The 521,768-nt window shown below is 44.7% G+C and overlaps 3 protein-coding genes across 11 annotated transcripts; all 3 read left to right on the top strand.

Annotated features, from left to right (window-relative positions):
• Positions 1-36,482: 36,482 nt before the first annotated feature.
• On the top strand, positions 36,483-51,948 carry LOC134349162 (zinc-binding protein A33-like). The gene is made up of 6 exons (XM_063053085.1): positions 36,483-36,775; positions 45,499-45,594; positions 46,194-46,427; positions 47,406-47,425; positions 49,868-49,977; positions 50,630-51,948. Exons 1-6 carry the CDS (start codon positions 36,524-36,526, stop codon positions 51,172-51,174), a joined length of 1,257 nt encoding a protein of 418 aa, XP_062909155.1. The 5' UTR covers positions 36,483-36,523; the 3' UTR covers positions 51,175-51,948.
• A 6,723-nt stretch (positions 51,949-58,671) lies between these two features.
• flt4 (fms related receptor tyrosine kinase 4) lies at positions 58,672-325,848 on the top strand. 7 transcript variants are annotated; one of them, XM_063053081.1, is made up of 32 exons: positions 58,688-58,808; positions 131,637-131,760; positions 149,210-149,295; positions 169,311-169,407; positions 179,596-179,858; positions 188,779-188,909; positions 190,677-190,845; positions 198,571-198,707; positions 201,099-201,279; positions 219,943-220,069; positions 220,998-221,161; positions 222,834-222,999; positions 232,514-232,655; positions 233,579-233,687; positions 235,258-235,617; positions 237,749-237,895; positions 253,234-253,365; positions 258,268-258,389; positions 263,322-263,457; positions 263,535-263,639; positions 266,058-266,171; positions 266,923-267,011; positions 277,202-277,358; positions 279,180-279,274; positions 287,406-287,528; positions 290,596-290,707; positions 291,419-291,518; positions 295,138-295,243; positions 295,810-295,949; positions 302,032-302,152; positions 316,408-316,493; positions 317,383-325,848. In XM_063053081.1, the coding sequence occupies exons 5-32, from the start codon at positions 179,603-179,605 to the stop codon at positions 317,570-317,572; spliced, it is 4,017 nt and encodes a 1,338-aa protein (XP_062909151.1). In that variant the 5' UTR covers positions 58,688-58,808; positions 131,637-131,760; positions 149,210-149,295; positions 169,311-169,407; positions 179,596-179,602; the 3' UTR covers positions 317,573-325,848. The 7 variants fall into 7 exon arrangements, with proteins under 7 accessions (XP_062909150.1, XP_062909151.1, XP_062909152.1 ...); XM_063053082.1 differs by lacking the exon at positions 131,637-131,760 and having other exon boundaries at positions 58,691-58,808; XM_063053079.1 differs by lacking the exons at positions 58,688-58,808; positions 149,210-149,295 and adding an exon at positions 131,245-131,491 and having other exon boundaries at positions 277,205-277,358.
• Positions 325,849-345,069: 19,221 nt separating this feature from the next.
• On the top strand, positions 345,070-498,639 carry rnf130 (ring finger protein 130). Of its 3 annotated transcripts, none has more exons than XM_063053075.1 (9): positions 345,070-345,780; positions 382,871-383,118; positions 446,455-446,526; positions 453,918-454,000; positions 462,933-463,029; positions 471,499-471,703; positions 489,010-489,100; positions 495,167-495,226; positions 498,470-498,639. In XM_063053075.1, the coding sequence occupies exons 1-8, from the start codon at positions 345,297-345,299 to the stop codon at positions 495,189-495,191; spliced, it is 1,305 nt and encodes a 434-aa protein (XP_062909145.1). In that variant the 5' UTR covers positions 345,070-345,296; the 3' UTR covers positions 495,192-495,226; positions 498,470-498,639. The 3 variants fall into 3 exon arrangements, with proteins under 3 accessions (XP_062909145.1, XP_062909144.1, XP_062909146.1); XM_063053074.1 differs by having other exon boundaries at positions 489,007-489,100; XM_063053076.1 differs by lacking the exons at positions 489,010-489,100; positions 495,167-495,226; positions 498,470-498,639 and adding an exon at positions 472,324-472,478.
• Positions 498,640-521,768: the final 23,129 nt, after the last annotated feature.

Raw genomic sequence — 521,768 nt, 5'->3', positions numbered from 1 at the left:
TATGCATTTCTAAATGACAATAAAAGAGGACTGAGTGTTCTCATAATCTAAACTTAATTGAAACCAATCAAATAGAGAAAGGCCTTGATAAAGTGGATGTGGAGAGGATGTTCCCTGTGCTGGGGGAGTCAAAGACCAGAAAGCACAGCCTCAGAATATAGGGGTGACCTTTTAGAATGGAGATGAGGAGGGATTTCTTTGCCAGAGAGTGAATCTGTGGAACTTGTTGCCACAGGCAGCTGTGGAGGTCGAGTCATTGGGTGTATTTAAGGCAGATGTTGATAGGTTCTTGATTGGTCAAGGCGTGAAAGATTACAGGGAGAAGGCAGGACATTGGGGCCAAGAGGGGAATGGAACAGCCATAATGAAATGACAGAGCAGACTCGATGGGACAAATGGCCTGATTCTACTTCTATAACTTGTGGTCTTATGGACTTCACCCAAATGATGCATTTCAGAATCAGAATCAGGTTTACTATCACCAGCAAATGTTGTGAAATGTGTTACTTTAGCAGCAGCAGTTCTATGCAATATGTAATAATAGAGGAAAATATATTACATAAATCGATTACAGTAAGTTTATAAATGTATATTGAATAGAATAAAAATAATGCAAAAACAGAAATAACATTTTTTTTGAAAAGTGAGGTAGAGTTCAAAGTCCATTTAGGAATCAGATGGCAGAGGGGAAGAAGCTGTTCCTGAATCGCTGAGTGTGTGCCTTCAAGCTTCTGTACCTCCTTCCTGATGGTAACAGTGAGAAAAGGTCATGCCCTGGGTGCTGGAGGTCATTAATGATGGATGTCACCTTCCTGAAACAGAGCTCCTTGAAGATGTCTTGGATACTATGGAGGCGAGTACCCAAGATGGAGCTGACTAATTTTACAACTTTCTGCAGCTTCTTTCGGTCCTGTGCAGTAGCCCCCACCCCCCCCCCCATACCAGACAATGACGCAGCCTGTCAGAATGCTCTCCACAGTACATCTGTGGAAGTTTTCAAGTGTTTTAGTTGACTTCAAACTCCTATATCTGCTGTCTTGCCTTCTTTATAAGAAGAAGAAGAAAGCCCTTATGACGGTGTTTCTCTAGCTGGCTTTCTTATTTTTTACAAAGTCAAGTTGCTAGCTCGACGCTCAACCCAGCACGGATGGAAAGCGTGCAAGGGAGCCGGCTGGATTCGAACTCGGGAGCCTTCACTCTGAAGTCCAGCACTGATGCCATTATGCCACCAGCCAGCCATGCCTTCTTTATAGCTACATTGAAATGCTAGGGCCAGGTCACTGTAGGTTTTGATGTACATGTGATAGATAAATCTGATGAAACCCAATGTGCTCCTGGTTTCTTTCTGAAATTGGCAGAGGGAGGGCCTGGAGATGAGCCCACTGCCCCAGCCGTTGCTGCTCGCTGCCTTTTGGATGAGGGGCGTCCTATCACGTGTGTGGACACCAACAATCCCAGATCTGCCAGCCTCTGCTGGAGAGATTTCAAAGTTCAAAGCAAATTTATTATTGAAGTAGATTCCATATACTAGCTTGAGATTCATTTTCTTGTGGACATTCACAGAAAAAAAACAGAATTTAGAAAGAATTAGGCATAAAAGACAAAAACTGAAGATCAACCAATGTGTCCTGACGAAGGGTTCCGGCCCGAAACATTGACTGATTGTTTCCACGGATGCTGCCCGACCTGCTGAGTTCCTCCAGCGTGTTGTGAGTGTTGCTTTGACCCCAGCATCTGCAGATTATTTTGTGTTGTGCATAAGACAAGGTGTGCAAACAAAATGTAACACTGAGAGCAGGTTGTCGAGACCCTGAAAGTGAGTGTGTAGGTTGAGGAATCCGTTCAGAGTTGGGGTGAGTAAAGTGATCCACACTGGTTCAGGTGACTCCCCCACAGATCAGGGTGGATAAATCCCCAGGGCCTGACAAGGTCTTCCCCTGGACCCTACAGGAGGCAAGTGCAGAAATTGCTGGGGCCCTAAGTATAATATTTAAATTATCCTTAGAGGCAAGAGAGGTACCAGAGGATTCGAGGATAGCCAATGTTGTTCCGCTATTTTAAAAAGTCTCTAAGCATAGACCAGGAAATTATAGGCTGGTGACCCTGACATCAGTTGTGGGAAAGTTATTAAAGGTATTCTAAGGGGCTGGATATATAAGTATTTGGATAGACATGGACTGATTAAGGAGAGTCAGCAGGGCGTCGTGCACGGTTGGTCATGTTTAACGAATTTTTTGAGGAAGTTACCAGGGAAGTGGATGAAGGCAAGGCAGTGGATGTTGTCTACAAGGACTTTAGCAAGGCACTTGACAAAGTCCTGTGTAGGAGGTTGGTCAAAATGATTCAGTTGCTTGGCTTTCGAGATGAGGTCATAAATTGAAATAGACATTGAAATTGCAGGAGAAGCCCAAGAGTGGGAGGAGATGGTTGCCTCTCTGATTGGAGGCCTGTGACTAGTGGGGTACTCAGGGATTGCAACCGGGTCCATTGTTTGTCTTCTATACCACTGATCTGGATGATAATGTGGTTAACTGGATCAGCAAATTTGCGGATGACGCCAAGATTGGGGATGTGGTGGACAGAGAGGAAGACCAGCGTGGTTTGCAGAGGGATCTGCATCAGCTGGAAAAATGGGCTGAAAATGGCAGATGGACATTAATGTCGACAAGTGTGAGGTGTTTCACTTCGGTAGGACCAGCCAGGGTAAGTCTTACACAGTGAACGGGAGTGCACTGAGGAGTGTGGTAGAACCGAGGGATCTGGGAATACAGGGCCATAATTCATTGAAAGAGGCATCGCAGGTAGATAGGGTCGTAAAGAAAGCTTTTGTCACATTCGCCTTCATAAGTCAATGTACTGAGGAAGGAGATGGGAATTTTTTTCTCCAGTTCTGCCAAAGGGTCTCGGCTCAAAATGTCGACTGTACTTTTTTCGATACATACTGCGTGGTCTGCTGAGTTCCTCCAGTATTTTGTATGTGTTGCCAGGAGATGGGATGTTATGTTGAAGTTGTATAAGACATTGGTGAAGCCTAATTTGGAGTATTGTGTGCAGATTTGGTCACCTACCCACAGGAAAGATGTAAATAAGGTTGAACGAGTACAGTGAAAATCTACAAGGATGTTGCCAGGTCTGGAGGACCTGAGTTATAAGGAAAGATTGAATAGGTTGGAACTGTATTCCTTAGAATGTAGAAGATTGAGGGGAGATTTGATAGGGGTATACAAAATTATGAGGGGTATAGATAGGGTAAATGCAAGCAGGCTTTATCCGCTGAGGTTGGGTGGGACTACAACTAGAGGTCATGGGTCAAGGGTGACTAGTTTAAGTGGCATTTGTAGGGAAACTTCTTCACTCAGAGGGTTGTGAGAGTGTGGAATGAGGCCCGACACAAGTGATGCATGCAAGCTCAATTTCAACGTTTGAGAAGTTTGGAGAGGTACTTGAAAGGTAGGGAGATGGAGGGCTCTGGTCCCAGTGCAGGTCGATGGGAGTGGGCAGTTTGAATGGCTTCAGCATGCACTAGATGGGCCGAAGGGCCTGTTTCGGCTCTGCACCTCTCTTTGACTCAATGACCCGCTAAGTGCACAATGTTCAGCAGAACCAGCCCCGTTCCTCCCTCCCAAACAGTCCGCTAACCCCAGCACAGGCTGCCTTCAGCCTCCAGTGGACCCGCATTTGGATGGAGACACGCAGATAGTCAGCCTTGACTTCCCGAGTGGAATCGCAGACTCGGGACCCCAGCCTTCAGGCCTGACCTGTCCAATTTCCAACTGACAGCAGCTTCACACTCACAATCTCATACTTCCTTTCCACATCCCACCGGAAACAGCAAGAACATCGAGTGCCCAACTTTAGAGTGACTGAGAATAGAATCATCCCATTTCCTCCTCCTGTTTTGAAACATCTCCACCAGCAGAACGAATCAACTAGTCAGCAAAAAACCTGATCGGGCAACACGACCGGCCTGTGACCAACATGATTGTGACGGAGAACAGTGGGTGTGTGAGTGACACACAGGCAGGTTGTGAGTGTGGCTGTGTGTGTTAGCATTGGTGTCACTTGCACCTGCAGTGCTTGTATGAATGTGTACACGAGTGTGTGTGTGTGTGTGTGTGTGTGTGTGTCTGTCTGTCTGTCTGTATGTGTCTGTGTGTGTCTGTGTGTGCGCGCACGCGCGAACACGTGAATGTAGGAGTATATAGCAGAGTTTGTGTGTTTCACTGTGTGTAGAGCAGTTTATGTCTATGTATCATTATTATTTTGCACGTCTTTGGCAGTTCATATCTGTGAATATCTGCAGTGTTGTGTGTGTGTGTAGAACTACATGAACCAATGTGTCTCAGCAAGTACCTCACACACACGCATGTGTATGTGTGCACATTGTCTGCGTGTCTGTGTGTATGTGCATGTATTAATTGTGTGCTTGTGTGTATGTGTATGGTGTGTGTGCACGTACAGGTGTCTCCATGAGTCCAACTCCATCTGTGTGTGCCCACGTGAGTACACATATATGTGTGTACATAGTGGTTAAATGTGTCTGTGTGCACATGTGAGTGTGTGCGTGTATGTCTCTGTGTCTGTCGCCGTGCGAGTGTGTCTGTGCGCGTGTGTCTGTATGTTTCTGTGTGTGAGTGTGTGTGTCTCTAAGTCGGTCTGTGTGTGAGTGTATGTGTGAGTCTGTGTGTACGTATGTGTCTTCGTGTGTGTGTACATGCAAGTGTGTGTGCCTGTATGTGTCAGTATGTCTGTGTGTGCATCTGTGAGTATGTGCGTCTGTATACTGTGTACATGTCTGATTATGTGGGTGTTTGTGCATGCGAGGTTTGTGTGTGTGTGTGTGTGTGTGTGTGTGTGTGTGTGTGTGTGTGTGTGTGAGAGAGAGAGAGAGAGTCTGTGTGCATGTCTGTGTGTGTTTGTGTGTGTATGTGTGTCTGTGCGTCAAATGTATGATGTAGGTATCACATACCCTACGCCGTAGGGTGACGTGCACCTCCCCAAAAATGTAACTCGCGCATCGCGGTGACGCAGACCGCAACAACTGTGATTGGTCCGCTTGGTAGCATCGCATTTCCCCCTACGCATTTACGGTTGCTTTGCTCCGCCATGTCTGTACACTGATGCGAAATAAATGGTTGGAGACAATGAACCAAATCGTCAAATCTACCTGCCGACATTCGAAAAGATTTGAAATGTATTTCCTCGTCCATGTCTCTCACGAAGAAACTCAGCACAGTGGTATAGAAACCCCACCGTTTTGGCGGTGAATTGCAGAGCGACGCAGACACAACTACGCATGCTCGCTACGGCGTAGGGCTACACAAAAGTATAAATCAGGCCTACGGCGTAGCCCGTACGCACAAGTATAAGTCAGCCTTAAGTTTTGTGTGTGTGTGTGTGTGTGCAGGTGACTGTAGGTCCGTCTCTGTGTGAGTGTATGTGTATAGGCCTGTCTCTGTGGGAGTGTGCGTAGGTCTGCAGAAACAGGAGTCTGTATTAGAAAATCAGCCCAAGCCTCCGTTGTCGTGACGGTTGACCCAGCCATGTTTTCTCTGCTCTCTCCATACCAGCATTTGTCTGTAATTTGAATATAAAACATAGAACAGTCCCTTTACCCCACAAAGCACCAGACTAATTAAATATGTGAAAAAAGATCTCTCCGTGGTAAGTGAGACATGGTGTTTTTAAAGCTCCCCTTGACTGTGGCGAGCTGTTCAGCGTGTGTATAATGCTGTTATTTGCATTTTCTCCATCCATTGAATGATTTACAATATAATTAGTCACCATTTCGAAACTGCAGCAATTGCAATTAAAAGTCTGCTGATGGACAGACAATGTCAGCGGTAGAGATTGCGGAGGCATTAGTAATGATCTTTCAAAAATCTTTGGTCTCTGGAGTGGTGCCAGAGGACTGGAGAATAACAAACGTCACTCCACTCTTTAAGGAAGGAAGAAGGCAGCAGAAAGGAGATTATAGACCAGTTAGTCTGACTTCAGTGGTTGGGAAGATGTCAAGAGTCAATTGTTGACATAGAAACATAGAAAACCTACAGCACAATACAGGCCCTTTGGCCCACAAAGTTGTGCGGAACATGTCCCTACCTTAGAAATTACTAGGCTTACCTATAGTCCCTATTTTTCTAAGCTCCATGTACCTATCCAAAAGTCTCTTAAAAGACCCTATCGTATCCGCCTCCACCACTGTTGCCGGCAGCCCATTCCACACACTCACCACTCTCTGAGTAAAAAACTTACCCCTGACATCTCCTCTGTACCTACTCCCCAGCACATTAAACCTGTGTCCTCTTGTGGCAACCATTTCAGCCCTGGGAAAAAGCCTCTGACTATCCACACGATCAATGCCTCTCATCATCTTATACACCTCTATCAGGTCACCTCTCATCCTCCGTCGCTCCAAGGAGAAAAGGCCGAGTTCACTCAACCTATTCTCATAAGGCATGCTCCCCAATCCAGGCAACATCCTTGTAAATCTCCTTTGCACCCTTTCTATGGCTTCCATATCCTTCCTGTAGTGAGGTGACCAGAACAGAGCACAGTACTCCAAGTGGGGTCTGACCAGGGTCCTATATAGCTGCAACATTACCTCTCGGCTCCTAAATTCAATTCCACGATTGATGAAGGCCAATACACTGTATGCATTCTTAACCACAGAGTCAACCTGCGCAGCTGCTTTGAGTGTCCTATGGACTCGGACCCCAAGATCCCTCTGATCCTCCACACTACCAAGAGTCTTACCATTAATACTATATTCTGCCATCATATTTGACCTACCAAAATGAACAACTTCACACTTATCTGGGTTATACATGGATGAGGCGATGAAGTACTTGGTGACATGGGACAGCATAGGACAAAGTCAGCATGGTTTCCTTCAGGGAAAATCTTGCCCAACATATCGATGTAGTTATAAAGAAGGCAAGACAGTGGCTATACTTCATTAGGAGTTTGAAGAGATTTGGTATGTCAACAAATACACTCAAAAACTTCTATAGATGTACCATGGAGAGCATTCTGACAGGCTGCATCACCGTCTGGTATGGGGGGGCTACTGCTCAGGACCGAGAGAGGCTGCAGAGGGTTGTAAATTTAGTCGGCTCCATCTTGGGTACTAGCCTACAAAATACCCAGGACATTTTCAAGTAGCAATGTCTCAGAAAGGCAGCGTCCATTATTAATGACCTCCAGCACCCAGGACATGCCCCTTTCTCACTGTTACCATCAGGTAGGAGGTACAGAAGCCTGAAGGCACACACTCAGTGATTCAGGAACAGCTTCTTCCCCTCTGCCATTCAATTCCTAAATGGACATTGAATCTTTGGACACTACCTCACTTCTTTAATATATAGTATTTCTGATTTTTGCACAATTTTTAATCTATTCAATATATGTGTACTGTAATTGATTTATTTTTATTATTATTTTTCTTCTATATTATATATTACATTGAATTGCTGCTGCTAAGTTAACAAATTTCACATCTCATGCCGGTTATAATAAACCTGATTCTGATTCTTTGAGGAGATTACAGGTAGGATAGATAAAGGGGATGTAGTGGATGTTGTATATTTGGACTTTCAGAAGGCCTTTGACAAGGTGCCACACATGAGGCTGCTTACCAAGTTAAGAGCCCACGGTATTACAGGAAAGTTATTGACATGGTTAGAGCATTGGCTGATCGGTAGGAGGCAGCGAGTGGGAATAAAAGGATCATTTTCTGGTTGGCTGCCAGTGACTAGTGGTGATCCACAGGGGTCGGTGTTGGGACCACTTCTTTTAAAGCTGTATATAAATGATTTAGATGATAGAATAGATGGCTTTGTTGCCAAGTTTGCAGATGATATGAAGATTAGTGGAGAGGCAGGTAGTGTTGAGGAAACAGGTAGGATGCAGAAGTACTTAGACAGATTAGGAGAATGGGCAAGAGAGTGGCAAGTGAGATATGATGTTGGAAAATGCATGGTGATGCATTTTGGTATAGAAATAAATAAATAAAAGGCGAGTGAAAGGGCAGTGTTCTGGTAGTCACGGGAGAGTTCAACATGCAGGTCGATTGGGAAAATCAGGTTGGTAATAGATCTCAAGAGAGTGAGTTAGTTGAATGCCCAAGAGAAACCTTTTTAGAGCAATTTGTCATTGAGCCTGCTAGGGGATCAGCTGTACTGGATTGGGTGTTATGTAAAGGTGAATCGATTATGGGAGCAAGGACATGGCAGACCAATTGAATAATTACTTTGGTTCTGTCTTCACTAAGGAGGACATAAATAATCTTCCAGAAATAGTAGGGTACAGAGAGTCCAGTGAGATGGAGGAACTGAGGGAAATACATGTTAGCAGGGAAGTGGTGTTAGGTAAATTGAAGGGATTGAAGGCAGATAAATCCCCAGGGCCAGATGGTCTGCATCCCAGAGTGCTTAAGGAAGTAGCCCAAGAAATAGTGGATGCATTAGTGATAATTTTGCAAAACTCGTTAGATTCTGGACTAGTTCCTGAGGATTGGAGGGTGGCTAATGTAACCCCACTTTTTAAAAAAGGAGGGTGAGAGAAACCGGGGAATTATAGGCTGGTTAGCCTAACGTCGGTGGTGGGGAAACTGCTGGAGTCAGTTATCAAAGATGTGATAACAGCACATTTGGAAAGCGGTGAAATCATCGGACAAAGTCAGCATGGATTTGTGAAAGGAAAATTATGTCTGACGATTCTCATAGAATTTTTTGGGGATGTAACTAGTAGAGTGGATAGGGGAGAACCAGTGGATGTGGTATATTTGGATTTTCAAAAGGCTTTTGACAAGGTCCCACACAGGAGATTAGTGTGCAAACTTAAAGCACACGGTATTGGGGGTAAGGTATTGATGTGGATAGAGAATTGGTTGACAGACAGGAAGCAAAGAGTGGGAATAAACGGGACCTTTTCAGAATGGCAGGCAGTGACTAGTGGGGTACCGCAAGGCTCAGTGCTGGGACCCCAGTTGTTTACAATATATATTAATGACTTGGATGAGGGAATTAAATGCAGCATCTCCAAGTTTGCGGATGACACGAAGCTGGGCGGCAGTGTTAGCTGTGAGGAGGATGCTAAGAGGATGCAGGGTGACTTGGATAGGTTGGGTGAGTGGGCAAATTCATGGCAGATGCAATTTAATGTGGATAAATGTGAAGTTATCCACTTTGGTGGCAAAAATAGGAAAACAGATTATTATCTGAATGGTGGCCGATTAGGAAAAGGGGAGGTGCAACGAGACCTGGGTGTCATTATACACCAGTCATTGAAAGTGGGCATGCAGGTACAGCAGGCGGTGAAAAAGGCGAATGGTATGCTGGCATTTATAGCGAGAGGATTTGAGTACAAGAGCAGGGAGGTACTACTGCAGTTGTACAAGACCTTGGTGAGACCACACCTGGAGTATTGTGTGCAGTTTTGGTCCCCTAATCTGAGGAAAGACATCTTTGCCATAGAGGGAGTACAAAGAAGGTTCACCAGATTGATTCCTGGGATGGCAGGACTTTCATATGAAGAAAGACTGCATGAACTGGGCTTGTACTGGTTGGAATTTAGAAGATTGAGGGGGGATCTGATTGAAACGTATAAAATCCTAAAGGGATTGGACAGGCTAGATGCAGGAAGATTGTTCCCAATGTTGGGGAAGTCCAGAACAAGGGGTCACAGTTTGAGGATAAAGGGGAAGCCTTTAAGGACTGAGATTAGGAAAAACTTCTTCACACAGAGAGCGGTGAATCTGTGGAATTCTTTACCACAGGAAACAGTTGAGGCCAGTTCATTGGCTATATTTGAGAGGGAGTTAGATATGGCCCTTGTGGCTATGGGGATCAGGGTGTATGGAGGGAAGGCCGGTGCAGGGTTCTGAGTTGGATGATCAGCCATGATCATAATAAATGGCGGTGCAGGCTCGAAGGGCCGAATGGCCTACTCCTGCACCTATTTTCTATGTTTAACTGGAGGCAATTAGGGAGCTGAAGGTAAACGAACCCTTAGATACCAGTGATCTCAATATGATTGTGTTCAACTTGAAATTTGATAGGGAGAAAGTAAAGTCTGATGTAGCAGTATTTCAGTGCAGTAAAGGAGATTACAGAGGTATGAGAGAGGAGTTGGCCACAGCAGGACGCCACCAGAACAGCAATGGCGTGCGTTTCTGGGGAAAATGAGGAAGGTGCAGGACTGGTATATTCCAAAAATGAAGAAATACTCAAATGGTAAAATAGTACAACCATGGCTGACAAGGGAAGTCAAAGCTATTGTAAAAGCAAAAGAAAGGGCATACAACAAAGCAAAAATTAGTGGGAAGATAGAGGATTGGGAAGATTTTAAAAACCCTACAGAGGGCAACTAAAAACTCATTAGAAGGGAAAAGATGAAATATGAAAGCAAGCTAGCAAATAATATCAAAGTGGATGGTAAAAGTTTTTTCAAGTATGTTAAAAATAAAAGAGAAATGAGAGTGGATATAGGACCGCTGGAAAATGAGGCAGGAGAAATACTAACAGGGGACAAGGAGATGACTGATGAACTAAATGAGTATTTTGTGTCAGTCTTCACTGTGGAAGATACTAGCAGGGTGCCTGATGTTGTAGTGTATGAAGGAAGAGACGTGGGTGCGTTACTGTTACAAAAGAGAAGGTGCCTGAAGGTACATAACTCACTTGGACCAGAGGGACTGTACACCAGGGCTCTGAAAGAGGTAGCATTAGAGATTGTGGTGGCATTAGAAATGATCTTTCAAAAATCATTGGACTCTGGCATGGTCCCAGAGGACTGGAAAATTGCAAATGTTACTCCACTCTTTAAGAAAGGAGGAGGGCAAAATGAAAGGAAATTATAGAACAATTACCCTGACCTCAGTGGTTGGGAAGATGTTAGAGTCAATTGTTAAGGATGAGGTGATGGAGTACTTGGTGACACAGGACAAGATAGGACAAAGTCAGCATGGTTTCCTTTAGGGAAAATTCTGCCTGACAAACCTGTTGGATTTCTTTGAGGAGATTACAAGGAGGATAGATAAAGGGGATGCAGAGGATGTTGTGTATTTGGACTTTCAGAAGCCCTTTGACAAGGTGTCACACATGAGGCTGCTTACCAAGTTAAGAGCCCACAGTATTTCAGGAAAGTTACTAACATGGTTAGTTCATTGGCTGATTGGTAGGAGGCAGCAGGACTTAGACAGATTAGAAGAATGGGCAAGTAAGTGGCAAATGAAATACAATGTTGGAAAATACATGGTCATGCACTTTTGTAGTAGAAATAAATATGTGGACTGTTTTATAAATGGGGAGAAAATCCAGGATTCTGAGATGCAGAGGGACTGGGGGGTCCTTGTGCAGAACACCCTGAAGGTTAACTCGCAGGTTAAACATAGAAACATAGAAGATAGGTGCAGGAGTAGGCCATTCAGCCCTTCGAGCCTGCAACGCCATTCAGTATGATCATGGCTGATCATCCAACTCAGAACCCTGTACCTGCTTTCTCTCCATATCCCCGATCCCTTTAACCACAAGGGCCATATCTAACTTCCTCTTAAGTATAGCCAATGAACTGGCCTCAACTGTTTCCTGTGGCAGAGAATTCCACAGATTCACCACTCTCTGTGTGAAGAAGTTTTTCCTCATCTCGGTCCTAAAAGGCTTCCCCTTTATTCTTAAACTGTGACCCCTCGTTCTGGACTTCTCCAACATCAGGAACAATCTTCCTGCATCTAGCCTGTCCAATCCCTTTAGGATTTTATGTTTCAATAAGATACCCCCTCAATCTTCTAAATTCCAGAGAGTATAAGCCTAGTCAATCCAGTCTTTCTTCATATGAAAGTCCTGCCATCCCAGGAATCAATTTGGTGAACCTTCTTTGTACTCCCTCTATGACAAGAATGTCTTTCCTCAGATTAGGGGACCAAAACTGCACACAATACTCCAGGTATGGTCTCACCAAGGCCTTGTACAACTGCAGTAGTACCTCCCTGCTCCTGTACTTGAATCCTCTCGCTATGAATGCCAGCATACCATTCGCCTTTTTCACTGCCTGCTCTACCTGCATGCCCACTTTCAATGAGCAGTGGTGAGGAAGGCAAATGCCATGTTAGCATTCATTTCATTAGGTCTAGAATACAAGATCAAGGATGTAATGCTGAGGCTTTATAAGGCACTGGTGAGGCCTCAACTTGAGTATTGTGAAGAGTTTGGGGACCCTCATCTTAGAAAAGATGTGCCGACGTTGGAGAGGGTCCAGAGGAGGTTCACAAGGATGATTCCAGGAATGAAAGGGTTATCATATGAGGAGCGTTGATGGCTCTGGGTCTGTACTCCATAAGACCAAAAGACATAGGAGCAGAGATAGGCCATTCGGCCCATCGAGTCTGCTCCACCATTCAATCAGGGGCTGATCCAATTCTTCCAGTCATCCCCACTCCCCTGCTTTCACCCCATGCCCTTTGATGCCCTGGCTAATCAAGAACCTATCTATCTCTGCCTTAAATATACCCAATGATTTGGCCTCCATAGCCACTCGTGGCAACAAATTCCACAGATTTACCACCCTCTGACTAAAGTAGTTGATAAAGTATGTAAAGGGTTAACACGGTCAGTTAAACATTGCAGCCTGTCTTTCTGCAAGATCAACAGATGTGCTAAGCTGTGCTGAGGCATATTTCTTCTTGGAGTTAGACAGCGCTTCGAGGTCCTTGTCTCTTTGTGCAGTCAAGATCAGCTCCAGCCTGTCCTGTGTATGTGGCCACTATATCTACTATGTAATTTGTCTCTGTGTACTGCCATGCACATAGATAAGATCGGCTCCAGCCTGTCCTGTGTATGCGGCCACTATATCTACTCTGTAGTGTGTCTCTCTGTACTGTCAAGCACATAGATAAGATCGGCTCCAGCCTGTCCTGTGTATGTGGCCACTATATCTATTCTGTAAGAGGACCTGCCAGTCAGTTGGTGGACCGAGCAGGAACAGTCACAGAATGTTCCTGTTTGAGTGACTAACTAAAGTGCCCCAGAGGCTTTGACGAAAGGGTTTATACTTATACGGTCTCTGAGTGACTTTATCCGGATTCGAATTCCACATAATTTCACCGCATCTCAGTTCTAAAAGGTGTCCTTCAATCCTGAAGTCGGGCCCTCTTGTCCTAGAATCCCCTACCATGGGAAACAACTTTCCATATCTAATCTGTTCAGGCCTTTTAACATTCGGCCTAAACAGGCCGAAACATTGGAGCAACTGGGGTTGTATAGACTGGAATTTAGAAGGATGAGAGGGGATCTGATTGAAACACATGAGATTATTAGGGGATTGGACAAGCTAGAGGCAGGAAACATGTTCCCGATGTTGGGGGAGTCCAGAACCAAAGGCCACAGCTTAAGAATAAGGGGTAGACAATTTAGAATGGAGTTGAGGAAAAACTTTTTCACACAGAGAGTTGTGGATCTGTGGAATGCTCTGCCTCAGAAGGCAATGGAGGCCAATTCTCTGGATTCTTTCAAAAAAGAGTTAGATAGAGCTCTTAAAGATAGTGGAGTGAAGGGATATGGGGAGAAGGCAGGAAAAGGGTACTGATTGTGGATGATCAGTCATGATCACAGTGAATGGTGGTGCTGGCTCAAAGGGCTGAATGGCCTACTCCTGCACCTATTGTCTATTGTCTATTCGGAATGTTTCTATGAGATCCCCCTCATTCTCCTGAACTCCAGGGAATACAGCCCAAGAGCTGCCAGACGTTCTTCATACAGTAACCCTTTCATTCCTGAAATCATTCTTGTGAATCTTCTCTGGACCCTCTCCATTGTCAGTATATCCTTTCTAAAATAAGGAGCCCAAAACTGCACACAATACTCCAAGTGTGGTCTCATGAGTGCCTTATAGAGTCTCAACATCACATCCCTGCTCTTATATTCTATACCTCTAGAAATGAATGCCAACATTACATTCACCTTCTTCACAACCGACTCAACCTGGAGGTTAACCTTTAGGGTACCCTGCACAAGGAATCCCAAGACCCTTTGTATCTCTGCATTTTGAATTCTCTCCCCATCTAAATAATAGTCTGCCCATTTATTTCTTCCACCAAAGTGCATGACCATACACTTTCCAACATTGTATTTCATTTGCCACTTCTTTGCCCATTCCCTTAAACTATCTAAGTCTCTCTGCAGGCTCTCTGTTTCCTCAACACTACCCACTCCTCCACCTATCTTTGTATCATCGGCAAATTTAGCCACAAATCTATTAACCCCATAGTCCAAATCATTGACATACATTGTAAAAAGCAGCGGTCCCAACACCGACCCCTATGGAACTCCACTGGTAACTGGCAGCCAGCCAGAATAGGATCCCTTTATTCCCACTCTCTGTTTTCTGCCAACCAGCCAATGCTCCACCCATGCTAGTAACTTCCCTGTAATTCCATGGGCTCTTATCTTGCTAAGCAGCCTCATGTGTGGCACCTTGCCAAAGGCCTTCTGAAAATCCAAGTGCACCATATCCACTGAATCTCCTTAGTCTGCCTTGCTTGTGATTTCCTCAAAAAATTGCAGTAGGTTAGTCAGGCAGGATTTTCCTTTCAGGAAACCATGCTGGCTTTGGCCTATCTTGTCATGTGCCTCCAGGTACTCCATAATCTCATCCCTTACAATCGATTCCAACAACTTCCCAACTACTGATGTCAGGCTAACAGGTCAATAGTTTTCTTTCTGCTGCCTCCCACCCTTCTTAAATAGCAAAGTAACATTTGCAATTTTCCAGTCATCCAGTACAATGCCAGAATCTATCGATTCTTGAAAGATCATCGTTAATGTCTCTGCAATCTCTCCAGCTACTTCCTTCAAAATCCAAAGGTGCATTCCATCAGGTCCAGGAGATTTATCCACCCTCAGACCATTAAGCTTCCTGGGCACCTTCCCAGTCATAATTTTCACTGCACAAACTTCACTTCCCTGACATTCTTGAATGTCCGGTATACAGCAGGTGTCTTCCACTGTGAAGACTGATGCAAAATACACATTCGGTTCCTCTGCCATCTCTGCGTCTCTCATTACAATATCTCCAGCGTCATTTTCCATTGGTCCTATATCTACCTTCAACTCTCTTTTACCCTTTGTATACTTAAAAAAAGCTTTTAGTATCTTCTTTGATATTAGTCACCAGCTTCCTCTCATAATTCATCTTTTCCTTCCCAATGACCTCCTTAGTTTCCTTCTGCAAGTTTTTAAAAGCTTCCCAATCCTCCATCTTCCCACTAGCTCTGGCTTCCTTGTATGCCCTCTCTTTTGCTTTTACTTTGGCTCTGACTTCACTTGTTCTTCTTCCCTTTGAAAATTTCATTTTATTTGTAATATATCTGTCTTGCACTTCCCTCATTTTTTGCAGAAACTCCAGCCATTGCTGCTCTCATAAAAGTTGCTGGTGAACCAGCAACTTTTATGTGCGTTGCTTGAATTTCCAGCATCTGCAGAATTCCTGTTGTTTGCCATTGCTGCTCTGTTGTCTTTCCTGCAAATGTCCCTTTCCAGTCAACTTTGGCCAGTTCCCCTCTCATGCCATTGTAATTTCCTTTATACCACTGAAATACTGACACATTGGATTCATATTGTGATCACTGTTCCCTAAGGGTTCCTTAACCTTAAGCTCTCTTATCACCTCCAGATCATTGCACAACACCCAGTCAAACACAGCTGATCCCCTAGTGGGCTCAACAACAAGCTGTTCTAAAAAAGCCATCCCTTAGACATTCTACAAATTCTCTCTCTTGAGGTCCAGTACTGGCCTGGTTTTCCCAATCCACTCTCATATTAAAATCCCCAATGATTATCATGACATTGCCCTTCTGTTATGCTTTTTCTATCTCCAACTGTTAATTTGTAATCCACATCCTGGCTGCTGTTTGGAGGCCTGTATACAACTGCCATTAGGGTCCTTTTACCCCATTTCTTAACTCAACCCATAGAGACTCTACACCTTCTAATCCTATGTCATCTCTTTCCAATGATTTAATATTATTTCTTATACACAGAGCTACACCATCTACTCTGCCTACTAACCTATCTTTCGGATACACTGTATATCCTTGGACGTTCAGTTCCCAATGGCAGCCATCCTTTAGCCAAGTTTCAGAGATGGCCACAAGGTCGTAATTGCTAATCTGTAGCTGAATTTCAAGATCGTCCATTTTATTCCTTATGCTGCGTGCATTCAAATATAACACTTTCAGTCCAGTATTTGTTGCTTTCTGTTTCAACTGCACCACGCCTCTATTGCCCTGTAACTCATCCCACTGGCTGTGATTAAGCCTCATCTCCTGCCTGTTCTTTTTATAATCTCTGTTGCATGCTATTTTTGATTTATGCAACACACACAAAATGCTGGTGGAACACAGCAGGCCAGGCAGCATCTATAGGAAGAAGTACGGTCCTAACGAAGGGTCTCGACCCGAAACGTCAGCTGTACTTCTTCCTAGAGATGCTGCCTGGCCTGCTGCGTTCACCAGCATTTTATGTGTGTTGCTTGAATTTCCAGCATCTGCAGATTTTCTCATGTTTGCATCTTTGATTTATTTCTGTTTTCCCCTTCCTCAGCCCTACCACTCCGGTTCCAGTCCTCCTGCCAAATTAGTTTAAACCCTCCCTAACAGCTCCATTAAACCTGCCTACTAGGATATTGGACCTCTTTGGGTTCAGGTGTAACCCGTCCTTTCTTTGCAGGTCGCACCTCCCCCAGAAGAGGCCCCAATGATCCAGGAATCTGAATCCCTGCCCCCTACACCAGTCTCTCAGCCTAGTCTTGCTATTCTTGTACTCGCTAGCACGTGGCCAGGTCGCTGGGTGTACTTAAGGCAGAGATTGATAGGTTCTTGACTGGACATGGCATCAAAGGTTACGGGAAGAAGGCCAGGAACTGGGGTTGAGGAGGAGATAGAAGAAAAGATCAGCCATGATTGAACGGCGGAGCAGACTCGATGGGCCAAACGGCCTAATTCTGCTCCTATGTGGTATGGTGCCTTACTCTTGGCCTTACAAGGCGCGAAACGAAAGACTGTGTGGCACGCCACTCCTCACACAGACAGTAGGTGGCCGTTGACTCACAAAGAGTTCATCTGCCCTTTGACAGGTTTTGTTTTCAGTCCTGCTGGGTGCCTGCACACCCTCCTCCCTGGTTAACCGAAGTGCACCGGGGGGTGTGCCGGTGAGTCGCCAACAACCCGACCTGAGACAGGTAGAACTGGGCTACGTGGTGCCTGTAGCAAGGCAAGGCCTTGCCCTGACCAGACCCCCTAGGCCTGAGTCGACGTAGTAGTAGTAGTCTTATGGTGTGTGTGTGTGTGTGTGTGTGTGTGTGTGTGTCACAGCGGCCACACCCCGGGCAAGCGTCGTGGAACGTGTAGAGCAGGACAAGACACAGAAGACGTCCTGGTCATCCACTGCGCCTAGTCCCATCTCCAGCCGTCTAGACTCTGTCTTGCCACTGGATCCAGATGGGAATTGGGAAGAGAGAGTGAGGCTGACGCTGCACAACTCTCCCTCACTTAAATCCAAATCACGCGCTAGTCTCAACACCATCATAATGGTGTCGAGGTCCTCATCGACATCAACAATGGACGAACACACGTGTGTAAGTGTATGTGTGTATGTCCTTGTGTGATTGTGTGTGTGTGTGAGTCTGTGTGTGTGAGTGTATGTCTGTGTGTGTGTGTAAGTATATATCTATGTGTGTGTGTGTCTGACTGTGAGAGAGAGTGCACGCGCACGTCTGTGTCTGAGTGTGTATGTCTGTGTGTGTAAGTGTATTTCTGTGTGTGTGTGTGTGTGTCTGACTGTGTGAGAGAGTGCACGCGCACGTCTGTGTCTGTGTGTGTATGTCTGTGTGTGTAAGTGTATTTCTGTGTGTGTGTGTGTGTGTCTGTGCATCTGTCTGAGTGCGAGTCTGTGTGTGTGTGTGTAAGTATATATCTATGTGTGTGTGTGTCTGACTGTGAGAGAGAGTGCACGCGCACGTCTGTGTCTGAGTGTGTGAGTCTGTGTGTGTAAGTGTATTTCTGTGTGTGTGTGTGTGTGTGTGTCTGACTGTGTGAGAGAGTGCACGCGCACGTCTGTGTCTGTGTGTGTATGTCTGTGTGTGTAAGTGTATTTCTGTGTGTGTGTGTGTGTGTGTGTGTGTGTGTGTGTCTGACTGTGTGAGAGAGTGCACGCGCACGTCTGTGTCTGTGTGTGTGAGTCTGTGCATCTGTCTGAGTGCGAGTCTGTGTGTGTGTGTGTAAGTATATATCTATGTGTGTGTGTGTCTGACTGTGAGAGAGAGTGCACGCGCACGTCTATGTCTGTGTGTGTATGTCTGTGTGTGTAAGTGTATTTCTGTGTGTGTGTGTGTGTGTGTGTGTGTGTGTCTGACTGTGTGAGAGAGTGCACGCGCACGTCTGTGTCTGTGTGTGTGAGTCTGTGCATCTGTCTGAGTGCGAGTCTGTGTGTGTGTGTGTCCTCCCCCTGCGTTGAACATTCCCACCTCGCTCTCAAGTGTTGTCACTAATTGTTTCATTGTAATGAGATCCCCCTGAAATCGTGAGTGAAGTGATCCACACTGGTTCAGGAGTCTGCTGGTTGTAGGGTAATAATTGTTCCTAAACCTGGTGGTGTGGGACCTGAGGCTCCTGTACTTGGGGTCCAGAGATTTATGAGAGGTAGAGTTAGGGGAGAAAGTCAGAGATTTTTCCCCAGCGAGGAAATGTTAAATGTTCCAGAGCACAGGTTTATGGTGAGGGGGTAAAGTGTAGATGGGGTGTTCACGGCAAGCACACAGTGAGTGTGTGCTGAGCCCAGATTGTGGAGCGCAGCTCCGGGGCTCCACCTGCTGGGGTTGTGGAGTTACTGCAACACCAGATTCCTGCCTCTCAATCCACAACAGCAGATGCAGACCCCAGAAATCCGAGATAAAACCAGGAGTTAGCAGAAACACTCAGCAGGTCAGTCAGCATCTGATGATTCAGGTCAAAGTTCCTTCATGAGAACTGGAAGGTGGGAAAGAATATCCTGCCAAGCACACTGATCCCCTTTGTCAGGAAAGATGTTATTCCACAAGAGTTAGAAATCCTCCTGTATATTCTCTCCCCCTCTCTCTCTCAGTATACACACACCTATATACACAAGACCATAAGACATAGGAGTAGAATTAGGCCATTCAGCCCATTGAGTCTGCTCCACCTTTTCATCCCACTCAACCTTATATACCTGCACTCTCACCATATCCCTTGATGCCCTGTCCAATCAGGAAACTATCAACTTCCACCTTAAATATACCCATGAACTTGGCCTCCTCGGCAGTTTGTGGCAGAGCATTCCACAGATTTACTACTCTCTGGCTAAAAATAATCCTCCTCATCTCTGTTCCAAAAGATCACCCTTCAATTTTGAGGCTGTGCCCTCTAGTTCTGGATGCCCCCACCAGAGGAAACATCCTCTCCACATCCACCTTATCCAGTCCTTTCAACATTCGGCAGGTTTCAATGAGATTTCCAGTGCCCCCCCCCCCACCATTTTTCTAAATTCCAGTGAGTACGGGTTCAAAGCTGCCAAATGCTCCCCATGTGTTAACCCCTTCGTTCCCAGAATCATCCTCGTGAACCTCCTCTGGACTCTCTCCAATGACAACACATCCTTTCTGAGATAAGAGGCCCAAAACTGTTGACAATATGCGGCCTGACTACTTTCTTATAAAGCTTCAGCATTATCTTGTTTTTATATTCTATTCCCCTTGAAATAAATGCCAACATTGCATTTGCCTTCTTTACCACAGACCATACCAGTGAAATAACATTCTGGGAGATTTGCATAAGAACTCCCAAGTCCCTCTGAACCTCTGGCATTTGAATTTTCTCCCCATTTAGATAAGAGTCTGCACCACTGATCCTTTTACTAAAATGCATTAGAGTTACAAAATACACGTGGACTAAGATGTTAACTGTCCTGTGCGATCACCAGTGGGATCATCAGTTGATCTGCCACCTGTCTTCAGGAGTTTCGGCCCGCTTATGATCAAGACTCCCTCGAGGTGGTGGGCCAGCAGTGCTAAAGCACCACCTCCCACTGGTGAGCTTAAAAACTTGGCATCTGCCTCTATCAGAGTTGTTGGTCACTTCCATCCAACAGATAGTCTACTCTTCAGGTGTCTACGCAACTACTGAAGGGTTTGCAAGATATGTATACACTGTCTCACTATCTGCCCCTCTGGACAACTTGGTCCACACCCATGCTGATCCTTTCTCTGCTGCCTCAGCTACAGCCCTGCTGGTCGACTTGATCTCTCTTCTAGTGAAGCCAAGGTCACGCAGCCACTTCTGGAAAGAGAATGCAATAAACCCACGGCAGCCTACTTCGAATGGATAGCATGAGACCTTCCACCCTCTGTCTCTGCACTCTGATCTTAATTCTGCATACTTGGTTAACTTGCACTCATGGGCTTCATCGATGTTATCTTCCCAGGGGACTGTGAGTTCACCAATAACCACTTCTCTACTGGTGTCAGACCATACAATTATATCATTATCATATATCTGTAGAATGCTGCCACCCACACTGGACCCCCTACAATTCGCCTACTGACACAACCGATCAACAGATGATGCAATAACCACAGCTCTACACACCATCCTTACACATCTGAAGAAGGATGCTTATGTGCGAGTGCTGTTCTTGGTTCAGCATTTGACTCTATAATTCCCCCCAGACTTGACAAGAAGCTCAGAGACCTCGGCCTTCACCCTGCCTTGTGCAGCTGGATCCTGGACTTCCTGTCAGATCGCCGGCAGGTGGTAAGAGTGGGCTCCCTCACTTCTGCCCCTCTGACCCTCAACACAGGTGCCCCTCAGGACCGTGTCCTAAGCCCCCTCCTTTACTCTCTGTATACCCATGACTGCGTCACCACCCACAGCTCCAATCTGCTAATTTGCTGACGACACTACACTGATTGGCCTCATCTCAAATAATAATAACGAGGCAGCCTACAGAGAGGAAGTCGTCTCTCTGACACAGTGTCAAAAAACAACCTCTCCCTCAATGTCACAAAAACAAAGGAGCTGGTTGTGGATTACAGGAAGAATGGAGACAGGCTAGCCCCTATTGACATTAATGGATCTGGGGTTGAGAGGGTGAACAGCTTTAAGTTCTTTAAGAGATGTCGGGGTAAGTTTTTTTACGCAGAGAGGGGTGAGTGCGTGGAATGGGCTGCTGGCGACTGTGACTGCGACTCATGCCATGATCCTCTCATATCCCCTTCTGCCTATCACCTGTCCAGCTCTCGGCTCCATCCCTCCCCCTCCTGTCTTCTCCTATCATTTTGGATCTCCCCCTCCCCCTCCTACTTCCAAATCTCTTACTAGCTCTTCCTTCAGTTAGTCCTGACGAAGGGTCATGGCCTGAAATGTCGACTGTACCTCTTCCTAGAGATGCTGCCTGGCCTGCTGCGTTCACCAGCAACTTTGATGTGTGCTCCTTTTTAGTAAGAATCAGTGGGATTCATTAGAATAACTTTTAGATCATTTGCAGTACCAGAGGAAACAACGCACTAGACCACTGTTACACCGCCATCAAGAATGCCTACAGTGCTATTCCACACCCTCACTTCGGGAAGTCTGACACCTGGCTGTACTTCTACTCCCTGAGTATAGGCAGAGACTGGAGACTGCAGCACCAGCAGTGAGGACCAAGAAGGTATGGACAAGGGAAGCACAGGAGCGCTTACAGGACTGCTTTGAATCAGTGGACTGGACTGTATCCAGGGATTCATCTTCGAACCTGGATGAGTATGCTGCAGTTGTTACCGACTTCATTAAAACCTGTGTGGATGAACCAGGAGGTACGTCGTCTGCTGAACGCTAGATCTGCAGCATTCAAGTCTGGCGACCCAGGCCTGTACTAGAAAACCAGGTATGATTTGCAGAGGGCTATTTCAAGGGCAAAGAGACAATTTCAAACGAGGTTGGAGGCGACATCGGATGCACGGCAACTCTGGCAGGGTCTGCAAGACATTACTTCCTACAGAGTGAAACCCAATAGCATGATTGGCAGCGATGCTTCAGTACCAGACGAACTCAACGCCTTGTATGCCCACTTTGAAAGGGAGAACACAACCACAGCTGTGAAGATCCCTGCTGCACATTTTCTCATTGTTACCATCAGGCAGGAGGTACAGAAGCCTGAAGGCACACACTCAGCTTCTTCCCCTCTGCCATCCGATTCCTAAACGGACATTGAAACCTTGAACACTACTTCACTTTTTTAATGTTTTGCACAATTTTTAATCTATTCAATATATGTATACTGTAATAGATTTACTTATTTATTTATTATTATGATTTGTTTTTTCTTTCTCTCTCTGTTAGATTATGTATTGCATCGAACTGCTGCTGCTAAGTTAACAAATTTCACGTCACATGCTGGTGATAATAAACCTGATTCTGATTCTGAGATCTAGAAGTGTTGTGTGTTTAATATTTGAGTAATCTTGTTTGGTTAAGCATTCTTTGTACGCTTACATAATTCATAACGGGTTGTATGTGAAAATACGTGAATGGAATGCTTCATTACGCCACCCTGTCACATGGGCGCCTCACTAAAGTGAAACCAAGTACACGTATTATCCTGGGCTCCCGCGTCTTCCTTTCAATCAGTTTCTATGCTTCAGAGATACAAAATATAACATCCATCATCTGCAGGGTTTAGATTGCCAAAAGAACACACCCTTTGAGGGTGGGGTAAATTGGTAAACTGGTTTATTGGTTTATGTCCAGTGAAAAGCTTGCTTTTACAATACAGCCACACAGAGCACTCCATTGCGCGGTGCGTTGAGGACATACAATGACAGATTGTGGCGTAACACCAAAGTCAAAGTCTAAACTCAAGTGTACAGTCACATGGTCCATGAACCAATAAACACAGCCTCACTACATAGCTCTCAATTTGCAATTATTTGTTTTTTCAATGTATTCTTATTGTAATTTACAGTAATGTTTATGTCTTGCTGCCACGAAACAACAAACTTCACCAGATACAGTACGTCAGTGATAATAAGCCTGATTCTGATTCAGATTCCGTGTGGATGTCACTGAGTCCCCGTGATGATTTCGATGATTGACACAGAACACTTCTATAACACCATAAGAAACAGGAACAGAACTAAGCTATTTGACCCATCAATTTGGCTCTGCCATTCCATCATGGCTGATATATTATCTCTCCCAATCCCATTTTCCTGCCTTTCCCCATAACCTTTGACACCCTGACTAATCAAGAACCTATCAACCTCCACTTTAAATGTACCCAGTGACTTGGCCTCCACAGCCGTCTCTGGCAATGAATTCCACAGATTCACCACCCTCTAGCTAAAGAAATTCCTTCTCATCTCTGTTTTAAATGGACATCCCTCTATTCTGAGGCTGTGCCCTCTGCTCTTAAACTGCTCCTCTATAGCGATACGTCCTCTCCACATACACTCTATCTCGGCCTTTCAATATTCGATAGGTATAAATGAGATCCTCCCCTCCCTCATTCTTCTAAACTCCAGTGAGTATAGGCCCAGGGCCATCAAACGGTCCTCATACATCAACTGTTTTATTCCCGGAATCATAGTCATAGTCATACTTTATTGATCCCGAGGGAAATTTGGTTTCATTACAGTTCCACCAACCAAGAACAGAGTATAAATATAGCCATATAAAACCATAAATAATTAAATAGTAATATGTAAATTATGCCAGGAAGTAAGTCCAGGACCAGCCTATTGGCTCAGGGTGTCTGACCTTCCAAGGGAGGAGTTGTAAAGTTTGATGGCCACAGGCAGGAATGACTTCCTATGACGCTCTGTGTTGCATCTCGGTGGAATGAGTCTCTGGCTGAATGTACTCCTGTGCCCACCCAATACATTATGTAGTGGATGAGAGACATTGCCCAAGATGGCATGCAACTTGGACAGCATCCTCTTTTCAGACACCACCGTCAGAGAGTCCAGTTCCATCCCCACAACATCACTGGCCTTACGAATGGGTTTGTTGATGCTTTTGGTGTCTGCTACCCTCAACCTGCTGCCCCAGCACACAACAGCAAACATGATAGCACTGGTCACCACAGACTCGTAGGACGTCATTGTCTGGACCCTCTCCAATACCAGCACATCTTTACTTAGATAAGGGGCCCAAAGCACCTCGCAATCCTCCAAGTGTGGTCTGACCAATGGTTTATAAGGTCACTTCATATTCTCCTAGCACCAAGAAATAAAGACGTAACCTACCCTTCACTCTGCAAGGGAGCAGAGTGAAGGCTTAAGGGCTTCGGCTCAACGGGCTTAGACGGAAACGGGCGAGGCGAGGAAGGTTTGACATTCATTTTCTGTTGCTATTTGAGGAGAGGGGCAGTATGAGTGTGAGGGCAGTTTGCTGTTCTCGGTGTCGGATGTGGGAGGCCCTGGAGTCTCCAAGCCTCCCGGACGTCTACATCTGCGCCAAGTGCATCGAGATGCAGCTCCTAAGGGACCGCGTTACGGAACTGGAGCTGCAGCTCGATGACCTTCGTCTGGTCAGGGAGAGCGAGGAGTTGATAGAGAGGAGTTACAGGCAGGTGGTCACACTGGGGCCACGGGAGGCAGACAAGTGGGTCACGGTTAGGAGGGGGAAGGGGAAAAGTCAGGTGATGGGGAGTACCCCGGTGGCTGTGCCCCTTAACAATAGGTACTCCTGTTTGAGTACTGTTGGGGGGAACAGCTTACCCAGAGGAAGCGACAGTGGCCGTGCCTCCGGCACAGAGTCCGGCCCTGTAGCTCAGAAGGGTAGGGAAAGGAAGAGGAGGGCAGTTGTGATAGGGGACTCGATAGTAAGGGGGTCAGATAGGCGATTCTGTGGACGCAGTCCAGAGACCCGGATGGTAGTTTGCCTCCCTGGTGCCAGGGTCCGGGATATTTCTGATCGTGTCCAAGATATCCTGAAGTGGGAGGGTGAGGAGCCAGAGGTCGTGGTACATATAGGTACCAATGACATAGGTAGGAAAAGGGATGAGGTCCTGAAAGGAGAATATAGGGAGCTAGGAAGGGAGTTGAGAAAAAGGACCGCAAAGGTAGTAATCTCGGGATTACTGCCTGTGCCACGCGACAGTGAGAGTAGGAATGCAATGAGGTGGAGGATAAATGCGTGGCTGAGGGATTGGAGCAGGGGGCAGGGATTCAAGTTTTTGGATCATTGGGACCTCTTTTGGCGCAGGCGTGACCTGTACAAAAAGGACGGGTTACACTTGAATCCTAGGGGGACCAATATCCTGGCAGGGAGATTAGCGAGGGCTACTGAGGTGACTTTAAACTAGAATGGTTGGGGGGTGGGAATCAAATTAAATAGGCTAGGCGAGAGGAGGTTAGTTCACAACAGGGGAATGGGAACAAGTGCAGAGAGACAGAGGGGTGTAAAGTGAGGGTAGAAGCAAAAAGTAGTAAGGTGAAAAGTAAAAGTGGCAGGCCGACAAATCCAAGGCAAGCATCAAAAAGGGCCACTTTTCAACATAATTGTATAAGGGCTAAGAGAGTTGTAAAAGAGCGCCTGAAGGCTTTGTGTGTCAATGCAAGGTGCATTTGTAACAAGGTGGATGAATTGAAAGTGCAGATTGTTATTAATGATTATGATATAGTTGGGATCACAGAGACATGGCTCCAGGGTGACCAAGGATGGGAGCTCAACGTTCAGGGATATTCAATATTCAGGAGGGATAGACATGAAAGAAAAGGAGGTGGGGTGGCGTTGCTGGTTAAAGAGGAGATTAACGCAATAGAAAGGAAGGACTTTTTTTTATTATTTCAAAATATACTTTATTCAAAAATAAATATATACAATAAACCATTCATTAACTTTTCATCCTTTACATACGTTTCCATTATACACAGTACATAGGAAGGACATAAACTGGGAAGATGTGGAATCGATATGGGTAGAGCTGCGTAACACTAAGGGGCAGAAAACGCTGGTGGGAGTTGTGTACAGGCCACCTAACAGTAGTAGTGAGGTCGGAGATGGTATTAAACAGGAAATTAGAAATGTGTGCAATAAAGGAACAGCAGTTATAATGGGTGACTTCAATCTACATGTAGATTGGGTGAACCAAATTGGTAAAGGTGCTGAGGAAGAGGATTTCTTGGAATGTATGCGGGATGGTTTTTTGAACCAACATGTCGAGGAACCAACTAGAGAGCAGGCTATTCTAGACTGGGTTTTGAGCAATGAGGAAGGGTTAATTAGCAATCTTGTCGTGACAGGCCCCTTGGGTAAGAGTGACCATAATATGGTGGAATTCTTCATTAAGATGGAGAGTGACATAGTTAATTCAGAAACAAAGGTTCTGAACTTAAAGAGGGGTAACTTTGAAGGTATGAGACGTGAATTAGCTAAGATAGACTGGCAAATGACACTTAAAGGATTGACGGTGGATATGCAATGGCAAGCATTTAAAGGTTGCATGGATGAACTACAACAATTGTTCATCCCAGTTTGGCAAAAGAATAAATCAAGGAAGGTAGTGCACCCGTGGCTGACAAGAGAAATTAGGGATAGTATCAATTCCAAAGAAGAAGCATACAAATTAGCCAGAGAAAGTGGCTCACCTGAGGACTGGGAGAAATTCAGAGTTCAGCAGAGGAGGGCAAAGGGCTTAATTAGGAAGGGGAAAAAAGATTATGAGAGAAAACTGGCAGGGAACATAAAAACTGACTGTAAAAGCTTTTCTCGATATGTAAAAAGGAAAAGACTGGTAAAGACAAATCTAGGTCCCCTACAGACAGAAACAGGTGAATTGATTATGGGGAGCAAGGACATGGCAGACCAATTGAATAATTACTTTGGTTCTGTCTTCACTAAGGAGGACATAAATAATCTTCCAGAAATAGTAGGGTACAGAGAGTTCAGTGAGATGGAGGAACTGAGCGAAATACATTTTAGTAGGGAAGTGGTGTTGGGTAAATTGAAGGGATTAAAGGCAGATAAATCCCCAGGGCCAGATGGTCTGCATCCCAGAGTGCTAAAGGAAGTAGCCCAAGAATTAGTGGATGCATTAGTGATAATTTTTCAAAACTCGTTAGATTCTGGACTAGTTCCTGAGGATTGGAAGGTGGCTAATGTGACCCCACTTTTTAAAAAAGGAGGGAGAGAGAAACCGGGGAATTATAGACCGGTTAGCCTAACGTCGGTGGTGGGGAAACTGCTGAAGTCAGTTATCAAAGATGTGATAACAGCACATTTGGAAAGCAGTGAAATCATCGGACAAAGTCAGCATGGATTTGTGAAAGGAAAATCATGTCTGACGAATCTCATAGAATTTTTTGAGGATGTAACTAGTAGAGTGGATAGGGGAGAACCAGTGGATGTGGTATATTTGGATTTTCAAAAGGCTTTTGACAAGGTCCCACACAGGAGATTAGTGTGCAAACTTAAAGCACACGGTATTGGGGGTAAGGTATTGATGTGGATAGAGAATTGGTTAGCAGACAGGAAGCAAAGAGTGGGAATAAACGGGACCTTTTCAGAATGGCAGGCAGTGACTAGTGGGGTACCGCAAGGCTCAGTGCTGGGACCCCAGTTGTTTACAATATATATTAATGACTTGGATGAGGGAATTAAATACAGCATCTCCAAGTCTGCGGATGACAAGAAGCTGGGTGGCAGTGTTAGCTGTGAGGAGGATGCTAGGAGGATGCAGGGTGACTTGGATAGGTTGGGTGAGTGGGCAAATTCATGGCAGATACAATTTAACGTGGATAAATGTGAGGTTATCCACTTTGTTGGCAAAAATAGGAAAACAGATTATTATCTGAATGGTGGCCGATTAGGAAAAGGGGAGGTGCAACGAGACCTGGGTGTCATTATACACCAGTCATTGAAAGTGGGCATGCAGGTACAGCAGGCGGTGAAAAAGGCGAATGGTATGCTGGCATTTATAGCGAGAGGATTCGAGTACAGGAGCAGGGAGGTACTACTGCAGTTGTACAAGGCCTTGGTGAGACCACACCTGGAGTATTGTGTGCAGTTTTGGTCCCCTAATCTGAGAAGAGACACCCTTGCCATAGAGGGAGTACAAAGAAAGTTCACCAGATTGATTCCTGGGATGGCAGGACTTTCATATGAAGAAAGACTGGATGAACTGGGCTTGTACTCGTTGGAATTTAGAAGATTGAGGGGGGATCTGATTGAAACGTATAAAATCCTAAAGGGATTGGACAGGCTAGATGCAGGAAGATTGTTCCCGATGTTGGGGAAGTCCAGAACGAGGGGTCACAGTTTGAGGATAAAGGGGAAGCCTTTTAGGACCGAGATTAGGAAAAACTTCTTCACACAGAGAGTGGTGAATCTGTGGAATTCTCTGCCACAGGAAACAGTTGAGGCCAGTTCATTGGCTATATTTAAGAGGGAGTTAGATATGGCCCTTGTGGCTAGGGGGATCAGGGGGTATGGAGGGAAGGCTGGGGCGGGGTTCTGAGTTGGATGATCAGCCATGATCATAATAAATGGCGGTGCAGGCTCGAAGGGCCGAATGGCCTACTCCTGCACCTATTTTCTATGTTTCTATGTTTCTACCCTCTACCACCACTCCCAGAAGTGTGTTCCACAAACCCTCCTTTCTCCATGGAAAAACCTACCTGTGACATCCCCCCTATATTTCAATGACCTTAAAATTATGCCCCCTTGTATTAGCCATTTCTGCCCTGGGAAAAAGTCTCTGGCTGTCCACTCGATCTATACATCTTAACATCTTGTACACCTCTGTTAAGTCAGCTCTCATCCTCCTTCACTCCAAAGAGAAAAGCCCTCACTCCCTCAATCCTCTGGGAGGTTATTACCTGCTTCTTGCAACATCCAGTGGGATGTGTCAGGCTGACAGATCAGTCCAATTCCCTCATTTCACTAACATCGGTCAGGAAGTTGTAAACTCAGCCAGCTCCATCATGGGCACTAGCCTCCCATTATCAAGGCCATCTTAAAAAGGCGATGCTTCAAAAAGGCAGCATCCATCATCAAGGACCCAGGACCTGCCCTTTTCTCATTATTACCATCAGGGAGGAGGTACAGGAGCCTGAAGTCACACACTCAACGTTTCAGGAACAGTTCCTTCCCCTCCACCATCAGCTTTCTGAACGGACCATGAACCCATGAACACAACTTCACTATTTTACTGTTTTTTCACTACTTATATATTTCTCATTATAACCTATAGTTATTTTATTTCACAACATACCCTCAGTGGCCACTTTATTAGGTACACTTGTGTACCTGCTCATTAACGCAAATATCTCATCAACAATGTTCCCCGTCATTCTTTTTACAGCTGCGTGAACCAGCCATTTCTCTAAGCAGACCATTTTTACACAGCCTGAAAGTTGTGCAGCACTCTCAATGTTTTTTTTGTAATGTGCACATTATGAATATTTAGAAAGAAAATTGAAAAAATCACATAGTTTTGATTTTACCTACTAATTGAAGGGTGTAATGAAAGGTAGATACTTTATTGATCCTAAAGGAGATTACAATGTCACAGTAGCATTACAGGTACACAGATATACAGATATACAATATTAGAAGAAAAGTAAGAAGGAATAAAAAGCAAGTGACCTCAAACAGTCTAACAGGAGGGGGTCATCACTTCCCTGGCTACAGGTTGACTCATTATAGAACCTAATGGCCGAAGGTAAGAATGACCTCGTATGGTGCTCTTTGGAGCAACGCAGTTATCTTGGTCTATTACTCGAAGTGCTCCTCTATTCAGCCAAGGTGACATGCAGAGGGTGAGAAACGTTGTCCAGAATTGCCAGGATTTTCCGTAGGGACCTTTGTTCTACCACAGCCTCCAGCGTGTCCAGTTTGACTCCTATAACAGAGCCAGCCTTTCTGATCAGTTTATTGAGCCTGTTGGCATCACCCATGTCGATGCCATTGCCCCGGCACGCCCCCACTTAGAATATTGTACTGGCAACAAGAGACTGGTTGAATATGAGAAGGAGAGGCCTGTATACTCCAAAGGGCCTCAGTCTCCTCAGGAAGTAGAGGCGACTCTGGCCCCTCTTGTACACAACCTCTGTGTTGGTGCTCCACTCAAGTCTGTCATCCAGACTTGGTTAGCACCTCGGGATTCGTTACTCAATTAATATCACTGAGTGCACAGTACCGGGTCTGCGATTGGATCCCTGCTCCAGCCCCCTGACATATCTGTACTTTCAAAGTTCAAAATAAATTTATTATCAAGGTACATAAATGCCACCTTATACAATCCTCAGATTCATCGATGAAAGACTGCGCTAACCTGGGTGATCAACCAGGGTGTGAAAGACAACACACTGTGAAAACACCAAAAGAAAGTAATAAACAATAAATATCAAGAACATGAGATGAAGAGTCCATAGGTTGTGGGAACAGTTCAGTGATGAGCAAGTGAAGTTGAGAGAAGTTATCCTCTCTGGTGCAAAAGCTTGCTGGCTGAGGGGTAATAACTGTTCCTGAACCTGGTGGTGGGAGTCCTGAGGCTTCTGTACCTCCTTCCAGATGGCAGCAGTGAGAAGTGAGCATGATGTGGGTGGTGGAGGTCTCTGATGATGGATGCTGCTTTCCTCCAACAACGCTCTGTGTAGATGCCCTCAGTGGTGGGGAGGGCTTTACCTGTGACGGACTGGGCCGCATCCACTACTTTTTGTGGGATTTTCTGCTCAAGGGCATTGGTATTTCCATACCAGGCTTTGATGCAGCCAGTCAATATATTCTCCACTACACATCTTTAGAAGACTGTCAAAGATTTAGATGTCGTGCTGAATCTTCGCAAACTCCTAATGAAGTAGTGCTTTCTTCATAATTGTTCTCATGTGCTGGGCCCAAGACAGGTCTCTGAAATAATAACATTGAGGAACTGAAAGCTGCTGACCCTCGCCACCCCCGATGAGGATCTCCGGTTTCCTCTTCCTGAAGTCAGATGTCAGCTCTGTGGTCTTGCTGACTTTGAGTGAGAGGTTGTTGTTGTGGCATCACTCAGACAGATTCTCAATCGGCCTCCGATGTGCTGATTCATAGAAACATAGAAACATAGAAAATAGGTGCAGGAGTAGGCCATTCAGCCCTTCGAGCCTGCACCGCCATTTATTATGATCATGGCTGATCATCCAACTCAGAACCCCGCCCCAGCCTTCCCTCCATACCCCCTGACCCCCGTAGCCACAAGGGCCATATCTAACTCCCTCTTAAACATAGTCAATGAACCGGCCTCAACAGTTTCCTGTGGCAGAGAATTCCACAGATTCACCACTCTCTGTGTGAAGAAGTTTTTCCTAATCTCGGTCCTAAAAGGCTTCCCCTCTATCCTCAAACTGTGACCCCTCGTTCTGGACTTCCCCAACATCGGGAACAATCTTCCTGCATCTAGCCTGTCCAATCCCTTTAGGATCTTATACGTTTCAATCAGATCCCCCCTCAATCTTCTAAATTCCAACGAGTACAAGCCCAGTTCATCCAGTCTTTCTTCATATGAAAGTCCTGCCATCCCAGGAATCAATCTGGTGAACCTTCTTTGTACTCCCTCTATGGCAAAGATGTCTTTCCTCAGATTAGGGGACCAAAACTGCACACAATACTCCAGGTGTGGTCTCACCAAGGCCTTGTACAACTGCAGTAGTACCTCCCTGCTCCTGTACTCGAATCCTCTCGCTATAAATGCCAGCATACCATTCGCATTTTTCACCGCCTGCTGTACCTGCATGCCCACTTTCAATGACTGGTGTATAATGACACCCAGGTCTCGTTGCACCTCCCCTTTTCCTAATCGGCCACCATTCAGATAATAATCTGTTTTCCTATTTTTGCCAACAAAGTGGATAACTTCACATTTATCCACATTAAATTGCATCTGCCATGAGTTTGCCCACTCACCTAACCTACCCAGGTCACCCTGCATCCTCTTAGCATCCTCCTCACTGCTAACACTGCCACCCAGCTTCTTGTCATCCGCAAACTTGGAGATGCTGCATTTAATTCCCTCATCCAAGTCATTAATATATATTGTAAACAACTGGGCTCCCAGCACTGAGCCTTGCGGTACCCCACTAGTCACCGCCTGCCATTCTGAAAAGGTCCCGTTTATTCCCACTCTTTGCTTCCTGTCTGCCAACCAATTCTCTATCCACATCAATACCTTACCCCCAATACCGTGTGCTTTAAGTTTGCACACTAATCTCCTGTGTGGGACCTTGTCAAAAGCCTTTTGAAAATCCAAATATACCACATCCACTGGTTCTCCCCTATCCACTCTACTAGTTACATCCTCAAAAAATTCTATGAGATTCGTCAGACATGATTTTCCTTTCACAAATCCATGCTGACTTTGTCCGATGATTTCACTGCTTTCCAAATGTGCTGTTATCACATCTTAGATAACTGACTCCAACAGTTTCCCCACCACCGACGTTAGGCTAACCGGTCTATAATTCCCTGGTTTCTCTCTCCCTCCTTTTTTAAAAAGTGGGGTTACATTAGCCACCCTCCAATCCTCAGGAACTAGTCCAGAATCTAACGAGTTTTGAAAAATTATCACTAATGCATCCACTAATTCTTGGGCTACTTCCTTAAGCACTCTGGGATGCAGACCATCTGGCCCTGGGGATTTATCTGCCTTTAATCCCTTCAATTTACCCAACACCACTTCCCTACTAAAATGTATTTCGCTCAGTTCCTCCATCTCACTGGACCCTCTGTCCCCTACTATTTCCGGAAGATTATTTATGTCCTCCTTAGTGAAGACAGAACCAAAGTAATTATTCAATTGGTCTGCCATGTCCTTGCTCCCCATAATCAATTCACCTGTTTCTGTCTGTAGGGGACCTAGATTTGTCTTTACCAGTCTTTTCCTTTTTACATATCTATAAAAGCTTTTACAGTCAGTTTTTATGTTCCCTGCCAGTTTTCTCTCATAATCTTTTTTCCCCTTCCTAATTAAGCCCTTTGCCCTCCTCTGCTGAACTCTGAATTTCTCCCAGTCCTCAGGTGAGCCACTTTTTCTGGCTAATTTGTATGCTTCTTCTTTGGAATTGATACTATCCCTAATTTCTCTTGTCAGCCACGGGTGCACTACCTTCCTTGATTTATTCTTTTGCCAAACTGGGATGAACAATTGTTGTAGTTCATCCATGCAATCCTTAAATGCTTGCCATTGCATATCCACCGTCAATCCTTTAAGTGTCATTTGCCAGTCTATCTTAGCTAATTCACGTCTCATACCTTCAAAGTTACCCCTCTTTAAGTTCAGAACCTTTGTTTCTGAATTAACTATGTCACTCTCCATCTTAATGAAGAATTCCACCATATTATGGTCACTCTTACCCAAGGGGCCTGTCACGACAAGATTGCTAATTAACCCTTCCTCATTGCTCAAAACCCAGTGTAGAATAGCATGCTCTCTAGTTGGTTCCTCGACATGTTGGTTCAAAAAACCATCCCACATACATTCCAAGAAATCCTCTTCCTCAGCACCTTTACCAATTTGGTTCACCCAATCTACATGTAGATTGAAGTCACCCATTATAACTGCTGTTCCTTTATTGCACACATTTCTAATTTCCTGTTTAATACCATCTCCGACCTCACTACTACTGTTAGGTGGCCTGTACACAACTCTCACCAGCGTTTTCTGCCCCTTAGTGTTACGCAGCTCTACCCATATCGATTCCACATCCTCCCGGCTTATGTCCTTCCTTTCTATTGCGTTAATCTCTTCTTTAACCAGCAACGCCACCCCACCTCCTTTTCTTTCATGTCTATCCCTCCTGAATATTGAATATCCCTGAACATTGAGCTCCCATCCTTGGTCACCCTGGAGCCATGTCTCTGTGATCCCGACTATATCATAATCATTAATAACAATCTGCACTTTCAATTCATCCACCTTGTTACAAATGCTCCTTGCATTGACACACAAAGCCTTCAGGCGCTCTTTTACAACTCTCTTAGCCCTTATACAATTATGTTGAAAAGTGGCCCTTTTTGATGCTTGCCCTGGATTTGTCGGCCTGCCACTTTTACTTTTCTCCTTAGTACTTTTTGCTTCTACCCTCACTTTACACCCCTCTGTCTCTCTGCACTGGTTCCATCCCCCTGTTGTGAACTAACCTCCTCACGTCTAGCCTCTTTAATTTGATTCCCACCCCCCAACCATTCTAGTTTAAAGTCACCTCAGTAGCCCCTGCTAATCTCCCTGTCATGATATTGGTCCCCCTAGGATTCATGTGTAACCCGTCCTTTTTGTACAGGTCACGCATGCGCCAAAAGAGGTCCCAATGATCCAAAAACTTGAATCCCTGCCCCCTGCTCCAATCCCTCAGCCACGCATTTATCCTCCACCTCATCGCATTCCTACTCTCACTGTCGCGTGGCACAGGCAGTAATCCCGAGATTACTACCTTTGCGGTCCTTTTTCTCAACTCCCTTCCTAGCTCCCTATATTCTCCTTTCAGGACCTCATCCCTTTTCCTACCTATGTCATTGGTACCTATATGTACCACGACCTCTGGCTCCTCACCCTCCCACTTCAGGATATCTTGGACACGATCAGAAATATCCCGGACCCTAGCACCAGGGAGGCAAACTACCATCCGGGTCTCTGGACTGCGTCCACAGAATCGCCTATCTGACCCCCTTACTATCGAGTCCCCTATCACAACTGCCCTCCTCTTCCTTTCCCTACCCTTCTGAGCTACAGGGCCGGACTCTGTGCCGGAGGCACGGCCACTGTCGCTTCCTCTGGGTAAGCTGTTCCCCCCAACAGTACTCAAACAGGAGTACCTGTTGTTAAGGGGCACAGCCACCGGGGTACTCCCCATCACCTGACTTTTCCCCTTCCCCCTCCTAACCGTGACCCACTTGTCTGCCTCCCGTGGCCCCGGCGTGACCACCTGCCTTCCACTCCTCTCTATCACCTCCTCGCTCTCCCTGACCAGACGAAGGTCATCGAGCTGCAGCTCCAGTTCCGTAACGCGGTCCCTTAGGAGCTGCATCTCGATGCACTTGGCGCAGATGTAGACGTTTGGGAGGCTTGGAGACTCCAGGGCCTCCCACATCCGACACCGAGAACAGCAAACTGCCCTCACAGTCATAATGCCCCTCTCCTCAAATAGCAACAGAAAATGAATGTCAAACCTTCCTCGCCTCGCCCGCTTCCGCCTAAGCCCGTTGAGCCGAAGCCCTTAAGTCTTCACTCTGCTCCCAGTTCACTCCGCCGCCCGCAAACTACGCTGCCCGCTCTATGAGGCTTTGTTCCTTTTAAATCTGCCGCGCTGCACTGCCCGACGTCACACGCCTGCGCAGTCCCGCCTCTCAGAAAGCCGTTGGAGAAAAAAAAATGGAAAATTTCAAAAATTCATCATCACTTTTGACTTGGTCCACAGCTGTAGTGTCATCAGCAAACTTGAATATGGCGTTGGAGATCTGCTTAGCCACACAGTCCTAGGTGTGAAGCGAGTGAGGCAGGGGGCTAAGCACACAGCTCTGTGATGCACCCGTGCTGATGGCCATCGTGGAGATGTTGTTGCCAATCTGAACTGACTGGGGTCTGCAAATGAGGAAATCTATGATCCAATTGCCCAAGGAGATGTTGAGCCCAAGGTCTTGGAGTTTATTAATTAGTTTTGAGGGGATGATGGTATTGAATGCTGAGCTGTAGTCGATAAAGAGCATCATGATGTGTGTATCTTTGCTGACCAGACGTTCCAGGGTTGAGTGAAGAGCCAGTGAGATGGCATCAGGTAGGCAAATCGGATCAGATCCAAGTCACCTCTCAGGCAGGAGTTGATGTTTCATCATCAACCTCTCCAAACACTTCATCACCATGGATCTAAATGCTACCAGACGATAGTCGTTGATGAAGGTTACCACTCCCGGATAATTGAAGCAGGTGGGTACCTCAGACTGCCCAAGTGAACGGTTAAAGACTTCGGTGAATACTCCAGCCAGTTGTTCAGCACAGGTATTTAGCATTAATTACCACGTACCAAGTACATATATGTCACCATACCAGGCTTTATTTTTTCTGCGGGCATTCACAGTAAATACAAAGAAACGCAATAGAATTATTGAAAAACCGCACCCAACAGGACAAACAGCCAACGTGCAAAAGACAACAAACAGAGTAAATACAACTCTAAATTTATTTTATATATAATTCTTTATTGTATAATAGTTGAAGATTGGACGTCAACACACCGCAGCAAACTCCAAATCCACTTAAATGCATTTGGCGACGAAGTTGAACTTTTGATCACTAAAGTTCAATCAAACTTTCTCAATAATCAGTTGTCCCGGCCTGTCAATCATCCCGCTACCTCCCGGGTCCCGCTTTCTATTGGCTGCTCTTTGAGATGATTTGGCCGAGTCTGGGGATCTCGCGCGGTGATTGGTGAAGGGGTGTGGGGGCGGGACGGCGAGGGGGGAAGAAGGCGGAAGTGGCGTTTCGATCTCTTGGCCGGGACGATGGAGGCGGTGGCGGACGAGCTGACCTGCTGTATTTGTTGCGAGATATTCCAGGAGCCTGTGATGCTGGACTGCATGCACCACTTCTGCAGGAAATGCATCGTGCGCTGCTGGAAGGGGCCGCCGCCCGTCTCTTGTCCGCAGTGTCGCCGCCAGTTCAGCGGCAAAAGTTTCCGACCCAACTACCTGGTGGCTGGGGTAGTGGAGAGGGTGAGGGGGGCGAGTACACAGGACTACCGGCTCCGACTGCAGGTAGGGAGGGTGGTGATGAGGGAGGGAGGGTGTGAGGAGGGAGGTGAGTGAGGAGTGTGGAGGGTGAGTGGTGTGTGAGAGGGGGAGAGAGCTGTGGTGGGGGAGAGGGAGGAGGGGAAGAGGGCATGACGTGTGGAGCGGGGGGTAGGGAAGGGTGGGGTGTGGGAGGGTTGGGGCGTGAGTGGAGTGAGCTAGGGGAGGAGTGGAAGAGGTGAGGGGTGAGGCTGACGAAGGAGAGGGGTGAGTGATGAGAGGGAGGGGAGGTGGAGTGAGGGAGGAGTGGGAGGAAGAGGTGGTGAGTGGGAGAGGAGGGACGGGGGGGAGAGGAGGGGTCAGGAAGAGAGGATGGGAGTGGAGGGGGAGGGGACGAGGAGTGAGAGGTAGTGACAAGTAGATGATGGGTATAACATGAATGTAAGGAAGGACAAGCCAATGACTGGGTACAAATACAGGCAGAGCAAAGAGTTAAATTGTACCACAGAGGCAAAGTTCAAAAGGGTGAAGGATGCAGGACTGTACGTAGCTTTCAAAATAAGGTGAGCAAGCTCGTGGTGCAATTACATATTGGTCAGTATGATGTTGTGGGCATCACTGAGTAGCGGCTGAAAGACGGCCGTGAGAGTTTAACATCAAAGGATATACTTTGTACTGAAAGGACAGGCAGGAAGGCATAGGTGGTGGTGTGGCTCTGTTGGTAAGAGATGGGATTAACATCTTTAGAAAGAGGTGACAGGGTCAGAGAATGTTGAATCTTTGTACATAGAGTTAAGAAATTGCAAGGGTAAAAAAATCCATTATGGGAATCATCTATAGGCCCCCAAGATTTGAGATTGCAAAGAGAGCTGGAAAAGGCGTGTAATAAAGGTAATGACACAATTGTAATGGGAGACTTCAATATGAAAGGGGATTGGGAAGATCGCGTTGGTGTCTGATCACAAGAGAGGGTATTTGTTGAATGGTATGAGATGGCTTTTTAGAGCAGCTTGTGCTTGAGTCTACTCGGGGAAAGGCTCTCTTAGATCAGGTGTTGTGTAATAACCCAGATCTTATTACGTCAACTTAACATAACGAAACCCTTAGGAAGCAGTGATCATAATATGATTGAATTCACACTGCAGTTTGAGAGGGAGAAGCACAAGTCACATGTATCAGTGTCACAATGGAATAAAGGGAATTACAGAGGCATGAGAGAGGAGCTTGCCCAGATGGATTGGAGGGGGTTACTGGCAGGGATGACAACAGAGCAGAGATGGCTGAAGTTTCTGGGATAGTTCACAAGGTACAGGATAGATACTGTACGTCCCACAGAAGAAACTGTTTTCAAATGGCAGCCATGGCTGACAAGGGAAGTTAAGGACTGCATAAAAGCCAAGGAAAGGTCATATAAGTTAGCAAAAGTGAGTGGGAGTTTGGATGATTGGGACATTTAAAATCCAACAAAAGGCATCTAAAAAAGCTATAAGAAGGGGAAAAAATGAAATGTTAGGGCAGACTAGTCAATGATATAAAGCAGGATACTAAAAGTTTTTTCAGTTATATAAAGAGTTAAAAGGAGGTGAGAGTTGATGTTGGACCACTGGAAAATGATGCTGGTGAGGTAGTAATGGGGGATAAAGAAAACGCAGATGAACTTAACGGGTACTTTGCATCTGTCTTCACTGTGGAAGACACTAGCAGTGTGCCAGAGGTCCGAGAGTGTCAGGGAGCAGGAGTGAGTGCCATTGATATTACAAAGGAAAAAGTGCTGGGCAAACTGAAAGGTCTTAAGGTGGGTCAGTCACCTGGACCAGATGAACTACATCCCAGAGTCCTGAGAGAGGTTGTTGAAGAGACAACGGATGCATTGGTCATGATCTTTCAAGAATCACTTGATTCTGGCATGGTCCCAGAGGACTGGAAGATTGCAAATGCCACTGCACAGCACAGAAGGGAGGAAGGCAAAAGAAAGGAAATTATAGGCCAGTTAACAACCTCAGTGTTGGGAAAGTGTTGAAATCTATTATTAAGGAAGAGGTTTCGGGTTACTTGGAGACTTACGATAAAATAAGTCAAAGTCAGCATGATTTCTGTGAAGGGAAATCCTGCCTGACAAATCTGTTCCAGTTCTTCATGGAACTAACAGGCAGGGTGGACAAAGAGGCAGTGGATGTCATTTACTTGGATCTGCAGAAGACATTTGATAAGGTGCCTCACATGAGGTTGGTTAACAAAATCGTGTGGCATTACAGGAAAGATACTGGTGTGGATAGGGGAATGGCTGACAGGCAGGAGGCAGTGAGTGGGAATAAAAGAGGTCTTTTCTAGCCGGTAACTTGTGTTCCTCTGAGGTGATTATTGGGACTGCTGCTTTTCACATTGTTTGTCAGTGATTTAGATAATAGAATTAATGGCTTTGTGGCAAAGTTTGCAGATGATACAAAGATAGGTGGAGGGGTAGGTAGTGCTGAGGAAGCAATGCGATTGCAGCAGGATTTAGACAAATTGGAAGAATCGGCAAAAAAGTGGCAATTGAATACAGTGTTGGGAAACGTATGACAATGCAATTTGGTAAAAGGAACAATACTGTGGACTATTATCTAAATGGGGAGAAGGTTCAAACATCAGAGGTGCAGAGGGACTTAGGAGTCCTTGTGCAAGACACCCAGAAGGTTAATTTACAGGTTGAGTCTGTGGTAAAGAAGGCAAATGCAATGTTGGCATTTATTTCAAGGGGAATAAAATATAAAAACAAGGAGATAATGCTGAGCCACAAACAAGAGAAAATCTGCAGATGCTGGAAATCCAAGCAACACACACAAAATGCTGGAGCAGCTCAGCAGGCCAGGCAGCATCTATGGGAAAAAGTACAGTCGACATTTCAATCCGAAATCCTTCGAAACCCTGAACTTTTATAAGACACCAGTCAGGCCACACTTGGAGTATTGTCAACAGTTTTGGGCCCCATATCTCAGAAAGGATGTGTTGTCATTGGAGAGAGTCCAGAGGAGGTTCACAAGGATGATTCTGGGAATGGAGGGGTTAACGTGAGGAGTGTTTAGCAGCATTGGGACAGTACTCTCTGGATTTTAGAAGAATGCGGGGGGAGGGAGATTATCATTGAAACCTACCGAATGTTGAAGGAACTAGATAGGGAGGGTGCAGAGAGGATTTTTCATATGGTGGGAGGGCTATCCCGAATGAAGGGCCACAGCCTCAAAATTGAGGGGTGACCCTTTAGAACAGGAGTAAGGAAGAATTTTTTCGCCGGAGAGTAGTGAATCTGTGGAATTCTCTGCCACAGACTGCAGTGGAGGCCAAGTCCGTGGGTATATTTAAAGTGGACGTTGATAGATTCCTGATTGGGCGGGGCATCAAGGGATATGGTGAGAGGGTAGGTGGTATGGGGTTGAGTGGGATCCGGGATCAGTCATGATGGAACGGTGGAGCAGACTCGATGGGCTGAATGGCCTAATGTCTTATGGTCTTGTGTGTATAGTGAGAGAGAGTGAGGGGGGTGGGAAGAGTCAGAGAATATACAGGAGGATTTCTAACTCTTGTGGAATGACATCTTTCCTGACAAAGGGGATCAGTGTGCTTGGCAGGATGTTCTTGGCAGAATATGAGGGGACCTCAGTGATAATAACCAAATGTTGAAAGGACTGGATAGGGTGGACGCGGAGAGGATGTTCCCTTTGGTGGGAGTATCCAGAACTAGAGGGCACAACCTCAAAATTGAGGGGTGACCTTTCAGAACAGAGGTAAGGAGGAATTTTTTTTTTTAGTGAATCTGTAGGATGCTCTGCCACAGACTGTGGTGGACTGTGGTCCATACATCAAAGGATATGGTGAGAAGGCAGGTGTACCCGGGGTCAGCCGAGATGGAATGGCAGAGCAGACTTGATGGGCTGAATGGTTCCTATGTCTTATGGTCTGTCCGTCCTGTTGTGTGTGGTCTTTCATTGATTTCATTGTGTTTCTTGTAGTTACTGTGAATGCCCACAAGAAAATGAATCTCAGGATTGTATGTGGTGGCGTAAATGTTCTTTAATAAGTTTACTTTGAAATCTGATCTTTGGGGTGCGGCTATTTGTACGTTCAGCACCCGGTGTCCACGGTGGCCGTGGCTCTTTCACTGGGGTTGTAAACCACTTTTTGTGAAAAGTTCAGGATAAATGTTTCAAATTACTTCTTGCAAGGACATTGAGTGGAAGTGTGTGGTTTTATTTGTCCTGCATTTGAACATCTGCAATATTTTCCTTGGTCCTGGGGTCAATATTCCTCTCAAGTCAGCCCGACTTTGCCGGGGTCTGTCTCAGTGTGGCTGTGGGTTGTGGTTCTGTACACTCATTGCCTCTGGGTATGTTTTTGTGATTGGCCATTGGGATAAAGATTAGCTTGGTTTGTCACATGTACATCGAAGCATACGGTGAGATGCATTGTTTGTGTCAACGGCCAACACAGTCCGAGGATGTGCTGGGGGCAGCCCGCTCGTCTCACCACGCTTAGAGTGCCAACAAAGCACGTCCACAACTCACCAACCCTAACCTGTTTATCTTTTCAAACTGGAGCACTGAGAAGAAATGCACACACTCACAGGGAGAGCGTACAAAATTACAGACAACAGCAGGAATAGAGCCGGTGCTGTGACAGTGTTATGCTGATAATCTCAATATTCTCATTACCGCTTGATAATCTTAACCAAGGACCAACACCTCCATGGTAGAGAGGCTGGTGAGATCCTGAGAGTGACGCTATTTGGAGTTTAGCTCCTGGCGGGTGGCACTGTCCTGGACGCTGGGACACTAGTGCCCAGGACGCAGCTGGCAGATTGTACAACCCTCCGCAGCCTTTCTCAGTCCTGCGCAGTGGCCCCTCCGTACCAGAATGCTCTCCACAGTTCCTCTGTAGAAATTTGTGAGAATCTTTGGTGACATACCAATTTTCCTCAAACTGTAATGAAATGTAATTCTCAGACTTGTAATGAAATGTAATTCTCCTCAGACTTGTAATGAAATGTAGTGTAGCTGCTGTCATGCTTTCTTTGGGATGGCTTCAGTGTGTCGGGCCTAGGACAGATCTTCAGAGGTGTGGACAGGCAGGAACCTGAAACTGCAGATCCCTCAATGAAGACCGGTGTTTCCCTTGACTTCCCCCTTCCTGAAGTCAATTTCTTGGTCTTGCTGATGTGATGAAAGTAATGGAAGATTAAATTCAGTCAGTTGATGTATATGCTGGGTTTCTTGAGATTGGCTGTTTACAATCTTGATGTTATTCATGTTCTTGTGTGTAATGCCCTGGTTAAGCTAATACCGTTGGGTATTTCAGTTAACGGCTTTCTGTTGAAGCAGTCTGTTCTGCTGGTGGTTGGGTTACCCTTAAAGATGAGGGGCTGCAATGTTCAGCTTAGGAATGTCGGTCAGCCAGTCAGGATGGTGGAATTGGGAGAAGGTTCTCGAGGGGTGGGGGGAGGGGAGAGGTTTTGTGATGGACGCTGAAGGGGTCGAGGGCCTTTTCGCCCGGAAATGGAGAGAGAAGGTTTTGAGAACCGGAGGTGGGATCCGATCCAAGTGGAATGCAGGATTCAATGGAGTCCAAGATGGAAAACTATCGGTGGTTGGTGAATAGGAGTTGCCTCAGTGAGTACAAGGACACCTCCAGCTTTTGGAAGATCTGAGCTCCACCTTTGTACACATTTGACTGTTTTAATTTTAATGGGCCCCTTTTCCTTTTTTCCCCTTGTTCTTTACACAATTTGTTTAAGTTAATATTTATAAATACACCTTTCTATAATTGTGTGCAGTGTACAATCCATTATTCCTGGGCAGCATTTACACGTATTCACTCAGATTGGGGTGCAGGTAATTGAAACATCTCGGCTCTCCCAGTCTGGTGGGACCCAAGTCGCATCGACCCCAGACACACGGAGTTTGAGAAGGGTGCTTTTCTCACCGCTGAGTCCATTGGCTTGTTAGTGAGGGGCTAACCAGCCGTGTTTCTGGAGATGCCTGGTGAAAAGGGGTTTCACGTGAAACTAGTCCTACCATTTCTTTGAGTATAGGTTGCCAGCCTGCTGCTGTCTGGCCAAGCTGTGGTTCAGATTCTGACCTCCCCACTGTCGTGAGAGAGTTCAAGTAAAATTGTACTTGAGCACAGAATGTTACAACCCTGATCTGCTATCATTTCTTAGTTCTCCCTGTTGCTGTGTTGGCTGGATCATGTTCAGAAAGCCCCCATGATATCCCGAGGCACAGCTCCTGTCGCCTCCTTACCATCGAGAAAATCTTCAAAAGGGGATGGATGCCTCGAGAGGGCAGCATCCATTACGTATGACCCCATCACCCAGGACGTGCCCTCTTCTCATTGTCACCGTCAAGGAGAAGGTACAGGAGCCTGAAGGCACACACTCAATATTTCAAGAACAGCTTCCTTCCACTCTCATCAGATTTCTGAATGGACAGTGAACCCATGAACACCACCTCACGGTTTTAAGTATATATTCCTGTTTTTGCACTATTTTAATATACATGTATGTAGTTTAATTGATTTTTCTATTTTCTATATTATCATGTATTGCTTTGTACAGCTGCTCTTTTTGCATTACGTGCTTACTCCCTATACTCTTCTGTTCCCCATCAAAAAGGCCTTAAAACTTTTTTTTCTCAACAAAAGACCCAACCAGTTCCCCTCCACCACCACCCCCCTCTGGCAGAACTAGTCCTCACCCCCAACACTTTCTCCTTTGGCTTCTTCTCCCACTCTCTCCGGACTTGAGGGGTAGCCATGGAGACCCGTTGTGGCCCTGGCTTTGCCCGTTTTGTCATTGACTACGTAGAACAGTCTACGTTCCAAGTCTTCACTGGTAAGGCTCCCCAATTCTTCCTGCATTGATTTGCTGAGCTGGTTGGCTTCATCAACTTTGCCTCCACCTTCCACCCTGCCCTTTGGTTCACTTGGTGACACCGCGCTCCCCTTTGTCAATCTCTGCCTCCGTCTCTGGAGACAAACTGTCTCCTCACATCTTTTGTGAATCTACCAATTCCCACAGTTATCTTGATTATACCCATCCACACCTTGCCTCGTAAAAATGTTCAGCAGTACGTAAAATATACTATCAGTTAGAAAACCAAAACTATTTTTAAAAAAATTAGTGCGAAGACAGCAAGATAGTGGACTGTTCAGAAAGAAGCTGTCTCTGTATCACTGAGTGTGTGTCTTCAGGCTGCCGTACCTCCTCCCTGGTGGTAGAAATGGGAAGAGGGCATGTTCTGGATGCTGAGGGTCCTTAGTGGTGGATGCTGGGGAACTCACAGTGCGTGGCCATCGTTTCCTAACGGTGGAACACCAACCCAGGGTCGGCTCCCTCGCTTCCTGCCAGTTAAAACGTCGGGTGAGATTGAAATCAACAGGGATTGACGATGGCAGGCGACATCTGTCTACGTTTGAGCCGGTCCCCCTCCCTCCCCCTCCCTCCCCCTCCCTCCCCCTCCCTCCCCCTCCCTCCCCCTCCCTCCCCCTCCCTCCCCCTCCCTCCCCCTCCCTCCCCCTCCCTCCCTCTCCCCCCCCTCTCCCCCGGAAGATGCCGATGTCTGGAGTTTGATCACCTTGTGGCTGTGGGACTCGCAGTTTAATGTCCTCGGTGCCGAACGCTCGTTTGGGAGCACCCTGCGGTTGATGTATCTGGTGACTCGTTTTCTTTTTTGCGATTTGATGGGCGCTTTGGTGCGGAACTGGCTCTGCGGCTGAGGCCTGCGGTCATCGGCACGGTGCTAAACTGAACTGAGTCGGTGGCTGTGCCTCTTGGGAACTCTGCAATTTGATGTTTAATAATCTGTGTGTTATTTGCTTGCCTTTTGCTGTTTGCGTGATTGTTTGTTCGTGTGTTGGTTTTTTTAAAATCAGGTTCCATGCCTGCGGGGGGATGAATCTCGGGTTCTACATACGTACTTTGACCTTTGTACTCTGAGCTTGAAATTTTGAATTTACCATCTTGAAACGCCACCTCTTGAAACTGTCCTCAACGCTGGGCGGGGAGGGAGTGTCCCTGACAGAGGTGGCTGAGTTCCCGATGCTGTGCAGGGAGCCCTCCGTACCTGAACGTGTCGGTCTTGTGCGTGGAGGTGTGGGTGGAACTCAACCACGTGCTTTCAGGGTGGCAGGAAGGTCATTGGTCAAAACAGGGCTTATTGTCAAGAAATGGCTGATATGAGGGGGGTGCAATTCTGAGGTGATTGGAGGAAAGTATCGGGGAGATGTCAGAGGTATTTCATCCAGATAGTCAAAATCGGCAAGAGGATCACCAGGGTCTCCCTCCCCCATCTTTGTGACGTTTACTGGACCCTGGAGACAAAGGGCCCGAGGCATGGTCGAGGATCCCTACCACCCATCTCACAATCTCTCTGACCCTGCACTGTCAGGGAGCGGGTACAGGAGCATCAGGACTCGGACTGTCAGACTGGGAAACAGCTTCTTCCCTCAGGCTGTGAGACTAATCAATACCCTGTCACCACTGAGGTCTCGTCACATGGACAGCCAGCTGTTTACTGTTTAACTGTGCTGTACACAACATGCATTTTGAATTATATTTCATTAACATATTTGTGGTCATATTTTTCACGTGCCATGTTGCATGTTTTGTGAGGGCTGGAGGAGTGTTTCATTCGGTTGTTGGTATGTACAGTCAGATGACAAACTTGAACTTGAAGAAATAATTCTACACCACAATCCAGCATCCGTTTCTGTTTCAGAAACAGCTGAACGAGGTGTTGAAGAATCACCGTGAGCAGGCGGACAAGTTTGTGAAGATGATGAAAAGGGACAGGGATCGGATCTCCGGGATTAAGGTACGAAATGGGTCCAGCTTCAGGTTTGGCGTTGTACCCTGTGTCTGGAAATTCACCTTCTACAGCAGCGGCGCGGTGCGCAACAGGGTAGTTTAATTTAATTTATTTACTTAGCGATGCTGTGTAGAACACGCCCTTTGGCCCAACGAGCAACAGGGCAGAGGCATGGCGCGGTGCGTGACAGGGCGACTTTATTTAATTAATTTATTTAGAGGTGGCGCGTAGAACACGCCCGTCAGCCCAACGAGCAACACCGCCAGCAATACATTTATCTATCCCCAGTCTTATCACAGGACAGTTTACAAAGACCAGTTAACCTACTGACCAGTACGCCTGTGGGCTGTGCGAGGAAACCAGAGCACCCAGAGAAAACCCACCCCCACACGGGAAGGAACGTATAAACTTGCGAAGGACGTTGGAATTTATCGCTAAGCTCTGGCACACGGAGCTGTAACAGCTTCGCGCTAGGCGCTATGCTACCGTGGAGACCCTGAGCTTAATTTTAGTTGGGGGGGTGAGTCTTGCTCAGGAGACGCCTTTAGCCCTTGTTGGGGGGGGGGTGTCTCTGGTGTGGGGTTACTCTTTCTCTCCGTGCACAGACCCAGTCGGCGGATCTGGAGCGCAGGGTGAAGGCGGACTTTGAGAAGATGCACCAGTCGTTGCGACGGGAGGAGGAGACGTTGTTGGCGCAGCTGCAACAGGACACGGATGCTGCCCTGGACAAGGTGGGCACGCACGTCCAGCAGCTGCAGGCGGCAGTGGATGAGTTGCAGCATCTCATCAGCAGCACCCATGGGTGCCTGGAGCAGCTGAAGACCACAGTGCTGGTTGAGGTATGGACGGGTGTGGGGCTGAATGTGGATCTCTGGAGGGCCAAGTGGTCAGAAGATCATCTTCCTCTGGAGATTCGGGTCCTTTGTGGATTTCCAAAGTACAGGGTTCCCGAACGGTTAACGTGCAGCTTGAGTCCGTGCTGAGGAAGGCAGATGCAATGTTCACATTCATTTCGAGAGGTCTAGAATATGAAAGCAAGGATGTAATGCTGAGGCTTTATAAGGCATCGCTCGGACCACACTCGTATTGTGAGCAATTTTGGGCCCTTTATCTAGGAAAGGATGTGCTGACATTGGAGAGGGTCCAGAGGAGATTCACGAGAATGATTCCAGGAATGAAAGGGTTAATGTATGATGAGCAATGACTTTGGGCCTGTACTCACTGGAGTTTAGAAGAATGAGGGGGAGCCTCATTGAAACCTGGATATTGAAAACTGGATGAAGTGGATGTGGAGAGGATATTTCCTGTAACGGGAGAGTCTAGGATCAGAGGGCACAGCCTCAGAACAGAGGGATGTCCATTTAGGACAGAGATGAGGAGGGATTTCTTTAGCCAAAGGGTGTTGAATCTGTGGAATTCATTGCCATAGATGGCTGTGGAGACCAAGTCGCTGGGTATATTTAAATAGGTTCTTGATTAGTCAGGGAGTCAAAGGTTATGGGAGAAGGCAGGAGAACGGGGTTAAGAGGGATAATAAATCAGCCATGATGGAATGGTGGTGCAGACTCGATGACCCAAATGGCCCAATTCTGCTCCTATATCTTGTGATTTGAATAAAGCTAATCTCTTTATGATCCATATCCTCTCTGTTCACACAGTGGTCAGTAAGCCACTTGACCATCACTCCTGCCAAGAGGTCACTGTAGCTGGGCGGTGATGGGGATGTAAAGGGTTGGTGTTCATCAGACACGGGGGGATCCAGAGGGGATGGGAGCCACAAAAAAAATCCCTAACGCTGCCTCTTCCTTCTTTTTCAGACCCGGGGTCTGGTCGCCAGGTATGTAATGTAATCTTTCAGTTCTCATCCACCAGCCGTGTCCTCCAAAGCTCTACGGTCAGTGTCCCACCTCACCCTGTGTCCAACCACCCAGTGCTTGAGGCCCCCACCCACAGCACCTGGTTAAACAACAACTCAACTCTATAAAACACTTTCCTTGTCTGAAAACCTGCTCCTGGTCTTCACCTTCCACCCAGGCCATGCTCTCTTCTCACTGCTGCCATCAGGGAGAAGATTCAGGAGCCTCAGGACTCTCACCACCAGGTTCAGGAACAGTTATTACCCCTCAGCCATCAGGCTCTTGAACTAGAGGGGATAACTTCACTCATCCCATCATGAACTCTTCCCACAACCTACGGACTCACTTTCAAGGACTCATCATCTCATGTTCTCGATATTTATTTATTATTATAATTTTGTGTTTACAATTTATTGTCTTTTACGCATTGGTCGTTTGTCCGTCCTATTGAGTGCAGTCTTTCATTGATTCCATTGTGTTTCTTTGTACTGACTGAATGCCCGCAAGAAAATGAACCTCAGGGATGTACATTCTGTATATGGTGACATATATGTACTTTGATGATCAAGTTACTTCGATCGTGCTTTCACTGCACACAGTTTCCTGGAGGAACTCTGCAGATCAGGCAGCATCTATGGAGGCGTACAGTCAACATCTTGGGCCGTGTCATGATGAAGTGTCAGAGCCCCAAGCGTCAGCTGTTTATTCCTTTCCGCAGATGCTGCCTGACCTGCTGAGTTCATCCGGCATTTTGCGTGCGCTGCTCTGGATTACCCGCATGAATTAGGCCATTTGTCCCATCGAGTTTGCACCACCATTTCATCATGGCTGATCCAATTTCCCGCTCAGCCCCAATCTCCTGTCTTCTCCCCGTATCCCTTCGTGCCCTGACCGATCAAGTACCTATCGACCTCTGCCTTAAATATACATGAAGATTTGGCCCCCACAGCTGCCTGTGGCAACAAATTCCACAGAATCACCACTCTCTGGCTACAGAAATATCTCCTCGTCTCCATTGTAAAAGCATGTCCCTCTATTCTGAGACTGTACCCTTTTTGTGTGTTTCTGATCATTGACTTGTTTGAAGTGAAATTTGTTATTTTGCGGAAAAGTACAGTGCAGAGATATAAACTTATTGTAAATTAAAACAACAAATATTGCAAACAAAAGGAATACTGAGGTAGTGTTCAAGGTAATCTTCCATTCGGAAATCTGATTTCGGAGGGAATAGTGAGGGAGTGTTCATGGGTTCAGTCTCCATTCAGAAATCTGATGGTGCAGGAGAAGAAGTTGTTCCTGAATTGTTGAGTGTGTGTCTTTGGGCTCCCGTACCACCTCCCTGATGGTAACAATGAGAAGAGGAGATATCAGACCATACCCCCATGATCCATTGTGTTTCAGGCATCAGTCCATGATTTGTCAAATTCGCCACGGATGTCTGTGTGTTTAGATTTTCCCATATCTGTGTCTCTCACTAGCAGAAGCACCATCACACACAAAAAAAAAGCTGTAATCTCAGCAAAAATCTTTGAATTCCAGAAACCTGAAATCCCACACCAGCAGGTTCAAGAGCATCTACTTCCCAACAGCCATCATGTTGGAGTGAGATAGCACAGAAACAGGCCTTGTGGCCCAACTGGTCTACGTGAGCATGATTCTCATCCAAGTCAGTCCCACTTGCCAGCATTTGGCACGTCCCTCTAAACCAGGGGTTCCCAACCTTTTTTATGCCATGGACCAATACCACTGACGGAGGGGTCCATGGACCCCAGTTAGGGGACCCCTGATCTAACCCTTTGCTGCCCATGTACTGGTCCAAGTAATTTTAAATGTTGCAAATGTATCTGCCTCAGGTACTTCTGCTAGCAGCTTGGTCAGAGTCTGGAATTGTATGGACTTACAGAAACTAGTCTCCCCTCCCCATGGTCTCTGCCTACACTTCTCACTGTCTCAGTAAAGCAGCCATCATAATCATAGACCCCACCCACCCCAGACATTTTCTCTTCTTCCTTCTCCCATTGGGCAGAACACACAAAAGCCCGAAAGCATGTCCCACCAGGCCCAAGGACAGCGTCTACACCACTGTATTCAGACAATTGAACAGTTCTCCAGTACCATAAGATGGACCCTTGACCTCAAAATCTACCTTGTTATGACCTTGCATCTTATTATCTGCCTGCACTGCACTTTCTCTATAGCTGTAACACTTTATGCTGCATTCTGTTATTGTTTTCCCTTGCTGTACCTCAATGCACCGTGTAATGGTCTGATCTGTGTGAACAGTCTGCAAGACAAGCTTCTCACTGTATCTCAGTACGTGTGACAGTGATAAACAGAGTTACCAGTTTAGTGATTCACACCCCTACCCTGTCTACCCCTTTCGAGCCCTCCCTGCCCCACTAACACTGTCTGCTCTGGAACAGTGTGCAGGTTGGGAGTGAGCCTGACGTGAGTGACAGTTTGTGCGCTACCCGCTACACCGGACCCCTCGAGCACATCATTTGGAAGAAACTACACCGGGCCCTGGAGCCGGGTAAGTTGTGGGGTTGGGGAAGGTGGTGGGGGGTTCTGCTTTTTCAGTGAAGTCCAGTAGATGGTAGAACTTTCTCCCAAACTTTGGTGCTGGTCACTCCCTCACTGGACTCTTCTCACCTCCAAGTACAGAATTGCACCGTCCGCACACTCCTGGGGTCAGACACAGAGTGAACCTCCCTCCACGTCGTCCCATCGGGGTCAGACACAGAGTGAACCTCCCTCCACACTGTCCCATCACACACTTCCAGGGTCAGACACAGAGTGAAACTCCCTCCACACTGTCCCATCACACACTCCCGGGGTCAGACACAGAGTGAATCTCCCTCTACACTGTCCCATCACACACTCCCAAGGTCTGACACAGAGTGAAACCTCCTCCATAATGTCCCATCACACACTCCCGGGGTCAGACATTGAATGAAGTTCCTTCCACACAATCCTATCACACACCATCCTATCACATACTCCCGGGGTCAGACGCAGAGTGAAGCTCCCTCCATAACGGGGTGCATTCACAAAGCATACCTCCTTAGGTGGTCTGTTTCTGGTCTCCTGTTGCCCCCCTGACTGCTCTGTCCCACCACCTGGATATGTATAGATGGATCTAACCTTCTCTTCACTCTTCAACCCTTCTCTCTGTTTAATTTCAGCCCCTGCTCAGTTGACCTTCGACCCTGCCACAGCACACCCAAGCCTGGTGCTCTCAGATGACCTGACCAGCGTGTGGGAGGTCGGCGAGCAGCGCGAGGTGCCCAACAATCCCGAGCGCTTTGATAAGTGCGTCAACGTGCTGGCGGCCCAGGGCTTCACCTCCGGGAGACATTACTGGGAGGTGGGTGTTGGCGGGAAGACCAAGTGGGACCTGGGGGTGGCCAACGAGTCTGTCGACCGCAAGTCGGTGGTCAAGGCAAATCCGGCCAATGGCTACTGGACGCTCCGCCTGAGGGACGGCGACCAGTTCTGGGCGGGCACCTTACCCTGGAGGCGATTGCCCATCCCGAAGAAGCCGAGGAGGATCGGGCTGTTCCTGGACTACGAAGATGGCTGCCTTTCTTTCTACAACGCTGACGACATGTCCCACATGCTGACGTTCCGTCAGAACTTCACGCAGAAGGTCATCCCCTTCTTCAGCACCTGCTTCAGTGAGGGGGGTCTCAACTCCGAGCCCCTCCAACTCCTCCATTCCAACCTCTAGTGGCAGAAGGTTACCCGCCCTGCCCTGGCCTGATGGGGTGGTGGGGCAGATCCCGTTCTCCATTAACACCACCCTGATCTCCTCCCCTTTCCCTACCCCACTCACTTCCAACTCTCCTCAGCTCTCCGGTTCCTCCCTCTCTCGCCCCTACCAGTGCTGCTAAATCGCCACCCCACCCCCAAAACCACTGCAACTCTCTTCAGCTCTTCTCCCCCACCCCTCCCCTCCCTTCCTTCCCCATACCACTGGTGCCAATTCCCCTCAGCTCTCCCCTCCCTGTGGATGTCCCACAACTCCCCCCCCCAACTCTTTAGCACACGTGTCCCAGTGTGGAGGGGGTGAGGTGAACAAGGCACAGATACAGTGACCAGGTCGATGAGCCTGGAATGGGGCAGCAGCCAGATGGGGGATCCCCGAGACCATATCCTTCAGTTTATCAGAATCCCGACATTTCAAATTATACATTTTATTCTATTTTATGCTCTAATCTGTGATTTTTGCCACCTTCAATCTGTAACAAAGCAAATGCTGGATTTTTGATTACTTTGCACCTTAAGCAGGAGAAATCTCTTGCCAGTTTGGAGGCCAATCGGCCCTCTGTGTGTAGGACCGCCCGTTTGCTGGTGGTGTTACTGTGACTCCTGTCTGTCGGCTCTGCACCATGTCTGTGACGCCAGCAGAGGGCAGCAGTGCCCACTGAAGGCAAGAATTTCAAATGAAGAACTGATTGTTGCTTCAAGCTCAAAATATATTATTAAAAGTCAAATTAATCCAATGCAACTGTGACTAATTTATTTTTCAATAGTTGACTTCCTTTGTTTTTTGGAAGAATGAGGGGGGGGATCTCATTGAAAGGCCTGGATAACAGATGTAGAGAGGATGTTTCTTCGTGGGGGTGTCTAGGACCAGAGGGCACAACCATTGAAGGATGTCCATTTTGAACAGAAGCGTAATTTCTTTAACCAGAGGGTAATGACTCTGGAAAGCATTGAGCCCAGATAGTGTCCCTGGCTGTGTCCTTAGATCCTGTGTGGATCAGCTAGTGGGATATTTGTTGATATTTATAACCCCCCTCCCTGCTTTCACCAACTTTAAGAAGAGCAGTACTTGAGAAAAGCAGGGTAAGGTGCCTTGTGGTTCTAACTTCTACCATCCTGAAGTGCTTTGAGAGGCTGGTCATTGCACATATTAATTCCAGCCTTGCAGACCACTTCAACTCACTGCAAATTGACCTCTGGGCCAAAGCAGGTCCCTGGCCCTCTAGACAGTAAAAGACATCTACATTACATTGTCGTTTATTGACACAGCTCTGCCTTCAATACAATATTTCCAAGTGAACTCATCACCAACCTTGGGACCATGAGAATTAATACCTCCTTCTGCAACTGGATCCTTCACCTCCTAACCTACTGACTGATATGGGTAAAGGCAGGCGACAACACCCCCACGAGGTGGGTAAAGGCAGGCGACAACACCCCCACGAGGTGGGTAAGGGCAGGCGACAACACCCCCACGAGGTGGGTAAAGGCAGGCGACAACACCCCCACGAGGTGGGTAAGGGCAGGCGACAACACCCCCACGAGGTGGGTAAGGGCAGGCAGCAACACCCCCACGAGGTGGGTAAAGGCAGGCGACAACACCCCCACGAGGTGGGTAAGGGCAGGCGACAACACCCCCACGAGGTGGGTAAGGGCAGGCAGCAACACCCCCACGAGGTGGGTAAGGGCAGGTGGCAACACCCCCACCACGTGGGTAAGGGCAGGCGACAAAACCCCCACCACGTGGGTAAGGGCAGGCGGCAACACCCCCACCACGTGGATAAGGGCAGGTGGCAACACCCCCACGATGTGGGTAAGGGCAGGCGGCAACACCCCCACGAGGTGGGTAAGGGCAGGCAGCAACGTCCCCACCACGTGGGTAAGGGCAGGCGGCAACACCCCCACCACGTGGGTAAGGGCAGGTGGCAACACCCCCACCACGTGGGTAAGGACAGGCAGCGACAGCGGTGCCAACTCCATTCTCTGTGCACTCACGACTGCTCAGCCGGATTCTGCTCCAACTCCAGTTACGAGTTCGCAGATGATGCACCCATTGTATCTTTAACAACAGCGAGTACAGGAACGAGGTAATGACCTTTGCCTCCATGTTAACAAAATGAAAGAGCACATGCTCTGTCTACATCGACAGTATTGAAGTTCAGAACTTCAGGTTAACATTCAACGATGGTCTGTCCTGGTCCAATCCATAGCCAAGAAAGCTCACCAATGCCTCTGCTCCCACAGGAGCCTAAAGGAAGTTGTTTTGTCCCCATTGGCCCTCACCGATTTTTATTGATACACCACAGACAGTTTCTGTGATGTGCTGAGCTCTGTCCACAACCCTCTGCAGGTTCTCGTGGCCACCGTTGCCATATCAAGCCTGAAAGGTGAGGATACCACCGCCTTGAGGCATCGCCTCGTGAGGATGTCCTCGGTGGTGGGGAGGCGAGTGCCCATGATGGGAGCGGGCCGAGTTTGCAGCTCTTTTCAGCCTGGTGCCCTGGAGTCACCGTATCAGATGGTGATGCAGCCAGCCAGCCAGCATGGAAACACCAATGCTTTCGAGTGGAGAAACCAACAAAATGTGCTGGACCACAGGTAAAGCCTCCCCACCACTGAGCACATCTACACAGAGCATTGTCACAGGAAAGCAGCATCCATCATCAGGGACCCCCAGCACCCAGGCCACGCTCTCGTCTCACTGCCACCATCAGGAAGGAGGTACAGGAGCCTCAGGACCCACACCGCCAGGTTCAGGAACAATTATTACCCCTCAACCATCAAGTTTTTGAACCAGAGGAGATAACTTCACTCACCCCAAAACTGAACTGTTCCCACAACCTATGGATTCACTTTCCATGACCCTTCATCTTGTGTTCTCAATGTTTATCGTTCATCTAATTTTTATTATTTTACTTGTTTTTTAAATTTCTTAGTGTTTACTATGAGCACTGGCAATAAAATAGATCTCAGGGTTCTATGTGGTGATATATATTGATAACAAATTTACTTTGAACTTTAGAATGCTCTCCAAGGTACATTTATAGAATTTAACAAATCCCCTCAAACTCCTAATGAATTAGAGCCACTGGCATATCTTCCTTGTGATTGCATCAGTTTGCACCAGAATAGATATTGACACCAGAAACTGCGGCTGTTGAAAATCTGGGAATTTTTAAAAATCGGGAATGCTGGGACTATTCAGCAGGTTAGGCAGCGGCTGTGGGGCAAGTTCCCCTTTCCGGCGAGAGGGGCTCAGACAAGTTTCGGGGCACTCCTGTGCTGCTGACTGGAATCCCAGCTCCCTGGCTGTTGTTGTCACCAAGGGGAGCAAGTCTGCGTGTGGTGGTGTGTATCTGCAGGTTCAGGGTCGGTTTCAATGATAGCAAAATATCACAAATCAACGACGTGTGGAGATTTCGTCACCTCACCCTGAGATAGTCTTCATCCCTCAATCAACACCTTCATCCTTCACCCTGGGGTTGTCTTCATGCTTTAATCAACACCTTTGTCCCTCACCCTGGGATAGTCTTCGTCCCTCAATCAATGCCTTCGTCCTTCATCCTGGGGTAATCCTCATCCCTCACGTTAGATAGTCTTCATCCTTCACCCTCAGGTAGTCTTTATCACTCGCCTGGGGTAGTTTTCATCCCTCAGCCAATGGTACTAAAGCAAACCAGCTTATCCAGATTCATCATGGCTGCATACGCAACAGTTCTGCCCATGATTGCAAGGAACTGCAGGGAAATTGTTCTTTTTTCCCTACTCCCAACGGGGAGGAGGCTACATAGCATCCACGCCAGGACCACCAGACTGTTTCCTCCAGCAGTAATGCTCTGCACACAACCCACCCCACCAGCACTACTTTATCATTTCATTTCAGAGTCACCTCAGTACAGATACTCCTGCACCTAGTGTCATTTGGATATGCAATCAATGTCCATGTAGATATGTTTTGTTTTATTTATATATATGTGTGTGTGTGTGTGTATATGTATATATAAAGTAAAGGCATCCGTTAGTCTTGCGAGACCATGGATCTGCGCCTGGAAAGTTTTCACTCTCCAGGGCACAGGCCTGGGCAAGGTTGTGTGGAAGACCAGCAGTTGCCCATGCTGCAAGTCTCCCCTCTCCACAACACCAGTGTTGTCCAAGGGAAGGACATTAGGACCCACACAGCTTGGCACCGGTGTCGTCGCAGAGCACTGTGTGGTTAAGTGCCTTGCTCAAGGACACAACACATTGCCTCGGCTGGGGCTCGAACTCACAACCTTCAGGTTGCTAGTCGAACGCCTTCACCACCTGGCCATGTGCCCACACTATGTATATATGTGTATGTACATTATGTATGTGTGTGTATATATGTGTGTATGTACATTATGTGTGTGTGTATATGTGTATGTACATATGTATATATGTGTGTGTGTGTATGTATGTATGTATATTTAGCTTTCTTATATATTTATGTTTTGAGTGTGTGTGTTTGTTTTTTGTGCGGTATTATTAGATGCAGAGTAACAACTATGTTGTTCTCTGTTACACTGTGTACTGGAAATGACCTTAAACAATCCGGAATCTTGAAGGGTTGTGGGCACAGCTCAGTACTTCACAGAGATCAGCCTCCCCCCCACAGACTTCCACACTTCTCACTGCCCCACCACAGTAGCCAACAACCCCACCCACCCCAGACATTCCCTCCTCTACCCCACTCAATAGTAATGAGACTATTGTACCAGCTCTCGGGCACGAGCAATCAGACCCTTGACCTCACAAACTACTTTAGTCACACAGCACAGAAACCACCTAACTAGTCCATGCCAAACTATTAATCTACCAATATTACCTCATTATGATCTTGTGCCTGCCTGCACGCACTGCACTTTCTCTGTAACTGTGACACTTTATTCTGCATTCTTTTATTGTTTTACCTTGTTCTACTCCAATACAAGTTTTAATATGTGGATGGTATTTTTTCACTACCTCAGTAAATGTGACAATGGTAACCCAATCTACCAATCTGTATATTCATAGTAACAGAACACGTAGCACAGAAACAAACCCTCAGCTCACCTAGTTTGTACCGGGCTATTAATCTGCCTAGTCTCATTGAACTGCACCCGGACCATAACCCTCCACACCCCGCTATCCATGTACCGATCCAAATTTCTCTTCAATGTTGAAATGGAACCTGTATCTACCACTTCCACTGGCAGCTCGTTCCATACTCTCACCACCCTCTGAGTGAAGATGTTCCCCCTCATGTCCCCTTTTAACATTTCACCTTTCATCCCTAACCTATAACCTCTAGTTCTAGTCTCACCCAACCTCAGTGCAAAAAGCCTGCTTGCACTCACCCTATCTATACCCCTTGTTGTTTTGAACCTCTATCAAATCTCCCATAATCTATGATCTCGGGAACAAGCCCCAACCTGTTCAACCCTTCCCTATAACTCAGGTCCCCAAGTCCTGGCAACGTCCTGGTAAATTTTCTCTGCACTCTTTCAATCTTATTGCTATCTTTCCTGCAGGTCGGTGACCAGACAGGCACACATTGTCTGTGGGACCCTATGGTGCATTTTCGAGGGCTCATTTTTCTTTTCAATATGATGTGACACTGAAAGGGGACTCGATGGAGAATAACTGGTCACGGCACAGGCGGCTTGGGCCTGAAGGACCGGTTACTTGTATCTCTTTATTTTGTTTAGAGATACATTGCCCTTGCAGCCCTTCGAACCACACCGTCCAGCAACCCCCTAGAATAATCACAGGACAATTTACAATCACCAATTACCTTCCGAAATGATACGTCTTTAGACTGCGGCGGGAAACCCACGCTCTCACGGGGATTCATTGTCCATTCAGAAATCCGTTGGCGGAGAGGAAGAAGCTGTTCCTGAAACACTGAGTGTGAGTCTTCATGCTCCTGTACCTCCTCCCCAATGGTAGCAGCGAGAAGAAGGCAAGTCCTGGACAGTGAGGGCCCTCGGTGATGAATGTCGCTTTTCACTCCACACCTGCTGCTCGAGCTGTCGAGTTCCCCTGGTCACTCGTCCTGTGGGTTTGTAATGGGGACACGTTTTCAGTTTGGACCTTCATAGGAGACCTTGCCAGAGAATTGGTTATCAGGATGTTCAGACAGAGAATAGGTTATAAAGTTGGCACAACATCATGGGCCTAAGGACCTGTACTGTGCCTTAATGCACTGGGTTCTGTAGTCACTGAAGTTTAAAGAAAGGGGGGGGATCTCATTGAAACCTACAAAATATTGAAAGGCCTCAATAAGGTGGATGTGGAGAGGATGTCCCCCAATAGTGGGGGAGTCCAGGGTCAGAGGACACACACTCAGAATAGAGGGATGTCCACTTGGGGCAGTGATGAGGAGGAATTTTCTTTTAGCCAGAGTGGTGAATCTGTGTAATTCCCCGCCACAGACGGCTGTGGAGGCCAAGTCATTGAGTATATTTAAAGCAGAGGTTGACAGGTTCCTGATTCGTCAGGGTGTCAAAGGTCACAGGGAGAAGGCAGGTGAATGGGGTTGAGAGGAAGAATAAGCAGCAGAGATGGAATGGTGGGGCAGACCCGATGGGCCAAATGGCCTAATTCTGCTCCCATGTCTCGTGATCATAATATATATCGCACGGAGATATATCATTGGGTGGAATTCAGCGCCGCCATCATCTTGTTAAACACCGGTAAGTTTAAAACCCGGATCTGAGATTCCAGAGTGTTTGATGTCGTTACCAGTACTGGAGCGTGAAGGAGAACAAAATAATTGTTGCTCCGGGCCCGATACAGCGCAAAGACACACAATACGATAATGAGCACAATAATAAAAAAACACACAATCAATATCAAGAAAGATCGTTTATTTGGGATACAGTACTTCACTGGCAGGGCCGCGGATGATTTGATGGAACTTGCAGAGATTATCCCCCGAGCTACGGCCAACAAACACGGTAAATCTCCCCAAACAGCAAGGCTGACCAACACCACCGCGACCGTATATTTACCGTCAGTCCGGCGTCGCTGACCGACACACAATCAGTCTCTGTATGTAAGGTACCCCGGTTTGTGACACTTGTTAGTGCCGCAGCGGACTGCGGAGGCTGAGAGACTGGACAGTGCGACAGTGTAATCCCCTTCACAAACTCCCGCGCAGGTTTCCCGTCAGGACAACCACCGCGTGTTTATATATATGCTGTTTTTATTAGTATTCTGTTCTTTATGCTTTGTGGTTTTTTTTGTACTGCGTCGGACGCAGAGTAACAATTATTTGGTTCTCCTTCCTGGAAAATGACATTAAACTATCTTGAATCCAGGAACAGAGTTCTGTTCCTGTTCTGGGTGGGAAGTGGCGAGAGAGGGAGGGAGAGGGAGAGAGGGGAGAAAGGGAAGGAAGCGCATCCCATTCGGGGGCCAGTGGTTACACGCGCGTTTCCTGCACACGGCCTCTCGTTGTCACAGCGGACACCTGAAGCCAAGAGCGGACGATTCGCAGGACTCTCCGGCCGAGACCCGTGGTCAATCCTAGCCCAGAAATGAAGAGACCCCCGGGGTTCCCGCTGTGGATCTGGCTCGGCGCCCTGAGCGGACCAGGTGAGGGAAGGGTTTCGGGAGAAGGGGGTCCCAGTTCCAGCTGTCTCCGCCGGGAGATGTTTTCGGAAATTGGTACATCGCTCCTCACCCGCGCCCAGAGGACGAGAGGTGGGGGTCCTCTCCCGGGACATCTCCTGAGCGGGCTGCCTCTGGTCCCGTCGAGGGGGCGAGCCCTCCGGACCTGCCCCTACTCCGGGCGGGGTGAGTGAGGGCGGCTGACCGGACGGTCGGAGGCCGGTCCGGGTGCGGGGTGAGCTGGGACCCATCTTTCTCCTTGGTTGGGGGAGCTGCGGCTCTTGGCTTCAGGTGTCCGCAGAGACGGCCGGAGATCGGCGCGGCCGCGGTCAGTCCGGGATCCGATGTCCCTGTCCCGGACCGTCCCTTATCGGAGTGTCCGGAGCCCTAACGGAGGGTCGCACTCTTCAGGGGTAGGGAATGGAGTTGTGGGGAGTCAGTTATCGCCTCAAGCTAGGGGGGTGACTGTCGCTCCTCCCCACTCCGTTCACCTGCCCCTATCTACACCTTCTAATCCTTCCATCTCCCCATTCCCACTCTTCCCTTCTTCCCCTCCCCTCCTCCCTTCGCCCCCTCTCACCCTCTCTTCCTTCCTCCCTTCTCCCCCTCCGCTCCCCCTCCCCGTCTCTCCCTCTCCCCCTCCCCATCTTCCCCTCTCCCTACCCCTCCTCTCCCCCTCTTTCCATCCCTCCCTCTTTCTCCCCTCCCTCTCTCCCATCTCCCCTTCTCCCCATCTCTCTCTCCCTCTCCTCCTCTCCCCTCTCCCATTTCCCCTCTCCCTCTCCCCTCTCTCCTCCCTTCTCCTCCTCTCCCTCTCTCCCCTTCTCTTTCTCTCTCTCTCTCTCATCATCTCTACCCCTCCTTCCCACCTGCTCCCCAACTCTCTTTCCACTCTTCCCCTTTCCTCTCTACTCCCTTCTTCCCTGTCCCCTCACATCTCTCTCCCTCCCCTCCTCAACCTCTCTCTCCCCCTCTCCTCCTTCCACCTACCCCTCACCTTTCCCTTGTCCTCTACTTTGATCCTTCTCCCTCCTATTCCCTGACACTCCAGTCCACCCTCTCCCTTGCCCTGTCCCTACACCTCGACATCTTCTTCCCCCTCCACCCTCCAAATGCTACCTTGGAGATTTGGTTGGGTTTTGCCGTTGGCTCTCTAAGCTGCCCGGGTGCGCGGCCACGCAGTGACTGAAATGCTCCCATGCACATAGCCTTCGTTGTCATGCAGCGCAATTTTCTTTGATCTAAAGTTTTATTAAAGTGCTGCACAGCTTTCTGGCCACGTAAAAATTTCCTGCTCAGAGTCAGAGCAAAGGTCGGTCTGCTCAGGTGTGTTAAAAGAACAGAAGGAATACTGACCTTCGGTAACGCAGCCACGTTTGAAGAGTGTGATTTTGGTAGGAATTGTGATCGTGGTGGTCTGGGGATTGCAAGTTGATGCCCTGGAGCAAAGAACATTATGTGGTGGGTAATCCCCCTGATCTATATAAACAATTCTGCCCTCTCTGTCCACCCCACCTTTGGCCTGATTTCGCTCCAAACTCCTTTTATTAAATCCTTCAGTGCAATGTAGTCATCGAATGGCAATTCTCGCTGTGTGTGCCTTTTGTAATCGGTAACCTTCGTGTTGGTGTGTCTCGGTCCAGCACCAGAAGCATGGGCTCAAAGAGTTGGCCATGCTAGTGCCCACCAGAGGGGCCTAAAGTGGGCATGGAAGAGCTAATGTTACACAAGGATTAATCTGCTGACGAGGCTATGAGGGGTAATTAACAGTGAGTATGGTCGATGTGGGAGAGGATTCTGATGGACAAATTGATCTTGATTTGATTGTTTTTCGTTGATGTTTCACAGTTGGCAAGATGTTGCCATGATTTTTTTTCTGAATATTGACATTAAAATGTCATGTTTTTCTCAGCATGGGGGCCGTTGCCCAGTGGTGAGATAAATTGAACTGGTTTATGTTGTCACATGTACCAAGATACAGATCATCTCGAAACATCAAGGTTGGACAGGGTAAAACAATAACAGAATGCAGAGTAAAGTGTCACAGTTGCAGTGAAAGTGCAGTGCAGACGGACAATAAGGTGTGAGATCATAACGGGGTAGATTGTGAGGTCAAGAGTTCATCTTATCATTGGGGTTTGTCCTGTAGTCTGATAACAGTGGGGTAGAAACTGTCCTTGGGCCTGGTGGGACGTGCTTTCTCTGATAACAGTGGGGTAGAAACTGTCCTTGGGCCTGGTGGGACATGCTTTCACTGATAACAGTGGGGTAGAAACTGTCCTTGGGCCTGGTGGGACGTGCTTTCACTGATAACAGTGGGGTAGAAACTGTCCTTGGGCCTGGTGGGACATGCTTTCACTGATAACAGTGGGGTAGAATCTGTCCTTGGGCCTGGTGGGACGTGCTTTCACTGATAACAGTGGGGTAGAAACTGTCCTTGGGCCTGGTGGGACGTGCTTTCACTGATAACAGTGGGGTAGAATCTGTCCTTGGGCCTGGTGGGATGTGCTTTCACTGATAACAGTGGGGTAGAATCTGTCCTTGGGCCTGGTGGGACGTGCTTTCAGGCTTTTGTATCTTCTGCCCGATGGGAGAGGGGAGAAGAGAGAATGTCTGGGGGTGGGTGGGGTCTTTGTTTGCTGGCTGCTTTACTGAGACAGTGAGAAGTGTAGACAGAGTCTATGGAGGGGAGAGAGACTGGTGTCTAACTCTGTACAAGTAAAGTTTTTAATGTATTTTGTAGAGCTGGCGTTGCAGGGAATTAGTTAGGAATTTGTAGGTGAGATAGAAGTTAAAGATGAGCTTTATTTGTCACGTGTACGTTGAAGCATCATTTGCGTCAACGGCCAACACAGTCCGAGGATGCGCTGGGGGCAGCCCACAAGTGACACCATGCTTCCAGCGCCAACATAGTGTGCCAACAGGGCACTAACTTGACTGGTATGTTTTTTTGCAAGGGGGATGAGCAGTAAGGGTTGAGTGGAAATTTGGAGGACAGAGCCAGGCTGCTGAGAAGGGTGGTACTGAGGCAGGTGACATGTGAGCTGATGTATCGGCTGTCAAAGGTGGGGACTGCACAAGGAATGCAAATCTCAGTAGGATTTTTTCAGCTCTCTGGAAGTGACACAGCTGGTTACTGAAGTTGTCATCAGTCTCATAGGGCATCCGGGCCCTGTCACCAGAGGCACAAAGGACAGACGGCAGGAAGTTCAACCGTCATGAAGCTCCAGGAAGGTCTCTAACGCAGGACTGTGTTTGATGCCGGGCCTCATCTTGGAAAGGGTGTGCAGGACATGAAGAGGATGCAGAGGATGTCAGATTCAGAATCCGATCAAAGAATCACCCGGATCCTGCCTGGACTAGAGAGCACATCTTATAAAACACACCTGATCAGACCACACTGTGTTCAGTCTGGTCGTCTCATTATAGGAAGGATGTGGAGTGCAGAGATTTACCAGGATGATTCCTGGACTAGACAGCATAGGTTGAGTGAGCTTGGGCTTTTCTGTTTGGGGTGAATGAGGATGAGAGGTGACAAGATAATGAGGCATAGCTTGGGTGGACAGCCAGAAACTTTTTCCCAGGGTGGAACTGGCTAATGGGAGGGGTTATAACTTTAAGGTGATCGGAGTAAAGGGATGTCAGAGGTATCTTTTTACACAGAGTGGTGGTAGAGACAGGTACATTAGGGACATCTAAGAGACTCTTAGATAGGCACATGGATGATAGAAAATTAAGGGTTATGTAGGAGGGAAGAGTTAGATTAATCTTAGAGCTGGTTAAAAGGCTGGCACAACATCATGCGCTGAAGGGCCTGTACTGTAATGTGGACATTTGTAACAAATAGCTGGAATTTGGATTGGACTATCTGGTCAGCTGGAAACCCATCCAATCAAAATCTCCAAAAAAGGAGACAGAACTTAACAAGATATAAAATCAAAGTCAGGCTTATTGTCATCTGCACAAGTCCATGTGTGCACAGGTGCAGTGAAAACCTTGCAGCAGCGTCACAGGTACAGACTGTCAGATACACAAGAAAAACATAAACATACAATTGTGCATCATTTCATAAGAAAGAATACCATTAGAACCAAATCTTTTTGCAAAGTGATAAAAGAGGTCATAGTGTTGCTGGACTGTAGTGACCAGGGTTGTGCTGGTTGATTCAAGAACCTGTTGGTCAAAGGGAGGTGGAGACTCACAACACCAGGTTCAAGAACAGTTACAACCATCAGGCTCTTGAACAAAGGGGTTAACTACACTCACTTGCCCATCCATTGAGATGTTTCCACAATCAACAATCTCACTTTAAGGGTTCTTTATCTTGTTATCTCATGTTCTCATTATTTATTAGTATTTATTTATATTTGCATTTGGACAGTTTGTTGTCTTCTGAACTCTGGTTGCTATCTCATTGATCCTAGAGTTACTATTCCATAGATTCACTGAGTATTCCCACAAGAAAATAAATCTCATATAATGACATATATGTACTCAGATAATAAAAGTTACTTTGAACTTTGAACCTGGTGGTGTGGGACAATTCAGGACCTGGATATGCTTCACTGCATGATGTTAGCCCAATATCTTGGGCTGAAGGGTTCTATGTTCTAACTGCTCGCTGAAAGAGTTAACATTGACCTGATGAGCAGGGTGCCTACATCCCTACAACTTCAACATATCAGAGTGTTGAATATCCTGGTTATAGCTGAACAAGATACAGGATTGTGCGCCCCAACCCTACGACTCACTGAGCTCTCAAGAACATAGGTTGTTGTATGGTTCTCCATCTCCCTCTCGAGGTGTGGTGGACGAGTCATGTTTATGGCAGAAGATCATTGGTCAGACTGCACTGGAGCTAACGTATCAGAAGTGTTTGATGGCTCTGGAGAGGGGATCACAGTGAAACCTATCAAATATTGAAAGGCCTAGATACAGTGGAAGTTTTCTATAGTGGGAGAGTCTAGGACCAGAGGGCACAGCCTCAGAATAGAGGGATGTCTATTTAGAACAGAGATGAGGAGGAATTTCTTTAACCAGAGGGTGGTGAATCTGTGGAATTCATTGCCACAGACAGCTGTGGAAGCCAAATCATTGGGTGTATTTAAATGGAAGTTCAAAAGGTTCTTGACTAGTCAGGGTGTCAAAGGTTATGAGGAGAAAGCAGGCATTGGGGTTGGGAGGGATAATAAATCAACCCCAATCAAATGGCAGAGTAGACTTAATGGGCCAAATAGCCTAAGTCTCTTTGCGATTCCATAGTAGTGGAAACGGACCAGGGAAATTTGCAACCAGATTTCATAAACACAAAACAATCTGCAAATGCTGGGAATCCAGAGCAACACACACAAAATGCTGGAGGAACTCAGCAGGTCAGGCAGCATCTGTGGAAAGGGATAAACAGTTGAAGTTTTGAGCTGAGACCCTTCATCGGTACTCAAACCAGACTTCATGGTCTGTATCTTAGCAAATGTCTGGAAAATCAGTGGGAATGGTTGGGCTGAGTTGTTCTCCAACCTTGGCAATCCATTGGCAAACATTTTGTCACCATACAAGGAAACATCATCAGTGTGCTGTTCACTTGCAGGGTGCCCTCCAACTGATTGATAAGTAGATAAAAGCCAAGCACTTGGAGAGCACATCACAAGTGAACAGTGCACTGATGGGGTCTCCTTGTATGGTGATGAAACATTTGAAAATGGATTGGCAAGGTCGGAGAACAACTCAACCCAACCGTCAACCACCAGAGCTACCCATTTTCCCAGTTATTTCCATCAGTGGGAATGTATTCAATGAAGAGCAGTTTGGATTTGATAGAACAGTGATCACTTTATTTGGAAGTTGAATAATGTACAAATAAGGAAATGATTTCTGAATCTTGGGTAATCTGGTGAAAATGGATTTGTGGTTTTTATGTACAGAAATTAAATACCGCATAATGAATTTAAGTGATTTTCAAATAACTCCTGTCAGATCCTGGGGTTTCACAATCAGGCACTCAGGAAGCATTAGTGTGTGGGGCCTCACCTCAGGAGAACTGCACCCTTGGGAAGATTTGATAGAGGTATACGAAATATTGAGGGGTATAGAACAGATAAATGAAAGCAGGCTTTTTCTACTCAGGTTGGGTGAGACTAGAACCAGAGGTCTTGGTTAAGGGTGAAAAGGTGAAATGTTCAAAGGGAACCTGGGAGGGAGATCCTTCACTCAGAGGATGATGAGAGTGTGGAACGAGCTGCCAGTGGAAGTGGGTTCAATTTCAACACTTAAGAGAAATTTGGATGGGTACATGGATGGGAGGGGTACGGAGGGATATGGTCCAGGTGCAGGTCCATGGGACCTGGCAGATCAATGGTTCAGCATGGACTAGATGGGCCGCAAGGCCTGTTTCTGTGCTGTAGTGTCTGATTCCTCTAAGACCAGTGAGCGGCCTTTAATTTGTGTTTTTTTTTTGCATGAAACTGTCCTGGGAGGGGGTGTGATCTGAGTGAGCAATGCTTTGTGCAAACATTTCAAGAAAGTTTTTGAGAAGTGCGTAGTGGAACAGATGACACAACAGGTTATGATTAATGTTGGTCTCCGTCTAAACCAACAGCAAAGGTAAACTTTCAAACTCTTTAATGATTGCTTGTGATGTATATCCAGTGGTACCTCTTGCTACAAATAAAGTGGACATACTGCATGTTCGTGACCCATCCACTTCAAGGTTCAATGTTTTGTGTATTCAGAGATGCTCTTCTGCACATCACTGTATGGATATTTGAGTTACTATCACCTTTCTGATGGTTTGAACCAGTCTGGCCATTCTCCTTTGAGCTCTCTCATGAACAAGGCGTTTTCACCCACAGAACTGCCACTCACCGGATGTTTTGTTTTGTTTTCTGCTCCATTCTCCGTAAACTCCGGAGACTGTTGTGCATGAAAATTCCAGGAGATCAGCAGGTTTCTGAGACACTCAAACCACCCCATCTGGCACCAACAATCATTCCACAGTTGAAGTCACCTAGAGGAGATGGATGAAGGGATTTAACCAGGGTGGGTGGGGGAAATCTGAGTGTTGACCTTGGGTGAAGGGGTGTGCATCAAGGAGGCGAGGGAGGGGATTTGACAAGCGAGGCAGGTAAGGTGTGGAGAGAGGTTCCCAGGAGCTGAAGGGAGAGGAGTTACATTGACCAAGAAAATAGACCCCCAGTAAACTCTATAGAGGCAGGCCATTCGGCCCTTTGATCCTGTTCCAACACCCAGTGCCATCAGAACCAATCCTTTTATGTTAATTGTATATTCCTATTCTCTCCCTATCCCCACTGATTCACATTCACAGAGCACTACAACACAGAACAGGCTCTTCGGCCCATCTAGTTATTCTATGTAGTCCTATTGACCTGCACCCAGATCATAGCCCTCTATATCCCTCCCATCTGTACCCATCCAAACTTCTTTTAAATGTTGAAATTGAAATTGCATCCACCACTTACACTGGTAGCTCATTCCATAACGATTCTTCCAGTCATCCCCACTCCCCTGCCTTCTCCCCAAACTCTTTGATGCCCTGGCTAATCAAGAACCCATCCATCTCTGCCTTATATGCAACCAATGACTTGGCCTCCACAGCCGCTTGTGGCAACAAATTCCATGGATTTACCAACCTCTGACTAAAGTAATTTCTCCTCATCTCTGTTCTAAAAGGACGTCCTTCAATCCTAAAGTTGTGCCCTCTTGTCCTGGACTCCCCTACTATCGGAAATAACTTTGCCATATCTAATCTGTTCAGGCCTTTTAACATTTGGCATGTTTCTAAGAGATCTCCCCTCATTCTCCTGAACTCCAGGGAATACAGCCCAAGAACTGCCAGACGTTCCTCATACGGTAACCCTTTCATTCCTGGAATCATTCTTGTGAATCTTCTCTGGACCCTCTCCAATGACAGTATATCCTTTCTAAAATAAGGAGCTCAAAACTGCACACAATACTCCAAGTGTAGTCTCACGAGTGCCTTATAGAGTCTCAACATCACATCCCGGCTCTTATATTCTATACCTCTAGAAATGAATGCCAACATTGCATTCGCCTTCTTCACCACTGACCCCACCTGGAGGTTAACCTTTAGGGTATCCTGCACAAGGACTCCCAAGTCCCTTTGCATCTCTGCATTTTGAATTTTCTCCTCATCTAACTAATCATCTGCTCGTTTATTTCTTCCACCAAAGTGCACGACCATACACTTTCCAACATTTGCCACTTCTTTGTCCATTCCCCTAAACTATCTAAGTCTCTCTGCAGACTCTCTGTTTCCTCAACACTACCCGCTCTTCCACCAATTTTTGTATCATCAGAAAATTTAGCTACAATAATGTAGTCCAAATCATTGACATACATCATAAAGAGCAGTGGTCTCAACACCAACCCCTGTGGAACTCCACTCGTAACCGGCAGCCAGCCAGAATAGGATCCCTTTATTCCCACTCTCTGTTTTCTGCTGACCAGCCAATGCTCCACCCATGCTAGTAACTCCCCTGTAATTCCATGGGCTCTTATCTTGCTAAACAGCTTCATCTGCAGCACCTCGTCAGAGGCCTTCTGAAAATCCAAGTCTACTGTATCTCCTTTGTCTACCCTGCTTGTAATTTCCTCAAAAAATTGCAGTAGGTTAGTCAAGCAGGATTTTCCTTTCAGGAAACCATGCTAGCTTTGGCCTATCTTGTCACATGCCTCCAGGTACTCCATAATCTTATCCCTAACAATTGATCACAACATCTTCCCAACCACTGATGTCAGGCTAACAGGTCTATAGTTTCCTTTCTGCTGCCTCCCACCCTTCTTAAATAGCCGAGTAACATTTGCAATTTTCCAGTCATCCGGTACAATGCCAGAATCTATCGATTCTTGAAAGATCATCGTTAATGTCTCCGCAATCTCTCCAGCTACTTCCTTCAGAACCCAAGGGTGCATTCCATCAGGTCCAGGAGATTTATCCACACTCAGACCATTAAGCTTCCTGAGCACCTTCTCAGTTGTAATTTTCAATGCAGAAACTTCACTTCCCTGACACTCTTGAATGTCCGGTATACTAAAGACGTCTTCCACTGTGAAGACTGATGCAAAATACACATTTAGTTCCTCTGCTATCTCTGCGTATCTCATTACAATATCTCCAGTGCCATTTTGTATTGGTCCTATATCTACTCTCAACTCTCTTTTACCCTTTATATACCTAAAAAAGCTTTTAGTATCTTTTTTGGTATTAGTCACCGGCTTCCTTTCATAATTCATCTTTTCCTTCTCAATGACCTTCTTAGTTTCCTTCTGAAAGTTTTGAAAAGCTTCACAACCCTCTACCTCCCACTAGCTTTGGCTTCCTTGTATGTTCTCTCTTTTGCTTTTACTTTGGCTCTGACTTCACTTGTCAGCCACGGTAGTGCCCTTCTTCCATTTGAAAATTTCTTCTTATTTGGAACATATCTGTCTTGCACTTCCCTCATTTTTTCAGAAACTCCAGCCATTGTCCTCTGTTGTCCTTCCTGATAGTGTCTCTTTCCAGTCAACCTTGGCCAGTTCCCCTCTCATGCCATTGTAATTTCCTTTATTCCACTGAAATACTGACACATTGGAATTTAGTTTCTCCCTCTCAAATTTCAAAGTGAACTTGATCAAGTTGTGATCACAGTTCCACAAGGGTTCCCTAACCCTAAGCTCTCTTTTCACCTCCGGATCATTGCACAACACCCAATCCAGCACAGCCGATCCCCTAGTGGGCTCAACAACAAGCTGTTCTAAAAAGCCATCCCTTTGACATTCTACAAATTCTCTCTCTTGAGGTCCAGTACTGAGCTGGTTTTCCCAATGCACTTTCATGTTAAAATCCCCAACGATTATCATGACATTGCCCTTCTGTCATGCCTTTTCTATCTCCTGCTCTAATTAGTAATTCACATCCTGGCTGCTGTTTGGAGGCCTGTATACAACTGCCATTCGGGTCCTTTTACCCTTGCCATTTCTTAACTCAACCCATAGAGACTCTACACCTATGTCATCTCTTTCTAATGATTTAATATTATTTCTTATACACAGAGCCACACCACCCCCTCTGCCTACTAACCTATCTTTCCGATACACCGTATATCCTTGGACATTCAGCTCCCAATGGCAGCCATCCTTTAGCCAAGTTTCAGAGATGGTCACAACAACATACTTGCCAATCTGTAGCTGAATTTCAAGATCGTCCATTTTATTTCTTATGCTGCGTGCATTCAAATATAACACTTTCAGTCCAGTATTTGTTGCTTTCTGTTTTAACTGCACCATGTCTCTATTGCCCTGTAACTCATTCCACTGGCTGTGATTAAGCCTCATCTCCTGCCTGTCATTTCTATCATCTCTGTTGCATGCTATCTTTGATTTATTTCTGTTTTCCCCTTCCTCAGCCCTATCCCTCCGGTTCCCAACCCCCTGCCAAATTAGTTTAAACCCTCCCTAACAGCTCTATTAAACCTGCCTGCTAGGATGTTGGACCCCTTTGCGTTCAAAACTCTCACCACCCTCTGTGTGAGGAAGTTTCCCCTCAGGTTCTCCTCAAACTTTTCACCTTTCACCCTTAATCCATGACCTCTATTTCTCATCTCACCCAACCTGCTTGCGTTTACCCTATCTATACCCGCCATAATTTTGTCTACCTCTATCAAATCCCCCCTCAGTCTTCTTCATGCCAGGGAATGAAGTCCCAACCTATTCAACCTTTCCCTAAAACTCAGGTCCTCGGGACACATCAACATCCTTGTAAATTTTCTCTGTCATACCTGAAAAGTCTTTCCATTTCCATCTCTATACCCAGTGACTCTTTTCCACGGACTCACTGGAGGGGAATTCCACAGTGAAGAGTTTTCCTCTCGGCTTGGTCCTCAGTATTCTGCCCCATATCCTGAAAGTGACCTGAGGGACCAGACCCCAGCTGCAGTGTGCAGAGCAGCACGCACAAAACGCAGGAGGAACTCAGCAGGTCAGGCAGCACCTCGGGGAAAGAGTACAGTTGATGTTTTGGGCCGAGCCATTCATCAGGAGGAGAATGAGGAGAAGCTAGAAGCTGATAGGTGAGACCAGGTGGGTGGGGGTGGGGGTGAGAGGCTGCAAGATGATGGGTGGGAGGGGTAAGGGGCTGAAGAAGAAGGAATCTGATAGAGAGGAGCGAGGACAATGAGAGAAAGGGAAGGCAGAGGGACATCAGGGGGAGATGACAGGCAGGTAAGGAGAAGAGGTAAGAGGGCTACAAGATTAGCTTTATTCGTGACATGTATTCTAATATCTGTCCTCTTGTTTATGATACTGATTTTGCCTATCTATTTTCTTGCCAGTAAATGAATCACAGGGTAGTAGGTATATACACTTTGAGAAAGCAGAAGTTGATAGGTTGCTGATTAGTCAGGGCATCAAAGGTTACAGGGAGAAGACAGGAGAATGGGGTTGAGAGGGAAATGGATCAGCCATGATGGATTGGTGCAGCAGACAATGGGCCAAATGGCCCCACTCTGCACCTGTGTCTTACCGTCTTATAACAAATTTAGTTTGACATTGACTCTCTCTTAAAATCTTATGAACCTGTATGAGGTAAAGATAAAATGATAAAAGATTAGCTTCATCTGTCACATGTACATCAAAACGCACAGTGAAAAGTGTCGTTTGTGTCAACTACCAACACAGTGCAAGGAAGAGTTGGGGGCAGCCCACAAGTGTTGCCTTGCTTCTGGTGCCACAAAGCACGGCCACAACCGACTAACCCTAACCTGGATGCCTTTGGAGTGTGGAAGGAAACAGGAGCTCCTGGGAGAAAGGCATGTGGCCACTGGAGAGCATACAAACTCCTTACAGACAGAGGCAGGGATTGGGAGCTTGGGTCTGCTCCTGTAATACTAACTGTGATGCTAACAGTGCTGTGCTGTGCTGTGCTGTCCTCTGTCCATTTTCATGTTGTTCCCCGCGCCATTACCTGAATGAATGAACACAAGCCAAGTCCCCCCACTCTCTCCTTGTCCAGCAGATCCACTGCCCCAGGTGGTGAGTGAGGGGGGAGGGAAGACCGTAGGTTGTTTATTTATTTATTTACAGATACAACATGGAACAGGCCCGGCCATCTTTCCCCCGATTTAACCCTAGCTTAACCACGGGACAATTTACAATGACCAATTAACCTATTAACCAGCATTCACAACACGCTGGGGGAACTCAGCAGGTCGGGCAGCATCCGTGGAAACGATCGGTCGACGTTTCGGGCCAGAACCCTTCATCAGGACTGTAGAGGGAAGGGGCAGAGGCCCTATAAAGAAGGTGGGGGGAGGGTGGGAAGGAGAAAACTGGTAGATTCCAACTGAAAAACCTGTAAGGGGAAAAATAAAGGGGTGAGGGAGGTGATAGGCAGGAAAGGTGAAGAAGGAATAGGGGAAAACACAATGGGTAGTAGAAGGAGGTGGAACCATGAGGGAGGTGATAGGCAGCTGGGGGAGGGGGCATAGTGACATAGGGACAGGGGAAGGGAGGGGGAGGGAATTACCAGAAGTTGGAGACAAACAAGGGGCTGGAGACTACCTAGACAGTATATGAGGTGTTGCTCCTCCAGCCTGAGTTTAGCCTCATCATGGCAGTAGAGGAGGCCATGTATGGACATATCTGAATGGGAATGGGAAGCAGAGTTGAAGTGGGTGGCAACTGGGAGATCCTGTCTTCTGTGGCGGACGGAGCGGACGAAGCGGTCCCCCAATTCTGCGTCAGGTGTTGCTTTGACCCCAGCATCTACAGATTATTTTGTGTAACCTATTAACCAGTACGCCTGTGAACTGTGGGAGGACACCAGAGCCCCCAGAGGAAACCCGCGCATCCCACGGGGAGCACGTACAGACCCCTTACAGAGCACCGCGGGATTCTCTCTGAACTCCGACAGCCCGAGCTGTACTAGTGTCATGCTGAGCACTGCACTACTGTGGCACCCAAGATGAGGGGAGTGAGCAAGGGAGAAGGTATTTGTTGAGGGAACCTCTGTCTTCCTGTTCTGTGAATAACTATGACGAGGCTGCACTGTGTACAGGAACTTTCAGTTCGAATGAATCACAATCATTAGAATGGCAGTGGAAACTTTCTGATTCAGCCCAATTTTTCCTACTCGCGTCCCCTGCCAGGAATGAGGGCAGAGTTCTCGAGTGCTGTAACTGTTCACACAAGGGCCCAATTCCACTGGGAGTTCAGCCCCAGTGATCAGAATCAAGCTCATCATCACTCATATATGTTATGAAGCTTGTTTTACAGCACCAGGACTAGAGAGTACATAAAATACATTATATATTACAATAGGAAATATGCAAATATAAAAAAATTAAACTATAAAATAAAAATATTCAGTAAATATTGGACCATAAGGCCATAAAACTTAGGAGCAGAATTAGGCCATTCAGCCATAGAAACCATAGAATATTACAGCACAGAAACAGGCCTTTTGGCCCTTCTTGGCTGTGCCGAACTATTTTCTGCCTAGTCCCACTGACCTGCACCTGGACCATATCCCTCCATACGCCTCCCATCCATGTACCTGTCCAAGTTTTCCTTAAACGTTAAAAGTGAGCCCGCATTTACCACTTCATCTGACAGCTTATTCCACACCCTCACCACCCTCTGTGTGAAGCAGCCCCTCCTAATGTTCCCTTTAAACTTTTCTCCCTTCACCCTTAGTCAATGTCCTCTGGTTTATTTCTCCCCTAGCCTCAGTGGAAAAAGCCTGCTTGCATTCACTCTATCTATACCCATCATAATTTTATATACCTCTGTCAAATCTCCCCTCATTCTTCTATGCTCCAGGGAATAAAGTCCTAACCTATTCAACCTTTCTCTGTAACTCAGTTTCTCAAGTACCAGCAAAATCCTTGTAAACCTTCTCTGCACTCTTTCAACCTTTTTAATATCCTTCCTGTAATGAGGTGACCCAAACTGCACACAATATTCCAAATTCGGTCTCACCAATGCTTTATACAACCTCATCATAACATTCCAGCTCTTAAACTCAATACTTTGATTAATAAAGGCCAATGTACCAAAAGTTCTCATTACAACCCTATCTACCTGTGACGCCACTTTTAGGGAATTTTGTATCTGTATTCCCAGATCCATCTGTTCTACTGCACTCCTCAGTGCCTTACCATTTAGCTTGTATGTTCTACCTTGGTTTGTCCTTCCAAAGTGCAATACCTCACACTTGTCTGTATTAAACTCCATCTGCTATTTTACAGCCCATTTTCCCAGCTGGTCCAAATCCATCTGCAAGCTTTCAAAGCCTTCCACACTGTCCACTACACCTCCAATCTTTGTATCATCAGCAAGTTTGCTGATCCAATTTACCACATCATCATCCAGATCATTGATATAGATGACAAATAACAATGGACCCAGCACTGATCCCTGTGGCACACAACTAGTCACAGGCCTCCACTCAGAGAAGCAATCCTCCACTACCACTCTCTGGCTTCTTCCATTGAGCCAATGTCTAATCCAATTTACCACCTCTCCATGTACACCTAGCGACTAAATTTTCCTAACTAACCTCCCATGCGGGACCTTGTCAAAGGCCTTACTGAAGTCCATGTAGACAACTTCCACTGCCTTCCCTTCATCCACTTTCCTGGTAACCTCCTTGAAAAACCCTAATAGATTTGTTAAACATGACCTACCACGCACAAAGCCATGTTGACTCTCCCTAATAAGTCCTTGTCCATCCAGATACTTGTAGATCCCATCTCTCAGTACTCCTTCCAATAATTTACCTACTACCGACATCAAACTTACTGGCCTATAATTTCCCGGATTACTTTTAGAGCTTTTTTTAAACAACGGAACAACATGAGCCATCCTCCAATCCTCCGGCACCTCACCCGTAGATACCGACATTTTAAATACATCTGCCAGGGCCCCTGCAATTTCAACACTAGTCTCCCTCAAGGTCCGAGGGAATACCCTGTCAGGTCCTGTCAAATCAATCTACTTTGATTTGCTTCAAGATAGCAAGCACCTCCTCCTCCTCAATCTGTATAGGTTCCATGACCTCACTACTTGTTTGCCTCATTTCCATTGACACAATGCCAGTTTCCCTAGTAAATACAGACGCAAAAAAACCATTTAAGATCTCCCCCATTTCTTTTGGTTCCATACATAGCCAACCACTCTGATCTTCAAGAAGACCAATTTTATCCCTTACTATCCTTTTGCTCTTAATATACCTGTAGAAGCTCTTTGGATTATCCTTCACCTTGACTGCCAAAGCAACCTCATATCTTCTTTTAGCCCTCCTGATTTCTTTCTTAAGTATTTTTTTGCACTTTTTATGCTCGAGCACCTTATTTGCTCCCTGTTTCCTATACATAGAAACATAGAAACATAGAAAATAGGTGCAGGAGTAGGCCATTCGGCCCTTCGAGCCTGCACCGCCATTTATTATGATCATGGCTGATCATCCAACTCAGAACCCCGCCCCAGCCTTCCCTCCATACCCCCTGACCCCCATAGCCACAAGGGCCATATCTAACTCCCTCTTAAATATAGCCAATGAACTGGCCTCAACTGTTTCCTGTGGCAGAGAATTCCACAGATTCACCACTCTGTGTGAAGAAGTTTTTCCTAATCTCGGTCCTAAAAGGCTTCCCCTCTATCCTCAAACTGTGGCCCCTCGTTCTGGACTTCCCCAACATCGGGAACAATCTTCCTGCATCTAGCCTGTCCAATCCCTTTAGGATTTTATACATTTCAATCAGATCCCCCCTCAATCTTCTAAATTCCAACAAGTACAAGCCCAGTTCATCCAGTCTTTCTTCATATGAAAGTCCTGCCATCCCAGGAATCAATCTGGTGAACCTTCTTTGTACTCCCTCTATGGCAAGGATGTCTTTCCTCAGATTAGGGGACCAAAACTGCACACAATACTCCAGGTGTGGTCTCACCAAGGCCTTGTACAACTGCAGTAGTACCTCCCTGCTCCTGTACTCGAATCCTCTCGCTATAAATGCCAGCATACCATTCGCCTTTTTCACCGCCTGCTGTACCTGCATGCCCACTTTCAATGACTGGTGTATAATGACACCCAGGTCTCATTGCACCTCCCCTTTTCCTAATCGGCCACCATTCAGATAATAATCTGTTTTCCTATTTCTGCCACCAAAGTGGATAACTTCACATTTATCCACATTAAATTGCATCTGCCATGAATTTGCCCACTCACCCAACCTATCCAAGTCACCCTGCATCCTCTTAGCATCCTCCTCATAGCTAACACTGCCACCCAGCTTCATGTCATCCGCAAACTTGGAGATGCTGCATTTAATTCCCTCATCCAAGTCATTAATATATATTGTAAACAACTGGAGTCCCAGCACTGAGCCTTGCGGTACCCCACTAGTCACCGCCTGCCATTCTGAAAAGGTCCCGTTTATTCCCACTCTTTGCTTCCTGTCTGCTAACCAATTCTCCACCCACATCAATACCTTACCCTCAATACCGTGTGCTTTAAGTTTGCATGTCATACATCTCTCTCTTCTTCTTTATCAGAGTTCCAATATCCCTTGAGAACCAAGGTTCCTTATTCTTATTCACTTTGCCTTTAATCCTGACAGGAACATACAAACTCTGCGCTCTCAAAATTTCTCCTTCACTTACCAATCACATCCTTGCCAGACAACAACCTGTCCCAATCCACATTTTTTAGATCCTTTCTCATTTCTTCAAATTTGGCCTTTTTCCAGTTTAGAGCCTCAACCCGAGGACCAGATCTATCTTTATCCATGATCAAGTTGAAACTGATGGTGTTATGATCACTGGAACCGAAGTGTTCCCCTACACACACTTCCGTCACCTGTCCTAATTCGTTTCCTAATAGGAGATCTAATATTGCATCCTCTGTAGTTGGTACCTCTATATATTGATTTAGAAAACTTTCCTGAACACATTTTACAAACTCTGACCCGTCTAGACCTTTAACAGTATGGGAATCCCAATCAATATGTAGAAAATTTAAATCCCTTACTATCACAACTTTATGTTTCCTGAAGTTGCCTGCTATCTCTCTGCAGATTTGCTCCTCCAATTCTCGCTGGCTATTGGGTGGTCTATAATACAACCCCATTAATGTGGTCATACCTTTCCCGTTTCTCAGCTCCACCCATATGGTGTCAGTAGACAAGCCCTGTAATCTGTCCTGCCTGAGCACTGTTGTAACATTTTCCCTGACTAGCAATGCCAACTCCCCCCCCCACCCTTCATTCCTCTGCCTCTATCACGTCTGAAACATCGGAACCCTGGAACATTAAGCTGTCAATCCTGTTCCTCCTGCAGCCAAGTTTCACTAACGGCTATAATGTCGTAATTCCATGTGTCAATTCACGCCCTCAGTTCGTCAGCCTTCCCCACAATACTCCTTGCATTGAAATAGACACACCTCAGAAGATTAATACCACCACACACAACCCGTCTATTTGTGACTTTGCATGAACTTTTAACATCATTTATTTTCACCCCCTCTCCACTATCTGCTCTGGCACTCTGGTTCCCATCCCCCTGCAAATCTAGTTTAAACCCTCCCCAAAAACACTAACAAACCTCCCTGCAAGGATATTGGTCCCCTTGTAGTTCAGGTGTAACCCGTCTCTCTTGTACAGGTCCCACCCGCCCCAGAAGAGGTCCCAGTGATCCTGAAATCTGAAACCCATCGAGTCTGCTCTGCCACTCCATCATGGTTGACCCTGGAACCCATTCAACCCCATACACCTGCTTTCTCACCATATTCCTTGATGCCCTGATCAATCAGAAAACTATAATTTTTAGCTTTAAATATACCCACAGCCTTGGCCTCCACCACAGTCTGTGGCAGAGCATTCCACAGATTCACTACTCTCTGGCTAAAAAGAATTCCTCCTTACCTCTGTCCTAAAGGGTCACCCCTCAATTTTGAGTCTGTGCCCTCTAGTTCTGGATATCCCCACTGTAGAAAACATCCTCTCCACATCCAGCATATCTAGTCCTTTCAATATGTGGTAGGTTTCAGTGAGATTCCCCAGCAAACTTCTAAATTCCAGTGAGTATAGGCCCAAAGCTGCCAAATGCTCCTCACATGTTAACCCCTTCGTTCCCAGAATCATTCTTTCTCTAATGACAACCCATCCTTTCTGAGATATGCAGCCCAAAACTGTTGACAATATTCCAAGTGTGGCCTGACTAGCGCCTTATAAAGGGTCGGCATTATCTCTTTGCTTTTACATTCTATTCCCCTTGAAATAAATGCCAACATTGCATCTTGCCTTCTTTACCACAGACTCAACCAGTAAATTATCATACATTTTCCAACACTGTATTCCATCTGCCACTTTTTTGCCCATTCTTCCAATTTGTCTAAGTCCTGCTGCAATCACATTGCTTCCTCAGCACTACCTACCCCTCCACCTATCATCATATCATCTGCAAACTTTGCCTCAAAGCCATCAATTCCATTATCTAAATCATTAACAAACAATGTGAAAAGCAATGGTCCCAATACTGATCCCGAGAAACACCACTAGTCACTGGCAACCAACCAGAAAAGGCCCCCTTTATTCCCACTCACTGTCTCCTGCCTGTCAGCCATTCCTCTATCCATACCAGTAACTTTCCTGTAAGATTTTATCTTGTTGAGCAGCCTCATGTGTGGCACCTTATCAAACGCCTTCTGAAAATCCAAGTAAATGACACCCACTGCCTCTCCTTTGTCCACCCTGCTTGTTAATTCCTTGAAGAACTCTAACAGATTTGTCAGGCAAGATTTCCCTTCACAGAAATCATGCTGACTTTGACTTATTTTATCATTAGTCTCCAAGTACTGTACCCCGAAACCTCATGCTTAATGATGGAGTCCAAAATGCTCCAACCACTGAGGTTTGGCTAACTGGCCTATAATTTCCTTTCTTTTGCCTTCCTCCCTTCTTAAAGAGTGGAGCGTAATTTGCAATTTCCCAGTCCTCCAGAACCATGCTAGAATCAAGAGATTCTTGAAATATCAAAACCACTGCATCTGCTATCTCTTCAGTAACTGGGATGTAGTCCATTTTGGTTCAGGTGACTTATCCACCTTTGAGTTTGTCTTGCACTTTTTCCTTTGTAATAGTAATGACACTCACTCCTGCTCCCTGACACTCACGGACCTCTAGCACACTGTTTGTGACTTCCAAAGTGAAGACTGAATCAAAGTACCCATTAAGTTAATCTGCCATTTCTTCATCCCCCATTACTACCTCACCAACATCATTTTCCAGTGATCAAATATCAACTCTCACCTCCCTTTTACTTTTTATATCATTGAAAAAGTTTCTGGCATCCTGCTTTATACTACTGGCTAGTCTGCTCTGATATTTCATCTTTTCCCTTCTTACAGCTTTTTTAGTTGCCTTTTGTTGGATTTTAAAAACTTCCCGAGCATCCAACTTCCCACTCACCATTGCTACCTTGTATGCCCATTCCTTGATGTCTATGCAGTCCTTAACTTCTCTTGCCAGCCCCAGTTGCCTACTCCTCCTATTTGAGAACTTCTTTTTCTGTGGCACATATCTATCTTGCACCTCGTGAACTCTTCTCAGAAATTTCAGCCACATCTGCTCTGCTGTCATCCCCACCAGTATCGTCCACCAATCCACCTGGGCAAGCTTCTCTCTCATGCCTCTGTAATTCCCCTTATTCCATTGCGATACTGATACATGTGACTTATGCTTCTCCCTCTCAAACTGCAGTATGAATTCAATGGTATTATGATCACTGCCTCCTAAGGGTTTCTCTACCTTAAGCTCCCTAAAAAAAATCTGGATTATTACACAACATCCAATCTAAGATAGCTTTCCTTGAGTAGTCTCAAGTACAAACTGCTCTGGAAAGCCATCTCATAGGCATTCAACAAATTCCCTCTCTTGTGATCCGACACCTACCTGATTTTCCCAATCCTCTTGGATATTGAAGTCCCCCATTACAATTGTGTCAGTACCCGTACTGCATGCATTTTTAGGCTCCCTTTGCAATCTAAATCCCATAGCTACTATTTGGAGGCCTATATATGATTCTCATAGTGTTTTTTATCCCCTTGCAATTTCTTAACTCCACCAACGAAGATTCAACATTCTCTGACCCTATGTAATTCCATCTCTTACCAACAGAGCCAGACCACCGCCTATGCCTTCCTGCCGGTCCTTTCAATACAAAGTATATTCTTTGATGTTAAGCTCCTAACTATGGCCTTCTTTCAGCCACGACTCAGTGATGCCCACAACGTCATACTGACCAATCTGTAATTGCACCATGAGTTCATCCACCTTATTCTGAATACTAGGTGCATTTAAATACAGCACTTTCAGTCCTGCATCCTTCACCCTTTTGAATTTTGCCTCTGTGGTACAATTTAACCCTTTGTACTGTTTGCATTTATAACCAATCACTGGCTTGTCTTTCTTGACATTCATATTCACCCATGAAAATATTTTAAAAAATGAATTAAGTAAGCAGTGCAAAAAGTGAGCAAAACAATTGAGGAAGTGTTCATAGGTTCATTGTCTATTCTGAGATTTGATGGCGGGGGGAAGAAGCTGTTCCTGAATCATTGAGTGTGTGTCTTCTGACTCCTGTATTTCCTCCCTGAGGTAGCAATGAGTGAGTGTGTGTGTGACCATGGGTATCACAGGCATGTTTAATGCCGCGGGTGATTGCAAACTCAGCCCGGTGTTCACACTTCAGAGAAAATGCTGGGCAGAGCCGATGTTAGAGTGCTTGCAGTTTACAGAAGATTCTACTGGGCAGCGGACAGTCCACCTGAGAATGGGAGACTGGTCTCTCCTCTGTCAGTCAGAGAGAGGCAGCTCACTTCCGCTGTAAGCAGGAAAAAACAAGCATTTCTGTCACTCCTTCCACCACTGCCTTGTGATCCAAATTGCTTCACAGCCAATGAATCCTCGGTGTTTCCCTAGTTAGCCCTTGGATAACCCGCAGATGCTGAAAACCTGAACTAAAAACAGACCAAGCTGCATCCACACGGCAGGCCAGGCAGCGTCTGTCGGGAGAAGAGCAGTTATCATTCCAGGCTGAAGGCCTGAATGAGATTTTCTACTTTAAAAACTAAACCATCTATCAGAGCTGCAGCTGGAAGGATTTATATTCAGCTCACCCACTTCACCCACATCACCCTCCTCTCCTCCCCATGTCACTCACCCTCCTCACCCACCCTCTTCACTCACCTCCCCCACCCTCCTCACACACCTCCCCCACCTCTCACCTCACCCACCTCACTCACCTCCTCACCTCACCCACCCTCCTCACCCACCCTCTTCACTCACCTCCCCCACCCTCCTCACCTCCCTACCCTCCTCACACACCTCCCCCACCTCACTCACCTCACCCACCTCACTCACCTCCTCACCCACCCTCTTCACTCACCTCCCCCACCCTCCTCACCTCCCTACCCTCCTCACACACCTCTCTCACCTCACCCACCTCACTCACCACCTCACCTCACCCACCCTCTTCACTCACCTCACCCACCTCCTCACCTCCCCCACCCTCCTCACCCACCCTCTTCACTCACCTCACCTCCCCCACCCTTCTCACCCATCCTCTTCACTCACCTCCCCTACCTCCCCAGCCTCCTTACACACCTCCCCCACCTCACTCACCTCACCCACCTCACTCGCCTCCTCACCTCCCCCACCATCCTCATCCACCCTCTTCACTCACCTCCCCCACCCTCCACCTTCCTCACCTCCCCACCCTCTTCACACACCTCACCCACATCACTCATCTCACCCTCCTCTCCTCCCCACTTCACCCACCTCACTCACCTCCTCACCTTCCCCACCATCCTCACCCAATCTCTTCACACACCTCCCCCACCTCCCCACCCTCCTCACACACCTCACCCACCTCACTCACCTCACCTCCCCACCCTCCTCACCCACCCTCTTCACACACCTCCCCCACCTCCCCACCCTCCTCACACACCTCACCCACCTCACTCACCTCACCTCCCCACCCTCCTCACCCACCCTCTTCACACACCTCCCCCACCTCCCCACCCTCCTCACACACCTCACCCACGTCACCCACCTCACCTCCCCACCCTCCTCACCCACCCTCTTCACTCACCTCCCCCACCTCACCCACCTCTCCTCCCCACGTCACCCACCTCACCTCCCCACCCTCTTCACACACCTCCCGCACCTCACTCACGCTCTTCACACACCTCCCCACCTCCCCACCCTCCTCACTCACCTCCCCCACCTCCCCACCCACCTCACTCACATCACCCACCTCACCCTCCTCTCCTCCCCACGTCACCCACCTCACCTCCCCACCCTCTTCACACACCTCACCCACCTCCCCCACCCTCCCCTCCCTCCTCCCCTCCCTCCTCCCCTCCCCTATCTATCTCTCTATCTATTTCTCTTTTTCCCAATCTCCCTCTTTGTTTTTCTCTCTCTCCCCACTTTTGGAAAAGGCTGTCAGCAGGGTGGGTAGTGTGCACAATGAATTTTCCTGCCCACTTCATAAATTCCATTGCATCTCTTTATTTTACCTGTAAATGACTGCAAGAAAATGAATAGCAAGCTAGTATATGGTAATAGAGAGGTTCTTTCATAATAAGTTTATTTTGAACTTTGAACTTTGTTCACGGTGGGTACAAAGAATTATTCCTGTGTAGCTTGATGTTTGCAAGTAGTTTGAGCGAGCTCGGGCTTTTCTCTTTGGAGTAGAGGAGGATGAGAGGTGACGTGTTAGAGGTATACACAATCACAAGAGGCGTGGATCCAGTGATTGTAGACTTCAGGAGAGGGAAACCAGAGGTCTATGAGCCAGTAATCATTGGAGGATCAGAGGTGAAGAGGGTCAGCAAATCTGAATTCCTGTGTGTCACTGTCTCGAAAGGTCCCATCCGGAACCCATCATATAAATATAATTGGAAAGAAAGGACGACAGCGTCTGTACTTCCTCAGGAGTCTGCAGAGATCCGGCATAACTTCAAAAACTTTGACAAACTTCAATAGATGTGTAGTGGAAAGTTTGTAGAGCTGATATGGGAACACCAGTGCCTTTAAATGTAAAATCCTACAAAAGGTAGTGGATTTGGCCCAGTAGAGCCCTCCCAACCACTGATCCCATCGTAGGAAAGCAGCATCCATCATCAGGGATCCTCACCACCCAGGCCAGGCCTTTTCTCTTTTCTCGCTGCTGCCACCAGGTAGAAGGTACAGGAGCCTCAGGACTCACACCACCAGCTTCAAGAACAGTTACTACCCCTCAACCATCAGGTTCTTGAATAAAAGAGGATATTGAGATGGTCCCACTTTATCTTGTTATCTCACGCTCTTGTTATTTATTGATACTTATCTATACTTGCATTTGCACAGTTTGTTGTCTTCTGTGCACTGCTCGATCTTTCACGGATCCCGTTTCCAGTTACTGTTCTATAGGTTTGCTGAGTGTCTCTGCAGGATATGTAGGTACTCTGATAATAAGTATACTTTGAACTTTTGACAGCCAGGGACCTATTCCCAGGGCAGAAATGGCTGACATGAGGGGACATCATTTTAAGGTGATTAGATAAAAGTATAGGGGGATGACAGAGGTAAGATTTTTCACACAGAGAGTGGTGAGTGCATGAAATACACTGCCAGGGGTGATGGTAAAGGCAGATACAATAGAGACATTTAAGAGACTCTAAGATAGACACACAGATGAAAGGAAAATGGAGGATTATGTAGGAGGAAAGGGTTAGATCGATCTTAGAGCAGGTTAATGGGTCAGCACAATACTCTGGGCCGAAGGGCCTGTACTGTGCTGTTATGTTCCGTGTTCTAAGACTGCACATCTAACGGACTTAGTGGAAGGATCTGCGAACTGGAGGATCCAGGGGAGCTTCACGAGAATGATTCTGGGAATAAAAGGGTGAACAAGTGGAGGGTCTGATGTCTCTGGGCCTGCACCCACTGATGTTTAGAAGAATAAGGAGGGAATCTCATTGAAACCCATTGAATATTGAAAGGCCTAGACTGAGTGGATGTGGAGAGGATGTTCCCTATGGTGGGAAGGTCAGAGACCAGAGGACACAGCCTCAGATTAGAGGTGAGAAGGAATTTCTTTAGCCAGAGGGTGGTGAATCTGTGGAATTCATTGCCACAGACGGCTGTGGAGATCAAGACACTGGGTGGTTGATAGGTTCTTGATTAGTTGGGGTGTCAAAGGTTACAGGGGGAAGGCAGGAGAGTAGGTTGAGAGGGATAATAAACGAGCCGTGATGGAACGGTGGAGCAGACTTGACAGGCCGAACGGCCTGATTCTGTTCCAGTGTCTCATGGTCTTACAGCGGGGCTGAGCGTGTTGTTTCAGAACCGTGCCTTTGCTGGCTCCTGGCTGCGAGAGGGGGAGGCCGCGGTCCGCGCGGTGTGGAGGATGCAGTGTCAAGGCCGGAGCAGCGAGCTGTGTGCGGAGACACGCAGCGTGCTCACGTCCTCCCCGGGTATCTGCTCCCCCCTCTGATGCCAGGTCTTGGTTCCAGGCTTCTCCCTCAGGTCAACAGTGCATGGGAAAGGAAAGGCTGCTCGATGCTGCGGATTTCCTCGGCTTCCTCTCTCCCTATCCTGTCAGGCCGCAGGGCTTTATATAGCTCGCCTGACAGCTAAAAAGAATCGTTTTGTCCAATCTGTCAACAGCAGATGAGTAAAGTCAAGCTGTTTAATGATGGGTGTTGGTGTTTTAAAAAAAAAGAGGATTTTTAAAACCTCCCCTTAAAAATAAAACTTGGCGTGAAATGACCCCCAGCAATTTATCATGGGGCAAGGCCATTCGGGCTATTAAAGTTGCTGTACAAAGAACCAGCCATTTAGTCTGATACAATCCCAGGACAAAACTTAGTGAACGTACCATTTTCAACTCAGAGAGACACAGAGACAGACAGACAGACAGACTTGTCATTCTGAATTCAAAGGGAGTTGGAATCTGTAATGAGGACAATGTTTCAGAATTGGAAACTCTCGGGAAGGGTCGGGTGATGGTTGTGGCGGTGGGAGTGGAGTATCGATCTGGAGTGACTGATAGAGGTTTACAGCACCGTCAGGTGGGAGGGCTCAGTCTTTGCCCCAGCATCAGCGAGTCTGAAACTAGGGGGCACAACTTGAAAGTGAGAGGGGCAGTTTTTCACACAAAAGCCTAGTGGGTATATGGAAGTGATAGAGGGGGCACAATTCGGTGGGTATATGGAAGTGATAGAACATAGAACATTGAACAGTACAGCACAGTACAGGTCCTTCAGCCCACAATGTTGTGCTGGCCCTTAAACCCTGTCTCCTATATAACCCCCCCACCTTAAATTCCTCCATATACCTGTCTAGTAGTCTCTTAAATTTCACTAGTGTATCTGCCTCCACCACTGACTCAGACAGTGCATTCCAAGAACCAACCATTCTCTGAGTCAAAAACCTTCCTCTAATATCCCCCTTGAACTTCCCACCCCTTACCTTAAAGCCATGTCCTCTTGTATTGAGCAGTGGTGCCCTGGGAAAGAGGTACTGACTATCCACTCTGTCTATTCCTCTTAATACCTTGTATACCTCTATCATATCTCCTCCCATCCTCCTTCTCTCCAGAGAGTAAAGCCCTAGCTCCCTTAATCTCTGATCATAATCTATACTCTAAACCAGACAGCATCCTGGTAAATTTCCTCTGTACCCTTTCCAATGCTTCCACATCCTTCCTATAGTGAGGCGACCAGAACTGGACACAGTACTCCAAGTGTGGCCTAACCAGAGTTTTATAGAGCTGCATCATTACATCGTGACTCTTAAACTCTATCCCTTGACTTATGAAAGCTAACACCCAATAAGCTTTCTTAACTACCCTATCTACCTGTGAGGCAACTTTCAGGGATCTGTGGACATGTACCCCCAGATCCCTCTGCTTCTCCACACTACCAAGTATCCTGCCATTTACTTTGTACTCTGCCTTGGAGTTTGTCCTTCCAAAGTGTACCACCTCACACTTCTCCGGGTTGAACTCCATCTGCCATTTCTCAGCCCACTTCTGCATCCCACCAATGTCTCTCTGAAATCTTCGACAATCCTCTACACTATCTAGAAAACCACTAACCTTTGTGTCATCTGCAAACTTGCCAACCTACCCTTCTACCCCCACATCCAGGTCGTTAATAAAAATCACGAAAAGTAGAGGACACAGAACAGATTCTTGTGGGACACCACTAGTCACAATCCTCCAATCTGAATGTACTCCCTCCACCACCACCCTCTGCCTTCTGCAGGCAAGCCAATTCTGAATCCACCTGGCCAAACTTCCCTGGATCCCATGCCTTCTGACTTTCTGAATAAGCCTACTGTGTGGATCCTTGTCAAATGCCTTACTAAAATCCATATACATCACATCCACTGCACTACCCTCATCTATATGCCTGGTCACCTTGTCAAAGAACCCTATCAAGCTTGTTAGACACGATCTGCCCTTCACAAAGCTATGCTGACTGTCCCTGATCAGACCGTGATTCTCTAAATGCCCATAGATCCTATCTCTAAGAATCTTTTCCAACAGCTTTCCCACTGCAGACATAAGGCTCACCGGTCTATAATTACGCAGACTATCCCTACTACCTTTTTTGAACAAGGGGACAACATTCGCCTCCCTCCAATCCTCTGGTACCATTCCCGTGGACAACGAGGACATAAAGATCCTAGCCAGAGGCTCAGCAATCTCTTCCTTCGCCTCGTGGAGCAACCTGGGGAATATTCCGGCAAGCCCTGGGGACTTATCTGTCCTAATGTATTTTAACAACGCCAACACCTCCTCTCCCTTAATATCAACATGCTCCAGAACATCAACCTCACTCATATTGTCCTCACCATCATCAAGTTCCCTCTCATTGGTGAATACCAAAGAGAAGTATTCATTGAGGACCTTGCTCATTTCCACAGCCTCCAGGCACACCTTCCCACCTTTACACCTTTATCTCTAATCAGTCCTACCATCACTCCTGTCATCCTTTTGTTCTTCACATAATTGAAGAATGCCTTGGGGTTTTCCTTTACCCTACTCGCCAAGGCCTTCTCATGCCCCCTTCTTGCTCTTCTCAGCCCCTTCTTAGGCTCCTTTCTTGCTACCCTATATTCCTCAATAGACCCATCTGATCCTTGCTTCCTAAACCTCGTGTATGCTGCCTTCTTCCACCTGACTAGATTTTCCACCTCACTTGTCACCTATGGTTCCTTCACCCTACCATTCTTTATCTTCCTCACTGGGACAAATTTATCCCTAACATCCTGCAAGAGATCCCTAAACATCGACCACATGTCCATAGTACATTTCCCTGCAAAAACATCATCCCAATTCACACCCGCAAGTTCTAGCCTTATAGCCTCATAATTTGCCCTTCCCCAATTAAAAAAATTCCTGTCCTCTCTGATTCTATCCTTTTCCATAATAATGCTGAAGGCCAGGAAGCAGTGGTCACTGTCCCCCAGATGCTCACCCACTGAGAGATCTGTGAACTGACTGGGTTCGTTACCTAATACTAGATCTAGTGTGGCATTCCCCCTAGTCGGCCTGTCAACATACTGTAACAGGAATGGGGGCACAATTTGGTGGGTAAATGGAAGTGATGGGGGCACAATTTGGTGGGTATATGGAAGTGACAGTGGGGGGCACAATTTGGTGGGTGTATGGAAGTGATAGGGGGGCACAATTTGGTGGGTATATGGAAGTGACAGTGGGCACAATTTGGTGGGTATATGGAAGTGACAGTGGGGGGCACAATTTGGTGGGTAAATGGAAGTGACGGGGGCACAATTTGGTGGGTATATGGAAGTGACAGTGGGCACAATTTGGTGGGTATATGGAAGTGACAGTGGGGGGCACAATTTGGTGGGTAAATGGAAGTGACGGAGGCACAGTTTGGAGGGTATATGGAAGTGACGGGGGCACAATTTGGTGGGTATATGGAAGTGACAGTGGGCACAATTTGGTTGGTATATGGAAGTGACAGTGGGGGGGGCACAATTTGGTGGGTATATGGAAGTGATGGGGCACAATTTGGTGGGTATATGGAAATGACAGTGGGCACAATTTGGTGGGTATATGGAAGTGAAGGGGGACACAATTTGATGGGTAAATGGAAGTGACCGGGGACACAATTTGGTGGGTGTATGGAAGTGATAGGGGGACACAGTTTGGTGGGTAAATGGAAGCGATGGGGGCACAATTTGGTGGGTATATTGAAGTGACGGGGGCACAATTTGGTGGGTAAATGGAAGTGATGGGGGCACAATTTGGTGGGTATATGGAAGTGACAGTGGGGAGCACAATTTGGTGGGTATATGGAAGTGACGGGGGCACAATTTGTTGGGTATATGGAAGTGACGGGGGGCACAATTTGGTGGGTAAATGGAAGCGATGGGGGCACAATTTGGTGGGTAAATGGATTTGATGGAGGTGGGCACAATTATAATCAGAATCTGGTTTATTATCACATATGTAGTGAAATTTGTTGTTTTGCAACAGCAGTACAGATCAAGACAAAAACATGATAAATTATCTGAGAAATATATATAAAATTAATAAGTAATGTAAAAAGAGTGTAAAATAGTGAGGTAATGTCCATGGACCATTCAGAAATCTGATGGTGGAGGGGAAGAAGCTGTTACTGAAATGCTGAGTGTGTGTCTTCAGGCTCCTGTACCTCCTCCCTGATGGTAGTGATGAGAAGAGGGCATGTCCTGGGTGATGGGGGTCCTTAATGATGGACGAGGCATCGCCTTTCGAAGATATCTTTGATCCATTTAAAGACAGCATTTAGACGGGCACATGGATAGGGAATGTTTAGAACAGGGGTTCCCGACCTTTTTTATGCTATGGAGCCCTACCATTAACTGAGGGGTCCGTGGACCAAATGTGGGGAAATAGATTTGATATTTAGATAGGCACAGGAATGTGAGGAAAATGGAAGGATTTGGGCTTTGTGTAGGCAGAGGGGATTAGTTAGGATGCTCATTTGATTACTAATTTAATTGGTTCAGCACAACATTATGGGCCAAAGGGCTGCTTCCTGTGCTGTACTGGTCTATGTTCAGTATAAGTGGGACCTGCTCAGATAGGCATCAGGGCAAGCATGCACTGGGCCAAAGGGCTTGATCCCATCCTGCATTACTCTGTGACTGCGGCCACATCCTGAACCGACCTCGGTCAGACATCTCCTCCACTGGGTGCATCTCAGAGGCAGCGGCTAGAAATTCCAGTCTCCTTGAAACTCAAGCAGAAGCTGGTAATTGCCTGGCTCGCTTACCCTGTGGCTGGGACCTTCACACATGGCTGACCTTTCACACTTCAAAATGTCAGGGGTTTGGACACCTGTCTGTGTGTCTCTGTGTGTCTGTGTGTGAGAGGGAGGAACGAGGCTTGATGTCTGTGTGTGCGAGGGAGGAACAGGGCTCGGTATATGTGTGTCTGTGTCTGTGTGTGGGTGAGAGAGAGGAATGAGGCTCGATGTGTGCGTGTGTGCGCATGCATGCGTGGGAGGGAGGGGTTTGTTTTGCTGTTGTTGTTTTGTTGCTTGTTGTGTTCTGTGTTGCCCTGCTGAGCTATAATGGCATAGGAATGTGTGCTGATGCTTGTGGGCTGCCCCCAGCACATCCTTGGGTTATGTTAGTTGTTAACACAAGCAACACATTTCACAAAATATTGACGTACCTGTGATAAATAATCTGAATCTTCCAACATTTATTGACCAGCTCTGGGGGAGTGGGGAGTGGGGAGTGCTGAGTGGGGGCTGATGGCTGGGGACCTATCCTGGAGTTGGCGGACAGTTCATGTGTGTTTGTGTGGGTGGGTCCTGTTTTGCTGCTGTTGTTTTGTTGCTTGTTGTGGTCGATGTTGTTCTGCCGAGCATTGTGGGCTTGCCATATTGTCACCGGAAGATGAGGTGATTATTGCATCCTGCTCCCAGCACATCCTTGAGTTGTGTTGGTTGCTAACGCAAATGGAGCATCTCAGGGCATGTCTTGATGCCAACGTGATAAATACATGAATCAGAATCTGAAGTTTGAACCCTGAAATCCAACTCCAGTTCAGTGCCCACTCACAACAAGCCCAAACTCAGCTAATGTTTCGGCTCAAAGAGCCTCCGTTCACTACTCCACTGTGCTGACTTTCAGCTGCTACAGTGTAACCAAGACATCAGTGTAAAACTTCCTCAGCCTTGCTTTCAGGTCCTTGATGGACGAGTATTTAGGACGGAGTTGGGGGGGAATATCTTCAGCTAAAGAGTGGTGAATCCATGGAATTCATTACCATAGATAGCTGTGGAGCCCAAGTCATGGGGTATACTTAGAGTGGAGGTTGATAGGTTCTTGATTAGTCACGGTGTCAAAGGTTATGAGAAGGTGGCAGGAGAATGGGGTTGGCAGGGATAATAAATCAGCCATGACGGAATGATGGGGCAGACTCGATGGGCTGAATGGTTTGATTCTGCTCCTGGGTCTTTTGCCCTTTTCCCTATACTCCAATGGAAGAAGTTGCAACCTGGCCAACATCCCTCCACAAATGAGTTCCCAAGTCCCAATCATGATGTGAATTTTGAACAGTTCCTACCCAGTTCAATACTATGAACACAAGAGGTTCTGCAGATGCTGGAAATCTTGAAGAACATGAAAAATGCTAAAGGAACTCAGCAGATCAGGCAGCATCTATAGAAGTGAATAAACAGTCAATGCTTCAGGCCAAAACCCTTCTTCAGGACTCAATACATTAATAGTTCGATTGGTTACCTGATTGTAACTTAAAAGAAATTATAATTAATTGAGTTCATAACTTGTGTAGCTCATTTCTTTGGGAAAATTTAAGATGAAGAAACTTTTGGTAGTCATACGCACGCTCTTCATCTCTCTGATGCGATTTCTTCCACCAGTCTTCAGAGTTGACAATAATGACACAAAAGTTAGCCACTGTGTCTATCTTTAGCACAGGACATAGTTCCAACAGGAACTTGCTGTCTACTGCTCCATCCTTGCCCTCCATGGGAAGGAAGTGACTGGTTTACGGAGAGGCTGGTCTATGTACTTCCAGGAGCCTGATCTCATATCACCTGGTGGGCAAGAGGGTGTTCGTACCTGACCTCACGTCACCTGATGAGCAAGGTGCTGTTTGTACCTGACCTTGCAACACCTGGCGGCCGAGAGGGTGTTTGACCCTGACTTTGCAACACCTGGTAGCCGAGAAGGTTGTCATACCTGACCTCACGACATCTGCTGGGCGAGAGGGTGTTCATACCTGACCTCACGTCACCTGATGAGCAAGGTGGTGTTTGACCCTGACTTTGCAACACCTGGTAGCCAAGAAGGTTGACATACCTGACCGTACGACATCTGCTGGGCGAGACAGCGATCGTACCAAGATTCAACATTCAAGTTTATTTGTCACAAAAGATGTCATCCATCATTAAAGACCCCTCTCACCCTCTTCTTATTGCTACCATCAAGGAGGAGGTACAGGAACATGAAGATACACACTCAACATTTTAGGAACAGCTTCGTCCCTGCCATCAGATCTCTGAACGGACAATGAACCCATTAATATTTCCGCACTATTTCTTTCTTGTTTTTGCTCTCTTTTTGCACTACTATACTTATATAATTTATATATATATATATACACACACACACATATACATATTGATTGCATTGTACTGCTGCCGCAAAACAACACATTTCAGGACATATGCCAGTCATGTTAAACCTGACTCTGACGCACATCAGAGTGAAATGCAGTGTGTATGTTAACAACGAACACGTACAAGGGTCCGGTGGGTTCTGGCACATTCGGGTGCTACCAGCTCTTGTCCGGTCTCGCTAGCCTGACGAGCAACATCGTGGCCCTTTCCGAGGGTGCTCCAGTCCACATCACTGTCCTTTGACCACGGAGCAGAGCGACCTATCCACTAATTCCTCTAACTTTACCACTTCCCCATTTCAAAACCATAACCTGACCCCTAACTCCCAACTTTGTCTCCAAAACATGTCCCCATGAACCCCAAAGAAACAGTAAAATTGAACCCAACCTCATCAGATGCCGCAGTTTGGTGCCATCTTGAAGGATCTTTACCTGTGTGTTCTGTGAAGAACATCTCAACAAAACTCCTCAGGGTAAGATTTGGCAACTTGCACCATACACTTGGGACCAGGAACTCCTTTAAACCTCTTTCACTACTTAACCAATTCCTCATTGACTCGAAACACAAGAGATCCTGTACATGTTAGAAATCCAGAGCAACACACACACACCAGCGAGACTGGACAAAATGTAGGAAGAGTGTGGAAGATTTAGAGAGAGGCCACAGAGGAGGTTTACCAGGATGTTGCATGGATTGGAGAGCATGTCGTATGAGGTTAGGTTGAGTGAGCTAGGGTCTTTTTCTTTGGAGTGAAGGAGGATGAGAGGTGACTTGATAGAGGTGTACAAGATGATGAGAAGCATAAGACCACAAGATCATAAGACATAAGAGCAGAATTAGGCCATTCAGCCCATCGAGTCTGCTCCACCATTCCATCATGGCTGATCCTGGATCCCACTCAACCCCATACACCAGCCTTCTCACCATATCCTTTGATGCCCTGTACTTGGCCTCCACCACAGTCAGTGGCAGAGCTTTCCACAAATTCACCACTCTCTAGCTAAAAGAAATCCTCCTTACCTCTGTTCTAAAAGGTCACGCCTCAATTTTGAGGCTGTGCCCTCTAGTTCTGGATACCCCCACCAAAGGAAACATCATCTTCACATCCACCCTATCTAGTTCTTTCAACATTCAGTAGGTTTCAATGAGATACCCACACATTCTTCTAAATTCCAGCGAGTATAGGCCCAAAGCTGCTAAACACACCTCATATGTTAACCCCTTCATTCCCAAAATCATCCTCATGAACCTCCTCTGGACTCCCTCCAATGAGAACACATCCTTTCTGAGATATGGGACCAAAAACTGTTAACAATACTCCAAGTGGGTCCAGACGAGTGTCTTTTCAAGCATCAGCATTATCTCCTTGCTTTTATATTCTATTCCCCTAGGAATAAATGCCAACATTGCATTTGCCTTCTTTACCCTAGACTCGACCTATGAATGAACCTTCTGGGAGTTTTGCACGAGGACTCCTAAGTCCCTTTGCACCTCTGATGTTTGAATCTTCTCCCCTTTTAGGTAATAGACCGCACTATTGTTCCTTTTATCAAAATGCATTATCAGATGTCAGGGGTAAGTTTTTTACGCAGAGTGCATGGAACTGGTTGCCCGTGATGATGATGGAGGCGGATACAATAGGGTCTTTTAAGAAACTCCTGGATAGGTACATGGAGCTTGGAAAAATACAGAGCTATGGGTAACCCTGGGTAATTTCTAAAGTAAGTACTTGTTCAGCACAGCATTGTGGGCCGAAGGGCCTGTATTGTGCTGTAGGTTTTCTATGTTTCTACATTTCCCAACACTGTAGTCCATCTGCTACTTTTTTGCCCATTCTTCCAATTTGTCTAATTCCTGCTGCAATCGCATTGCTTCCTCAGCACTACCTACCCCTCCACCTGTCTTCATATCATTCACAAACTTTGCCACAAAGCCATCCATTCCATTATCCAAATCATTGACAAACAATGTGAAAAGTAGTGGTCTCAATACTGACCCCTGAGGAACACCACTAGTCACTGGCAGCCAACAGGAAAAGGCCTCTTTTATTCCCACTCACTGCCTCCCGCCTGTCCGCCATTCCTCTATCCATGCCAGTATCTTTCCTGTAATGGCAAAGGATTTTATCTTATTCAGTAGTCTCATGTGAGGCACCTTATCAAATGCCTTCTGAAAATCTAAGTAAACGACATTCACTGCCTCTCCTTTCTCCACCCTGCTTGTTACTTCCTCCAAGAATTCTAATGGATTTGTCAGGCAAAAAATCGTGCTGACTTTGAGTTATTTTATCATTAGTCTCCAAGTACTTCGAAACCTCAACCTTAATAATAGACTCCAACACTTTCCCAACCACTGAGGTTAGGCTAACTGCCCTATAATTTCCTTTATTTTTCCTTCCTCCCTTCTTAAAGAGTGGAGTCATATTTGCAATCTTCCAGTCCTCTGGGACCATGCCAGAATCAGGTGATTTTGAAAGATCATGAACAATGCTTCAGTTGTCTCTTCAGCACCTTTCAGAACTCTGGAATGTAGTCCATCTGGTCCAGGTGACATCCACCTTAAGATCTTTGAGTTTGCCTAGCACTTTTTCCTTATAATAGCAATGGCACTCACTCCTGCTCCCTGACCTTCAGACCCCTGGCACACTGCTCGTGTCTCCACAGTGAAGATAGATGCAAAGTACCCATTAAGTTCATCAGCCATTTCTTTGACCTTCATTACTACCTCACCAGCATCATTTTTCAGTGGTTCAGTATTCAGCTCTCACCTCCTTAGACCATAAGACCATAAGACATGGGAGCAGAATTAGGCCATTTGGCTCATCGAGTCTCCTCTGCCATTCAGTCACGGCTGATCCTTTTCTCCCCTCCTCAGACCCACTCCCTGGCCTTCGCCCCGTAATCCTGGTAATGTCCTGGTAACCTTTGATGCCATGTCTAATCAAGAACCTATCAATCTCTGCCTTAAATACACCCAACAACCTGGCCTCCACAGCTGCACATGGCAACAAATTCCAAAAATTCGCCACCCTCTGGCTAAAGAAATTTCTCCACATTTGTTTTAAATGGATGCCTCTCTATCCTGAGGCTGTGCCCTCTTGTCCTAGACTCCCCACCATGGGAAACATCCTTTCCACATCTACTCTGTCTAGGTGTTTCAACAATCGAAAGGTTTCAATCAGATCACCCCTCATCCTCCTAAATTCCAGTGAGTACAGACCCAGAGCCATCAAAAGTTCCTTGTATGATAACCCTTTCATTCCTGGAATCATCCTTGTGAACCTTCTCTGGACCCTCTCCAATGCCAGCACATCTTTTCTAAGATGAGGAGCCCAAAACTTTTCACAATATTCAAGGTGAGGCCTCACCAGTGCCTTATAAAACCTCAGCATCACATCCTTGCTCTTGTATTCTAGACCTCTTGAAATAAATGCTAACATGGCATTTGCCTTCCTCACCACTGACTCAACCTACAAGTTAACCTTCAGGGTGTTCTGTACAAGGACTCCCAAGTCCCTTTGCATCTCAGATTTTTGTATTTTCTCCCCATTTAGAAAATAGTCTGCACATTTATTTCTACTACCAAAGAGCATGACCATGCATTTTCCAACACTATATTTCATTTGCCACTTTCTTGTCCATTCTGCTAATCTGTCTAAGTTCTTCTGCAGCCTGTTTCCTCAACACTACCTGCCCCTCCACTAATCTTCATTTCATCTGCAAACCTGGCAACAAAGCCATCTATTCCATCATCTAAATCATTGATATACAGCATAAAAAGAAGCGGTCCCTACGTCAACCCCTGCGGAACACCACTAGTCACTGGCAGCCAACCAGAAATGAATCCTTTTATTCCCACTCACTGCCTCCTACCAATCAGCCAATGCTCTAACCAAGCCTGTAATACCATGGGCTCTTAACTTGGTAAGCAACTTCATGTGTGGCACCTTGTCAAAGGCCTTCTGAAAGTCCAAATATACAATATCCACTGCATCCCCTTTATTTATCCTACATGTGATCTCCTCAAAGAATTCCATTAGATTCGTCAGGCAGGACCTTTCCTTAAGGAAACCATGTTGACTTTGTCCTATCTTGTCCTGTGTCACCAAGTACTCCATAACCTCATCCTTAATAATTGACTCGAACATCTTCCCAACCACAGAGGTCAGGCTAACTGGTCTATAATTTCCTTTCTGCTGCCTTCCTTCTTTCTTAAAGGGTGGAGTGACATTTTCATCATGCCAGAGTCCAATGATTTTTGAAAGATCATTACTAATGCATCCACAATCTCTACTGCTACCTCTTTCAGAGCCCTAGGGTGCAGTTCATCTGGTCCGGATGTCTTATGTACCCTTAGGTCTTTCAGCTTTTGGAGCACCTTCTCCCTTATAATAGTAACTGCACCTACTTCTCTTCCCTCATACCCTTCAACACCTGACACACTGCTAGTATCTTCCAAGGTGAAGACTGAAGCAAAACTATTCATTTAGTTCACCTGCCATCTCCTTGTCTCCTGTTATTATTTCTCCAGCCTCATTTCCTAGCGATCCTATATCCACTCTCATCTCTCTCCTTTATTTTTTATTTACTTGAATAAGCTTTTACTATCCATTTTGATATTGTTTGCTAGCTTGCTTTCATATTTCATCTTTTCCCTCCTAATAATTCTTTTAGTTGCTCTCTGTAGGGTTTTTAAAACTTCCTAATCCTCTGTCTTCCCACTAATTTTTGCTTTGTTGTATGCCCTTTCTTTTGCTTTTACAATAGCTTTGACTTCCCTTGTCAGCCACGGTTGTATTATTTTGCCATGTGGGTATTTCTTCATTTTTGGAATATACATGTCCTGCACCTTCCTTATTCTTCCTCAAAACTCATGCCTTTGCTGCTCTGCTGACATCCCTGCCAGCATCTACTTCCAATTTACTTTGGCTAACTCCTCCCTCATACCTCTGGTTCATTCCATAACACCCAATCCAGTATAGCTGATCCCCTAGTTGGCTCAACAACAAACTGTTGTGGGGATGGAACTGGACTCTCTGACGGCGGTGTCTGAAAAGAGGATGCTGTCTAAGTTGCATGCCATCTTGGACAATGTCTCCCATCCACTACATAATGTACTGGGTGGGCACAGGAGTACATTCAGCCAGAGACTCATTCCACTGAGATGCAGCACAGAGCGTCATAGGAAGTCATTCCTGCCTGTGGCCGTCGAACTTTACAATTCCTCCCTTGGAGAATCAGACACCCTGAGCCAATAGGCTGGTCCTGGACTTATTTCCTGGCATAATTTACATATTACTATTTAATTATTTACGGTTTTATTACTATTTAATTATTTATGGTGCAACTGTAACAAAAACCAATTTCCCCTGAGATCAATAAAGTATGACTATGACTATGACTAAAGCCATCTCATAGGCACTAAACAAACTCACTCTCTTGAGATCCACTTCCAACCTGATTTTCCCAATTGACCTGCATGTTGAAATCTCCCATGACTGTCATAACATTGCCCTTTGGACACGCTTTTTCTATTTCCTGTTGATATCTGTAGTCCACATCCCAACTTTTGTTGGGAGGCCTGTATATAACTGCCATCAGGGTCCTTCTACCCTTGCAGTTTCTGAATTCAGCCCACAAGGATTCAAGGTGTACAAGATGATGACAGGCATTGATTGGGTGGATAGTCAGAGGCTTTTTCCCAAGGCTGAAATGGCCTGTATTGTGCTGTAGGTTTTCTACGTTTCTATCTTCCGATCCTGTGTCACATCTTTCTACTGATCTGATGCCATTCTTTACCAGCAGAGCCACTCCACCCCCTCTGCCTACCTTCCTATCCCTCCGATACAACATGTAACCTTGGACATTCAGCTCCCAACTACAAACATCCTTCAGCCACAAAGGATATAACTGAATATAATCTTATATAACTGTAAAATTTTTAGTATCGTGCTTTATATTATTGGTATAGGTCGAGTGGTCAGCCAGAGACTTTTTCCCAGGGTGGAAAAGGCTAATATAAAGGGCATAATTTTGATTGGAGAGAAGTTCAGGGAGATGTCAGACGTAGGTTGTTTTACACAGAGTGATGGGTGTGTGGAACACACTGTCAGGGGTGGTAGTAGAGGTAGATACATTATGGACATTTAAGAGACTCAGATAGGATGATAGAAAAATGGAGGGCTCTGTGGGAGGGAAGGGTTAGATCGATCTTAGAGTAGGTTAAACAGCCTGTTCTACATTTAATACTGAGAAAAACTTCTTTTGCATGCTACCCATACAGTTTGAATCATTACACAGTGTATTGAGGTTACACAGGTTAAAATAATAACAGAATGCAGAATAAAGTGTCATGGTTACAGAGAAAGTGAAGTGCAGGCAGATAATAAGATGCAAGGTCATAACAAGGTAGATTGTGAGGTCAAGGGTCCATCTTATTGTACTGGAGAATTGTTCAATTGTCTGATAACAGTGGGGTAGAAGCTGTCCTTGGGCCTGGTGGGACGTGCTTTCACTGATAACAGTGGGGTAGAAAGTGTCCTTGGGCCTGGTGGGACGTGCTTTCACTGATAACAGTGGGGTAGAAGCTGCCCTTGGGCCTGGTGGGACATGCTTTCAATAGTCTGATAACAGTGGGGTAGAAACTGTCCTTGGACCTGGTGGGACATGTTTTCACTGATAACAGTGGGGTAGAAACTGTCCTTGGGCCTGGTGGGACGTGCTTTCACTGATAACAGTGGGGTAGAAAGTGTCCTTGGGCCTGGTGGGATGTGCTTTCACTGATAACAGTGGGGTAGAAACTGTCCTTGGACCTGGTGGGACGTGCTTTCAATAGTCTGATAACAGTGGGGTAGAAACTGTCCTTGGGCCTGGTGGGATGTGTTTTCACTGATAACAGTGGGGTAGAAGCTGCCCTTGGGCCTGGTGGGACGTGCTTTCACTGATAACAGTGGGGTAGAAACTGTCCTTGGTCCTGGTGGGACGTGTTTTCACTGATAACAGTGGGGTAGAAACTGTCCTTGGGCCTGGTGGGACATAAGAACATATGAAATAGGAGCAGGAGTAGGCCATCCGGCCCATCGAGCCTGCCCCACCATTCAATAAGATCATGGCCGATCTGTCCGTAAGCTCAGCTCCATCTACCTGCCTTTTCCCCATAACCCTTAATTCCCCTAACAGGTTTCCCCCACTATCCGAAGGTAGGGCATTCCTATGAAACGGTTCGTAAGCCGGAATGTCGTAAAGTGAATAAGCAATTACCATTTATTAATATGGGAAAAATTTTGAGCATTCCCAGACCCAAAAAATAACCTACAAAATCATGCTAAATAGCACATAAAACCTAAAATAACAGTAACATATAGTAAAAGCAGGAATGATATGATAAATACACAGTCTATATAAAGTAGAAATAGTTCTCTGCAGCACTGTCTAGTGCAGCGAAAATCTCGCGGAAGCACTCTCGACAGAAACACTCCCTCCAGTAACCTTTAAGCTATGAAGCTGCCAAATCATACCAAATAACACATAAAAATACACAGCCTATATAAAGTACAAACAGAAATAATGTATGTACAGTGTAGTTTCACTTACCGGAACCGGGAAGACTCCAATAAATTGCAGTTCGTCACAGTTAAACACTTGCTTATACAAATAACCACCTGACACAATCGGCAATCGCCTCTGATCTGGGCCGACATTTACGTGCCGGGTGGCACCTAATTAATTAGCTTGTTTATTTCGGCTTTTTTCTTAAAGATGTGCTGAATGCGTTCTGACTACCGCCGCACCACTGCATTCTTCGCAGATTGGTATCGGTCCGCGGCCCAGAGGTTGGGCACCACTCCTTAAACTATGAAGCTGCCCTCGCCTCAGAAACTGATCAAACCACCCATGACTACCTTTAAATTCCACTTTCATCACCATCGTCCAGTGCTTTCTGTTTCAGCTTATTAAAAAGACTGACTGATTTCTCCTTAAGTATAAGAAAACTTAACGGAACACCACGCTTTGTACACCCATCAATCCACTCAAGCAATAAACTTCCCATTTTATCCATTATTGGATGCCGACTAAGAGAGACCACTTGGCTACGAGCAGAACCAACAGTAACATCGGCATCTTTCAAAATTCTTTCTCTCTGCGTATAAATTGTGCGAACAGTGGACGCAGGCAAGTTCAACGTGCGGACAATGTCCTTACTTCGTTCACCACGATCGAAATGCTTAATTATGTCTAGTTTTACGCTAAGTGTAACACCCTTACGAGCTCTTTCAGGCTTTTCCGCTACCTTAGAACTCATCTTGCTAACGGATGCACAAAATAAATCGAGGTAAAGCACGTGTTTAAGCAATGCCGGCTAGAATGCAGTTCCGGGGGAGGAGCTTGGCTGCTCGGAGCGTGTGTTGCCTTTTTTCGTAACAGTGAAAACACCTCCTGTTAGCGAAAACAGGTAACTAATGTAGGTCTTTCATAACAGCGAGGTGTTGTAAAGCGAACGCTCGAAAAGCGGAGGACACCTACTATGTAAAAATCTATCTAATTGTATCTTAAATATATTTACTGAAGAAGCCTCAACTGCTTCCCTGGGCAGAGAATTCCACAGATTCACCACCCTCTGGGAAAAACAGTTTCTCCTCATCTCCGTCCTAAATCCTCTCCCCTGAATCTTGAGGCAATGTCCCCTATTTTAGTCTCACCTACCAGTGGAAACAACTTTCCTACTTCTATTCCTTTCAAAATTTTGTATGTTTCTATAAGATCCTCTCTCATTCTTCTGAATTCAAGAGAGTATCGTCCCAGGTGACTCAATCTCCCCTCGTAGGTTAACCCCTTCATCTCTGGAATCAACCTGGTGAAACTCCTCTGCACTGCCTCCAAAGCCAGTATATCCTTGCTCAAGTATGGAGACCAGAACTGCACACTCCAGAACTCCAGGTGCGGCCTCAGCAGTACCCTGTACAGTTGCAGCATGACCTCCCTGCTCTTGAATTCAATCCCTCTAGCAATGAAGGCCAACATTCCGTTTGCCTTCTTAATAACCTGTTGTACCTGCAAACCTGCGATTCATGAACAAGCACTCACAAGTCCCTCTGCACAACAGCATGCTGCAATCTTTCACCATTTAAATAATAATCTGTTCTTCTATTATTCCTTCCAAGGTGGATGATCTCGCATTTACCAACATTGTATTCCATCTGCCAGACCTTGGCCCACTCACTTAACCTATCTATATCCCCATACAGACTCCCCACATCCTCTGTACAATTTGCTTTTCCACTCAGTTTTGTGTCATCAGCAAATTTTGCTACACTACACTCAGTCCCCTCTTCCAAATCATCAATGTAAATGGTAAACAGTTGCGGGCCCAGCACCGACCCCTGCGACACCCCACTCACCACTGACTGCCAACCAGAGCAACACCTATTTATACCAACTCTCTGCCTTCTATTGGTTAACCAATCCACTATCCATGCCAATACACTTCCTCCAACTCTATGCATCCGTATCTTATTTATAAGTCTCTTGTGCGGCACCTTATCAAACGCCTTCTGGAAATCCAAGAATACGACATCCACCTGTTCCCTTCTATCCACTGCACTCATTATGTCCTCAAAGAACTCCAGTAAGTTTGTCAAACAGGACCTGCCCTTTCTGCATCCATGCTGCGTCTGTCTAATGGAACCACTCCTTTCTAAATGTTTCGCTATTTCTTCCTTAATGACAGCTTCAAGCATTTTCCTGACTACAGATGTTAAGCTAACTGACCTATAGTTGCCTGTCTTTTGCCTACATCCTTTTTTAAGAAGTTGCATGACATTTGCGGCTCCCAATCCACCAGGACCTGCCCAGAGTCTAGAGAGCTTTGATAAGTGATTACCAATGCATCTACTATAACCTCCACTAATTCCCTCAGCACTCTGAGATGCATCCCATCAGGACCAGGGGATTTATCTACCTTCAGGCCCTCTAGTTTGCACATCACTATCTCTTTAGTGACAGTGATTTTATCGAGGTCCTCACCTCCTATTTCATCCATAACATCCTTCTTTGGCATATTAGACATGTCCTCCACCATGAAGACCGACACAAAACAGTCATTCAATGCCTCAGCCATTTCCTTATCAGCCAATATCAATTTCCCCTTCTCGTCTTCCAAGAGACCTACGTTGACTTTAGCCACCCTCTTCTACTTTATATATTTATAAAAACTTTTGCTATCTGTTTTTATATTTTGTGCTAATTTACTTTCATACTCTATCTTCCCTTTCCTTATTTCTTGTTTAATTATTCTTTGTTGCTTTTTAAAGTTTTCCCAATCCTCCAGTCTCCCACTACTCTTTGCAACTTTGTACACCTGAGCTTTGAATTTGATACTATCTTTTATTTCCTTGGTTATCCAAGGCTGGCCCTCCCCACACTTACTGTCCTTACTTTTGAGTGGAATATACTTTTGCTGAGCACTGTGAAAAATCTCTTTGAAAGTATTCCACTGTTCCTCAACTGTCCTATCAAATAGCCTGTGCTTCCAATCCACATTAGCCATCTCCTCCCTCATCCTGTTGTAGTCTCCCTTGTTCAAGCATAATACACTAGTTTTAGATCTAACTATTTCATCCTCCACCTGTATGCGAAATTCAATCATACTATGATCACTCTTTCCAAGAAGATCCCTGACTACAAGATCGTTAATCTTACCCATCTCATTGCACAGGACTAGATCTAAGATAGTAGTTTCCCTTGTAGGTTCACTAACATGCTGCTAAGAAAGCCAGCACAGATGTATTCTATGAAGTCCTCCTCAAGACTTCCTTGACCAACCTGATTCACCCAATCTATGTGGAAGTTAAAATCCCCCATGACAACTGCCATTCCGTTCTAACAAGCCTCAGTTATTTCTTGGTTAATCGCCTCTGCCACTGCAATGTTTTTATTAGGTGGCCGATAGACAACTCCCACCAGTGATTTTTTCCCTTTACTATTCTTAACCTCTACCCAGATGGACTCAACACTCTGCTCCGTAGATCTTATATCATCTCTCACAATCGCCCTGATCTCATCCTTAATTGAGAGTGCCACCCCACCTCTTTTGCCTTCCTGCCTATCTTTCCGTATTACCTGATACCCTTGGATATTTAATTGCCAGTCATCTCCACCTTACAACCAGGTTTCTGTAATGGCCACTAAATCATATGCCTTGGTACTGATCTGTGCCACAAGTTCACCAACCTTGTTTCAAATACTATGGGCACTTAGATAAAGTGCCCTTATACTCACTGTCCTTTTAGAATCTAGTGACATTTGCGACTTAACCCATGACCTCTAGTTGTAGTCCCACTCAACCTCAGTGGAAAAAGCCTACTTTCATTTAGCTTGTCTATACCCCTCATAATCTCCCCACGATCTTCTACGTTCCAAGGAATAAAGCCCTAACCTATTCAATCTTCCCTTATAACTGAGGTCTTCCAGTCTCGCTGACATACTTGTAAATCTTCTCCATACTCTTTCAACATTATTTACATCTTTCCTGTAGGTGGATGACCAAAACTGCACACAATGCTCCAGATAAGGCCTCGCCAGTATCTTACACAACTTCAACATAACACCCCATCTCCTGTACTCAATACATTGATTCATGAAGGGCTCTGTGCCAAAAGCCTTCTTTACGACCCTATCTACCTGTGACACCACTTTCAATGAATTATGGACCTTTTTTCCTAGATCCCTTTGTTCTACAGCACTTCTCAAAGCCCTCCCGTTCACTGTGTCAGACCCACCTTGACTGGTCCTACTGAAGTGCAACACCTCACATTAAATTCCATCTGCCATTTTTCAACCCATTTTTCCAGCTGGTCCAGAACCTGCTGCAACCTCTGACAGCCTTCCTCTCTGTTCACTACACCCCAAATCTTGGTGTCATCCACAAATTTGTTGATCCAGTTTCCCACATTATCAAAGGGGAGGTGCAACGAGACCTGGGTGTCATTATACACCAGTCATTGAAAGTGGGCATGCAGGTACAGCAGGCGGTGAAAAAGGCAAATGGTATGCTGGCATTCATAGCAAGAGGATTCAAGTACAGGAGCAGGGAGGTACTACTGCAGTTGTACAAGGCCTTGGTGAGACCACACCTGGAGTATTGTGTGCAGTTTTGATCCCCTAATCTGAGGAAAGACATTCTTGCCATAGAGGGAGTACAAAGAAGGTTCACCAGATTGATTCCTGGGATGGCAGGACTTTCATATGATGAAAGACTGGATCGACTAGGCTTATACTCTCTGGAATTTAGAAGATTGAGGGGGGATCTTATTGAACAGTAGAAAATTCTAAAGGGATTGGACAGGCTAGATGCAAGAAGATTGTTCCTGATGTTGGGGAAGTCCAGAATGAGGGGTCACAGTTTGAGGATAAAGGGGAAACCTTTTAGGACTGAGATGAGGAAAAACTTCTTCACACAGAGAGTGGTGAATCTGTGGAATTCTCTGCCACAAGAAACAGTTGAGACCAGTTCATTGGCTATATTTAAGAGGGAGTTAGATATGGCCCTTGTGGCTAAAGGGATCAGGGGGGATGGAGAGAAAGCAAGTACAGGGTTCTGAGTTGGATGATCAGCCATGATCATACTGAATGGCGGTGCAGGCTCGAAGGGCCGAATGGCCTACTCCTACACCTATTTTCTATGTTTCTATGTTTCTATCCATATCAAAGCTTCAAAAGTTCATTTAATGTCAAGGAAATGTATACAATATACAACCTGAAATGCTTTTCCTTCACAACCATCCACGAAAACAGAGGAGTGCTCCAAAGAATGAATGACAGTTAAATGTTAGAACCCCAAGTTCCCCCCCCCAGCTCCCCCTCCCACACTTAATCAGCAAAGCAATGATTCCCCCCTCTTCCACCAGCAAAAAAAAGCATCGGTGCCCCCCCACTGAGCACTCAAGCGTGCAGCAAAACATCAATAAAGACACAGACTTGCAGTACCCCAAAGACTACTTGTTCACCCAGTATTTGACATACCACAGGCTCTCTCTCTCTCCCTAATAAGGGAGAAAGAGGTGTCCCTGTTTCATTGATATCATTGATATTGATGACAAACGATAACAGACCCAGCAACAATCCCTGCGGCACTCCACTAGTCACGGGTCTCCAGTCAGAGAGGCAACCATCTATTATCACTCTTTCGTTTCTCCCACCAAGCCAATATCTAATCCAATTTACTATCTCATCTTGAATACTGAGCGACTGAAACTTTTTGACCATCCTCCCATGCAGGTCCTTGTCAAGTGCTTTGCTAAAGTCCATGTAGACAACATCCACTGCCTTGCCTTCATCAACTTTCCTGGTTCCTAATCAGTCCATGTCTACCCCAATATTCATATCCAGTCCCCTAGAAAAATGGCCAATAATTTCCTGGTTTATTTTTAGAGTCTTTCTTAAACAGCAGAACAACATCAGCTGTCCTCCAATCCTCCGGTATTTTACCTGCCACTAAGGATGACTTAAGTATCTCTGCTAGGGCCCCAGCAATTTCTGCACATGCCTCCTACAGGGTGCAAGGGAACATCTTGTCAGGCCCTGGGAATTTATTCATTGTAGTTCACCTCAATACAACAAACACCTCCTCGTCTGTAATCTGTACATTGCCCATGAAGCTGATGTTCCCTTGTCTCATCTCTGTAGACTTGGTGTCCATTTCCTGAGTAAATACAGATGCAAAAAATCCATTTAAGATTTCTCCCATCATTTTTGTCTCCACATATGGATTACCATTACGATCTTCCAGAGGACCAACTTTGTCCACACTCTTAACATATCTGTAGAATACCTTCACCTTGTCTACTAGGGCAATCTTATGTCTTCTTTTAGCCCTCCTGATTTCCTTCTTAAGTGTTCTCTTGCATTTCTTATATTCCACAAGTGCCTTATTTTTTCCTACTTGTCTATACCTGCTATGAACCTCCTTTTTTATATGACAGGGCCTCAGTATCTCTTGAAAACCAAGGTTCCCCAACACTGTTATCTTCACTTTTTATACTGACAGGCACATGCAAGCTTTGTACTCTCAAAATTTCACCTTTGAAGGCCTCCCACTTACCAAGTACACCTTTGTCAGAAAACAGACTGTCCCAATCCACACTTGCCAGATCTTTTCATCAAAATTGGCCTTTCTCGAATTTACAATCTCAACCTGCGGACCAGACCTATCCTTTTGCATACTTACTTTGAAACTAATGACGTTGTGGTCACCGGATGCGAAGTGTTCCCCCTACACAAACATGTGCACCTGCTCTATCTCATTCCCTAACAGTAGATCCAGTATCACACACTCTCATTAAGACTACTACACGTTGATTAAGGAAACTTTGGGGAACACATTTGACAAATTCTATCCCATCTAGTCCTTCTTACAATATGGGCGTCTCAGTCAGTATGTGTGAAGTTAAAATCAGCCACAACAACAACCTTGTGTTTCTTGCAGCAGTCTGCAATCTCCCAACAAATTTGTTCCTCTAAATCCCTCCGACTGTTGGGAGGTCTGTAACATCGTCCCATTAACGTGGGCATACCTTTCTTATTCCTCAGTTTCACCAATAACCTCCTGAGACGAGTTCTCCAGTCTGTCCTGGCTGAGCACAGCCGTGACATTTTCGCCAACTAGTAATGCCACCCCTCCTGCTCTGTCATGTCTAGAATGCCAGAACGTTGAGCTGCCAGTCCTGCTCCTCCTGCAACCAAGTCTCACTAATGGCTACACTATCATGATTCCATGTATTGATCCATGACTTGAGTTCATCTGCCTTTCCTACGATACTTCTTGCATTGAAATATAAGCAGCTCAGGGCATTATTTGCACCATGCTCAAACTTTTGATCCCTGACCTTGTATATCGGGTTAATAACATGTCTCCACAACCTCTCCACTATCTGTTCTGGTGCTCTTTTCCCATCTCCCTGCAACTCTAGTTAAAACCCCACAATGCAGCATTAAAAAATCATCCCACTAGGATATTGGTCCCCCTCCAGTTCAGGTGCAAACTGTCCCTTCTGTACAGGTCCCACCTTCCCTGGAAGAGAGCCCAGTGATCCAAAAATCTTATGCCTTCCCTCCACACTAACTCCTTTGCCATGTATTAAATGGCATAATCTTCCTAGTTCTGGCCTCACTAGCACGTGGCAGGAGTAGCAATCCTGAGATCAGTGTATAAGATGATGAGAGGCATTGATTGTGTGGATAGTCAGAGGCTTTTTCCCAGGGCTGAAATGGCTAGCACGAGAGGACACAGTTTAAGGTGCTTGGAAGTAGGTACAGAGATGTCAGGGGTAAGTTTTTTTTACACAGAGAGTGGTGAGTGCACGGAAAGGGCTGCCAGCGACGGTGGTGGAGGTGGATACGATAGGGTCTTTTAAGAAACTCCTGGATAGGTACATGGAGCTTAGAAAAATAGGGGGCTGTGGGTAAGCCTAGTAATTTCTAAAGTAAAGTACAGCACTGTGGGCCAAAGGGCCTGTATTGTGCTGCTGGTTTTCTATGTTTCTGTGTTTCTAACCCTGGAGAACCTGCCCTTTAACTTAGCACCTAACTCCCTGAACTCCCTTTGCAGAACCTCGTCACTCATCCTACCTTTGTCAGTGGTACCTGCATGGACTATGACCTCTCTGGCTTTCACCCTCCCACTACTCAATGCTGAGGACTCAATACGAGATGTCGCAGACCATCTGAAAATCTCGTTCTCACCCACAGAAACTCCTGTCCGTTCCCCTAACTAACAAATCCCCTATCACCACAGCATACCACTTCTGCCCCCTTCCCTTCTAAATCACAGAGCCAGACTCAGTGCCAGAGACCCGAGCACCGTGACTTTCCTCTGCTGTGTCATCCTCTCCAGCGGTATCCAAAGTGTTGTCGACGGGGTTGGCCACTGGGCACTCTGCACGGGCTGCACCGTAGATTTCACTACCTCTCTACATGTCCTATCTATCACCCCCTTGGCCTCCTGAATGATCTAAAGTTCATCCAGTTTCAGTTCTGACTCCTTAATGTGGATCGTTAGAAGCTGCAGCTGGATGCAGTTCCTGCAGTGGAGTTGGGACGCCGAAGGTCTCCCTGCCCTCCCACATCCCACAAGAGGAGCGTTCAACTATCCTGCCTGACACCTGAACTGTTCTAACTGAGCAAATATAATTGATTATGGTAGCTGCTTTACTGAGGCAGAGGGAAGTGTTGACAGAGTCCATGAAAGGAAGGGCGGCTCCTGTTTTGTACAGTGATGAGTCCTTGTGGTCTACGGTTTCTGGTAATCACATGCAGGCAGTTATCATCACAAGCATCCAGACGGAATGTTTTCGATGCTGCATTGATAAAAATTGGTAAGGGTTTACAGGGACGGGCTAATGTTTCTTAGCCTCCTGAGGAAGTGGAGGCATTGGTGAACATTTCTGACCATGGCAACACTTGGTTGGACCAGGACAGGCAGTCAGTGGTTTCACTCCTAGGAACCTGAAACTTTCAACCCTCTCATCGCAACCTCAACACTGTTGAAGCACATGTTAAAACAATATCTGTAAAGTGAGGATGCTTTCAAAAATAATGAAATGAGAAGTTTCTAAACATCAAAAAAATTATTATAAAGAGCAGTAAACAACTGAATCGAATCAATATTTGGTGTGACCACCCTTTGCTTTTAAAACTGCATCAATTCTCTTGGGCACACTATCATGCAGTTTTATAAGAAAATTGGCTAGTAGGTTGTCCTTACCGATTTCCTGGGGGTGTTGCTGCCTGTCCTTACCGATGTCCTGGGGGTGTTGCTGCCTGTCCTTACCGATGTCGGTCTGTTGGTCAGGAATACAATGATCCATTTTCAGAGGGAGAGGTTGACACCCGGGGTCTGAAGTTTGAATCAGAATCAGAATCAGGTTTATTATCACCGGGATTTGATGTGAAATTTGTTAACTTAGCAGCAGCAGTTCAATGCAATACATAATCTAGCAGAGAGAAAAAAAATAAACAATAATAATAAATAAGTAAATCTATTACATATATTGAATAGATCAAAAATGTGCAAAAACAGAAATACTGTATATTAATTAAAAGTGAGGTAGTGTCCAAAGCTTCAATGTCCATTTAGAAATCGAATGGCAGGTGATGAGTTTATTTGGAATTATTGTATTGAAGGCAGAACTGTAGTCAATAAACAATAGTCTAACATAGGTGTCTTTACTGAACCAGATGCTCCAGAGGGCTACGAAGATGGTGCCCACCATAGACATGCTGCAGTGGTAGGCAAATTGCAGTGGGTTAAGGCTGCCTGGATGGCTGGAGCTGACATGTGCCAGGACCAGCCTCTTGAAGCTCTTTATGATGGTAGACGTCAGAGCCACTGGGCGATTTGGAAGCACTTAATAAGTTTGAGAACATCTGTGGGAAAGGAAACCAGTGGAACATGTCAGGTCAATGATTTTTCAGCAAACTGAGTACACGAGGAACCAGAATGTCCGGGAAGGTCGTGGGTTCACAGTTCTGCATTCTACTTCCCCACCCTTAACAACATCTAATTTGACAGGTAACCGCACCTACCAAGTGTTTAGGCAGGAGGTGTTATGATTTGCCCCTTTCACCCACACTGCCTCCAGAGATGTCTGTTTCCTCATTCCTTCACACTCAAGCCTCTGATCTTATCCCATCCCTCCCACTCGATCTGCTAGCTTCCTCTGTTAACCAGCCCAGGATCTCCACACGTCCTGTCACCAGCTGTGCGAGGGTCATTGAGTTGTACCACCACACCTTATACTAAGCAGCACACACAAAATGCTGGAGGAACTCAGTAGGTCAGGAAGCATCCGTGGAAAAGAATAAACAGTCGACATTTCGGGCTGAGACCCTTCTTCAGGACTGGAACGGAAGGGAGAAGATGCCAGAATTGGTGGAGGAAGGGGTAGAGGCTGGCTGGAAGGTGATGATGAATTCAGGTGGGTGGGAAATGTCAAGGGCTGGAGAAGAAAGAATATGACAGGGTAGGAGTATGGAATATACGACCCCAGCAGATTCGCAGGTGCTGCTGCCTCACCTGGAAGGACTGTTTGGGGCACTGAATGGAGGTGAGGGAGAGGCGTATAGGTAGGGGTAGCACTTAGGCTGCTTGTAGAGATAACACCTATACTAATCCACCTGTCTGCATTAATGTCATATCCGTTTATACCCTGCACATGGGGCTGGAAAATCCCCAAGGTGTACAACCATCTGAGAAACGTTCCTCATCTCCAGTCCTGACACTCAAGGCTGCATCCATTGACAGTGTCCTGGGAAAAGAAACCCCTGCTTTTGAGAATCAGAATCAGGTTTAATATCACTGGCACATGTTGTGAAACTTCTTGTCTTGCAGCACTGCCATACATAATAACAATATAAATTGCTATAAGAAATAATTAAAAATTAAGTAAGAAAAATAAGAAAAAAATTAAGGAAGTAGCACAAAAAGAGAGCCAAAAAAATATTGAGTTGGTGATCCTGGGTTCATTGTCCATTCAGAAATCTGATGACAGAGGGAAGAAGCTGTTCCTGAAACGTTGAGTGAGTGTCTTCAGGCTCCCGTACCTTCTCCTTAATGATAGCAATGAGAAGAGGACCTAGATGATGAGGTGTCCTTAATGATAGCGATGAGAAGAGGACCTAGATGATGAGGTGTCCTTAATGATAGCAATGAGAAGAGGACCTAGATGATGAGGTGTCCTTAAAGATAGCAATGAGAAGAGGACCTAGATGATGAGGTGTCCTTAATGATAGCAATGAGAAGAGGACCTAGATGATGAGGTGTCCTTAAAGATGGGTGTCATCTTTTTGAGGCATCACATTTTGAAAGAGTCCTCAATGTTGGGGAGGCTGGTGCCCATAATGGGGCTGGCTGAGTTTACAACTTTCTGCAGCTTTTTCCGATCCTGTGCAGAAAGGAATGCTTAATTATTTCCCTGGGATCATTTCTTGTTCTTCTAAACTCCATCAGTCAGAGATCATCTGGACACACTTCAGTATGGTCTGTCACAGGCTCATCACTTCTTTCCTTGCTGTCAATCTTCTGAATCATAATTCTGAATTGGAGTCCGAATCTTCAGTGTCTGTTGCTTCAGAGAGGCTGACAATATCGTCAGGGATACCTGCCACCCTGGCAATTCCCTTTTCTCTCTTCTGCCTTCTGGGAGAAGATACAGGAGCTCAAAAGCCCGGACGGCAAGACTCAAGAACAGCTTCTTCCCCACCGCTGTTAGACGACTGAACCAGTCACTTTGCTCACATCCCCTTCTCAGAGGGGTTGCCACATTCTTGGACCATTAATAATGTCACTTCCATCATTGTCATAGAGGGATGGAAACAGACCCTTCAGACCAATTGGTCCATGCCAGCAAAGGTGACCACCTAAGCCAGTCACATCTGCTGCTTTTGGCCTATATTTCTCTAAACCAGGGGTTCCCAACCCTTTTTATGCCATGGACCCCTACTATTAACCGAGGGGTCCATGGACCCCCAGGTTAGAAACTCCTGATCTAAACTTTTCTTATCCATGTCTCTGTCCCAGTGATTTTCAATGTTGTTAATGTGGTGTTGTGGATAGTGTAGAAGGTTGGGACATTGAAAAGATACAGAGCTGGGATGAGAAGTGGGCTGATGGAGTTCAATCTGGAAAAGTGTGAATGAGTCACTTTAGAAAGTCAAACTTGAAGGTAGAATTCAGGGTTAATGACAGATTAATGTCAAGATGACGCTGGTGATATATTGTGCCATTTTGCGGGAAGCTTGCCAACTACTAGATTCTTTGCAGTGTGGAGGAACAGAGAGATCTTGGGGTCCATAGATCCCTCAGAGTTGCTGCAGTACAAGTTGATAGTCTAGTTAAGAAGGTGTGTTGGTCTTCATTAGTTAGGGGTCTGAGTTCAAGAATAAAAAGGATGTGAAAATGAATAAAAAGGAGATTTACCAGGATGCTGCTAGGATTAGAGAGCGCATGTTATGAAGGGTTGAGCGAGCTAGGGTTTTTCTCTTTGGAGTGAAGGGGGATGTGAGGCGACTTGCCAGAGGTGTACAGGATGATAGGAGGCATGGATAGAATGGACAGACAGACTTTTTTCCAGGTTGGAAATGGCTAATACAATCAGAATAAGGTTTCATATCGCTGACATATGAAGAGAATATCGGGAGCTGGGTAGGAAGTGGAAAAGAAGGACCCCCGAGGCAGTAATATCTGGACTGCGGCCTGTGCCATGTGCCGGTGAGGTAAGAATAGGATAATTTGGCAGATGAATGTCTGGCTGAGTAACTGGTGCAGGGGGAAGGGGTTCAGATTTCTGGAACATTGAGATCTCTTCTGGGGAAGATATGACCTTATTTAAAAAGGATGGGTTACACCTGAACCTGAGGGGGACCAATATCTTTGTGGAAAGGTTTGCAAGAGCTGTTGTGGAGAGTTTAATCTAATTTGGCGGGGTGGGGGGGAGAGTGCAGGGGTGGCAGCCAGAGCGGAGGACTGAGGATGGGGCATTTGGTATACAAGTAGATACAGTGTGTAGTGAGGCTGTCAGGAGGAACAGCAGACGATAGGGCAAAATTACAGGCAGCAGGATAAGTCGAAGTGTAACATGGGGAAAAATCGAAAAGGGTGTTGAATACAGGATTGAAGGTGTTACGTTTGAACGCGTCCAGTATATGGAATAAGGTAGATGATCGTGCAGCAGGTAGAGATTGGCAGGTATGCCATTGTACCAATGAGTCGCGGATGAAAGAAGAGCTTAACATCCAAGGATGCATCTTGTATTGAAAGGACGGGCAGGTGGGCAGAGGGAGTGGTGTGGCTCTATTGGTAAAAAATGAAATCAAGTCCTTAAAAAGAGGTGACATAGTGTAGAATCCTTGTGGGCAGAGCTAAGGAACTGCAAGGGTAAAAAGATTCCAGTGTGAGTTATTTACAGGTGTCCAAACAGGAGCAAAAATGTGAGCTACAAATTACAATGGGAGATAGAAAATGCATGCTAAAAAGTCAATGTTATGATAGTCATTGGGAATTACAAAATACAGGTAGATTGGCAAAGAGAGGGAATATGTAGAATGTCCATGAAACAACTTTTTAGAACAGCGTGTAGTTGAGCACACTAAGGGAAGCACAATTCTACAAACGTTTGTAGATTGTGTGTTAGGAGGCAGTGATCATAGTATGATAGACTTCACCTTGCAATTTGAGAGGGAGAACCTCAAGTCAGATGTATCAGTATTACAGTGGAGTGAAGGGAATTACAGAGCCATGAGAGAAGAGCTGGCCTACATTGATTGAAAGGGGACACTAGTGTTAATTTGCAGGTTAAGTCTGTGGTGAGGAAGACAAATACAACATTATCATTTATCCAAGAGGACTAGAATATAAAAGCAAGGATGTTATGCTGAGGTTTTATAAGGCACTGGTGAGGCTTCACTTGGAGTATTGTGAGCAGTTTTGGACCTCTCATCTTAGAAAGGATGTGCTGGCATTGGAGAGAGTCCAGAGGAGGTCCACGAGAATGATTCGGAACTGAAAGGGTTAACGTGTGAGAAGCGTTTGATGGCTCTGAGACTGTACTTGCTCGAGTTTAGAAGAATGAGGAGGATCTCATTGAAACCTATCAAATATTGAAAGGTCTGGACAGAATGGATATGGAGAGGATGTTTTGTATGGTGAGGGAGTCTAGAACTGGAGGGCACAGCCTCATACCGGAAAGTTTCCATAGGAGACTCTCCACACAGTCTACTAACACATAAAGTGCCCTCGTACCTGTGGAAGGGCTCTGTTTCCACGATCATGCCAAGATCTCTCAGCACCTTATCAAAGAGCCATGTCCTCTGTGGCCACTCAACGGCACAAGCAATTAAACAGACCGACCTCAAGGCACAGATGGTTTTTATAAGGATCTTGGCACAGCGTTCTGGCAAGCCACGAACATTGCCAGAATATCAAAGGGTGTTTCCTGAGGGAGTGAAAAATTCCCAACCATTTTAACTCTTTATGGTCAGACTTCTCTGTTGCTCATGGAGCCTTTGAACAGCAACTGTGGCAGCACAAAGGGAGCATTCTAACTGGCTGCACCACTGTCTGTTACGGAGGGGCCACTGCACAGGAACAGATAAAGCTGCAGAGAGTTGTGAACTCAGACAGCCCTGTCATGGACACCAGCCTCCCCAGCATCCAGAACATCCTCAAAAAGGCGGCACCCATCATTAAGGACCCCCATCACTCAGAACGTGCCCTCTTCTCATTGCTACCATCAAGGAGGAGATAAGGATTTTGAAGACACACACTCAATATTTTAGGACAGCTTCTTCCCGTCCACCATCAGATTTCTGAATGAACAATGAACCCATGAACATTTCCTCACTATTTCCTCCTCTCTTTTTGCACTACTTTATGTATATAGTAATTTATAATTTTTATTATGTATTGCTATGTACTGCTGCCAAAAAACAACAAATTTCACAATATATGCTGGGGTGCTGGAATGGTGGGGGGGGGGGGATGCAGAAAAGATTTACCAGGATGAATTGAATTAAATTAAATTGACTTTATTACTCACATCCTTTCCATCAACACATCGATGAAGATAGAACTGTAGATGTAGTGTATATGGATTTCAGCAAGGGTTTTGATAAAGTACCCCATGCAAGGCTTATCGAGAAAGTAAGGAGGCATGGGATCCAAGGGGACCTTGCCTTGTGGATCCAGAACTGGCTTGCCCACAGAAGGCAAAGAGTGGTTTTAGACGTGTCATATTCTGCATGGAGGTCGGTGACCAGTGGTGTGCCTCAGGGATCTGTTCTGGGACCCCTACTCTTCGTGATTTTTATAAATGACGTGGATGAGGAAGTGGAGGGATGGGTTAGTAAATGTGCTGATGACACAAAGGTTGAGGCTGCTGTGGATAGTGTGGAGGGCCGTCAGAGGTTACAGTGGGACATCAATAGGATGCAAAACTGGGCTGAGAAGTGGCAGATGGAGTTCAACCCAGATAAGTGTGAGGTGGTTCACTTTGGTAGGTCAAATATGATGGCCGAATATAGCATTAAATGGCTAGACTCTTGGCAGTGTGAAGGATGAGAGTGATCTTGGCGTCCTAGTCCATAGGACACTCAAAACTGCTGTGCAGGTTGATTGTGCGGTTAAGAAGGTATTCGGTGTATTGGCCTTCATCAACTGTGGGATTGAGTTCAAGAGCTAGGAGGTAATGTTACAGCTATATAGGATCCTGGTCAGACCAGGAGTACTGTGCTTAGTTCTGGTTGCCTCATTATAGGAAGGATCTAGAAACTAGAAAAGTTGCAGAGGAGATTTACAAGGATGTTGCCTGGAGTGGGGGGCATGCCTTGTGAGAATAGATTGAGTGAACTTGGCCTTTTCTCCTTGGAGCGATGGAGGATGAGAGGTGACCTGATAGAGGTGTATAAGATGATAAGAGGCATTGATTGTGTGGATAGTTCAGAGGCTTTTTCCCAGGGCTGAAATGGTTAACACGAGAGGGCACAGTTTTAAGGTGCTTGGAAGTAGGTACAGAGGAGATGTCAGGGGTAAGTTTTTTTATGTAGAGAGTGGTGAGTGTGTGTAATGGGCTGCCAGCGGCAGTGGAGCTTATAAAAATAGAGGGCTATGGGTAACCCGAGGTAATTGCTAAAGTAAGTACATGTTCCGCACAGCATTGTGGGACAAAGGGCCTGTATTGTGCTGTAGGTTTTCTATGCTTCTATGAGGAGTAAAAATCTTTATGTTATGTCTCTGTCTAAATGTGCAATGCACAATTTATAGTAATTTGTAATGAACAGTATGTACAACGGGACAGTCAATTTTGCATCAAAATACAATTGTAACAGTGCGAATTAATCAGTCTGTTGGCCTGGTGGAAGAAGCTGTCCAGGCTGTTATGGTGCGGTACCATTTCCTGGATGGTAGCAGCTGGAACAGTTTGTGGTTGGGGTGACTCGGGTCTCCAATGATCCTTTGGGCCCTTTTTACACACCTGTCATTGTAAATGTCCTGAATAGCGGGAAGTTCACATCTACAGATATGTTGGGCTGTCTGCACCACTCTCTGCAGGGTCCTGCGATTAATGGAGGTACAGTTCCCATACCAGGCAGTGATGCAGCCAGTCAGGGTGCTCTCAATTGTGTCCCTGTAGAAAGCCCTTAGGATTTGGGGACCCATACCAAACTTCTTCAACCGTCTGAGGTGAAAGATGGTTGTTGCCTGGATTAGATTATGAAGACATGCAGTCCTCTTTTATTGTCATTTAGTAATGCATGCATTAAGAAATGATACAATATTTCCTCCAGTGTGATATCACAAAACACAGGACAGACCAAGACTGAAAAAAACTAACAAAACCACATAATTATAACATATAGTTACAACAGTGCAACAATACCATAACTTGATGAAGAAGTCCATGAGCACAGTAAAAGTTCAAAGTCTCTCAAATGTCCCACATCTCACGCAGACGGGAGAAGGAAGAAAAACTCTCCCTGCCATACCCGACCACGGTCCGACTCTGAGTCATCCGAAAACCTTGAGCTCTGATCAGCTCTCCGACACCGAGTACTGAGCGCCATCTCTATCCAAATGATTCGACCTCCATCTCGGTCGCCAACAGCAGGCAAAGCCAGGGATTTTGAGGCCTTCCCTCCGGAAGATTCCCCACCGCGCAGTAACGACAGCAGCGGCAGGGCGTTTCAGAAATTTCTCCAGATGTTCCTCTGTGCTTTCACATCCGTCTCCATCAAATCAGAATTGTCCATCGCCCCTATTTAACGGATACGATATCATTTTTCACTGGAGGGCTGCACATGTCTTATGAGGGTAGGTGAAAGCTAGGGCTTTTCTCTTTGGAGCAAAGGAGGATGAGTGGTGACTTGGTAAAGTGAACAAGATGATGGGGGGAGGATTTGTTGATAATCGTGCTGCCTTTCTTTTCTTTCATGGTTTCATGGCTACCCAGAAAAGAAGAATAAATGAACTTTTGAACCTTTGATAGAGTGGATAGCCGGAGACTTTTTCCCAGGGTGGAAATGGCTAATACAAGGGGGCGTAATTTGAAGGTGACTAGAGGAAAGTATAAGGGGAATGTCAGAGATAGATATTTTACACAGAGTGGTGGGTGTGTTAAACACACGGCCAGGGGTGGTGGTAGAGGCAGATACATAGAACAGGAACAGGCCCTTTGGCCCACAATGTTATGCCGCACCAATTAAATTAATAATCAAATGGCTAACAAAACTAATCTCTCTGCTTACACAATGTCCATATCCTTCCATTTCCCTCACATTCATTTGCCTATCTAAACAACTCTTAGAAGTCTCTAATGTATCTGCCTCTACCACCACCTCATGCAGCGCATTCCAGACACTCACCACTCTCTGTGTAAAAAAAAATTCCCATCTCCTTTGAAATTACTCCCGTTCACCTCTGGTATTAGGTACTAAGCATATCAACCCAAGGAAAAAGATACTGACTGACTACTCTGTCTATGCCTCTCATAATGTTATAAACCTCTATCAGATCTCCCCTCAGCCTCCACCATTACAGAGAAAACAACCCACGTTTGTCCAGCCTCTCAGGAGAGGACATGCCCTCTAATCCAGGCAGCATCCCAGTGAACCTCTCCAAAGCCTCAACACCCTTCTGCTAGTGGGCAACTAGAACTGTACATAACACTCCAGATGTGGCCTACCTCGAGTTTTATAAAGCTGCATCATAGCTTCCTAACTTTTGAACGTGATGCCTTGATTAATTGCGCTAACCTCTACACTACAGTGCTGCTCCGGTTACCACAGTAGCAGTGATCCAGGTTCAATTCCCACCACTTTCTATAGGGAGTTTGTATGTTCTTTCTGTGACCACATAGATTTCCTCCGGGTGCTCTGGTTTTCTCCCACAGTCCAAAAATGTACAGGTTGGTAGGTTAATTGGTCATTGTAAATTGTTCCTTGATTAGGCTAGGGTTAAATTGGGGGTTGTTGGGCGGTGCAGCTCAAAGGCCCGGAGGGGTCTGTTCTGCGCTGTTTCTCCATAAATAAAAAAGGCAAGCATGCCATATGCTTTCTTCACCGTCTGAGCAAACTACCAACATACATCAGGGACATTTAAGAGACTCTTAGATAGGCATCTGTTTGATAGAAAATTGGAGGGCTATGTGGAAGGGAAGGATTAGTTTAATCTCAGAATAGATAAAAAGGTGGTGCAGCATCACGGGCCAAAGGGCCTGTACTATCCTGCAGCTGGGTTCTACACAGCAAGATCCCATTGATAAATAAGGGAACTTTAGCCCAAATACTGAGAGATACTGCCCTCCCCCTCTCTAAATGAACACGAAAGGCAAGCAGAATATGTTCATTAGTTTTATTATTATGGCCATATGTACCGAGATACAGCGAAACACTTTTGCTTATGTGCCCTCGGAATCAGAATTAGGCTGATTTTTATACTCACAGAACACTACAGCACAGAAACAGGCCTTCAGCCCTTCTAGTCCATGCTAGCTATTAAATGTTGAAATTGAACCCGTATCCATCACTTGCGCTATAGCTCTTTCCGCACTCTCACCACCCTAGAGTGAAAAAGTTTCTCCCTCAAATATTTCACCTTTCACCCTTAACCCATGACCTCTCACCCAAAACTCAGTGGAAAAAGCCTGCTTTCATTTACCCTATCTATACCCCTCATAGTTTTGTATACTCTATCAAATCTCCCCTCATTCTCCTACATGCCAGGGAATAAAATCCTAACCTGTTCAATCTTTCCCTATAACTCAGGTCCTCAAGTCCCAGCACCATCCTTGTGAATTTTCTCTGCACTCTTTCAATCTTATTTCTATCTTTCCTGTAGGCAGGTGACCAGACATGCACACAATACTCCAAATATGGCCTCACCAATGTATTTAAAAACTTCAACATAACATCCCATCTCCTGTGTTCAATACTTCTGTTTATAAAAGCCAATATGCCAAAATCTTTCTTTACAGCCCTATCTACCAATGATGCCATTTTTCAGGAATTATGGATCTGTATTCCCAGATCCCTCTTATCACTGGCGCATGTCATGAAATTTGTTGTTTAGCAGCAGCAGTGACAAGCAATAAACATTACTGTAAGTTACAATAAAATATAAAATAAAGTAATAATACAAGAAGAGAGTAAAATACTGAGATAGTGTTCATGGGTTCATTGTCCATTCGTTAATCTGACCGCGGAGGGGAAGAAGCTGTTGCTGAAGTGTTGAGTGTGGATTCTCTGGCTCCTGTGCCTCCCCCCTGATGGCAGCACGTCCTGGGTGATGGTGGTCCTCAATGACGGATGGCACCTTCTTTAGGCATTGCATTTTGAAGTTGTCCTCGATGCTGGTGCCCACGACAGAGCTGGTTGAGTTTACAACCTTCTGCAGCTTTTTCTGATCCTGTGCCATGACCCCTCCATACCGTAAGACCATAAGATATAGGAGCAGAATTGGGCCATTTGGCCCATCGAGTCTGCCCTGCCATTTCATCATGGCTGATCCACTTCCCTCTCAGCTCCAATCTCCTGCCTTCTTCCCGTATTCCTTCATGCCCTGACTAATCAAGAATCTATCAATCTCTGCCATAAACATACATAAAGATTTGGCTCCCACAGCTGTCTGAGGCAAAGGATTCCACAGATTCACCACTTTTTGGCTAAAGAAGTTCCTCCTCATCTCTGTTCCAGAAGGACATCCCTCTATTCTGAGGTTATGTCCTCTGGTCTTCGACTCTCCCACCATAGGAAACATCCTCTCCACATCCACTCTATCAATTTCACCATTCAATATGTTTCAATGAAGTCACCTCTCATTCTCCTGAGTTCCAGTGAATACATACCCAGAGCCATCACTCTTCAGACAAACCCAGAATCATTTTCATCAACCCTCTTTGAACCCTCTCCACCTCCACTCCATCAAGGCTCCTGTACCCTCATCCTGCTGCAGCAGCAAGAAGAGAGCATGACCTGGATGGTGGGAATCCCTGAAGATGGAGGCTGCTTTCCTGTGTCAGCGCTCTGTGTAGATGTGCTCAATGGTGGGGAAGGCTTTACTCATGATGGACTGGGCTGTATTCACTATTTTTTTGTATGCTTTTCCATTCAAGGGCATTGGTGTTTCTATACTGTGATACAGCCAGTCAGTATAACCTCCTCTGCACACCTATAGAAGTTTGTCAAAGTTTTAGATGACATGCCAAATCTTTACAAACTTCCAGGCACCCTTGGGAAAGATTTTCCTCATTCTGATGTGAGGGGGGGAGGTGACAGAGAGGGATTAGTTGGAAACACTCGCCGAGCCAGTGGGAGCCAAGGTGAACTGAGTTTAGGATCCTGCAATTGGATTTTGACCCTCCTCCTGTTGTGATACCCCAGCACCTGTGTTCGTTGTCTCACCATGGAGCCGGCTGACCAACTGAGGAGAGAAGGCCTGTCCTTTACTCTATAAAAATAACCATTCTACACGATCTGATGAAGGGTCTCAGCCCGAAATGTTATCTGGTCATTTTTCTCTATAGATACTACTTGACGTGCTGAGTTATTCCAGCATTTAGTGTGGGTGTTCAAGAACATAGAACTTTACAGCACAATACAGGCCCTTCGGCCCATCATATTATACTAGCCTTTAAACCTTCTCTAAGATCAATCTAACCCTTCCGTCCTACGTAGCTCCACATTTTTTCTATTATCCATGTGCCCATCTGAGAATCTCTAAAATATCTTCAGTGTATCTGTCTGTCCCTAATCACCACCACCCCTGGCAGTGCATTCTGCAAACCCACCATTCCCTGTGCACAAAAACTTTCCACAATCCCAAGGAGACACTGGATTGCGTAGGGGGAGAGGGAGGTTAAAAGAAGTGAGCAGGGGCAGTTGGCGTGCCATAGTCCCAAGGAGATGCTCGATTGTGCATAATCAGGCACTTGTCAGGGACCAATAATAAGAAGTTGGGCTTAAGCGGAGCAGTCATTGTGGGAGTGGGCCAATGTTGGAGTGGAAAATTGAGGCCAGGAGGGATGTAGATTTTTTTCATTTTTAAAAAAATTCTTATTGCACATTTAGAGCAGTGGAGGATGCCAGGCAGGATACTGGAATGCTCTTCTTACAGGATTTGGGAAGGTAGGGAGATTTCCAGTGTCCCTAATGACTACACTTGCGAGAAGTGCATCCAGCTGCAGCTTCTAACAGACTGTGTTAAGGAGCTGGAGCTGGAACTGGAACTGGATGAATTTTGGATCATTCGGAGGTTAAGGAGCTGACAGACATGGAGGTAGTTACACCCAAGATGCAGGACACAGTTAACTGGGTGACCGTCAGGAGGGAGAAAGGGAATAGGCAACCGTTGCAGTGCACCGCTGTGGCCATTCCCCTCGACAAGCTCATCTAGAAGGAAAACTCTGATCTCAAACTTCCACGGTGTTGCGGCTATACCCACTCATGGAGAAAGCTTCAGGAGTAAACCTCGAGGAAAAATTCAGATCTGGAGGCCCTAAGGCAGCCCTATGTTGAGTTCAACACTGACTGGCAACTCTTGTTATCGGTCTCTGCGGTTCCTTTTGGACTACATCAGCTGCAGGGAGAGGGGGAGCCTGCTGCATGGGCAACAGCTTGCTCTCCATATCAGACTGTCCTGGCTTGCATATGACAGGTAGGATGCAACATTCACAGTCGACTTCGACCAAAGGAGAGCCTCAAGAGCTTGAATAATAAATTTCGATCAAGTTAACCTACAATAGATGTGTTCACAAGGTTTAGAGGCAACGACGACATCGGAAGATGATTAAAATCACTGTATAAGGTTCATTGGTCCCTTCAGCAACACTTCCTTCCACATTGGGCTTGGAGATCCTTGAGTGGCGTGACCCTGTTTACAGTGGAGAGCTGCCCTGGTGGATCAAGACTTGCCTCAGATCGGAGCAGGTTCAAATGAGTCTCCTTGGAATCACTACCGGCTGCAGCACAAGAGGAAGCAATCCGCCACTGTTCGTTTTCCAGTTCGGAAAACAGCACAGATGGTCGGGAAGATTCTCCCTGTATTTATCCCCAGAACAGGAAAAGGGAAATGCAAAGCGCAAAACACACACAGATTTAGGGACACAGTCATCACATATGTACACACCCACCAACATCACACACACACACTCACGATCATATAAACAGAATCAGGTTTACTATCTCTGACATATGCCCTGTCTTGAGGCAGCAGTACATTGCAATACATTATAAAAACTGTAATTACAATAATTATATATAAAAGAATAAACAATGCAAGAGAGAGAAGAATAGTGAGGTGGTGTTCATGGGTTCATTATCCACCCAGAAATCTGACGGCACCGGGAAGAAGCTGTTTGTGCAACACTAAGTGTGAGTCTTCAGGGTCCTCTACCTCTTCCCCGACCGTAACTATGAGAAGAGGACATACCGTGTGACGGACGTCCTTATGATGGACGCCACCTTTTGCAGGCATCACCTTTTGAAGGTGTCCATGACGCTCTAGAGGCTAGCGTCCTGGACGCTCGGGAGGCTAGTGTCCTTGATGGGGCCGGATGAACTTACAACTTTCTGCAACTTTTTCCGATCCCGTGCAGTGGCTCTTCCATTCCAGTCGTCGAAATGTCGAAACAGTGAAATGTGAAATGAGTGGAGTGTGGGGCGGGCAGTGGGTTTAAGCAGGGAGAGGAGGGGAGGAGAGGGGAGTGGGCTTTGGGCCTGTACTCACTGGAATTCAGAGAAATGCAAGGGGATGTCACTGAAACTGAAACCGACCGAATGTTGAAAGGTGGACGTGGAGAGGATGTTTCCTCTGGTGGGGGTGTCCAGAACTAGAGGACACAACCTCAACATTGAGGGGTGACCCTTCAGAACAGAGGTAAGGAGGATTTTTTTTTTTTAGCCAGAGAGTGGTGAATCTGTGGAATGCTCTGCCACAGACTGCGGTGGAGACCAAGTCTGTGGGTACATTTAAGGAGGAAGTTGATAGTTTCCCGATCGGTCAGGGCATCAGAGGATATGGTGAGAAAGCAGGTGTATGGGGCTGAGTGGGATCTGAGATCAGCCATGATGGAATGGCGGAACAGACTCGATGGGCTGAATGGCCTAAGTCTGCTCCTATGTCTTATGGTCTTAAGGTTAAGCAGGGAGGGAGGCGAGGTTCTGCTCGGAGGGGAAGAGGGCAAGGAGTGGGGTTTAGGCAGAGACGGGAGAGGGGATAGGCAGGGAGCTTGGGGCAGAGTGCAAAAGACAGGTTACACAGGAGGGAGGGAGGATGCAGGACAGTAGCAGGGAGAGTCTCTTCCCCCGCCCCCAACACTTCTCTTGTTTTCCCCGCCTTGGTCTCCAACCCCGGGCCCCTCCTCCTTCCCCCATTCCCCCGTCTCCCCCAGTCCGGGCCTCGGGAGGGGCAGCGTTCAGACAGGAGGTCTGTTCCGTGGCCCGGTGACCTTCACCGTGAGCCGGACATCCAATACTTCAAACATCAGCAGACTGTTGGCACGGGGCAGCTGCAGCGAGAGCGACAGGGACGGGGTCAGAGACTAGACTGAAAACAACACCGTCGAAGCAGCGCCACCGCACCAGCGGTCCGCACAGAGAGAGACGCGGCTCTCCGCAAGAGCTGGCAGCGGAGCGCAGTGCACGGAATGAACTGCGGAGTGTGGCCAGAATCCGGGACGGGGTTCCAACACCTTCTCAGCACCAGAAACCCAGAGTAACGCACGCAGCAGGTCAGGCAACAGACACCCGTCGTGATCAACGGCCTCGGCCCGACATGTCGACCCCTTATTCCACTCCGTCCATGCTGCCTGACCTGCTGAGTTCCTCCAGCATTTTGGGCGAAGCTACTCCCACCACATCAAGTTCCAAATCCCAGAAACTCGCAGCGAAGAAACATTTCCTCAGCCCCTCCCTGGCTCTTCCCCGCTGTTTACAGCTCTGCCCCCCACTAAATACTCCCCACCCTGATGTCTGTGTCGCAGTGACTTTGACATTAAACAAGTGTACTATCACCAGTGGGGGGGTGTGTACGCTGTGTTATCCCACTGGTATTTATACACATTGAATGTCCTCCAGCAATTTGTGTGTGGGTCATCTTCAAAACGTGACACACTCAAGACAGGCGGCATCCATCATTAAAGACCCATATCACCCAGGACATGCCCTCTTCTTATTGCTACCATCAGGGAAGAGGTACAGAATCAGAATCAGGTTTATTATCACCAGCATGTGTCCTGAAATTTGTTAACTTAGCAGCAGCAGTTCAATGCAATACTTAATATAGAGAAAATAATAATAAGTAAATCAATTACAGTATACGTATATTGAATAGATTAAAAATTCATGCAAAAAACAGGAATAATATATATCAAAAAAGTGAGGTAGTGTTCCAGGGTTCAATGTCCATTTAGGAATTGGATGGCAGAGGGGAAGAAGCTGTTCCTGAATCACTGAGTGTGTGCCTTCAGGCTTCTGTATCTCCTCCCTGATGGTAACAGTGAGAAAAGGGCATGCCCTGGGTGCTGGAGGTCCTTAATATTGAACACTGCCTTTCTGAGACACGGCTCCTTGAAGATGTCCTGGGTACTTTGTAGGCTAGTGCCCAAGATGGAGCCGACTAAATTTACAACCCACTGCAGCTTCTTTCAGTCCTGTGCAGTAGACCCTCCCCAAAACCAGACAGTGATACAGCCTGTCAGAATGCTCTCCACAGTACATCAATAGAAATTTTTGAGTGTATTTGTTGACATGTCACATCTCTTCAAACTCCTAATGAAGCAAAGCTGCTGTCTTGCCTTCTTTATAGCTGCATCGATATGTTGGGACCAGGTTAGATCCTCAGAGATCTTGACACCCAGGAACTTGAAGCTGCTCACTCTCTCCACTTCTGATCCCTCTATGAGGATTGGTATGTGTTCCTTCATCTTACCCTTCCTGAAGTCCACCTTTAGTTCTTTCATCTTACTGACATTGAGTGCCAGGTTGGTGCTGAGACACACTCCACTAGTTGGCATATCTTTCTCCTGTACGCCCTCTCGTCACCACCTGAGATTCTACCAACAATGGTTGTATTGTCAGCAAATTTATAGATGGTATTTGAGCCGGCTGGTGGCGGAATGGCATCAGCACCGGACTCCGGAGCGAAGGCTCTTGAGTTCGAATCCAAGTCAGGCCACCCCCCGAGCACGCTTTCCATTTGTGCCGGGTTGAGCATCGAGCTAGCCACTCGGCCTCATAAAAAAAAGTGTCGAGTCAGGAACGTTCATATCGTGACCCGGTTAATCCGAAAGGAGACCAACCCTGACACTACGTGCCAGACAAGAATGGCTGACTGTCTGGTGCGACACGCTAGGAGGGAAGCTATGCCTAGCCACATAGTCATGTGTATATAGAGAGTAGAGCAGTGGGCTGAGCACACACCACTGAGGTGCACCAGTGTTGATCGTCAGCGAGGAGGATATGTTATCACCAATCCGTAGAGATACACAGAAGCCTGAAGCTACACACTCAATGTTTCAGGGACAGCTTCTTCCCCTCTGCCAACAGATTTCTGAATGGTCCATGAACACAGCTTCACTATTTTTACATAATTCTAGCTATCAATATTTAATTACTATAATCGTAATGTATAGTATATTTTATGTATTGCATTGTACTGCTGCTGCAAAATGAATTTCACAACATATGTCAGTGATATGAAACCTAATTCTGATTCTATATATATTCCATGGGATTAGTTTAAATAGGTGTAATTAGCTGAATTACTTTGGTACAGTGCTAACAGCCTCTCTGGCGCAGGGCTGTCCTACGTCCTGAAAAGCACCTTCATAAGTACCGTGGGTGGCATGGTAGCACAGTGGTTAGCACAATGTTTTACAGCACCAGCAACCTCTGACCAGGGTTCAATCCCCACCATAGCCTGTAAGGAGTCTGTACGTCCGTTCTTCCCATGATTGCGTGGGTTTCTTCTGGATGCTCCAGTCTCCTCCCACATTCCAAAGGTATACTGGTTAGGGTTAGTAAGTGTGGGCATTAATATTTCTTCTCATTTTTAATGACCAGAGTGTGCAAAAATCTTGTACTGTGCATTTGTTTTGCCCAGTAACAACAACATCTGCGCAGCGAATTTTTAAGTGGAAGTAAACCTGAAGCTATTCTAAGGATAATAAACTACCAAGTCCAGTTTGTTGTTTGTTGTTTAAAAGAAATAAAATAACCATCAGTATGAACGTTGATCTCCTCTGGATTTGATCATTTTCGCTCTCGTTCATCTACACTCTCACAAAACATATCTGGCAGGCCTGCAGTGAGTAATGAAAGATTTTCTCACCGGATCTTTTGCACACTGTCCTACGTGATTTGCTTGCTAAATGACCCTTTAAAAAGTCAGGTTTCCAAATATCACACAAAATGTTGGAGGAACTCAGCAGGCCAGGCAGCATCTATGGAACTTCCTCCAGCATTTCGTGTGTGTTGCTCGGATTTCCAGCACCTGCAGATTTTCTCTTCTATGGGATTTCCAAATACCACTCTACTTTTTCCCACTTGCAAATTCTCCAGCCACATTTGCATTGTGACAATACATGCAGGTAACACCAGCTTCTGTATTAGAACATAGAACATAGAACAGTACAGCACATTACAGGCCCTTCGGCCCACAATGTTGTGCTGATGCTCAAACCCTGCCTCCCATATAACTCCCCCCCACCTTAAATTCCTCTATATACCTGTCTAGTAGTCTCTTAAACTTCACTAGTGTATCTGCCTCCACCACTGATTCAGGCAGTGCATTCCACGCACCAACCACTCTCTGAGTAAAAACCCTTCCTCTAATATCCCCCTTGAAATTCCCACCCCTTACCTTAAAGCCATGCCCTCTTGTATTGAGCAGTGGTATCCTGGGGAAGAGGCGCTGGCTATCCACTCTATCTATTCCTCTTAATATCTTGTACACCTCTATCATGTCACCTCTCATCCTCCTCTCCAAAGAGCTCCCTTAATCTCCCTTAATCTCTAATCATAATCCATACACACTAAACCAGGCAGCATCCTGGTAAATCTCCTCTGTACTCTTTCCAATGCTTCCACATCCTTCCTATAGTGAGGTGACCAGAACTGGACACAGTACTCCAGTTGTGGCCTAACCAGAGTTTTATAGAGCTGCATCATTACATCGCAACTCTTAAACTCTATACCTCGACTTATGAAAGCTAACACCCCATAAGCTTTCTTAACTACCCTATCCACCTGTGAGGCAACTTTCAGGGATCTGTGGACATGTACCCCCAGATCCTTCTACTCCTCCACCCTCCACACTACCAAGTATCCTGCCATTTACTTTGTACTCTGCCTTGGAGTTTGTCCTTCCAAAGTGTACCACCTCAAAGTATACATAAATATTTCTTGTAGCTGTATGTTTCTGACCTCAGGAGCTTCTGGTGTAGCAATTTTTACTGTTTCATTAAGTTATTCCGCTTTAAATAAACTAGCAGTTCTTCAGCACTTAATGTCCTTTGCTTCTTTGAAATCCGATATAGTGAATCAATAATTTCAATAAAAACAGTATAAATAAGCTAGTTCTAAAATGTGCAGACAATTCATTGCAAACTCTATGTTGTCAACACCGTCTGCATCAGAACCCAGAAAAGGAAATGTGATTGTGAATGATCGTGAAATATACTTAACATGTCAACAAGGTGGAGGATGACAACCTTTTGTGTGCAGTTTAAATTCCTTTGTCCGGCTAGTAGGAAAAGATGTGTGTGCACGCACACGCACACACCTTAGAGGGAACATTGGTAGGCATGCTATGTTGGCATTGGAAGCATAGTGACACTTGTGGACTGCCCCCAGCACATACTTGGACTGACAAACATGAGAGTATCTGCAGATGCTGGAAATCCAAAGCAGAACCCACAAAATGTTGAAGGAACTCAGAAGGCCAGGTAGAAAAGAGTGCAATCAATGCTTCATGCCAAGACCCTTCACCAGGACAAGGAAAAAAGATGAGAAGTCAGAGTAAGAAGGTGGGGTGAGGGGAGGAAGAAGTACCAGATGTAGGTGATAAGTGAAACTGGGGAGGGGGGATGGTGGAGAGGGGTGAGGTAAAAAGCTGGGAAGTTGATTGGTGAAAGAGATAAAGGGCTGGAGGAGAGGGAATCTGATAGGAGAGGACCAGGGAAGAAAGGGAAGGAGGAGAACACCAGAGGGAGATGATAGGTAGGTAAGGAGATAAGGTGAGAGAGGGAAACAAGAATGGGAAATGGTGAAGGGGACACAATTACGGAAAGTTCCAGAAATCGATGTTCATGCCATCAGGTTGGATGCTACCCAGATGGAATATAAGGTGTTGCTCCTCCAGCCTGAGTGTGGCCTTGTCGCGGCAGTAGAGGATGCCATTGGAAGGAGATCTTGCTTTTTCTGGCAGACAAAGCATAGGTGCTCAGTGAAGTGGTCTCCCAATCTACGTCGGGTCTCACTGATATACAGGAGGCCACACTGGGAGCACTGGCTACAGTATATGGCCCCAGCAGACTCACAGGTGAAGTGTCACCTCACCTGGAAGGACTGTTTGGGGCCCTGAATGGTGGTGAGCTAGGAGGTGTAGGGGCAGGTGAAGCACTTGTTCTGCATGCAAGGATAAGTAGAAGGAGGGAGATCAGTGGGGATGGACTATGTTGGTCGTTGATGCAAACATTTCACTGTGTGTTTCAATGTGCATGTGACAAATAAAGATAATCTTTTTTTTAACTGTATCTTTTATCTATGTCTCCTAGTTTTGGACTCCCCTACTCTGGAGAAAAGGCTGTTACTATCCACATTATCTATGCCTCTGATAATTTTAAATGTTTCTATAAAGTCACTTCTCATTCTCCTACGTACCAAGGAATAAAGACCCAGTCTGGCCAATTTCTCCCCATAACTCAGGCCCTCTAGCACTGGCATACATCCTTGTAAACCTTTTCTGCAGTTCTTTTTTTCAGTTTAACCACATTTAGCTATAACAGGGTGACCAAAACTACACAGTAATCCAAGTGTGAACTCACTAACCACAATGTAATGTCCCAACGGTCGTAATCAGTTCCCTGACTGCTGAGGGGTAGTGTGCTAAACACTTTCTTCAGCACCCTGTCCACCACTTCCAATCAACTGTGCACTCATACTGATGGAAAATACACAAGGCTATAATTTTAAGGTGAGTCGAGGAAAGTATAAGGGAGATGGACGTGTGTTTTTTGCACAGAGTGGCGGGTGTGTGGAACACCCTGCCAGGGGTGATACATTAGGGGCATTTAAGAGACTCTTAGATAGGTACATGGATGATTGAAAAATAGAGGGTTATGTAGGGTTAGATTGATTTTAGAATATGTTAAAAAGTCAACACAACATCTTGGGCCAAAGGCCTGTACTCTGCTGTAATGTTCTATAACCTTGTTTCAGAATGTTTAATGTATTATATAGGCATCCATTAGTCTCATGAGATCATGGATTTGCACCTTGGAAGGTTTCCAGGGTGCAGGCCTGGGCAAGGTTGTATGGAAGACCAGCAGTTGCCCATGCTGCAAGTCTCCTCTCTCCACGACACCAATGTCGTCCAAGGGAAGGGCATTAGGACCCATACAGCTTGGCACCAGTGTCATCGCAGAGCAATGTGTGGTTAAGTGCCTTGCTCAAGGACACAACACGCTGCCTCAGCCAAGGCTCGAACTAGGGACCTTCAAATCACTAGACGAACGCCTTAACCACTTGGCCAGGCGCCAACACAATGTATTAATGTTTAATGTATTAAAACCTGTTAATCATTATATATGGTATTGAGCTGTAGTGTTCAATTTTCTATGTTCTCCTTGGTTCCCCAGTTCCTCTACTTCCCTACCATTCATAGTATGATCATAATTTGACTGGCAAGCTGACAAATCAAACTGACAGTGAGTGAGAGGGGCTTTGGCGAGAGAGAAGAGAGAAAGCACAGAGAGTCAGTGGATTATTCAGGGACAAACCACGGTGGAATGGGTTACAGAAAATCAGAATCAGTGGCAAATGTCTTGAAATCTGTTGTTATGCGGTAGTGGTAGATTGCAATACTAATTCTAAAAACAGCAAATTACAGTAAGAAGTATATTATTGAAAAAGTTAAATTAAATAAATAGTGTAAAAAGAGAAAAAAATGTAGTGAGGTAGTGTTGATTGTCCATTCGTTAATCTGACCGCGGAGGGGAAGAAGCTGTTGCTGAAGTGTTGAGTGTGGATTCTCTGGCTCCTGTGCCTCCCCCCTGATGGCAGCACGTCCTGGGTGATGGTGGTCCTCAATGACGGATGGCACCTTCTTTAGGCATTGCTTTTTGAAGTTGTCCTCAATGCTGGGGAGGCTGGTGCCCACGACAGAGCTGGTTGAGTTTACAACTTTCTGCAGCTTTTTCCAATCCTGTGCAGTGGCCCCTCCAGACCGTAAGGCCATAAGATATAGGAGCAGAATTAGGCTATTTGGCCCATTGAGTCTGCTCTGCCATTTCATCATGGGTGATCCAATTTCCCTCTTAGTCTCAGACACATTGAGTGTGCGTCTTCAGGCTCCTGTACCTCCTCCCTGATGATGGCAATGAGGGGAGCAGTTAAATTTAATGCAGAATGCAAGTTTCAAGACTATGCCCCTAACCCATCACTAATCAAGTTCAAGTTTACTTTATTGTCATTCAACCGTACACATGTATACCCAAACAAAACAACATTCCTTTGGATCAGGGTGCACCACACCGTACATATAACTCACACACAACCGTACACATGTATATCACCAAGCGAAACAATGTTCCTCCAGACCAAGGTGCACAACACAGTACATATAACTCACACACAACCGTACACATGTATATCACCAAATGAAACAATGTTCCTCTGGACCAGGGTGCACAACACCATACATACAACTCACATAAACAACACATAAAGTAATATTACTAGAATTAAAGGAACAAATAATAAGTTATGACACAAGTTAAAGAGTAAACAGTATAATGCCACTGGTGCTTCATATATGATGAGACTTAGGGGTGGGAGGGAGTTCAGTAGTCTCATGGCCCAGGGGAAGAAGCTGTTTCTGACTCTAACAGTCCTTTTCCTGATGCTACGGTACCTGCTGCTGATGCTAGGGGGGTCAAAGTGATTGTTGGATGGACGGGAGGGATCATTGACAATGCTAAGAGCCCTGCATACCTAACCCTAATAAATACCTCTGTTGGGTGGAAGAGAGACCCCGATGATCCTCTCAAGAGTCATCACAATCCTTTGTAGGGACTTGTGGTCAGATGCCTGACAATTTCTGTACCAGACAGTGTTGCGCTGCAAGGAGGAAACATGATACTTGCTGGCCAGTGGTTATTCAATATGAATTGTGATTGGCGGGAAATTAACAACACACCATCAGAGAGCACAAGTTCAAATTTGTTTGTGAAACCTTTCAATACCACAGAGAGATGAACATCATAGATTCCAGCTGAGGCAGACAGTGCCCAGTCGGACACATGTCCCTCCCTGCCTTTGTTACCTCCTCCAGCGTCAGATGATAGTGAGGAAGGCAAACACAATTTTAGCATTATTTTCGAAAGGACTGGAAAATAAAACCAAGGATATAATGCTGAGGCTTTAAAAGACGTTGGTCAGACTGCACTTGGAGTATTGTGGGTATTTTGGGCCCTTTATCTAAGAAAAGAAAAGAGGATCCAGAGGAGGTTCATGAGAATGATCTTGGGAATGAAAGGGTTAATGCAAAAGGAGTGTTTGATGGCTCTGGGACTGAACTTCCTGGAGCTTAGAAGGATGAGGAGGGATCTCATTAAAACCTGTTGAATTTTGAAAGGCCTAGATAGATTAGATGTAGAAAGGATGTTTCCTATAGTGGGGGAGTCTAGGACCAGAGGGTACAGCCTCATGATACAAGGATGTCCCTTTGAAGTAGAGATGAGGAAAATTTTTTTTGGGGGGGGGTGAATCTGTGGAATTCATTACCACAGAGGCTTGTGGAGGCCAAGTCATTAAAGTGGAAGTGTATAGGTTCTTGATTAGTCAGGGTGTCAAAAGTTATGGGGAGAAGGCAGGAGAATGGGATTGAGAAAAGAAAATCAGCCATGATAAAGTGGCACAGCAGACTCGATGGGTCCAACAGTCTAATCTTGTTCATACGTTTGTGACAACAGAAGATAGCATCTATACACTGATGGCTGAGGAATGTGGGGGTGTTTAAGGGAGAAAGGAGAAATATTTAAGGAGAATATGAGGGGGCAATTTTTCAGAGGGTGGTGAGAGTGTGGAACAAGTTGCCAGTGGAAACGGTGGATGAGGGTTCAATTTTGACATTTAAAAGAAGTTTGGATCCATGGAGGGTGGGTCGATGGGATCAGGCAGAGTAACAGTTCAGCATAGTCTAGATGGGCTGAATGGTTTGTTTCTGTGGTGTAGTGCTCTGTGAATTGAGGAGGATTGCTTGATTTGCTGAGTTTCTCCAGCATTTTGCGCACCCGAATTGCTGAGGGATTGAGTGCGCATGCGGTCGATCGATCGATCGTGCGGTGAATCGATTAGGCCTCCTAGCGCGGTAGAGCTCGGGTTCCGAGTACGCATGCGTGTGACATTTGGCGTTCGGGCCTTCTTCCCTCCTCATGGAAAATGTCAGTCGTAGTGCCTGTTGTAAAACCTGGAAAACACCCGTCACATCCTTCTAACATCACTAACGTCTCTTTATGTAAACTCATACAGTACAGCGTATGTAATGGAGCGGTTGAATTATATTTTGGAAAAAAAAAGGTGATACAGTGTTTTATCAGAGCGGATTTCGGAAAGGTAGAATGACATTGGATTCATTTTTATGTTTGGAAGATTATATTAGGAAAGCCCAGGTAAACAAATAAGTTGCAATGTCAGTATTTTTTGATATAGGAAAAGCATTATGTGCTATGGATTAAAATTAAATTATGGAAATTGGGAATGAAGGAAGGCTATATAATTGTTTTTCTTGGTTTTTTATTTGGACGGTCTATGCAGGTAAGAAAACAACAGGAATTCTGCAGATGCTGGAAATTCAAGCAACACACATCAAAGTTGCTGGTGAACGCAGCAGGCCAGGCAGCATCTATAGGAAGAGGCGAATGGGACTCCACAAGGCAGTGTTTGTAGCCCGTTATTATTTGATATTATGATTTTCTCTGAGATGGGTAAATCACTTTGCTTGCGGTTGATGGAGTTTTATGGATCAGTGGTGAAAATTTCATTTTAACTGTATGCAGGATGCAATTAGCGGTTAATAAGGTCGAACAGTGGGCAAATAGGTGGTGTTTTAAGCTTTCTGTAGATAAAACACAAGTTATATGTTTTACAAAGAGAATCAATAGACCTGCACTTAATTTAAAATTATGTAGTCAATAGTAAGATTTCTTAGCATGAGGCTGGGTAATAAGTTGACATGGAAGCACCATATTAGTAAGATAATTGACAAATATAAAGGGGTATTAAATATCCTTGGGTGTCTGTAGGTATTGTTGGGATGCTACATGAAAATATCTGCTGACCATTTATATTTCTTTACTTAGATCTGTGCATGATTATGGCTGTGTCATTTATGGATCAGCTTCATCTTCAAATATAAAATGTTTGGACGCGATACAAGCAGAGGCTTTGAGACTGTGTTGTGGTGCAGTAAGGTCGTCCCCTGTTTCAACTTTACTGGTTGAAATGGGACAATTACCCTTACAGTTGCGGAGGTTGAAGGTGGATTAATTTGTGGGGCAAATAAATGATCATCCTGTTAAAAGTGTGTTGGACGACTGTTGGGAACATCACAAGAAGAGTGTTTTTAGTTTTGGGTGGCCGAGTTCTCATCACACTGGGAATATGGCTATGCTGGATTATGCAATATGTCCCACTGTAGCTTTTTCGGTAACCCCACCTTTATTATTTTCAATGGCTTTAGTTGATTTTAGGTTGCATGATTTAGTGAAATCCAAGGATTGTGATTTGCCCGAGAGTCTGTTGATTCATCTATATGTCAAGGAGAATTATTATGATATGTTAACAATTTTTACTGATGGATCAAAAGGTATTTAACAGGGAATGTTGGTTTGGCTGTTTTTCTGCCTGAATTACAGGTAACAATTAAGAAACTTCTTACTTACCATTTATCAGTACATACTGCAGAGCTGGCTGCCATGATTTTGGGCTTACAGTGGGAGGAGGAAATCTGTCCTTGCGAAGTTATAATTAGTTGAGATTCTTTTTCCATTTTGACTAGTCTTAAAATAGGTCGTTCCAGCAGTAGGTTGGATTTAATGCTGGAAGCTCTTTAAACTTTATTTCCTAATCAAAGTATTGGTCTTCATGTCTGCTTCTTACGGGTTCCTGCACGTAAAGGTGTTGAGGGGAATGAGTGGGTTGATTATTTGGCCAAAAAAGGCTGTTCATCTGTGGATATAGACCTTCCACTTAGCAAATCAGAAGCTAAGGGGTTGGTGGGGATTTGGGGATTATGGCAAGGCTTGTGAGATAATGGACACGAGGGGAGAACCTTTACAGAATACACGAAAGTGCTGACTTGATGGGAGAAGGGGATAAGACAAGAAGGGAAGGAAATAGTTGAACACTTTCTTTTACAATGTGAAGCATTTAAGGTTGGAAGAAAGCAAATGCAGGCTGCATTACTAGCTTTGGGGGCTGACAGTTTTCATTTAAAAACTTCACTATGGAAGTGACTTTAATCCACAATATTGTCTTTCAATATTTACAATCTTCAGGACTTTTTTGAGTTAATTTACTTCTCACTTGATAAAGAACTACTCAGGGTTTTATTTCCCAACACTCTACGCTACATCCCAGTCCAGTTGATGACAGTAATGCAGCTTTAAGTTGGCCCGCCAACCACCATTAAAAGTTAGAAGAAGAGTACGCATGCGTTTTTGTTTTGGTGGGCACCCTCACTGTACGTTGTCCAGTGTGTATCATCACTAACATGTCTCAGTAACCAAGTTTAATCGTACTACTTAGCTGTCGTTCTTGCTCCGGCAGTATGCAACATTTTGGTGACGAGGATGGGATCCGAACCCACACTTGTAAAGCACAATGGTTAAAGAAGTCTGAATTGATTTGGAGAGACCATGGTGAGATTGTACCTGCAGGATTGTGGATATTTTTAATGACATAAGCTAAATATGAAAGGAGTTCAGCCGAGATTTAGCAGACTGGATGGCAAGGAGAGGTCGAGTAGGTCAGGTCGACATTTCAAAGTTCAAAGTAAATTTATTATCAAAGTTACTACCTTGAGATTCATTTTCTTGCAGGCATTTAAAGGAAAATTTAAAAAAATAGCATCTACAAAAAGGTACATAAGCAAAGACTGACAAGCAACCAATGTGCAATGCAAGACAAACGCTGCAAATATAAATAAATAATACAGAGAACATGAATCGTAAAGAGTCCTTGAAAGTGAGTCTGTAGCTTGTGGAATCATTTCAGTTGTGGTGAGTGAAGTTATCCATACTTGTTCAGGAGCCTGATGGTTGATGTTGCCTGTGACCAGGGTGAATCCAGGGAAGATGTCGCCCTTGACCGGAGTGGATCCAGGGAGGATATCGCCCTTGACCGGAGTGGATCCATGGAAGATGTTGCCCTTGACCAGAGTGGATCCAGGGAGGATATCGCCCGTGACCAGGGTGAATCCAGGAAAGATGTCGCCCTTGACTGGAGTGGATCCAGGGAAGATGCTGCCCTTGACCGGAGTGGATCCAGGGAAGATGTTGCCCTTGACCAGAGTGGATCCAGGGAGGATATCGCCCTTGACCAGGATGGATCCAGGGAGGATATCGCCCTTGACCGGAGTGGATCCAGGGAGGATATCGCCCTTGACCAGGGTGGATCCAGGGAGGATATCGCCCTTGACCGGAGTGGATCCAGGGAGGATGTTGCCCTTGACCGGAGTGGATCCAGGGAAGATGTTGCCCTTGACCGGAGTGGATCCAGGGAAGATGTTGCCCTTGACCGGAGTGGATCCAGGGAAGATGTTGCCCTTGACTGGAGTGGATCCAGGGAGGATATCGCCCTTGACCAGGATGGATCCAGGGAGGATATCGCCCTTGACCAGGATGGATCCAGGGAGGATGTCGCCCTTGACTGGAGTGGATCCAGGGAAGATGTCGCCCTTGACCAGAATGGATCCAGGGAGGATATCGCCCTTGACCAGGATGGATCCAGGGAGGATATTGCCCTTGACTGGAGTGGATCCAGGGAGGATATCGCCCTTGACTGGAGTGGATCCAGGGAAGATGTCACTCTTGACCAAGATGGATCCAGGGAGGATATCGCCCTTGACCGGAGTGGATCCAGGGAGGATGTCGCCCTTGACCAGGATGGATCCAGGGAGGATGTCGCCCTTGACCAGGATGGATCCAGGGAGGATGTCGCCCTTGACCAGGATGGATCCAGGGAGGATATCGCCCTTGACCAGGATGGATCCAGGGAGGATGTCGCCCTTGACCAGGGTGGATCCAGGGAAGATGTCGCCCTTGACCAGGATGGATCCAGGGAGGATGTCGCCCTTGACCAGGATGGATCCAGGGAGGATGTCACCCTTGACCAGGATAGATCCAGGGAGGATATCGCCCTTGACCAGGATGGATCCAGGGAAGATGTCGCCCTTGACCAGGGTGGATCCAGGGAAGATGTCGCCCTTGACCGGAGTGGATCCAGGGAGGATATCGCCCTTGACCAGGATGGATCCAGGGAGGATATCGCCCTTGACCGGAGTGGATCCAGGGAGGATATCGCCCTTGACCAGGGTGGATCCAGGGAGGATATCACCCTTGACCGGAGTGGATCCAGGGAGGATGTTGCCCTTGACCGGAGTGGATCCAGGGAAGATGTTGCCCTTGACCGGAGTGGATCCAGGGAAGATGTTGCCCTTGACCGGAGTGGATCCAGGGAGGATATCGCCCTTGACCAGGATGGATCCAGGGAGGATATCGCCCTTGACCGGAGTGGATCCAGGGAGGATATTGCCCTTGACCGGAGTGGATCCAGGCGGATGTCGCCCTTGACCAGGATGGATCCAGGGAAGATGTCGCCCTTGACCAGGATGGATCCAGGGAGGATATTGCCCTTGACTGCAGTGGATCCAGGGAGGATATTGCCCTTGACCAGGATGGATCCAGGGAGGATGTTGCCCTTGACCAGGGTGGATCCAGGGAGGATATCGCCCTTGACCGGAGTGGATCCAGGGAAGATCTCGCCCTTGACCAGGATGGATCCAGGGAGGATATTGCTCTTGACCGGAGTGGATCCAGGGAAGATGTCGCCCTTGACCAGGATGGATCCAGGGAGGATATCGCCCTTGACCAGGATGGATCCAGGGAGGATATTGCCCTTGACTGGAGTGGATCCAGGGAAGATGTCGCCCTTGACCAGGATGGATCCAGGGAGGATATTGCCCTTGACTGGAGTGGATCCAGGGAAGATGTCGCCCTTGACCGGAGTGGATCCAGGGAAGATGTCGCCCTTGACCAGGATGGATCCAGGGAGGATATTGCCCTTGACTGGAGTGGATCCAGGGAGGATGTCGCCCTTGACCAGGGTGGATCCAGGGAAGATGTCGCCCTTGACCGGAGTGGATCCAGGGAAGATGTCGCCCTTGACCGGAGTGGATCCAGGGAGGATATCGCCCTTGACCAGGATGGATCCAGGGAGGATATTGCCCTTGACTGGAGTGGATCCAGGGAGGATGTCGCCCTTGACCAGGATGGATCCAGGGAGGATATCGCCCTTGACCAGGGTGGATCCAGGGGAGATGTTGCCCTTGACCGGAGTGGATCTAGGGAAGATGTCGCCCTTGACCGGAGTGGATCCAGGGAAGATGTCACCCTTGACCGGAGTGGATCCAGGGAGGATATCGCCCTTGACCAGGATGGATCCAGGGAGGATGTTGCCCTTGACTGGAGTGGATCCAGGGAGGATATCGCCCTTGACCAGGATGGATCCAGGGAGGATGTTGCCCTTGACTGGAGTGGATCCAGGGAGGATGTCGCCCTTGACCAGGGTGGATCCAGGGAGGATATCGCCCTTGATCGGAGTGGATCTAGGGAAGATGTCACCCTTGACCGGAGTGGATCCAGGGAAGATGTTGCCCTTGAGCAGAGTGGATCCAGGGAGGATATCGCCCTTGACCAGTGTGAATTTAGGGAGGATGCTGCCTTTGACCGGGGAGATTTGATAGAGGTATAGGTTAACGGTGAAAGATGAAATAATTAAGGGGAACGTGAGCGGATAACTTAATTATTTATTTTAATTGTTGATACAGTAGGGAACAGGCCCTTCCAGCCCAACAAGCCGAGCTGGCCAGCAACCTACTGATCTAATCCTGGCATAATCACAGGACAGTTTCCAATGATAATTAACCTATTAATCGATGTCTTTGGACTGTGGCGAGAAACTGGAGCACCTGGAGGAAACCCATGCATTCATGTGGTGAATATAAAAACTTTCTTACAGAGGATGTTGGAATTGAACTCCAGACTCCTACGCCTGGGCTATAATAGTGTAGTGCTAGCCTCTACACTACTGTGGTGCCCTCAGTGAGGTGTGAGCTGCCAGCAGAAATGCTAGATGTAGGTTCGATTTCAATTTTCAAGGGAGGTATATGGATGTGAGTGGTTTGTAGGGCTGTGGTCCAGGTGCAGGTCATGGGACTAGGGGCAGAATAATAGTTTGGCATGAATTGGATGGACCGAAAGGCCTGCTTCTGTCCTGTAGTGCTCTATGACTATAAGTTATCAACTTCTGAAGAACAGGAGATGTTAGGTATAAGGTGTGACAGGATGCAGGAGATCACTAGGTATAAAGAATGGACAATGACTATGCATCAGTGAGTGTTGAACTGAATTGAATTGACTTTATTTCTTACATCCTTCACATACATGAAGAGTAAAAATCTTTGTTATGTCTTCATCTAAATGTGCAAGGTGCAATCACAGTAATTTATAATAAATAGAACAGTCAATGTAATATAGAGTACACTCAAATCAGTGTGATTTCATCAGTCTGATGGCCTGGTGGAAGAAGCCATCATGGAGCTTGTTGGTCCTGGCTTTTATGCTGCGGTACCGCTTCCTGGATGGTATCAGCTGGAATAGATTGTGGTTGGGATGGCTTGTGTCCCCAGTGACCCTACACACCTATCCTTGTAAATATCCTGAATTATGGGAAGTTCACATCTACAGATGCACTGGGCTGTCTGCACCGCTCTCTGCAGAGTCTTGTGATTAAGGGAGGTACAGTTTCCATACCAGGCAGTGGTGCAGCCAGTCAGGATGCTCTTAATTGTGCCCCTGTAGAAAGTTCTTAGGATTTGGGGGCCCACACCAAATTTCTTCAACTGTCTGAGGTGAAAGAGGCGCTGCTGTTCCTTTTTCACCACACAGCTGGTGTGTACAGACCATGTGAGGTCCTCGGTCATGTGTATGCCGAGAAACTTGAATCTGTTTACCTCTCAACCCCAGATCCATTGATGTCAACAGGGGTTCGCCCGTCTCCATTCCTCCTGAAATCCACAACCAGCTCCTTTGTTTTTGCGACATTGAGGTTTGAAACAGATCAAAAGGTCTTGGGAGGTATTAGGTAAGAGCTGCTGTCTAACAAATAGTGGGTAACTGAGAGCAGGACATTGCTGTGGGACACAATGGTACGGAGATCACAGAGTGTCTGTAAAGAGCGACTGTCACTGGCTTTTAAGGTCGTGAGGTACAGAAGCGAGTATAGGTTGTACAAAATAAAAATCTGGAGATTGCTGAGTGTGCAAGAGGAGCAGGAAATAGCTGAGGGAATGTGAAGAGCCAGTCATGGATGAGTATAAGGAGCGGGTGGTGTGTCTATGCGGAGTGGGCTGTCTGTGGTCACTGAGTGTGGGGTGGGAGGTCGCTGACTATTTGGATTGGGACATCATTGAGAAGCTGGCCATGCTGTATTTCTGAGATACTGGAAACACTCAGCTAGTCAGGGGCTACGTGGAGAAAAGAAGAGCTAAGTTCTCAGGTTGACGACCTTTCATCCAAACTGGGGGAAGTTAGAGATCAAACTTGTTGAATGTTGCAAGTGGGGGGGGGGTGGCGAGCGGCAGTGAGAATGAAGCGGTGGTCCGTATGGGGTCGAGATGGAGCGAGACTAAATGACACAAGTGGAGCTAGCTGGGAGAGGATGAAGTGATCTGTCTGAGGAGGCGTGAATAGGTGACTGATCATGGACAGAGGGGAACGAAAGTAAGCAGATAGTGCTGGAATTGTGAGTTACAGACCCTAGAAACCAGAAACACAATTGTTGAAGGACTCATGAGCACATTACAGGTTGGTGAACTTTCATTAGAACTGGTCAGTTCTAACACAAATTGGATCAGCAGGTTATCTGAAATTGTTGAATTCGGTGTTAAATCCTGAATTTGTACTCCGCTTGATTGGAGGATGAAAAGCTGTTCCTTGAGGTTGCATTGGGCTTCTTCGGAACATTGTAAGAGTCCAAAGATGGAGAGATTGGTGTCGAAACTAATATTGAACATAGAAATCTACAGCACTGTGTTGTGCCGATCATGTAACCTACTCTAGAAGCTGCCTAAAATTTCCCTAGCGCATAGACCTCTATTTTTCTAAGCTCCATGTACCTATCTAAGAGGTTCTTAAAAGACCCTATTGTATTTGCTTCCACCACCACCGCCAGCAGTGCACTCCACACACCCACCACTCTCTGTATGAAAAACTTACCCCTGACATCCCCTTGGTACCTATTTCTAAGCAGGTGCGGCGGAGACGGAGGAATTGCGAGAAGGGGATGGCGTTTTTGCAAGAGACAGGGTGAGAAGAGGAATAGTCCAGATAGCTGTGAGAGTCAATAGGCTTTTCATTCTAGGACGAGGGAGATGTCTTCCTTTTTTAAAGAAAGGGGCTTCCCTTCCTTCACTATCAACTCTGCTCTTAAACGCATCTCCCCCATTTCACGTACATCTGCTCTCACTCCATCCTCCCGCCACCCCACTAGGAATAGGGTTCCCCTGGTCCTCACCTACCACCCCACCAGCCTCTGGGTCCAACATATTATTCTCCGTAACTTCCGCCACCTCCAACGGGATCCCACCACTAAGCACATCTTTCCCTCCCCCCCCCTGCATTCTGCAGGGATCGCTCCCTACGCAACTCCCTTGTCCATTCGTCCCCCCCACCCCTCCCCACTGATCCTCCTGGCACTTATCTGTGTAAGCGGAACAAGTGCTACACATGCCCTTACACTTTCTCCCTTACCACCATTCAGGGCCCCAAACAGTCCTTCCAGGTGAGGCAACACTTCACCTGTGAGTCGGCTGGGGTGATATACTGTGTCCGGTGCTCCCGATGTGACCTTTTATATATTGGCGAGACCCGACGCAGACTGGGAGACCGCTTTGCTGAACACCTACGCTCTGTCCGCCAGAGAAAGCAGGATCTCCCAGTGGCCACACATTTTAATTCCACGTCCCATTCCCATTCTGACATGTCTATCCACGGCCTCCTCTACTGTAAAGATGAAGCCACACTCAGGTTGGAGGAACAACACCTTATATTCCGTCTGGGTAGCCTCCAACCTGATGGCATGAACATCGACTTTTCTAACTTCCGCTAATGCCCCACCTCCCCCTCGTACCCCATCTGTTACTTATTTTTATACACACATTCTTTCTCTCACTCTCCTTTTTCTCCCTCTGTCCCTCTGAATATACCCCTTGCCCATCCTCTGGGTGCCCCCCCACTTGTCTTTCTTCCCAGACCTCCTGTCCCATGATCCTCTCGTATCCCTTTTGCCTATCACCTGTCCAGCTCTTGGCTCCATCCCTCCCCCTCCTGTCTTCTCCTATCATTTTGGATCTCCCCCTCCCCCTCCAACTTTCAAATCCCTTACTCACTGTTCCTTCAGTTAGTCCTGACGAAGGGTCTTGGCCTGAAACGTCGACTGCACCTCTTCCTAGAGATGCTGCCTGGCCTGCTGCGTTCACCAGCAACTTTTATGTGTGTTGCTTGAATTTCCAGCATCTGCAGAATTCCTGTTGTTTGAGGACACTGGAAAGGTGTCACGACTTTAGCAGGATGGGAGGTTTGGCTCCTGGTCGGGTAGGAAGGAAAGGGCAGATGTCCAACCTCCTGTAGTTGTGTGGAAATGTGTCCTGTGGAGGAGAGTGGATGGTGACAACTTAAGTGTGACTTTGGAGCAAGTGTACTTTCTGAAGCGCAGTTGGGGAAAGAAATCGATTGAATATGGTGGGACAGACGATGAGGGGAAGTGGGACCATGTCCTTAGAGAAGAGGGATGGGGGTGAGAGCAGGAGGGTGGGAAAAAGGACCAAGCGTGGTTGATGGGGGGAAGGCCATTTAGAGAAATGTAGGAAATCTCAGAATCACCAGTATGGAAGTATTGTTCTCAGAATGAGTAGAGCGGAATTCCCCAGCAAGTCTGTAACCACATACAAGCCATGTTTCTTCCTCCTCAACACCCACATGTCAGGCACCCTCACCACGACCAGCCCACATCCACCTCCTCGCTAAGAGTGATCCTCACCACGACCAGCCCACATCCACCTCCTTGGTAGGAGTGACCCTCACCACGACCAGCCCACATCCACCTCCTCGCTAAGAGTGATCCTCACCACATCCACCTCCTCGCTAAGAGTGATCCTCACCATAACCAGCCCACATCCACCTCCTTGCTAAGAGTGATCCTCACCACATCCAGCCCACATCCACCTCCTTGGTAGGAGTGACCCTCACCGTGTCCAGCCCATGTCCACTTCCTTGGTAGGAGTGACCCTCACCATGTCCAACCCACATCCACATCCTTCCCAGCAGAGATTCTCACCATGTCCAACCCACATCCACATCCTTCCCAGCAGAGACTCTCACCATGCCCAGCCCACATCCACCTCCTTCCCAGCAGAGACTCTCACCAAGCCCAGCCCACATCCACCTCCTTCCAGCAGAGGTTCTCACCATGTCCAGCCTACATCCACCTCCCATAGTCAGGCACACCATTTCTTCAGCCTGCCTGACTTTACTTCTCACCACGTTGACTCCACCCTTTCTCCGTGTCCGTACATATGTCAGTGACGCCTCTAATGCCCTGCACCTCTCTGACAATTTCTACACTCCTGCTCCCCACAGGTTCATGTTCACCATCTCCTCCAGCCCAGGCAATCTTCACCCCTTCCTAGAGCAGATGACAAAGCTGCCCCCCTCCCCCCACCTGAACCCCTTCTCACACTGAACAACTGGTGAAAATGTTATACAGAGTTGTAGCAATGAGATTCCACATGGGCCTCCACTCAGCCAGTCCTATTCTGGGATTCATTTCTGCATGCATCCCTTCCCTCATCTCTTTTCTATTGGATGCTGTGTCCACCACTCGTAGGGGGCTTGCCCCGTCAGCCAATTTCTACCCAGCTGTTACTTCCAAGTTGTCCACCTCTGGCTCTGTCCTTCAACCACCCAACCTCCATTTCCACCTGAGAGGTTAGGTTAGCAACTATTCTCAGTTTATGGACGCCCCCCCAGACCAGATGTACTCCTGGCCTGTTTTCCCCTGAGTACTCTGTTTCACTCTTTGAATTCCTCTAACAGTGGTTGCCAACTTGAAATCCACGGACCACTTGGTTAATGGTGGAGACCAATGGCATAAAAAAAATTTGGGAACCCTGTGCTAGCTCTATTATATCTGTTCTGATGACACCTCCACACAGTGCTTCTGAGATATCTTCATTTTCATTTAACTGTGAAGTTCGATTGTCAACTTCAACTGTCCTGTTGACCACACTCTTGCTCTCACCCAGCTCTTGCCCCACCTGGAGAAAAGATAAGGTACCCCCACCCCCCACCATACCTTCCACTTCGAAACTGAACAAACCATCCTCCATAATTCCCACCAACACCAGTGCGATGCTGACACCAGACACGTCTTGTTCTCCTTCCCATTTCAGTGACAGACTTCTCTGTCCACCTGGTCCATTCATCTATCATCACCAACAGCTCTCCGTCCAAAGTTGTTTTCCCACGTCTCTACAGGGGACACAAAGCCTACCATTTTCCATTTCTCCCATCTTTACAGGGACCAAAAGATTCCTTCCCAATGAAGCATTAAGACCATGTGACTGTAGGAGCAGAGTTAGACCATTCAGCCCATTGAGTCTGCTCCACTATTCCATCATGACTCATTTATTATCCCCCTCAACCCCATTCTCCTGCCTTCTCCCTGTAACCTGTGTTGCCCATACTAATCAAGAACCTATCAGCTGATTTAAATATACCCAATGATGTGGTCTCCACAGCCGTCCACTAGCCAGCCACGAATTCCACAGATTCACTACTCACTGGCTAAAGAAATTCCTCCGTATCTCTGTTCTAAATGGGCTTCACTCTATTCTGAGGTTGCATTTGGCGCCTTGTACTGTTTCATCAAAGTTAAGGAACAGGGCCTCATCACCCAACCAGGCACGTCTCAGCAATCAGAACTGACACCGAATTCAACGTTTCTGAATGACCAACTTGTATAAGAGCCAGACAGGTCTGATGAAAAATCATCAAATTAGAGTGTTGAGTCAGTTACCTCTCTCCACTGACGTGCCCCGACCTGCAAACCTCTGGAGTGCAGTGCTGTTTTATTTCAGATTTCCAGCATCTGCAATGTTTTGTAACTCTCAGTTCCTGTATTGATGGTTTTTGTTTGTTCCTCATCCTTTCCATTTTCAGTCACAGTTCCTCAAAACAGATCAGCTCTACACAAACCTTTGCCATCTCTCAGCCAGAAGCATCATCACTTGTGTTATTCAGTATCTTGTGGTTTCTGCCCTGTCGTGGACTTCCACTACATTTTCTCTGCTTCTTCCGCCCCAGCACCCGCTCTGCAACTTAGAACATGGTTTGATTCTAACTCACCTCAACTATGATGGCAGGTCATTGACTTGAAACATTAACTCTGTGCGTCTCTCTCCACAGACACCGCCTGACCTGCTGAGTATTTCCAGCATTTTCTGTTTTTTGTAAGGAACAACAGTTTGGTGAGTATCAATGGGTAGTAGCTGAGGAACTGAGGTCATGAGAGAGTGCTGCCCATTAAGAAGAGGAGATCACTCCATTGGTAACTTGGTTTGTTATTGTCACATATAGCAAGTTGCAGTATTACATACTGTTCATACGGAATAATTCGTTACAACTGTACATTGAGGTAGAACATGGTAAAACAATAACAGAATGCAGAGTAATGTGTAACAGTTGCAGAGGAAGTGCCGTGCAGGCAGACGATAAGGCGCAAGGTCATAGAGAAGTAAATTGTACGTCAAGAGTACTAGCATTTACTTAAGCCCATTATCTCTATTGGGGCATTGGCCACCAATGGTAATTTGCTAGTCTTTGGAGCTTCTGTTGGCATTTCTGTAGCTCTTGAGTTTTTATGCGATGGGGTTACTAGCCCCATGCCCAATTCTCCTTTCACAGCTGGGCTTTGGACCATCCATGGCAGACGTTTATTGTACTAGGGGACTGTTCAATAGTCTTATAATAGCTGGGTAGAAGCTGTCCTTGACTTTGGTGCTTCATGTTTTCACCCTTTTATATCTTCTGCTCAATGGGAGAGAGGAGAAGAGAGAGTGTCCAGGGTGGGTTGTGTCTTTGATTATACTGGCTGCTTCATTGAGGCAGCGAGAAATGTAGACAGAGTCCATGGAGGGGAGGCTGGTTTCCGTGATATACTGAGCTGTGTCCGCAACTCTGCGGTTTCTTGCAGTCATGGGCAGAGGAAGTATCTGAATGGGATGCTTTCTATGGTGCTTTGATTAAAATCAGTGAGGGTCGATGGGAACATATCAAATTTCTTTTGCCTCCCAAGGAAGTAGAAGCATGGTGATTTTTCTTAGCTGTGACGTCAAAATAGTTGAATGAGGACAGGCTATCGGTAATGTTTCCTTGTAGGAACCTGATGCCCTCAACAGCAGCTCCCTCTAAATTTACGGGTTCCCAACCTTTTTTGTGCTATGGTCCTCTACCATTAGCAGAGGGGTCTGTGGATCCAGGCTGGGAACCCCTGCTCTAAGATGTGGGGGATCATGGAGCTTAAGAAATGTAAGAATAGTAGGCATTAGGAATGGGAGATCATTGTCTAGACTGGAGGCAAGTTTGTCCAGTTAACTTAATTGAGTTATTTTAGCTAATGTAGTAGTGGAGAGCAATGCTCGGTGTGGTCGATGTGTATATACAGTTCTAAAAGGCATCTGATAAATACAACCTGTGTACTTACCATCAATACTGGAGCCGGAAAGCGAAGGGGCGATAGAAAACATTCGAGATTCTACAGATACTGGAAATTTTGACCAACACACACAAAATGCTGGACGAGCTCAACAAGTCAGGCAACGTCAATGGAGGGTATATACAGTTGACATTTAGGGCCGAAATCCTTCACTAGGATTGGAAAGGAAGAGGGAAGAAGCCAGAATAAGAAGGTGGGGAGGGGAAGGACTACAAGCTGGAAGGTGATGGGTGAGGCCAGGTGAGGGGGAAGGTAGGTGGGTGGAGGAGTGGGGTGAAGTAAGAGGTAGGAGGTGATGGGTGGAGAAGGTAAAGGGCTGAAGAAGAATCCTGACAGGAGAGACAGTGGACCATGGGAGAAAGGGAAGGAGGAAGGGAACCAGAGTGATGAGCAAGTGAGGAGAAGAGAAGGGTTGAGAGGTAACCAGACGGTTTTTTGAAAAAAAATACAGGAGGAGGGAGGAAATAGAAATTACCAGAAGTTAGAGAAATTGATCTTCAAGCCATCAGGTCAACGGTCTATAGTCCCACAGATCAAAAGTTGTCATGGTAACAGGCAATGGATATTTTGATTGAGGGAAGGCGTCTAGTGACAAAGTGGACATGGAGAGGATGTTTCCAATAGTGGGAGAGTCTAGGAACAGAGGGCACAGCCTCAGAGTAGAGGAACATCCATTTAGAACAGAGATGAGGAGGAATTTCTTTAGCCAGAGAGGAATTCATTGCCACAGAAGGTTGTGGAGACCAAGTCAGTGGGTATATTTAAAACGAAGGTTGATAAGTTCTTGATTGGTCAGGGCATCAGAGGTTACAGGGAGAAGGCAAGAGAATGAGGGAAAATAAATCAGCCATGATAGAATTGCAGAGCAGACCCGACAGGCCGAATGGCCTAATTCTGCTCCCAAGTTTTATGATCTTGTGTTCTTGTGGACAATTTCTTGTACAAGCTTCACAGTGAGTATTTGGGTAGACATGATCAAGTTCTAGATCTGTCAATGGCACAACGTGAATTCTTGAAGCAGTGAGAGGAAGACAACAACAGTGGCAGGGAGTGGGAAGCTCGTGCTTTAAGAGGAGCTGGAGATCTCCGTGTGCAGGAGCGGAAGAGCACTCATGAGGTTGGTTAGAGATCCAAAAAAATCAGCCAAGTTGCTGAGAGCAAAGTGGGAGGTCGGTGATTGCAAGGAGTGAGGAATAAGAAAAAAAGCAAAAGTAAAAACAGAAAATGCGGGAAACACTGGGGAGGACAGGCAGTTTCTACAGAGAGAGGAACGGCGGTAACGTTTCAGGTCGATGACTTTGCATGTAAACTGAGGAACGATGCAAATCAAACTTCTTTCAAACCAAAGAGGAGAAGGAGGATCAAGAGAACAAGAGGTGTGTCAGTGACCGAGAGAGAGATGCATTGATGCTGGTGCTGAGGCTCCAACTGGCTGGGGAGAACGTGGAGGCATGTTGCAGGTTGCACTGGCCAGTCCGGAGGGGATGTAGCTAAATGGAGATGAACGGAAGTGGAAGAGATGGGACAGAAACAAAAGCAACAATGGTGGAAGGGTGAGAAACAAACATTAATACAGATGTTAGAAATCTGAGATAAAGCAGGGAACGCTGGAAATACTCTGCAGGTCAGGTAGCATCTGTGAAGAGAGAAGTTAAGTTACTATCACAGATTGATAACCGCTTATCAGAACTGATCAGTTCTGACACAAACTGGAATGGCTGGCTATCCTGAAATCGTTGATTCATTGACTGCTGCAACTTTCCCAGTCAGAAGATAAAAAGCTCTTCCTCCAGCTTTCTTTGGGCTTCGTTGGAAGAGGCCAATATGGAGAGCTCAGAGAGGAAGTGTGACAGAGAATGAAGGTGGCAGGAGACCGAAAAGTCAGGGGTCATGCTTGCCAGTGGAATGGAAGTGTTCTGGTAAAGCAGCCTGCTGGTCTGTGTTGGTGTTTCTCCAGCAGAACACCACACCATGAACACCACATGCAGTGCATTAAATCTGAAGAAGCACTTCACCTGTGAGTGCAGCTGCTGGATGGTGGGAAGGGGGTGGGGGTGCAGCATACCCCTGAGGTTGCATGGGAGGGTGCAGTGGGAAGGGGAGTAGGCGCTGGTGAGGATGGAAATGGGAACCAGGTCCCTTTGATATGCTGAGAGGGCAAAGGGAAGGGGAAGATAGGTTTGGTGCCAACATCACAGAGAAAATTAAAGAGAATGATTCATGCGATGTGGGTGCGGGTGGGGTAGAAGATGAGGACTCTACTCTGGTTCTGGGTGGGAGGAGAGGGGGTCAAGAACAGAAGTGTGGGAAACCGAGTGGAAAGCCCTGACATGAGGGTGGAGGGGATACCATGGCTAAGGAAAACAGAAGCCACCTCTGTTGCTCCGGTGTGGAAGGTGTCTGAAACAGAACAAGTACAATGGAGCCTCCATTCTCATGCCTTGCCATTCTTCTCACTCGAACTCCACTCAGCCCACTTCCATCTCCTCCAGAATCCATGAACAGCTCTATCCTGGTAGAGCCATACTGTCCTCTTCTAAGACCATAAGATAATGGAGCAGGATTAGGCCATTTGGCCTATTGAGTCTATTCTTCCATTCAGTCATAGTTGATTTGCTTTTAACCTCATTCGCACACCTTCTCCCTGGAACATTTAAACCTCCCTTTCCCCCACCCCAAAACTTCATTACTGATCAAGAGCTTCCTTGCCCCACAGGACTTGTTCCTTCTTACCTTGTCTCTTTGTCCTGGTTTCAGTCTTCCCACCTGCTGCTTTCCACAGAGGCACTTACCAGATTACTCGACCCAAGTCCTCCTGCATCATCCCAACCAGAATTATTTGGAACTGCCCTGTGTGTATCAGTGCGGCTTCCCACTTTCATTAAAACTCTGATCATTTCATTACTTTAGCTACCAGTTTCTGCATCGTTCTCCATTTTCCATGACGATAGACTCTTCACTTTCTTGGCCTGTCTATCTCCACCTCAAGGAATATGCTAGTAACCATTGTCCATTCTCAGCCTATACCCCCTCCCATGGAGACCACCACACCTCCTCCAGCCCTCCCTTTCAGTCACTCCAGCTCCATCATATCTGTTCTGGAGACCTCACCTTCTACATCAATAGTTCCAAGATGGCTTCCTTTCTCTTTAACCGGTTCATTCTCTCTGTCAAAGTTGATGTGACTCTCAGCTACGTGTCTTCCACTTGCTGCTGTTCTGTTTCCAACCCCTCTCTTCCTTCCCAGAGCAAGGGTTAGGTCCTGCCATCTTCACCTTCTGCTCCACTAGCCTCCATATTCACTTGATTTCCTCCATGATAATCTACTGCCATTGACCACCAGACCAATCTTGCCTTCCTGAGAATCATTCCCTTAGGGTCTGCCTGGTTCACTCTGCTATCCTCTTCTCATCACTTTCCCATGCAACCACGAGAGTTTCAATACCTGCGCTTTGACCTCAACCCTCCCCCCCCCACACTGTATCCAAGGGCCTAGACAGGTGAAGCCACAATTTAGTCACAGCATCAGGGTCCTGCATATGTTATTCACAGTGTGATTGTCTTTAGCTGGAAAAAAAACAAACACAGAAAGCATGACTACTTAAGCTGAACACCTCCATTCCGCCATTTAGGATGATCTTGAGGATCCAGTTTCCTGTTGCTTCAGAGCTCTTCCTCTCCCCTCCCACTATAAGCTCTCTGATTTGGGTCTTTGAAATTGTTCCAACAAAGCCCAACGTCAATTGGAGATGCTCACCTTCTCCCTGGGTGTGTTGCAGCCTTCTAAGGTGACACTGAATTCAACAATTTCAGATTGTATGCCATTCCAGTTTGTGTCCAAACTGACCAGCTCCAGTTAAAGGTTATTGGCCTGTGATATTAACTCTGGATTTCCTCTCTTCATAGATGAGAACTGACCTGCTGAGAATTGACAATATTTTCTGCTTTAGTACAGGTTTCTGAGATCTGCTCAGTTTGTCTCACAGTTCCAGAGTTGCTTAGTTCTGTTTCTCCCACGATCTAGTTTCATTCACATCCTTCTAGCTGCACCTTCTTCAGACAGGGCAGTTGCAATTACTGATCTTCACCTCCTTCTGCCAGATGGTACCACCGCAATCTGTCTCTCCTGGTCTCCACCCTGTCACAGGCACTCCTGTGTTCTCTCCAGCACTGTCCCCTTCTCTGCAACTCCAAAGATGTTTGAGTTCCAACTTTCCTCAGTTCTGAGCAAAGGCCAACGACCTGAAACATTAACTCTGTTTCTCTCTCCACAGACGCTGCCTGACCTGCTGAGTATTTCCGGCATTTTCTGTTTTTTATAAAGAGCAAGAGATCTGTGATTATAAACAGCGAGAAAATGGTGAGTATAAAGAGTGATAGATGACTGACCTCAAAGACTAGAGGATCCCAGAGGTAGAGGTTCACCAGGATGTTGCCTGGATTAGAGAGCATGTCTTATGAGGATAGGCTGAACAAGCGAGGGCTTTTCTCTTTGGAGCGAAAGAAGATGACAGGTGACTTGATAGAGGTGTATAAGAGGCATAGAGTGGATAGCCAGAGACTTTTCCCCCCAGGGCAGAAATAGCTAATACAAGGTGCTGACTGGAGGAAAATATAGGAGGGGGATGTCAGAGATGGGGTTTTTTTTACACAGTGTGGTGGGTGCTTGGAACACACTGTCAGGGACGGTAGTAGAGGCATTAGGGACATTTAAGAGACTTTATCCTTACACAGTGAATGGCAGAACACTGGCAAGTGTTGTGGAACAGAGGGACCTGGGAGTACAAGTGCATAGTTCACTGAAAATGGCTATGCAAGTAGACAGTGGTGAAGAAGGCATTTGGCATGCTAGTCTTCAGTCAGGACATGGGAGTTTAGCAGTAGCCACGTTATGTTGCAGTTGTATATGTCATTAGGCCACATTTGGAGTATTGTGTATGATTTGGTCACCGTGTTATAAGAAAGACATTGCCAGTCTAGACGTGGTGCAGAAGAGATGTATGAGGATGCTACCTGGACTAAAGGGCCTGAGTAAAGGGAGAGATTGGCCTCGCTGTATCTTTATTCTGGAGTGTAGGAGAATGAGGAGTTTATAAAGTGAAGGTGGGTATAGCTAAAGTGAATTGTCTTTGTTTTCCCAAGACTGGGGAGTCCAAATCTAGAGTGAACAAGATGAGAGGAGAAAGATTTGAAAGAGACCAGAGAGTTAACTTCTTTACACAGAGGTAGTGAGTACCTGGAATGAGCTGCCACAGGAAATGATCAAGGCAGGTCTAATTGCAACACTTAAGAGGCATTTGGGTAAATGGTACATGAAAGGAAATGACTTGGAGGGTTATGGGTCAGCATGGGCATCCGGGACTAGCAGAGGCTAGCTGTTGGCAGCATGGATCAGTGGGGTCAAAGGGCCTGTTCCCATGCTGTGCGACTCTACAACAACATTGAAAGAAAAATGGAGGGCTATGTGGGAGGGAAGGGGTAAATTGATCTGAGAGTAGGCTAAAATGTCGACACAACATTGTGGGCCAAAGGGCCTGTACAGTGCTGTATGTTCTGCCCCTGAGTCACTGTGTATAGAGAGTGAAATAACCCAGTCTGAATGAGAGGAGGCTGTAAATGAAGTGTGGGTTAGGAAGTAGGACATCAGTCATAATCAGAAGTAGAATTCACTGAAAGTAGAGAGAGGAGATTGAGAATGAGGAACTGGAAACTGTCGAACATAAACAGCAGATGTGAGAGCTTGTAAAGTGTTTGAGGTTCCTAAGACACAAGAGATTCCACAGATGCTGGACATCTGCCTCAACACACACAACGAAGCTGGAGGAACTCAACAAGTCAGGCAGCATCTTTGGAGGGGAATAAACAGTCAATGATTCGAGCCGAGACCCTTCATTAGTATCCCAGGTGTTGGTCCGAAATCTCAACCTTTTATTCCCTTCCATAAATGCTGCCTGATCTGCTGAGTGCCTCCAGCATTTTGTGTGAGATTCCTAAGTATAGAGAGGGAGATCGTATCTTACAATAAAGCTTTTCAGAAGATGTAGCAAAGAGGCTTAATGAGGGTATTGCAGTTGATGTGATTATATATGGTTTTCCAAAGAGCTTCTGCTAATAGACATCATCCAAGTTTAAAGCAATGGAATCTGAATCAGAATCAGGTTTATTATCACTGATGTACAGTACATTGTGACATTTGTTTCGCAGCAGCAGTACAGTGCGATACATTAAACAATTCTGTATGTTACAATAAGAAATCTAGCACAAAAGGAGAGCAAAATAGTAAAGTAGTGTTCATGGGTTCAGGGACCATTCAGACATCTGATGGTGGAGAGGAAGAAGCTGTTCCTAAAATGTTGACAATATTGATCTCCAGGTTCCTGTACCACCTCCTCTATGGTAATGAGAAGAAGGTCTGTCCTGGATGAGGGTCCTTCATGATGGATACCACCTTCTTGAAGCACTGCATGTTGAAGATGTCCCGAAGTTGGGGAGACTAGTGCCCATGATGGAACTGGCTGAGTCTACAACCCTCTGCAGCTTTTTCTGATCCTGTGCAGTGGCCCTTGCATATCAGACAGTAGTGCAACCAGTTCTAATGCTTTTCACCGTACATCTGTAGAAATTTGGTGACATACCAAATCACCTCAAACTCTTAAAGAAATACTTTATACTTTATTGTCACCAAACAATTGATACTAGAACGTACCAACATCACCGCGATATTTGATTCTGCGCTTCTCACTCCCTGGATTACAAATATTAAATATTTAAAATATTAAAAATAGTAAAAATTAGTAAATATTAAAAAATTAAATTATAAATCATAAAAAATAGAAAAATGGAAAATAAGGTAGTGCAAAAAAAGCCGAGAGACAGGTCCGGATATTTGGAGGGTACGGCCCAGATCTGGGTCAGGATCCGTTCAGCAGTCTTATCACAGTTGGAAAGAAGCTGTTCCCAAATCTGGCCATACGAGTCTTCAAGCTCCTGAGCCTTCTCCCGGAGGGAAGAGGGATGAAAAGTGTGTTGGCTAGGTGGGTCGTGTCCTTGATTATCCCGGCAGCACTGCTCCGACAGCGTGCGGTGTAAAGTGAGTCCAAGGATGGAAGATTGGTCTGTGTGATGTGCTGCGTCATGTTCACTATCTTCTGCAGCTTCTTCCGGTCTTGGACAGGACAGCTTCCATACCAGGTTTGTGATGCACCCTAGAAGAATGCTTTCTACGGTGCATCTATAAAAATTAGTGAGGGTTTTAGGGGACAGGCCAAATTTCTTTAGCTATAGTGTGAAATATAGCAGCTGGTGTGCCTTTTTTGTAACTGCAGCAATATGTTGGACCCAGGATAGATCTTCAGAGATGTTCACACCCAAGAACTTGAAGCTGCTCTTCCTTTCCATCACTGATCCCTTGATGAGGACTGGGGTGTGTTCCCTCGATTTCCCCTTCTTGAAGTCCACAATCATTTCTTTGGTCTTACTGACATTGAGTGCAAGGTTGTTGTGACACCACTCAACCAGCTGGTCTATCTCACTTCAGTATGCTACTTCATTATTATCTAAAATTCTGCCAAGAATAGTTTAGCAAATTTACAAATTTGGCAATTGGCAAAATTATAGATGGCATTTGAACTGTGGCTAGCCACACAGTCGTGAATGTAGAGAGAGTAGAGCAGTGGGTTAAGCACGCATCCCTGAGATGCACCAGTGTTGTTGGTCAGCGAGGATGAGATGATATGTTACTTCCTTTCCTCACTGACTGTGGTTTCCCGATGAGGAAGTCAAGGATCCAGTGGCAGAGGGACGAGCTGAGGCCTGGGTTTTGGAGCTGTTTATTAGTACGAAAGTTATGATGGTGTTGAATGCTGAGTTGTAATCAACAAACAGCAGCCTGACGTATGTATTACTATTGTCCAGCTGATCAAGGTGGAGTGGGGAGCCAGTGAGATTGCATCCGCTGCAGACCTATTGTGGCAATAGTCAAATAGCAGTGGGTCCAGGTCCTTGCTTAAGCAGGAGCTGAACTTGAAGCTCACCTTTTCCATTGCTGATCCCTCAATGAGGACTCGTGTGTGTATCCTTGAGTTCCCCTTCCTGAAGTCCACAGTCAATTCCTTGGGTCTTGCTAACATGAGTGCAAGGTTGTTGCTGCGACACCACTCAACCATTCAGTAAGAAGATTATAACATCACAGATAATGTCTCTTTGTCGACAGAGTAATGGTTGTGATGACAGCTGCTTTATTCGACTTGAAAGGAGATGGTAATGTGCCCCAGGGGCCAGTGTTACAACCATAGCTTTACTTTGCAGAGTGATCTTTGGATTTTGAGTTATTTTAAACTGTGATATGTGGTGGAGATATAGACAGGTCGGTGTAATGGCAGGCAGGGGAAAGATGAAATACAATGAAAGAAATGAGAAATGGCATCCAACATTAGGGAACTGCGCCAACCTGTCCTGGGTTGTGTGGGTCCTTAATAATGAATACTGCCCAAGTGTAACACTTTAATTGCTGTTGCATTAAAGCACTACACTAAGCACTATGCTGCCATGCCACCCTAAGTAGAGCTTGATTTATCTACCTTATCTATGCCTCTCATGGTTTTATAAACCTCCAAATGGTCCCCCCTCTGCGTCCTTCACTCCAAGGGAAACAGTCCCAACCTGTTCAGTTTTTCCTTATAAATGAAGCTTTCAAATCCTGGTAACATCCTTGTGAAAAGATATGACAGCATTGGAGAGCATGCGCCATAAAACATATGAGCAGAATTACCCATTTGGAGCATCGAGTCTGCCCACCATTCCATCATGGCTGAGGAATATAGGGAAGCAAGAAAGGAGCTTAAGAAGGGGCTGAGAAGAGCAAGAAGGGGGCATGAAAAGGCCTTGGCAAGTAGGGTAAAGGAAAACCCCAAGGCATTCTTCAATATGTGAAGAACAAAAGGATGACAGGAGTGAAGGTAGGACCGATTAGAGATAAAGGTGGGAAGATGTGCCTGGAGGCTGTGGAAGTGAGCGAGGTCCTCAATGAATACTTCTCATTGATATTCACCAATGAGAGGGAACTTGATGATGGTGAGGACAATATGAGTGAGGTTGATGTTCTGGAGCATGTTGATATTAAGGGAGAGGAGGTGTTGGAGTTGTTAAAATACATTAGGACGGATAAGTCCCCGGGGCTTGATGGAATATTCCCCAGGCTGCTCCACGAGGGTACAGAGGAGATTTACCAGGATGCTGCCTGGTCTAGAGAGTATGCATTATGATCAGAGATTAAGGGAGCTTGGGCTTCACTCTTTGGAGAGAAGGAAGATGAGAGGAGACATGATAGAGGTGTACAAGATAATAAGAGGAGTAGATAGAGTGGATAGCCAGCACCTCTTCCCCAGGGCACCACTGCTCAATACAAGGGGACATGGCTTTAAGGTAAAGGGTGGGAAGTTCAAGGGGGATATTAGAGGAAGGTTTTTTACTCAGAGAGTGGTTGGTGTGTGGATTGCACTGCCTGAGTCAGTGGTGGAGGCAGATACACTAATGAAGTTTAAGAGACTACTAGACAGGTATATGGAGGAATTTAAGGTGGGGGGTTATATGGGAGGTAGGGTTTGAGGGTTGGCACAACATTGTGGGCCAAAGGGCCTGTACTGTGCTGTACTATTCTATGTTCTATATTTATTTTCCCTCTCAATCTCATTCTCCTGTCTTCTCCCTGTAACCTTTGACACTCTTACTAAGCAAGAACCTATCAATCTCTGCCTTGAATACACCCAATGACCTGGCCTCCATAGCTGTACGTGGCAACAAATTCCACAAATTCACCACCCTTTGGCTAAAGCAATTTCTCCGGATCTCTGTTTTGAAAGGGCGCCCCTCTATCTTGAGGCTGTGCCCTCTTGTCCTGGACTCTTCCACAATGGGAAACATCCTTTCTACATCTACTCTGTCTAGGGCTTTCAACATTCAAAAGGTTTCAATGAGATTCCCCCCCCCCATCCTTCTGAATTCCAGTGAGTACTGACCCAAAGCCATGAAACGTTCCTCATATGATAACCCTTTCATTCCTGGAATCATCCATGTGAACCTCATCTGGACCCTGTCCAATGCCAGCACATATTTTCTAAGATGAGGGGCTCAAAACTGTTCATAATACTCAAGGTGTGAGGTGGTTCATTTTGGTCGGTCAAATATGATGGCAGAATATAGCATTAATGGTAAGACTTTTGGCAGTGTGGAGGATCAGAGGGATCTTGGAGTCTGAGTCCATAGGACACTCAAAGCTGCTACGCAGGTTGACTCTGCAGTTAAGAAGGTCTGCGGTGTGTAGGCCTTCATCAATGGTGGGATTGAGTTTAAGAATCGAGAGGTAATGTTGCAGCTATATAGGACCCTGGTCAGACCCCACTTGGAGTACTGTGCTCAGTTCTGGTTGTCTCACTACAGGAAGGGTGTGGAAACCATACAAAGGGTGCAGAGGAGATTTACAAGGATGTTGCCTGGATTGGGGAGCATGCCTTATGAGAATAGGTTGAGTGAACTTGGCCTTTTCTCCTTGGAGCGACGGAGGATGAGAGGTGACCTGATAGAGGTGTACAAGATAATGAGAGGCATTGATCGTGTGGATAGTCAGAGGCTTTTCCCCAGGGCTGAAATTGGTAGCATGAGAGGGCATAGTTTGAAGGTGCTTGGAAGTAGGTACAGAGGAGACGTCAGGGGTAAGTTTTTTACACAGGGAGTGGTGAGTGAGTGGAATGGGATGCCAGTGGCGGTGGTGGAGGCAGATACGATAGGGTCTTTTGAGAGACTCCTGGATGGTTCCATGGAGCTTAGAAAAATAGAGGGCTATGGGTAAAGCCTAGGTAGTTCTAAGGTAGGGACATGTTTGACACAGCTTTGTGGGCCGAGGGGCCTGTATTGTGCTGTAGGTTTTCTATGTTTCTAAAGTGAGGCCTCAGCAGTGCCTTATAAAGCCTCGGCACCACATCCATCACATATGGCGAGAAGGCAGGTGTATGGGGTTGAGTGGGATCCGCGATCAGCCATGATGGAATGGTGGAGCACATTCGATGGGCTGAATGGCCTAATTCTGCTCCTATGTCTTATGATCTTGTGGTTTTATGGAATTGGATATGGTTGCTGTGTTTGAGGCATTTAGACAGACACTGAAATAGGCAAGGTGTAGAGGAATACAGTTATAATGTGGGCAAATAGAGTGGGTGGGCTAAAATGCCAGCATGGCATGGTGGGCCGATGGGCTTGTTGTGCTGTCCCATTCCATGACTCCAGAGAGGAAAGGCAAAAATTGTTCTGATTGGTGGAAGAGCCAAGAACCAGAGGAACATGGAACGAAGGCATTGTTGAAAGATTTTATTTCGAGATGCAGCTTTGTAACAGGCCATTGTGGGTGAGGGTGAATGTCAGCACCACTCAGTGAGTGGAGCTAGAAACAGACTAACAGCTTCCTGAGAGAGGGTTAAGCTGTAGAACATGGGAAGAGCTGGTGAAGTATCAGAGAGGAAAGTGTTAGAGAAGCAACACACATGTTCTGGAGGAACTCAGCAGGCAAGGCAGCATCCACAGAAATGAATAAACAGTCAGTGTTTTGGGCTGAGACGCATCTTCAGGACTGAAAAGGAAGGGGAAACATACCAGAATAAAATGGGGAGGGGCTAGCTAGAAGGTGATAGGTGAAGCCAGGTGGGTGAGAAGGGTCAAGGGCTGGAGAAGAAGGAATCTGATAGGAGAGAAGATTGGATTATAGGAGAAGGGGAAGGAGATGAGGACCAAGCAGATAGTGATAAGCAGGTGAGGAGGTAAAAAGAATAGAGGAAGAGGGGAGGTGGAAGGAAATTCTTTTTTTCCAGAAGGAGAAATCGATATTCATGCCATCAGATTGAAGGCTACCCAGACAGAATACAAGGTGTTGCTCCTCCAACCTGAGGGTGCCCTCATCTTGGCACAAGAGGAGGCCATGGACCGATATGTCGGAACAGGAAATGGAACTAAAATGCTTGGCCACTGGATGTTCTGCTTTTGGTGGATGGAGCAGAGGTGCTCGACGAAGAGGTCCTCCAATTTACAATGGTTCTCATCAAAGTAGAGGAGGCCACATTGTGAACACCAGACACTAGATGATCCCAGCAGATTTGCAGATGGGTGTTATAGAACATAGACCAGTACAGGTGTTTTGGCCCACAATGTTAATACAAGGGGCCATATGGAGGGCGATGTGGAAGGGAAGGGTTATATTGATCTTTAGAGTAGGTTAAAAGGTTGACACAACATCATGAGCCAAAGGCCCTGTACTGTGCAGCAACGTTTTATGTTCTGTGCCTCATGGAACATAGAACAGTACAGCAATGGACAGGCCATTCAGCTCATGGCATTGTGCATAATCTGTGCTAATTTATACTAAATATCCTCCTCCTGTGTATCATCCATATCCCCCATTCCCTTAGTATTTATGTCTATCTAAACACCTCCTAAGCTGCACCAGACTGCATGCTTCCATGACCACCCCAGTAACCCATTCCAGACATCTGCAACTCTCTGCGTAAAACATCTTGCCCCTCACTTACCTTTAAACTTCCCCCTCTCTACTCTGGGAAAAGGACTGACTGCGCTCCCTATCTCTTCCTCCCATAATATAAAAATCCTCTATCAGACCTCTCCTCAGCTTCTGATTTTGTCCAGCTTCTCTGTAGCACACTCCCTGTAATAGACAACAGGTGCAGGAGTAGGCCATTCAGCCCTTTGAGCCAGCACCACCATTCACTGTGATCATGACTGATCATCCACAATCAGTACCCTTTTCCTGCCTTCTCCCCATATCCCTTCACTCCACTATCTTTAAGAGCTCTACCTAACTCTTTCTTGAGAGAATCCAGAGAATTGGCCTCCATTGCCTTCTGAGGCAGAGCATTCCACAGAACCACAACTCTCTGTGTGAAAAAGTTTTTCCTCAACTCCATTCTAAATTGTCTACCCCTTATTCTTAAACTGTGGCCTCTGGTTCTGGACTCCCCCAACGTCGGGAACATGTTTCTTGCCTCTAGCGTGTCCAATCCCTTAAAAATCTTATATGTTTCAATCAGATCCCCTCTCATCCTTCTAAATTCCAGTGTATACAACCCTAATCCAGGCAGGGTGCTAGTAAAATCTTCTCCAAAGTCTCAACATCCTTCTCATAATGGGGCAACCAGGGCAAAGGAGACGGTATAAAAGTTGGAAATTATAAACAGAAGAGATTTTTCAGAGGCTGAAAAATCTTGAGCAACACACATAAAAAGCTGGAGGAGCTGAGCAGATCAGGCAGCATCTTTGGTGAGGAATAAAGAGTCAATGTTTCACCCTTAACCCATGACCTCTTGTTCTAGTCTCATCCAACCTCAGTGCAAAGAGTCTACTTACACTTACCTTGTCAATATCCATCATAATTTAATAACACATGATAGCGAGGGTAGGAATAGAATGAGATGGCAGATAAATGCACGGCTGAAGAATTGGGGCGGGGCACGGATTCAGATTTCTAGATCATAGGGACCTCTTCTGGGGCAGGTGTGAATTGTACAAAAGGGACAGGTTGCACTCGAATTCAGTGGGGACCAATATTCTTGCTGGCAGATTTATTAGAGCTGATGGGAGTGGTTTAAGCTAATATGGCAGGGCGATGGGAAACAGTATGATAGAGCTGAGGATGAACCAACAGGTTTACAAGTAGATGATGGATATAACATGAAAGTAAAGAAGGACTAGCCAATGACTGGGTACAAATGCAGACAGAACATTTGTACAGTCAAATTGTACCACATAGGCAAAATTCAAAAGAGCGAAGAATTTAGGACTGAAGATGCTGTATTTAAATGTGCGTAGCATTAGAATTAAGGTGGACAAGTTCATGGCACAATTACTTATTGGTTGGTATAACATGGGCATCACAGAGTTGTGGCTGAAAGAAGGCCATAGTTGGGAGCTTAACATCAAAGGATATACTTGGTATCGAAAGGACTGGCAGGAAGGCATAGGCTGTGGTGTGGCTCTGTTGGTAAGAAATGGAATTACACCCTTAGAAAGAGGTGACATAGGGTCAGAGAATGTTGAATCTTTGTAGGTGGAGTTAAGAAATTGCAAGGGTAAAAAATAATTATGGGAATCCTATATCGGCCTCCGAGAAATAGCCAAGATGTGGGGTTAAGATTGCAAAGGGAGCTGAAAAAGGCATGTAATAAGGGTAATGACACAATGGGACTTCAATATGTAAGGGGATTGGGAAAATTAGGTTGGTGGCAGATTGCAAGAGAGGGAATGTTTTGAATGCCTATGAGATTACTTTTTAGAGCAGCTTGTGCTTGAGCCTACTTGGGGAAAGGCTCTCTTAGGTTGGATTCATACTGCAATTTAAGAGGAAGAAGCCACAGTCCCATGTATCAGTATCACAGTGGAATAAAGGGAATTACAGAGGCATGAGAGAGGAGCTTGCCCAGGTGGATTGGAGGGGAATATTGGTGGGGTTGAAGGCAGAGCGGAAATGGCTGAATTTTCTGGGAATAGTTCACAAGGTGCAGGATAGATATGTCCCACAGAAGAAGTTCTCAATGGCAAGGGTAGGCAATCATGGCTGACAAGGAAAATTGAGGACTGCATAAAAGCCAAGGAAAGGGCATATAAGGTAGCAAAAGTGAGTGGGAAGTTGGATGATTTGGAAGCTTTTAAAATCCAGCAAAAGGTATCTAAAAAAGCTATAAAAAGGGAAAAGATTAAATATGAGGGCAAACTAGCCAATAATATAAAGCAGGATACTAAAAGTTTTTTCAGTTATATAAGAACAAAAGGGAGGTGAGAGTTGATATTGAACCGCTGGAAAATGCTGCTGGTGAGGTAGTAATGTGGGACAAAGAAATGGCAGATGAACTTAATAGGTTCTTTGCATCAGTCTTCACTGTGGAAGACACTAGCAGTGCGCTAGAGGTCCGTGAGTGCCATTGCTATTATAAAGGAAAATGTTAGGCAGATTGAAATGTCTTCAGGTGGATAAGAAACCTGGACTAGATGGACTACATTTCAGAGACCTGAGAGAGATTGCTGAAGGGATAATGATGCATTGATTCTGGCATGGTCCTGAAGGACTGGAAGATTGAAAATGTTACTCCACTCTTCAAGAAGGAAGGAAGGCAAAAGAAAGGTAATTATAGGCCAGTTACCTAATCTCAGTGGTTGGGAAAGTGTTGGAGTCCATTATTAAGGAAGAGATTTCAGGGTACAGGTACTTGGAGACTACAGTAATAATGAAATGAGTCAAAGTCAGCATGGTTTCTGTAAAGGGAAAATTTGCCTGACAAATCTGTTAGAGTTCTTCAAGGAAGTAACAAGCAGGGTGGACAAAGGAGAGGCGGTGGATGTCATTTACTTGGATTTTCAGAAGACATTTGATAATGTGCCACACATGAGGCTGCTTAAATCCTATGGTGTTCGAGGAAGGATACTGGCATGGATAGAGGAATGGCTAACAGGCAGGAGGCAGCGAGTGGGAATAAAAGGGGCCTTTTCTGGTTAGCTGCCAGTGACTAGTGGTGTTCCACAGGGGTCAGTATTGGGACTGCTGCTTTTCACATTGTCAGTGATTTAGATAGTGGAATTGGTGGCTTTGTAGCAAATTTTGCAGGTGATACGAAACTAGATGGAGGTTTAGGTAGTGTTGAGGAAGCAATGCAATTGCAGCAGGACTTAGACAAATTGGAAGAAAAGTGGGCAAAAAAGTGGCAGTTGGAATGCAGTGTTGGGAGATGTATGATAACACATTTTGGTAAAAGGAACAATAGCGTGGACAATGATCTAAATGGGAAGATAGTTCAAATATCAGAGGTGCAGACGGACTTGGGAGTCCTCATGGAAGACTCTCAGAAGGTTAATTTACAGGTTGAGTCTAGTAAAGAAGGCAAATACAATGTTGGCATTTCTTTCATGGGGAATAGAATATAAAAACAAGGAGGTAATGCTGAGACATTTTGAGACTCTAGTCAGGCTTCACGGGCCCCATATCTCAGAAAGGATGTGTTGTCATTGGAGAGAGTCCAGAGGAGGTTCACGAGGATGATTCTGGGAATGAAGAGGTTTAACATATGAGGAGCATTTGGCAGCATTTGTGCCAGTGCTCACTAGAATTCAGAAGAATGCGGGCGGGGTGGGGGGGGTGCGGGATCTCATTGAAATCTACCAAATGTTGAAAGGACTAGATAGGGTGGATGTGGAGAGAATGTTTCCTCTGTTGGGGGTATCCAGAACTAAAGTGCACAGCTTTAGAATTGAGCAGCAACCTTTTAAAGCAGAGGTAAGGAGGAATTTTTTTAGGCAGAGAGTAGTAAATCTGTGGAATGCTCTGCTACAGACTGCAGTGGAGGCCAAGTCCATGTGTATATTTAAGGCGGAAGTTGATTGCTTCCTGGTCTGGGCATCAAAGGATATGGCGAGAAGGCAGGTTGAGTGGGATCCAGTATCAGCCATGATGGAATGATGGCAACACACATCAAAGTTGCTGGTGAACGGAATGATGGAGCAGATTTGATGGGCTGGATGGCCTAATTCTGCTCTTACATCTTATGGTCTTGTGGTTGGGATATTATATTGCAGTTTACCAGATATTGGTTAAGCCACATGTGCAATATTGTGTTCAATTTAGCCAGCTTTCTATAGGAAGCTGGAGAAAGTGCAAAAGACATTGAAGAGGACATTGCCAGGACTCGAAGGACTGGGTTGTGCAGAGAGCTTGGGCAGGTTGGAGCTTTATTCATTGGAACATAGGAGAATGAGGAAATGTTGTTATGGAGGGGTACCCTGGTAACGTAGTAGTTAGCGCAATGCTATTACAGCTTTGTGGGGGGGGGGTTCAGAATTCAGTTCAGGTGCCGTTCTGTAAGGAGTTTGTATGGTCTCTCTGGGTGCACCGGTTTCCACCCACAGTCCAAAGACATACCAGGTAGTAGGTTGATTGGTCATTGTAAATTGTCCTGTGATTAGGCTCGAGTTAAACAGGTGGGTTGCTGGGTGGTGAGGCTCATTGGGCTGGAAGGGCCTGTTCCGTGCTGTATCTCTAAACATGTAGACAGGTGTATAATATTTTGCCCCTCAAGATTTTATACACCTCTTTTTCCCAGGGCTGGGGAACTAGAATTTTCTTGTATTTCTTTATTTGCCTGCAAGGAAATAAATCTCAGGATAGTGTATGGTAACATATACAAACATTGATAATAGACTTTGACTTATCTTTACGTTGATCTTAGAGAGCATAGGTTTAAGGTGAGAGGGGAGAGGTTTACAGGGGATCCGAAGGACAAGTTTTTTGCCTACAGAGTGGTCAGTATATAGAATGAGTTGCCAGGGGAAGTGGTTGAGGCCGTTATATCAACCACATGTAGAAGACTTTGGCAGCTGCATGGATAGGAAAGGCTTAGCAGGACGAAGTCACACTTGAGTTGACTGTCACATGTACAAGTCAATGTGTGCACAGGTGCAATGAAAAACTCGCAACAACATCACAGGCACACAGCATGCACAAGAAAAACAAAAAGTAAACGTAAATTATACACTTTTTTTTACAAGAAAGAGCACAATTAGAATGCAAAAAGTCAATTTCAGTGCAATGTGGTCAAAGTTCAAAGTAAATTTATTATCAAAGTACATATAAGTCACCATATACGTACAACTCTGAGATTCGTTTTCTTGCGAGCATATGCAATAAATACAAGAAACACAATAGAATCAATGATAAACCACACAGAATAAGATGGGCAAACAACCCCAGTGCAAATACAAAATGGAAGAAAGAAAAAATAATCAAATAAGCAATAAGTATCGAGAACATGAGATAAAGAGTCCTTGAAAGTGAGCCCATAGATTGTGGGAACAGTTCTGTGATGAGGCAAATGAAGTTATCCCCATTAGTTCAAGAGCCTGATGGCTGAGGGGTAACAACTGTTCCTGAACCTGGTAGTGTGGGACCTGAGGCTCCTTCCTGATGGCAGCATGGAGAAGAGAGCATGGCCTGGCTATGTGCTATATTGAGGTAGTGACTAAAGTTGTGCTGAGTGATTCAAGAACTGAATGGTTGAAGGAAAGTAGCTCTCCTTGAACCTGGTGATGTGGGACTTCAGTCTTCTGTACCTCCTACCTGATGTGAGCTGTGAGAAGATGGCATGGCCTGAAGGGTGGGGATTTTAATGATGGAGGCCTCCTTGAGGCAGCATCTCCTGTTGGTACTACCGATGGTGTCAAACTCCAAACGCAGGCAAATGGGACTATCTTAGAGAGGAATCTTAGTTGGCATGGACCTGTTGGGCCAAAAGGCCTGTTTCTGTGCTGCATGGTACTATAAATTTAGGGCAGAAATAGAGGTCAATCTGGACCAAGATCCAGTCGGCAGAGAATTTATGGAAATGTGCTCTTGTTTTATTTGCACTACCTTACTTTCCCTTTTCTATTTTCTATTTATGATTTATAATTTAAATTTTTAATATTTACTATCGATTTCTACTCCAGGGAGTGCGAAGTACAGAATCAAATATCACTGTGATGATTGTACGTTCTACTGTCAGTTGTTTGGTGACAATAAAGTATAAAGTGAACTATAAAGTACAAATGTGCAAGCAGGCTGAGCTGACACCTCCGGCTACTTATGCTCCAACACTCGTACACCCCTTGGTCAAGTTCAATGTCTCTAATTTTAAAATGTCTCTGACATTTTAGCTTGTTAGAGACCTATTAGCCTGACATCAGTGGTTGGAAAGCTGTTGGAATCGATTGTTAGGGATGAGATTACGGAGTACCTGGAGGCACACGACAAGATAGGCCAAAGCCAGCATGATTTCCTGAAAGAAAAATCCTGCCTGACAAACCTACTGCAATTTTTTGAGGTAATTACAAGCAGGGTAGACAAAGGAGATGCAGTAGATGTGGTGTACTTGGATTTTCAGAAGGCCTTTGACAAGGTGCCACACATGAGGCTGCTTAGCAAGATAAGAGCCCATGGAATTACAGGGAAGTTACTAGCATTGGTGGAACGTTGGCTGGTTGGCAGAGAACTGAGAGTGGGAATAAAGGTGTCCTATTCTGGCTGGCTGCTGGTTACCAGTGGAGTTCCACAGGGGTCAGTGTTGGAACCGCTGCTTTTTACGATGTATGTCGATGACTTGGACCATGGGATTAATGGATTTGTGGCTAAATTTGCCAATGATACAAAGATAGGTGGAGGAGCGGGTAGTGTTAAGGAAACAAAGAGCCTGCAGAGAGACTTAGATAGATAAGGGTAATAGGCAAAGAAGTGGCAAATGAAATACAGTGTTGGAAAATGTATGGTCATGCAATTTGGTGGAAGAAATAAACGGGCAGACTTTTATTTAGATGGAGACAGAATTCAAAATGGAGAGATGCAAAGGGACTTGGGAGTCCTCGTACAGGATACCCTAAAGGTTAACCTCCAGGTTGAGTCAGTAGTGCAGAAAGCGAATGCAATGTTGGCATTTATTTCTGGAGCTATAGAATATAAGAGCAGGAATGTGATGTTGAGGCTCTATAAGGCACTCGTGAGACCACGCTTGGAGTATTGTGTGCAGTTTTGGGCTCCTTATTTTAGAAAGGATATACTGACATTGGAGAGGGTTCAGAGAAGATTCTTGAGAATGATTCCAGGAATGAAAGGGTTACCATATGAGGAACATCTGGCAGCTCTTGGGCTGTATTCCCTGGAATTAAGGAGAATGAGGGGAGATCTCATAGAAATATTCCAAATGTTAAAAGGCCTGAACAGATTGGATATGGCAAAGTTATTTCGCATGGTAGGGGATTCTAGGACGAGAGGGCACAACTTCAGGATTGAAGGGCGTCCATTTAGAACAGAGATGCGGAGAAATTACTTTAGTCAGAGGGTAGTAAATCTGTGGAATTTGTTACCACAAGCGGCTGTGGAGGCCAAGTCATTGGGTGCATTTAAGGCATAGATAGGTTCTTGATTAGCCAGGGCATCAAAGGGTATGGGGAGGAGGTGACTGGAAGAATTGGATCAGCCCATGATTGAATGGCGGAGCATACTTGATGGACCGAATGGCCTACTTCTGCTCCTATATCTTATGGTCTTATTTTGCAGTTGAAAGCAGCCATCTCTTACCAAAAAGAAAGCACAGTGGATTCTGGTTAATTGGGACATCGGTTAATTGGGCTGTCAGTTACTTGGTACAATTTTTAAAGAACAAAAACTAATTGAGAAAATAGCCAGGATTTCCTTTGTTTATCCCAGGGTTCTGAAAGAGGTGGCTGAAGAAATTGTGGAGGCATTAATAATGATCTTTCAAGAAGCACTAGATTCTGGAATGGTTCCGGAAGACTGGAAGATTGCAATTGTCATTCCGCTCTTCCAAATGGGGAGAGAGGTAGAAGAAAAGAAACTATCTGCCAGGTAGTCTGACCTCAGTGGTTGAGGAGATGTTGGAGTCGATTCTTAAGGATGATAAAATATGCTACAAATCTTGCCTGACAAATCTGTTGGAATTCTTTGAAGAAATAGCAAGCAGGATAGACAAAGGAGAATCTGTTGATGTTGTGTACTTGGATTTTTAGAAGGTCATTGATGAGGTTCCACATATGAGGCTGCTTACCAAGCTATGAGCCCATGGTATTACAGGAAAGATTCCAACGTAGATAAAGCAGTGGCCAATTGGCAGGAGGCAAACAGTGGGAATAAAGGGAACCTTTTCTGGTTGGCTGCTAGTGATTAGTGGTGTTTCACAGGGTCTTGGGTTTGGACTGATTCTTTTTATGTTATATGTCAATGATTTTGATGATGGGATTGATGGCTTTGTTGCAAAGTTTGCAGACAATATAACGATAGGTGGAGGGGCAGGTAGTTTTGAGAAAGTAGAGAAGCTACAGAAGGACAGACAGATTAGGAGAATGGGCAGAGAAATGGCAGATGGAATACAGTGTTGGGAAGTGTTTGGTCATGCACTTGGGTGGAAGAAATGAAAATATTGACTATTTTCTAAATGGAGAGAAAATACAAAAAACTGAGGCACAAAGGGACTTGGGAGCCCTTGTGCAGTACTCTGTAAAGGTTAATTTGAAGGTTGAGTCTGGTGAGGAAGGCAAACGCAATGTTATAATTCATTCCAAGAGGAGTAGAATATAAAAATAAGAATGTAATGTTGAGACTTTATAAAGCACTGGTGAGGCCTCACTTGGAGTATTGTGAAAAGGTTTGGGCCCCTTATCTTATAAAGAATGTGCTGATACTGGAGAGGGTTCAAAGGAGGTTCATGAAAATGATTCCAGGATTGAATGGCTTGTCATATGAAGAGTGATTGATGGCTCTGAGCCTGTATTCACTGGAATTCAGAAGAATGAGGGGTGACCTCGTTGAAACCTATTTAATGGTAAAAGGTCTTGATAGAGTGGATGTGGCAGGGATGTTTCCTATAGTGGGAAGGTTTAAGAGTAGAGGACACAGCCTCAGAATAGAGGAGCATCCTTTTAGAATAGAGATTAAGAGGAATTTCTTTAGCCAGAGAGTGGCGGATCTGTGGAATTCTTTGCCATGGGCAGCTGTGAAGGTCAAACCTTTATGTATATTTAAGGTAGAAGTTGATAGATTCTTGATTGGTGAGGGCATGAATGGATATGGGGAGAAGGCAAAGATTGGGGCTGAGAGGAAAATTGGATCAGCCACGATGAACTTTCCTCTATGCTCCAATCTCCTGCTTTCCCCCCCATCCCTTCATGCCCTGACCAATCAAGAACTGAATTGAATTGAATTAAATTGACTTTTATTTCTTACATCCTTCACATACTCGAGGAGTAAAAATCCTTACGTTACTTCTCCATCTGAATGTTCAATGTGCAATTTATAGAAATTTGTAATAAATAGTATGTACAACAGGACAGTCAATATAGCATAGAGATACAACTGTATCAGCATGAATTAATCAGTCTGATGGCCTGGTGGAAGAAGCTGTCCCAGAGCCAGTTGGTCCTGGCTTTAATGCTGTGGTACCGTTTCCTGGATGGTAGCAGCTGGAACAGTTTGTGGTTGGGGTGACTTGGGTCCCCAGTGATCCTTTGCACCTTTTTTACACGTCTGTCTCTATAAATGTTGTGAATAGCGGGAAGTTCACATCTAGAGATGCACTGGGCTGTCTGCAACACTCTCTGCAGAGTCCTGCGATTGAGGGAATTACAGTTCTCATACCAGACAGTGATGCAGCCAGTCAGGATGCTCTCAATTGTGCCCCTGTAGAAAGTCCTTTGGATTTGGGGTCTCATGCCAAACTTCTTCAACCGTCTGAGGTGAAAGAGGCGCTGTTGTCCTTTTTTTCCACCACACAGCTGGTATGTACAGGCCACGTGAGATCCTCCGTGATGTTTATGCTGAGGAATTTAAAGCTGTTCACCCTCTCAACCCAGGATCCATTGATGTCAACAGGGGTTAGCTTGTATCCATTCCTCTTGTAGTCCACAACCAGCTCCTTTGTTTTTGCAACATTGAGGGAGAGGTTGTTTTCTTGACACCACTGTGTCAGGGTGATGACTTCTTCTCTGTAGGTTGCCTCGTTATTATTTGAGATAAGGCCAATCAATGTAGTATCGTCAGCAAATTTAATTAACAGATTGGAGCTGTGGGTGGCGAAACAGTTATGGGTATACAGAGAGTAAAGGAGGGGGCTTAGGACACAGCCCTGAGGGATTCCTGTGTTGAGGGGCAGAGGTGAGGGAGCCCACTCTTACCACCTGCCAATGATCTGACAGGAAGTCCAGGATCCAGCTACACTAGGCAGAATATATCAACCTCTGCCTTAAATATACATAAAGACTGGGCCTCCACAGCTGCCTGTGGCAAAGAAATCCACAGATTCACCACTGTCTGGCTAAAGAAATTCTGATGGACCAAGTGGCCTAATTCTGCTCGTATGTCTTATGGTATTTATTTGGGACTCTATGCCTCTAAATTGGGACAAGATTCTTGCTGACCAGTTTCTAACCCGTGTCAGTTATATGCACTTGTGTGGCCATTGGACACTACACCGTGCTCAGAGCAAACAGTTTTTAAATAGCTTAATATTCATGTGCTTGTGTTATGTTATCCGTTTTGGCCAATGGACGCCAATTCAAAAAGCAACGATTTTTGATAATTTTGTATTTAAATTTGACATGTAATGGATTGTGACACTAATCAGGAAGGCAATGAAGGTAGCCCCATTATCTGCACTATGTACCTGAGCTGAGTTTGTTTGTTTACAGTCAATAACAAAAGCACGGCAGTGCACACTGGTTAAATCTTTCCATCGATAATTATTAGGAACTAAAAAAAATAGTCTTATAGTACTGTAGTAGTATTGATAGTGGTCTAATTTGTTCTGTACTTCATTTAAATACTTAATTTCTTACTTAGTTAAATGGTGGCTTGTTTTTTTTATATTTTGTTTCCATGAAATTTTGTCTAATTGGTGCAGCAGCTTAATTGGGCCAAAATGTACTGGTCCCAATGTGCCCCAGTTAACTGGAATCCACTGTGTTTCTAAAATGTGTAATTTTCTAATTTTATCAGATTAGAGAGCATGAGGATAGGTTGTGTGAGTTGAGACTTTTCTCTCTGCAGGAGGATGAGACGTGACTTGTTGGAGGTGTACAAGATGATAAGAGGCATAGATCAAGTGGATAGCCAGCACCTTTTCCCAGGATTAAAATGGTTAATATCACAGGGGCATAATTTTAAGGTGATTGGAGGAAAGTATTGGAGTATGTCAGAGGTAGTTTTTTTCACACAGAGCGTGGTGAGTGTGTTGGACGAGCTGCCGGGGTGGTGGTAGAGACATTTGAGAAGCAGATGATAGAAAAATGGAACTGCAAATAAATAAGGGTCTGGGATGCTGGGCTCACCACGAACATACCATGCTGAGAGAGTCATATTTATGTCGGACTGGGTCCGTTCGCTGGAGCCATAACACAGTAGCACTACCCGCTGCACTACTGTTTCACTAAACATTGAAACCAACCCTGGGGACAGTCCCTCTCTGCCAAGTGATTCAGTGATTCTGATGTGGGCATTCCAGTGCAGAAATGAATAATACTGCTTTTCGTCAGCCCAGGTGTCTCGGGGATGGAAGCCCTTCTGTTGACCATAAACACGAGATTCTACAGATACTGGAAATCCAGAGCAACGCACAAAATACTGGAGGAACTCAGCAAGTCAGGCAGCATCAATGGAGATGAATTAACAGTTGATGTTTCGTGCCAAGTCCTTTCATCAGTTTATTCTTCTCCATAGGTGCTGCCTGGCCTGCTGTGCTTGTTCTGTTAACTGTTGAGCGCTTGGAGTGACCAGAATCTCTTCACTTTCCGCAGGTTTGATACAAGGTTTATCCAACACAGCACCCACACTCAACATCACAGGAACGGAGTACTCCATCACCGCGAGCGGCACTCTCTCCATTACGTGCAGGTGAGTGCAGAAGTTGCCAGGATATGATATCTCTGGAGTTACCCGTCTCCAGATGTGAACCCAAGCCTATTTGTCATTTATATCTATTATTTGGATGAGAATGTACTGTATCAGTAGGTTGTCATCAACGGTGAAGTGGTTATCAGGATTTACAAAGGGATCTTGATCAGCTGGGTGAGTGGACTGAGGAAAGGCAGATAGAGATTAATTTGGACAAGTGTGAGGTGTTGCAGTTTGTGAAGAGAAGTGAGGGTGACGAGCAGAGTCCTGGGGAGTGTTGTGGAATGGAGGGATCTTGCAGTACAAAGTATAGAGTTCTTCTGCTTCCTTCAAAAGGGCAACAATCATATCTGTGCCCAAGAAGAGCAGGTTGAGCTGCCTCAACGACAATCGCCCAGTGGCGCTCACCTGTTGTAACTATGTGTTTTGAGAGTTGGTCGAGCTAGAATAAACTGCCGTCTCAGCAAGGACCTGAACTTGCTGCAATTTGCCTGTTGCCACAGTGGCTCTCCACTCACCTTGGGTCACCTGGACAATAGTAATTACTACTTCAGGCTGCTGTTTATTGATTGCAGCTCAGCATTCAACACAACCATACTATCAGTCCTAGTTAACGAGCTCCAAAACCTGGGTCTCTACCTCCCTCTGCAACTTGATCCTTGACTTCCTCACTGGGAGACCACTGTCTGTGCAGATTGAAACTAACCTCTCCTCCTCAATGACAATCAACACTGGTGCACCTTAGGGGTGTGTGCTTAGCCCACTGCTCTACTCTGTCTACACCCATGACCGTGTGGCTGGACACAGCTCAAATGCCATCTATACATTTGCTGACGACGCAACTATTTTTGGCAAAATTTCAGGTAGTGGAGGAGGCGTACAAGGGCAAGATGGATCAGCTGGTTGGGTGGTATCACAAGAGCAACCTAGCACTCAATGTCAGTAAGACCGAGAAATAGATTGTGGACTTCAGAAGGGGGAAGTCAAAGGAACCACACATCAGTCCTCATCGAGGAATCAGCAGTGGAAAGGGTGAGCAGCTTCAAGCTGCTGGATATCAACATCTCTGAAGATCTACACACAAAATGCTGGAGGAATTCAGCAGGCCAGGCAGCATCTATGGAAAAGAGTACAGTTGACATTTTGGACCGAGAATCTTCATCAGGATTGGGGAAAAAAAGATGAGAAGTTAGAGGAAGAAGGTGGGGTGAGGGGAGGAAGAAGTACAAGATGGAAGGTGATAGGTGCTGTGGTGCTCCATGACTGTATTGGGAACAAGTCCATTTATATTTTAGATCTGCCCAATTCTCACACGGTGAATGTGACGTATCAAAGACAGACACCCTCCTGATGCCATTCCAGCAGAGACCTCCTGTACCCAGCACCTCCCTCCCGAACCCCACCCAGCAGAGTCCTTCCTGTTCCCAGCACCTTCCTCCCGATCCCCACCCAGCAGAGTCCTTCCTGTTCCCAGCACCTCCCTCCCGATCCCCACCCAGCAGTCCTTCCTGTTCCCAGCACCTCCCTCCCGATCCCCCCCCAGCAGAGCCCCTCCTGTTCGCAGCACCTCCCTCCCGATCCCATTCCAGCAGAGCCCCTCCTGTTCCCAGCACCTCTCTCCCCATCCCCACCCAGCAGAATCCCTCCTGTTCGCAGCACCTCCCTCCCGATCCCCATCCAGCAGAGTCCTTCCTGTTCCCAGCACCTCCCTCCCGATCCCCACCCAGCAGAGCCCCTCCTGTTCGCAGCACCTCCCTCCCGATCCCCACCCAGCAGAGCCCCTCCTGTTCGCAGCACCTCCCTCCCGATCCCATTCCAGCAGAGTCCTTCCTGTTCCCAGCACCTCCCTCCCGATCCCCACCCAGCAGAGCCCCTCCTGTTTGCAGCACCTCCCTCCCGATCCCCACCCAGCAGAGTCCTTCCTGTTCCCAGCACCTCCCTCCCAATCCCCACCCAGCAGAGCCCCTCCTGTTCGCAGCACCTCCCTCCCGATCCCCCCGAGCAGAGCCACTCCTGTTCGCAGCACCTCCCTCCCGATCGCCCCCCAGCAGAGCCCCTCCTGTTCGCAGCACCTCCCTCCCGATCCCCCCCAGCAGAGCCCCTCCTGTTCGCAACACCTCCCTCCCGATCCCATTCCAGCAGAGCCCCTCCTGTTCCCAGCACCTTCCTCCCGATCCCCACCCAGCAGAGTCCTTCCTGTTCGCAGCACCTCCCTCCCGATCCCCACCCAGCAGAGTCCTTCCTGTTCCCAGCACCTCCCTCCTGGTCCCCACCCAGCAGTCCTTCCTGTTCCCAGCACCTTCCTCCCGATCCCCCCCCCCCAGCAGAGCCCCTCCTGTTCGCAGCACCTCCCTCCCGATCCCATTCCAGCAGAGCCCCTCCTGTTTGCAGCACCTCCCTCCCAATCCCGTTCCAGCAGAGCCCCTCCTGTTCCCAGCACCTCTCTCCCGATCCCCACCCAGCAAAGCTCCTCCTGTTCCCTGCAGCCTCCCAGTCTCTGTCCAGCAATCCTTCAGAGCCCCTCCTGTTCCCAGTACCCTCCCTCCCGATCTCCCCCCCCCAGTAGAGCTCCTCCTGTTCCCTGCAGCCTCCCAATCTCCGTCCAGCAATCCTTCAGAGCCCCTCCTGTTCCCAGTATCCTCCCGATCTCCATCAGGCGGAGCCCCTCCTGTTCCCAGCGCCCTCCCAATCCCCCTCCAGCAATTCTGCAGAACTCCTCCTGTTCCTGGCACCTCCCTACTGATCCTTGTCCAGCAGAGCTCCTCCTGTTCCCGGCACCTCCCTCTCGATCCCTGTCCTACATTCCTGCAGAGCTCCTCCTGTTCCCAGCACCTCCCTACTGATCCCTGTCCAGCAGTCCTGCAGAGCAGAGGGTAGAGAGGTAACACGCTGAGTTCTCAGAGGAACATCCCTCCTACCATGAGAAATGTGGCCATCCCTCTACACTATTGGGCTGCAGATATTGTGGAATTACCCCAGAGGTGCGTTTCCTCAAAGGTCAAAGGGATAGACAAGGCAGCATAGCAATTAGTGCAATGTTATTGCAGCTTAGGGCGTTGGAGTTCAGAGTTCAGTTCCCACTGCTGTTTGTAAGGAGTTTGTGGTACATGACTGCGTGGAGTTCCTCTGGGTGCTCTGGTTTGCTCCCACAGCAATGCACTGCTGCCACCAAACAACATATTTTGCAACGTATGCCATTGATTTTAAATTTGATTCTGATCCTGGTGTCCAACATGGGCCTTGGCTAGCCTGGGGAAAGGATGGCAGCTGAGGTGACTGATATAGGTGGGTTATAGCTGTAGTCCGTCCTCTCAGGGAACCCAAGGAATGGAAGGGACAGGTGATAGAACTTAGAACCACAGCACATTACAGACCCTTCGGCCCACAATGTTGTGCCGACCCATGATGGCCGGGAATAATCAGAGATCAATACAAACCGTGGTTAATGGTGTTTAGACAAAGAGAAGTTAGTGCTGGAGTATCATCAGGTTGGAAAAAAGATGCACCTGAGGGTGAGATGAAAGGGAGTGAAATTTTTTCCCCCTCACCCCTTATGGGTGGTGTGTATAAGTGTAATTTTCCCTCATTCTCGGATCCTCTCCCAGAGACCTGGGAGCTTGAGGGTTCGGTTCAGTACCTTTGCTGTTCCTAGTAGTGTGCTGTTTTGAACAGTGATCTCAGATGTTGTTCCTGGGTCACCCAGTCCAGCTGTCACAACTCCAAGTGCTCCTATTACCTCCGGGATTACTCTGGCTTTAAACTTCTACATCCTTTCTATCTTCTCTTTCAAGCCCTGGTATTTCTCCAGCTTCTCATATTCTTTCTTCCCGATGTTCCTGATGTTCGGGATTTCCACATCTCTTACTATTGCTTTCTTCTGTTCCTTGTCCAGTATTACTGTGTCTGGTTGGTTGGCCAGTACCTGCTTATCAGTCTGTATTGGGAAGTCCCACAGGATCTTAGCTCTGTCATTTTTCACCACCTTCTCGGATGTTTCCCGTTTGGACTTGGGAGTGTCCAATCCATACTCAGTGCAGATGTTCCTGTACACGATTCCTACAACTCGGTTGTGCCGTTCAGTGTATACTGTCCCTGCCTGCATCTTGCACCTTGATACTATGTGCTGGATGGTTTCAGCAGATTCCTTGTACAGTCTACATCTTGGATCTTGTCTGGTGTGACAGACCCCTGATTCTATTGTTCTTGTACTCTACATGTGTTCCTGTGCAGCCATGAGCAGCACCTCTGTGCTGTCCCTCAGCCCTGCCCTTTCCAGCCATTGGTAGGATGTTATTATGTCAGCCACCTCTGATATCTGGCGATGGTACATCCCGTGCACTGGCTTGCCGTGCTATGGCCTCTAGTCCTCTGGCTCTGCTTCACCCACTTCTATTTCTATTTCTATATCCCCTGCCTGCTGTCTGAGGTATTCTCATCTTTAGGGGCCATCTTCCTGACATGAATGTTTTGCATTTCTTCCAGGACTGTGGCCTGTGACACTTCCAAGTCCCGGTCCTCCCTTATTCCAGCGGGTGTACAGTCGGTCAACATTGGACTTTGGATGGAATCCTCCATGTATTGTTAGTAGTTTCCAGGTCTTGATGTCAGTGGCTACCAGTTCGTTCCTTGGCCAGCACACTATTGCAGCTGGGTATCTGATGACTGATAGGGTGAATGTGTTGATGGCTCTGATCTGGTCCTTCCCATTCAGCTGGTTTTTTACGAGTTGTCTCACTCTTTGGAGGTACTTAGATGTTACAGCCTTCCTTGTGTCCTCATCGTGGCTTCCATGTGCCCGAAGATCCCTAGTACTTGTAGCTGTCCTGTAAATGTGGTAAGAGGCTTTCAGGTGACTCAACTCCTTCAGCCTTGATGGGTTTGTCTCTTTTCACTACCATCTGGCTGCACTTTTCCAGTGCAAATGACATCCCAATGTCTCTGTTGTACACCTTTGTCAGGTGGATTAGTGAGTCATTGTCTCTTTTATTTCTGGCATACAGCTTGATACCAGCCATGTACAGAAGGTGGCTGATGATCGCTCCACTCTGTACCTGTACCCATATCCATTTCTGGCTGAGGGGTTTCAAGCCTATGCAGAACAGCAGTGGGGATTGTGCAACACCCTGGTAGATTCCACATCTGATGGTCATTTGTGCTATTGGCTTTGAGTTAACTTCTAGCATTGTCCTCCAATGGCCCATTGAGTTCTTGATAAAGGTCCTTAGTGTCTTATTGACCCTTACAGAGACGGGTATTCCAGGATCCATGTGTGGGGCATTGAGTCGTATGCTTTCTGTAGTCGATCCAGGCTGTGCTTAGGTTGGTTTGCTTGTTCTCGGAGTCTCGCATGACTGCTTTGTCTACTAGTAATTGGTGCTTGTAATCTCTGGTTCCCCTCTGATCTGAGCAGGACTCAGGAACTTACATACATGTTCCTTCAGCTTGGTGGCTATGATGCCTGATAGGAGCTTCCATGTTTTTGACAGGGATGTTGTAGGCTGGTAGTTTGATGGTGTTGCTCCTTTGTGAGAATCCTTCATTATGAGTACTGTCCTGCCTTGAGCTAGCCAGTCATGGTGGGAGCCTGCTTCATTTGAGCTGCCAGCTGTGTATGTAATACTGTTAGTTTCTTCAGCCAATAGGCGTGGATCATGTCTGACCCTGGTGATGTTCAGTTCTTCATACTTGCTGTCCATTGCTGGACATCTGCTGTGATGGTGACTGGTTCTTCCTCTGGGAGATCCCAGAGGCTTGCTTGTTGGTCTTTCAGCCATTGGGCACTGCATTATGTGATGCTTCTTTCTCCCAGATACTCTTCCCGTATCCTCAGTTGCTGTTTTGGTTAGTTCAGGTACTGGTGTGTTGTTGCTCAGGAACTGTGCAAATGCTTTTCCTGGTTCTTTGGAGAAGAGTGCATTTATTTGCTTGGCCTCTGCGTCCTTGGTGTACCTCTGTAGTCTGGTAGCCAGAGCTGTTGACTGTCGTTTGGCAGTTTTTAGGGCTTCGGCTATGGACATACCTCTGTCCTTCCTTAGCAGCCAATATGAATCTTTGGTCTTCCCACTCTTCTGCAGCTCAGTTAGTCTGCTGACCTCCGTCCTTGTGGCTTTCATCTTGGCTTCCAATCATTGTCTCCAGTGGGAGTTATGACAGTACTCTCCACTGTAGCTCATTTTGTAGCCCAGCATTTCTAGGACTGCTGCTACTGATGCATGTATCAGGTTATTATTGGTCACAGTTATGTTGGAGGTTGCAATTGTGAGTTGTGCTTCATTGGCTGCTTCAAATGAGCTGCCTGTTGGAATTTTATCACTTTCTGGGGAGCTGAGTTCATTGATAGACAGTCGCCAGTTTAGCTATGACCTTCTCTCTGATTGCAGCAGCCAGCATCGATATGCCCCAGGGTGAGGATCGAACTTGCATTTCCCCTGTACAAGGTGATACTATTACCTTTGCATCATCTGTGAGTTGTGGAGGTGGGGTTTGAACTTGTATTTCCTGATCAGTTTGGTTCTGCAGTGATGTTGCTGTGGTGCATCGTGATTGTATGTCTTACAATGCAAAATGCGATAGCACTCCTCTGTTGACAATACTAGATCGCTGGGTAACCAGTGGTTTTTCCGTGAATGTGGACGATAGTCCTCATTGTTGCCAGAGTCCCCACATGCGCTTGACGTATCCTCTTTCATGTGGGTTGTTGTTGAAGTAGACTGGGTGCCAGGCGTTGTGGTCTTTGGCTAAGGCCTCCCAACCAGTCTCAGGGATATTGCATGCCTTCAAGGACGCTTTCACACAGTCTTTATAGTGCTCTGTGGGGGCTCCCTGCTTTCTGGTGCCATGTGCCAGCTAGGAAAAGAATAATATCTTTGGAAGATGGTTGTCTTCCGTACAGACCACATGTCCAACCCATAGAAGTTGAACCTTCATGATCAGGGTTTCTGTGCCAGAGCTTCAGCCCTTCATAGCACTTGTGTGTGGGGACTCTGTCTTGCCATGAGATGCCCATGATCTTGCCAAGGCATTGCAGATGGAACTGATCAAGCATCTTGACGTGCCTGCAGTATGGGGTCCATTTTTCATAGCTATACAGCAGAGAAGTCAGGACGACTGTTCTGTAGTCTGCCATCTTGGTCTTCAGCCGATGCTACGTTATCCCAGCACGTGAAGACAGACTCCGGCAGATTGAGCGGCCGAGACCAATGGAAGGTCCAACGGTCAAGAAGGCGGTCTCTGCAAGCATCATGGATGTATAGAGCAGGACAAGACACAGAAGATGTCCTGGTCATCCACTGCGCTTAGTCCCATCTCCAACCGTCTCAACTCTTGTCTTGCCACTGGTTCCAGATGGGAATTGGGAAGAGAGAGTGAGGCTGACGCTGTGCAACTCTCCCTCACTTAAATCCAAATCAAGCGCTAGTCTGGACACCATCAGCCGGCTGGTGGTGCAGTGACATCAGTGCCGGGCTCCAGGAGCGAAGGTTCCTGAGTTCGAATCTAGTCGAGTTGCTCCCGGGCACGCTTTCCATCAGTGCAGGGTTGAGTGTCGAGCTAGCAACTCGACCTCATAAAAAGTACTAATGGTGTTGAGGTCTTCATCGATGACAATGGATGAACCTTATCCCTACACAGGTGTCCATAGCCTGACAAAGGATGCCCCAGCTTTTGCAAGTCTGTTTGAGACCTCTCGATCTAGACTGCAGGAGGAGGTGAGGTAGTTTCCCAGGTAGGTGAAGGCATCAACATTGTTAAGCTGTGTGCCTTCAATCTCAATTCGTGGTTCTGTAGGGTTGGTATGGGGTGTGGGCTGAAGTAGAACTTCTGTCTTCTGCGGGCTGATGGTTAGGCCAAATTTTCTTGCTGCCACAGCGAGCTCCTGCAGGTCCCTTTCACCATGCGCTGCAAGAGCACAGTCATCTGCAAAGAGGAAGTCTTATACTATTGCTTCCAGTACTTTGGTCTTGGCCTTGAGGTATCGCAGGTGGAAGAGGCACCCATCAGTCCTGTAGTGAATTGTTATTCCTGCATCCATCTGTGAGAGAGTAGAGAACAGCATCTTGACAAATAGCAAGCTGAGTAAAGTAGGTGCGAGGACACAGCCCTGCTTTACGCTGTTAGTTGCGAGGAAGGGGTCAGAGATGCAGCCGTTTTCAATAACCCTGGAATGACCTGACAATGCTGACCAGCCTGGGGGGGCGGGGGGGGGCAGCGTAACTTGGTAAGGATGCATCCAAAGGCCTGTGCGACTGACGGTATCAAATGCCTTCGTCAGGTCCTCAAAGAGGATGGAGAGATTCTAGTTCTGTTCCTGGCACTTCTCATGGATCTGTCTAACGGCAAAGATCATGTCCACTGTCCCTATGTTAGATCTGAAACCACATTGGCTCTCTGAGACAGTGTCATGAAGGAAGTGAGAGGTAATCCTGTTCAGTATGATATGAGCCATGATCTTCCCAGCTATGCTCAGGAGAGATGTGCCTCTGTGGTTGTCACAGGATGCCCTCTCCCCCTTGTCCTTGTACAGGTGGATAATGTTTGCATCCCTGAAGTCCTGTGATGAACAGACTTTCTACCATGGAGAGGCAGTACAAGAGGAAAAACTATGACAGAATGCAAAGCAAAGTTTTGCAGTTACAGGGACAGTGCAGTACAGGTAGATAATATAGTACAAGGGACCTACTTGATGAGGTATATTGGTAGATCAAGAGTCCATCTCCATCGTAACAAGAAATTTCATTATAATTAGAGATAGAGATACAGTATAGTAACAGGTCCTTCTGGCCCAATAAGTTTGCGGTGCCCATTGCATCTGTGTGACCAATTAACCCACCAACCCATGCATCTTTGGGATGCGGGAAGAAACCAGAGCACCTGGAGGAAATCCATGTGGTCGCAGGGAGAACATGCAAACTCCTTACAGACTGTGGCAAAAAGTAAACCCGGGTCACTGGTGATGTAATAACATTACGCTAACTGCTACTCAACTGTGCCGCCCAGGTTCTGCTTAAGAGTCTGATGACAGCAGGATAGAGGGTCTCCTTCTGTAGAGTTGTAGAACACTACAGCACAGAAACAGCCCTTCGGCCTAGCTAGTCTGTGCTGGATTGTAATTCTGCCAAGTCCCATTGACCCTCAGCTGGACCATAGCCCTCCATCCCCCTTCCATGTAAGTGCAAGCAAACAGTAAGATGTACTTATCCAAGATTTTCTTAAGTGTTGCGATCAAACCCACATTCACCACTTCTGCTGGCAGTTCGTTCCACATCCTCACCACCCTCTGAGTGAAGAAGCTCCCCCTCAGGCTCTCCTTAAATATTTCACCTTTCCCTTTAACCCATGACCTCTAGTTGTAGTCTCACCCAGTCTCCGTGGGAAAAGATTGCTTGCATTTACCCTGTCTATATCCCTCATAATTGTGTTTACCTCCATCAACTCTTCCCTCATTCTCCTATGCTCCAGAGAGAACAGTCCGAACCTATTCAGTCTTTCCTTATAACTCAAGTCCTCCAGCCCTGGCAGCATCCTTGTAAATTCTCTCTCTACTCTTTCAACCTTATTTACATCTTTCCTGCAGGTAGGTGACCCAAACTGCACACAATACTCCAAATTAGGCCTCACCAACATCCCATACAACTTCAACATAACATCCCAACTCCTGTACTCAGTACTTTGACTTATGAAGGTCAATGTGCCAAAAGCTCTCTTTATGACCCTACCTACCTGTAACATCACTTTCAATGAATTATGGATCTGTATTCCCGGATACATCTGTTCTACTGCACTCCTCGGTGCCCTACCACTCACCATGCAAGTCCAACCCTGGTTCGTCCTCCCAAAGTGCAACACCTTGCACTTGCCTGCATTATTTTTCACCTGCCATTTTTCCAGCTGGTCCAGATCCTGCTGCAAGTTTTGATAGTCTTCCTCACTGTCCACTACATTCCCAATCTTGATGTCATCTGAAGATTTGTTGATCCAATTTACTATATTATCACCATATTCTTGATGGAGATCACAAACAACAATAGACCCAGCATTGTGGCCTATTCACCTTTTTGCTATAACTCGGGTTCCATGAGCTCGGTGGTGTGTAATTGTTCACGGCTGCCAGCATCCTCCCAGGACTGACAGTGCCTTTCCCTACCTGTGTTGTCTGGACGCTGATAGCACCTGCTGCTCTCTCTCTTTCAGAGGCCAGATGCCCCTGAGCTGGAATTGGCCAGGAAAGGTCGCAACCACAGAAGAGACAAAGTCACCGTCCCAATGGCTGGAGGAACCTGGAGGACGGACGGTCAGTATTGCGGAGTGTGAAGGAGTAGCCACGCATCAGTACTGCAAGACGTTGACATTAACAAGAGCCCGAGCTAATGACACAGGGTATTACCGCTGCTACTATCACTTTGAACCCATCGTTGACGAGGTTTCAGCTGCCAGCATATACATCTTCGTGAAAGGTAATGTGCTCTTAGTCCTTGCTAGGGGAGGGGGACAGTCAGTTGTCTCTGCAAGGTGATGAACATTTATTCAAGTGTAATATTCAGTAATTATTATTTAATCTTCATAAGTGCAAAGTAACACAGTTTGGGAGACTAATAAAAGGCTCTCACTATGAAAAGGAGGGCTCTAGAGAGAATTGAGGAACTTGACAGACCTTAGTGTAGAAGTTCAGAATCTCTTGTCCTTCCACGACTATGACCTGTAACTTGGTAACCAGTGGTGTTCTGCAGGGATCTGTTCTGGGACCCCTGTTCATTCTGATTTGTATACATGTGGAAGTGGTAGGGTAGGTTAGTAAGTTTGAAGGTTGGTGGGGTTGTGGATAGTGTAGAAGGTTGCAACAGGACATTGACAGGATACAGAGCTGAGCAGAATAAGAGGCAGATGAAGTTCAACCCAAGAAATGTGAAGTGATTCACTTCAGAAGGCTAAATTTGAAGGCAGAATACATGGTTAATGATCCTTTGCAGTGTGGAGGAACGGGGATCTTAGCATCCACATCCATAGATTGCTCAAAATTGCCATGCAAGTTGAAAGGGTTGTTAAGAAGGTGTATGCAGTATTAGCTTTTATTAGTCGGGAGATTGAATTCAAGAGCTGTGAGGTAATGTTGCAGCTTTATAAAATTCTGGTTATACTATACTTGGCGTACTATGTTCAGTTCTGGTTGCTTCATTATAGGAAGGATGTGCAAGCTCTCAAGAGGCTGTGGAGGAGATTTACCTGGATGCAGCCTGAATTAGAGGGCATGCTATGAGGATAGGTTCAGCAAACCAGGGCTTTTCGCTGTGAAGTGAAGGAGGGTGAGAGGTGACTTGATAGAGGTATATAAGATGATAAAGGCATAGATCAAATGGATAGCCAGAGACTTTTAACAGGGTAGAAATAACTAGTACAAAGGGCATAATTTGAAGGTGATTGGAGGAAACTATAGGGGGGGATGTCAGAGGTAAGTTTCTTTTACACAGAGAGTGGTGGGTGCATGGAATGCCCTGCCAGGAGTGGTGGAAGAGACAAACACATTAGGGACATTTAAGAGACTCTTAGATAGGCACATGGATGATAGAATGGAAGGAAGGGTTAGATTGATTTTCGAGTAGGTTAAAAGGTTGGCACACATTGTGGGTCAAAGGGCCGGTTCTGTCTGGTAGTGTTCTGTGTCCTATGTATGAGTGAACTTGATTCCATGCCTTGTTGCCCAGATCCATGAATGATTCCCACTGAGATTACTGACTGGAGGAGTAACAGCATGAGAAATAATTGGATCCTTTACTGAATAACTGGGTATTGAAGTGGGATTTGGGAATTCTAACGCTGGCTGAGGGCAGACGTGTGGAGGTAGAATTTTGTCCAGGATCACTCGTTGGATTTTAGCCCAGACAATATCCTGTTGTTGTTCTGTGGCAGGGATTATCATTCCCCATTCCTGGGCCTGTGATATTTGTGAGATCTAACGGCTTAAAGGGATAAACACAGGGCATTCTGTAGATGCTGGAAATCTTGAGTAATACATACAAAATGCTGGAGGAACGCTGCAGAAGGGAGTTTAAAGGGATGCTATGTTCCGTCCTGGATACCAGATCCCACCTTCAGCTGAAATCTGAGAAGCAAATAAATCCACAGACACAGGAATCTGAAACGAAGGCAGAGATTCTGGCTGACCTCAGCTAGTCAGGCAATAGAGTGAAACAGCACAAGTTCAACTCTAATTGTCATCCAACCATTCATGAACACCCTAGAATATCGCCAAGTGAAACAGCATTACTTTAGGGCCAAGATGCAGAACACAGTAGCAACAGTCGTACTCAGCTGAATGCACATGTACGATAATAGTAAACATACAGTCACAGAAAAATATAATATAGCCCAAGTCCCTGAGAGTCAAGTGCTGAAGATTGATGGTGCATGGATGTTGTCGGCAGAAACAAGCCTGTAGCAGTCTGCTGATGAACACAGCCCAGCTTGTCATTCCTGAGTGAGCACTGGAGGGCAGCACCGAACCAGCAAGGGTGCTGCACCTCACTGTCTCTGGCATCTCTTCTCCTAGGTGGCTGCAGTAACTGACACCATGGTGTGAGGCCTAGTCCTTGCCCCATCCGAGGCCACACAGCCGTTGGTCTCATCACAGAGCCAGTGAACCGGACATGCAATATTCTACATTACCAATGTTCAATGGGGTCTTGCGATCATAATAAAAACATCCAAGATAATCACTGGCTGTTACTGCACACCACCTTAAGCCCACCATATCTATGCCTATCTATACCAGCCCTACTTGCCTGCATTAATACTAGATCCCTCCATCTATCTAGATGCCTTTTAAAAGTCGTTACTGTTCATGCTACCACCACCTGCTCTGGCAGCTCATTCCAGAAACCAACAGCTCTTCAGATTTCAGCAATTATTTTGTAGCCGTGTAGACCCCACCACAGGCAAATGTCAAGCAGGCTCTAGAGGAACTGAGTAATATGATCAGGAGGCATGAACCAGCACATCCTGATGACTTCCTTATCATTTTGAGGGATTTCAACCAGGCCAGCTTGAAAAAAGTCTTGAAATAATTATTACCAGCAAATCACATACAGTACTAGAGGAACCAACACACTGGACTACTGTTACACCACCATCGAGAGAGCTTACCGTGCCATCCCAGGTTCGCACTTTGGGAAGTCTGATCACCTAGCTGTACTTCTACTCTCTGAGTATAGGCAGCGACTGAAGACTGCAGCACCAGTAGTGAGGACCCAAAGGTTATGGACAAGGGAAGTGCAGGAGCACTTACAGATCTGTTTTGGATCAGTGGTCCAGATTGTATTCAGGGATTCATCTTCGAGTCTGAATGAGTAAGTCGCAGCTGTCACTGACTTTATTAAAACGTGTGGATAAGGTTGCTGTATGTACCCAAATCAAAAACCGTGGATGAGCCAGTAAGTTTGTAGTCAGCTGAGGGCTAGAGCTATGGCATTCAAGTCTGGCGACACAGGTCTGTACAAGAAAACCAGGTGTGACATGCGGAGGTTGGAGGGGACATCAGGGGCACATCAACTCTGGCAGGGTTTGCAGGCCATTCCATCCTACGAAGCAAAACCCAATATCATGAATGGTGGTGATGTTTCACTCGCAGACAAGCTCAATGCCCTTATATGCTCGCTTTGAAAGGGAAAATAAAACCACAGCTATGAGGATCCCTGCAGCACCCCGTGATCCTGTGATCTCTGTCTCGGAGGCCGTTGTCAGGCTGTCTTTTTAGAGAGTGAAACCTCGTAAGGCAACAGGCCCCAATGGGGTACCCAGTAAGGCTCTTAAAACCTGTTCCAAGCAACTGGCAGGGGTGTTCAAAAACAATTTCCCATTGCTACAGTAGGAAGTTCCCACCTGCTTCAAAAGGGCAACAATTATACCAGTGCCCAAGAAGAGTAGGCTGAGCTATTTTAACAACTATCGACCAGCAGTACTCAACTCTGCAGTGATGAAGTGCTTTGAGAGCTTGGTTATGGCTAGAATCAGCTCCTGCCTCAGCAAGGACCTGGACCCACTGCAATTTGCCTATTGCCACAATAGATCTAAGGCAGACATGATCTCACTGGCTCTCCATGTGGCCTTGGATCACCTGGACAATACAAATACCAATGTCAGGATGTTGTTTATTGACTACAGCTCAACGTTTATCACTATCATTCCTGCAGTTCTGATTGAAAAGCTCCAGAATTTGGGCCTCTGTACTTCCCTCTGCAACTGGATCCTCGACTTCCTAACACTGGCAATCAATAAGACAATCAACACTGGCACACCTCAGGGAGGTGTGCTTAGCCTACTGCTGTGATCTCTCTACACCCATGACTGTGTGGCTAGGCACAGTTCAAATGCCATCTATAAATTTACTGAGGATTGTTGGCAGAATCTCAGATGGTGACAAGAGGGTGTACAGGAGTGAGATATTCCAACTAGTGGAGTGGTGTCACAGTAACAACCTTGCAGTCTATGTCAGTAAGACCATTGAACTGATTGTGGACTTCAGGAAGGGTAAAACGAGAGAACACACATCTGTCCTCATAGAGGGATCAGAAGGGAAGAGAGTGAACAATTTCAAGTTCCTGGGTATCAATATCTGAGGATCTAACCTGGACCCAACATATCAATACAGCTACAAAGAAGGCACAGCAGCGGCAGTATTTCATGAAGAGCCCAAGGAGATTTGGTAGGTCAACTAAAACGCTCACAAATTTCTACAGATGTATCGTGGAGAGCATTCTGACTGGTTACATCATAGTCTGGTGGGGATCAAAATAAGCTGCAGGGAGTTGTAAAATTAGTCAGCTCCATTGTGGACACTAGCCTCCATAGTATCCGGGACATCTTCAAGGAGCGGTGCCCTAAAAAAGGCGGTGTCATCATTAAGGACCTCCATCACCCAGGACATGCCCTCTTCTCATTGCGACCATCAGGAAGGAAGGAAGGAGGTACAGAAACCTGAAGACACACACTCAGTGAATCAGGAACAGCTTCTTCCCTTCTGCCATCAGATTTCTGAATGGTCATTGAACCCATGTACACTATCTCACTACTTTTTATTTCCTTTTTTACAATACTTATTTAATTTCACTAATATATATATTTTACGGTAATTCAGTTTTTTCCTCTCTATCGTGTATTGCATTGTGCTGCTGTCGCAAAGTTAATAAATTTCACAACATATGCTGGTGATATTAAGTCTGATTCTGATTCTCTTTGTGTGAAGTATTTCAAAGTTCGAAAAAGTTCTGAGTTCACAGTAAGTATATTACGCATATATTGCCATATACTACACATTTTCTTGCAGGCATTTACAGGAAAACAAAGAAAGACAATAGCAGTGCAATCACTTGAGTGGTTCTTCTGAGAGGTTGTCTATTGGTGGGCCCCCTGGCAGCTATAGAGGCCGAACTGGGATCCATTTATTCTAGTGCAGTGTGTGCAAGAATAAGCTGGCTGTGGATAGTGGTTGAGTCTTTTGGTTATTCAGACTCCTTTCGCAGCTGACACTTGTTTTCATGTAGCACAGCTCTTTCTTGAACAGATTTCCTCCGCATCTACAGACCTGAGTTATCGTCGTGGCTATCCCTCAAGGTTGAGGATGATGGTCTTCGTTCTGTTGATCTACTTACGGGCTCTCAAGTGGCACTCATCTATAGACCTGAGTTATGAGAGAAGATTGAATAAGTTTCAATCTTATTCAAAGATTGGATAGGTTGGATGAGTGGGCGAATTCATGGCAGATGCAATTTAATGTGGATAAATGTGAGGTTATCCACTTTGGTGGCAAGAACAGGAAAACAGATTATTATCTGAATGGTGGCCGATTAGGAAAAGGGGAGGTGCCACGAGACCTGGGTGTCATTGTACACCAGTCGTTGAAAATGGGCATGCAGGTACAGCAGGCAGTGAAAAAGGCGAATGGTATGCTGGCATTCATAGTAAGAGGATTCGAGTACAGGAGCAGGGAGGTATTACTGCAGTTGTACAAGGCCTTGGTGAGACCACACCTGGAGTATTGTGCTGTTTTAGTCCCCTAATCTGAGGAAAGACATTCTTGCCATAGAGGAAGTAAAAAGAAGGTTCACCAGATTGATTCCTGGGATGGCAGGACTTTCATATGATGAAAGACTGGATCGACTAGGCTTATACTCGCTGGAATTTAGAAGATTGAGGAGGGATCTTATTGAAACGTATAAAATTCTAAAGGGATTGGACAGGCTAGATTCAGGAAGATTGTTCCCGATGTTGGGGAAGTCCAGAACGTGGGGTCACAGTTTAAGGATAAAGGGGAAGCCTTTTAGGACCGAGGTGAGGAAAAACTTCTTCACACAGAGAGTGGTGAATCTGTGGAATTCTCTGCCATAGGAAACAGTTGAGGCCAGTTCATTGGCGATATTTAAGAGGGAGTTAGATATGGCCCTTGTGGCTAAAGGGATCGGGGGTATGGAGAGAAGGCAGGTACAGGGTTCTGAGTTGGATGATCAGCCATGATCATACTGAATGGTGGTGCAGGCTCGAAGGGCCAAATGGCCTACTCCGGCACCTATTTTCTATGTTTCTAAGTTAGGACTTTATTCCTTAGATCGTAGAAGATTGAGAGGAGGTTCGATAGAGGTATGCAAAATTATGAGGGATATAGATATGGTAAATGTGGCAGGCTTTTTCCATTGGGGTTGCATGGGACTATAACTGGAGGTTATGGGTTAAGGGTGAAAGGTAAAAAGTTTAAAAGGAACCTGAAGGGAAACTTCTTCACTCAGAGGGTCATAGGAATGTGGAATGAGCTGCTCGTGCAAGTGGTGCATGCATATTCGATGTTTAAGAGAAGTTTGGATAGGTACATGGATGGTAGGGGTATGGATGGCTATGCCCCAGTGCAGGTCGATTGAAGAAGGCAGTTTAAATAGTTCGACAGGAAAAGTTTGAAAGTTTGAAGTTAATAACTCATCGGGGTGATTGATAAGTTTGTGGCCTATGGTAGAAGGAGATGAGTTATTAACTTCAAACTTTCTGCATAATCACTCAAAGCATTGAACTGCATGTGCATGTAACGAGAGCTGTATAACTCATCTCCTACCTTAGGCTACGAACTTATCAATCACCCCTGCTGTGGATACTTTCTGGAGGTCCAAGATCTGTATGCTCCATGACCACTGGACTAAGTGTGTAAATGTAGGAGGGGACTATGCTGAAAAATAAATGTGCTAGGTTTTCTAAAATTGACTACTTCTACCTTAGGCCACGAACTTATCAACCAGCCCTCGTATTACCTCATCTTCAATGTCAAGCAACTGAACCTTCCTGACCAACCTCCCATGCAGGACCTTGTCAAATGCCTTGCTAAAATCCAAGCAGACAGCATCCACTTCCTTGTCTTCATCTACATTCCTGGTAACTTCTCTGAAAAACTCTACAAGATTGGTTAGACACGACCTACCATGCTCAAAGCTGTGCTGACTGTCCTTAATAAGTCCTTTTCTATTCAAATACTCAAATATTTGTTCCATTAGGATACCTTCCAATAACTTTCCCACTATTGATGTCAGACTCAGCAGCCTATAATTTCATGGTTTATGTTTAGAGCCTTTCTTAAATAGTGAAACAAAATTAGCAGTCCTCCAATCCTCTGCTACCTCCCTTGTCACTAAGAATGATTTAAGTATCTCTGCTGGGGTCCCACCTATTTCTGCACAGACCTTCCATAAGGTCCGAGGGAACACTTTGTCAGGCCCTGGCGATGTATCCACTCAGAACTTGCCTCAGAACAGCTACCACCATCTCCTTTTCTTATCTGTATAGGGTTCATGAAGGTGATGCTGTTTTGCCTCACTTCTATAGACTCTGTGTCTGTCTTCTGAGTAAATACAGATGCAAAAAAATTATTTAAGAGCTTCCCCCATCTGTTTTGGCTCCACACATGGAATGCCATTATGGTCTTCCAGAGGAACAATTTTGTCCCTTTCACCCCCTTTGCTCTTAACATATGTGTAGAATCCCTTAGGATTCTCCTTCAGCTTCTCTGCTAGGGCAGCTTCATGCCTCTTAGCCCTCCTGATTTCTTTCTTCATTGTTCTCTTGCATTACTGATACTCCAAAGCACCTCTTTTGTTCCTATTGGCCTATTGCTGCTATGCACCTCCTTTTTTTTTCTATACCAGGGCCTAAACACCTTTTGGAAACAGAGGCTCCCTACACTTGTTTTCTTTACCTTTTATTCCGACAGGGACATCCAAGCTTTGTACTCTCACAATTTCACTTTTGAAGACCTCCCACTTAACCAAGTATACCTGTGCCCGAAAACAGCCTGTCTCAATCCACACTTGCCAGATCCTTTCTGATACCATCAAAATTGGCCTTTCTCCAACTTAGAATTTCAACCATGGTCCAGACCTATATTTTTGCAGACCTACTTTGAAACTAATGGCATTGTGATCACTGAATGCAAAGTGTTCCCCTGCACAAATTTCTGTCACCTGCTCTGTTTCATCCCCTAATAGCAGATCCAGTATCACACACTTTCATTGGGACTTCTGTGTACTGATTAAGGAAACTTTGAACATATTTGACAAACTATATCCCAGCTAATCCTTATTATGGGGTCCCAGTCAATACGTGGAAAGTTAAAATCACCTACTGTGGCAACCGCAAACACGAGAAAATCTGCAAACACTGGAAATACAAGATAACATACACAAAATGCTGGAAGAACTCAGCAGGTCGGGCAGCATCTGTGGAAAGTAATAACCAGCCGACTTATTGGGCTGAAACTCTGAATCAGGGCTAGGGAAAAAGATGAGAAGTCAGAGTAAGAAGGTGGGGGAGGCAAAGAAGAAATTCAAGGTGTTAGGTGAGAGGTGAAATGGGGAGGGGTGAAGTAAAGTGCTAGGAAGTTGATTGATGAAAGAGATAAAGGGCTGGAGGATAGGGAATTAGACAGAGGGTAGAAGACCATGAAAGAAAGGGAAGGGGGAAGAGCAGCAGACGGGACTGATGGGTAGCAAACACGATGAGCTGAGTGGCCTAATTCTGCTCCTGTGTCTTGTGGTCTTATGGACTCTGTTATTTCTGTTATAGGGCTGTAGGTAGTGTAGTGGTTAGCATCAAACTTCACAGTGCCAATAATGCTGTAAGGAATTAGTATGTTCTCCCCATGACTGTGTGGGTTTCCTCCCACATTCCAAAGACATGCAGATAGGATTAGTTAGTTGTGAGCATGCTATGCTGGTACCAGAAGCAGTGTGACACATGTGGGCTGCCCCAGCACATCTTCAATGCAAACGGTGCATTTCACTGTATGTTTTGTTATTTTGATGTACGTGCGACAAATAAACCTCATCTTGAGATTTTTATCTGTATTTCCAGATCCGCAGAACCCTTTCCTCAGCTCGTCACCCAATGGGACCCAGCAACCTCAGGTGTTGACTGTCAACAGCTCACTGGTCACTGTTCCGTGCCTCGTGTCTATCCCAACCCTCAATGTCACTCTGCGGGAGGTGAGTCATCACTAATCACTAACGTTCGAGAAATTAGTTGTCTCGTGGCGGCAGTATAGTGCAAAACATAACAACCATTACTGTAAGTAAAAATAAAAGATTTTTTTTAAAAAGTGCAAAACGAGAACACAGTAGTGGGGTAGTGCCCATGGGTTCATTTCCCATTCAGAAATCTGATGGTGGAAGGGAAGAAGCTGTCCCTGAAACACTGAGCGTGGGTCTTTAGGCTCCTGTACCACCTCCTTGATGGTAGCAGTGAGGAGTGGGCGTGTTCTGGATGGTGAACGTCCTTCATGATGGATTCCGCCTTTCTGAGGCATTGGCTTTTGAAGCTGTCTTCGATAATTTATCTTCACTATCAGATCTTTTCTAATTTACTCCCTGCAGGAGGCAGAATGGTGGCGTAACAGTTAACGTAACACTATTAGTGCCAGAGACCTGGGTTTTATTCCTGTCGCTGAGTTTGTACGTTCTTCCTGACTGTGCGAGTTTCCTCTGGGTGCTCCAGTTTCCTCCCACATTGCAAAATATACGTGTCAGTAGGTTAATTGGCCACATGAATGTACTTAGGTGGTGTGGGCTCATTGGACCTGTTACTGTGCTGTATCTCTAAATTTAAAAAAAAGTCCACAACAACAGGAAACTTGCTGTAGGAACAGTGGGCCAAGCAGCATCTGTGTGTACAGAAAGGAGCCGTCAATTGATCAGGAGTCACGATGCAGCATTTTGACCTGAAATGTTGACAATTCCTTTCCCCTCCACAGACGGCAGATTGTGTGTTGCTCTGGATTCCAACATCTGCAGCCTCTCGTTCAAAATTCAAAGTAAATTTATACTGCATGTTACCATATACAACCTTGAAATTCACTTTCTTGCAGGTATTTACAGGAAAATAAAGAGATACAATAAAATTCACATAAAACTATACCTATCAAAGACTGATCAATATGTAAAAGAAGACAAGTAGTCCTCTTTTTAAATTTTTTTTAAGAAGTGAATAAATAATACTGAGAACAAGAGTTATAGAGTCCTTGAAAGCAACCCTATAGCTTATGGAATCAGTTCAGAGTTGAGGTGAGTGAGTTTGTCCATGCTGGTCCAGAAGCCTGATGGTTGAAGGGTAATAACTGTTCTTGAACCTGATGGTGTGGGACCTAGGGCTCCTGTACCTCCTGCCTGATGGCAGTAGTGAGAAGAGAGTGTGACCTGGATGGTAATGGTACTTTATGATGGTTGCTCCTTTCTTGTGCCAGCACTCCTTGTAGACGTGTTCATTAGTGGGGAGGGCTTTACCTGTGATGGACTGGTGTTTTCCTATCAGGCCACATGATACAACCAGTCAGTATATTCTCCACTGTGCATCTGTAGGAGTTTGTGAATGTTTTTAAGTTCAAGTTTATTATCATCTGACTGTACATATATACAACCAAATGAAACAATGTTCTTCTGGACCACTGTGTACCCACAAAACATATATCACATATAGCTGTAAACCAAAATATTAGCATCTATAAGTTAGTAGAATAAGTAGCACAGCACGTTTCTTTATGGTCAGCAGTGTTTTTCAGTTATAGAAAAGATGACCAGGACAAGAAATTTCACCATTGATTGGAGTTGGAGGGGCCACTGCGACCCCATGTGTACCGCCATCTTGAACTCAAGTAGTTTTAGATGACATGCCAAATCTGCTGGATTATTGTGTCTCCAATAATCCAGACAATCTATGTGGCTGACCTTCTAATCAGTTCTGTTTTTGCTCACTCCTAGGGATTAACCAAATCTGTCATTTATCCCAATGAACCCAACGTGATATGGGACAATAAACGAGGAATGATTGTTCCCAGGAAGAGGCTTGAAAACTTGCTTTACATAACTTGTGAATGTGTCATCGGTGACCGAGTCTTTTCGTCTGCAAGTTACCTCATCCACGTCATAGGTAAAACTCTTCTTACTTGCCTGCTTCTCACCAGGTATAAAATAATTTCTCCAACTTCTGGCAATTTTCCTTCCCCCTTCCCTCTTCTTCATTTCCCCATGTGGCCTCCTCACCTCTTCTCCTCATCTCCCCCAGTGCTCCTCCTTCCGTTCCTCGCATGGCCCACTTTCCGCTCCTATCTGATTCCTTTTTTTTCAGTCCTTTGCCCTTTTCACTTACCCTCTCCCAGCTTCTTACTTCATCCCCCCCTTGCCCACCCACCTAGTCTCTGCTATCACCTTCTAGTTAATCCTTCCCCTCCCCTCACCTTATTCTGGTACAGTATCTTCTCCCTTCCTTTCCAATCCTGATGAAGGGTCTCAGCCTGAAACATTGACTGTTTATTCATTTCCATAGATGCTACCGGACCTGCTGAGTTTTTTCAGCATTTTGTGTGTTGCTCTGGATTACTAGCATCTACAGAATATCTGGTGTTTACAAATGCTGCCTGACCTGCTGAGTTCCTCCAACATTTTGTGTGGGTTAGTCTGGGTTTATAGTATCTACAAGATCTCCTGTGTTTATAAAATACTCTGACCTTGTGCATCTTTCCTTCGCGACTCTCACTTGCTGGGTGGGAGCCTAGTGGTGGTCTTTAGTAGAGGGCTTTGACCTGCCTTTGAGCACTCTCCTCTGCTCTGAAAGCAAGGGGAGAGAACCACTGGTCAATCTCACAGCTGTGACAGGTGTAAGAATGAGGGACAGAGGACAAGGAAGAAGCAGGTCCCTCTCAGGTTGTGGGACCGTAAGGTGCCGACGTTTTCCTATGTAGCTCAGATCAGTTTTATTGTCACTTACATGCATTATGTCATCAAATTTGCTGTTTCGTGACATCAATACAGTGCAATCCATAAACAGTACTATAAATTGCAATAAGAAATATATATTAACAAATTAAATAAGTGGGGCAAAAAGAGAGCAAAAAATAATGAGATAGTGTTCATGGGTCCTTGGACCTTCAGAAATCTGATAGCAGCGGGGAAGAAGCTGTTCTTGAAACATTGAGTGTGTGTCTTCAGGTTCCTGTACCTCTTCTCTGATGTTAGTAATGAGAAGATCGCATGCCCTGGTTGGTGAAGGTCCTTGATTTTGGATGCTGCCTTCTTGAGACATCACCTTTTGAAGATGTCCTTGATGTTGGGGTGGCTACATCTTCAACAGAATCAATTAATCACAACTGTAGTTTCACTACTCCGCTCTGTTCTAGAGCTATACTCTTCACGGGAACACAGTCGTTATTACTGATTAACTGGACTCCGACTACTTACATTTGTAAAAGATGGCCTGTGTGAAAACATTACTCCCAATCACTTGCCAATTAACAAACTTCAAAAGTACATTGGCAGTATTCACCTGGACTTGGTCTGTTGGAAGAAATGCTCTGCCCCTATATTATTTAGTTGTCTTCTCTTTGAGCTGTGGCTATGGAGTCATTAGCCAGAGTAACAAAGGTTTTGCCATTTCTGCTTGGGAACGTACCTGTGAGCAGAGATGCCGTGATGGACTGTCAGGTCTAGCTATACAGTGGGGTGTTATTGGAGATTAGGTGTCATCTCAGAAATTATTTATTTATTACTGCACTGCCCAGCAACCCACCTACTTAACCCTAGCCTAATGACAGGACAATTTACAATGACCAATTAACCTACTAATTTGTACATCCTTGGATATGGGAGGAAACCAGAGCACCCAGAGGAAATCCAAGAGCTCATAGGAAGAATGTACCAACTTCTTACAGAGGATGCTGGAATTGAACTTCGAACTCTGATGCCCCAAGGTGCAATAGTGTTGTGTTAACCGCTGCCCTACTGTGGCGCCCATGGGTGATAATGACACAGTAATTGGTGGAATCTAGCCTCAGAACATCTGCTCCTATTTAGATGTTCTGGTCTAGCTGCTGAATCAGTCTCATCCAATTATGTGCAGCTTTTTCTTTGCAGAGGTTGTGATGGTGATGTACACAAGGGATGTGCATCTCAAGGCTGTACGGTTCGCAGTTCAAAGTAACTTTATTATCAAAGTGCATATACTGTATGTCATTGTATACAACCCTTGAGATTCGTTTTCTAGTGGGCAATCACAGTAAGTACAAGAAACACAATGGAATCAATGAAAGGCCACACCCAACAGGACGGACAACAACCAATGTGCATAAAAACAGCAAACTCTGCAAATACAAAGAGCATTTCTAATTTTGATAAGATTCATATAATTTTCTTGCAATTAAAGATTGACATCATTAAACTTTGCAAATAATTCTGACAAATAAGCACTGTAATGCCAGATTTCTTGGGTTGATTATTGAATGAAGCTTTCGAGTCGTCAGAGGATCTTTTCACAGTTTCAGAAAGTGCAGTTCCTTTCAAGAGCCATCTGACTTCTGTGTACAACAGCAAGCATTCCAACTGTTCATAGAGTCACAGGGGAGTACAGCACAGAAACAGGCTCTTCGGCACATCTAGTCTGTACCCAAGCCACTTAAACTGCCTACTCGCATTGACCCGCACTGGGACCATAGCCCTTCATACCCCTCCTATCCATGGACCTATCCAAACTTCTCTTAAAACGTTGAAATTGAGCTCGTATGCATCACTTGTGCTGGCAGCTCATTCCACACAACCCTCTGAGTGAAGAAGTTTTCTCTTAAATTTCTCACCTTTTATCTTTAACCCATGACCTCTGGTTGTAGCCCCACTTAATCTCAGTGGAAAAAGCCTGCTTGTATTTACCCTATCTATACCACTCATAATTTTGTTAACCTCTACCAAATTTCCTCTCAATCTACATTCTAAAGAATACAATCCTAACCTATTCAATTTTTCCTCATAGCTCAGGTCTTCCAGACCCAGCAGCATCCTTGTAAATTTTCTCTGTACTCTTCCAACCTTATTTACATCTTTCCTGTAGATAGATGACCAAAACTGTATGCAATACTCCATATTAAGCCTCACCAATGTCTTATACATCTTCAGCATACTGTAACATCCCATCCCACGTACTCAACACATTGGTTTATAAACGCCAATGTGCCAAAAACTTTCTTTACGACCCTACCTACCTGTGGCGCCACTTTCAATTAATTTCAGACCTGTATTCCCAGATCTCTTTGTTCTACCATACTTCTCCAGTGCCCTACTGTTCACTGTGTAAGATCTACCCTGGCTGATCCTAACAAAGTGCTAAACCTCACACTTTGCTACATTAGATTCCCTCTACCATTTTCCAGTTCATTTTTCCAGCTGATGCAGATCTCTCTGCAAACCATGATAGTTTCCTCACTGTTCACTACACCTCCAATCTTGGGTGTCATCTGCAAATTTGCTGATCCAGTTGTCCATGTTATCATCCGATCTCTGACACAGGCTTCCAGTCAGAGAGGCAACCTTCTCCTACCACTGTCTGGCTTCTCCCACAAAGTCTATGTTTAATCCAATTTACTACCTCATCCAGAATGCCGACTGTCTGAACCTTCATAACCAGCCTCCCTTGTGGAATCTTGCCAAATGCTTTACTGAAGTCCATGTAGAAAACATCCACTGCTTTGCCTTCATCCTCTTTTCCTGGTAACTTCCTCAAAAACCTCTATAAAATTGGTTAGACATGACTTGCTACTCCCGAAGTCATGCTGGCTATCCTTAATCAGTTCATGTCTATCCAAATACTTATATGTCCAGTTCCTTAGTATACCTTCCATTAACTTTCCCATAACTGGTGTCAGACTCACTGGCCTATAATTTCCTGATTTATATCTAGAGTGTTTTTTAAACAGTGGAACAATATTGACTACCCTCCAATCCTCTTTTACCTCTCCAGTCACTAAGGATGATATAAATATCTCTGTTAGGGCCCCAGTAGTTTACACACTTGCCTCCTGTAGGTTCCGAGGGAACACCTTGTGAGGCTGTGGGGATTTATCTTAATTTGCCCCAGGATAGCAAACACCACCTCCTCTGTAATCTGTACAGGGTCCAAGCAGTTAATGCCTGTGTGTCCGTATCTGTATAATCCCTTAGGATTCTTCTTCACCTTTTATGCTATGTTTTCTTTTAGGCTTCCTGAGAGCGAGCAGAATCGCGTTAATTATTTGTTCTGGTGACTTATGCAAAACCATACTCAGAACCTCCCTTACTGCTGGCAGAATCCATTCTTATCTAATTGTGTGGGGCTTTCCAGATTAGGCAATGAGAAACAAAACGTTGCAAGAAGCATACAAACCATTGCTGTTTTGTTAAGTGCTGGCAAACGTGTTTTGAAGTGTTTACTATTTCTGAAAGTTTTTGTGAAGTGACTGAAAATAAGCCAAGTTCTTGTCAGAGTGCATTCTCTTCAAATGTTCAAGGAGCCTGGAGTGTTTAATTGCTTCATTTGAAAAAAGCATTTCACACAACAGACACATTAGCTGCTATTGGTTGCTTGGTGCTGGTATAAATCCGTATGTCAGATACTCCACACTATACTGTCTACACTTCTTTTTTGTTTGGCCTGCTTCTGCTATTTTCGTAATGGATCAACAACCATGGTCAATCGCCTACAGTTTAAGTCCAACCTCAGGTGCTGCGATCAATAAAGGGGAAAGTTATGATGTCATTATAGCTCAGACAAAACCTGACTCCCTTCCCTGAAGGTACATAAAGAGGGGCAGTGTATCTCGGTTGGGCAGTGGGCTATAGAAAAGCAGTCAAGAACATTCAAAAGGGCAGAATCTGAGATTTACCCCATTGAACGCCATACCCTAATTCACAGGAATTGTGTCACTGCATGACTGGTGTATTGGAATCGTAGTAGCTAACACTGTACTATAGAAGTGAACAGCAATAATGAGTGGGCTGGGCCTGGAAGTAACATCATTTTTTCTGTCCAGATTTGTCATCATATGCCAAATAAAGAAGTGTCACATTGCTTGAATATCAATGTTTCCTTACAGTAAAAAAATTCCCCCCCCCACACCCCTCTTCTATTCCCCACTCTGGCCTTACCTCCTCTCATGTGCCAATCACCTCTGCCCCTGGTCCCCCCCTCCTTCCCACTCTCCTCTTCTATCTGATTCCTTCCTCTCCAGCTCTTTACCTTTTCTTTTTAGCTATCCTCCAACTTCTCATTCTGGTGTCTTCCCCCTTTCTTTCCAGTCCTGAAGAAGTGTTTTGGCCTGAAACATCGACTGTATATTCATTTCCATAAATGCTGCCTGACCTGCTGAGCTCCTCCAGCTTCGTGTGTGTGTTGCTGAGGATTAATTGTTTATAATAAGTAATTAATTTCTTAAATTAAGCCTTTAATCCTCTAGCTGCCCCCTTGGTACTGAGCTCACCCACTGCTCCCTTTATTTTATATAGAAATTCCAATGTCCCTGAGAGGAGGCGATATTGCCGACTTTGGGAACCACAGGGTTAAATTGATCTTGGAGTAGGTTAAAAGGTCGGCACAAGAGTTTGAATGTGCTATTGTGTTCTATGTCCTGTGTTCTTGGCATACCAAATCTCCTTAAACTTCTAGGAAAGTAGACTAGACTTCTTCATATTTGCATCAATGTGTTGGACAAGTTAGACTTGTATCTGCTGGACTGCAGAAGACTAAGACATCATGGAATTGACCTTAAAATTCTTTCTTTCTTTCTTTATCAATCTTTTTATTAATTTTCAAAAAGTACATATGTACAAACAAGAGGAGGATTATCTCCGATATCTATATTGATAACAATACATATAAAAGGTAAAATAAACATTATCAAGAAGATCATACATAGTGTTAATCTAATAGTATATAGTAAAAAAATAAGATAATTCTTCTCTTATCATTTCATAAAAGAAAAAAAAGATGAAACTTTTATTTATATATATATATATATATATATATATATATATATATATATATATAAACCACTATTCTCTATAAACAAAACAAAAAATAATAAAAAAAAAGAAAAGGGGAAAAAAGGGACTGGGCAGCCCACATTGAGTGTAAAAGCAAGAAAAAAGAAAAACTTTCTGATCAAATCCAAAGTTTTGAGAAAGTTTTGTGGAAGAGCAATAAATCAAACCATATGAAAATATTGAATAAAAGGTCGCCAGGTTTCTTCAAATTTAAAGGATGTATCAAATGTCCGACTTCTTATTTTCTCTAAACTTAGACAGGACATAATGGAGATAAGCCAATATACCATAAAATTTTTAGTGGTCCTGACAGGGTGGAAGAGAATCTGAGAAGACACGCCTGTGGCTGTATTTCATTAGGGGTTTAAGGAGATTTCCACAGATGTACCCTAGAAGGTATTTTAACTGGTTGCTTCACTGAATGGTACGGAGAGACAATGCACAAGATTGGGAAAAAGCTGAAGAGGAATGTAAACTCAGCCAGCTCTGTCAGGGGCATTAGCCTCCCCACCCTTGAGGACATCTTCAAAGGTGATGCCTCAAGAAAGCAGCATCCATCATTAAGGATCCTCACCATATAGGACATGCCGTCTTCTCATTACTGCCACCTGGGAGGAGGTACAGGAACTTGAAGACACACACTCAACATTTTAGGAACAGGTTTCTCACCTTCAGCATCAGATGTTAATGAACCCATGTACACAACAGTACCTCACTATATTGCAAGCTGACTCCAGCACATTCCTAGGTGTGTTGGTTGTTAACTCAAATTACACATTTCACTGTATGTGTGATAAATAAATCTGAATCTAAATCTCTTTTTGCACTTTTTTTTAATATTCTTTGTAATGTTACAGCTATATAAGACAGTTAGGTCCCACTTGGAATACTGTGTTCAGTTCTGGTCACCTCATTACAGGAAGGATTTGAATACTATAGAGAGAGTGCAGAGGAGATTTACAAGGATGTTTCCTGGATTGGGGAGCATGCCTTATGAGAATAGGTTGAATGAACTTGGCCTTTTCTCCTTGGAACAACGGAGGATGAGAGATGACGATGAGAGGCATTGATCATGTGGATAGTCAGAGGCTTTTTCCCAGGGCTGAAATGGCTAACATGAGGGGGCATGGTTTTAAGGTGCTTGGAAGTAGGTATTGAGGGGCTGACCAGGAGTAAGAGGGATACTGTACAGGGGTTATATTCACTTTGGATGTGAGCTCATGTAATGGAGGAGTAGGTTCAAGGGGCCAAGTGGCCATTCTTGCTGGTGATTCACACGCCTTTATTTGGGTGTGCTGGAACATGGCTCCTGCTTCACTCTCTGCGTGTGCGGCATTTCTAATCTGCATCGTTAACGTATGAGGAACATTTGATAGTTCTGGGCTTGTATTCGCTGGAGTTTAGAAGAATGATGGGAGATTTCATTGAAACCTATCGAATATTGAAAGACCTAGATAGTGTGGATGTGGAAAGGATGCTCCCAATAGTGGGGGAGTCTAGCACCAGAGAGTACAGCTCAGTGTAAAGGGATGCCCATTTAGAACAGAGATTAGGAGGAATTTCTTTAGCCAGAGTGAGGTGAATCTGTGGAATTAATTGTCACAGATGGCTGTGGAGGCCAAGTCAATGAGTATATTTAAAGTGAAGATTGATAGTTTCGTGATTAATCAGGGCATCAAAGATTACGGGGAGAAGGCAGGAGAATGGGGTTGAGAGGGATAATAAATCAGCCATAATTGAATGGCAGAGCAGACTTAAAGGGCCGAATGGCCTAATTCTGCTCCTATGTCTTATGGTCTTCTGGTCTTTCCTGAAGGATGGCGGATTTACAACATCACACTGAGCCTGGATCGGCCGGAGATGATCGTTGGAGAGGAGCTCATTCTCGACTGCATTGTTGAGGCAGAGTTCAACGTGGCTGTCGACTTTCAATGGGAATACCCAAGGAAGGAGGTGAGTCAGCACGATGTCCCTTGTAGCAGGCTGGGAAAATGTACGAATGTCAGAGGGCCCAGCTACGTCTTTATTCTTTACTTATGACCCTCGGGTCCCCTTTAAGTGTTTCCATTTGTTTTGGGCTGCCCTCAAGTATTTGCTTTGTGCTGCTTTTCAGTGTTCGCTTAGTGGAAGAACAAGCTGGACCAAGGCAAGTTACCATCAACCATAGTCTTGTGGCCATATTATTAATTGTTTTATTCTTATTTGTAACTATGTTTTGTGAAATCTTAACCATATGTGCAGTGTGCTTTGGCAGTATATTTTGCATCTTGGCCCCACAGGAATGAATCAGAATCAGGAACAGGTTTAATATCACTGACTTATGTCGTGAAACTGTTTGTTTTGTTTTGCTTGACTAGTTTCACATGTGGGTGAATGATAATTGAACTTGAACTACCTTTTAATTTTGGACTCCCATACCCTGGACTAAAGACTGAAATCATCCACCTTAACGATGCCCCTCATGATTTTAAACCGTTCTATAAAATTCTGATTTTTCTATCACGTGTATATTGAAGCATACAGTGGAATGTGATGTTTGCGTTCACAACAGACGCACCCAATTGTGGGCTGGGTGTTTGGAACTCTGTACCTCAGAGGGTGGCCAGAGCAGGGTGCTTGACTATTTTTAAGCCTGAGCCAGATGAATACTTGATAGGTAAGAGGATTAAAAGGTAACCAGGAGTAGGAGGGATATTGTATTGGAGTTATACCCACAAGTGTCGCCACACATTCCAGCACCAGATAGCTTGCCCACAATGTTTGGCAGAACAGTACAGTCACAACAAAACAGAACACAATCAAGCAAGAAGGCCACCCCTGAAGGCCAGCTTCTGTCTCACTGTTATCAGCCTCTTGAGCAGAGAATTAGTGCTGACCTTATACAGGTGTTTAAAATTATGAGAGCCATAGATATGGTAACAGTCATTTCCCCGGGGTAGTGGAGTATGAAACTAGGGGGCACAGGTTTAGGGTGAGAGGGAAATGAGTTGCCAGAGGAAGTGGTTGAGGTAGGTATAATAGTGTCTTTTAAAAGAGGCCGTTGGATAGACACATGGAGGGGCGGGGCTTAAAGGGATATGAGCTGTACTCAGGAAATTGCGACTTGTTGGGCAGGCTCCCTGGTCAGCATGGACTTAATGAACCAAAGGACTTGTAACCGTTCTGTATGGCTCTATGACTCTAAATTCAAAGTAAATTTATTGTCCAAGTTCATGTATGTCACATACAACCCTGAGATTCGTTTCCTTGTGGGCATTCAATGTAAATCTAAGAACCATAATAGAATCAATGAAAGACTGTACACAACAGGGCGAACAAAAAACCATTGTGCAAAAGACAAACTGAGCAAATACAAAGGAGAAAATCAGAATAATAATAAATAAATAAGCAATAACTCGAGAATATGAGGTGAAGAGTCCTTGGAAGTGAGTCCATAGGTTGTGGGAACAATTTGGTGAGTGAAGTTGAGTGAAGTTATCCTTTCTAGTTCAAGAGCCTGATGGTTGAGGGGTAGTAACTGTTCCTGAACCTGGTGGTGAAATCCCTGAGGCTCCTGTACCTTCTCCCTGGCAGCAGCAAGAAGGGAGCGTGGCCTGGGTGGTGGGGGTCCCCGATGGTGGATGCTGCTTTCCTGTGCCACGCTGCATGTAGATGTGCTCAGTGGTGGGGAGAGCTTTACCTGTGATAATTGTAGGAATTTCTGGTCAAGGGAATTAGTGTTTCCATAGAAGGCTATAGTTTATATATAATTTGTGACTTTCAGTTTTGGGAATGGGATTCAGTGGAGAGAGTTCATGATCCATGGGTTGTGTTAGGAGATTTAGAGGGTAGGGTGAGTCGGTGATGGGTAGAGTGTCCATGGACATTGGGAGGGGATTCAGTGGGTGGGGAGAGTTGGTGATGGGGGAGACTGTCTGTGGGCTATGGGAGGGGAGTCAGTGATGGGGAGAGTGTTCATGGGCTGTGGGAGGGGATTCAGTGGGTGGGGAGAGTTGGTGATGGGCGAAAGTTCTGTGGGCTGTGGGAGGGGATTCAGAAGGTGGGGAGAGTTGGTGATGGGGGAACGTGTCTGTGGGTTGTAGGGGATGATTCAGTGAGTGGGGAGAATTTCTGTGAGCTATGGGAGGGGTTTCAGTGGGTGTTAGTGGCTACAGAAAAAAGTTGGGTGCATTAATTTGAAGATAATTGAATTTAACTGAACGTGATGTATGCTGAATGTGACGCAGTTGGGTCTGCGTTATATGCACACATCATCCTTTGCTTCTGGAAAGCCCTAATATGTGTGAGTTCTGTCCAAGCTACCTCTCCAGGTCTGGTTATATTGAACTCCTTTCTGCTCTTTAGCTGTACAGGACTGATCCGGCAGTCGAGATCACCTACCATAAACGGCCACTGGACACCGGCTCGGAACTGAGCAGTCGTCTAGTCATCAGCAACGTGTCCACCATTGATCAAGGAATGTATGTCTGCAAGGCCGATAATAGCTTCAGCATCAAGGAGAAGAAGGCTGAGGTAGTTGTGCATGGTAAGGTGATTTCTTCCCCATCTACTCCCCCCTCTCTCCCTCCACCTCCAGAAAATGTGGAAAGAGTTATAAAGAAAACTTCTGGCACAGTGGCCTTCATAAATCAAAGTATTGACTATAGGAGATGGGATGTTTTGTTGAAATTGTATAAGACATTGATGAGGTCTCATTTGGAGTATTGTGTGAAGTTCTAGTCTTCTACCTACAGGAAAGATGTCAATAAGATTGAAAGAAAACAGAAAAAAATTACAAGGATGTTGCTGGGACATGAGGACCTGAGTTGGAGGAAAAGGTTGACTAGGTTCAGACTTATAGTATAGAGGTATATAAAGTTATTCAGGTTTGATGGAGGCATGCTTGGATGCAGTGGCCACTCCAGGTCCAATCAAAGGTGTATTTGTTTGTCTTTTACATCTTCTTTATGATCACAAGACACTGGTGGAGCTGGATTTACTTCATACTGTTGTTGAGTACTATTGTTGTGTTGAGGTCATGTGTGATCCAAAAAAAAAGGTGCAAGTAATTGTCTTCGATGGTTTTCTTGCAAGACCCTGTTGGACATTGGTAACATAGAGTACCGCAAGTCCAGTTCACTGGTTTATTGCAGAGACTGATGGCAGGATAGCTGCATTGCCTTGGTTCTGGCAAGGACTGGACTCTTGGCACATTATCACTTATTGCAGTCACCCAGAAAAGGAGACGCCAGAGCTGGGGTGGAGGAGAGCCACCTGTGTAGTTGTGGTGGTTCCCCCTTCACTCGGTGCTGCCCTCTGGTGTTCACTCATGCAGGTCTCCAGTGTTCGCCAAGTACCTTCTGTGTGAAAAACCTGCCCCTCAGGTCCTATTTAAATATTTACCTTCTCACCTTAAACCTATGCCCTCCAGTTTGGAATTAGTTTATTGTCCTGAATACCAAGTTGCTGTAGAAAACCTTCTTTGCACACTGTTCATACAGATCAAATCATTACACACTGCACTGAGGTAGAACAAGGTAAGGCAACAACAGATGCAGAATAAAGTGTTACAGTTACTGAGAGCGTGCAGTGCAGGCAGACAATCAGGTGCAAGGTTATTATGAGGTAAATTGTGAGGTCAACAGTCTATGTCCTCATTGTCCACGGGAATGGTACCAGAGGATTGGAGGGAGGCGAATGTTGTTCCCTTGTTCAAAAAAGGTAGTAGGGATACTCCGGGTAATTATAGACCAGTGAGCCTTACGTCTGTGGTGGGAAAGCTGTTGGGAAAGATTCTTAGAGATAGGATCTATAGGCATTTAGAGAATCATGGTCTGATCAGGGACAATCAGCATGGCTTTGTGAAGGGCAGATCGTGTCTAACAAGCCTGATAGAGTTCTTTGAGGAGGTGACCAGGCATATAGATGAGGGTAGTGCAGTGGATGTGATGTATATGGATTTTAGTAAGGCATTTGACAAGGTTCCACACGGTAGGCTTATTCAGAAAGTTAGAAGGCATGGGATCCAGGGAAGTTTGGCCAGGTGGATTCAGAATTGGCTTGCCTGCAGAAGGCAGAGGGTGGTGGTGGAGGGAGTACATTCAGATTGGAGGATTGTGACTAGTGGTGTCCGACAAGGATCTGTTCTGGGACCTCTACTTTTCGTGATTTTTATTAACGACCTGGATGTGGGGGTAGAAGGGTGGATTGGCAAGTTTGCAGACGACACAAAGGTTGGTGGTGTTGTAGATAGTGTAGAGGATTGTCAAAGATTGCAGAGAGACATTGATAGGATGCAGAAGTGGGCTGAGAAGTGGCAGATGGAGTTCAACCCGGAGAAGTGTGAGGTGGTACACTTTGGAAGGACAAACTCCAAGGCAGAGTACAAAGTAAACGGCAGGATACTTGGTAGTGTGGAAGAGCAGAGGGATCTCGGGGTACATGTCCACAGATCCCTGAAAGTTGCCTCACAGGTGGATAGGGTAGTTAAGAAAGCTTATGGGGTGTTAGCTTTCATAAGTCGAGGGATAGAGTTTAAGAGTCGCGATGTAATGATGCAACTCTATAAAACTCTGGTTAGGCCACACTTGGAGTATTGTGTCCAGTTCTGGTCACCTCACTATAGGAAGGATGTGGAAGCGTTGGAAAGGGTACAGAGGAGATGTACCAGGATGCTGCTTGGTTTAGAAAGTATGCATTAAGATCAGAGATTAAGGGAGCTAGGGCTTTACTCTTTGGAGAGAAGGAGGATGAGAGGAGACATGATAGAGGTGTGCAAGATAATAAGAGGAATAGATAGAGTGGATAGCCAGCGCCTCTTCCCCAGGGCACCACTGCTCAATACAAGAGGACATGGGTTTAAGGTAAGGGGTGGGAATTTCAAGGGGGATATTAGAGGAAGGTTTTTTACTCAGAGAGTGGTTGGTGCGTGGAATGCACTGCCTGAGTCAGTGTTGGAGGCAGATACACTAGTGAAGTTTAAGAGACTACTAGACAGGTATATGGAGGAATTAAAGGTAGGGGCTTATATGGGAGGCAGGGTTTGAGGGTCGACACAACATTGTGGGCCGAAGGGCCTGTACTGTGCTGTACTATTCTTTGTTCTATGTTCTATGTTTTATTGTGATAGGGGGCCATTCAACAGTCTTATAACTGAGACATTAGCGAAGCATTTTTGTCCAACAGACAAAATAATACAAAGAAGATTCCTTCTTCTCCAGCCCTTTACCTCCCAGGTTCTTACTTCATCCTCCCTCCACCACCCACCTGGCTTCACCTATCACTTTCTAGCTTGCCCTTCTTCCCGCGCCCTCCCCCACCACCTTATTCTCCTTCCTTTCCAGTCCATAAGACATAGGAACATAATTAGGCCATTCAGCCCATCAACTCTGCTCCGCAATTCCATCATGGCTGGTCCTGAATCCCATTCGATCCCATACACCTGCCTTCTCACCATATCCTTGCCCTAACTAATCAGGAAACAATTAACTTCCGTCTTAAATATATGCATGGACTTGGCTTCCACTACAGTCTGAGGCAGAGCATTCAACAGATTTACTGCTATCTGCCTTAAAAAAAAATTCCTTCTTATCTCTGTTCTAAAGGGTTGCCCCTCAACCTTGAGGCTGTGCCTTCTAGTTCTGGATACCCCCACCATCGGAAACGTCCTCTCCACATCACCCTATCTAGTCCTTTCAACATTTGGTACGTTTCAATGGGATCCCCTCACATTCTTCTAAATTCCAGTGAGTACAGTCCCAAAGCTGCCAAACGCTCCTCATGTGTTAACCCCTTCATTCCCAGAATCATCCTCGTGAACCTCCTCTGGATTCTCTCCAATGACAACACATCTTTTCTGAGATATGGGGCCCAAATCTGTTGACAATACTCTGCAAGTGCAGCCTGACTAGTGTCTTATAAATACTCGGCATTATCTCCTTGTTTTTTATATTCTATTCCCCTTGAAATAAATGGTAACATTACATTTGCCTTCTTTACCACAGACTCAACCTATAAATTAACCTTCTGGGGGTCTTGCACGAGAACTCCTAAGTCCCTCTGCACTTCTGATGTTCGAACTTTCTCCCCGTTCAGATAATAATCTGCCCTATTGTTCCTTTTACCAAATTGCATTGTCGTACATTTCCCAACACTGTATTCCATCTGCCACTTTTTTGCCCATTCTTCCAATTTATCGAAGTCCTGCTGCAATCGCATTGCTTCCTCAGCACTACCTACCTCTCAACCTATCTTTGTATAATCGGCAAACTTTGCCACAAAGCCATCAATTCCATTATCTAAATCATTGACAAACAATGTGAAAAGCAGCAGTCCCAATACTGACCCCTGAGGAACACCACTAGTCACTGGCAGACAACCAGAAAAGGCCCCTTTTATTCCCACTCGCTGCCTGATCCCTGTCAACCATTCTCCTATCCATGCCAGTATCTTTCTTGTAAAGCCAAAGGATTTTATCTTGTTAAGCAGCCTCATGTGAGGCAGCTTGTCAAATGCTTTCTGCAAATCTAAGTAAAAGACATCCACTGCCTCTCCTTTGTCCACCCTGCTTGTTACTTCCAGATTTGTCAGGCAAGATTTCCCTTCACAGAATCTATGCTGACTTTGACTTATTTTATCATTAGTCTCCAAGTACCCTGTAACTTCATTCTTAATAATAGACCCCATCACTTTCCCAACCACTGAGGTTGTTAATTGGCCTATAATTTCCTTTCTTTTGCCTTCCTCCCTTCTTAAAGAGTGGAGTGTCATTTGGAATCTTCCAGTCCTCTGGGACTATGCCAGAACCAAGTGATTCTTGAAAGATCATAACCAATGCAACTTCTATCTCTTTGGCAACCTCTCTCGGGACTCTGGGGTGTAGTCCATCTGGTCCAGGTGACTTATCAACCTTAAGACCTTTCAGTTTGCCTGGCACTTTTTCCTTTGTAATATCAGTGGCACTCACTCCTGCTCCCTGACACTCATGAATCTCATGAATCTCTGGCACACTGCTAGTGTCTTCCACAGTGAAGACAGATGGAAAGTACCCATTAAGTTCATCTGCCTTTTCTTTATCCCCCATTACTACCTCTCCAGCAAAATTTTCCAGTGTTCCAATATCAACTCTCACCTCCCTTTTACTCTTTATATATGTAGCCCCCCGGCCACCCTCAGGGTCGATCGGCTCGCTGTCGTCTAGGGAAACAGCCCCTGGCCCCGCCAAACTGGGTAATTAGTTTGTGTGGATGCTGTGTGATGTACCCCACCCCGCCCAAATAACAGACAATACACCAGATACGATTAAATGATTTACAGTTTATAGATATTGGTGGAACTATATAATTAATAGAGAATAAAATATAAAAGGAAAATAAAAGGTGCCACACTTATCAAAGTTCAATCTCTTCATGCACAAAACAGTTGGAGCTCAAGAACCTTCTTCTTCACCCTGCGACCCCTCGGACCACCTCGACCGGCCACCTGGGACCAACATCGGTGGTCAACCAGACGCTGCACACGAGTCTGTCTCTGTCTCCTCGCCGAACGCCCTCCTCGGGGTCCGACCCCATTAGCGGACATCACAGCACCTGGTCCATCCTCTGTTGCGCTCTCCCGCCTTCTGCCCCAAAACCCCGCGCATACAGTATCTCAAATACACCAGAACCATAACAACTATCCCAATTGGCTAATAGCTCCCTGCTGTCTGTATTAACCCAAGCAAATGTCTAGCTAGAGGCTTTCTCAGCATTTAACGTAACAAAGAAGCCATTTTAATTAGCCTATGCAGTAAAAGATGAAACCCCCTTATATATAACTGAAAAAACTTTTAGTATCCTGCTTTATATTATCGACCAGTTTGAAAACCTTCCCAATCATCCAGCTTCCCATTTGTTTTTGCTACATTATATGCCCTTTCCTTGGTTTTTATGCCATTCTTCACTTCCCTTGTCAGCCATGTCTGCCTACCCCTGCCATTTGAGAACAACTTACTCTGTGGGGACATATCTATCCTGCACTTTGTGAACTATTCCCAGAAACTTCAGCCATCTCTGCTCTGCCATCATTCCTGCCAGTATCCCCCTCCAATCCAACAGGGCAAGCTCCTCTCTCATGCCTCTGTAATTCCCCTTATTCCATTGCGATACTGATATATGTGAGTTATGCTACCTCCTTTCAAATTGCTATATGAATTCAATCATATTATGATCACTGCCTCCTAAGGGTTTCTTTACGTTAAACTCACCAATAGGATCTGGGTTATTGCACCACACCCAATCTAAGACAGCCTTTGGCCATGTGAGCTCAAGCACAAGCTGCTCTAAAAAGCCATCTTGTAGCCATTCAGCAAGTTCCCTCTGTTGCGATCCAACGCCAACCTGATTTTCCTAATCCCTTGCATATTGAAGTCCCCCATTACAATTGTGTTATTAGATAGATAGATAGATATACTTTATTGATCCCCAGGGAAATTGGGTTTAGTTACAGCTGCACCAACCAAGAATAGAGCATAAATATAGCAATACAAAACCTACAAACAATCAAACAACAATATGCAAACTGTGCCAGATGGAAATAAGTCCAGGACCAGCCTATTGGCTCAGGGTGTCTGACCCTCCATGGGAGGAAAAATTCGATGGCCACAGGCAGGAACAACCTCCCATTACGCCCAGTGTTGTATCTCGGTGGAATATGGCTGGAGTCCAACAGCAAAAAGTTCAATATCCGGTCTACGATCACGTTCCTCGATTGTAATATGACCAGGATGGCACCATCCATTGTTAACCAGAACAGCAAGCCCCCAACTCCTTTACGCTTACTGCTCTCAGTGCACTTCCGGTCAGCCCGAACGGTCTGGAAGCCCTCCATGGGAAAGTTTTGGTCGAGTATGTCCTCGTGCAGCCCCATCTCAGTAAAACACATAACACTGCACTCCCAAAATGTTTCCTGACTCCTGGCTAGAGCCGTCAACTCGTCCATTTTATTACCCACCGAACTCCTCTTCTCCATAAGTCTCTGTTGTCTTGACCCGGTCCTCTTTCCTCGCCTTTGTGATCCCCCTCTGCATCCTCTGTGTGTTTTCCTCCAGATTTCAGCAGGGGTGTCTGCCGCTGCGTTCGCTAAACCGGCCGGCATAAGCGCAATCAACTGGTCCCTGGAATAAACAATGCGATTATTACCCTTATTACATGCCTTTTCCAGTTCGCTTTACAACCTGAACCCCACATCTTGACTATTATTTGGAGGCCTATATATGATTTGCATAATGCTTTTTTTTATCCTTGCAATTTCTTAACTCCACCTGCATCAATGGATCTAAGAGGGTAAACAGCTTTAAGTTCCTCGGCATCCACTTCACCGAGGACCTCATATGGTCTGTACAGCGCCTCTTTCACCTCAGACGGTTGAGGAAGTTTGGTATGGGCCCCCAAATCCTAAGAACTTTCTACAGGGACACAATTGAGAGCATCCTGACTGGCTGCATCACTGCCTGATATGTTAACTGTACTTCCCTCAATCGTAGGACTCTGCAGTGAATGGTGTGGACAGCTCAGTGCATCTGTAGTTGTGAACTTTCCATGATTCAGGACATTTACAATGACAGGTGTGAGAATACAGGGGACCCAAGCCACCCCAACCACAGTCTATTCCAGCTGCTACCATTTGGGAAACAGTTCCACAGCATAAAAGCCAGGACCAACAGGCTCTGGAACAGCTTCTTCCACCAGGCCATCAGAATGATGAACTCACACTGATTTGAGTGTACTCTATATTACATTGATTGTTCTATTTATTATAAATTCGGCACGGACTAGAAGGGCTGAGATGGCCTGTTTCCGTGCTGTAGTTGTTATATGGTTATATGTTATAAATTATTATAAGTTACTATGATTGCACATTTAGACAGATACGTAAAGATTTTTACTCCTCATGTATATGGATGTAAGTAATAAAGTCAATTCAATTCAAATATTCAACATTATCTGACCCTATGTCACCTCTTTATAAAGATGTAATTCCATCTCTTACCAACAGAGCCACACCACAACCTATGCCTTCCTGCCTGTCCTTTTGCTTTGATGTTAAGCTCCCATTTATGGCCTTCTTTCAGCCATGACTCTGTGATGCCCACAACATCGTACCAACCAATCTCCAATTGTGCCACGAGTTCATTCACCTTATTCAGAATGCTATGTGCATTTAAATACAGTCCTGATGAAGCCGGAAACATGGACTGTTTGTTCTCTATCACAGATAGAGTCATAGAAAAGTACAGTGCAGAAACAGGCTCTTCGGCTCATCTCCATGCCAAATCATTGAAAATGCCTAATCTCATTGATCTGCACCAGGATCATAACTCTCCATACTCCTCCCGTCCAGATTTCTTTTAAATAGTGAACATGCACTACTTGTGCTGGCAGCTCATTCCACACTCTCAGGGCCCTCTGGGTGAAAAGGTTTCCCTCATGTTTCCCTTAAACTTTTCTTTTTGTAATTTTTTTTTATTGAAGTTCATCATCAAACAAATATTTCCATAAGATGTATTTCAGATATTCTACATATATATCATATAGTCATATTTGCCACAAATCTCCACATAATATTTATCTGAGGTATACACTTATAGAAAGGAGAGGAAAGAAAGAACAAGCAAAAGAAAACTATGTACAAGAAGGGAGTGATTTTTTTTTTTACAACATATTCATTGATTTGTGAGAATAAAATCAGGCCTATGAGGTGTTATGTAGTTAAACCATTTTTCCCAGTATGAATCAAATTGTTCCAACTTCTGATTAACCGATGCTGTTATCTTCTCCATTTTGTAAATGTCCATTGTAATTTCCATCCATACATTTAAAGTTTGGCTCTCCTGTGACAACCATTTCCTGGTAAGGGTCTTTTTACCAGCCACCAGCAGTATATTCATTAAATATTTATCTCTTTTCAACCATTCTTGAGTGAAATACCCAAAATATATGGTCTTACTTTCCAAGGGTATTTCACATTTAAAGATGTCTTGTAAGGCATTGTGTATCCCATTCCACAATTTCTGCAACAAACAGGGAGGTTACTATCATAATGGGATTTCTGAGAGGGTGTAATAAAATATCTTATCAAGTTTTTCCATCTGAACTCCCTCCATTTCTGTGAACTGGTACACTTCCATTGATACCTCCATATTATTGTCCATTCTTCCTCAGATATAATTATCCCTCCTTTCTCCCATTTTGTTTCAATATATGAAGTCGAATGTGTTTTAACATTTGACAAACCCTTATACACGCTTGAAATGATTCTACTACCGTGGTCTGAATTATATGCTTTTCTAAATAGCTCTATTAAACATGTACTTGCCTTGGTTACATTTTTAACTGTCCTATTAACATGCTGTCGCATCTATAAATACCGATAAAAGTCTTGTTTTTCTAATAAGTGTTTCTCTTTAAGCATTTCAAAACTGAACAGTGTTTCTTCTTTCATTATATTACAAAGAACGGTTATTCCTTTAGCTGTCCAGTCCTTAAATCTAGCATCCAGTTTATTCGGCATAAAATCCGAGTCATGTGTACACCATTTAAGAATTGCAATATCTCCCTCTAGTTTATATTATTTTATAATAATTTTCCATATTTTAAGAGTCCATTTCACCCATGGGTTATCAATAGTATTTATGTACCTTTGTAGGTTGTTATCAGCCAATATTACCTGTATGGGGATGGGAAGTATCCCCTCCTCAATGTTTTTCCATTGAGTGTCGTATGATGGGTTGCACCAACATACTTTATACTTTCTCGCCAAACAATTGGTACTAGAACGTACAATTATCACTGCGATATTTGGTTCTGCGCTTCTCACTCCCTGGATAAATATTAAATATTAAAGATATTAAAAATAGTTAAAAATAGTAAATATTAAAAACTTAAATTATAAATCATAAATAGAAAATAGAAAAATGGTAGAGCAAAAAAAGACCGAGAGGCAGGTCCGGATATTTGGTGGGTACAGCCCAGATCCGGGTCAGGATCCACTCAGCAGCCTTGTCACAGTTGGAAAGAAGCTGTTCCCAAATCTGGCCGTACGAGTCTTCAAGCTCCTGAACCTTCTCTCGAGGGAAGAGGGACGTAAAGTCTGTTGGCTGGGTGGGTCGTTTCCTTGATTATCCTGGCAGCACTGCTCCGACAGCGTGCGGTGTAAAGTGAGTCCACGGACAGAAGATTGTGTGTGATGTGCTGCGCCGTGTTCACGATCTTCTGCAGCTTCTTTTGACATATCACAGCTCTCAACTGTGCTGCAAAATAATAATCTCTAAGAGAAGGTAGGCCGCATCCCCCCTTTTCCTTGGCTAATTGCAAAGTTTTGAGACGAACTCTGGGCCTTTTACCTTGCCATATATATCTTGATAACATTTTGTTCCATTCATTGAATTGATTTTGATTAATCTCTATTGGTAGGGTCTGACAGAGATATAATAGTCTGGGCAGTATATTCATTTTAATAGATTCAATCTTTGAACTGAGACTAAAAAAAGGAATTAGGTTCCATCTATTTATACCTTCCTTAATTTTTTATATATAAGCTGATAATTGCTTTCTGATAATTTTGCCAAATCTTTTGGCATAATGATGCCCAAATATTTGAAAGACTCTGTTTGCCATGCCCAGGAATATCTACTTTCAATTTCTCTTGGTGGGCTATAATTATATGAAAGCAATTGGGTTTTATCTATGTTGATCTTGTATCCTGATAATTGACCGTATTGTTCAAAGGATTGCATCAATTTAGGTAAAGAGTATGTTAGTTGCTCTAGATAGATCAAAATGTCATCCGTGTAACAGGCCAATTTATGCTCTGTCCCTTTAATAGTAATTCCCCTGATATCTTCATTTTGTCTGATGTATTGAGCTAATGGTTCCAGCTGTAATGTGAAGAGTAGCATGCACAGCCCTGTCTCGTGCCCCTTTCTAGGGTAAAGCTACTTGATAAGTATCCATTGATTTTAATCCTAGCAGTAGGGTTGTCATATAGTGTCTGTATAGTTTTAATAATTGTGTCATGGAAACCAAATTTATGTAAAACTCTAAAGAAAGTTCCAATTAACTGAATCAAATGCCTTTTCAGTGTCCACGCTTATCACTATTGCTTCAATTTTATTTTTTTGTATGTGATCCATAATATGAAGTGTCCTTCGTATATTGTCTTGTGTTTGGCGTTGTTGTATAAAACCTGTCTGAAAAAGCGAAAAAAGCGTCACACCTGAGGACTGGGAGAAATTCAGAGTGCAGCAGAGGAGGACAAAGGGCTTAATTAGGACAGGGAAAAAAGTTTATGAGAGAAAGCTGGCAGGGAACATAAAAACTGACTGTAAAAGCTTTTATAGATATGTGAAAAGAAAAAGATTGGTTAAGGCAGAAACAGGTGAATTGATCATGGGGAACAAGGACATGGCAGACCAATTGAATAACTACTTTGGTTCTATCTTCACTAAGGAGGACATAAATAATCTTCTGGAAATAGTAGGGGATCAAGGGTCTAGTGAGATGGAGGAACTGAGGGAAATACATGTTAGTAGGGAAGTGGTGTTAGGTAAATTGAAGGGATTGAAGGTGGATAAATCCCCAGGGCCAGATGGTCTGCATCCCAGAGTGCTTAAGGAAGTAGCCCAAGAAATAGTGGATGCATTAGTGATAATTTTGCAAAACTCTTTAGATTCTGGATTAGTTCCTGAGGATTGGAGGGTGGCTAATGTAATCCCGCTTTTTAAAAAAGGAGGGAGAGAGAAACCGGGGAATTATAGACCGGTAAGCCTGACATCGGTGGTGGGGAAAATGCTAGATTCAGTTATCAAAGATTGGATAACAGCACATTTGGAAAGCGGTGAAATCATCGGACAAAGTCAGCATGGATTTGTGAAAGGAAAATCATGTCTGACGAATCTCATAGAATTTTTTGAGGATGTAACTAGTAGAGTGGATCGGGGAGAACCAGTGGATGTGGTATATTTGGATTTTCAAAAGGCATTTGACAAGGTTCCACACAGGAGATTAGTGTGCAAACTTAAAGCACACGGTATTGGGGGTCAGGTATTGATGTGGATAGAGAATTGGTTAGCAGACAGGAAGCAAAGAGTGGGAATAAACGGGACCTTTTCAGAATGACAGGCAGTGCTAGTGGGGTACCGCAAGGCTCAGTGCTGGGACCCCAGTTGTTTACAATATATATAAATGACTTAGATGAGGGAATTAAATGCAGCATCTCCAAGTTTGCGGATGACACGAAGCTGGGTGGCAGTGTTAGCTGTGAGGAGGATGCTAAGAGGATGCAGGGTGACTTGGATAGATAGATACACTTTATTAATCCCGAGGGAAATTTGGTTTTGTTACAGCCGCACCAACCAAGAACAGAGTGTAAATATAGCAATACAAAAACCACCAACAATCAAACAGCAAAATGCAAACACATAAGTCCAGGACCAGTCTATTGACTCAGGATGTCTGACCCTCCACGGGAGGAGCTGCACATTCGATGGCCACAGGCAGGAATGACCTCCTGTGCCGCCAAGTGTTGTATCATGGTGGAATGTGGCCGAAGTCCAACAGTAAAAAGTTCAATATCCAGTCTGCAAACACATTCCTCGATATTAATATGACCCGGATTGCACCATCTGTTGTTAACCAGATCAGTAAGCACCCAACTCCTTTACGCTTACTGCTCTCAGTGCACTTCCGGTCAGCCGGAATGGCATTACCCACCAAACTCCTCTTCTCCATAAGTCTCTGTTGTCTTGACTCGGTCCTCCTTCCTCGACTTTGTGATCCCCCTCTGCATCCTCTGTGTGTTTTCCTCCGGATTTCAGCAGGGGTGTCCGCCGCTCTGCTCGCTAAACCGGCCGGCATTAGCTGGAATACATAATGCGACCTTGCTTCTGTCCCGAGAGTCGGGATGTAACCATTTCCAGCGCTAAAAAAAACCCAAATAAAACTCTCTGTACCAGCATATTAGAGAGGGTGCAGCTTCGACGTGTTACCGTGAGAAAAAAATACAAAAAATAACGTAAATTAAAAAGTAAGAAGAAGAAAGTAAGAATAGATCAGAATGGCTGTACCAGGCTGCATGCATGACTGGCGCATGCACACTAAAAATGAGTGGGCAAATTCATGGCAGATGCAATTTAATGTGGATAAGTGTGAGGTTATCCACTTTGGTGGCAAAAATAGGAAAACAGATTATTATCTGAATGGTGGCCGATTAGGAAAAGAGGAGGTGCAACGAGACCTGGGTGTCATTGTACACCAGTCATTGAAAGTGGACATGCAGGTACAGCAAGCGGTGAAAAAGGCGAGTGGTATGCTGGCATTTATAGCAAGAGGATTCAAGTACAGGAGCAGGGAGGTACTACTGCAGTTGTACAAGGCATTGGTGAGACCACACCTAGAGTATTGTATGCAGTTTTGGTCCCCTAATCTGAGGAAAGACATTCTTGCCATAGAGGGGGTACAAAGAAGGTTCACCAGAATGATTCCTGGGATGGCAAGACTTTCATATGATGAAAGACTGGATCGATTAGGCTTATACTCTCTGGAATTTTGAAGATTGAGGGGGGATCTGATTGAAACATGTAAAATTCTAAAGGGATTGGACAGGCTAGATGCAGGAAGATTGTTCCCGATGTTGGGGAAGTCTAGAACGAGGGGTCACAGTTTGAGGATAAAGGGGAAGCCTTTTAGGACCGAGATGAGGAAAAAGTTCTTCACACAGAGAGTGGTGAATCTGTGGAATTCTCTGCCACAGGAAACAGTTGAGGCCAGTTCATTGCCTATATTTAAGAGGGAGTTACATAAGGCCCTTGTGGCTAAAGGGATCAGGGGGTATGGAGAGAAGGCAGGTATAGGGTTCTGAGTTGGATGATCAGCCATGATCATACTGAATGGCAGTGCAGGCTCGAAGGGCCGAATGGCCTACTGCACCTATTTTCTATGTTTCTATGTCTGATCCTTATGTATCAGTATGGGTAGAAACTCATTTAATCATTTGGCCATGATGGAGGTAAATAATCTATAATCTACATTAAGAACGGATATTGGTCTAAATGACCCACATTCCATTTTATCCTTGCCTTCTTTTGGTATAACTGAGATTATCGCTTCCTTCCAGCTGGGTGGCATTTGTGCTTTTTTAGAGCCCAGTTCAGTGTGGGGAGTAAGACAGGAATTAACTCATTTTTGAATTCTTTGTACCACTCTGCCATATGCCCATCTGAACCTGGTGACTTGCTTAATTTAAGCCTACTAATTGCAGCTTTTAGTTCAACTTCAGTTATGTCAGCAGTCATCGTTCTATTTTGTTCTTCGCTTAAAGTGGGTAACTCTAGAGAATTCAGAAAGGTGTCAATTTGGGTTATGCTTCCCTCTGGAACTTTGGAATATAGAGTTTTGTAAAACACTTCAAAAGCTTCTTGAATTTCACAGTTTATTTTTTATCATTTTTGTTCTTAAATCCCTAATTCTATGAATTGTATTTTCTGCTATTTTTTTTTCAGTTTCCACACTAGTATTTTCATAAATTTAGATCCACTTTGATAATGTCTCTGTTTCAGAAACATTAAATTTTTCCTTATTTTTTGCATAGCCAAACTATCAACTTCATTCCTAATTTTTAAAATTTCCTGTAATGTATCCTGTGCCAAATTCAATTTGTGTTTTTTCCTAGTTCCTTCAGCCTATTTTGTAATTCCTCTAATGTTGTATTCCTTTTTTTCCCTCTTATATGAAGATATCGCTATAATTTTCCCTCCTAAGAGAGCCTTTAGAGTATCCCGTAGAATGGGAAGTGAAACCTCTCCATTATCATTGAATTCTAAGTAAAGACTAATTTCTTTTTTAATTTGTTCCTTAAAGTAGGGATCATTGAGTAGACTTGAATTTAGTTTCCAAATAGTATTCTTTGGTTGTAGGTCAAAATCAACAGATAAATATATAGGTGCATGGTCACTTACATCTATTGTCCCAATTCCACAGGTGTTTATTTTGTCTTTGTCTTTTCCAAATGTTATGAAATAGTTTATTCTTGTATATATGGAATTGGGGGCAGAATAATGAGTGTAATCTCTTCTGTTGGGGAAAAGGTCCCTCCATATATCAATTAGACCAACATCCTCAAAAAGTGTATTAACTTTCTTATGTAAGGATTTTGTTTCATAGGTTTTTCTATTGGAAGAGTCTAACTTTGGTTGTAATTGTAAAGTTAAGTCGCCCCCACATATCAGGAGACCTTCTGTTTCCGTTACCATAATATTAGTAATTTTCTGAAAGAAACCAATATCACTTCCTGGAGGTGCGTATATATTGAATAGAGTAACTGAATTTCCGTCTACACAAAATAATCTGCAGATGCTGGGGTCAAAGCAACACTCACAATATTCGTTCAACACTCGCAGCATTCGTTTCCACAGATGCTGCCCGACCTGCTGAGTTCCTCCAGCGTGTTGTGAGTGTTGAATTTCCATCTATAGTCCCCCTTTCCAGAATATATCTGCCCTCCTTATCTCCCATTTTGAATACTTTCTCAAAATTTAGCTTGCTTGAGATGAGAATAGCAACTCCTCTTCTATGTCCTGATATATATGAGGAGAAAAACAAGTTAGTGAAGCCCATTCTCTTTAATTTTCCATCCTCATTATCATTAAGTGAGTTTCCTGTAAATATACTACATGGGCTTGCATTTTTTTCATTTTGGATAGAATTTTACTGTGTTTGATTGGATATAACAGCCCACTGACATTAAAAGAAATGAATTTTACTTTGTCCTTAGCTATGTATGTTTATCTGTCAATATATCATTGAAATTAGCAGAATAAAATTTAATCGAGCTACTCCCTGAACAAATAAGAACCAAGATACACGAATAATAAAAAAAGCAACGAAGGTGTGATTGCAAGGCTGAGGTCTCTAGTAGATGACCCTGGGTTGAGCTAGAGGAAACGTCTAGCTGTGGGGGGTAGCCCCTCCTACCTGTGAGTTGAGGGCCCCCATTGCAGTACCCATAAAAGTAAGTGAACAAGTCTATGTCCATTACACAGAAAAGATTTCCCTGTGAATTCCTTCCATATATATATATTCTCATTTAGGTGGGGAAAAAGGAGTGAATGAATGAATAAAAAAAATTGAGTAATATAAAATCCACATTATAATAAGTATTTCTTGAGATAGGTATATCACCGCCTACTTTTGCTTCCAAGTGGTTAAGACGTTCGTCTAGTGATCCGAAGGTCGCTGGTTCGAGCCTTGGCTGAGGCACCGTGTGTGTCCTTGAGCAAGGCACTTAACCACATATTGCTCTGCAACGACGCTGGTGCCAAGCTGTATGGGTCCTCTTGCCCTTCCCTTGGACAACATTGGTGGCGTGGAGAGGGGAGACTTGCAGCATGGGCAACTGCTGGTCCTCCATACAACCTTGCTCAGGCCTGCACCCTGGCAACCTTCCAAGGCGCAAATCCATGGTCTGACGAGACTAACGGATGCCTATATTTTTGCTTCCATTTAGCTTATCAACACTTTTAAAGTTAACCAAACCTTGTGGCTCTTCTGGAGGGGGTGAGGGCTGTCTTTGGAAAACTCTCAGTCTCTTCCTGATATTCTTCTCTCACCCACCTCCCGTCTCCTGCTTTCTTGGTTCTCTTACTATCTCCCAAGCAGATCGGGATAACTGCTCAGCCAGGCTTTCCCTTGGTTTGATCACGCTAACGGGCATCTCCCTGTTTTTCATGTCTGTAGTCGCCCCTTCCACTGTCTGATACAGTTGCATCCCATCTTCATATAACATTTGCAGTTTAGCAGCGTACAGAGTCTGGAATCTAATCTTTCCTTGCTTTAATATTCGCTTTACTTCAGAGTATTCCTTACGTTTCTGCAGGACTGCCAGAGGGTAATCTTGATCGAAATATATTAATTTCCCGTTCGAAAACACCCTCTTCTTACCCCAGGCCCTTCATAGAATCTCCGCCTTGGTATTGTATCGAAGGAATCTTAATTACTATTGAGTGTGGCTTATCTTCTCTGTCTCCAGTAGGCCTCGGGACGAGTGCACAATGTGCTCTCTCAATTCCAAGCTCCATAGTCGAGGGAATCTCCAGCGTGTCCTGCAGCAACTTTCCTACAAATTCCATCATAGACAAGCCCTCCTCTCCTGCGGGAACATTGCATATCCTGATATTTTTCCATCGTGATCTTCCCTCCTGGTCAAGCAGTTTACTTTCTTGTTGATTTAATATTTTTATCGCCTTAGTATCCGTTCCATGTTTTGCACAAGATCTTCCACCTTCTCAATTCGTGTCTCTGCCACCGCTAGTTTTTGATTGACATTGGCGAGTTCTGACTTGATATCATTTAGTTGCTGTTTTATATCTTTTTGGAATCCCCATATCCCTTCCAGAATTTTTATCATATTTGCTGCTTCGCCTGAACGAGGCCCATCGTCAGCCTCGCTGCCACATGTTCGGGTAGGAGCTGCACCTCTCTCATCCATAGGCTCCGCAGTGATGCTTTTTTTATCTTCATTCTTTTTCCCCATTCTTGCCCCCCTTATCAATTCAGATATTTTTCAAAGATCTTATATTTGATGGATTAATGGGGGCAAAATATGTGTTTTTCCGGAGGAGCTATTGATTTATAGCTGCCATTCTGGACGATGACATCACCGGAACCCTCCCTTAAACTTTTCACCTTTCTCCCTTAACCCATGACCTCTGGTTGTAGTTCCACCCAGCCTCAGTGGAAAAAGCCTGTTTGCATTTACCTTATCTATACCTCTCATAATTTTGTATACCTCTGTGAAATCTCATCTCAATCTTCTACATTCCAACACACATTCCAATCTTTCCTTATAACTCAGGTCCTCCAGACCTAGTAGCATTCTTGTAAATTTTCTCTGCACTCTTTCAACCTTGTTTACATCTTTCCGGTACACAAAACTGCACACAATACACCAAATTAGGCCTCACCTATGATGCTGCCAGACCTGCTGAATTCTTCCAGCATTTTGTGTGTGTAAAGTCGACGTGTTCGAGCATTACTATGGCCACTTTAACCACTTTGCACTAAAATAGACATTTATCATTCTAATTGTGTTTTCTTGTAAAATAAAAGAGTAAAATGTATGATTTTCTTGTTACTGTGTTTTATCTGATGCTTTGTGCCTCCGATGCTCTGCAAGTGAAATTTTCATTGTGTCTGTGCACACATGTACTTGTGACAATAAACTTTAACTTTGAGCACCTGTCCAATTTCAGGACCATATTTCTTAAAGGCAGGGGCAACAGAGGAGACTTTTGGGAGTGTCAGAGAGAGTCTAGATCTGCCTGTATGTAAAGTTCAGAATCAGAATTATATTTAATATAATCGGCATGTGTCGTGAAATTTGTTGTTTTGCAGCGGCGGTACAGTACATAATATATTTCATTAAAACTAATTAATTAATTAACTAGTTAATTATTAAGTAGTTCAAAAAGAGAGAAAAATATACTGTTGAAGTGTTCATAAGTTCATTGCAAATTTGAAATCTGATGGCAGAGGGCAAGAAATTGTTCCTAAATTGTTGAGTGTGTGTCTTCAGGCTCCTGTACCACCTCCTTGATGGTAGCGATGAGAAGTGGGTGTGTCCTGGGTGATGGGGGTCCTTAATGATGGATGCTGCCTTTTTGAGGCACTGCCTGGATACTGGTGAGGCTCGTGCCTGTGATGAAGCTGGCTGAATATACAACTCTCTGCAGCTTTTCCTAATCCTGTGCAGTGACCCTTCCATGCCAGACAGTGGTACAACCAGTCAGAATACTCTTCATATACATTGTATAAATTTGCCAGAGCCTCACTGAGACTAAAGACTGAAGCACCAGTGGTGAAGATCAAGAAGGTATAGTCAGGGGAGGCAGGGAACCACTTACAGGTCTGCTTTGACACGGTCAACTGGACAACATTCAGGAACTTATCTTTGACGTTGATGCAGGAACACAGTGGTTGAATGAGAAGCTCATGGAATGGTGATGAATGTGGGCTGTGTGTGATTGAGTAATTGAACAGGACAGATTTGAGGGCTCAATTGGCCTCCTACTCCTACATTCAGAGTCACATATTGATCAGAGAACAGCAGGCTCTGGAGTACTGACACTGGGAACTGTTCCCCACCACTCCTGACTCCTACTCTTTCCTCTCCTTTCCAGCGAACCCATTCATCCAGTTGACATTCAAGGGGAGTTCAGTGATTGCAGCGACTGAGGCCAAACTTGGACAGAAGAACGTGTATCTGACTGTGCAGATCCACGCCCACCCCTGGCCCAACATCCACTGGTGAGTCAGGCCAGCAATCTTTTTTCTTTCTCTTTCTCTCTCTCTCCCTCTCTCCCCCTCCCTCTGTCCCCCTCCCTCACTCTCTCTCTCCCCCTCTTTCTCTCCCTCTTCCACTCTCCCTCTCCCTCTCCCTCTTTCCCCCCTCTCTCTCCCCTCTCCCTCTGCCTCCCCCTCCCTTTGCACTTCCTCCCTCCCACCCCCTCTCTCCCCCACTCTCTCCCCGTCCCCTCCCCCTCTCTCCTCTCTCCCCCTCCCCCTCTCTCCCCCTCCCCCTCTCTCCCCCTCCCCCTCTCTCCCCCTCCCCCTCTCTCCCCCTCCCCCTCTCCCCCTCCCCCTCTCCCCCTCCCCCTCTCTCCCCCTCCCTCCCTCTCTTCCATCCCTCTCCCCCTCACCTCCTCACCCTCTTTCTCTCTCGCCCTCACTAACCCCCTGTAATCACCACACCAGTCTGTCCCCACTCCCCTCCTCTCCATTCCTCTTCCCTCATCAGTCCTCTGTCCTCTCTCCCTCCTCCCCTCTTCCTCTACTCCTCCATCCCTCCCTTTCACCACTCCCCCTCTCCACCCTCTTTATTTTCACCCTCCCAATCTACTTTATCCCATCTGTCTCTCCCCCCTCCTGTCTTCCCTCCATCTCCTCCCTGTCTTTCCCCCCATTTTCCACCTACTCACCAGTCCCTGACCTCTATCTCTCTAACATTCTTCCTCCTCTACCCTTCAGTCTCTCTTCCACCTCTCGAAGCCCTGGATCAGGAACACTACCCATCCCCTCCTTTTGCTCCTCTCCATCAAATCTCCCCATTCTCCTGTCCTTGCTCTCCTCCTCTCCCTATCCGTCCACCTTGTCACGTTCTTCCACTTTCCTTGAGGCTGTCCCCTCTCACCCTCCCTCCCTTCCCACACTAACACCATGCCACGTTCTGCTGCAGGTTGAAAGATGGGAAGCCAATTCGGAGCCTGGCGATGCAGCCAAATGGATCGAGCCTGAGGATTGGAGAGGTGACAGAGCAGGATGCTGGTGTCTACACTGTCCTTGCCCGCAATCCCAAGGCGGGCCTGGAGAAGCGGTTACACATACGGCTCGTTGTCAATGGTGAGGATGGTAGACCATGTCCTAACACACAGATTCAATCCGGATTTGCGTTTATTTACCACGTGTACATTGAAACATACAGAGAAATGCGTTTGTTTGCTTTAACAACCAACACAACCTAGAGGTGTGCTGGCAGCAGCCCGCAAGTGTCACCACATATTCCATTGCCAATATATCATGTCCATAGTGTTCAGGAGAACAACACAAAACACAACTACAGCTCAGCTAAGTCCTGGGAGTGGACACGTCCAAACACAGAGATTTGGGAATAGGCCTGTATCTGGGGTTTGGTCTCTTCCACACTGCCTGTCACCTACACAACTGTGCACTTGACCCTCTGTGGAGCATTCACTCACACACAAACACACTGACCCTCACTGGGGGACAGTCCCACACACACTGACCCTCACTGGGGGACGGTCCCACACACACACACACACACACACACACACACTGACCCTCACAGGGGACAGAACTCCCCCGCCCACACACTGACCCTCACTGGGGAACAGATACCCCCATACACACTGACCCTCACTGGGGGATGGTCCCACACACACACACTGACCCTCACAGGGGGACGGTCCCACACACACACACACTGACCCTCACTGGGGGATGGTCCCACACACACACTGACCCTCACTGGGGGATGGTCCCACACACACTGACCCTCACTGGGGACAGTCCCACACACACACACTGACCCTCACTGGCGGACAGTCCCACCCACACACACTGACCCTCACTGGGGGATGGTCCCACACACACACTGACCCTCACTGGGGACAGTCCCACACACACACACTGACCCTCACTGGCGGACAGTCCCACACACACACACACTGACCCTCACTGGGGAATGGATCCACACACACACACTGACCCTCACTGGGGGACAGTCCCACGCACACACACTGACCCTCACAAGGGAACAGATACCCCCATACACACTGACCCTCACTGGGAGATGGTCCCACACACACACTGACCCTCACTGGGGGACAGACCCTCAAATACACTGACCATCACTGGGGGATAGTTATCTCTATCTACCTCCACCTAGCCCCACCCCTCAACCCTCTTCCCTCCTCTCCCCCTTTTCCTCTCCCCTCTCTCCTTCCCTCCCTCTCCCCTTCCCCTCCCTCTCCCCCTTTCCCCTCCGATCTCCCCCTCACCCTCTTCTCCCTCTCACCCCTCCCTCTCCTTCTCCCTCACCATCCCTATCCCCATCTTCTCCCTCCCCACCCCCTTTCTCCTTTCCCTCTCTCCCTCTCGCTCTCCTTCTCCTCCTCTCGCCCCTCCCTCACCCTCACCATCCCCATCCCCCACACCCTCTCCCTTTCTTTCTCCTCCCCCTCTCCCTCTAGCCCCAATCCCCCCCCCCCCATTCTCAGACATTAATACTCACTGGCCCTTACTGGGATCAGTTCCACACAGACCCTCAGTGGATGCCAGACTTGGACACCTATTGGCCTGACAGCTCTGCTGTCCCACCATAACCCAGTGGTGAAGAAGGATGCTTGTCCACCGGATGTGATAGATGACCCCGCCCTGTGAAGATCAGAGTCTGTGGGTGGTGGTGGCGGTTCATTGTCTGTGTTTTCCTGTATTTTCTCCGGCCCCTCCTCTGGCCGCCCCTCAGCTCGCTTTGTTTTTCTTTTTGCAACAGTCCCACCTCAGATCCATGAGAAGGAGGTGGCTTCTCCAACCAACATTTACCCACGTGGGAGCAGACAGACGCTGACATGTACCGTGTATGGCATTCCCACACCGTCACACGTGTTCTGGTACTGGAGACCCTGGGGTCCATGCGGAGTGAAGTTGTACCCAAACCTGTGAGTAGCTGTGGTCCCCCCTGAGATCTCGTTTCCCCACTCCTGTAATGCCTATTATTTTCACATGTACTGGGGTACAGTAAAAAAAAATTGTCATGTTCAAGTTCGAGTGAATACTGGAGGGCAGCACCAAACCCACCACGTACGCCATGCCACGTCGTGCACCCAATCCACCACGTACGCCATGCCACGTCGTGCACCGGCTCTGGTGCATCTCACCTGGGCGGCTACAAGCAGGCGAACCATGGCTATGACCGAGGCCACGGCACTTCCCCGCCAGCCACCCCTGCCAACCACCAATAAATCAATGAATTGGACCTGCAGCGTTCCACATGACCACTGGCCAACAGGGCTTTGCGATCACAGGAGAAGTGACTAAGATGACCACTCGCTGTTCGACTGCGCACTTCCTTCGCATGCCAACCGCTGTGACGCCTTTCTAACGCAGGCAGCAGCATGATGTCCAGCTCCTTCAGCTTCTCCACCAACCAGCAACTCGCTGATGCAATACCTGCAGAACTTTAAGTTCTGAATGTCAGTAGGGTCCTGCAATCGTAAAAAAAAATGTTTAGGAAAGACAATAACATCTCTGATTGGCCCCATAGAAGCCGCTGAGTCTGAGTGCACCCCCATCTTATCAGAATATACTTCTCGCACACTGTTCATACAGATCAGATCATCACACAGTGCATTGAGGTAGAACAAGGTAACAGAATGCAGAAAAGCGATGCCTCAAGATGGTGGCATTCATTATTAAGGACTCTCACCACCCAGGACATGAATTGAATTGAATACAATTGACTTTATTTCTTACATCCTTCACACACGTGAGGAGTGAAAATCTTTATGGTACGTCTCCGTCTGAATGTGCATTGTGCAAATTATAATAACTTGCAATTAATAGTATGCACAGTAAGATCTACAACAGAACAGTCAATATAGCTTAGAAATACAATTGTGTCAGCATGAGTTATTCAGTCAGATGGCCTGGTGGAAGAAGCTGTCCCGGAGCCTGTTGGTCCTGGCTTTTATGCTGTGGTACCATTTCGCAGATGGTAGCAGCTGGAACAGTTTGTGGTTGGGGTGACTCGAGTCCCCAGTGATCCTTCGTAATCATTGCCGATGGTCTCATACAATTCCTTGAGAGCCAGGTCAGTATCAGCCTGCAGTGGAATATACACAACTTTGATAATAACAGCCATCAACTCCCTCGGCAGCCAGAAGGGTCTACACAGAAGCACAAGATGCTCCAGATCCGGGGAACAAAAGGATTTGAGGGCATGCACATTCCAGGGGTCACACCAAGCATTATTGACCATGAAGTATATCCCACCTCCTTTACTCTTCCCAGAGGGGTTCTTTGACCTGTCCGCGAAACAGGGAGAACCCAGAAGGCTCAATGGCGTTATCCGTTATCTCCTCTGTCAACCAGGTCTCCACGAAGCACAAAAAGTTACATTCCTTTGTTTCCTGCTGGTAGGAGATTCTGGCTCTCAATTCGCACAGCTTGTTGTCCAGGGACTGAACATTAGCCAGGAATATGCTAGGGAGTGGCGGCTGATTAACACATCATCTCAATCTGACCAGGACACCGACCTTTCTCCCTCGCCTCCACCGCCACTTTCAAGCCTCCCCCGGATTGTGTAAGCGACGGTTGCCAGTGTAGAAAACATGGCACATTGTGGGTAAATGTCATCTTCCCAATGTTCAGAAGAGTCAGTCGATCATATCTGATGTGACTATCAGCTTCTTGAACAAGAAATGCAAAGGAAATTGCAGAAATTAGCAGTACACTGTAAAATTGGTACAGAGCTTGCAACACGGCTGTGGTACGCGGCACCATCTTGGCAAGCCCTCGGTTCATTGCTACCATCAGGGAGGAGGTACAGGATCCTTAAAACACACTCATTATTTCAGGAACAACTTCCTCCCCTCCACCATCAGATTTCTGAATGGTCCATGAACACTCCCTCACCACGTTTGCACTTTTTGTACATTTATTTTTAAATATGTTCTGTATTTCTTGTAATGTTTACGTATCTGCTGCCACAAAATAACACATTTCATGACGGTAGCGTAGTGGTTAGCGTGATGCTATTATAGCTCGGGCATCAAAGTTAGGCATTCAATTCTGGTGCCATTTGTAGGGAGTTTGTATATTCTAACCGTAACCACATGAGTTTCCTCACACAATCTAAAGGTTATTAGGTAAATTGATCATTGTAAATTATCCTGTGATTGCTAGGGTAAAATAAGTGGGTCGCTGAGCAGATTGGTCCATTGGACCGAAAGGTTCTGTTCCTCACTATATCTATAAATAAATAGTGAAAGTAAATCTCATTCTGATTCTCATAAAGTGTTACAGCTACATACAGAGGAAGTGCATTGCAGGTAAACTATAAGATGCAAGCTCATAACAAAGTAAATTTTGAGGCCCAGAGTCAGGAAACAGTGAGGTAGAAGTTGTCCTTATGCCTGGTGGTAAGTGCTTCCAGGCTTTTGTATCTTCTGCCCTGGCGGAGGCGGGGGAGAAGAGGGGATGTCTGGGGTCTTTGGTTATGTAGTGAGTACTGAAGTCTGTGTATACCTGTGGTCCCCATTATGAGCTCAGCTCTCTGGACTCGCCCTGCTATCTGTCCTCCTTCTCGTTTACTACCTCATTAAAGCCAACCTCTGTCCTAGCTTTTAGTTGCAAAACTGATGTGCATTTATACAGCAACTTTAACGACCTCAGGACATCAGGTAGTTTACAGCTATCATTGGGTATATTTAAACCAAAGAATGTTTAGTAAGGATGTCAATCGATATGGGGAGAAGGCAGAAAAATGGGGTGAAGAGGGAAAATAAATCAGCCATGAATGAATGATAGAGAAGACTCAATGGGCTGAATGGCCTGATAGTGCTCCTGTGTCTTGGCACCACCCCTCCCACAGTGTGACCCTCCCTCAGTACCACCCCTCCCACAGTGTGACCCTCCCTCAGTATCACCCCTCCCACAGTGACCCTCCCTCAGTATCACCCCTCCCACAGTGTGACTCTCCATCATTACAGCACCCACATATTGGTCTTGATTCTGGGCTCACATCTCTGATCAAACAGCAACTGATGACACAGCCATGGAAAGTGTTAAGTTCTGACGTCCACAAACTGAGCATAAACATCAGAAACGACTGAACCTGAACAGTGGCAGGAGATTTCAAACAATTGGAGCCGTGGTCTATTTTGAGTGATATATTATGGAGTATTTCATGAAGGTGTCATTAAGTTATGTGTCGAACGCAAGGGTAATGCACTGTGTATCTTGGAATAATGAAGACATTTTGTCAAACACCAATAACTTCAGGAAACAGACACAGCACTGAGTTCTTCACACCCTGTGTCCTGCCAGTATAGCGCTGTTTGTTTCCAATCAGGAGGATGCTGGAGTGATCCGTCCTCTCTGATACCTTCCTGTTTTTCAGTCGCTGCCTGTGAGTTTCACCTAGAGTGTGCCCTAGGACAGCATTCTGGTTGACTGCACAGCTCCTGTCTCAGTTGCATCCTGTGTTGTCAGCAGATGCAGACAAAACAAGGTTTCACCGAGTGAGGCAGCTCACACCCCCTTCAATGCATAAAGCAGAATCTGCAGGGTTGTCAGTTCCTCATTGAAATCTCTCTGTAGTTAGGTGATGGGCTGACACTGAATTTTAGAACCAAATACAGGTCACTCTGCCTGGTGAATCATATGATGATAAGAGGCATATTTCAAAGTTCATAATAAATTTATTATCAAAGAATCAGAATCATGTTTAATATCACTGGCATATGTTGTAAAATGTGTTGTTTTGTGGCAGGGCAGTGCGATACATAATAATAAACTATAAATTACTATAAGATTTAGTCCAACTCCTGGCCTTCACGTGTGGCATAGTTCTTATACCCAGTGGAGCTGTTCTCACTGACAGGAGAAGGGGCAAAGGCAGGCCACTGGCGCCTTAAAACCAGTTGCTCCGGGCAGATGGGGCTCGTTAACCACGGATGGTAGCTCATCTAGGAGAGGGAAAACTCCGATTTCAAACCTCCGCTGCCTTGCGGCTATACCCGCTCACGGGAAAGGCTTTGGGAGTAAACCCCGAGGAAAAATCCGGAGTCGGAGTCCCGAAGGCAGCTGACTGCTGTACCCAGCACTGGCACGGCAACTCCTGCGATGCTGCTGGCACCAAACTGTATCGACTCTCATTGTTCCTTTGGACCTGTCATCAGCGTGGAGAGGGGGTTCCCACTGCATGGGCAACAGACGGATCTCCATATCAACTCTGCCCTGGCTTGCACCCTGGAGAGGCCACTCCCCAGTGACTACCAGAGGCGCAGTACCCATGGTCGACCACTACCGACAGGGGCCATACACACAATAAGATTTACACACATATGTGTGTGTGTCCTCAGGCTCCTTGTACCATCTCCATGATGTTAGCAATGAGAAGAGGGCACATCCTGGGTGATGGGGGCCCTTAATGGCAGGTGCTGCCTTTTTGAGGCATTGCCTTTTGAAGATGTCCTCAATGGCGAGGAGGCTAGAGCCCATGATGGAACTGACTGAGTTTAACAACTTTCCTGACGAAGGGTCTCGGCCTGAAACGTCGACTGCACCTCTTCCTAGAGATGCTGCATGTGTTGCTTGAATTTCCAGCATTTGCAGAATTCCTGTTGTTAACAACTTTCTGCAGCTTTCTGATCCTGTGCTGTGGCCCCTCCATACCAGACGATGATGCAGCCTTTTAGAATGGTAGAAGAAAGTACGTATATGTCACCATATACAAAGTTCAAAGTAAACTTTATTATCAGAGTACATATATGTCACCACATACAGTCCTGAGATTAATTTTCCTGCTGGCATGCTCAGTAAATCTGTAGAATAGTAACTATAACAGGATCAAAGAAAGATCAACCAGAGTGCAGAAGGCAAAGAATTGTGCAAATAAAAATGTAAATAAATAGCAATAAATAACGAGAACATGAAGTAACAAGATAAAGCGATCTTAAAGTGATATCATTGGTTGTGGGAACATCTCAATGGATAGGCAAGTGAGTGTAGTTATCCCCTTTTGTTCAAGAGCTTAGTGATTGAGGTAACTGTTCTTGAAGCTGGTGGGACAAGTCCTGAGACTCTTGCACCTTCTACCTGATGACAACAGCAAGAAAAGAGCACGGCATAGGTGGTGAGGATCTCTGAAGATGGGTGCTGCTTTCCTATGACAGTGGTTCATGTAGATGTGCTCTCTGATTTGGAGTGTACCCATGATGTACTGACCAAATCCACTACCTTTTGTAGGATTTCCATTCAAAGGCATTTGTGTTTCCATACCAGGCTGTGATACAGCCAGTCAATACACTCTCCACTATACATCTATAGAAGTCTTCAGTTTTTGATGTCATCCTGAATCTACTAAGGAAACAAAATGCTGCTGTGCTTTCTTTGCAGTTGCACTTACGTGCTGGGTCCAGGACAGATTAGATTATTAGATTATGAGGACACGCAGTCCTCTTTTATTGTCATTTATTAATGCATGCATTAAGAAATGATACAATGTTCCTCCAGTATGATATCACAGAAACACAAGACAAACCAAGACTAAAAAGACTGACAAAAACCACATAGTTATAACATATAGTTACAACAGTGCAAAGCAATACCGTAATTTGATAAAGAACAGACCATGGACACGGTAAAAAAAAAGGTCTCAGAGTCTCCTGAAAGTCCCATCATCTCACGCAGGCAGATAGAGGGGAGAAACTCTTCCTGCCATGAACCTCCAGCGCCGCAAACTTGCCGATGCAGCACTCTGGAAGCACCCGACCACAGGCGACTCCTGAGTCTGTCCGAAAACTTCAAGCTTCCGACCAGCCCTCCAATACCGAGCACCATCTCTGCCGAGCGCTTCGACCCCAGCCCCGGCAACAGGCAATAGGCAAAGCCGAGGATTTGGGGCCTTCCCCTCCGGAGATTCTCGATCGCACAGTAGCAACGGCAGCGAAGCGAGCATTTCAGAAGTTTCTCCAGATGTTCCTCCGTGCTTCTCACGTCTGTCTCCATCAAATCAGGATTGTGCACGGTACCTACTTAACAAATACGATATCATTTCGGAGCGGCTGCACGCGCTGCGTCGCGCCGCCATCTTCTCCTCCCCTTCCCTGACAGGTCTTCTGAAATAGTAACACCAGGGAATTTAAAGTTGCTGACCCCTTCCACCTCTGATCCTCCACTGAGGACTAGGTCATGGACCTCTGGTTTCCCTCTCCTGATGTCTACAATCAGTGACTTGGTGTTGCTGACATTGAGAGAAGGGTTGTTGGTATGGCACTACTCAGTTAATTTTTCAATCTCTCTCCTGTATGCTGATTCCTCACCACCTCAGATTCAGCAAACTTGAATATGGTATTGGATCACGGTCATAGGTGTGAAGTGAGTAGAACATGGGGCTAAACTCACAACTCTGTGGTGTACTCGTGCTGATGGAGATCTTGGAGGAGATGTTGTTGCCACTCTGATCTGACTGGGATCTATAAGTGAGGAAATCCAGGATCCAATTGCATGAGGAGGTATTGAGGCCAGAGTCTTGTAGCTTATTGATTAGTTTTGAGGAGATGCTGATATTAAGTGCTGAGCTGTGATTGATAAAGAGCATCCTGATATATAGAAATTTGATGTCCAGATGCTCCACGGTTGTGTGAAGGGCCAGTGAAATGTTATCTGCTGTGGACCTGTTGCTCTGGTAGGCAAGTTGGAGTGGATCCAAGTTGCCTCTCAGGCAGCAGCTGATATGTTTCATCACCAGCCTCTTTAAACACTTCATCACGGTGGATGTTAGTGCAACTGGGCAATATAATTGAGGCAGGTCACCTCGCTTGTTTTTGGCACCGATATAATTGAAGCCTGCTTGAAGCAGGTGGGTTCCCTGCAGAAGCGAGCAGTTAAAGATATCAGTGAACACAACAGCCAATTTTTCTGTACAGGTCTTTAGTATGTGGCCAGGTACCTATTATATCAAGTTTGTAACCTATAGTAACCTTTTGTGTATTGCAAAACAACAACTTTCACAACATATATCAGTGATAATAAAACTCATCTGATTCTGATAGCCAGAGACTTTTTCCCAGGGCAGACATGGCTAATACGAGGGGCGTAATTTTAAGGTGATTGGAGGAAAGAAGGTTTTTTCACACAGAAAGTGGTGGGTGTGTGGAACACACTGCCATGGATGGTACTAGAAGCAGATATGTTAGGGACAGTTCGGAGACTCAGATAGCCACAAAAATGGAGGGTTATGTGGGAGGGAAGGGTCAGATTGATTTAGAGTAGAACATAGAAAACTTACAGCACAATAAAGGCCCTTCGGCTCACAAAGCTGTGCGAAACATGTACTTTAGAAATTACCTAGGGTTACCCATAGCCCTCTATTTTTCTAAGCACCATGTATCTATTCAGGAGTCTCTTAAAAGGCCCTATTGTATCCGCCTCCACCACAGTTGCCAGCAGCCCATTCCATGCACTCACCACTCTCTGTGTAAAAAAAAACTTACCCCTGACATCTCCTCTGTACCTACTTCCAAGCACCTTAAACCTGTGTCCTCTTGTGTTAGCCAGATTCTCATTGGCTATTTAATTTGCTTCAAAATACTGTTTAATTAGCTCAGTGTACATATTCCACTTATCCTTTGTGTAATCAAATATATCAATTTTGACAACACAGCCAGCCATTCCTGCTCTTTTTTTATGATTATTATCATCTGGTACTCAGTCTTTATGAACCCATGAATTCTTCCGGGTTCTGACTTGTTTCTAATACTCATTCCTGTGTTCCCTTCCGAAGAACACATACTGCTCTGCTTTTTTTTTTAACACGCTGTGCTAGCTGAGTCGCTGCAAGTGCCAGGCCGAGTTTTTCTCACTCGCCATTCCTCGCTGTGCTCTTTTTTTAGCTTGAATGTCTCCCTGCACTTCAATAGGTTAGTAGCCGTCTCGGGTTCATTTTAACATGCCAGAGTTACGTTTTGTGATTTCTAAACATGAAACTAATTCAAAAGGAGACACAGTGGTCCAAAATGTGAGTCTGACCTCGTGCTTACTTTAAGCGAGCTGTGCATGTATCACGTGGTAGCAATTCACATATTTATACATACAACCTGCAATGAATTATGATTAAGAATGCTTAATCAAGATTGCACAAATGTTATTCAAATAATATGCACAACATTCCCTCGCCAGCATCATAGATTCAAAACTGTGTACCCAGATGAGATCCAGGAGTTTGGATTCTAGTTTTGGTAACATAACCAGTTTGCTATACAGTATATACCCTTACAACGTAGGTTAAATGTTCAGCACAACATCATGGGCCAAGGAGCCTGCACTGTGCTGTAGTGTTCTATGTTGTGTGTTTTGCTTTCATTGAAGCAAGGAGCTTTGGAAGAGGTTATTTAGCTCATCAATTTCATGCTGGATCCTTCTAGGGCAAGGGTGCTAACCAGGGGCCCATGGACACCTTGCTTAATGGTATTGCCCATGATATTAAAAAAAAAGTTGGGAACCTCTGTTCAAGGTCTTGCAGACTTGCCCTCTGTACTCATCCGGAATAAGCTGGTAAATTGGTTTATTATTGTCACCTGTCCTGAGGTACAGTGAAAAGCTTATTGTGCCCGCTGTTCATACAGATCAGATCATTACACAGTGCATTGAGGGAGAACAAGGGAAAACAAGAACAGAATGCAGAACAAAATGTCACAGTTACAGAGAAAGTGCAGTACAGGTAAAGAATTAGGTGCAAGATCAATGATGTAGATTTTGAGGTCAACAGTCCATCTTATTGTACCTGGGGTCTGTTCAGTAGTTTGATAACAGGGGAATAGAAGCTGTCTTTGAGTGGTCGTATGTGCTATTAGACTCTCATATCTACTTTCTGATGGGGTGGGGAGAAGAGAGGATGTTCATGGTTGGTGGGATCTTTGGTTATGCTGGCTGCTTTACTGAGGCAGCAAGAAATGTAGACAGAGTCCATGAAGCGGACTGTACCTCTTCCTAGAGATGCTGCCTGGCCTGCTGTGTTCACCAGCAACTTTTATGTGTGTTCCATGAAGGGGAGGCTAGTTTCTGTGATGTGTTGAGCTGTGCCCACAACTCTCTGCAATTTCCTGTAGTCAGGTGCATTGCAGTTGCTATACCAAGTTGTGATGCATCTGGATTGGATGCTTTCTAAGGTGCCTTCAAAAAAATTGGTGAGGGTTGGCAGGGACAGGCTCCCTGAGGAGGTAGAGGTGTTGGTGAGCTTTCTTGCCTGCGACGGTTTTGTGTTTAATCCAGGACAGATTATTAGTGATGCTCGCTCCTGGGACCTGGGAGCTGTCAACCCTTTTGACCTCAGCACCATTGATATAAGCGTGGATATGAAATGATGAAATGTTCTTGTAGTGAAACCCTGGCCTGTTCAATTCTTCCTTTGAGTTGTAACCTCTGCCTTTCTTTTTCTCACGGGTGCAGAGGTCCTCAAGCCATCTTGGGGCGCCATACTCAGGACCGAACCCCTGACTGCGAAGACTGGAGGAACATCTCAGCGGGGCCCCTGACCAACAAGATTGAGAGCATTGAGACCAGCTCTGAGGTTCTGGAGGGGAGGAACAAGGTGGGTCCTTTCCACTCTCCTAGCACTTTTCCATAACATCTGCAATGCCAAAAGCTCTTTATGGGGCCATTATCAAGGAAAATTTAAGATACTGCAAAGGGATGTTGGTTGTTTGTCATATCCAACAATGACAGGAGACCTGTGTGGGGAGTTTTTAAAGTAGTAAAGCTGTTCAACTCTCTCTTGACCACAGAAGTCTGAGTCAAGTGGTACGAGTAATCGTCACAAACTGGGGTTGTCCTTGGTTGGGGTGTTGACCGTGATGTCTGAGCCTTGTCAAGCCCTTTGTTCGCCATGAAGCGTTGCAGAACTGCCTTCCTGGCTGTTGGATCTCACTGTTAATCTCATCTGCCCAGTCCACCAGAGCTAACTTTGTATAATAGGTCAGGCATGTCCCTATATGAGTGGGGTATGAGGCCCCCCGCCACACCCAGCTACCCTCACTTAGTTTAGCCTGGTTGTTGAAGCGGTGTACCAGGATGTGGCTGCTGTCACATGCAAACAACTCCTTGGAGCCACAGGTGAGAGCTGAGGGACCAAAGTTGAGTAATGGACACAACAAGGTCCTTCATCAGAGATGCTACCCCTCCCTGGACCCCACGCACCCCAAAGGAAAGGACTACCCTCTGGCTATAGCCGTAGGAAATTCTCCTCATCTCTGTCTAAAGGGGTGTCCCTTTGTTCTGAGCTCTGTATTTAAGGGCATCTGGCGGTTAAACAGAGAGAAACTACCAGCCTGTGGTTGATTTTAAATCAGAGATTGCTGGGTTTTTGATAAACAGGCATCGGTTGCCGGGGATGCCAGTGGGCAGGAGATGGCACAGATTAGCCACAATCCTGTTAATTAGTGGTACCTGCTCAAAGGGCTGAAAAGCTAGCCTCGCCTCTCCCTGCTTCAGTCACTGTTTCCTCTCCCCCGACAGACAGTCAGCAAGCTGATCATTGTGGCTGCCAACATCTCCGTCATGTATAAGTGTTCTGCTTTCAATAAAGTCGGGCGTGATGACCGCGTCATCTACTTCTACGTGACAAGTGAGTACCTCGGAGGGGTGGGTGGGTGGGTGTGTGTGTGTGTGTTTGTGAGAGAGAATGTGTGAGAGGGGGAAGAGAGTGTGTTTGTGTGAGAGAGAGAAAAAGAGAGAATATGTGTGTGTGAGTGTGTCTGTGTGAGAAAGTGTGTGTCTGTGTGTGTGTGGGGCGGCAGAAGAAGTGTGTGTGTGGGAGAGAGTGTGAGAGAAAGAGTGTGTGTGAGGGAGTGTGTATGTGGGAGAGAGAAAGAGTGAGTGTGTGAGGGAGTGGGAGAGAGAAAGAGTGTGTATGTATGTGTGGGAGAGAGAAAGAATGTGTGGGAGAGAGAAAGAGTGTGTGTGTTTGTGTGTGAGGGAGTGTGTGTATATGTGTGGGAGAGAGAAAGTTGTGTGTGTGTGTGAGAGCGAGTGTGCAGATGAGTGGGAGAGAGTGCGTGTGTGTCTGTGTGTGAGAGAGAAGGGGAGAGTGTGTGTTGGGGGGAGTGTGTGTGAGAGAGAACGAGTGTGCGTGACTGTGTGTGAGAGAGAGAAAGAGAGTGGGGGGGTGAGTGTGCGCGGGAGAGAAAGAGTGCATGTCTGTGTGTGTGAGAGAGAGTGTGCGTCTGTGTGTGTGGGGGAAGTGTATGTGAGAGAGAGAAAGAGTGTGTCTGTGTGTTTGGGGTGGTGATTGTATGTGAGAGAGAAAGCGTGTCTGTGTGCATGCCTGTATACTGCCACCAACCGAGGAAACACCTTTGTATTCAGAGATCCTACAGTAAGGTGGCAACTGCTCTGCCCGTGACCACAGGAAACTGCAGAGAGTTGTGGACACAGCTCAGCACATCACAGAAACCAGCCTCCCCTCCATGGGCTCTATCTACACCTTTCCATGTCTCAGTGAAGCAACCAGCATGTTCAAAGACTCCACCCACTCCAGACATTCTCTTGTCTCTCCTTTCCCATCAGGCAGAAGATTAAAAAGCCTGAAAGCACATCCTACCAGGCCCAAGGACAGCTTCTACCCACTGTAATCAGACTATTGAAAGGACTTCTCATAAAATAAAAATAAACTCAATCTACCTCATTATGACCTTACACCTTAATGTCTGCCTGCACTGCACCGCACTTTGTCCTACCTCAGTGTTCTTGCATTTGGAATGACATTACAGACACTTGCAAACAACCAATGTGCAAAAGAAGACAAAACATGCAAATAATTAAAAAGTAAATAAATAATATTGAGAATGTGAGTTGTAGAGTCCTTAAAAGTGAGTCCATAGGTTCAGTGTTGAGTGGATGAAGTTACCCCACTGGTTCAGGAGCCTGATGGTTGAGGGGAACTGTTCCTGAACCTGGTGGTGTGAGTTCTGATGCTCCTGTACCTTCTTCCTGATGGCAGCAGTGAGAAGAGAGCAGGTCCTGGGTGATGGGGGTCTTTGATGATGGATGCTGCTTTCTTGTGAATGTGCTCATGATGGGAAGGCTTTTATCTGTGATGAACTGGGCTGTATTCATCACTTTATGTACAGCAATTACCTCATTAGCAAATCCAAGCTGGCCTGCAGAAACTGAATTCCCTGTCTTTGCACCTCAAGGTATCCCGGAGGGGTTCGGTATCGACCTGCAGCCTTCGGAGAGCCCGGTGGAAGGTCAGAGAGTGCGTCTGCGGTGCAGCGCGGATAATTACACCTATGAGAATCTGCAGTGGTACCGGCTTCTGCCCAGCGCCCTGGAGGGTGAGCTGGGAGACCCCCCTGTGCTTGAGTGCAGGAACATGCACATGTACGGCAAGAGGCTGGCAGGGGTGGAGATGGCAGACCCCCAGCACAAGGGACTGGCTCTGGAGCTTCAGATTGCCAGTGTCACACTGAAGGATGAGGGTGATTATGTGTGTGAAGTTCAGAACAAGAAAACTGGCGAGAAACATTGCCACAGGAAGTACGTCCTGGTGAGAGGTGAGTGCCCACCGTCAGGTGGTACAGCAGGGTGGCATAGCGGGTAGAGCCCTGTCTCAAAGAACACAGGCCCTTCAGCCCAACTGATCCATGCTCACAAATATGCTTGTCCTGTTGGGAAGGGTAAGGCTCTGAGGAATGCAGTAGAACAGAAGGATCTGGGAACACAGATCCCTTTCCTTGAAATTCAATGCAAACTCTTGTGGATGTGTAGTAGGGGAATCTAGAACAGACATGAGAGGAATTTCTTTAGCCAGAGGGTCTGAATCTGTGAAATTTATTGTTACAGACAGCTGTAGAGGCTAAGTCATTATGTATATTTAAAGCAGAGTTTGATAGGTTCCTGATTAGTCAGGGTGTCAAAGGTTATGGGGAGAAGGCAGATGAGTGGGGTTGAGAGGGATAATAAATCGGGAGTGGTGGGGGAACGCCCTAATTTGCACCTATATCTTATGGTCTAATATATGTTTTCTGTAGTTAGGCACATTTTATTCCATATCTGTACTATTAACTTTATTTTTATATACTGCAATTTTTTATTCTTTATAATTGTCTTTTGTTACCTGTTGCTCCGACACACCGCAGCAATTTCCTAATATATATAGTGAATAAAGTTGATCTTTGATCCTTGAAGTGATGTCACAGGTAGATGTGGGCATAAAAAAACAACTTTGGCACGTTAGTTTCATAAATTGGGATGTTATGTTGAAGTTGTATAAGACCTAGATTGGAGTATAATATGCAGTTTTGGTCACCTACCTACAGGAAAGATGTCAATAAGGCTGAAAGAATTCAGAGAAAATTTACAAGAATGTTGCCGGGACATGAAGACCTGCGTTATAGGGACCAGATGATTATTTATTTATTTATTAGCTATAAACTGTTTCTGAGATGCAGCACAGAAAAGGCCCTTTTGGCCCTTCGAGCTGCGACGCCCAGCAATCAGCCTAATCATGAGATAGTTTACAATGCCCTGTTAGCTTACAGTACCAGACAGTGCCTCGTTGACCTGTGGGAGGAGACCAGTGCACCCCGAGAAAACCTATACAGTCCCACGCACAAACCTACACAGTCACACGCAGTCCCACGCACAAATCAACACAGTCCCATGCACAAACTCCTTAAAGACAGCGGTGGGAATTGAATCCGGGTGGCTTGTACTATAAAGCATTGTGGTAACCACTGCATTACTGTTCCACCCCTATTGGTTGGCACTCTATTTCCCAGAGTGTAGGAGAATTGAGGGGAGATTTCATAGAGGTATGCAAAAGTATGAGGGATTTAGATAGGTAAATGCAAGCAGATTTTTTTTCCCACTGGGGTTGGGTGAAACTAGAAATAGAGGTCATGGGTTAAGGATGAAAGGTGAAATGCTTAAGAGGAACTTGATGGGGAACTTTTTCACTCAGAGGGTGGTGCGAGTGTGGATGCCGGTTTGATTGCAGCATTTAAGAGAAGCTTGGATAACCACATGGATGGGAGGGGTACGAAGGTCTATGGTCCGGGTGGGGGTCAATGAGGCTGGGCAGAATAACCGATCGACACAGACTAGTCCGTAGGGTAGCAGCCTGCAGTTAGTGTACTGCTTCATAGTGCCAGCAATTGGGGTTCTGACTGTAGGGTAATTGGAACAGTGATGATAGGACCTAGATTTCTGAACACCACAAATCCCACCGAGACAGCTGGGAAGTTCAGTTCAAGTGATGGAATAAAAAGCTAACATCACCAGGGCGACTGCTACATGGACATTGTGAAAACCCACCTGGTTCTACAAGACTATAAGATATAGGAGCAGAATTAGGCCCTTCGGCCCATCAATTCTGCTCTGCCAATCCACCATGACCGATTTATTATCCCTCTTAACCCCATTCTCCTGCCTTCTCCCCTTAACCTTTGATCCCCTGATTAATCAAAAACCTATCAGCATTCACTTTAAACATAATGACTTGGCTTCTACAGCAGTCTGTGACAGTGAATTGCACACATTCACCACCCTGTGGCTAAACTCCTCATGTTTGTTCATCCGTGTGCTTCAGGGGAGGGACCCTGTCCCATACAGTGCTGTTGTGAGCTCAGAGGAGCACTTCCAGCTAAAAGGATGAATATCAGCAGATTTCTGATCTTCTTGCAGCTCAGGAGAGCCCAGGTCTGTTTGGGAACCTGACGGACCTGTCAGTCAATGTCAGTGACTCCATCCAGATGAGGTGTGCTGTTAGCGGAACCCCTCAACCCACCATCACCTGGTTTAAGGACGAGAAAATGTTTCACGAGCTCTCAGGTAAGACATTTACTTATCATTGTCTTCACCCCCCCCCCCACCACACCTAACGAAACTGCTCCCACAGCCCACGGACACTCTCCCCATCACCAACTCTCCCCACCCACTGAATCCCCTCCCACTGTCACAGACACTCTCCCCATCACCGACTCTCCCCACCCACTGAATCCCCTCCCACTGTCACAGACACCCTCCCCATCACTGACGCCCCACCCACTGAATCCCCTCCCACTGTCACAAACACTGTCCCCATCACCGACTCTCCCCTCCCACTGTCACAGACACTCTCCCCCATCACCGACTCTCCCCACCCACTGAATCCATAAGACCATAAGACACAGGAGCAGAATTGGGCCATTCAGCCCATCGAGTCTGCTCCACCATTCTATCATCGCTGATCCCAGCTCCCACTCAACCCCATATACCTGGCTTCTTGCCATATCTTTTGATGTCCTGCCCAGTCAGAAAACTGTCAGCTTCCACTTTAAATATAAGCACGGACTTGGGCTCCACTGCAGTCTGTGGCAGAGCATTCCACAGATTCACTACTCCGGCTAAAAAAAATCCTCCTTACCTCTGTTCCAAAGGGCCACCCTCAATTTTGAGGCTGTACCCTCTAGTTCTAGATACCCCCACCATAGGAAACATCCTTTCCACATCCATCCTATCTAATCCTTTCAACATTTGGTATATTTCAATGAGATCCCCACGCATACTTCTAAATTCCAGTGAGTACAGCCCCAAAGCTGCCAAACACTCCTCATATGTTAACCCCTTCATTCCTTGTGAACCTCTTTGGGACTTTCTCCAATGACAACACATAATTTCTGAGATATAGGGACGAAAACTTGACAATACTCCGACTGCGGCCTGACTAGTGTCTTATAGAGGCTCAGCATTATCTCCTTGCTTTTATGTTCTATTCCCCTTGAAATAAATGCCAACATTGCATTTGCTTTTTTTTTTACTACAGACCTGTAAGTTAACCTTCTGAGAGTCTTGCACGAGGACTCCCAAGTCCCTCTGCACTTCTGATGTTTGAACTTTCTCCCCATTTAGATAATAGTCGAGCACCTCCGCTCCGTCCGCCACAACAGACTAGGATCTCCCGGTAGCCACCCACTTCAACTCTGCTTCCCATTCCCATTCAGATATGTCCATACATGGCCTCCTCTATTGCCATGATGAGGCTAAACTCAGGCTGGAGGAGCAACACCTCATATGCCATCTAGGTAGTCTCCAGCCCCTTGGTATGAACACTGAATTCTCCAACTTCCCGTAATTCCCGTCCCCTCCCTTCTCCTATCCCTATTTCACTCTGCCCCCTCCCCCAGCTGCCTATCACCTCCCTCATGGTTCCGCCTTCTTCTACTACCCATTGTGTTTTCCCCTATTCCTTCTTCACCTTTCCTGCCTATCCCCTCCTTGCTTCCCCTCCCCCATCTCTTTATCTTTCCCCTTACTGCTTTTTCACCTGGAACCTACCAGCCTTCTCCTTCCCACTCTCCCCCACCTTCTTTATAGGGCCTCTGCCTCTTCCCTGTTCAGCCCTGACAAAGGGTTCCGGCCTGAAATGCCGACTCATCGTTTTCACGGATGCTGCCCAACCTGCTGAGTTCCTCCAGCATGTTGTGAGTGTAGATAATAGTCTGCACTATTGTTCCTTTTATAAAAAATGCATTACCATACATTTCCAAACACTGTATTCCATCTGACGCTTTTTTGCCCATTCTTCCAATTTGTTTAAGTCCTGCTGCAATCACATTGCTTCCTCAGCACTACCTACCCCTCCACCTATCTTTGTATCACCCGCAAGCTTTGCCTAAAAATCCATTGACAAACAATGCGAAAAGTAGCAGTCTCAATACTAAGGAACACCACTAGTCACTGGCAGCCAAACAGAAAAGGCCCCCTTTATTCCCACTCACTGTCTCCTGCCTGTCAGCCATTCCTCTATCCATGCCAGTATCTTTCCTGTAAAGCCATAGGATTTGATCTTGTTAAGCAGCCTCTTGTGAAGCACCTTATGAAATGCCTTCTGAAAATCCAAGTAAATGACATCCACTGTCTCTCCTTTTGTTTACTCAGCTTGTTACTTTCTCTAAGAACTCTTAATAGATTTGTCAGGGAAGATTTCCTTTCACAGAAACCATGCTGACTTTGACTTATTTTATCATTAGTGTCCAAGTACCCCGAAACCTCATCCTTAATAATAGACTCCATCACTTTCCCATGCACTGAGGCTAGGCTAACTGGTCTATAATTTCCTTTCTTCCATTTTTTTGGTGTGTGTGTCTGCGCGTCTGCGTGTCTGTGCGTGCGTCCGTGATGATGTCTTTTTCATGGTTTTTACAAGGCGCAGAGAGAGAGAGAGACTGTGTGGCGAGTCACTCCTCACACAGACATTTTCACAGTATTTTCCCTTTGTTTTTACGAGGTTGAGTTGTGATCTTGACACTCAATTCGGCACAGATGGAAAGTGTACTCGGGGGCAGACCCGACTAGTTTCGAACCCGGGAACCTCCGCTCCCAGTTCCGGCGCCGATGTCATTGTGCCCCCAGTCGGCCCTATAATTTCCTTTCTTTTGCCTTCCTCCCTCCTTAAAGAGTGGAGTGACATTTTTAAATTTTCCAGTCCTCTGGGACCAAACCAAAATCAAGTGATTCTTGAAAGATCATGACAAGGGCATCTGTTATCTCTTCGGGAACGGATGTAGTCCATCTGGTCCAGGTGATATATCCACCAAAGACCTTTGAGTTTGCATAGCACTTTTTCATTTGTAATAGCAATGGCACTCACTCCTGCTCCTTGGCACTCATGGACCTCTGGTACACTGCTGGTGTCTTGCATAGTTAAGACTAATGCAAGATACTGATTAAGTTCATCTGCCATTTCTTTGTCCCCCATTACTACCACATCAACATCATTTTTCAGCGGTCCAGCATCAAACCTTCCCACAGCCCAAAGGTGCTCTTCCCCCCATCATCAATTCTCCCCTGTCACCAAGTCTCCCCATCCACTGAATCCCCTCCCACAGTGCACTCCCCCACCCCCCCATCACTGACTCTTGTGTAAGCTTGGGAGGCTGGGGAAGCTGAGACTGTTCTGTTTGGTATCGGAAGGGGTGAGAGGATATTTAAAGGGGACGTTTAACACCATGAAAATGTTTGATGCAAGGGAATGATGAGCGTAAAACATGAAGGGAAGGGGACAGGCAGATGTAGCACTGGGGAATGGAGAGAACTGACCTGATACTGGGGCCCAAGTTCAACAGGAACTTCCAAAATATTTAAAGTTGATAGGGTAGTTAACAAGGCACATTGGCCTTCATAGGTTGGGAGAACTGAGTTGAAGAGCTGCAAGGTAATGTTAAGTCTGGTTACACCACACTTGGAGCATTGTGTTCAGTTCTGGTCATCTCACTATAGGAGGGATTGTGGTGGCTTTAGAGAGGGTGCAGAGAAGACTTACCAGGATGCTGCATGAATTAGAGAGCATGTCTTTTGAGAAGAGGTTGAGAAAACTAGAGCTTTTCTCTCTGGAGTGAAAAAGGATGAGAGGTGACGATAAAGGTATACAAGATGACAAGAGGCATAGATCGAGTGAGTAGAATGAGACTTCTTCCCGGGGAGATATGATTAATATGAGAGGGCATTATTTTAAGGTGATTTGAGGAAACTATAGGGGGGATGTGGGAAGTTTTTTTTTACACAGAGACTGGTAGGTATGTGGAACACACTGCCAGGGGTGATGCTAGAGACAGATACATTAGGGATATTTAAGAAACTCTCGGCTAGGCACGTGGCTGATGGAAAGATGGAGGCCTATGTAGGAGGGGAGGGTTGGATTGATCTTAGAGTAGCTTAAAAAGCCGGCTCAACATCATGTGCTGAAGGCTCCGTACTGTGCTGTAATGTTCTTTAGGCAAAGTGGAGTTTATTGGCAATTACGCTGGTACATATCTGCACAGGTGCAATAAAAAGTAAGTTGTAGCAGTGTCACAGGCACATACATCATACAAACAACATTTACAAGATAAAGCTAAATCAAGCATTATACACAATTTTTACAAGAATACACAAGTTAAATCGGAGCAAGGGGCCGAGAGAGGAGTAGGAATCTTGGAGAGAAGACTTTTTTTTTTACACTGCTGAGGGAAAAGAGGCTAGACTGTGCAGGCACGTGACGTAGAGTGCCAAAGGTTTAAAAAAAAAGATCATCATATACAGCAGGCAGTGGAGTGAGAGGGAGCAGAGTGAGACGGCTTTGGCTCAACAGGCTTCAGCGTGCACAGGCACAGGCGAGGTTATGTTCTGGTAAGTTTTGTTTTGTTTGTTTAGAGTAGACAGAATGCCAGGCAGGATGTTGGAATGCTGCTCTTGCAGGATGTGGGAAGTCAGGGAGACCTCCGGTGTCCCTGACAATGACACCTACAAGAAGTGCATCCAGCTGCAGCTCCTAACAAACTGCGTTAGGGAACTGGAGCAGGAGCTGGATGACCTCCGGATCATTCGAGAGAATGAGGAGATTATAAATAGTAGCTTCAGGGAGGTAGTTACACCAAAGGAGCAGCACACAGGTAATTGTGTTACCGTCAGGCGAGGAAAGGGGAAAGGGCAGGCAGAGCAGAGTTCCCCTGTGGCCATTCCCCTCAACAACAAGTATACTGATTTGGAATCTGTTGGGGTGGATGACTTACGTGGGACAAGCTGCGGCAGCCGGATCTCTGGCACTGAGTCTGGTTCTGCAGTGCAGAAGGGAGGGTGGTAGAAGAAGACAGCGGTAGTGATAGGGGACTCGATAGTTAGAGGTACAGAAAGGAGGTTCTGTGGTCGTGACAGAGACTCCCAGATGGTTTGTTGCCTCCGGGTACCAGGGTCAGTGATGTCTCTGATTGCGTGTACAGCATTCTGAAGTGGGAGGGTGATCAGCCAGATGTCGTGGTACACATCGGTACCAATGACGTAGGAAGAGAGAGTGAGGAGGTCCTCGAGAGTGAGTAGAGAGAGTTTGGTAGGAAGTTAAAAAGCAGGACCTCGAGAGTGGTAATCTCAGGATTGCTACCTGTGCCACATGCCAGTGAGGGTAAGAATAGGATGCTCTGGCGTATGAACACGTGGCTGGGGAACTGGTGTAGGAGGCAGGGTTTCAGATTTCAGGATCATTGGGACCTAACCTCTTCTGGGACAGGTGGGACTCGTACAAGAGAGACGGGTTACACCTGAACTACAAGGGGACCAATATCCTTGCAGGGAGGTTTGTTAGTGCTTTTGGGGAGGGTTTAAACTACAAACCCCATTTCCAGAAAAGTTGGGATATTTTCCAAAATGCAATAAAAACAAAAATCTGTGATATGTTAATTCACGTGAACCTTTATTTAACTGACAAAAGTACAAAGCAAAGATTTTCAATAGTTTTACTGACCAACTTAATTGTATTTTGTAAATATACACAAATTTAGAATTTGATGGCTGTAATACACTCAACAAAAGTTGGGTCAGAGTTAAAATAAGATTGAAAAGTACACAGAATATTCAAGTAACACCGGTTTGGAAGACTCCACATTAAGCAGGCTAATTGGTAGCAGGTGGGGTATCATGACTGGGTATAAAAGCAGTGTCCATCAAAGGCTCAGTCTTTGCAAGCAAGGATGGGTCGTGGCTCACCCCTTTGTGCCAAAATTCGTGAGAGAATTGTTAGTCAGTTCAAAAGGAACATTTCTCAACGCAAGATTGCAGAGAATTTAGGTCTTTCAACATCTATAGTACATAATATTGTGAAAAGATTCAGAGAATTCAGAGACATCTCAGTGCGTAAAGGGCAAGGTCGGAAACCACTGTTAAATGTGCGTGATCTTCAAGCCCTCAGGCGGCACTGCCTAAGAAACTGTCAGGCTACTGTGACAATTATAGCCACCTGGGCTCGGAGTACTTCAGAAAACCATTGTCACTCAACACAGTCCGTCGCTGCATCCAGAAATGCAACTTGAAACTGTATTACGCAAGGAGGAAGCCATACATCAACTCTATGCAGAAATGCCGGCGAGTTCTCTGGGCCCGAGCTCATCTCAGATGGACCGAAAGACTGGAACCGTATGCTATAGTCAGATGAGTGGACATTTCAGCTAGTTTTTGGAAAAAACGGGCGTCGTGTTCTCCGTGCCAAAGATGAAAACGACCATCCAGATTGTTATCAGCGAAAGGTGCAAAATCCAGCATCTGTGATGGTATGGGGGTGCATCAGTGCCCACGGCTTGAGTGAGTTGCATGTATGTGAAGGTACCATTGACTCTGAGGCATATATTAGGATTTTAGAGAGACATATGTTGCCATCAAGGCAACGTCTCTTCCCGGGACGTCCATGCTTATTTCAGCAGGACAATGCCAGACCACATTCTGCACGGGCTACAACAGCGTGGCTTTGTAGACACAGAGTGCGTGTGCTTGACTGGCCTGCTGCCAGTCCAGATCTATCTCCTATTGAAAATGTATGGCGCATCATGAAGAGGAGAATCAGACAACGGAGACCACGGACTGTTGAGCAGCTGAAGTCTTATATCAAGCAAGAATGGACAAAATTTCCAATTGCAAATCTACTACAATTAGTATCATCAGTTCCAAAACGATTAAAAAGTATTATTAAAAGGAAAGGTGATGTAACACAATGATAAACATGCCTCTGTCCCAACTTTTGTTGAGTGTGTTGCAGCCATCAAATTTTAAATTTGTGTATGTTTACAAAATACAATTAAGTAGGTCAGTAAAACTATTGAAAATCTTTTCTTTGTACTTTTGTCAGTTCAATAAAAGTTCATGAGAATTAACATAACACAGATTGTTTTTATTGCATTTTGGAAAATATCCCAACTTTTCTGGAAATGGGGTTTGTAGATTTGCAGGGGGATGGGAACCAGAGTGACAGAGCAGATAGTGGAGCGGGGGTGAAAATAAATGATGTTATAAATTCATGCAAAGTCACAAATAGAAGAGTTGGGTGTGGTTGTAATAATCTTATGAGGTGTGTCTATTTCAATGCAAGGAGTATTATGGGGAAGACAGACGAGCTGAGGGTGTGGATTGACACATGGAATTATGACATTATAGCCGTTAGTGAAACTTGGCTGCAGGAGGGGCAGGACTGGCAGCTTAATGTTCCAGGGTTCTGATGTTTCAGACGTGATAGAGGCAGAGGAGTGAAAGGTGGGGGGCTGGGGGGTAGTATTGCTAATCAGGGAAAATGTTACAACAGTGCTTAGGCAGGACAGATTAGAGAGCTTGTCTACCGAGGCCATATGTGTGGAGCTGAGAAATAGGAGAAGTATGACCACATTAATGGGGTTGTATTATAGACCAACCAATAGTCAGCGAAAATTGGAGGAGCAAATCTGCAGAGAGATAGCAGACAACTGCAGGAAACTTAAAGTTGTGTTAGTAGGGAATTTTAATTTTCCACATATTGATTGGGATTCCCATACTGTTAAAGGTCTAGACGAGTTGGAGTTTGTAAAATGTGTTCAGGAAAGTTTTCTAAATCAATTTATAGAGGTACCAACTAGAGAGGATGCAATATTAGATCTCCTATTAGGAAACGAGTTAGGACAGGTGACAGAAGTGTGTGTAGAGGAACACTTTGGTTCCAGTGATCATAACACCATTAGTTTCAACTTGATCATGGATAAAGATAGATCCTCGAGCTGAGGTTCTAAACTGGAAAAAGGCCAAATTTGAAGAAATGAGAAAGGATCTAAAAAGCGTGGATTGGGACAGGTCATTCTCTGGCAAGGATGTGATTGGTAAGTGGGAGATCTTCAAAGGAGAAATTTTAAGAGTGCAGAGTTTGTATGTTTCTGTCAAGATTAAAGGCAAAGTGAATAAGAATTAAGGAACTTTGGTTCTCAAGGGATATCGGAACTCTGATGAAGAAGAGAGAGATATATGACATTTATAGGAAACGGAGCAAATAAGGTGCTTGAGGGGTATAAAAAGTGCAAAAAAAAATACTTAAGAAAGAAATCAGGAGGGCTAAAAGAAGACATGAAGTTGCTTTGGCAGTCAAGGTGAAGGATAATCCAAAGAGCTTCTACAGGAATATTAAGACCAAAAGGATAGTAAGGGATAAAATTGGTCCTCTTGAAGATCAGAGTGGTCGGCTATGTATGGAACCAAAAGAAATGGGGGAGATCTTAAATGTGTTTTTTGCGTCTGTATTTACTAAGGAAACTAGCATGGAGTCAACGGAAATGAGGCAAACAAGTAGTGAGGTCATGGAACCTATACAGATTGAGGAGGAGGAGGTGCTTGCTATCTTGAGGCAAATCAGGGTAGATAAATCCCCAGGACCTGACGGGGTATTCCCTCGGACCTTGAAGGAGATTGGTGTCGAAATTGCAGGGGCCCTGGCAGATATATTGAAAATGTCGGTATCTACGGGTGAGGTGCCGGAGGATTAGAGAATGGCTCATGTTGTTCTGTTGTTTAAAAAAGGATCGAAAAGTAATCCGGGAAATTATAGGCCGGTAAGTTTGACATCAGTATTAGGTAAATTATTGGAAGGAGTACTAAGAGATAGGATCTACAAGTATTTGGATAGACAGGGACTTATTAGGGAGAGTCAACATGGCTTTGTGCGTGGTAGGTCATGTTTAACCAGTCTATTGGAGTTTTTCAAGGAGGTTACCAGGAAAGTGGATGAAGGGAAGGCAGTGGATGTTGTCTACATGGACGTCAGTAAGGCCTTTGACAAGGTCCCGCATGGGAGGTTAGTTAGGAAAATTCAGTCACTAGGTATACATGGAGAGGTAGTAAATTGGATTAGACATTGATTCAATGGAAGAAGCCAGAGAGTAGCAGTGGAGAATTGCTTCTCTGAGTGGAGGCCTGTGACTGGTGGTGTGCCACAGGGATCATTGTTGTTTGTCATCTATATCAATGATCTGGATGATAATGTGGTAAATTGGATTAGCAAATTTGCTGATGATACAAAGATTGGAGGTGTAGTGGACAGTGAGGAAGGTTTTGAAAGCTTGCAGAGGGATTTGGACCAGCTGGGAAAATGGGCTGAAAAATGGCAGATGGAGTTTAATACAGACAAGTGTGAGGTATTGCACTTTGGAAGGACAAACCAATGTAGAACATACAGGGTTAATGGTAAGGCACTGAGGAGTGCAGTGGAACAGAGGGATCTGGGAATACAGATACAAAATTCCCTAAAAGTGGAGTCACAGGTAGATAGGGTCGTAAAGAGAGCTTTTGGTACATTGGCCTTTATAAATCAAAGTATTGAGTATAAGAGTTGGAATGTTGTGGTGAGGTTGTATAAGGCATTGGTGAGGCCTAATTTGGAGTATTGTGTACAGTTTTGTCACCAAATTACAGGAAGGTTATTAATAAGGTTGAAAGAGTGCAAAGAGAATTTACAAGGATGTTGCCGGGACTTGAGAAACTGAGTTACAGAGAAAGATTGAATAGGTTAGGACTTTATTCCCTGGAATGTAGAAGAATGAGGGGAGATTTGATAGAGGTATATAAAATTATGATGGGTATAGATAGAGTGAATGCAAGCAGGCTTTTTCCACTGAGGCTAGGGGAGAAAAAAAACCAGAGGACATGGGTTAAGGGTGAAGGGGGAAAAGTTTAAAGGGAACATTGGGGGGACTTCAGTGGTGGGAGTGTTAAATGAGCTGCCAGATGAAGTAAATGCGGGCTCACTTTTAACATTTAAGAAAAACTTGGACAGGTACATGGATGAGAGGTGTATGGAGGGATATGGTCCAGGTGCAAGTCAGTGGGACTAGGCAGAAAAATGGTTTGGCACAGCCAAGAAGGGCCAAAAGGCCTGTTTCTGTGCTGTAATGTTCTATGGTTCTGCGGTTCTAGAGCAAAAAAAAGGATTTAAATCCATTGTAGTCGAAGTGTTCTTCGTGTTGCCATACAGAGGTGCTGATTAGCATAGTACCAGTTGGTTCAAGAACTGCATGGTCAAAGGAAAGTAGCTCCTCCTGAACAATAGTAGCTGTGAGAAGATGATGGGGATCTTTGATGATGGATGTTAGTTTGAGGCAACATCTCCTGTAGATACTATCAATGGCACGGATGTACTGGGCAGAGTCCACTGCTCTCTACAGCTTCCTGCATTCCTGTGCATTTGAATTGCCGTCCCGGACCGAGATACAAATGAGGAAACTTCCTGTGAATGAAATAGGTGTTGGGCACCACAGTAGCATAGCAGTTAGCATGATACTTTACAGTGGTGGCTGTAGGATTCTGGTTCAATCCCCATTGCTGACTGGAAAGAGTTTCTCCCTGTGACTGCATGGGTTACCTCCAGTTCCCTCACACATTCTGAAGATGTACAGGTTGGGATGCATTCAGGGCTGTGGACATGTTGCCGGCCTCTGGGCCTGTACCCACTGGTGTTTAGAAGAATGGGGGTGGGGGGGGGGGAAATCTCACTGAAACCTATCAAATTTTGAAAGGCATTGACAGAGTGAATGTGGAGAGGGTGTTTCCTATATTGGGGGCCCAGCCTCAGAATACGAAGGTGTCCCTTTAAAACAGAGATGAAAGTGGTATTGCCTTCATGGACCCTGTACAGATTACAGAGGAGGTGTTTGCTGATTTAAGGTGAAGCGGGTTGGATTAATCCCCAGGGCCTGACAGTGTGTTCCCACGGACCTGTAGAAGGCAAGTACAGAAATTGCAGGGGCCCTAGCAGAGATATTTAAATCATCCTTAATGAAGATGAGGTACCGGAGGATTGGAGGATAGTCAATGTTGTTCCACTGTTTAAGAAAGGCTCTAAGAATAAACCAGGAAATTATAGGCCGGTGAGTCTGACGTCAGTAGTGGCAAAGTTATTGGAAGGTATTCTAAGCAACTGGATATACGACTATTTGGATAGACTTGGACTGATTTTGGGACAGTCAGCATGGCTTCATATGTGGTAGGTGGAGTCTAACCAATCTTAAAGAGTTTTTCAAGGAAGTTACCAGGAAATTTGAAGAAGGCAAGACAGTAGATGTTGTTGACATGGATTTTAGGAAGGTATTTGATAAAGTCCTGCATGAGAGGTTGGTCAAGAAGTTTCAGCCACTTGGCATTCAAGATGAGGTAGTAAATTGGATTAGACATCGGCTTTGTGGGAGAAACCAGAGAGTGGTAGTAGATGGCTGCCTCTCTGACTGGAGGCCTGTGACTAATGGTGTGCTAAAGAGATTGGTGCTGGGTCCATTGTTTGTCATCTATTTCAATGATCTGGATGATAATGAGGTTAACTGGATCAACAGATTTGCAGGTGGCACCAAGGTTGGGGGTGTGGTGAACGGTGAGGAATCAGATCTTGCAGTGGGATCTGGACAGCTGAAAAATGGCAGATGGAATTTAACACAGACAAGTACGAGGTTTTGCACTTCCAGAGGACCAACCAGGGTGGGTCTTACACAGTGAATGGTAGGGCACTGAGGAGTGTGGTAAAACAAAGAGATCTGGGAATACAGGTCCATAATTCATTGAAAATGACTCTACAGTTAGGGAGGATCACAAAGAATGCTTTTGGCACAATGGCCTTCATAAATCAAGGTATTGAGTACAGGAGTTGGGATTTTATGTTCAAGTTGTATAAGACATTGATGAGGCCTAATTTGGAGTATTGTGTCCAGTTTTGGTCACCTATCTACGGGAAAGATGTAAACAAGGTTGAAACAGTATAGAGAAAATTTACAAGGATGTTGCAGGGACTGGAGGACCTGAGTTATAAGGAAAGATTGAATAGGTTAGGACTTTATTCCTTGGAACATAGAAAATTGAGGGGAGATTTGGTAGAGGTGTGCAAAATTATAAGAGATATAGATAGGGTAAATGCACACAAGCTATTTCCGTTGAGGTTGGGTGGGACTACAACCAGAGGTCATGGGTGAAAGGTGAAAAGTTTAAGGGGAACATGAGGGGAAATTTCTTCACTCGGGGTTGTGAATGTGGAACAAGCTGCAACCGCATGTGGTGCATGCAAGCTCGATTTCAACGCTTATGAGAAGTTTCGATAGGTACATAGATGGTAGGCGTATGGAGGAATATGCTTCTGGTACAGGATGATGAGAGTAAGCATGGACTAGAAGGGCCTATGGGCCTGTTCCTGCACTGTGCTCTTCTATGACTCTATGACAAAGAATTTCTTTAGCCAGAGAGTGATGGATCTGTGGAATTCATTGCCACAGATGGCTGTGGAGGCCAAGTCATTGGGAATATTTAAAGTGGAGGTTGATATGTTCTTTATTAGTCATAGTCATAGTCATACTTTATTGATCAAGAGGGAAATTGATTTTCGTTACAGTTGCCCCAACCAAGAATAGAGTATAAATATAGCAATATAAAACCATAACTAATTAAATAGTAATATGTAAATTATGCCAGGAAATAAATCCAGGACCAGCCTATTGGCTCAGGGTGTCTGACCCTCCAAGGGAGGAGTTGTAAAGTTTGATGGCCACAGGCAGGAATGACTTCCTATGACGCTCTGTGCTGCATCCTGGTGGAATGAGTCTCTGGCTGAATGTACTCCTGTGCCCAACCAGTACATTATGTAGTGGATGGGAGACATTGTCCAAGATGGCATGCAACTTGGACAGCATCCTCTTTTCAGACACCACCGTCAGAGAGTCCAGTTCCATCCCCACAACATCACTGGCCTTACGAATGAGTTTGTTGATTCTGTTGGTGTCCGCCACCCTCAGCCTGCTGCCCTAGCACACAACAGCAAACATGATAGCACTGGCCACTACTGACTTGTAGAACATCCTCAGCATCATCCGACAGATGTTAAAGGACCTCAGTCTCCTCAGGAAATAGAGACGGCTCTGACCCTTGTTGTAGACAGCCTCAGTATTCTTTGACCAGTCAAGTTTATTGTCAATTCGTATCCCCAGGTATTTGTAATCCTCCACCATGTCCACACTGACCCCCTGGATGGGAACAGGGGTCACCGGTACCTTAGCTCTCCTCAGGTCTACCACCAGCTCCTTAGTCTTTTTCACATTAAGCTGCAGATAATTCTGCTCACACCATGTGACAGAGTTTCCTACCATAGCCTTGTACTCAACCTCATCTCCCTTGCTGATGCATCCAACTATGGTAGAGCCATCAGAAAACTTCTGAAGATGGCAAGACTCTGTGCGGTAGTTGAAGTCCGAGGTGTAAATGATGAAGAGAAAGGGAGACAAGACAGTCCCCTGTGGAGCCCCAGTGCTACTGATCACTCTGTCGGACACACAGTGTTGCAAGCACACGTACTGTGGTCTGCCAGTCAGGTAATCAAGAATCCATGACACCAGGGAAGCATCCACCTGCATCGCTGTCAGCTTCTGCCCCAGCAGAGCAGGGCGGATGGTGTTGAACGCACTGGAGAAGTCAAAAAACATGACCCTCACAGTGCTCGCTGGCTTGTCCAGGTGGGCGTAGACACAGTTCAGCAGGTAGATGATGGCATCCTCAACTCCTAGTCGGGGCCTGTAGGCGAACTGGAGGGGATCTAAGTGTGGCCTGACCATAGGCCGGAGCAGCTCCAGAACAAGTCTCTCCAGGGTCTTCAGATGTGAGAGGTCAAAGCCACCGGTCTGTAGTCATTGAGGCTGCTGGGGCACGGCGTCTTTGGCACAGGGACAAGGCAGAACATATTCCACAGTACAGGAACCCTCCGGAGCCTCAGGCTCAGGTTGAATGCATAGCGAAGTACTCCACATAGCTGATGGTCACAGGCTTTGAGCACCCTGATACTGACACCATCCGGTCCTGTAGCCTTGCTTGGGTTGAGACGTTTCAACTGTCTTCTCACCTGTTCAGCTGTGAAGCCCACCGTGGTGGTTTCATGTGGGGAAGGGGTATAGTCATGAGAGCAGGGTGGGGGACTGTGAGGAGGGGTAAGAGGAGAGAGTTGAATATGTGTTGGTTGGGGGCCGACAACAGATGAATCGTGGGGGATGGGCAGGGGCCACAATGTCAAATCTCTTAAGTTCGTTGGCCCTGTCCACACTGCCTTCAGCTCCTCTGTTGCTAGTTTGCCGGAACCCAGTGATGGTCCTCATCCCACTCCAGACTTCTCTCATGTTTTTCTGCTGGAGCTTCCACTCAAGCTTCCTCCTATTCCTGTCTTTAGCCTCCCTGGTCCTTCTGTGTTGCCCTCAGCTCCTCCCTATTTCCATCTCTAAACGCCCTCTTTTTAGCGTTCAGGATGCCCTTAATGTCCTTTGTCACCCATGGCTTGTTACTTGAGTAACAAAGGACAGTTCTTGTCGGAACATTTCAGTCCACACAGAAGTTGATGTAACCAGTGATGCACCCTGTGAGCCCATCAATATCCTCTCCATGTGACTCATAGACTGCCTGCCAGTCTGTCACCTCAAAACAACCCTGGAGCGCCTCATAAGCCTCCTCCGACCATTTCCTCACTGTCCTCGAGGTTGCAGGTTTACTCTTCACCAGAGGCACGTAGCAGGGTTTGAGATGCGTCAGGTTGTGATCTGACCTTCCCAATGGGGGGAGGGGAGAGGAGCTGTATGCATCCTTAACATTAGCATACATCAAGTCCAGAGTCCTCTCCCCTCTGGTTGTACAGCTCACATACTGCGTGAAGTTGGGCAGTGTTCTAGCCATAGTAACATGGTTGAAGTCACCCGAGATGGTAATGAGGGCACTCGGGTGCTAGGTTTGTAATCTGGCTCTGACGGTGTAAATGATGTTACATGCCGACGTCGGGTTGGCAGAGGGAGGGATGTACACAACAACCACAATTGCATGTGAGATTTCCCTTGGCAAATAATATGGCCGGAGTCCAACAGCAAAAAGTTCAATATCCGGGCTACAAACATGTTCCTTGATCGTAATATGACCAGGATTGCACCGTCTGTTGTTTACCAGAACAGCAAGCCCCCCTCCTTTACGCTTACCGCTCGCAGTGCAATGCCTGTCAGCCCAAACGGTCTGGAAGCCCTCTATGGAAACGTTTTGGTCGGGTATGTCCTTGTTCAGCCACGTTTCAGTAAAACACATAACATTGCTCTCCCGAAATGTTCTCTGACTCCTGGCTAGCGGCGTCATCTCGTCCATTTTATTACCCAGCGATCTCACATTGCCCATAATGAGAGAGGGGAGACACGGCTTATAACTTCTCTTCTCTTATTAGGCAGTGTGTCAGTGTTACAGGGAGAAGGCAGGAGAAAATGGGTTGAGAGAGATAATAAATAAGCCATGCTGGCCAGATAGTATCATTCTGCTCCTGTATCACGTGTTCTTTTGGTCTGTGGCCCACGCAGAACAACCCATCTAACAGAGTGTGTGCTTGAACACAGGGGTGGTCCTCAGCGAGCGCAACCAGACCCTCACCATCCCGCGGGCACAGGAGGACGATTCTGGACTGTACCGCTGCGTGGCTTGCAACTCCAAGGGCTGTGTCAACTCCAGCGCATTCGTCTCTGTGCAAGGTCAGTGAACATCCGCATCTCCCTACACACCACCGATCACATAGAGCCTCTCCATGGAGAGCCAAGTCCAGACCTGCCTCAGCACAAATTCACTGCATTGCTGTAGCACCTTCCCTCACCCCAGGGCTTACTGTTCACTACCCCACCCAGTGAATGTTTCCGGGAGAGTGGGCAGTGAGCAAAGTTTTCAGCTGATCTGCGGGCGGAAGAGGGTCCTTCAAGGTCTGGTCAACGTCCATGTGGTTGTTCCTCTCAGAAAAGCGATAAAATACCTCAGTCTTCTGCAGAAATTGTGATAGAAGTCTCCCTGCTCTTAATGCCATTTCATAGAACGTATAACATTACAGAACACCACTCCTGGCAGGGCTTTCCACACACCCAACACACTCTGTGTAAAAAACCTACCCCTGATAACCCCACTATACTTTACTCCAGTTAATCTAAAACTTGTGCCCCTTCATATGAGCCATTTCTACCCTGAGAAAAAGTCTCTGGCTGTCCACTCTATCTATGCCTCTTTATCATCTTGTACACCTCTATCAAGTAAGCTCTCATCTTCCTTCACTCCAGGGAGAAAAGCCCTACCTCACTCAACCTATCCTCATAAGGCATGCTCTCTAAACCAGGCAGCATCCTGGTAAATCTCCTCTGCACCCTCTCTAAAGCTTCCACATCCTTCCTATAATAAGGCAACCAGAGCTGAGCATATTGCAAGTATTTCTATCCATATTAAGTGTGATTCTCCCTCAGTGTTTCCCCTCTCAAAACGTGCCCCTCCCACAGTAACCTCTCAGTGCAGTGTGACCCTCCCTCAGTACCAATACTCCCACAGTGTGACCCTCCCTCAGTACCACCCCTCCCACAGTGTGACCCTCCCTCAGTACCACCCCTCCCACAGTGTGACCCTCCGTCAGTACCACCCCTCCCACAGTGTGACCCTCCGTCAGTACTACCCCCCCACAGTGTGACCCTCCCTCAGTAACCCCCAATACAGTACGAACCTCCCTGAGTACCATCCCTCCCTCAGTACCACCCCTCCCACAGTGTGACCCTCCGTCAGTACTACCCCCAATACAGTATGAACCTCCCTGAGTACCATCCCTCCCGCAGTGTGACCCTCCCTCAGTACCACCCCTCCCTCAGTGTGACCCTCCCTCAGTACTGACCACTCCTTTTTTTAACAAAACTATAGGAGTTTATTATGTCACATATACACAAGGCATAGACAGTCAATATTTACAAGACAGTAAGTATAGTCAAATTAAAATATGGTTACTACCGTCTATAAAACAGTCAATACCCTGCGGTGGGGCACCGCTCCCAAAATTCCCCCAATGAGCCCGCTGCAGCTGCATGCTTCCTCTCCAAAGGACAACAAGGTATGAACGTATCTTTGGAAAAGTGGCAGGGGGTCAGCCAGGCAGCGCCTTCCATTTTCTGCCGCCTAGAATCATGAATGGCCATCTTGGCCAGGCCCAGGAGCAAGCCCACCAGGAAATCCTCCTCTCACCCTGCCCCTTCTGAACTGGGTGCCCGTATATGAGGAGCTCAGGTCCAGCCAGAAACTCAGCAGCAGCCCCTTGAGAAAGAGGGGCTACAACCTCTCACATTCCATGACAGCATGGTACACTGACTTCGCCTGCCCACAGAATGGACAGGTGGACGGGGTGTCAGTGAACCTGCTCAAGAACTTGTTATACGATACTGGCCGATGCAACACTCCTCCCACAATGTGAACCCCCCCCATACCACCCCTCCCACAGTGCAGTACAACCTCTGAATCCCAAACGTTGTCCCCATTTGTGTTCCTGCACCTGGACTGGATGTGGGTGAGCTGTGTATCTGGGCTCATATTGACCATCATGGCCTCCAGTTCTGTCAAACCCATCCCCTGACAGATGAAATGGTTTCCCACCACCATTCCTGGTCCCAGCACCCTTTGGAGTGATTGCAATTCACCTGCTCTCCCCAAACTATCACAGATGAATTTTTTTGAATTAAAAGGAAAAGGGGAGGGAAGGGTTAGATTGATCTTAAGAGTAGGTTCAAAGGTCAGTACAACATTGTGGGTCAAAGGGCCTTTATTTATATATATATATATATATATATATATATATATGTATGTATAAAAAACTATAAGTCAAAACTAATATAATTATTAAATTATATAGATATAACTATATATTAGGAATGGGAAAAAAAGCATCTAGTGTACATGGGTTTATTGTCCATTGAGAAATATGATGGCGCTGGTCAAGAAGCTGTTATTAAAACGTATAGTGTATGTCTTTTGGCTGCTGTATCTCTCTCTGATGGTGGCAATAAGAAGAGGGCATTTGCTTGGTGATGGAGGTTCCTGTTTTTTTGGCGCGTGCATCCGTGCGTGTGCGACGTTGGCAGGACGATGTCTTTTTCACGCCTTTACAAGGCGTGGAGCGAGAGAGAGAGACTCCTCACACAGACATTTCGCAGTATTTTTCCCTTTTGTTTTACGAGGTCGAGTTGCGATCTCGACACTCAACCCGGCAGGGATGGAAAGCGTACTCGGGAGTGGGCCTGACTGGTTTCGAACCCGGGAACCTCCGTTCCAGAGTCCGGCACTGATGTCATTGCGCCACCAGCCGGCCCAAGGTGATGGAGGTTCCTAATGAGGCTTCGCCTTTTGAAGATGTCCTTGATGCTAGTGAGGCCATGATGGAGCAGACTGAGTTTACAATTTTCTGCAGCTTCTTCTAATCCCCTACGCTGGAGCCTCCATACCAGACTGATGCAAAACACGTGTGTGTAGTTTATTGAATGCAGACTGGATGGACCAAAGGTTGCTCTGATGAATTACAGTCTATGGTGTGATCATGGGCTGGACATAAGAAGTGTTGAAGATTTGCCCCCTCCCTACCCAGATCTTACCCTTCCCCACACTGAGAAAGAAGTATTCTGAAGGAAAGATGACGCATCCGTGGCTAACAAGAACAGTCAAAGCCAACATAAAAGCCAAAGAGAGGGCATTTAATAGATTAAAAATTAGTGGGAACTTAGGGGATTGTGAAGCTTTTAAAAGTCAACAGAAGGCAACTAAAAAGTCATTAAAAAGGAAAGATGGAACATGAAAGTAAGCTAGCCAATAATATTAAAGAGGATACCATAAGTTTCTTTAGATACATAAAGTGTAAAAGAGAGGCGAGTGGATTTCAGACCGCTGCAAGACGATGCTGTAGAGGTCATAACGACAATTAAATGGTGGATGAACTGAAGAAGTGTTTTGCATCAGTCTTCGCTGTGGCAGATACTAGCAGTATGGTGGAAGTTCTACGTGTCAGGATGCATGAAGTGAGTGTGTGGTTACCATAACTAGACAGAAGATTTTTGGGAAACGAAAAAGTCTGAAGGTAGATAAGTCACCTGGTGTAAACCCCAGAGTTCTGAAAGAAGTGACTGTGGAGGCATTAGAAATGATCTTTAAAGAATCACTAGATTCTGGAATGGTTTTGCAAGACTGGAATATTGCCAATATCCCTCCACTCTTCAAGAAGGGAGAGGGAAAAGAAAGGAAACTATAGGCCAGTTAGTTTGACCTCAGTGGTTGGAAGATGTTTCAGTTGATTATTAAGGATGAGGTCTCAGGGTACTTGGAGGTACATGATAAAATAGGCCGTAGTCAGCATAGTTTCCTCAAAGGAAATCCTTGCCTGACAAATTTTCTGGAATTCTTTGAAGAAATAACAAGCAGGGTGGACACGGGAGAATCAGTTGATGCTGTGTACTTTGATTTTCAGAAGGCCTTTGACAAGGTGCCACACATGAGGCTGTTTAACAAGTTACGAGCCCATGGGATTACAGGAAAGATTCTGGCATAGATAAAGCAGTGGCTGTTTGGCGGGAGGCAAAGAGTGGGCATAAAGGGAGCCTGTTCTGATTGGCTGCCGGTGACTAGTGGTGATCCACAGGGTTGGGACTGATTCTTTTTATGTTATATGTCAATTATTTGGATGATGGAATTGATGGCTTTGTGGCAAAGTTTGCTGACAATATGAAGATAGGTGGTGGGGCAGGTAGTTTTGAGGAAGTAGAGAGAACACAGAAGGACTTAGACAGATCAGGAAAATAGGCAAAGGTAGTAGATGGAATACAGTGTCAGGAAGTGTATGGTCATGCACTTAGGTAGAAGAAGTGAAAGGGCTGACTATTTTCAAAATGGAGAGAAAATTTAAAAAACTGAATCACAAAGGGACTTGGGAGTCCTTGTGCAGTATTTCCTAAAGGTTAATTTGCAGGTTGAGTCTGTGGTGAGGAAGGCAAATGCAATGTTAGCACTCATTTCAAGACGACTAGAATATAAAAGCAAAGATGTAATGTTGAGACTTTATAAAGCACTGGCAAGGCATCACTTGGAGTATTGTGAGCAGTTTTAGGCTGCTTATCTTAGAAAGGATGTGATGAAATTGGAGAGGTTTCAAAGGAGGTACATAAAAATGATTCCAGGATTGAACGCCTTGTCACATGAAGAGTGTTTGATGGCCTGTACTCGCTGGAGTTCAGAAGACTGAGGGGTGACCCTATTGAATGGTGAAAGGCCTTAATAGAGTGGATGTGAAGAGGATGTTTCCTATGGTGGGAGTGTCTAGGACCAGAGGACACAGCCTCAGAATAGAGGGGTGTCCATTTTGAACTGAGATGAGGAGAGAGTGCCAAGTTCGTGGAATTCTTTGCCACAGGCAGCTGTGGAGGCCAAGTCTTCATGTATAGTTAAGGCAGATGTTGATGGATTCTTGAGTGGTCAGGGCATGAAGGGATACAGGGAGAAGGCAGGAGATCGGGGCTGAGAGGGCCATGATGAAATGGTGGAGTAGACTCAATGGGCCAAATAGCCTAATTCTGCTTCCATATATTATGGTCTTACAACAGGTGGTGGGGACAAATCGAACATCGAGGTTGTGATCTTAGTTGGGACAGGAGTCATTGCCGTTTTCTTCTGGATTCTGCTCATCCTCATCTTCTGTAACGTCAAGCGGGTAAGATTCCTGGGGGTAAGTAGCTCAAATTGGCACTTAATTTATTCAAATCTCAGAACTTCTGCATGCTTCCACACTGTTAACACTTTAAAAAACTCAGGTTTGTTGAACTTCCTCCCCATTGCTTTCTACCAGCCACAGTCCCCTTCTAAAGTGTGGGACCTCCAAAATGAAAAAATGAAGGACCTCCAAATCTAGTCCCTCCCTTCAAATTAAGCAAACCAGCTTCTCCTCCATGGATTCTGTCTACACCTTGCTGCCTCAGTAAAGCAGCCAGCATAATCAAAGACCCCACGCACCCCAGAGATTCTTCCTTCTCCCATCAGACAGAACATACAAAAGCCTGAAAGCTCATACCACCAGGCTCAAAGACAGCTTCTATCCCAGTGTTAGAAACAAAGAAAACCTTCAGCACAATACAGGCCCTTAGGCCCACAAAGGAACATGTCCCTACCTTAGAACTACCTAGGCTTTACCCATAGCCCCCTATTTTTCTAAGCTCCATGTAGCCATCCAGGAGTCTCTTAAAAGACCCTATCGTTTCCGCCTCCACCTCCGCCGCCGGCAGCCAATTCCATGCACTCACCACGCTCTGCGTAAAAAAAAAATAAAAATAAAAAAATAAAAAAAAACAACTTACCCTGACATCTCCTCTGTACCTACTTCCAAGCACCTTAAAACTGTGCCCTCTCGTGTTAGCCATTTCAGCCCTGGGAAAAAGCCTCCGACTATCCCATGATCAATGCCTCTCAATGATGACAGATGGGCTCTTGTCCTCACAATCTATCTCATTATGACCTTGCACCTTACTGTCTGCCTGCACTGCACTTTCTCTGTAACTGTGACACTTTATTCTGCATTCTGTTATTGTTTTACCTTGTTCTACCTCAATGCACAGTGTAATGATCTGATCTGTATGAACAGTGTGCAAGACAAGCTTGTCACTGAACCTCAGTACATGTATTAAATAATAAATCAATACCAACCATTACCATCAGGTGGAAGGTACCTTCTGCCAGGCTCAAGTCAGCTTCTATGCTGCTGTTCGGATTCAGATTTATTCATTACATGTACATCAAAACATACGTCATTTGCATTAACAATCAGTCCAGCGATGTGTTGGGGGAAGCCTGCAAGTGTTGCCATACTTTCCTTTGCCAACATAGCATATCCACAATGCTCAGCGGAACAACACAGAACACAAACAACAACAGGAGAACCGGTCCCTTTCCTCCATCCCACTGATGCACATGAACAGTCCTCCAACTCCAGAACTGTCCTCAGGGGCTCCAGTCTCCTGTCTTCAGTTATAAGTCTCTTGAATGGACCTCCGAAAAACAAAAAGATAGACTCCTGGTTTCCCTGTATAGCTTGTTGTGGCCTTTGCACTTTCTCTACCCACACTGCACTTTCTCTGAAACTGTGACATTACACGCAATGACCACGTTATTAGGTACGTCCTGTAAATAATAAAGTTGCTACTGAGTGAAAGTTCGTGGTCTTCTACTGCTGTAGCCCATCCACTTCAAGATTTCATGTTATGCATTCAGAGATGCTTTTCTGCACACCACTGTTACAATGCGTGATTAGTTGAGTGGCTGTCACCTTCCTGTCAGTTTGAACCCGTCTGGCCTTTCCCCTCTGACCCTTCTCATTAACAAGATGTTTTTGCCTACAGAGCTGCTGCTCACTGGGTATTTTTTTGTTTTTTTTCTCACCATACTCTGAAAAATCTAGACTGTTGAGTGTGAAAATCTCAGGTGATCATCAGTTTCTGGGATACTCAAACCACCCCGTCTGGCACCAACAATCATTCCACAGTCAAAATCACTTAGATCACATTTTTTCTCTGTTCTGATGTTTGGTCTGAACAGCAACTGAACCTCTTGACCATGTCTAAATGCTTTTATGCATTGAGTTGCTGCCACATGTCACTCCACTCTTTGAGAAGGGAGGAAGGCAAAAGAAAGGAAATTAGAGGCCAGTTCGCCGAACCTCAGTGGTTGGGAAAGTGTTGGAGACTATTATGAAGGTTGTGGTTTCAGGGTACTTGGAGACTAATGATAACATAAGTCAAAGTCATCATGGTTTCTGTAAAGAGAAATCTTGCCTGACAAATCTTTTAGAGTTCTTCAAGGAACTAACAAACAGGGTGGACAAAGGAGAGGCAGTGGATGTCATTTACTTGGATTTTCAGAAGGCATTTGATAAGATGCCACACACAAGTCTACTTAACAAGATAAAATCCTGTGGCGTTACAGGAAAGATACTGGCATGGATAGAGGAATGGCTGACAGGCAGGAGGCAGTGAGTGGGAATAAAGGGGGACTTTTCTGGTTGGCTGCCAGTGACTAGTGGTGTTCCTCAGAAGTCAGTATTAAGATCGTTGCTGTTCACATTGTTTGTCAGTGATTTAGATAATGGAATTGATGGCTTTGTGGCAAAGTTTGCAGATGATATGGAGATAGGTGGAGGGGTAGGTAGTGCTGAGGAAGCAATGTGATTGCAGCAGGACTTAGACAAATTGGAAGAATGGGTGAAAAAGTGGCAATTGAATACAGTGTTGGGAAATGTATGATTTTGATAAAAGGAACAATAGCGCAAAATATTATCTAAATGGGGAGAAGGTTCAAACATCAGAGGTGCAGAGGGACCTAGGAGTCCATGTACAAGACTCCCAGAAAGTTAATTTACAGGTTGAGTCTGTGGTGAAGAAGCCAAATGCAACGTTGGCATTTATTTCAAGGGGAATAGAATATAAAAGCAAGGAGATAATGCTGAGCCTGTATAAGACACTTGGGGTATTGTCAACAGTTTTGGGCCCCATTTCTCAGAAAGGATGAGTGCAGAGATAGATATGATGCTTCTTAAGGTGGAGCTATCCAGAGCTAGAGGGCACAGCCTCAAAATTGAGCAACGACCTTTTAGAACAGAGGTAAGGAGGAATTTTTTTTTAGTGAGAAAGTAGTGGAACTGTGGAATGCTCTGCCATGGACTGCAGTGGAGGCCAAGTCCATGGGTGTATTCAAGGCGGAAGTTGATAGTTTCCCGATCGGTCGGGGCATCAAAGTATATGGTGAGAAGGCAGGTGTATGGGGGTGAGTGGGATCTGAGATCAGCCATGATGGAATAGCAGAACAGACTCGATGGGCTGAATAGCCTAATTCTGCTCCTATGTCTTATGGCCACATGATTGGCTGATTAGCTATTTGCATTAACAAGCTAGTGTACCTAATAAAGTAGCCACCGAGTGTAGATTCTTCATTCTGTTTTCCAGTTTACCTCCTTGATGCACTTATGTATGGAATTATCTGTTTGGATAACATGCAAACACAATCTTTTTTCTGTTATCTCAGTACATGTGACGATAATAAGCCAGTTCCAATTCCAGCTCCCTGTACCGTGTGTAATTCCACCCTCCTGAGTTTCAGGGAAAGGTTAAATAGCTTAGCACTTTATTCCCTGGAGCGTAGACAAATTAAGGGAGATTTGATTGAGTATACAAAACTATGAGGGGTATCGATAGGGTAAATGCAAGCAGATTTTTTTCCCACTGAGGTCGGGTGAGACTAGAAATAGAGGTCATGGGTTAAGGATGAAAGGTGAAATGCTTAAGAGGAACTTGATGGGGAACTTTTTCACTCAGAGGGTGGTGCGAGTGTGGATGCCGGTTTGATTGCAGCATTTAAGAGAGGCTTGGATAACCACATGGATGGGAGGGGTACGAAGGTCTATGGTCCGGGTGTGGGTCGGTGAGGCTGGGCAGAATAACCGATCGACACAGACTAGTCCGTAGGGTAGCAGCCTGCAGTTAGTGTACCGCTTCATAGTGCCAGCGATTGGGGTTCTGACTGTAGGGTAATTGGAACAGTGATGATAGGACCTAGATTCCTGAACACCACAAATGCCACCGAGACAGCTGGGAAGTTCAGTTCAAGTCATGGAATAAACTTGGAATAAAAAGCTAACAGCACCACGGCAACTGTGAAACCCCACCTGGTTCCACAAGATTATAAGATATAGGAGATATATGGAGCATTTGTGTAAAAACAAAAGAATATAAAGGACATAAATAAGCTATTCAGCCCTTCAAATCCCAGGATATACCATGTGCTCCGGTTTCCTCACACATTCCAAAGATATATTTGTGAGGATTAGTAGGTTTGGGGCAGACTATGTTGGAGCCAAAAGCATGGTGACTTTTGTAGTCTACCATCAGTACATCCTTGGACTGTGTTCAAGGTTCAAAATAAGGTTATTATAAAACTATATATTGTATGTACGTCACCATGTACAACCCTGAGATTCATTTTCTTGCGGGCTTTCACAGTAAATACAAAGAAACACAATAGAATCAATGAAAAGCTGCACACAACAAAGATGGACAAACAACCAATGTGGAAAAGACAGCAAACTGCAAATACAGGGAAAAAAGCAATAAATGTTGAGAATGGGGTTACTGGGTGGTGCAGCTCAAAAGCTGGAAGGGCCTACTCTGTGCTGTATCTCATCAAATAAATAAATAGTAAATAATATGAGACAAAGAGTCCGTGAAAGTGAGTCCATAGGTTGTGGGAACAGTGCAGTGTTGGGGTGAGTGAAGTTATCCCCTCTGGTTCAGGATCCTGATGGTTAAGGGGTTGTAACTGTTCCTGAACCTGGTGATGTGAATTCTGAGGCTCCTATACCTTCTCCCTGATGGCAGCAGTGAGAAGAGAGCGTGGTCTGGGTGGTGGGGGTCCCTGATGATGGATGCTGCTTTTCTGCAACAACGCTCTTTGTATATGATGCAAATGACATCTTTCACTATGCTTTGGTGTTTCATTGTAGATGTGACAAAGCTACTCTTCTCTTAGACAATTGTCAGACCCTTCTGGGGAGAGATATCATCAGACCTGCAGTATTTGTTCAGATAGCAGCTGAGCCTGACCATGCTTCTTGTTGCAGACCAATCCAGCCGACATCAAAACCGGATACCTGTCCATTATCATGGATCCAGGTGAGGTACCTCTGGATGAACAGAGTGAGTACCTGCCCTATGACTCCAGCAAGTGGGAGTTTCCTCGGGACCGACTTCGGTTAGGTGAGTGTCCTCCCCTCTGGTTGACAGCATAACTTGTTCGGCCTGTTTCTTCACCGCTCACGCATTTGTTCCCTCAGGCAAGACGCTGGGTCACGGAGCCTTCGGAAAGGTGGTAGAGGCTTCGGCCTTCGGGATCGACAAGAGCAGCAGCTGCAGGACTGTAGCTGTGAAGATGCTGAAAGGTGAGTGAATGAACTCTCAGTGCCTAACACCCATCAGCCAAGGTTTCAGCCCCCTCACCACCTCACTTACCCTACCCAGGCCTTTCCCCTCATCACCACATTCACCATTGGTACGGAAACTGAAAGGTGTGTGTGTGTGTGTGTATATATATGTGTGTGTATATATATATATATATATATATAGGTTACAGAAACTGCCCTGTGGCGAACAGGAAGCCTCCACAACGGATTGTTAAAACTGCCCAACACCACGCTAGCCTACCCGCCATCAAAAGCATATATACAGAAAGGTGTTGGAAAAGGGCAGTATCCTTCAGGAAGGATCCCACCCACCCTGCTCACGGACTGTTTGCCCACCCTCCACACCCCCAGTCACCATCATATACACATCACCTAACGTCACCTGTGTAATCAATTGGTCTATGTCACTTGTACATTGTGTTTTATAGAATTGCTTTTATGGAGTTATATTTATTGTGTTGTTTTTAATTTTTTTAATATTCTTTATGCTTATGGTTTTGTTTTTTGCAGCATCCAGTGTAATGATCATTTTGTTCTCCTTTACGCCGGTGTACTGAAGTGTGACAAACAATCTTAAATCTTGAATCACCCCTCCTAATCCTTCTGCTCAGCCACCACAGCTTTTTCTGTGTCCCCCCCCTAACCTCACCCCCTACCACCTACATACCCTCTCCCTCTCCCCATCTCAACGTTCAAATAAAGATTAGCTTTGTCACATGCACATCAAAACACACAGTGAAATGCGTTGTTTCAGCCGCCAACACAGTGCAAGGATGTGCTGGGTGCAGCCTGCAAGTGTCGCAGTGCTCTTGGCACTAACATAGTATGCCCACAACTTACTCACCCTAACCCGTACATCTGTGGAATGTGGGGGGAGACCAGCACACCGGGAGGAAATCCACATGGTCATGAGGATAAAGTACAAGCTCTTTACAGTCAGCAGCAGTAAAGCATTACAATAGTCACTACATGCTGTGACACCTCGCTGCTCTACCATGTCAGCACACCATTTTAACCCCTCCCTTGCTGCACTTGCACAGCCTCACACTGATGTGGTCAACACTGAACAGGTGATCCAGTCAAATCCTCAGTTGACGTTAGACCTGCATCCAGTAATTCAGGACACCATAAACTTCTGCTGCCAGTCGTTTCCCACGGTGTGATCCTGACGCAGAAGGCTATATGGTTACAGTGTCATTGAGGCTTCCGTCAGTCAGGGTCTACCGTAGGGACTCCAGCTCCAGAGGTTTCCCCCAGGGTTTACTTCTGAAGCCTTCCCCATGTGTGGGCATAGCCACAACACAGTGGAGGTTTGAGATCAGATCAGCCAGTAGCCTGCCTTTGCCCCTTCTCCTGTCAGTAGAAATGGTTTCACCGGGCTTAGTAGCTAAGCCACATGTGAAGGCCAGGAGCTGAATTTGGTTGTTAGAGGCTATTTGAGTTACTTACAGGGACACTTAATAGGTAGTGGGAGCTTGTCACTATTACCATTCCCAGCTATAACAACCTTAAAGAACCAATAACCACACACAATGCTGGAGGAAGTCAGCAGGTCAGGTAGCATCTACGAAGAGGAATAAGCAGTCGACATTTTGGGCCAAGACCTTTCATCAGGACTGGTCATCTTCCCCCTTCTTTTCCAGTCCTGATGAAAGGCCTCAACCTGAAATGTCGACAATTTATTCATTTCCTTGGATGCTGCCTGACCTGCTGAGTTCCTCCAGCATTTTGTGTTGCTCTAGATTTCCAGCATCTGCAGAATCTCTTGTGTTTATGGTCACGAGGATACCCACTGAATACCAATCCTACCCGTGGCACTTGTGCAGAGGCTGGTGGGTTCAGTGGGTTGTGAATCCCATTAAAACATTAAAATTGGAATGCAATAAAAATTGGAGAATCTTTAGAGAGGGTGCAGAGGAGATTTACCAGGATGCTGCCTGGATTAGAGAACGTGTCTTGTGAGGAACGATTGAGCAAGCTAAGGCTTTTCTCTTTAGAGCAAAGGAGAAAGCGAGATGACTTGATAGAGGTGTACTAGATGGTTAGAAGCATAGATGAGTTGACAGCTAGAGTCTTTTTCCCAGACTGGAAATAGCTAATATGAGGGGGCAAAATCAGAGGTTTCAAAGGTACATTTAACGTCAGAGAAATGTGTACAATATACATCCTGAGATGCTTTTTCTTTGCAACCATCCAACAGAGGAGTGCCCCCAAAGAATGAATGACCGTTAAATGTTAGAACTCCAAAATCTACCCCGCCCCCCCCAACTTTCCTCCCTCCCGCATGTAAATTTGAGACTGACGCCGTGCTGCCTTTGGAGGAAATGTGAGGGCTGGTGTCCATGGAGAGCAGTGACAATACTAACAGGGGTTAATGTGCTGTGATTGTCTGTTTAGATGGAGCCACAGCCAATGAGCACAAAGCCCTGATGTCTGAACTGAAGATCCTCATCCACATTGGAAACCACCTCAACGTTGTTAACCTGCTGGGAGCCTGCACCAAAGCAAATGGTAAACCAGGGGCTATAGTAACACCACAGGAGTAGAATTAGGCCATTCAGCCCATCGAGTCTGTTCTATTCCATCATGGCTGATATCTTATCCCTCTCAACCTCATTCTCCTGCCTTCTCTGCATAACCTTTGACGCCCTGGCTAATGAAAAACCTACCAACCTCCACTTTAAATATACTTAATGACTTGACCTCCACAGCCATCTGTAGCAGTGAATTCCACAGATTCATCACCCTCTCAATAAAGAATTTCCTCCTCACCTTTGTTTTAAATGGACGTCGATGGCTGTGTCCTCTGGTCCTACACCCTACACTATAGGTTCCCATGTCACAAGACTTTCTGAATGAGCCTACCATGGGGCACCTTGTTTAACACCCAAATTATCCAACTGCTCTGCCTTCACCAATTTGTTTCATCACATCCTCAAAGAATTTAATTAGGCTCTCCCCTTCCCCCCCCCCCCACTGCACCTTTCGTCCATCTCCCTCAGCCCCTTGACCCATCTTATTACACCTGACAGTTCCCAGTGAACCTCATAGATTGACAGGACATGTTTCAGGTACCAAATGGCATGATTTTTTAAAGAGATGTGATCTTCACAGTCTGAGCCAGCATTTAAATGCCTTAGAGAAGGAGGTGGTCAGCTGCCTTCCTGAACCATGTGTTTTCCGAACAAGTGAGGCTCCTTCCTGAGAGCTGTCATTGTGGGTGATATTTCTCCTGTAACCAGCCTGTCCTTACCCGCTGCAGGGCCCCTGATGGTAATCGTGGAGTACTGCAAATACGGAAACCTCTCCAACTACCTGAGGAACAAGCGGGAAGACTTCATCCCCTGCCGGGTAACATCTGCCTTTACACTCTGTCTTTTCGCTGTGTTGTCAGGTGTTGGATCTGTTCAGTTTATCCAGCCCTCCCGTCTTTCCCAGAGAATCCCGACCCTCACTGCCTCAACCACCAGCCCTGGCCAGCTTCCAGATGCTGGAACCATGCGGGATTCAGATTCGCATTTACTTATCACGTATACCTGCAGTGGAATGCGTGGCTTGCGTAACCACCAACACAACCCGAGGATGGTCTGGGGGTAGTCTACAAGTATCACCACTCATTCCAGCATCAACATACCGTTCACTCCCACAATGGCTCATACAAAAAGGCGTAATTTTTAGGTGATTGGAGGAAAGTATAAAATGGGATGTCAGAGCTAATTTTTTTTTACACAGAGAGTGCTGGGTGTGTGGAACACCCTGCCAGGGGTGGTGGTAAAGGCAGATACATTAGGAACATTTAAGAAACTGTTAGATAGATACGTGGATGTTAGAAATGATGATGATGACGTCGACTCAGACCTGGGAGGCCAGCATCAGGCATTTTCATGCCTTACAAGGCGCAGTCTGAAAGGCCGTGTGGGGAGCCACTCCTCGCACAGACATTTCACAGTATTATTTTACGAGGCCGAGTTGTGAGCTCGACATCAACCCGGCGCGGATGAGAGCGCGCACGGGAGGCGGTCTGTCACTGGATCGAACTCGGGAAGCTCCGTTCTCGAGCCCGGCGATCTCACTGCACCACCAGCCGACCTAAAAATGATGGTAGAAAAATGGAGGGTGATGTGGGAGGGAAGGGTCAGATTGATCTTAGAGCAGGTTAAAAGGTCGGTTCAGAATTGTGAGCTGAAGGGCCTTTACTGTGCTGCAGTATTGGATGTTCTGTGTTCAGAGGGACCACAGAAACGGCCACAATAAACAACACACACACACACACCACACACACACACACACACACACACACACACACACACACACACACACCACACACACACACACACACCACACACACGCACCACACACACACACACACACACACCACACACACCCCACACACACCACACACACCACACACACACCACACACACACACCACACATACACACCACACATACACACCACACATACACACCACACATACACACCACACATACACACACACACCACACACACACCCCACACACACCACACACACCACACACACACACCACACATACACACCACACATACACACCACACATACACACCACACATACACACACACACCACACACACACACACACACACCCCCAACCCTGACTCCAGGACAGGCTGCTCCAGACCTCCAGTCCTTGGCCTCAGACTCACAGACTTCAGGCCTCCATCCTGCCCACAGAATCCCAAGTTTCACAGCCATCAGATCCTGGAACTGTACAGGACGGCGTGGCTGTACAGCATCTCCTCCATTTGCCCTCCCAGATGCATTACCACCCTCTAAAAATGGAGGAGGAAGCATCTGACACATCAGATTGTAAAGAGGGTCATAAAGAGAGCTTTTGGCACATTGGCCTTCATAAAGCAAAGTGTTGAGTACAGGAATTGGGATGTTATGTTGAAGTTCTATAAGACATTGGTGAAGCCTAACTTGGATTACTGTGTGCAGTTCTGGTCACCTACCGACAGGAAAGATGTCAATAAAATTGAAAGAGTGCAGAGAAACTTTACAAGGATGTTGCCAGGACTTGAGGACCTGAATTACAGGGAAAGATTGAATAGGTTGGGACTTTATTCCGTGGAGCGTAGGAGATTGAGGGGAGATTTGATGGAGTTATACAAATTATGAGGGGTATAGATAGGGTAAATGCAAACAAGCTTTTCTATTGAGGTTAGGTGAGACTAGAACTAGAGGTCATAGGTTAAGGATGAAAGGTGAAATGTTTAAGGGATCATGAGGGTGAACAACTTCACTCAGAGGGTGGTGAGAGTGTGGAATGAGCTGCCAGCCGAGGTGATGGATGCACACATTTTAAAGAGGATTGGATAACTACATGGATGGGAGGCATATGAAGGGCTATGGTCCGGGTGTGGGTTGATGGAACTAAGCAGAATGACAGTTTGGCACAGTCTAGTTGGGCCGAAGGACCTGTTACTTTGCTGTAGTGTTATATGACTCTATCTTGTAGGATATTAGAAAACCAACTAGCCGTTGTGGTCTGTTCCAAAAAGCTGCCCAATCAGTCCCCTCTTGTGCTTTTTTACCTCACAGCCCCACATAGTTTCCATTTCCATGACTACTAATTGGGGTCTGTGAGTAACATTACGGTTAACATAACGCTTTACAATGCCATCTGTAAGACTGGGATTCAATTCCCGAAACTGTCAGTAAGGAGTTTGTGCATTCTTCCTAGGAACACCTGGGTATCCTCTGAGTGTTCCAGTTTTTTCCCATGTTCCAAAAATACACGGGTTAGGATAATAAGTAGGGTTAGTAGTAGCAGTAGTAGTAGTTAGTAAATAGGTTAACTTTGTTAGGTTTATGCTATGTTGGCGCTGAAAGCATAGTGACATTTTCAGGCTACCAAGCGCAAATTGCTAACTTGATTTGACGCAAACAGCACATTTTCCTGTATGCTTCGATCTACACGTGATAAAATAAAACATATTTAATTCTCTTCTCAAATTTCCAGTTAAATCTGTTCCCACAACACAGATTCCAGCCACTTTTATCATTAAAATTCTTCTCCGGGCCCCTGTTCACTCCATGTCCTTTGGCCACTGACCCCTCCTGCCATTAGAGACAATTTCTCCTGATTGACTCCCTCCCAGGGCCCTCATTATTATTCATGAAGCCTTCACATGTGGATGTAAATGAAGAAACACAAGGCTTGGCTGGCTAAATTGGCTTGTTTCCCCTTCCTTCGTTTTCCTGGGGGTGGCCTGGCTTCTGAAATGACATCCTTCTCTGTAGGAGAAACCCTGCAGAGAATAAAAGGCTTTCTGAGTGTTTGGAAGGGGAACAGTGGTCCTAACAATGCTAACTTGCAGAAACGTGCCAAGGGATTGCAGACACCGTTCTCGAGAAACTGTCCCCAGCACCAACTCAGAGATTTAAAACAAGCCATTAACATTTCCATTGTCTCCTTTCACGATCTTGGGACAAGCAGAGAGCTTCACAGCTAAGAAAATACTCCCAAACCCTGACAAATATTGTAAGGAAATATTTGTAAGTAGAAATGCATGATTCGCCACAAGTGGTCAGACAGAAGTCCCGATCAAAGTCCAGAAATCAACAGCTGATGGCTGGAGCCCGGAATCTGCAGTCCACTGGGGATGTCAAAGGAGCCCTGTCTGATTTCCACGATGCCAAGGACAGCCTGTTCTGGGGTTAGAGAACTACATATGTGGGTGGAGGCAGGAAAGGAGTCTGCCTTGTTGTGATCTGTGTTCATTTCACGGGTTGTTTTGAGGTACATGTAGTAAATGTGAAACCGGTGTCATGGCAGACAGGGTGGTGAAGAAGGTGCTTGGAACACTGGCCTTCGTCAGTCAGAGTCGGTGAATGTTGGAGATGGGATAATATGCTGCAGTTGTACAAGATATTGGTGAGGCTGCACTTGGAAGATCCTGTTCAGTCTTGGTCACCCTGCTACGGGAAGGATGTCATTAAGCAGTAAAGTGTGGAGGAGATTTACAAGGATGTTGCTGGGTCTTGGGGTACTGAGTTATGGAGCAAGGTTGAGCAGGTTGGGACTTTATTCCTTGGAGTATGGTAGATTGAGGGGTGACCTTACAGAAGTGTGTGAAATCATCAGGGGCAGACTGAATGCACATAGTCTTTTACCTAGGGCTGAGGAATCAAAAGCTAGAGGGCACAGATTTAAGGTGAGAGGGAAAAGATTTAATAGGAACCTGAGGGGCAACTTTTATCACCTAATGAGTGATCTGTCTGTGGAAGGAGATGCCAGAGAAAGTGCTTGAGGCAGATACATTAACAAAATTTAAATGGCACTTAGACAAATGGATGGGTAGGAAAGGTTTAGAGGGATATGTGCCAAAATGCAGGCAAATCTCTTTATTTATTTAGTGGTACAGCACGGAATAGGCCTTTCCGCCCTTTGAGACAGGCCACTCTAGCAACCCATAACCCCGTTATCCCTAACCTAATCACAGGACAATTGACATTGACCTCTTAACCTACCTGCTGTTTTTGGAATGTGGGAGGAAACCAGAGCACCCGGGAAAACCCCCCTGTTCCATGGGAAGACACTTAGAGACTCCTTACAGATGGCACTGGAATTGAACTCCAAACTCCGGAATGCCCCCAGCTATAATGTCGCACTAACTGCTGTGGGCTCACTCACTGTAGATAGGCATTGTAGTTAGTATGGACCAGTTGGGCTGAAGGGCCTGTTTCTGTTGGGTCTCACTCTATGATTCTAAAGTGAGTAGTGTACAGTTTGCAGCTGTAAACACTGACCAGTTCAACAGTTACTAGCCCAGGACACAATCATCTCTCACATCCTGATTCAGATTCGTTTGTTTATCACGTGTACAATGAAATGTGTCGTTTGCCTTAACCACCAACACAGCTTAAAGGTGTGCTGAGGGAAGCCCACAAGTGTCACCACACATTCCAGCACCAACGTAACATGTCCACTATGTTTGACAGAACAACACAACAACAGCAGCAAAACAAGCCCCTTTGCCACGCTCACACACGGGCCTCCATCCTCAGAACAGGCCATCGCCAAGCCTCCAGTCTCCAGTCTTTGGCTGTAGACTTGCAGACTCCCAGACAACAGGCTTCTCACCTCCAGACGTGCCAACACAGGCTCTTCGACCATGAGGCTTCAACTTCTTGACTCACTGGCTTCTGTCTTCGACCTTTAGGCTTTCAGCTCTGGACTTGCTGATCATGTGACAGACAGTGTACATGTGACGAGTTAGCTCCACCTGATGGAACATCTTGCTGACCCCCCCCCCCCCCAAAGCCCCACTGACAGGACGTCCTCACAAGAAGAAGGGAGGGATAGTAGGGATGTGAGCTGGCAGTTCATTGATCTATTGTGTAATGGTAAAACCAGTTATACACAAACTATTAGCAGCAGGAACCGCTCAGGTTCTTCAGCCCAACTCACTATGGTGTCTGATCTGATTAGCCCTCAACATTACACTCCCATTCCCCCAGTGGCCTTTGAATGAGAGTTGCAAAGGCTCACCTCCTTCTCTGAGAAAATAGTTCCATAAGACCATAAGGTATAGGAGCAGAATTAGGCCATTGGACCCATTGAGTCTGCTCCACCATTCCAATCCCCTCTCAGCCCCAATCTCTGCCTTCTGCCTGACCAGTCAAAAATCTATCAACCTCTGCCTTAAATATACATAAAGACTTGGCCTCCACAGCTGCCTGTTGCAAAGAATTCCACAGATTCACCACTCTCTGGCGAAAGAAATGCCCCTTCATCTCTGTTCTAAAAGGACACCCCTTAATTCTGAGGCTGTGTCTCTGGCCTTGGACTCTTCCACCATCCTCTCCACATCCACTCTATCAAGGCCTTTCACTATTCGATTGGTTTCAACAAGGATACCCCTCATTCTTCTGAATTCTAGTGAATACAGGCCCAGAGCCATCAGACGCTCTTCATATGACAAGCCATTCAATCCTGGAATCAAGTTTATGAACCTCCTTTGAACCCTGTCCAGTTTCAGAGCATCCTTTCTAAGATAAAGGACCCAGTCATGCTCTCAGTACTCCAAGTGAGGCCTCACCAGTGCTTTATAAAGTCTCAACATTACATCCTCGCTTTTATATTCTAGTCCTTTTGAAATGAATGCTAACATTACATTTACCTTCCTCACCACAGACTCAACCTGCAAATCAACCTTTAGGAAATCCTGCACAAGGACTCACAAGTCCCTTTGCGTCTCAGTTTTTTGTATTTTCTCTCCATTTAGAAAATAGTCAACCATTTCATTTCTTTTATTAAAATGCATGAACATACACTTCCTGACACTACTCCATCTGCCATTTCTTTGCCATTCAATGAACCTGAGTCATTCTGTAGCCTCTCTACTTAAAACTACCTGTCCCTTCACCTATCTTCATAACGTCTGGAAACTTTGCAATAAAGCAATTAATTCCATCATCCATCATCAATTGACATATAATGTAAAAAGAATTGATCACAAAACAGACTCCTATGGAACACCACTAGTCACTGGCAGCCAGCCAGAAAAGGCTCCCTTTATTCCCACTCTTTGCCTCCTGCCAATCAGCCACTGCTTTATCCATGCTAGAATCTTTCCTGTAATACCATGGGCTCATAGCTTGTTAAGCAGCCTCATGTGTAGCACCTTGTCAAAGGCCTTCTGAAAATCATCAACCCATTCTCTTTTGTCCAACCTGCTTGTTACTACTTCAAAGAATTCCAACAGATTTGTCAGGCAAGATTTTCCCTTGAGGAAACCATGCTGACTATGGCCTATTTTATCATATGCTTCCAAGTACCCTGAGACCTCATCCTTAATAATCAACTCCAACATCTTCCCAGCCACTGAAGTCAGGCTAAGTGGCCTATAGTTTCCTTTTATCTGCCTCTCTCCCTTCTTGAAGATCGAGAGACATTTGTGATTTTCCAGTTTCCAGGACCACTGTAGAATCTAGTGATGCTTGAAAAAGCATGACTAATGCTTTCACGATCTCCTCAGCCACCTCTTTCAGAACTCTGGGATGTACACCATCTGGCCCAGGTGACTTATCTACTTTCAGACCTTTTAGTTTCTCAAGAACCTTCTCTCTAGTTATGGTAACTTCACACACTTCATGCCCTCTGGCACCAGCAACTTCCACCATACTGCTTGTGTCATCCACACTTTGCTAGTGACTGATGCAAACTCCCTACACGACTCCCTTGTCCATTCGTCCCCCCCATCCCTTCCCACCGATCTCCCTCCTGGCACTTATCCGTGTAAGCGGAACAAGTGCTACACATGCTCTTACACTTCCTCCCTTCCCACCATCCAGGGCCCCAGACAGTCCTTCCAGGTGAGGTGAAACTTCACCTGTGAGTCGGCTGGGGTGATATACTGCGTCCGGTGCTCCCCGTGCAGCCTTCTATATATTGGCGAGACCGGATGCAGGCTGGGAGATCATTTCGCTGAACATCTACGCTCTGTCCGCCAGAGAAAGCAAGCTCTCCCAGTGGCCACACAATTTAATTCCACGTCCCATTCCCATTCTGATATGTCTATCCACGGCTTCCTCTACTGTCAAGATGAAGCCACACGCAGGTTGGAGGAACAACACCTTATATTCCATCTGGGTAGCCTCCAACCTGATGGCATGAATATTGACTTCTCTAACTTCTGTTAATGCCCCTCCTCCCCTTCACACCCCATCCCTTATTTGTTTATTTAATATATTTTTTATTCCCCCCTCCCCCGCTTTTTTCTCCCTCTGTCCCTCTCACTATAACTCCTTGCCTGCTCTTCACCCTCCGGGCTCCCCTCCCCCCAGGCCCCCCATCCCATGATCTTCTCCCTTCTTCAGCTCTGTATCCCTTTTGCCAATCAACTTTCCAGCTCTTGGCTCCATCCCTCCCCCTCCTGTCTTCTCCTATCATTTCGGATCTCCCCCTCCCCCTCCTACTTTCAAATCTCTTACTATCTCTTCTTTCAATTAGTCCTGACGAAGGGTCCTGGCCTGAAATGTTGACTGTACCTCTTCCTATAGATGCTGCCTGGCCTGCTGCGTTCAACCAGCATTTTTTGTGTGTGATGCAAAATACTTACTCAGTTTGTCTGCTATTTCATTGTTCCCCGCTACTACAGTATCGTTAAGCAGTCCGATATCCACTCTCGCCTCTCTTTTACACTTTTATATTTTAAGAAACTTTTGTTTTCCTCTTTAATATTATTGGCTTGCTTACTTTCGTAATCCATCTTTACCTTCTTAATGATTTTTTTTAGTCGAATTCTGTTGGTTTTTAAAAGCTTCACAATCCTTTAAGTTCCCACTAATTTTTGTTCTATTATATGCCCTCTCTGTCTTTTATGTTGGCTTTGACTTCTCTTGTTAGCCATGGTTGTGTCATCTTTGCTTTGGATTACAGTATTCGGGATAAGGTAGATGAACTTGCAGCACATTTGCAGATTGGCAGGTATGATGTAGACATCACTGAATCATGGACAAAAGATTATAGCTGGGTGCTTAATGTCCAAGCATACACATTGTATCAAAAGGACGGCCAGGAAGGCAGAGAGGGTGGCATTGTCCTTTTGGTAAAAAATGAAATCAAATCATTAGAAAGAGGTGATGTAGAGTTGGAAGGTGTGAATCATTGTGATTAGATCTAAAGACCAGCAAGGGTAAAACAACCCTGATAGGAGTTGGATACAGACCCCCAAACAGAGTAAAAGTAAGGTCTACAAATTACAGCGAGAAATAGAAAATGCATGACAAAAGGGCAATGTTACAATTGTCATGGGGGATTTCAGGTAGATTGGGAAAATCATGTTGGTGCTGCATTACGGGAGTGGGTGGGGGATTTCTAGAGTGCTACTAAATGGCTTTTCAGAGCAGCTCATGGTTGAGCCCACTAGAGGATCAGCTATTCTGGATTGGGTGTTGTGTAATCAACCAGAATTGATTAGCGAGCTTAAAGTAAAATAACCCTTAGGGGCAAGTTATCATGATGTGATCAAATTCACCCCGAAATTTGAGAAGGAGAAGCTAAAGTCAGATGTATCAGTATTACAGTGGAGTAAAGGGAATTACAGAGGCATGAGAGAGGAGTTGGCCAGAATTGATTGGAAAAGAACACTGGCAGGAATGACAACAGAGCAGCAATGGCTGGAATTTCTGGAAGTAATTTGGAAGGAACAGAACATACCTGTATACACTCCAAAGAGGAAGAAGTACGGTACCATGCACATTCAGTCCTGTATTCACCCTTTTCGATTTTGTCACACTATGCTCAACCTTTTGATTCCTAACTTTGTCTGGTTCCCATCCCCCTGCAACTCTAGTTTAAACCCCACCGTGCAGCATTAACAAACCTTCCCACTAAGATATTAGTTTCCCTACCAATTCAGGTGCAAACTATCCCTTCTGTACAGGTCCCACCTTCCCTGGAAGAGAGCCCAATGATCCAAAAATCTTATGCCGTCCCTTCGACACCAACTCCTTTGCCATGTATTAAACTGTATAATCTTCCTAGTTCCAGCCTCACTAGCTTGTGGCATGGGTAGCAATCCTGAGATCACAACCCTGGAGGTCCAGCCCTTTAATTTAGCACCTAACTTCCTGAACTCCCTATGCAGAACGCTGTCATTTCACCTCACCTCTGACTACAGAAGAGGGTCAGCCATTTGGTTAGAAACTCTTGAGTGGCCCTCTGAATCCTCCCTGGGAGTGTGTAATGGTACGGTGTGGAGGCAGCTCCTCTCTGTGCCCGACCGCTTTTTTTTACAAAATATCTTTATTATAAATTCACTGTTACAAATACAACCCAGTGACTAACACAATTACTACACAACTACTAGACAAACAAATATTGAACTAAAAAAATTCCATCTCTGTCAATGATGGCGCTAATCCCCCGCGGTGCCCAACAGTCCTGGAACGCCTCTATGGTTGCCGTGGACAGTGCGCATTCCTTCTCAATGGTTACCGGGCATTGACATTACTTGGCATTCTGCCCAGGCAGATCCCTCCACCTTTCAGTGACCCACGGTTAGCTGTGTCTGTCCCCAGGAGCATGAGACGGGACGGTGTGGAGGGAGCTTCACTCTGTGTCTGACCCCGGGAGTGTGTGATGGGACGGTGTGGAGGAGCTTCACTCTGTGTCTGACCCTGGGAGTGTGTGATGGGACAGTGTGGAGGGAGTTTCACTGTGTGTCTGACCCCGGGAGTGTGTGATGGGATGGTGTGGAGGGAGTTTCATTCTGTGCCTGACCCCTAGTTTGTGATGGGACGGTGTGGAGAGAGATTCACTCTGTGTCTGACCCCAGGAGTGTGTGATGGGACAGTGTGGAGGGAGCTCACACTGCGTCTGACCCCAGGAGTGTGTGATGGGACAGTGTGGAGGGAGATTCACTCTGTGTCTGACCCCAGGTGTATGTGATGGGACGGTGTGGAGGGAGATTCACTCTGTGTCTGACCTGGAAGTGTGTGATGGGACGGTGCGGAGGGATCCTAATCCTGTACACTGACTCTGTGTTGTTCAGCAGGAACGGGCACTGAAGGTAAGCAGCCATGTGATTTCCATGGTGGAGGTGGTGAAGGGGCTGGAGGACAGGAATCGAGGCAGCATAGCCGAACACCCAATCTGCGTCCGCACTGCCATGGACAGGATGCTCAGTCACCCCAAGGCCCTAGTGGAAGGTGAGGACCACCCTTGATCCCTATGTTGGTGCTTCAAATACAGCCCACTCTGTCAACCTCTGATCAGGAAACGAGCTCTGAGGAGGGCAAGTGGTGGGGTGATGGGCAGAGGGTTCTGTGGGAGGGAGTGGTGTAGATGCTGTGTGATTGACTGATGTAGAGGTTGGTGTGATTTTGAGGTGGGGTTCATGAGTTTAGAGTCACAGAACATAGAATACTGGAGGCCATTCAACCCACGATGTGCTGACATTTCAACCTAACCCTTCACTCCCACGTAGCCCTCCATTTTTCTATTATCCATGTGCCTATCTAAGAGTTTCTTATATGTCCCTAATGTGCTTCTACCGCCACCCCTGTTTTTGCGTTCCACATATCCACTACTCTCTGTGTGAAAAATACTACCTCTGACATATTCCAGTATTTTATCCAGTCACCTTAAAATTATGGCCCTGTCACATTAACCATTTTTACCCTGGGAAAAGGTGCTGGCTATCCAATCGATCTATGCCTCTTAACATCTTTACACCTCTATCAAGTCACCTCTCATCCTCCTTCAGTCCAAAGAGAAAAGCCCTAGCTCACCCAACCTTTCTTCATAAGACATGCTCTTGAATCCAGTAGCATCCTGGTAAATCTCCACTGCACTCTCTCTAAAGATTCCACATCCTTCCTACAATGAGGTGACCGGAACCGAACATAATATTGCAAGTGTTTTATAGAGCTGAAACATTACCATAAGACATGTTCCCTCATAGCTCTTGAACTCACCATAAGACTTCTTAACCACCTTATCAACTTGCGTGGCAACTTTGATCACTATCTATAGACTTGAATCCTAAGACCCCTCTGTTCCTCTGCACTGCTGGGAATCCTGCCATTGGCACTGTGTAGTGTCACACCTCTAGGATTTTGCCCCACATTCTCCTGCACTCCAATGAAGAAAGTTTCGACCTGTGCAATGTCGCTCCATAACTCAGTCCCTTGAGTCCCAGCAACAGTGTTGTAAATCTGCTGTGCACTCTTTCCAGCTTAATAGCATCATTTATGGTGTCCTGTACAACTGCGACATAACTTCCCTACTTCTGTACTCTTTGTCTGAGTTTCAGTGTTGGGAAGGTAGGGCAGGTGAACGGATGGTCAAGTGGATAGAGATTTGGAGTGATGTGGTATGTGTTGGGTGAGAGGTGTTGTTGAAGTGGATTAAGTGGACAGCCAGAGACTCATTCCCAAGGTGAAAATGGCTAATATAGGAGGGTATCATTTTAAGGTGACAGGAGGAAAGTATAGGGAGATGTCAGAGGTTGTTTTTTTAACGGGGGGGAGGTGGTAGAGGTAGATACATTAGGGAGATCTGTGCGACTCTTAGGCACACGGATGATAGAAACATGGAGGGAAGGGTTAGATTGATCTTAGAGTAGGTTAAAAAGTTGGCACAGCATTGTGGGCCGAAGGGCCTGTACTGTGCTGTAATGTTCTGTGTTCTATGAAGTGGTTGGGGGAAGGGATGGGAAGGTGGATGCCATGAATTTGGGGTGAGTTGATGTTAGAGACGTCGGGTTGTGTAGTCATGGCTTTGGATTGGGTGCATAAGAGTTGGTTGGGGGAGGTGGTTTGGGGTGGGTGGGTGTAGGTTGGGGCAGTGGATCCTGGGGTTGAGTGAGTCAGGTGAGATGGACCACAGGGATGGAGTCGTTAGCTGCCCAAAGCAAGGGTGTGTCAGGCAGGGGTTGTGTCCTATGCGGGATGTTTCCGGAGGTAGGGGCTCAACATCACAAGCACACCACTCCCACCTGAACCTACCATTCCGTTCCCTCCTGACAGTTGATGACCTGTGGCAGTGTCCTCTGACCCTCGTTGACCTGATCTGCTTCAGCTTCCAAGTTGCTCGCGGGATGGAGTTCCTTGCCTCAAGGAAGGTGAGTCCTCTGCAGGTTGGCGGGAAGCTGGGAGCTTGGAAGGGTTCGTACCCCTGCACCTTAGTGAGCACTGGTGGCCAGGGTGAAAGGAAATGGTGTAGGAGATCCTTCCTCTCCCCTGGAGACGTGGGAAAATAAATAAATACTGCCAAAAAAGGAGGAATAAAGAGGGGCTGTTCAGAAATCTAATGGCAGAGGGGAAGATGCTGTTCCTGAATTATTGAGTGTGTGTCTTCAAGATCCTTTACCTCCTACTCGATGGTAGTAATGAGAAGATTTTAAAGATTAGCTTTATTTGTCACATGTACATCAAAACATACAGTGAAATGTATTGTTTGCATCAACAACCAACACAATCTGAGGATGTGCTGGCACAGCCTGCAAGTGTAGAACAGCACAGCCCAGGAACAGGCCATTCGGCCCACAATGTTGTGCTGAAGCAGCTAAAAAACAAATCAAAAACTCCCAAATACTAATCCCTCTTACCTACACCATGTCCATATTTCTCTATCTTCCTTATATCTGTGTGCCTATCCAAACGTCTCTTAAAAGCCTTGAATGTATTTGCCTCTACCACCATACCAGGCAGCACATTCCAGGCATCCATCACTCTCTGAGTAAAAGACTTACCCCTCACATCCCCCCTCGCGTCCAGTGCATGCTCTCTGGTATTAGACATTTCAACCTTAGGAAACAGATACTCTCTGTACACCATCTATACCTATGCCCCTCATAATCTTGTAAACCTCTATCAGATTTCCCCTCAGCCTCTGACACTCCATAGAAAACAACCCAAGTTTATCCAGCTTCTCGTAATGGCACATGCCCTCTAAACTAGGCAACATCCTGGTAAACCTCTTCTGCACCCTCTCCAAAGCCTCAACATTCTTCCTATAGTGGGGTGACCAGAACTGTACATAATACTGCAGATGTGGCCTAACCAGAGTTTTATAAAGTTGCAACAGAACCTCCCGCCTTTTGAATTCAGTGCCTCAACTAGTAACAGCAAGCATGTCATAAACCTTCTTGTCGACCTGTGTCGCCACTTTCAAGGACCTATGAACTTGGATCCTAAGATCTCTCTGCTCAGCAACACTGTTAAGGATTTTACCCTTACCAGTGTACTGTCTCCCTGCATCTCCCTATGGAGGTGCAACACCTCACATTTATCTGGGTTAAACTCCATCTGCCATTTCTCAGCTCATATCTGCAACTGATCTACATCGTGCTGAATTCTTTGCCAGTCACAACTCCACCAATCTTGGTATCACCTACAAACTTACCAACCCATCATCTCCATTTTCAGCCAAGTCATTTATAAATATTACAAACAGCAGAGGTTTCAGCACAGATCCCTGCAGAACACCACTAACTACAGATCTCCAGCTCGAATAAGTCCCTTCAACCACTACCTCTGTCTTCTATCCGCAAGCCAGTTCTGAATCCAAACAGCTAATTCACCACAGATCCCATGCATATTAATCTTCTGGATTAGCCTGCCATGAAGGACTTTGCCAAGTGCCTTAAAATCCAAGTAGGCAACATCCACTGCCCTACCCTCATCAATCTCTCTCGTCACCTTGTCAAAAAACTCAATCAAGTTGGTAAGACATGACCTGCCACACATAAAGCCATTCTGGCTCTCCCTAATTACTCCATGGGTTTCCAAATGTTCATATATCCTATCCCGAAGAATGTTCTCCAGCAATTTCCCTACACTGATGTGATACTCATCAGTCTATAGTCCTTCCAGGATTTTCCCTTGTTCCCTTATTAAGTGAACATTAGCCACTCACCCGTTTTCTGGGACCTCACCTGTGGCTAGAGAGGACATGAAGATACTGGTCAAGGGCCCAGCAATCTCATCTCTTGCCTCCTTCAATAACCTGGGGTAAATCCCTTCAGGCCCTGGTGATTTATCCACTTTTATATTCATTAAGAGGTCCAACATTGTTTCCAGGCTTCTGGTGCCAAATAGCATTCCCACAACTTACCAAACCTAACCCATACATATTTGGAAAACAGAGTACCTGTGTCAGAGGCCTTCTGAAGCTGGGAGCATGAGTAGACGAAGAGCAGACTCGTTTAAAGCCGGTCTTTTGTTAGCGGCCTCAGCTGAGAGGAGTGTTTGTCAGTGTCAGAGCCCTGTAGAAGCCAGGAGAGAGAAGATGAAAGGAACAGATTCGGACAAGTCCGGTCTTTTTCGGCTGCACAAGCACATCAAGTGTCGGCATCAGAGGTCCAAGCTCAGCTGCAAATCAAAGGAGGGTAGGCGCGGGCAGAGCAGCCATTGTTTGAGTGTGAAGGCTTTGGCCCATCAGGCTTCGGCATGAACTACTGAAGGAACAGTTAAGAAGAGGCAAGCCTTTTTTTTTAATAGAGTTATCAGGGTGGAATGTTCCTCCTGTCAGATGTGGGAATTCAAGAAACCTGATGGTTTCCCTGATGACTACATCTGCGGAAAATGCACCCTACTTCTGCACCTGACTAACGAGCTCAAGGAGTTAGAGGTGGTGTTAGATGTACTCAGGATCGTTTGGGAGGCTGACGATATTATAGACGAGACTCTGAAGAGGTGTTCACACCCAGAGTACAGGCTTTGTACAGTAGATGTATGGCCACCGGGAGAGGTAAGAGAATTAAAAGGTTTGGGCAGGGTTCCCCCGTGGCCATTCTACAGCAACAAGTTTACCCCTTTGGATACTGCTGGGGGGATGACCCATCAAGTCATGGCAGCAGTGCCAGGCTGGTGGCCCGACAGGGAAGGGTAAACTGAGGGAGAGTTTAAACTGGGGGCTGGGAACCAGAGCACCGGGCCAGCAAGGGAAGGATTGGATCAGAAGATAGACGTCAGGAAGGTATTGACAGCAAAATCAAAATAACAGGTATGATGGGTGGGATAGTTTGTATATTTTAATGCTAGGAGTATTATGGGTATGGGTGATGAATTTAGAGCATGGAATTACATGGAATTAGTGTTGTAGCCATTACTGAAACTTGATTGAGAGGAGCAGGAATAGGTGATTAATGTATCAGGCTTTCAGAGTTTTAGAAAAGATAGAGGAGGAGGTAAAGGAGGGAGTGGAGTTGCACTAAACAGGGACAATATCTCAGCTGCGCTCAGGGGAGATGTAATGGAGGGGTCAGACACTGAGTCCATTTAGGTGGATCTCAGGAATAGGAAGGGTACAATCACACTGATGGGATTGTGCTACAGACCCCCAAATAGCCACTGGGACATTGAGGAACAGATATGTAATCAGATTAAGGGAATGTGTAAAAATAACAGGGTTGTTGTCATGGAAGATTTCAGCTTCCCTAATATAAACTGGGCCTTCTTAGTGCAAGGGGTTTAAATGGGGCTGAATTTGTTAAGTGCAATCAGGAAGGTTTCTTAAATCAATATGTGGACAGTCCAATGAGTGGAGGGGCCGTACTGGACCTAGTGTTGGGTAATGAGCTCGGCCAGGTGACTGACCTTTCAGTGGGTGAACAGTTAGGGAACAGTGACCACAACTCCTCAACTTTCAGGATAGCTATAGATAAAGATGGGTATGGTCCTTGTGGGAGAATTTTAAACTGGAGTAGGACAAATTAGAGGGCAATAGGCAGGATCTGAGAAGCGTTAATTGGGAGCACCATTTCTTTGGCAAGTCCACATCAGACATGTGGAGGGTGTTTAGAGACAATTACACTGAAAGTTATGTTCCTGTTAGAAGGAAGGAAGGAAGGACAGGGATGGGGAGAAAAGAGAACCTTGGATGTCCAGAGAGGTTACTAAAGGATGCAAGGGACGAGATTGCTGGGCCCTTGACCAGTATCTTTGTGCCCTCTCCAGCCACGGGGACTGGCAAGTGGCTAATGATGTACCTCTATTTAAGAGGGGAACCAGGGAAGAGAGCCTCCTGAGAGCTATAGACTAGTGTGTCTCACATCAGTTGTAGGGAAATTCTTAGGGATAGGATATAATGAGCATTTAGAAACCTATGGACTAATTAGGCAGAGCCAGCGTGGCTTTGCGCATGGCGGGTCATGCCTTACCAAATTGATTTGGCAAGGTGACAAGTGAGATTGATGAGGGAGGGGCAGTGGATGTTGTTAAAATGGATTAGTAAAGAGTTTGACAAAGTTCCTCACGGGAGGCTAATCCAGAAGATTAAGGTGCATGGGATCCGCAGCAAATTGGCTGTTTGCATTCAGAACTGGCTTGTGCATAGAAGGCAGAGGATAGTGGTTGAAGCAACTTATTTGAGCTAGAGGTGTGTAAGGAAGATGGAGGGGTATGGACATGGTGTAGGTAGAAAGGATTAGTGTTTGGCTGTTTTTGATTCACTTTTAGCTGTTTTGACACAACATTGTGGGCTGAATGGCCTGTTTCTGTACTGTACTCTTTGTGTTCACCCGTAGGAAACACATAGGAAGAACGATCAAGTTTAATATCACTGGCAAATTTCAACGAAATTTTTTGTTTTGCTACAGCAGTACATTGTAATACATAATACCTGTAGTAAAAAAAACTTGAAATTAAAACAAAAATATAAATAAAAAAGGAAAATTGAATTAAGTAAGTATTGAAGGAAGAGAGGAAAAAGTACTAAGGGTGGTGATCATGGGTTCAGAAATCTGAACAAACTCCTGACAGAGGCAGGAATTGAACCTGGGTTGCTGGTGCCATAAAGCATTACATTAACTGCTACGCTACCATGCTGCCAAAACTCTTTCCCAGCCACACCCATCACCAACATATTCCTCCCTCCAATTCCCCTCCCCATCTTCTTCCCCTTATTCCATGGTCCACTGTCTTCTCCTATCAGATTCCACCCTTTTCAGCCCTTTGCCTCTTCCACCCATCAGCATTTCCACTCTCTCTCTTCCATCTGCCTATCACCCCTTCTCAATCTGGATCCACCTATCACCTGCTTGATCCTTCCCTCTTCATAACACCAACCTGCCCTCTTCTTTTCCAGTCCAGAGAACCGGAGAACCATCTCAATCTGAAATATCAGCTGGCCATTTCCCCCAGCACCTGCAGATTGTAAACACAGGAGGATCTGCAGATGCTGAAAATCCAGAACAACAAAAAGCTGGAGGAACTCAGCAGGTCAGGCAGTGTCTGTGGAGGGGAATAAACAGTCAATGTTTTGGGCTGAAACCCTTCAGCAGGACTGGAAAGGAAGGCCCGAAAAATGGACTGTTTATTGCTTTCCTATAGGTGCTGCCTGACCTGCTGAGTTCCTCTAGCGTTTTGTGTGTGTTGTTCCCCCCAGAGATGCTCCTGCTCTGCTGAGTTCCTCCAGTGTTTTGTGTTAAAAGTTTAAGGTAAATTTATTGTCAAAGGGCATTTATGTCCAACCCTGAGATTCATTTTCTTGCAGGCATAACAGTAAGTACTAAGAAACAAAAAAGCAAGCAAAATAATAATAAATAAATAATCAACAAATATTGGGAGCATGAGATGAAGTATCCTTGATAGGGGGTGTATAGGTTGTGGGAATGGTTCAGTATAGGGTTGAGTGAAGTTACTCCCTTTGTGTTCCTGAAGTTTTCTGTGATCAATCGGAGCCTCTTTCAATGGGTTGGCACAGATACTGGGCTGAACAATCTCATTCTGGATGTGGAATGATTTCATTCTGTCTGTGTGATCTCACAGACACACAGAATCCATTGGCAGCGGGAAAGAGTGTTCCGAACACAGGAAGGGACTGTGAAATGTGTTTCCCACTCCACCGCTGCGACAGCACTTCAAAAAGTGCTTTGGGATGTCCTGAGGCCATGAAAGGTGCTAAAGATAATCGTCCTTTCAACCTCTTCTTCCTTTCCTCTTCTTTCCTGTTGTTCTGGGAGGGATCCTGAGCTCTGTGTGTTCCTCAGTCTCAGGACTGCGCCCACCCCACATCGGCTCTGCACTGCCCCCTGCTGCTGGCTGTACTGCGCTGCAACGGAGTCCAGACGCTGGGATCCAGTCAGGCTGACGGAGAGGGGCAGGGACAGAGAGAGTGGTGGACGGCAGCATTGGTGTATCAGATCCCAACTGCCCAGAATCAGGTTTATTACCACCGACTTGCATTGTGAAATCTGTGGTTTGGTAGCAGCAGAGACATGGGAAGTTACCATAGGTACCATAGTGGTTAGCATGACACTGTTACAGCTTGGGGTGTTGGAGTTCAGAGTCAGTCCCGCCGTCCTCTGTAAGGAATCTGTACATCTTCCTGTGAATGCATGGGTTTCTGCTAGGTGCCCTGGTTTCCTCCAACAGTCCAAAGATGTACCCGTTAGTGGGTTAATTGTAAATATCCCCATGATTTGGTTAGGTTAAATTGGTGGTTGCTCGTGAGGCCAGATGGGTCTGTTCCGTGCTGAACCTCTAAATAAAATATCCAGCAGGTTTCTGAACAGATACTGAAACCATGAAGACCACCTCACTATTCTTGTTCTCGTTTTGCAATATTTATTATCTAAATATATTCTTATTGTAATTTAGTGATTCTTATGTATTGGACTGTACTGCTGCTGCAAAGCATGAGACCATAAGACATCGGAGCAGAATTATAGCACAGTGCAAAAGTCTCAGGCACATAGATATAGCTGGGGAGCCTAAGACTTTTGCACAGTGTAGCGGAGAGCGAGTTTGTAAATCTAGCGGGAGTAAGGGATGTTGGGAGTGGCGAGGGTGGAACGCCGCAGGAGGGATGTGGCACAGGTGGACAGGAGGCAGAGAAGGAGAGCCAGGGGCGGTGGGGGGGGCGGAGGGCAGGTGTCATGTGGGCACAGACACCCAGACCTGAGACACCAGGCAGGGTCATTTGATAACAAACAATTGGTTTATTGATCATTACAGAATGTCTCTCTGGTGCTTCCTGCTGCCAACCATGATTCCCCTCTCCCTGCTCCCTTCCCACTCTCACTCCACAATAGAACCCCATATCAGAATCAGGTTTATCATCACTCACATATGTCATGGAATTTGTTTTTTTGTGGCAACAGTACAGTGTAATACATAAAATTACTATAGTACTTAGGAACCCTAGCTATCTATGTGCCCAAGACTTTTGCACAGTACTATAGGTCATTCAGCCCATCGAATGTGCTCCGCCATTCCATCATGGCTGATTTATTATCCCTCTCCCTGTAACCTTTGACACCCTGACTAATCCAGTACCTATCAACCAATGCTTTACATACACTCAATGACTTGGCCTCCACAGCCGCCTGTGGCAATAAATTCCACAGATTCACCACTGTCTGGCTAAAGAAACTCCTCCTCATCTCTGTTCTAAATAGACATCCCTCTATTCTGAGGCTGTGCCCTCTGGTCCTAGGCTCCGCCAATGTAGGAAATATCCCGTCCATATTCACTCTCAATATTTTCAATATTTGATAGGTTTCAATGAGATCCCCAAAACAAAAAAAAGTCCATGACCTATATCAGTGATAATAAACATTATTCTGATTCTGATTTTGAAAATCACTGTAAGTTATGAAACGTAAGTAAATAGTGTAGGGGTAGTGAGGGATAGCGAGGCACAGGCAGCGTCTGCGGGAAGTCTGGTGACCCTGTCAGCCCAGCTGACTTCCTGTTCCTGATGTACGACTTCCCAGGGCTACAGGAGGTGCAGGTGGATTCATGAGTGGCACACTTGACCTTGTTGGGATGGGATGGGGTGGGGTGTGGGTGATAGATGCTGGGTGTGTAATGATGGGGACTGAGTGGCTGGGGTGGAAAGTAGGTGGTTATGAGTGCTGGTTGGATGGTGGGAGGGTGCTATATGGGTGAGTGACAGGGTCTGCGTTGGTGATGTGTGCTGGCACTAGGTCGGGGAGTGGGGTTCCACGATCAGGGTTCTCAGTGCCCATGAAGACTGCGCTGAGTGACAGCCATTGTTTGCAATGTATTCACAGGGACCTGGGTGTGGGGTGGGTTGAGTGATAGGGACTGGGTGGGTAATGGTTTTAGGTGGGTGCTGAGTGCTGAGTGATGGCAGGTGTGTGCAGTGTATTCACAGGGACCTGGGTGGCTGAGTGATGGGTGCTGGGTGGGTGATGGGTGCTGGGGGTGGGTTGAGTGATGGGGACTGGGTGGGTAATGGATCTAGGTGGGTGCTGGGTGCTGATTGATGGCCGGTGTGTGCAGTGTATTCACAGGGATCTGGCTGCTCGCAACATCCTCCTCTCTGACAACAACGTGGTGAAGATCTGTGACTTTGGCCTCGCGAGAGACATCTACAAGGACCCTGACTACGTGAGGAAGGGCAATGTGAGTTCTCAAACCTGACATAGCCAGCTGCTTCTTCCCATGGGGTCACAGAGTGGGGACAGCACAGAGATCGTCCAACACATCCATCTGGCCTTTTTCCCATCTATGCCAATCCCTCTGCCCACATTGCAATTGTAATCCTCTACACCAGGGATTCCCAAACTTTCTTATAGAAACATAGAAAACCCACAGCACAATACAAGCCCTTCGGCCCACAAAGCTGTGCCAAACATGTCCCTACCTTATGGCAGTGAACCTTACCATGTGAGCCCCAGGTTGGGAACTTGATCAATTTCTGTGTCTAAGTGTCTCTTAAACCTCGTTGGGGGGTTAAGGTTTATGTTATACGATGTTTCCTATGGTGGGTAAGTCTTGGACCAGAGGGCACAACCTCAGAGTAGAGGGGCATCCATTTAGAACAGAGATGAGGAGGGATTTCTTTAGCCAGAGGATAGTAATCCTGTGGAATTCATTGCCACAGACAGCTGTGGAGGCCAGGTCACTGGGTATATTTAAAGCAGAGGTTGATAGGTTTTTGATTAGTAAGAACATCAAAGATCACTGGAAGAAGGCAGGAGTATGGGGTTGAGAGGGATAATAAATCAGCCTTGATGAAATGGCGGCGCAGATGATGGGCCAAATGCCCTCATTCTGCTCCAGGTGTTATGCTGCTGACTGGTAGCAGAGAGCAAGGGGGCATAGGACCACCCATGGTTGGTGTACTGATGTCGGAGGTCACCTTACACAGGAGAATCCCATGAAGGTCAATCCATGACAGCTCACTTCCAGTCGCACTGGTGACCGGCCCATCCCACGGACCCTGGCCTAATAGACAGAGCCAGATGGGGGTACAGCACAGAACAGGCCATTCAGCCTACCACCTTCATGCTGACGTTTTTTTCTCATCTGTGGGATGAATTTCAACATTTAAGAGAAATTTGGATAGGTACATGGATGGGAAGGGTATGGAAGACTATAGTCCAGGAGCAGGTCTGTGGGCACATTAACAGTTTGGCAAGGACTAGATAAGCCAAAGGGCCTCTTTCTCTGCTGTAGTGTTTTATGACTCTGTGCTATTTGCCCACATTAGTGCCACATCTCTCTATACTTCAGTGTCTAAATGCTAAAACACAGTGACAGTATCTGATTTCATGGTCTCTTCTGGCAGCAAGTTCCAGCTATCACCTTCTCAGTTACCCCTAAATTCTCCTTACAATCTCCTGTCCTCATGTTTTTCAAATCTGTAGCATGGAAAAAAATATTTCACTATCTATGTTATCCATGCCTCTCATAATCCTTCCGATCCTCTGTTATAACTGTAAACCAATTTTCCAGGTTTCCCTCTGTTGATTTCACAGGTCAGTCCCTCCGTGGGCAACAAGTAAATCACACCACAGACTGATGTAACTAACCCCTCTCTAGTCATTAAAAAAATGACAGGGTTCAGTATAGCCAGTACACCTCAGATCCTCACTCGTGGTTGCAAACTCCTTACAGACAGCACTGGGAATTGAATCTGGGTCGCTGGCACTGTAATAGCATTACACTTACCACTGTGACCATGCTACCCCACATTACTGAATGGGAGAGCAGGCACAAAACAGCCGAATGGCCTTCTCCTGCTTCTTGTGTAAAATGTTTACGTTTTACCTGTGCTGTTTTGTATGGTCGGAGGGAGCAGGGTGGGGTTTACTCTATAACTTCAACTGAGGAGAGTTTACCTGTGATTCCTGCGTGGTGGGGGAGAGCAGGGTGGACTTTACTCTGTATAATTCTAACTGAGGAGTTCAAGATGTAAACATTCAACAGCATAGATAAGAAGAAACTATTAAACTTTTTTTAATCTCAAAGTATACTGTATTGATAAAATAGTTCTAAAATGTATATAGAGCAGTGAAGTTCTCAATTCTGAGTAACAGTTATTCAAACATTTTTAAAAGGTTATCTTTATTTGTCACATGTGCTTCGAAACATACAGTGAAATGTATTACTTGCATCAACAACAACACAGTCTGTGGTTGTGCTGGGGGCAGCCCGCAAGTGTCACCAGGCTTCTGGTGTCAACATAACATGCCCACAACCCACCTAACCCTAACCCGTACGTACTTGGAATGTGGAAGAAACTGGAGCACCTGAGGAAATCCACACTGTCATTGGGAGAACATACAAACTCCTTTTGTCTATAAGTTTATACCTCCCGTGTATCATTCACATACCTCCATTCCATTAGAATAAAAGGATATGGGGAGAAGGCAGAGATTGGGGCTGAGAGGAAAATCGGATCAGGCATGATGAGATGGTGGAGCAGACTCGATGGGGCAAATGGTCCAGTTCTACTCCCCTATCTTATGGGCGTATGGTCTAAGATCATAAGATATAGTAGAATCATGCCTTTTGGCCCATCGAGTCTTCTCCATCATTTCATCATGCCTGATTTATTATCCCTATCAACCCCATTATCCTGACTTCTCCCTGTAACCATTGATGCCCTGATGAATCAAGAATCTAGCAATCTCTGCTTTAAATGTACTCAAGGGTGTGGCAACAAGTCATCCATGGCAATTAATTCCACAGATTCAGCATTCTCTGGCTAAAGAAATTCCTCCTCATCTCTGTCCTTTCTTCTGTGCTTGGTATTGAACCTTACATGGTGTTTAAGGGAATCTGGAGATTAAGTGAATTCCTTTCAATTTCAGCTATTTATCTTAATGCCGCTTTCATCTCCATCAGACTGTTTGCTTCCACTACTAGTCCCGGTAGCCATTCCAGGCACCTACCACTCTTTGTGTAAAAAAAAAACAAACAAACAAACAAACATTTATGCTTCATATCATCTTTAAACTTACCTTCTCTAACCTTAAAAGCATGTCCTCTAGTTTGTGACATTTCTACCATGGGGAAAAGATTCTGATCCTATTTCTGCCTCTCATAATGGTATAAATCAATTTCAGTTTCAAATTCTCAAAGTCAAGTTCAGCTCAAATTCTCTTTGGCTTTTTGGTTAGTTTGGGATGTGCTCAAGAGTGAACGGCCGGTTGTAACTCCCACTTTCCCTCCTTTGCTCAAGGCTCGTCTCCCACTAAAGTGGATGGCTCCGGAAAGCATCTTCGATAAAGTCTATACCACCCAGAGTGACGTATGGTCGTTTGGCGTCCTCCTGTGGGAGATCTTCTCTCTAGGTGAGGGGGCCGTCCTGCCGCTCTGCTCTCCTGTGTTTGCTTGGTGGAAGGACAATCTGGACCAGGACTACAGTCATGCCACTCAGGGACTTGGGCTGTATTATTTTTATCTTTGTTTTCTTTGTGACTGTATTTTTTGCTAAATCTTAACCATGTGTGCACTGTGCTGGTGGTAATGCGTGTTGCACCTTGGCCTCAGAGAAACGCTGTTTTCTTTGACTATATTCGTCCAACTTGCTTTTGGCCGTTACGCCGTAGATGCTTAGGGCAGCAATGAAGGTCCTCCATCTCCGGTGGTGTTCAGGGCTTCCTTTATCGTGCCTGTAGCTTCCTCTCAGTTTTCACTACTGTCAGCCTTGCAAGTTCTGGGTGGAGACTCAGGAATACCATCACATATAGATGTAAAAGGACTCTCCATGGCTGTTTCTGTAACAGTTTTGTTTTACTAGTCAAGATTGTTAGCCCGGAGCTGAACCCCCGAACCCGGAGGATCAGTGGACCACTCTTCATCAGAGCTCTACCCTTTGACCTGTTTAGCGTGGGTAACCCTATCAAGAGCCAGCATTGAGGCACGCGAGCCTCCAAACCACAACAGGATTGTGGTCCTCATGAAAGATATTCATGTATGGTTCAGTGATAATTAAACTTGAGCTTGAATCTCCCCTCCTGTTCACCTTGTCAGTACCAGGCTGATCTCCCCTGTCATTCCAGGTGTCTCTCCCTATCCTGGAGTACAGATCAATGAGGAATTCTGCCAACGGCTGAGGGAAGGAACCAGGATGAGGGCTCCAGAATACGCAACAGAAGAAATGTAAGAAGATGTCTCTTCCCCACCCCTGTGATCCTGCGGCCAAAAGAGTTAAATTTCTATAGCGTTTTGTCCAGGTTCACCCATGAACACTCAGGGGTTTAGTGGTTTAATGTGACATGTACTGAGGTGATTAAATATTAGTTTTATTTGTCACATTGAAGTATACAGTGAAATGTGTTGTTGCATCTGAGGATGTGCTGGAGACGGTCCATAGGCGTTGCCAAGTTCGTGGTGCCAACACAGTATGTCACAACTTACTAACCCTAACCTGCACACCTTGGGGTGTGGGAGGAAACCGGAGCACCTGGGAGAAACCCACACAGTCACGGAATGAAAGTACAAACTCCGTTCAGACAGCAATTGTTTAACACCTCATAGAATCAGGTTCATTTTACTGATATATATCACTGTTTTGCAGAAACATTATTGCAATAAGAATATATTATATATTATCATCATCATCATCATCAAATAGATAGAGTCATAGAAACTCCAGCACAGAAACAGGCCCTTTGGCCTATTGGTCTGTGCAAATCCATTACTCTGCCTAGTCCCATTGACCCGTAGTCGACCATACCTATTCAAATTCCTCTTAAATATTGAAATCAACCTTGCATCCATCACTTGTGCTGGTAGCTCACTCTGCACTCCCACCACCCTCTGAGTGAAGACGTTCCCACTCAGGGAGGGAACGTCGACTCAGACCATGAGAGGCCTGCATCGGGCATTTTCATGCCTTACAAGGCGCAGATTGGAAGTCTGTGTGGGGCGCCACTCCTCACACAGACTAGAACAATGTGTGATGTAAGTGCCTTGCTCAAGGGCACAAAAACGCTGCCACAGCTGAGGCTCAAACTAGCGACCTTGAGGTAACTAGATGAACGCCTTAACCACTTGGCCATGTGCCCAATACTCATGTTTCCCTTAAATATTTCACCCATGACACTAGTTGTAGATTCACCCAACCTCAGTGGAAAAAGTCTGCTTGCATTTACCCTATCTATACCCCTCATAATTTTGTATACCTCTATCTAATCTCCCCTCTCATGCTCTAGGGAACAAAGTCGGAACTTACTCAGCCTTTTGCTGTAACTCTGGTCCTCAAGTCCTAGCAATATCCTCGTAAATTTTCTCTGTACCCTTTCAATCTTATTGATATCTTTTCTGTAGGTAAAACTGCCAAACTTCAAAATAGGCCACACCAATGTCTTACACAATTTCAACATAACATCCCAACTCCTGTACGTTGATTTCTGAAGGCCAGTGTACGAAGGCTTTCTTTACGACCCAATCTACCTGTGATGCCACTTTCAAGGAATTATGGATCTGTATTCCCAGATCCCTCTGTTCAACCGCACTCCTCAAAATCCTACCACACACCATGTAAGACCTATCCTGGTGGTCCTCCCAAAATGCAACACCTCACACTTGTCTGCATTAAATTCCATCTGCCATTTTTTAACCCATTTCAGCAGTTGGTCTAGTTACCACTGCAAGCTTTGATGGCCTTCGTCGCTGTCCACTGCACCCCCAGTCTTAGTGTCATCTGCAAATATACTGATCCAGTTAACACACACAAAATATTTTGTGTCTGTTGCTTTGGATTTCCAGCATCTGCAGATTGTTTTGTGTTTGTGTCCCAATCAACACTTGTCAGATCGTTTCCGATACCGTCAAAATGGGCCTTTCTCCAATTTAGAATCTCAACCCACAGACCAGACCTATCCTTTTCCATAACTACCTTGAAACTAATGGGATTTTAATCATCAGATGCAAAGTGTTTCACTACACAAACTTCAGTCACCTGCCCATCTCATTCCCTGATGAACGAATGAAAAAAAGAAGAAAAGAGGGAGTGTGACAAGGGAACAAAAAAGTGAGGTCGTGTTCAGGGTTTATTGTCCATTCAGAAATCTGATGGCAGAGGGGTTGTTCTAAATCATTGAGTGTGGGTCTTCAGGCTCCTGTACCTTTCTCTAATGGTAGCAATGAAAAGAGGGCATGTCCTGGGTGATGGAGGTCCTTAATGACAGATGTCACTTTTTTGAGTCATCACTTTTTGAAGGTGTCATCGATGCTGGGGAGGCTGGTGCCCATGATGGAGCTAGCTGAGTTTACAACTTTCTGCAGCTTTTTCCGATCCTGTACGGATGCAACCAGTTAGAATGCTCTCCACCCTGGAGTCTTTGCTGACATACAAAAAGAACACGAGATTCTGTGGATGCTGAAAATCTCGAAAACGGTGGAGGAACTCAGCAGGTCATGCAGCAAAGCTGGAAGTGTGATGTGCTATTGATAGGAATAACTTTGAGTTCTGTGTAAAATCCATTAGTCCTGACTCTGCCAGATTATTAAAAGGGAATTTGAAGTGTGTATTGTTATTTATAGGAATAACATTGAGTACTGTGTAAAATCCACCAGAGTCATAAAAAAGTACTGCACAGAAACAGGCCATTCGGCCCATCTGGTCTGTACCAAACCATTTAATCTGCCTACTCCCATCAATTTGCACCTGATCCGTAGCCCTGCCATCCGTGTGCTTATCCAAACTTCTCTTGACTGTTGAAATCAAGCTCACATTGACTACTTGCGCTGGCAGCTCGTTCCACACTCTCACCACCCTCTGAGTGAAGAAGCTCCCCCTCAGGTTCCTCTTAAACACTTCACCTTTCATACTTCACCAATAACCTCTAGTTCTATTCTGCACTGAGTGACGACTGATGGCCGGTGTGTGCAGTGTATTCACAGGGACTAAGCTGCCCACAGCATCCTCCTCTCTGACAACAGTTAACTAAGACCTCTAGTTCACCCAACCTCAGTGGAAAAAACCTTCTTGCATTTACCATGTCTATACCCTTCATAATATTGTATACCTCTATTAAATCTCCTCTCATTCCCTTACACCCTAGGGAATAAAGTTATAATTTATTCAATCTCCTCCTATAACTCAGGTCCTCAAGTCCTGAAAACATCCTTGTAATTTTCTCCATACCCTGTCATTCTTATTGATATCTTTCTCGTAGGTAGGTGATTACAACTGCGCATAATACTCCAAATTTGGTCTCACTAATGTTTTATACAATTTCAACAGAACATCACAACTCCTGTACTCAAAACCTTAGTCCATAAGATATAAGACATAGGAGCAGAATTAAGCCATTTGGCCCATCGAATCTGCTCGGCTATTCTATCATGGCTGATTTATTATCCCTTTCAACAACATTCTCGTGCCTTCTCCCAGTAACCTTTGACACTCTTACTGATCAAGAACCTGTTAACCTCCTCGTTTAAATGTACCTAATGACTTGGCCTACACAGGCATCTGTGGCAACGAATTCCACAGATTCACCACCGTCTGGCTAAAGAAATTCCTCCTCATCTCTGTTTTAAATGGACATCCCTCTATTCTGAAGCTGTGTCCTCTGGTCCTAGACCCCCCCCCCCCCCACTTCAGGAAAGATCCTCTCCACATCCACTCTTTCTAGCCTTTCCCTATAACTATTACTGCATACATTAACTGTAAACCATCACCTGTTAGTTCACTCACCAGAAAGTTTGACTTTCTTGAAACCCTTTAATCAGCAGATGACCAACTGATGATAAACTTCTTGTTCCCTAGCTATCGCATCATGCTGAACAGCTGGCAAGGAGATCCAAAGGACAGACCAACCTTCTCTGACCTGGTGGAGATACTTGGGGACTTGCTGCAAGCTAACGTGCAACAGGTGAGACCCCGGGCCTGTACGGGCTCAGCCCAACACACACTACACCGTCAGCTTCTGAAGTAATTGCGGATCAGATATACAGAAAGGTGCCTGAAAAGGGCCAGTGACATCATGAAGGATCCCACCCACCCTGCTCATGGACTGTTTGCTCCACTCCCATTCAGGAAGGAGTCTACGTAGCATCCAGACCAGGACCACCTGATCAAAACCTCCACCCACTAATCCCACCCCCCACTCTCACCACCACTACTTTATAATTTCCTGTCATCAACTTTCTGTACAAACACTCCAGTACCAAATGTCACTTTATGGACATATAAGTTATCTAATGTATTTATCTTTATTGTGTTCGTTATCTTATTGTGCTTCTGTGTGCTGAATTGGCTCCAGAATAACAAATATTTTGTTCTCCTTTACACTTGTGTACTGAAGAATGGCAATAAATAATCTTGAATCTTGAATGATCTGATCTGTATGAACATCCTGCACCTTAAAAATGAAAGGGTTCTGGGGTGTCTGTGACTGTGAGTGGTGCCATGTATACTCAAGGGTGTCTGTTTCTCCAGGACGGTAAGGATTACATCCCCCTCAGTGTGCTGCAGGCCACCGAAGGAGATCTAGCCTTCTCCCATTTCCATTCATCCCTGGCTCGTGGGGCCGCCGAAGTGTCTGAATCCAGGATACGATGTGACAGTATAGGACCACGGTAAGCAATCGTGAGGTTTGCACCTTCTCCTGTTTCAGGCACCTGCCTCTCCACCGTCAGTCCACTCAGTTCCTCTCCCAGAGCAGTCTCAGCCATTCCCACATTTTTTTATATGCAGAACTTTTCCAAGTATTGTCACTTGTCATGGTGGAGAGCCCTGTGAGTTCCTGAGATCCTAAATGTGATGCCATCTGGAGCTTAGCTCCTGGTAGGGTCACCCGTAGTGATAAGGTCAAGGGGAGGTTCCATACAAAGAGCGATCAAACCAAGACCTCATCAGTGGAGCTGGTGGAAGATATTGACACATCACAACAACAGTGAAGGTGGAGGAGGCCTGCAGCAGTGAAGGGTCCCTTGTCATCTTGCATTCCATGCCACTGACCCTGACCTTGACCCTGATCTGTTCATAAGGCCATAAGATATAGCAGCAGGACTGGACCATTTGGCCCATGGAGTCTGTGTCACCATTTCATCATGGCTGGTCCAATTTTCCTCTCAGCCCCAGTCTCCTGCCTTTTTGTATCCCTTCATGCCCTGACCAATCAAGAATCCACCAACCTCTGCCTTAAGTATACATAAAGGCTTATTCCCCACAGCTGCCTGTGGCAAAGAATTCCACAGATTCACCATTCTCTCTTCAGGACTGTGTGGTGGCTGCACATTCATCAGCCTCCACATGTTAAACAAAGTTACGCACAGGCATTCTTCATTGAGGGAATAACCCCTTGTGAGAACATCATACTCAACTTGAGCGACTACACTACTTTATACAGAAATGTATTCAGATAATTACAGTATCATTGTGGCCAAAGGGTTTGCACTATGCTGTAATATCACAGTGATACACTATTAGACAGTATATAGGACTTAATAAAACACACTATTTACAGTTTCATATCACATATGGTTATAAAAGTCCGAGTCTTATTGAGTCTGTTTGCCATTCCATCATGGCTTATTTATTTTCCCTCTCAACCCTATTCTCTTCCCTCCTCTCTGTAACATTTGATGCCCTGACTAATCAAAACCTTATCAACTTTTAAATATACCCAATGACTTGGCTTCTACAGCCATCTGTGGCAATGAATTATCTTAGAAAAATAGAGGGCTATGGGTAAGCCTAGGTAGTTCATGTACATGTTCGGCACAGCTTTGTGGGCCGAAGGGCCTGTATTATGCTGTAGGTTTTCTATGTTCTATGAATTCCACAGATTCACTACCTCCATCTAAAGAAATTCCTCCTCATCTCTGTTCTAAATGTTCATCCCTCTATTCTGAGCTTGTGCTCTCTAGGGCTAGACTCCCCCACTATAGGAAATATCCTGTCCACATCCACTCTCTCTACGCCTTCCAATATTCAGTAGGTTTCATGAGATCCCCTCTCATTCTTCTAAACTCCAGTGAGTACAGGCCAGATCCATCAAGTGCTCCTGATATGTTAACCCTCGCACTTTAGAGTCATGTCATCTGTGGATATTCTCTGATGATTCAGCAACAGTTGGGTGTATAAAGGGAGGACAGGAGGATGAATACAGGGAGGACTTTGTCAATTGGTGCAAGCTGAATCATCTGCGGCTCAACATCAGAAAGACAATGGAGAATGGTGATGGACTTTAGGAAGACTAAGCCTGTATTGCTCCCTGTTACTATTGATGGTGAGGACGTGGATGTGGCATGGAACAGGAGGTGCACCTAGATAACGGACTTGAGTGGAGCACCAACACAGAGGCTGTGTACAAGAAGGGCCAGAGTCACCTCTACTTCCAGAGGAGACTGAGGTCCTTTAGAATATGCAGGCCTCTCCTTCATATGTTCTACCAGTCTGTTGTCACCAGTACGAATTGACAATAAACTGGACTGATCTAAGAGCACTGAGGCGGTCTACAAGAAGGGTCAGAGTCATCTCTCTTTCCTGAGGAGACTGGGGTCCTTTAACATCTGCTGGATGATGCTGAGGATGTTCTACGAGTCTGTGGTGGCCAGTGCTATCCCGTTTGCTGTTGTGTGCTGGGGCAGCAGGTTGAGGGTAGCAGACACCAACAGAATCAACAAACTCATTTGTAAGGCCAGTGATGTTGTGGGGATGGAACTGGACTCTCTGACGGTGGTGTCTGAAAAGAGGATGCTGTCCAAGTTGCATGCCATCTTGGACAATGTCTCCCATCCACTACATAATGTACTGGGTGGGCACAGGAGTACATTCAGCCAAAGACTCATTCCTCCGAGATGCAACACAGAGCGTCATAGGAAGTCATTCCTGCCTGTGGCCATCAAACTTTACAACTCCTCCCTTGGAGGGTCAGACACCCTGAGCCGATAGGCTGGTCCTGGATTTATTTCATAATTTACTGGCATAATTTACATATTACTATTTAACTATTTATGGTTCTATTACTATATTATTTATGGTGCAACTGTAACGAAAACCAATTTCCCCCGGGATCAATAAAGTATGACTATACAATCTTGTGTGCTGGGGTAATGGCATCAGCATGGGTGAATACAGATGTCAACACACTCAATAAACTGATTAGAAAGGATGGCTCTATTAGGTGAGACTAGAACTAGGGGGCATAGATTCAAGATTTGGGGGAGTAGATTTAGGGTAGAGATGAGGAGGAACTGCTTTTCCCAGAGAGTAGTGAATCTGTGGAATTCTCTGTCCAATGAAGCAGTGGAGGCTACCTCAGTAATTAAGGGTTATGGGGAAAAGGCAGGTAGGTGGAGATGAGTCCATGGCCAGATCAGCCATGATCTTATTGAATAACAGAGCAGGCTCGACGGGCCAGATGGCCAACTCCTGCTCCTATTTCTTATGTTCTTGTGTTGGTATGTTCTAATATTGTCAGACTCAGTCCATTCTATCTCTACTTCATATACAGAAGTTTATTCAAGTGATAATTGTATCACAGAAATACGCTTTTATATGACGTTCAGGACTTAAAACACACTTATATTTTCAAATTAAAAGTCAATTATCACTGTCTAAAACACACTTGATCCCTTGTGGGGCCCATCGGTCCTTCAAATCTTCCACTGTAGCTATGGACACCGTGGGCTCCTTCTCCAGGGGCACCTGGGCAGGCATGTAACCCTGGAAGAGGGGCAGAACCCTCGACTGCCTGCTGTCTAGACCTGACGAGTGGCCAGTTTGGACTGGACCAGGAGCAGGCCAACCAGGAGTGATCCTGAGTGAGTCTCTCCTCTCTGCACCAGGTAACTGTCGATCTGGAGCATGAGGCTGAAGTGTAACCAGTACTTGAGGAGCTTTCCACCCCCTCAGACAGGGAGCCACTCCAACCATCGAACACTCACATCATTAGCCAGTCACAGAGACCCACGGCAGCAATGTTCTATACCTCTGATGCCACTGTCCCCACCCTCCCCGCCCAGCACTTTCCACAATGTTTTACCCCAATGCCAGCACACAGTCGTCACCACCACCACCAAATTGTACAGCCCTCGCTTGCCATCACCCCTAATCCCTGGATTCTCACACAACCGTTGTCACCAGCTACCCCTCACCCATAGCACTGCAGGGGAAGGGGGGGTACTATATCACTACATTATTACCAGGCACCTATCTACTACCTCACTTTGTGCTCCACATGTATCTGTTTGTGGTAATAACTAGGCCCTCAACCACCGCCCCCCCCAACGCTTGGACTACACACACACATACACACTCTCTCGCTCTCTCTCACACTCACTCACAAATGTGCTCACATAAGCGTTCACATACACACACACATATATACACACACACACACACACACACACACACACACATATATATATATACACACACACACACACATACATACACACACATACATACATACATACACACACACACACGCACACGCATACACATGCAGTCATATGTACATTCATACACACAGGGCTGCAGTCTGGAACTCAGGCTGTGCTGACATTGGTGTATTGGAAAATGTTGCATTGGTATTTGGGTCAGTGTTCTGTTGAGTGTTGGATCAGGGAATGAATTTTAGGTTCCTCTTACCAAAGTGCAAAACCTTGCACTTTCTCCCACCAAACTCCACCTGGCGTATTCTCACCCACTTATTCCACTTGGCATGTCCCTGGTGACCCTCACCAATTTTTATCAATGCCCCACAGAAAACATCCTGTCTGGATCACGGCTCAGTCTGGCAACAGCTCTGCCCGTGATCGCAAGAAACTGCAGAGAGTTGTGGACACAGCTCAGCACATCACAGAAACCAGTCTCCCCTCCATGGACTCTGTCTACACTTCTCACTGTCTCAGTAAAGCAGCCAGCATGATCAAAGACCGCAGCCACCCCAGACATTCTCTCTTCCCCCCTCTCCCATCAGGTAAAAGATACAAAAGACTGAAACCACGTAGCACCAGGTGCAAGGACAGCTTCTTTTGTGTTGTCATAAGACTATTGAACAGTTCCTTAGTATGATAAAATGGACTCTTGACCTCACAATCTATCTTGATATGGCGCTGCACCATACTGTCTACCTGCTCTGCATTTTCTCTATAAACGTAACACCAGATTTGTTTTACCCTGTTTTACCTCAATGCCTGTCACAATGAAATAATCTGCCTGGATGGTATGCAAAACAACTTTTTCAGATGTGACAAAAATAACACAGATTACCACTTTACCAATTGTCTACAGTATAATACTCTCATCGCAACATGCTCTCCCATCATTTTCACATCTTGTGGATTTCTTTTTTTATCAGCTGTGCGGACCAACCACTACTCTAAGCTGGAAATTTTTACCTGAAAATTGCGCAGCATTTTATATTAACATTATATGAAAGAAAATTCCAGCTGCGCGGCAACAAAGGCTATGTGCACGGGAGCATTTTAGTTACTGCATGACCGCGCACTCGGGCAGCTTAAGGGGAGCAGTGGTTCTGTTGAGGGTTGTGCTGAGTTGGTTACCATTAGATCATAGAACAGTACAGACCCTTCATCACCAAGATAAACTGGCTTTATAACGTACTGTAAGAACAAGCTAATCCTTCCCTCCGATATAACCTTCCATTTTTCTATCATCCGTGTGCCTAGGAGTTTCTTAAATGTCCCTATCACCACCCCTGGCAGAGTGTTGCACACACCAGCAGCTCTTAGTAAAAAAAACCTACCTGTGACATTCTCCCCCACCACCACCATATACTCTCCTCCAGTCACCTTAAAATTATGGCCTCTCATATTAGCCATTTCCACCCTGGGAAGAAGTCCCTGGCTGTTCACTCTATCTACGCCTCCTCTTACCATCTTGTACTCCTCATTCTAGTCACCTCAATTGCATGTTGGGTATTTAAGTGTTGATAATTAACTTACTTGGCGGGGGGGCAGGAGTGAATTGCGGTTTATGTTGAGTTGGCATTCTGTGCGATTGCTGGGTTGGCGGTTGTATAACAGAATGTTGAGAATTGGTCCTGGCAGTTGGTTGTATTACACATGAAGTGGATGTGGGCTATGCTGGGTTGGTGTTGGGATGTGGGTTGTGTTGGGTTGGTGTTGGGATGTGGGTTGTGTTGAGTTGGTATTGGGATGTGGTCTGTGTTGGGTTGGTGTTGGGATGTGGGTTGTGTTGGTTTGGTGATGGGATGTTGGCTGTGTTGGGTTGGTGTTGGGATGTGACCTGTGTTGGGTTGGTGTTGGGATCTGACCTGTGTTGGGTTGGTGTTGGGATGTGGGCTGTGCTGGGTTGATGTTGGGATGTGGCTGGGTTGGGTTGGTGTTGGGATGTTGGGTTGGTGTTGGGATGTTGAGTTGGTGTTGGGATGTGGTCTGTGTTGGGTTGTGGTCTGTGTTGGGTTGGTGTTGGGATGTGGGCTGTGTTGGGTTGGCGTTGGGATGTTGGCTGTGTTGGGTTGGCGTTGGGATGTGGTCTGTGCTGGATTGGCTTTGGAATGTGAGGCTGTGCTGGGTCAGTGTTGGGTTGTGGGCTGTATTGGGTTGGTGGTGGGATGTGGGCTGTGCTGCATTGGTGTTGGGATGTGGGCTGTGCTGGATTGGTATTGGGATATGGGCTTTGATCACCAATGTCTCTGTCTCAATGGAACTTATTTCTTCTTAGATATTATAACTGTGTATCTTTGCCAAGTCTTATAAGTGAGGGGAGTCAGATGAGGTTTGCAACCAGGGTGAAAACGTTTGAAGATATCCCAATGGAGGAGGCTGGGAATCCCATGCAAAATGTGAGTAATCCTCATCTTCCATGTCCAGATAAACATGAAACCCCTTTTTACTGGGTGTCTCTAGAGAGGCGGCTGGTTATCCCCTCGCTAACAACCACTGAACTCAGCACTGAGGAAACCAGCTTTTTCAAACTCCATACATCTAGGGTCGTTATGAAATGGGTCCCACAAAACCAGGAAGTTGGGATGTTTCAACCATCTGAACCCCGATTGTGCGAAAATTGTAAATACTGCCACCATTCAATTAGCTGTTGGCAAGAAATAACAGATTGTACAATGTATACAATTATAAAGAAAGTATATTGATAAATATCAACTTAACCAAACCGTTATTAAAGAAAAAAGGAAAAAAAACAAAAGGGCCTATTTTAATTAAAACGGTCAACTGTGCACAAGGTTGGAGCTCAGATCTTCCAAAAGCTGGATGTGTCTGTTTTACTCACGTCGCCAACTCCTATTCACCAGTCACCGGTAGAATTTCCCATCTTGGATTCCATCGAATCACACATTCCAGTTGGATCAAATCCCACAGCTAGTTTTCTCGAGCTTCTCCTCTCTCCATCTCCTCTCTCCATCTCCCTCCGAAAAAGACCTCAACCCACCCCGATGTCCCTCACAAAACCTCTCTGCACAGCTTTCTCGAGAACCTTCAGCCAATTCATCATCCTAATTGGCTAGCTCGACATTCCTCAGCTGAATATCACAACCTCTTATCTTTAATGGTAATTCAAACACTACCAGCAGAACACACTGCTTCTACAGAAAACCATTAAATGAACTACCCTACACATTAGCAGTAAAATCTTAACCAGGGCATTACTCTCTTCCCACCAAAAGTAGTCATGTCCTCATGACTTTGAAATTTACCAACCCATCATTAATAACACTTTCCAAAGGAATTTTGTGATGTCAGGACCTCCAATCCATTTGTAAATGGTAGTGACATATCTAACAGGGGAGTTAGATACAACACTCTGTTTCTCCAGTGCGTCACAGGCCAACTATTTCTGTGGGTTTCCTGACTTTTTGGGTCCTCTATATTCCATCTTCAGCTTCTTCAGCCCCGAGCACTCCTTGGGATCTCTCTGGTCTACTGGGGGAAACCTTCCCCTGTCGGTTACTCCTGCCCTCCGGCAACCCAGAACCCCTTGTCACTTGACTGAGCTCAGCTTCGCTCCCAATTACTTTGGAGCCCAGCTTTCCCTCGTTGTCTAGCCGCGAGTCTGCCTGTCCACTGCTAGCTCCCTTCCTCTGAGTCAGCATGGGGAGGGAGGTTCAGCAATCTTCTTATCGATTATTGGGGAGCTTGCGTAAGGTAACGTATACCACATCCTAATTCCTCGTCCTCCGAGTCTGTACAACATTCAGTGGTTAGGTCCTTTCCAGGTCTCTCCACTGATTGGCTCTCTGTTCTTCCACTTTGGCGCAGAGTCCTTCTAGCTGTGAGGTCCATCTCAGGCTCTGGGTCAATACGTACCTCTTGCCCTAGAGGTAAAAGGTGGTTCCGATGAAGAATTTTAACAGGTCTATACCCCCTGCTAGTGCATAAGCTTTTTGCAGATCCTTCCTCAAGTCAGACGCATACTTAAAATAGGTTTTCCGTGGCAAATATTCCCCACCAATCCCAAAACAGAGGTCTGCAGACAACCTCGCTTCGCGCCTGAACATCAAGTAGTACAGCGAGTATCTAGCAGCTTTGTTCTGTCAACGCACACTAAATGCTGCAGGAACTCAGCAGGTCAGGCGGCATCTATGGAAAAGAATACAGTCAACATTTTGGGCCAAGACCCTTCACCAGTTCCTCCAGCATTTTGTGTGTTGCTTGGATTTCCGGCATCTGCAGATTTTTTCTTGTTTGAGCTTTGTTCTGTGTACAGTTGTAGCAGTGGACCAAATGTCCAATATGCTGACTCTATTTCTTGTTCTTGCTGATATCCAGGGTTCCGGACATGTCTAGCCATGTCCAGGTGACCCCCTCAGGCTGGGGATCACTCTGAGGGTGATAAGGCGTGATCCTTGACTTCTCGACTCCAAGCATGCCCAGTAACTTATGTATGGGCTTACTCTCAAAATCCTTCCCTGATTGTTTTATATATGTCTTGGAAGGCCATAATGAACAAAATACTTTTCCCATAACACTTTGGTCGTGGTAGACGCCCTCTGATCGTTTGTAGGCAAAGCTTGAGCATATCTGGTCCAGTGATCAGCAATAACCAACACATTTGCCGTGATGCTGTAATCAGGCTCTGTGGAGAGGAAATCCACACACACCAGATCAAGTGGCCCTGCGCTGTACACATGGGATAACGGGGCGGCCCTCATAGTCAGTGTCTTCCTCCGAATACATTGAATACACAATTTACAGAACTCTTCAATCTCAGTCTTCATTCAGGGCCAGTAGAACCAATCTCTGACCAATCCATAGATCTTGTCAAACCCCAAATGACCTGAATCAGCATGAAATGACTTCAACAAAATCCTCCGATGCTTCTCAGGCAAAATCAACTGCGAATGCTGAGGCCTGTCTGGATGAGACATGACCCGGTTCCGAACCTGGTTCCTCAACTCCAGTTTGTTCCATTCTCTCATCAGTAGAAATATTGCAGGGTGTTTCATCTTTTCAGCTTGGATCCTATCCCTTTCGCAACAGCTGACCAGACGGTACCTATACGAGGGTCATCTCGCTGAGCTGCCGTCACTTCCCCACGACTCATATTCAGGGCGGTCAGGTTGCAGTCAGCTTGTGGAATGGTCCAACCAGATGCTCCCAAATGACCCACAGCTCTATCCTGCCATTGCCTTGCCTCTGATTTCCTGTGGCAGAAAACTGGCACATTGCTTTAACTCCAGAGTCAGGAACGCTCTCCCACTCTCCGTCCATATTTGGCCCTTCATGTGAGTGTCGGGACAATGCGTCCACATCAATTTTCTGGCTCCTTGGCCAGTACTTCAGGCTGAAATCATAGGCAGACAACACCGCCAACTAACGATGGCCTATGGCATCCCATTTCACTGTTGTCAGGAAAAAAGTCAATGGATTAGACCATAAAACCATAAGACGTGGGAGCAGAATTAGGCCATTCAGCATATCGAGTCTGCTCTGCCATTATATCATGGCTAATCCCAGATCCCACACAACCCCATACACCTGCCTTCTCACCATATCCTTTGATGCCCTGACTGATCAGGAAACGATCAGCCTCCACCTTAACTATACCCACGGACTTGGCTTCCACCGCAGTCTGTGGCAGAGCATTCCACAGATTCACTACTCTCTGGCTAAAAAAAAATCCTCCTTACCTCTGTTCCAAAGGGTCACTGCTCAATTTTGAGACTGTGCCCTCTAGTTCTGGATACCCTCACCATAGGAAACATCCTCTCCACATCCACCTTATCTAGTCATTTCAACATTTGGTAGATTTCAATGAGATCCCCCCCTGCATTCTTCTAAATTCCAGTGAGTCTTGGCTCAAAGCTGTCAAATGCTCCACACATGTTAACCCATTCATTTGTGGAATCATCCTTGTGAACCTCCTCTGGACTCTCTCCAATGATAATACATCCTTTCTGAGCTATGGGGCCCAAAACTGTTGACAATATTCCAAGTGCGACTCAGCATTATCTCCTTGTATTTACATTCTATCCCCCTTGAAATAAGTACCAACATTGCATTTGTCTTCTTTACCACAGACTCAGTCTGTAAGTTAACTTCCTGAAAGTCTTGCATGTAGACTCCTAAGTACCTCTGCATGTCTGATTGCTGTCAGTCCTCACCTCAAACTTGGCACCATATAGACTGTCACTTAACTTAACAACCATAGCCCATGTTAATGCCAGAAAATCCAATTTGTGCGTGGGGTAGTTTCATTCAGAGGGCAACAAAGTGACAGGTTTCAATCCTGTGCCCTGATCCTGATATAGCATGCTCCTCGAGACCTCTCTGCTGGCACTTGTATGCAGTATATATGACAACTGAGGGTTTGCAAACACTAACAGAAGGCCTCTTCACATTTTGCATCCTATCTTTCTCCGAAGGGCTAAGATAAACTTCACCATCTTCCCATTTTGTCCTTCTCCCTTTCTTCCCCAAGGGCGGATAACCACACAGAAGCTGATTCGAAGGGTGGCTTACTTTGGAGTAGTCTATCATGAACCTCAGGTAGAACCCACAGAATCCAAGGAAAGAACATAGAGCATTCACATTCTTGTGCCTTGGCCATATGGTCACAGCCTATATCTTGGACGGACCCATAGTTACTCCATCCCATTAAACTATATTTAACCGATGTAGTTGACAGACATCATCCAGAACTGGCAATTGTCCAGTGACAGTTTTATCACTTCAGCTTTCAGGCGGACTAACACCTTCAGTAGCCTCGTCTTGTGCTCTTCCAGGGTGGACCCGAACACTGAGCTCGTCCAAGAACACTGTACATCAAGCAAGTTCATGTCCCCAACAGTTTTCTCCATAACACGTTGGAAAGTAGCTGCTGCTCCTGATGTGCCCTGAGGCATTCTTTCAAACTGAAAGAATCCAAGTGGACATATGAATGCTGTCTTCGCTTTGTCAGCTTCGCTCATGGGTATCTGATAATACCCACTCCTTAGGTCCGTCACATTGAACCATCTCACTCCACTCAGACAGGCCAGTGCATCCTTGATCCGCAGTACATTATACTGGTCCGGGACTGTATGTTGGTTTAGTGTCTGATGATCAACACCCACTCATCCCTTCCCATTCTTCTTCCTCACCAGCACTATGGGTGATGAATAGGGACTCCTGGACTCAGTGGTAATCCCAGCTTCCTTCAGCTTCAATAGATGCTGCCAGGTGTCCTCCATCTCTGCAGGTGTCAATCACTAAGACCTTTCTCTGAATGGGGTGTCTTCTGGCACTCGGATGGTGTGGCAAGTACTCTTGGAACAACTAACATCAAACTCGTCAGTAGAAAAGACATTTTTGAACTTGAATGTCTTCTCCGTCAGTCTCCTTTTCCAACCTTCAGGTACAGGGGAGTCACCAAAGTTGAATGACTTGCCTGTCAACTTTCCTGATCCAGGAGATTGTCACTCTCCTGGTTTTCACACATTATGGTCACTGGAAAAGATGTGCTATCAGCATCCCCCCCTTGAGGGTGACCCCTCTCCCCAAGGTGTCCCTGACAATCACTGTCACCCTGTTTACCTGCACAGCCAACGGTTTCTGTGGCTCAGCCCTCACCAGGTAAGTATGACTCTTCTTCGTGGTCTTCCAGAGTGTCTACCAGGAGGGCTTCGGCATCAGGCATTCTGGGAAATTTGGGCTTTCCCATCACTTTAGTCACTTCCCCAGGCCATAATATGATGGGTTTGGATGGGGTGTACAACACAGTTCCTCGTAGGTACTCATCATCCAGCCTAGGATGGGCTTGCACTTTCTCAAACCGGGTGAATGGACAAGGTTTTCAGAGAGCTCTTTCCAATTCTCTCCTTGTAGGCTCCAACTAGCCTTTTCACAATAGGAGTATTTGTTCCCACAAGAATGGAAGCTTCACTCTTCTCAGTTGGGTCCGGACAGACCAACACCAACACATCAAGGGCCTCAGCTACTCCAACATCTGCTTCCTAAAACTCCAGCTTCAACAACAAGTAACCATCAAAAGTCTCCAGAGCTCTAGGACACTGAGTGGTATCAATGGTAAAGGCGTCAAATACCGGTTGTAGAAGGATCTGTTCAGCAGAGTAAGCTGAGAACCTGTGTCAACTATGGTTCTAGCATAAATATCCTCAATCCATAGGGATACATTGGAGCTCGGACCCACGAGGCCTTCAGGAATAGGGTTTTGCACTGTAGGGTGTTCCTTGATACATTGATTGGAACACGTTCCCTCTGAGATGCCAAGACAAACCCTTAGTGGGTCTCTGAGGTTTCCCAACTTCCTCTTCTGTTTAAGTAACCATTGGTTCATTTTCCAAAGGTTTCCCCATCCCACTTGAAACATCCCCCCTCTCCACAGTTGTAACAGACAATACTGGTCACTCCCCTGATCAAAGGACCCTGCTCAGTAGCAGCCCTCTGCTTAGTATGTCCCACCAGTGGGTTCAGCTTCCTATTGATTTTGTCATGCTTGGTAGCAAAACCAGCCAATATCAATCAAGTTACCTCAGCTCTCAAATCCTTCACTACATCTTGCAATACACCCACTTGTGTGACATCAGGGGTCACTTCAGCAACAGGGGCTACGACCGAGGGCTGTGACTTGCTGATGGAGGCCTCCCGCTCCTCCATCGCGTTTTCCTCCTCTCTTACTTCTCTGATCAGCTCAACAACTGGCTGCATCACTGCCTGGTATGGGAACTGTACCTCCCTTAATCACAGGACTCTGCAGAGAGTGGTGCGGAAGCTCAGTGCATCTGTAGTTGTGAACTTCCCATGATTCAGGACGTTTACAAAGATGGTTGTGAAAAAGGTCACGAAGGATCATTGGGTACCCAAATTGCCCCAATCGCAATCTATTCCAGCTGCTACCATCTGGGAAGCGGTACCGCAGCGTAAAAGCCAGGACCAACAGGCTCCGGGACAGCTTCTTCCACCAGGCCATCAGACTGATGAACTCATGCTGAAATGAGTGTATTTCTATGTTACAATAACTGTTCTATTTATTATAAATTACTATGATTGCACATGGCACATTTAGACGGAGATGTAACGTAAAGCTTTTTACTCCTCATGTATGTGAAGGATGTATGAAATAAAGTCAATTCAATTCAAGGGACGGAGGGGATGCATCCTATGAGACATTTGGAGGCTTAAAACAATCATGTCACATGACTGTCATCCCTTCATCACTTGGTCGATCCTTAATTGATTCACATCAGCCAGTTGAATGGCCCCTTCACGGCACAAGCAAAGCAGCTGTCTCTCGAGCTGAAAAATGCAGGCAGAAAGTTTCTCCCCGTTCTCCTGGAACGTATGCCTGAGCCTCATCATAAGCTCCACTGGGCTTCCCGCCATGCCAGAAACACTTTCTAACGCTTGCATACAGCCCATGGAAGTGGCAAATGGAGTTTCTGCCATTAAGGACCTCACCACCTCAGCAGCCGGACCTTTTAGACTCTCTACCAGTCGCTGTCTTTTCATATTATCTAAGAACTGCCACTCATCCCCAACTGAGATGTCTGCTCCGCCCAAGTCTTATATTCCTCCTCCCCCTTGGGGGTGGGCTTCACTCCCGAAAACATTCTCAGCCTGCAATAACTTTGACTCTCTGCCAATGCACTTTGCCATTTATCCACCAGGGACATAAGGGCCAATCCAACTCAGAATTTTCACTTCTCACTGAAGGACTCATTAGACTTTTTACATCGGACAACTCCTTCCTCTCAATCCACAGAAACGAGAGCAACTTGTCTTTAAAGTCTCAGCCCTCAGCTACGGGAAACTTGAATTCCAGTTCTGCTCCCTCGCCTACACTGCCCTCTTCTATAAAAGTATGGATGGCCTATGGCCCCACTTCTCCAGATGCCCCAGTCGTCCCAGGCTGATCCACTCCTGTCATGTCACTGCTGGTCTAAACTAAAACGACATCTTTACCCACCGGTTGGTCAGACAGCCTTTCCATGATTGTTACTTTCCCTAATACTGGAACCGAATTTAAAACTGTAATCAGCAGTTCATCTGAGCTGCAGATATCCACCCTGGTCAGAATACAAGCCTCAGTTACGAATAATCTCTTTGAATCGCACCAATGATTAACCCCTGCAGCATTCAAAATCATGTATCTTAATCACTTTCCCATACAAGTCTAACACAGGCTTAAACACATAAAGCACTTAATCAATGCTTACAGCAATTACACAGTATTCAGCAAATCAAATCCTGGATGATAGTCCCCACAACTGAGCCCCTTTTTACTGGGCGTCTCTAGAGATGCAGCTCATTAGCCCCTCACTAACAGCCACTGGACTCAGCGGTGAGAAATCATTGTTCTCAAACTCCGTACGCCTAGGGTCGGAATGACTTGGGTCCCACCAAAACCAGGAAATTGGGATGTCTCAACCACCCAAACCCTGATCTGTGCGAATTCTGTGTAAATACGGCCCACATGCAATTATCCATCACCAAGAATTAACAGATCGTTTACTGCATACAATTATTTAAAAAAGTATATTTATGAATGCCAACTTAACCAAACTGTTATTTTTTTTAAAAAGGGTCCGTTATAACTAAAACAGTCAAATGTACACACGGTTGGAGCTCAGATCTTCCAAAAGCTGGATGGGTCAGTTTTAGTCACGTCGCCGACTCCTATTCACCGATCACCGGTAGAATTTCCCATCTTGGCCTCCATCGAATCGCATGTTCCAGTTGGATCAAATCCTACGCTGGTTCTCTCGAGCTTCTTCTTTCTCCATCTCTGGCTGAAAAGATCTCAACCCACCGCAGTGTCCATCACGAAACCTCTCCAGCCAGCTTTCTTGAGAATCTTCAGCCAATTCCATCATCCTAATTGACTGACACAACATTCCTCAGCAGAACATCACAACTCCTTATCTTTAATGGTAACCCAAACACAACCAGCAGAACACACTGCTTCAACAGACAGCCGTTAAATGAACTACCCTACACATTAGCAGTAAAATCTTAATCAGGGCATTACAAACAAAATGGAGACATACGAGACCATGGAATCTGGAGCAACACACGATCTGTTTGAGGGATGCAGTGAACACAGCAAATATATTCTCTTTGATAATCTGTAGGCATAGTCACCAGCTCTGCTTAGTGACCCTCTGTTTTCCCCTCAGGTGCTCTGGTTTCCAAAGACATACAGCCATATTATTTTTTACTTGGAGAAACAGCACAGTTGCAGTTAACCTAATAACCTATGTGTCTTTGGAATGTGGGAGGAAACCGGAGCAAAACCAGTGCAAAAGAGTTAGTGAGGTCGTGTTTATGGCTTCATGGGCCATTCAGAAATCTGATGGCAGAGGAGAGGAAGCTGTTCCTGAAACATTGAATACGTGTCTTCAGGCTGTACGTCTTCGCTGATGGTAGTAATGAGAAGAGGGCATGCCCTAGATGGCCAAAGTCCTTCATGATCAATGCTGCCTTCTGGATGCACCTCCTCTTGGTGGGTAGTGCCTATGATGGAGTTCACTGAGTCTCCAACTCTCTGCAGCCTCTCTTGATCCTGTACATTGGAGCCCCAATACTAATACAGTAAATCAGTTCTCTACAGTAAAAATTTGCTTGAGTTTCGAAATCGTAAAAGGTATCAAGGTGGCAGGGATTGAACAGAAAGTGGCATTATTCGCAGATGATGTTTTGGTCTATCTGAGTGAACCAGAAAAATAATTTATAGGATTGTTTACACTGTTGGATGACTTTGGGAAAATATCAGGTTATAAAATAAATGTAAAGAAAATGTCCCTAAATTATACACCATCCAAAAAATTGCAGGATACATATGATCTTAAGTGGGAAGCTAAATCATTAAAATATTTAGGAATAACCCTGCCGAAGGATCTTTCAACACTGTCACAGGTAAATTATGGGTCATTAATCTCAGAGATAAAAGCAGATATGCATAGATGGAATCTTATCCCCTTTTTAAGTTTAAATTCAAGGATAAATACTATAAAAATGAATATTCTTCCTCGGTTATTGTATCTTTTCCGTACTTTACCGGTGGAGGTGGATGATAATCAATTCACTCGTTGACTTTATTAACTTTGCCTCCAACTTTCACCCTGCCCTCAAGTTTACCTGGTCCATTTCCGACACCTCCCTCCCCTTTCTAGATCTTTCTGTCTCTGTCTCTGGAGACAGCTTATCCACTGATGTCTACTATAAGCCTACTGACTCTCACAGCTATCTGGACTATTCCTCTTCTCACCCTGTCTCTTGCAAAAACGCCATCCCCTTCTCGCAATTCCTCCGTCTCCGCCGCATCTGCTCTCAGGATGAGGCTTTTCATTCTAGGACGAGGGAGATGTCTTCATTTTTTAAAGAAAGGGGCTTCCCTTCCTCCACTATCAACTCTGCTCTTAAACGCATCTCCCCCATTTCACGTACATCTGCTCTCACTCCATCCTCCCACCACCCCACTAGGAATAGGGTTCCCCTGGTCCTCACCTACCACCCCACCAGCCTCCGGGTCCAACATATTATTCTCCGTAACTTCCGCCACCTCCAACGGGATCCCACCACTAAGCACATCTTTCCCTCCCCCCCTCTCTCTGCATTCCGCAGGGATCGCTCCCTACACAACTCCCTTGTCCATTCGTCCCCCCCATCCCTCCCCACTGATCTCCCTCCTGGCACTTATCCGTGTAAGCGGAACAAGTGCTACACATGCCCTTACACTTCCTCCCTTACCACCATTCAGGGCCCCAAACAGTCCTTCCAGGTGAGGCATCACTTCACCTGTGAGTCGACTGGGGTGATATACTGCGTCCGGTGCTCCCGATGTGGCCTTTTATATATTGGTGAGACCCGACGCAGACTGGGAGACCGCTTTGCTGAACATCTACGCTCTGTCCGCCAGAGAAAGCAGGATCTCCCAGTGGCCACACATTTTAATTCCACATCCCATTCCCATTCTGACATGTCTATCCACGGCCTCCTCTACTGCAAAGATGAAGCCACACTCAGGTTGGAGGAACAACACCTTATAGTCCGTCTGGGTAGCCTCCAACCTGATGGCATGAACATTGACTTCTCTAACTTCCGCTAGGCCCCACCTCCCCCTCGTATCCCATCTGTTACTCATTTTTATGCACACATTCTTTCTCTCACTCTCCTTTTTCTCCCTCTGTCCCTCTGAATATACCTCTTGCCCATCCTCTGGGTCACCCCCCCCCTTGTCTTTCTTCCCGGACCTCCTGTCCCATGATCCTCTCTTATCCCCTTTTGCCTATCACCTGTCCAGCTCTCGGCTCTATCCCTCCCCCTCCTGTCTTCTCCTATCATTTTGGATCTCCCCCTCCCCCTCCAGCTTTCAAATCCCTTACTCACTCTTCCTTCAGTTAGTCCTGACGAAGGGTCTCGGCCTGAAACGTCGACTGCGCCTCTTCCTATAGATGCTGCTTGGCCTGCTGCGTTCACCAGCAACTTTGATGTATGTTGCTTGAATTTCCAGCATCTGCAGAATTCCTGTTGTTCAGGGAATGGGACAAATGGATTTCCCGCTTCATTTGGCAAGGAAAGAAACCTAGAATTCGATATAACACCTTACAGTTAGGGAAGGAAGGAGGAGGTATGATTCTTCCTTGCCTGAGAAATTATTTTTATGCCTCACAGATAACCCCTCTGTTATATTGGTGTAATAGCCAATATAAGGCTAGATGGAAGGAAATAGAATTTGGATTAGTTGACAGTTTTCCTCTACAGGCCTCAATAACTGACAAAGGATTGATGGCCCAGTTGGAAAAATTTAAAAACAGTTGGATAAATCTTACATTAAAAGTATGGCAGAAGGTGGTTAATTCATGTGGAATTAATAACATGTTAAAACTCTTTAGTTGGTGTGCATATGATACCGAATTCCTTCCCAACAGAGGAGATAAAAGATTTGAGCTATGGATAAAGAAAGGTCTTACAACCTACCTCTCATTTATAGATAAAAGAGTATTACGAAGTTTCCAAATCCTGCAGGACAAACATGGCCTAGAACACAATGACTTTTTTAGGTACCTTCAAGTACGAAACTATGTTAACCAGAGTTGTAGATATACAGACCTATCAACAGTAGAATTAGAATTTTTCAAGATTCTGAATTCGGCTTGCAGTTCAATACCTAGTAAATCAGTTTCTCGATTATATAATGCACTCTCCCATGCTAAAAATGTAAATACACTGTATATTAAAGAGAAGTGGGAGAAAGAAGCAGGGTTGGTACTTTCAGAGGAGGCTTGGGGGAAAATATGCAGCTTTCAATGGTCCTCGACTAATTCTTTGACTTGGAGAGAACATTGCTGGAAAAACATTATAAGATATTTCAAGACCCCATATCAGGAAAAATATAAAGATACAAACGTGACGTGTTGGAGAAGGTGCGGCTCCAAGGAGGCAAATCATTTTCATATTTTCTGGGATTGCCCTAAATTAAGTCTATATTGGGAAGGTATTCATAGAACATTAGTTAAGGTACTTAGGTCCCAGATACCTCTGAACTTTGAGACGCTCTATTTGGGGCATGTATTGTTTCTTGAACGGAAGGAAGATATAAAGTTGCAGCAGGCCCTCTTAGCGGCAAGTAAGAAATCAATCACTAGAAAGTGGCTAAATCCAATACCACCTACATTAGAAGATTGGCATGAAATTATCTTGGAAATATTTAAAATGGAAAAGTTGACTTACTCCCTGAGAATTCAAAAAGAAAAATTTTATCAAATTTGGAATAAATGGATTGAATATATAACCCCAATGCGAGCAGACTTTAGATGACTATCCTAATGATTTATACTGCTCTTCTCATCAACACAGTAATATTGCTAACGTAAGCACCCCCAGTCTAAATGTCTTTTTTTTTTGTTTTCTTTTGGAAAATAGAGAATTAACGCAAATAAAGGGAAAATTTGGGAAAGGGATAAAAAAAATGAAAAAATTAAGTAAATAAGTACATAGGGATTGGATAATTATGTCTGGGGGCAGGAGCAAGCATGAACAAATTAGGATATAAACACCTACAATGGTTGTTACATAGGCTTATATACAACATTTTGGACCAGTGGAAATGGTCCAGAAGTGTTATATGGAAACTATTATTACCATTTTTCTTAACAACTAATACCATTACTTAGCTTAATAGATTAGAATTACCACAGTACATAATTATCTATTTAAGTGTCTAATTTCCTTTTATATCATCTCAATGTGTACTTAAGAATGTATAAATAATTAGTTTTATACATATAAAAAATTGGAAAAAGTTATATGTGTGAAAAAAATACATGATATTTGTGAATTCCTTATCCAAATAAAAATAAAATTAAAAAAAAAATTTGCTTGAGTCTTTAGTAGCATACCTAATCTCCTCAAACTCCTTATGAAATAGAGCTTCTGGCATGTCTTCTTCATGATTGCATCAATATGTTGAGCCCAGGATAGATTTTTCAAGATGTTGATGCTCAGAAATTTGAAGTTGCTCACCCTTCCTACTGCTGAGCCCCTGATGAGGACTGGTGTGTGTTGTCCCACACAAACACCATTTCCCTCAAAGAGGGAACCTCAAAGACTATTCCCATTGAATCCTTTTGCATTTCTACTCCTTACGAAGAGAGACAGCTTCCATTGGTGGACAGGTCAAGAAGAAGGATACTTGGAACAAATATGATTGCGTGAAAGAGCCAATACTACGCTGAAATAATCAGTTTGTTACCGAGTGAGAGTTCAGGGTCTCCTGGGGCAATTGTGGTCGTTGATTCAGTTGTGGGATTTGAAACAGAGCTGAGTAAGTACAACGTGCCATTAAGCCTCATCAATGCCTCTACTTCCTCAGGGGGCTAAAGAAATTTGGCAAGACCCCTTTGACCCTCACTGTTTTTTATCAGTGCACCGTAGGAAGCATCCTATCTGGATGCATCACAGCTTGGAATGGCAACCACTCTGCCCTTGATCACAAGCAACTGCAGAGAGTTGAGGACTCAGCTTGGCACATCACAGAAACCAGTCTCCCCTCCATGGACTCTGTCTACACTTCTCACCGCCTCAGTGAAGCAGCCAGCAGAATCAAAGACCCCACCTACCCCAGATATTCTCTCTTCTCCCCACTCCCGGTGGACAGAAGGTACAAAAGCCTAAAAGCATGTACCACCAGGCTTAATGACAAATTCTACCCTACTGTTAAGATGATTGAATGTATCCTGAGTATGTTAAGGCTCTTCACCTCAAATTCTACCCGATTATGATCTTATACATTTTTGTCTGCCTGCACGGCACTTTCTCTGTAAGTGTAACACATTATTCTGCATTCTGTTATTGCTTTGCCTGTTCTACCTCAATAAACTGATGATCTGATCTGTATGTACAGTATGCAAGACAGGGTTTTCACTGTACCTCAGTACATGTGACAATAATAAACCAATTCCAATTCCAATGGGCAGGAGTGGGACATGGTGAATCATTCCGGAGAAATTGTTGGGCTAAATTCCTGTTTTCATCCATTAACATTGTTGATTCTATGATTTGGAAAGTGTCTGCCATCCCCAGGGCTATTTTTTGCAATCTAACTTCCCTATCGATTTCTAATCTGTGCTGGCCTTCCTTTCAGGACAACCAGACGGACAGTGGGATGGTGCTGGCACCTGAGGAGCTGGAGAAGTTGCAGGGCTCACACAAACATCAGGTAGCCTTCAGGTGAGATGGGCCTAATCTCTCGGAGACAGCAGCTGCTACTGCAGTGGTTAGTTCCTTCACAAAATGTCAGTCCTCGTCATTCAGCTGCTGATGAAATTAAAAAATACACACTGAAGACAAAGAGAACAGAATTACAGAATTCAGGGGGTCAGGGCAGATTATATGTCATAAAGATTCCTCTAACGTGTCCTATCACACACTCCCAGGGTTAGACACAGAGTGAAACTCCCTTCACACTGACCCGTCACACACTCCCAGGGTCAGACACAGTGAAGCTCCCTCTCACAATGTCCCATCACACTCTCCCGGGGTCAGACACAGAGTGAAGCTCCCTCCACACTGACCCGTTGCATACTCCCGGGGTCAGACACAGAGTGAAGCACCCTCCACACTGACCCATCACACTCTCCCAGGGTCAGACACAGAGTGAAACTCCCTCCACACTGTCCCATCACACCACTCCTGGGGTCAGACACACTGAAGCTCCCTCTCACATTGTCCCATCACATATTCCCAGGGTCAGACACAGAGAAGCCCCCTCTTTACTGTCCCATTACACTCTCCCGGGGTAAGACACAGTGAAGCTTCCTTCGCACCGTCTCAGCACGCACTCCCAGAGTCAGGCACAGAGTGAAGGTCTCTCAGCATCATCTATTCATGTACCACCAGGGTCAGACACATAGTGAAGCTCCTTCCATACTGTCCCATAACGCACACCCGGGGTCAGACACAGTGAAGCTTCCTCTACACTGTTCCACCACACACTTAGGGAAGGGGCAGTCCAGGAATCTAACTTAAGCCTGCTCTATGCTCTATGTTAATTATCTCCATGTCTCGTCTCCAGCTTCCTGTGCCGCTAACTCCTGTTTCCCCTCTTCTCTCTCAACAGTAAAGCCTCGAATCGAATGTGCAGACAACCTGACCGGTGTCGATGTGGATCAGCCTGGTATTCTGGAGCGGGGGGGCCGGCCGTTCACGGCAGTGACTGTGGGCACCTGTCACAGGTGGGATGGGAGTGCGACATTTGGGGGGACCTGCCCCTGGAACCTGCTGGTCTGGACACCAGTTCCCCCTTCTAGGACTCGTCTGCCACGGGTGTCCACCGCAGGAACCTGTCTCAGCACTCCAGCGGATTCCTTGCTCGCTCTCAGTGCTCTGCCTCTGAATCGATGGCGGACACTCGCCATGGGAACTGCAGAATGGAATTCCAGTATCTTCTAAGGTTCTGAACTCTGCAAACCACCGGGATACTGTTCCAATTGTTCCACCGGCTGGTATCTGTAACCGGACTATAATCTCTGCTGACAAATATTCGCTTCCCCAAACAACAAGTTAGTCAGTAACTCTCAAGCAAAAAGTCCTTCTCTCCTTCCGTTTCTCCCATTTTCCACTCTCCTCTCTTATCTAATTCCTTCCTTTTCAGCCTTTTACCTCTTCCACCTATCCCCTCCCAGCTTCTCCCTTCATTCCCACTCAACCACCCACCCACCTTCCCGCTCGCCTGGTCTCACCCTATCACCTGCTAGCCTGTACTCCTTCCCCTTCGCCACCACCTTATTCTGGCTTCTTCCCCACTTCCATTACAGACCTGATGAAGGGTCTCAGCCCGAAAATCAACTGTTCATTCCCCTCCATAGATGCTGCCTACCCTTCTGAGTTCTTCCAGCTGTTTGTGGTGCGGTGCTCTGGATTTCCAGCAAGTGCAGAATCACTTGTGTTTTCGGTTTTGTTTATGGTTCGGAGAGGAAGGGGGTGGGGAGAGTTCCCAGGGATGAGGGAAGTCACTCCTGTGATAATTCTTACCCCCACCTCCTTCTTCTGGCTTCTTCCAAACTTCCTTTCCAGCCCTAATGAAGGGTCTCATCCTGACATGTTGACTGTTTATTCATTTCTGTAGATGCTGCCTGCCTTGCTGAGTTCCTTCAGCATTCTGTGGTGAGATGCTCAGGAGTTCCAGCACCTGCTGAATCCCTTTTGCTTTTGTTTTGGTTTATATTTTTTCATAGTACCGGCATTCTTAAACTCAGATCCTAGCAGTTTTTAAGAAGTTTTAAACTTGGAGCTGTTGGAGTTCCTTCTAGGTAGTCCTCAATTCTGGGATGGGGAGTGCAATTGTGCGTTCTCATGTCCATAAGACCATAAGATATAGGAGCAGAATTAGGCCATTTGGCTCATCACATCTGCTCTACCATTTCATCATGGCTGATCCAATTTTCCTCCCAGCCCCAATCTCCTCCCTTCTCCCCATATCCCTTCATGACCAATCAAGAATCTGTCAACCTCTGTTACCTCTGTAAAAACTTGGCCTCCACAGATTCACAACTCTTTGGCAAAAGAAATTCCTCCTCACCTCCATTCTAAAATAACGCCCCTCTGTTCTGAGGGTGTATCTTAGACTCTTCCACCGTAGGAAACATCCTCTCCTCATTCTCTCTATCGAGGCCTTTCACCATTCGATAGATTTCAATGAGGTCGCCCCTCATTCTTCTGAATTCTAGTGAATACAGGCCCAGAGCCATCAAATGCTCTTCATATGACAAGCCATTCTATCCTGGAATCATATTTGTGAACCTCCTTTGAACACTATCCAATGTAAGCACATCCTTTCTAAGATAACGGGCCCAAACCTGCTCACAGTACTCCAACTGAGACCTCACCAGCACTTTATGAAGTCTCAACATTACATCCTTGCTTTAGTATTCTAGTCCTCTTGAAATGAATGCTAACATTGCATTTGCCTTCCTCATCACAGACTCAACCTGCAAATTAACCTTTAGGGAATCCTGCATAAGGACTCCCAACTCCCTTTGCAGTTCTGTTTTTTTGTATTTTCTCTCCATTTTGAAAACAGTCGACCATTTCATTTCTTCTACCAAAGTGCATGACCATACACTTCCCAACACTGCATTCCATCTGCCATTTCTTTGTAAATTCTCCTAATCTGTTTAAGTCCTTCTGTAGTCTCTCTACTACTCAAAACTACCTGCCCCTCCACCTATCTTCATATTGTCTGCAAACTTTGCAACAAAGCCATCAATTCCATCATCCAAATCATTGACATATAACGTAAAAAGAATCAATCCCAACATAGAACTCTGTGGAACACCACTGGTCACTGGCAGCCAGTCAGAAAAGGCCCCCTTTATTCTCACTATTGCCTCATGCCAATCAGCCACTGCTTTATCCATGCTAGAATCTTTCCTGTAATACCATGTCTTGTAGCTTGTTAAGGAGTCTCATGCCTTCTGGAAATCCATGTACACAACATCAACTGATTCTCCTTTGTCTATTCTGCTTGTTATTTCTTCAAAGAATTCCCTTGAGGAATTCTGAAGAAATAAGATTTTCCCTTGGAGGAAACTATGCTGACTGTGCCTATTTTATCATGAGCCTCCGAGTACCCTGAGTTCTCATCCTTAATAATTGACTCCATCATCTTCCCAACCACAGAAGTCAGACTAACTGGCCTATAGTTTCCTTTCTTCTGCCTCTCTCCCTCCTTGAAGACATTTGCAATTTTCCAGTCTTCCAGAACCATTCTAGAATCTAGTGATTCTTGAAAGATCATTACTAATGTCTCCACAACCTCTTCAGCCACCTCATTCTGAACTCTAGGGCGTACACCACCTGGTGCTGGTGACTTATCTACCTTCAGACCTTTCATTTCTCTAAGAATCTCCTGTCTGGTATGGTAACTTCACACACATCATGCCCCCTGACTACTGGAACTTTCAACATACTGCTAGTGTCTTCCACAATGAAGCTAGATGCAAATTACTTATTCAGTTCATCCCCATTTCATTGTTCCCCATTACTTCCTCTCCAGCATAATTTTCCAGTGGTCTCATATCCACTCTCCCCTCTCCTTTATACTTTATGTATCTGAAGAAACTTTTGGTATCCTTTAATATTATTGGCTAGCTTACTTTGGTATTCAATCTTTACCTTCCTAATGACTTTTTTAGTTGCCTTCTGTTGGTTTTTAAAAGCTTCCCAATCCTCTAACTGTCCACTAATTTTAGCTCTATTTTATGCCCTCTCTTTGGCTTTCTTGTTGGTTTTGACTTCTCTTGAAGTCATCTTTCCTTTCGAATACTTCTTCCTCTTTGGAATCTATATACTGTATATCCCATGCCTTTCAAATTGCTGCCGGAAATTCCAGCCATTACTGCTCCGCTGTCATCCCTGCCACTTTTTTTCCCAATCTTTTCTGGCAACTTCTCTCTTGTGCCTCCGTAATTCCCTTTACTCCACTGTAATACTGATATATCGAACTTCAGCTTCTGCTGTCAAATTTCAGGGTGAATTTGATCATATTATGATCACTTGCCCCTGAGGGTTATTTTACCTTAAGCTCAATAATCAATTCTGGTTCATTGCGCAACATCCAATCCAGAATAGCTGATCCTGTCGTGAACTTAACCACGAACTGCTCCAAAAGGCCATCTTGTAGGCACTCTAGAAACTCCCCCTCCTGTAATCCAACACCAGCATGATTTTCCCAATCTACCTGCATTTTGAAGTCCCCCATGACTATTGTAACATTGCCCTTTTGGCATGCATTTTCTATTTCCCTTTGTAGCTTGTAGGCCACATCCTTACTCCTTGCTCCTCACTCTGGTTCCCACCCCCCTGCAACTCCAGTTTAAGCCTCACTGTCCTGCATTAACAAACCTTCCCGCTAGGATTTTAGTCCTCCTCCAGTTCAGGTGCAACCGTCCCTTCTGTACAGATCCCACCTTTCCAGGAAGAGAACCCAATGATCTGAAAATCTTATGCTGTTCCGCCTACACCAGCTCCTTAGCCACGTATTAAAGTGTATAACCTTCCTAGTTCTGGCCTCACTAGCTCGGATAGCAATCCTGAGATCACACCCCTGGAGATCATGCCCTTTAACTTAGCAGCTAATTTCCTGAACTCCCTATGCAAAACCTTGCCACTCGTCCTATTTTGTCAGTGGTACCTACATGAACCATGACTTCTAGTTAGTTCCCCTAACTAACGAATCCCCTATCCCTACAGCGTGCCTCTTCTTCCCCCTTCTCTTCTGAGTCACAGAGGCAGACTCAATGCCAGAGACCTGAGCACTGTGACTTTCCTCTTCTAGGTCTCCCCCTTCCCCTCCCCCAGCAGTATCCAAAACGATATACCTGTTGTTGAGGGGGATGGCCACGGGGTACTCTTGCACTGGCTCCTTAACCCCTTTCCCCTTCCTGACTGTCACCAGTTTCCTGCGTCCTGCTCCTTGGGTGTAACTACCTCTGTAAATACAGTATTGAGGAAATCGTGGCTTGACCAGGAATGTCCATTCTACCTCAGTACTGATCAGCTCCCATCCCTTAAGCTTCCAGATCAAGTTTATTGGCGTCTGTCTGAGTGTACGTATATACAAACAAATGAAATATTCTACCAGACCACAGTGCACTCACAATGCATATACCACATACCCTCTGAGAAGGTTGAAGGGGTTTCCTTTCTGAAGCACTCTAGAGGTCAGATCTGTATGGAAATATCGCTGCCTTCCCCACTATCTCTTCCCCATTCTACCTCACTCCTTGGATCTGTGTTGCCCAGTGCCCTAGAGTTATAGAGCACTTCAGCACAGAAACAGGCTCTTCAGCCCATCTTGTCCATGCAGAACTGTTATTCTGCCCAGTTCCATTGATTCGCACCCACACCACAGCCCTACATACTCTCCCATCCGTGTACCTATCCAAACATCTCTTAAATGTTGAAATCAAACCCACATTCTCCACTTCCTGTGGCAGCTCGTTCCACATGCTCACCACTCTCTGGGTGAGGAAATCCCCCTCGTGTTCCCCTTAAATATTTCACTTTTCACCCTTAACGCATGACTTCTAGTTCTAATCTTATCCAACCTCAGTGGTCTCACCCTATCACCTGCCACCTCACCCAATACAGGCTGCTTGCATTGACCCTATTCATACCCCTCCATCACATTTCCCCTCATTCTCCTACACTCCAGGGAATAAAGCTTAACCTAGTCAACTTTTGCCTGTGACTCAGGTTCTCACGTCCTGGCATCCTTGTAAGCTTTCACTGCACTCTTTCAGTTTTATTTCTACCTTTCCTGTAGGTAGGTGACCATAGGAGATCTGCATGTACTGGAACATTAGACCCAGGCAGTAATTTGGAAGCATGGTGGTAGTTCATAAATAAGACCATAAGAAATAGGAGCAGAATTAGATCAATCAGCCCATCGAGACTGATCCACCATTCCATCATGGCTGATTTACTATCCCTCTCAACACCATTCTGCCTTGTCCCCATTATATTTGACATCTTTACTAATCAAGATCCTATTAACCTCCACTGTAAGTACCCCCACACGGAAGCTCTGTTGAGGCCATGATCAGAGACACGGTGTCTGACGTGAACGGACACTCAGCAAGTGACCCTGCCTTCACTTTCAGCCTCTGCCCTGCCTTCCCACCCTGAGGGACTCGGATCAGGGCACCTCCCAGGCTCAGTGGGCAGATTGACCCTCGAGGGGATGCTGAATTTCTGGTGCATTTTTTTTACAAACAGTATTTTCAGCTTTTGATGGCTTTTTGGACTCTGAGAAATGCTAATGGTTTTACTGACTAAGATTGAGTAACTGTGACACTTTGAAGTTGATTGTGTTGTCATTGAGCAGGCAGGTACCTGCACCGTGGAGGTGTGCATGATACTCTGAGATATCGCTAATTATTCATTGTTCTGACCCAACACTGCTTCCAGCTCGGTGAAGGGAACCAAGCCATTCCACAGCAATGGTACACTGAGTTGGTGGAGCCACCAGGCCAAGGGACAAGGTGCTGGCTGGGGAGACAGTGGCCTTCAAGGAGATTCTTAAAAGTGGGGAGGGATGAGCATGCTGAAACCAAAAGGGTTTAGCATCAGAGCTGCTAAAAGGACATCAGGGGACAGCTTGTTCACACAAAGGGTGGTGTGTATTTGGTATGAATAGTGGTTGAGCTAAACATATTAGCAATGTTCAAAAGCTGTCTAGGGATGTACATGGACAGGAGAAGTGTAGTGAGCTATGGGCCAAATGCAGACAGGTGGGACTAACTCACTGGGCAATTCAGTCAGCATGGACCATTTGGGCCGAAGGGCCTGTTTCTGTTCTGTGTGACTCAGTGGCCCTGTAATCCATGACACCGTTGCCCAAAAATACTGTCCCATGTCAATGTTCCATCCAAGAACATCAAACTCCCCATCCCAACACTTTTAACTCCCAAATTATCCCAAAAGACCCAGCCAGTGCCCATCCCCTAAACTCCATTCACCCCACCTTTGCCCAGATCTCCCAGGGTGAGTGGTGTTGTGGTGTCATTCAGGGCTTATCCTTCCCTGAAGGATCTCAACCCAAAATGTCAACTCTTTATTCCTCTCCATAGATGTGCCTGGCCTGCTGAGTTCCTCCAGCACTTTGTGCGTGTTGCATGGCTTTCCAGCATCTGCAGATTCTGCTGTGCTTAACTTTCCCTCCACTCTCCACTCACTGCTCTGGGCTCCACTGAGACCTTCCTACTTTGGGGCACCGCGAGAGTTTTAATGACTGGCTTTCCAATAGCTGAGCAGATCCTTTTGCCCGCCTTGACTGTTGAGTTGCTGCTGACCTATTTAATGATATCTCTTGGTTGCTATCATACCCCCTCACATAGAAACTGGAAATCTTACCTGGGAGGGGCTTGCTCTCGATGAGTATTCTGTATTTTGTAAAGATGTGACAGTTTAAAGGGGCTATGGAGGTAACATTCACAGCTGGAACTGAAGTTTGGCTCATCTCCCCCCACCCCCACAACTCCTTATCAATACCTCTCCCTCCTTCCCCTCTCCAAAGTACAAAGCCCAACAGTTTTGCATATCCAGTGGACACCGTCTTCCCCCTCCCACTCGTTAATACCCCTCTCCAAACTCCTGAGCCCACACCTGCTCTGGACCTCCAGCGTCTCTCATTCCTGACGCCAGGTTCAGATTCAGATTTATTTACCAGAACATACAGTGAAATGTGTTGTTTGCATTAACAATCAACTTGACCTAAAGGTGTACTTCAGAAGGTCAGGCATGAAAATGAATAAACAGCTGACATTTTGGACTGAGACCTGATGAAGGGTCTCAGCCCGAAAGGTCGACTGTTTATTCATTCCCATAGATGCTGCCTGGCCTGCTGAGTTCCTCCAACATTTTGTGTGTGTTGCTCTCAATTTCCAGCATCTGCAGAATCTCCTGTGTTTATGGCAATATATGGGTGTGCTGGGGGCAGCCTGCAAGTGTCACCACACATTCCGGCACCAACACAGCATGTCCACAATGTTTGACAGAACAACACAACAACAACAACAGCAAAACAAGTCCTTTACCCATCCCCTCACTCACAAACAGAAAGGCTTCTAACCCTAGGGTGGGCTATTTCCGGGCCTCCATCCCTTGGCCCCAATTCTCAAACACCAGGCCTCCTATCGCCAGTCCCGATTTCCTGACCCAGTGGCTGTGAATCTGCAGACAAGACTATCTTTAGACTTTGACCTTTGGTTGTCTACGTACAGACTCACCAACTTCGGTCTTTGACCTTTAGGTGTCTACCTCCCGACTTGCCAACTTCAGCCTTTACCCTTCAGGCTTCAACCTCTGGACTTGCTCTGGATGGTGAAGCAGGAGAAAGGGGCTGACATGGAAAATAAATCAGCCATGATGGAATGGAAAAGCAAACTCAATGGTCCAAAAGGACTAATTCCACTCCTATGCCCTTTATCTTATAGACATCCCAGGGAACGTGGACTTCTGACCCATGGAAATCTTCCCCCTCCTTAGTCCCTCCAAATTCCAACTGCCCTTACACTCCCCTCAGTCTGAGGGATTATTCCTCTTCAATTGAAAAACATGTACCCCCAACACTCTGTCCCAGCCAAACTGAGGTGCTACCCCACCCTCACTCTCTTCAACCAGAGGAGCTGTTAGTTGAGAGAAGCCAGCGGCTGGACCCACTGATACCCTGCCTGAAGTCACTGCAGCAGAGCTGTGAATGTTACCTCCATCCTCAACATGTTACGTGGTGTGAAGCCACGCACATTTATTGTGTTTGAGAATAGCCGTTGGCAATTGTTTACAGTTCCATTAATAATAATGGGGATTAAATAATCACAGATCATTGTATGTGGGGTGGGAGGGGACAATATTTCACTTATAGAAGGAATTGCTAAAATTACACTAAGATTTTATCTACATTTAACGATATGCAACATAATAAACATTCTCTGTATGTCTGATGTATATTGTACATAGCATATTGTGGGCAACAGGATACGGAATATTTCCGAGGCATGTATAACACAAATAAAACACAACTTTGGATTGCAATGCTCTGAGGAAATAGCTCCCCTCATTTAATTCCTGTAGGGAGAAATTAAAAGGTCTGTAGTACCTCTTACATCTCTGTCTGATTGTTCTGAAAGATCTTAGAGCCAAGGTGCCATATCTCTTGATAGAGGTGTACAAGATGATAAGAGGTATAGATCAAGTGGACAGCCAGAAACTTTTTCCCAGGGTGGAAATGGGTAATAACAGGTGGCATAATTTTAAGGTGTTTGTAGGAAAGTGCCTTGGGGATATCAGAAGCAGGTTTTTTACGCAGAGAGTGGTGGGTGTGTGGAACATCCTGCCAGAGGTGATGGTAGAGGCAGATACATTAGGAACACTTAAGAAATATCTTAGATAGGCTCATGGATGATAGAAAAGTGGAGGGCTATGTGGGAGGAAAGGGTTAGATTGATCTTAGAGTAGGTTAAAATATTGTAACAACATTTTGGGCTGAAGAGCCTGTACTGTTCTATACTTAAGCTGGAGGGAAATTCGGTGCTGGGAAAAGTCGGTGACGGGGGGAGAGTGTCTATATGGGCTGTGAGAAGGGTTTCGGTGGGTGGGAAGAATCAGTGACAGGGAGAGTGTCCATGACCTGTGGGAGGGGAGTCAGTGATGGGGGGAGAGTGTGTGGGCTGTGGCAGGGGACATCAGTGGGTGGGGACAGTCAGTGAGGGGGGAGAGTGTGTGTGGGCTGTGGGAGGGGATTCGGTGGGTGGGGACAGTCAGTGAGGAGGAGAGTGTGTGGGCTGTGGGAGGGAATTGGTGGGTGGGGAGAGTCTGTGAGGGGAGTGTGTGTGGGCTGTGGTAGGGGATTTGGTGGGTGGGGACAGTCAGGGAGAGTGTGTGTGGGCTGTGGGAGGGGATTTGGTGGGTGGGGACAGTCAGGGGAGTGTGTGTGTGGACTGTGGGAGGGGATTTGGTGGGTGGAGACAGTGAGGGGGAGAGTGTGTGTGGACTGGTAGGGGATTCGGTGAGTGGGGACAGTCAGTGAGGGGGAGAGTGTGACTGTGGGAGGGGATTCGGTGGGTGGAGACAGTCAGTGAGGGGGAGTGTGTGTGTGGGCTGTGGGAGGGAATCGGTGGGTGGGGACAGTGAGGGGGAGAGTGTGACTGTGGGAGGGGATTCGGTGGGTGGAGACAGTCAGTGAGGGGGAGAGTGTCTGTGACTGTGGGAGGGGATTTGGTGGGTGGGGACAGTCAGTGAGGGGGAGTGTGTGTGTGGGCTGTGGGAGGGGATTCGGTGGGTGGGGACAGTGAGGGGGAGAGTGTGACTGTGGGAGGGGATTTGGTGGGTGGGGACAGTCAGTGAGGGGGAGTGTGTGTGGGCTGTGGGAGGGGATTCGGTGGGTGGGGACAGTCAGTGAGGGGGAGAGTGTCTGTGACTGTGGGAGGGGATTCGGTGGGTGGAGACAGTCAGTGAGGGGGAGTGTGTGTGTGGGCTGTGGGAGGGAATCGGTGGGTGGGGACAGTGAGGGGGAGAGTGTCTGTGACTGTGGGAGGGGATTCGGTGGGTGGAGACAGTCAGTGAGGGGGAGTGTGTGTGTGGGCTGTGGGAGGGAATCGGTGGGTGGGGACAGTCAGTGAAGGGGGAGAGTGTCTGTGACTGTGGGAGGGGATTCAGTGGCGGAGTGGAAATAGGATTGTCATGATATATTGTCACATCTCAAATTCTTCATGTTTAGTTTGTATTGATCATCTCTGTAACGAATATTGGTGTCGCTTCAGCTGTCTGGATGGTAAGTTACCTCATCTATTAATTATTTCACATTTCTCAAATTGGTATTTGTTACTGTGTCATTTTCTTGGAAGATTTATTATGTCTTTCAGTTGGTCATCTCCGATCGATATCTGTTTGCTTAATGAAGTGAATAGCAAGGCTTTCTTCAATCTTTACTTACAGCTCATTGTGAAGGCCTCTCCAAAGAACAGCACACATTCTGTTATTGATTGCAACATCAGACAGTAAAGCAAGCTGAAAATCGATGAGTGGGTGTCTATTTTCTGAACTTTTGATCTCGAGAAGGGAGTGGATGACTGTTGTTCCCAGTCAGTTCTCTCACACAAGAGATTTAAATAAATAAAATTCATTAAACAGATACTTCTAGAACAACTGTACAAAATTCAAAGTAAATTTATTATCAAAGTACACATATGGCACCATAAACAACCCTGAGGTTCACTTTTTAAAATTTTATTTAGAGATACAGCACAGAATAGGCCTTCGCAGCTCTTCAAACCACACTGCCCCAGTAACAGCTGACTACCCCAGTTATAACCCTAACCTAATCACATAACAATTTGCAGTCACCAATTACCCTATCTGGTATGTCTTTGGATTATGGGAGGAAACCTAAATATTCTCCAGGGAGAACATACAGATGCTGCCAGAATTAAACACCAAACTCTGATGCCCCGACCTGTAATAGCATCGCACTAAGTGTGTCACTCCCTGGCCTCTATCTTTTGCAGGAATTCACAGTAGAACAAGGAAATGCAATAGAATCAATGAAACTATACAAGAAAAGACTAATAAACAATCAATGTGCTAAAGAAGACAATCTGCAAATATTATAAGTAAATAATGCTGAGAACATGAGTTGTAGAGTACTTGAAAATGAGTCCATACGTTGTGGGAACAGTTCAATGATGGTGTGAGTGATGTTAGCCCCCTGGTTCAAGAGCCTGATAGCTGAGGGATAATAACTGTTCCTGAGCCTGGTGGTGTGAGTCCTGAGGTTCCTGTACCTTCTTCCTGATGGCAGCAACAAGAAGACCTACCAGGGACAAGTTGCAGTGGTTGTGTCTCTGGCACCGAAGAGAAGGAGGGAAAAGAGGAGAGCAGTAGTGATAGGGGATTCGATAGTTAGGGGGACAGATAAGAGGTTCTGTGGAAGAGATCGAGAATTCCGGATGGTCTGTTGCCTCACTGGTGCCAAGGTCCGCGATATCTCAGATCGAGTTCTGGGTACTCTCAAGAGGGAGGGTGAGCAGCCGGATGTCGTGGTCCAATGACGTGGGTAGGAAGAGTGAGGAGGTCCCGAAAGGAGAGTTTAGGGAGTTAGGAGCCAAGTTAAAGGACAGGACCTCCAGGATAGCAATCTCAGGATTGCTACCAGTGCCACGTGCAGGCGTGTTTAGAAATAGTAAGATAACACAGATCAACATGCGGCTGAAGACATGGTGCAGGAGGAAGGGCTTCACATTTATAGATAATTGGGCAGCTTTCCAAGGAAGGTGGGACCTGTTCTGGTGGGGCAGTTTACATTTGAACTGGAGGGGGACAAATATTCTTGCAGGTAGGTTTGCTAGAGAGGCTCCAGTGGATTTAAACTAGATACAAGGGGGGAGGGGAACCAGAGTGTAGGAACAGAGGTAGGGAAGAAGGAAGAAAAAGAAAATAGTAAAGTTGTTTGCACTGTTGGTGATAAACAGAGGTGGAAAATTTCTTAAATGCATTTATTTTAATGCTAGGAGCATTATAAGAAAGGTGGATGAGCTTAAAGCATGGATTGATACCTGGAAGTATGATGTGGTAGCTACTAGTGAAACATGGTTACAGGAGGGGTGTGATTGGCAACTAAATATTCCTGGATTTAATTGCTTCAGGTGTGATAGAATTGGAGGGACAAGAGGGGGAGGTGTTGTATTGCTTGTCAGAGAAAATATTACAGCGGTGCTCTGGCAGGATAGATTAGAGGGCTCGTCTAGGGAAGCTATTTGGGTAGAATTGAGGAATGGGAAAGGTGTAGTAACTCTTATGGGGGTGTATTATAGACCACCAAATGGGGAGCAAGAATTGGAGGAGCAATTTTATAAGGAGATAGCAGATACTTGTGGTAAGCACAAGGTTGTGATTGTGGGAGATTTTAATTTTCCACACATAGACTGGGAAGCCCATACTGTAAAAGGGCTGGATAGTTTGGAGTTTGTAAAATGTGTGCAGGATAGTTTTTTGCAGCAATACATAAAGGTACCAACTAGAGAAGGGGCAATGTTGGATCTCCTGTTAGGGAATGAGATAGGTCAGGTGACGGAGGTTTGTGTTGGGGAGCACTTCGGGTCCAGTGATCACAATGCTATTAGTTTCAATATAATTATGGAGAAGGATAGGTCTGGACCCAGGGTTGAGATTTTTGATTAGAGAAAGGCTAACTTTGAGGAAATGCGAAAAGATTTAGAAGGAGTGGATTGGGACAATTTGTTTTATGGGAAGAATGTAATAGAGAAATGGAGGTCATTTAAAGGTGAAATTTTGAGAGTACAGAATCTTTATGTTCCTGTTAGGATGAAAGGAAAGGTTAAAAGTTTGAGGGAGCCATGGTTTTCAAGGGATATAGGAAACTTGGTTTGGAAAAAGAGAGATATCTACAATAAATATAGGCAGCATGGAGAATATGAGGTGCTCGAGGAATATAAAGAATGTAAAAAGAATCTTAAGAAGGAAATTAGAAAAGCTAAAAGAAAATACAAGGTTGCTTTGGCAAGTAAGGTGAAAATAAATCCCAAGGGTTTCTACTGTTATATTAATAGCAAAAGGATAGCGAGGGATAAAATTGGTCCCTTAGAGAATCAGAGTGGACAGCTATGTATGGAGCCAAAAGAGATGGGGTGATTCTGAATAATTTCTTTTCTTTGGTATTCACGAAGGAGAAGGATATTGAATTGGGTAAGATAAGGGAAACAGGTAGGGAAGTTATGGAAACTATGATGATTAAAGAAGAGGAAGTACTGGAGCTTTTAAGGAATATAAAAGTGGATATGTCTTCAGGTCCTGACAGGATATTCCCTAGGACCTTGAGGGAAGTTAGTGTGGAAATAGCAGAGGCTCTGACAGAAATATTACAAATGTCATTAGAAACGAGCATGGTGCTGGAGGATTGGCGTATTGCTCATGTGGTCCCATTGTTTAAAAAGGGTTCTAAGAGTAAACCTAGCAATTATCGTCCTGTGAGTTTGACGTCAGTAGTGGGTAAATTGATGGAAAGTATTCTTAGGGATGGTATATATAATTATCTGGATAGACAGGGTCTGATTAGGAACAGTCAACATGGATTTGTGCGTGGAAGGTCATGTTTGACAAATCTTACTGAATTTTTTGAAGAGGTTACTAGGAAAATTGATGAGGGTAAAGCGGTGGATGTGGTCCATATGGACTTCAGTAAGGCCTTTGACAAGGTCCCACGCGTAAGGTTGGTTAGGAAGGTTCAATCATTAGGTATTAATATAGAAGTAGTAAAATGGATTCAGCAGTGGCTGGATGGGAGACGCCAGAGAGTAGTGGTGGATAACTGTGTGTCAGATTGGAGGATGGTGACTAGTGGTGTGCCTCAGGGATCTGTACTGGGTCCAATGTTATTTGTCATATACATTAATGATCTGGATGATGGGGTGGCAAATTGGATGAGTAAGTATGCAGAAGATACTAAGATAGGTGGAGTTGTGGATAATGAAGTAGATTTTCAAAGCTTACAGAGAGATTTAGGCCAGTTAGAAGAGTGGGCTGAAAGATGGCAGATGGAGTTTAATGCTGATAAATGTGAAGTGCTACATTTTGGTAGGACTAATCAACATAGGACATACATGGTAAATGGTAGGGCATTGAAGAATGCAGTAGAACAAAGGGATCTAGGAATAATGGTGCATAGTTCCCTGAAAGTGGAATCTCATGTGGATGGGGTGGTGAAGAAAGCTTTTGGTATGCTGGCCTTTATAAATCAGAGCATTGAGTATAGGAGTTGGGATGTAATGTTAAAATTGTACAAGGCATTGGTGAGGCCGAACTTGGAGTATTGTGTACAGTTCTGGTCACCGAATTATAGGAAAGATGTCAACAAAATAGAGAGAGTACAGAGAAGATTTACTAGAATGTTACCTGGGTTTCATCACCTAAGTTACAAAGAAAGCTTGAACAAGTTGGGTCTTTATTCTTTGGAACGTAGAAGGTTGAGGGGGGACTTGATAGAGGTATTTAAAATTATGAGGGGGATTGATAAAGTTGACGTGTATAGGCTTTTTTCATTGAGAGTGGGGGAGATTCAAACAAGAGGACATGAGTTGAGAGTTAAAGGACAAAAGTTTAGGGGTAACATGAGGGGTAACTTTACTCAGAGAGTGGTAGCTGTGTGGAACGAGCTTCCAGCACAATTTGTTGAGGCAGGTTCGATGTCGTCGTTTAAAGTTAAATTGGACAGTTGCATGGATAGGAAAGGAATGGAGGATTATGGGCTGAGTGCAAGTTGGTGGGACTAGGTGAGAGTAAGAGTTCGGCACGGACTAGAAGGGCCGAGATGGCCTGTTTCCGTGCTGTAATTGTTATATGGTTATATGAGAGCATGTCTTGGATGGTAGAAATCCCTGATGATGGATGCTGTTTTCCTGGGACAATGCTCCTTGTTAACTGTATCACATTGATACAGCTCATAGGTACACTTTTTGTAATTGTAAACCAGTAGATACCTCAAAGTACATCAATTGCTCGGACTGGTCGCAAAACAATTAATGTTTTAGAGGCACAGAGACACACAGCTGTGAAACATGCCTGTTGCCTGACAGATCCTTATCAACCATCAATGACCCATTGCTTCCACCTCCCGCCCAATACACAATAAGTGGCATGGTGGTACTGCTGTCTGTAAGGAGTTTGTAGATTCTCCCCGTGCCCGCATGAGTTTCCTCTGGGTGCTCGGGTTTCCCTTCATTTTCCAAAGACGTACCTGTTGTGGAATATATTGGTGTGGGAAGTAAGGCGACACTTGCGGACTGACTAACAATACATTTCACTGTGTGTTTCGATGGACATGTGTCAACTAAAGCTAATCTTTATCCTTATGCCTATGTTATGGGAGGGAAGGGTTAGATTAACCTTAGAGTGGTTTAAAGGGTTGGCACATGGCAGCTGAAGAGCCTGTACTGTGTGGTAATGTCCCATGTACAATGCATGCATCCTGTTTGGACATGTGACGGTTCATGACCACAAGAAATTGCAAAGTTCTGGACACAGCTCACCACATCACAGTAACCAGCCTCCCCTCCCTGGACTCTATCTACACTTCTCACTGTCTCAGTTAAGCAGCCAGCAGAATCAAAGACCCCACCCACTCCAGACATTCTCTCTTCTCCCCTCTCCCATCGGGCAGAAGATACAAAAGCCTGAAGGCAAATCCCACCAGGCTCAAGGACAGCTTCTACCCCACTGTTATCAGACCATTGAACGGCTCTCCAGTACAATAAGATGGACTCTTGATCTCAGAACCTACCTCGTTGTGACCTTGTACCTTATTGTCTGCCTGCACTGCACTTTCTCTGTAGCTGTAACACTTTATTCTGCATTCTGCGATTGGTTTCCCTTGTTCTCCTTCAATACACTGTAATGATCTGCCCTGTATGAACAGAGTGCGAGACAAGCTTTTCACTGTATCTCAGTACATGTGACAATAATAAACCAATTCCAATACAAGTACCTCGTAGATTGTGAAAGGAACTTGTGTCGGTGACTCACTTGCCGCAGGATGTCCAGCATCTGACCTCCTGATGCTGCCGTGGTGTTTCTAAGGCAGGTTCAGGCTGAGATTGCGATCAAGTTTCTACAAATGTACTGTGGAGCATCCTAACTGTTTGCATCACCATCTGGTAGAGGATCGAAAAAAGCTGCAGAAAGTTGTTAACTCAGCCAACTCCATCATGGGCACTAGCCTCCCCAGCATCGGAGAAGGTGATGACTCCAAGAGGCAGCAAACATCATTAAGGACCCCCATCACCCAGGACCTGCCCACTTCTCATTGCCACCATCAGGGAGGAGATACAGGAGCCTGAAGACACACACACAACATTTCGGGAACAACTTCTTCCCCTCCGCCATCAGATTTATGAATGGACAATGAACCCATGAACGCTAACTCAATGTTTTTCTTTTTTGGTATCTTTTTACACTATTTATTTAATTTCTAAACTATATTTCTTATTGTAATTTATGGTTCTTTTACGTATTGCAGTGTACTGCCACCATAAAATGACAAATGTAATTACATGCTGCATGCCAGTGATATGAAATCTGGTTCTGATCTTGTACAGTGACACCCAGGAAGTTGACGATGGGGAAGCTGGCTGTGGTGAATGTCAAATGCAAGTCTTAGGACCACAAGACGTAGGAACAGAATTAGACCATTCGGCCCATTGAGTCTGCTACACCATTCCATCATGAGTGATTTATTATCCCTCTCAACCCTAGTTTATGGGCCTTCTTCCCATAAACTAATCAAGAACCTATCAATCTCCACTTTAAATATACCCAATGACTTTGCCTCCTGTGACAATGAATTCCACAGATTCACCACCCTCGGGCTAAAGGAATTCCTCACCTCTGTTCTAAGTGGACTTTCCTCTATTCTGAGGCTGTGCCCTCTGGTCCTAGATACTCCCACTCTAGGAAACATCTCTCCACATCCACTCTGTCCAGGCCTTTCAATATTCAGTAGGTTTCAATGAGATTCCTTCCTCATTCTTCGAAACTCCAGCAAGGACATGGCCAGAGCCATCAAACACTCCTCATAACATTGATCTTCATAAGCCTTCTCTTGTTGGTGGTCAATAGCTGGCCCTTCTGTGGCGTGAATGCTGGTTGTTACCAACCTGTACCTGAGGCCTGTAAGCAGGTATGGAATCAGAATCAGGTGTATAGTCCCTGCCTTTTATGTCATGATTTGGTTTTTTGTTTTGCAGCAGTGGTATAGTGCAAAAACATAAAATTAATATAAGTTACAAAATAATTTTTTTGTGACTGTATGTTTACCTGCTCTCTTATGTGCTACAGGTGCCTTGTGCTGTGTGTGACTGTCAATACTGTGTTTTGCACCTTGGCCCGTGGGAGGAAACCGGAGCACCCGGAGGACACCCCCGCATTCACGGGGGAGGATGTACACTCCTTACAGGCAGCAGTGAGAACTGAACCTGGGTTGCCTGAACTATGAAGTGTTGTGCAAACAACTACACTACAGCACTGCCCCTTGCAGGAGCCGCACTCAACATTTTAGCAACAGCTTCTTCCCGTCCACCCTCAGATTTCTGATGGACAATGAACCCAAGAATGCCACCTTACTATTTTTTGCTCTCTTTTTGCTCAACTTATTTAATTTATTTTTATATATTTATTTAATTTACGGTTTTATTATGCATTTTACTGTGTGGTTGAATGATAATTGAATATGAGCTTTAATGCAAAAATAAACCGAATGGTTGACTTTGTTTGCCAAGGAACAGTGAATGAAAATTAAAAACAATATTACAGATACTAAAACACATACTATTTGCTGTACTCAACCTAACCTGCTTTCTCCCTTTCTCAGTTCTCATGAAGCGTCTTTGAGCTGAACTGTTAACTGTTCCCCTTTCCACGAATCCTGCCTGACCTGCTGAGATTCACCAGCATTTTGTGTTTATTCCTTTACTGTTGGTTGTGCATTCAGCTGCGAGGCACCAGATCTGCAGACCCCTCCACGACGTCTTTCTCTTGTCTGCATTGTGGATCCTTGCCAAACCAATGACTTCAGTCCCCTGACCTAAAACCCTTTTAGGAAGAAAGATTAGCTTTATTTGTTACATGTAGATTCAAGATTGTTTAATGTTATTTCTAGTACTCATGTAAAGAAGAACAAAATAATTGTTACTTCTGATCTGATGCAGTTTCACTTTATACTCTGCTTCTGGGATGTCCATGGTCTTCAGACAATTACACACAAAATCTTTCTGTCATCATAACAGTGAGGGAGTCCCTTTTGTCCTTACCTACCACCCATCAGAATCAGAAGCAGGTTTATTATCAGCGGTGTGTGGTGTGAAATTTGTTAACTTAGTAGCTGCAGTTCAATGCAATACATGATAATATAGAGAGAAAAAAACTCAATATGAAAATAAATTACTGTTAAGTATTACATATATATTAAATAGATTAACAACTGTGCAAAAACAGAAATAATATTTTTTTAAGGTGTAGTGTTCATGGGTTCAATGTCCATTTAAAAATCGTATTGCAGAGGGGAAGAAGCTGTTGCTGAATTGTTGAGTGTGTACCTCCTACCTGACAGTAACAGTGAGAAGAGGGCAGGTCCTGGGTGATGGGGGTCCTTAATAATGGACGCCGGCTTTCTGAGGCATCGCTCCTTGAAAATGTCTTGGGTACTACAGAGTTTAGTACCCAAGATGGAGCTGACTAATTTTACAACTTTCTGCAGCTTCTTTCGGTCCTGTGCAGTAGCCCCCCCCCCCCATACCAGACAGTGATGCAGCCTGTCAGAATGCTCTCCACGCTACATCTATAGAAGTTTTTGAGTGTTTTAGTTGACAAACCAAATCTCTTCAAACTCTTAATGAAATACAGGCACTGTCTTGCCTTCTTTATGTCTGCATTGATATTTTGGGACCAGGTTAGATCCTCAGAGATTTTGACACCCAGGAATTTTAAATTGCTCACTCTTTCCACTTCTGATCCCTCTGTGAGGATTGGTTCGTGTTCCCTCATCTTACCCTTTCTGAAGTCTACAATCAGCTCTTTTTGTCTTACTGACATTGAGTGCCAGGTTGTTGCTGCGACACCACTCAACTATCATCCTGTAAGCCGTCTCATCTCCATCTGAGATACTACCGACAATAGTTGTATCACCAGCAAGTTTATAGATGGTATTTGAGCTATGCCTAGCCACACAGTCATGGGTATATAGAGAGTAGAGCAGTAGGCTAAGCACTCAAGTGCTCCAGTATTGATTGTCAGCGAGGAGGAGATATTATCATAAATCCACAGATTGTGGTCTTCCGCTTAGGAAGTCGAGGATCCAATTGCAGAGGGAGGTACGTAGCCCCAGGTCCTGTAACTTCTCAATCAGGATTGTGGGAATGATGGTGTTAAACATTGAGCTACAGTCAACTAACAGCATCCTGACATAAGTGTTTGTGTGTCCAGGTGGTCTAAGGCCATGTGAAGACCCATTGAGATTGCGTCTGCCATTGACCTATTGTGGAATTAGGCAAATTGCAGTGGGTCCAGGTCCTTGCTGAGGAAGGAGTTCATTCTGGCCATGACCAACCTCTTAAAGCATTTCATCACCATGGATATGATTGCTGATGGGCGATAGTCATTAAGGCAGCTCACAACTCTTCTTGGGCACTGGTATAATTGTTGCCTTTTTGAAGCAGGTAGGAACCAACACGTTACCCTCCGCAACTTCATCATCTCCAAAGAGACCCTACCACTAAACATATCTTTACCTTCCTTCCTCCACTTACAGTAGGGATCGCTACCTCCACAATTCCCTTGCCCATTCATCCATCCTCACTAATCTCCCTCCAGGCACTGATCCCTGCCAGTGACCTAAGTGCTATATCTGCCCATTTACCTCCTCCCTCACCTCCATTCAGGGCCCCAAACAATCCTTACAAGTGAGGCAGCACCTTGCCTGCGAACCTGCTTATTGTGTCCTGTGCTCCCAATGCAGCCTCCTCTACACTGGTGAGATCTGTTGTAGATTGGGGGGACTGCTTTGCCGAGCCCCTCCGCTCCGTCCACCAAAAGGGGGACCTCCTGGTGGCCAAACATTTTAATTCCCATTCCTGTTTCGATATGTCGATCCATGGCCTCCTCTTGTGATAGGATGAGGTCTCCCTTGGTGGAGGAGCAACCCTTATATTCTGTCCAGGTATCCTCTAATCTGATAGCAGGAGTATCGATTTCCTCGACTTCCTAACTGGAAGACCACAGTCTGTGCGGATTTCTGATAACATATCCTCCTCACTGACGATCAACACTGGCGCACCTCAGGGGTGTGTGCTCAGCCCACTGCTCTACTCTCTATATACCCATGACTGTGTGGCTAGGCATAGCTCAAATACCATCTATAAATTTGCTGACGATGCAACCATTGTTGGTAGAATCTCAGGTGGTGACAAGAGGGCGTACAGGAGTGAGATATGCCAACTAGTGGAATGGTGCTGCAGCAACAACCTGGCACTCAGTGTCAGTAAAGGAAGGGCCAATTATGAGGCTATAAGGCTAGAACTTGCAGGTGTGAATTGGGATGATGTTTTTGCAGGGAAATGTACTATGGCCATGTGGTCGATGTTTAGAGATCTCTTGCAGGATGTTAGGGATAAATTTCTCCCGGTGAGGAAGATAAAGAATGGTAGGGTGAAGGAACCATGGGTGACAAGTGAGGTGGAAAATCTAGTCAGGTGGAAGAAGGCAGCATACATGAGGTTTAGGAAGCAAGGATCAAATGGGTCTATTGAGGAATATAGGGAAGCAAGAAAGGAGCTTAAGAAGGGGCTGAGAAGAGCAAGAAGGGGGCATGAGAAGGCCTCGGCGAGTAGGGTAAAGGAAAACCCCAGGCATTCTTCAATTATGTGAAGAACAAAAGGATGACAGGAGTGAAGGTAGGACCAATTAGAGATAAAGGTGGGAAGATGTGGCTGGAGGCTGTGGAAGTGAGTGAGGTCCTCAATGAATACTTCTCTTCGGTATTCACCAATGAGAGGGAACTTGATGATGAGGACAATATGAGTGAGGTTGATGTTCTGGAGCATGTTGATATTAAGGGAGAGGAGGTGTTGGATTTGTTAAAATACATTAGGACAGATAAGTCCCTGGGGCCTGATGGAATATTCCCCAGGCTGCTCCATGAGGTGATGGAAGAGATTGGATAGGATCTTTATGTCCTCGTTGTCCCCGGGAATGGTACCAGAGGACTGGAGGGAGCTGAATGTTGTCCCCTTGTTCAAAAAAGGTAGTAGGGGTAGTCTGGGTAATTATAGATCAGTGAGCCTTACGACTATGGCGGGAAAGCTGTTGGAAAAGATTCTTAGAGATAGGATCTATGGGCATTTAGAGAATTATGGTTTGATCAGGGACAGTCAGCATGGCTTTGTGAAGGGCAGATCATGTCTAACAAGCCTGATAGAGTTCTTTGAGGAAGTGACCAGGCATATAGATGAGGGTAGTGCAGTAGATGTGATCTACATGGATTTTAGTTAGGCATTTGACAAGGTTCCACATTGTAGGCTTATTCAGAAAGTCAGAAGGCATGGAAGTTTGGCCAAGGGGATTCAGAATTGGCTTGCCTGCAGAAAGCAGGGGGTCGTGATAGAGGGAGTACATTTGGATTGGAAGGTTGTGACTAATGGTCTCCCACAAGGATCAGTTCTGGGACCTCTACTTTTCATGATTTTTATTAAGACCTGGATGTGGGGGTAGAAGGATGGGTTGGCAAGTTTGCAGATGACACAAATGTTGGTGGTGTTGTGGATAGTGTAGAGGATTGTTGAAGATTGCAGAGAGACATTTAAAGGATGCAGAATTGGGCTGAGAAGTGGCAGATGGAGTTCAACCTGGAGAAGTGTGAGGTGGTACACTTTGGAAGGACAAACTCCAAGGCAGAGTACAAAGTAAATGGCAGGATACTTGGTAGTGTGGAGGAGCAGAGGGATCTGGGGGTACATGTCCACAGATCCCTAAAAGTTGCCTCACAGGTAGATCGGGTAGTTAAGAAAGCTTATGGGATGTTAGCTTTCATAAGTTGAAGGATAGAGTTTAAGAGTTGCGAGGTAATGATGCAGCTCCATAAAACTCTGGTTAGGCCACACTTGGAGTACTGTGTCCAGTTCTGGTTGCCTCACTATAGGAAGGATGTGGAAGCATTGGAAAAGGTACAGAGGAGATTTACCAGGATGCTGCCTGGTTTAGAGAGTATGCATTATGATCAGAGATTAAGGGAGCTAGGGCTTTACTGTTTGGAGAGAAGGAGAATGAGAGGAGACATGATAGAGATGTACAAAATATTAAGAGGAATAGATAGAGTGAATAGCCAGCGCCTCTTCCCCAGGGCACCACTGCTCAATACAAGAGGACATGGCTTTAAGGTAAGGGGTGGGAAGTTCAAGGGGGATATTAGAGTAAGGTTTTTTTACTCGGAGAGTGGTTGGTGCGTGGAATGCACTGCCTGAGTCAGTGGTGGAGGCAGATACACTAGTGAAGTTTAAGAGACTCCTAGACAGGTATATGGAGGAATTTAAGGTGGGGGGGGTATATGGGAGGCAGAGTTTAAGGGACGGCACAACATTGTGGGCCGCAGGGCCTGTACTGTGCTGTACTATTCTATGTTCTATGAAAGAGCTAATTGTGGACTTCAGGAAGGGTAAGATGAGGGAACACATACCAGTCCTCATAGAGGGATCAGAAGTGAAGAGAGTGAGCAGTTTCAAGTTCCTGGGTGTCAAGATCTCTGAGGACCTAACCTGGTCCCAACATATCGATGTAGTTATAAAGAAAGCAAGACAGCGGCTATACTTCATTAGGAGTTTGAAGAGATTTGGCATGTCATGATACATGTTGGGACCAATGACATAGGCAGGAAGAGGGATGAGGTCCTGAAGTGTGAGTTTTGGAAATTAGGCAGAAGGCTGAAGAACAGGACCTCAAGGGTGACGTTCTCAGGATTGCTGCCAGTGCTACGTGACAGAGATGGTAAGAATTGGAGGAGATGGCAGTTGAATGCGTGGCTGAGGAGTTGGTGCAGGGAGTAGGGTTTTAGATTTTTAGATCATTGGGATCTCTTCTGGGGAAAGTGGGACCTGTACAGATTGGATGGGTTGCACCTGAACTCGAGGGGGAGCAATATCCTTGCAGGCAGGTTTGCTAGCATGGTTCGGGAGGGTTTAAACTAATTTGCGAGGGGGATGGGACCCAGAGCGATAGAGCAGTGAAAGAAGTGCATGGAGTAAAGCCAGATCTAACATACAGAGAGGCTTTGAGGAAAGAGAAGCAGAATAAACGGTGTAAAGACAGTAAGGTAGAAGGGCTGAAATGTGTGTACCTCAATGCAAGAAGCATCAGGAACAAAGGTGATGAACTGAGAGCTTGGATACATACACGGAATTATGATGTAGTGGCCATTACAGAGACTTGGCTGGCACCAGGGCAGGAATGGATTCCCAATATTCCTGGATTTCAGTGCTTTAAAAGGGATAGAGAGGGCGGAAAAAGGGGAGGAGGGGTGGCATTACTGGTCAGGGATACTACTACAGCTACAGAAAGGGTGGGTAATGTAGCAGGATCCTCTTTTGAGTCAATATGGGTGGACGTCAGGAACAGGAAGGGAGCAGTTACTCTATTGGGGGTATTCTATAGGCCCCCTGGTAGCAGCAGAGATACAGAGGAGCAGATTGGGAGACAGATTTTGGAAAGGTGCAAAAATAACAGGGTTGTTATCATGGGTGACTTTAACTTCCCTAATATTGATTGGCACCTGATCAGTTCCAAGGGTTTAGATGGGGCAGAGTTTGTTAAGTGTGTCCAGGACGGATTCCTGTCACAGTATGTGGACAGGCCGACCAGGGGGAATGCCATACTAGATCTAGTACTAGGTAATGAACCGGGTCAGGTCATAGATCTCTCAGTGGCTGAGCATCTGGGGGACAGTGACCACCGCTCCCTGGCCTTTATAATTATCATGGAAAAGGATAGAATCAAAGAGGTCAGGAAAATTTTTAATTGGGGAAAGGCAAATTATGAGGCTATAAGGCTAGAACTTGCAGGTGTGAATTGGGATGATGTTTTTGCAGGGAAATGTACTATGGACATGTGGTCGATGTTTAGAGATCTCTTGCAGGATGTAAGGGATAAATTTCTCCCGGTGAGGAAGATAAAGAATGGTAGGGTGAAGGAACCATAGGTGACAAGTCAGGTGGAAAATCTAGTCAGGAGGAAGAAGGCAGCATACATGAGGTTTAGGAAGCAAGGATCAGCTGGGTCTATTGGTTCTTTGAAGAGGTGACCAGGCATACAGATGAGGGTAGTGCAGAGGATGTGATCTATATGGATTTTAGTAAGGCATTTGACAAGGTTCCACATGGTAGGCTTATTCAGAAAGTTAGAAGGCATGGGATCCAGGGAAGTTTGGCCAGGTGGATTCAGAATTGGCTTGCCTGCAGAAGGCAGAGGGTGGTGGTGGAGGGAGTACATTCAGATTGGAGGATTGTGACTAGTGGTGTCCCACAAGGATCTGTTCTGGGACCTCTACTTTTCGTGATTTTTATTAACGACCTGGATGTGGGGGTAGAAGGGTGGGTTGGCAAGTTTGCAGACGATACAAAGGTTGGTGGTGTTGTAGATAGTGTAGAGGATTGTCGAAGATTGCAGAGAGACATTGATAGGATGCAGAAGTGGGCTGAGAAGTGGCAGATGGAGTTCAACCCGGAGAAGTGTGAGGTGGTACACTTTGGAAGGACAAACTCCAAGGCAGAGTACAAAGTAAATGGCAGAGTACAAAGTAAATGGCAGGATACTTGGTAGTGTGGAGGAGCAGAGGGATCTCGGGGTACATGTCCACAGATCCCTAAAAGTTGCCTCACAGGTGGATAGGGTAGTTAAGAAAATTTATGGGGTGTTAGCTTTCATAAGTCAAGGGATAGAGTTTAAGAGTCGCGATGTAATGATGCAGCTCTATAAAACTCTTGTTAGGCCACACTTGGAGTATTGTGTCCAGTTCTGGTCACCTCACTATAGGAAGGATGTGGAAGCATTGGAAAGGGTACAGAGGAGATTTACCAGGATGCTGCCTGGTTTAGAAAGTATGCATTATGATCAGAGATTAAGGGAGCTAGGGCTTTACTCTTTGGAGAGAAGGAGGATGAGAGGAGACATGATAGAGGTGTACAAGATAATAAGAGGAATAGATAGAGTGGATAGCCAGCACCTCTTCCCCAGGGCACCACTGCTCAATGCAAGAGGACATGGCTTTAAGGTAAGGGGTGGGAAGTTCAAGGGGGATATTAGAGGAAGGTTTTTTACTCAGAGAGTGGTTGGTGCATGGAATGCACTGCTTGAGTCAGTGGTGGAGGCAGATACACTAGTGAAATTTAAGAGACTACTGGACAGGTATATGGAGGAATTTAAGGTGGGGCTTATATGGGAGGCAGGGTTTGAGGGTCAGCACAACATTGTGGGCTGAAGGTCCTGTACTGTGCTGTACTATTCTATGTTCTATGTCAACAAATACACTCAAAAGCCTCTATAGTTGTACGGTGGAGAGCATTCTGACAGGCTGCATCACTGTCTGGTATGGGGGGGGGGGGGGGGCTGCTGCACAGGACCGAAAGAAGCTGCAGAAGGTTATAAATCTAGTCAGCTCCATCTTGGGCACTAGTCTACAAAGTATCCAGGACATCTTCAGAGAGCGGTGTCTCAGAAAGGCAGCATCCATTATTAAGGACCCCCAGCACCCAGGGCATGCCCTTTTCTCATTGTTACCATCAGGTAGGAGATACAGAAGCCTGAAGGCTCACACTCAGTGATTCAGGAACAGCTTCTTCCCCTCTGCCAGCCGATACCTAAATGGACATTGAAGCTTTGGACACTACCTCACTTTTTTTTAATATACAGTATTTCTGTTTTTGCACGTTTTTAAAATCTATTCAATATACGTAATTGATTTACTTGTTTATTTCTTATTATTTTTTCTCTGTTAGATTATGTATTGCATTGAACTGCTGCTGCTAAGTTAACAAATTTCACGTCACATGCCGGCGATAGTAAACCTAATTCTGATTGATTTCTTCTTCCAGTAAACAACACCCACACCCCATCTTCTTCTATTCCCCACACTGACCTTTTCCTTCTTCTCATTTGCCTATTACATCCCTCGGGTCCACTCCTCCTTCCCGTTCTCCTATGGTTCACTCTCCTCTCTTATCAGATTCTTTCCTCTCCAGCCCGTGACCTTGCCTTCGCCGATCACTTTCCGGCTATTTTCTTCCCCCTCCAACTTCTAATTCTGGCATCTCGCTCCTTCCTTCCCAGTCTTGAAGAAGGGTCTAGGTCCGAAACGTTGACTGTTTACTATTTTCCACGGATGCTGCCTGACCTGCCTGACCTGACCTGGAGTTCCTCCAGTGTGTGTGAGTGTGTGAGTGATATCAGCAACTGCAGATTTTGTCGTGCTTCTGACAATTGCTTTGTAAAAGACACGAACCTGGGCAAAGGAACCTATATTTGAGGCACGAAACGTTGACCATTCCTTTCCCCCACAGATACTGTACTGCTCGGCGCATTGAGTGGTGTGTTACAGTATCGTCATGGACTCTGCTGTTCCACCGGCTCCCACCAGAGGGAGACGCTAGCACAATGAGGAGGCCCCAGCCCTCGAGCAACGATTTGTTTTATGTTCTTTCGAGAGGTCAGATGGACCCCCAAAACACCCATCTCAGTGCTAACCCCTTCTACAGCACAGCATTCCCTCAGAACTGCCGCTCAGTCAACACAGCACTTCCTCAGACCCCAGCCACCCCCGACATTCTCTTCTCCGTCAGAACATCAAACATCACAACACAGCACAGTACAGGCCTTCCAGCCCATGATGTTCTGACAACCCTTTAACCTACTCCAAAATCTGAAGATATAAAGTCCTGAAAGCACCTACACCCAGGCTGAAGGACAGCGTATAAGACTACTGAATATTTCCCTCGTACGATAAAAACTCACAATCTACTTCATTATGATCTTGCACCTTATTGTCTGCCTGCAATGCACTTTCACTGTAACTGTAACACTTTATTCTGCATTCCGTTATTATTTTCCCTTGTTCTACCTTAATACACTGTGTAATGATCTGATCTGTATAAACAGTATGGAAGACGAGCTTTTCGTTGTATCTCATTACAGATAACAATAAGAAACTGATACCTAATTTACCCATCATCTGGAGTCACTTGAGGCAATGACAAATCCAATAACACACACAAAATGCTGGGGGAACTCAGCAGGTCAAACAACATCTATGGAGGGGAATAAACAAGTCAATAAACCTGAGACCCTTCAGCAGGTAGTATGGTTGACTGTTTATTGCTCTCTATAGAACTGTTTCCTGACTTGCTGAGTTCTTTCAGCATCGTGTGCTGCTTTGGATTTCCAGCAACTGCAGAATCTGATCGGTTTATGTTGGGGACCATGCATGGTATTGGAAGTGCGGCGATAAATGCAGTTTCTAGTTCGGTACAAACTGCTGCAACTCCACGGCGCCTGGTCCTTCCGCACCACGTTCACAGCGCGACCAGTCACTCACTTCGCATGCGCAGACGGCGCCGGTGCCGTGCATGGGGTTGGCTCCTGGACTGCGCGTGCGTGTTGCCGTTGCCGCGCACATGCCAGGGCGGGGGCGCGGGTGACGAGTAGGTTCTGCGCATGCTCGCTCGGCCGGCCCGCCCGCCCGCCTGCCTGCCCGGGTTCGGCTGTCAAACGCTGCGAAGTGGATGTTTTTAACGGACACGCGGCGGGCACGGGAGGGCGAGCAGTCGGTTCGGATCGCGGGCGATGGGAAAGATGAAGTGAAGTGGGTCCAGTTTCAATCCGGGGGGGCGGCAACGACCACAACAGGGGAAGGGGAAAACCCTTGAAGCGAAGATGAGGCGGGTGCCGCCACCGACCGCCGCCTTCTTGATGAGGCGGGTGCCGACGCCGACCGCCGCCTTCTCGGCCGCCTACTTGCTGCTGCTGCTGCTGGCGGGCCGGGCGGCCGCCGTGATCTCGGAGCAGTTGAACATGGAGAAGCCGGTGGCGGCGGCGGTGAACGTGTCGTATGTGGAGCCGGAGAGCGGGCAGCTGCAGCCGGTGCTGGGCCGAGCTGACGGCGGCCGCTACGGACGCGACTCGCCGAAGGAGGACGTGCCAGGCGGCATGGTGCTCGCCCCGGCCCGCGATCGCCAGGGCTGCGAGCCGCACACCCGCTTCGTCGTGCCGCCCGACACCCGGCGCTGGATCGCGCTGCTCCGCCGCGGGAACTGCACCTTCAAGGAGAAGATCCTGCGGGCGGCGGCGCACAAGGCTGCTGCCGTGGTCATCTACAACAACTCGAGCGGGGCGGACCTCGTCACCATGTCGCACGAAGGTGAGCGGAGACCCGGGGTCCGGGCCTGGAGTGGTGGGATGCGGAGCAGGGACGGGGGAGAGGAGGAGGGTGGAAATGGGAGAGAGGGGTGGACCACATTGTGAGCAATGAGAAGGTGACGAAGTGATGGAGGAGGGACATTCTGTTGATTACGGGTGGGGAAGATCCCACAGAAGTGGGGATTAGGAGATGGAAAGGGCCAAGGGAGCATTGGTAGAGAAGGAGGCATGTGTGTGTTGGGGGAGAGGGTGGGAAGAGATATTAATAGGAAATGTAGCTTGTGAACGGTAGACCATGGTGTGTGAAGTGATGGAGAGTGCTGTGGGGAGGAGTGGAGCATCAAGAGCGTGTTTTCTTTGGGATCTCCGATTTCCTCCCGCAATCCAAAGCCGTACCAATTAATTGGTCATAGCGAATTGTACCTGTGATAGGTGAGGGTTAAATCGGTGGGTTTGCTGGGCTCGTTGGGTCATAAGGGCCTGGTCCAAGCTATGTCTCTAAATAGATGAAATAAATAGAGGTGCTGGGTGAACATTACCAGGGGGTTCTTGAGTCCACAGGAGTCAGTGATCTGGAAACAAGCTGGAAGAATATCCAACAGTTTGGCATTGTCTAGATGGGCCGAAAGGGCTGTCTCTGTCCTGTAATGCTTTATGAATCTATTTGAGGTGAGGTTAAGGCACTGGAGGCACTGTGAAAGGTGAACTTGTAAACTAGCAAGGAAAAAATAGGATGATTATCCCCGGAACACCTCTGGGAATTTAAAAAGTCAAGTGAAGGGACTGTCCATTACATTTAGAAACGTTTCACATCACAACATAAACTGTAAGGTTATTCTTCATAACATTTGAGATGTTTCAAATGTGGAAAGTTTAAAAAAAATTAGGTTGAAATGCATAACAAAAAAAAAGTAAACATTTTAGACAGAGATCCTTCCTTACAACTCATGGCAGACTCCTCATTGCTTTTCCACTGCCCAATAAACTGGCCATGTGTACCAGCTGCTTATGGTTTTGTCCAATTCTGCATTTCTTGTGCCATTTCTTTTAATGTGTGTAGTTTTCCAAACCAAATTTGTTCTATGTTGTTTGGATATAAGTGACGTTTATGCAAATTTTTCCTTAATGCCCAAGTTCAAGTTTAGTTATCATTCAACCATACATGAGTATAGCCAAATGATACAGTTTTCCTCCAGGATCAAAGTGCAAGTTACATTACAAACAGCACACCACGTAGCCCATATAGTTATGATTGCAGAGAAACATACAGTAAATTCTTATAGATCATAGTGAAACTCCTAATATTAGCTACAAAATAACTCTTGTCGTCATTTGGCAACCAACAAGGGCCTTTAAGGAGAAGGTTAACTATTTTCTATATCCATTGTGGGTGACTTGCTTTCAATTTTAAATGCCACAGAAATGTTAGTTGCTCTTTTAAATAGAGAAACTTAAAATGAAAATTCCAACAGTTATAAACAGAGCACCATCAGATTGAGAAATTGAAATAAATTAAGTAATGGTTAGCTTGCGTAATATTTCAACACTCACAACATGCTGGAGGAACTCAGCAGGCCGGGCAGCATCCGTGAAAACGATCAGTCAACGTTTCGGGCCGGAACCCTTTGTCAGGACTGTAGGGGGAAGGGGCAGAGGCCCTATAAAGAAGGTGGGGGGAGGATGGGAAGGAGAAGGCTGGTAGGTTCCAGGTGAAAAACCAGTCAGGGGAAAGATAAAGGGGTGAGGGAGGGGAAGCAGGGAAGGGATAGGCAGGAAAGGTGGAGAAGGAATAGGGGAAAACACAATGGGTAGTAGAAGGAGGCGGAACCATGAGGGAGGTGATAGGCAGCTGGGGGAGGGGGCAGAGTGAAATAGGGATAGGGGAAGGGAGGAGGAGGAATTTACCAGAAGTTGGAGAATTCAGTGTTCATACCAAGGGGCTGGAGACTACCTAGACGGTATATGAGGTGTTGCTCCTCCAACCTGAGTTTAGCCTCATCATGGCAGTAGAGGAGGTCATGTATGGACATATATGAATGGGAGTGGGAAGCAGAGTTGAAGTGGGTGGCTACTGGGAGATCCTGTCTGTTGTGGTGGACAGAGTGGAGGTGCTCGATGGAGCGGTCCCCCAATCTGCGTCAGATTTCACCGATGTAGAGGAGGCCGCACCGGGAGCACCGGATGCAGTAGATTACCCCAACAGACTCACAAGTGAAGTGTTGCCTCACCTGGAAGGACTGTTTGGGGCGCTGAATGGTGGCAAGAGAGGAGGTGTAGGGACAGGCGTAGCACCTACACTTACAGGGATAAGTGTAGGTGGGAGATCCATGGGGAGGGATGTGTGGATCAGGGAGTCGCAGAGGGACCAATTCCTGTGGAAAGCAGAGAGGGGTGGAGAGGGAAAGATGTGCTTAGTGGTGGGGTCCTGTTGAAGGCGGCGGAAGTTGCGGAGGATAATGTGCTGGATCCGGAGGCTAGTGGGGTGGTAGCTGAGGACAAGGGGAACTCTGTCCCTGTTGTGGTGGCGGGAGGATGGGGTGAGAGCCGAAGTGTGGGAAATGGAGGAGATGCAGGTGAGGGCATCATTGATGACAGCAGAAGGGAAACCACAATCCTTAAAGAAAGAGGATATTTGAGATGTCCTGGAACAGGAAGCCTCATTCTGGGAGCAGACGCGGCAGAGACGGAGGAACTGGGAATATGGAATGGCATTTTTTGCATGTGGCGGGTTGGGAAGAGGTATACTCGAGGTAGTTATGAGAGTCAGTGGGCTTGTAGAAGATGTCAGTGGACAGTCTGTCTCCAGAGATGGAGACCGAGAGAATGAGAAAGGGGAGAGAAGTGTCCGAGATGGACCAAGTGAGTTTGAGGACTGGGTGGAAGTTAGGAGCAAATTGACGAGCTCAGCATGGGTGCAGAAAGCAGCACCAATGTAGTCGTCAGTGTAGCGAAGGAAAAGTTGGGGAACATTACCAGTATAGGTTTGGAGCACAGACTGTTCCAGATAACCAGTGAAGAGGCAGGCATAGCTGGGGCCCATGCAAGTGCCCATAGCTACACCCTTGGTCTGAAGAAAGTGGGAAGAGCCAAAAGAGAAGTTATTAAGTATGAATAATTAATCTGTTGGGATCGCCTATTGCATCCGGTGCTCCCGGTGCAGCCTCCTCTACATCGGTGAAACCTGACGCAGATTGGGGGACCGTTTCGTTGAGCACCTCTGCTCTGACCGCCACAACAGACAGGATCTCGTGGTTGCCACCCACTTCAACTCTGCTTCACATTCCCATTCAGATATGTCCATACATGGCCTCCTCTACTGGCATGATGAGGCTAAACTCAGGCTGGAGGAACAACACTTCATATACCGTCTAGGTAGTCTCCAGCCCCTTGGTATGAAAATTGAATTCTCCAACTTCTGGTAATTCCCTTCCCCTATCCCTATTTCACTCTGTCCCCTCCCACAGCTGCCTACTACCTCCCTCATGGTCTGCCTCCTTCTACTACCCATTGTGCTTTCCCCTATTCCTTCTTCACCTTTCCTGCCTATCCCCTCCCTGCTTCCCCTCCCCCACCCCTTTATCTTTCCCCTTACTGGTTTTTCAGCTGGAATCTTTTAGCCTTCTCCTTCCCCACCCTCCCCCACCTTCTTTATAGGGCCTCTGCCCCTTCCCTCTACAGTCCTGACGAAGGGTTCCGGCCCGAAACGTTGACTGATCGTTTCCACGGATGCTGCCGGACCTGCTGAGTTCCCCCAGCATATTGTGAGTGTTGCTTTGACCCCAGCATCTGCAGAGTGGTTTGTGTTTACGTTGCGCAATATTTCACTTTGCACTTCACATTTTTTGAGCTAAATTACCAAATATATTTGCACTATTGCAAAGATGAAAGCATTTTGTAGCAACGGGCGACTCAGTACAGCTGTGCTATTGAAGTGTGTAGTTTTGCAAAAGGATTGTTGACATTATGGTTATTTACTTGTGTTTCAGCTGCAAGGTTTACTGTCAGTTTGGTTTGCCCACGGTTAGTAGATTCACTGGCATAGTAAGTAACAGTAAAATATTAAGCCCATCTGTTGGAGAAAGTGCAAGTCCTTCCAGACTGCTGGCATTCACCCCCAAGTGTGCAGTATGTCTGTATCTTAAAATTAACTACATATTTTGCTTTCTAAAAGTCTCTTTTCCAATAAATATTGCAAATTATTTTGGAGTCTGAGAGCAGGGGGAGTTTGGATCTGGTTCCCTAATGGCCTTTCCACTTGGATTTTCTTAGTCTGAAGTTTAATTGAGAGCTTGGATTACTGTGATCAGTCGGATCAGTTCCATCAGAATCAGGTTTATTATGATAAAGCTAGGTTGTGAAATTTGTTGTTTTATAGCAACAGTATATTGCAAAACATAAAATATACTGCAAATTACAGTAACATATATTGAGTTAAAGATTATTGACATCTGATTGTACATGTATACAACCCACTGGAACACAGTACACCCTCAAAACAATAAAGACATAAAACAAAATAAGTTAACAAAATATAGTTTGAAATGCATGTGAAGTGCACAGCACAGGTAAACAGTAAACAGCTCGCTGTCCTGGTGATGAGACCTCAGTGGTGAAAGGCTTTTCATTAGTCTCACAGCCTGGAGGAAGAAGCTGTTACCCAGTCTGACAGTCCTAGTCCTGATGCTCCTGTACCTCCTTCCTGATGGTCATGGGTCAAAGAACTTGAGCAATAGTGGTAGAGATCCTCAACAATGCTCACTTTGCATACAAATGCATATATTCATGTCATTATTTGTATATTTATGTATAACACATGTAAAGAAGAGAGCATAAATAGTGATGTCATTTTCATGGGATTGTCTATATGGTAAAAGGTGGCCTTGTTTTTTCTGCCGGTAGATTGTAGATTCCAAAGACTTGTGCACCACAGTGGTGTAGCAGTTAGCAGTTAGGGTGTTGTAGAGTTCAATTCTGACAGTGTTCTGTAAGGAGTCTCTGTACATCCTCCCTGTGGAATGCATGGGCTTTCCCTGGGTGCTCCAGTTTCCTCCCACTGTCCAAAGACATACCGGGTAGGTTAATTGGTCATTGTCAATTGTCCTGTGGTTAGGTCAGGGTTAATCAGGGCTGTGGGGTTGCTGGGGCAGCAAAGCTTGAAAGGCAGAAGGGCACACTCCATACTGTATCACTAAATAAATAAATCTATTTAGAAAAAGACAGTCAGATACCAAATTACTCGCAGTGCTTATTGGTAATAACAAAAACTTGTATCACATGTTTTTGTGCAGCTGCTCAGGGCAGCACACAGGTGCAGCTGGTAGAACCACACCCTTGCATGTTCTCCCTTCCACCTGCTCCACTTCTCCCTTAGTCAAAAGTGTGTGGGTTGGTGGGTTAATATGCCACTATCGTTTGGTCCGAATTTGTTAGTGAGTGGCAGTGTGGAGAGTATGGGTGAGAATGTGGAGAGGATAAATGGATCAGATTCATGTAAAAATGGGTACTGCTGGGCAGTGTTGACTTAGTGGGCTAAAGAGCCTACTTCCATGCTCTCTCCCTATAACTAACATAAGATATTGAAACAGGAGTGAGTCATTTAGCCCCATGTGCTCCTCTACCTGTCAACAAGATCATAGCTGATCCTCGACTCAAATGCTATTTGTGTTATTTAGAGATACAGCGTGGAACAGGCCCTTCCAGCCCAACGAGCCTCACCACCCAGCAACCCACCAATGTAACCCTAGTCTAGTCAGAAAACAATTTACAAAGGCCAATTAACCTACTAACCAGGATGTGTTCGGAATGTGGGAGGAACCCACCCATGTTCAAAGAGTAGAAGCCCCTTACAGCCAACACCGGAATTGAACTCTGAACTCTGATGCTCTGAGCTGTATTAGCATTGCACTATCCATTATGCTACCATGGCACCCATAGATTGCCTCCCCTACCCTGGAATTAATCCATCACAATTCCAATAAAAATCCATGAGTAATGCAATCACTCAAGTTAAGTATGATGTTTTCCCAAGGGTTGATTCCTTTGATGGAGAGCATCTGTGTGTGACTATGTTTAGAGAAGGCTGATGTACAGGCAGCCACCAGAATGTCTTTGACACCTGGGGATCCTTCACTGCTGCAGCCTTCCTCCACCTTCACTGCTGTTGTGGTGTGTCATCATCTTCTGCTAGCTCCACTATTGAGGTCTTGGTTGGATTGCTCTTTACTGTATCTGGAACCTCCCTCTTGACCCAACCACCATGGGTGATCATACCAGGAGCTCACCTCCTGATGGCATCGCATTCGGAATTTCAGGAATTCACAAGCCTCTCCATCGCGACAAGGCAACGATCCTCAGAGAAGAATCCACCGCTGAACTTCTTAATATTAGTCCTAGATGGCCTACTTCTTACTTCAAGACTCTGACCTCTAGTGACAAAGCCCTCAGCTGGGGAAACAATTCTCTCTCATCTACTGTAATGTCTCCCTCCAAGAATTTTGTACATTTCGACGGAGTTTGTCTTTGGTTCTCCAGAAATCTGGAGAATTGAGGCCTAATGTGCTTAATCTCATCTCTTATGTATGATGTACCATAGATTTTTAACCATACATCAAGAAATAGCCCTTTAGGTTCACCATATCTATGCTTATAAAGTTCCCGATCCACTTTCCCAACCTGAAGCATTCTCTGCTTTAATGATTGAATTGCTCCTCTACATGTTGTGAGGGTCTCCGCCTCTACCTCCAACCATTCCAATCTTCTTTGGGACCCTTGTAAATAAGCCATAAGAAATACGAGCAGAATGAGAGTATTTAGCCCTTCATATCTCCAATATTAACTTAAACCAATGATCACAATACTAACTCTACAATAGTTATCCTAGAAACTCATCTGATCATAAACACAGGAGATTCTGGAAATCTAGAAACACACGCGCGCGTACACACACACACACACACACCCTTGAGGAACTCAGCAGGTCAGGTAGCATCTATAGAGAGGAAGAAACAGTTGATGTTTTGGGCTGAGACCCCTCATCAGTACTGGAAAGGAAGGAGGAAGAAGCCAGAATCAAATTCAGAAGCAGGAATTCTGATCTCTGCTGTCTTTCTTTCCAGTCCTATGAAGGTCTTGGCCCTTCTGCATTGATGCTGCCTGAACCCATCTGGTCAGTTTTTCTGTTGTCTCTATTTTAGATACAGAGATCAAAATTATAAACAATGCCCCATGTGTTCTTGCCAAACCCTACAATAGTTCAATTTAATAACACAGCATGTGTGCAGTGTACAACTTGAAATCCTCACCCTTCACAGACATCCATGAAACAGGAAAAAAACAAAGAATGAATGACTGAAAACGGTAGAACCTCAAAGCTTCTCTCCGTCCTCCCATGCAAAATTATCAACCCTCTCCCTACACCAAAAACCAAAATCTGCAGATGTTGGATATCCAAGCAACACATACAAAATGCTGGAGGAACTCAGCAGGCCAGGCAGCATTCATGGAAAAGAGTACGGTTGACATTTCAGCCAAGACCCTTCATCAGGACTGGAGCAAAAAGATGAGGAGTCAGAGTTGGAAGGTGGGGGGAGGGGAGGGGAGAAGAAGCACAAGGTGATAGGTGAAATCAGGAAGGGGTGGTGTGGTGAAGTAAAGAGCTGTGAAGTTGATTGGCAAAAGAGATACAGGGCTGGCGAAGTGGGTATCTGTTAGAAGAGGGCAGAAGGCCATGGAAGAAAGAGAAGGTGGAGGAGCACCAGAGGGAAGGATAAGATGAGAGAGGGAAATGGGAATGGGGAATGATAAAGGCAGGGATCATTACCAGAAGTTCAAGAAATGGACGTTCATGCCATCAGGTTGGTGGCTACCCAGAGGAAATATAAGGTGTTCTTCCTCCAACCTGAGCATGGCCTCATCACAAAAGTAGAAGAGGCCATTATCTGACATGTCAGAATAGAAATGGGAAGAGGAATTAAAACGGGGGGCCACTGAGAGGTTCTGCTTTTTCTGGCAGATGGAGTGTGGGTGCTCGGCGAAGCAGTCTCCCAGTCTATGTCGGGTCTCCCTGATATACAGGAGGCCACACTGGGAGCACTGGATACAATAAACGACCCCAACAGACAGACTCACAGGTGAAGTGTCAGGACTGTTTGAGGCCCTGAATGGTAGTGGGGGAGGAAGTGTAGGGGCAGTTGTAGCACTTGTTCCACTTGCAAGAGTAAGTGCCAAGAGGGAGATCAGTGGGCTTGCAAGCCCCCTAGGGACCATGATCTAGAGTCCATCAAAAACTGCAGTCCATCCCAACACTTCGACATCTCAGTCAAATTATGGTAAGGTATTTCTACCAACTTAAATTGTAGTGGTTACATAAATTGTAACTGGAGTATAGAAGATTGAAGGGAGATTTGATAGAGGTATACAAAATTATGAAGGGTATAGATAGGGTGAATGCAAGCAGGCTTTTCCCACTGTGGTTGGGTGGGCCCACAACTAGAGGTAATGGCTTAAGGGTGTAAGGTGAAATATTTAAGGGGAATCTGAGGGTGAGAGTGTGGAATGAGCTGCCGCTGGAAGTGTTGGATGGGGTTTGATTTCAACATTGAAGAGATGTTTGGATCAGTACTTGGATGGGAGGGGTATGGAGGGTTATGTTCCAGGTGCAGGTCAATGGGAGTAGGCAGTTTAAATGGTTTGGTATGGACTAGATGGGCTGAAGGACCTGTTTTGTGCTGCAGTGTTCTATAACTCTATAAGTAATAGGGCTGTTTGTCTTCTTCTTCACTGCTGCTCATGCAAGTTTCCAAAAGTTAACATGCATAAAGTTCAAAGTAAATTTATTATGGAAGTGCAGTATGTAACCATATATGAGATTCATTTTTTTGTGAGCATTCACAATAAATAAAAGAAATCCAATAATTCAATGCAAACATGCATACAACAAAGACAGACTAAGAACCAACATGCTAAAGACAGCAAACTACACAAATACAAAAGAAAAGAAAAAATAATAAATAACCACTAAATATTGGGAACATGAATTGTAGAGTCCTTGAAAGTAAGTTCATGAGTTAGAGTCATAAGTCATAGAAATGTACAGCAATAAGCAGGCTCTTTGGCCCATCTAGTCCATGCCAAACTGTTTAAACTGCCTACTTTCATCAACCTGCACCAGGACTATAACCCTCCATACCCCAACCATCCATGTACCTATCCAAACTTCCCTTAAACTTTGAAAGTGAGCTTGCATACACCTACGCTGGCGGCTTGTTCCACACTCGCATGACCCTCCGAGTGAAGAAGTTTCCCTTCAGTCCTGATGAAGGGTCTCGGCCTGAAATGTCGACCATACTCTTTTCCAGAGATACTAAGTTCTTCCAGCAATTTATGTGTATTGCTTAGGTTTCCCTTCATATTCCTCTTAAACATTTCACCTTTTACCCTTAACCCATGACCTCTAGTGTAATCCCACCCAACCTCAGTGAAAAAATCCTGTTTGCATTTACCCTATTTTTACCCCTCATAATTTTGTATACTTCTATCACATCTCCCCTTAATCTTCTATGTTCCAAGGTTGTGGAATAGGTCAATTGATTATGTGACACCTAAGTCCCTTTAAGCATCAATACCTCCCAGACATTTTACCATTTGAACTCTCATGGTGACTCGCATTTTCTTTCCACATTTTATCCCTCGGCTATACAGTTAACCTGCTCCTTTCGACTATTTCTATCCTCTTGAAGGATGCGATATGTTCCCCCACCAGAGGTTCTACCCCCTCCCTGACACCCCATACACCTCAAGTCCACCTTTGGTCCCCACCTGGCACTCAGCTCTCACCTGTGGCTCCCCGTAGCTGTTTGCATGTGACAGCGGTCACACCCCGGGCAATGGCTTCGACAAGCCGGCTAAACCAGGTGAGGGTAGCTGACGGGTCTCAAACCCTCGGTGAGATCGGGAGTTGTCTATCCCAGCATGTGAAGACAGACTCCGGCGGATTGAGCGGACGAGACCAATGGAAGGTCCAACAGTCAAGAAGACAGTCTCTGCAAGCATCGTGGAACGCGTAGAGCACGACAAGACACAGAAGACGTCCTGGTCATCCACTGCACCTAGTCCCATCTCCGGCCGTCTCGACTCTGTCTTGCCACTGGATCCAGATGGGAATTGGGAAGAGAGAGTGAGGCTGACGCTGCGCAACTCTCCCTCACTTAAGTCCAAATCAAGCGCTAGTCTTGGCACACCATAAAAGCCGGATGGTGGTGCAGTGACATCAGAGCTGGACTCCAGGAGCGAAGGTTCCCGAGTTCAAATCCAGTCGAACCGCTCCCAGGCATGCTTTCCATCCATGCCAGGTTGAGTGCCGAGCTAGCAACTCGACCTTGTAAAAAGTACTAATGGTGTCGGGGTCTTCATCAATGAAGATGGACGAGCATTAATCCTCTTGAAGGCTCTTTGCATCCTTATCAGAACTTGGATTCCCACTTGCTCTGGTATCATCACAGAAAGCTTACAATGTTCCATTTGATCAGCTAAGTAACGGCTGTAGTAGTATGTGAGCCAAGGGGGAAATAACAGATGAGATCATTTCTACTATCAGATACCAGCCATATAATTGGGAAATATAATCCCCTAAATTGTGATTATATTTCAAACAGTGATAGTAACATCTGAGTCATATCCAGTAGTGTGTAGCTTTATACCAACTCTTATCCAGAGCAAGCGGAGGAAAATGTGATGACGTTCCTGTCGGTTTGTTCTTGCAAAAGTCCCTTTTAATGGATATTGGTAGATAGTATCATTGCAGCTAGTGTCTGACTGAACGAGGGACTGTATGCAGTTTTTATGGTATCTACAATATAGTCTTCATATCATTTGCAAACATACTAACCACCCACTTATGTTTTCATCCAGGTTATTTACATATATCAATCAGCAGAGGCCCTAGTACAGATTCCTGTGGAACACCAACAGTCACAGACCACCAGGCGGAATGTCCCTTTGACCACTACTTCTGCATTATTGTTAGAATGTGCCAGTCATGAAGGGCAATAGTGGTTAGCATGGGGTGTACCAGAGTTCCATTCCAGCACTGTCTGTAAGGTGTTTGTATGTTCTTCTCAGGAACCATATGGGGTTTCCTCTGGGTACTCCAGTTGCCTCCAACTGTCCAAAGACATACAAGTTGGTAGGTTAATTGGTAAATTAAATTGCCCCATGATTAGGCTAGGGTTAAATAGGTGGGTTGCTGGGTGATGTGGCTGGTTGGGCTGGAAGGGCCCGTTCTGTGCTATATATCTCTAAATAAAATAATAATGCAGAAAATAATGGTCGAAAGGACATTCTGCCTGGTGGTCTGTGACTGTTGGTGTTCCACAGGAATCTGTACTAGGGCCTCTGCTGATCGATATATGTAAATAACTTGGATGAAAACATAGGTGGGTGGTTAGTATGTTTGCAAATGATATGAAGACTGTATTGTAGATACCATAAAAGGCTGACAAAGGAAACAGCAAGATATAGATCAGTTGTAAATATGGGCAAAGAAATGACAGGTGGAGTTAACGCAGCCATATGTAGTATTGCATGTTGGAAGGTTAAATGTAAAGAGACAATGCACTTGCCGTTAGGTCTTATTATAGTCTTGCCCTTAACGGTATTGATGAGCAGAGGGATCTTGGGATCCAAGTTCATAGCTCCCTGAAAGTGGCGACACAGTTTGATAGGGTGGTTACGCAGGTGTATGACATGCTTGCCTTTACTAGTCGAGGCATTGCTCTCAAAAGTCAGGAAGTTACTTTGCAGCTTTATAAAACTCTAGTTAGACCACATCTGGAGTATTGCATACAGTTCTGTTTGCCCCATTATATAATGTCAAGGCTTTGGAGAGGGTGCAGAAGTGGTTCACCAGAGTGTTGTCTGGATTAGAGGGCATTTGCTATAACAAGAGATTGGACAAACTTGGGTTGTTTTCTCTGGAGTGGCAGAGACTGAGGCTTATAAGATTATGAGAGGCATCAATAGGGTAGACAGACAGTATCTTTTCCCCAGGGTTAAAATATCTAATACCATAGGGCACGGATTATTTAAAGGGTGGGGGGAATAATTTCAAAGGAGATGCAAGGGGCAAGTTTTTTTACATGGAATTGTGAGTACCTGGGATGCGCTGCCTGGGGTGGTGGTAGAGGCAGGTACATGAGAGATGTTTGGATAGGTAAATAAGGAAAATGGAAGGATATGGACATTGTGTTGGCAGAAAAGATTGGTTTAGTTGGCCATTTGATTAGTAATTTAATTGGTTTGGCACAACATTGTGGGTTGAAGGGCCTGTTTCTACGTTGTACTGTTCTAGTGTAGTGGTAATTGGGATCTATTCAGTCTGGAGTCTGTGATTAGTCGTCCACAGGGACCTGTGCTGGTGGTATGGTGGATACCACAGAAGACTGACAAAGAAAGCAGCAGGACATAGATAGGTTGTAGATATGAGTAGAGAAATGCTGATGGAATTAACCCTCGGCCAAATGTGAAGAGACCCTTGACCGGGTTGATAAGAAAGGGGATCCTGGTGTCCAAGTCCATTGCTTCCTGAAAGTGGCTACATGGGTTAATATGGTAAAGAACCACATGGCATGCTTTCTGTTAATAGTTGAGGAATTGAGTTCAAGAGTTCAGTTGTTATGTTGCAGCTTTATAAAACCACTCTCTAGTTTGACCACGTCTGGAGTATTGTGTTCAGTTCAAGTTGCCCTATTATAGAAAGGATGTTGAGGCTTTGGAGAGGGTGCAGAAGAGGTTCACTAGGATGCTACCTAGATTAGAGAACATGCGATATAAGGAGAGGTTAGACAAACTTGGGTTATTTTCTCTGGAGTGATAGAGGCTAAGAGGAGAGCTGATGCAGGTTTATAAGGTTGAGAAGCAAGTTAGCGTAGACAACCAGTAAAATTTTTGCAAAGTTGGAATGTATAATAGAAGACAGCATGCATTTAAGATATGAAGGGGTTAGTTTGTTACAGTGTGTGTGGTGGGTGCCTGTCTGGGGGTGGAGGCATTTATGATAGCGGCATTCAACAGGCTTTTAGATAAGCACATGAATGTGCAGAAAATGGAAAGGTATGGATTCTGTGGAGGAAGAAGGGATTAGTTTGATTACTAATTTAATTGGCTTGGCATAACATCGTGGACCATAGAACCTGTTCCTCTGCAGTACTGTTCTATGTTCCATAGGAGCTGATTGGCAAAGTATCATGTTACACTGCATCATTTGGTGAGTCAAAGTTAATGGCAGGCTGGTAGGACGCCAACACTTAATGGTAAAAACTTTTTTTTGAACGTAATTAATGTGTGCTTCCTGGCCGCTGTTGAAGGTTAAGAATGATTGTATGGTTTTATTCTGGAAAGTTCAATTTAATTAAAAAGCACTAAATAACTTCTGTTAGGGTGTATCAGTTTCTATACAACTATGAAAGACAAAATGGCATCATGGTAGTATTGCTATTAACGCGATGCTGTTGCAGCTTAAGCCATTGGATTTTGGAATTTAATTCCAGCATCCCCTGTAATCGAGTTTGTCTGTTCCTTCCTGAGTGTGCACGGGTTTCCTATGAGCGCTGCAGTTTCCTCCCACAGTCCAAAGATGTCCCGGTTAGTAGGGCGTTGTAAATTACTCTGTGATTAGGCTGGGGTTAAATTGGTGGACAGAAAGGGCCTGCTTTGTGCTGTATTTTTAAGTAAGTAAATAAAACAGAAATAAATCTTCAAGATCTATTTTCTTGAGAATTTGTATTTTTTAGTTTGATGTCAAATGACAGATACCAACCACTAGAAAGTTGTTCCTATAAAGATGTTACATAGATGCAAATCTTTTAATCTAAATGTAAATATCTTGGGCGAGTTATATTTGTTAACTTCTACATGACTACGATGGGAACTGAAATGCTTAAAGATTTGCTTGGCTGCCTGCATTACTTAACTAAAGAGAAGTAGTGACAGATATTAACTGCAAGAACTTGCACCATCTAACAGGCCTGTGAGCATTGGTATACTGTTGGGATTGTCACAGGGTCTTTTGTTCTTTATCTTGATGATTTGGATGGGAATGTGGGTGTCATGTTAAGTAAGTTTGTGGATGACACCAAAGTTGGAGATCTTGTGGACAAATGAAGATTTTCTAGATTACAATGGGTGTAGATCAAGGGAAGGCAAGGGAATGGCAGGTGGGATGTTATATATATATATATATATATATATATATATAATGTGTGTATATATATACATGTGTGTGTGTGTATGTGTGTATATATATACGTGTGTGTGTGTGTGTGTGTGTATCTATATATATGTGTGTGTGTGTGTGTGTGTATATATATATATATATGTGTGTGTGTGTGTGTGTATATATATATGTGTGTGTGTGTGTGTGTGTGTGTGTATATATATATGTGTGTGTGTGTATGTATGTGTATGTATTATACACAGCATGGTAACATATTTTCTTGCCCAGTGAGCCCTTGCCACCCAATTACATCCATATGACCAATTAACCTACTGACCCATACATCTTTGGAATGTGGGAGGAAACCGTTGCTCCCGGTGGAAAACCACGTGGTTACAGGGTGAACATACAAACTCCTTGCAGGCAGCAGCAGGAATTGAACTCGCTCGCTGGCACTGTAATAGCATTACACTAACCACTACACAACTATGCTGCCCCTAATTTAATTCCAACAAATGCAAAGTGATGCAGTTTGGGTTGTTAAACCAGCTGAGGACATGCACAATGAATGACAAGGCTCTGGGAGTTGGTGTTGAATGGAGAGAAGTTACAGGTACAAGTGTGTAGTTCCCTGAAACTGTCAAACTGGACTGTGGTGAGGAAGGCACTGGCTAAGGTATAACACTTGGGATGTCATGTTACAGTTATACAAAATATCTATTAATCTGCTCTTGGAGTATTCTGTTCAGTTCTGGTCACTTCTCTATAGAAGGCATGTGATTAAGTTGGAGAGGGTGTTGAAAAGACTAACAAGGGTGATGCATGGATTGAAGAGCTTGAGTTATAAGGAGTGATTGAATAGGCTGTGTCTGTTTTCCCTGGAGTGAAGAAAGCCAAGAGGCGATATGATAAATCTATATAAAATTGTGAGTGACAGACTCTGTTTCCTATGATAGGAGTGTCGAAAACTAGAAACATAGATTTTTTTTGGATCTCAGGGTTTGTATTATGATGACAATTGAGAGGAAGGTGTTTAAAAAGGTATCTCTGTGTGAAAGGATAAACCTTTCACACAGAGTTAGATGGTGTCTAGAATGAGTTGACAGGAGAGGGCAGAGGCAGGAACAGTAACTAAATTTAAGAGGTTTCTGAGTAGGCATTTGAATGAACAGAGCATAGAAGGATATGGAATTAATGCAGGCAAATGGGATTAGTATGGATCAACATTATGGTTAGCAGAATCAAGATGGGGTGAAGGGCCTGTTTCTATGCTGTACAACTGTAACTTTTGTGTTTCTACCAACAATCAGACTTCAGAATCAGAATCAGGTTTATTATCACCTGCATGTGTCATGAAATTTGTTTACTTAGCAGCAGCAGTTCAAGCAATACATAATATAGAACAAAAAACCAAAATCAAATAATAATAATAAATAAATCAATTATAGTATACGTATATTGAATAGATTTTAAATCGTGCAAAAAAACAGAAATATGTATTAAAAAAGTGAGGTAGTGTCCAAGGATTCAATGACCATTTAGGAATCAGATAGCAGAGGGGAAGAAACTGTTCATGAATCATTGAGTGTGTGCCTTCAGGCTTCTGTATTTCCTACCTGACGGTAACAGTGAGAAAAGGGCATGCCCTGTGTGCTGGAGGTCCTCAATAACGGATGCTGCCTTTCTGAGACACCACTCCTTGAAGATGTCCTGGGTACTTTGTAGGCTAGTACCCAAGATGGAGCCGACTAAATTTACAACCCTCTGCAGCTTCTTTCAGTCCTGTGAAGTAGCCCCTCCATACCAGACAGTGATGCAGCCTGTCAGAATGCTCTCCATGGTACAACTCTAGAAGCTTTTGAGTGTATTTGTTGACATGCCAAATCTCTTCAAACTCCAAATAAAGTACAGCCTTGTCTTGCCTTCTTTATAACTACATTGATATGTTGGGACCTGGTTAGATCCTCAGAAAGCTTAACACCCAGGAACTTGAAACTGCTCACTCTCTCCACTTCTGATCCCTCTATGAGGATTGGTATCTGTTCCTTCGTCTTACCCTTCCTGAAGTCCACAATCAGCTCTTTCGTCTTACTGACATTGAGTGCCAGGTTATTGCTGCGACACCACTCCACTAGTTGGCATATCTTTCTCCTGTACGCCCTCTCATCACCATCTGAGATTCTACCAACAATGGTTGTATCATCAGTAAATTTATAAATGGTATTTGAGCTATGCCTAGCCACACAATCATGGGTATGTAGAGAGTAGAGCAGTGGGCTGAGCACACACCCACCAATGTTGATCGTCAGTGATGAGCATATGTCATCACCAATCTGTACAGACTGTAGTCTTTTGGTTAGGAAGTCGAGGATCCAATTGCAGAGGGAGTTTCTGCAACTTCTCAATCAAGATTGTGGGAATGATGGTATTAAATGCTGAACTATAGTCGATGAACAGCATCCTGACATAGGTGTTTGTGTTGTCCAGGTGATCTAAAGCCGTATGAAGAGCCATTGAGATTGTGTCTGCTATTGACCTGTTGTGGTGATAGGCAAATTGCAATGGGTCCAGGTCCTTGCTGAGGCAGAAGTTCAGTCTAGTCATGACCAACCTCTCAAAGCATTTCATCACTGTCGATGTGAGTGCTACCAGGCGATAGTCATTAAGGCAGCTCACGTTATTCTTTTTGGGCACTGGTATAATTGTTGCCTTTTTGAGGCAGTGAGAGGTTGAAAATGTCTTTGAATACTCTCGCCAGTTGGTTCGCACAGGTTTTCAGAGCCTTATCAGGTTCTCCATCGGAATCTTATGCCTTGCAAGGGTTCACTCTCTTTAAAGACAGCCTAACATCAGCCTCTGAGACAGAGATCTTCACAGGGATCTTCACAGCTGTAGTTATATTCTCCCTTTCAAAGCGGGCATAGAAGGCATTGAGTTCATCTGGTACTGAAGCATCGCTGCCATTCATGCCACTGGGTTTCACTCTGTAGGAAGTAATGTCTTGCAAACCCTGCCATTGTTGCTGTGCATCTGATAACTGCCTCCAACCTTGTTTGAAATTGTCTCTTTGCCCTTGAAATAGCCCTCTGCAAATCATACCTGGTTTTCTAGTACAGGCCTGGGTCGCCAGACTTGAATGCTGCAGATCTAGCGTTCAGCAGACGACGTACCTCCTGGTTCATCCATACAGGTTTTAATGAAGTCGGTAACAACTGCAGCATACTCATCCAGGTTCGAAGATGAATCCCTGAATACAGTCCAGTCCACCGATTCAAAGCAGTCCTGTAGGTGCTCCTGTTCTTCCCTTGCCTATAACTTCTTGGTCCTCACTACTGGTGCTGCAGTCTTCAGTCTCTGCCTATACTCAGGGAGTAAAAGTACAGACAGCTGATCAGACATCCCGAAGTGAGGGCATGTGTTGTTTCCTCTAGTATTGCAAGTGATCTGTTGATGGTAATTGCTTAGTGATTTTTTTATTTCAGACTGGCCTGGTTAAAATCTCCCAAAACGATGGAGAAGGCATTAGGGTGCGCAGTTTCATGCACGTTGATCCCATTGCTCAGATCATCTAAAGCCTGATTGACGTTGACCTGAGGTAGAATGTATACTGTTATCAAAGTGATCCCAGCGATCTCTTGTGGTCGGTAAAAAGGCCGGCACTTAACTGCTAGATATTCCAGGTCTGGTGAGATATTTCAGGCCTAGATTTCCTGCCCATTATACCTGCTGGCATGTAGGGCAGCAATGAAGGTTCTCCATCTCTGCCTGGCCTTGGCCATCTTCTCCACACACAGATGTAGAAGGATTCTTCATTGCTGTTTCCGTAACAATGTACTGGTACCAAGCTGTATGGGTCCTAATGCCCTTCCCTTGGACAACATTGGTGTTGTGGAGAGGGGAGACTTGCAGCATGGGCAACTGCTGGTCTTCCATACAACCTTGCCCAGGCCTGCGCTCTGGAAGGTGAAGACTTTCCAGGCATAGATCCATGGTCTCGCAAGACTAACGGATGCCTTAATAGTTGTTTTACCAGTCAGGATTGTTGGCCCTGAGCTGAACTCCTGAACCTGGAAGACTGGTAGACAACCTGGCCTCTACCCTTTATCCTGTTTGGAATGGGTGACCCTATCAGAGTTAAGTACAAGGCCCTGTCCAGCCAACATAGCTCTCTGGGTCATTGAGGCTCGCAAGCCAACAAATTATGAGAAGGTTGTGGTCCTCTTGGAGGATGAACAGTCAGAGCTGACTGCATAAAACAATTAACATTACTACTCTAGGATTCAGCAAGGAAACCAGAGGCTGATTAGAACATACAGTACAGCACAGGAACAGGCCTTTTGACCTACAATGTTAGTAATCAAATACCCAACCAAACTAATTTCTTAGACCTACAAAATGTCTATTTTCTGCACATTCGTGTGCTTATCCAAGAGCCTGTTGTATGCTCTATCATATTAACTCTCACCACCATCTCAGGTGTGCATTCCAGGCATCCAGCGCTCTCTGTATAAAAATAAAATTACTTTATTGAACTTATCCTTCTTTGAACTTATCCTCTCTGGCATCAGACATTTTGAAAAAGATGCTTGCTGTCTATCTATTATCTCTCCTCATCTTAAGCCTCTATTGGATCTCTCCTCAGCCTCCAAAGTAAACTTGGATCCAATCTCTCCACATAGTGCATCCCGGTAAATATCTCTGCACCTATCCAAGGTCTTCACATCCTCTCCACAATCAGGTGACTAGTGTTTAATACTCCAGATGTGGCCTAACTGGAGTTATATAATGCTGCAACGTAACTTCCCAACTCTTGAACCCAATGCCTCAACTAATAAAGGCAAGCGTGCCATATGCCGCCTTCAGCACCCGATCAACCCGTGTAACCAAGTCAGAGAGCTATGGACTTTATTTTTTATTTTGTGTATTTATTTAGAGATTCAGTACAGAGCAGGCCCTTCCAGCCCAATAAGCTGCACTGCAGTGCACTTACAGTGACCAGTTGACCTACTAGTTGGTATGTCTTTGGACTATGGGAGAAAATCGCAGCACCCAGTGAAAATCTACGTGATCACGTGAAGGATGTACAGACTTCTTACAGAGGGTGTTGGAATTGAACTCCAAATGCCAACATCCTGAGCTGTAATAGTGTCCCACTAACCACAATCCTCCCATGGTGCTCATCCTTGGGTCCCAAGATCCCTCTGCACATCAAATCTGTTAAGGGTCTTGCCAGTAATAGTGTGGTGATTAGAGAAATGTGTTTACTGTTCAAGCTGCTTCATTCAGATCACCGCTCGTATAGAACACACTAATTTTACTTTATAGTTAGCAGATGACTATACAGTCACAGCTGCAGGAATTTCTGAGACCAAATAAAGATAAGCATCTGAGATAAATCTATCAGCGTAGAGCCAAAACAGATAAGTGATCAAGTTTTTGTGTGCATTATTTTACTGTAAAAGATTGCTATATGCCTGTTTTTCATTGAACCTATGCATCCATGTGCTTGTGCAGATGACAATAAACTCTACTTGAATTAGTCACTAATCAGGATGTCAGAATGGAAATTTGTGATGGTTATTTAACAAAGTCCTTAGAAGCCTGAGACCTGACGAATCACACACAAGATATACTGGTTATGGAAACTTGTGTATTATCAAAGATCTAGAAGATATTGAGAGAACTTGTGCAACTTATCAAGAGTACAGATGAAACCACCAAAGGCTCCCCCACCAATGAAGTGATGAGAGCATAGACAGGACAGATAGACGAGTACTGGTGAAAGGTCTTGGTCCGATATGTCAAATTTGTTCCTTTCCGTACATGCTGCCTGACCTGCTGAATTCCTCCAGCATTTTGTGTGTGTTCCCCTGCCAGTAAGTGGCTTTCATGAATCTAGAGAATCAAGAAGGGAATAACTTTCTAGCCTATTAACATTCATTCTAAATGGAAATAAATTAGAGATGTGTACATCAATAGAACATATAATTGAGCAGAGGTTGAATTTTGTAACCAATATCAATGTTTAGAGTTCTTTCCAATAATGGGTTCAACCCTCCCTGCTCGAGGGGAGACCTGATAGAAGTATGTAAGATTATGAGCGGCATAGATAGGGTAGATAGTCGATGTCCTTTTCTCAGGGTAGAAATATTAAATACTAGAGTGTACATGAAGGGGAAAAAGTTTCAAGAAATTAGTGAGGAAATTTCTTAATGTAGGGAGTGATGGGTTCCTGGAAGGCAATGCCATTGGAGGTGCTGAAAACAGGCTCAATGTTGCGTTTTAGACAGGCACCAGGAAGGGCAGAGAATGGAGGGATACGACTGTGATGGCTGATAGGATTGGTTTAAATTTACATCATAGACATGGTGGGCTGAGAGCCTGTTTATGTGTTGTATGTTCTGTGTTCTATCGACCCTTTCTATGCCTTTTGATCAGTTTATATGCCTGTATCAGGTTACTGTTAATGCTCCAGAGAAAACAACCTAGGTTTGTCCAACCTCTCCTTATAGCTAACACACTCCAATCCAGGCAACATCCTGGAGCCTCTTCTACACTCTCTCCAAAGCCTCCCACATCCTTCCTATAATGCAACAACCAGAACTGCACATAATACTCTAAATGTGGCCAAACAAATCTTGTGTCCTGACGAAGGGTCTCGGCCTGAAACATCGACTGCATCTCTTCCTACAGATGCTGCTTGGCCTGCTGCGTTCACCAGCAACTTTGATGTGTGTTGCTTGTACAGCTGCAGCTTTTATTCTTAATGCCCTGATGTCATCTGGTTTCTTTACCATCCTATTTAATTGTGTTGCCACTTTTGGGAGTTTAGGCCTTTTGCACCCCAAAATTTCCCTGTATATCAGTGTTCCTAAGGGTCCTGCAATTGTTGCATATACCATGTGGGTTTCTTCCAGATGCTCTTGTTTCCTCCTATATTCCAAAGATGTACACAGTAGTAGGTTAATTGGTCACATGGGTGTAAGTGGATGGTGCAGACCTGTTGGACCGGAAGGGCCTGTTACTGTGCTGTATCTCAAAAAACAAAATTCCTTTTACTTCACTTCCCAAAATGCAATACCTTCCACTTGTCTGGATTAAACTCCATCTGCCATTTTTCCACTCATATCTCTAGCTGGCCCTGCTGATAATCTTTCTCACTATCTGGTCTATCTTCATTTTGTCTACAAAGTTGTTAATCAGCCCACCTCAAATTCAGAGATTCAATGTACGTTTATTATCTAAGTATGTATAAATTCTACAACCTTGAGATTCATCTGCTTACAGGCAACTACAAAGCAAAAAACCCGAAAGAAGCCAATTTAAAAAAAGACCAATGCCTAATATGCAGAGAGAGGAGGAAAAAAAATTGAACAGTAAAAGCAAGCAACAGCATTCAGAATGAAAGTGAGTCCAGAGATGATTTGCTCCAGAGATGATTTGCTCCCAGAGCAGCTAGAGCAGGCCCATAACTTCAGCCTCAGTTCATCACAGAGTGGGGCAAATCATCGTAAAGCCAGAGTAAGACTCAGCCTCAGCGCCATGAAGAGACCCTTGCCTCTGGTCCCAGCACCCTGCCTTTTCAGTCTATCTGGCCCGGCATTTAAATTGTCTAAGTACCAGGTCATCCCCCTCACTAGGACCTGGCTGCATCGATACGCTTAGGGCCTGGACCCTGCTGCCCAGTTCCGGGCCGTACCTGCCCTTTCCAAATTTGCCCAGTGCTTAGATTGATCCAGCCTCACAACCGGTTAGGTGGATGGGCTCCAAAACTACTTCGCTCCAACCTTTCTCCATTTAACTCACTCCAATTCTGGTCTTCGACTCTGACTCTGTCTCGAACTTGCTTCGCTTTGACCACTTCCCCCAACCACGCTCCAACTTTGTATCACACTCTCACGCCTTGACTCTTGAGTTAGCTTCGCCTTCACTTGCCTCTTTATTGTCTGCAATGATAGTTTGGCACAATTTTCCACAGAAAAGTGTTATTAATGAAGTATTTAGTTGTATTTTTTCCTTTATGAACCACCAATAAGCTGTTTACCATCTTCAGTGGCACCATTTTAAACCTAAGTTTTCAACCAAATCATTAATATAACAAACAGAAGATCCAACAGTGATCCCCATAGAAAACACTAGTCACAGACCTCCAGTCAGAAAATCACCCCTCTACCACCACCTTGGTCTTCTGTGACCAAGCCAATTTTGAATCTAATTTCACAAGTCACTGTGGATCCTATGTGAGCTAAACTGAGAAGAGAAAAGATGAGATTAGCTTGAAACATAAAATGAAATGTGTTGTTAATGTCAAATCAAATCAGCGAGGATTGTGCTGAGGTGCTGCCAGAGGTGTCACCACACTTCCTGTGCCAACATTGCATGCCCACAAACAGGAATCCCACATGGTCACTGGGAGAACGTATAAACTCCTTAAAGACAATGGGGTTTGAACCCCAATCTAACAGCCTGGGCTGTAAAGTGATTCACTAACCACTACTTTACTGTGCCATCCAAGAAGATGAAATTACCAAACGAGGGTAAATATTGGAAATGGGAAATTGTAAAACTCAGTGTTAAATACCCATTTCTAAAGCATCTTCTTGGAAGATAAATACTATCCACTGAATGCCATCAGTACTTTTTTAAGGTTCACCCAGACAGGCAACCATATTCAATTTATAACCTTCTGCCAGCACATAGCTAACTGAGTGAATCACAAGTTTGCCCAACATCTTCCAATTTAGTTCCATGTTTCTGGCCTTTGCAGTATTTTGTTTATTTTCATGTCCAATATGTGAAGTAGAATCACTTGTGTTTGATGCTATTTCACATATTGCCTGTGCACATTGGGAGTGTGTTTATAATTACTGTCTTGAATGACGTGACTTTTCTTATGCAGCAACAGTAGATAGACATAAATTACTGTAAATTACAAAATAGTGCAAAAAATAAACCAGAATAATTGTGGTAACACACATCAAAGTTGCTGGTGAACGCAGCAGGCCAGGCAGCATCTCTAGGAAGAGGTACAGTTGACGTTGCCTGGCCTGCTGCGTTCACCAGCAACTTTGATGTGTGTTGCTTGAATTTCCAGCATCTGCAGAATTCCTGCTGTTTGCGGAGAATAATTGTGGTCATGGGTTCATGGACTGTTCAGAAATCTGATAGCAAAGGAGAGGAAGCTATTCCTGAATCACTTAAGTGTAGATCTTCAGGCTCCTGTATCTCTTCCTTGATGGTAGCAATGAGAAGAAGGCGTGTCTCAGATGGTGAGGCTCCTTCGTGATGAAGGCTTCCTTCCTGAGGTACTGCCTCTTGAACATGTGCTGTTGTGTTGGTGAATAATCTCAGTTGTGAAAATATTGGGGCAACAAAGGCAAGTGAATAAAACATCTGAGTAATTTCCAAAATAGACTCTATTGTTAAATCTTATTGGCAAAGGTTATTTAAATAATGAATTGAAATGTTCGGGAAAATTGAAGTCTTGACATGTTTGGTGGTTCATTACCTCTGTTTACCTCTCCATAGATGCTGCCTGACCCATTCAGTATCTCCTGCATTTTCTGTTATAGTAGTTCATGCATAATTAAAGATCGGGAGATGTCTGACGGTGTAGCAAAGGCTGAGGCACCCAGGTTGTTTCTCAGGGAATGTTATTGCACAGCACTTGTTTAGCATAGGTGTTACTTGCTGCTTATCAGTCTCTACCTGAAAGCTGTCCATGCCCAGGTCTTGTTGCATACAAGCATCAATTGCTCCTTATTTGAGGTAACATAGTATTCAGCAAATCACTCTTTTGGAAGCTCTAGCTGGCTCACAGATTCTATGCCAGTTCTTAGAGCTATTCCATCAATCCCAGTCGCCACCTCCCTAGAAACTCTCTATATACTCATTAATTTTAAACACTGCTCAATCCATAACTAGAAGAATCCACCAGTATCCAGAAAAAATTTTCTTTAGAACAGCTGTAATCGCGATCCAAAAGATGTTGCAAACAGTGTCTGTGTAAATAAGGGCTTTCAGAAGAATAAATGGTTTGCCGAACATTTTTGTTCTTCAAATAACATAGTACATAGAATAGTACAGCACAGTACAGGCCCTTCGGCCCACATTGTTGTGCCGACCCTCAAACCCTGCCTCCCATATAAACCCCCACCTTAAATTCCTCCATATACCTGTCCAGTAGTCTCTTAAATTTCACTAGTGTATCTGCCTCCACCACTGACTCAGGCAGTGTATTCCACGCACCAACCACTCTCTGAGTAAAAAACCTTCCTCTAATATCCCCCTTGAACTTCCCACCCCTTACCGTAAAGCCATGTCCCCCTGTATTGAGCAGTGATGGCCTGGGGAAGAGGCACTGGCTATCCACTCTATCTATTCCTCTTAATATCTTGTATACCTCTATCATGTCTGCTGTTATCCTCCTTCTCTCCAAAGAGTAAAGCCCTAGTTCCCTTAATCTCCGATCATAATCCATACTCTCTAAACCAAGCAGCATCCTGGTAAATCTCCTCCGTACCCTTTCCAATGCTTCCACATCCTTCCTATAGTGAGGCAACCAGAATTGGACACAGTACTCCCAAGTGTGGCCTAACAAGAGTTTTATAGAGCTGCATCATTACCTCGCGACTCTTAAACTCTATCCCTCGATTTATGAAAGCTAACACCCCATAAGATTTCTTAACTACCCTATCTACCTGTGAGGCAACTTGCAGGGATCTGTGGACATGTACCCCCAAATCCCTCTGCTCCCCCACGCTACCAAGTATCCTGCCATTTACTTTGTACTCTGCCTTGGAGTTTGTCCTTCCAAAGTGTACCACCTCACACTTCTCTGGGTTGAATTCCACCTGCCACTTCTCAGCCCACTTCTGCATCCTATCAATGTTTCTCTGCAATCTTCGACAATCCTCTACACTGTCTACAACACCACCAACCTTTGTGTCGTCTGCAAACTTGCCAACCCACTCTTCTACCCCCACATCCAGGTTGTTAATAAAAATCAAGAAAAGTAGAGTTCCCAGAACCGATCCTTGTGGGACACCACTAGTCACAACCCTCCAATCTGAATGTACTCCCTCCACCACGACCCTCTGCCTTCTGCAGGCAAGCCAATTCTGAATCCATCTGGCCAAACTTCCCTGGATCCCATGCTTTCTGACTTTCTGATTAAACCTACCATGTGGAACCTTGTCAAATGCCTTACTAAAATCCATATAGATCACATCCTCTGCACTACCCTCATCTGTATGCCTGGTCACCTCTTCAAAGAACTCTATCAGGCTTGTTAGACATGATCTGCCCTTCATGAAGCCATGCTGACTGTCTCTGATCAGACCATGATTCTCTGAATGCCCATAGATCCTGTCTTTAAGAATCTTTTCCAACAGCTTTCCCACCACAGACGTAAGGCTCACTGATCTATAATTACCTGGAGTATCCCTACTACCTTTTCTGAACAAGGGGACAACATTTGCCTCCCTCCAATCCTCCAGTACCATTTCCGTAGACAACGAGTACATAAAGATCCTAGCCAGAGGCTCAGCAATCTTTTCCCTCGCCTCGTGGAGCAGCCTGGGGGATATTCTGTCAGGCCCTGGGGACTTATCCGTTCTAATGTACTTTAATAACTCCAACACCTCCTCTCCCTTAATATCAACATGCTCCAGAACATCAACCTCACTCATATTGTCCTCACCATCATCAAGTTCCCTCTCATTGGTGAATACCAAAGAGAGGTATTCACTGAGGACCTTGCTAACTTCCACAGCCTCCAGGCACATCTTCCCACCTTTATCTCTAATCGATCCTACCTTCACTCCTGTCATCCTTTTGTTCTTCACATAATTGAAGAGTGCCTTGGGGTTTTCCTTTACCCTACTCGCCGAGGCCTTCTCATGCCCCCTTCTTGCTCTTCTCAGCCCTTTCTTAAGCTCTTTTCTTGCTACCCTATGTTCCTCAATAGACCCATCTTCTAAGACCCTTGCTTCCTAAACCTCATGTATGCTGCTTTCTTCCGCATGACTAGATTTTCCACCTCACTTGTTCACCCATGGTTCCTTCACCCTACCATTCTTTATCTTCCTCACCTTATCTCCTTGCCTGCCCATCGCCTCCCTCTGGTGCTCCTCCCCCGTTTTCTTTCTTCCATGGCCTTCTGTTCTCTCCTATCAGACTCCCCCTTCTCCAGCCCCGTTCCTCTTTCACCGATCGGCTTCTCAGCTCTTTACTTCATCCCTCCCCCTCCCAGTTTCACCTATCACCTTGTGTTTCTCTCTCCCCTCCCCTACCTTTTAAATCTACTCCTCATCTTTTTTTCTCTAGTCTTGCCAAAGTGTCTTGGTCTGTGCTATGTACCCCTAGGGTTCATTTTTTTTCTGTGGACTGTCACTTTAAAACGCCGAGAGAATGAGACTGACTTGGACACTGTTGGATTTCTACTGACTACAAAATTGCTTATTTACTACAGTGAGAGAGATGGAGTTGTTTGATAGACAATGAATGTTTATGGTTTCTTGTGGTTTGTTTTGAATAAACAAGGTCAGATGACTCTCTCACAGACACACATGCTCAGAGTCAAGATGGTTTCGATTAATGAAAGACACCAATGAGTGGGGTTGCTGGTTTAAACTTTCACTAACCCAAAAGGGGTGAGTTGAGATCGATCCAGAATATTGATAAACGACTCTGACAAAGTACTGCAACTAGAAGTTTACAGAGAGAGAGGAGGGGGAGAGGAAGGTTTGAAACAGAAGAAACCTAGTGACAGAGGTCCACTGGTTGGACTCTCTCCAAGTAGCCCGTAAGGGTGAGTTTGATTCCATTTGAATACAAAAGAGTGATTGTCACATAGTTAATTCACAGGAATGGTCTCTGGTGAGGGGAGACCTCTGTGAATACCACATGTGTGTTTACCCTTGTCTGGGTGTGGTAGTTCACTGACGAAGGCACACCTGTGGCAAATCACTGTTGGAGTTATTTCGTATGTCATGGAACTGGATAAGTGGCTGTCATGTGTGTTTGGGGTAACTGTGTGGAATCTAGGTGTGTCTACCCTTGCCTGCGTAGTGGTTCCCTTGAAGATGGTCCCCTTTGTGATAAGCTACTGTTGGTGATACTTTGTGTGAGGATTCGGAGGACAACGGGAAGATCAACGACACCTGTTTATTTGTTTTTCTCCTAGCGTGGATTTTGCCTTGGGTTACAAATATCTCCCTCATAACAACAATAACAGCTCTGTGCATTTGAACTGAACTTTCCTTACATACCATCATAAGACTATAACTCTTGCCACCTGAGCTTGAATTTGTTTGGGGATCTTTATCTATCCACCTATATATGCATAACACTGCTAACTTTTGATCACCTGGTTAAGTTACCATATTTAGTAATTACTAATAAAGATAGTGGATCTTAACATCAAAAACAGACTCCAGGTGTGTTCTGTTGCTGCTGATACTTTTACAGTGTTGTGTGCATGTAACCGGTACTTTCCCCAGGGTTGTAACAGTCTGAAACGTCGACAGTACTCTTTTCCCTCGATGCTGCCTGGCCTGCTGAGTTCCTCCAGCATTTTGTGTGTGCTGCTTGGATTTCTAGCATCTGCCAATTTTTCCCTTGTTTGTGATTGAGGCCATTTCTGATGAAGGGTCATCACCCTATAATTGGGTTTATTTTGTATCTGTAGATGCTGCATAAAGAGCTGAGTTTTACCAGCATATTCTATGACTTCAGATTTCCCGTATCTGCAGTGAGTTATTACCATCCCAGTGCTGTGTTGTTCTCTCCTCTGTTTTCATTCATCTTTGTTTATCCCTCCACCAGACAGATCAGCTGGGAACAAGTCTCATCTGCTCTGTGTCGTAAAATAAAAAGTGGCACAAACAATGTTTAGTTACACTATTGAAGCTATTGCTGTTCAACCAGAGAAATACAACACTGGGAGATAAAAATTTACCCTAAACCCTGGGCTGGATTGTCAAGTTGCAGAGTCCCTTTTATACTTCCATTAGTGGAAAGTGAAAAAAAGTAGCAGTTGGAAATTAGCAGTGAATCAAACTGATGGAAATATTGGCCAGTAAAGAACAGAGGAAGAAACAGTTAACATTTTAGGCCATTAACCTTGCATCAAAACAAGGAAAAGTCAGAAATAAAAGATAGTTCAAGCTGCACAGAGAGGGAAAGGGGTGAAGAGGATGTTTGCCAACACCAAGAGATGTGGATGATATAAATAGTGATAATGACAACTAGAACAGATGAGACTTGTTCCCAGCTGATCTGTCTGGTGGAGGAATAAATAAAGATGAATGAAAACAGAGGAGAGAACAACACACAGCGCTGGGATGGTAATAACTCACTGCAGATACGGGAAATCTGAAGTCATAGAGTATGCTGGTAAAACTCAGCTCTTTATGCAGCATCTACAGATACAAAATAAACCCAGTTATAGGGTGATGACCCTCCAACAGAAATGGCCTCAATCACAAACAAGGGAAAAATTGGCAGATGCTAGAAATCCAAGCAGCACACACAAAATGCTGGAGGAACTCAGGAGGCCAGGTAACATCTATGAAAAAGAGTAAACAGGATGATGAAGGCCTGAAACGTCAACTGTTTACTCTTTTCCATTGATGCTGCCTGGCCTGCTGAGTTCTTCCAGCATTTTTTGTGTGTTGCTCTGGATTTCCAGCATCTGCCGATTTTCTTGTGTTTGTGCTACTCTATTTTGATGATTTCTGGATTAGTCATGAGCTAAATCATCCAAAAGGATCACCACATTCTCTGGTTTTGAGGCTTGCGTGCCTCAGTGACCCGGAGAGCTATGCTAGTTGGAGTCAGAGTTTTGTGCTTCGGCTTTTAGTAGGATCACCCTGACCAAAAAAGTTAAAGGGTAGAGGCTGGACTAAGAATGGTCCATTGGCTCTCCAGGTTCCAGGGTTCAGCTCAGAGCTAGCAACTGTGACTGGTCAAATAAAACTGTTAGAAAAACAGAAATGAATAATCCCTCTGCATCTGTGTGCGGCAGTATGGACAGACAGCAATGGAGAACCTTCTTTGCTGCCCTAAACGCCAGCAGGCGAAACAGACAGTAAGTAAGTCATGTGCTAAATCTGATACTGATTTGTAGATATAAATGTCACAATTCATTGTGATTCATGATCCTGCGGTTAAAATAAAAATGGCTGGTGTAGGCGTCCATTAGAAAGGTGCTGTACATTAGGAAATGACTATAAACTCAAAACTAGCAACCTTCTGTGTTGACTTGTATAGTGATGGTTCTGTACTATATATTGGTGTACAGGTCCAGCATAGTTAACCTGAGCAATAATCAACATCTGGTTTAGTATCGCCAGCATTTGTTGTGAATATTGTGAGCAGCTTTGACTCCAACATCTTCCCAACCACTGAGGTCAGGCTAACTGGTCTATAATTTCCTTCCTGCAGTCCACCTCCATTCTTAAAGAGTGGAGTGACAATTGCAATTTTCCAGTCCTCTGGAACCATGCCAGAGCCCAATGATTATTGAAATATCATTACTAATGCCTCCACAAACTCGACTGCTACCTGTATCAGAAGCCTAGGGTGCAGTTCATCTGGTCTGGGTGATTTATGCACCTTTAGGTCTTTCAGCTTTTTAAGCACCTTCTCCCTGGTAATAGTAACTGCACTCACTTTGCTTCTCTCACACCCTGGAACCTGGAGAGCCAATGAACCACTCTTAGTCCAGTCTCTAGCCTTTAATTTTTTTGGTCAGGGGTGATCCGGTGCTTTGTGAAGTCTCAGCATTACATTCTTGCTTTTATATTCTAGTCCTCTCAGAATGAATGCTAACTTTGTATTTACCTTCCCCACCACCAACTCAACATGCAAGTTAACCTTTAGGAAATTCTGCATGAGGATTCTCAATTCGCTTTTCATCTCTGATTTTTGAATTTTCTCCCTGGTTAGAAAATAGTCTTCGTTTTTGTTCCTTCTACCAAAGTGCATGACCATACACTTCCTGACACTATATTCCATCTGCCATTTCTTTGCCCATTCTCCTAATCTGTCTAAGTCCTTCTGCAGCCTCCCTGCTTCGTCAACACTGCCTGCCCCTCCACCTGTTTTCCTGTTATCTGTAAACTCAGCCACAAAGCCATCAATATCATCATCAATTAATTGACATATAACATAAAAAGAAGTTGTCCCAACACAGACCCCTGTGGAACACCTCTGGTCACTGTCGGTCAACCAGAAAAGGCTCCCTTTATTCCCACACTTTGCCTCCTGCCACGTTGGGCTGCTCTCTGCTGCAACATCTATAGAATAACATGAGTATAGATGTGCATAGTCCAGCTGTCTTCAGTCTCCCCAGAAAGTGAGCATTGGTGAGGTTTCCTGATTGCATAGGATGTGTTCTGGGACTATGAGAGGTTGTGTGTTATGTGCACTCCCACGAGTTTGAAACTGCTCACAGTTTCTATTGTGGTACCGTTAATAGTTAATACACTCCATCGTAGGTCACCATAATCTTTGGTCATCTGAAGAAAAGAATACATGAAGATCAAGGCTTCAGGTCTAATATTAAGCTCTTGAACAGCAATGTCCTTGAATGGATAATTTTCGTTTGGATAATATGTAGTAGTGGTGGTGGTAGTGGTGGCAACCATGGCTGCATTTCTCCTGGCTCTCTTCTGCTGTCTTCTGGTTGTTCTTTCCATCGCCAGAATACAAACTCCGTCCCTACACAGTTGTTGCCAAGTGGTACGATCAGCAGCAACATCCTCCAGGTGCTTGGGTCTGATCTTGCACTTGCTTAAAGCATTCTTCATCTGATCCTTATAGTGCTTCTTCGGCCTACCAGCTCAGCGTCGACCATGATGTAGCTGGCTGTATAACGCTCTGCGGGGTAGCCGACATGGGGGTATCCTTATTACGTGCCCCAGCCACTGCAGCTGACGCTGGGTGATCATGGCCTCAATACTTCTTCAGTTGATCTTTACAAGTGTTTCAGTGTGAGGCACCTGCTCACGCCAGGTAATTCCCAGGATGCGCTGGAGGCAGCTTATGTGGAAGCACTCCAAGGACTTGATGTGACCGCTGTAGGTTACCCAAGCTTCACAGCTATAAAGGAGGGTGGTATATGGACCGCTTGGTACACGGCGACCTTTGTAGAGGGACGAAGGCTCCTGTTCTCTACGCCGAAGATTCCCAAAGACTCTACGCCGAAGTCTCCCAAAGGAAGCTGATGCCTGTTTAATGTGGCTCTGGATGTTGTTGTCAATGCCGCTATCCTCAGAGAGAATTCTCCCCAGATATTTGAAAGATGGCACTACTAACAGCTTTTCATCACCAACAGTGAAGGCAGGTAGAGTGAGTGGGACACTGGTACTCCATTAGCAAACCACTTCTGTCTTGGTGGTACTGACAGTCAGCCCCATCCTGCTGTACGCACTCACTGCCACAGCAAGGACAGTCTGAAGATCCTCTGGAGTATGTGCCATAAGAGCACAGTTGTCTGCATACTGCAGCTCCAGGACCCGCTCTGTACGGAGTTTGGTGGTTGCGTGGAGCCTCCTGATGTCAAAGAGGTTGCCATCTAATCTGACGTCCACTGCCACACCGCTGCTGTCTTCAATCTCATTGTAGAGAACCTTGGTAACACACAAGAGGAAGATGTTAAAGAGCACTGGTGCTAGTACACACCCCTGCCTCACCCCTGTGCGTACAAAGAAGGGCTCGGACTCTTCTCCTCCTATGGTCACCCAAGCAGTCATCCCATCGTGGAACTGGCGGAGGATGTTAACAAATTTATTGGGACAGCCAAACCTAAGGAGGACATCCCATAAGAGCTCTCTTTGCACAGTGTTGAATGCTTTGGAGAGGTTGACAAAGGCCATAAACATGTCCTGATGTTGCTCATGGCACTTTTCCTGAAGCTGCCGGGCTGTAAAGATCATGTCGATTGTGCTCCTGTTCTCACTAAGTCCACACTGTGATTCAGGCAGCATTGACTCAGTGATGTTGTTAATGAGTCTTTGAAGCATCACCTTAGCCAGGACCTTTCCAGCAACAGAAAGGAGTGATATGCCCCTGCTATTGCCGCAGATGGCCTTGTCACCCTTGTTCTTATAAATGACAATGATGTTTGCATTTCTCCATTGCTGTGGGATGTTCTCATCAGTCCAGGACTTGGTGATGTACTGGTAGAGGGTGCGCATACACATGTACCCTCCGTTCTTCAGTAACTTAGCAGGGATACTGTCAGTGCCAGGGGACTTGTTTTTCTTAAGGGAATGGACAGCTGATGGAACCTCCTGGACGGTTGGTGGTAGACTGAGGTCGTGGATAGGAGGAAGGTGGGGTCTGCATCAGAGTCCTGATTAAGCAGGGTGAATAAGCAATAAATATTGAAAACATGAGATGAAGAAGAGTCCTTGAAAATGAGTCTGTAGATTGTGGGAATAGTTCAGTGATGGGGCAAGTGAAGTTATCCCCACTGGTTCAAGAGCCTAATGGTTGAGGGGTAATAACTATTCTTGAATCTGGTGGTGTGAATCCTGAGGCTTCTGTACCATCTTCCTGATGGCAGCAGTCAGAAGAGAGCATGGCCTGGATGGTGGGGGTCCTTGACGATGGATGCTGCATTCCTGTGACATTGTTCTGTGTAGGTGTGCTCAGTAGTGGGGAGAGATTTACCCATGATGGACTGGACCATATCCGTTAATTTTTGTGGGATTTTCCATTCAAGGGCATACCAGGCCATGATGCAACCGGTCAATAGATTTTCCACCACACATCTCTAGAAGTTTGTCAAAATTTTAGATGTCATGCTGAATCTTCCCAAGCTCCTAAAGAAGTTAAGATGCTGCTGTGCTTTCTTCGTAATGGCACTTGCATGCTGGGCCCAGGAAAGGTCCTCTGAAATGTTAACACCGAGGAATTTAAAGTTGTTGACCCTCTCCAGCTCTGATCCTCTGATGAAGACTGGCTCATGGACCTCTGGTTTCCTCCTCCTGAAGTCAATAATCAGCTCCTTGGCCTTGCTGACCTTGAGTAGGGGGTTGTTCTTATGGCACCACTCAGCCAGATTTTCAGTCTTGCTCCCATATGTTGATAAAAGCTGCTTTATTTAGGAGCAAATAAAATCAAACATAAAAATAATAATTTGTCATTAAAGAGCTGAAAAATAATTATTTTGAGCAAAGAGGATGCTATTGCTACTGATGAGATACCTATTTAATGTTCCGATTATGTTTTGAAGGATAATTGGTATGTGAAAAAAAGATTGTTGGTGTGTGGAATTTATTTATTTACTTACTTACTGAGACCGTGCAGAACAAGCCCTTCCAGCCCAACGAGCCACACTGCCCAGCAACTCACCGTATTAAACCTGAGCCTAATCACAGCAGAACCTACTAACCAGTACATCTTTGGACTATCAGAAAATCCACAAGCAGACAGGAAGAACGTACAGCCTTTCTTACAGAGAACCCTAGAATTGAACTCTAAACTCTGATGCTCGTAGCTATAATAGCATCACACTAAACCATGGCATCCCTTAGACTGAATTTGATGAATCACTCTGAAACAGAAGGAACAGGGAGATCTTTGAGTTTGCGACCATTCATCCCTCAAAGTTGTTGCACAACTTGCTAGGGTGGTTAAACCATAATTAACCATGGTTTGTTGGTGGTTAAGTTCAAGGGCCATGAGGTAATGTTACAGCTCTATAAAACCTTGGTTAAACCACACTTAGAGTATTGTGTTCAGTTCTGATCATTTCATTTATAAGGAAGGATGTGGAAACTTCAGAGAGTGTGCTGGAAGATTGACCAGGATGCTGCCTGGATTAGAGAGCATGTCTTATGAGGATAGGTTGAGCAAGCTAGGGCTTTTCTCTTTGGAGCGGAGGAAGATGAGAGGTGAATTAATAGAGGTGTGTAAGACGATAGGAGGCATAGATCCATAGGATAGCCAGAGACTTTTTCCCAGGGTGGGGGCGGGTGGCATAATTTTCAGGTAATTGGAGGAAAATATAGGAGGGGTGTCGGAGATAGTTTTTTTTATATACATAGAGCGTGGTTGGTGCTAAGGGTACTGGTAGAGGCAGATACATTGGGGACATTAAGAAACTCTTCCATAGAGGTCTATATGGGAAGGAAAGGTTAGATTGATATTAAAGTAAGTAAAATGTCAGCATATCATTATGTGCTGTATTGTTCTGTGAAATAGGTTTAGTGACTTATTTTGTGAAATATTTTAGAGTCAAATCATAGTCATGCAGCATAGTAACTGGCCGTTCGGCCCAACTTATCCATGCTGTCTTTGCAGAGTGAGATAGTTCTATCTACCCATAGCTCTGTAAACCTCCCCTATTCATGTAGATGCCTTTTAAATGTGTCTGCCTCAACTACTGTTTCTGGCAACTCATTACAAACACTTACTCCCAGTTGTATGAAGAATCTGCCCCCCAATGTCTCTTTTAAATCTGGCACCTCTGACCTTAAAACTCTCCCCTCTTGTTTTTAGCACCCACTCCCTGGGAAAAAGACTGTGTACCTTCACCCTGTCTATGCCCTTCATGATCTTGTATCCCTTTATCAGTTTGCCCCTCAATCTCCTAGTTCCAGGGAATAAAGTCCTAGTCTACACAACCACTCTTTGAAACTCAAGACCCCAATAGCAAAAACTAAACTTGTATAATTTTCATTTTTGCTACCTTCTCTGGAATCGATCCTGCGGTTGCTCTGAATGCCTCCCTTTTTGCTAAAGATTATTCCATCTGTAAAGGGTGACTTTAAATTGGATAATCCTTAAAGATAGCTGGAACCTGTGTCTGGCTGTAGTACAATTTAAAGGGAAGCTTTGTGAATTTCTGAAAAAATACATTGGATATTTATGTGACCTGAATGTGAAGGGAATAGCTTGGAAGGAAGAGGAATCAATGATGAAAAGGATGTTAAAGGATGAAATGAGGGCAAAGTGTTTGGCAAGCATTGAGTGCAGCACCGGTATGGATGAACTTAATTTGGAAGGTAAATGTATGCTGTAACACAAATTCAGTGATCATACCCCACCCACATAAATGTTACTGCTTTCTTTTATAGAGAGCATGGTTGGAGTGGGGTATTTTCTCCAAGCTCTCTTGGCAAATCTTAAGGGTTTCCATTTGTCTCATATCAATTGACTCTTCGTAATATTTTTATAAACCTGATAAAATGTTGAATTGGAAGATTGGAAGTTGATGCCTAGAGGCCAGAGCTGAGTCTGTGAATCCAAGTCCGCTGGAGGCTGGAGTTCTGTCCTGCGGTTAAAGGACTGTGTCTGGGTGAGAGGGAGGAACGGGGCTTCTTTGCTGTTGTTTTGTTGCGTGTTGTGTTCTGTGTGGTTCTGCTGCGCATTGTGGGCTTGCTATGCTGGAACCTGAATGTGTGGTGACACTTGCATATCCTACCACATCCTTGGGTGTGTTGGTTGTTCATACAAATTTCTCTGTATGTTTCAGTATACCCATGATAAATAAACTTGAATCTTGAAAGGGATTTTGGAAGGATGCTACCCTACCCCATGAAAAAATTATCGCTGGAATTCTTTTCCACACTTTAATCAAACAGCAGAGAGCTGCACCACTGGTCTCAAGTTGCACTTTTCTGTTCAATATACATTTGTAGTACTGACCACTAATGTTTTGGAAGCTGGGAATGATGTATGTTTGACTCATAATAAAATAAAATCAATTTATTCAGAAAATACTCTGGTTAATGGTTAAAGAAACAAATTTCTCGACACATGCCAATGATAATAAACCTGATACTGATTCTCAAGAGAGGAGAAAACTGAATTTGTCACAGAGCATCTGCTCCCAACATAGAAACATAGAAAATAGGTGCAGGAGTAGGCCATTCGGCCCTTCAAGCCTGCACCGCCATTTATTATGATCATGGCTGATCATCCAACTCAGAACCCTGCCCCAGCCTTCCCTCCATACCCCCTGACCCCCGTAGCCACAAGGGCCACATAGGCAGGGTTGTGCGGCATAGTAGCTTAGTGGTTAATGTAACACTATTACAGCACCAGTGACACAAGTTCAATTCCTCTGCTATCTGTAAAGAGTTTTGTATATTCTCCTCATGACCACATTTCCTCCGGGTGCTCCGGTTTCCTCCCATATTCCAAAGGCGTATGGGTTAAGGTTAGTGAGTTGTGGGCATGCCACATACACACTGGAAGCATGGCAATACTTGAGGGCTGCTCAGCACAACCCTCACTGGTTCATGTGACAAAGCTAATCTTTAAATGTGTGTCTCTGGTTCAATAATTTAGACGTCTGAATTGTGTAGAAAACTGGATATCTATCTTTGCTGGGCTAGAGGAAATGCTGGGAATGCTAGGCATGCTGCGACCGAAGGTTAAACAATATCTGAAATGTTACTGGACCCTGTGCCTGATTAGTTATTTAAACATCTGGTATCTGAGGATGTGAGGACAGTTGCAGGATAAAATGGAAATGCCAAATCTTTAACACTGCTTTCTTCCAGATATGAACATGTTTCACAGTTACCAGTTTACCCCTTCCTAACCCTCCACATCCTAAACAACAGGAATTCTGCAGATGCTGGAAATTCAAGCAACACACATAAAAGTTGCTGGTGAACGCAGCAGGCCAGGCAGCATCTCTAGGAAGAGGTGCAGTCGACGTTTCAGGCCGAGACCCTTCGTCAGGACTCTGCCTGAAACGTCGACTGCACCTCTTCCTAGAGATGCTGCCTGGCCTGCTGCGTTCACCAGCAACTTTTATGTGTGTTACCCTCCACATCCTTCAACTTTCAGACAGTTTGAAACTTTAAATCCAGTTAGTCTGTCTTGAGATTAAGTGCAATATTTTTGTTTCTTTCAGGAACTGGTAACATAGTGGCCATCATGATTTCTGAGCAGAGGGGTCGTGAGATTCTGCGCTATGTGGAAAGAAACTTCACTGTGTTGATGTCCATCGCAGTTGGATCATCACATACTTCGAAGTATAGCCGTGGCTCTCTGGTCTTTGTCTCCATATCTTTTATTGTACTGATGATCACATCACTGGCTTGGCTGATCTTTTATTTCATCCAGAAATTCAGATATGCAAACCTACGTGGGCGCAATCAGGTCAGTAGTTGGTATTGTAAATACTTATTTTCCATTCAATGCTAAGTGTGATTGTAGAATGCAAACTGAAAATAATTTTGTCAAATATCTGTCGGGACTCAAAATATAGAGGGACGTCCATTTAGAACAGAGATGAGGAGGACTTTCTTTAGCTACAGGGTGTTGAATCTGTGGAATTCATTGCCACAGACATCTGTGATGGCCAAGCCATTGGATACATTTAAAATGGAAGTTCATAGGTTCTTGATTATTCAACATGTCAAAGTTTACAGGGGGGGAAGGCAGGAGAATGGAGTAGAAAGGGAAATTAAATCAGCCGTGTTAGAGTGGCAAAGCAGTCTCAATGGGCCGATTGGCCTAATCATACTCCTAAGGTCTTAAATAAGGAGAAGAATAGATATTAAACATAGTATTTAATATTTACAGTAGTTTGATAATTTGCAGAATAGCCAAATGCAAATAAAATTGTAAAGAACTGAATTTCAGCAGAAGAAAATGCATGTAATTATGGAGTAAATGAAATGGGGGAATGTGAAAATAGAAAAAAAGGGTGAAACAGACTGTCACAACTTTTGAAACATACTTATCAGAAGCAACAGGGCACACACTGTGAAGTTTGTTCAAAGTAAAAAGAACTTTGATAGGCACATGAAAAAGGTTGCTTGCTTGAAGTTGAATGCAGGAAAACAAAGAAAAATAGAGTTGACATTTGAGGAAGACCATAAAACATAGGAACAGAATTAACCCACTCAGCCCATCGAGTCTGCTCTGCCATTTCATCATGGTTGATCCCTCTCAACCTCATTCTCCTGCCTTCTCCCTGTAACCTTTGACACCCTGACTAATCAAGAGCCCATCAACCTTTTTCCTCAGAGAGGTGAGTTGAGGTTGATCCAGAGTATTGATAAACGACTCTCACAAGAACTGCATCTAGAAGAAGTTTGCAGAGGGGAGAGGAAGGTTTGAAACAGAAGAAACCTAGTGACAAAGAGGTCACTGTTTGGACTCTCTCCTCTGTAGCCCGTGAGGGTGAGTTTGAGTTCTATTCGAATACGAAGGTGTGACAGTCACGTAGTTAATCCACAGGAGTGGGTTCTCTGGTGAGGGGAAAACCTTTGTGAATACCACGTGTGTATTTACCCCTTGTCTGGGTGTGGTAGTTCACTGAATAAGGGCACCCCTGTGGCAAATCACTGTTGGAGTTATTTTGTATGTCGTGGAACTGGATAAGTGGCTGTCACGTTGTGTGGTTGGGGTAACCTTGTGTGGAAACTACCTCTGTGTGATAATCCTTGTCTGGGTTGGTAGTTCTACCACTTGAAGACGGTACCTAAGTGATAGACTACTGTTGGTGATAATCCATACATGGATTCTGTTTGAGTATCCTGTGGCCACCACTTTGAGATGTCCCGTAGCGGAATTTGGGTGTGGTACCACTGTGTTGAAAGGATATTCGTTGAAGATCACTGTCGGTGATATTTCGTGTGTTGGAGATAAAACCTACTATTGTTATTTTGTATTGCTGTCGTGAAATCTGTGGAATATCGACATAATTGCCTTCTCACAACACTCGCCTTTTGGATTACAAACATCCTGCAGTAATTAACCTGAACATTGAACTGAACTATCTTACATTACATCATAAGACTGTATCCCTTACCACCTAAGCTTGCAGAAGTTTGGGTTTTATATTTACACACCTATATATGCATAAGTTTGCTGACTTGTTTGATTTATCTGTTTTTATATTACGGTATTGCATAGTTACTAATAAAAATAGCATTAGTTAAAGGCAAAACCGGACTCCAAGTGTGTTCCATTTCTGCTGGTTCTTTAACCCGTTACAGGGTACAGAACAGGAGTGACCGTCAGGAGAGGGAAGAGAGGGCGTCAGGTAGAGGAGGGTACCCCTGTATTTGTACCCCTTAACAATAAGGGCTCCATTTTGAGTGCTTTGTGGGGTGGGGGGGGGGGAGAAGCAACAGTGGCCATGCCTCTGGCCCTGTGGTTAGAAGGGTAAGGAATGGAAGAGGATGGCAGTGATAAAAGGGTACTCTATAGTTAAGAGTACAGCTAGGTGATTCTGTGGGCGTGAAAAAGAAACAAGGATGGTAGTTTGCCTCCCAAGTGCCAGGGTTTATGATGTTTCTGAGCGTGTCCACAATATCCTGAAATGGGAGGGTGAGCAGCCAGAGGTTGTGGTACAAATTGGTCCCAATGACATAGGTAGAAAAAGGATGGAGGTCCCGAAAGCAGAATGCAGGGAGTTAGGAAGGAAGCTGAGAAGCAGGACCTCAAAGGTAGTAATCTTGGGATTGCTGCATGTGTTACACGACAGTGAGTATAGGAATAGAATGAGGTGGAGGATAAATGTGTGGCTGAGGATTGGAGCAGGGGGCAGGGATTCCCCTGCTTTTTGGATCATTGTGACCTCTTCTGGGGCAGATGTGATCTGTACAAAAAGGGTGGATTGCAGTTGAATCAGAAGGAAGACCAATATCCTGTTGGGGAGGGTTTAAACTAGACTTACAGGGGGTGGGAACCGAAGTGAAGAGGCAGCGGATGGGGAGGTTGGAGCAGAAGTAGAGACAGTTTGTAGGGAGTTTGTGAGGAAGGATAGGCAGATGTTTGAGCAAAGATGTACTCAACCTAATGGTTTGAGATGTGTCTATTTTAATGCAAGAAGTTTCATAAACAAGGTGGATGAACAGAGCATGGATCAAAACATGGAACTATGACGTTGTGACCATTACAGGGACTTGGATGTCTCAGGATCAGGAATGGCTGCTGAGTATGCCAGGCTTTAGATGTTTCAAAAAGGACAGAGAGGGAGGCAAAAGAGGTGGGGGCACGATGTTGCTAATCAGGTATAGTATCATGGCTGCAGAAAAGGAGGAAGTCATGGAGGAATGGTATACTGAGTTAGTATGGGTGGAAGTCAGATACATGAAGGTGGCAATAACTACTGGATGTTTTTATAGACTCTCCAATAGTAACAGGTTTATTGAGGAGTAGATAGAATGCAATAATAATAGGGTTGCTGTGATGGGAGATTTTAACTTTCCTAATATTAACTGGAATCTCCTTAGCGCAAGGGGTTTAGATGGGGTGGAGTTTGTTAGGTGTGTTCAGCAAGGTTTCCTGACGAAATATGTAAATAGCCCAACTAGAGTAGAGGCTGTACTTGATCTGGTATTGGGAAATGAACTGGTCAGGTGTCAGATCTTTCAGTGGGAGAGCATTTTAGAAGTAATGACCACAACTCTATCTCCTTCACTGTAGCGCTGGAGGGGGATAAGAGCAGACAATTTGGGGAAATATTTAGTTGGGGTAGGGGGAAATATGCTGTTGGCAGAAACTTGGGAGCATAAATTGAGAGCAGATGTTCTCAGGAAAATGCACGGCAGAAATTTGGCAAATGTTCAAGGAACATTTGCATGGTGTTCTGCATAGGTATGTTCCATCGAGGCAGGGAAAGGATGATAGGGTTAAAGAACCATGGTGTACAAAGAATGTAGAAAATCCATTAAGAAGAAAAGAAAAGATTCAAGAAACTAGGTACCAATGGAGCTCTAGATAGTGCAATAGTGGAAATGTGTGCATGGAAGTCGGATGAGGTAGCAGAGGTACTTAATGAATACTTTGTTTCAGTATTCACTAGGGAAAAAGACCTTGGCAATTGTGGGGATGACTCACAGCAGACTGAAACACTTGAGCATATAGACATTAAGGAAGAGGATGTGCTGGAGCTTTTGAAAAGCATTGTTAGACCGGGGTCCCCAACCTTTTTTGCACCGGACTGGTTTAATATTGACAATATTCTTGCGGACTGGCCGACCGGGGTGGGAGGGTAGGGTTGCCAACCGACAAGAGTAGCAGTCAAATTCGGGACACTAGTGTTTACCCCGAGAAAGACTACCATGACCATGAAGCCTTGCGCAGGCACCTGTGTGCATATGCGTGTATGTGCCGATTTTTTTTTTCTACAAATCGTTTTTTGGGAATCTGTTCAGTGAAACTACACTGTACATACATTATTTCTACTTTATATAGGCTGTGTATTTAGCATATCGTTCCTGCTTTTACTATATGTTCCTGTTATTTTAGGTTTAATGTGTTATTTGGTATGATTTGTTATGTTATTTTTTGGGTCTGGCAATGCTCAAAAATTTTTCCCATATAAATTAATGGTAATTGCTTCTTCGCTGTATGCCATTTCAGCACGAAAGGTTTCATAGGAACGTTCTACTTTTGGATAGCGGGGGAAATACGGGACAAGGGAGGTCCCATATGGGACAAACCAATTTAGCCCGATATACGGGATGTCCCGGCTAATACGAGACAGTTGGCAACCCTGTGGGGGGGGGAGGGTGTTAATCACAACCAGAATATAGGTGTTAAGTCAAGTATAAGTCACTTATAAGTGGCTAATACACTCAATTTTGTTTCTAAAAGGGTTTATCTAACGAATTTCATATTAAACACAGCGCATATTTTCCTTGCATGAATATAGTGATAAGTCAATTATAAGTCACTTATAAGTCAATAGCATCATAACATTTTAAGTAACGTTTGGATATTAAACACACAGCACATATTTTTCGCGTATGAACATATAAAATCATTGCAACACACCAATATCGCTGAATCAGTGGGAGCCCTGGGCTTGTTTTCCTGCAACAAGACGGTCCCATCGAGGGGTGATAGACAGTGATACTCGAAGGGAGTTCCTTGTGTCCAGTCTATTCGCAGTTTACTTTTTGTTGCATTCGTTGCAGAAAACTCCACTTCGCAGAGATATGATGTTGGAAATGGAAGCAACATTTTCAGTGCTTTCATGGTTATCTCAGGATATTTAGCCTTGATTTTGATCCAGAATGCTGGCAGAGGTGTTATGTCAAAGATACTTTTCAGCCTGCCGTCATTTGCAAGCTCGGGGAGTTGATCTTCTTCCCGCGCTGACATGGATGACGCGTGAGTAATGACCTCGCGTGCGTTCAAGTTCAACAGTGGGTGTGGCAGGGAATGAGGAAAGGTGCAGCTGACTCATATCGCCAAATCATGTCGTTTACTCGCAGCCTGGTAGCACATGCTTTGCAGCCCGGTACCGGTCCGCGGCCTGGTGGTTGGGGACCATTGAATTAGATAAGTCACCAGGACCGAATGAGATATACCCCAGGCTACTGTGGGAAGTGAGGGAGGAGATTGCTGAGCCTCTGGCGATGACCTTTGCGTCATCAATAGAGAAGGGAGAAGTACTGGAGGATTGGAGGGTTACAAACATTGTCCCCTTGTTCAAGGAAGGGAGTAGATATAACCCAGGAAAATATAGACCAATGAGTCTTACTTCAGTGGTGGGCAAGTTTTTGGAGAAGATCCTGAGAGGCAGGATTTATGAGCACTTGGAGAGACATAATCTGATTAGGGATAGTCAGTATGGCTATGTCAAGGGCAGGTCATGCATTATGAGCCTAATTGAATTCTTTAAGGATGTAACACATTGATAAAGGTAGAGCGGTGGATGTAGTGTATATGGATTTCAGTAAGATATTTGATAAGGTTCCTCATGCATGGCTTCTTCAGGAAGTAAGAAGGCATGGGATCCAAGGAGACCTTGTTTTATGGATCCAGAATTGGCTTGCCTATAGAAGGCAAAGAGTGGTTGTAGATGGTTTGTATTCTGCATTGAGGTCAGTGACCAGTGGTGTTCCACAGGGATCTGTTCTGGGACCCCTCTTTTTTGTGATTTTTATAAATGACCTGGGTGAAGAAGTAGAAGAGTGGGCTAGTAAGTTTGCTGATGACACAAAGGTTGGGTGTGTTGTGGATAGTCAGGAGGATTGGCAGAGGTTACAGCAGGACTTTGATAGGACGCAGACTGGGCTGAGAAGTGGCAGATGGAGTTCAACCCAGATAAGTGTGAAGTGGTTCAAATTTGAAGACAGAATATAATATTAATGGTAAGCCTCTTGGCAGTGTGAAGGATCTGAGAGATTTTGGGGTCCGTGTCCATAGGACACTCAAAGCTGCTACACAGGTTGACGATGTTGTTAAGAAGGCGTATGGTGTGTTGGCCTTTATCAACCGTGGGATTGAGTTCAAGTACCGTGAGGTAAGGTTACAGCCATATAACACCTTGATCAGACCCCACTTGGAGTACTATGTTCAGTTCTAGTAACCTCACTACAGAAAGGATGTGGATTCTATAGAGAGAGTGCAGAGGAGATTTACAAAGATGTGGCCTGGATTGGAGGATGTACCTTATGAGAATAGGTTGAGTGAACTTGGCCTTTTCTCCCTTGGAGCGACGGAGGATGAGAGATGACCTGATAGAGGTGTATAAGATGATGAGGGGCATTGATCGTGTGGATAGCCAGAGGCTTTTTCCCAGGGCTAAAATGGCTAACACAAGGGGACATAGTCTTAAGGTGCTTGGAAATAGGTACTGAGGGGATGTCAGGGGTAAGTTTTTCCACACAGAGAGTGGAATGCACTGCCGGCGGTGGTGGTAGAAGCAGATAAAGTAGGGTCTTTTCGGAGCCTCTTAGATAGGTACATGGAACTTAGAAAAATAGAGGGCTATGTGGTCGGGAAATTCTAGCACGAGGAAATCTGCAGATGCTGGAATTTCAAGCAACACACATAAAAGTTGCTGGTGAACGCAGCAGGCCAGGCAGCATCTCTAGGAAGAGGTACAGTCGACGTTTCGGGCCGAGACCCTTCGTCAGGACTAACTGAAAGAAGAGCTAGTAAGAGATTTGAAAGTGGGAGGGGGAGAGGAGGGGGAGATCGGAAATGATAGGAGAAGACAGGAGGGGGAGGGATGGAGGCAAGAGCTGGACAGTTGATTGGCAAAAGGGATGTGAGAGGATCATGGGACAGGAGGCCTAGGGAGTAAGAAAAGGGGGAGGGGGGAACAGGACGCTCTATCCGCCAGAGAAAGCAGGATCTCCCAGTGGCCACATATTTTAATTCCACGTCCCTTTCGCATTCTGATATGTCTATCCATGGCCTCCTCTACTGTAAAGATGAAACCACACTCAGGTTGGAGGAACAACACCTTGTATTCCATCTGGGTAGCCTCCAACCTGATGGCATGAACATTGACTTCTCAAACTTCCCTTAATGCCCCACTACCCCATCCGTTATTTATTTATTTATATACACACATTCTTTTTCTCTCTCCCTCTGTCCCTCTCTATACTCCTTGCCCATCCTCTGGGCTTCCCCCCTCCCCCTTTCTTTCTCCCTAGGTCTCCTGTCCCATGATTCTCTCACATCCCTTTTGCCAATCAACTGTCCAGCTCTTGGCTCCATCCCTCCCCCTCCTGTCTTCTCCTATCATTTTGGACCTCCCCCTCCCACTTACTATCTCTTCTTTCAGTTAGTCCTGACGAAGGGTCTCGGCCCAAAACATCGACTGTACCTCTTCCTAGAGATGCTGCCTGGCCTGCTGTGTTCACCAGCAACTTTTATGTGGGAAATTCTAGGCCGTTTCTAGAGTAGGTTACATGGTCGGCACAACATGGTGGGCCAAGGGGCCTGTAATGTGCTGTAGGTTTCTATGTTCTATGTATAGATAGGAGAAGTGCAAGCACTGAGGTTGGGTGAAACGACATGTTATCCCCTCTCCTCTGGACTCCATGGCAAGAAACCCACGTTTCTCCAGCTTCCTATGTCTAGTGTGGTCCCTCCCGCCAAATCTGTGAGATTGGGATGTCTCACCCACCCACGCCGCGGTTTGTGTGAATGCTGTGTGATTTACTGCTTCTGCAATAGCCTGTCGGCATAAAATAGCAGATTGCATACTGCGTACAATTGGTCCATTCTTAATTGATTCTCCTCAGCCAATTCAATAGCTGCTTTTCACCACAAGCAACACAGCTTTCTCTAGCTGAAAAATGTAGGCAGAAAGTTTCTCCCCTTTCTCCTGAAACATGTACCTAAACCCCATCATAAGCTCCATTGGGCTTCCCAACGTGTCAAAAATGCTTTCTAGTGCTTGCATGTAGCCCGCTGACGTAGCTAAGGGGTTCTCTGCATTTCAGGATCTCACTACTTCAGCAGCCGGACCTTTTAGACTCTCTCCCAGTCACTGTCTTTTCACATTATCAGAGCACTGCCACTCATCCAGCATCTGAGAGGTCTGCTCTGCCCAAGTCTCATATTTCTCCTTCCCCTCGGTGGTGGGCTTCACTCCCGAGAACATTCTCGGCCTACGATAACTTTGACTCTCCGCCAGTGCACTTTGCCATCTATCCGCCAGAGACGTAAGGGCCAACTCCGAACTTTCACCCTTCACTGGAGGGTTCATTAGACCTTCCGCATCAGACCACTCCTTCCCCTCACTTGACAGAAACGAGAGCAGCTTGTCTTTAAAGTCTCCGGCCTCAGTTACGGGAAACACCCTCGCCTACACTCCCTCTTCTCGGAAAGTATGGATAGCCCGTGGCCCAGCCTCTCCAGGTACCCCAATGGTACCAGGCAGATCCACTCCCATTATGTCAGCGCTAGTCTGAACTAAAACAAAATCTTTGCCCACCCTTTGGACAAACTGCCGCTCCATGGTTGTAACTTTTCGTAATGCTTGAATGGTACTTGAAACCCTAATCAACAACTCATCTGGGCTGCAGATATCCACCCGACTCAGAACACAAACATTAGCTACAGGTAACCTCTTCGAATTGCACCAACGCTTAACCCCTGCGGCATCCATAACCACTTATCTTAATCACTTTCCTGGACAATAATTTAACACAGGCTTAAACACAAGACCACTTATCAATTCTTAGGGCAATCACACAGCATCTAATGAAATCTATCCAGGATGATACCCCCACAATGAAACTTCCTTTTACCGAGTCTCTCCAGAAACAGCTCGTTAGCCCCTCGCTAACAGCCCCAGACTCTGCGACGAGAAATCCACCTTTCTCTGACTTCATACGTTTAGAGTGTATACAATTTTTGTCCTGCCAAATCTGTGTGATTGGGATGTCTCACCCACCCAAACCGCAGTTTGAATTGATTTGACTTTATTTCTTACATCCTTCACATACATGAAGAGTAAAAATCCTTATGTAAGTCCCTGTCTGAATGTGTATTGTGTAAATTATCGTAATTTGTAATAAATAGTATGTACAGTAAGATATACAACTAGATAGTCAATATAGCTTAGAAATTTAATTGTGTCAGCGTGAATTAATCATTCTGATGGCCTGGTGGAAGAAGCTGTCCGGGAGCCTGTTGGTCCTGGCTTTTATGCTGTGGTACCGTTTCCCGGATGGTAGCAGCTGGAACAGTTTGTGGTTGGGGTGACTCGGGTCCCCAATGATCCTTCTGGCTCTTTTTGCACACCTGTCTTTGTAAATGTCCTGAATAGTGGGAAGTTCACACCTACAAAGGCTGTACGCACCACTCTCTGCAGAGTCCTGTGATTGAGGGAAGTACAGTTCCCATACCAGGCAGTGATGCAGCCAGTCAGGATGCTCTCAATTGTGCCACCGTAGAAAGTTCTTGGATTTGGTGAAGTCCTTTGGATGTTGATGAAGCAATATATTCTGTTTTGTGTTTCCCATCATAGAAAGAAAAAAAGAAGTCCATAGAATGTATGTAGGATAGAATCAGACATTTCCCTTTCTCCCATGGTCGCTTTCCTTGTTTATCAGATTCCTCCTCCTTCAGCACTTTATACCTTTTCTACATCTCACCTCCAAGCTTCTTACTTCATTCTCACTACCCCATCCACCCATCTTCCCCCTCACCTGTTCTCACCTGTCACCTACCAGTTTGTACTCCTTCCCTTGCCTCACCTTCTTATTCTGGCTTCTTCCATACTTCCTTTCCAGGCCCAAAATGATGCCTGTTTATTCCTCTCCATAGATATTGCCTGATCTGCTGAGTTCCTTTTGTGTGTATTGCTCTGGATTTCCAGCATTGCTTATGTTTATGATAGAATTAGGTTTAATATCATACTGTATGTTGTTAAATTCATGATTTTATTGCCACAATGCCACACATTAAAAACTGTAAATTGCAATAAGAAATACATTAAAAAATTATATACGTCGTGCAAAAAGATTGGTTAACTTGAATAATGCATATGGCAATTGGAAGTGACAAAGGGAAGCAAAAAGTAAGCTGCTAAGTGAACTCATTGCGTCAGGCAGCATCTAGAGGCAAACTGTTAACATAGAAACATAGAAAACCTACAGAACAATACAGGCCCTTTGGCCCATAAAGCTGTGCCGAATATGTTCTTACCTCAGAACTACCTAGGCTTACCCATTGCCCTCTATTTTCCTAAGCTCCATGTATCGATCCAGCAGTCTCTTAAAAGACCCTATTGTTTCTGCCTCCACCACTGCCGCCGGCAGCCCATTCCACGCACTCACCACTCTGTGCGTTAAAAAAAAACTTACCCCGACATCTCCTCTGTACCTAAGTCCAAGTTTAGTTGGTGCTTTCTTTGGAAGAGCTGAGAGTCTAGGACAATTTACATACACACATTATTTTTAAAATTTATGATCTTGTTTGATAGGCTGAGTGGCTGTTTTCTTTCATGAGGAACAATATTGTAAAATTACCAATTTATTATCCCTGTGGAGAATGAGGAGTAGGTTGAGGAGAAATTTCTTCCCAGACAGTTGTAGAGAATGGTTCAGGCATGGGCTGTAGCTGCTTATCAGAGAAATCCATTAAAATGTTGAAATACTTGATGCAGTGGAAGATAATGGGGCCACACGAAGAGTTAACAATAACGCCAAGCTTGGTTTACATAATCTCATTTTACATTTATCTAATGTTCCAAGCCTAAGGTGACTATATCAAAGCTGGAGCTAATTCTGAGATAGATTTCATGTGTTATCTTAAAAGCAAGGTGGAAATAGGAAGGTTAGAAATTCTTGAATTATTTAGATTCAGTACTCTGGAATTTATGAGCAATGTGGTTGAAAGCACATGTGCTAATGGTGAAGAGAGTGGAATTGGTGGATATGCAGCAAACCAACTTAGAAGGATTTATTTTAATTAATGAAGTTAACAGCAATATCAAAGGTTGATTCTCTGAAAATAAGAATTTTACTTTGAACCCCTACAGATATCAACAAAGATTGTTGAGAAAAGTGGTGGATGTGGGTTCAATTTCTATATTTAAGAGAAATTTGATAGGTACATAGATGGGAAGTGTATGGAGGGCTAGTGTCTGGGTGCAGGTCAATAAGACTAGACAGAGTAATGATTTGGCACAGACTGGATGGGCTGAATAGCCTGTTTCTGTATTGTACAGCTGTGATTCTATGAAAGGAATATTGGTTAGCTGGATTAAGAACAGAAAATGCTGGAAATATGTATTAGAAGCAGAGTTTAGCAGTGGAAAGACTAGGTCACATCAAGCATCAGCAGGGAAATCTCCGTGGGAAGCCACTGGATATGAATTGGCTTTTAATGACTTTATTACTTACATCCTTCACATGCATGAGGAGTAAAAAGCTTTACGTTACATCTCTGTCTAAATATGCAATGTGCAATCATAGTAATTTATAATAAATAGAACAATCAATGTAATATAGAGTACATTCAAATCAGCATGAGTTAATCAGTCTGATGGCCTGTTCCAGAGCTTGTTGGTCCTGGCTTTTATGCTGCGGTACCGTTTCCCAGATGATAGCAGCTGGAATAGATTGTGGCTAGGGTAACTCGGGCCCCCAATGATCCTACAGGCCCTTTTTACACACCTGTCCTTGTAAATGTCCTGAATCATGAGAGGATCACAACTACCGATGGGCTGGACTGTCTGCACCATTCTCTGCAGAGTCCTGTGATTAAGGGCATTACAGTTCTCATACCAGGCAGTGATGCAACCAGTCAGGATGCTCTCAATTGTGCCCCTATAGAAAGTTCTTAGCGTTTGGGGGCCCACACCAAACTTCCTCAATTGTCTGAGGTGAAAGAGGTGTTGTTGTGCCTTTTTCATCACACAGCTAGTGTGTACAGACCACATGAGGTCCTCGGATGGATGCCGTGGAACTTAAAAACTGTTTACCCTCTCAACCCCAGATCCATCGATGTCAATAGGAGTTAGCCTGTCTTCATTCCTCCTGTAATCCACAACCAGCTCCTTTGTTTTTGTGATGTTGAGGGAGAGGTTGTTTTCTTGACACCACTGTGTCAGAGAGATGACTTCTTCCCTGTAGGCCACCTCATTATTGTTTGAGATAAGGCCAATCAATGTAGTGTTGGCAAATTTAATTAGCAGGTTAGAGCTGTGGGTGGTGATACAGTCATGAGTGTGATTCTAAATGAATACCTTATCAGTACATAGTACAGGCCCTTCAGCCCAAGTTATGCTGACATATAAGTCGACACTAAGACAAATCTACGCCTTTCTTCCTACATGGCCCTTATTTATCTTTCGTCCATGTGCCAATTTAAGTATCTTTTAATTCTCCCTTTCGTATTCTTCTTGCAGCGTTCCAGGTGTCTACCACTCTGCTAATAAAAAAAATTTGCATCTGAAATCTCCCTTAATAATTCTTTCACTTACTGTAAACCGGGGATTCCCAAACTGGGGTCCACAGACCCCTCAGTAGGGGCCCATGGCATAAAACATGTTGAGACATTGCCACCCTATGGAAGAGTATTCATGAGGAAGAAGGATGTGCAGGATGGAGAGGTAGGGAAAGGGTGCACTGATAATTGTGGAACATGTCTACATCAGGAATGAGACAGCATTAAAGATTTTAAAGTCATTTGGACATGAACTGTCAGGATGGGATACAGGATCTTCCCCTAGGCTGTGAGACTACTGAACTTCCTGCCACCACCCAGGTAATATTACTTATGCAGTACAGTATATCTGTTGTACTTTATTCCTTGGTCCAGAAGAACATTGTTTCATTTGGTGGCATACATGTACAGTTGAATGACAATGAACTTGAACTAAAGTGAATAAATACACAGTGCCTGAGTAATCTATTCCAGGATGAAATTGGAAGTAACGGAGGAGAAAACTGCGTCTCTGGCGGTGACTGTTAAATCTGCATATGCAAGGTTCGTCCAACAGATAAAAGGACAAGCCAATCAAATTTCCCTTCATTCTTCTACGTTCTAGGGAATGAAGTTATAACCTATTTGACTTTTCCTTATAACTCAGGTCTCCTGTCCTGACAACATCTTATAAATTTTCTCTGTAGACATTCAATCTTATTTACTGTACATCTTTCCTGTAAGTATGTGATTAAAATTGCACATAATACTCCAAACTAGGCTTTACCAACATCTTATACAACTTCAACATAACATCCCATCTCCATAAGACCATAAGGTATTGGAGCAGAATTAGGCCCTTTGGCCCATTGAGTCTGCACCTTCATTCCATCATGGTTGATCCATTTTCCTGTCAGCCTCAATCTCCTGCCTTCTCCCCCGTATCCCTTCATGCCCTGACCAATCAAAATTCTATCAACCTCCGCCTTAAAAATACATAAAGACTTAGCCACCACAGCTGCCTGTGGCAAAGAAATCCACAGATTCACCAATCTGGCTAAATCTCTCTTCTAAAAGACAACTATATGGACAGGAAAGGAATGGAGGGTTATGGGCTGAGTGCAGGTTGGTGGGACTAGGTGAGAGTAAGAGTTCTGCACGGACTAGAAGGGCTGGGATGGCCTGTTTCCGTGCTGTAATTGTTATATGGTTAAAAGGAAGCCCTTCTATTCTGAAGCTGTCTTCTGGTCTTAGACTCTCTCACCAGAGGAAACATCATGTCCACACCCACTCTATCAAGGCCTTTCACCATTTGATAGATACCTATGAGGTCATCCCTCATTCTTCTGAATTCTAGCAAATACAGGCCCAGAGCCTTCAAAGGCTCTTCATATGACAGGCTGTTCAAACCTGAAATCATTTTCGTGAACCTCCTTTGAACCTTCTCCAATGTAAGCACATCTTTTCTAAGATGAGGGGCCCAAAACCTCTCACAATACTCCAAGTGAAATCTCAACATTACATCCTTGCTTTTATATTCTCGTCCTCTTGAAATGAATGCTAACATTGCATTTGCCTCCCTCACCACAGCCTCAACCTGCAAGTTAACTTTTAGGGCAAGTCTCTTTGTGCCTCAGTTTTTTTGTAATTTCTCTCCATTTCAAAAACAGTCAACCTTTTCATATGTTTCTACCAAAGTGCATGACCATACACTTCCCAACACTGTATTCCATCTGCCATTTCTTTGCCCATTCTCCTAATCTGTCTTAAGTCCTTTTGTAGACTCTTTCTCAAAACTACCTGCTCCTCCACCTATATTTGTATCCTTTATTGCCTGTATATCCATGACTGTGTTGCCACCCACAGCTCTAATCTGCTAATTAAATTTGCCGACATCACTACATTGATTGGCCTTATCTCAAACAATAGCGAGGTGACCTTAATTGCAGGACTCTGCAGATTGTGGTGTAGACATCCCAGCACATCTGTAGTTGTGAATTTACCATGATTCAGGACATTTACATGGACAGGTGTATAAAAAGGGCCTGTAGGATCATTGGGGACCTGAGTCACCCCAACTGCAATCTATTCTAGCTGCTACCATCGGGGAAACAGTACCACAGCATAAAAGCCAGGACCAGCAGTCTCCAGGACAGCTTCTTCCACCAGGCCATCAGACTGATTAACTCAAGCTGATTTGAGTGTAAATCAGTGCCTGACTGGCGGGAGACAAAGAGTGGGAATAAATGGAGCCTTTCCTGGTCGGCTACCGGAGGCCAGTGGGGACCAAGTCCTTTTACTTTATACACTAATAATTTGGATGATGGAATTGATGGCTTTGTTGCAAAGTTTGCAAACGATATTGAATTGACTTTCTTTCTTACATCCTTCACATACATAAGGAGTAAAAATCTTTACGTCTCCATCTAAATGTGCAATGTGCAATCATAGTAATTTGTAATAAATAGAACAGTCAGTGTAATAGAGATCATATTATAATTTATTATAAGTTACTATGATTGCACATTGCACATTATGTGGAGACATAATGTAAAGATTTTTACTCATGTATGTGAAAGATGTAAGAAATAAAGTCAATTCAATTCAATATCATTTGCAAACTTTACAACAAGGCCATCAATTCCATCATCCAAATTATTAGCATATAAAGTAAAAGGAATCGGTCCCTACACAGACCCATGTAGAGTACCACTAGCCTCCGGTAGCCAACCAGAAAAGGCTCCATTTATTCCCAGTCTTTGCCTCCTACCAGTCAGCCACTGCTGTATCCATGATAAATCTTCCCTGTAATATCATGGGCTCATAGCTTGTTAAACACTCTCATGAATGGCACCTCGTGAAAGGCCTTCTGAAAATCCACGTACACAATATCAACTGATTCTCCTTTATCTATCCTGCTTATTATTTCTTCCAAAGAATTCCAACAAATTTGTCAGGCAAGAATTTCCCTTGAGGAAACAATGTACTCCTGTACTCAATACTTTGATCTATGAAGGCCAATGTGCCAAAAGCATTCTTACCGATCTAACTATGACACCACTTTCAACAAATTATAGACCTGTATTTCCAGATCCCTTTGTTCTACCGCACGCCTCTGAGCCCTATCACTCATTGTGTAAGACCTACCCTGGTTATCCCCTCAAACTGCAACACTTCACACTTGTTTGCACTAAATTCCATCCGCCATTTTTCAGTCCATTTTTCCAGCTGATCTAGATAATGCTGCAAGCTTTGATAGTCTTCCTCACTGTCCACTACACTTCCAATTTTGGTGTCATCCACAAATTTGCTGATCTAATGAACCACATTATCATCCAGATCATTTACATAGATGACAAATCACAATGGACCCAGCACCAATCTCTGCAACACTCCACTAGTAATAGGCCGCCAGTCATAGAGGCAGCCATGTACTACCACTCTTGGGCTTCTCCCACAAAGCTGATGTGTAATCCAATTTACTACCTCATCATGAATGCCATGTGCTGAACCTTCTTGACCAACCTGTTTTGCAGGACCTTGCCTTACTGAAGTCCACGTAGACAACATCCACTGCCTTGGCTTTATTAACTTTCCTATTAACTTCCTCGAAAACTCTATAAGATTGGTTAGACATGACCTACCATGCACAAAGCCATGCTGACTGTCCTTAATCAGTTCCTGTCTATCAAAATATATGTCTGGTCCCTTAGAATACCTTTCCCACTACTGGTGCCAGGCTCACTGGCCTATAATTTCTTAGAGCCTTTCTTAAACAGCAGAACAACATTAGCTATCCTCCGATCCTCTGATACCTCACTTGTTGTTGATTTAAATATCTCTGCTACGGCCCCTGCAGTTTTTGTGCTAGCATCCCACAGGGTCTGAAGGATAATGTTCATCCTGATTTGCTTCAAAACAGCAAACACCTCCTCTATGAGCTGTATAGGGGCCATGACTTCTATACTGCATTGCCTCAGAGTGTCCGCATCCCAAGTAAATCTGAAGTGATCTGAGATGTTGGCAAACTGGGTCCGAATTTGACTTGTTGATAGGAGCCAAAGAGTAATGGTGGAGGGGTGTTTATCTGACTGGAAGTCTATAACAATTTGAGTACCACAGGGATTGGTGCTGCAACTCCTGTTTGTTATAATTGGCCTCAGTGAGAATGTGGATGGTTGTATTTGTAAGTATTCAGACAATACAGAAGTGGTGGAGTTGTAGATAGTGAAGGAGCTTGTTTAAGGGTACAGAGGAGCATGGATCAGCTGGAAAGTTGGGCAAAGTGGTGGCAGATGAATTTGGTCAAGTGTGAAATACATTTTGGTTTAAATACTGGGTAAAATTTGATTATATGGCAGGGACCTCAGAGGGAACTAAGAGTGCAAATTCATAATTCCCTAAAAATATTGACATAGATAGGGTAGTGAAGAAAGCATGTAAACTGCTTACCTTCATAACCCAAGCCACTGAGTAAAAGTGGGACAGCAAAATGCTGGAGGAACTCAGCAGGCCAGACAGCATCTATGGAAAAAAGTACTGTTGACGTTTCAGACCAAGACCCTTCGGCAAGAGTGGAGAAAAAAAGATGAGTAGATTTAAAAGGTAGGGGAGGGGAGAGAGAAACACAAGGTGATAGGTGAAACTGGGAGGGGGAGGGATGAAGTAAAGAGCTGAGAAGCTGATCGGTGAAAGAGGAACTGGGCTGGAGAAGGGGGAGTCTGATAGGAGAGAACAGAAGGCCATGGAAGAAAGAAAAGGGGGGAGGAGCACCAGAGGGAGGCGATGGGCAGGCAAGGAGATAAGGTGAGAGGTGGAAAAGGGGGTGGGGAATGGTGAAGGAGAGGTGGAGGCATTACTGGAAGTTCGAGAAATGATGTTCATGTCAAAAGGTTGGAGGTTGTTCCTCAACCTGAGTGTGTACTTTTTTCCATAGATGCTGCCTGGTCTGCTGATTTCCTCCAGCATTTTGTGTGTGTTGCTTGAATTTCCAGCATCTGCAGATTTTCTCTTGTTTGTGGTAAGAATTGGGATGTTAGATTCATAGAGTTATATGGCAGGTAACAGCCCCCTTTGGCCCAACCTGATCATGCTGACCAAGATGCCTACCAAAGCAATTTGCCTACATTTTCACCAGTTGCTTTTAAACCCGCCTTATCCATATTCCTGTCCAAATGTCTTTTAAATTTTGTGACTGTTCCACCTCTACACAGCCTGTGGCAGCTTGTTTCACACCATCCTCGGTGTGAAAAAGTTTGCCCCACAGTTCCCCTTTTTAAACACAAGAGGTTCTGCAGATGCAGGAAACCCAGAGCAATACACACAAAATGCTGGAGAAACTCACCAGGTCTTTGGAAGTTTATTCCCCTCTATGGAGAGGAATAAACAGTCAATGTTTTGGGCTGTTAATCAGGACTGGAAAAGACGGGAAAGATGCCAGAATAAGAAGGTGGGTGGATCAGAAAGAGTACAAGCTAGAAGCTGATAGAAGAAGCAGGTGGGTGGTAGAGGAATGAAGAAGTGAGAAACTGGGAGGTGAAAGGTGGAAGAGGTAAAGGGCTAAAGAAATCGATAGGAGAGGAGAGTGAACCATGGGAGAAAGGGAAGGAGGAGGGACACCAGAGGGAGATGATAGGCAGGTAAAGAGAAGAGGTAAATGTCCAGACAGGGAAACTGAAGAAAGGGGAGGGGAAGGAAAAAATTACTGAAGTTAGAAAAATCAGTGTTCATACCATCAGGTTGGAGGCTACCGAGATGGAATTCCACTTTTTAAATCTTTCCCTTCTCACCTTAAACCTTGGCCATTTATTTTTAGATCTTATGTCTAGCATCAATTTACAAACCTTCACAAGGTCACCCCTCAGTCTCTTTCACTCCAAGGAAATAAGTTACAGCATATCCAATCTCTCCTTCTAACTCAAGCCCACCAGTTCCAGCAACATCCTTTAAGTCTTCTATTTTACCCTTTCTAACTTGAATCACATCCTCCCATTCATGCCAAAACCAGAAATGCTTGCAATTGTCAAGTGGAATCAAACTAGTACTTTGTATAACTGTAATATGATGTACCAACTCTTGTACTCAGTGTCATAGCAAATGAAGCCATACAGGCTAAAGACCTTCTTCACTATGCTATGCACTTGTATCACCCTTGTTCTTGCAGCCCTTCCAAAATAAAGGCCTAACATTAGCCATCCTCAGTCTTCTGGGACCTCACCTGTAGCCAATGAAGATACAGAAATCTCTGTCAGGGCCCCATTAGTTTGTTTCTTTGGTCCCTATAATGTCCTGATTAGGACCTGGGGATTTATCCACCTTTAGATCACGACCATTGTAATGTCAATGTGTTTCGAGATAGTAGCATTCTCTTCCTGAACTCATTCTCTTCTGTGCTCTTCTCTACAGTAAATGAAAAGTATTTATTTAAGACCTTTCATTCTCCTGTACTCCACATCCTCAAGGACCATAAGTACATTAGACATATTGGCAGAATTAAGCCATTTGACCCATCAATTCTGCTCCACCATTCCATCATGGCTGATTTATGATTCCCTCAACCCCATTTTCTTGCTTTCTCCCCGTAACCTTTGACACCCTAACTAATCAAGAACCTATCAACCCTTCTTTGAATGTACCCAATGACTTGGCCTCCACAGCCATCAGTGGCAATGACTTTCACAGATTCAGCACTGTCTGGCTGAAGAAATTCCTCCTCATCTCTGTTCTAAATGGATGTCCCTTTGTTCTGAGGCTGTGCCCTCTGGTCCTAGAACTCTTCCACTCCTCCTTAGTTACCCTTTAGTTCTTAATCTACTTGTAGAGTCCTTTGGGATTCTCTCCTTCACATCATCCGCCAGTGATATTTCACATTCTCCTTTTGGCACCTTAAGATACTCCTACTTTCCTTATCCTTTTCAAGGTGTCACTTTGATCCCTGTTGCATAAATCTGACTTTTACCTTCTTTTCTCCTGACCAGAACCACATTCTGATAAAGTATCATGGACTTGAAAAAGTAATTCTCCTTCTCTACTCGGTTGCTGCCTGATCTGCTGAATGTTTTCATGGATCTGTTGTTCTTGTTTCCGATTTCCAGATTCTACAGGCTTTGGATTGTCAGTCGGTTAGCAGCATTACTACTGGGTATGTACAGTCATCATCATCATCATCAGGTGACGTGCCCAGTTTGAGCTTTGACTGCCATGGCCCACACACTCCTGTTTTGGGTCAAGTGGATCAATTCATTGGTATTGATTTCCAGTTCTCTGGCTACTGTCTCCATCATCATTTGTCTTTGTCTTCCTCTTGCTTTCTTCCCTTCAATTTTTCCTATAATTACCATGCATTCTAAGTTCTCTTTCCTAATCACATGTCCAATGAAGTTACATTGCCTTTTCATGATCTCGTACATTATTTCTCTTTTTGTGTTTGCTCTGTTCATGACATCCTTGTTAGATATTCGTTTTGTCCATGATATTCTTTGCATCCTCTTCAAAAACCACATCTCTGCTGCTACAATTCGTTTCCTCATGTTACTAGATATTGTCCAACATTCTGAGCCATATAACATAACTGGATAAACGTAACATTTCAGTACTCTGAGGTGGGTTGCCATGCCTAGTTTAGTATTGGTCAGTATACTCTTCATTCTCGTAAAGGTGTCTTTTGCCATCCCTATTCTTCTTTTGATGTCCAAGTCGCACCTGCCATCTGATGTCACCCAGCTTCCCAAGTAGCAAAATTTCTGTACTTGTTTTATGTCTTCTCCATTTATTCTCAGCCTGCATATAGGATTCTCTTTCTTTTTGGATATCACCATACATTGTCTTTTTGCAATTAATAGATAGACCCATTTTTGCACTTTCTTCAACAATTATATTAATTAAGTTTTGTGGTTCTTCCTCTGTACTTGCAATTAACACAATGTTATCTGCATATCTGAAATTATTGATATTTTCACCACCAACTTTGATTCCCAAGATGTCTCTTATTTTTTGTAATATTGTTTCACTATACACATTAAATAAATCAAGGGAGAAAACACACCCTTGTCTAACGCCTGTCTTGATTTTTGTAAACTGGCTCACTTCTCCATCTATTCTTACAGTGGCAGTTTGTTCCCAGTACAGATTTCTGATTAGGCGGAGGTCTTTCGAATCTAGATTTAGAGTTTTCTGTAATATTTCAAATAACTTATTGTGCTTCACTTTACCAAATGCTTTTGTGTAGTCGATAAAACAAACAAATCTTTTTGCACTTGTATAGCTCGTTCTGATAGTATCCTTATCATCAATATTGCGTTTCTTGTACCTCTGTCTTTCACAAATCCACATTGTTCTTTGCCTGTTTCAGCTTGTATCTTACTTTTAGCTCTTGTCATCAAAATTCTTAGAAGTATCTTGGTGATATGACTCATTAAACTTATGGTCCTATGTAATTCACATTCTGTTGCTCCGGGTTTCTTAGGAAGAGTGATAAATACTGATTTTTTCATCTCTTCTGGTATTAGTCCAGTCTCATAAATTTCATTAATTAAATCAGTCAGTTTTTCAATTCCATGATCTTCAAGGGCGATAATTTGTTCTATTACTAATTCATCAGGACCTGCTGCCTTTCCTTGCTTCATCTTATTTATTGCATTACGAACTTCAGATTTTAAAACCCTTGGACCTTCAATGTTTTTCTTAATTTCTGGTTTTTCGCCTCGATCGTCTTCAAACAACAATTCCTGAATATACTCAGTCCATCTGTTCATAATCTCATCTTTTTCCATGATAATGGTACCGTCCTTTGCTTTCAAACATCCACCTGAAGAACAGAGAAGCTTTTTACCAGTGATATTCTTGATTTGTTGATGTAGCTTTTTTGGATCAGAAATAAGGATTCTTTCTATTTGCTCACATTCCTGGTTTAACCATTCTTCTTTGGCTTTTTGGCATAAGATTTTAACATTTTTATCTAAGGATTTACTTTCTTCTGTCTCCTTTCTTCCATTAGATTTTTGATTTCATCTGTCATCCATTTATTCTTTGTGCTTTTTTCTTTTTTACGAATCACTGACTTTGCTGATTCTACCAAGGTATCCTTTAGAGAGTTAAATTTCATTTTCTACTCACTTAACTATTATTAGTTAATTATCAGTTCATCTTCTACTCACTTAACAAAAATTTTGGCCGGGGTGCCCAAACTTTTGCATGCCACTGTATATATAGCTGGAGTGCCTTAAGACTTTTGCATAGTACTGTATTTGTCAGTGTGGAGTGAAGAGTAAGTTTGAAAATCTGGCAGGTGCAAAGGATGTTGGGAAGAGTTCACTGCCAAGAAGGCCCACCAGCGCCTTTACTTCCTAAGAAAACTGAAGAAATTTGGCCTGTCCCCTAAAACTGATGTACCATAGAAAGCATTCTTCTAGGGTGCATCACAACCTGGTATGGAAGTTGTCCTGTCCAAGACCAGAAGAAGCTGCAGAAGATCGTGAACACGGCACAGCACATCATACAAACCAATCCTTCATCCTTGGACTCACTTTACACCGCACGCTGTCGGAGCAGTGCTGCCAGAATAATCAAGGACACGACCCACCTAGCCAACACACTTTTCGTCCCTCTTCCCTCTGGGAGAAGGCTCAGGAGCTTGAAGACTCATACGGCCAGATTTAGGAACAGCTTCCTTCCAACTGTGATAAGACTGCTGAACGGATCCTGACCCGGATCTGGGCTGTACCCTCCAAATATCCGGACCTGCCTCTCGGTTTTTTTGCACTACCTTACTTTCCATTTTTCTATTTTCTATTTATGATTTATAATTAAAATTTTTAATATTTACTAATTTTACTATTTTTAATATTTAATATTTGTAATCCAGGGAGCAGGAAGTGCAGAATCAAATATCGCTGTGATGATTGTACGTTCTAGTATCAATTGTTTGGCGACAATAAATTATAAAGTATAAAGTATAAAAGAATAATGTGGGTGGACCATCATGGAAAGGGTATAGGACAGGAGGCAGAGTAGGAGAGCCAAAGTGGGGGGGCGGGGTGCAGACACACCCAGCCTTGAGACTCCAGGCAAAGTCATTTGATTCCAAACTATTGGTGCATTGATTGCTATCATCTTCAACAGATACTATTTCTAGACTTTGAAATCTATTCCTTACTTCAATTGTAAATTTTTGTCTTAAGTTTTCTTCTTTAATTAATTGCAAGTAGTCAAGGGATTGTTCAGGTTTTTGCTTCTTTAGTTTTTTAAGTTTTACTTTTTCATGACATACTACTGGGTTATGGTCACTATTACAGTCTGCACCTGGATATGTTTTGCATTGAGTCACTGAGTTTCTAAATCTTTGGTTTATAGTAATAAAGTCAATTTGACTTCTAGTGTTATCACCTGGACTTTTCCAGGTCCACAAGTGTCTTGGATGGTTTTTAAAGTAGGTATTCATAATGACCTGATTATTCATCTTGCGCCATTCTACCCATTTCTCACCTCTTTCATTTCATTCCCCTAGTCCAAATTTTCCACTGGTATTTCCATCAGCACCTTGTCCTACTTTAACATTTAGATCTCCCATGACAATAACAATATCTTGAGATTTGCATCCATTCTTTGCTTGTTCAAGCTCTTCATAGGATTTATCTATATCCTCATTTGTTCCATCTGTTGGTGCATATACCTGTATAATTGCTAAATCAAATGGTTATCCTCTAACAAGGAGCACTCTTTCCGATATCGCCTAATGTCCTAAAACTCTTTTTGCCATGTTTTCATCCATTAGAATTCCTACTCCAATAGTATGGGATGTTCCACAAGAATAAACTAATGTCTTACTTCTAATCTGACATGTTCCAGCACCTATCCAAAGAACTTCGCTAATTCCCATGATGTTAATCTTTAGGCTTTCCATTTCATTTATCACATTGTCCAACCTTCCTGCTTGATACAGGGTTCTTACATTCCAAGTGGAAATAATTTTCTTTTGTGTTATTTGAATTTTATGACCAGTAGCTTGATGACGGTTGGGGATCCCCTGCTGGCCAGAATCAACCCTACCGAGCGAAACATCTTCAGAGTTGTCTTGAAGGTCCTCCTGACGCTGTTGTTGTGTGATACATTTTGTGAGTTTGACCATGGTTTTCTTAGCAAATAGCAACGGTGGTTTGCTATTGCCTACCATTGGGCGAACTAAGGAAATCGCCATTTCTCTTCCCAAACGTTTATCCGCCTATACTATAGCCATTGACATTTGAGGTCATAGCCCATCCGCCTTCTCCGTCACAAGTTCAGTTACTGAACCTGCTGGATCCGCCGTTGGCCTTCGCTCATATCCTGAGCAGGAACCCTTGCAGGTGCTACCGTTCCGGGTCAGAGCTGCCCTGGGAGCAACGAATGACTAAGGGGTAACTCCACTTTCCCCAAAGCTCTGAAAGTCCCCAATCAGAGCCTCATCACCGGTTGCAGTTTACGGTCATACCCAGGACTGTAATTTGGAACCTACTGTATGTACAGTAGCAGGGTTAATCTAGTGGAAGATGAGTGTCAAGCTTTGAAATAATCAACTCAAGGCTTGAATAAAATGTGCAGCTGCAGATTGGCTGAGCTGAGATGGAAGTGACTCATACCAGCAAAGTGGTCAGTGTGGTTAAATAGAAAAGCTAAGTTTGCCAGTATATGATTAAATTTTGAACTGAGTGTAGAAAACTCAAAGTAAATTTATCATCAAAGTATGTATATGTCACCCTATTTGACCTTAGAATTAATTTTTGTAGGCATTTACAGGAAGTACAATAGAATTTATGAAAAGCTACACAGTAAGACTGACAAACAACCAATGTGCAAAAGAAGACAAATTGTGAAACTAAAGAATAAATAATACTAAGAATATGAGTTGTCCAGTCATTGAAAATTAGTCTGTTGACGATTAGGCTTTTGAAGTCAGTTTAATACTGAGTTGAGTGAAGTTATCCCTTCTGGCTTAGGACCCTGATAGTTGAAGGGTAACAAGTATTCCTGAATCTGGTGGTTTGGGTCCTGAGGCTCCTGTACCTCCTTCTTGATGGTAGTAGCAAGAAGAGAGCATGGCCTGGATGGTGTGGGTCCTTGACGATGGATGCTACTTTCCTGCGACAGCACTCCATGGAATTTTCAGTTGGGCCTGAAGGCAGTGGCTTCAGATGTTCAAAATGTCTTTTAGGTGTGTACTAGTGGCAATTCTAGCTCATTTGGAACCACTGTGCAAGCTGTGTGAGAGTACTGGTGCAGTAGAGGGATCAGGAGAGTTCGAGCTGTGAAAATTTTTTCAAAAACTGCAGATACTCTAAATCTAAAGTGCTTGCAAATTCTCAGACCTGAAATGTTAATTCTGTTTTCCTTCCAAGTTCAATTTCAGATTTATTGCCATCTGACTGTACACATATACGACCAAATGAAACAGTGTTCCTCCAGACCACAGTGCACCCACAAAACATATCACATACAGCACATAAAACAAAATATTACCATAAGCAAGTTGATAGAATATAATTCAAAATGCATATAGTGCACAGCAGGTAAACAATACAGTAAACAGCTGGCTGTCCTAGTGCGAGACCTCAGTGGTGGCAGGGTATTCATTAGTCTCACAGCCTAAGGGTAGAGCTTTTACCTAGTCTGGCAGTCCTGGCCCTGATGCTTCTGTACCTCCTTCCTGACGGTAGTGGGTCAAAGAGATCGTGGGTTGGATGATGGGGATTCTCAACAATGTTTTGGACCCTTTGTCTACAATGCTCCCATTAAAGGTCATAAATGGGGTGGGGTGGGGTGAGGGATGCCAGTGATCCTCTCAGCTGTTTTTACTATCCTCCATAGGTTCTTGCAGTCAAATGTTTTGCAGCTTCCCTCCTGCGGCCTAAGCCTTCTCTGTCTTTATTTTGAGTTAGATCTAGGAATTGGTACTGTGAATACAGAAGCAAAAGCCACATCAGCAGGTAATGTTGCCAAGCAATATTAAAATGTTAGGGATCAAGTATTGGTCATTAAAGAAATTTGGGGGAAAATTGTGATTGCAGGAGAATGTATTGCTGAATATTCTCTGGCCTTGCTCCATAAAATTCTAAGCACCTATTATTTAGTATTTGCCAGGCCAGGTCATAATACTCTCAGAGGCCAGGTAGAGGTCATAGAGCCCATCACTAAATTTAGTCAATATTCACTTCTTGACAATATGCACCATTGTTGGATCACACCACAACAGCAGGATGGTTATTGCAAAGTGTCCTGCAGTCATGGCTGACTGCAAAGATACCTTAATCAGCCCCGTTCAACCTAATGAGCCATGCTGTCCAGCAGCAATCAATATTTAATCCTAGTCGAATCACAGGACAGTTTACAATGACCAATTAACCTACTAACCGGTACATCTTTGGACTGTGGGAGGAAACTGGAGTACCTGGAGGAAATCCACACATACACTGGAAAGAACATACAACCTGAATCAGTTGATATGCTCTACTGACGTAGAAGATTGAAGCCTGATGAGATGTTAATGCTGCCTGCATTGGAATGGGTTGCAGACTGTTTCCACAGGGTCTCCTCAGTCATTTTATGATTAGCAGTCTCAAGCATTACGGATGTTTTGAGGGAAGGTTGTAGCTGCTGTGTTGATACAGGGTATATAAGACTCAAAAGGCCATTTGGCTCAATGCTGGCTTAAAAGGGGCTTCAGATAGGAATAAATATGCATTGATCTGCACAGTCTCATGCAGACAGTCAGTAGCAATCTTTTTCCTAATCAAGGAGAGAGCAGGTTGACTCAAAACTGAGAGCCTAGAAAGAATCAAGTCAAGTCACTTTTTATTGTCATTTCGACCATAACTGCTGGTACAGTACACAGTAAAAACAAGACAACGTTTTTCAGGACCATGGTGCTACATAAACAATACAAAAACTACACTGAACTACGTAAAACAACACAAAACTACACTAGACTACAGACCTACCCAGGACTACATAAAGTGCACAAAACAGTGCAGGCATTACAGTAGACAATAGGTGCAGGAGTAGGCCATTTGGCCCTTCAAGCGGCTCTGCCATTCACTGTGATCATGGCTGATCATCCACAATCAGTACCCCATTCCTGCCTTCTCCCCATATCCCTTGACTCCACTATCTTTAAGAGCGCTATCTAACTCTTTCTTGAAAGCATCCAGAGAATTGGCCTCCACTGCCTTCTGAGGCAGAGCATTCCACAGATCCACAACTCTCTGGGTGAAAAAGGTTTTTCTCAACTCCGTTCTAAATGGCCTACCCCTTATTCTGAAACTGTGGCCTCTGGTTCTGGACTCCCCCAACATCGGGAACACGTTTCCTGCCTCTAGCGTGTCCAATCCCTTAAAAATCTTATATGTTTTAATCAGATCCCCTCTCATCCTTCTAAATTCCATTTTATACAAGCCCAGTCGCTCCAGTCTTTCAACATATGACAGTCCCGCCATCCCGGGAATTAACCTCGTGAACCTATGCTGTACTCCCTCAATAGCAAGAATGTCCTTCCTCAAATTTGGAGACCAGAACTGCACACAATACTCCAGGTGTGGTCTCACCAGGGCCCTGTACAACTGCAGAAGGACCTCTCTGCTCCTATACTCAACTCCCCTTGTTATGAAGGCCAACATGCCATTAGCTTTCTTCACTGCCTGCTGTACCTGCATGCTTACTTTCAGTGACTGATGAACAAGGACACCTAGATCTCATTGTACTTCCTCTTTTCCTAACCTGACACCATTCAGATAGTAATCTGCCTTCCTGTTCTTGCCACCAAAGTGGAAAACCTCACATTTATCCACATTAAACTGCATCTGCCCAATCACCCAACTTGTCCAAGTCACCCTGCATTCTCATAGCATCCTCCTCACATTTCACACTGCCACCCAGCTTTGTGTCATCTGCAAATTTGCTAACGTTACTTTCAATCCCTTCATCTAAATCATTAATGTATATTGTAAATAGCTGCGGTCCCATCACCAAGCCTTGCGGTACCCCACTAGTCACTGCCTGCCATTCTGAAAGGGACCCGTTAATCCCTACTCTTTGTTTCCTGTCTGCCAACCAATTTTCTATCCATGTCAGTACCCTACCCCCAATACCATGTGCTCCAATTTTGCCCACTAATTTCCTATGTGGGACCTCATCAAAGGCTTTTTGAAAGACCAGGTACACTACATCCACTGGCTCTCTTTTGTCCATTTTCATAGTTACATCCTCAAAATATTCCAAAAGATTCGTCAAGCATGATTTCCCCTTTGTAAATCCATGCTGACTGGGACCGATCCTGTTACTGCTATCCAAATGTGCCGCTATTTCATCTTTTATAATTGACTCCAGCATCTTCCCCACCACTGATATCAGGCTAACTGGTCTATAATTCCCTGTTTTCTCTCTCCCTCCTTTCTTAAAAAATGGGAAAACATTAGCTACCCTCCAATCCACAGGAACTGATCCTGAATCTATAGAACATTGGAAAATGATTACCAATGAGTCCATGATTTCTAGAGCCACCTCCGTAAGTACCCTGGGATGCAGACCATCAGGCCCTGGGGATTTATCAGCCTTCAGTCCCATCAGTCTTTCCAACACCATTTTCTGCCTAATCTGAATTTCCTTCAGTTCCTCCGTTACTGTACGTCCTCTGGCCACTATTACATCTGGGAGATTGTTTGTGTCTTCCATAGTGAAGAGAGATCCAAAGTACCTGTTCAACTCGTCTGCCATTTCTTTGTTCCCCATAATAAATTCACCCTTTCTGTCTTCAAGGGCCCAACTTTGGTCTTAACTAATTTTTTCCTCTTCACATACCTAAAGAAGCTTTTACTATCCTCCTTTATATTCTTGGCTAGTTTACCTTCGTACCTCATCTTTTCTCCCCGTATTGCCTTTTTAGTTATCTTCTGTTGCTCTTTAAAAGTTTCCCAATCCTCTGGCTTCCCACTCATCTTTGCTATGTTATACTTCTTCTCTTTTATTTTTATACTGTCCTTGACTTCCCTTGTCATCCACGGTCACCCCTTACTCCCCTTAGAATCTTTCTTCCTCTTTGGAATGAACTGATCCTGCACCTTCTGTATTATTCCCAGAAATACCTGCCATTGTTGTTCCACTGTCAACCCTGCTAGGGTATCTTTCCAGTCAGCTTTGGCCGGCTGCTCCCTCATGGCTCCATAGTCCCCTTTGTCCAACTCTAATACTGACACTTCTGATTTTTCCCTTCTCCCTCTCAAATTGAAGATTAAAACTTATCATATTATAATAAATAATAAACAAGACAATATGCACTGTAGAGGGCAGTAGGTTGGTGTCAGTCCAGGTTCTGGGTATTGAGGAGTCTTGATGGCTTGGGGGAAGAAACTGTTACATAGTCTGGTCGTGAGAGCCTGAATACTTAGGTGTCTTTTGTCAGATGGCAGGAGGGAGAAGAGTTTGTATGAGGGGTACGTGGGGTCCCTCATAATGCTATTTGCTTTACGAATGCAGCGTGTGGTATAAATGTCTATAGTGGCGGGAAGAGAGACCCCAATGATCTTCTCAGCTGACCTCACTATCCACTACAGAGTCTTGTGATCCAAGATGGTGCAATTTCTGAATCAGGTAGTGATGCAGCTGCTCAGGATGCTCTCAATACAGCCTCTGTATAATGTGGTGAGGATGGGGGGTGGGAGATGGACTTTTCTCAGCCTTCGCAGAAAGTAGAGACACTGCTGGGCTTTCTTTGCTATGGAGCTGGTATTGAGGGACCAGGTGAGATTCTCCGCCAGGTGAACACCAAGAAATTTGGTGCTCTTAACGATCTCTGTGGAGGAGTCGTCATTGTTCAGCGGAGAGTGGTCGCTCCGTGTCCTCCTGAAGTCAACAACCATCTCTTTTGTTCACATTCAGAGACAGGTTGTTGGCTCTGCACCAGTCCATTAGCCGCTGCACCTCCTCTCTGTATGCTGACTCATCGTTCTTGCTGATGAGACCCACCACAGTCGTGTCATCGGCGAACTTGATGATGTGGTTCGAGCTGTGTGTTGCAGCACAGTCGTGGGTCAGCAGAGTGAACAGCAGTGGACTGAGCACACAACCCTGGGGGGCCCCCGTGCTCAGTGTGATGGTGTTGGAGATGCTGCTTCCGATCCGGACTGACTGAGATCTCCCAGTCAGGAAGTCTAGGATCCAGTTGCAGAGGGAGATGTTCAGGCCCAGTAGGCTCAGCTTTCCAATCAGTTTCTGAGGAACGATTGTGTTGAAAGAGGAGTTGATAGAAGAGTTCCAAGCATGAACACCGTTGCTGAGCTAAGTTGCACATTTACAAAGTCAGTATAAACTGACCAGCTCCACAGTGAGACTCAGTACTCTGTTGCCCAGTGCAAGAGAGCAAAGGTCTGAGGAATCCGATTCCTGTGTATATTTCTCAGCAGGCTGAGAAGGATCGAATTATATATGTATTTATTTAGTTACAGTGTGGAACAGACCCTTTCAGCCCATCAAGCTGCTCCGCCCAGCAACTCAACAATTTAACCCTAGCTTAATCATAGGACAATTTACAATATCCAATTAACCTACTAACTATTATGTCTTTGGAATGGGAGGGGAAACCGGAGCATGCAGAGAAACCCATATGTTCCAGAAAGGAACATACAAACTGCTTACAAATGTCATTGGAACCGAAATCAAAATTCCGACGCTCCAAGCTGTAATAGTGTCATGCTAACGACTAGGCTACTGTGGTGCCCATTACTACATTTTCGTACATATACATGGTGAGGAAGGCAAATGCAATATTAGCACTCGTCTCAAGAGGTCTAGAATACAAGAGCAGGGATGTGATGCTGAGGCTTTATAAGGCACAGGTGAGGCCTCACCTTGAGTATTATGAACAGTTTTGGGTTCCTTATGTAAGAAAAGTTGTGCTGGCTTTGGAGAGGGTTCAGAAGAGGTTCACAGGATGATTCTGGAAGTGAAAGGGTTATCATATGAGGAACTGGGCCTGTACTCTCTGGAATTTAGAAGGATGAGGGGGGATCTTATTGAAACCTTTCGAACGTTGAAAGGCCTAGACAGGGTAGATGTGGAAACAATGTTACCCATGGTTGGGGAGTCTAGAATAAGGGGACACAGCCTCAGGATAAGGGGCATCCATTTAAACAGATGCAGGGAAATTTCTTTAGGCAGAGGATGGTGAATTTGTGGATTTTGTTACCACAGGCAGCTGTGGAGGCCAGGTTGTTGGGTTTTTTTAAGGCAGAGATTGATAGATTCTTGATTGGCCGTGTATCAAAGGTTACAGGGAGAAGACCAGGGAGTGGGGCTGAGGAGAGGGAGAAAAAAAAGGATAAGGCATGATTGGATGGCAGAGCAAACTCAATGGGCAAGTGGCTTAATTGGGTTCCTTTGTCTTATGGTCTGATATGGTAACATATATGTACATTGTTAATAAACTTATAGATCATAGAGTGATAGAACACCACTGCAGAGAAACAGGTCCTTTGGCTCACCTAGCCTATGCTGGACCATTAATCTGCCTCGTCCCATCGACCAGCTTCAGGACCAAAACCCTGAATGCCCCTCCCATCTGTGTACTTATCCAATTTTCTCTTAAATGTTGAAGTCGACTCCTTATACATCATTTGCTCTGGCAGCTCATTTCATGCTCTCACCACCCTCTAAATGGAAAAGTTCCCCCTCAGGTTCTCCTTAAACACTTAACCTTTCACCTTTAACCCATGACCTCTAGTTGTAGCCTCATCAACCTCAGTGGAATAAACCTGCTTGGATTTTACCCTATCTATACCCCTCATAATTTTGTATACTTCTTTTAAATCTCCCCTCCATCTTCTACTTTCTAGGGAATAGAGTTCTAACCTATTCAACCTTTCCCTATATCTCAGGTCCTCAAGTCCAGGCAACATTGTAAATTGTAAATTTTCTCTGCACTCTTTCATCTTATCGATAGCTTTCCTGTAGGTAAGTGACCAAAAATGCAAACAATATTCCGAATTAGGCCTTACTAACATCTTGTACACTTTCAATATAACATCCCAACTCCAGTATTCAATACTTTGATTTATAAAGGCCAATCTTCAAAGGTTAATTTTATTATCAAAGTACTGTATGTATGCAGAATACAAATCAAACTTGTCTCTTCCAGATGGCCATAGAATACAGAGACCATATAAATATGTGAAAGAAGGACATCAATGCCCCAGGCACGAAAAGAAAGAAACAAGCACTCACCAACCCCTCCCTCACACAAAAACCAACAGATCACCCAAATCCCCCAGACTGCCAATCCGCAACAAGAATGAATAGGTGTGAACATGTAAAAAACGTAGAACTGAAAGAGGCCAATATGAACTACAGTTAATTTGAACTCCAGTCCAATTCATAAATCTCAGAATTTCAATAACATCCTCGAGAGCATCAGGACTCTGGCAGTGACTTGAACCAGCGGCTGCTCCAATGGCAGCGACTCAAACTAGCAGCCTGTCTGAGGGCAGTGACTCGAACCAGCAGATTCTCTGAGAACCACTCACTCTCCTCCCCATTTGTCTTGATGTTTCACTCTTCCTCAATGCTTTAATCGGTGAAAAATGTTGTTGATCATGGCCTATTGTCTCGTCTCTGAGCTTCTCCTTGTGGTAGCTCATGGTCGCATTTCTCTCCTGGAGTTTTCTCAGGGACAGTAAAGTGTTAGCTCACTCAATTGAACTACAGGCTCTATGTCACTGGCTCCAACAGTTTCGAAAACTGAACTAAGATTAAAAAGAATAAGTAGAAGGCATAGAAAAGCTGAAATAATTAGCTATCTGGAAGATGTCACCTGAGGAATCATTGTTCTCTGGTGCCACCTTGACCACAAGATGCTCTTCAATGTGTCATAAGTTCTCTTTACAACACTATCTACCTGTGACACCACTGTCAAGGAATTATAGATCTGTATTCCCAGATTCCTGTATTCTACTGCATTCCTCAGTGCCCTACCGCTCACCATGTAAGACCTACCCTGGTTGGTCCTCCTGAAGTCCAACATCTCACATTTGTTTGCATTAAATTCTACCTGCTTTGATAGTCTTCCTCGCTGTCCACTACACCCCAATTCTTGGTGTTATCTGCAAACCTGCTGTTCTAGTTTACCACATTATCATCGAGATCATTGATATAGATGACAAACAACAATGGACCCAGCACCAATCCCTGAAGCACATTAATTGTCACAGGCCTCCAGTTAGAGAGGCAACCATCTATTACCAGTCTTTGGCTTCCTCCGCAAAGTCAATATCTAATCCAATTTACTACCTCATCTTGAATGACAAGTGACTGACTCTTCTTGACCAACCTCCCATGTGGGACCTTGTCAGGACCTTGTCAAGTCCTTGCTAAAGTCCAAGTAGATAATATCCACCGCCTTGCCTTCATCCTGATAACTTACTCATAAAACTCTACAAGACTGGTTAGACACGACCTACCATGCACAAAGCCGTTTTGATTATCCCTGTCTATCTAAATACTTTATATCTGGTCCCTTAGAATATTTTACAATAACTTATCTACTACTGATGTCAGGCTGACCGGCCTGTAATTTCCAAGCTTATTCTTAGAGCTTTTCTCAAACAATGGAATAGCTGTCCTCCAATCCTCCAGCACCTCACCCTTGGCTATGACCGACTTAAATATCTCTGCTATGGTCTCCTCAATTTCTGCACTACCCTCCCTCAAGGTCCAAGTGAACCTTTTGTCAGGCCCTGGAGATTTATCCACCCTAATTTTAATTTTCCTTAAGACAATAACCACCTCCTCCTCTGTAATCTGTATAGGGTCCATGACCTCACAGCTGCATTGCCTTACATCTATAGACTCTGTGTCCGTCTCTCGAGTAAACAGAGATGCAAAAACGCATTTAAGATCTCCTCCATCAATTTTGACTCCACGCATAGATTACCACCCTGATCTTCCAGACAGATTATTTTGTGGGGGTCTTCACAGTGGCGGATATGTCTGACATGCCGAAGAGAGACTAAATGGCTGTGATGGGAGGTGAGAAACTCAATACAATAACTATCACTAAAGAAGTAGTGCTGAATAAACTTGTGGGTTAAAGATAGACAAGTCCCTTGGTCCTGATGGAATGCATCCCAGGGTACTGAAAGAAATGGCAGAGTTTATAGTAGAGGCTTTGGTGATAATTCACCAAAATTCTTTCGACTCTGGGCAGGTCCCGCCAGACTAGAAGAAGGCAAAAGTCACACCACTACTGAAAAAAAGGATTTAGGCAAAAGGCAGATAGCTATAGACCAGTTAGTTTAATATCTGTAGTTGGGAAAATGCTTGAAGCTATTACTAAAGAAGAAATAGCGAGGCATCTGGAAAGAAATGGATCTACCATGCAGATGCAGCATGGATTCAGCAAAGGCAGGTCCTGTTTGACAAACATTCTAGGGTTCTTTGAGGATATAATGAGTGCAGTGGATAGAGGAGAACAGATGGATGTTATTTACTTGGATTTCCAGAAGGCATTCGATAAGGTGCCACATGAAAGATTTATCCATAGAGTTGAGGATGATGTATTAGCATGTATAGAGGATTGGTTAACCAATAAAGAGCAGAGAGTTGGGATACATGGGTGTTTATCTGGTTGGCTACGAGTGGTGAGTGGTGTTCCACAGGGATCAGTGCTGGATCTGCAACTGTTCATGATATACATCTTTCCTTTAGGGTACATCTTCCTTTTTGGGATGTATACATCCTCTGCCTTCTGAGTTGCTTCCAGTAACTCCAGCCATTGCTGCTGTGCCATCATCCCAATCCAGAATAGCTGATCCCCTAGTGGGCTCAATCACAAGCCATCTTGTAGGCACTCTGGAAATTTCTCCTCCTGGAATCCAGCACCAACCTGATTTTCCCAATCTACCTGCATATTGAAATCCCCCATGACTAGTGTAATATTGCCCAGATTCAGAGCTCCGCCGCCGGGTCCTAGTGCCCACCGAACTCAGACAGGTTAAATAAGGTCCAGGGTTCCGCTGGGTCCTAAGGTCCACCACATTGAGCTAGGTTGATAGCCTGCTGAGAAATATACACAGGAATCAGATTCCTCAGACCTTTGCTCTCTTGCACTGGGCAACTGAGTACTGAGTCTCACTGTGGAGCTGGTCAGTTTATACTGACCTTGTAAATGTGCAACTTAGCTCAACAATGGTGTTCATGCTTGGAACTCTTCTATCAACTCCTCTTTCTAGGCTCTCAGTTTTGAGTCAACCTGCTCTCCCCTTGATTAGGAAAAAGATTGCTACTGACCATCTGCATGAGACTGTACAGATCAATGCATATTTATTCCTATTTGGAGCCCCTTTTAAACCAACATTGAGCCAAATGGCCTTTTTAGTCATATATATTCTGTATCAACACAGCAGCTGCAACCTTGCCTCAAAACATCCGTAATGCTTGAGACTGCTGATCATAAAATGACTGAGGAGACCCCGTGGAAACAGTCTGCAACCCATTCCAATGCAGGCAGCATTAACATCTCACCAGGCTTCAATCTTCCACGTCAGTAGGGCATATCAACTGATTCAGAACTGGGCAAGGAATTCTTGAATCTGTGTGACCAGCCAAGAACATAGGACACTTCGCAATAGCCCAGCCTGCTGTTCTGATGTGATCCAACAAAGATACATATTTTCAGTGAGTGAATATTGACTACCTTATCATGAAATTTTCTTAGGTGATTTTTTAAAAATCACCTATATTTATTTCAATTCCTAATTCAAGTCACAGCATGGTACTGCAGTACAGACGATCCAGGCTCAATTCCTGCCACTGCCTGTAAGGAGTTCTTGTAAGGTTTCTTCTGGGTGCTCTGGTTTCCTCCCACATTTCAAAGACGTACTACTTGGTAGGTTAATAGGTCATTGTAAATTGTCCTAGGGTTTATTCAGGGCATTGTTGGGCGGCGTGGCTCAAAGGATGGGAAAAGCCTATTCCATGCTGTATCTCAATAAATAAGTAAGTAAACTAGTAAATAAAAAAATTGCCCACAATGTGAGCTGAAAATGTTTCTACCTTGTCCAGGCATACCTGGGCGTGCTTAGGCAGGGTGAAGCTGCTTGGCAGGACGGGTTTTAGAAAGGCTATAAAAGAATCATGCGCACAGCTCTATGCATTGCATTTACATGTATCTCAGTTTGCAATCACGTTGATGAGCATGCTCGACACGCATTGCCTATTGTTTATACTCATTATAATAAAGTAATTGTATTTTCAGGAGTATTTGTGATAGCAAATTGTTGCGCTAATGTTGCAACAGCTGCGATATGTTTTATACTTGTGATGAGTATACACTTAAATCTTAAAGATGGAGTATGACTCCTCTTATTAAGAAAGCATATGAGCTGTCTGAGAATGCTGTCTAAACCTAACCCTAATGCTATCTAAAAATCCTGTTTATCTGTTTCACCTTGCCTGGTTCACTCCTGCTTCCTCCTCCACTGCCACATGGCTGTATTGTCTTCCTGAGTGAAGATTATTTCAGGTTCTCATTTCATTTCAACTGTGCCTTCTACCTCCTGCCTCCCGGCAATCCTGTTTAGACCCTAAGTAGCTCACTACCTCTGTTTCCTCATCCCTTATGTTAGACTTAAATCTATTTCAACCTTAGAATTCTAGGTTAGAATGTGTGGAGGGCACTCTAACTGGTTGAATCACCACCTGGTACATAGGAGCCACTGCGCAGGATCAGAAAAGGCTGCAGAAAGTTGCAAACTCAGCCGGTTCCATCATGGGCGCTAGCCTCCCCACCATTGAGGACATCTTCAAAAGCAGTGCCACAAGATGGCGGCATCCATCATTCAAGACCCCCATCTCCCAGGACATACCCCCTGCTCATTGCTACTATTAGAAAGGAGGTACAGGAGCCTGTATATGCACACTCAGTGTTTCAGGAATAGCTTCTACCCCTCCACCAACAGATACTGTATCTGAAAGGACAATGAACCCATGAATACCACGTCACTTTTTTTGCTTTTTGCACTACTTAAATTTTTACTATATATTTATTAATGTGTTTTATACTTTTTTAATTATTAGTATTGCACTATACTGCTGCCACAAAATAACGAATTGCATGACGTGTCAGTGATATGAAACCTGATTCTGATTCTGATTATTCACCCTTTTTGTTACAGCTTCTACACTTTCTTGGTGGTTTCCTGCATTATGAATTTTTCATTCGTTATGTTTCTATTTATATCTCAAGTCATGCAGGAAGCTCTGCTCCAACTTTCCATGTCTTGTCTTTCCTTGTCATGGGAATGCTTACAGTCTGTAGCCAGACTGTGTCTTCAACTCTGGCACTGTTCAGATATGTTTCAGGATTTTGTTTTTAAAATGCTAATTACCAGGCTGCTATTCCGATCTGTATTTGTATAATTGAACTCATTGGTTATTCTGCATCTTTCTGTAATACAACTGCAGATTTACTCTTGCCATCTCCTTTTCGCTATATAGTGGCATTAATGAATACTTAGAAGCATAATAGTTCTTTTATTTGCCCTTCACTCAAAATAATTGACTCAGTAACTATTCTCAGTGCCTTAGTAGTTTATTCAGTCAATATTGTCACTACACACTTCTCTTTTCTTCATTCACCCCTCCCAATCTTCCCAGAATGTGTGAAGCCATGAACCTTGTTCGAGCTAAATCTTTGATATTTCTAATATATTACAGTTCCTTAAGATAATATTCTGTCAATTTTCCCAGCCTCATTTACTACGCTGCTGCTTGTAAGCAGAATTAAAATTTTATTTCACTGCCTTCTAAATATCCATACCTCTAATGCTAACGGTTTATTTGTTGCCACATATAATAACAGTCATTAAAACTATCAGCTATACAGCAACAATAACATGAAAGAGAGGGTGAATCCAGGGATGGATTTGTACATTTAAACTCCAGTTCCAAATACTGTCCCAAAAGGAGGTGGTTCTCCTGAGCCCTGTCAGCCCCATTTTCATAATCCATTATCCTTTTCCAAAGTGCATCCCATTGCCTGATCTTCCCAGATGATCTTTTTCCAGTCAACTGTAAAGTGTGGAATGAGTGGTGGTTCTGTGGCCACATACTTCTGCAATCCTTTGTGTCACTACCATAAATGGTAAGCTCCATCAACAGCATGCAGCTGACTTAGGCAGGCTCTGCCCTACAATGGGTGCACACTATAATGTAACTAATGAAGTTGCTGAAACTTGAATGTCATCACTGCTGCATTCCATGTCTCTATCTTTCAGCTTTACCTGTGGTTCCCTGTTTGCGCATGAACACAATCTGTATCCTATTTACTAGTTATTAGCTTTCACTATTCCTTTCCCTACATTCTGGATCAGCCTATCATGATGGACTTTGCTAACTGCTTTGAGGTGTAGCTATAGATATAGATACGGTACTGTGAAAAAGTCTTAGGATAGGCACGTATATATAACTAGGGTACCTAAGTAACACACACAAAATGCTGTTGGGGGATGGGAAGGAGGATAGCTAAAAGGTGTAGGTGAAGCCAGGCAAATAGGAAAGGTAAAGGGCCGAAAAGGAAGGGGTGTGCCTCAGGGATCTGTTCTGGGACCCCTGCTCTTTGTGATTTTTATAAATGACCTGCACGAGGAAGCGGAGGGATGGGTTAGTAAATTTGCTGATGACACAAAGGTTGGGTGTGTTGTGGATAGTGTGGAGGGCTGTCAGAGGTTACAGTGGGACATTGATAGGATGCAAAACTGGGCTGAGAAGTGGCAGATGGAGTTCAACCCAGATATCACAAGATCACAAGTCAAAGGAGCAGAAGTAGGCCGTTCGGCCCATCGAGTCTGCTCCGCAGCTCCCCCATGAGCTAAACTATTCACCCATCTAGTTCCAATTTCCGGCTTTTTCTCCATATCCCTTGATACCCTGACTAATTAGATACCTGTCAATCTCCTCCTTAAACACCCTCAATGATCGGGCCTCCACAGCTGTATGTAGCAACGAATTCCACAAATCCACGACCATCTGGCTAAAAAAATTTCTCCTCATCTCTGTTTTAACTGGGTACCCTCTGATTCTAAGACTATGGCCTCTTGTCCTGGACTCACCCACCAAGGGAAACAACCTTTCCACATCTACTCTGTCCAACCCTTTCAACACTCGAAATGTTTCTATGAGATCCCCTCTCATTCTTCTATACTCTAATGAATACAATCCAAGAGCCGACAAACGCTCCTTATATGTTAGCCCCTGCATTCCAGGAATCATCCTCGTAAATCTTCTCTGAACTCTCTCCAACATCAGTACATCCTTTCTAAGATAGGGGGCCCAAAACTGCACACAGTATTCCAAATGAGGTCTCACTAATGCCCCATAGAGCCTCATCAACACCTCGTTACTCTTATACACTATTCCTCTTGAAATGAATGCCAACATAGCATTCGCTTTCCTTACCGCCGATCCAACTTGGTGGTTAACCTTTAGGGTATCCTGCACGAGGACCCCCAAGTCCCTTTGCACTTCCGATTTTTTAATTTTCTCCCCATCTAAATAATAATCTGCCCAATTATTTCTTCTTCCGAAATGTACAACCGTACATTTGTCAACGTTGTATCTCATCTGCCATTTCTTTGCCCACTCTCCTAAACTGACTAAGTCTCTCTGCAACCTTTCCGTTTCTTCAACATTTCCTGCTCCTCCACCTATTTTGGTGTCATCCGCAAATTTAGCCACAAAACCATTTAATCCATAATCCAAATCATCGATATACATTGTAAAAAGAAGCGGCCCCAACACCAACCCCTGCGGAACACCACTAGTAACCAGCAACCAATCAGAATAGGATCCCTTTATTCCCACCCTTTGCTTTCTGCCTATCAGCCAATGCTCCACCCATTCCAATATCTTTCCTATAATTCCATGAGCTCTGATCTTATTAAGCAGCCTCATATGCGGCACCTTATCGAAGGTCTTTTGAAAATCCAAATACACAACATCCACAGCCTCTCCCTTGTCAATCTTATTCAAGATTACCTCAAAAAATTCCAATAGGTTGGTGAGGCAGGATCTTCCCTTCATGAAACCATGCTGGCTTCGGCCTATCTTGACATGCACCTCAAGGTATTTCATAACCTCATCCTCGAGGATTGACTCCACTATCTTTCCAACTACCGATGTCAGACTAATAGGTCTGTAATTTTCTTTTTGCTGCCTCCTTCCTTTCTTAAATAGCGGAACTACATTTGCGATCTTCCAGTCCTCCGGAACCATGCCAGAGTCTATTGATTCCTGGAAGATCATTTCCAATGCTTCCACAATCTCCAAAGCCACCTCCTTCGGAACCCTTGGGTGCACCTCATCCGAACCGGGAGACTTATCTATTCTTAGTCCACTTAGCTTCCCAAGCACTTTATCTCTAGTAATCTTGACTGTACCTAATTCTATTGCCTGATACCTCTGGCTATCAGGTATATTGCTCATGTCTTCCACTGTGAAGACTGATGCAAAATACTCATTCAGGTCCTCTGCCATCTCTTTGTTATCCATTATAATTTCTCCAGCATCATTTTCAATCGTTCCCATATCTACCCTTGTCACTCTTTTACTCTTCATATATTTAAAAAAACTCTTAGTATCCTTTTTTATGTTAATCACCAACTTCCTTTCATAATTCATCTTTTCTTTCCTAATGACTTTCTTAGTTTCCTTCTGTAAGTTTTTAAAAGTCTTCCAGTCCTCATTTTTCCCACTAATTTTTGCTTCCTTGTACGCCGTTTCTTTTGCTTTTATTTTTGCCTTAACCTCTCTTAGCCACATTTGTGCCATTTTTCCATTCATGATTTTCTTTTTTCTTGGAATATATTTTTCCCGCAGTTTCCTTATTTCTTGTAGGAATTTCATCCAATTCTGCTCTGCCGCCCCTCAATTTAGCTTACTTTTCCTATTGACTTGGGCCAGTTCCTCTCTCATACCACTGTAATTTTCCTGTTCCACTGAAATATTGATACACCTGATACCAGCTTCTCCTTTTCAAATTTGAAACTGAACTCAGTCATATTATGATCACTACTTCCAAGGGGTTCCTTTACCTCCAGCTCCCTAATCGCCTCAGGTTCGTTACACAGCACCCAATCCAAAACAGCCGGTCCCCTGGTGGGCTTCTGGACAAGCTGCTCCAAAAAGCCATCCTGTAAGCATTCTACAAACTCCCTCTCCTGACACCCAGACTAATCAAGAACCTCTCAACTTTAGTTTGAGCGTCCCTTTATTCTGAAGCTGTGTCCTCTGGTCCTAGACTCCGCCGCCACAGGAAACATCCTCTCCACATCCATTCTGTTAAGGCCATTCAACCACCAAATTAAAGCTAATCATCGCTTGTCCCCACTACAATAATGGCCAGTCCATTTGCACCTCATTTTTTATTTGCCCCCATGCTGATTTCAGCCGGATGAAAGAAAGCTGATAGCTCCAGAGCTCTCTTTAAATTTCATGCAGTGTCACCAGCAAATGACCTCTCGTGCTGAATTTAGCCCACCGAATGAAAGCTGAAAACTTCGGAGCTCTTTTCAAACTTCGCATTGTGTCACCAACGAACACCTTGCGCTGATTTCGGCCCACAAAATCTTGATGATTGGTAGAGTACATAGAACATAGAAATCTACAGCTCATTACAGGCCCTTTGGCCCACAATGTTGTACTGACCACGTAACCTACTCTAGAGAGTGCCTAGAATTTCCCTACCTCATAGCCCTCTATTTTTCTAAGCTCCCTGTACCTATCTAACAGTCTCTTAAAAGAACCCTATTGTACCACCATCACTGGCAGTGCATTCCACACACCCACCACTCTGTGTGAAAAACTTATCTCTGACATCCCCCTTGTACCTACTTCCAAGGACTTTAAAACTATACCCCCTCGTATTAACCATTTAAGACTCGGGGTAAAACCTCTGGCTATCCACATGATCGATGCCCCTCATCATTTTATACACCTCTATCAGGTCACCTCTCATCGTCCGTCACTCCAAGGAGAAAAGGCCAAATTCATTCAGCCTATTCTCATAAGGCATGCTCTCCAATCCAGGCAGCATCCTTGTAAGTCTCCTCTGCACTCTCTCTATAGTATCCACATCCTTCCTATTGTAAGGTGACCAGAACTGAGCAGAGTACTCCAAGTGGGGTCTGATCAAGGCCTTATATAGCATAACATTACCTCATGGCTCTTGAACTCAATTCCACAGTTGATGAAGGCCATCACACCATACGCCTTCTTAACAACACTGTCAACCTGCGCAGCAGTTTTGAGTGTCCTAGGGACATGGACTCCAAGATATCACTGACCTTCCACAGTGCCAAGAGTATTACCATTAATATTATAACCTCTGACAACCCTCCAGTCAATCCACAACGCCCCCAACTTTTGTGTCATCAGCAAACTTACTAACCCACTTTTCTACTTCCTCATCCAGATCATTTATAAAAATCACAAAGAAGAGGGGTGCCAGAACAGATCCCTGCGGAACACCACTGGTCACCATCCTCTATGCAGATTACAAACCATCTGCAACCACCCTTTGCCTTCTGTGGGTAAGCCAGTTCTGGATCCACAAAGCAAGGTCTTCTTGGATCCCATGCCTCCTTGCTTTCTGAATGAGCCTTGCAGTGGGAACCTTATCAAATGCCTTACTGAAATCCATATACACTACATCCACTGCTCTACCTTCATCAATGTGTTTTGTTACATCCTCAAAGAATTCAGTCGGGCTTGTAAGACATCACCTGCTCTTGATAAAATCTATGCTGACTCCCTAAACAGATTATGTCTCTCCAAATGCTCATAAATCCTGTCTCTCAAGATCTTCTCCAACAACACGGTACCTGGAGCTTAGAAAAATAAAGGGCTATGGGTAACCCTAGGTAATTTCCAAAGTAAGTACATGTTCAGCACAGCTTTGTAGGCTCAAGGGCCTGTATTATGCTGTAGGTTTTCTATGTTTCTAACTTGCTCACCACTGAAATAAGACTCACTGGTCTATAATTTCCTGGGTTATCTCTACTCCCTTTCTTGAACAAGGGAACAACATTTGCAACCATCCAGTATTCCGTGTTGATGATGCAAATCTCATAGCTAGAGGCTCAGCAAACTCCCTCCTCACTTGCCACAGTAGCCTGGGGTATACCTCATCCGGTCCTGGTGACTTAGCTAACTTAATAGCTTTCAAAAGCTCCAGCACACCCTCTTTCTTAATGTCTAAATGCTCAAGCATTTCAGTCCACTGTAAGCCATCCCTACAGTTGCCAAGGTCCTTTAAACTGGTGAATACTGAAGCAAAGGATTCATTAAGTACCTCCACTACCTCCTCTAACTCCATGCACATGTTTCTACTATCACTCCTGATTGGTCCTACTCTCACACGGCTCATCCTGTTGCTCTTCACATACTTCTAGAATGCCTTGGGGTTTTCTTTAATCCTGCTCACCAAAGCCTTCACATTGCCCCTTCTAGCTCTCCTAATTTCATTCTTGAGCTCTTTCCTGACACCCTTGTAATTTTCTAGAGCTCTTAACAGTACCAAGTTTCTTGAACCTTTCGTAAGCTTTTCTTCTTAATTAGATTTTCTATGTCCTTTGTACACCATGGTTCTTTTATCCTACCATCCTTTCCCTGCCTCAATGAAACATACCAATGCAGAACGCCATGCAAATATTCCCTGAACATTTGCCATATTTCTGCCATGCATTTCCCTGAGAACATCTGCTCCCAATTTATGTTCTCAAGCTCCTGCTTAGTAACATCATATTTCCCCCTACCCCAATTAAATGGTTTCCCAAATTGGTAAAGGAGGTGGAGTTGTGATCAGTACCTCCAAAATGCTGTCCCACTTGAGAGATCTGACACATGACCATGTTCATTTCCCCACCAGATCAAGTACAGCCTCTCCTCTGGTTGGCTTATCTACATATTGCATCAGGAAACCTTGCTGAACACACCTAACAAACTCCACCCCATCTAAACCACTTGCTCTAAGGATGCCAGTTAATATTAGGAAAGTTAAAATCATCCATCACAACAACCCCATTATTGCACCGTTCCAGAATCTGCCTCCCTATCTGCTCCTCGATATCCCTATCACTATTGGGGATCTATTAAAAAAAAACACCCAGTAGAGTTATTGCCCCTTTCCTCTTTCTGACTTCCACCCACACTGACTCGGTATACCATCTCTCCATGACTTCCTCCTTTTCTGCAGCCGTGGTACTATCCCTGATTAGCAACACCACGCTCCCACCTCTTTTGCCTCTCTCTCTGTTCTTTTTGAAACATTTAAAGCTGGCACACTTGGCAGCCATTCCTGCTCCTGAGACATCCAAGTCTCTGTAATGGCCACAGTGTCACAGTTCCAAGGTATTGATCCACGCTGTAAGTTCATCCACCTTGTTTATGATACTCCTTGCATTAAAATAGACACATCTCAAACCATCTTGCTGAGTGTATCTTTGCTCTATCATCTGCTTATCCTTCAACACAAACTCCCTACAAGCTGTCTCTACTTATGCGCTAACCACCCCAACCTCTGCCATAAGACCATAAGACATAGGAGCAGAAGTAGGCCATTTGGCCCATCGAGTGTGCTCCACCATTCAATCCCCACTTCCCTGACTTCACCCCATACCATTTGATGCCCTGGTTTATCAAGAACCTATCTATCTCTGCCTTAAATACACCCATTGACTTGGTCTCTTCAGCCACTCGTGGCAGCAAATTCCACAAATTTACCACCCTCTGACTAAAGTAATTTCTCCACATCTCAGTTCTAAATGGATGTCCTTCCATCCTGAAGTCGTGCCCTCTTGTCCTAGAATCCCTTACCATTGGAAATAACTTTGCTATATCTAAACTGTTCAGGCCTTCTGACATTCGGAATATTTCTATGAGATCCACCCTCATTCTCCTGAACTCCAGGGAATACAGTCCAAGAGCTGCCAGACGTTCTTCATATGGTAACCCTTTCTTTCCTGGAATCATTCTTATGAATCTTCTCTGAACCCTCTCCAATGTTAGTGAAAGGGGTTTCTTCTTTTATGTTACCGCTAAGGCTAATAAAAATGGTTTCTTTGTTATGTTGTAATAAAATGGCTTGTTTGTTATGTTAACTGCTGAGAAAGTGCTTCTCTCTCGTCGTTTGTTTGGGTTATAATTACTGATAAGAGAATTATATTCATTTGCTAACCGATTGAGATAGATGTTATTCTTTTTTGTGTGTCTGTAAGCTGTTGTTTGCGCGGGCTTTGAGGCAGAAGGCGCGATGGGGACAGAGAGAAGAGACGCCATGCTGTAAGCTGGGCGGCAGAATGGACCCCGAGCGGTAGTCCGAGGCCCAGGGTCTTCGGCAAGGAGAGAAGACGAAAACAGACTTGTGTGGAGCGTCTGGTTGACCACCATGATTGGTCCCAGGCGGTGGGTCGAGGGGGTCGGAGGGAATCGAATGGTGGAAACAGGACCCCGTTAATTGAGCTCCAACTGTTCTGCACAAAGTGGTTGAACTTTGATAAGTTTGGTGCCTTTTACTTTCCTTTTATATTTTATCTCTATTAATTGCATAGTTCCAGTAAGATCTATAAAGTGTAATCATTTAATCTGATATAGTGTATTGTCTGTCATTTGGCGGGATGGGGTACATCACACAGTATCCACACAAACCTGATTACCCAGTTTGGCGGGGCTGAAGGCTGCTCCCCCTAGACGAAAGCGAGCTGAGCGAGTCTGAGGCTTACCAGGGGGCTACATTAGTATATCCTTTCTAAAATAAGAAGCCTAAAACTGCAAACAATACTCCAAGTGTGGTCTCACGAGTGCCTTATAGAGTCTCAACGTCACATTCCTGCTCTTATGTTCTATACCTCTAGAAATGAATGCTAACATTGCAGTCGCCTTCTTCACAACCGACTTAACCTGGAGGTTAATCTTTAGGGTATCTTGCACAAGGACTCCCAAGTCCCTTTGCATCTCTGCATTTTGAATTCTCTCCCCATCTAAATAATAGTCTGCCCATTTATTTCTTGCACCAAATTGCATGACCCTACACTTTCCAACATTGTATTTCATTTGCCACTTCTTTGCCCATTCCCCTAAACTATCTAAGTCTCTCTGCAGGTTCTCTGTTTCCTCAACACTACCTGCTCCTCCACCTATCTTTGTATCATTGGCAAATTTAGCCACAAATCCATTAATACTGCAGTCCAAATCAGTAGCGGTCCCAACACCGACGCCTGTGGAACTCCACTGGTAACCGGCAGCCAGCCAGAATGGGATCCCTTTATTCCCACTCTCTGTTTTCTGCTGACCAGCCAATGCTCCACCCATGCTAGTAACTTCGCTGTAATTCCAAGGGCTGTTACCTTGCTAGGCAGCCTCATGTGTGGCACCTTGTCAAAGGCCTTCTGAAAATCCACTTCGTGAAGAAATGAAGAAGGCCTCTTCACTTAAGTTCCCACCCCCCTGCAAATCTAGTTTAAACCCTCCCCAACTAGCATTTACAAAACTCCCTCCCAGGTTGTTGGTTCCCCTCAAGTTCAGGTGCAACCTGTCCCATTTGTTCATGTCACATCTTCCCCAGAAAAGGTTCCAGTGATCCAAGAACTTGAAACCCTGCCCCTTGCACCATTTCCTCAGTGTCTTATTCATCTGTGCTATCTTCCTGTTCTGACTTTCCCTAGCTCGTGGCACCGGGAGTAATCCAGAGATTACCAATTGGAGATCCTGCTCCTGAGCCTCCTTCCTAACTCCCTAAACTTACTGCGCAGGACCTCTACCCCACTCCTGCTTATGTCATTGGTACCAACATGTACCACGATCTCCAGCTGCTCAATCTCCCCTTCAAGAATATTCTGCAACCACTCTCTTTTGTACCAAAAAATAGGTACATTTCCTTGACTATTTATTGCTTTATATTAGTAATGTGTCAGCAGTTACCATTTTACTTATCAGTTCTGCTCGGGGAAATCCATTAAATGTTGCCCTTTTAATCTGATTTTAATTTTTCCATTCTTGTAAACAGCTTACAAAATCACAAAAGCAGTTTTTCATTTTCTCCTTTGTTAAGCTTCCTTCATCGGCTATTATACAGATTGTTTATAATACAGTTGCATAAGTAATAAGATAAATTAATATTATTTCTGCATATTAGCAAGCAGTTATTTTGAAGCTAGCACAATTTAAATATTTCTGTCTCAAATAGACAGTCCTTATTGGTGTATTATAGTGGCATTTGATCTGATTAACCAAAAATGGATAGTAAATAAAGATTTTCCTGTTGGCAACACACACAAAATGCTGGAGGAACTCAGCAGGCCAGGCAGTATCTATGAAAAGAGTATAGTCAACATTTCGGGCTGAGACCCTTCATCAGGACCTGGGTTTGGATTTCTAGCATCTGCAGATTTTCCCTTTTTTTCCTGTAAGGAATGTCTACTTTATTTTACTTTACTTTAATGTCGCCAAACAATTGATAGTAGAGTGTACAATCGTCACAGCGATATTTGATTCTGCGCTTCGTGCTCCCTGGATTACAAATCGATAGTAAATATTAAAAATTTAAATTATAAATTATAAATAGAAAACAGAAAAGGGGAAGTAAGGTAGTGGAGAAAAGAAACCGAGAGGCAAGTCCGGATATTTGGAGAGTACGGCCCAGATCTGGGTCAGGATCCATTCAGCAATCTTATCACAGTTGGAAAGAAGCTGTTTCAAAATCTGGCCGTACGAGTCTTCAAGCTCCTGAGCCTTCTCCCGGAGGGAAGCGGGACGAAAAGTGTGTTGGCTGGGTGGGTAGTATCCTTGATTATCCTGGCAGGACTGCTCTGACAGCGTGTGGTGTAAAGTGAGTCCAAGGACGGAAGATTGGTTTGTGTGATGTGCTGGGCTGTGTTCACGATCTTCTGCAGCTTCTTCCGGTCTTGGACAGGGCAACTTCCATACCAGGTTGTGATGCACCCTAGAAGAATGCTTTCTACGGCGCACCTATAAAAATTAGTGAGGGTTTCAGGGGACAGGCCAAATTTCTTTAGCTTTCTCAGGAAGTAAAGGTGCTGGTGGGCCTTCTTGGCACTGGACTCTGCTTAGTTAGACCAAGTCAGGTCATTTGTGATATTGACCTCGAGGAACTTAAAGCTTTTGACCTGTTCCACTTGCGCACCACCGATGTAAATTGGGTAGTGTGGTCCGCTACTCCTTCTGAAGTCAACAACCAATTCCTTCGTCTTGCTGACGTTGAGGGATAGGTTATTGTCTTCGCACCATGCCACCAGGTTCTTAATTTCCTCTCTGTACTCAAACGCATCACTACCTGAGATATGGCCTACAATTGTTGTGTCATCAGCAAACTTATATATTGAGTTTGATGGAGTCTTGGCGACACAATCATGGGTGTACAGTGAGTATAGCAGGGGGCTGAGTACACAGCCTTGTGGGGCGCCGGTGCTCAGAGTGATTGTAGAGGAGAGCTTGTCCCCTATTTTTACAGCCTGGGTCCTGTCTGTGAGGAAGTTGAAGATCCAGCTGCAGATCTGAGTGTTAAGGCCCAGGTTCCGGAGCTTAGGAATCAGTTTATTTGGAATGATGGTATTAAAGGCAGAGCTGTAGTCAATGAAAAGGAGCCTTACGTATGCGTCTTTATTCTCCAGGTGTTCTAAGGAGGAATGTAGGGCCAGAAAGATGGCATCTGCCGTTGACCTGTTGCTCCGGTAGGCAAATTTTGTAGCTGTTCAATGAATATACATGCATGCCATGAGAACACAGTTATAAACTCAGTAATTCAAGTATTCTAGTGAAGGTGATCAGTCATTTCCCTTGTTTTTTTTATTCTAAAGGATCTCAATGACAGTTGCATGGAAGTCCTCAGATGCGTGAAGATGAACTGGTTTGACATGTATAGGCATCCGTTAGTCTCATGAGACCATGTATTTGCAACTTGGAAGGTTTCCAGGGCGCAGGTCTGGGCAAGGTTGTATGGAAGACCAGCAGTTGCCCATGCTGCAAGTCTCCCCTCTCCACGCCACTGATGTTGTCCAAGGGAAGGGCATTAGGACCCATACAGCTTGGCACCGGCGTCATCGCAGAGCAATGTGTGGTTAAGTGCCTTGCTCAAGGACACACACGCTGCCTCCACCAAGGCTCGAACTAGTGATCTTCAAATCACTAGACGAATGCCTTAACCACTTGGCCACACGCCAACAATAATCTTTGCAAAAAAAATAGGTTTGAGAGTATTGAATAAACATTTTTAAATGGAAGAAAATTGCACTTGAATTTAAAGCTTTTTAATGAAAATTACATTTGTAGATGTAGAGAAGTACGGCAGACTGTGTATTCCTGTCCATAGATGCTGCCTACCCTGCTGAGTTTCTCCAGTATTTTGTAAATGTTAATCTGGATTTCCAGAATCTGCAGAATCTCTCATGTTTATGTTCTCTGTGGAGATGGATGTGAAGTCTAATATTTTACAGTACAGTTTGATAACTGTTTGGATTAAGTGGCTGACTGGTAGATAGTTCCAGCAGATAGCTTCACTGCAGGTCATTTATTGTTAACGTTTGATCTAACTACAAAAGAGTATTGCTTATGAACTTGAATTATCTTGAGTTAGAGGAAGTGAAAATGTGCTGATTCCATCTTCTTTCCTTCCACTAAATTGTCTTTCTGCTGGGTGAGCAGAATACATTTTCCATCAAAAAGCAATTTGCAACCACTTACTCCTCAGCTAAAGGTGAATAATGATAAAAAGAAAACAAAAGATTTGCTTGAATTAGTCTTATATCACAGAAAAGTACAGTGCAGGAACAAGCCCTGTGGTGGTGATGTTTGTACAGTAACAATTTACTTTTACACTTAGTGTGTGTTCGTGGTCTTTTGCTGCTATCGCCCATCTACTTAAAGGTTTGACATGCTGTACGATCAAGATGCTGTTCTACACACCATTGTTGTGATATGTGGGTATTCGTGCTGTGTATTTAATATTTCAGTAATATTGTAAAACATATAACATAGAAATTTACAGCACGTTACAGGCCCTTCAGTCCACAATGTTGTGCAGACCATGTAACCTACTCTTGAGACTGAATAGAATTTCCCTAGCGCATAGCCATCTATTTTTTCTAAGTTCCATGTACCTATCTAAGAGTCTCTTAATGGACCCTATTGTATCCACTTCCACCACCACCACCGGTAGTACATTCCACACACCTACCACTCTGTGTGAAAAACATACCCCTGACATCCCATCAGTACCTATTTCCAAGTACCTTAAAACCATGCCCCTCGTGTTAGCCATTTCAACCATGGGAAAAAGCCTCTGGCTATTCACGCGATCAGTGCCCCACATCATCTTGTACACCTCTATCAGGTCACCTCTCATCCTCCATCACTCCGAGGAGAAAAGGCCGAGTACACTCAACCTACTCACATAAAGTACGCTCTCCAATCCAGACAACGTCCTTGTAAATCTCCTCTGCACTCTCTCCATAGTACCCACATCCTTCCTGTAGTGAGGTGACCAGAACTGAACACAGTACTCCAAGTGGGATTTGATCAAAGTGTTATATAGCTGCAACCTTACCTCGCAGCACTTGAACTCAATCCCACGGTTGATAAAGGCCAACACACTATACGCCTTCTTAACTACACCGTCAACCTGTGCTGCAGATTTGAGTGTCCTGTCGACACAGACCCCAAGTCCTCCACACTGCCAAGAGTCTTACCATTAATATTATATTCTGTTCTCAAATTGGACCTACCAAAATGAACCACTTTATACTTATCTGGGTTGAAGTCCATCTGCCACTTCTCAGCCCAGTTCTGCATCCTACCAATGTCCTGCTGTAACCTGTGACAGCCCTCCAGACTATCCACAACACCCCCAAACTTTGTGTCATCGGCAAGTTTAATAAACCCACCCTTCTACTTCCTCATCCAGATCATTTATAAAAATCACAAAGAGGAGGGGTCCCAGAACAGATCCCTGCGGAACACCACTAGTCACCATCCTCTATGCAGAATATGACCCATCTACAACCACCCTTTGCCTTCCGTGGGCAAGCCAATTCTGGATCCACAAAGCAAGGTCTCCTTGGATCCCATGCCTCCTTACTTTCTGAAGGATCCTTGCATGGCGAACCTTATCAAGTACCTTACTGAAATCCATATACACTACATTCACCGCTCTACCTTCATCAGTGTGTTTGCTACATCCTCAAACAATTCAATCAGGCTCGTAAGGCACTTCTTGCCCTTGACAAAACCATGCTGACTATCTCTAATCAGATTATGTCTCTCCAAATGCTCATAAGTCCTGCTTCTCAGGATCTTCTCCAACAACTTGCCCACCACTGAAGTCAGACTCACTGGTCTATAATTTCCTGGGTTATCTCTACACCCTTTCTTGAACAAGGGAACAACATTTGCAACCATCTAGTCCTCCAGTACTTCTCCTATCCCTATTGATGATGCAAAGATCATCGCAAGAGGCTTAGTAATCTCCTCCCTCACTTGCCACAGTAGCCTGGGGTATATCTCATCCGGTCCCAGTGACTTATCTAACTTAATGCTTTTCAAAAGCTCCAGCATATCCTCTTTTTAATGTCTATATGCTCAAGCGTTTCAGTCCGCTGTAAGCCATTCCCACAATTACAAAGAACTTTTCCCCGGTGAATATTGAAGCAAAGTATTCATTAAGTACCTCCACTACTTCCTCCAACTCCATGCACACGTTTCCACTATTGAACCGATTGGTCCTATTCTCACATGACTCATCCTCTTGCTCTTCACATACTTGTAGAATGCATTGGGGTTTTCCTTAATCCTGCTCATCAAGGCCTTCTGATGACCCCTTCTGGCTTCCTAATTCCATTCTTAAGCTCCTTCCTAGCAACCTTGTAATTTTCTAGAGCTCCAACGGTACCTGGTTTCTTGAACCTTTTGTAAGCTTTCTTTTCTTCTTAACTAGATTTTCTACATACTTTTGTAACGCCCAGGGCTATTGGCCCGTGTTTATCTAGGGGAAACCCCGTCTGCTTGGCAAACCATGTCTCATGTTTGTGTAGTTGCTGTGTAATGCCACCTGGTACAAACTCACACGTCAAGTATCAGACAGCACACAATGTACGATTTACAGATTACACTTTATAAATCTTACTGGAACTATGTAATTAATAGAGATACAATATAAAAGGGAAGTAAAAAGCGCCAAACTTATCAGAGTTCAGCCACTTTGTGCACAACCATTGGAGCTCAATTATCGGGGTCTTCGTTCCACTATTCAATCTCTGCCGACCTCCTCGACCTGCCGCCTGAGACCAACCACGGTGGTCGACCAGAATGCGTCCAGCCCATCCCTCCTCTTTGGTTCTCCTCCTAAAGAAACCCACACACTCACCCAGGTTCCCACATAGCTTCTGTTGGTTAGTTCCTCCGTTATCTATAACTGTAACCCAAACATTTCAGCTACAGAGAACATTACCTCATAGTTAACATTGCAAAGAAGCCATTTCATTATTACACTTCAGAGGAGCCATTTTATAATTAGCAGTTACCAGTTAATATTACTGAGAACCCTACACTTTGTACACTATGGTTCTTTAACTCTACCATCCTTTCCCTGCCTGAATGGAACATACCTATGCAGAACCCTGTGCCACATTTCTGCCATGCATTTCCCTGAGAACATCCGCTCCCAATTTATGTTCCTAATTTCCTGCCTAATGGCATCATATTTCCCCCTACCCCAACTAAATGTTTTCCAAATTGTCTGCTCCTATCCCACTCAAGCGCTAAGGTAAAGGAGATAGAGTTGTGATCAGTACTTTCAAACTGCTCTCCCACCGAGATCTGACACCTGACCATGTTCATTTCCCATTACCATATCAAGTACAGCCTCTCCTCTGGTTGGCTTATCTACATATTGCATCAGAAAACCTTCCTGAACACACCTAACAAACCCCACCCCATCTAAACCGCTTGCTCTAAGGAGATGCCAATCAATATTAGGAAAGTTAAAATCTCCCATCACAATAACCTTATGCTTTCTATGGTGCATCTATAAAAATCAGTGAGGGTTTTAGGGGACAGGCCAAATTTCTTTAGCTTTCTCAGGAAGTAAAGGTGCTGGTGGGCCTTCTTGGCAGTGGACTCTGCTTGGTTGGACCAAGTCAGGTCATTTGTGATATTGACCCCGAGGAACTTAAAGCTTTTGACCTGTTCCACTTGCACACCACCGATGTAAATGGGGTGGTGCGGTCCGCTACTCCTTCTGAAGTCAACAACCAATTCCTTTGTCTTGCTGACGTTGAGGAACAAGTTATTGTCTTTGTACCATGCCACCAGGTTCTTAATTTCCTCTCTGTACTCAAAACTCATCATTACCTGAGATACGGCCTACAATTGTTGTGTCAGCAGCAAACTTATATATTGAGTTCGATGGAAACTTGGCTACACAATCATGGGTGAACAGTGAGTACAGCAGGGGGCTGAGTGCACAGCCTTGTGGGGCACCGGTGCTCAGAGTGATTGTAGAGGAGAGCTTGTCCCCTATTTTTACAGCTTGGGACCTGTCTGAGGAAGTTGAAGATCCAGCTGCAGATCTGAGTGTTAAGGCCCAGGTTCCAGAGCTTAAGAATCAGTTTATTTGGAATGTTGGTATTAAAGGCAGAGCTGTAGTCAATGAAAAGGAGCCTTACATATGCGTCTTTATTCTCCAGGTGTTCTAAAGAGGAACGTAGGGCCAGAGATATGGCATCTGCCGTTGACCTGTTGTCCCAGTAGGCGAATTGCAAAGTGTCAAGGTTGACTGGTAGGCTGTGGTTGATGTGTGCCATAACCAATTATTCAAAGCACTTCATAGCAATTGATGTCAGAACCACAGGTCGATAGTCATTCAGGCATGCCACCTTGCTCTTCTTCGGCACCGGGATTATCGTTGCTTTCTTAACACACGAGGGGATCTTAGACTGAAGCAAGGAGCAGTTGAAGATGTCAGCAAACACTCCAGCTAGCTCGCTTGCATAGGCCCGGAGAACCCGTCCCTGGACACCATCTGGGCCCATCGCCCTCCTTGGATTTATCTTCAAGAAGGCCTTTCTAATGTCCTCCTCAGTGACGATGAATCTCGATGCCACCAGGTCCAGTTCATTCGGAGGGAGCGGGACGCTCCTCTTCTGTTCTAATCTTGCGTAGAATACGTTAAGTTCGTCAGGAAGAGAAGCGTCATAGTTATTGATATTCCCAGCCTTTTCTTTGTGCCCAGTGATCTCATTTAGACCCTGCCATAGTCTACTGACATCCCTCTGGTTAGCCTGGGCTTCCAACTTGGCTCGATATTGCCTCTTGGCGCCCTTAATGGTTTTCCGGAGTTCACGCCTGGATTCCGTGTTACGACCCGTATCCCCGGACCTAAAAGCCACAGCTCTAGCCTTCTGCCTCGCCAATGCAGAGGAAGCCACATTGAGAGCACTGGATACAGTCGATAACCCCAATAGATTTCCTTTGAATGGATGTGAGGGAGGAGGCGAATGGGTAGGTGTAGCATTCCTTCCACTTGCAGGGATAAGTGCCAGGAGGGAACAATCTCTGTGGAAAGCGGAGAGTGAGTGGGGGGTAGGTATAGCTGTATTTGGTGGTAGAATCCCATTAAAGATTGTGGAAGTTGTGGAGAATGATGTGCTGGATGCAGAGACTCATGGCATGTTAGGGAAGAACAAGAGGAATTCTATCCCTGTTAAGGCAGCATGAAGATAGAGTGAGGGTAAATGTTCGAGAAATGGAGGAGATGCAGGTGAGGGCAGCATCAATGTTAGAGGAAGGGAAACCCTGTTCTTTGAAGGAGGAGGACATCTCTGATGTTCTAGAAAGGAAAGCCTTATCCTGGGAACAAATGCGACAGAGTCAAAGAAATTGAGAAAGGGGAAAATTTTTTTTCAGGGGTGGAAAGAGCTATAGTCAACATAGCTGTGAGAGTTGGTTGATTTACAAGAGATATCAGTAGAAAATATCACCTTAATATAAATCACATTTGCCGCTTTTAATATATGTTTAATATATGCCCGAATATAGTGGAGGCTGGAAAAAAATTTCCTTCTTACCTCTATTCCAAAAGGTCACCCCTTCAATTTTGAGGCTGTGCCCTCTAGTTCTGCATACCCCCACCAGAGGAAACATCCTGTCCACATCCACCTTATCTAGTCTTTTCAACATTCTGTAGGTTGCAATGAGATTCCGCCCCCCCCCCCCGACATTCTTCTAAATTCCAGTGAGTACGGGCCCAAAGCTGCCAAATGCTCCTCAAATGTTAACCTCTTCATTCCCAGAATCAGCTTCGTGAACCTCCTCTGGACTCTCTCCAATAACAATACATCCTTTCTGAAATAAGGGGTCCAAAACTATGGACAGTACTCCCAAGTGTGGCCTGGTCTTTGTCTTATAAAAGCTTCAGCATTATCTCCTCATTTTTATGTTCCATTTCCCTTGAAATAAATGTCAGCATTACATTTGCCTTCTTTACCACAGACTCAACCTGCGAACTAACCTTCTGGGAGTCTTGCACAAGAATTCCAAAGTCCCTTTGCATCTCTGATGTTTGAATTTTCTCTCCATTCAGATACCACTACACTATTGTTCTCTTTATCAAAACGCATTATCATTTCCAAACAGTGTACTCCATCTGCCACTTTTTTGTCTATTCTTCCAATTTAAGACCATAAGACATAGAAGCAGAAATAAGCCATTTGGCCCATCAAAGGCCCATCAGTCTGCTCTGCCATTCAATTTTGGCTTATTCTTCTCTCCCCCTCCTCAGCCCCACTCCCCAGCCTTCTCCCCATAACCTCTGATGCCATGTCCAATCAAGAACCTATCAAATACACCCAACGACTTGGCCTTCAACAGCTGTTTGTAGTAATAAATTCCACAAATTCACCACCCTCTGGCTGAAAAAAAATCTATACACCTGTTTTAAATGGATGCTCCTCTATTTTGAGGCAGTGCCCTCTTGTCCTAGACTTCCCCACCATGGGAAACGTTCTGTCCAAATCAACTGTCTAGGCCTTTCAATATTCAAGAGGTTTCAATGAGACCCCACTTCATCCTTCTGAAATCCAGCTAGTACAGACCCAGAGCTATTAAACGTACCTCGCATGATAACCCTATCATTTCTGGAAACATCCTTGTAAACCTCTTCTGAACCCATTTCAAATGCCAGCACACCTTTTCTTAGATGAGGAGCCCAAAACTGTTCACAATACTCAAGGTGAGGCCTCACCAGTGCCTTATAAAGCCTCAACAAAACACCCCTGCTCTTGTATTCTTGACCTTTTGAAATGAATGCTAACATTACATTTGCCTTCCTCACTACCAACTCTACCTACAAGTTGACCTTTATGGTGTGCTGCACAAGGACTTCCAAGTCCCTTTGCATCTCAGATTTTTAGATTTCTCCCCATTGAGAATATAGTCTGAACATCTATTTCTACTACCAAAGTGCATAACCATGCATTTTCCAACACTGTATTTCATTTGCCACTTTCTTGCCCATTCTTCTGCAGCCTACCTGTTTCCTCAACACCATCTGCCCCTCCACCAATCCTCGAATCATCTGCATACTTGACAACAAAACCATCTATTTCATCATCTAAATCATTGATATACAGAACAAAAAAGAGTGGTCCCAACACTGACCCCTGCAGAACGCCATTAGTCACTGGCAGCCAACCAGAAAATGATCCTTTTATTCCCACTTGCTGCCTCCTACCGATCAGCCAATGCTCTAACCATGTTAATAACTTCTCTGTAATACCATGGACTCTTAACTTGGTAAGCAGCCTCATGTGTGGCACCTTTTCAAAGGCCTTCTGAAAGTCCAAATATACAACATCTGCTGCATCCCCTTTATCTATCCTATGTATAATCTCCTCAAGGAATTACAACAGGTTCGTCAGGCAAGATTTTCCCTTAAGGAAACCGCGCTGTCTTCGTCCTATCTTATCCTGTCACCAAGTACTCCATAACCTCATCCTTAACTATTGACTCCAACATCTTCCCAAACCTGAGGTCAGGCTGACTGGTCTATAATTTTCTTACTGCTGCCTCCTTCCTTTCTTAAAGAGTGGAGTGACACTTGCAATGTTCCAGTCTTTTGGCACCATGTCAGAGTCTAATGATTTTTGAAAGATCATTTCTAATGCCCCCACAATGTCTACCACTGCCTCATTCAGAACCCTAGGGTGCAATTCACCTGGTCTGCGTAACTTATGTACCTTGGGTCTTTCAGCTTTTTGAGCACTTTCTCCCTTGTAATAGTAACCACACTCACTTTTCTTCCCTCACACCCTTCCACATCTGACACACTGCTAGTGACTTCCGCAGTGAACTCTGCTGCAAAATACTCATTTAGTTCATCTGCCATCTCCTTGTCCCTCATTCTTATTTCACCAGCTTCATTTTCTAGTGGCCCTATATCCATTCTCATCTCTCTTATTTTTTTTTTCATACTTAAAAGCTTTTACTATCCACTTTGATATTGTTTGTTGGTTTGCTTTCATATTTCACCTTTTCCCTCCTAATGATTCTTTTAGTTGCCCTCTGTAGGGTTTTAAAAGCTTCCCAATTCTCTGTCTTCCACTAATATTTGCTTGGTTGTATGCCTTCTCTTTTGCTTTTACATTAGCTTTGACTTTCCTTGTCAGCCACAGTTGTACTATTTTGCTATTTAAGTATTTCTTTGTTTTTGAAATACATCTTCCTCATTTTCCCCAAAAACTGACACCATTGCTGCTCTGCTATCATCCTTGCCAGCATCGCCTTCCAATTTACTTTGGCCAACTCCTCTCTCATACCACTATAATTTCCTGTTGTAATCTGTGGTCCACATCCCAGCTACTGTTGGGAGGCCTGTATATAACTGCCATCGGTGTCCTTTTACCCTTACAGTTTCTTAACTCAATCCAGAAAGATTCAACACTTCATATCCTATGTCACATCTTCCTATTGATTTGATGCCATTCTTTACCAGCAGAGCCACACTACCCCCCTCTGCCAACCTTCCTATCTCTCTGATACAACATGTAACCTTGGACATTCAGCTGCCGACTACGACCATTCTTCAGTCATTTGTCCAAGTCCTGCTGCAATCACATTGCTTCCTCAGCACCCATCTTCATATCATTCATAAACTTTGCCACAAAGCCATCAATTCCACTATCTAAATCATTAAGAAACAAAGTGAAAAGTAGCGGTCCCAATACTGACCCCTGAGGAACACTACTATTCACCGGCAGCCAACCAGAAAAGGCCCCCTTTATTCCCACTCGCTGTCAGCCATCCCTCTGTCCATGCCAATATATTTTCTGTAACACCACAGGGTTTTATCTTGTTATGCAACCTCATGTCAGGCACCTTATCAAATGCTTTCTGAAAGTTTAAGTAAGTGACATCCACTGTCTCTCCTTTGTCCACCCTATTTGTTACTTCCTCGAAGAATTCTAACAGATTTGTCAGGCAAGATTTCCCTCTACATGCTGACTTTGACTTATTTTATCATTAGTCTCCTAGTACCCCAAAACCTTGTCCTTAATAATGGATTCCAACATTTTCCCAACCACTGAGGTTAGACTGACCGGCCTATAATTTCCCTTCTTTTGTCTTCCTCCCTTCTTAAAGAATGGAGAGACAGCTGCATCTGTATTATGTTTTGTAACTCCAAAATATCAAACTAATTGCAAGAAAAGAGAGGAGCCCAACAGAATGGTTCTTAGTTTTGTTTTTACTCTAAGTGAGAAGCAAACATATAACCTATGCCATTTACATACTTTTACATACAATATAACCTGCAATGCATTATGTGAATAACAAAGAATACATAATCAAACAATATATTTACAGTATTACTCAAGCGTTACTGAAATATTAAATACACAACACCAGCGACCTCATGGGAGAAAAAGAGAAACAAAGGATACAGAACTACTCTTTGATTTCACTGGCTCTTGCCTCTTTTCATACAGAGGTAACATGGAGATCTGGAAATAGTGCAGATAAACATCGAACAGTAAAGCATATTAAGCGCTATTTGGCCCATGATGTTGTGCTGGCCTAAGTAAACATACTCCACAATCAATCTAACTCTTCCTCTAAGATATTCTTAAATGATCCTTATATCTGCCTCTGCCATCCACCCCGGCAGTGCATTCCAGGCGCTCACCATTCTCTGGGGGATGTGAGACCTCCGTTGGTCAGGGTTGACCATGGATGTTTCAGCCTGGCTGTCTAGATACACAAGCTTGAGTAGTACAATATGCAGAGCAAGCTGTTGCCCATATAGCAAGCTCCCCTCTCCACACATCTGATGAACCCAAAGGAATGGCAGAGACTGATACAGTTAGATTATGAGAACACTCAGTCCTCGTTTATTGTCATTTAGAAATGCATACATGCATTAAGAAATTATACAATGTTCCTCCAGAGTGATATCACAGAAAAACAGGACAAACCAAAGACTAACACTGACAGAACCACATAATTATAACATATAGTTACAGCAGTGCAAAGCAATACCATAATTTGATAAAGAGCAGACCTGGGCACGGTTAAAAAAAAAGTCTCAAAGTCCCGATCAACTCCCAAGTCCCCGATAGCAGATGGCAAAGAGAGAAACTCCCTGCCATAATCCTCCAGGCACTGACAACTGCCGATGCATTGGAAGCACCCAACCACAGCCGACACTGAGTCTAGCCGACACTGAGTCTGTCCGTCCGAAAACTTCGAGTCTCCGACCAGCCCCTCAGGTACAGCCTCCCGAGCGCCATCCTCTGCTAAGCACCTTCGACCTCGCCCCAGCCGCAGAAATAAGCAAAGCTGAGGATTCGGGGCCTTCTTCTCTGGAGATTCTGGACCACACAGTAGCAGTGGCCGCGAAGCGGGCATTTCAGAAGTTTCTCCAGATGTTCCTCTGTACTCTCACATCTGTCTCTATCAAATCAGAATTGTGCACAGTACCCTAATTGACAAATTGGTATTGGTCATTTTCACCCTGGCTAAAAGACCCTGGCTGTCCACTCAATCTATGCCTCTTATCATCAAGTCACCTCTCATCCTCGTTCATTCCAAAGAGAAAAGCCCTAGCTCGCTCAACCTATTCTCATAAAACATACTCTCTAATCCAGGCAAAATCCTGGTAAATCTCCTCTTCATCCTCTCTAATGATTCCACATCCTATAAGGAAGTGATCGGAAATTAACATAATATTCCAAGTGTGGTCTAACCAGGGTTTTATAGAACTGCAACATTACCTCATGGCTCTTGAACTTAGTCCCCCAACACACCATACACCTGTTAACCATGCTGTTAACTTGCGTGGTGACTTTAAGGAATCGATGAACTTAGACTCTAAGATCCCCCTTCTTCTAGACTGCTAAGAATACTGCCATTGACCTTGTGCTCTACCTTTAAGTTTGATCTTTGAAAGTTTCTCACCTTCATTGTAATCCTTTATTCACATAAATTTCAACAGCTGCAAGAGATTTTCTCCAAGCCCTATTTAGCCTTTGGATCTTATCTGGCAATGCAGAGGTCGGAAGGGGCAGCAGAGGTTTTTTTGCCCCACAGAAAGCTGAAAAGCAATTCGGCAGTCCATAACTTCTTATAATCCAAGAAATCTTCCCCAATAAACAATGACATATTTCCCAACATGTTTTTAAAGAGAATTTTTAGAAGTTCAATTGTACCTAAAAGCATAAAATTTTGACTGACAAATTGTCATAACAGAATTTTGTAATTCAGAATCAGGTTTATTATCAACAGCATGTGTCATGAAATTTGTTAATGTAGCAACAGCAGCTCTATGCAATACATAATATAGAAGGAAAAAATATAATAATAAATAAATGACTAGATCAATTACGTATATTGAATAGATTAAAAATTGTACAAAAACAGAAATAATATATAGTTTAAAAATGAGGTAGTGTTCAAGGGTTCAATGTTCATTTCGGAATCAGATGGCAGAGGGGAAGAAGCTGTTCCTGAATCGCTGAGTGTGAGCCTTCAGGCTTCTGTATCTCCTACCTGATGGTAACAGTGAGAAAAGGGCATGCCCTGGTTGCTGGAGGTCCTTAATAATGGATGCTGTCTTTCTGGCACCACTCCTTGAAGATGTCCTGGGTACTTTGTAGGCTAGTACCCAAGATGGAGCCGACTAAATTTACAACCCTCTGCAGCTTCTTTTGGTCTTGTGCAATAGCACCGCCCCCCCCCCCCCAAAAACCAGACAGTGATGCAGCCTGTCAGAATGCTCTCCATGGTATATTGATAGAAGTCTTTGAGTGTATTTGTTGACATACCAAATCTCTTCAAGCTCCTAACGAAGTATAGTTTTTGAAAGTTATGTAATTTTGATGGAAAAAGAATCACCCCATTGGGTTAAATTGTTATCACTCTTTTTAAAAGAAATGAGTCAATGAACATTATGGGCTGTAATCTTCCCAATACAAAGTCAAAGAACCAAGCAACGTACTTGCATTCTGTGCTGTAAATCCTATCATGTTCCTGTGTCATTATATCTTGTCTAAATGCTGTACACATTCACAGGATTATTGTAACTAAGGAAGGGTATTTGATCCTTCTTGCTTCATCCAGTCTTCTCATTACATCTTATTATAAATAATTTCTGATTGATTCCGAGATTTCTTTCTGATTTCTCAGAATTCGTCATCTGTTTATTCCACACATTCAAACTAAATGAAAGATTTCTGATGCCAGAAATTTGTAGAGGAATGCTGTTTTGTTGAATGACAATTAAACTTGAACTTGAAACTTATCTATTGCTCAATTACACCCAATCCTATTCCCTCGAGTTCCTATCAACAACTTTATGTAGAATAATGTTTCAGCTTCTCATTTTGTACTCCTGTTTTAAAAATCATTTGCAAGCTCTCTAAACTCTCAAACATTTTAGATAACATGTCCCAAGTTTCTCCAATCTTTCCTTATAAACTGGATTTAAACTGGTAAATTGTCTTGATTATTCTGAAAATTAACCAAAATGAATTTAGTGCTTAAAGTAACACACACACACACACACACACAATGCTGGAGGAACTCAGCAGTGATGCAGCATCTTTGGAGAGTACCGATGAAGAGTCTCAGTCCAAAATATCGGTCATTAATTCCCCTTTATTGATGCTGCCTGACCTGCTGAGTTCCTCCAGCATTTTGTGTGTGTTGCTCTGAACTTCCAGCATCTGCAGAATCTCTTGTGTTAATATAGTATTTACATTGCAACTTGGACAGATAATTATGTAGGGAAATGAGGTATCATATTTGTGTAAATGTCCAGGAAAGTAATGTAGAGTGCTGAAGCACATGGTACTTTACCAAGTATTTAAGCGTATTAACTGTGAATGTTCTAATATAAGATTTCAGAGGTTATTTGTTTGTAACTTTACACCTGATATCAGAGAATGATTCATTGTTGGATAATCATACTGAACAAATCTGCAGTGTGAGTTATGAAGAGTAAAGATTTTTCAGGTCAGAATAATTCCTGCATAAAATCTCTGGTGTAACTAGGCTCTTTGTTATCTCTGCATGTGTAGTTACAGGATGCTGTATGTCCATAACACCGTAAGACATAGGGGCAGAATTTAGCCATTCAGCTCGAGTCTGCTCTGCCATCCTGTCATGGCTGATTTATTATCACTCTCACCCTCAGTCTCCTGCGTTTAACACTTTGTTCTCTCAACAGTGAGTTTGGAGAACACCGTTCTGAATATTATTGTACCATTTTAAGGAACATTTGAATTATGTTCCCTTCAGGGAATTGCTTTGAAATTTGGTAAGATTTAAAATCGTTTGAGGTCATTTCCAGCGCACAAACGTAAAGGAGAACAAAATAATTGTTACTCCGGATCCAGTGCAGCACAAAAAACACAATAAGATAACGAACCCAATAAAAAAATACAATAAATATAAATAGACAAGGTAGCTTATATACCACAATTGTATGTCCATAAAGTGACACTAGGCACAGGAATGTCTGTGACCTTAGTGAGATTTAAGATAGGAAAATATTTACAGAGTAATAAAAAAGTAGAATATGGGTTACCTTTTAGTTCAGAAAGGAGGAGTATAGACAGGGTAAACGCAAGCAGGCTTTCTCCACGGAGGTTGGGTGAGACTAGAACTAGAAGGTATGGATTAAGAGTGAAAGGTGAAATGTTTAAGGTGAACCTGAGGGGGAACCCCTTCACTCAGAGGGTGGTGAGGGTGTGGAATGAGCTGCCAGCAGAAGTGATGGATGTAGGTTTGATTGTGATATTTAAGAGAAGTTTTGATAAGTACATGGATGGGAGGGGTAAGGATGGCTATGGTCCAGGTGCAGGTCGATGGGACGAGTTCAGTACAGACTAGATGGGCCATATGGCCTGTTTCTAAGATTCTATACCTCTACAAGTCTTTAACTAGTGAGGCATTTCACAACTAAGCAGTCATCTGCTTCTAACAGAGGATCACAGATGTCCTAGGCAGCTTCTGGCTGCCTAAATCAGAGGTTGGTTGGTTGGAGGACCTGTAACGCTATCTTGATTAAGGTTCTCTATTTTAGCTTAGCACAGTCTAAAATGTAGATCCTTGGAACTGAGTATTGATTCTGCTGCCCCAATTGAATGATTAAATTAATCATTTTCTTTTAAGGTCAAATCAGACATAATTATCAAAAATCAGTTTGTTTTTTTTTAGCCTTGCAGTTTTATTTTCAAATTAAACTTGGTATTGATGTTAATTTTCTTTCTTTCACAAATCTAGCGTCATTTGGGAGATATTGCCAACAAAGCCATCAAGAAGTTAACCACAAGGACAGTTAAAAGGGGAGATAAGGTAAGTGATAATTGATACTCCACATCCATGGCTAAATTGTGTTTATTAGTTCTGTTGAAGTAAGCCAAGGCTTGGTACTTGGGTTTGTTATGTACGGATATATCTGCAATTCTGGTTCATGCAAGAGGAAACCAAATGCCAATGATTGCATAAGATAGAATTTGGGAAGAAGCATTTAATGTACAACTTTACAACACAGTACAGGTCCTTCAGCCCATGATGTTGTGTCAACTTTTTAACCTACTCCAATATCAATCATACCCTTCCCTCCTACATAACCCTCCATTTTTCCTTCATACATGAGCCACTTGGAGAATGAAAGAGTTAAAGTATGAGGAGCATTTGATAGCTTTGGTGTTTAGAAGCATGAAGGGGGGTTTCATTGAAACCTATTGAATATTGAAGGATCCAGATAGAGTGGATGTAGAGAGGATGTTTCCTATAGTGGGAGAGTCTAGGACCAGTAACCACACGCTTAGAGTAGAGGGATGTCCATTCAGAACAGAGATTAAGAGCAATTCCATTAGCCAGAGTGCAGTGAATCTTTGGAATGAATTACCACAGATGGTTGTGGAGACCAAGTCATTGGGTATATTTAAAGTAGACCTGATAGTTTTGTGATTAGACAGGGTGTCAAAGGCTACAGGGAGAAGTCAGGAGATTGGGATTGAGAGGGATAATAAATAAGACTTGATGGGCTGAATGGACTAATTCTGCTCCTATGCCTTATCTTATTGTCTTGTCTAAGATTCTTTAAAACATGATAGACCAAAGAGCCTGCACTGTGCTGTAATGTTCTGTGTTGGGGACTTACAACACACCTCTATGAACAACCCCATTAAGTAAAACTGAATTGTGAATACTTTAAACTGTCATAATTGTGCAGACCTTTTGTTTCTTGGCACTGCAAAGGAAAAAATAATATTGTTTTGTCCAGATGGTGTTTGTTCTACTGGAAACAGTCAGGCATTGTTAAAGTGCACTTCAGCTGCTCTTTCAAGAGTCCAGATTGTTTAATGTAATTTCCTGTATACATGTGTAGAGAAGAACAGATTAATTGTTACTCCGGATCCAATGCAGCACAATAAAGAACACACACAATAAGATAAAGAACACAATAATAATGAAAAAATAGGATAAGATAACTTATACACATAGATTGTATATCCATAAAGTAATGCTAGGCACAGGAGTGACTCTGACAGGAAATGATAAAGTAGTGGTGGGTGGGAGTGTTGGGGGGGTGGGGGTTGTGGGTGAAGGTGTTGATCAGCCTTACTGCTTGGGGAACGTAACTGTTTTTGAGTCTGGTGATCCTGACGTGGATGCTATATAACTACATGTTCTTGATGGTGGGTAGGCTGGTGCCAGTAATGCATTGCGCAGTTTCAACTACCCATTATAGAGCCTTCCTATCCACTGCAGTGCAGTTTCCATACCAAGCAGTGATGCAGCTTGTCAGAATGCTCTCTACTGTGCAGCTGTTGAATTACACAAGTGTAGATGCAAGTAGTCCAGCTCTAGGCGTTGGTGAGCTTTCCTGATTGTGTCAGATATTTTCTGGGATCATGAGAGGTGTGCCAGAGGTGCAATCCCAGGAGTTTGAAACTTACGTCAGTGTTACAAGTTTAAACTTAGCATAGAAGTCTTAGTATCCACAGAATAGGCACTTCCACTACTAATAAGAAACATTCCAGAACAGCCTCATTTATAGTCACATTTTGTTAGTTTAAAAAGTGCTACGATCTGCATTGCAGTACTTAAGAAGTACTGCATTACCAGATGTGGTCTTAAATCAGGACTCCAGATGTTAGTTTGGTTGGATGTTAGCAACCCTATCGCACAGAGAAGGGAGATTTATATAACTAATGGCTAACTTTCCCAAACCAGCACTATTGAAATTCCCTCATTGCTGTTTGCCTCATAACTCATTGCACTTCAGAAGAATCAATTTTGTCAATGCTTTGTAACTTTAATGAGATGTGATGAAGCTGCGTGTAAATGTGAGTAATTGCCAGCTCAGTCTGTCCCTGGGAAAACACACCACACTTTGGTAATGCAGAATGGTGGTGTTCTGCCACGTCTGACAATGACAGGAATCCTGTGCGGGCAAGTTTTTAAAGTAGAGAAGCTGTTGCACTGGGGCATTTCCACTCTCTCGACCTCAGAAGTCTGGGTCTAGTAGGAGTAGTCATCAAAAATGGAGTTTCTTTGGTTTCAGAGGATGACCATGACACCTCCTGTGCTTCATCATCCCCTTTGCTCTCCACAAAGCATTGCAGAACCACCTTTCTGGCCTTTGTATCTCACTGTAGATCTTATCCATCTGTCATCGTGGAGCCCCATCACCCAGGCCATCCTCTTATCTCGCTTCTGCCATCAGACAGGAGGTACAGGAGCCTCAGGACTTACACCACCAAGTTCAGGAGCAGTTATTACCCCTTAACCATCAAGCTTCTGGACCAGAAGGGATAATTTCACCCACCTCAACTTTGAACAGATCATTGAACATAACCTTTGGACTGACTGTCTAGGACTCTACAACTTATGTTCACAGTCTTATTTTATTCATTTATTATTTGTTTATTTTTATATTTGCAGAGTTTATTTTCTTTTGCACATTAGTTGCTTATCAGTCCATGTTTGTATGTAGCTTTTCATTAATTCTACTGCATTTTATATTCTACTGTGAATGCCTGTAAGAAAATGAATCTTATGGTTGTATGTGGTGACATATGTACTTTAATATACATTTACTTTGAAGCAATAAAGTACTTCTGAAGTGTTTTAATGGAGAAAACGTGGCAGGCAGTTTGCAGAGCTAGACCACTTAAGCAGTAGTAAATCTCCAAATAATATATTTCAGGCATTGACTGAGTAGAAGAAAATGGTACTGTAGGTACTAACTCTACTACAAATAGTGTTATTCAAACTCTTACACCCCTCTGCGAGGTCAGACCATAAAGACATTGGAGCAGAATTGGACTATTCAGCCCATCATCTGGTCCTGGTCTGTCTCCTCCCTTTGACCCCCTTCCTCATCCTCTCCCTCGCTGCTCCACCCTCCTGCTTCTCTGGTTTCCATAATCAGGTTTATTATTGCTGACTTAGAGACCATTAGACAGATGAGCAGAATTAGGCCACTCAGACTATCAAGTCTATTCTACCATTCCATCACAGGTGGTTTATTATCTCTCTCAACCCCATTCTCCTGCCTTCTCCCCATAACCTTTAATGTCCCGACTAATCAAGAACCCATCAACCTCCACTATAAATATACCCAATGACTTGGCTTCCATGACAGAGCCTAGTTTCACATTTCATCTGCAAAATTATACAGTGTGTTGTGTCACCTGTATTCTGTGCTCCTTTCTTGAGTAGTGCATAACCCATGGCTTTCTGCTTGTGTTTATGCTGCAACACAAGTTAAGGCTAACATAATTTGTGGTATTCTTCATCTGTCTGCAAACATCATTGCACTTCACAACATTTTGTTGTTTATAATGTTAGACGTTAGACAGACTTGGAACTGTGGTTAAATGCTAGAAAGTGACCACAGCAGCATTTCTACACTTAGGAGATATTGCAAAAGTACATTTGTTTCTGTCACATAATGATTCTGAAAGACTAATTCACACCTTTATATCCAACAGACTAGGTTACTACAATGTACTTTTTACTGGCCTTCCAAAACAGTATTTACAAATTTCAACTTATTCAGAACACCACTGCTAGTCTTTTAACCAAAACCAGGATGAGGGAACATACCAGTCCCACACTAGCTACCCTGCATTGGGTTCCTTTACCTTTTAGAAGTTCTCTTATTTGATTTTAAAGCTCCTTATGGTCTGGGACCGGAGTACATTACAGAAGTGTTTTCGTTTTATAATCCTACTTGAGCTCTTAGGTCTTCTTCCGCTTGTTTCTTAAATCTCCCTCAAAAGATGGTCAGGTCAGCTTTTTTGAACTATGCTCCAAAACTGTGGAATTCAGTATCTAAAACTATAAGGGATACAGACTTTAAACACTAGCTCAAAACCTATTTATTCTTGTTTTTCATCTTTTTATTTTCACGTTTGCACTGTATCCCATTGTAAAACACTTTGAATTGCATTATCTATATGAAAAGTGCTCTATCAATAGTTACCATTACAGCTTACAAAATGTTTATAATTTATGTATGGTGAGTGAGTGAATCCTTTGAATGAGAGTGATTCATTTGTCCTGTGAAATTATAGACTGGTAATGAATCTCATATAAATCAGTGCAAGATGAACAACCAATTACAATTTTCCTTTATATTCACATGTTCTCCTGGTTTGTTTTTCAAGCCCTTGAGCTATCTCACAACAAAATAGCTATAAATTTCTGGTAGCAGTGGAAAGAGGAAAAAGTCTTCTTTTTCGTCTTTATTGGAACTGTTGATGATTTGAAAAGATGTAGGGTTCCAGCCCAAAACAATAAACAAGTCCATTTTGACGCATTGCAAATCATAGTCGGGGACTTCAACCAGGCTTGATTGAAGTAAACCGTGCCCAATTTACTGAAATGCGGACATGGAACGGTAGCATTCCTCATCTTAGTATAACATTGGTCTCGTGTTTTGGGACCTCTGATGCTACAGGTTATAAGCTGATGCTAATTGTATTATGTTTCTTGGATTTACTTAGCGTGGCTGCAAGGAACTGAATCTCGGGATTATATATGGTGACATTTATGTACTTTGATAATAAGTTTACTTTGAACTTTAATCCTGATTGTGCATTACCTCACTCTTGTCCGGATTAAATTCCATCTGCTACTGCTCCATCCAACTATCTGTCCTGCATAACCTTCCTCGCTATCTACGTCTCCACCAGTCTTCATCACAGCAAACTTACTCATCAAACCACCTACATTCTCATCCAAGACATGCACTACAAACAACAGAGGTGAGAGAAGTGTTCCTTGGGGTACAACACTTGTTACAAACTTCCAGTCTGATCAGCACCATTCCACTACAACCATCTGCCTCCATCCACCAAGGCAACTTAGTCTCAGTTCACTTCTCACTGTATGGTCTCCTCTACAAATCAAATTCAGATTGGGTAACCTCTTCACAAAGGCATCCCTGAGCTTTCAGTTGACTCTCATGTTAATTCTCCTTTCTACATTCACTGTGACATTGTGACATGGTACAGTTCCAGCGATCGGGGTTCAATTCCCACCACTATCTTTAAAGAGTTTGTACATTCTTCCCCATGACCATATGGGGTTCCTCTAGGTGCTCGAGTCTCCTCCCACCTGGAAGATGTACAGGTTAGGGTTGGTAAATCATGGGCATGCTGTGTTGACACCAGAAGTGTGGCGACACTTGCAGGCTGCACCAAGCATCTATGGAAAAAAGTACAGTCAACATTTTAGGAAGGGTTTCAGCCCAAAACATCGTCTGTACATTTTCCCACAGATGTTGCCTGGCCTGCTGAGTTCCTCCAGCATTTTGTGTGTGTTGCTCAGATTTCCAGCATCTGCAGATTTTCTCGTTTGTCATTTTTACTGGCTGTTGCAATATTTTGATGTACATGTGACAAATAAAGTTAATCTTTCTTCAGTGGCTCTCTTCATATGGAAGAAAAAAACAGCCGATGTTTCAAAGTCCAAAGTTCAAAGCAAATTTATTATCAAAGTACATACATGTCATCACTTATGACCCCAAGATTCATTTTCTTGTGGTGGGCATACACAAATTCATAATAGAATAATAACTATAATAGAATCAATGAAAGACCACAGCAGGTTGGACATTCAGTCAGTGTGCAAGACAACCAACTGCAAATACAAAAAGAAAGAAATAATAATAATAAATAAAAGACCACACCCAACAGGACAGACAAACAACCAATGTGCAAGACACAACAAATTGTGCAAATACAGAAGAAAAAAGCAGAAATAGTAGAAATAAATAAGCAATCAATTTCAAGAAAATAAGATAAAGAGTCCTTGAAAGTGGGTCTGTAGGTAGTGGGAAAATTTCATATTGGGGTGAGTGAAGTTATCCTCTTTGGTTCAAGGGCCGGATAGTTGAGGGGTAATAACTGTTCTTGAACCTGAAGGTGTGGATCCTGAGGCCCCTGTATCGTCTTCCTGATCACAACATCAGGAAGAGAACATGACCTGGATGGTGGGGGGATGTGATGATCAATCCTGCTCAGTTGTGGGAAGCTTTACCACTGATGGACTGGGCCATATCCACTACACTTTGTAGGAATCAGGTTTATCATCAGTGAAATTTGTTGTTTTGCTGTTGTAGTACAGTGCAATACACAAAATTTACAATAAATTACAAAAACATAAATAGTACAAAAGGAGAGTGAAATAGCGAGCTATGGACCATGCAGAAATCTGATGGCGGAGGGGAAGGAGCTGCTCCTGAATGTGGAGTGTATGTCTTCAGGCTCCTGTACCTCTTCCCTGATGGTAGTAATGAGAAGAGGGCATATCCTGGGTGGTGAATGTTCTTATTAAAGTCCACAATCAATTGAGAAGTCAAATTCTGCTGAAGCATGTACTGTAAATGGCAGGGAATTTAGGAGCATTAATGTACAGAGGGACTTTGAGATGCAAGTCCATTGTGCCCTATAAGTGGTAACATATGGGGCACTGGCATTTTTGTGGTTTGAACTGAAGTCTCGAAGGTGCAGCACAGTTGCAGTGATGCATGTATGGGCTGAATCTAGGTAGCAGAGTCCAGGCCAGAGTGTGGGAAATGAGCCAATGTTTGGCCATTGCTGCAGCAGACTTGGAGGTAATTCGATGAGGCAGAGCTGAAATAGAGCTCCGGCCTGAGAGCAAGGAAAGACCCAAGATTTGATTGATTTAATTGGAAAGTTCAGGCACAGGCCAAAATTGAGGCAGCAGGGCCTAGACCCAAGAGTTTATTGAAGTCACAGGGCCTGGTACCAAGAGCAAGGAACAACCCGAGGTTTAGACGATTTAAGCATTCGGCCAGATTGGAAAGGTCAGGGTGTCAAGACCGGAGGAGAGGGATGGGCTGGTTCAGCTTGCTGCTCCATGAGCTTTACTCATCTCTGCACTGATGGCACACAATGAGGGCAAATGGGATTAGGCATCAGAGCCAGCATGGAAAAGATGGACCAAAGGGCCTTTTCCCGTGCTGTATGATGTATCATTTAAACAATGACAATAAAACACAAACTATTAATTTATAATTATCGTTACTCGCACCGATAAATGTGCAAGCTGGACTTACTGACAGGGGTTCTGGCAGGAATTTTAATGTTTTATTCTGATGTATCATTATGTAGATGAAAATTATTGCAAGGACAATTTTGTTAGAATCCTCCTTTCTAAATATATGTGTTAACTGAATTATATCTTACTGCATTTTTCAGGAAACAGATCCAGAATTCGATCACTGTGCAGTCTGTATCGAGGGATACAAATCTAACGATGTGGTCAGAATTCTGCCATGCAAGTAAGCCTCTTTACCTTACTTTAATATATAGTGCCTATAAAAAGTATTCACCCCCTTTGGAAGTTTTCATGTTTTATTGTTTTACAACATTGACTTAATTTGGCTTTTTTGACACTGATCAACAGAAAAGAATCTTTAGTGTCAAAGTGAAAACAAATTTCTACAAATTGGTCTAAATTTATTACAATTTTTAAACACAAAGCAAGTGATTGCATAATTACTCATCCCCTTCAAGTCAGTATTTAGTAGATGTACCTTTGGCAGCAATTACAACCTCAAGTCTGTATGGATAGGTCTCTATCAGCTTTGCACATCTGGACACTGCAATGTTTCCCCATTTTTCTTAACAAAACTGCTCAAGCTCTGTCAGATTGCATGGGGATCATGAATGAACAGCCCTTTTCAAGTCCAGCTACAAGTTCTCAATTGCATTGAGGTCTGGACTCTGACTTGGCCACTCCAGGACATTAACTTTGTTGTTTTTAAGATATTCCTGTGTAGCTTCGGCTTTATGCCTGGGGTCATCATCCTGCTAGAGAACAAATCTTCTCCCAAGTCGCAGTTCCCTTGCAGACTGCATCAGGTTTTCCTCCAGGATTTCTCTGTATTTTGCTGCATTCATTTTACCCTCTACCTTCACAAGTCTTCCACAGCATGATGCAGCCACCACCATGCTTCACGGTAGGGATGGTGTGTTTTTGATGATGTGCGGAGTTTGGCTTAAGCCAAACATAGCATTTAGTCTGATGGTCAAAAAGTTGTACCCTTCTTTCTTCCAGCTGACTTCAGAGTCTCCCACATGCCTTCTGGCAAACTCTCGCCAAGATTTCACATGAATAATCTGTGCAGTCTGTATCTCAGCCATTGAAGCTTGGAACACCTCCAGAGTGGTTATGGGTCACTTGGTAGCCTCCCTTGCTAGTCCCTGCCTGTACAGACACTCAGTTTTTGAGGACTGCCGGCTCTAGGCAGATGCACAGCTGCGCCATATTATTTCCATTTCTTGATGATTAACTTAACTATACTCCAAGGGATATTCAGTGACTTGGAAATTTTCTTAGATCCATCTTCTGACTTGCGTTTTTCAGTAACCTTTTTTGTGAAGTTGCTTGGAGTGTTCTTTTGTCTTCATGGTGTAGTTTTGCCAGGATACTGACCCACCAGCAGTTGAACCTTCCAGATACAGGTGTATTTTTACTACAATCAACTGAAACACCTTGACTGTGATCTCCAGTTAACTAATTATGTGACTTTTAAAAGCAATTGGCTGCACCAGTGATTATTTGTTGTGTCATATTATAGGAGTGAGTACTTAGGCAATCAATTATTTTGTGCTTTATATTTGTAATTAAGTTAGATCACTTTGACATGAAAGAGTCTTTTCTATTGATCAGTGTCAAAAAAGCCAAATTAAATCCACTTGATTCAATGTTGTAAACGTAAAACATGAAAACTTCCAAGGGGTTAAATACTTTATATAGACACTATGCTGGAAATTTGAATAATAACTAGTACATTAATAATTTTGTGACATTCCTGCTACAGTGTATGTGTATGTTTTAAAACATAGAACATTACAGCATATGCTCTCTAATCCAGGTAGATCCAGATAAATCTTTAAACAGCTTTGTGAAAAGTGTCCCAATGCAATAGAAATATCAAAGTATAACTGTAGTTAGAAGCCCTGAGAAGTGTGGTTGTGTTGGAATTTTGGATGATGGAGATGATGAAACTGAGGCCAAAGCAGAATAGTTATGGATTGTATCATTAAGGTGAAAGAGGCCGGACTGGTGAAGACAAAATGTATAGATTGCCTGGAGATTGGTGCATGAAGATACAAAACATTTGCACTTGTGTGGAAGGCTGAAGAGAATTCATCAAATCTGCAATATTTTTTTTCACTATTTATCCTGGTTTACTGTTTTTAATTGCCCTTATTAAAAATAAGCAAATTCCTGAAATTTAATTTTAGAAATAAACGTTTAAAAAAATCAATACTAAGTTGCATTCTCCCTCCAGGGAATGAATATGTTTATGTGCATCCATTTTGTGTTTTAGTAATTCTATCAGCATTATGACCTTTTATCAAAATCTTATTGTATTACACATTCAGATACATTTATGTTTTATTGATGGAAGTGATCTCATTTAGAATACATCCCTCTCCACTATCAAGTTACACAGACCTTTCAGTTGGAACTGAAAAGTTGTTTACAGTTTTATCTGCTTTTTGGACACTTTTTCGAAGATCTTAAGCTTAAGAGGTTCTGCAGATGCTGGAAATCCAGAGCAGCACACACAAAATGCTAGAAGAACTCAGCAGGTCAAGCAGCATCTATGGAGAGGAAGAGATAGTCAATGTTTTGGGCTGAAACTCTTCATCAGGACTTATCTGATGAAGTTTTTTTTGCGTGTCGCACCAGACAGTCAGCCATTCTTGTCTGGCGCACGGTGTCAGGATTGGTCTCCTTTCGGATTAACCGGGCCACAATATGAACATTCCTGACTTGACCCATTTTTTTAATGAGGCCGAGTGGCTAGCTCGATGCTCAACCCGGCACAGATGGAAAGCGTGCTCAGGGGGTGGCCCAACTTGGATTCGAACTCGGGAGCCTCCGGAGTCCGGTGCTGATGCCATTGCGCCACCAGCCGGCCAATCTGATGAAGTGTCTTGGCCCAAAACATCGACTGTTTATTCATTTCCCTAGATGCTGCCTGACCTGCAGAATTCCTATGTCTGAAATATCAATAATGTAATATATGCAAAAAGTCAAAAAAGAGTCATTGTAAGGCATGTGAGAAAAATATTCATTGTCCTTCTTTCTCTCACTCTTGCTCCCTCTCACTCCCTCTCTCTCTTTCACTTGTTGCTTCTCTCTCTCTCTCTCTCACTCTCTCTCACACTCTCTCTCTCTCTCTCTCTCACTCTCACTCTCACTCTCTCACACATACCAACATACAAGGAGATTCCAGCTTGCTGGAAAAAAAAAGGAGCAAATGGCATAAGCTCCAATTACAATTTTTCAATCTTCCCTGAATAGAACTTTGGAATACTGGAGGTGATGTATTCTTTAAAAAGAAAAGGAGAATGAATAAGGCAATTAGAAGCAAATGAGTTTAACTTTGGTGAGAGTGAAATGATTGTGCCAGTTTCAGAGTGGGGTATGAACTGTCAATTATATCCAGTGAAATGATTGTATCAGTTAATGAACCATCAATTAGAGTAGCACAAATCAGGATCAGGGATCAACTTTATTCACCATATATATTTACATGTACTAGGAGTTTGCTGTGGTGTGTTGGTCAGGGCCTGACATGCAACAAAATACAACGTTCAATAATTATAAAGAATAATAATTTTAAAATAAAATTAGAAGTTAAATACAGATATGAAATAAAATGTGCATAATTATATCGAATTTTGAAAAGCTTGGATATTGGATGTGGAGAGAATGTTTCCTTTCGTCAGGGAGTCTAGGACCAGAGACCATAGCCTCAAATCAGATGAAGAGGAATTTGTTTAGCCAGAGAGTGGTGAATCTGTGGAATTCATTGCCACAGGTGGCTGCGGAGGCCAGGTCATTGGGTGTATTTAATGCTGAGTTGATTGGTTCCTGATTAATCAGGGCACCAATGGTTACAGGGAGAAGGCAAGAGATTGAACCTGAGGGGGGTAATAAATTGACCATGATGGAATACTGGAGCAGACTCGATAGGCCAAATGTCCTAATTGTGCTCCTATGTATTATGGTCTTATTTATCCACATTTTGTTACGTATCTGTATCCCCTTTGGTGAAAACCAATGTAAAGTGCCCATTCACTGCCACAGGCTCCAAGCTTAACCCCTTCCTTTGCCTTTGAATTTCTTGCACTCAGGAGTGTGTCCAGTGGTGTTCCTTGAATTACTACTCAAGAATCTTACCTTCTCTCTACATACCATTTAACAATTACAGCATGGAAACAGGCCATCTCGGCCCTTCTAGTCCGTGCCGAACTCTTACTCTCAGCTAGTCCCATCGACCTGCGCTCAGCCCATAACCCTCCATTCCTTTCCTGCCCTACCATCTCGACTTTACGTATAAGATACTTTTGGACTTTCCTTAATCCTGCATCTCAAGGACATTCCATGGCCCCTTTAAGCCCTAATACCTTGAAAATGTAAGTACTTTCTTAATTCCATTCCTCTAGTTCCCCACAACCAGCAGACTCCTGAAACCGTGTGGATAACTTCACTCACCTCAACTCTGAACTGATTCCACAATTCATTCAAATTCTCTACAACTCATGCTCTCAGTGTTATTTTATTTGCACAATTTTGCATTGGTTGCTTGTCTGTCTTTGTTTATGTATAGTTTTTCTTAAATTCTATTGTATTTCTTTATTTTCCTGTAAAAACCTGGAAAAAATTAATCTCAGAGTTGTATATGGTGACATATACATACTCTGATAATAAATTTACTTTGACTTTTGACTCTGCTTTTATAATTTCAGCTTCCTACGTCTTAGGTTGGAATTGGTTTATTATTGTCATGTGTACTGAGATACAGTGAAAAGCTTGTCTTTCATATTGTTCATACAGATCAGATCAGTACACACTGCATTGAGGTATTGCAAGATAAAATCATAGCAATGCAGAATAAAGTGTAACACCGACAGAAAATGCAGTGCAGGTAAACAAAGTTCAAAGTACATTATTATTTAAGTTCTACCCTGAGATTCATTTTCTTGTGGGCATACACAGTAAATCCAAGAAACGCCACAGAATAAATGAAAGACCACACCCAACAGGACGGACAAACAACCAATTTGCAAAGATGACAAACTGTGCAAATACAAAGGATGGGTAGATAGATAATAAGTATCAGTAACATGAGAAGGCCATAAGTAGGTTGTGAGGTCAGGAGTCCATAAGACCATAAGATATAGAAGCAGAATTTGGCCATTCTGCCCATTGAGTCTGCTCCACCATTCCTTCATAGCTGATTCATTATCCATCTCAACACCATTCTTCTGCCTTCTCCCCATAACCCTTCTCACCCTGACTAATCAAGAACCTATCAACCTCCGTTTTAAGTAAACCTAATTACTTGGTCTACACAGCCGTCTGTGGTAATGAATTCCACAGATTCACTACCCAATGGCTAAAGAAATTCCTTCTCATCCCTGTTCTAAATGGACGTCCCTCAATTCTGATGCTGTGCCCTCTGTTCCTAGACTCACCCACTGTCAGATATATCCTCTTCACTTCTATTCTGTCAAGACCTCTCAATATTCTATATATTTCAGTGAGTCCATCTATACATACATGTCAGTGGCTGATCAATCTGGTGTTTTTCTCTGAGCAACCTTACTCATCGATGGGCTGAATGGCTTAATTCTGCTTCAAACTCTTATGGTCTTTTGGTCCACAAAGGTATTCAAACAATTGTTAGATTCTAATGTTTTTAATATAGGATTCTTTCGGAAGTCAGGAAAGAGGCACAAAACCTGTTGCTTGACAGTTGTTTTATTCAATGTTAATAGAACAAAGAAAGCTGAAAGCAGACAGTGATAGAGATCTACTAAGTGAAGAGAGATAAAAGCAGAAAGAAAAGGATGACACCACTGCATGGTCAACTCTTTTTAGACCCATAGATAAGAAACATTCCATTCAGATTACTGATAAATCAACCAATCAGAAAGCCTCGATTCAAATATTGCAATTCCAAGAGAAGCTTCCAGAACTTTCCAGAATCGTGCAAATGTAACCACTAGGGACATACAGACTATACCACTAAGAAGCATACTAAACAATTATATGTACTCAAGAGCCACTTAAAATCCAAGCAGACAATTAATTATTAAGACGCAAAGAAAATAACAATGAAACAGACTATTCCAACACAATATTATTCTTAAGAGGGGAATAGCCACAGAGGACACCTGACTTCCCCTCCTGGCAGTCACCCATCTGTCTGACTCGACCTGTGGAGTGACTATCTCCCTGAAATTCCTGTCTATAACACTACCTACCTTCTAACAGCCACACTACAGGAAGGATGAGATTGCAATGGTGAGAATGCAGAGCAGACTTATCATGATATTGCCTGGATTTGAGGGCACTAGTTATAAAAAATAGAGGTCTACAGCACATTACAGGCCCTTCAGCCCACAATATTAGCATAGAAGAAACATAGAAAACCTACAGCACCATACAGGCCTTTTGACCCTCAATGCTATGCCAAATATGCGAATATGTACTTACTTTAGAAATTACCTAGGGTTACCCATAGCCCTCTATTTTTCTAAGCTCTATGTATCTATCTAAGAGGCTCTTAAAAGACCCTATTTTATCTGCCTCTACCACTATTGCTGGCAGTGCATTCCACGCACTCACCACTCTGTGTGTGGAAAAACTTAATCTCTGACATCCCCTCAGTACCTATTTCCAAGCACCTTAAACTATGCCCCTTGTGTTAGCTATTTCAGCCCTGGGAAAAAGCCTCTGGCTATCCACATGATCAATGTATCTCATCATTTTATACACCTCTATTAGGTCACCTCTCATCCTCCATCGCTCCAAGGAGAAAAGGCCAAGTTCACTCAACCTATCCTGATAAGGTATGCCCTCCAATCCAGGCAACGTCCTTGTAAATCTCCTCTGCACTCTTTCTATAGTATCCACATCCTTCCTGTACTGAGGTGCACACAGTACTCCAGATGGGGTCTGACCAAGGTCTTAAATAGCCATAACATTACCTCACGGCTCTTGAACTCAGAGCCACGATTCATAAAGGCCAACACACCATACACCCTCGTAACAACACTGTCAACTTGCACAGCAGCTTTGAGTGTCCTCTCAACACGGACCCAAGATCACTCAGATCCTCCACACTGCCAAGAGTCTTACCATTAATATCATACTCTGTTCTCAAATTGGACTTAACAAAATGAACCACTTCACACTTACCTGAATTGAAGTCCCATCTGCCATTTCTCAGCCCAGTTCTGTATACTATTGATGTCCCGCTGTAACCTCTGACAACCCTCCAGACTATCCACAAGACTCCCAACCTTTGTGTCATCAGCAAACTTACTAACCCACCCTTCTACTTCTTCATGCAGGTCATTAATAAAAATCACTAAGAGGAGGGGTCCCAGAACAGATCCCTGCGGAACACCACTGGTCACTGACTTCCATGCAGAATACGAACCATCTACAACCACCCTAGCCTTCTGTGGGCAAGCCAGTTCTGGATCCACAAAGCAAGGTCTTCCTTAGATTCCATGCCTCCTTACTTTCTGAAGGAGCCTTGCATGGGGAACCTTATCAAATGCCTTACTGAACTCCATATACACTACATCCACTGCTCTACCTTCATCAATGTGTTTTATTACATCCTCAACAAATCTCTTCCCAGTCATAGGAAGAGATTGAAGAGGCTGGCTTCGTCTCTAGAGCAAAGGAGGCCAGAGTGTGCTTGGTATCTGGAATGTGCTGCCAGAGGATGTGGTGGAATCAGATAGAATCACTACGCTTGAGAGGCATTTCAACATAATGTGAATAGGCAAGACATAGTGTCCTAATGCAGGCAAATGGGAATAGTGGAGATGGGAGGACAGCTGACATGGACATGGGGGCTATTTCTGTGCTGTTTAACTCTATGACTCTACAACTCTTTAGATTGATTCCTGAAAGTGGAAAGGAGAGTATTGTATTCAGTGCTCAGGAAGGATGTGGAGGTTTTGGAGAACATGCAGAAGAGCTTTGCCATAATGTTACTTGGATTAGAAAATATTAGCAATAGTGAACTATTGGTCAAAGTTGGACTGTTTTCTCTGGCTTGTCAGAGGCTGAGGGGAGACTGAACTGGAGTTTATAAACTGTTTAGGGACATCAATAGGGCAGATGATGAATCTCTTTTGCAGGATGAAAATGTCAAATAAAACAGGACATTGTTTTGTTTCCTTATGTTATTTAATGTTTAATGTCAATTCCAGTGTGCAAGTGTAAAGGAGAACAAAATAATTGTTACTCCTGATCCAATGCAGTACAAAAAAAACACAAGATAAAGAGCACAATAATTTTAAAACTACAATTAATATAAATACATAGGATATATATGTATATAGTATGTCCATATAGTGATGCTAGGTTGTACTTAAGGTAACTGACAGGAAATGAAACTATAGTGGTGGTTGGGGGTGTGGTGGGGTGGGTTAGTGGGTGGAGGTGTTGATCAGCCTTGCCACTTGTGGAAAGTAAAGTGAGGGTGGGGAAAGTTAAGAGGAGATGTGCAAAGCAAGTTTTTTTACACACAAGAGTGTTAGGTTAATGGAATGTGCAAGGGTTAAGAAACTGGGTGTTGGTGCTAGTGAAGTAAGCAGATATAGTGATGTTGCGAGATATTTTGACAGGCACCTTTCAAAAGTACAGGATACAGAAGGATGTGGATTGTAAGCAGGCAGATGGGATTAATTTGAATTTGCTCAGCATAGACTGAGATAAAGGGCCTGTTCTTGTGCTGTCCTGTTTTATGTTCTATGTTGATTGTTAGTCTGTTTTGGGAAGAGCAGTGACTTTGGAATCTTTGTATGTTATGAGGAAAATGGTACATTCATGAAAGGTTGTTGGAATATCCTTGCTGTACCATGCACCAATAATTCGAGTTTGAAGAGATTTTGTAAATGTAAGAAATGTCTGATACAGGTCACAACCTGACAATGATCAATGCCCCATCAGATTGGGAATTGGTTTATTATTGTTACGTAAGTCAAAAGACATATGAGCAGGATTAGGCCATTCGGCCCATTGAATCTGCTCTGCCATTCCATCATAGCAGATTCATTATCCCTTCCAGTCCTGATAAACTTATTGTACAACTACGTTCTGGTATTTCTACTGAAATGGTTCATGCATTTTAAACCAGTTTGTATTGTGAACTGTTTCAGGCATGTCTTCCACAAACAGTGTGTTGATCCCTGGCTAAATGAACACTGTACTTGCCCCATCTGCAAACTAAACATACTGAAGGCACTGGGAATTCTGGTAAGATCAAACTGCTATTTGAATAAATCATCTGTTTGCATTTTCCTTTCAAGTGGATGGCCTTATGCTATGTTGCTTTCAACAGTTTAAGTAAAGTGCAAGCTGCCACAGTGCAAGATGCAACTGAAACAGCAATCTTAAAAATATTAATATTCTTTAAATGTAACTCTTTTGGGGATTTTTTCCATTCTCTGTTGATGTTGAACAGTCTGTTGAATGCAGTTGGCAAAATAACTTCACTGCTTTTGCAGTTGGTTAAAACTCTTCTGTTAGTTAATTTGGAAAGAAAATTATTTCAAAATTCCATGACCTCTTGGGGAATTTGATAGGACATAGAACAGTACAGCGCAGGAACAGCCCCTTTCAATTAAATTAGTAATCAAGTGGCCAATTGAACTAATCCCTTCTGCCAACACAATGTCCATATCCTTCCATTTTCCTCATATTCATGTGCCCACCTAAACGTCCCTTAAAAGTCCCTGATGTATTGCCTCTACCACCACCCCAGGTAGTGCATTCCAGGCACCCACCACTCTCTGTGTAGAAAAAACTTGCCCCTCACATCTCCTTTGAAATTATCCCCTCTCACCTTGCATGAATACCCTCTGGTATTAGACACTTCAACTCATAGAAAAAAGATATTGTCTGTCTACTTTATCTATGCCTCTTATAATCTTATAAATCTCTATCAGATCTCCCCTCAGCCCCCACTTTCCAGATAAAACAACCCAAGTTCGTCCAACCTCTTGTTATAGTACATGTCCTCTAATCCAGGTAAACCAGGATGTTGATTGCCAGTTCCAGTTGGCATTGTGATGTACAGGTTTCCCCCGCCATCCGAAGGTAGAGCGTTCCTATGAAATGGTTCGTAAGCTGAAATGTCGTAAAGCGAAGAAGCAATTACCATTTGTTTATATGGGGAAATTTTGTGAGCGTTCGCAGACCCAAAAATAACCTACCAAATCATGCCAAATAACACGTAAAACCTAAAATAATAGTAACATATAGTAAAAGCAGGAATGATATGATAAATACACAGCCTATATAAAGTAGAAATACTTCTCTACAACGATTGCCTGCACAGATCTCCGTAACGAAAGTCTCACACAAGCGCTGTTGGCAAAACACACTCTCCAGTAACCTTTGAACTATGAAGCTGCCAAATCTACCAAATAACATGTAAAAATACACAGCCTATATAAAGTAGAAATAATGTATGTATAGTGTAGTATCACTTACCGGAATTGGGAAGATATCGAGCACACTGATGATGGTGTGTTAGACTGAGTCGTCACAGGGTGGGTGGTGCAGTGGCCCCCACCCTCCAGGCTGCCGACTGATACATTGCTGCGAAGCACGCAGGGGTAGCCGGGAGGCACACAGCACATCTTTAAGAAAAAAGCCAAAATAAGCATGCTAATTAATTAGGTGCTGCCTGGCACGTAAATGTTGGCGCAGATCAGAGGTGATTGCCGATTCCATCGGCACTGATCTGGGCCGACAATTACGTGCTAGGCGGCACCTAATTAGTTAGCGTGTTTATTTCGGCTTTTTTCTTAAAGATGTGCTGTGTGCGTCCCGGCTACCATTGCATTTTCTGCGAATCGGTATCTGTCCGTGGCCTGGGGGTTGGGGTGGTGGGACACTGGGGTGTCATCTTATCGTCAATCAGGGCAGGCAGCTCATCTTCTCCTATGACTGCCCACCTCGATGTTGAAGGTCGAGGTTCGTCGTCTGCTGTGGCTGATGTGGAAGGCTTGCTTGACTGCTGAGCCTCGCGCATTTTTCTATCACACAGTTCTATAATAAGGACTCAAACCATCCTGCAAATATCTCTTAAACCGACATACCCTTTCAAAATTAAAGTCATACTTTATCATTACTCATTTGGTTTCGATTGTTATCCATTTTTCTTCCAATTGCATCAGCTCTTCATCTGTCAGTTCTTGGTGATGGGAGTCAAAACCTGTTCAACATCATGTTCATCAGCTTCCACAAGCCAAACTCACGTTGTCCTTACTTCGTTCACCACGATCAAAACGCTTAATTATGTCTAGTTTTACCGTAAGTGTAACACCCTTACGAGCTCTTTCAGGCTTTTCAGATACCATAGAACTCATCTTGCAAACAGCTGCTCACAGACACGTGTTAAAGCAAAGCAGTTCCCAATCTGGGGGAGAGCGGCTGCTCAGGGCGCACTCTGCCTTTTTTCGCGCGCTGATTTTTTATCACGCGCTGAATTTTTTTTCATAACAGTGAAAACACCTTCTGAAAGTGAAAACAGGGTACTAATGTAGGTCTTTCGTAAAGCGAACATTCGAAAAGCGGGGGACACCTGTACTGAAAGAAAATGGAATGCAGTTAAAGTTGTGACTGATCCTTAACCTCGTTCCCTTCCTCTCCCAGTCTCTGTCTTTCCAGTTGCTTTAATGTCTTCAGAAATATATTCAACACTCCACACTTCACTGTAGTTTGGATTTCAAGAACTTATAGAACTCCCTTTGTCTTGAAGCTACAGTACGTGTAGCTTGAAATGGTGCAGAGAAGATTTACAAGGATGTTGCCTGGACTTGAGGACCTGAATTACAGGGAAAGATTCAATTCAATCAGCAAGGGAGATGAGGCTGAGAACAGGGCTACAGTAGGAAACTTTGTCACATGGCGTGAGCAGAATTATCTGCAGCTTAATGTGAAAAAGACTAAGGAACTGGTGGTAGACCCGAGGAGAGCTAAGGTACCGGTGACCCCTGTTTCCATCCGGGGCTTCAGTGTGGACATGGTGGAGGATTACAAATACCTGGGGATACGAATTGACAATAAACTGGACTGGTCAAAGAACACTGAGGCTGTCTACAAGAAGGGTCAGAGCCGTCCCTATTTCCTGAGGAGACTGAGGTCCTTTAACATCTGCTGGACGCTGCTGAGGATGTTCTACGAGTCTGTGGTGGCCAGTGCTATCATGTTTGCTGTTGTGTGCTGGGGCAGCAGGCTGAGGGTGGCAGACGCCAACAGAATCAACAAACTCATTCATAAAGCCAGTGATGTTGTGGGGATGGAACTGGACTCTCTCACGGTGGTGTCTGAAAAGAGGATGCTGTCTAAGTTGCATGCCATCTTGGTCAATGTCTCCCATCCACTACATAATGTACTGGGTGGGCACAGGAGTACATTCAGCCAGAGACTCATTCCACCGAGATGCAGCACTGAGCGTCATAGGAAGTCATTCCTGCCTGTGGCCATCAAACTTTACAACTCCTCCCTTGGGGGGTCAGACACCCTGAGCCAATAGGCTAGTCCTGGACTTATTTCATAATTTACTGGCATAATTTACATAATTACTATTTAACTATTTATGGTTCTATTACTATTTATTATTTATGGAGCCACTGTAACAAAAACCAAATTTCCCCTGGGATTAATAAAGTATGACTATGACTATGACTATGAATTGGTTTGCACTTTATTCCTTGGCACAAAGGAGAATGAGGGGAGATTTCTAGAGATATACAAAATTATGAGGGGTATAGATAGGGTAAATGCAAGCAGGCATTTTCCACTGAGGTTGGATGAGACTACAACTAGAGGTTATAGGTGAAGGGTGAAAGGTGAAGTATTTATGGGGAAGGGTGAGGCCAGGGTGGAATGAGCTGCCATCAGAAAGTGAGGATGCTCATTCAATAAAAGTTTGGATGTGAGTGGATGGGAGGGGTATAAAGGGCCATGGTCCATAAGACCATAAAACATAGGAGCAGAAGTAGGTGATTCAGCCCACTGAGTCTGCTCCATCATTCGATGGCTGATCCTGGATCCCACTCAACCCCATACACCTGCCTTCTCACTATATCCTTTGATGCCCTGACCAATCAGGAAATTATCAACTTCTGCCATAAATATACCCATAAACTTCACCTCCGCTGAAGTCTGTGTCAGAGCATTCCAGATTCACTACTCTCCGGCTGAAAAAATTCCTCCTTACCCCTGTTCTAAGAGGTCTCCCCTCAACTTTGAGGCTGTGCCCTCTAGTTCTGGATACACCCACTGTAGGAAACATCCTCTCCACATCCACCTTATCTAGTCCTTTCAACATTTGGTAGATTTCAATGAGATCCCGCTCCGCATTGTTCTCAATTCCAGTGAGTACAGGCCCGTATGTTAACCCTTTCATTCCTGGAATCATCCTCGTGAACCCCCTCTGGACACTGTTCAATGACAACACATCCTTTCTGAGATATAAGGCCCAAAACTCTTTACAATACTCCAAATGCAGCCTGATTAGTGTCATATAAAGCCTCAGCATTATCACTTTGCTTGTATATTCTGTTCTCCTTGAAATAAATGCCAAGAGTGCATTTGCCTTCTTTACCACAGACTCAACCTGTAAACTAGCCTTCTGGGAGTCTTGCACGAGGACTCTTAAGTCCCTCTGCACCTCTGATGTTTGAACCTTCTCCCCATTTAGATAAAGGCTGCACTATAGTTCTTTTTACCAAAATGCAGTATCACGCATTTCCCAACACTGTATTCCATCTGCCACTTTTTTGCCTTTCTTCCAATTTGTCTAAGTCCTGCTGCAATCACATTGCTTCCTCAGCAGTACCTGCCCTTCCACCTATCTTCATATCATCCACAGACTTTCCTACAAAGCCATCAATTCCATTACCCAAATCATTGACAAACAATGTGAAAAGTAGCGATCTCAATACTGACCCCTGAGGAACACCACTGGGCACTGGCAGCCAACCAGAAAAGGCCCCTTTTATTTACTAATTGCTGCCTCCTGCCTGTCAGCCAATCCTCTATCCATGTCAGTATCTTTCCTGTAACACCATAGGATTTTGTCTTGTTAAGCAGACTCATGTGTGGCACCTTATCAAATGCCTTCTGAAAATCCAAGTAAGTGATATCCACTGCCTCTCCTTTGTCCACCCTGCTTGTTACTTCCTCAAAGAACTCTAACAGACTTGTCAAGCAAGATTTCCCTTTACAAAAACCATGCTGACTTTGACTTATTTTATCATTGGTGTTCAAGTACCCTGAAACTTCATCCTTAATAATAGACTCCAACACTTGCCCAACCACTGAGGTTAGGCTGACTGGCCTGTAATTTCTTTTCTTTTGCTTTCCTTCCTTCTTAAAGAGTGGACTGACATTTTTGCCCTCTAGGACCATGCCAGAATCAAATGATTTTGAAAGATCATGACCAATGCATCTGTTATCTCTTCAACAATCTCTCTCAAAGGATGTTGTCCAGCTAGTCCAGGTGACTTATCCACCTTAAGATCTTTGAGTTTGTCTAGCATTTTTTCCTTTGTAATAGCAATGGCACTCACTCCTGCTCCCTGACACTTACAGACCTCAGGCACACTGCTAGTGTCTTCCGCAGTGAAGGTAGATGCAAAGTACCCATTAAGTTCATCTGCCATTTCTTTGTCCCCCATTACTACCTCACCAGCATCATTTTCCAGTGGTCCTATATCAATTCTTACCTTCTCTTTATATAACTGAAAAAAATGTGTAGTATTCTGCTTTATATTATTGGCTAGTTTGCCCTCATATTTAATCTTTTCCCTTCTTATAGCTTTTTCAGTTGCTTTTTGTTGGGTTTTAAAAGCTACCTGATCATACAACTTCCCACTCACTGTTGCTACCTTATATGCCCTTTCCTTGGCTTTTATGTAGTCCTTAACTCCCCTTGTCAGCCATGTCTGCCTACCCCTGCCATTTGAGAACTTCTTCCTCTGTGGGGACATATCTATTCTGCGCCTTGTGATCTATTCCCAGAAACTTCAGCTATCTCTGCTCTGCCGTCATCCCCACCAGTATCCTCTTCCAATCTACCTGGGCAAGCACCTCTCTCATGCCTCTGTAATTCCCTTTACTTTATTCCATTGTGATACTGATACATGTGAATTATGCTTCTCCCTCTCCAATTGCAGTATGAATTCAATCATATTATGATCACTGCCTCCAAGGGGTTCCTGTACATTAAGCTCCCTAATAAGATCTGGATGATTACACACCACCCAATATAAGATGGCCTTCCCCGGACTAAGCTGAAGTACAAGCTGCTTTAAAATGCCGTCTCGTTGGCATTCAACCAATTCCCTCTCTTGCAATCCAACACCAGCCTTATTTTTCCAATCCCCTTGTATATTGAAGTCCCACCTTACAATCTTGTCATTACCCTTATTACATGTATTTTCTAGCTCCCTTTACAATCTCAACCCCACGCCTTGGCTACTATTTGGAGGCCTATATATGATTCCCATAATGTTTTTTACCCTTTCAGTTTTTTAACCCACTGTTTATGATATCTCCAGAGAGGGTTACTGGTAGATACAAAGCAGCTTCTTTATTTGACAAAACAAGGTACAGCAGACATCATATGAAGACACTTTCGGTGGAAAGGTCTACTGGCCCAATGTGGGGCTCGATATTTATTTGCTAAGCTCAAAGGATAATTCCATATTTACAAAGTATAGACAATGCTTTCTTCTGAAGCTACATACAAACTTCACACCTTCGGATTCGCATCCATCCTGCAGACGCCAGCAGCGTCTGTGGACTGGGATTCACAGCTTTTAGGAATCTATTGTTCCAAATTAAATCCACCTTTGATTTTCAAGGAACAGAAGACTGGTAGCCAAAGCCATTTGCTAAATGTAAATGACCTAAACCCAAAATCAAAGATTGAGCATTCCCTATGTCAGCTCTTTCTAAAAATGTAATTCCATCTCTTACCAACAGAACTACACCACCGCCTGTGCCTTCCTGCCTGTCGTTTTGATACAAAGTATATTCTTTGATGTTAAGCTCCCAACTGTGGCCTTTTTTCAGGCACGACTCAGTGATGCCCACAACATCATTCATACCAACCAATCCCTAATTGCACCACAAGTTTGTCCACTTTATTCCGAATGCTACATGTGTTTAAATAAGCACCTTCAGTCTTGAATTCTTTGCCCTTTTGAATTGTGGTACAGTTTAACTGTTTGCTCTGTCTGCATTTGTACCCAAGGCAGACTTGTTACATCTATCATCTACTTGTAAACCTGCTGGTTCATCTTCAGCTCTATCATACTGGTTCCCATCCCCTTGCCATATTAGTTTAAACCATTCCCAACAGTTCTAGTAAACCTGCCCGCAAGAATATCGATCCCCCTTGGACTCAGGTGCAACCCATCCCTTTCGTACAGGCCTCACCTTCCTCAGAAGAGGTCCCAATTATTCAGAAATTTGAATCCCTGCACCTGCTCAAATTCTTCAGTCACACATTTATCTGTCACCTCATTCTATTCCTATCCTCACTGTCATGTGGCATAGGCAGCAATCCTGAGATTATTACCCTTGAGGTTCTGCATCTCAGCTTCCTTCCTAACTCCCTGTATGATTTTCTCAGGACCTCCTCCCTTTTTCTATCTATGTCATTGGTACCAATATGTACCACGACTTCTGGCTGCTCACCCTCCCTGTTCAAGATATTATGGATGCATTGAGAAACATGGTGGACCCTGGCACCTGGGAGGCAAACTGCCATCATGTGTTCTTTTCATGTCCACAGAATCGCCTGTCTGTTCCCCTGACTATAGAGTCCCCTATCACTGCTGCCACCCTCTTCAGTTCTCTTCCCTTCTGAGCTACAGGGCCAGACTCAGTGCCAGAGGCACAGCCACTGTTGCTTCCCCATGTAGGTCGATCACCCCACAACAGTACTCAAAATAGAGTTCTTATTGTTGAAAGGAATGGTCACAGGGGTGCTCTCCACCATCTGACGTTCTCCTTACCTTTTCCTGACATTCACCCATTTATGTGTCTCCTGTAGCCTTGGGGTGACTACCTCCCCTTAGCTCCTGTCTATCAATGCTTCACTTTCCCTAACAAGCCATTAATCAATTTAGTTCCAATCAATTTCATGTGCAACAGATGGAGTGCCATATGAGTCCTGCTGAAGGGTTTCAGCCCGAAATGGTGACTGTACTCTTTTCCATAGATGCTGCCTAGCCTGCTGAGTTCCTCCAGCATTTTGTGTGTGTTGTTCGGATTTCCAGCTTCTGCAGATTTTCTCTTGTTTTTGGTTTGAGCACCATATATGACAGGTCGCCATGCTGGTTTAGTGGCATTTATGATAAAACAAATTCCAAGTCTGCTTGCAATCCATTGTGCAACTCATTGTCAACATCCCGCAGCCAAAAACCACAAATAATCAAGAGGTTGATAGGCTCTTGATTATTCAGGACTTCTAAGGTCATGGGGAGAAGACAGGAGAATGGGGTTGAGAGAGGTAATAAATCAGCCATGATGGAATGGCAGAGCAGACTTGATGGGCTGAATAGTCTAATTGTGCTCCTATGTCTTATGATCTTGTTTGAATTAATCTGATGCCCTTATCTCAGTACATAACGTTTGTTGAAGTGGTTTCAGTTAATGACGTGTACTCACATAATTCAGTGGTTGATTGATCTCTTACAGCCGGAATTGCAATGTGCAGAGAATTCAGCTTTTGACGTCGATAGAATGGCCAGGGGATCACTTGCCAACCAGAGATCTATGCCTACTGATGTCACTAGTGATGGTTCCATCAGTCTCGAGCCACTACGATTCTTGGGGAGTTCGCAGATGGGTCAGGAAGAAGAATTTGTACCACGAACCAGGGAAATGAATATCACCATAACCAGTAAGATGTTCTGTAGCCAGTGTTGTTAAGACAAGAAACACCTGCTTCACAAGCAGGAAGCAGACATCATTTTCTTTACCTCTTGCAAGCTAACTAACTATCCCCAAATTATACCTTTAAGTTATTTCTTATTCTTAAACTTTGAATACATGTACAATATGCCAGAATTATAGCTACACAAATTGCTGGAGGAACTCAGCGGGTCAGGCAGGTCAGTGGGTCAATGGAGGGGAATAAATAGTTAACATTTCGGACCGAGACCCTTCACTAGGACTCGAAACGAAGGGGACAGAAGCTAGAATAAAACCCTTCACCTGGTTTCAACTGTCTGCTCCCCTCCCCCAACCTTCTTATTCTAGCTTCTTCCCCATTCCATTCCAATCCTGACGAACGGTTTTGGCCTAAAACATCGACTATTTATTCATTTCCATGGATGCTGCCTGACCTGTTGAGTTCCTCCAGCCTTTTCTGTGTGGTGCTCCAGACTTCCAGCATCTGCAGAATCTCTTGTGTTTATATTATCCCCTTTCTATACTGTGCAAGATTCTCTTTATGAATAACATGAACTTCATTTATGATATGCTTTATAGAAAAAATTACTTTACCACCTATTGTTTTAGGCTAACAGGTTTCATCGGCCTAATTGCAAGGGAGCCCTGTCCAGCCATCCGTAGACTGCTGGTGTGAGACACGCTGACTAAAAGCTACTTCCCTCTTTTAAAATGCTGGTTGCTTTGAAGATTGGTGCCACCAAGTGGCAGAAAATATTTCTCACTTCATACTTACAGTTGCTTGGTCCTGGGAAATCAGGATTTGGTGCTAATCCACATTCAACCTTATCTGCTTTTCATTTGTCTCAGTGTGCCTCAGCTTCTCTCGTTCCCCTCCAACCCTCTCCCTCCCCATCCTCCCCTCCCAAAATTGTTCATTCTATGAGCTTTTAATGAAAATGTAAGTATTTTTCAAAAAAATTGTTTCATTTGAAACATTAAAAAACGTAAGATTCTAATAATTCCAATGTCTTCTTTATTCTTGTCATGTCACATTAAAATCTTTCTACTGCTTTCCGTGAAACTTTTTTAAATGACTGGACTAGTGGATGGTGTTATGGATTGTTGCATGGTTTTCTTTGAAGCATACATCTTCAATAAGACTAAGGTGTATTGATCTGATAATTGTGCAACACTTTGTGATGTATTATCAATCACTGAAAGCAATTTGTAATAATGTCGGTGTACTTCTGAGCTTTTCTGTCACAAGACTTATTCAACAACCTTCTTGCTGCTCTAACATAATGTCTGTTTTGCTGAATAATATATTGCTTGTTTCATTGGTCAAATATCAATAAGGAATGTGAGAAATATTGCCATTCATGTGACTGACTAGGTTTTTCTTCTAAAATAAATTAATGTCTGGCTCCTCTAAGTCACTGAATTGCTTAATGTCCTCACATTACATTCAGAGGGCAGATTTAAGATGATAGTTTAGAAAAAGTAATCATAAGTTAATGAAGAGACTTTTTAAAATAAAGTGATTTATTATTATCTGAAATATATTGCCTGAAAAGATGGCAAAAGCTGATCTCTAAAAATATGATTACCATTAATTGTTACTGTCTGGTTTGATGCAGTGGCCTCTCACAATATTCGAAAACTACAGTGAACTGTCAGGTCAGCAGAAGAGGCCATTGTTTGCAGTCAACCGTCACTAGGACAAAGAAGCAGGCAGGAAAAATCATTGTTCACACTACTCATCCTGCAAATTACCTTTTCCAACAATCCCCTTCTGGAAAAGACTATAGTGCTATTAAAATAAAACTTCACGCATCTTAAAAGTTTCTTCCTTCAGGCAGTTAACCTGATCAACAATTCTAGTTAGCTCCCCCCACCAACCCCCCTCTACCTATTACCCCTGTTACCGCACTGCCATGTAAACACTATAAACCACTTTTTATAAAACTGTTTACCTTGTAAATACGTGCAGGTATCTCTGTGTTTATGTACATTTTATTTCATATCCTCTAACTTTATTCATTTTATATAGTGTATCTTTCATTTTTTATAAAATTCTTCATTCTTCCTAGTTGTTGAATGTTGTATTTTGTTGCGTGTCGAGCACCGACCAACACACCACAGCAAATGCACATTCTGAATTAAGTTGATCTTTGATCTTTTACATTGGATATCAGGAAAAAGCGGAGACCATGCCAGTAACTGACAGTAATTCAAAGAGCAGGCATAAACACAAACATTATAAATGATGTTTATGAAACACTGCAGTTCCATCAGCTGCGTAAGTTGAGGGAAGACCATCTCCAGCCCGTACAAACCTGGGAGATTGAGGCACAAGCCCCCTGCTGCGTGATTCATCACCCCGTTACAAATCCGTGCCAGGACATAACAGACAGTACACTGCATACAGTTAAAAGATTTAGCTTTATAATTCTTAATTTGACTAAAGGGTTAGGAAAGAAAGAACAAAAAAAGAAAAGGGCCCATTTTAATGAAACAGTCTAATGTACACAAGTTGCAGCTCACGGTTTCTCCTTCGCCGATCCTCCTTTGGTCTCACCCTGGGCTTTGAGATATCACGGTCCCGCTCCAGGTCATATCCTACGACCTCTTCTCTCCAGCGTCTTCTCTCTTCATTTCCTAAAAGCCCCAAGCCCAACCTTAGTGTCCCTCACCTTAATCCAGCCATCCTAATTGGACGGTACACAGTTCTGCTATCTGTTATTTTGAAACAGTAACCCAACCAAGCAGCTTGCAGAGAACAGCACAAAAATCAAATACAGAACAGCATAACTGTAAAAAGATATGAACCAGGACATTATACTTATAAACATTTTCCAACTTCTGCCTAGGTGTTTTTCCATGAAGCAGTTTCAGTAAGAGGCATCTATTGTACACACTCTGTGAAAATGCACTTTTCCAGCCTTAGTAGTTACATCTGTGCTCCTTAAGGTTGTCAAAGCCAGGAGTGGTAGTTGGGACAAGCCACCACTACCTATTAAATGCTCCCAATGGCGTGCATCTCAAATAGTCTCTGACAACCAAGTCTAGCTCCTGGCCTTCACATGTGGCTTAGCTACTAAACCTTGCATAAAAACTATTTCTGCTGACAGGAGAAGGGGCAAAGGCTGATTTCTGGTACCTTAAAACCATTCACTTCGGGCAGGTGGGGCTCATCAGCCATAGTTTGCAACTCATCTAGGAGAAGGAAAACTCCAATCTGAAACCTCCGCTGCCTTGCAACTATACACACTCATGGGGAAGGCTTTGGTAGTAAACCTTGAGGAAAAATCAGGAGCTGGAGTCCCTAAGGCAGTCCTAACCTGTTCAATGCTGACTGGCAAATCCGGTTTGCGCCAAACTGTATTGATCTCTGCCAATTCTTTGGATTCATTAACTGCATGGAGAGTGGAAGCCTGCTGCATGGGCAACAGCTTGCTCTCCATATCATACTGCCCTGGTTTGCGTATACAATGTACACAGCTAGGATGCAATATCCATGATCAACTTCGACCAACAGAGGTGCTCTAGTTGCATATGATATCCCTAGTTTTAAGTTTCTCTACTCCAAATCCGTCCTTTAATGCTTTCATTCATACATGTTATGCTTACAGCAATGCTGGAGGAGGCCATGTGGTCTATTGAATCCATGCCAAACCCACGAAGCAATTCTATTAGTCATACTTGCAGGCAGACACCAGCACATATTTAGGTGTTTTGGTTGTTAACACAAATGACACATTTTAATGTACATAGAATGCAGAACATAGAACAGTACAACATAGGAACAGGCCCTTCGGCCCACAATGTCATGCCCAACCAATTAACTGGCTAAATAAACTCATCTTTTTTGCCTACACAATGTCCATATCCTTCCACTTTCTTTACATTCATGTGCCTATCTAAACATCACTTAAAAATCTCTAACGTATCTGTGTCTGCCACCACCCCAGGCAGCACATTCTAGGCACCCACCACTCTCTGTAGCAACAAAGCTTGTTCATCACATCTCCTTTGAAATTATCCCCTCTCACCTTAGATGCACGCCTTCTGGTGTCAGACATTTCAACCCGGGAAAAAGATACTGACTGTCTACTCTATCAATGCCTCTCATAATCTTATAAACCTCTATCAGATCTCCCCTCAGCCTGCACAGTTCCATAGAAAACAACCTAAGTTTGTTCAACCTCTCATATAGCACATGCCCTCTAATCCAGGCAACATCCTGGCAAACCACTTCTTGTCTCTCTCCAAAGCCTTAACATCCTTCCTATAATGGGGAAACCAGAACTTCCAGAGTAGGAAGGCTTTGGCTCAACGGGGCTTAGGCATTAACGAGCCAAGGTGAGTTAGGTTGCCTGAGTAGAATACAGACAGGAAGTACGTGTGTGAGGCCAGTTTTCTGTGCTCAGTGTCAGATGTGGAATGTGTGGGAGACTCCCAGCCTCCCAGACGGCCACATCTGCACCAGGTGTGTCGAGCTGCAGCTCTTTAGGGACCGTGTTAGGGAACTGGAGATGCAGCTCAATGACCTTCATCTGGTTAGGGAGAGTGAGGAGGTGATAGAGAGGAGCTATAGGCAGGTGGTCACACCGGGGCCTGGGGAGACAGATAAGTGGGTAACAGTCAGGAGAGGGAAGGGCAGGAGTCAGATGTTAGAGAGTTACCCCTGTGGCTGTACCCCTTAACAATAAGTACTCCTGTTTGAATACTGTTGGGGGGGACGGCCTACCTGGGGGAAGCAACTGTGGCTGCACCTCTGGCACAGAGTCTGGCCCTGTGGCTCAGAAGGGTAGGGAAAGGAAGAGGATGGCAGCAGTGATAGGGGGACTCTATAGTTAGGGGTCAGACAGGTGATTGTGTGGATGCAGGAAAGAAGCACAGATGACAGTTTGCCTCCCAGGTGCCAGGTCCGGGATGTTTCTGATCATGTCCAAGATATCCTGAAGTGGGAAGGAGAACAGTCAGAGGTGGTGGTACATATTGATACCAATGACACAGGCAGGAAAAGGGAGGAGGTCCTGAAAGCAGACTGCAGGGAGTTAGGGAGGAAAGTTGAGAAGCAGGACCACCAAGGTGCCACGCGACAGTGAGTGTAGGAATAGAGTGAGGTAGAGGATAAATGTGTGGCTGAGGGATTGGAGCAAGGGGCAGGGAATCAGATTTCTGGATCACTGGGACCCCTTTTGGGGCAGGTGTGACCTGTACAAAAAGGACGAGTTGCACTTGAATCCCAAGGGGACCAATATCCTGGCAGGGATGTTTGCCAAGGTTATTGGGGATTGCTGGTGGGTGGGAACAAAGCTGAAGAGACGGAGGAAGAGGCGGTTGGCTCACAAATAGAGAAAGCTTGGAGAGACTGCGAGAGGGAGGATAGGCAGGTGATCAAAAAGTGCACTCAGGCCGAAGGTTTGAGATGTGTCTGTTTTAATGCAAGGAGTATTATGAACAAAGCAGATGAGCTTAGAACATGGATCAGTACTTGGAGCTATGATGTTGTGGCCATAACAGAGACTTGGATGGCTCAGGGCAGGAATGGTTTCTTCAAGTGCCAGGCTTTAGATGTTTCGGAAAGGACAGGGAGGGAGGCAAAAGAGGTGGAGGTGTGGCACTGTTGATCAGAGATATAGTGTCATGGCCGTAGAAAAGGAGGAAGACTTGGAGGGATTGTCTACGGAGTCTCTGTGGGTGGAAGTTAGGAATAGGAAGAGGTCAATAACTCTACTGGGTGTTTCTTATAAACCACCCAATAGTAACAGGGACATCGAGGAGTAGATAGGGAGACAGATTCTGGAAAGGTATAATAATAACAGGGTTGTCGTGGTGGGAGATTTTAATTTCCCAAATATCAATTGGCATGTCCCTAGAGCGAGGGGTTTAGATGGGGTGGAGTTCGTAGGTGTGTTCAAGAAGGTTTCTTAACACAATATGCAGATAAGTCTACAAGAGGAGAGGCTGTACTTGATCTAGTATTGGGAAATGAACCTGGTCAGGTGTCAGATCTCTCAGTGGGAGAGCATTTTGGAAATAGTGATCACAACTCTATCTCCTTTACCGTAGCATTGGAGAGGGATAGGAACAGACAAGTTAGGAAAGCGTTTAATTGGAGTAAGGGGAAATATGAGGCTATCAGGCAGGAACTTGGAAGCAAAATTGGAAACAGGGAAATGTATGGAAGAAATGTGGCAAATGTTCAGGGAATATTTGCGTGAGGTTCTGCATAAGTACGTTCCAATGAGACAGGGAAAGGATGATAGGGTACAGGAACTGTGGTGTACAAAGGCTGTTGTGAATCTAGTCAAGAAGAAAAGAAAAGCTTACAAAAGGTTCAAAAAGCTAGGTGATGTTAGAGATCTAGAAGATTATAAGGCTAGCACGAAGGAGCTCAAGAAAGAAATTAAGAGAACCAGAAGGGGCCATGAAAAAGCCTTGGTGGACAGGATTAAGGAAAACCCCAAGGCATTCTATAAGTATGTTAAGAGCAAGAGGATAAGATGTGAGAGAATAGGACCAATCAAGTGTGACTGTGGAACAGTGCATGTGGAACCGGAGGAGATAGCAGATGTACTTAATGAGTACTTTGCTTCAGTATTCACTACTGAAAAGGTTTTGGGCAATTGTAAGGATGACTTACAGTGGATTGAAAAGCTTGAGCATGCAGATATTAAGGAAGAGGATGTGCAGGAGCGTTTGGAAAGCACCAAGTTGGATAATTCACCAGGACCGGACAATATGTACTTTAGGCTACTGTGGGAGGCGCGGGAGGAGATTGCTGAGCCTCTGGCGATGGTCTTTGCATCATTAATGGGGATGGGAGAGGTTCCAGAGGATTGGGGGATTGTGAGTGTTATTCCATTGTTCAAGAAAGGGAGTAGAGATAGCCCAGGAAATTATAGACCAGTGAGTCTTACTTCAGTGGTTGGCAAGTTGATAGAGAAGATTCTGAGAGGCAGCATTTATGAACATTTGGAGGGACATAATATGATTAGGAATAGTCATCATGGCTTTGTCAAAGGCAGGTCATGCCTTACGAGCCTGATTGAATTTTTTGAGGATGTGACTAAACACATTGATGATGGTAGAGCAAGAGATGTAGTGTAGATGGATTTCAGCAAGGCATTTGACAAAGGTAACCCATGCAAGGCTTATTGAGAAAGTAAGGAGGCATGGGATCCAAGGGAACATTGCTTTGTGGATTCAAAACTGGCTTGCCCACAGAAGGCAAAGGGTGGTTGTAGACGGGTCATATTCTGCATGGAGGTCGGTCACCAGTGGTGTGCCTCAGGGATCTGTTCTGGGACCCCTACTCTTCATGATTTTTATAAATGACCTGGATGGAGAAGTGGAGGGATGGATTAGTAAATCTGCTGATGACACAAAGGTTGGAGATGTTGTGGATAGTGTGGAGGGCTGTCAGAGATTACAGCGGGACATTGGTAGGATGCAAAACTGAGCTGAGAAGTGTCAGATGGAGTTCAACCTGGATAAGTGTGAGGTGGTTCATTTTGGTAGGTCAAATATGATGACAGAATATAGTATTAATGGTAAGAGTCTTGGCAGTGTGGAGGCTCAGAGGGATCTTGGGGTCCGAGTCCATAGGACACTCATGGCTGCTGCGCAGGTTGACTCTGTGGTTAAGAAGGCGTACAGTGCATTGGCCTTCATCAATTGTGGGATTGAGTTTAGGAGCCGAGAGGTAATGTTGCAGCTATGTAGGACCCTGGTCAGACCCCACTTGGAGTACTGTGCTCACTTCTGGTCGCCTCACTACAGGAAGGACATGGAAACCATATAAAGGGTGCAGAGGAGATTTACAAGGATGTTGCCTAAACTGGGGAGCATTCATGAGAGTAGGTTGAGAATAGTTTTTTTCCTTGGAGCGACAGAGGATGAGAGGTGACCTGATAGAGGTGTATAAGATGATGAGAGGCATTAATCATGTGGATAGTCCGAGACTTTTTCCCAGAGCTGAAATGGCTAGCATGAGAGGGCACAGTTTTAAGGTGCTTGAAAGTAGGTATAGAGGGCATATCAGGGTAAGTTTTTTACGCAGAGAGTGGTGAGTGTGTGGAATGGTCTGCCGGCGATGGTGGTGGAGGCAGATACGATAGGGTCTTTTAAGAGACTCCTGGACAGGTATATGGAGCTCGGAAAAATAGAGTGCTCTGGGTAACCCTAGGTAATTTCTCAGGTAAAGACATGAGGGCCAAAGGGCCTGTATTGTGCTGCAGGTTTTCTACATTTCTAGAACTGTATGCGATGCTCCAGGTGCCGTCTAACTGGAGTTTTATAAAGCTGCGGCAAAACTTCCTGACTTTTGAACTCAATGTCTTGAGGCAAGCATGACATATGCCTTCTTAATCGCCCTATCAACCTATGTAGCCACTTTCAGGGAACTTGGACCTTAAGATCCCTCTGTTCATCAACGCTGTTAAGGCTCTTGTACATGTGATAAATAAATGAATCTGAATCCTATTTCCCTTTATCTTTTCAACTTCTTCAAGTTCGTATCTGTTTCTGAAATCTTCTTTTATTTCTTCCAAAGAGTCATAGAGCTGTAGAGTACAGAAATGGGCCTTCAGGCCCAACTCATCCATACTGCCTATCTACACTAAAGCGTGCATTGAACCTGTATTCCACTACATAAATAATTGTCATTGTAACTACCTCTTCCACTTCCTGGCAGTTCATTCCTCTAGTAAAATAAACCTCCCCTCAGATCTCCATTAAGTTTTACAGTACATTCTCCAAGTGATAGTGTGGGCTTCCTCTGGGTGCTCTGGTTTCCTCCCACATTCCAAAGACATACCGGTTCAAGTTAGTGAGTTGTGGTCATGCGATGTTGGTGCTGGAAGCATGGCTCATTATTTCTTATTGTAACCTACAGCGTCTTTTATGTATTGCATGGTACTGCTGCAACAAAGCAACAGATTTCATGACATATTACAGTGATGATAAACCTGATTTTGATTCTGATGGCAACATTTGTGGCTGCCCAGCCCAATCCTTGCTGATTTCATTTGATGTAAAGGATGCATTTCGCTGTATGTTATGATGTACATGTGACAAATAAAGCTAAACTCTATCTTTTTCTTTATGAAGCTAATCTTTATCTTTCAACACTGTCCAAGGATGTGCTGGTTTCAAATTATTCAAATAAAGATTTGCTGTGCTGATATCTCCAGACTCCAACTGTGATTCATAGAAAAGTACAGCACTTCAACCCATCTAGTCTATGCTGAAACCATTTAAACTGCCTACTCCCATCAACCTGCACCATGACCATAGACCTCCATATCCCTACTATCCATGTACCTATCCGAACTTCGCTTAAGTGGTGAAATCAAGCTTGCATGCACCATTTATGCTTGCAGCTCATTCCACACTCTCACACCTTCTGAGTGAAGAGGTTTCCCCTCATGTTCCCCTTAAACTTTTCACCTCTCATTCATAAACCATGACTGCTGGTTGTAGTCCCGCCTAACCTCAGTGGGGAAAAAAAGACCTGCTTACATTTACCCTATCTATACTCCTCATAATTTTGTATACCTCTGTAAAATTTCCTCTCAATCTTCTACATTCTAAGGAATAAATCCTAATCTACTCAATCTTTCCTATAACTCAGGACCTCCTGACCACGCAACATCCTTGTAAATTTTTTCTGTACTCATTCAACCTTTGCAACTGGTGGTGTCGTCACATCAGCACTAGACTTCAAGGCGACTGGTCATGGGTTCAAATCTATCTGGCTCCTTGCACGCTTTCTGTCTGCGCCAGGTTGAGCGTCGAGCTAGCAACGTGGCCTTGTAGAAAACAGACAAAACGCTAAAGAAACAGCAGGGCTGCCACCTGACGGGCACAGAACATGGAGGGGAATAACATCTTTCAACCTTAATTACATCTTTCCTGTATGTAGCTGCCCAAAACTGAACACAGTTCTCCATATTGGGCCTCACCAATGTTTTATACAACTTCAACATTGCACTCCATCTCCTGTACTCAATACTTTGATTTATGTGGCCAAAGTGCCAAAGCTTTCAACAAATTATGGACCTGTATTCCCAGGTCCCTTTGTTCTACCACACTCCACATTGCCCTACCATTCACTGTGTAAGACCTACCCTGGTTGGTCCTACAGAAGTGCAACACCTCACACTTGTCTACATTAAATTCTGTCTACCATTTTTCAACCCATTTTTCCAGCTGGTCTAGATCCCTCTGCAAACCACGATAGCCCTTCTCGTTGTCCAGTACACCCCCAATCTTAGTGTCGTTCACAAATTTGCTTATCCAATTAATTACATATCGTTAATATAGATGACAAACAACAATGGACCCAGCACCAATTCCTACGGCACTCCGCTAGTCACAGACCTCCGGTCAGAAGGCAACCATCTACTACTATTCTGGCTTCTCCCACAAAGCCAATGTCTAATCCAGTTTACTACATTATCTTGAATGCCAAGCAACTGAACTTTCTTGACCAAACTCCCAAGTGGGACCTTGTCAAATGCCTTGCAAAAGTTCATGTAGACAGCATCCACTGCCTTGCCTTCATTCACTTTCATGGGAACTTTCTCAAAAAACTCTATAAGATTGGTTAGACATGACAATCCTTAATCAGGCGATGTCTATCCAAATATATATCCAATCCCTTAGAATATCTTCCAACAACTTTCCCACAACTGCTGTTAGACTCACTGGCCTATAATTTCCTGGTTTATGTTTGGACCATAAGATACAGGAGAAGAATTAGACCATTTGGTCCATTGAGTCTACTCCACCATTTCATCATGACTTATCCATTTTTTCCTCCCAGTCCTACTCTCCTGCTTTCCTCCCATATGCCTTCATGCCCAGACCACGAGCCTTTCGTAAATAGTGGAACAACATGGGCTATCCGTCAATCCTCTGGTACCTCACTTGTTACTAAGGATGATTTAAATATCTCTGCTAGGGCCCCAGCAATTTCTGCATTTGCCTCCCCCACAAGGTTCAAGGGAACACCTTGTCAAGTTTATCCACCCTGATTTGCCTCAGGACAGCAAACACCTCCTCCTCTGCAATCTATACAGGGTCCGTGCAGTTGATGCCACTTTGCCTCACTTCTATAAATGCTTGAGCCCATCTCCTGAGTGAATACAGATGCAAAAAAAAAATTTAAGATCTCCCCCATCTATTTTGGCTCCACACATGGATTATCATTCTGATCTTCCAGAAGACCAATTTTGTCCCTTGTAATCCTTTTGCTCTTAACACATCTGTAGAATCCTCCTTCATCTTGTCTGCTAGGGAAATCTCATGCCATCTTTTAGCCATCCTGACTCCCTTCGTAAGTATTCTCTTGCATTTCTTGTATTCCATAAGCACCTCATTTGTTCCTACCTGTCTATACCTGCTATGTACTTCCTTCTTTATTTATTTATTGTCATACAGTGCGGAGTAGGCCATTCCGGTCCTTCGAGCCACGCCACCAAGCAGTCTCCCAGTTTAATCCTAGCCTAATCATGGGACAAGTTATAATGACCAATTAACCTGCCAACTGGTATGTCTTTGGAATGTGGAGGAAACTGGAGCACTCAAAAAGAAATCCACTCAGTCAGGGGAGAACGTACAAACTCCTTACAGGCAGTAGCAGGAATTAAACTCCGGTTGCTGATACTGTAAAGCATTGTGCTGTCTACTACACTACTGTGCCACCCCTGTTTTTCTTAACCAGGGGTTCAATACCTCTTGAAAACCAAGGTTCTCTACACTTGTTATCTTTACTTTTTATTCTGACAGGCACATACAAGCTTTGTACTCTCAAATTTTCACTTCTGAAGCCCTTCCCACTTACACCTTTGCCCTAAAACAGCCTGTCCCAAGCCACACTTGCCAAATCCTTTTTGATACCATCAAAATTGGCCTTTCTCCAGTTTAGAATCTCAACCCACAGATCAGACCTATCTTATTACATATTTACTTTGAAACTAATAGCACTGTGATTGCTAGATGCAAAGCGTTCCCCTACACAAACTTCTGTCAACACACACAAAATGCTGGAGGAACTTAGCAGGCCAGGCCGCACCTATGGAGGAGAGTAAATAGGTGACATTTCTGGCCAAGACTCCTCATCAATGATGGATGAAGGGTCTCAGCCTGAAACGTAGACTGTTTATTCTTTTCCATAGCTGCTGCCTGCTTTAATGAGTTCCTCCAGTGTGGTTCCTCCTTAGGTGGTTTGGATTTACAGCATCTGCAGATTTTCTTGTCTATGTGCTACAAACTTCTGTCACCTGCCCTGTCTCATTCCCTAATAGCAGATCAAATATCACACTCTCTTGTTGGGATAATCCACAATTCAACCACAATATCAACAGATTTTGAGTAATTGCTTCTGAATTCCTTTAAAAGACATAACTCTGTTTTTAATTTTTTTGTTCATTTTCTACCTCTCGTAATTTTAAGTATTTCTCATTACCAGAAGCAGTTGACCTCTGATATTTGGGCACCACAATAGCATAACAGATAGCACGTCACTTTTGCAGCTTGGTATCAGAGTTCAGTATCAGAATCAGGTTGAATATCACCAACATATGTCGTGAATTTTGCTATCAGCATGTACAATACAGTACATAATAATATAGAGAAGAACTGTGAGTTACTGTAAGTATATATATTTAAGGGGATGGATGGGTCCTGAGATGGACGTTCTGCTCACTGAAGGAAGGTGAAGTCTCTTTTTTCCAGGTGTAGTGATCACTATAGGACCACTGTTTGGCTTGCAATGCAGAAAATTACTCGCATTTGGCCTCTCCTACACTACTGTGCCCACAGCAATGCCTTCACATGGCGTCCCTGGTCTTACTGAGTTTGCTATGTCATGTCATGACTGAGTGCTCAGCGGTATAACTGGGCGGGCAGGTTGGGCTCACTAGCCTTGGTTGGCAGCCAGCCAAGGAGAAGGTCAACTCCAATTCCAACCCAGGTAGATGGGACTCATTAGCCCTGCCAGGCAGTCGGTCAAGGCAGCCTTGTGGTTGCTACAGCTGTTGCAGCTCGCTGTGCCATTGTGGAAGGTCCCCCAGCCTAGAGAGTGGAATCAGTCTGTGTGCACCAATCCTCACTATAAACCAACGCAGTGCAGGTGAGAAGAAGACTCGTACAACAATGGAGATATTTCCTTCTGATCTTCACAAGAGAGGAACCAGCCATCATCATCATCACCATACATATTAAATAGGTAGTACAAAAAAAGAAATAAAAAGTAGTGAGGTAGTGTTCATGGGTTCAATGTCCATAAAAAAAATCAGATGGTAGAGGGGAAGAAACTGTTCCTGAATCGTTGACTGTGTGCCTTCAGGTTTCTGTACCTCCTTCCTGATGGTAACAATAAGAAGAGGGTGTGTCAGGGTTGTGCAGTCCTTAATGATCGATGCCACCTTTTTGAGGATCTGCGCCTTGAAGATGTCTTGGACACTACAGAGGCTAGTGCCCATGATGGAGCTGACTACTTTTACAACTCCGTTCAGTTTAGTAGCACCCCCTCCCTTGCAATGATGCAACTAGTTAGAATGCTCTCCAAGGTACATCTGTAGAAATTTGCAAGTGTTTCAGGTGACATACCAAATCTCCTCAAACTCTTAATGAAATATAAACAGCTGTCTTGCATTCTTTATAGCTGCATTGATACATTGGGACCAAGTTAGATCTTCAGAGATGTCGACACCCAAGAACTTGAAATTGCTCATTCTCTCCACTTCTGATCCCTCAATGAGGACTGGTGTGTGTTCCCTCTTCTTACCTTTTCTGAAACCCACAACCAGCTCTTTGGTGTTACAGACAGAGTGTGAGGTTGTTGTTGCAACACCACTCAACTAGCTGGTATATCTTGCTCCTGTATGTCCTCTCATCACCATCTGAGATTCTTCCAACAATGATTGTTTCATCAACAGATTTATAGATGGCATTTGAGCTGTGCCTAGCCAGACTGTCATGGGTGTAGAGAGAATGGAACAGTGGGCTAAGCACACCACCCTGAGGTGTGCCAGTGTTGATTGCCAGAGAGGTGAAGATGTTATTTCCAATCCACACAGATTGTGGTCTTCCAGTGAGGAAGTCAAGGATCCAGTTGCAGAGGGCTATAGAGGCCCAGGTTCTGCAACTTTTCAATCAAGGCTGTAGGAATGATGGTGTTAAACACTGAGCTGTAGTCAATAAACAACATCCTGACAGAAGTTTTCATATTGTTCAATCCCGGTGTCCTCTGTAGGAACTCTCTGTACATCCTCACTAATCAAGAACCTATCTACCTCCGCCTTAAATATATCTAATACCTTGACTTCCACATCCACCTGAACAGCCTGTCATATGAAGAGTGTTTGAAGGCTCTGGGCCTGTATTCACTAGATTTCAGAAGAATGAAGGGTAACCTCATTGAAAGGCCTTGATAAAGTGGATGCGGAGAGAGGATGGTTCCTGTGGTGGGAGAGTATAAGACTAGAATACACAGCCTCAGAATAGAGAAGCATCCTTTTAGAACAGAATTGAGGAGCAATTTCTTTAGCCAGAGAGTGCTGAATCTGTGGAATTCATTGCCACAGGCAATGGTAGAGGCCAAGTCTTTATGTATATTTAAGTCAGCGATTGATAGGTTCTTGATTTGTCAGCCCACAAAGGTATATGGGGGGGAAGACAGGAGATTGGGGCTGAGAGGGAAAATGGACTTTTCTTTGACCTCATCCCCAACTTGCTCCAAATTATCTTAAATTCATGCCTCTAGCTAATTACCTTTCTGCATCAGTTCTTCCTACTGCCCTGCTTAAACCTCATAATTTTACACATCTCAATTAAATTTCCCTTCAACTTTCTTGTTCCAGGTCCCAGTGTATCCAATTTTACCTCATAGCTAAAGTTCTCCATTTCAGGCAACATTCTGATACATTTTCTCTGTGCCCTGTTAATATGTCTTCAGATTATATCCTGTCTTGAAGTTGGAGGACTGGAGGCTTGTCTTGAAGTGTGGACTGGTGAGAGCAAGGAACAGGGCTTGTTTTGCTGCCATTTTTTTTGTTGCTTGTTGTGTTCTGTGTTGTTCTGCCGAGTGTAGTGGGCAGGTTGTGTTAGCAGCAGAAGCATAGCAACACTTGCTGGCTGCCCAGCACAATCCTCACTGATTTGATTTGATGCAAATAACACATTTCACTGTGTATTTTGGTGTATATGTAACAAATAAAGCTAATCTTCAAATTTTTATTCTGGGAGTGAAAGGGTTAACGTGAGGAGTATTTGATAGCTCTAGGCCCTTACTCACTGGAGCTTAGAAGAATCAGGGGAGATCTCATTGAAACCTAAATATTGAAAGGCGTAGATAGAGTGGTTTGGAGAGGATGCTTTCTATAGTGAAGAAGTCTAGGACCAGAGGGCACAGCGTCAGAATCGAGGAATGTCCATTTAGGAAAGAAACAAGGAGGAATTTCTTTAGCCAGAGAGTGGTGAATCTGTGGAATTCATTGCCACAGACAGCTGTGGAGCCAAGTCATTGGGTATATTTAAAGCAGAGGTGGATAGGTTCTTGATTAATCAGGGCATCAAAGGTTATGGGGAAAAGGCAGGAGAATGGGGTCAAGAGGGATAATAAATCAGCTGTGATGGAATGGCAGAGCAGACTTGATGGGCTGAATGGCTTAATTCTGCTCCTATATCCTGTGGTGTAAGTCAGTCTTTGACAATGATTAAATACATATGATTGTTCAATATGAAACATCCTGTATTCTCTGACAAACTTTTCATTTTAATTTTTAAAAGAAAGCTTTGACCAAGTTGTTTGGTAGCAAGTAATATTATTTAGAGCATTTACAAGCTATGACAATCTTCCAATGTTCTTCACATTTGAACATAGAAAATGGGTATCAACTAACATGTGAAGTGGTAACTAATCTCATGTCGCTGTGGACACGTGATGCAGCTTTCCACTGGGATTCATTAATGTTCAGAATTAGTGTTCTTTTTGCCATCCCTTATGCACTTACATTTATGTGTTGGCAGTCAGACTGTCCTGACTGTGATCATCTCCTTTGGCACCAGTGGAAAAAGGAAACAAAGATACTGTTACCAACAAGGACGTGAAGAAATCCCAGCTGATCTCGTTCTGAGAAAATCAAATGGTGGTCTGTTGATTAATGCTAGCAGAACAGAATTATATTGTGACTCAGAGGAGTCAACTAGTGATGCTGGATTTTGCTATCTTTTTTAAATTTATTACACTTTGGAAAATGTGTAGACTTGGGAATAATTTTAAATGGTGTTAGAGTCATGGAGCACTTTGGCACGGAAACAGACCCTTCGGTCTATCTACAAGTGTAGTTCATGCCAAGTAATTATTCTGCCTAGTCCCATCCTTGTTCTTTGACTGTATCTAAAACAGGACACCTAGGAAATATCGGGCTGGGCTGAGTCGCCATGGATTTCTATGAAAGAAAGTATAGAGCTGACTCTACAGCACAGATTCAGGCCCTTGGGCCCATTTAGTCTGTGCTGACTCATACCTGGACCATAGCCCTGCATACCACACTCCCCTTGAAATGATTACATAACTATTCCTATCAGAATATGTTAATTAGAGTTGTGCAGTCGGTCCAGTGTTTCCATTTGCTGTACGATCTCTTTAGGTGAATCAAAATCGGGTTTATATCACTGGCATATACCGTGAAATTTCTAATTTTGCAGCATATATATATAAATTAGTCATGCAAAAGAGAGGGAAAAATGCTGAGATAGTGTTCATGGATTCATTGTCCATTCAGAAATCTGATGGTGGAAGCTGTTCCTGAAACGCTGAATGTGTGTCTTCGAGCTCCTGTACCACCCCCTTGATGGTAGCAATGAGAAGAGGACATGTCCCGGGTGATGAAGGGCCTTAGTGATGGATGCCACCTTTTTGGGGCATTGCATTTTGCAGGTGTACTGGATGCTGGGGAGGCTAGTGCCCATGATGGAGCTGGTGGAGTTTACAACTTCCTGCAGCTTTTTCTGATCCTGTGCAGTGGCCCCTCCACACCAGACAGTGGTGCAACCAGTTAGAATGTTCTCCATAGTAAATCTGTATAGAAACTCACCTAATGACCCTCTGTCTGCATCCTCACACTGCATTCTGGTTGATTCTGCGTCAGCACTTGTTCCCAGATGCTTTCTCTTTCTTTCTCTTCAATCAATCACTTTCTTATGCTGCAGCTACTGCTCCTGTGTAGACGAATCTCCTCATTTTTTACTTGCTGTTCCTGGAATGATTGACCTTTCCTTTGTTAACAGAAGAATGGCTTATTATTGCAAGTTTTGGAGTGCTTAGTGCCCTCACTCTGTTCTACATGGTAATCAAAGCAACAGCAACTTCCACAGCAGATGAGTAAGTACATCAAACTTTTCCATTTTGTTCTGTTTCATAAATGATTCTGTTTTCTAGCCATCATTTCAAATAGTTACTATTTGAAGATCTGATAGAGGTTTACAAGACAATGAGAGGCATAGAGAGAGTAGGCAGACAGTATCTTTTTCTCAGGGTTGTAATGTCTGATACCAGATGGCATGCATTTAGGTGAGAGGGGGTAATTTCAACGGAGATGTGAGGGGCAAGTTTTTTACACACAGAGAGGTGGGTACCTGGAATGCACTGCCTGGGGTGGCAGCAGAGGCCAATACATTTGGGACTTTTGAGGGATGTTTAGATAGACCCACGAATAGGAGGAAAATGGAAGGATATGGACATTATGTAGGCAGATTAGTTTATTTGGTCAAAGGGCATGTTCCTGTGCTGTACTGCTCTAAGAAGGTAACCAGCAACAACTTTCCCAATGAGTTATATGGCAAAGAATTTCACTGCTTTAACTACGTGTCTACTGAACCCAAGCAGGTTTCAGTGTTCAAATCTCACCAGGGAAAGTGTAAATTAAGGATGAATCACATTTTTACCTTTTGGAATGACCAAATATACACAGTGATGACATTGTTTATTCCAGATTGTTTCATGTCATTTCCAATACACAAGTGTAAAGAAGAATGAAATAATTGTTACTCCAGATCCAATGCAGCACAGTAAACACAATAAGATAAAGAACTTAATAATAAAAGATGCAATAAATATAAATACATAATATAGCTTATGGATTGATTGTATGTCCATAAAGTGACACTAGGCACAGGAGTGTCTGTACATAAGGTGACTGACAGGAAATGATAGTTGATTAGCCTTACTGCATAGGGAAATTAACAGTTTTAGAGTCTGGTAGTCCTGGTGTGGATGCAGTGTAGCCTCATCCCTGATGGGAGTGGGACAAAACAGTCCATGAGCAGTGTGGGTAGGATACTTCATGATAGAAACATAGAAACATAGAAAACTTACAGCACAATACAGGCCCTTCAGCCTTCAAAGCTGTGCCGAACATGCCCCTAGCTTAGAAATTACTAGGCTTACACATAGCTCTCTATTTTTCTAAGTTCCATATACCTATCCAAAAGTCTCTGAAAAGAGCCTGTCGTATCTGCATAATGTGCGCATAACATCCTTAAGGGTGGTAATCTCAGGATTGCTACCTGTGCTAGGTGCCAGTGAGGGTAGGAATAGGATACTCTGGAGGAGGAACAAGTGGCTGAGGAACTGGTGTAGGGGGCAGGGTTTCAGATTTCAGGATCATTGGGACCTCTTCTGGGGCAGATGGGACCTGTACAAGAGAGATGGGTTACACTTGAACCACAGGGGGACCAATATCCTTTCAGGGAGGTTTGTTAGATCTGTTGGGGAGGCTTTAAACTAGATTTGCAGGGGGATGGGAACCAGAGTGCCAGAGCTGACGGTGTGGCTGGGATGAAAATAAATGATGTTGAAAGTTTAAGCAAATCCGCTGATAGAAAGGTTGTGAGTGGTGGTAAAAATCTTCTGAGGTGTATATATTTCAATGCTAGGAGTATTGCGGGGAAGGCGGATGAGTTGAGGGCGTGGATTGACATGTGGAATTATGATGTTGTAGCAATTAGTGAAACTTGGCTACAGGAGGGGCAGGACTGGCAGCTTAATATTCCAGGGTTCCAATGTTTCAGATGTGATCGAGGCAGAGGAATGAAAGGTGGGGGAGTAGCATTGCTTGTTAGGGAAAATATTACAGCAGTGCTCAGGCAGGACAGATTAGAGGGCTTGTCTACTGAGTCCTTATGAGTGGAGCTGAGAAACAGGAAAGGTATGGCCACATTAGTGGGATTGTATTACAGACCACCCAATAGTCAACGAGACTTGGAAGAGCAAATCTGCAGAGAGATAGCAGGCAACTGCAGGAAACATAAAGTTGTGGTGGTAGGAGATTTTAATTTTCCATACATTGATTGGGACTCCCATACTGTTAGGAGTCTAGATGGTTTAGAGTTTGTAAAATGTGTTCAGGAAAGTTTTCTAAATCAATATATAGAGGGACCAACGAGAGGGGATGCAATATTGGATCTCCTGTTAGGTAACGAATTAGGGCAAGTGACAGAAGTCTGTGTAGGGGAGCACTTTGGTTCCAGTGATCATAACACCATTAGTTTCAATTTGATCATGGACAAGGATAGATCTGGTCCTAGGGTTGAGGTTCTGAACTGGAAGAAGGCCAAATTTGAAGAAATGAGAAAGGATCTAAAAAGCGTGGATTGGGACAGGTTGTTCTCTGGCAAAGATGTGATTGGTAGGTGGGAAGCCTTCAAAGGGGAAATTTTGAGAGTACAGAGTTTGTATGTTCCTGTCAGGATTAAAGGCACATTGAATAGGAATAAGGAACCTTGGTTCTCAAGGGATATTGCAACTCTGATAAAGAAGAAGAGGGAGTTGTATGAAATGTATAGGAAACAGGGAGTAAATCAGGTGCTTGAGGAGTATAAGAAGTGCAAGAAAATACTTAAGAAAGAAATCAGGAGGGCTAAAAGAAGACATGAGGTTGCCTTGGCAGTCAAAGTGAAGGATAATCCAAAGAGCTTTTACAAATATATTAAGAGCAAAAGGATTGTAAGGGATAAAATTGGTCCTCTTGAAGATCAGAGTGGTCGGCTTTGTGCGGAACCAAAGGAAATGGGGGAGATCTTAAATAGGTTTATTGCGTCTGTATTTACTAAGGAAGCTGGCATGAAATCTATGGAATTGAGGGAATCAAGTAGTGAGATCATGGAAACTGTACAGATTGAAAAGGAGGTGCTTGCTGTCTTGAGGAAAATTAAAGTGGATAAATTCCCGGGACCTGACAGAGTGTTCCCTCGGACCTTGAAGGAGACTAGTGTTGAAATTGCGGGGGCCCTGGCAGAAATATTTAAAATGTCGCTGTCTACGGGTGAAGTGCCGGAGGATTGGAGAGTGGCTCATGTTGTTCCATTGTTTAAAAAAGGATCGAAAAGTAATCCGGGAAATTATAGGCCAGTGAGTTTAACGTCAGTAGTAGGTAAGTTATTGGAGGGAGTACTAAGAGACAGAATCTACAAACATTTGGATAGACAGGGGCTTATTAGGGAGAGTCAACATGGCTTTGTGCGTGGTAGGTCATGTTTGACCAATCTGTTGGAGTTTTTCGAGGAGGTTACCAGGAAAGTGGATGAAGGGAAGGCAGTGGATATTGTCTACATGGACTTCAGTAAGGCCTTTGACAAGGTCCCGCATGGGAGGTTAGTTAGGAAAATTCAGTCGCTAGGTATACATGGAGAGGTGGTAAATTGGATTAGACATTGGCTCGATGGAAGAAGCCAGAGAGTGGTGGTAGAGAATTGCTTCTCTGAGTGGAGGCCTGTGACTAGTGGTTGCCACAGGGATCAGTGCTGGGTCCATTGTTATTTGTCGTCTATATCAATGATCTGGATGATAATGTGGTAAATTGGATCAGCAAGTTTGCTGATGATACAAAGATTGGAGGTGTAGTAGACAGTGAGGAAGGTTTTCAGAGCCTGCAGAGGGACTTGGACCAGCTGGAAAAATGGGCTGAAAAATGGCAGATGGAGTTTAATACTGACAAGTGTGAGGTATTGCACGTTGGAAGGACAAACCAACGTAGAACATACAGGGTTAATGGTAAGGCACTGAGGAGTGCAGTGGAACAGAGGGATCTGGGAATACAGATACAAAATTCCCTAAAAGTGTCGTCACGGGTAGATAGGGTCGTAAAGAGAGCTTTTGGTACATTGGCCTTTATTAATCGAAGTATTGAGTATAAGAGCTGGAATGTTATGATGAGGTTGTATAAGGCATTGGTGAGGCTGAATCTGGAGTACTGTGTTCAGTTTTGGTCACCAAATTACAGGAAGGATATAAATAAGGTTGAAAGAGTGCAGAGAAGGTTTACAAGGATGTTGCTGGGACTTGAGAAACTCAGTTACAGAGAAAGGTTGAATAGGTTAGGACTTTATTCCCTGGAGCGTAGAAGAATGAGGGGAGATTTGATAGAGGTATATAAAATTATGATGGGTATAGATAGAGTGAATGCAAGCAGGCTTTTTCTACTGAGGCAAGGGGAGAAAAAAACCAGAGGACATGGGTTAAGGGTGAGGGGGGAAATGTTTAAAGGGAACATTAGGGGGGGCTTCTTCACACAGAGAGTGGTGGGAGTATGGAATGAGCTGCCAGACGAGGTGGTAAATGCGGGTTCTTTTTTAACATTTAAGAATAAATTGGACAGATACATGGATAGGAGGTGTATGGAGGGATATGGTCTGTGTGCAGGTCAGTGGACTAGGCAGAAAATGGTTCGGCACAGCCAAGAAGGGCCAAAGGGCCTGTTTCTGTGCTGTAGTTTCTATGGTTCTATGTTGACGTGCATTTCTGGAGGTATCGGATATAAGAGCAAGGATGTGATGTTGAGGCTCTTTAAGGCACTCATGAGACCGCACTTGGAGAGTTGCGTGCAGTTTTGGGCTCCTTATTTTAGAAAGACATTGGAGGGGTTCACAGAAGATTCATGAGAATGATTCCAGGAATGAAAGGGTTACCTTTTGACGAACGTCTTGGCAGCTCTTGGGCTGTATTCCCTGGAGTTCAGGAGAATGAGGGGGGGTCTCATTGAAACATTCCAAATGTTAAAAGGCCTGAACAGATTAGATATGGCAAAGTTGTTTCCCATGGTAGGGAGTCTAGGACAAGAGGGCACGACTTCAGGATTGAAGGATGTCCATTTAGAACAGAGATGCGGAGAAATTACTTTAGTCAGAAGGTGGTAAATCTGTGGAATTTGTTGCCACAACCGGCTGTGGAGGCCAAGTCATTGGGTGTATTTAAGGCAGAGATAGATAGGTTCTTGATTAGCCAGGGTATCAAAGGGTATGGGGAGAAGGCAGGGGAGTGGGGATGATTGGAAGAATTGGATCAGCTCATGATTGAATGGCCAAGCAGACTCGATGAGCCAGATGGCCTACTTCTGCTCCTATATCTTATGGTCTTATGTTACTGGTCCTTACCTGGCGCCTTTCTGTATATATGTTTTTGATGGCAGATAGGCTGGTGCCGTTGGTGCATTGGACAGTTTTGACTACCCGTTGTAGAGTCTTCCTGTCCACCACAGTGCAGTTTCCGTACAGTCAGTGATACAGCTTGTTAGGATGCAGTCAAGCCAAATTTATCTTGGATAAGTGAAGCTAATACAGTGCTTTCATATTTAATCCAGATACATTTTTAATCAAATCATCACAGTTTATAATTCAGGCCTCTCAGTGGGTACATAATCAGATTTGTCTGTGCTGTATGAGAACTTAGATAACAATTGTTCCATCATACAAAGATAAGTAATAAGCTAACAGAATAATACCTTTAATCCAAAGAGCCTCGCAAGGGGTGACACCTGCTACTATGTTGCTAGAAAAATAGAAAAATCACTGAACAGTTACATGTTTATAAGTGATGATATAAAATTACACACACAAAATGCTAGAGGAACTCAGTAGGTCAGGCAGCATTAATGGAAATTAATAATCAGTCAATGTTTCGGGGCTGGTGGCCCTCCTTATCCCCTTTCTCCTGTGGTCCACTCCCCTCTTCTCTCCTATCAGATTCCTTCTTCTCCAAACCTTTACCATTTTGATCTATCACCTCCCAGCTCTGACTTTACCCTCCTCTCTCATCCACCTGGTCTCACCTATCACCTTCTAACTTGTACTCCTTCCCCTCCCACTACCTTCTTATTCTCGCATCTTCCTCCTTTCTTTCCAGTCCTGATGAAGGATCTCAGCCCCAAAAATTCTACTTTCCACAGATGCTGTCTGACCTGCTGAGTTCCTCCAGCATTTTGTGTGTGTTGCTCTGGATTTCCAGCATCTGCAGAAGCTCGTGTGTTTATGCAGTTCTGATGATTACAGAGTTCATTGCAGGGAATATGGACATTATATCATGTACTAACACAACAATCAGATTAACATTCTAAACTATTTTTAACAAAGTTAAGAGTGTTTTGTTAAACGAACAGTATGATTCCCATTTTAGAGCTGAAACTCAGACAACACAGTAGTGAAAGAATGGATATGAAAGAAGATAATTGTACATGTAAGTACTTTAACAAGAGACTTCCACCTTAACACAAATGACACATTTCACTGTATGTTTTGATGTACATGTGATAAATAAATGGATCTATATCTGAATCCTCAGAAGCATCTTTAGAGGCGAAAACAGAGCTAACGTGTCATTCTGCTGATCCTTCATCCACACTGAAAAACTGAGAACACAAACATGTATTATGTTGCAGAAAGGGAAATGGGTGAAGCAAACAAAAGAGTCACTGTGATTGGGCAGGTTGTCCACAGCTTCCCTCTCTCAGTCATCCACGACTTCCTTCTTTCTGTTGTCCACGATTTCTCTCTCTCGGTTGTCCACAACTTCCCCCTGTCAGTAGTCCACAACTTCCTTCTTTCTGTTGTCCACAACTTCCCCCTGTCAGTAGTCCACGACTTCCTTCTTTCTGTTGTCCACGACTTCCTTCTTTTTGTTGTCCACGATTTCTGTCTCTCGGTTATCCACGACTTCCCTCTCTTGGTTGTCCATGACTTTCTTCTCTCTGTTGTCCAGAACTTCCCTCTTTCTGTTGTCCAGAACTTTCTTCTCTCTGTTGTCCACAATTTCTTTCTCTTTGTTGTCCACAACTTATTTCTCTCTGCTGTCCACATTCTTTTCTCTTTTGTCCACAACTTCCCTTTTTCTATTGTCCACAAATTTCTTCTCTCTGTTGTCCATAAATTTCCTCCCTCTGTTTTCCACAACTTCCTTCTCTCTGTTGTCCACAACTTCCCTCTTTCTGTGGTCCACAACTTCCCTCTTTCTGTGGTCCACAACTTCCCTCTTTCTGTGGTCCATAACTTTCTTCTCTCTGTTGTCTACAACTTCCCTCTTTCTGTGGTCCACAACTTCCCTCCATCTGTTGTCCACAACTTCCTTCTTTCTATTGTCCACAACTTCCCTCTCTCAGTTGTCCACAGCTCCCCTCTCTTGGTTGTCCACGTCTCCCTTCTGTCAGTTGTCTATGACTTTCCTCTCTCAGATGACACGAGGTAATGAATGAGCAGAAAGAGGGGAAAATAAATGGTGCAACTTTGAGGTCCAGAGCTCCGCAGTGGAAAATTGAACTAAGGGTTGTGGGAAAAAGGCAGGTGGGTAGACCTGAGTCATGGCCAGATCAGTTGGATGGGCCAAATGGCCAACTCTGCTCCTAGTTCTTATGTTCTTATTTTTTTAGAGATACAGCATGGTAATGGATCCTTCTGTCCAGCAAACCCACACAGCTCAATTGCACCCATGTGACCAATTAACCTTTCGATTTAGATTATGAGGACATTCAGTCCTCATTTATTGTCAATTAGAAATGCATGCATTAAAAAATGATACAATGTTCCTCCAGTATGATATCACAGAAACACAAGGCAGACCAAGACTAAAACTGACAAAAACCACATAATTATAACATATAGTTACAACAGTGCAAAGCAATACTGTAATTTGATAAGAGCAGACCATGGGCACAGTTAAAAAAAAGTCTCAAAGTCCTGATAGCCCCAACATCTCACGCAGACAGTAGAAGGGAGAAACTCTCCCTGCCATGAGCTTCCAGCGCCGCAAACTTGCCGATGCAGCACCCTGGAAGCACCCGACCACAGTCCGACTCTAAGTCCGTCCAAAAACTTTGAGCCTCCGACCAGCCCTCCGACACCGAGCACCATCTCCGCCAAGCGCTTCAACCCCGCTCCGGCCGCTGAGCAACAAGCAAAGCCGAGGATTCGGGGCCTTCCCCTCCGGAGATTTCGGATCACACAGTAGCGGCGGCAGCAAAACAGGCGTTTCAGAAGTTTCACCAGATGTTCCTCCATGCTCTCATGTCTGCCTTCATCAAATCAGAATTGTGCACGGCCTCCTACGTGACAGATAACAGATATCATCACCAGAGAGGCCGCGTGTGCTGTATAGCGCTGCCATCTTCTCCTCCTCCTCCAGAGACCTTTGGACTCTGGGTGGAAACTGATATACCCTGAGGAAATCCACATGTCATGGGGAGAACATACAATCTCCTTACAGGCAGTGGCAGAATTGAACCTGATTCACTGGTGCTGTAAATCTTTACCCTATGTGAATTGAAAGCTGGACTGTTAAATATCAAGACTCCGTTGTATAAGTATCAGTTTAGATTTTGTTGAAAAGAAAAACTGGAAGGAATATTCAGTCATCTGAGCCTGTTTTTATCATTCAGTGAAATTAAGGCTGAGATATGACCTGGCTCCATACACCTGCATTTGCACTGTACACCTTTAATGTCTTTGATTCACAAAGTTTTCCCAGTCTTGAATTTTAAAGTTAAGGTTTATTGGCATTGGGCACACAAGCCCAATACAAACTTGACAACCATAAGTTAGCATCAACTTAAGTTAAGATATAGTAAATCACATAGCTTACACCATAAAGACACTAGTGCAAGTTGAGAGAGAGAAACACTGGGTAATGTTAGAACTTTTCCAGTCAGTCTAAGAACCTGGCGCCAGTGGCGATAAGGCTGGTGACCCAAGCATCAGTTATCATTTGTAAAGCACATTTCAAACTTATATCATCTTCTCTTTCTTCAATTGTTTGCTGGCACTGTTGTTGAAAGGCTTGACTCTAACCTTTTAAACATCTCAAGATTGTTTAATTCATTACTAGAACACAAGTGTAAAGGAGAACGAAATAATTGTTACTCTGGATCCGAGGCAACAAAAAAACACAAAAGAGACAGTAATAAAAATAATAACAACACAATAGATATAAATACATAAGATAGCTTATATAGAGAGGTTGTATGTCCATAAAGTGACACTAGGCACAGGAGTGTCTGTACATAAGGTGACTCTGATAGAAAATGATGAAATAGTGGTGGTTGGGGTTGTGGAGAGGTGGGTTAGTGGGTGGAGTTTAAGGTAACCTAAAGTTAAATTTTGCCCCTTGGAAACGAATTCTTCCTGTCTACTAAATATACACAAATTATCCCTTAACCTAAAATTCCAGGCTTGCTTCCCTTACAGAGGTGACACTACCAAGTCTTGTAAAGTGGTGTGTGATTCTTTATTAAAATATCACGCAGTAGAAAGAAATAATGATTGTGAACATTATGAGCACTGTACATTCAGTTGTAAATGAAAACTATTCACAATTCCACTGTTTTATAATCAGTTCCTCTAAACCAAACCTGAATATATTTTAAAGCAGCACAAATCATAAGAATAAATCCTTTTATTGCTCAAATTAATAAAACTTTCCTTCTGTTCACAGGCTTCAACAGTGCTGAATTCAGTCCTGCTGAACCCACAGAGCATCTGGATCTGATTTTCTGTTACTAGGAGTTCTGCTGAACCTAAGTCTATTTTTTTATGTTATTTTTCCACATTCTGCGCCTAAAGCTTTGTTAGAATCATCTTTCAATAAAACCAAATTGAATTGAATTGAATTGACTTTATTTCTTACATCCTTCACATACATGAGGAGTAAAAATCTTTTATGTTACGTCTCCAACTAAATGTGCCATGTGCAATCAGTAATTTATGACAATTAGAACAGTCAATGTAATACAGAGTAGACTCAAATCAGCGAGAGTTCATCAGTCTGATGGCCTGGTGGAAGAAGCTGTCCCGGAGCCTGTAGGTCCTGGCTTTTATGCTGCGGTACCGTTTCCCAAATGGTAGCAGCTGGAATAGATTGTGGTTGGGATATCTTAAGTCCCCAGTGATCCTACGGGCCTTTTTCACACACCTGTCCTTGTAAACGTCCTGAATCATGAGAAGTTCACAACTGCAGATGCGTTAGGCTGTCCGCACCACTCTCTGCAGAGTCCTGCGATTAAGGGAGGTACAGTTCCCATACCAGGCAGTGATGCAACCAGTCAGGATGCTCTCAATTGTGCCCCTATAGAAAGTTCTTAGGATTTGGAGTCCCATGCCAAACTTCCTCAACCGTCTGAGGTGAAAGAGGAACCTTTTTCACCACACAGCTGGTGTGTACAACGATGTGAGGTCCTCGGTGATGTGGATGCTGAGGAACTTGAAGCTGTTCACCCTCTCAACCCCAGATCCATTGATGTCAATAGGAGTTAGCCTGTCTTCATTCCTCCTGTAATCCACAACCAGCTCCTTTGTTTTTGCAACACTGAGGGAGAGGTTGTTTTCTTGACACCACTGTGTCAGAGAGATGAGGCCAATCAATGTAATATATTAAATTATTAAATTTGACACATTGGATTAAGCATCCATTGGTTCTAACTGAACGCAATCTGAGTAAGTTTATTAATCTCCAGGAAATATTATATGTGCATATTCCTGGACAATGATAATTTTAAAATTTTAATTAGGATTTATTCAGATGCTGTTCCAACTCATCAGGAGGAACTGTTTTATTTCCCACAGTGACACTAATAGCCAGTTTGTACAAATCCCTGATACTTTATTATCACTTGGTTCAGTAAATTGTATGAACCCCTGTACGATGGATACAGGATTGCTCCAAGTTGGTAGACGAGGCCATGTTCAAGAATTCATCAGAGGATCAGAATGAATACACCACGGTTGTCACTTTATAAAAACAGTCATAGTCGAGTTTGTCCCTGCAAAATCATGCAGAGTCTTCTCAGCCAGAAGCTCTGGATGAACTATGAGATCCACAATCTGCTGAGGGATGGCTCAGTGGCTTTCAGGTTTGGCAACCAAGTAAGGTACAAGAGTTCCAGGTACAATCTCTGGAAAGCCATCTCACATGAAAGTGACAATTCCAGACCAAACGAATCACTGAAGGATGCTCGATTGCTAAGGCAGGGCTTGAATGTTATTACATCTTACAAAGAGAAACCGGGCGACATCGCTCCCAGGTGAGCTCAATGCTTTATATGCTCATTTTGACCATCAAACCATGGAGGAAACTTCACAAACTCCCGCAGTGATCCAATGATTTCAGTCTCTGAAGTCAGCATGAAAGCATCCCACAGAGCACATCTGGCCCAGATGGAGTAACTGGCCAAGTACTAAAGAGCTGTGCTGGCCAACTGGCTGGAGTGTTCATTGAGATCTTTAATCTCTCACTTCGGCAGTCTGAGGTACCCGCCTAAGGTACCACCTGAGGTGCCGATGACAAAGAAGAACATGGTTTCCTACCTCAGTGACTATCATCCAGTAGCACTTATCTACTGTGATGAAGTGTTTTGAGAGGCTGGTGATTAAACTTATCAACTCCTTCCTGAGAAGCGACTTGCATCAGTACCAATTTGCCTACCATCACAACAGGTCCACAGCAAATGCCATATCATTGGTTCTTCACTCAACCCTAGGACATCTGGACAGCAAAGGTCGATACCTCAGGATGCTCTTTATCAAATACAGCTTGAAGTTCAATACTTTCGTCCCCTCAATTGATAATTTTCAACACTTTAGTCTGAATAGCTCCTTGTGCAATTGGATGCTCTATATCCTCACTTGTAGAACCCCGTCAGTTCAGACTGTACTTTGATAATAAATTTCCTTCGAACTTTGAGATAAGCCACAGAAGGTTCACAAACAGGAATGTAAATGCAAGTGCAAGGAGTAAATTTGTATCATTCAATCTAACTTTAATTTGTGTAATTCAGTTAAGTTGTATTAATAAGAGATTTAACTTTATGTGTCTCATTTATATTGAAGCATATGGTGAAAAGCATCATTTTTGTTAACGACCAAGAGTCGGGGGATATGCTGAGGATATGCAAGTGGCGCCAACATAGCATATCTCCAACTCATTAACCTTACTCAGTACACCTTTGGGCTGTAGGAGGAAACCCAACATACAAACTCCTTTCAGACTTCTGTATATTGCCATAGGACAGTTTTACCACCGATTTTCCTTTGCAATGATCATAGCCTGGAGATTCTTCTGCAACTGCATGATGCACAAGATGACCATGGTATTAAGGCATTGGTGAGATCTCTGTGTCCCAGCCAGATTACCAACAACCCACCTGGGCTAGATTTCATCCATGTGCTATAACACAAGCTTAGATACAATGCGCGGTCAAATAGGAATCAAGACCGATCACTGATGAATTTATCTATCAACTGTACATTGAAACATTCAGTGAAGTGCATTGTTTGTGATAACAACCAACACAGCTTAAGGATATAGCCCAGAAGTATTGCTGCACATTCTAGGACCAACATAGCATGCCCACAATATTCAACAAAACAACACAGAACACAGGAAAGTTCCTAACCAACAGACCTCAGATAGTCAGGATGCACAACTCCTATCATCCTCAACACGGTTGCCCCCCAGAGCTGTGTGCTGAGCCCACTGCTGTACACTCTGCTCACATATGACTGTACAGCTAAACACCGGAATGATCATATCATCAAGTCCACTGATGACACGACAGTGCTGGGGCTCATCACCAGCAACAATGAGACCGCCTACAGAAAGGAGGTGGAAGAGCTCAAGGCCTGGTGCCAGGCAAATAACCTCTTCCTTGATGTCAACAAGACAAAGGAGATGATAATCAACTTCAGGAGAATTGGCACCACTCACACCCCACTTTCCATCAGCAGCACAGCAGGGGAACTGCAAGCAGTTTCAAACTCTGGGACTGCACATCATGCACAAACTCGCATGCTCCCTCAACAATCCGATACAGTCAAGATAGCTAACCAACTCCTGTATTTTCTCAGGAGGCTGAAGAAACCTGGACTTTGCACATCTATATTGACATCATTCTACTGATGTGCAGTAGAGAGCATCACTGCATGGTATGGAAACTACAGCGAACTGGAAGGCCTGACCACGGGTAGTCAAAACTACCCAACTTATCAAGGGCACCCTTGTTCAACCCCACTGTGCTTAAACTGACAGTGAGATATCCGTATTCAACCGCACTGTGTTTAAACCAACAGATATCCGTGTTCAACCTCACTGTGCTTAAACCAACAGTGAGGCATCCGTGTTCAACCACACTACTTTTAAACCAACAGATACCTGTATTCAACATCACTATGTTTAAACCAACAGATATCTATGTTCAACATCACAGTGTTTAAACCAACAGTGAGGTATCTGTGTTCAACCACACATGTTTAAACCAACAGATATCCGTGTTCAGCCTCACTGTATTTAAACCAACAGTGAGATATCCATGTTCAATTTCACTGTGTTTAAACTGACAGATATCCGTGTCTAACCTCAGTGTTTAAACCGACAGTTATCCATGTTCAACCACACTGTATTTAAACCAACAGTGAGGTATCCGTGTTCAATCTCACTGTGTTTGGACTGACAGTGAGGTATCCGTGTTCAACCCCACCATGTTTAAACTGACAGTGAGGTATCCCTGTTCAACCACTCTGTATTTAAACCAACCATGAGATATCCATGTTCAACCTCACTGTGTTTAAACCGACAGTGAGATATCCGTGTTCAATCTCACTATGTTTAAACCAACAGTGAGGTATCCATGTTCAATTACTCTGTGTTTAAACCGACAGATATCAGTGTTCAACATCACCATGTTTAAACCAACAGATATCCATGTTCAATCTTACTGTGTTTAAACCGACAGGTATCCATGTTCAGTCTTACTGTGTTTAAGCCATCAGTGAGGTATCCGTGTTCAATCACTCTGTGTTTTAACCAACAGATATCTGTATTCAACATCACTGTGTTTAAACTGACAGTGAGATATCCGTGTTCAATCACTCTGTATTTAAACCGACAGATATCCGTGTTCAACCACACTGTGGTTAAACTAACAGTGAGGTATCCTTGTTCAACTTCACTCTGTTTAAGCCGACAGTGAGGTATCTGTGTTCAACCACATTGCCTTACCCACAGAATAAGGTGTAGGCTCAGGAATGTGGGGAGATAAAGATCAGATTAGAGTTTGGGGAATGGGATGTGGGGATTTAGGGATCAGGCTTGGATTTAGAGATGGGGATGTAAGGGAGATAGATATCAGACATGGATTTGGAGACGGATGTGAGAGAGATAGTTATCAGACATGGGTTTGGAGACAGGATATGGATGAGGTAGCTATCAGTCATGGGTTTGGAGACAGAGATGTGGGGGAGATAGAGGCCCAACTAGGGTTTGGGGATGGGGACATGGAGGGAAATAGAGGTCAGGCTAGGGCTTTGGCACAGGAGTGTGGGGTGATAGAGGTCCAAATAGGGTTTGGGGATAGGGACGTGAGGGAGACAGAGGTGAGGCTTGGGTTTCTGGACAGCGGCATGGGGAGATAGAGGTCAGACTAGGATTTAGGGACAGAGACATGGGGCGATAGAGGTCAGATTAGGGTTTGACGAGATAGAGGTCAGACTCAGGTTTAGAGGCAGGTATGTGGGGAGATAAAGGTCAGATTAGGGATGTGGGGGAAGCTAGAGGTCAGATCATGTCTTGGGGACAGGAATGTGGGGGAGATAGAGAACAGACTAGGGTTTAGGGACAGGGATGTGGGTGAGATAGAGATCGGACTAGGTTTAATGGACAGGGATGTGGGGAGTTAGAGGTCATACTAGGGCTTGTGGACAGGGACGTTGGGGAGATAAAGGTCAGACTAGGGTTTGGGGACAGGAATGTAGGGAATTTAGAGGTCAGATTGGGGTTTTGGGACAGGGATGTGGGGAGATAAAGGTCAGACTGGTGTTTAGGACAGAGAGGTGGGGGGATATGGATCAGATTAGGGTGTGAGGACAGGGATGTGGGGGAGTCAGATCAGACTAGGGTTTGGGGATGGGAACGTGTGGGAGATAGAGGTCAAACTAGGGATTGGAGACGGATGTGGGGAGATAAAGGTCAGATTAGGGTTTAGGGACAGGAATGTGGGGGAGTTAGAGTTCAGATTAGGTCTTGGAAACAGGGATATGGGGGAGTTAAAGGTTAGATAAGGGTATGAGGACTGGGATGTGGAGGGGTTAGAGGTCAGGCCGGATTAGAATTTGAAGGCTAACGACATGGCAGGGTGATGAAGGACATCCGGAGTCTCAGCCGCCACTCTGCACTCAAAGGCCTGCGATGTGGATGATATGGACGTTGAACCCATGAACAGTACCTCACTTCTTTTTTTATTTCTGTTTTTGCATTACTTACTGCAATTCATTTTTACCCAAATTTATCATGTATTGCATTGTACTGCTGCCACAAAGTTAGCAAATTTCACAACATATATCAGTGATATTAAACCTGATTCTGATTCTCATGAAGAACATCTGTGGATGTTGGGCTGTCCCAGGTTGGTGGGTCCTGGCATCAAATGTACCTATGAGCAAAACGCATGAGGGCCAATCAGTCTGTGAGCCCAGAATTCAAGCTTGGATTTCGGGCTCCCATCATCAGCTAGTCCAGGGGTTGATACCAAAAATTGAATCCGGTAGGTCTATCGGAAGTCTAGAAGTTGAAGGCCCTTGGCCAAAGCCAGGAGACAGGAGACTGGAATGCTGGGGTTAGAGAACGGTCCATATGTATGGGTGGGTGAGTGAAAGGGAGGCGCTTGTTTTGTTGCTTGATGTGTTGTGTATTGTGTGTATATTACCACTGAAGGCCCTTCATTACTCGGGGTTGACCATGGATGTTGTGTCCCTGCTGTCTATGTGATACACAAGCCAGGGCTGTACAATATGGAGAGCAAGCTGCTGCCCATGTTGCAGGCTCCCCTTCTTCATTCAACTGATGAATCCAAAGGAACGGCAGAGACCAATACAGTTTGGCAACAGTGGTGTTACAGGAGTTGCCAGTCAGAGTTGAACTCAACGTAGGACTACCTTAGGGACTCCAGCTCTGGAATTATCCCCAGGGTTTACACCCGAAGCCTTCCCCATGAGTGGGTATAGGGTTTGAGATCAGAGTTTTCCTTCCCCTAGATGAGCTGCCAACCACAGTTGATGAGCCCTATTGGCCCGAAGTGGCTGTTTTTAAGGCACCAGTAACACACCTTTGCCACTTCTCCTGTCAGTAAGACCATAAGATATAGGAGCAGAATTAGGCCATTTAGCCCATCGAGTAGAAATGGTTCCACCATGCAACAACTAAACCAATTGGAAAGTGAAAAAAGAGGATTGGAAGCATCCCGAGGTCAGAGAATTGGTGCCTGGATTTTGAAGGGAGGGCGCAAGCAAAGTTCATGTGGCTTGTCAGAGGAAATAGTATAAAATCAGATGCTAATGAAACAATTTGGATTACTCGAGTCTCAGTTATGTATAGAGTGGATTGCGGTTAATTGGGCCATTGGTTTATCGGTGCAGTCCTTACGTGGGACAACTCTTAAGGAGCAAAAACTAATCAAGAAAATAGCCCAGATTCCCTTCATTTATTTGGGACACTATGTCACTTAATTGGGGCAGGTACTAATCAAACAGTTTCTAACTAGCATCAGTCATGCATGTGTGGCTGATAGACGCTATGTTGTGCTTACAGCAAACAGTTTTAAAATAGCATTAGTTGCGTGTGTTTCTGATTAAACAGCAGTAACTTTTGTCACTGATAGTTGGCAACAAATAAGCAGTAATGTAATTCAGAATTGTTTTGCTCACTGCAGTTCCAAACGTTCAGGCTTGGAGATGCCTGAACTGACCGGGAGTGAAAATGAAACAATTTCACTGCTTCATAAAGTTAGGAACTATGAAGAATTTGAAGGTATATCAACAATCATCTTGAATGTTACAATGAAAATGAAGATTTGGAGGATGCAATCATCGAAAGCATTGTATGAAGGCAGACCACTATCTGCACTGGGTGGCTCTGCTGGTTTTGTTCATTTACAGTCAGTCAAAAGAACACGGCAGTATACACTAGATGAATTCCTCCATTGATAACCATTAGGAACTAATCAAGTCAAACTTGTAAGATATACAAGCGGATAATGCATATAGAAGTGAGACGTTTCTTTGAACCAGATTGTAAAGCACAGTATACACATACCACACATAATACGTGGTAACTTATGAAGGTAAGGATAAAATCTACAGATGAATCACTAATATTAAATATTGTAAGGTACGGAACAAATTAACCAGTCACACTTTGAATATGATGTGGCCAAGTATTCAGAAGCCTAATGGCCTTGGGGGGAGAAACTTACTCATCCTGAACATTCTTGTTTTTGTGCATCGTAGTCTTTTGCCTGATGGTAGAAGGTCAAAGAGGATGCTGGATGGATAGGTGGGATCCTTAATAAACTAAGGGCCCTGCATATGCAGCACTCCTGATAAATGACCCCAATGGATGGTAGGGAGACCCTATGATCCTCTCAGCTGTCCTCACAGTCCTTTGTAGGGATTTCTAGTCTGATGCTTGACTGCTCCCAGACCAGATGGAGATGCAACTTGTCAGGACGCTCTTGATGGTGCTCCTGTAAAACGCTGTGAAGATGGGGGCAGGGGAGCTTTTCTTGCCTCTGTCTTCTTAGGAAGTGGAGGCAGTGCTGTGCCTTGTTCAGGGAGGTGATATTAAGGGACCAGGTGAGGCCATCGTGATGTGAACTCCCAGGAGCCTGGTGCACTTAACTCTGTCTACGGAGGAGCCACGTATTCGCAAAGGGGGGTGATTTGCCCGCACCTTCCTGAAGTCCACAGTGATTTCCTTTATCTTCTCCATGTTCAGGCTTGGGTTGTTCTTCTCGCACCAATCCACCAGCCACTCCACTTCCTCTCTATACTCTGTCTCGTCGTTCTTGACTGTTGTGTCATCCGTAAACCTGATGACCTGGTTTGAGCTGGATCCTGTGAGACAGTCATGCGTCAGCAGTGTGAACAGCAACATGCCGAGCACACAGCCTTGGGGAGTGCCAGTGCTCATTGTAATGGGACGAGAGACATTACTGTCCACATGAACTGACCGTGGCCTTACTGTTAAGAAATCCAGTATCCAATTGCAGAGAGACATGTTGAGACCCACCAAGGATAGTTTCCCCACCAGTTTCTGGGGTATGATAGTGTTAAGTGCTGAACTGAAGTCTATAAACAGCAGTCTAACATATGAGACCCCATTTTCCAGGTGGGACAGGACAGAGTGGAGAGCAGAGGCTATTACATCATCAACAGATTGATTTGATTGATAAGTGAACTGGAAAGGGTCCAGTGTAGCCAGGAGAAAGGCTTTAATATGCTCCACGACCAGCTGCTCAAAGCATTTTGTAATAGTTGATGTTAATGCCACCAGACAATAGCCATTTAGGCAGGTTACTGTTGCCTTCTTTGGTACTGGAATGATGGTTGCCACCTTGAAAATAGAGGCACAGTTTTATAGTACTGTAGTAGTATTGATAGTGTTCCAATTTGTTCTGTGTTTCATTTAAATACATCATTTGTGAGTCAGTTAAATGGTAGTTTGTCTCTATTTATATTTTTTAGCTATTTCCATGAACCTTCGGCTAATTGGAGCAGCCGCTTAATTGAGCCAAAATGTACTGATCCCAATGTGTCCCAATTAACTGGAATCCATTGTATTTCCAGAGCTTGACTGCATTGGGAATAACTGACTGTGACAGCTCCCAAGACACCTCAGTTGCCAGCGATTCTCCAGAAGGATAAGTATGGTGGGAAGATTCATGTTTTTATCTCAGGTGTAGCTGGCACAGCAGTTGTACAAGGCTGATTCAGTGTCAGGAAGTGTCTAAATGGAGTTCTAGAGTGAAGCAAAGTGACCTTGAAAGGGTTCTGATCACACTAGAAAAAAATACAGATTTCGATTAAAGCCAAAGAGGAGATTTGACAGAGCTATACAAAATTATGAGGGATATAGATAGGGTAAATGCAAGCAGGCCTTTTCCACTGAGGTTGGGTGGGACTACAACCAGAGGTCGTAGGTTAAGAGTGAAACCTAAAGCTAAGAGGTTTAAGGGGAACATGAGTTGAAGCTTCTTCACTCAGAGAGTGGTGAGAGTGGAACGAGCTACCGGTGCATGCAGGTTCCATTTCAACATTTAAGAGAAATTTGGGTAGGTACATATACGTACTTTAATAATAAATTTACTTTGACAAGCCATAAAAATTAGTGTAAGTTGTATATACATAGTTTGTGCTCATCACTGTATTTATTGTTATATTTATTATCAGTGTGTACACTGTTTACTCTGTGAGTTTCACACCACCAAGAAATTTCATTACACCGTGACAACAAGTTAAACGGAATCTGAATCGGTTTCTGTCAACTTTCTTTAACTACCTCCGACCAGCACAGACATAATGTGTTGTAAATTTAACCCCTCACATGTATTCATGTATGTATTAGTGTAGACCATAAGAACATAAGGCACAGGAGCTGAATTAGGCCACTCGGTCCATTGAGTCTGCTCCACCATTCCATCATGGCTGATTTATTTTCCATCTCATCCCCATTCTCCTGCCTTCTCCCGAAACCTTTAACACCCTGACTAATCAGGAACCTATCAGCCTCCATTATAAGCACAGCCAACGACTTGGCCTCATTCCACAGATTCATCACCCTCTGGCTACGGAAAATAGTAACCACAAGATGTTCTGCAGATGCCGGAATTCCAGAGCAACACACACAAAAACTCAGCAGGTCAGGCAGAGTCTATGGAAATGAATAAACAGCTAGCATTTCAGGCCGAGACCCTTCATTAGTCCTTTATAATTAGCTTTATTCTGGTACAAAATAATCAAAATAGCAAAAAAAATAGGGAGATGGTGATTGATTTTAGGAGGAAGAGGACTGTGACAGGTCCTGTATTCATTCTGGGAGAAGTTGAGGTGGTGGAGGAGTACAAATACTTGGGTGTTCACCTCGACAATAGACTTGACTGGAAAACCAACACCAAGGCTGTGTACAAGAAGGGAATGAGCAGACTCTGTTTTCTAAGGAAGCTGAGATCCTTCAATGTGTGCAGCAGGATGTTGGAGATCTTAGACCAGTCCATTGTGTCGAGTGCAGTCTTCTTTGCGACTTTATGTTGGGGCAGCAGCATCAGTGCTGGTGATGCAAAAAGACTAAATAAACTCACGAAAAAGGCTGGATCTGTCCTTGGCTCCAACACAGAGTCTTGAGTTGGTGGTGGAGAGGAGATCACTAAACAAACTGTTAACTATTACGGACAATCAGGCACATCCTCTCCATGACCTACTGAATAAGCAGTGGAGCCCCCTTTCAAACAGGATCAATCAGCTCCGCTGTCACAAGGATTGTTACAGAAAATTGTTCCTACCAAATGCAATAAGTATATACAACAGTTCATCTCCGTGCAACAGGCAGACACACATCATAGTATAATAATCTCTGTTTTATAACTTTGTACGTTATTTTGTGTATTTAAGGCAGAGATTGATAGGTATCTGAGTAGCCAGGGCATCAAAGGTTATGGTGAGAAGGCGGGGGAATGGGACTAAATGAGAGAATGGATCAGCTCATGATAAAATGGCGGAGCAGACTCGATGGGCCAAATGGCCGACTTCTGCTCCTCTGTCTTAAGGTCTTGTAGTTATTTTTACACTTTGGTATACTGTATTATTGTTGTGTGCATTATTTGGGCATTATTATTAGTTAATTCTCCACACTGCTAAGTGCGTTTTTAAATGTTGCTCCTGTAACGAAAGAATTTCCCACTCAGGGTCAATAAAGTATTTATTATTACTTATTCTTCAGAAAGCTTTTAAATCCTTTGTTTTACACTCTTGCTCTTTGTCTGAGGTACGAAAACAAACCCCAACCCACCACATTTTTCTCTTGTCTTTTCTAGATGGCTGGACTGAGACCTCTGATGTAAGTCCTCAACAGACCACATACGGGATCAAGCTGACAGAAATCCAGCCTTCCCACGACCACCCCGAGCAAGGCAAAGCTGGCCTCACTGCTTGGATTCCGTACTGGTCTTAAATGTACTGCACACAAAATCTGAAGCTGCAAGCCTTTATCTTGTTTTGTGGGTTGTGATCTAATGTAGCAAAGCACAGAGGTGAACAGTACCGCACGCTGCCTGTCCTCGCATCAGCCTTCTTCTTGTTACTGTTCCTCATGATGTCACCAAACAAAATTAATACGCAGGGTTGGAAGGATTAAATTGACCCCATCCTGCAAAGATTACTGTTACAAACATCCTTATCTTTAATCAGCTGAGAAGAAGAAAATTCCGGTCAAGAGAGCCACCTAATTTCCTGACCAGCTTCTGCTTTTTTTTTTGTTGTGAATAGGAGACATTAGGAGTACAGAGCTCACCTGTCAACATGAACGCCAGTGCAAAAAGCATCTTTGTGCTCTCGGACTCCTCCTACCGACACCCAGTGACTGTCCAATTATATACTTACCTAAGATGTAAACACAAGAGATCGGCAGGTGCTGGAAATCCAGAGCAACACAAGCAGAATAGTGGAGGAACTCAGCAGGTCAGGCAGTAGCTATGGAGACGAGTAAGTAATCAATGTTTCAGGCCAAGACCATTCATCACGACTAAGAAAATATACGCTGGCATTGAAGAGGATCTCAAGGATGTTCACAAGAATGATTCCAGAAATGTAAGGGTTAATATATGAGGAGTGTTTGATGGCTCTGGACCAGTACTCAAAGGAGTTTAGAAGAGTGAGGTGGGATCTCATTAAAACCTATTGAATGTTGAAAGGACGGATAGAGTGGATGTAGAGAGGATGTTTCCAATAGTGGGAAAGTCTAGGACCAGAGGACACAGTCACAGAATAGAGGGACATCCGTCTAGAAGAGATGAGAAGGTATTTCTTTACCCAGAAGGTAATTAATCTGTGGGATTCTTTGCCACATATGGCTGTGGAGTCCAAGTCATTGGGTATTTTTAAAGTGGAAGTTCTTGATTAGTCATGGCATTAAACGTTATGGAGAGAAAGCAAGAGAATGGGTATGAGAGGGTTAATAAATCAGCCATGATGAAATGGTGGAGCAGACTCGATAGGCTAATGACTAATTCTGCTCCACCCTGAGAACGGCAAAGCTAGCCTCACTGCTTGGATTCCACACTGGTCTTAAACTTATGATCTTATGGTAAACTTTTTTATTTCCCTCCATAGAAGCTGCCTGACCTGCTGAGTTCCTCCAGCATTTTGTGTGTGTTGCTCTGGATTTCCAGCATCTGCAGATTCTCTTATGTTTAGTCTTTATCATGCATTTGGATTTACCAAACCAGAATTATAGTAGGAGATAGATGGTTAAATTAGGACAAGTTTCATTACCTAGTTGTACTTTTCTCTGCGTTGGAAGGATTTTATTTTGCAGCTGATGCTGTACTGACATTAGACCTCAGAACTAACATTTTCAGCAAGAGACACGGAGTTGGAATTGGTTTATTATTGTCACGTACTGAGATACAGTAAAAAACCTGTCTTGCATATTGTTTATACAGACAAGATCATTACACTGTGCATTGAGGTAGAACAAGGTAAAAGATTCAGGATTATTTAACATGATTTCCAGTGCACAAGTGTAAAGGAGAACAAAATAATTGTTACTCTGGATCCAAAGCACAATATAATAAAGAACCAATAATAATTAAAAACACAATAAATATAAATACATAATATAGCTTATATATGTAGATTGATTGCATGTCCATAAAGTGACACTAGGCACAGGAGTGTCTGTAAGGTGACAGACAGGAAATGATAAAGTAGTGGTGGTTGGGGGTGTGGAGGGGTGAGTTAGAGGGTGGAGGTATTGATCAGCCTTACTGCTTGGGGAAAGTAACTGATTTTGAGTCTGGTGGTCCTGATGTAGATGCTACATAGCCTCCTCCCTGATGGGAGTGGGACAAACAGTCCATGAGCAGGGTGGGTGGGATCCTTCATGATGATTAAAGAGGATACCAAAAGTTTCTTCAGATACATAAAGTGTAAAAGAGAGGTGAGACTGGATATCAGACTGCTGGTAAACAATGCTGGAGAGGTAGTAAGTATTTTGCATCAGTCTTCACTGTGGAAGCCACTAGCAGTTTGGGGGAAGTTCCAGGAGCCAGAAGGCATGAAGTGTGTGAAGTTACCATTACTAGAGAGAAGGTTCTTGGGAAACTGAAAGGTCTGAAGGTAGACAAGTCACCTGGACCAGATGATGTACACCTCAGGGTTCTGAAAGAGGAGGTTGTCTTGTCTTGTCCATACTGCACCAACCGCCGCCGCTGGGCTACAAACGTGCAGGAACAATGTGTGGTTACGTGCCTTGCTCAAGGACACAACACGCTGCCTTGGCTGAGGCTTGAACTGGCGACTTTCAGATCACTAGTGCAATGTCTTAACCACTTGGCCACTGTTGAAGAGATTGTGGAGGCATTAGTAATGATCTTTGAAGAATCAATTGATTCTGGCATTGTTCTAGAGGAATGGAAAATTGCAGATGTCACTGCATTCTTCAAGAAGGGAGAGAGGTGGAAGAAAGGACACTCTGGGCCAGTTAGTCCGACCTCAGTAGTTGGGAAGATGTTGGAGTCAATTGTTAAGGATGTGGTTTCGGGGTACTTACCATATGATAAAATAGGCCAAAGACAGCATTGTTTCCTCAAGGGAAAATCTTGCCTGACAAATCTGTTGGAATTATTTGAAGGAATAACAAGCAAGGTAGACAAAGGAGAATTGGTAGATGTTGTGTATTTGGATTCTCAGAAGGCCTTTGACAAGGTGCTTAACAAATTGAGAGCTCATGGTATTATAGGAAAGGTGCATGTGTGAGTGGACTCCATCGGTTGTGGTCAACCATGGGTACTGCGCCTCTGGGAGTCACTGGGGAGTGGCTCAGAGTTGATATGGAGATCCATCTGTTGCCCATGCAGTGGGACCCCCATCTCCATGCTGGTGACAGGTCCAAAGGAACGACGGAAGTCGATACAGTTTGGTGCCAGCAGCATCGCAGGAGTTGCCGTGCCGATGCTGGGTACAGCAGTCAGCCGCCTTCGGGACTCCGACTCCGGATATTTCCTCGGGGTTTACTCCCAAAGCCTTTCCTGTGAGCGGGTATAGCCGCAAGGCAGCGGAGGTTTGAAATCGGAGTTTTCCCTCTCCTAGATGAGCTACCATCCATGGTTAACGAGCCCCATCTGCCCGGAGCAACTGGTTTTTAAGGCGCCAGTGGCCCGCCTTTGCCCCTTCTCCTGTCAGTGAGAACAGCTCCGTCGGGCATAAGAACTATGCCACACGTGAAGGCCAGGAGTTGGACTTGATTGTCAGAGGCTGTTTGAGACACATGCCATGAAGAGCATTTGTTTAGTAGTGGGAGCTTGTCCCCACTACCATCCTTCGGCTATGACTACCTTTGGTGCCATAGGAAAGGTACTAGAATGGATAAAGCATTAGCTGATTGACAGGAAGCAAAGAGTGGGAACAAAGGGAGCCATTTCTGGTTGGCTATCAGTGACCAGTGGTGTTCCACAGGGGTCTGTGTTGGAACCAGCTCTTCTTATGTTATACGTCAATAACGTGGATGATGGAATTGATAGCCCCAGGGCAAAGTTTGAAGATAGCTGGAGGGACAGGTAGTTTTGAGAAACTAGAGAGGCTACAGAAGGACTTAGACAGATTAGGAGAATGAGCAAAGAAGTGGCAGATGGAAAATAGTGTCAGGAAGTGTATGGTCATGCACTTTGGGAGAAGAAATAAAAGGGTTAGACTATTTTATAAATGGAGAGCAAATTCAAAAATCTGAGACGTAGAGTGCCCTGGGAGCCCTTTAGATTTCCTAAAGGTTAATTTGCAGGTTGAGTCTGTGGTGAGGAAGGCAAATGCGATATTAGCATTCATTTCAAGAGGACTAGAATATAAAAGCAAGGATGTAATTTTGAGGCTTTATAAAGCACTGGTGAGGCCCACTTGGAGTATTGTGAGCAGTTTTGTGCCTCTTCAGAAAGGGGAAAGGAGCCCTCTCCTCATCACTGGAGAGGGTTCAAAGGAGGTTCAGGAAAATGGTTCCAGGATTGAATGGCTTGTCATATGAAGAGTGTTTGATGGCTCCAGGCTCGTACTCACTGGAATTCAGTAGAATGAGGGGTGACCTCATTGAAACCGATTGAATGTTGAAAGGCCTCAATAGAGTGGATGTGGAGAGGATGTTTCCTAAAGTGGAGGAGTCTAAGATCAGAGGATGCAGCCTCAGTATAGAGGGATGTCCTTTTAGAATGGAGATGAGGAGGAATCTCTTTGGCTGGAGAGTGGTAGATCTGTGGAATTCATTGCCACATGCAGCTGCGGGTTATTTATTGAGTGTATTGGGTATATTCATTGGGCATATTTAAGGCAGAAGTTGATAGATTAGTCAGGGCATGAAGGGATACAGGGAGAAGGCTGGAGAATGGAGCTGAGAGGGAAAATGGAACAGCCCTGAAGAAATGACAGAGCAGGCGCAATGGACCAAAGAGCCTCTCTGATCCTGTGACTCATGGCCTTACAGTCTAATGTTACTGGCCCTTTTCTAACAGAATGCAGAATAAAGTGTTACAGAAAAAGCACAGTGCAAGGTCAGAACAAGTTAGACTATGAGGTCAAGGGTCCATATCATCGTACTAGCGAACCATCCAATAGTCTAATAACAGTGGGGTAGAAGCTGACCTTGAGCCTAGTGTTATGTGTTTTCAGGCTTTTGTATCTTCCACTCAGTGGGAGAGGGGAGAGGAGAGAATGTCTAGGGTTAATGTACAATTTCTGTAATCGGGCAGCTGATGGTCAGTGAAGGGGTTGTTTACGCAATGTATCTCTCTGTGACTCTCGATCTTTGATGATGATTTTCATCAGGTTAAGGAAAAATGAAAAATAACACACTCAAAATGCTGGAGAAACTCAGCAGGTCAAGCAGCATCTATGGAGAGGAATAAACAATCAACGTTTTGGGCTGAAATGCTTTATCAAACATGATGGCCCAATTCTTGGCCCAAAACGTCAACTGTTTATTGTCCTCCATAGAAACTGGTGATCTGATAAGCTCCTCCAGCGTTGTCTGAGCGTTGCTCTGGATTTCCAGCAGCTGCAGAATCTTCACTACATTATCATTTCCTGCCAGAATCACCTTACACATAGATGCTCTGCATCAGATCCGGAGTAACAGTTATTTTGTTCTCCTTTACAATAGTGTACTGGTAATGACATTAAACAATCCGGAACCTAGAGCATGTTTCAGTTATCCATCCTCAGCATCACATTAGTATACTAATTCTTAAATTAGTAAATCAGTTTATTATTGTCAGATTCCTGAGAAGCAGAAAACTGTTCACACAAATCAGATCATTACACAGGGCAATGAGGTAGAACAAGGGAAAACAGTAACAGAAGGCAGTTTAACAGCCACAGAGAAAGTGCAGAGGAGAATGAATATAAACATTGTATTCTATTACTCTTAAAGGATTAAAGTATGAACAAGTTATACAGCCACATTTATTATCACTTACTTACACTCAATAACCACGCTAATTAGGTACTCGCTATACATGACGTGCAGAAGAGCATCTCTGAACGCACTTCTTCAGATTCAGGCTACCTGTCGATCAGCCTCTCACTCACTGACTTCCACAGTAGTTCAACGCTTTTGATCTCTAAGCGCCACAAATCTCAATTTATCTTTCAACAGCACAGTAGCATAGCGGCTGGCATAATGCTTTACGGCGGTAGCGATCGATTCAATTCCTGCCGCTGTCTGTAAGGGATTTGTATGTACTCCCAATGACCATGTGGATTTTCTTTGGGTTCTCCAATTTTCTCCCACAGTCCAAAGATGTTTCAGTGATGGTTAGTGAGTTGTGGGCACACTGCATTGGTGCCAGAAGCACGGCAACACTTGCAGGCTGCCCCCAGCACATCCTCGGACAATATTGGTCATTGACACAAATGAGACATTTCACTGGATGTTTTGACGTACATGTGATGAATAAAGCTAATCTTTAACCTGTGGCTACAGAACTAAATCACATCAATATGATTAAGCCGGAGAGGGTGCAGAAAAGATTCACTGGAACATTACCGAGACTGGAAGGCTTGAGTTATAAGGAGAGATTGGACAGGCTGGAACTAGTTTCCCTGGAGTGAAGGAGGATGAATGGTTTATAAAATCATGAGGGGCACAGATAAGGTGGGCAGTCACGGTCTCTTCCCACAGAGAAGGGGATTCTAAAACTACAGGGGATAAGTTTAAGCTGAGAGGAGAAAGATTTCAAGGAGACCCTGATGAGTAAGTTTACACCGAGGATGGAGGGTATACGGGATGAGCTCGCAGAGGTGGCTACAATTACAATGGTTAAAAGATATTTGGAGAGGTTCATGAAAAATTTGAGGGGTAAGAGCCAAACACTGGCAAAAAGAATTATGTTAGATAGACATCTTGGTCACCACTAAACTCCAAAGAAGGTAGATCAAATGCACTCAGTGATCTCACGCAGGGATGATCCCAGTGAAACTCTTTAGACCTGCCCTCAACTTGAGCAAGCTTTTTGATCCCAGCCGGTATCTCCTCATGTGTATCCATCACTTGTTTTGTTTAGTAATGTTGTGACTGACTGAGTCATGTGGAAGCTGTAACTGGGAAATATAAAAGTCTTTATTCACGCAGCGAACCTCCAGGAGAGAGAGAGTCCGGGAGAATTGTATTCATTCACATTCGAGCGTATTGTCATTCAACATGTACACAACTACAAACTTTGTAAATGAAGGGCTAAGGTGTAAAACACAGTATATGTATCACGTACAGCACATCAAATAATATTAACAGACAATAAAATAAAATCCTGTAGATGCAAAAGTTTACATTTTCTTCAACACAAAGATAATAATTTACTAACTACAGTCTCAATTACTATAATCACTTACAACTTTAACATTTGCAGATAGTCAGGAAACTTTACAGAATTATATTTATAATGGTAGCACATTGCAACTAGCAGAACTGCTTTGAATAATCAAGGATCAACTTTATTTACCATATATACATGTATTAGGAATTTGCTGTGGTGCACTGGTCAGGGTGACATGCAACAAAATACAACGTTCATCAGTTATAGAGGATTATACATAAGTTAGAGATTAAAGTACGGATATGATAAGGCCCTCCATTTATCGGGGTCGACCATGGGTGTTGCACCCTGGCAATCTAAGTGACACGCAAACCAGGGCAGTACGATACGGAGAGCAGGCACCCCCTCTCCATACAGTTGATGAACCTAAAGGAACGGCAGAGACCGACACAGTTCGGCACCAGCGACGTCACAGGAGTTGCCAGTCAGCATTGAACTCAATGTAGGACTGCAGCTCTAGATTTTACCCCCAAAGCCTTCCCCATGAGTGCATATAACCGCAAGGTATTGGAGTTTGAGAGCAGAGTTTTCCTTCTTCTGGATGAGCTGCCAGCCATGGCTGACGAGCCCATCTGCGTGAAGTGACTGGTTTTAAGGTGTCAGTATCACACCTTTGTCCCGTCTGCTGTCAGTGGAAACAGTTCTGCCGATCTTCATAGGTAAACCGGACGTGAAGTCTAGGCACTGCACTTGGTTGTCAGAGGGTATTTGAGGTGCACGCCCTTGGGAGCATTTAATAGGCAGTAGGAGCTTGTCTCATTACCGCCCCTGGCTTTGAGAACATTAAAGAACCAGATATAGAATAAAATGTACAAAAATACATAAACACCAGTGTGCATTTACAATGCAAACAGTATTATAAACAGTGGTTAAATTGTCTACAGTGCAGTGGAGTGATGGGGTAATAAGGAGAGGGGCTAACCAGAATGATTGACTAGATTATCTGCCTGGGGGAAGAAATTTTCAAAGTTTTTCAAAAGGAGCTTTTAATACTTGTGTCTGTTCCAAAATATACCCCTTTTGTTAGAGTGTTGAAGAATGGCTCCATGAAAATACAAACAACAAGAATAGATCTGTCTGGAACTGTGTGTTTCAAAGTACATTTAGTTCTCTATGTAGTTTCAAAGAATATTTATTATTCAACTATGTAAAACCTTGAGATTTTTCTCCTTACAGGTAGCCACAAAACAAGAAACCCAATAGAATCTACTAAAAAAAGATGACAGTCAAGCACCAGATGTGCAGGGAAAAAAAGCACAAATCATATAAACAACAAAAAGTAACCTAATAACATTCAGACTGAAGTTCACAAAAGTGATTCCACAGCCACGAAGTCAGTCACCACTATAGCCATTCAGCAGCCCATTGGCTGCAGGCCACTGCCTCAGTTCAGCGCAGAGAAACGTAAACCAGACCCCGGAGAGCAGCAAGCTGAACGCCAACCCGTCCCTCGCCTCCGGCTCTGATATCCTGACCTTTCCAATCAGGCCTGGCACTCAAGTCAGCCAGACCTTGGGTCGTTCTCGAACCTGGGCCTTGCTGCTTCGATACGCTCTCGGGCCTAGTCTCCGTCACCTCAAATCAGCCTTATCCTGACTTTCCAATTTGGCCTTGTGTTAAATCCGGTCTTTCTGTAAGACCGTAAGACATAGGAGCAGAATTAGGCCATTTGGCCCATCTAGTCTGCTCCATTCCCCAGCCTTCTCTCCATAACCTTTGATACTATGTCAAGTCAAGAACATATCAATACACCCAACGACCTGGCCTCCACAGCTGCATGTGGCAACAAATTCATCACCCTTTGGCTAAAGAAATTTCTCTGCATCTGTTTTAAATGGACACTCCCCTATACTGAGGCTGTCCTAGACTCTCCCACCATGGGAAACAAACTTTCTACATCTACTCTATCTAGGCCTTTCAACATTCAAAAGGTTTCAATGAGACCCACCCCCCCCCCCACCCATCCTTCTAAATTCCAGCAAGTACTGACCCAGAGCTATCAAACGTTCTTCATATGATAACCCTTTCATTCCTGGAATCATCCTTGTGAACCTCCTCTGGACCCTCTCCAATGCCAGCACATCTTTTCTAAGATGAGGGGCCCAAAACTGTTCACAATACTCAAGATGAGGCCTCACTAGTGCCTTATAAAACCTCAGCATCACATCCTTGCTCTTGTATTCTAGACCACTTGAAATGAATGCTAACATGGCATTTGTCTTCCTCACCACAGACCCTACCTGTAAGTTATCTTTTAGGGTGTCCACAAGGACTCCCAACTCCCTCTGCATCTCAGGTTTTTAGATTTTCTCCCTGTTTGGAAAATAGTATTTATTTCTTCTACCAAAAGTGCATGACCATACATTTTCCAACATCGTATTTCATTTGCCACTTTCTTGCCCATTTTCCTAATCTGTCTAAGTCCTTTTGCAGCTACCTGTTTCCTCAACACTGCCTACCCCTCCACCAGTCTTCATATCATTTACAAGCTTGGCAAGATGATTCCATCATCTAAATCATTGACATACAGCATAAAAAGAAGTGGTCCCAACACCGACCCCTGCGGACCACCATGAGTCACTGCCAGACAACCAGACAAGGATCCTTTTATTCCCACTCACTGCGATCTACCAATCAGCCAATGCTTTAACCATGCCAGTAACTTTCCTGTAATACCACAGGCTCTTAACTTGGTAAGCAGCATCATCTGTGTCAAAGCCCTTCTGAAAATCCAATACAACATCCACTGCATCCCCTTTATCTATCCTACTTGTAATCTTCTCAAAGAATTCTAACAGGCTCGCCAGGCAGGATTTTCCCTGAAGGAAACCATGCTGACTTTACCTAAGCAACACACATAAAAGTTGCTGGTGAAAGCAGCAGGCCAGGCAGCATCTCTAGGAAGAGGTACAGTCAACGTTTCAGGCCAAGACCCTTCATCAGGACTAACTGAAAGAAGAGCTAGTAAGAGATTTGAAAGTGGGAGGGGGAGGGGGAGATCCAAAATGATAGGAGAAGACAGGAGGGGGAGGGATAGAGCCGAGAGCTGGACAGGTGATAGGCAGAAGGGATATGAGAGGATCATGGGACAGGAGGCCTAGGGAGAAAGAAAAGGGGGAGGGGGGGAGCCCAGAGGATGGGCAAGGGATATAATGAGAGGGACAGTTGGACATTAGCGAAAGTTTGAGAAGTCAATGTTCATGCCATCAGGTTGGAGGCTACCAAGACGGAATATAAGGTGTTGTTCCTCCAACCTGAGTGTGGCTTCATCTTTACAGTAGAGGAGGCTGTGGATAGACATATCAGAAATGGGAATGGGACGTGGAATTAAAATGTGTGGGAGATCGTTTCGCTGAACACCTACGCTCTGTCCACCAGAGAAAGCAAGATCTCCCAGTGGCCACACATTTTAATTCCACATCCCATTCCCATTCTGATATGTAGCCTCCAACCTGATGGCATGAACATTGACTTCTCAAACTTCCGCTAATGCCCCACCTCCCCCTCGTACCCCATCCATTATTTATTTATTTACATACACACATTCTTTTTCTCTCTCTCCCTTTTTCTCCCTCTGTCCCTCTCACTATACCCCTCGCCCATTCTCTGGGTTCTCCGCCCCCCCTTGTCTTTCTTCCCGGACCTCCTGTCCCATGATCTTCTCGTATCCCCTTTACCAATCACCTGTCCAGCTCTTGGCTCCATCCCTCCCCCTCCTGTCTTCTCCTATCATTTCAGATCTCCCCCTCCCCCTCCCACTTTCAAATCTCTTACTAGCTCTTCCTTCAGTTAGTCCTGACGAAGGGTCTCGGCCCGAAACGTCGACTGTACCTCTTCCTAGAGATGCCGCCTGGCCTGCTGTGTTCACCAGCAACTTTTATGTGTGTTGCTTGAAATTCCAGCATCTGCAGATTTCCTCGTGTTTGTGACTTTGTCCTATCTTGTCGTGTGTCACCAAGTACTCCATCACCTCATCCTTAACAATTGACTCTAACATCTTCCCAACCACTGAGGTCAGGCTAACCGGTCTATAATTTCCTTTCTGTTGCCTCCCTGCTTTCTTATAGAGTGGAGTGACATTTGCAAATTTCCGGTCTTCTGGCACCATGCCAGAGTCCAATAATTCTTGAAAGATTATTATTGATGCCTTCACAATCTCTACTGCTGCCTCTTTCAGAACCCCAGGGTGCAGTTCATCTGGTCTTGGTGTTTTGTCTTAAGTCTTTCAGCTTTTTGAGCACCTTCTTCCAGGTAATATAATAGTAACTGCACTCACTTCTCTTTCCACACACCCTTCAATGCCTGGCACACTGTTAGTGTCTTCCACAGAGAAGACTGATGCAAAATATTCATTTAGTTCATCTGTCATCTCCTTGTCCCTCGTTATTATTTCTCTTGCCTCATTTTCTAGTGGTCCTATATCCAGTCTCATCTCTCTTTTATTTCCTTGAAAAAGCTTTTTCTATCCACCTTGATATTATTTACTAGCTTGCATTCATATTTCATCTTTTTCCTCTTAATAATTATTTTAGTTGCTGTCTGTAAGTTTTTTTATTACTAATTTTTTATTACAACACCAACAAATTACATTCAATACAATCAATTGCCAATTACATTTTGACTGTTTAACCCAACCACCCCCCCAACCTACATCACCACCCCCCTCCACTCATCTCTCCCCCCATCCCTCTCCCCTCCACCAATCAACTAAATTGTACATACACAGACAAAGCATTCCTATTTTAACAGAAGATCTTTTAAGTTAGATATCAAATTTGTCCACATTATGATTGTGTTTGGTCGTGCATCATTTACTCTTGCTGATGAAAGTTCCAGGTAAGG

This window comes from Mobula hypostoma, chromosome 7, assembly GCF_963921235.1.
Source record: "Mobula hypostoma chromosome 7, sMobHyp1.1, whole genome shotgun sequence".
NCBI lineage: Eukaryota > Metazoa > Chordata > Chondrichthyes > Myliobatiformes > Myliobatidae > Mobula > Mobula hypostoma.
This window is presented reverse-complemented; position numbering and strand designations above follow the sequence as displayed.

Excerpts from the sequence above, each read along its gene's own strand:
- flt4 (XM_063053078.1), top strand. The coding sequence starts at position 131,441 with ATGACATTGGATTCATTTTTATGTTTGGAAGATTATATTAGGAAAGCC. Across the intron at positions 131,492-131,636 it reads ATTATATTAGGAAAGCCCAG|GTAAGAAAACAACAGGAATT; the intron begins GTAAACAAATAA and ends CGGTCTATGCAG. Across the intron at positions 295,950-302,031 it reads TGTGACAGTATAGGACCACG|ATATTATAACTGTGTATCTT; the intron begins GTAAGCAATCGT and ends ATTTCTTCTTAG.
- LOC134349162 (XM_063053085.1), top strand. The coding sequence starts at position 36,524 with ATGGAGGCGGTGGCGGACGAGCTGACCTGCTGTATTTGTTGCGAGATA. Across the intron at positions 47,426-49,867 it reads ACCCGGGGTCTGGTCGCCAG|TGTGCAGGTTGGGAGTGAGC; the intron begins GTATGTAATGTA and ends GCTCTGGAACAG. Across the intron at positions 49,978-50,629 it reads ACACCGGGCCCTGGAGCCGG|CCCCTGCTCAGTTGACCTTC; the intron begins GTAAGTTGTGGG and ends GTTTAATTTCAG.
- rnf130 (XM_063053074.1), top strand. The coding sequence starts at position 345,297 with ATGAGGCGGGTGCCGCCACCGACCGCCGCCTTCTTGATGAGGCGGGTG. Across the intron at positions 454,001-462,932 it reads GTCAGAATTCTGCCATGCAA|GCATGTCTTCCACAAACAGT; the intron begins GTAAGCCTCTTT and ends GAACTGTTTCAG. Across the intron at positions 489,101-495,166 it reads GCAACTTCCACAGCAGATGA|AGCTGAAACTCAGACAACAC; the intron begins GTAAGTACATCA and ends TTCCCATTTTAG.